Source organism: Balaenoptera acutorostrata, chromosome 2 (assembly GCF_949987535.1).
Source record: "Balaenoptera acutorostrata chromosome 2, mBalAcu1.1, whole genome shotgun sequence".
NCBI classification, from domain to species: Eukaryota; Metazoa; Chordata; class Mammalia; order Artiodactyla; family Balaenopteridae; genus Balaenoptera; species Balaenoptera acutorostrata.
This window is the reverse complement of record NC_080065.1, coordinates 134,549,595-134,991,282: the sequence shown is the minus strand read 5'-3', so window position 1 is coordinate 134,991,282 and position 441,688 is coordinate 134,549,595. Positions and strand designations below refer to the sequence as shown.

At 47.1% G+C, this 441,688-nt stretch overlaps 8 protein-coding genes and 2 pseudogenes across 20 annotated transcripts; 5 read left to right on the top strand and 5 right to left on the bottom strand.

The window, feature by feature from the left end:
* The first annotated feature begins 9,132 nt into the window (after positions 1-9,132).
* On the top strand, positions 9,133-49,181 carry PDGFRB (platelet derived growth factor receptor beta). 4 transcript variants are annotated; one of them, XM_057540692.1, is made up of 24 exons: positions 9,133-9,743; positions 22,996-23,084; positions 26,821-26,866; positions 27,986-28,309; positions 28,838-29,104; positions 29,825-29,952; positions 30,068-30,239; positions 30,783-30,975; positions 31,683-31,798; positions 33,141-33,264; positions 33,698-33,909; positions 36,333-36,427; positions 37,474-37,606; positions 38,158-38,262; positions 38,636-38,746; positions 39,795-39,954; positions 41,020-41,180; positions 42,080-42,198; positions 42,441-42,563; positions 43,368-43,479; positions 43,917-44,016; positions 44,567-44,672; positions 45,571-45,803; positions 47,144-49,181. In XM_057540692.1, exons 3-24 carry the CDS (start codon positions 26,827-26,829, stop codon positions 47,319-47,321), a joined length of 3,312 nt encoding a protein of 1,103 aa, XP_057396675.1. In that variant the 5' UTR covers positions 9,133-9,743; positions 22,996-23,084; positions 26,821-26,826; the 3' UTR covers positions 47,322-49,181. The 4 variants fall into 4 exon arrangements, with proteins under 4 accessions (XP_057396675.1, XP_028023938.1, XP_007188717.1 ...); XM_028168137.2 differs by lacking the exon at positions 22,996-23,084 and having other exon boundaries at positions 9,134-9,743; positions 28,089-28,309; XM_007188655.2 differs by lacking the exon at positions 22,996-23,084 and having other exon boundaries at positions 9,134-9,743.
* A 17,773-nt stretch (positions 49,182-66,954) lies between these two features.
* On the bottom strand, positions 66,955-68,084 carry LOC103020553 (chromobox protein homolog 1-like). The gene has a single exon (XM_057541094.1). It carries the CDS (start codon positions 67,920-67,922, stop codon positions 67,374-67,376), a length of 549 nt encoding a protein of 182 aa, XP_057397077.1. The 5' UTR covers positions 67,923-68,084; the 3' UTR covers positions 66,955-67,373.
* A 6,951-nt stretch (positions 68,085-75,035) lies between these two features.
* LOC130707295 (chromobox protein homolog 1-like) lies at positions 75,036-76,163 on the bottom strand (annotated as a pseudogene).
* Positions 76,164-78,126: 1,963 nt separating this feature from the next.
* LOC103020643 (60S ribosomal protein L12-like) lies at positions 78,127-92,266 on the top strand (annotated as a pseudogene).
* An 8,436-nt stretch (positions 92,267-100,702) lies between these two features.
* Positions 100,703-131,507, top strand: CSF1R (colony stimulating factor 1 receptor). The gene is made up of 21 exons (XM_007188668.2): positions 100,703-100,885; positions 104,853-105,110; positions 105,545-105,829; positions 107,527-107,663; positions 108,339-108,498; positions 113,268-113,454; positions 115,643-115,758; positions 115,911-116,031; positions 116,127-116,314; positions 118,007-118,122; positions 123,696-123,822; positions 123,938-124,042; positions 124,527-124,637; positions 125,347-125,509; positions 127,571-127,662; positions 127,755-127,852; positions 128,511-128,633; positions 128,713-128,824; positions 129,449-129,548; positions 130,413-130,521; positions 130,611-131,507. The coding sequence occupies exons 1-21, from the start codon at positions 100,837-100,839 to the stop codon at positions 130,737-130,739; spliced, it is 2,886 nt and encodes a 961-aa protein (XP_007188730.2). The 5' UTR covers positions 100,703-100,836; the 3' UTR covers positions 130,740-131,507.
* A 150-nt stretch (positions 131,508-131,657) lies between these two features.
* Positions 131,658-193,626, bottom strand: HMGXB3 (HMG-box containing 3). 4 transcript variants are annotated; one of them, XM_057540275.1, is made up of 21 exons: positions 193,121-193,625; positions 190,380-190,518; positions 189,321-189,495; positions 185,582-186,079; positions 184,331-184,429; positions 178,165-178,296; positions 173,588-173,734; positions 173,316-173,491; positions 170,655-170,830; positions 170,420-170,517; positions 168,111-168,209; positions 166,413-166,562; positions 161,861-162,162; positions 161,229-161,356; positions 142,640-142,771; positions 141,533-141,717; positions 137,960-138,179; positions 136,582-136,715; positions 135,664-135,780; positions 133,971-134,180; positions 131,658-132,986 (listed from the first exon to the last, which is right to left on the bottom strand). In XM_057540275.1, exons 2-21 carry the CDS (start codon positions 190,514-190,516, stop codon positions 132,525-132,527), a joined length of 3,777 nt encoding a protein of 1,258 aa, XP_057396258.1. In that variant the 5' UTR covers positions 190,517-190,518; positions 193,121-193,625; the 3' UTR covers positions 131,658-132,524. The 4 variants fall into 4 exon arrangements, with proteins under 4 accessions (XP_057396258.1, XP_007188727.2, XP_057396257.1 ...); XM_007188665.3 differs by having other exon boundaries at positions 173,316-173,734; XM_057540274.1 differs by having other exon boundaries at positions 166,419-166,562; positions 173,316-173,734.
* Positions 193,627-193,701: 75 nt separating this feature from the next.
* Positions 193,702-200,073, top strand: TIGD6 (tigger transposable element derived 6). 2 transcript variants are annotated; one of them, XM_057540278.1, is made up of 3 exons: positions 193,702-193,815; positions 196,401-196,595; positions 197,142-200,073. In XM_057540278.1, the coding sequence occupies exons 2-3, from the start codon at positions 196,484-196,486 to the stop codon at positions 198,056-198,058; spliced, it is 1,029 nt and encodes a 342-aa protein (XP_057396261.1). In that variant the 5' UTR covers positions 193,702-193,815; positions 196,401-196,483; the 3' UTR covers positions 198,059-200,073. The 2 variants fall into 2 exon arrangements, with proteins under 2 accessions (XP_057396261.1, XP_057396260.1); XM_057540277.1 differs by having other exon boundaries at positions 196,401-200,073.
* A 6,616-nt stretch (positions 200,074-206,689) lies between these two features.
* On the bottom strand, positions 206,690-224,291 carry SLC26A2 (solute carrier family 26 member 2). 3 transcript variants are annotated; one of them, XM_057541175.1, is made up of 5 exons: positions 224,055-224,173; positions 222,388-222,418; positions 215,025-215,204; positions 212,620-213,316; positions 206,690-210,774 (listed from the first exon to the last, which is right to left on the bottom strand). In XM_057541175.1, the coding sequence occupies exons 4-5, from the start codon at positions 213,289-213,291 to the stop codon at positions 209,254-209,256; spliced, it is 2,193 nt and encodes a 730-aa protein (XP_057397158.1). In that variant the 5' UTR covers positions 213,292-213,316; positions 215,025-215,204; positions 222,388-222,418; positions 224,055-224,173; the 3' UTR covers positions 206,690-209,253. The 3 variants fall into 3 exon arrangements, with proteins under 3 accessions (XP_057397158.1, XP_007188723.1, XP_007188724.2); XM_007188661.2 differs by lacking the exon at positions 222,388-222,418 and having other exon boundaries at positions 224,055-224,184; XM_007188662.2 differs by lacking the exons at positions 215,025-215,204; positions 222,388-222,418 and having other exon boundaries at positions 224,055-224,291.
* A 14,665-nt stretch (positions 224,292-238,956) lies between these two features.
* On the top strand, positions 238,957-305,488 carry PDE6A (phosphodiesterase 6A). Of its 2 annotated transcripts, XM_007188658.2 has the most exons (22): positions 238,957-239,430; positions 247,092-247,244; positions 247,877-247,966; positions 248,515-248,655; positions 258,699-258,773; positions 263,682-263,746; positions 270,770-270,836; positions 275,327-275,374; positions 277,917-278,066; positions 278,642-278,785; positions 280,683-280,748; positions 280,964-281,110; positions 281,978-282,085; positions 283,788-283,897; positions 285,457-285,544; positions 285,729-285,829; positions 286,350-286,457; positions 301,957-302,020; positions 302,306-302,380; positions 303,030-303,113; positions 304,857-305,004; positions 305,409-305,488. In XM_007188658.2, the coding sequence occupies exons 1-22, from the start codon at positions 238,957-238,959 to the stop codon at positions 305,486-305,488; spliced, it is 2,586 nt and encodes an 861-aa protein (XP_007188720.1). The 2 variants fall into 2 exon arrangements, with proteins under 2 accessions (XP_007188720.1, XP_007188721.1); XM_007188659.2 differs by lacking the exons at positions 247,092-247,244; positions 247,877-247,966.
* Positions 305,489-306,011: 523 nt separating this feature from the next.
* On the bottom strand, positions 306,012-421,443 carry PPARGC1B (PPARG coactivator 1 beta). 3 transcript variants are annotated; one of them, XM_057540649.1, is made up of 12 exons: positions 420,059-421,443; positions 339,956-340,129; positions 333,063-333,278; positions 329,842-329,958; positions 326,935-328,069; positions 325,969-326,005; positions 325,376-325,449; positions 323,450-324,230; positions 320,200-320,275; positions 318,042-318,163; positions 315,270-315,424; positions 306,012-306,449 (listed from the first exon to the last, which is right to left on the bottom strand). In XM_057540649.1, exons 1-12 carry the CDS (start codon positions 420,134-420,136, stop codon positions 306,364-306,366), a joined length of 3,051 nt encoding a protein of 1,016 aa, XP_057396632.1. In that variant the 5' UTR covers positions 420,137-421,443; the 3' UTR covers positions 306,012-306,363. The 3 variants fall into 3 exon arrangements, with proteins under 3 accessions (XP_057396632.1, XP_007188731.2, XP_057396633.1); XM_007188669.2 differs by lacking the exon at positions 306,012-306,449 and adding an exon at positions 306,840-314,332 and having other exon boundaries at positions 420,059-421,442; XM_057540650.1 differs by lacking the exon at positions 306,012-306,449 and adding an exon at positions 306,840-313,381 and having other exon boundaries at positions 420,059-421,442.
* Between the last annotated feature and the right edge of the window lie 20,245 nt (positions 421,444-441,688).

Sequence of the window (441,688 nt, the reverse complement as noted above, 5' to 3'; positions counted from 1 at the left end):
GTTTGCAGGGCAGAAATAGAGACACAGATGTAGAGAACAGATGTATGGACACCAAGGGGGGAAAGTGGTGGTGGTGTTGGTGTGATGAATTGGGAGATTGGGATTGACATGTATACACTAATATGTATAAAACAGATAACTAATAAGGAACTGCTCTATAAAAAAATAAATAAAATTAAATTAAAAAAAAATTAACACAAAGTCCTGGGTATTATCTAATACCCAGTTCATATTCAAAGTGTTTCATTTGATTCAAAGATGTCTTTTTAATAGTTGGCTTATCCTAAAGCCCTGATCCATTTATTATAGCTGGGGCTCTCTTGGGTTTTAAATGTATCATGCATCTCCCCGCACCTTGCCCAATTAAAGACTGCCAAACATTTCACAGCTACGGGGGTGGAGGGGTGTTAAATAGTTGAGAGGCCATCAGTGAACCGGGAGTGGGGAGCAAAGTAGAGGGATTTGGGGAAGGATTCATGAAGGACAGGGCTTTGGATCAGAAGGCCTGTGGGAGATGCGTTCCCTCCCCACAGGAGGTTCCGGGCCAAGGAGCTGCACAGAAGCCCCCTATGGGATTTGATCCTCCAGCGTTTCCTGGGAGCCCTCTAAATGTTCAGGGACATGTGGCCCCCAGAAGGTGGGCAGAATCAGGGTCTTATCTATTTAAGCTGTCCGTCCCTTGGGTCACCACATTAGCTAGGGCAGGTCAGCAGCATCTCAGGGCTCGACAGATGTGTCAGGATCAGGACACAATTTACAGGGCCCAATGCAAAATTATAACGTGAGATCCCTTGTTCAAAAATTATAAATTTCAAGATGGCAACGGTAGAGCATTCAACCAAGCATGGGGCCCTTCTAAACACTGGGCCCTGTGTGACTGCACAGCTGACTCACCCATGAAGCTGGTCTTGGTCAGAATCTTGTTCTTCTGCAGCTCTGATGGCTACTATAGCAGAGTGAGGGACATTATGCCCAGGGTGCCCCTTCCTGCTTGGAGGAACTCTTTTCATTGCACAGATGGAAGTAGTGAGACCCCGAAAGGAAAGGGGTTATGCCCAAGTTTATGCAGCAAAATGAATGTTGTTCGTGGGAGGGGGGAAGAGGGCTGCCTGGGTTGTGGCTGACATGGATGAGCTCATCATTGCCTTAGCAGGGAAGGTCAGGAAGTGGATGTGTTGGTGAAAGTTTGCTCAGCAAGTCCTCTGGAGTGCTGGGCTCTGCCCAGGACCCAGTTTTTCAAGGGGTCAGTGAGAAACTGGGAAGTATACAGAGAAGGGAGAAGAAACCCAAGAGGAATGGGCTCTACTCTCTGAGTTGATGTAACCAGGACTGCTCAGAATGGAGGAAGAAAAGACCTGGAGAGTAAATTGAAAGTCTGAGTTTGGGGCGGGGGACAGGGCAGACCTAAGACCTGAGAGAGAAAGCTGCAGGCACAGAAATGGATTCCAACCCACCCATAGTAAAGTGCCCTCTAGAGGGCGGTCGTGAAAGAGAGGTGAGCTCACCATCACAGAAGGTATGCAGGTGACTGTTGGAGGTCCCCCGTCAGGGATGTTGCTGAAAGGATGCCTATCCCAGGGAGTGAGAAAGATGGTGCCCTCTAGGTGCCCTCTAATTCCAAGAATATGCTACATCAGACCTAGATGGAAGGCTTAAAGTTTGGGACTAGGTATAGGAATTCATTTGTTCATGTGTTCATATGTTTGACAAATGTATATTAACATTCCTCCTTTGTGCTGACCCTGTGTCAGGTACTGAGCGAGGCTCTGCCCTTGGAGTGCTTACAGAAGGGGAAGGGGGAGAAGCAGGTATGAATCAAATGATCACAAATAGGGGCAAAATTACATCTCGGTGAGGGCCAGGAATCCGGACAGTTTTCCCAAAGGGAGGAGACATGGAAGTCTTGCAAGAGGAAGTGACATATGAGTCAAGGCCCTGGGGAGCAGGGAGGGACACTGTGGGCAGAGGGACAGTGTGAACAGAGGGGTTGAGGCTGGAGGGGACACGTGGTCCTCCAGAACTGAAAGACCAATTTGGAGTTCAGTGATGCGGGGTGGGGGGGCACAAGACGGGGGCAGGAGAGGAGTGTGGAGAGAGACAGAGCAAGGCCCGGCAGGACAGACCTGATGAGGGGTATGGGAGGTTGTTATCAAGGGTTTTGTGTCGTGGGAAAGGGCCTGTGGCTGGTGTGTGGAGAATGAGCCAGAGGAGAGGTGGGGAGCCTGAAAGCTGCAAGGAAGCTGGGCAGGGGTCCAGGAGTGATGAAGACAGTGTCCAGGACTAGGGTGGTGGCTGAGGGATGGGGGACTTTCCAGGCAAAGCAGGGACTATTTCCCTAGCCAGGGAGAGAGCAGAGTTAGGGAGGCCTAAGGCCTGGGGGCCCATCCCAGCTGCTCCGTGGTCCCTTCCGTGCTGTCCTCTCCCAGGGTGGAGGCAGGAGGTGACTGCCGCTCGCCACACACCTCCTGGGGCCGGCCTCCACCCACCCCCACCCCACACTGGGCCTGCTCTTTCCTGAGCCCTGGGTACTGGGAAAGGTGGGACAAACTGGCCCCACTTGCTGGACGAGGAAAGGAAGCAGGAAGCACAGAGAGGTCTAGGTGCCTGGCCAAGGTCACAGAGGCACAGAGCTGGGCACAGAAGCTAGGTCTTCTGACCCCACTGGCCTTTCTTGCTGCCCAGCCAGAGCACCCAAGGGGTCCTCAGCCAGCCCTGCTGATCCTCCAGATGGCACCCCTGGTCCGTGTAGTGTAGGAGAGCAAGGCTATCATACATTTCGTAGCATCCTGATCATGTAAGACCCTTAGAGAGTCAACCCACTCATTTTACAGGTAGGGAAACTGAGGGCCAGAAGCCTAAAGAAAGAAAGGATTTTTTTCCAAGTTCCCACAGCAGGTCAGTTCTATACTGGAATCAGACCCAGGTCTTCTGATGCCCAGCTCGGCGCCCTTTCACTGCATCTCTCTGAGATAGCAGGGTTTGCCCTTTTACCTGTGCTGAAATAATAACAAGAGCACCATTATTTATTGAGCATTTACTAAGTGCCAGGCATCATGCCAAGTTGTTTGCATGTGTTAATCTCATTTCATCCTCAGGGCAGCCCAGTGAGGTTGGGTCATTGTTATCCCTGTTTTGCAGATGAAGCTGCTAGAGCTCAGAGAAGTGAAGTTACCTGCCTGAGGCCACACAGCAGGTGAGTGGCCTGTCTGGAAGTTTTTCTTTCCTCTCCAGCTGAGCCAGGTGGAAGGATAGTGAGCCTGTATGTGCCTCTCCCCTCACCCCAGGGTTTTGCTTAAACAAATACCTGATTCCTCTTCCTCCTCTAGCTTCCTCAGGCAAAAGAGCCTCAGCTCCCCCCTCGCCCTCACCCTTAGATGGACCCCTCAGTCAGAGACCTGAACTACCCCTCATGTGACACCTCTGAGGACACTGTAACCTTGTTTAGAAATTTCAAGCTAGGCGTCTGAAATCGCAGGTCTTCCCCCACCTTGGCCTCTGACTCACCAGGTGACCTTGGGTCCTTGCCTCCCTGGGCCTCAGTGTCCCCAGGTGCCCACTGGGGACTTGTTGCTTTGGACAGCCGTCCAGCTGTGGCGCTGTGACCATGTGTGGGTGGAGAAGCCGCTTCCTCGACCATGTGGCAGCCTCTTCCTCTCTGACAGCCCCTTATCTCTGGGAGCGGCTGTTTATTGGAGCCCTCCTTCCCTCTGGCTCCCCGGGTGGGCCCCTCTTCCCTCTGGAAGTCCTCCCTCTGGGCTGCTCTCACACACCCGACCAGGGCCTTCTGGGGTGGGGCTCAGAGACGATGGCCTCATAAAGATCTTGGTGATAACTTGGTTTTTAAATCAGGTTTATGGCCCTGAAAGAAAGAGGTTCTGGGCTCAGCTTCCTGTTGGAAGTGATTTGCTTAAGAGAAGCTGGTGGGCACCACAGCCAGCGTTAGGCTTACCTAGACTGCCCCGCCATTCCCAGCCAAGCTTTGACCTCACTCTGCGACCTTGGACAAGGAACTCTCCCTCTCTGAGCTGTTCCTGAGGTGGAAGTGAGGATGGTGATCTCTGCCCACTTTCAGGGGGCAGGTGTGAGGCTCATGGGTGAGTGCTGGAGTTGCTGGGAGCCCCCTCCGGAGCCCCCTCCCCCCTCCTCTCTCCCCTCCCATCACGGTCCTCGCCTCCTCCTGCCCCCTTCAGAGGCTGGGGCGCCACCTGCTGGCCCTTTGAGGTACTACTGGAAGGCTCACTGGCTGCCTAGTCTCAATCTTGACACAAGATGTGCTGATTCCCCTCCCCCTCCCAGTGGAGAAACAGAGGCGTGGCCTGGGAGGGGCAGTCCCTCAGTACACAGCCACTTAGGGAGCGGAAAGGACACTAGAGCCAGAGACCCAGGGGCAGAATGTGCACATCTGAAGGAGCACTGTGTCTGACCCATTGTCCAGAGGAGATACAGAGGCCAGGAAAGGAAGGTCACACTGTGAGTCAGTGGTCAAGCATGGACTGGGGCCCAGAAGTCCCAACTCCCAGTTGAATGCATTCCTGCAGCCTCTGGGATGGATAGAGTCAGGGTGGGGGCAGTCAGCCCACAGTCGACTACCATAGCCTCCCTACTAGCCCCCTGCCTTGCCTCGCCTCTTGCCCCTGTTAGCCAATCCTCCACAGCGTACCACCATGATCTCATCGGTGCCCTGTTTAAAATCCTACACTGGCCCCTCCTGACCCTCAGGACAAAAGCCAGACTCCTGTCAGGCCCACAAGGCCCCTTACTACCTCTCCAGCCTATTCCCCACCATGTCTCCTCTCTGTGCCTCAACCATTCTTTTCTTCCTGTTCAGACACACCAGGCTCTTTCTGGCCTCCAAGCTTTTGCACATGCTGTTCCTTCTGTCCAGAACACTGTTCCTACCCCTGCATTGTAGGTGGCCTCTTAACCTCAGATCTCAGTTGAACTATGTCTTCCCCAGAGAAGTCTTAATCTACCTAAACAAGAACCCCACCTACCCAGCCTGTTATTCTGACTCTTTCATCACATTTGTCACAATTTTTATATTATTAATTTGTGGTTTCCTTGGTGTTTGCCTATGAGCTCTATGAGGGCAGGGCACATAGCAGGTGTTCAGTTAACTTGAATTGCATGGATAAACGGTGGGAGAAACAGAAGGGCCTGGGAGTCCGAGGCCCCATTCCAGACCCGCTGTGTGCCCTCAAGAGGGTTCTGGCCTTCTCTGGGACCCAGTTTATCCAGTGAGGGGGAGATATGTGGCCTCTGAGGGCCCTGCTGTTCTGATGGTCCTTGAGCCATCTGTGTACCAGAAGGACACACTCTTGTTCCCTGGGGCACTGAGACCAAGGCCAGCTGGAGGCTGGGGAGAGGCTGAGGCGGGCAGGGTCTTGAAGCCCTTGTTAGGCCTTGGTGGTGACAGCCTGGGCCAGCATAAGCAGTTCTAGGAATCTAGGTTGGGAGTGTGGCCTGAAGCCGCCATTGGTCCCTCTGCCCCACCAGCCAGCCGCTATGCTGAGTGTCCAGGAGGGGAAGGGGCAGTTTCCACTGTGTGCCTCTTTTCACTCCCCCACCTGTAGGTACAGGGACCTACCTGCTCAGGGTGTGCAGGGAGGAAAGACACGGTGCTGGGGGTCAGGAGTCCTGCATTCCAGGCCCCTTCTGTCTCTGCTAACCTCAGGCGAGTCCCCTCTGCTCTCTGGGCCTCAGTTTCCATGCCTGTCGCTCTTAGGACTCTTCAGGCCCTGACATCCAAGATGACTGTGCCAATGCCTGGGACATGTGTGCTGCATCCTCGGCCCAGGCCGGGGGAGCTTGGGAGGGGGGGCAGCGCCGGGAGCGTGGGAGAGCCAGATGTGGTGGCCGCTGGTGCTGCCTGAGTGAGCACTGAGCTGGCCTACTGGGAATTCTCCCACTCAGGCGCCCTTTCCGGGCCCCCTCCCCCGCCCCACGGAGAGCTCTGGCTTCCGGCTCTAAGCAGCGTGGGTTGGGGGGCTGAGGAGGGGGTTCAGTTCAGCCCAGTTCCCTCCTTCAGAGAAGAACATGGGCCTGAGAGTCTAGACCAGAACCTGGGTGTCCGTCCTGGTCTCATATCACAGTCACTTTCCATCACTGGGCCTCAGGCATCCTGGCTATACAAGCAGCGGTTGGACCAGCTTCCCTCCAGCCTTGATGGTGGACTTCTGTGACAGCAGCTCCCAGCGACACCTGAGAATCAGGTACCTTCTGTGGAGCTTTCTCACTCTGCCCTAGTCCTTGAACAAAACACCTTCGGTGCAGGTGTTATTCAGGCCTCTCAACAACCCCATTTTACAGCTCAAAACACTGAGGCTCTTTGAGCTCAGATCATGTAATTCGTCTAGGGTCACACAGCTAGGAAGTGGCAGCGTTGGGAACTACCCATATCAGAGCCCAGGTTCTTAATCCCCGAGCATGACACTGTGCAGTGGGAAGGGGACGTGCTGAACCCCAAGGCCTGCGGCTCCTCTCTCCCTCTGTACCCCATCGCACTTCACCTCAGGCAGGGCTCCCCACGCTCCACACTCCGCCCACCCACTCTCAGCCTAGCCTCTCCCAAGACAGGATTGTCGGAGGCTGGACCAGGCTCCCAGCATCTGGGCAGGTGGGAGACTGCTCGTGGCTTATCCTGTCCCCAGTGGGGCTGGGGGCCACGCTGACCACCCCAGCGTGACGGCACTGCACTGCCCACTGCACACTCCTTCAGAGTACACAGGGGAAACTGAGGCCCAGAAAGCGGAGAGCTCAGCCTAGGGGTACACAGTGGTGGGCTGCAGCTGGAATGAGGGAAACGCACTATTTCAAGAACACTTCAGACACTGTACTTAGGCCTTGAGGTGCGCATTACAAATCACAACAGTCTTTCAAGTCATTCCTGGAATTATCTTCATTTTTCAGAGGAGGAAACTGAGGCTGAGAAGTTTAAGTGACTTGCCCAATATCATGTAGCTTGGAACTGCAGAAGCTGGGATTTGAACCCAGCTCTGTCTCTGGCTCCAGAGCCTGCCCTGTCAATCATGACCCTTCTTCCTCAACTGTCCAGCCCTCAGTGAGTGCCCTGTGGTGTTCCATGTGGTTCTGCATCCATCTGTTCCATGTTCTGTTCCATGTGGGGCTGCACCCAGCCCCATCTCAGCTATGAGGAGGCATAACAGTCCTGGTGCCTGCCAAGGGTTAATGGTGGTAGGGGCTAAGTGATTCCCGACGGGCCAGCCGGATGCCTGGGCTGGCGGGAGACCGGCAGCCGCCAGCTTCCCGGGGGAGCCACCAGCGGCCGCCCCTCCCCTCTGTGCTGCATCCCTGGCCCCCAGCTGTCCCCTTGCCCTGGGGTCCACCAGCCTCCTCTCCCTAGCTAGAGTCCAACTCTAAGACACTTGTAGACAAAGCATCCCAAGGGCCCTCCAGCACAGTGAGTCCACCCCTGTTATGAACAGATGGGGAAACTGAGGCTCAGAGAGGACATGGTACCTATCCAAGGCCACACAAGAAGTGCACAGCTGGGTCTCCTGACTCCCAGACTATCTATTTTGGGTACTGGGAGTTGAAATGCCTCCTTGTTCTCCCCCACTGACCTGGTCCGAGAAGTTGGGCCAAGGCTTTAGAGGTGAATGGCCAAGGCAAATGCCTGGAGGAAAGTTGTAAAGACTGATGGAATCTTTGGGCAGGAAGGCCTGACCCTGTGGTCTCTGGAGTCCCCCGTATTCCCCTGTGACTCCATTGCCACCAAGCTGGACCAGGCCCCCTCTCTTGGGAGGCTCTCACGGCCCCCGCCACATTGCCTGGAGCTCGTCTGAGAACCCTTCTCCCTCTGTGTGGTCCAGCCAGATGCTCTGCTGGGCAGTCCCCACTGGGACAAGACCAAGAAATGAGTGCAAGATAGGTTACCATGGTTGGCATGAAATCCCAACCTCCTTCCCCCCATGAACAGGAACCTGGGGTGAGGCCCAGGAGGAAAAGGGTGTAGACAGAGGACAGGATGGAAGGAGCTCTGGGCAGAGTCAGGCTCTACCTGTGTGACCTGGGATACCTTTCTTCCCCTCTCTGAGACTCCGTTTCCCCATGTGTACAGTAATGGTGGCAGGGTGACACAACCTAACTCTATGCCCTTTTAAAATGATGCCCTTGGTCAGAAGTCTGTGATTAGAGACATGTTCTGATCCGAGGAAATGACGGTTGAAGAAGTGAGGGGGTGAGAAGCCGAGGGGCTCCTAGAGGAGCCTTGGCAGACCTTAGTGCACAGGATGGAAACGGAACGCAACAGGCACTTGAAAATGAATGAGAGATGGGGAAGGGATAACCCAAGAAGAAGGTGGGACAGGAGGGCCAGTTGACACTGCAGTGTGGGTCTTCTGCTGGGGTCAGATCACCTGTATCTGTTCCACCATGTGACTCATGAGGCCTGATTCTGCTCTAGCTCTGCCATAGCTGTGTGAGCTTGCGAAGCTCATCTCACTCCTCTGGGCTTCAGTTCCTTGTCTATACAGTGAGGAAATAATTCTTTCTTGGTACTCCAGGGGTTTTGAGATGATGGAGGAAGATGTCTGGAAATCTGAAGTCTACTGGATGACCTTGGGCATGTCTCTTTCTCTCTCTGTGCTAATTCACCCCTGGACCTTGATTTCTTCTTATGAGAAGCGACTGATAACCTCAGAAGGGCTTTCTCTCTCTTCCAAGTCACCTTTTCTCAGAAGCCCTTTCTGATTCCCTTAAGCCTCTGCGAGTGCCCCTCTAAATGCACTCTCAGCCCCCCTGCCCTCCCTGGGCACTGTCTCTCCCACTAGCCCAGGTACCCTGAGGTCAGGGACTGTAACTTACTACTGCATCCCAACACCCAGCACAGTGTAGGTGCTCAACAAGCTTGTTTAAGGAATGAATGTCGATGGAATCAACCGGATAGGTTATCAGAGCTCCTTTTACAGATGGGAAAGCTAAGGCACAGAGAAGGGGCCCAGCCCCAGGTGCCACGGCAAGGGGAGTCTGCCACCCGAGACAGGCATCAGGTGAGTGGGGCCAGGCCACTCTTTAATAAAAGTGACTCAGCGGCTGGCTGGCGTGGGCTGCGGAATTTCTAAACATCTCCTCACATCCTGAGTGAGCAGGCTACGGGAGGGAGCAAGCAGAGGGAAAAGAGGAAGAAAAACAAGAAACTTGGGGGAAAAGAAAGAGGGAGGGGGAACTAAAATTGAAAACAGACGCACGAGTCCACCCTCCCCGCCCCCAGCCCCCCTTCCCCCAGCTGAGCCAATCAGAGGCCGCCCTGCAGCCTTTCCCCCAAAGTGGGGGGGGGGCAGGGAAGCCCACGGTGGTGTGAGCTCCTGGGGCTGCCAGCAGCCCACAGTCCCTGCCCGCCCAGTCTGGAGCTGGAGAGAAGGAGGGACTAGGAGGAGAGCGCCGGGCCCCTCTGACCAGCGGCACCAGGCAGCAGCCTGGGCCGAGCCATACAGACAGACAGATCCAGGGCTGCTCCTCCTGGCAGCCCTGCTCCTCCAGAGGGATGCTTTGGGAGTGAGGCCACTCCTCACCCCCGTAGCCCCTCACTCCCTCCATTCTCCTGAGGCTCTGGGAGCCTGCAAAGGTCCTCACTGCCCTCCTACCCTGCCGCTGCCCAATTTCGGATCCAGCAAAGTCTTTCTGATAACAGGAGAGGGTAGGCAGTGAGGAGGTCTTCCTGGAGGGGGTGACAGCCCAGCGCCCAGGACCTTGCCCACACTTCAGAAGGCATCAGCAGCAAGGTAAGTGCTGGGAAGAGGAGGGAACCCCAGCCCCTTGTCCTGTCCCCTTGTCCCAGACTGCGCCTTCTTGGGTAGGTCAAAAAATGGAAAATATTTTTAACCAAACCAGATGGGAGGAGGCCGGGAGGCTGTCGGCGACATCAGGGCTGGAGGAGCCAGCTCTCTCCTGCTCAGGCTGCTTCTGGGGTGGGTGCCCCCTGCCCTCATCAAACAAATCCCACAGGTTTCTGGGTGCCGAGCAGGGTAGGGGGGGCCCTCCAAAGCAAAGCACCGCCTGGTGGGGGGTGGCGGGGAGAGCTGGGAGGAGTGTGAGAGGGGAATTGAGAGATGGCCAGCAGGGTACATGGCAAGAGGACCTAGCAGGGAACGGGGACCTCAGATCCACTGCCTCTTGTCCCTGGGCCCAAGCCTTGTCCCTAAGAATCTGTCTGGCTCTAGGCCAGTCGGCCGCCAGGCAACCTCTCAGGATTTAAATGGATTTGCAAATTTTCCAGATTCCTAAGATGTCCTTCCAAACCCCCAGCGGCTGGGAAAGTGCGAAGGCGAGGGGGCCATGGCAGGCCCGTCCTAACAGTCACAGTCATGCAGCCTGGGCTGGGGGTTTGGGATCTGGGGGCCCCTCTGTGAAGAAGGGGTGTTGGCTGCTGGGCCCTTTCCTCTGGTCCCAGGCAGCTGCTCAGGCCTCCTCACTGTCTCCCCGCTTCTCCGCTCCATCTTAAAATATGAATCTGATTCCTTCTGTGAGTCTCCCTAGTAGAAGGTGCCTATAGAAAGCCCAAACTCCTAATAGCAGCTGCCACTGATTGACACTTACTGCATGCCAGGACCATGTGGAGTGTTTTATAAGCATGATCTCATGTAACGCTCACCAGCAAATCCAGAGGCAGGGACTGATTTTATACCCAATTTACGAGTGAGGAAACTGAGGCTCACAGCAGCCACAAAACTGTACCACACAGCTAGTAGGTGGCAGAGCTCAGGGAGATAGTAACCTCCCTGCCCCATCACGCCAGACTTGGGCTTTGTGTTCCTGCCGGTCAGATCCCAGGATTCCCGGAAGGAATGTTCATGATCCTGCCAGTGTGCATGCCCTTCCTTACCACTTTCCCTTTTCCTTCAAGGACCCTCCCTATTCTACCTCCTCCAGGCAGCCTTCCAGGGTTCTTCTAGTCTTCCAAGAGCTTACCATGCCCGTCATCCTGGAGCCTTGTTGCTTGACCCTCTCTTTCTGTTCGTGTTCTGTTTACACATCAGAGGTTATTTGGGCCCCAGCCTTCCCCATCTTGTGTGCTGGCCCCAGTGTTCCCAGGAGGCCAGTGGGGCTGAGAAAATGTGGTTGTGAAGGGGAGGAGGGACTGACTGAAGACCTTGTGTTCCCAAGGGTGAGCCCAGAACCCAGGACTCTTGTCTTCCTTCAGGTGCCTTTCCAGAACCTTATGTGTGTTCCCCAGACATTTTCCTATATGTCAAGGGGGGGAGTGCCCCTGCCTCTGCGATCCCAAAGTGCACAGAGGCCTCTAACGAGATCTTCTGAAATCAGGCAGTCCTCCCCTGCCTCCAAGCATCAGGGCCCTGAATCCACAGCACTTGGGGACATGCAGACCATGTTGGTCACCATCATGGAGTGCTTACCCTGTGCTGGGCACAGAGCCTGGAACCTCGTAGGCCTTATAATCCCCACAACAGGTTTTTGGAATCAGTATTATTCTTACCCCTGTTTTGTTTTGGTTTATTTAACATCTTTATTGGAGTATAATTGCTTTACAATGGTGTGTTAGTTTCTGCTGTATAACAAAGTGAATCAGCTATACATATACATATATCCCCATATCCCCTCCGTCTTGCGTCTCCCTCCCACCCTCCCTATCCCACCCCTCTAGGCGGACACAAAGCACCGAGCTGATCTCCCTGTGCCATGCAGTTGCTTCCCACTAACCATCTATTTTACATTTGGTAGTGTATATATGTCCATGCCACTCTCTCACTTCGTCCCAGCTTACCCTTCCCCTTCCCCGTGTCCTCAAGTCCATTCTCTACATCTGCGTCTTTATTCCTGTTCTGCCCTTAGGTTCTTCAGAACTTTTTTTTTTTTTTTGGATTCCATATACATGTGTTAGCATACAGTATTTGTTTTTTTCTTTCTGACTTACTTCACTCTGTATGACAGACTCTAGGTCCATCCGCCTCGCTACAAATAACTCAATTTCGTTTCTTTTTATGGCTGAGTAATATTCCATTGTATATCTGTGCCACATCTTCTTTATCCATTCATCCGATGATGGACACTTAGGTTGCTTCCATGTCCTAGCTATTGTCTTACCCCTGTTTTGAAGACAAGGAAAACAAGGCTCAGAGAAGCTAAGTGACTTTCCCAGGGTCACACAGTTAGTTGGTAGAGTTGGTATTTAGGCCGAGGTCTGCCTGAAACCAAAGACTTAACCCCCTTGCTCCCAGGGAGCCCCTGGTCAGAGCGGAGAGTCTCCATCCTCCCACAGAGCCTGCTCCTGGCTCCAGCACTTTCTCCAGCAGAAAGATTAGCTTCAGGCCTGACCTGCTCCCGGGTCCGCCCAGGCCCTGGCTTGGTCCTGAGTGAGGAAGGAGACCATCTGGTGAGTCCCCTCCCTTCAGTGGTGAACGGGCAGCCCTCCCTCCTCTGTGGGAAGAAGAGCTGAGACTTCTAATTGCCCACAGATGTGGGGCAGCGGAAAGCACCATGGATTCAGAGTCAGGAGACCCAGCGCTGGTCCTGGCTCGACTCAAATCCACTGTGTGGCCAACCTCAGGCCCCCACGTCCTCTTTCTTGCTGCCTCCGCATCTGAAAGGCAGTGGGCACGGTGGGTAAACAACACCAGGTTTGGGCATCTGATGAGCCCCCCTTGGCTCTGGCTGACTGTGTGACCCTGGGCTAGAGCTCTGCCTCTCTGGGCATCAGGCCCCTCCTCTGTGAGCAGTAGGGTGGGATGTGGGGTCCACATAGTAATAATACAGATAAGGTGCTTAGCACAGTTCCTGCATCTCCTGGGGTTGGACTTAATGCCAAAGGCTAAGAGAGAGCAGCTGCTGTCCCCGCCTCCTGCACAGGACGACCTGGCTGTGAAATTAGTCTGCACCTCGTGAAGTGCTATGCCCACAAAAGGGAAGGGACCTGGGCACCATGGGTGTGCTAAAGGCTCAACTCTATCCTCCAGGCACAGTCTGGCTCTGAGACCAGCTGCCTTCTAGGTTGAAGGAGGGGACTCTGGAGGGGACTCTGGGTGCTTTGCTCAGGACAGGCTACTGAGTGGTGAGGAGGGAGGAAGGAATGAGAGGGGCCCCAGACATTCCTGAAATGTACCCCCTCACCCCATTTCTTGCACGTGGTTCAGAACCCTGCAGGCAGTGGACCCTTGGAAGGGGGAGATCTTCCTGCCCTGTTTTCCACAGCTCCCGCAACCCTCCACCATGTCTCCCCAGCTTCAGAGCTTGTAACGCCTCAGCTGGGAAGCCATATGTGCAGGATGACAGAACTGGGACCAGCCCTCTCTGAGCACTTTCATTGTGCTTTACATCCATTACCATCAAGTCCACTGCTGTATTCCTTAGCGCTTGGAACAGGCCTGGCATTCAGTGAGTGCTTAATAAATATTTGCTGATCTAATTTAATCATCGCAAACCACCTCGAGGAGTGGATATAAGCTCTCCATTTTACAGATGAAGAAATGCCCAGAGAGGTTAAGAGGTTAAGTCAGTTGCCCAAAGTCCCACAGCCAGGATGTGATGGAGCCAGGATTTAAACCGGGTGTTTTTGACTCCAGAGTCCACGATCGAGAGGCTGAGTGGGGTCTGGGTCTCGGCTGTGGTGCCCCTCAGAGCTCCAGAGGTGGTCATCAGACCCAGGAACCCATCCTGTGTGACTGTGGGTGAGTCAGTCCCTCTCTGGGTCTCAGTTTTCCCATCAGTAAAACAAGGAGGTTGAACAAGATGATCTCTGAGCTCCTTCCAGACCTAAAACAATTCCAGGATTCCAAGCCACGCCAGCCCAGATTGGCAGCTGCACAAGCTCTGTTGTGTACTCAGGGATCATGCATATTTAACTTCACAGTGAAAGGGTTTTTTCTTACCCTTTTTCTACACATTACAGAAAGTGGTCAGGATCGATGACCGCTAATGGAAAACGGTGCCCTATAACAAGGAGGAGGAACATTCTGACAATCAGAGCGGCCTGTTAATGCACTCAGTTTCTTGGGGAGCTCTGAGGTCGTGTTTTCCCAGCGCCCACAGCCCTATTTTCCGAGATACTGAGGAAGGAGGGTCAGGAGGAGTGCCTGTGAGGGGGTGTGTGTGGATGCTGTGACCCTTTGCTGATTTTCGAACTTCATAGGCTCTGATTTCAAAAGGAAGCAAGGCTTTGGCCCATGGTAGATGAATGAATGATGGGCTCCAGAGGCAAGGGAATGAATGGATGCAGAGACCCACCTCTAATGGGAGGAGTGTGGAATTCACACACCATTGTTTCCAGTGTAGAAGCCCCTCCCAAGACTTCAGGCCCAGAACCCTCAAGCAAAAGAGCTTCCTGAACCCCCCAGGCCGTGGCCCCAGGATCCGCCTTTCCCAGATGCTTTCTGGGACGCCCCAGCCCAGCCTAGCGCAGGAGGTTGAAAATCAAAGTGTATTGCTTTAAGTGCATTAGTACCCTCTCTTCTCCTCACTTCAGATCAGAGCTATTTAATGTCTCAGGTGTCCAAAACCTTTCATCTGCCAGAGGTACCAGCTTCTCTGCCCTGTGATGGAAAGGGTTGTCGCTTGGGAGGTAGGGGCAGCAAGGCCAGGGGGGTCAGATAGTTCCTGAAGGTCAGAAGTAAAAAGGACCATGGGGATCACTGTGTTCAACTTCCTTACTGTACGCACGGGAAACTGAGGTCCAGAGAAGAGGACGGATGTGCCTCAGGTCCTACAGGTTGTCAGTGATAGCACTGAGCCCAGGACCCGGCCTGCGGGTCTGGACTTTCCTCTGTGCCAGCGCATGTGCTGAATCTTCACCATCCACCTCTGTGGTCCAGGGCTTGGGCTCCAGCTCTCCCCGGGGTGAGGCCACAGGGCAGAGTTTTGGCTGAAAAGGAGCAACACCATCCTGACGAGGGATGGGAACCCCTCTTGTGGACCATGGAGCCTTTGGTTACATCACTTCTCCATTCTGGCCATAATTTCCTTTTACATAAAGTGATGGGGTGGGGGGCAAGGGGACAGCTCAGTGACCCCAGAGGTTCCATCCAGCTCTGTTCTTAGCCCCTGAGAGCTCCTGCCAGCCTTTGTGTGGCTATTTCACATGTTGTTGCTGCCCTGGTTACCTTCTGTCCTGGGAAGTGGAATCATAAGGGCTGTGACATGCCCTCTTCTAGCTTCTCCACTCCTGAGGCTGAGCCTAAGTGGTCATGGATGGTGGGGGGGAAGTTCCAGAGTCAGCCCCAGAGGGCAGGGCTCAGATTTACAAACCTGTCACTGAAGCCCTAAAGGTAAAGGCTCAGGTGTGACTCAGTGGACCGTGGGCTACTCCTGTCTTAACTGTATTTGTGTCCTTATCAGCCCCCAGGCTGGGGCCTTTCTGCTGAATGGATAATGAAAGAGTGATAAATAAGTGTACGGAGAGATGGATAAACAGGTTGGCGGATGCCTGCATGGATGGATGGATGGATGGATGGACAGACAGATGGCCTCCCCTTTAGTCCAGGGAGCAGGGGTGACTTCATGAGCATTCAGCATGTGCAGTCACAGCGGGCTCCACGCTTAGAAGGGCCTAGCATCGCCTTGAAATGCTGAATAGTTTTTTTTTTTAAACATCTTTATTGAAGTATAATTGCCTTACAATAGTGTGTTAGCTTCTGCTTTATAACAAAGTGAATCAGTTATACATATACAATATGTTCCCATTTCTCTTCCCTCTTGCATCTCCCTCCCTCCCACCCTCCCCATCCCACCCCTCTAGGTGGTCACAAAGCACCAAGCTGATCTCCCTGTGCTATGCGGCTGCTTCCCACTAGTTATCTATTTTACATTTGGTAGTGTATATATGTCCATGACACTCTCTTACCCTGTCACATCTCACCCCACCCCCTCCCCATATCCTCAAGTCCATTCTCTAGTAGGTCTGTGTCTTTATTCCCGTCTTGCCACTAGGTTCTTCATGGCCTTTTTTTTTTTTTTTTTCCCTTAGATTCCGTATATATGTGTTAGCATACTGTATTTGTTTTTCTCTTTCTGACTTACTTCACTCTGTATGACAGACTCTAACTCCATCCACCTCATTACAAATACCTCCATTTCATTTCTTTTTATGGCTGAGTAATATTCCATTGTATATATGTGCCACATCTTCTTCATCCATTCATCTGTCGATGGACATTTAGGTTGCTTCCATGTCCTGGCTATTGTAAATAGAGCTGCAATGAACATTGTGGTACATGACTCTTTTTGACCTATGGTTTTCTCAGGGTATATGCCTAGTAGTGGGATTGCTGGGTTGTATGGTAGTTCTATTTGTAGTTTTTTAAGGAACCTCCATACTGTTCTCCATAGTGGCTGTATCAATTTACATTCCCACCAACAGTGCAAGAGTGTTCCCTTTCCTCCACACCCTCTCCAGCATTTATTGTTTCTAGATTTTTTGATGATGGCCATTCTGACCGGTGTGAGATGATATCTCATTGTAGTTTTGATTTGCATTTCTCTAATGATTAATGATGTTGAGCATTCTTTCATGTGTCTGTATGCCATCTGTATATCTTCTTTGGAGAAATGTCTATTTAGATCTTCTGCCCATTTTTGGATTGGGTTGTTCGTTTTTTTATTATTGAGCTGCATGGGTCCCTGCATTTATATTTTGCACTTGGCCCCGCAAATTATATAGCTGGTCCTGCCAGGGAGTTCAGGCTGGATTTGAGATGGCTTCATCCCTGAGACTGGTCTCGCTGCCTCCACTGTCCCCATTCTAATCCACGCCCTCCCACAAAATGCCAACCTACTCCTGTCACTCTCCTTTGTGGAGGCCCCCCATCCCCATAAGGGCTTGGAGTTGCACCATTGTCACTGCCCAGCCAGCAGCTAGCCCCCTACTCTCACCGTCAATACCCTGACAAGTTGGCTTCCCAGTGCCTCCAGGGCAGAGCCCAAGTCCTTACTGAGCACCCCAAACTTTTCCCAGAGCGGCCTCTGCCCTTCTTCTCTGCCCATCCCCTGCCTCTTTGCTGAAGAGCCCCAGTTTCTAGCCTAACAGATCTCTCTCTGCCACCACCACCCGGATGCCTCGCGATCTCCCCCTTCCCTAACTGCTCATGCAGAGCTTCTGTGGAACACCCTTCCCTGGCATCGTCCACCAGAGAACCCAACTCAAGGCCACTCTCTCCCCCCCTTGAAATCGTCCTATAATCATAATAATTACCATTTACTGAGCGCCTGTTATACGTCAGGAGCCTTTCATCATCATCTCTAACCCTCACAGCAATGGAAAAGGATATCTCTTTTGCTGTTTTCCACAAAATTGGGACTCAGGGAAGTTAAACTCAGAGAGGTCACATGTTTATGAGGTAGTAGAAGTGGGACTTTGACCTGGATTAAGTGGCTTCTAGCTGGGACTGCGGCCCCTGGCCTGGCTGAGCCCCTCCACATGCTTTCACTGCCCCGGGAGGCGTCAGGCACAGCCTGCTGGCATCAGGGTCCCATATGTCTGTGCTGCCCCCTCGCCAGCCCGTCCCATCACCTCCCTGGAGGGGAAGGGTCACCATCGCCTGCCTATCCCAGTTTCCCAGCCCAGGGAATGCTGAGTTTTTAGGGGGCAGCTGAGGACCAGAAGAGCTGACTCTACACAGCCATTTGATCTCTCATGCTGGGTAAGCATCTACTGAGCACCTACTGGAAGCCTAATCCCATATGAGGAACTTGAAGACATCCCCCAAATTGTTAGATGGGTTTCCTCATTTGTGAAAAATCAAACTAAGAGGTCAAGACAAAGATAGAAGAAAGAGCTGGTTGGCAGACAGTGGACTGGGAGTCTTTAGACTTGGGTTCTGGTCCTGGGTTGGCCTTTAAATCCTTGAGTGCGCCAGGAGGAGACCCCACCCCACCCAAGCTGAGCCTGCTGACAATACCAATAACAAGTGCAGCTACCCTTCCTGGCTTTCCCATCACCCCATTTCCCACACGCATCCTTTGCTGACAAGCTTAGCCGAGCGGGGTCTCAAGGCCAGCGAGTGAGTGAATGAGTGAGTGACTTATTCTCCCGTGAGTGAATGAAGAACAGTCACGTGGCCACTGACTTGGCCGAGGGCTGTGCGCCAGGCCCAGCTCTGAGTATTTTCCTTGTATTAACTCATTCAAAGGCCTTGACAACTCGATGACGAGCCCTGACTTACAGATGGGAAACCCGAGGCACAGGGAGGCTGAGTAACAGTTAAGTGGGAGACTCGGGGTGAGCGACTGGAGGAAGGGGTGAAAGAAAAGATGCTGGGAAAGCCAGAGGGGAGTGAAACGTGGGCATTTTCTCCCCTGGCTCTGCTGCCCAGGAGGGCTCTGAGGGGAATCTCAATGCTCCGTAATTGGCAGCAATTAGCGGCAGGTTCTCCTTAGCTAGCTGCCCTGCCTGATGTGCGGGCTCTGGGCTGCTGGGGGAAGGCCGCGTGCTGGTGGGTCAGTCTGAACGGCCGAGGCCTGCCCCCTGCCCACTTGGCTCTGAGAACCATTCTATGTGTGGCCCCCACCCCGGCCCAGGGCTGATCTCGGGCTGGCAGCAGCCAGGGGAACAGAAGGTTTGCTTGTCTGTGCCTGCTGCGCCCCCCTCCCCAGCCTCAGCCTGGGACCCCTCTCAGGGGCTCCTCTGGCTGCCAGGGCCTGACGCTCCCTGTTGCCATGGCACCGGCTGGAGATGAGACTCTGGGGGTTGGCTGCGGGGGGCGGGCTTCAGGGAGGGCAGCCGAGGGATGGTGGAAGCCTGGAACTCTGCAGCTACAGAGGCCCCCAGGCCCTCTGTGAACAGTGGAAGGGGTGCTGGAGCTTCAGCAGGGGCAGGCCTGGACCCTGAGCGCAGCAGGCCTGTGGCAGAGCTGACCACGCACCTAGCCTGACTACCGGGATGCCCTTTCTCAGAGGCATCTGGGACGGGCCTCATGGTAGACCAGAGACCTGCTTGGGCACTGCCTCTGCCAGACCCAGGCTGTCCTCAGCAGGGACTCCTCTCCTCAGCCTAGACGCTGACCCTCAGACTCTGCAGTGACGTCGCAGAAAGGTTCTGAGTTCTACCCTTACTTGACTTCCAAATTCCTGGGTGAGCTGGGGTAGATGCCTTGCTCACTCTGCCCCTCAGTGAGGGAGGGACAGGACTGTAACCTCTGAGGATCCCTCATCCCTGAGAGCCTGGGTTCAGTGTGGACCCCATCAGGGTGAACCCATGTGGGGGTGTTTCTCTGTGATCAGACCTGTTTCTGGGCAGAAGCTAGGCAGTCTAGCAGAGCAGTTAAGAATACAGGTATGGAGTCAGACGGGCCTGAGTTTGCATCCCAGTTTATCATTGGCTTATTACTTATTGGCTGTGTGACCTTGGGCAAGTTGCCATACTTCTCTGAGACTTAGTTTCCCCCTCTGTGAAATGGGAATAATGATTGTATCCTCCTCACAGGATTGTTGTGAGGATAAAACAAAATCCCCAGGTCATCTCATTTAGCAGAGTGCCTAGCTCTGAATTAGTAAGGGCTTTTGTTTGTTTTCAGATTGTGGAGCATCAGAAAAATGAATGGGAAGAAAAACGTCCTTGTTGCAGGGTGGGGGGCATTGGCATTGGTGAATGGAAGCAGGACCAATGGGTAGAGGATACGATGAGACAGATTGTGCTCAATGGAATAAAAATTTTCAAATAGTCTGACCTCTGAGGATCCTGGGCTGTCCAAGAATGGAATGGGCTGCGGGTGAGGTAGTGAGATCCCTATCATGGGAGGTGTGCAGTTGGAGGCTGGACAACCCCTTTGTTTGCAGAGAGGGTGGGGGAGATGTGAATTGGGAGTACTTACAGCCCCTCCCAGCCCTAAGATTATAGGGCTCTGTGAAAGATGGTGCAACTTTCTCCCCCCTTATCCTGCCAGGTTCACCTGGCTGAAGGAGACTGAAGGAGAGGTTGGAAAACAGAGGGTGAAAGAATAAACCTGGTGAATTGTATATTGAGCTCGTACTGTGTGCCAGGCACAAGCTTGACATCTTTGCCTCCTGCCTGAGAGAGGCTGTCACATGAGTGTTGAGCCTGTGTGCTGTCAGTCTGCCCAGGATCGAGCACCAGCTCCAGTACTGGTGAAATCGTTGGGCAAACGGTTTGACCTCTCTGTGCCTTGCTTTCCTCGTGTGTAAAATGCGGAAGCCACACTGATGTCATGGATTGTTCTGAGATCATTCACATTCAGGCCTTAGCCCAGGCTTTGGGTGATAAGAACTAAATCATAGGTAGTTATTCTTCTTCTTCTTGTGATTTTCAAGGCCTTCTAAGTCCTTGTTCCTTTTTAAAGGGGCCACTGGGGCCTAGCTGGGATCCAGAGGACTCTAGTCCAGGGATCACTGGGTCTGGGCAGAGCCAGGCCATATGGGCCAGGGAGTGGCCATGGGGATGAACAGGGAGGCCAGCGAGGCGCCGGGGGAGGCAAGCCGTGTTTGCTCGGCAGGCGGGTGGACAGGCGTGTGCAGTGGGCCTCCCTCCCTCCCTCCCTGACCTCCTTCTCAGGGCCGCTTCCCAGCCCATGTGGGGACCCAGGCCCCCTCCCCTGGGCCCCCAGCAGCCACGAGGCACACACTGAGCGCTTTCCCATGAACTGTTCCAAGTAGCTCGGCCTGCTCCCCCTACCCCCAAGTGCGGGTGAGGGGGTGTGCCGCAGGAGCGGGGGCTCGGACGGGGGGGGGGATCAGCCCGTTCTTTATCAGCCTGACTCCGATCCAGACAGATGTTTCGTCTTATTTTGAACTTCCAGAAAATAGGTCATTTCTTTCCATTGTGTCCCCAGGGAGGCCTCCTGGGGAGAGGAGCACAGAGTGAGTGATGAGAGCATGGGGGCCTTACTTGGGCCCCTGGGGAGCTGGGAGGACAGCATCCTCCCCCCTCTGTCATGATGAGCCATCTGTCAGCAGGGCCAGGGCTTGAAGGGTCTTAAAGGCTGGGCTAAGAAGCTGGCCTTTACTTAGGGCGGATGGAGAGCCATGGAGGTGCCAGGGAAGGACATGGTCAGATGGGGATTTCAGAAATGTTCCTCTGGTTAGCGTGTGAGAACAGGCAGGAGGGGACAGACTGGAGGTGATAAGGGAGGGGTTGGTACAATGGGGCAGGCAGAGGCCACCAAGTTTCTGCTGGAGGGGGCAGGGGTAGGGGCATCAGATTGACGGTCCATGGAACTAGCACTGTTCTTCCACTCACTTGGACTTCCAGAACAGCTGGATCCCATGCCAGGCCCCAGCTTAGCTGATTTCTGCTGCTTTGTTTGGGAGACCTCATAGGTACCTGGAAAGCAGGAAGGTCCTCTGGGTCTAGAAGCAGCATGGCAGAGAGTTGGGCCTGGGTGATCAAGCTGCATCGCTGTGTGATTTGGGGCAGGTTGCTCACCCTCTCTGACCTCCATGTGATCCTGAGGTCTGTGGGGAGATTCAGTGTGTAGGGTGGAGTGCTGAACCTTTAGCGGCAGAAGGGGCATAGGATGGAGAGGGGTAGGTGGGAGCCGCATAGCCTCAGCCCCTTCCCAGCTTTCTATCCGCTGCCCGTAACTATCTCCCAACCCAACGGAAACTGCTCTCCTTCCTGGCTCCCAGGATGGGGTTCCCCTACCTGTGTTGCAAGATTGTACCTATAACTCAGCCCACTTGGGGTAAGCCCACATGGGCCACACTCTCTGCCATCACTCTTGTACTTTCCCAACCGCTGACGGGAAGACTCAGTCTCCGGCTCCAGATGCCTCTTGCCCCTACACACGCCCAGGACTGGAGCTGGCTGCCTTCTTGGAGCTGAGTCATGACATCCTGGCTGGGGCCCCTCCCCCGCACCCCACCCCCACCCCAGCGTTCTAACTCAGCACAGCTTCTTCCAGAGCAGGGTCCTGAGAGTCACACCATGTCAGCCCCAGAAGTGTTCCTAGGACAGCCCTGCCCACCCTGTGTACAGATGGGGAAACTGAGGCTCAGAGAGGGGCAGGACCTTATAAGCAGGTGACAGAGCTGAGCTAGAACCCACATCCCTTACTCTCAGCCAGGGATCTGTCCCCGAAGTTTGTGTCAGGGGCTGTGAAGTGTCTGTGGCGTGGAGGAGAGAGGACTAGAGACCGGAGTCTGTGTCCCCCTTCTGCCAGCAACTTAGCAAGTCACCTCCTCTGAGTCTGTTTCCAATCCCCTAGGCTGGGACGATGCAGGGAAGGTGATATAAAGGTCTGTGTGTGGCAAGGGGGGGTTGGTATGCTGTGGGGAGGGAGGGAGCAGCAGCTGTGGTTTGAACCCTAGGCCCTGAGCCACCAGCCTCACGTCTGAGCCAGGGCTGGAGGCAGGGGCTGCCCAGTCAGGTGTGCTTCAGCGCCCCACTGGCCAACTGAGCCCAGGATTGCCTAGGTCAAAACACTGAGACCTATCCCTGTCCTTTTCCAAGCCTCAGTTCCCCCATCTGTACAGTGGGGCACGGTAAGGGGGTTGGATCAGATAGCTGGTCCCTGAGGGCCTCGGAGCGCTGACATTCCAAGACTCTGACCCCACGGCCGGCCGGGCCTCCTCCTCCCTCTGGCATCTTGTTTATTCAGAGCATCCCTGGCCCAAGACTGCTGGCCTGAAGCACCCGCTTCTCCCTGAAGCAGGGCTTCCTCCCATCCCCATTTCACTGCTATTTCTGCCCAGCTTGTTCCGCACCTCCAGACTGAGTGTCCCTCTGTCCACTCAGATATGCACAGCCCCTCCAAATTCTAAACCAGCTCAGTGCCAGCACCCAACCCTTCTACTCCACCACATTCTCATCTCAGAAAATGGTATTGTGCCTCCAGCACACACACTCTCCTGCCCCCTAGTACTCTAAGCCAGAAATAGGGGTGGGGCTCATTTAGGATACCTCTGTCTCCAGCCCCCCTACATCAGATCACCAAGTCCTGTCATTCTGGGCTGGATAAACCTCAGTCCGGTCTGTTTCCATCAGTCCCTGCTGGCCTCAGCCCAGCCAAACCCAGTAAACAGAGTAATGGTGGCAGAGCAGTCCGCCTTGGCTCAATCTCTGCTCTGTGTTCCTAGGCAACTTCCATAAGCTCTCTCTGCCTCAGTTTCCCCATCTAAAATGGGACGATCCTTGTATCTACCTCATAGTGTTGTCTGAGGAACAAGTGAGTAGATCTGTGTCAAGTGCTCAGAACGGCACCTGGTACAGTAAGTACACAACACGTGTTGGATCTGTGGCTTGTCTGTGCCCGCATGTGCATGTGTGTTCAGGTGAGTTTGGGGTACCGTGTACACATGCTCTGTGCGTGTTGTATGTGCACAGCTTTGCTTTTGCCGGGTATACGTGTGACTTGCCGCGCATGTGCGCACCTCACATGGGCACGTGGGAGAGCACAGAGGCTGCAGTCTGGGCGCCGTGGAGCTGCGTGTGTGCATGTGTGGGCGTGCACGTGTCTGGTGCCGACGTGAGGGCTGGGCACACACAGGGCCCGCTGCACACGGGTGTGTTTCAGAGCAGTGTGTGAACGAGCGCGTAGGCAGGAGCCTGTGCTGTGTGTGCACGTGCTCTCCGTGTGCAAGCCTCCCCCACTGGCAGCCATGCAGCACACCCCCGCCCCCAGCCTGCCTGTGTCGTGGGAGCCTCGGGACCCCGAGGGAGGGAAGCTGCTGCTAGCGGATGTGGCCAAGATGGACTGGATTTATTTAGATTAAGGCGGTGGGAAAGGAGTGGAAGCTTGTATGAGCAGGAAGGAGAGAAGGCTGGGGCTCTGACAGTGACTCCTCAAGCACGCTTGCTCTCCTGGGCTTGGGGTCCTCTGCTCACTTGGGGTTCTCCCCTGGACCAAGTGGGGGGTCCCTCTGACTCACTGTGAGGAGCTGGGCAATTACCTCATCTTTGGACCTCTGTACCCCCAACCTGGCCAAAATAGGAGGAATCACGAGAACTCGCCTCATGTGCAAAGGGGGGGATCTCTGAGGGTCCCCTCCCTCTCTCTGCTCCAAGGGCCTCCCCAGGCAGGAGAGTGTGGCAGGAAGGGGGATGCCTCCTCCTTGACTATGACACCCACCTTGTCCCAGGTGGTTCCTCCTTGGAGCGCAGCCCTGCCCCTGAAGAAGGGCAGTGGTCACAGGCAAGTCCTCCACCCCCATATCAGCCACCTGGGCCCCTCTGGGGTCGGCTGGAAATACAGCAGCCCCTGGGAAGCACAGAAGTCTATAAGGCATTGGATGGACAACTGGGGGTGTCAGGGAAACATCCAAGATGGCCCAGGAGGTCATGTCCCAAGCCCCGCTCTGGTTCTTCCCAGTCCACCGGCCTGTGGCCCACACCACGCTTCCCCTTGCCACCTCCTGAGTGTCCACATCACCCGTTTATTTGTCTGGAAGTCATCTGAAAGACTGAAGTCCAGAGACGGAAGCAACTTGTCAAAGTACACGCAGCAAATCTGGGACCAAATGGTCAGGGGGTTGAATCCATGGAATGAGATGGGTTATGGATTCTCAGTCTACATCAGCCTCAGGAATGTTGCCCTTCCTCTCATCAGTCCCCATGTCCCCAAACCACCCCGGCAGGAATAATAGTGACTAGAATCTTCTCTCTGGCAGTTTTAGAGCAGGATGGCTCTTTGAGATGACCCATCCAAACCTCTCCCTGTGTGGATGGGGAAACTGAGTCCCAGGGAGGGCTGGAGACACACTCAGTCTCAGAGTAGGTCTGAAGCCCCATGTGAAATGCTCATTTCATAAAGAGAGAAGCCAGTCCAAGATCCCTGGTTGTCCATACTCTCCCGAAGGTGGCTACACTCTCCCTGAGCTCCTTTGCCCAGCCCATCCTCTCCCTGCAGCCTGATTCTGTCTTTTTGCTGTGTGACTGGGCCATGACTCTGTCTGTCTCTGGGCCTCTGCTGCCTGTTCAAGAAGGCCCCTCCCAGCTCAGAGTCTCAGGGACTCTAAGCCCCCTTAGCGCCAAGCCTAGCAGGAGAGGAGCCAGGGTCGGGGGTGGTGGGGGAGGCCGCTTGCCCGCCCAGGGGCCCAGCCCGCAGCCTTCCAGAGCCAGGCCAGTCCTAGTTGCCGTGACCTCCCATCTCCAGGCCAGCCGACCAAATTCCTCCTTTAGAATAATAAACAGTGTGGCCAGCCAGGGAGGCCAGGAGGGGAGGGGCAGGGAGGCTGAAATGACCCCCTCCCCCAGCCTCCGCTGCTAACGATTTTCTTTGGCTGAGATCTCTGGTAGGAAGGGGGGATCCAGAGGGGCACCCACCAAGGGACAGATAGGCCTCTGTGGTGGATGCTGGCTCCGCCACGGCGCTGCTCCCTCTTGCTGGAAGAGGCCTGGCATCCAGCTGGAGGGCTGGGGCAGGAGGGATGGGAGAGGAGGGCACTGTGGAGGGGGCCTCACATTGGCTGGGCTTTGAGTCTAAAGCAACTCGGAGAGGGGACCCTCAGGCAGGCTGGTCTGAAGGGATGGGGAGAACGAGGAGGAGGAGAGCAGATTCATTCAGGGAGCTTCTTAAGGCTCTGGGCAGAGCTGAGACCGGCGATCCCCAAGCCAGGGCCCTTGCCTGTGTCCCATGACTAACGTGTAAATGCAGCCCTGTAAGTGGGATACTTGCCATCGTCCCATTTTGAGAGCTGGAGACTGAGGCCACTGAGATAGTGACGGTGCAGGAGGTAGCCCTTCTGGGGCTCAAACCCAGATCCCAGCCCTGGAATGGGGACTGAAAGGGGTGAGATGAGAGTGGAGTGGGAGCAATCGGTGTGTGGCCCTAGGAGCCGGGCCAGGCAGGGCAGCCGCTCAGGGAAGGTGGGAGCCCCACTCTCCCGGTCGCCTTGTCACCTGGTCTCTCCCACATTTCTTGCTCTATGACCCCCACCCACTTCTGGCCTTCTTCCTGTTGATCCTGCAGTCAGACCTTTGCAAGCCTGGCTATTGATGGTTATTTTGGACCCTCGGATGGGGCTGCCAAGGGCAGGGGTAGGGCAAAAACACACGCGGTGCGATCCATCTCTCTCCATGTCCCTGCTTCTGTCTCCCTCTGCCTCCGTCACCGGGTGCTTCCTTTCTCTCTGTCTCTCAGCGTCTTTGTCTTTCTACCTCGATCATTGCAGTCCCTTTGTCTCCCTCCAGGACAAGCGCCGCTGTGTAGCCTCGGGCAAACTTCTTCCCCTCTCAGAGCCTCACTCTCCCCATCTGGACCCTGGAGGTGTGGGTGGGGGCTTTGGATTCAACAGTTTCCAAGGACCGCCGAAGCCGTGCTGTGCGGGGTGGCCTCCCCTGGGCCCAGCCCCCCGCCCCTCCCTCCTGGGCCTCCCTGGGCAGCTTGGGGCTGAGTAAAGGGGGCCAGTGCGGGGGGGTGCCCCCCACATTCCACAGCCCCCGCTTCCCTCCCCAACGCCGCCTCCATTTCCTGTTGTGCTTGTGGAGCTGTGGGAGTTCTCTGGGTTCTGGCTTACCCCCTCCTTCTCCCCTAGGCCTTTCATCACACTTTCCCAAATATTTGTCCTGGCAGATAAGAGCCTGGTATTGGAACTGTCACCCGGAGGACAGGCTGTTAGGCTGGCGGGCCCCTGGACACCATCCAGCCGGAGACCCACCCCCCACATGCATACAGAGAAACCAAGGCCCAGGGAGAAGCAGGGGGCTCAGCCAAGGCCATCAGGGAGGTAGAGGCAGAGCCACGGCAGGGTCCAGGCACCCTGTGAAGGGGCCCGGCACAAGGAGGGAGCTCCTTGGGCATGAGTGCCCTCTTGGTGGGGGCTATGAGTAGCCTTTGACTTTAGCCCGAGGGATCCAGAGGCTGGGTGGCTCAGGCTGGGGCTTGCTCTGCAGGACCCAGGCAAAGATGGGCCCTGGCGCTGCCTCTGGCTACTCTGGGCCCTGACCCCTGTTTAACTCTGCAGGATACCATGCGGCCTCCGAGTGCCATGCAAGCTCCTGTCCTCAAAGGTAGGTAGACTCGGGGCAGGGGTAGAAGGCCCTGGGGAGCCACCAAGTAGGACCTGGAGCTGGCGGGGTGGTGCATGCCAGCACCAGGGCCCAGGCGCTGCTCTGCTCTTGACCTTCAGTTCCTTGCCTTTCCACTTGCTCTCAGTGGAGGCCTCTTTCCACTGCCCACCCCTCAGCTCAGAGGCCTCAGTCAACCTCTGCCTGTCCAGAGACATCAGCTCAAATCCTCGGCTTGGCCCTCCACACCGCATGTCCCCTCACCAGCAGTCCCCACCCCATTCCCCAACAGTCACCGTGGTCTCCCATCTCTTGTCGGCACTCGTTGGTGCTAGTCCGGCCAGTCTGGTTCCAGTGGGGGACTCCCCTTCCCTGCCTGGACCCATCATTGGCTGTAAGCTCCCAAGTCTGGGTGGGCTTCTCCAGGCAATAAATACTGACCAGGCAATCAGTGACCAGCCAAAGGCCCACCCAAAGATGACTGACCCACTGGCTGAGCACCCACCCATCTAAGTGGGTGCTTATTTTCACCTCATGTTCCCTGCCGAAGTGGGCCAGGGTAGGGAGGGTGAGGCTTACAGAATCCTTCCCCGGGGGGTGTCAGCAAGGGGAGGGGAAACCAATCACTTGACATCCCCTGATCCCCAGTCCCCTTCAGCCTCCAGGGGCCTCAGTATCTTTCGTGCCCCAGTCTGCCTCACTCTGGACTACCTTGGCCACCACTTCCCCAAGCAGGGCCGTCTCTGGGCTTTGGGGCAGAACCTGGACATCTGGGGCAGCTGCAGGGAAGAGGCTCAGAAAGTGACCTGGGAAGTAATGCAGGAACTGGAGGCCTGGGAATTGCTTCCCGAGGATTTCCTGATGCCTTTGAGAGAACATGCCTGCAGCCTGAAAGCTGCACTGCAGAAGGACTCCAAGGCTGGGGGTCTCTAGGCACTGAGATCAAGAGGCCAGGAGGCCAGAAGGAGTCCCTGGAGACCAGGCCCTGGGCAAGCAGGTCTCAGAGCCATGGGTTCCTGTCTGTGTTCTCTATGGATTAGGGAGGTGTGTTCTTCAGGGTCAGCTGTGGGGAGAGGTGCTGATGCTCTTGTGCCCTGATGTCTGATGCCTCCTCTCCCAAAGGCCAGGTGTTGTTGCTGCCCTTGCTGTTGTTGCTGGGACCACAGGCCTCCTGCGGCCTGGTCATCACACCCCCAGGGCCAGAGCTTGTCCTCAATCTCTCCAGCACCTTTGTTCTGACCTGCTCGGGTCCAGCTCCAGTGGTGTGGGAACGGATGTCCCAGAAGCCCCCGCAGGAAATGACCACGACCCAGGACGACACCTTCTCCAGCGTGCTGACACTGACCAATGTCACTGGGCTAGACACAGGAGAATACTTTTGTACCTACAAAGGCTCCCACGGGCTGGAGGCCAGTGAGCGAAAACGGCTCTACATCTTTGTGCCAGGTGAGGGCCCCCGGCCTGTGTACTCACTCCCTTATTCCTCTTCTCAACTGCAGGCATCTGGGGGAAGCTCAGAAAGTGCCTTACTGATATGGTGAAACACAGCTGTCTCAGAAATGCAGATGAATCAGGGAATCCAGCCTGGTTCAGTCCAGGAGTATGTTCACTCCCACCCCTTGCTCTGAATATTTGTCTGCTCCCTGCCAGCCCACCCCATTCCTGGTTCCTAAGAACTCTGCATTCTCAGCTGGTTCCAGTACGCACCCTCTTGGCCTCCACATCTCATTTTCCCCATTCTCCAAGCTCCAGGTACCAGCTGCCCTTCAACTTGCAAGTTATCTTCTTTCTCAGGCCAGTGCTGTCCATATCAAATGCTAAAGCTAGAAGGGACCTCTGCGAGCATGCTTATTCTGTAGTGGGTAGACTGAGGCCCAGAGAGAGAAAGAGACCTGTTCAAGGTAACAGAGCAAATCAGGGCATAGCCAGAAACCCAGCTGCTCTGACTCATATTCTTGGCTTCACCTATGGCAGATCCCACTGTGGGCTTCCTCCCGGTTGACCCCGAGGAACTATTCATCTTTCTCACGGAAATAACTGAGACCACAATTCCATGCCGAGTGACGGATCCGAGACTGGTGGTGACGTTGCATGAGAAGAAGGTGGATGTCCCGCTGCCCATCGCCTATGACCACCAACGTGGCTTCTCTGGTACCTTTGAGGACAAGACCTATGTCTGCAAAACCACCATCGGGGACAGGGAGGTGGATTCGGACGCCTACTATGTCTACAGCCTCCAGGGTGAGCCCCCTTTCTGGCCTGGTGCTCAGCAGAGGCAAGTATGACCCTCCACAGAGGTACAGACCTTTTTGGATAATACAGTGTGCAATTCCATTTTTCACTGAATTCTCACTACAGCCTTGGAAGGCAGGTGTGTTGCCCCATTTTACAGATGAGAAAACTGAGGCTCAGAAAGAGGATGGAGTATGTCCAAGGTCACAGGAAGCATTAGTGGTGGAGCTGAGCTGTATACTGCGGTGGTCAAAGGCACAGGCTTTGAACCAGTGGGGTTTGAATCCCAGCTCTACCACTTCCCATCTGAGTGACTTTGCACAAGACACATAATCTCTCTGAGTCTGCTTCTTCCTCTGTAAAATGGGGATAATACTGACTACTTACCTAGTGGGATTATTGTGAAGATTAAATAAAACAGAAGATGGAGAGTACGTGGTTGTGCTCAATAAATTTCTTCTGTACTCAGATGCCCAGAGAGTACTTTGATTTCAAAATTGTTACCCCTTCTAGAATGTCAGCTTCGTGAGGACAGGAATTTTGTCTGTTGTGTTTCCTGCTAAAGCCCCAGTGCCTAGAATAGTAGGTATTTAATAAATATTTGTTGAAAGAGTGAATCTTCCACACCAGTTATCCCTTCCCTCTCTGGACCCCCACGCCCTCCCTAAACGGATGCGCTGGTGGCTGGGGGGTGACTTCCTCAGCCCTAAGCCAGTCTCTTTCCACCAGTGTCATCCATCAACGTCTCAGTGAATGCGGTGCAGACTGTGGTCCGCCAGGGGGAGAACATCACCATCATGTGCATTGTGACTGGGAATGAGGTGGTCAACTTTGAGTGGACATACCCACGCATGGAGGTAATGCCGGGCCACGGGTTGGAGGAAGGGACAGGCAGGGATGGATATTTCAGCTTGTAGCCTGACTTCTTGGACCTTTCCTGATGTGGGGGGCTTGCCCCAACTTTCCCTACAGAGTGGGCGGCTGGTGGAGCCAGTGACCGACTTCCTCTTTGAAATGCCCCACATACGTTCTATCCTGCACATCCCCAGCGCCGAGCTGGGAGACTCAGGGACCTACATCTGCAATGTATCAGAAAGTGTGAGCGACCATCGAGATGAAAAGGCCATCAATGTCACCGTGGTCGGTGTGTGCCTTAGGCTTACCCCCAGCCCTCAGTCTGAACTGGACCCAGACCTTGTCACAGCCCTGGGGTACTGTCAGCCGTGTTCTAATCCATCTCAGCCTTAGTGCCAACCAAAGCCCCATTTTCAGGATAAACCAAAACCAAAGCACAGTACCAGCCCCCAATCCAATCCTAATCCCAAACTAGACTTCCCGCCTAGCCAGAACCCGAGCCCCAACCCGATTTCTAAATCCCAGCTGCCATCCCTGGCCCAGGCAGCCCCATCCGCAAATTCAGCCAGGCTGTAACTCATCTCCACCACAATCCTGAGACAGAACACACCAAAGGGCACTACGACCCCAGTCCCAATCTTGAACCCAGCCCCCAAACCAATATCAGCCCCCAATTCGGCTCCTGCTCCAGTCCATCACAGTCCCAACCTGAACCCCAACTCTGGTAACTCCATCGCTGGTTCAGTTCCTAAAGCCTGAGGCCCCGCCCCCAGGAGGTGCGGCCCCATTGGAGGCCGGGCATAGCCCCGCCCCTGACGGCCGCCCCTTGCAGAGAGCGGTTACGTGCGGCTGCTGGGAGAGCTGGACCCTGTACAATTCGCGGAGCTTCACCGCAGCCGGACACTGCAGGTGGTGTTCGAGGCCTACCCGCCGCCCACTGTCATGTGGTTCAAGGACAACCGGACCCTGGGTGACTCCGGCGCCGGCGAGGTTGCGCTGTCTACGCGCAATGTGTCTGAGACCCGGTGAGCAGCTGCCTGTCGTCTTCATTCTTGAAGTTATTATTCTCTGCAGCCGGCAGGCAGCCCACAGCCTTAAGCTACTTGGCAAACCTATCGAGGCCCATCTTTCCTGAGAGCCTACTACATGCCAGGCGCCCTACCAGGGGCCTGTGCCAGGCACTGGGGATGCTGCATAGACCAGAACAGACAGTTCCAGCCTTCCTAGAGTTTCCTGTCTAGAGGGGAAAACGGACGCTGGTCATACGATCACCCAGATGTTTAGTTGTCCTTGTGATGGGTGGAGTCAGCAGGAAGCAGCCACGGAGAAAAAGGCAGGATGACTGGAGAAGAGGGTGCCAGGCAGGCCACTGCCACCTATGCAAGAATGGTGGCCCTGAGGCTGGAGATTAGCAGGCTGAACTGAGGTGCTGCATGTTAGGATAAAGCAGTGTCAGGCCTTTCTGAAAGGGATGAGACGTGGACGGATGGAGATGGTGCTTCCCCTCCACCACGCCCCCCACCCCATCCGTCCTAACCCTCCCTCTCGGCTCACTGGAGCTGCCTATGGGTGGGGATTCAAAAGTCCTGGCACTGCTGCTGATACCCATGTGACCTTGGCACTCCCCTTCCACTCCCTGGACCTTGTTTTTCTGTCTTTACAAGGAAGGTGGGGGCTGTAGGAGTTCTTCCAGCTCTGACAGCTGGGTCTCCTGGCCTGTCCTCCTCATCAGGTATGTGTCAGAACTGACACTGGTGCGGGTGAAGGTGGCTGAGGCTGGCCGCTACACCATGCGGGCCTTCCATGAGGATGCTGAAGCCCAGCTCTCCTTCCAGCTGCAGGTCAACGGTGAGGAGCCTTCCACCCTGCTTTCCTTCCCCTGACCCTCCCACCCCCATTCTCTCGCCATTCCTCCACTGTCCATCCACCCACAGGAGGAGGAGAAGAGAGAGTCCAGGACTCAGGAGGCTGGGTTCTAGGCCAGGCTCTGACACTGAGCACTGCTGTGTGCACATCCCCTCTCTGGGCCTCAGTTTCCCCAGCTTTATGAGAAGGTCATTGGGCTAGATTGGTGTTTCCAAAACCTCAGGCATTCACATCCCAGTGGCATGATTTTTCCTTCTCACACACCATTTACACTATACTACTAATTAGATATTTATTGAGCAACTACAATATGCCAGTCCATTCAAGGTTCTTGAGGCCCTGCCATTGTGGAGCTTGCATCCCAGCGCGGGGAAGATAAACATTCAAAAGTAGGGGGAAAAAACAGCAAACCATGTACAAGGTTAGAAGGTAACAAGTGCTGTGAAAGAAAACAAACAAACAGAAAAGCTGGGTAAGGAGGGTAGAGAGTCCTGGGGGCAGGGGAGTGGGGAGAGTTACAATTTCAAATAGCATGATCAAGATTGGCTGCATGGAGATGCCATTTGTGTGAAGACTTGAAGAAGGTGAGGGCGAGGGCATTAGCCAAGTGGCTATTTGGGGAAAGGGCACACCAGGCAGTGCAAAGGCAGGAGCAATGCAGAAAGCCTTGTGTAGCCAGAACAGAGTGAAGGGGAGAGCGGTGGGAGATGAGGTCAGAGCTGAGACGGGGCAGTTGAGGGGACAGGAGAGGGTAGATCGTGTAGGCCTTCCTGGGTGCTTGTATGGACTTTGGCTTTTACTGTGACTGAAATGAAGAGCCACTGCAGGATTTTGAGTAGAGAAATGACACGATTATGACTTAATGTTTTGTGAATTGACTTTCTAAAAATAAATTTATTTTGAATGAAAAGTGAACTTCTCCACTGTAAATGGAAAATCAGCATCACATGTCATAAATATAAAGCAACCACTAAAATAAACTCTTGAGAAAACAAAACAGTGCTATTAAATTCTAACTCCATGATCTTGCAGGTCCAGGGCTCTGATCCTGAGGCCTGCCCTCTCTTTGTTAAAAGAGAAGATTAGCAAATCTCAGAGAGGTGTTAAAGACAGACTAGCACCCTACTGAGATTTTCCCTTTGAAGTACCCAGAAGGGGAATCTGTCAGTTTCCACATGGTGATTCCTGGTATTTAATGTTCACCTGCAGTCTGAAGCTCCCCTCCCCCCAAGGGAGACTCGGACCAGGTCCTCCCTGAGGGCCTTTCTTACTGACTGTCTATCCTGACCTCTCCACCTCCTGGCCCGTGCCCCTCTCCCTGCAGTGCCTGTCCGTGTGCTGGAGCTGAGCGAGAGCCACCCTGCCAGCGGGGAGCAGACAGTCCGCTGTCGTGGCCGGGGCATGCCCCAGCCACACCTCAGCTGGTCTACCTGCAGCGACCTCAAAAGGTGAGCAGACCCTGGGCCAGGGTCTCCCAGGGTACCCATAGCTGACTGGAAGAACCCAATGAAGGTCATCTAGTCCAACACCTTCCTCTGGGAACACTGTTCCAGGCTAGAGCCATATCCTAGAAGATGTGGCTTCTTGGAGATGCTCTGCATGACCTAAATTGTCGCCTTTCCTTACCTTGACCCTGAGGGTCAAAGGAAGGGAGTGGATTTTGCAATCCAGGTTCTCAATTCTGGGGTAGGAGCGCCCCTGCTGGTCAGTTGAGGGATCACGGGAGGAACCAGCTCAGGACCAGGCAGTGGGAAAAAGGAACTGGATGCGCCCAGCTTCCTTCCACCACCACCCCGTGGCTCTACCTGCTTTTGGCCTCAGTTTTCCCACCCGCATAGGGAAGTAAGGGACTGGAAGCCGACCTGGCTGGTTCTCTGGCAGGTGTCCGCTGGAGCTGCCTCCCACGCCGCTGGGGAACAGTTCCGAGGAGGAGAGCCTGCTGGAGACGAACGTGACATACTGGGCAGAGGAGCAGGAGTTCGAGGTGGTGAGCACACTGCGCCTGCGCCGTGTGGATCAGCCGCTGTCAGTGCGCTGCACGCTGCACAACCTCCTGGGCCAAGACGTTCAGGAGGTCACCGTGGTGCCACATTGTGAGTCCTCCATCCTCCGTAGCCCCTGACGACCCCTCACCCCCACCTCAACCCTGCTGTACTTGGAACTGTGCCTGTGTGCCCACAGCAGGCTAAAGTCAGCATTCAGGGCCACGGCATTCGGGAGCAGTGTGGGTGTATCTTCCCAGGCATTTGCACAGCAGCACAATATTGGTACACATGTGTACATCCACGAGTGTGTGTGTATATACCATGACAATGAACAGTGCTATCTTCTTTTGTATGTACACTGTATGTATGTCCTAAGCTGTGTACACGAGCATGCCTGATCCTTGGACATGGGTGCAAGCCCTGCAAGTGTAGATTTGTAAAGCATGTAATGAAGAATGCGCAATCCCCACATACACGCATAAAGCTAGAGCGTGTGTCTGTAAGCATGTACACAAGCATGTTTATGGGTGTAAACCCACTGAGGGTATGTTTGTAAACCATGTACATGAGCACCGCAATCCCCGGGCAGGTATATAAACCCACGTGTGTACGTCTGTAGGCGTGTACATGCAGGTGCACAATCCCCATACAAGTGTGCAAACAATGTACAACTCCCGTGCACGTGTGCACACTGGCATAGTGCACGTCTGTGAGCGTGGAGAGGCAGCACACCTTTTTGTAAAACTGTGCAACCCAGTCCCCGTACACGTATGCTTGCTGTGCCATGCATGTCTGTTAGCAGGTGCACATCCATGCATAACTCTTATCCGTATGAGCAGCCCCTACGGTGCCCAGATGCTTTTGCTACCTGCCAGTCCCTGTGCGTGCATGGACCTGTGTGCATGTGCTTCATTTATTCACCTATTTCCTCATGCAGTAAATAGTCACAGGGTCGCAGCTTCTCACTGGAGAAGGCCCAGCCCTGCCTGTCCTCCTAGTGCCCACGGTCCAGAGAGGAGGCAGACAAGGAACTAGGCAACCTCACTGTGGGGGTCAGCATTTGGGGGGAAAGCCTAAAGGGAGAAGGGGCTCCATACCCAGCTGTGGGATTCAGGAAAGTGTCCTGGTAAAAGGAAGCTTTAGGTCAATACCTGAAAGATAACTAGAGTTAGCCTGGTGAGGAATGGTGCTCTGGTCAGACGGAACAGCCTCTGTAAAAGCCCAGAGGCAAAGTGGGTTCAGAGAAATTAAAGGAATTCAACCTGGCTGGAGAACAGAGTGTATATATTTAGGGGCTGGGGGAGGAGATAAGGGGGAGGGGACTAGTAAGGGAGGGGACTACAGGAGAAGGCAGAAGCCAGTGCAAGCAGAGCTATGAAGGCTGTACAAGGTGTTTTGGACACACTTATGCCTACACTTAGGTAGGTCCATGGGCTTGTACAGGCAGATACTGCTCTACGCAGACCTGCCTCCCCCTGCCCTGTGGCGGGATGGGTGATGGGTTTGAATGCATTATCTCACCCACACTCCCACACATGCACACACATCCCTGATGAGCAAGTGGGCACCTGCAGACTAGCTCTGAGCAAAGCAGAAGTAAAACTTCTGTGTGCCACTGAGGGGGAAGCCATGTACCAGCCCACGGGGAATTTCCATGGCTGGATGGAGGCCCCTCTTTCTACTTGGAGATGGCTCCCTAGAAGATTCAGGCTTCCTTCCCAGGATGGGGAAAAGGAGGAGAGGAGTGATGTTGGTCTGAGTCCCTGAGGAGGAGGGACAGAGCTCTCTAGCGAGCAGAGAAGGGCAGGAGGGTGACACAGGAGGAGGGAGTGAGTTCCCAGGGGACTTCATGGGTGGCCAGAGGGGCAGAACAGGGGAGGTGAGGGTCTGGCTAGGGTGGATGTGGAGGGAGTGGGAAGGAGTGGGTATGTGCAGCAAAGAGGCTGAGGCTTTGGGGGGAGAGGAGACTCAGGGCTTGGGGGGGCGCCCAGAGTTGGCCCTACTTGGTTACCCCAGTTCCCTGGCCCACACCTCGATGTACTTTACAACTACCATCACTATGGGAGAGGAAACCGGCTCCTTTCTGCAGTCTGGATGCCTCAGGCTGTGGGAGCTCAGTTATTGGGTCCATTGGCCTCTCAGTCAGGCTCTGTCCTAGCAGTGACAGCCCCAGTGAGGGTGTGGATTCAGAGGAGAGGTAAACCACAGCCCAGCTGTCAGGAGCTTGCATCCAATCTGGAGCTATGGCAGACAGGCCAGACTGACCCTGGCAAGGGCTGAAGGGATTTGGAGGCCAGTAGTGATCCAGGGGTAGTTAACTGAAGGCCATGGGGTATTTATGCAAGGGGCTGGAGGTGTGGCCCAGAGGGGAGAGGCTAAGGGTCTGACATCATAGGCCAAAGGGGGATGGGGCTGGTTCCATTCTGGTCAGGATGGGCAGAGAGAGATTTGTGGTGCCAGAGGTTGATTGAAGGGAGGGGAGCTGCCACATGCCCTGTTTGCTCATAAGCAGCTCTCATCTCTGCTTCCAGCCCTACCCTTCAAGGTGGTGGTGATCTCGGCAATCCTGGCCTTGGTGGTCCTCACGATCATCTCCCTCATCATCCTCATCATGCTCTGGCAGAAGGTAAGCCCCACCCTTGCCTGATGGGTGCAGACTGGCACACCATTTTTTGCATGGACCCCCCTGCCATCCCCTATTGCTGGAGGATTGGACCATGGTCGGAGCCCAGCATGGAGCTCAGCTGTGAAGTGATGCTGAGTGTTTGAGCTGCTTTCAACCCCAGCAGCCTGGGCAACATGGGCCTGGTCCAGGCCATCCAGGGTGCCCTCTCTCTGCTGTGCACCCCGCTTTCCATCCAGAGTCCTGCTCAGGCATCATCCCTGCCCATCGCAGCCACGGGGCATGGGACCTTCAGGGTGGACTGCACGGGCTCCAGCATTCTTCCAACTCTGACCCACAGAGACTCCCAGGATTCTACTGAAAGACATTCTAATCTTATTAATCTGTCATTTCAATGGACTGTTCTGAGATTTCACCATTCCGTGATTCCACTGTAGGATTGCAGCACCCCATGATTCTATCATTCTAAGATTCCAATCCTGTGACTCCAACATCCTATGATTTCAACACTCTTAAGGTTATATCTTTCTGAGATTCCCGCTGTGACTGATCCAGCGTGGGGAGGGGCCATCCACATCCAGTAGAATGTCCCTGCCTTGTGTTACTTTCCAGGGCTGCCTGTTCCTCTCTTCCCATCCGAGGAGCAGCCGAGGTTCTGGGAGACGCTGGTGAGGAGGTTCTGATGAGCCTGCCCCTCAGCTGTGAGCTGCTCCTCAGCTGTGAGCTGCTCCTCAGCTGTCAGCTACCCCTCAGCCGTCAGCTGCCCCTCAGCCGTCAGCTGCTCCTCAGCTGTGAGCTGCTCCTCAGCTGTCAGCTGCCCCTCAGCCGTCAGCTTCTCCTCAGCCGTCAGCTGCTCCTCAGCCACCTCCCCCTGACATCTGTTCCCGTGGAGCCCATGAAGGCCTTGGCTCTATTGACAACTTGCTGGATGGCTTCAGATATGCCCCTAATCCTTTCTGGGCTTCAGGTTTTCCTGCCCCATCTGTTTCATAAGGAGCTGGACCTAGTGGTCCCCCTCTGATGATCCATCCCTCGTCTTGGTCCTGCAGAAGCCACGCTATGAGATCCGATGGAAAGTGATTGAATCTGTGAGCTCTGATGGCCATGAATACATCTACGTGGACCCTATGCAGCTGCCTTACGACTCCACCTGGGAGCTGCCGCGGGACCAGCTTGTGCTTGGTCAGCCCAGGGAGGCCTCAAGTGGCAGTCTGGGGACTTGAGGCGGGTGGGAACACTGATGTCTGAGCACGGCCTTGCCATGATTAGCTTTGAGATCTAGGGCTGACGTCTTGCCTTCTCTGGCCCTAGGGCCCCGCCCTCTGTACAGTGGCGGCAAGATGATCCCCCAGGGACCATCCAGCGTTGAGGTCCTATGATCCAATGATGGTGTGAGATGGGACCCCTTCGTGGCGAGAGAGGAAGTATTGATCGAGGGCAGGCTGAGTGCCAGGCCTGTGCTTAGTCTAGCGGGAGAGGCTGAGAGGGCGTGGAGGAGCTGTGCTCCCCTCTGTGGGGAGAAGAAGGCTTCCAGGGACTAAAGAGGGGCCAGAAAGCAGGCAGGACTTAGGCGAGACCAGGAAGGTCTGCGAAGCACTGTGATTTTAGGAGTGTCCGTCGGAGAAACACCTTAAGTCCAGGGTGGCTTGAGGGATGTCTAGCTTGACCTCAGAGAGTAGAGGGGGGTGCAGCTTCCTAGTGCTCCAGGAGCTGAGAGATCATCTCTTCCCCAGGACGCACCCTGGGCTCTGGGGCCTTTGGGCAGGTGGTGGAGGCCACGGCTCACGGCCTGAGCCATTCTCAGGCTACCATGAAAGTGGCCGTCAAGATGCTGAAATGTGAGTCCTGAGAGCCCGCCCCTCCCTTACCTCTCCCCTGCCCCCTCCCCGCACGTTCAGGCACTCCCAGAGAAGGCCTCACGCTGATTCTCCGGGCACAGGAAGTGCAGTCACACCAGAGCCAGCAGCACTCCTGATTCTGCTTTGGGAAAGAGGCTCCCTCACCCTGCCCCCTCCTCCGGCAGCCTCCTCCCCTCCTCCGGGATCTTCCTCCCATCCTCTTTCCTCTTCTCCTGTGCACGGGTCCTCATCACCCTTGGCCACCTGGGTCTTACAGCACAGCCTGGGACAGAAGAGCCAGAATAGGCTCCAGTGGGGTGTCTGCGGGGCCTCAGTGACTGGACCAAGCCTGAGGGCCCCCTCTCTCCCTCAGCCACAGCCCGCAGCAGCGAGAAGCAAGCCCTCATGTCGGAGCTGAAGATCATGAGTCACCTCGGGCCCCACCTGAACGTGGTCAACCTGCTGGGGGCCTGCACTAAAGGAGGTACAACCCACCCCTAGAGGATTCTGGGGAAGTGCCAGCGGCCAAGGCCTGGCCCCTCCCCGCCCCCTCCTCAGTTTACGGACAGGACACTCCAGCTGGAGGGTTCGTGCCCACCCTGTCTAGTGCCCTCACTTCACAGAGCCAGATGGGTGTGGGATTTAGCAAGTCACCAAATCACATCACCTTCAAGACCAAAAGACTCTTTAGTTCACCAGTCCTAGCGGCTTCCAAATCAAGGGGTTCTCTGACATTTAAAAAATTTTCACGATACATTTTATTTTATTTTTACTTATTTATTTGTTTACAATACCTTTTAAAAACTATAAAATGTGACAGCTCATGTGACACTGAAATGAGTTATAGCCCCACTTCTGGAGCCCACCAACCAGCTTGCTCACTGTGAGCTGCTTTCACTCGGATCATAGAATAAGGTCTCTCCAGCCAAATGTGTTTATTTGAAGCTCTGATTACAAGTTAGGCCACAAAAAAAAATGTATTCACTATTTGCAGCTGCTTATTGTGAGATTTGGGATTTTCCTCGGTATTGTGCAACAAAAACAGAATACAGAAGTACGCTGTGTACGTAGGCCAATTTATGTCTGCAATGATCACACATTTCAAAATTTTTGATTCCACCAGTATGTTTAAGCTGCCACTGATGGACTTTAAGTCAATGTATCGTGTTTGAATTTAAACAGTAACCTGGTAAACAGTTGCCTTTGTTTATTTTGTATCCTGGGCTCCAGAATCAGCTTTATCAATAACAGCTAACCCTGTGCTTGCTACTTGCCAGGCACTGAGCTGAGCTGACAAAGGCATTGTCTCATGAATACTCAATGCAGCCCTTTGGGGTGGGTATTACTAGCCCCATTTAACAGATGGGGAAAGTAAAGCTCAGGGAAACTAAGTGCCTTGCTCACGGTCAGAAAAGTCCAGGTTTGCCTGGCACCTAAGCCTCTCTGCTGACCCACGTGCGACCCCTCCTTAGCCTCATGGCCCTGATGGGAAGTCCCCCCCGGGGACTGTCCCTGAGCCTGTCCCTCCGCAGGGCCCATCTTCATCATCACCGAGTACTGCCGCTACGGCGACCTGGTGGACTACCTGCACCGCAACAAGCACACCTTTCTGCAGCGCTGCTCCAACAAGCGCCGCCCGCCCAGCGCTGAGCTCTACAGCAACGCCCTGCCCGTCGGGCTCCCGCTGCCCAGGTACTGGAGGGAGGGCGGGACATGAATCTGTGGGGAGCCCTGAGGAGCACCTGCTCACTCCTTCCTTGTCCAGGACAGAAAGCTGAGGTGAGGGTGGGCAGAGCCACTCCTGGAACCAGGTTTCACTTGTTTCACCAGCCAGCCCAAGACCTGGCCCCTGGCCACCCCAGAGGTGGGCAAAACAATAACGGTGGTGATGATGGTGGCATCGGCTACCACCTACTGACTGTCCGTGGTGTGCCAGGCCCTGCGCTGAGCACTCTGGAGGCTCAGAGGGGGTGACCCCCTTGACCCCTCACCCCAGCCCATCTCATCTTCTCCCGTCGTCGACAGGGGGCACCTGGGGCCCTCCCATCCCAGGCTGACCCCCTCTGTAGTGCTCCACACTCTACTCCTCCCTCGCCACACCTCCCCCCTCCTCCCCACACCAGTCTCTCCAGTGCCTCCAGGGCAGCTCATCCCCTTTCTCTTCTTCTTTTCCAGAAATAACATTTCTTTGTTCTTTTGCTAATTACAAAAGCTATAATGTTTATTGCAGAGGCAAGAGTAAGTTCAGAATAGCATTAAAAGACATTAAAACTCATCCGTGTCCTCCCCAACATTTTGATTGATTTCCTTCCAGTCTTTTCTCTAACCCTAGAGACACATGTGTACATAGTCCCGCAGCTCTCGGGGGAGCTGCTGCTGCAGGCAGAGGCATTAAGGCGATTCACTGCCCACTTGCAGGGCATCGTGGCTGGACGGTGCTGTAGCGGCCACAGGAAGGCACTTGGGTACAGGCCCTTCCTGTGACCCTGGTCCTGGGGTGCTGGAATCACCCCTGGACGTAAGTTCTCTGAGGACACACCTTGGGTCCTAGGTCATCTTGGCAGACCCAGCGTCCAGCTCAGGGTGGGTCTGAGGTTGGCTGGAAGGGCTCACTACGTGGTCGTTCATATTGTGACAGACTGTGTGGGCATGCGAGAGTGAGGGAGAGAAGAAATGCATGAGTGACGGGGCCTTGCAGGAAGGGGAAGAGAGGGAAGAGGCTGTGCTTCCCCTTTTGTAACGCTCCTCTGCCCTCAGCCATGTGTCCCTGCCTGGGGAGAGCGATGGTGGCTACATGGACATGAGCAAAGACGAGTCGGTGGACTACGTGCCCATGCTGGACATGAAAGGGGACGTCAAATACGCAGACATCGAGTCCTCCAACTACATGGCTCCTTACGATAACTACGTCCCCTCCGGTGGGTGCGCACAGGGTCCTCACACCTATGTAGTCATGCATTCTCTTTTTTTTTATTTTTAAATTTTTTAAAATTTTTGGCTGCATTGGGTCTCCGTTGCTGTGTGCGGGCTTTCTCTAGTTGCGTCGAGCGGGAGCTACTCTTCGTTGCGGTGCGCGGGCTGCTTCTCATTGTGGTGGCTTGTCTTGTTGCGGAGCACGGGCTCTAGGCGCACAGGCTTCAGTAGCTGTGGCTCGCGGGCTCTAGAGTGCAGGCTCACTAGTTGTGGCGCACCAGCTTAGTTGCTCTGCGGCATGTGGGATCTTCCTGGACCAGGGATCGAACCCGTGTCCCCTGCATTGGCAGGCAGATTCTTAACCAGTGCGCCACCAGGGAAGTCCCATATAGTCATACCTTTCCTCTGCCCAGCCTGGCAACAACCCTGCTAGGAAGGTGACCTTGTGCCCATTTCATAGATGCAGAAACTGAGGCTAGCCACCTGCCCAAAGCTGCTGTGTGGTGGAACCCCAATATGAACCCCCTGTTTCTGGGTCCAGAGATGTGTACACAGCCCACAGGGAGGGGAGGAGCTAGGGTGGGCGCAGGGGTGCCTGACCTGCTGGGGCCTCGGGGAAGAGTGGTCTGCAGGTGCCAGGCTGATCTAGAGTCCCTAAAGAGCAGGCAGGCCAGGCTGAGCAAAGGTGGCCCAGGGCTAAAGCCAAAAGTTTTTCTGGCCAATGAGGGCTCTGATAAAGAAGGAGAATTTAAGTTAGATATTTGGAAATTGTTTTCCTTTTGCGGGAGGCTTAGAGGATCAGGAATCTTCTCTCTGGGACATTCAGCCTCCACGAGCCAAAGGCCAGGGGTTCTCTAGCCCCAGGGAGACACAAGACAGTGGGTGTCCTTCTGCTCTTCCCTAGCTCCTGAGAGGACCTGCCGGGTGACTTTAATCAACGAGTCCCCAGTGCTTAGCTACACGGATCTTGTGGGCTTCAGCTACCAGGTGGCCAATGGCATGGAGTTCCTGGCCTCCAAGAATGTATGTGTGGTCACAGTGAGCACAGTGGGGTCCTGGGGAGGTGGGTCACCCAGCCAGCCAGGGTGCTCCCAGTACATGGCCCCGTACCGCATCCCTCTGGTGGGTGAGGACGGCAAATGCCCTCACACCTGGTGACCCCTCACACCTGAGCAGCGATGCATATTTCCCAAAGCCCCTGACACAGAGAGTCTTTCCCCACAATTGCCCCCCACGGTCTCAGCTCCCGTCTCCTCCCTCCCCAGTGCGTCCACCGAGATCTGGCAGCCAGGAATGTGCTCATCTGTGAGGGCAAACTGGTCAAGATCTGCGACTTTGGCCTGGCTCGTGACATCATGCGGGATTCGAACTACATCTCCAAAGGCAGTGTGAGTGCCTTCCCCCATCCTCATGGTTCGCGTGGCTGTGGCTCATGGGAGATCAGGACAGGGTTCTCGTGGCCTGACCTGCGCAGCGGCGATGGGCTCTGCCTGCCTAGCCCTGTGTGCAGGGACGGGAAGGGGAGCCACTAGCTGTGCATGGGGTGTGGGTGAGACGCCGAGGCCCGTTGGGTAGGCCGGGGGCTCAGATTTGCTGGTCATGGCAGGGGCCAAGGGACCAGCTGTAAAGGGTCCTGGGGAGGTTGAAGGGGCAACAGGCCAAATGTGCTGTCCCAGCAGCGATGGTGAACAGAGGAAGAAGCCCAGGTGACAGGCTAAGACAGATGAGTAGATGGCAGGCGGTATTTGGTTCAAAGGTGACCATCCTGCCTCCCACTCATGTCCCCACTTCCTGCGTAGGGACAGAACTGGAGGGACACTGGGCCCCAGAGATCTAAGGCAGCTAGGATGAGAGCTGGGTGACACCTTGGCACGTCTCTTCCTCCCCCCAGCAGGGGCCTCTCCTGGGGTCAAGAAGGGGAGCCCGTTCCATGAGGAGCCTCAGACCCTGGGGCTCTCCCTCCTGGACAGGGGTTACCGTGTCCCCATCTTGTGAGGAAAGAAACTCAGCCTCCTGACCCTCTGACCAGCACTGGGATGGGCGTGGGAGCCGTGCACCAGCAGAGATGGGCCCTCAGGGACCGGGAAGTGAGAACGAGCTGGGGGTGGGAAGTGCCAGGCTTCCTCCCGGCTCCCAGGTGCAGAGTGGGGCCCGGCCCCTCCTTGCGCTCAGCAGCCTCCGCCCTCCCGCAGACCTTCCTGCCTCTGAAGTGGATGGCCCCCGAGAGCATCTTCAACAGCCTCTACACCACCCTGAGCGACGTGTGGTCCTTCGGGATCCTGCTCTGGGAGATCTTCACGCTGGGTACACTTCCTTCTTCCTCCAGCCCGCAGCCTCACGGCACAGCGTCCGCCCTGACCGCTCACACCTCCATCCCGGTGGGGCTGTGGGACGGGCTCTGGGACAGGGCTCAGAAGCTCTGCTTCTTTCTTGTTTCTGTGTGACCTTGGCAAGTCTCTTGCCCTCTCTGGATCTCTTTACCTCCCCATCTCAGTAGAGATGAATTTGGACAGTGACATCAAAAATCCTGCTTGGCTCCGGCGTTCTCTGGTTCTCTGATTCTGGGGAGGGATGCAGTCTCTGTCCAGAGCCTATGAGGGAGCCCACATGTCCCAGTGCCAAGGCCACTGCACCCTCACCAACACTGGGGTTGGTGTGCCTCTCCCTGTCCCATGGAAGAAGATTCTTGCCACTGTTCCGACACCCCTGAGCCTGTGTTTCTTGTCTCTGCTCCCTAACAGGTGGCACCCCGTACCCAGAGCTGCCCATGAACGAGCAGTTCTACAATGCCATCAAGAGGGGCTACCGCATGGCTCAGCCTGCCCACGCCTCTGACGAGATGTGAGTGGAGCACTTGGGAAGATACTTTGGGTGCAAACAGTAGATATCCAACTTTACCAGCTTAAGGCAAAAACAGATTTATTAGTTCAGAGATGTAGAAAAATGTAGGTATAGCTGGATCCTGTTGTTCATAAGACATCATCCACACTCTCTCGTTCTACCCCGGGGCTCTGCTCTCCTCCGCGTCAGCCTCACTTTCAGGTTGGCACCGTCCAAACGGCTACGTCCTAGCTGCTTTCACCATAGTTCCAGTGAAAGGTCCAGAGGTGACTGTCAAGGGCTCGGCTGGGGTCACCTGCCCATCCAGAAAACCAGCCACTGAGCTAAGGGGATAAAAATGCCTACTGGTTATGCCTGTGTCATGTGCTCACCAAGGTGTGATCAATCCCATGGAACCACTGAACTGAGGGTGGTGGGAGGGCTTCCCAAGGGAACATGCAGGTGCAGTAATGGAAAAACCCCTCCCCTCCTAACTCTTCATTACTCCCCTTGTTCTGGGAGGTGGCAGACCCTGAGCCAGAGACCCTGACCCCTGTGCCCCTCTCCCCAGCTATGAGATCATGCAGAAGTGCTGGGAAGAGAAGTTTGAGATTCGGCCCCCCTTCTCCCAGCTGGTGCTGCTTCTCGAGAGACTGCTGGGCGAGGGTTACAAAAAGGTATGTTGAGGCAGGGTTGGGGTGGGGAACGGAGAGTTCTGGTCCAGAAGTAGACACAAGGTACAAGGCTTTGTGTGACATGCTGGTATTTGGGGGACCATCCTTTCCCCTCTCTGGGCCTCAGTTTCCCTGTTGGTACTAATAAGGGATGGGCTGGAGCTGTGAGTGTAGTTTATTTTAGCAGCATAGAGTTTTTAAAAGTGAAATCCTATGTGGAAGCTGATTGATTTAAAGTGGGGGCAGGAAGCCTCCAGCCCCCTTCATCCTGCATCCTTCCTCATGCCTTTGCACCCAGACCAAGTCCTGGGCCTCCATCACAAGTTTGAACAAGCCCAGGCGAGATGACTGCTGAGGGCCTGACCACCTGGACCCTGTGGCGGGCTCATGCAAGGCTTACGGAGCCAGCAGGGCCTTAAAACCCTCCCTGCCCAACTACCAAGCTACAGCGAGGGGGATGCACGTGTCCTTTGGCCCAGACTCAGTCCATTCCTAAGCCCACTCCCAACCACATCTGTTTACAGCTCCAGGACCAGTGAGCTGGAATGGAGTGGTCTCCCTTCAGTAGCGAGGGAAACTGTGGCCCCAGCGAGGGAGGCCACGGCAGGCAGAGAACCCGTGCCTGTCTGCCCTGAAGTGGGGGAAGAGTTAGGGTTGCGGGTGCTAGTCCGATCCCTGTCCCCTCCCTGGGTGACCCTGAGCTCATCTTGTCTGGTGAGAGGCCAGGTAGGAGAGCAGCTCAGCTGTGTGGCTTTGGGCACTTCTTCCTCTCTGAGCACCAGGTGCCTTATTTACATGAGGCGGGAGGGGCTGGGTCAGAATCTACCCTTTGGATGATCCCTAAAGGCATTTCTGGTCTGACCCTCCCTGTGTCTCGGGTTCTTCCTGCCCTGCTGAGCAGAAGTACCAGCAGGTCGATGAGGAGTTTCTGAGGAGCGACCACCCAGCCGTCCTTCGGTCCCAAGCCCGCTTGCCCGGCTTCAATGGCCTCCGATCCCCCCTGGACACCAGCTCCGTCCTCTACACTGCTGTGCAGCCCAACGAGGGTGACAACGACTATATCATCCCCCTGCCTGACCCCAAACCCGAGGTTGCTGATGAGGGACCACTGGAGGGTTCCCCCAGCCTTGCCAGGTAGCCATTCTGACCTGCAGCCCAAAGCAGTAGTGTGCATAGTGTGTGTGTGTGTGTGTGTGTGTGTGTGTGTGTGTGTGTGTGTGTGTGTGTGTGTGTGTGTCTGTGTGTGTGTCTGTGTCTTTGTGTGTGTGTCTGTCTGTGCCTTCATGCCATCAGGCTTGCCTTAGAAGTAAGTTACCTAGGATGAGTACTTATTCCTGCCAGTGAATAGAAGAGAGAATTGAACTCATTTGACCTGTGATGACCTAGAGTGGAAATGGCAGGCTGGTAAGAGAAAGTGGCCTGAGACATATTTGTAAGGTAGCTGTTTTCTTTAAAGGAGCCTCCACAGGCCATCTACTCTGTCCCCTCTCTTAGGCCCTGTCCTAGCCCTAAGGAGGAAAAGAGGAAAATCTAATTCGCATCCCCAGCACCCCATGTATTACTCTGTGGTCATCGCCAGCCCTGTGGTCTGTCCTTTAGCACCATGCCCTGAGGACCCCAGGGAGCCTGGCACAGGGAGGCAGAGGTACCTACAGAAGTTCAGGCCAGAATTCAGACTGGGGAGGAGATACGTGCTTTTCTTTTGCCTCGGGATGTGACGTTACAGTATGGGGAGGGCTTTGGAGGAAGACCACCTGTCGCCTGGACTAGATGTTCCCCGTGTGGCCAGACCCACACCCAAAACAAGATCCACGCTATGGTGAAATGGCAGGGGCCCCAAACTGGGTGCCAGCTCCATCTCTGCCGCTAGCTGCCGTGAGACCCTGCCGCACATCTTCTCTGCGAGCCTGTCTCTCCACGTGCACTTCCTAGTGCACACATAGGACTTGGCAGGGCCTCCCCACCCTGTTTGAGAAGCTAATATTCCAAGGCTCCAAGTAGCCAATGTACAGAGGAGTTGAGCTCAGGGTTCAAACAGCTTGGGGTGTGAATGTTGGTGCTGCTCTGTGCCCTCAGACAAGCTGCTTCCCCTCTCTGAACCTCAGTTCCCTTAACTGTAAAATGAAAACAGTAAGAGTACTTCTATTTGGAGGTTGTTGTGGGGATTAAATGAGATCATTATACATTCAGGCATGCAGGAGAGAGACACTGACAGGTGAGCAATCAACTCGATCTGCTCTGAAGCCCCAACTCCTATACTTACCCGCTGTGTGATGCAGGGCCATGATGTAACTTCTCTGAGCTGCACTTTCCTCACAGTGCCTGCCTTGCATAGTCTTTACAAGGATTCAGTGAGTTAAAATGTGTAAGGTGCATGTTGCAAGGGTGGATAGATAGAAAGCTCTACGTTAATGCTGTTAATATTTCACTGTGGTTCCCTCCCAGCCTCTCACTCACTTGCCTTCCACCTCTAGCTCCGCCCTGAATGAAGTCAACACCTCCTCTACCATCTCCTGTGACAGCCCCCTGGAACCCCAAGAGGAACCAGAGCCAGAGCCCCAGCCTGAGTCCCAGGTGGAGCCAGAGCCCAAGCGGCCGCCGGATTCCAGCTGCCCTGGGCCTCGGGCCGAGGCGGAGGACAGCTTCCTGTAGGGGCTGGCCCCCACCCTGCCCTACCCGAAGCTCCCCCTCTACCTCCCAGCACCCTGCGCCTCCTGGCCTGGCCCAGCCTCCCAACAGCCAGGCTGTTCCCATCAGCTGTCCCCTCTGGAAAGCTTTTGCCCCTGGCACACCACACCCAACCCCTGGGGCTGGCTTAGGAGGTAAGAGAACTGTAGGGACCATGACCGGTCCTCTGCCTCTGGAGGGCGCATGTGACTGTGAGCCAGGCTTCTCCCAGGAGACTCAGTTTCCCCATCTGTAAGATGGGGAAGGTGGGCTTGGCAACCCACAATCTGGGATTCTCACCCTGGCTGACAGATGTGGAGGCTGGAATCCCTGAGGAGATGCTCAAGGTTCATGAGGTGGTAGGTTAACTTTTTTTCTGTTCAGCCAGCTGCCCCTCAAGGAGCTGCAGCTCTCTCCTTGCACTTTTTCCTGCCCAAGAGCTGGGGAAGGGACCCTAGCATCTCTGGCTCCTGGCTGAGCTAGGGCCTGGCCTTGGACAGTGTTGCCTCATCCAGAAGCCACCTCCCCTCAATGCCAGTCTTTGCTTTCCCAGGCCCAAGCTGGTCTGGGGCCTTCCAAGCTTAATTAATGCTGGGGGCTGAGCCAAGGACAGGACACCCTGGCCTGTAGCCCCTGCCCCAGGCACTCGGGGTACACCTCCCCATAACATGCCTGTGTCCGTGTCTTCCTGGCCCCATGGATCCAGGGGTCTTTTTCCTCATCAATGCCAGTCTTACTCCACTCACCAGAGTCTCCAGGGCCAGATGGGCCCCACGTCTGTGACGAGTGTGTTGACGTGCCTGCAGGAGGTGTCCACACGTGTGGACCAATGTGGCATTGGACCCGCTAGAGACCTTGGAGGAATCCCTCGCCCTCTGTTTTCCCTGTTGAAAAATGAGCAGGTTGGACTCATTGACTTCTGGTGCCCTGCCAGCACTAACCTTCTAGAATATTCCAGGGGTTGCACACTTGCCCAGATGAAGCAAAGATAAACCCTCCAAACCTCTATCCCGGGTTAGTTGGGGTCTGGGGAGGTTCCAGACTACACATCACACTCCGGGCATTCAGGAACTGTGCCCCTTCCCCAGGCCCCTGGCAAGTCCCCAAAGGCCAGCTGCCCAGGCCTTGACTCTGAGTGACAGCCAGTGTCCTGGAAAGCCCCCAGAAGCTGCCCCAGGGACATGGGGAGCCCGTGGGACCCCTTTCAGCACCCACATGACCTCTGGAGCTATTCTGGGCAAAGGAGGCCGAGACGGCAAGTAAGACCACCTGACACAGCCCACCACTCCAGAGCCTGCTGTCCAGGTCTGTGCCGCAGGCCTAGAGGACAGCGAAAGAACAAGAAACCTTGGATGGGGGACCTGAGGAAGGGGCGCAAGAGGTGGGTACTTTGGGGGGTGTCTTCGCACCTGCCAGCTGCCCCACCCTGAGGCAGGAACCGTAGAACACGGCTTTGTCTGCCCGGGGACGCTCACCTCACTGTGTCTGCCAGCCCAGTGGGCACTGGAGGGGTCTGGGCCGTGAGGGCTGTGGCCAAGACTGCTGACAGGGGAAGGGCTGGACGGAGGGTGAGGGAAGGTCAGCGCCTCTGGGCACCAGCCCCCTGTGTTGGTTGGCACCTCCCCGCCCCAGGACCCACAAAGCCTGGTCAAGGAGAGGGCGTGGGTTCTCACTACGGTACCAAAGATGTAATCACCTAGGTTTACAAGTATTTTTAGGACTCACATTAACTCACATTTATACAACAGAAGTGCTATTTTGTATGCCATCAACTTTTCTTCTCTGTGTACTTTTTTTTTTTTAAGAGAAAGATTTTAATATTAAACCTGGTGCTTCTCACCCACAGACCTTGTGGTTTCTCGCAGGTTTGGATCCCCGGGCCCGGGAGGTGGCCAGAGTGGGGTAGGGCAGCCGGGCTCGCCCAGATGTAGGATCCCTGCACAGGGCCCTTCAGCTCAAGTCTTGCTTCCATCTGTGAGACGGGGGTCTTCACACTCCCCCCAGCTCCTCGCTGGTAGCCGGGTGACCTGGACCTCAGGCTTTGGTTTTCCAAGTTGTGAAAGGAGAATGCTCTTCCGGCTCTGCAGTGCCTGGTTCTGGGTTGGGAGCCTGCGCTCCCCTGCCAGCCCCACTCCGCCCCACCTTGTGCTTTGGCTTTGGCCGTTAAGCCAGGCCACCCCCCTCCCTCCCTCCACTCTGCCCATGGGCCCAGATTGAGGCTGGTGTGGCTCGTGAGAGGCATCCGCTAAAGCCCAGATCCCAGGCCCCGGTGAGTAGTGGTCGTGTCTCAGGTAGGAGCAGGGCAGATGGACAGAGTGCCCAAGGGGTCCAGAGAGCCGGAAGAATGGGGAGAGAGGGTGAAGGAGAGGGAGGAAGAGGAAGGGAGGAAGACGCGGGGTGAGAGCCACCAGGACAAGGCCAGGGGAGGGAAAGGCGGCCCGGCTGGGTCTCTGAGAGCAAAGTCTAGCCAGGCTGGGAGAGGGGTGCGGACCGGCCCCCCACGGCTGCAGCAGCTCGGTGGCGTGGGGCTGGCACGAACCAGGCATCTTGGTGTCTGCTGGCCGGCTCGGTACTGGACGTCGGCTCCACTGCCCAGCCCAGGCCTGGGAGACCTGGCAGCAGTAGGGGGCCAGGGCAATAGAGCTGCCAGGGGCAGAGGGCAGAGTGCACAGGTCCTGGACCCAGCCTGGGGCTTCCTGGCCCTCCCGCCTGAGCCCTTTGGGAGGGGTCACCTGAGATGGAACCAGGTTTCGGCTTGAGATCTGTCACACCTCACTACGTGACCTTGGCCATTCCCTGCTCACTCTGAACTGGGGAAGGGGCCTCTCAGTCTGTTTCTGGGGACAGGCACCTGGTTTTGGAACCACAGGGCTCCCTGGACCGCCTCCAGAAGTCTGGGGCCGTGGCTGCCAGTGGGGAGAGGAACAGAGACGTGGGGCAGCTCTGACTCACGGGCCCAGCCGCCAACTCAGGGGCGGTTGAGCCACCCCCAGGGAAACCCCGCCTGCTGCAGGGCCCACCCTCCTGGGGGTCCTGGCCCTAGAGCCCGTGACCCTGTCTCTCCTGGCTGTGGTAGGAGATGAATAAGCCATACCCAGATCTGCCCTGTAAAGAGAGTAAACAACCACATTCCAGATGCGGATTATCCTCGCCCGTGGGAAAAGCCTCCATCTGGAGGTCAGGGGACCTCGGCTCCCTCCATCTCAGGCCTGCTCCTTATGGGTCCTTGGGTGGATTATTCGGCCTCAGGCCTCCATTTCCCCAGAGGTAAATGGAGCTAATGATGCCACAAAGGGATGAAGGAGGATAGAGCGCTGGTGCTCACTTGCTGAACAGTTACTCTGTGCCAGGCCTGTCCTGTTGCTGCACACATTTTCTCATTCGCCCTTACATCCACCCTGTGAACCAAGGGCTACTATTGTCCCCATATTACAAAGGGGACACCAGTTCAGGGGGTGTTGAAGTGGCTTGCCCAAGGTCATCTGGTCGGTGTGGCACGGAGGGGATAGGAGCCTGGGCCTGGCCGACCCCCAGGTCAGCCCTAGGGGAGGCGAAGCCCAGGCTGGGTTGCAGGGCAGGTGAGTGGGGAAGCCTGGGTCCCAGCCCCGGTCTCCTGACTCCAGACCTCTGGGTCTGTGGGTCCCCAGGAGAAAACACTGGGGGAGAGGAGAGAGCTAAGTGAGTCTGAGGGCTAAGTGAACATAATAAACAAGAGTCTGGTGAGGGGCTTGGAACCCACAGGCCCCTGTGCAGAGGGGTGCGGGAGCTGGAGGACGGGGGAACCGTAGGTCAACCTCTGCGGGCTCCCGCCACTCAGGCGGACCCACGGGAACGGGTGAGCTGGAATTTTCCTCCCAGACGATGAGCCACTTGACTACACAATTCTTCCGCCACCCTATTCACAGCCAGCATCCTTGTTCCTGGAAAAAGAGGGAAAGACTGAAAGCTTTTGCTGAGGGGCCCTGACCCTCAGCTGGTGAGGGGCCCCACGACCGCCATTAATGCCCCTTCTTTGAATTAGAGCCCTGTCTCCACAAGGCCTCTTCTATTTCAGTTTCTCATTCAGCTTCATAGTCATTTAGAATTACTTTTATAAAAGCATTTATATAATATATGCCTACACTAAAAAGTATCTATTACCAAATATGTAATATAGAAAGAGACCCTTGAGACCCTGGCTCTGTCCCGGTCCCTCACCATTTAGAGTGGGTTCCCATCGGTGGACCCATGTGATGTTGACAGTACATCCAGGAGACATGCCAAGGGAAGATCCGGATGAGGAAGCTGAGGCTCAGAGCCATGAAGTGCTGGCCCGAGGTCACACACAGGGAGGCTCATGCCTGCCGGTCTGGTGTCCTTGCCACTGCCTTTCTCAGGGAGTCTCTGAGTCCAGTTCCTGGATGCAGAGTGGGCAGCCGGCTGAGCCTTGGGGTCAGGGTGCTGACCGTCCACTTGGGGTGAGGCTCCTGGAATTCCCTGGGTAGGCTCCTCCTTGGAGGGGGCTTCTGGGGCTTCTCTGGGCTGTGATGGGTTCCCACAGCTCAGAATACCATCTGCCATGACCTGCCATGACTTTTGGGGCCTGATGAAGGGGGCCCAGCCTGGGGCAGGGGGTGGCCCTTCTCAGGATCCAGCAGGGACTCAGGGACGTCACAGAAGCCAGACTATCTCTCTGTGGTCCCCCTCCCACTGGCTCAGCCCCTGCCCTTCTCTCTGGTCCCCCTTTGGCATGCTTGTCTGCCCTCTCCAACAGCTCCCTATGCCTCCACCCCCCCTGCTTAGGGCTCCTTTCCTCCTAACAAGGTTGGGGCAGTTCCAGTCTCTTTCTGGTTTGGGGTTTTGTGGGTAATCACTGCAAGGAACTAGAAAGTCACAAACACAGGGAAGTAACAACGCTTCTGGAAAATCACAGAATTCTCAGAGTGGTTGTTCCCCTTCTGAAGGGACAAGACGGCAGCTTCCACGCCTGAAGGTTTTTCTTCTTCGTTACTGATCTTCTTGAAGCATACTATGATCTTGGCTCTCCTTTGCTCAAACACCTTAGATGGCTCCCCACAGCTCAACAAACAAAGTCCAGACATCCTTGAAGACCCTTCCTGACCTGGCTCCAACTTCTCCTGCTCCTTCTCCCACATCTGCCCTCAAGGCCCGTCTACCCCTGTGTGGCCACAAGCTGTCCAACCTTCCAACAGTACACAAGGCTTCCCTTTTCTCCACATCCTTACCAACACCTATCGCTTGTCTTTTTGATAATAGCCATTCGAACAGGTGTGAGGTGATAATCTCATTGTGGTTTTGATTTGATTTCTTGATGATTAGTGATGTGCATCTTTTCATGTGCCTGTTGGCCATGTGTAGATCTTTGCAAAAATGTCTATTCAGTTCCTCTGTCCATGTTGTAATTGGATTTTTTTTTTTGCTATTGAGTTGTATGTGTTACTTATATTTTAGATATTAACCCCTTATCAGATATATAATTTGCCAATATTTTCTCCCACTTCATAGGTTACCTTTTCATTTTGTTAGCTTTTGCTGTGTAGAAGCCCCACATCTGCATCTCTGTTGGCGCTGTGCTTACCACCTAGGACTCCCAGCCCTCTATGACTGAAAGGCAAAGTCTTGCTCTAACTTCCAGCCCAGCCCAAAGCCACCTCCTCCAAGAAGCCTTCCTAATACTCAGCTGGAAGTGGATTCTTTTCCCAGTCCTTTGCTTGTGCCTCTGATGGGCCCTCATGTTTTTTTGACACCCTCAGTCCCCTGATGTCCTATGTGCTCTCTCACCTCCAAGCCTTTACCATGCTGTCTCTCCTTCCTAGAATATTCCCTACTCCTCCCTGCACCTCTCCCCAACTCCTTCTCAGTTTAGGCAGACTCTTCCTTGTCTTCAGTGCTCCCAGGATGTCCTGCAACTCCGCTGATGTCCTAGTTCATCTTCACCACCAGGCTGTGAGCTCCAAAGGGGAGGGACCATGCCTGCCATGTTCAGCACTGTCCCTAAGGCCAAGCAGAGAGTCAACACTTGATAAATATTTGTTGAATGCACTTCACCTGCATTACTGTCTCACTGGATCTGAGTTAGTAACCCTTCCCCTGTTTTACAGATTAAAAAAACAGAGAGGCCAGGGACCTGGCTGTGGTCACACAGCTATGAGTGGGGAATGTGATTCTCAGTCTGTTTGGCTCCAAAAACCAAGCCAGTCCCCTCTACCCTTGACCTTCCTGAGCGCCCCAGCCATTGCTGAAGGCAGGTGGTTAAAAACATGGTCTCTGGGGCTGAGTTCCTGAGTTCAAATCCAGCTCTGCCACTTATCAGCTGTGTGACCCTGGGCAGAACACATCTCTGAGCCTGTCTTTCCTCATCTATAACATGGAATAATTATAGCTATCCCCTTAGGCGATTGTGAGGATCATATGAGATGACCTGTACAAAGAGTTTAGTCTAGAGATTGGCACAAAGAAAGTGCCCAATGGACGGGGGGGGGACTCAAGACAGCCCCTCCTTATGTAACCACTTCACTGCAATTACTAATGACACCCCTTTCGGTCTCAAAGTTCCCCATTTGGATGATAAATCATAGCAATATAGACTGATGTCAGTATTATCACCTGCATTATAGTACCACCACTTAGGACAGGGAGGGCCCTGGAGGCAGGAAACTGCCCTGAGCCTTCTCCTTCCTGGGCCCAGAACAGGGCCTGGCACGTGAAGTAGTCACCAAATGGATTGGTTTCTGGAATGGAGGACTCCTTTTGCTCTCTGTTCGTTTGTTTATACATTTACTCATTTATTCATGTATCCGGCACTGACTGAGCTCCCACCATCTGCCAGGCGTGGGCCAAGGGCAGAGGGTGTAAAGGAGACCAGGAGAGATGCAGGGCCTGCCAGGGAGCTGTGATGGGGGTGGAGGGTGTCAGGACCACGTTATATCAATAGCCTCCCTCACTGAGAACATCCTGACGCTGAGAAGTGCTGTGACCTCAGGGGGCCAGTGGGAGTATAAGACAGACAAAGGGAAGAGGGGTGAGCACAGTCCAGACAGAAGCAGGAGCACATCGAGCAGTAAGAAGGAGCATGGCGAGTTCTGGAGCTGAAAGCTCGGGGTTCAGTACAGTGGGGAGAACGAGTAGAGAGGGCGGAGGATCTGAGGTCAGATGTGGGCAGGTTGCAAAGGTTCCTGTAAGCTCAGCTAGAGTGTGGACTTGATCTGCCCTGCTGGGCTGGAGTAGTAGATGGGAACAAATACCCCATAGTAGCCTAAACCAGATACTAGAACTCATTTCATCCTCAATCCTAGAGGGAGGTGCAGTAGAAAATCTCTGGCCTGGGGTCGAAGCAGAACTGGTAGCCAAGTGTCCCGATGGTGGGTCCCTGGCTCCTGGCTTGGGCCCCTCCTCTCCCTGGTGGGGAAACTGCCTGCATCCCAGGGCATGGGCTGGGGCTGGGGTTGAGTGGTCAGGAGAGTGGGGGCTGAGCTCTCCCTGCCATGGGGTCCGGAGGTGCCAGGAGCCCAGAGCCAGGCAGGGAGATGAGTACAGGCCCTCAGTGTGTGCAGGAGTGTGATGGGCCCACACAGTGGCTTCAGGATATCCTAATGTTTAGGCTGACATGCAAACCCTTTGCAAAGCTCCTCTGCCACAGGAAGGAGTCATGGCAGTCTGGGGTCCCTGTTCATCACCCTCGCGGCAGCATCACTGCAGCTTCCCCAGTCAGGGTCACCCCATGAGCCCAGGGCACTCCCACCCACATTCATGGGTGGTCAGCACCCTCACATCTGAGAAAGACCCAGGGTCACCCTGTGCATTGTGATGGTCATTAGCAAAGTCTTTGCAGCCAGCTCTGTCACCTGCTGGCTCTGGGACCTGGGGCAAGTGCCTAACCTCTATGAGCCTTGGTTTCCTCATCTGCAAAATGGGGATAATTAATAGAACAGGTCTCCCGGTTGAGAGGATTAAACTAGATAAATATGCAAAGAACCTGGCATGGTGCCTGGCACATAAACAACACGTGGAAGATGTTAGGCCTCCAAATGCCATATTTCCAGGAGGGTAGAGTGCCTTCCTGCTCACAGAGCTTTGGAACACAGCATTTGTTTGTTGATTCATTCATCCTTCAAACATCTAAAATCAGTGGATCAGAATGGTCAGGTATACCACAGGCTCAGGAGGCAGGAAAACCCTCACCAGCTGTGTGACCTCGAGAAAGTGACTTAACTCCTCTGAGCCTTGGGATAATAACCACACCTACCTCTAGGGTTGAGGATTCAGTGAGAAAATTCCAAAGAGAGCTTGGCATGCTGCCTGACATGTGGTGAGCACCTGATAAACCTCGGAGGGCTGCAAGTGAAAAGAGAACTGGGATGGGTGTGAACCCAGAAGGCTTGGGATGCATAGACAGAACCCCTGCCAGCCTGGCAGGGACAGGTAGGGAGTCCAAACTGTTGGAGTTATAGCTGGGTGAACAGAAGTGACAACTTCCTCTGATCTCTGGGATGGAGACAGGTTCTGCTGAGGTGGCCTAGGTCACCCCTCGGGGTCACTGTGACCTCCAGCCCCCTGACCAGCCACATCCCTTCTCCACCTCAACGCCCTCCACCAGGGAGGGGTCCCCGCCAGCCCAGGTCAGGGACTTTGTGTGAACTGCATGGAACGCCCAGTCCTGAGGCCAGACACAAACTTCACCTACATCTTAGAGATTCTCAGCTTTCCTCAAGGCCATCCGTGGGCTTTGGAGGACAATGGCCTCAGACACAAGTAAGCATCAGAATCCCCTAGAGAGCTTGTTTCCCGTGCAGGTTCCCACATCCCACCTCTAATTCCAAAGGCTTGGGATGGCCCTGGAATCTGCATTTTAACAGGTACCCCTGTGATTCTGAAGCTGGGGTCCCTGGACTGTACTTGGACCCGGACTGTACTTGGAGGTACCCCCCTCTTCCAGTTCCCATGAAGAACCCTAGCCTGTAGGATAAAGCCTAAAACTCCAGCCACATGGTCAGGGACACTTTGCACTTGGACCTCGCCCCTTCCTACTTCTGCGTCTGCTCCCTTCCTCTGGCCGGCCACAGGGAGCTCTGACTTTTCGCCCTCTCTGCCCTCATGCCAGTCACACTCCTGGGTTTCCTTTCTGCCTGGAGGACTCCTCCAAGGACCAGCTCCAAAGCCACTGCTCTGGAAACCCTCGAAGCCTCTCCATCCTATCCCCCCATGCCATCTGATGGTGCCCCTGTCACCACATGAAGGGGCTCCTTCCAAACATATTGGACTTGAAAAAGTTAATGTCACACTGCTGACCCTGCATATTGTTGAAGATCTGATGAGGGTGAGGATGACCAGATGTGTTGGGAGACCAGGTCCCAGGAGGACCACTAAGGGATGGAGTGCTTGACCTAGAGACGTGGTGCCTCCGGGGGCCACAGGGGCTGCCCCCACACAGCTGGAGGCCTGTTGGGGGACAGGGAACAGAGTTGCCGGGGGATCCTGAAAGCAGCACCAGGAGTGACAGGTGAGTACCCCAGGGAGACAGATCTGTTCCCTGGTAGGGAAGCATGGGCTACAGCTTTCTAACTACAAGGGGTATGCAGGTGACCTGCCAGGAATGCTGTGAGTGTGTGGGGAATGGTATTGGCCGATTGACCTGGCAGCCAGGAAGGGTATCCTGGACCTGAGACCCTGAGAATCCCAGTACTGCCTCTAAGTCTACCCCAAAGTGACTGTGTGACCTGAGTTAAGTCACTTACCCTCTCTGACCTTTCTTTTTCTTATCTCTAGTGGAGATACTATGCACTTCACTGAGTCCCTGTGGCCCAGGCCTCTATGAGAAAATGGAAATGAAAGTGCCTTGTAAACAATTAATGGCTCAGCCTTCCTAAGCAAGACACAAAACCCAGAAACCAGAAATGAAAAGACCAGCAAATTTGACAACAACAAAGTAAAACTTCTGTGTAAATAGAGATACCAGAAAAGAAAGTTGAAAGAGAAGTGGTGGACTGGTGGAGAATATTTTCAACGTATCTGTTAATAGAGTTAACAGACATAATACAGAATATAAATAGTGCCAACAAATCAATAAAAGACAAGAAACAAACGGGAAAATGAGGCAAGGATATCTGTAAAAGAAATCCAAATCGCCAACATACATGTTAAAAAAAACGATCACTTCACCATCAACCTCAGAAATGCATATTAAAATCTCAATGAAATAACATTTCTTTTCTATCAGATTGGGAACATTTTTGAAGGTCAGTAAAAGCCAATGTCAGCAAGAGTGTAGTGAAGCTGGTTTCCCACACACTGTTGATGGGAATGCACATTTACACAGCCTTTTTTTTTTTTTTTTTTTTTTATTTATTTTTGGCTGCGTAGGGTCTTCATTACTGAGCGCGGGCTGTCTCTAGTTGTGGTGAGCGGGGTCTACTCTTCATTGCGGTGCATGGGCTACTCATTGCGGTGGCTTGTCTTGTTGCGGAGCACAGGCTCTAGGTGTGCGGGCTCAGTAGTTGTGGCTTGTGGGCTTAGTTGCTCCACGGCATTTGGGATCTTCCCGGACCAGGGCTCGAACCTATGTGCCCTGCATTGGAAGGCGGAATCTTAACCACGGCGCCCCCAGGGAAGCCCTACACAGCCTGTTTTGGAGGGCAGTTTAACAGTGCCTCCACATTTTACTGGACCCACCCGTGGACCCAGCAATCCGGAACGGATCCCCTCAGAAGGTGGCACACATGCACAGTCATTTAGGTGCTCGGATGTGCACCGCAGTGTTGTTTACAGTGGAGAAAAATCTAGTAACTAAAGTGTTCATACAGTAGAGGAATGGTGAAAAAAATTATGGTACAGTCATTTCATGAATACAGTGTAGCAATTTAAAAACTGAGGTAGCTCTCTATGTATTGACATGGAAAGACTTCTAAGATGTGTGATTAAGTGATAAACCCAAAGCCCCACAGTGCAATAAATAGCATTTACTGCTGCTTTTTAAAACCGCACAATATGGCTGAGTGGATGGATGAATGGATCCATGGATGAGCATATAGCTGTGTGGACAAAGGTCAGGAAGGGTAGAGCATATACAGGATTCGTACCAGTGGCTGTTGCTGGGAAAGGGGCTGTGGTTGGGAGCAGGGTTTGTGGGGGGCACTTCCATCCGGGGGGAGAATACATCCCTCTTTATGTATGACTATCTTGCAGTCAGCACTGGGGGCAAACAGGACTACAGCGTGCTGCTGGGAAGGGATTCCTGGCACTACTGCTCTCTGCCTGGGTTCTGTACCTGCCAGTGGCCGACTAGCTGCTCTGCTAATGGCCTTTGCTGTTCATTTCTTTCTAAATGCCCTTCTTTTTTTCTTCCCTGCTTCTGCCTGGCAAAACCCAACCCACCCCAGGCTTGGCATTTATCCCAGATCAATACATTACCAGTTAGCTTCCCTTCTATAGCATTCACACCAATAAAACCCCACAAATCTACAATAATAATAAAAAACATTTATTTCTCTCATCTACACCTTGGGCGGCTGATCTTGTTGGACTCACTAGGGTTCACTCATGCATCTACAGGGCGCCTGGGGATCCTGCTCCAGGCTGGGCTTAGCAGAGGTACCTTAGCTGGTGCAGCTCTGCCTCACATGTTTCTCATCCTCGCCTTAGGACCAACAGGCCAGTTCAGTGATGCTAGAAGCATCTTCTTCTGTCTCTCCAGAGATTTCTCCATTTATTCTAACTTGTTGAAGTGATGTACCTAGAGCATTTTATAGTTTTGTTTTTCGTGAATATTTTATTGATTTTTTTTCAATGAAACGGCTTTTGGCTTTACTGATTATTCTGTGACATTTTCTGGATTTCATTCATTTCTGCTGTTATCCTCTTTCCTTCCTTATAGTTGCTATGGGTTTAATTTGTTCTTTTTCTGGTTTCTTAAGGTGGAACTCAGATCATTGACTATTTTTTCATTCAGTTAAAAACATTTTCTAATTTCCCTTGGGATTTCTTCTTTGGCTCGTGGGTTGTTTATAAGGATGCTGTTCAATTTCCACATGTTTGGATTTCCCAGTTATTGTCCTGTTAATGATTTCAAGTTTAATTCTGTTATGGTACAAGAAATACTTTGTATGATTTAGACGTTTAAACTTTATATGCTTTTAAAATTTTTAATGGTTTTTCATATAGATAAGTATATGGTACATCTTGGTGAATGTTCCCTGTGTCCTTGGGAAGAATGTGTATTCTCTTATTGTTAAATAGAGTATTCTCTAAATATCAATTAGGTCAAGTTGGTTTGTACTTTTGTTCAGGTCTTTTATATTCTTACTTTCTCTGTACTTGTACCATCTGTTACTGAGAGAGATGTGTCACCAGAGATTTGTCTATCTCTTCTTTCAGTTCTCAGTTTTGTTTCATTTATTTAGAAGCTCTCTTCTAAGGTGCATATACATTTAGGATAGTTGTATTCTTGGATAATTGACTTCTTTGTCGTTATGCAATATTCTTCACTAGCCCTAGAAATATTCCTTGTTCGGATGTCTGTTATGTCTGATATTAATACAGCACTCTAGCTGTTTTTTTGTTTTTTTTGATTACTATTTACATGGAATATCTTTTTCCATCCTTTTACTTTTATCTTACCTACGTCTTTATATTTAAAGTGGGTTTCTTTTTTTTTCATTATTATTGAAGTATAGTTGATTTACCATGTTGTGTTAGTTTCAGGTATAAAGCAAAGTGATTCAGATATATATATATATATTATATATATATATATATATTTATATATATAATTTAGATTCCTTTCCAGTATAAGTTATTATAGGATATTGAATGTAGTTCCCGGTGCTATAAAGTAGGTCTTTGTTGTTTATATATTTCATATATAGTAGTGTGTAGCTGTTAATCCCAAACTCCTAATTTATCCCCCCCTTCCTCTTTGGTAACCATAAGTTTGTGTGTTATGTCTGTGAATCTGTTCCTCTTTTGTAAATAAGTTCATTTGTATAATTTTATTTTAGATTTCACATATAAGTGATATATGATATTGTCTTTCTCTGTGTGACTTAATTCACTTAGTAAGATAATCTGGGGCTTCCCTGGTGGCGCAGTGCTTGAGAATCTGCCTGCCAATGCAGGGGACACGGGTTCGAGCCCTGGACCGGGAAGATCCCACATGACGCGGAGCAACTGGGCCCGTGAACCTACACCTACTGAGCCTGCGCGTCTGGAGCCTGTGCTCCGCAACAAGAGAGGCCACGATAGTGAGAGGCCCGCGCACCGCGATAAAGAGTGGCCCCCGCTCGCCACAACTAGAGAAAAAAGCCCTCACACAGAAACGAAGACCCAACACAGCCAAAAATAAATAAATAAATAAATAAATAAAATTAAAAAAAAAAAAAAGATAATCTGTAGGTCATGTTGCTGCAAATGGCATTAGATCATTCTTTTTTATGGCTGAGTGATATTCCATTATATATTCCATATATGTGTGTGTATATATATATGTGCCACATCTTCTTTATCCATTCCTCTGTCGATGGACACTTAGATAGCTTCCATGACTTGGCTGTTGTGAATAGTGCTGCTATGAACATGGGGGACATGTATCTTTTTGAATTAGAGTTTTCGTCTTTTCCAGTTGTATGCCCTGGAGTGGGATTGCTGGATCATGTGGTAGCTCTATTTTCAGTTTTCTAGGGAACCTCCATACTGTTCTCCATAGTGGCTGCACCAATTTACATTCTAAAGTGGGATTCTTGTAGAAGCAAATATTCGGTTTTGCTTTTTTATCCCGTATGACAATCGCGTTTAACTGGTGTAGAGCTGACCCCTGAACAATGTGGGTGTTCATCCACCTATTGCTTATCGTCGTCCCTCTGTATCCAAGGTTCCTCCTCATCTGTAGGGTCAACCAAGGCAAGTCCCTCATATCTGTCTCCTTGGAAGTCAACCTCACAATAACGCTCTTCCTTCTCTCAAAATCCAGTCCCATAGTATTGGCTTTTATACACGTTGGGTAGCGAGCCCTTGCTCAGTAACAATTTTGGACTCCATGAAGGGACTCAGCCTTGTGACAGCCTGCCCGAGGCACTGTAGCCCCTGGCGGAGTCTGGGCCCTCACCACAGACCCTGAGTGGCCACCTAGACCGAATTCATGTAGAGGGTCAGCTGTCAAGTTCCTGCTTCCCCGATGTAACCCTGCAGGCGCCTAAGTGCTCCTTTCACTTTTGAGAGAAGAATCAGCTCCTAAATAAGATGTCTTTGGGGGAGAGTAACCTTGTTAAAATGCACCTGTGCCTATATTGTCTAATAATCTCCTCAGGATTGTGGGTTAGAGTCGCACCTAAGAGAGACAATATCAAAGGTTGCAGCCACTGAGGTACCAAAGGATCAATCAGGTTAGAACCCCAATCCCTAGGTTAGAGCCCCATGTCTTTTTGTTTGCCTATGGTGACTGTTTCCTTTGTTAGGATTGGCTAATAGGGGTTGGTTCTTGGATGACTATAGCAAAACTTTCTTGAACCTGGATTAATGGGGGAGGGGGGCGGTCCTCTGACCCAGGAGGGAAAAGCCATTGCTCCCTGACTAGAGAGCTTGCCTTACAGAGCTGTTGGGAGTTTTCACCTGTGCCTAATAAAATTACCTGGCGGTATTGATAAAGAACTGTATTCTTAATGAAACCAGCCCAGATTACCTTGTTGGGGCGAGAGGGTAAAGGGGAAATGAGGGAGCAGGAAGCAGGACAATCTCGACCCCAGAAGAACGTAACCTGTGTCCGGGTTAAAGAAATTTCATACAACTGGATATTTTGGGTTTTCCTCACTGAGAGTTTTAACCCTCTTTTGCATGAGCCAAACTAGCAGGGAGTTAGCATTGAAATGTTTTTCAGTATGTGTGTGTCTGTGTGTGTATGAAACTTTGCCGGAGGAGTGAACGTTGGTGGTGATGCTAAAGGCCACATGCTATATGGAGGTCTTCAGCTGAATGTATTCTACCTAGAAATTTCCCAGGCGCTGAGCTGAGCTTGTCTTTGATCTCTGTTGGGGAGGTAAAATGTTTCGATCATCTACCTGGAAGATTAAACCCCAGCATGCCCACAAAGGAAGCCAGGGCTTGGCTATTTCAACCTGTATACTCCTGAATTCCTCTCTCACATTCAGCTCTGAGTCTCAGACAGCGTCCTCACTTTCGTTTCTTCAAGGTGATCCTGTCAATTCCTGCACCTGCCTCCCCATGAGGTAAGTTTATCCAGGTGGTGTGTGAGGCAGAGCCTGGGCTCTCCTAGGCCCCTCTGCAATAGGCACGGCTGCCCACAGCACACGGGGGGAAACTCTTAGGAGCCTCTGACCACCGTGACTATAGTCTTGGAACTGCCAGGACAGATTTCTTGGCAGACAGGCAGCACGCGTGACATTTAGGCTACAGTGCTTGGCAACCATCTTTAATGCAAACCTTTTCAGTGTTCCCGAAGGGAACCTTCAAGTCCAAGCTGGCCATCTTTGAGACTCTCCATTCTCCTTTGTGGCTTCTCCAGGGCATTCCTTTTTTTAAGTGAATGGTTTTTTTTTTTTGGCTACGTTGGGTCTTGGTTGCTGCGCACGGGCTTTTCTCTAGTTGCGGCGAGCGGGGGTTACTCTTCCTTGTGGTGCGCGGGCTTTTATGGTCGAGGGAGGAAAGGCCATTTTCTAGAGATTTGCAGTCCATAGACTGTTCTCACCTCTTGGGTTTGAAACCTGGGATATTGACTAAGAGTTTGACTTAGGGGTTGCTTGTTTTCGTGCTCTCTCTCCCCAAACATCCATTCTCGGGGGGACCAGCTAACCCCTCAGAAGAGGCACTAAGGTGGAGAGTACTTGACGGGGCAAGCGGCCCGTGTGCCCAGGTGCTGCCTACAAAGGAACAAATGGGAGCCACAAATTGGCAAGTCCTGGTGCTTTCCTTCATCTCCCGTGAGCGCCCAGGTGTTCCAGGTGCAGCCAGCATTGCAGCATCATGCAGACCTCGAGTCTCTGATAAGAGTGCGGGTTGGGGTTGGGCCCCAACCATAAAGGCTGGGAAGAAGCGGCAGGCGTTTGGTGAAGGTAGCTGTTCCAGGCTCTTCTGGGGTTTTGCTGGCCAAGAAGTCAACTATCTTGAGCCCTACAGGGGAGGAAACCCAGTCAGCCAACTGCAGAGCCCAGCTTCGCTAAGTGCTTGTATTTCTTCGAGGAAGGACTCCTGGCTGTGCTACCGTCAGCTCTCTGCCTTGCACTGTGGTTATCAACTTTCCTCAGATCAAGAGTAGGCAGGTACGTTCGACCTCCACTGGTTTTTCTAAGTTATTTTGCAAAATAAGAATTTGTGGAAGAGGTGTAAAATTACGGTTCAAGGGAGGACCCTCAGTAAAACCTGTTTTGCCTGGTGGATTTTAAGGCGGATTCTTAACCACGGCGCCCCCAGGGAAGCCCTAGACAGCCTGTTTTGGAGGGCAGTTTAACAGTGCCTCCACATTTTACTGGACCCACCCGTGGACCCAGCAATCCGGAACGGATCCCCTCAGAAGGTGGCACACATGCACAGTCATTTAGGAGCTCGGATGTGCACCGCAGCGTTGTTTACAGTGGAGAAAAATCAAGTAACTAAAGTGTTCATACAGTAGAGCAATGGTGAAAAAAATTATGGTACATTCATTTCATGAATACAGTGTAGCAATTTAAAAACTGAGGTAGCTCTCTATGTATTGACATGGAAAGACTTCTAAGATGTGTGATTAAGTGATAAACCCAAAGCCCCACAGTGCAATAAATAGCATTTACTACTGCTTTTTAAAACCGCACAATATGGCTGAGTGGATGGATGAATGGACCCATGGATGAGCATATAGCTGTGTGGACAAAGGTCAGGAAGGGTAGAGCATATACAGGATTCGTACCAGTGGCTGTTGCTGGGAAAGGGGCTGTGGTTGGGAGCAGGGTTTGTGGGGGGCACTTCCATCCGGGGGGAGAATAGATCCCTCTTTATGTATGACTATCTTGCAGTCAGCACTGGGGGCAAACAGGACTACAGCGTGCTGCTGGGAAGGGATTCCTGGCACTACTGCTCTCTGCCTGGGTTCTGTACCTGCTAGTGGCCAGCTAGCTGCTCTGCTAAGGGCCTTTGCTGTTCATTTCTTTCTAAATGCCCTTCTTTTTTTCTTCCCTGCCTCTGCCTGGTAAAACCCAGCCCTCCCCAGGCTTGGCATTTATCCCAGGTCAATACATTACCAGTTAGCATTCCTTGTATAGCATTCAAACCAATAAAACCCCACAAATCTACAATAATAGTAAAAAACATTCTTTTCTCTCTCATCTGCACCTCGGGCGGCTGACCTTGTTGGACTCAGTAGGGTTCACTCATGCATCTACAGGGTGCCTGGGGATCCTGCTCCAGGCTGGGCTTAGCACAGGTACCTTAGCTGGTGCAGCTCTGCCTCACATGCTTCTCATCCTCACCTTAGGACCAACAGGCCAGTTCAGTGATGCTAGAAGCATCTTCTTGTGTCTCTCCAGAGACTTGTGCATTTTATCTAACTTGTTGAAGTGATGTACCTAGAGCATTTTATAGTATTCCCTTATTATCCTTTTAGTGTCTGTACACTAAAAGGGTGATGTTCGTGATGATGTCCCCTCTTTGATTCCTGACATTTGTAATTTGTGTCTTTCTTGTTTTGTTTTGTTTTTCTTGAATATTTTATTGATTTTTTTTTTAATGAAACGGCTTTTGGCTTTACTGATTATTCTCTGACATTTTCTGGATTTCATTCATTTCTGCTGTTATCCTCTTTGCTTCGCTATAGTTGCTATGGGTTTAATTTGTTCTTTTTCTGGTTTCTTAAGGTAGAACTCAGATCATTGATTATTTTTTCTTTCAGTTAAAAACATTTTCTAATTTCCCTTGGGATTTCTTCTTTGACTCGTGGGTTGTTTATAAGGATGTTGTTCAATTTCCACATGTTTGGATTTCCCAGTCATTGTCCTGCTAATGATTTCAAGTTTAATTCTGTTATGGTTCAAGAAATACTCTGTATGATTTAGATGTTTAAACTTTTTATGCTTTTTAAATTTTTAATGGTTTTTCATATAGATAAGAATATGGTACATCTTGGTGAATGTTCCCTGTGTCCTTGGGAAGAATGTGTACTCTCTTATTGTTAAGTAGAGTATTCGCCAAATATCAATTAGGTCAAGTTGGTTTGTACTTTTGTTCAGGTCTTTTATATTCTTACTTTCTCTGTACTTGTACCATCTGTTACTGAGAGAGATGTGTCACCAGAGATTTGTCTATCTCTTCTTTCAGCTCTCAGTTTTGTTTCATGTATTTGTTTTTCAGGATTATAAATCTTTAGTTTTATTAAGAGAAATGCTGACAGTGTTGGTATGAAGTTTAACATTTAAACAAAATTTTCACAGAAACCCAACACATGCCTAAAACGATTTTACAGCGGAGTTCTAGATGCAGGTCTAAATGATGTCAAGGACTGATGGATCTCATGATTCAAGACAGCATTTTGGGTTTTAGTTAATTCTTAGGATTAAAAAAATTTGTTCTGTTTTAAAGTGAACCACTGCCCAGGTATGAAAATTTAATCTTCTCCTGAGACCAGGGCTTCAGAAATCATTCAACTCTTGAAGTGACTCAGGGAACTTGTGCTGTCAGTGACTGAACCCTGTCACCAATGGTTTGAAAGTTCAAAAAACAGAGGCTCCAAGAGTTTTCCACCCTCAGAGCACCAGCCCTTGTCTTTGCCTACTCTCCCACCTCCTATACCACCCTCTGCCCTTCCCCAAATACTTCAGCCAGTGGCTTGGATGGAGAAGCTGATATTTATAACTTCATAATTGGAAAAGAAAGGGTCTTCTTGTCAATTTCAAGAATTAGCACCTCTAAGACAGAATGATTTGCCTATGTATACACTCCAATAAGACTTTTCCTCCTCAAGCAGTTTCCAACCCCCAAATGGCAGCTTCGGTAACTTCTTAACCGGGAAGTTAAGAAGTTACCAAAGCTTAATGCTTTTTGGGAACAGCGTTAAGCTCAGGCAGGGAACACCTTGGCTTCTAAGTTTCAGGCATTCACGGCTTTTAAACAGTCTCTCACAGTCCTCATGTAGGTTGCCAATGACTTTTTTTTTTTTTAATTAACTGACAATTACATTTTTTTAAAAAATTTATTTATTTATTTATGGCTGCGTTGGGTCTTCGTTTCTGTGTGAGGGCTTTCTCTATTTGCGGCAAGCGGGGGCCACTCTTCATCGCAGTGTGCGGGCCTCTCACTATCGCGGCCTCTCTTGTTGCGGAGCACAGGCTCCAGACGCGCAGGCTCAGTAGTTGTGGCTCATGTGCCTAGTTGCTCCGCGGCATGTGGGATCATCCCAGACCAGGGCTCGAACCCGTGTCCCCTGCATTGGCAGGCAGACTCTCAACCACTGCACCACCAGGGAAGCCCCGCCAATGGCATTTTTCGAAAGGATGAGATATTCTGGACACAGAACCAAATCATCATTAGTTCTTTCCTTTGTTTCACCATTTGCCCCCAAGAGACCCCAAATTTTAACAAAAATGATCCTAACCTATCTCCTTTCTTTCCCACACCATCCCTCCCACCCCCAAATAATACACCAGAAATAGCCAAAAACTACGTATATGCTACGCTGTAAAAATGCAGAGTTAACACTATTGGGAAGAAGGCTGTGGGTTGTGGAGATGCTCTTTGAAGATCTACAGTATCTTTTGCTCTCCCACATCCCATTCTGCCAGTTTTGTCCTTCATAGAAGGCCCTTTGCTTTTCTCAGCAAAGTTCAGAATGGGTTGCCTTGAAACACTGACCCTCCTTCCCCTCCACTGGGATGGGTGTGCAAAGTATACAGCATGGAGCGGCTTTAAAGCACTTGGGCTGCTGTGGGGCACAGAAACTATACTGGCTTTTCAAAGGCCATCTTCTCAAGCCCCCTCTATGGTGTCAAGACAAGTAGAACTCCTTCTTTCCCCACTTGAAACCCACAGTCAGATGTGACAGGGGCTGGTACTCAGGAGAGTTAATTCTTGTCATCTTTTTTTGTCATCATCCTCCGAGGGGTAGGAATGCCACATCAGCCTTTCCTCATAGAAGGATGTGACAACCTGTGGGCACTTGACATTGGCTTCCTTGGCAGGGACCAGGTCAGCCTCATCAGAGTTTTTGCATTTCATCAGGAACATGAGTTCTCCACTGGAGTCTGTAGCTCCAATAATCCGCTCCGTTTCCAAACCCCAGGCAAAGCCTCGTGGCTTTTCTGACTCTTCTTTCTGCTTCTTTGGTTTGCTCTCCTCCCCCTTACCTTCCGAATCATCATCAGCTTTGCGCTTGCCTCCCTCTGATTTATCTGTCTCGTGTGCTGTTTTCTGTGACTGTAGGAACTCAGCAATGAGGTCGGGGCAATCCAGGTTTTCTTTCGGCTCCCATGTGTTGTCCTCATCTGAGACCCCCTTCCACGTTAGGAGGTACTCCACTTTGCCCTTTACCACTCGACGGTCGAGAACTTTTTCCACCACATATTCTTCTTCCTCTTCTTCTAGCACCTCCTCCACTTTCTTGTTGTTTTGCTTTTTCCCCATAGTACCCGCCAGCTTTCTTGTATAAAGGGTGACGGGGCTCAGAGCAGCGCCCACGAGCCCGAGAGGAATCGGTGCCGCGCTACTGGCGCGTCTTGTTGGGCCGGCGAGGGGAGTGGCGACCAGAAAAGCAACAAGCCGGTTGACCGCGGTTGAGCCCCTCGCTGAAGCCTGTTCTAAGGTGCATATACATTGAGGATAGTTGTATTCTTGGATAATTGACTTCTTTGTCATTATGTAATATTCTTCACTATCCCTAGAAATATTCCTTGTTCTGATGTCTGCTTTGTCTGATATGAATACAGCACTCTAGCTGTTTTTTTGTTTTTTTCTGATTACTGTTTACGTGGAATACCTTTTTCCATCCTTTTACTTTTATCCTACCTATGTCTTTATATTAAAAGTGGGTTTCTTTTTTTTCATTATTATTGAAGTATAGTTGATTTACCATGTTGTGTTAGTTTCAAGTATAAAGCAAAGTGATTCAGATATATATATATATATTTATATATATATATATTTATATATATAATTTAGATTCCTTTCCAGTATAAGTTATTACAAGATATTGAATGTAGTTCCCTGTGCTATAAAGTAGGTCCTGTTGTTTATATATTTTATATATAGTAGTGTGTAGCTGTTAATCCCAAACTCCTACTTTATCCCCCCTTCCTCTTTGGTAGCCATAAGTTTGTTATGTCTGTGAATCGTTCCTCTTTTGTAAATAAGTTCATTTGTATAATTTTATTTTAGATTTCACATATAAGTGATATATGATATTGTCTTTCTCTGTGTGACTTAATTCACTTAGTATGATGATCTGTAGGTCATGTTACTGAAAATGACATTATTTCATTCTCTTTAATGGCTGAGTGATATTCCATTATATATTCCATATATGTGTGTGTATATATATATGTGCCACATCTTCTTTATCCATTCCTCTGTCGATGGACACTTAGATAGCTTCCATGACTTGGCTGTTGTGAATAGTGCTGCTGTGAACATTGGGGTACATGTATCTTTTTGAATTACAGTTTTCGTCTTTTCCAGTTGTATGCCCTGGAGTGGGATTGCTGGATCATGTGGTAGCTCTATTCTTACTTTTTTCGGGAACCTCCATACTGTTCTCCATAGTGGCTGCACCAATTTACATTCTAAAGTGGGTTTCGTGTAGAAAGCAAATATTCGGTTTTGCTTTTTTATCCCGTATGACAATCGCGTTTAATTGGTGTAGGTTAAACTACACTGTGGGTGTTCATCCAACTATTGCTTATCGTTCTCCCTCTGTATCCAAGGTTCCTCCTCATCCGTGGTGTCAACCAAGGCAAGGCCCTCCAATCTGTCTCCTTGGCAGTCAACCTCACAATAAAGCTCTTCCTTTTCTCAAAAGCCAGTGCCATAGTATTGGCTTTTATGCACGTTGGGTAGCGAGCCCTCGCTCAGTAACAATTTTGGACTCCATGAAGGGACTAAGTCTTGTGACAGCCTGCCCGAGGCACTGTAGGCCCTGGCGGAGTGTGGGCCCTCACCACAGACCCTGAGTGGCCACCTAGACCGAATTCATCCAGAGGGTCAGCTGTCGAGTTCCTGCTTCACCACTGTGGCCCTCCAGGACCCTAAGTGCTCCTTTCACTTTTGAGAGAAGAAACAGCTCCTAAATCAGGCGTCTTTCGGGGAGAGTAACCTTGTTAAAATGCACCTGTGCCTGTATTATCTAATAATCTCCTCAGGATTGTGGGTTAGAGTTCCACCGAAGAGAGACAATATCAAAGGTTGCAGCCGCTGAGGTACCAAAGGATCAATCAGGTTAGAATCCCAATCCCTGGGTTAGAGCCCATGCATTTTTGTTTGCCTATGTCTGACTGTTTCCTTTGTTAGGATTGGCTAATAGGGGTTGGTTCTTGGATGACTATAGCAAAACTTTCTTGAACCTGGATTAATGGGGTGGGGGGGGAGCGGTCCTCTGACCCAGGAGGTAAAAGCCATTGCTCCCTGACTAGAGAGCTTGCCTGACGGAGCTGTCGGAAGTTTTCACCTGTGCCTAATATAATTACCTGGTGGTATTGATAAAGGTGTGTATTCTTAATGAAACCAGCCCAGATTACCTTGTTGGGGCGAGAGGGTAAAGGGGAAATGAGGGAGCGTGAAGCAGGTAAGTCTCCACCCCAGAAGAACGTAACCCGTGTCTGGGTTAAAGGAATTTCATACAAGTGGACATTTTGGGTTTTCCTCACTGAGAGTTTGAACCCTCTTTTGCATGAGCCAAACTCGCAGGGAGTTAGCATTGAAATGCTTTTCAGTATGTGTGTGTGTTTGTGTCTGTGTGTGTGTGTGTGTGTGTGTGTGTGTGTGTGTGTGTGTGTGTATGAAAATTTGCTGGAGGAACAAGCATTGGTGGTGATGCTAAAGGCCACATGCTATATGGAGGTCTTCGGCTGAATGTATTCTACCTGGAAATTTCCCAGGCGCTGAGCTGAGCTTGTCTTTGATCTCTGCTGGGGAGGTAAAATGTCTCCATCATCTACCTGGAAGATTAAACCCCAACATGCCCACACAAGAAGCCAAGGCTTGGTTGTTTCATCCTTTATACTCCTGAATTCCTCTCTCACATTCACCTCTGAGTCTCAGACAGCGTCCTCACTTTGGTTTCTTCAAGGTGATCCTGTCATTTCCTGCACCTGCTTCCCCATGAGGTAAGTTTATCCAGGTGGTGCGTGAGGCAGAGCCGGGGCTCTCCTAGGCCCCTCTACAATAGGCACGCCTGCCCTCAGCACACGGGGGGAAACTCTTAGGAGCCTCTGACCACCGTGACTACAGTCTCGGAACTGCCAGGACAGATTTCTTGGCAGACAGGCAGCACGCGTGACATTTAGGCTACAGTGCTTGGCAACCATCTTTAATGGAAACCTTTTCAGTGTTCCCTAAGGGAACCTTCAAATCCAAGCTGGTCATCTTTGAGACTCTCCATTCTCCTTGTGGCTTCTCCAGGGAATTCTTTTTTTTTCTTTTTAAGTGAATGCTTTTTTTTTTTTTTTTTTTGGCTACGTTGGGTCTTGGTTGCTGCGCGTGGGCTTTTCTCTAGTTGCGGCAAGCGGGGGCTACTCTTCCTTGTGGTGCACAGGCTTTTATGGGCGAGGGAGGGAAGCCCATTTTCTAGAGATTTGCAGTCCGTAGACTGTTCTCAGCTCTTGGGTTTGAAACCTGGGATATTGACTAAGACTTTGACTTAGTGGTTGCTTGTTTTCGTGCTCTCTCTCCCCAAACATACATTCTTGGGGGACCACCTAACCCCTCAGAAGAGGCACTAAGGTGCAGAATAGTTGACGGGGCAAGCGGCCCGTGTGCCCAGGTGCTGCCTACAAAGGAACAAATGGGAGCCACAGATTGGCAAGTCCTGGTGCTTTCCTTCATCTCCCGTGAGCGCCCAGGTTTTCCAGGTGCAGCCAGCATTGCAGCATCACGCAGAGCTCGAGTCTCTGATAAGAGTGCAGGTTGGGGTTGGGCCCCAACCATAAAGGCTGGGAAGAAGCGGCAGGCGTTTGGTGAAGGTAGCTGTTCCAGGCTCTTCTGGGGTTTTGCTGGCCAAGAAGTCAACTATCTTGAGCCCTACAGGGGAGGAAACCCAGTCAGCCAACTGCAGAGCCCAGCTTCGCTAAGTGCTTGTATTTCTTCGAGGAAGGACTCCTGGCTGTGCTACCGTCAGCTCTCTGCCTTGCACTGTGGTTATCAACTTTCCTCAGATCAAGAGTAGGCAGGTACGTTCGACCTCCACTGGTTTTTCTAAGTTATTTTGCAAAATAAGAATTTGTGGAAGAGGTGTAAAATTACGGTTCAAGGGAGGACCCTCAGTAAAACCTGTTTTGCCTGGTGGATTTTAAGGCGGATTCTTAACCACTGCGCCCCCAGGGAAGCCCCACACAGCCTGTTTTGGAGGGCAGTTTAACCGTGCCTCCCCATTTTACTGGACCCACCCGTGGACCCAGCAATCCGGAACGGATCCCCTCAGAAGGTGGCACACATGCACAGTCATTTAGGTGCTCGGATGTGCACCGCAGCGTTGTTCACAGTGGAGAAAAATCAAGTAACTAAAGTGTTCATACAGTAGAGCAATGGTGAAAAAAATTATGGTACATTCATTTCATGAATACAGTGTAGCAATTTAAAAACTGAGGTAGCTCTCTATGTATTGACATGGAAAGACTTCTAAGATGTGTGATTAAGTGATAAACCCAAAGCCCCACAGTGCAATAAATAGCATTTACTACTGCTTTTTAAAACCGCACAATATGGCTGAGTGGATGGATGAATGGACCCATGGATGAGCATATAGCTGTGTGGACAAAGGTCAGGAAGGGTAGAGCATATACAGGATTCGTACCAGTGGCTGTTGCTGGGAAAGGGGCTGTGGTTGGGAGCAGGGTTTGTGGGGGGCACTTCCATCCGGGGGGAGAATAGATCCCTCTTTATGTATGACTATCTTGCAGTCAGCACTGGGGGCAAACAGGACTACAGCGTGCTGCTGGGAAGGGATTCCTGGCACTACTGCTCTCTGCCTGGGTTCTGTACCTGCTAGTGGCCAGCTAGCTGCTCTGCTAAGGGCCTTTGCTGTTCATTTCTTTCTAAATGCCCTTCTTTTTTTCTTCCCTGCCTCTGCCTGGTAAAACCCAGCCCTCCCCAGGCTTGGCATTTATCCCAGGTCAATACATTACCAGTTAGCATTCCTTGTATAGCATTCAAACCAATAAAACCCCACAAATCTACAATAATAGTAAAAAACATTCTTTTCTCTCTCATCTGCACCTCGGGCGGCTGACCTTGTTGGACTCAGTAGGGTTCACTCATGCATCTACAGGGTGCCTGGGGATCCTGCTCCAGGCTGGGCTTAGCACAGGTACCTTAGCTGGTGCAGCTCTGCCTCACATGCTTCTCATCCTCACCTTAGGACCAACAGGCCAGTTCAGTGATGCTAGAAGCATCTTCTTGTGTCTCTCCAGAGACTTGTGCATTTTATCTAACTTGTTGAAGTGATGTACCTAGAGCATTTTATAGTATTCCCTTATTATCCTTTTAGTGTCTGTACACTAAAAGGGTGATGTTCGTGATGATGTCCCCTCTTTGATTCCTGACATTTGTAATTTGTGTCTTTCTTGTTTTGTTTTGTTTTTCTTGAATATTTTATTGATTTTTTTTTTAATGAAACGGCTTTTGGCTTTACTGATTATTCTCTGACATTTTCTGGATTTCATTCATTTCTGCTGTTATCCTCTTTGCTTCGCTATAGTTGCTATGGGTTTAATTTGTTCTTTTTCTGGTTTCTTAAGGTAGAACTCAGATCATTGATTATTTTTTCTTTCAGTTAAAAACATTTTCTAATTTCCCTTGGGATTTCTTCTTTGACTCGTGGGTTGTTTATAAGGATGTTGTTCAATTTCCACATGTTTGGATTTCCCAGTCATTGTCCTGCTAATGATTTCAAGTTTAATTCTGTTATGGTTCAAGAAATACTCTGTATGATTTAGATGTTTAAACTTTTTATGCTTTTTAAATTTTTAATGGTTTTTCATATAGATAAGAATATGGTACATCTTGGTGAATGTTCCCTGTGTCCTTGGGAAGAATGTGTACTCTCTTATTGTTAAGTAGAGTATTCGCCAAATATCAATTAGGTCAAGTTGGTTTGTACTTTTGTTCAGGTCTTTTATATTCTTACTTTCTCTGTACTTGTACCATCTGTTACTGAGAGAGATGTGTCACCAGAGATTTGTCTATCTCTTCTTTCAGCTCTCAGTTTTGTTTCATGTATTTGTTTTTCAGGATTATAAATCTTTAGTTTTATTAAGAGAAATGCTGACAGTGTTGGTATGAAGTTTAACATTTAAACAAAATTTTCACAGAAACCCAACACATGCCTAAAACGATTTTACAGCGGAGTTCTAGATGCAGGTCTAAATGATGTCAAGGACTGATGGATCTCATGATTCAAGACAGCATTTTGGGTTTTAGTTAATTCTTAGGATTAAAAAAATTTGTTCTGTTTTAAAGTGAACCACTGCCCAGGTATGAAAATTTAATCTTCTCCTGAGACCAGGGCTTCAGAAATCATTCAACTCTTGAAGTGACTCAGGGAACTTGTGCTGTCAGTGACTGAACCCTGTCACCAATGGTTTGAAAGTTCAAAAAACAGAGGCTCCAAGAGTTTTCCACCCTCAGAGCACCAGCCCTTGTCTTTGCCTACTCTCCCACCTCCTATACCACCCTCTGCCCTTCCCCAAATACTTCAGCCAGTGGCTTGGATGGAGAAGCTGATATTTATAACTTCATAATTGGAAAAGAAAGGGTCTTCTTGTCAATTTCAAGAATTAGCACCTCTAAGACAGAATGATTTGCCTATGTATACACTCCAATAAGACTTTTCCTCCTCAAGCAGTTTCCAACCCCCAAATGGCAGCTTCGGTAACTTCTTAACCGGGAAGTTAAGAAGTTACCAAAGCTTAATGCTTTTTGGGAACAGCGTTAAGCTCAGGCAGGGAACACCTTGGCTTCTAAGTTTCAGGCATTCACGGCTTTTAAACAGTCTCTCACAGTCCTCATGTAGGTTGCCAATGACTTTTTTTTTTTTTAATTAACTGACAATTACATTTTTTTAAAAAATTTATTTATTTATTTATGGCTGCGTTGGGTCTTCGTTTCTGTGTGAGGGCTTTCTCTATTTGCGGCAAGCGGGGGCCACTCTTCATCGCAGTGTGCGGGCCTCTCACTATCGCGGCCTCTCTTGTTGCGGAGCACAGGCTCCAGACGCGCAGGCTCAGTAGTTGTGGCTCATGTGCCTAGTTGCTCCGCGGCATGTGGGATCATCCCAGACCAGGGCTCGAACCCGTGTCCCCTGCATTGGCAGGCAGACTCTCAACCACTGCACCACCAGGGAAGCCCCGCCAATGGCATTTTTCGAAAGGATGAGATATTCTGGACACAGAACCAAATCATCATTAGTTCTTTCCTTTGTTTCACCATTTGCCCCCAAGAGACCCCAAATTTTAACAAAAATGATCCTAACCTATCTCCTTTCTTTCCCACACCATCCCTCCCACCCCCAAATAATACACCAGAAATAGCCAAAAACTACGTATATGCTACGCTGTAAAAATGCAGAGTTAACACTATTGGGAAGAAGGCTGTGGGTTGTGGAGATGCTCTTTGAAGATCTACAGTATCTTTTGCTCTCCCACATCCCATTCTGCCAGTTTTGTCCTTCATAGAAGGCCCTTTGCTTTTCTCAGCAAAGTTCAGAATGGGTTGCCTTGAAACACTGACCCTCCTTCCCCTCCACTGGGATGGGTGTGCAAAGTATACAGCATGGAGCGGCTTTAAAGCACTTGGGCTGCTGTGGGGCACAGAAACTATACTGGCTTTTCAAAGGCCATCTTCTCAAGCCCCCTCTATGGTGTCAAGACAAGTAGAACTCCTTCTTTCCCCACTTGAAACCCACAGTCAGATGTGACAGGGGCTGGTACTCAGGAGAGTTAATTCTTGTCATCTTTTTTTGTCATCATCCTCCGAGGGGTAGGAATGCCACATCAGCCTTTCCTCATAGAAGGATGTGACAACCTGTGGGCACTTGACATTGGCTTCCTTGGCAGGGACCAGGTCAGCCTCATCAGAGTTTTTGCATTTCATCAGGAACATGAGTTCTCCACTGGAGTCTGTAGCTCCAATAATCCGCTCCGTTTCCAAACCCCAGGCAAAGCCTCATGGCTTTTCTGACTCTTCTTTCTGCTTCTTTGGTTTGCTCTCCTCCCCCTTACCTTCCGAATCATCATCAGCTTTGCGCTTGCCTCCCTCTGATTTATCTGTCTCGTGTGCTGTTTTCTGTGACTGTAGGAACTCAGCAATGAGGTCGGGGCAATCCAGGTTTTCTTTCGGCTCCCATGTGTTGTCCTCATCTGAGACCCCCTTCCACGTTAGGAGGTACTCCACTTTGCCCTTTACCACTCGACGGTCGAGAACTTTTTCCACCACATATTCTTCTTCCTCTTCTTCTAGCACCTCCTCCACTTTCTTGTTGTTTTGCTTTTTCCCCATAGTACCCGCCAGCTTTCTTGTATAAAGGGTGACGGGGCTCAGAGCAGCGCCCACGAGCCCGAGAGGAATCGGTGCCGCGCTACTGGCGCGTCTTGTTGGGCCGGCGAGGGGAGTGGCGACCAGAAAAGCAACAAGCCGGTTGACCGCGGTTGAGCCCCTCGCTGAAGCCTGTTCTAAGGTGCATATACATTGAGGATAGTTGTATTCTTGGATAATTGACTTCTTTGTCATTATGTAATATTCTTCACTATCCCTAGAAATATTCCTTGTTCTGATGTCTGCTTTGTCTGATATGAATACAGCACTCTAGCTGTTTTTTTGTTTTTTTCTGATTACTGTTTACGTGGAATACCTTTTTCCATCCTTTTACTTTTATCCTACCTATGTCTTTATATTAAAAGTGGGTTTCTTTTTTTTCATTATTATTGAAGTATAGTTGATTTACCATGTTGTGTTAGTTTCAAGTATAAAGCAAAGTGATTCAGATATATATATATATATTTATATATATATATATTTATATATATAATTTAGATTCCTTTCCAGTATAAGTTATTACAAGATATTGAATGTAGTTCCCTGTGCTATAAAGTAGGTCCTGTTGTTTATATATTTTATATATAGTAGTGTGTAGCTGTTAATCCCAAACTCCTACTTTATCCCCCCTTCCTCTTTGGTAGCCATAAGTTTGTTATGTCTGTGAATCGTTCCTCTTTTGTAAATAAGTTCATTTGTATAATTTTATTTTAGATTTCACATATAAGTGATATATGATATTGTCTTTCTCTGTGTGACTTAATTCACTTAGTATGATGATCTGTAGGTCATGTTACTGAAAATGACATTATTTCATTCTTTTTTATGGCTGAGTGATATTCCATTATATATATGTGTGTGTATATATATATGTGCCACATCTTCTTTATCCATTCCTCTGTCGATGGACACGTAGATAGCTTCCATGACTTGGCTGTTGTGAATAGTGCTGCTGTGAACATTGGGGTACATGTATCTTTTTGAATTACAGTTTTCGTCTTTTCCAGTTATATGCCCTGGAGTGGGATTGCTGGATCATGTGGTAGCTCTATTCTTACTTTTTTCGGGAACCTCCATACTGTTCTCCATAGTGGCTGCACCAATTTACATTCTAAAGTGGGTTTCGTGTAGAAAGCAAATATTCGGTTTTGCTTTTTTATCCCGTATGACAATCGCGTTTAATTGGTGTAGGTTAAACTACACTGTGGGTGTTCATCCAACTATTGCTTATCGTTCTCCCTCTGTATCCAAGGTTCCTCCTCATCCGTGGTGTCAACCAAGGCAAGGCCCTCCAATCTGTCTCCTTGGCAGTCAACCTCACAATAAAGCTCTTCCTTTTCTCAAAAGCCAGTGCCATAGTATTGGCTTTTATGCACGTTGGGTAGCGAGCCCTTGCTCAGTAACAATTTTGGACTCCATGAAGGGACTAAGTCTTGTGACAGCCTGCCCGAGGCACTGTAGGCCCTGGCGGAGTGTGGGCCCTCACCACAGACCCTGAGTGGCCACCTAGACCGAATTCATCCAGAGGGTCAGCTGTCGAGTTCCTGCTTCACCACTGTGGCCCTCCAGGACCCTAAGTGCTCCTTTCACTTTTGAGAGAAGAAACAGCTCCTAAATCAGGCGTCTTTGGGGGACAGTAACCTTGTTAAAATGCACCTGTGCCTGTATTATCTAATAATCTCCTCAGGATTGTGGGTTAGAGTTCCACCGAAGAGAGACAATATCAAAGGTTGCAGCCACTGAGGTACCAAAGGATCAATCAGGTTAGAATCCCAATCCCTGGGTTAGAGCCCATGCATTTTTGTTTGCCTATGTCTGACTGTTTCCTTTGTTAGGATTGGCTAATAGGGGTTGGTTCTTCGATGACTATAGCAAAACTTTCTTGAACCTGGATTAATGGGGTGGGGGGGAGCGGTCCTCTGACCCAGGAGGTAAAAGCCATTGCTCCCTGACTAGAGAGCTTGCCTGACTGAGCTGTCGGAAGTTTTCACCTGTGCCTAATATAATTACCTGGTGGTATTGATAAAGGTGTGTATTCTTAATGAAACCAGCCCAGATTACCTTGTTGGGGCGAGAGGGTAAAGGGGAAATGAGGGAGCGTGAAGCAGGTAAGTCTCCACCCCAGAAGAACGTAACCCATGTCTGGGTTAAAGGAATTTCATACAAGTGGACATTTTGGGTTTTCCTCACTGAGAGTTTGAACCCTCTTTTGCATGAGCCAAACTCGCAGGGAGTTAGCATTGAAATGCTTTTCAGTATGTGTGTGTGTTTGTGTCTGTGTGTGTGTGTGTGTGTGTGTGTGTGTGTGTATGAACGTTTGCCGGAGGAACAAGCATTGGTGGTGATGCTAAAGGCCACATGCTATATGGAGGTCTTCGGCTGAATGTATTCTACCTGGAAATTTCCCAGGCGCTGAGCTGAGCTTGTCTTTGATCTCTGCTGGGGAGGTAAAATGTCTCCATCATCTACCTGGAAGATTAAACCCCAACATGCCCACACAAGAAGCCAAGGCTTGGTTGTTTCATCCTTTATACTCCTGAATTCCTCTCTCACATTCACCTCTGAGTCTCAGACAGCGTCCTCACTTTGGTTTCTTCAAGGTGATCCTGTCATTTCCTGCACCTGCCTCCCCATGAGGTAAGTTTATCCAGGTGGTGCGTGAGGCAGAGCCTGGGCTCTCCTAGGCCCCTCTGCAATAGGCACGCCTGCCCTCAGCACACGGGGGGAAACTCTTAGGAGCCTCTGACCACCGTGACTACAGTCTCGGAACTGCCAGGACAAATTTCTTGGCAGACAGGCAGCACGCGTGACATTTAGGCTACAGTGCTTGGCAACCATCTTTAATGGAAACCTTTTCAGTGTTCCCTAAGGGAACCTTCAAATCCAAGCTGGCCATCTTTGAGACTCTCCATTCTCCTTGTGGCTTCTCCAGAGAATTCTTTTTTTTTCTTTTTAAGTGAATGCTTTTTTTTTTTTTTTTTTTGGCTACGTTGGGTCTTGGTTGCTGCGCGTGGGCTTTTCTCTAGTTGCGGCGGGCGGGGGCTACTCTTCCTTGTGGTGCCCGGGCTTTTATGGGCGAGGGAGGGAAGGCCATTTTGTAGAGATTTTCAGTCCATAGACTGTTCTCAGCTCTTGGGTTTGAAACCTGGGATATTGACTAAGACTTTGACTTAGGGATTGCTTGTTTTGTGCTCTCTCTCCCCAAACATCCATTCTCGGGGGGGCCAGCTGACCCCTCAGAACAGGCACTAAGGTGGAGAGTAGTTGATGGGGCAAGCGGCCCGTGTGCCCAGGTGCTGCCTACAAAGGATCAAATCGGAGCCACAGATTGGCAAGTCCTGGTGCTTTCCTTCATCTCCCGTGAGCGCCCAGGTTTTCCAGGGGCAGCCAGCATTGCAGCATCACGCAGACCTCGAGTCTCTGATAAGAGTGTGGGTTGGGGTTGGGCCCCAACCATAAAGGCTGGGAAGAAGCGGCAGGCGTTTGGTGAAGGTAGTGTTTCCAGCCTCTTCTGGGGTTTTGCTGGATAAGAAGTCAACTATCTTGAGCACTACAGCGGAGGAAACCCAGTCAGCCAACTGCAGAGCCCAGCTTCACTAAGTGCTTGTTTTTCTTCGAGGAAGGAGTCCCGGCTGTGCTACCGTCAGCTCTCTGCCTTGCACTGTGGTTATCAACTTTCCTCAGATCAAGAGTAGGCAGGTACGTTCGACCTCCACTGGTTTTTCTAAGGTATTTTGCAAAATCAGAATTTGTGGAAAAGGTGTAAAATTATGGTTCAAGGGACGACCCTCAGTAAAACCTGTTTTGCCTGGTGGATTTTAAGGCGGATTCTTAACCACTGCGCCCCCAGGGAAGCCCCACACAGCCTGTTTTGGAGGGCAGTTTAACCGTGCCTCCCCATTTTACTGGACCCACCCGTGGACCCAGCAATCCGGAACGGATCCCCTCAGAAGGTGGCACACATGCACAGTCATTTAGGTGCTCGGATGTGCACCGCAGCGTTGTTCACAGTGGAGAAAAATCTAGTAACTAAAGTGTCCATTCAGTAGAGGAATGGTGGAAAAAATTATGGTACATTCATTTCATGAATACAGTGTAGCAATTTAAAAACTGAGGTAGCTCTCTATGTATTGACATGGAAAGACTTCTAAGATGTGTGATTAAGTGATAAACCCAAAGCCCCACAGTGCAATAAATAGCATTTACTACTGCTTTTTAAAACCGCACAATATGGCTGAGTGGATGGATGGATGGATCCATGGATGAGCATATAGCTGTGTGGACAAAGGTCAGGAAGGGTAGAGCATATACAGGATTCGTACCAGTGGCTGTTGCTGGGAAAGGGGCTGTGGTTGGGAGCAGGGTTTGTGGGGGGCACTTCCATCCGGGGGGAGAATAGATCCCTCTTTATGTATGACTATCTTGCAGTCAGCACTGGGGGCAAACAGGACGGTAGCGTGCTGCTGGGAAGGGATTCCTGGGATTACTGCTCTCTGCCTGGGTTCTGTATCTGCTGGTGTCCAGCTAGCTACTCTGCTAATGGCCTTTGCTGTTCATTTCTTTCTAAATGCCCTTCTTTTTTTCTTCCCTGCCTCTGCCTGGCAAAACACAACCCTCCCCAGGCTTGGCATTTATTCCAGACCATTTGAATGCTATAGAAGGAAATCTAATGGTAATATATTCCATACATTACCAGTTAGCTTTCCTTCTATAGCATTCAAACCAATAAAACCCCACAAATCTACAATAATAATAAAAAACACTTATTTCTCTCTCATCTACACCTCGTTCGGCTGACCTTGTTGGACTCAGTAGGGTTCACTCATGCATCTACAGGGCACCTGGGGATCCTGCTCCAGGCTGGGCTTAGCACAGGTACCTTAGCTGGTGCAGCTCTGCCTCACATGCTTCTCATCCTCGCCTTAGGACCAACAGGCCAGCTCAGTGATGCTAGAAGCATCCTCTTGTGTGTCTCCAGAGATTTGTCCATTTTATCTAAATTGTTGAAATGATGTACCTAGAGGATTTTATAGTATTCCCTTATTATCCTTTTACCTAGAGCATTTTATAGTATTCTCTTATTATCCTTTTAGTGTCTGTACACTAAAAGGGTGATGTTCGTGATGATGTCCCCTCTTTGATTCCTGACATTTGTAACTTGTGTCTTTCTTGTTTTGTTTTGCTTTTCTTGAATATTTTATTGGTTTTTTTTCAGTGAGATGGCTTTTGGCTTTACTAATTATTCTGTGACATTTTCTGAATTTCGTTCACTTCTGCAGTTATCCTGTTTCCTGCTTTATAGTTGATATGGGTTTAATTTGTTCTTTTCTGGATTCTTAAGGAAGAACTCAGATCATTGATTATTTTTTCATTCAATTAAAACATTTTCTAATTTCTCTTCGGATTTCTTCTTTGACTCGTGGGTTGTTTATAAGGATGCTGTTCAATTTCCACATGTTTAGATTTCCCAGTTATTGTCCTATTAATGATTTCAAGGTTAATTCTGTTATGGTACAAGGAATACTTTGTATGATTTAGATGTTTAAACTTTTTATGCTTTTTAAATGTTTAATGGTTTTTCATATAGATAAGAATATGATACATCTTGGTGAATGTTCCCTGTGTCCTTGGGAAGAATGTGTATTCTCTTATTGTTAAGTAGAGTATTCGCCAAATATCAATTAGGTCAAGTTGGTTTGTACTTTTGTTCAGGTCTTTTATATTCTTACTTTCTCTGTACTTGTACCATCTGTTACTGAGAGAGATGTGTCACCAGAAATTTGTCTATCTCTTCTTTCAGTTCTCAGTTTTGTTTCATGTATTTAGAAGCTCTCTTCTAAGGTGCATATACATTTAGGATAGTTGTATTCTTGGTAATTGACTTCTTTGTCATTATGTAATATTCTTCACTACCCCTAGAAATATTCCTTGTTCTGATGTCTGCTTTGGCTAATATTAATACAGCACTCTAGCTGTTTTTTTTTTTTTTTTTTTGATTACTGTTTACATGGAATATCTTTTTCCATCCTTTTACTTTTATCCTACCTATGTCTTTATATTTAAAGTGGGTTTCTTTTTTTTAAATTGTTATTGAAGTATAGTTGATTTACAATTTTGTGTTAGTTTCAGGTATAAAGCAAAGTGATTCATATATATATATATATATATTTATATATATAATTTAGATTCCTTTCCATTATAAGTTATTACAAGATATTGAATGTAGTTCCCTGTGCTATAAAGTAGGTCCTTGTTGTTTATATATTTTATATATAGTATTGTGTAGCTGTTAATCCCAAACTCCTAATTTATCCCCCCCTTCCTCTTTGGTAACCATAAGTTTGTTATGTCTGTGAATCTGTTCCTCTTTTGTAAATATGTTCATTTGTATAATTTTATTTTAGATTTCTCATATAAGTGATATACGATATTGTTTTTCTCTGTGTGACTTATTTCACGTAGTAAGATAATCTGTAGGTCATGTTGCTGCAAATGGCATTAGTTCATTCTTTTTAATGGCTGAGTGATATTCCATTATATATATATGTTTGTGTATATATATATGTGCCACATCTTCTTTATCCATTCCTCTGTCGATGGACACTTAGGTAGCTTCCATGCCTTGGCTGTTGTGAATAGTGCTGCTGTGAACATTGGGGGACATTTATCTTTCTGATCATTAGAAATTAAAGATGAAATTAGAGTTTTCATCTTTTCCAGGTATATGCCCTGGAGTGGGATTGCTGGATCATGTGGTAGCTCTATTCTTACTTTTTTAGGGAACCTCCATACTGTTCTCCATAGTGGCTACACCAATTTACATTCTAAAGTGGGTTTCTCGTAGAAGCAAATATTCGGTTTTGCTTTTTTATCCGGTATGACAATCGCGTTTAACTGGTGTAGAGCTGACCCCTGAACAATGTGGGTGTTCATCCATCTATTGCTTATCGTCGTCCCTCTGTATCCAAGGTTCCTCCTCATCCGTGGGGTCAACCAAGGCAAGGCCCTCATATCTGTCTCCTTGGCAGTCAACCTCACAATAACGCTCTTCCTTCTCTGAAAAGCCAGTCCCATAGTATTGGCTTTTATGCACGTTGGGTAGCGAGCCCTTGCTCAGTAACAGTTTTGGACTCCATGAAGGGACTCAGTCTTGTGACAGCCTGCCCGAGGCACTGTAGCCCCTGGCGGAGTGTGGGCCCTCACCACAGACCCTGAGTGGCCACCTAGACCGAATTCATCCAGAGGGTCAGCTGTCGAGTTCCTGCTTCCAAGATGTAGCCCTGCAGGCCCCTAAGTGCTCCTTTCACTTTTGAGAGAAGAATCAGCTCCTAAATAAGATGTCTTTGGGGGAGAGTAACCTTGTTAAAATGCACCTGTGCCTATATTGTCTAATAATCTCCTCAGGATTGTGGGTTAGAGTCCCACCTTAAGAGAGACAGTATCAAAGGCTGCAGCCACTGAGGTACCAAAGGATCAATCAGGTTAGAATCCCAATCCCTGGGTTAGAGCCCATGCCTTTTTGTTTCCCTATGTCTGTCTGTTTCCTTTGTTAGGACTGGCTAATAGGGGTTGGTTCTTTGAGGACTATAGCAAAACTTTCTTGAACCTGGATTAATGGGGGTGGGGGCGGTCCTCTGACCCAGGAGGTAAAAGCCATCGCTCCCTGACTAGAGAGCTTGCCTTACAGAGCTGTCGGGAGTTTTCACCTGTGCCTAATATAATTACCTGGTGGTATTGATAAAGGTGTGTATTCTTAATGAAACCAGCCCAGATTACCTTGTTGGGGCGAGAGGGTAAAGGAGAAATGAGGGAGCGTGAAGCAGGAAAATCTCGACCCCAGAAGAACGTAACCCGTGTCTGGATTAAAGGAATTTCATACAATTGGACATTTTGGGTTTTCCTCACTGAGAGTTTTAACCCTCTTTTGCATGAGCCAAACTAGCAGGGAGTTAGCATTGAAATGCTTTGCACTATGTGTGTGTGTGTGTCTGTGTATGAAAGTTTGCCGGAGGAACAAGCATTGGTGGTGATGCTAAAGGCCACATGCTATATGGAGGTCTTCGGCTGAATGTATTCTACCTGGAAATTTCCCATGAGCTGAGCTGAGGTTGTCTTTGATTTCTGCTGGGGAGGTAAAATGTTTTGATCATCTACCTGGAAGATTAAACCCCAGCATGCCCGCAAAGGAAGCCAGGGCTTGACTATTTCAACCTGTATACTCCTGAATTCCTCTCTCACATTCAGCTCTCAGTCTCAGACAACATCCTCACTTTGGTTTCTTCAAAGTGATCCTGTCATTTCCTGCACCTGCCTCCCCATGAGGTAAGTTTATCCAGGTGGTGCGTGAGGCAGAGCCTGGGCTCTCCTAGGCCCCTCTGCAATAGGCACGCCTGCCCTCACCACACGGGGGGAACCACTTAGGAGCCTCTGACCACCATGGCTACAGTCTTGGAACTGCCAGGACAGATTTCTTGGCAGACAGGCAGCACACGTTTAGGCTACAGTGCTTTGCAACCGTCTTTAATGGAAACCTTTTCAGTGTTCCCTAAGGGAACCTTCAAATCCAAGCTGGCCATCTTTGAGACTCTCCATTCTCCTTTGTGGCTTCTCCAGGGAATTCATTTTTTTTTTTTTTTTCCTTTGGCTGCATTGGGTCTTGGTTGCTGTGCTCAGGCTTTTCTCTAGTTGCGGCGAGCAGGGGTTACTCTTTCTTGTGGTGTGTGGGCTTTTATGGGCGAAGGAGGGAATGCCATTTTCTAGAAATTTGCAGTACATAGACTGTTCTCAGCTCTTGGGTTTGAAACCTGGGATATTGACTAAGACTTTGACGTAGGGGTTGCTTGTTTTCGTGCTCTCTCTCCTCAAACATCCATTCTCGGGGGGGCCAGCTAACCCCTCAGAACAGGCACTAAGGTGGAGAGTAGTTGATGGGACAAGTGGCCCGTGTACCCAGGTGCTGCCTACAAAGGAACAAAGGGTGCTCGGAGCCACAGATTGGGAAGTCCTGGTGCTTTCCTTCATCTCCCGTGAGCGCCCAGGTTTTCCAGGTGCAGCCAGCATTGCAGCATCATGCAGACCTCAAGTCTCTGATAAGAGTGCGGGTTGGCGTTGGGTCCCAACCATAAAGGCTGGGAAGAAGCAGCAGGCGTTTGGTGAAGGTAGTTGTTCCAGGCTCTTCTGGGGTTTTGCTGGACAAGAAGTCAACTATCTTGAGCCCTACAGGGGAGGAAACCCAGTCAGCCAACTGCAGAGCCCAACTTCACTAAGTGCTTGTTTTTCTTTGAGGAAGGACTCCTGGCTGTGCTACCATCAGCTCTCTGCCTTGCATTGTGGTTATCAACTTTCCTCAGATCAAGAGTAGGCAGGTACGTTTGACCTCGACTGGTTTTTCTAAGTTATTTTGCAAAATCAGAATTTGTGGAAGAGGTGTAAAATTATGGTTCAAGGGAGGACCCTCAGTAAAACCTGTTTTGCCTGTGTCAGAGCCAAATGACTTTTATTTATTACATCTGTCTCCTCCTTGGGTACCTCCACTCTTCCCTGTACTCAATTCAGCCCAGGGGCTACTCTGCCTCAGTCAGGGCAATATCCATTGAGATATGTTCCCACAGGTCTATAGGACCCGGATCAACCAAGGGGATTTGTATGTGTGCCCTCCTCCTTTTCTACACCTTATTTATATAATTGGGGGGAAAATACATATTTAATGCACAGCTCGCACCAGCAGGCAGACAGCAGAAGCACGGAAAATGACAATTCTTCAGCCTGTGGAATGAAAAGCCCATTCACAGAGAGACAGACAAAATGAAAAGGCAGAGGACTATGTACCAGATGAAGGAACAAGATAAAACCCCAGAAAAACAACTATATGAAGTGGAGATAGGCAGCCTTCCAGAAAAAGAATTCAGAATAATGATAGTGAAGATGATCCAGGACCTCAGAAAAAGAATGGAGGCAAAGATACGGAAGATGCAAGCAATGTTTAACAAAGACCTAGAAGAATTAACCAACAAACACCTAGAAGAATTAAAGAACAGACAGAGATGAACAATACAATAACTGAAATGAAAAGTACACTAGAAGGAATCAATAGCAGAATAACTGAGGCAGAAGAATGGATAAGTGACCTGGAAGACAGAATGGTGGAATTTACAGCTATGGAACAGAATAAAGAGAAAAGAATGAAAAGAATTGAAGACAGTCTGAGAGACCTCTGGGAAAACATTAAATGCAACAACATTCACATTATAGGGGTCCCAGAAAGAGAAGAGAGAAAGGACCCGAGAAAATATTTGAAGAGATTATAGTCAAAAGCTTCCCTATCATGGGAAAGAAAATGGCCACCCAAGTCCAGGAAGCACAGAGAGTCCCAGGCAGGATAAACCCAAGGAGAAACATGCTGAGACACACAGTAATCAAATTGACAAAAATTAAAGACAAAGAAAAATTATTGACAGTAACAAGGGAAAAACAACAAATAACATACAAGGGAACTCCCATAAGGTTAACAGCTGATTTCTCTGCAGAAACTCTACAAGCCAGAAGGGAGTGGCATGATATATTTCAAGTGATGAAAGGGAAGAACCTACAACCAAGATTGCTCTACCCGTCAAGGATCTCATTCAGATTTGATGGAGAAATCAAAAGCTTTACAGACAAGCAAAAGCTAAGAGAATTCAGCACCACCAAACCAGCTCTACAACAAATGCTAAAGGAACTTCTCTAAGTGGGAAACACAAGAGAAGAAAAGGACCTACAAAAAAAACCCCATAACAACTAAGAAAATGGTAATAGGAACATATTAATAATTACCTTAAACGTGAATGAATTAAATGCTCCAACCAAAAGACACAGGCTCACTAAATGGATACAAAAACAAGACCCATATATATGCTGTCTACAAGAGACCCACTTCAGACCTAGGGACATATTCAGACTGAAAGTGAGGGGATGGAAAAAGATATTCCATGCAAATGGAAATCAAAAGAAAGCTGGAGTAGCAATACTCGTATCAGATAAAATAGACTTTCAAATAAAGAATATTACAAGAGACAGGAAGGACACTACATAATGATCAAGGGATCAATCCAAGAAGAAGATATAACAATTATATATGCACCCAACATAGGAGCACCTCAGTACATAAGGCAACTGCTAATAGCTGTAAAAGAGGAAATCGACAGTAAAACAATAATAGTGGGGGACTTTAACACCTCACACCAATGGACAGATCATCCAGATAGAAAATTAATAAGGAAACACAAGTTTTAAATGACACAATAGACCAGATAGATTTAATTGATATTTATAGGTCATTCCATCCAAAAACAGCAGATTACATGTTCTTCTCAAGTGCACATGGAACATTCTCCAGGATAGATCACATCTTGGGTCACAAATCAAGCCTCGGTAAATTTAAGAAAATTGAAATCATATCAAGCATCTTTTCTGACCACAATGCTATGAGATTAGAAATCAATTACAGGGGAAAACACGTAAAAAACACAAACACACGGAAGCTAAACAATACGTTACTAAATAACCAAGAGATGACTGGAGAAATCAAAGAGGAAATCAAAAAATACCTAGAGACAAATTACAATGAAAACACGATGATCCAAAACCTATGGGATGCAGCAAAAGCTGTTCTAAGAGGAAAGTTTATAGCAATACAATCCTACCTTAAGAAACAAGAAAAATCTCAAATCAACAATCTAACCTTATACCTAAAGGAACTACAGAAAGAAGAACGAACAAAACTCAAAGTTAGTAGAAGGAAAGAAATCATAAAGATCAGAGCAGAAATAAATGAAATAGAAGCAAAGAAAACAACAGCAAAGACCAATAAAACTAAAAGCTGGTTCTTTGACAAGATAAACAACATTGATAAGCCTTTAGCCAGACTCATGAAGAAAAACAGGGAGAGGACTCAAATCAATAAAATTAGAAATGAAAAAGGAGAAGTTACAATGGACACTGCAGAAATACCAAGCATCCTAATAGACTACTACAAGCAACTCTATGCCAATAAAATGGACAACCTGGAAGAAATGGACAAATTCTTAGAAAGGTATAACCTTCCAAGACTGAACCTGGAAGAAATAGAAAATATGAGCAGACCAATCACAAGAAATGAAATTGAAACTGTGATTTAAAATCTTCCAACAAACAAAAGTCCAGGACCAGATGGCTTCACAGGTGAATTCTATCAAACATTTAGAGAAGAGCTAACACCCATCCTTCTCAAACTCTTCCAAAAAATTGCAGAGGGAGGAACACTCCCAAACTCATTCTATGAGGCCACCATCACCCAATACCAAAACCAGACAAAGATACTACAAAAAAAGAAAATTACAGACCAATATTACTGATGAATATAGATGCAAAAATCCTCAACAAAATACTAGCAAACAGAATCCAACAACACATTAAAAAGATCATACACCACGATCAAGTGGGGTTTACCCCAGAGATGCAAGGATTCTTCAATATATGCAAATCAATCAATGTGATACACCATATTAACAAATTGAAGAATAAAAACCATATGATCATCTCAATAGATGCAGAAAAACCTTTTGACAAAATTCAACACCCATTTATGATAAAAACTCTCCAGAATGTGGGCATAGAGGGAACCTACCTCAACATAATAAAGGCCATATATGACAAACCCACAGCAAACATCATTCTCAATGGTGAAAAACTGAAAGCACTTCCTCTAAGATCAGGAACAAGACAAGGATGTCCACTCTCGCCACTATTATTCAACATAGTTTTGGAAATCCTAGCCACGGCAATCAGAGGAGAAAAAGAAATAAAAGGAATCTAAATTGGAAAAGAAGTAGAACTGTCACTGTTTGCAGATGACATGATAACTATACATAGAGAATCCTAAAGATGCCACCAGAAAACTAGAGCTAATCAATGAATTTGGTAAAGTTACAGGATACAAATTAATGCACAGAAATCTCTTGCATTCCTATACACTAACAACAAAAGATCAGAAAGAGAAATTAAGGAAACAATCCCATTCACCATTGCAACAAAAAGAATAAAATACCTAGGAGTAAACCTACTTAAGGAGGTAAAAGACCTGTACTCAGAAAACTATAAGACACTGATGAAAGAAATCAAAGATGACACAAACAGATGGAGAGATATACCATGTTCTTGGATTGGAAGAATCAATATTGTGAAAATGACTATACTACCCAAAGCAATCTACAGATTCAATGAAATCCCTATGAAATTACCAGTGGCATTTTTTACAGGACTAGAACAAAAAATCTTAAAATTTGTATGGAGACACAAAAGACCCCAAATAGCCAAAGCAGTCTTGAGGGAAAAAAGGGGAGCTGGAGGAATCAGACTCCCTGACTTCAGACTATACTGCAAAGCTACAGTAATCAAGACAATATTGTACTGGCACAAAAACAGAAATATAGATCAATGGAACAGGATAGAAAGCCCAGAGATAAACCCACGCACCTATGGTCAACTAATCTATGACAATGAAGGGAAGGATATACAATGGAGAAAAGACAGTCTCTTCAATAAGTGGTGCTGGGAAAACTGGACAGCTACATGTAAAAGAATGAAATTAGAACACTCCCTAACACCATACACAAAAATAAACTCAAAATGGATTAAAGACCTAAGTGTAAGACTGGACACTATAAAACTCTTAGAGGAAAACATAGAAAAAACACTCTTTGACATAAATCACAGCAAGATCTTTTTTGATCCACCTCCTAGAGTAATGGAAATAAAAACAAAAATAAACAAATGGGACCTAATGAAACTTAAAAGCTTTTGCAAAGCAAAGGAAACTGCAAAGAAGACAAAAAGACAGCCATCAGAATGGGAGAAAATATTTGCAAATGAATCAACGGACAAAGGATTAATCTCCAAAATATATAAACAGCTCATGCAGCTCAATATTAAAAAAAAACAACCCAATCAAAATATGGGCAGAAGACCTGAAGAGACATTTCTCCAAAGAAGACATACAGATGGCCAAGAAGCACATGAAAAGCTGCTCAACATCACTAATTATTAGAGAAATGCAAATCAAAACTACAATGAGGTATCACCTCACACCAGGTAGAATGGGCATCATCAGAAAATCTACAAACAACAAATGCTGGAGGTGTGGAGAAAAGGGAACCCTCTTGCACTGTTGGTGGGAATGTAAATTGATACAGCCACTATGGAGAACAGTATGGAGGTTCCTTAAAAAACTAAAAATAGAATTACCATATGACCCAGCAATCCCACTACTGGGCATATACCCAGAGAAAACCATAATTCAAAAAGACACTTGCACCCCAGTGTTCATTGCAGCACTATTTACAATAGCCAGGTCATGGAAGCAACCTACATGCCCATCAACAGACGCATGGATAAAGAAGATGTGGTACATATATACAATGGAATATTACTCAGCCATAAAAAGGAACGAAATTGGGTCATTTGCAGAGATGTGGATGGATCTAGAGACTGTCATGCAGAGTGAAGTAAGTCAGAAAGAGAAAAACAAATATCACATATTAACACATATATGTGGAACCTAGAAAAATGGTACAGATGAACCGGTTTGCAGGGCAGAAATAGAGACACAGATGTAGAGAACAAACATATGAACACCAAGGGGGGAAAGTGGGGGGGTGGTGGTGGTGTGATGAATTGGGAGATTGGGATTGACATGTATACACTAATATGTATAAAATAGATAACTAATAAGAACCTGCTGTATAAAAATTAAAATTAAAAAATTGAAAAAAACAAAATACAGCTCTCTGTATATGCCTGAATGCCCTATTCCCTTGTTGGGAGGAGATCTACAAACAGAATTAAATGACTTTCTCACCAGAAGAAGTAGGCCTTAGAGAACTCCCAGATCAAGCGTACGCCCTGCCAACTGTGCAGGAGACAAGCCTCAACCAGAAGGTCCTGAACAAATTCTACAAAAGGTAAGAGTGGATGTTTGGGCTGATGGGAGGCAGGAAGTGCCAAGAGGGCTGACCCAATAGTGGTAAAATTCTGTCTAGATGCCAAGGCTCCAAATGTAAAGCAATACCCTTTAAAGAGGCACGTGAAGGAAGATACAAAGTCTTTGATAACCACCTTTCTTAAGTGCCAATTAATCTGACCTTGTCATATACAAAAAAAACTGGTACTGGAAATTGATTTGTACAGGATTTGAGAGTCACTAACCAAGTTGTAGATAGGTACATCTGGTAGTACCAAATCCTTACACTTTGTTTACAACTTTATTTGGAGACTTTTGCTGGTTTACAGTTCTGGACTTAAAAGATGCCTTTTACTGCATACCCCTGAGTCCCAGGAACTGTTTGCCTTTGAATGGGACAATCCAGAGATCATATATAACAACTGTATTGTTGGATGGTACTCCCACAGGATTTAAGAATGCCTCCACCATCTTCAGGGAAGTCTTATCCAAGGACTTAAGTGATCTCCCATTAAATGAGGGAGTCTCGCTGTAATATACTAATTATTAATAAAAATAAGGGAGCCTCAGACCAAAATACAATCCTCACTTTAAAGTTGCTGGCAGACTGGGGATATAAAGCCTCCAAGGGAAAAGTGCAAATCTCTCAACCAACTGTAAAATACCTAGGATTTGAGTTATCAGAAAGACGAAGACTTTCGGCTTGGAGGAGACCAAGGTGCAACTTATTCAGTCCTCCCGAATCCAGGTTCATCTGACCCCAGCTGCCCCCACCCTGCCGCCTAAGTTGGACCCCAACGATAGCAAAGTTGTATACCCGAGGTGTATCAGTGGGGAAGTTTATGCCACATCTGCCCTGGCCCCCAAGATCTGCCCCTGGGTCTATCTGCAAAATAAGGTTGGTGAGGACTTCGCCAAGGCAACTGGTGATTGGAAGGGTCTGAGGAGTACCATTCAGAACAGACAGACCCAGATTGAGGTGGACCTTCTGCCTCTGCCCTGATCATCAAAGCCCTAAAGGAACCACCAAGAGACGGAAAAAAGCAGAAAAACATTAAGCACAGTGGAAACATCACTTTTGATTGTCAACACTGCCTGATAGATGCATCATCAATCTTTAGCTAGAGAACTCTCTGGAACCATTAAAGAGATCCTGGGGACTGCCCAGTCTGTGGGCTGCAATGTTGATGGCTGCCACCTTCACGACGTCACAGATGACATCAACAGTGATGTGGTGGAATGCCCAGCTAGTTAAGAACTGCAAATAAAAATAATTTAATAAAGGGATATTTGATAACCATTTAAAAAAACAAAATTTACTACTGGACCATTAGCTAGGGTGACCGTACCCACCCTCAGAAGGCAATGGCGAGGATTCTCAGGAATGGCTAGGTTTTGTCCTATTTGGATTCCTAACTTTGGTCTCATGGCCAATTCCTATGTTAGGTTCTCAAAGGAAATGACAGCCATTAAGCTGGACTGTGGGATGCCATATGGAGTTCCACCCCATACAAATAATCAACAAAGTCTATTCTGGAAGATTTGACTGATCAGCCTTTAGAAAATTGGGATATGGAAATGTTCATGGACAGGAGCAGCTTCATAGACCAGGGACTCTGAAAGGCTGAGCATGCAATAGTAACTCATCAGGAAGTCGTAGAAGCAGAAGCCCTCCTCCAGGAATGCCTGCCCACAAGGCAGAGCTCAAAGCCCCCACGAGAGCCCTGCACCTTGGAGCAAAGAAAAAGGTAACCATTTATACCAATTCTATGCTTTCTCTGTTATACATGCACATGGGGCCGTATGGAAAGAGAGAGGTGTACTCTTTCAGGAAGGAAAGAAATTAAACATGCAGAGGAGATACTGGCCTTATGGGATTCTGTTATAATGCCAGAAGAAGTAGCCAAAGTATATTGCCCAGGCCACTGAAAGACTGATAGTTACATAGCTAAAGAAAGTAATTTGGGGCTTTCCTGGTGGCACAGTGGTTAAGAATCCGCCTGCCAAGGCAGGGGACACAGGTTTGAGCCCTGGTCTGGGAAGATCCCACATGCCGCGCAGCAACTAAGCCCGTGTGCCACGGCTTGTATCTACGCTCTACAGCCCGCCAGCCACAACTACTGCAGCCCACGCACCTAGAGCCCGTGCTCCACAATAAGAGAAGCCACCGCAATGAGAAGCCCACGCACCACAACAAAGAGTAACCCCCGCTCGCCGCAGCTAGAGAAAGCCTGCGCGCACCAATGAAGACCCAACCCAGCCAAAAATAAATAAATAAATTTATAAAAAAAAAAAAAAGTAATTTGGCTGATCAGGCCACAAAACAGGTGGCCCTAACCAAAAGCCCCGATCCCAAGGCCCTAGTACTCATTCTGAGTGTGGACCTATCCCTTTTAAGCCTCGGTATTTGGGAATGGATCTAGAGAGTGCAGACTAATGGGGATTTCATGCCGACCCTTGAGACTTAGATGCTGATCAGTACCAAACAACCAAAGAAGGCTGGATTGATAGTGAACAGAGACTAGTGCTTATACCTGAGCATTTAATGGAAAGGAACCCATTATGGGAGGGACTCAGCCTATCACTGGTTACAAAAGCCTATTGATCCACAAATGCAAAGGACTATCTAAAAGGTAATATAAAATTGCCTGATCTGTGCCAGAAACAATCCATAAGCTGGGCCACACCCAACAGTAAATGGGGTGCAAACCCAAGGGACAAAACCAGGAGATGACTGGTAACTACTGTTATGCCAAGAGCCATGGGACATAATATATACTTGCTGGTGTTTGCGGACACCTTCACAGGATGGGTCAAAGCTTTCCAGGCTGGACAGAGAAGGCTTCCAAGAAAACAGTGGCCTTACTAAAAGCATTTTTCCCTCATTTTGGTTGTCTCTTTCAATTCAAAGTGACAACAGAGGAGCTTTCATAGCCAGGGTAACTCAAGAGTGTCTGGGCCCCTCAGAACACAATGGAAGTTACATGCTTCATGGAGACCTCAGTCTGTGGGAAAGACTGAAAAGATGAATCGTACCTAGAAAAAGACAATTGCCAAAATGTCAAGAAACCAACTTAACTTGGGAAAAGGTCTCACTAGTTGCCCTGCTTAGGCTAAGAGTAGCCCTAGAAGCCCAGTCCAGCTGAGCCCTATGAAATGTTATATGGGAGACCCTTCCTTAAGACTAAGTGTTATAAGTCTTGTAAATGATCATATTGTAAAATAATTAGATACTATAAAATGTGTACAGTCTCTACGTGTTACTGTATCTGCTATACATAAAACGCTTCTAGGTGATGAATGTTCCCCACAGACATTGCCCTGCTCTGCATAAGCCGGGGGATTGGGTCCTCCTCAAGACTTGGAAAAATCAACACCCTGAGGACAACTGCAACCTAAGTGCAGTGGAGCCTGCGAAGTCCTTCTGGTTACACATTCTTATCTTGTATTTTTAAAAAGGCCTCCCACACTCGCATGATGATTGCCCAAGACTTAAGAGTTCAAGGTGGGACTTGCAAATATTTCAATTTCGTTCCTCTTATAAAAATCTACGCTCCTAATCAGCAGAAAACAGCTAGAGCAGCCCTCCCCCTATTTCCCTCAAGGCTGAGGAATGTACCAGAAAAAAGGGGGGGAATTGAAACAGCACCAAGTTAAACTGGTTTGGGTCCTTAAATAGGTTGTTGATCAAACCTATTTAAGGAGCTATTTTACAGGTACAGATGGGAACCCATGCCTACAGGGTAACCCTGAAACCAATAATAATTAGTCTGTGGAACTCAAAGAATAGAAAGGTTGCCACCAGAGTCCTTTACAAAGTGCTAAGTCCTTCAGTAAGGAAAATCTGGCTTCCAGCAGCACATGTAGCTTGTATGGACTGACTCAAGACTAGCCAATCACCTTCCAAGCTTGAAATTTCCCCAAAGCCTTAAATTTTCCCCAATCCTGGATAGGAGAGACTGCGCTCTAATTTTGAGAGCCTTGCTTCCTGTCTCCTTACCAGCTGACCATGCAATAAAACTCTTTGTTTAGGGGGGAAAACTGCGGTGGGGTGGGGATGGTGGTGTGCTGAATTGGGCGATTGGGATTGACATGTATACAGTGATGTGTATAAAATTGATGACTGATTAAAAAAAACAAAACAAAAAAAAAGAACTCTTTGTTTCTCAGAAGCCAGTGGCATAGTATTGGCTTCTATTCATGTCTGGCACTGAGCCCTTGCTCGGTTACACCTAGGAGTGGAATTGCTGGGTCATATGGTAATTCTGTGTAACTTTTTGAAGAACTATCAAATTGATTACCACATCAGCTGCTCCACTTTAAACTCTCACGAGTTGTACAAGGGTTCCAGTTTTTCGGCATCCTTTCCAACACTTGTTATTTTCTGACCTTGTTTTTTAAAATTATGGCCAACCTTGTAAGTATGAGGTAGTTCACACTGTAGTTTTGATTTGCATTTGCCTAATGACTAATGATATTGAGCATCTTTTCATGTTCTTGTTGGTCATTTGTGTATCTTCTTTAGAGAAATATCTATTCAACTTTTTTGCTCACTTTTAAATTGAGTTGTTGCTTTTGTTGAATTATAGGAGATAACTCTAGAATATATGGGTATATTCTAGATACTTAACACTTGTCTATATGGTTTACAAATATTTTTTGCCATGTTGTCTTTTTATTCTCTTGTTAGTATTCTTTGCACCAAAATGTTTAATTTTGATGAAGTACAATTTATTTTTTTCTTTGGTTGCTTGTGCTTTTGGTGACATAACTATGAAACCATTTTCAAGTCCAGGTCATGAATATCTACCCCCATGCTTTCTTGTAAGAGTTTTATACTTTTAGCCTTTGTATTTAGGTCTTTGATCTATTTTGATTTAATTTTTGTATATGGTATGAAGTAAGGGTCCGACTTCATTCTTTTGTATGTGGATATCCAGTTCTCTTAACACCATTTGCTGAAAAGACTGTTTTCTTCCTGTTGAAAGGTCTTGGCACCCTTGTTGAAAATCAATTGACTGTTGATGTGAAGGTTTATTTCTGAACTCTCAAGTTTATTCTAAGCATAAATCTCTATCTATTCTTAGTCCAATAACACACTGTTTTCATTTCTTTAGCTTTGTAGTAAGTTGTGAAATTCAGAAGTGGGACTCCAACTTTGTTTTTTTCCAAGATTGATTTGGCTATTTGGCATCTTTTGAAATTCCATGTGAATTTGAGAATCAACTTTTCCATTTCTGCAATTAAGTCCATTGGGATTTTGAAAGGGACAGTATTGAATCTATTGATCACTTTGGGGAGTATTGTCATCTTAGCAACATTAAATCTTCCAATCTATGAATAAAAATCTTTCCATTTATTTAGTCTTCTTAATTTCTTTCAGCAGTGTGTTGTGGTTTTCAGTATTTATGTCTTGCATCTCTTTGGTTACACTGGTTCCCAAGTATTTTACTCATTTTGATGCTATTTATTTCAAATAAGATTAGTTTTTAAATTTCTTTTTTGGGTTGTTCACTGCTGGCATATAGAAATACACGTGAGTTCTGTGTGTTGATCTTGTATCCTGTAACTTTGCTGAATACCTTTTTTAGCTCTAATAGATTTTTGAGGGGTTTTTAGATTCCTTAGGATTTTTCTGAATATAGGATTCTGTCATCTGTGAATACTTTTACTTCTTGCTTTTAATTTGGATGCCTTTTATTTCTTTTTCTTCATGATTGCTCTGATTAGAACCTCCAGTACAATGTTGAATAGAAGTGGTGAGAGCAGCTGTCCTTGCCTTATTCCTGATCTAAGGTCGGGGGCAGGGTGGCGGGGTCGGCAGGGATCTTTCAGTCCTTTATCATTGAGTTAGCTGTGAATTTTTTATATATGCCCTTAATCATGTTGAGGATGTTTGTTTTAATTCCTACTCTTTTGGGTGTTTTATCATGAAAGCATGTTAGATTTTGTCAAAGACTTTTTCTGCATCAATTGAGTTAATCACGTGAGATTCTGTTCTTGTTCTGTTGATGTGGTGTATTAGATTGATTTTCATGTGTTGAACATCTTTGCATTTCTGGGATAAATACCACTTGGTCATGGTGTATGATCATGTTAATATGCTGTAAGATTTGGTTTGCTAGTATTTTGTTGAATATGTTTACATCTATGTTCTTAAGGGATATTGGTCTGTATTTTTCCTGTGATGTCCTTGTTTGTTGTTGGTATCAAGGTAATGCTGGCCTCATAGAATGAAGTGAGAGGTGTTCCCTCATCTTCTATTTTTTGAATGAGTTTGAGCAGGATTGGGATTAATTCCTTAAATGTTTGGTAGAACTCACCAGTGAAACTATCTGGTCCTGGGCTTTTCTTTCTTGGGAGGTTTCTGATGATTGATTCCATCTCTTTGCAAGTTAGAGGTCCAGTCAGAGTTTCAATTTCTTCCTGACTCAGTTTTTGGTATTCATGATTACTAAAAGTTCAAAACACTTTGCTAAAACACAAATGTATTTATAAAATGTATATATCTAAGTAGATGGAAATAATGTCCTGAAATAACAGGGTAAACAGCTTCCTCTGATCTTAGGGACAGAGACAGGTTTTGCTGCGGTGGCCTAGGCGACCCCTCGGGGTCACTGTGACCTCCACCCCCCTGGATAGCCACATCCCTTCTCCACCTCAACGCCCTCCACCAGGGAGGGGTCCTGCCAGCCCGGATCAGGGAGTTTGTGAGAATTGCATGGAAGCTGAGCACCCTATCCTGAGACCAGACACAGACTTCACCTGCATCTTAGAGATTCTCAGCTTTCCTCAAGGCCATGCATGTGCTTTCGAGGGCAGTGGTCTCAGCCAAAAGTAAGCAACAGAATCCCCTAGAGAGCCTGTTTCCTGTGCAGGTTCCCACCCCAGGCCTGGGATGGCCCTGGAATCTACATTTCAACAGGTACCCCTGTGATTCTGAGGTTGGGGTTCCTGGACTCTACTTGGAGGTACCCACCTCTGCAGGCTCCCATGAAGAACCCTGGACCTATAGGATAAAGCCTAAGCTCCCAGCCACCAAAATGTTTAATTTTGATGAAGTTCAGTTTATCTTTTTTTTTCTTTGGTTGCTTGTGGTTTTGGTGACAAAGCTATGAAACCATTTTCAAGCCCAGGTTGTGAATATTTACCCCCATGCTTTCTTCTAAGAGTTTTATACTTTTAGCCTTTGTATTTAGGTCTTTGATCCATTTTGAGTTAATTTTTGTATATGGTATGAAGTAAGGGTCCAACTTCATTATTTTATATGTGTATACACAGTTCTCTTAACACCGTTTGTTGAAAAGGATGTTTTTCCCCATTGAATGGTCTTGGCATTCTTGTTGAAAAACAATTGACTATAGATGTGAAGGTTTATTTCTGAACACTCAAGTTTATTCTATTGATCTCTGTATCTATTCTTAGTCCAATACCACACTGCTTTCATTTCTTTAGCTTTGTAGTAAGTTGTGAATTGGGAAGTAGGGACTCTTCCCTACTTTTTTTTTTTTTTCCCAAGATTGATTTGGCTGTTTGGCATCTCTTAAAATTCCATATGAATTTGAGAATCAGCTTTTCCATTTCTGTAATAAAGGCCATTGGGATTTTGATAGGGACTGAATCTGTAGCTCACTTTGGGGAGTATTGTCATCTTAACAACATTAAATCTTCCAATCTATGAATACAAATGTCTTTCCATTTATTTAGTCTTCTTAATTTCTTTCAGCAGTGTGTTGTGGTTTTCAGTGTTTATGTCTTGCATCTCTTTGATTAAATTGGTTCTCAAGTATTTTAGTCTTTGATGCTATTGCAAATAAAATTATTTTTTAGATTTCCTTTTTGGGTTGTTCATTGCTGGCATATAGAAGTACACATTAGTTTTGTGTGTTGATCTTGTATCCTGTAACTTTACTGAATACATTTCTTAGCTCTAATAGATTTGGGGGTGTTTGTAGATCTTTAGGATTTTTCTGTATATAGGATTATGTCATCTGTGAATACAGATGGTTTTACTTCTTCCTTTTAATTTGGATGCCTTTTATTTCGTGATTGCTCTGACTAGAACCTCCAGTACAGTGTTGAATAGAAGTGGTGAGAGCCTCTGTCCTTGCCTTGTTCCTGATCTAAGGTCGGGGAGGGGGGCGGGACGGGCAGGGAGCTTTCAGTCTTTTATCATTGAGTTAGCTGTGAATTTTTTATATATGCCCTTAATCATGTTGAGGATGTTTGTTTTAATTCCCACTCTTTTGGGTGTTTTATCATGAAAGCATGTTAGGTTTTGTCAAAGGTTTTTTTTCTGCTTCAGTTGATGTGGTATATTAGATTGATTTTCATGTGTTGAACCATCTTTGCATTTCTGGGATAAATCCCACTTGGTTATGGTGTCTAATCATGTTAATATGATTTGGTTAATAATCTATGCATGATCTAACATAATATGATCATGTTAATAATCTATGCTGTAAGATTTGGTTTGCCAGTATTTTGCTGAGTATGTTTGCATCTATGTTCTGAAGGGATACTGGTCTCTAGTTTTCTTGTGATGTCCTTGTCTGTTGTTGGTATCAAGGTAATGCTGGCCTCATAGAATGAAGTGAGAGGTGTTCCCTCATCTTCTATTCTTTGAATGAGTTTGAGAAGGATTGGGATTAATTCCTTAAATGTTTGGTAGAACTCACCAGCGAAACTATCTGGTCCTGGGCTTTTCTTTCTTGGGAGGTTTCTGATGATTGATTCCATCTCTTTGCAAGTTAGAGGTCCAGTCAGAGTTTCAATTTCTTCCTGACTCAGTTTTGGTTGGTATTCATGACTACTAAAGGTTCAAAACACTTTGCTAAAACACAAATGTATTTACAATATTTATATATCTAAAGAATGATCATCTTCCTGGATCAGTGTTATATGGGGCTTGTTTGTTTGTTTGTTTTGTTTTTTTAGTTTCAAGAAGTAACTTTATAACCATGTGAATCGAAATAAGAAGGAAAATACTAAGAGAATCAACTAAAAGGGATAAACACAATTGCCTCCAGGAAAGGAGGGGGCAGAGAGTCTAACCTTCTTAAGAAATACAGCAGCACAGTTAGGCACTTTGTAAAAATAAACTTAATTAATCCACAAAAAGAAAGTTCTTCAGCCAGGCTGCCTGGATTCAAATTCCACCTCTACCATTTGGTAGCTATGTGACCTTGGGCAAGTTTACAGTGTTTGATCTCCGTGAACCTCAGTCTCCCATCTGCGAAATGGGAATGATAACAGTACCAGTACCTACCCTATAAAATTTTTGTGGGAACCAAAGGAGACAGTGGAATGTAAAGGGCTTGGCTAGTGAGTGTCCTGTAAATGGAAGCTTCTTGATGCTATTTATTATCAGGCTTGTCCAGACGAACCTAACTTCTCTTTCAGCTTAGCAAGAGCCACCTGGTCACCCTGGAGACCCCCATTTGTGCAGTTGACTGCCTGTCTGACACTGGGCATGTTTCTTCTCCCAGGGCCCCTCGGAGGTGGCTTCAGAAGGGCCTCAAACTTAGCCAGTCCTGCCCCAGATTTTAACCCCTCCCCCTGGGGGTCATGGCTTTGTTTTTTGGTTGTTGTTTTTTTTCTTTTAAACGAAGATTTCCAAACTCTGTGGTTGCCTTGCCTAGCTAAAAGGGGAAGAGGGGGATCAGCCCAAGAAGAAGGAGGAAGAGGAAAACAAGACACACAGCCAGTGCAGTGGAGAGGAACGCATGTCCAGTCGTCCTGGTCCCTGCGGAGCTAGTGTCCAGGAATCTAGCTCCCTGCCCACCCCCAAGCCCTGCATCGGCCTGCCGCCTTCCCCCTGAGGCCATGGGCCCGGGGACTCTGCTGATCCTGTTGGTGGCCACAGCTTGGCACGGTAAGAGCACACCTGGAGCCTTGGGGGGATGGTGGGGGGTGAAGGGGATGTGACAGAGAGGGCTCCTGCGGAAGGACTCTGTAAACCCCTGCCCCTCACTGGGTGTCCTCACTTCGTGCTTTCACCTCCCCAGCCCTGGGCTTGCAGGTATGTGGGTGTCTGCTTTGGAGAGGCAGTCGGGGGAAAAGAGGGTATGAACGGGGTGGAACCAGCCTGGCCAAGGCTGTGGATCCGTCCCAGCTCAGATGTTGACTGTCCATGTGTCCTGAACACGTCCCTGATGCTCTCAGGGCTCTTCAGTGTCCACTAAATAGTCAATAGCAGGTTGTTGGGGGCGGTGATGGACTAGACTAAATGCTTTTCAAACCTCACCGTGCATCCAAATTCCCCGGGGATCCTGTTACGGTGCAGATTCTGACTCAGTAGGTCTCAGATGTGACTTGAGATTCTGCATCACTAACAAGTTCCTAGGAGATGCCAATGCCCCTGGTCCAGACCTACACTGAGTAGGGAGGCCCCAGAGAACCCCTGATGGCTCTGCTGGTTCTGCCAGCCTGTGAATCACTAGGCAGATTAGGCAGGATCTGACTGGGAGAGGCCTGAGAGGCAATGGTCCTTCCTTGCGCAGCTTGGGCCAGGGGTCAGAAGGAGACATAAGAGGCTAGCCTCTCTGGCCCAGGGCTCAGAAGAGGTAAATTTGGGAGGAGAGAGTACAGGGCAAGAGGCTTTTCCGGGGGGAGGACAGCGAGGGTCTCCTGGGCTTAGAGCTCTCCCAAACACAGGCTGCTGGGGCTCAGGATGGAGAGCTGTGGGGCAGACCCCAACCTAACTCCATCCCTCTGGCAGCAGCAGTGATGCAGGATCTCCATCTAGGAGGGTGCCTCACTGGAGGTGAGGGGCTGGGTGCTTGGCTTGTATCTACAGCTGGCCCAACAAACACGTTAAATTTTATTGCTCATTTGGAGGGAGCTCAGGGAAGGATGGGGACTGTGGGTGGGGTGGGAAGGCAGCCTCAGCTCTGGCCTCCCCACCGTCCTGGGGCTGCAGGACCCTGGGGAGTAGGTGCGTCTGGTCCTTGATGAGGAGATGGCCCACTGAAGGTCTTTTTCTGGCCCAGTCAGTCCCACTGGGCTTGCATGTCTGTTCTCTTTTGTTGAGATGTAATTTACACACAGTAGAAAGCACAGATTCTTAAGTGTACATTCGATGAGATGTGACAAGTGTACACACTTGTGTCCCCACTAACTCAGTTAAGATAGAGACTATTCCCCTCACCCTAAAAAGCTCCGTGGGTTTTATTTCACTGCTTTGTCCTGTCCTCCTGCCCAGAACCTGCCTGTGGGGGACTGTTGGGAGGTGGAGGGGCTGTCCAGCATCTAGCCTCAAAGGAAAGAAGAGATGGGGACAGCAGGGTGGAAACCTAAGCTTTCAGCCCAGTAGACCAGTGGTGAGTGGCGGGGGGAGGGGGCTGCTGTGGGAAAGTTGGGGGACAGGATCAGAGCACGCTAGCGACCGGGAGAGGCTCGCCAAGACCCTGGGCTGAGGAGGGAGCTCTGCCCCAGACCTTGGTGTGTGCTGTGTGTGTGTGTTTTGGGGGAGAGGAGCGGAAGCTGGGGCACACCCTGGGAGCCGATGATGGAGAGGGGTCTCCCAGGCAAGTGGGAGGGGGTGGGGAGGTTTGGGGAGATGAGACGGTGGGGTGAAGGGGCAGAAGGGGTCCAGCCCCAGCCCAGGGAGGACGGCCCTCAGCAGGCTTTTTCTTCCTGTCAGTCAAGCCAGCAGTGGGGAGCTGGGGCGGAAGTTGAGGGTGTCAGCCCTGTCCTGCGTGAATATTTGAGACGACAGGATGAAACAATAGAGATACCTCTCTGACTACATTTCCAGGAGGCCGAGGCCAGAGCTAGAGGCCAGAGCAGGGGAGGGGAAGGGAGAAGGCACCTGTGAGACCGGGCGGGGGCAGAAGCAGAACACAGAATCACAGAATCTGAGACCAGGGGATGTTACAGGCATAGGCTGTGACCTTTCAAAGTTAAAAACTTCAGCTATCAGAGTGTCAGGACCAGAGGGAAGGTTAGAAGTGTAGCAATTGAAGCCAGTAACCCAGGGCAGTAGAGTTGACTGAGCCAGAGGCTGCATATCACCTCACTGAATCCCCCTAAGACCTCTCAGAGGTGGGAATTGGGATTCTTCTCATTGGATGGAAGAGTAGCCTGAGGGTCAGAGGTTAAGCAACCTACCCAGTTAGCAGGGGGAAAACCAAGTTTTAGACCCAGGTTGGTGTGACCCCACGATCCAAGCTCTTTCCTACGATACAACCCTGCCTGGGGCCCTGCATGGTTGCAGCAGTAATAGGCCAGCACCCGCTCTGTTGGGACTTGCCAACAGCCTGCCAGAAACGATGCTTGTCCCCATCCCTGGTGGTCAGCAGCACAGGAGTGCTGGCTACAACCCCCAGGTGTTGGCTTTGGCAGTATTCACTCAATCCTTTATGCTGATCAGAAGCTCGGGCAGAGAGGCTGCGCACCTCTGATGGGTACAAAATGAAAACATAAGCCATCCTGATATCATTTGACAGAGAGGATCTTTCCAATTCTGGGGTCTATGGTCAGGGCAGGGGTGCGGGACAGTGGGATGGAAAGACCTATTTAAGAAGCTTTTGTGCACGACGACGGAGAGTCCCTGAATTTACCTGGTGCCCTCAGGGCTAGCGTGTCCGTGGCCCCATCACTGGGACAGAAGGTTTAGACTCACTAGGGGTACCTAGTGGGTCAGTGGCAGAGCCAGGTCCCGCAGCCTGAGACATGCCAGTGCCCAGCAGGTGGTACCCCCTGTCCTGGGGGCGAGGGGGTCTCTCCCCTAGAGGGGACAGTGGCCAGGAAGCAGAAGTGAGAGCATCTCTGGGAGAAGGGCTGCAGGCTTAGCGGAAACCGGGGCTGGGCCGGGTGCCAGCAATGTGTTTCCGCCTGCACAGGCTGGAGGGCGCCTGGCAGCCCCTCCAAGGCCTTGAATCAGCTCTCACTTCCCTCTGCTGCCCCTATTTTAGGCCCTGGAAAAATGCTGACACTGCAGAGGCGATGGGCCTTCTTCCCGGAGGGCCTGAGATGAGTTTCAAGTTCTCTTTTCTCCTTCAAGAAAATTTTCCTTAAAAGAGATTGTCTCCCTAGTAAACGCAGCAGTGCTGGGATGTCAGGGTGGGCTGCTGCGGGTGGACTAGATAATAAACATAAGGGCTAACCTTTACTGAGTATTTATATTTGGTGATAGGTGATGTTCTAAAGGCTTTCCATGCATTTAAATCTCCTGATATCTATCCCAATAAATGAGTACAATTGTGGTCCCCATTTTATAAGTGAGGAAACTGAGACACAGAGCCTCTGAACCATCTCACTGTGCTATAGACCAGACGTCCAATGATGGGAGTGGGCACAACAGAAGACTTCTGAACCTTTCTAACTCTGCTGGGCTAAGATCCTATACTCCTTTTCTTCTTCCCCATGTAAATTAACTCAGAGGACTTTGCCATGAACATTCCATTCATTTGTTTCCTCCTTTGCTTGTTTGAAGCCCCTTCTTTGAGCTAGGTGCCGGGTTTAGCAGCAGGGATGCAGCCCACTTTGTACATGGGGCTGAAGGAGTCCACTCCCGGGGAGAATGATGCAGTCATTGCCAGTAAGACTGAGGCCAGAAGCTGGGGGAGCCCCCATGGGACAGCGGCTGGGTTGGAGGCCGAGAAATCTCCCACTACCCTTCTCTCAGAGACATCAGTCCATCACAGCAGGTTTGGGCTGGGGGCCTGAGCAAGTGACCAGAGAGGGGCAGGAACTTGTTCAAGGTGATCCTGCAAGTCACAGCTGAACCCCAGAACCAGCATCACCCCTGCCAGGGCAGCACCCATCTCAGAGGCAGGGTATGGCCAAGGGGGTGTCACCTCAGGCCTCAATTCTGTTTGCCACCCCCCTGTCACCAGGTCAGGGGGTCCCGGTGATAGAGCCCAGCGGCCCTGAGCTGGTGGTGGAGCCAGGCACAACCGTGACCTTGAGATGCTTGAGCAACGGCAGCGTGGAGTGGGACGGCCCCATTTCCACCTACTGGACTCTGGACGCTGACGCCCCCAGCGGCATCCTCACCACGAACAATGCCACCTTCCTAAACACGGGAACCTACCGCTGCACTGAGCGTGGAGACCCCCTGGGGGGCAGCGCCACCATCCACCTCTATGTCAAAGGTGAGGACTGTGAGCCCACTCCCGAGAGGACTAGCCAAGCAGGTCCCACCATGGATGGGCAGGAGGGCTGGGCCCTAATATTAACAATCACAATAAGCCAGCTCCACATTTACTGAGTACCTGCCACGAACAAGGACCTGTGGCAGTGCTTCTAATTTAATGTTGTCCTCACAACAACCCTGTGAGGTGGTTCTGTGATTCTGCCCATTTTCCAAAGGCTCAGAGGGGTTGAGTCATTTGCCTAAGGTCACACAGCATTAAATAGTGGCGCTGGACCTGGCTTCAGAGCCCCAAGCATCAGCTGAGCTTCCCTGGTATAGTGTGACATCAGGCAAATGATCAGCATCTCTGAGCTTCCCTGTCACCAATGTCCGGGGACCTCTTGGCCTGGTGGAGGGAAGGCAGTTGTAACCCCGTATCCCCATGTTCCCCAGACCCTGTTCGGCCCTGGAGGGTCCTGGTCGACGAAGTGACGGTGATGGAGGGTCAGGACGCGCTGCTGCCCTGCCTGCTCACGGACCCAGAGCTGGGGGCAGGCGTCTCGCTGGTGCGGGTGCGGGGCCGACCTGTCTTGCGCCAAACCAACTACTCCTTCTTGCCCTCGCACGGCTTCATCATCCACAAGGCCAAGTTCATTGAGAGCCAGGACTACGAGTGCAGTGCTCGGGTGGACGGCAGGATGGTGAAGTCCCTCAGCATCCGGCTTAAAGTTCAGAAAGGTGTGTGGGCCGGGAGGGACAGAGAGCTGGCACCTGGCCTGAGGGGAGGTAACAGGGGAGGAGGGGCAGGGGGGACTTTGTTTCACCTCTTCCTTCCAATCGTGACAGAGTGATCTATGGGGCATCTACTGCGGCAAGACAGTAAGGTGTCGGGCACAGAAAGGCAGAGCACACGTAAGCCAGCAACTCAACGGGCAAGGTGTTCTCAGATCGTGAGACAGGCTATGAAAGTCATTGAACAGGGAGACGGAATAGAGTGTGTGGGAGTGGGGGGGTGGCTCATGGAGAGAGTGACATTTTATTTGAGCTGAAATGTGAATTATGAGAAGGTGGAAACAGCAGAGGAAACAGCAGGTACCTAGTCATGAGCTGGGAACAGGCTCCAAATGTTCCAGGAACGGAAGGAGGGCCCGAAGCTCTCCCACACCCTCAGACGTGGATTTCCCACTCAGTGCCGGTCTGGTGCTGGGTGCTGGGCACAGGAAGGGGGGTAGTGAGCCAGGCGATGGGGCATCGTGGTGGCGGGTGCATAGGACACCTCTCTCTGGGGGGGGGGGCAAAAATGCTGGTGAAGTCTCACTCCTGTTCCCCCTCGTCTCTGCTGGGCTGGTGGACAGGATTCTGGTTTCTGCAAGGACTGGTATGCGTCAGCAGGACCCCAGGCTCAGAACCTGGGCTTGAGGCAGGAATCAGGTGCCTGTAATGAGGCCAGGGTCAGAGCGGCATGGCTGACCCAAGGCGCTGTGCTCTGAGGCCACGAAACTGTCCAGAAAGTCAAAGGACCCCACCTTGTAGGCAGGGGGAGCCATGAAGGCCCTTTCCCTGCACTTCACCTTGCAGAGAGAGCCCTGGGCTCTAGTTCGGCCATGACCCTCTCCGTGACCACGGGTGAGTCCCTTAGTGTCTGGACCTTGAGGAACTGAATTAGATTATCTTTCAACAACAGTAACAGCTAAATATTCATTCAATTCCTACTATGTTTTAGGCACTGGGCTAGCTGTGAGGGATAGCGCCTTCATGGATCTGACATTTACTGGGGAGACAGACGAGAGAGAAAGTCAGTAAATACCAATTGTGATGATCAAGAAATCAAGCTGAAGAAATATGGGGGGCGGGGGGCGGAATGAGGCTAATTGAGCGAAACTGTGACAGGAGGCCTCTCCGAGGAAAGTCTCAGCTAAAGATCTGAAGGATGAGAAGAGGCAACCAGTCAAAGCGTGGGAGAAGGCATTCCTGGAAGGAAGGGCAAGTGCAGGGTCTCTGGGTGGGAAAGGCTGTGTGGTGGCAGCTGGGGGAGTGGAGGGTGGCAGGCATCCACAGGTCGGGAGCAGGACCTGGGGAGGCGGGAGGGACTACGGCTTTTATTCTGAGTGATGAGAAGCCACTGAATGTTGTCACGAAAGAGAGGCATGATCCAATTTTCATTGCCAAGAGCTCACTTTGGCTGCTGCGAGGAAGGAGGGAGGCCTCCCAGGTGCCTGAAGGGGTCCAGAGCAGAGAATGAGGGTGTGGGGAGAGGCACTGGTGATGGAGCAAAGGGGACTTTTCAAGGTCTGTTTAGGAGACAGGACTTGTTGTGGGGAAAACTGAGGCGTCAGGGCTGCCTCCCAGGATTTGGGATGGGAGCCTGGCCCATGGCAGGAAGCAGAGTGACAGCTCTGGCCTGGATGTTCATGGGTCCCTTGCCCTGACCTCAGTCATCCCAGGACCCCCGACCTTGACACTGAAGCCTACAGAGCTGGTGCGGATTCAAGGAGAGGCTGCCCAGATCGTATGCTCAGCCAGCGACGTTGATGTCAACTTTGATGTCTTCCTCCAACACGGAGACACCAAGGTCAGTCCCTGGGGTGTCTGTCCATCCTTCTGACATGGCAGGCCCTGCAGGATGCAGCCCCCAGCCCCACCTCAAGCTGGCTCTCTGGGCTGAGGGCATGGCCCAGGCCCAGAGAAGGGAGTGGACTCACCCAAGATCTCACTGCTTGTCAGTAGCTGATCCAGAAGCAGGACTCGGGCTCATGCCGCTAAATCTTGTGGGGGTTGGTGGGAGGAGGCAGTACTCCACCCCCTTGACCCATGACCTTTGCCCCAGCCTGTAGACAAGAGCCACATGTCAGCTCGCTTCTGACTTAGCAAGGGGTTCCTAGGCCACCTCTGAAGCCCAGGAATGTAAGGGTCCTTTCAGAAAAACTCTGGAGAGGGGAAGGAAGAGAGGGGCTTTTCTCAGGAGGAAATGGCATCCGGCTGCTTATAAGAACATCCTTCCTCCTTGTGCCTACCGTGTGCCAGGCTAGCCCTGTGCCATTTGCCTGCTCAGTCTCACTTACTCTACAACCCTAAGAGCATGGGGCCAGTGTCAGTCCCATTTTGCAGATGAAGAAACTGAGACTCAGAGTTCAGTCCCTGCCCAAGGAGAGGCAGATAGTAACCTTTAAAGGCTGAGAATTAGAAACCAGATCTTTCTAATTCCTAAACAACCTCAGTATACCATTTCCATTCCTTCTGGCTGCAGCTCACAATCTCTCAACAATCCGACTTCCATGACAACCGTTATCAAAAAGTCCTGACCCTCAACCTCGATCACGTAGGCTTCCAAGATGCTGGCAACTACACTTGCATGGCCACCAATGCCCGGGGCAGCCATTCCACCTCCATGGTCTTCTGGGTGGTAGGTAAGCATCAGGGCGGTGGGGAAGGGTCAGCAGGGATCCTGGGGTGAGGGGGTGCATAAGGGGATTGAGAGAGAGGGAGTTGATGGCAGGGAAGGAGGAGACATTGTTAGAACAGCTCGCTAGAATCCCCTTTTTCTGGGCCTGGCTAAGGAGCTACGTCACTGACAGCCCTCCCAGGTCCCCCCACCCAACCCCGGAATCCCTCCCTCCCGCCTTGGAGGTCCCACAGTGCATGGCTGCATCTCATTCCAGCATCATTAGTTCTGTTTGGGGATTAGTGTCCAGTAGCTCCCTCCTGGGCTTCACTGTTCACTCATTCATTCCTTCCTTCATGCCTGGGAAACTCACATCACAGGGACACGTGAACAGACAATGATCACCCAGTGCGGTCATGGGGGAAGCATGGGGTGTCCTGGGAACACCAAGGGAGACCCCCAACCAAGGCTTGGACAAAGTTTCCTCTAAGCTGGGACCAGAAGAAGGGAGGTGGGTTAGCCAGGCAGAGGGGTGGGAAAGGAAGGGGAACAGCACTGCTGGCAGAGGGAACAGCGTATGCAAGGCTCAAAGGCAAAGAGGGCAAGAGCATCTGAGACATCCAAAGAAGCTGACAACAGCAGGGACATGAAGGGGAGGCAGGGGTGGTCACAGGAAAGCAGGGCCGAAGGTAGTATCTGATGGCAAATTGGGTGGGGAGTTTGCATCGTATCCGGTGGAGGTCGTTAAACGTTCTAAGAGGAGAGTGATGAGATCAGATTGCACAGAGGGTCCACTGTGTGGTGGTCAGGAACCCGCACTCCTGGGGCACATTCCAACCTGGCTCCACCAATGACTTAGGCAGGTTGCTTAATCTCTGTTTCCCCATCTGCAAAATGGGGATACTAACAGTAACTGTCTCATAAGATTGCTGTGAGAATTAAATGAATATATGAATATATATATATTTGAAGTACCTAGAATAGGACCTGGCATACAGTAAATGCTAAGTGTGCATGAGGAGATGTTATCTGAGAAGGCTCAGCCCTATGCCGTGTGGATTGGATGGGAGACTAGAGGCTGGAGACCCATGAGGGCAGTTAATGCAGTGGTCCAGGCTAGAGATTGCGAAGGGTGCTGGACCACGGCGGCGGCCCAGGAGAGTCTGTCATCCAAAACGATTTCGGAGGGATAATGGACCAGACCTTGTGGCTGCTGGGATGAAGGGGTGAAGGATAAAGGAGCCAAGATGACTCCCGGGTCTTCGGCTAGAGTGATTGGGTGAGAGGCAGCAACAGCCACCGGGCTGAGAATCCAGAGCCGAGGGGAGTTTCTTCAAGGTGGGGACAGGCTCTGAGTCATTTCAGTCTGGCCACACCTTGTGTGTTAAAAGTTATGGGAGCCCGAGGGGCGGCGGCGAGGGGGAGCATGAGAATCGCTACCTTCACAGCACAAGCAACACACTAGGCTTACAGAAGCACCTAAGCTCTGCTGTGGGCCCACCCTGCGCCGGGAGCTTTGAGGGCTGAGGCAGGAAAGGAGAACATTGAACTGTCTCCCAGTGTTGGATTCTAATCCTATCTATTTTCTAGTGCAGACATACAGTAGTCACTCAATAGATGTTTGTCTTCCTTCACACATCTGGCCGGATACTTCTCAATGCTGAGGATACAGCTACAAATGAAAGAGATAGAAAAACCCCTGCCCACTTGGAGTTCGTACTCTTGTTGGGAGACGACAGTAATAAACAAAATAAATTATAAAAAAGCAAATCAGTTTGATAGGGTTTTCAGTTTAAAAATAGGGTGATCGGGCTTCCCTGGTGGCGCAGTGGTTGAGAATCTGCCTGCTAATGCAGGGGACACGGGTTCGAGCCCTGGTCTGGGAAGATCCCACATGCCACGGAGCAGCTGGGCCCGTGAGCCACAATTGCTGAGCCTGCGCGTCTGGAGCCTGTGCCCCGCAGCGGGAGGGGCCGCGATGGAGAAAGGCCCGCGCACCGCGATGAAGAGCGGTCCCCGCACCGCGATGAAGAGTGGCCCCCGCTTGCCGCAACTGGAGAAAGCCCTCGCACGAACCGAAGACCCAATACAGACAAAAATAAATAAATTAATTAATTAAAAAAAAAAAAAAAGAATAGGAAAGAAAAGAGACAATCCAAATGTGGAAGAACAATAGAATGGATAAATAAATAGATAACAGACAATAGAACACCATATACAGCAGTGAAAATGAACTCAACAGCATACACCAACATGTACCAACATGGAAGACTATCCACAAACATAATGCTGAGTCAGAAAAGCAAGGCACAGAAGAATAAATATAGTATAATTTCACTAGTATAAAAAAAAAAAAAAAAAAAAAAAATAGGGTGATCATCAAGGAAGATCTTACTGGGAAGCTGACATTTGAGCAAAGACTTGAAGTGGGTGAAGGACCAAGCCATGTAGAAATCTTGGAGAAGAGAGCTTCAGGCAGAGGGCAAGCAATGTTCTTAAGGCAGGTCCATGCTCACCACATGCAAGGAGCAAGTCAGCCAGTGTGGCTGGGCTGGAGCTCGAGAGGAAGAGCAGTACAAGATGAGGTCAGAGGTGAAAGGGAAGGTCCCCGTAGGCCAAGGTGAGGACTTGGGCTTTTCCTCTTGAGAGAGATGGGGTGCCACTGGAGGGTCTGAACAAAGGAGTGACATCATCTGACTTGGAGGTAACAAGATGTAACGTGGCTTTCTGGTGCTCTGTTGAGGACGGTCTATAGGGAGGCGAGGGTAGAAGCAGGGAGACAGGAGGCTACTGCTAGTCTGAGCTAGAGGTGATGGTGGCTTGATTAGGGTGGTAATCGTGGAGGTGGTGGGAAGTGGTTGGAGTTTGGATGGATGGATGGATGGATGGATGGATGGATGGATGGCTAGCTAAGGGGAGAAGAGAGAAGAAAACAGCCTTGCCCTAAAAGCTCACAAACTCAGAGAAGACAGCTACCTAAAGGAGGAACCAGATACATGAAGTAGTGTAGATGTGGTGCCTAATGTATGTGTCATCTCAAAGGGCAGCAGAGGGTCATGCTAAGTGAAATAAGTCAGAGAAAGACAAATATTGTATGATATCGCTTATATGTGGAATCTAAAAAAATACCACAAACTAATGAATGTAACAAAAAAGAAGCAGACTCACAGATAAAGAGAACAAACTAGTGGTTACCAGTGGGGAGAGAGAAGATGGGAGAGGCAATATAGGGGTAGAGGATTAAGAGGGACAAACTACTATGTATAAAATAAGCTACAAGGATATGTTGTACAACACAAGGAATATGGCTAATAATTTATAATAACTATAAATGGAGTAAAACTTTTAAAAATTGTGAAGCACTCTGTTGTAGACCTGAAACTTATCAAATATTGTACATCAACTATACCTCAATTTAAAAAAAAAAGCAACAGGAATCCAGAGGAAGGAGAGCTCCCTTTAGCCTGGAGTGATGGGTGGAGTCTCCCTAATGGGTACAAGTCTTGGAGAACGAGAAGGATCTAAATAGAAGAGAGGAAGAATATGGGGTTCCTGGTGCAGGAAATGACTTGAGCACAACATCCAAGGTTGGAATGACTGTGGTGTGTCCAGGGAACATGAGAACATCGAGATGGGCGGAGAATTGTGTGTGTGTGTGTGAAGTGGGGACGTGGCTAGATGGGCATAGGGAGACCTGAGTAAGAAGAGCCTTGAATGCCAAGCTGAATAGTGGAGGTGATGGGGAATCACAGGGAGCTTTTTGAGCAGGAACAACACAGGGTAGAAGAGTGAATTTTAGATTTCATAGAATTGAGTAAGAAGAGGAGCCCTGAGAGATCATCTAGTCTTTTTGCAAAGCCTTGGGATCTTAAGAGGGCATTAGAGTAGCTTCCATGAGAGGCAAAGAGAGGCTGAATGGATGGGGGTTTTTGCACCTCTCCTTTGCCTACAATTCAATCAGAGCAGCTTGATTTTAATTCATGCAACATTTACTTAGAAGAAACCAGCCAAGACTCTTTCAGTTATAGGTACTAGAAATCAACTCAAACTAGCCTAATCAAAAGAGGACTTATAGCTAAAAACCCCATGGATATGAGCTTCTGGTTTAGTTAGATTTAGGTGTTCAGGTGTGGACAAGAATCTGTTGCTTCCCAACTCTTGGCTCTTTATTTTTCTTGCGGGGCAGCACCAAGTTTGGAAACCCCAGTGGAATGAGAGCTTCTCTTTCCCTCGAGTTCCAACAAAAATCATGGAAATTAGAGTCATGGACTCACACGCCTAGCCCAAAAACCAATCACTGGTCCCAAGGGGACAGATCACCCTGATTGGCTGGCCTGGGTCACGTGCCCACTTTAGAGCTGGATATGGAAGCTGCATTGACTCTACTACTACTGGAAAAAGGGGAAATGGGTGAGAGCGTGTGGAAAAAAAAAAAATGCAGACTTTTTTTTTTTAACTGCTAGAAAAATTTCCATAAAGTTATAACAACATAGATATATTCAATCTCTTCATTATATAAATAAAGATGTAGAGGTGCCAAGGAGGTTAGGAATTTGCCCAAGTTGTCCCAGGAACTCAGTGAAGAAGAGAAGAGTTTGGAGCCCTGGGGGTGGTGGGAAAAGAGATGAGAGAGGGCAAGTCTGGGTTATGGGTGGGGTCTGTGTGCCTGGCACATGGGAGGTGCTCAGGGAGGGTCCAGCTGAAAGACTGGCTCAATGGGTGGATTACTAAATGAACACACAGACTGGGGTATCTTCCCACTAATGCCAGATCTCTGTGCATTCTGCTTTCCAGACAGTGCCTACTTGAACTTGACCTCTGAGCAGAACCTCCTCCAGGAGGTGACCGTGGGTGAGAAGATCGAACTCAAAGTCAAGGTGGAGGCCTACCCAAGCCTGCAAAGTTTTAACTGGACCTATCGGGGACCCTTCCTTGGCCAGCAGCCCAAGCTCAATTTTGTAACCAACAAGGGCACATACAGGTATCACCTATTAGCTCACATCTGCATAGCCCACAGCCAGCTGGAGCACTTCGGCCGGGAGTCAGGACACTTGGGTCCTATCTCAACCTTGCTGCGTGACCTGGAGCGAGTCCTTTCCCGTTTCTAGGTCTCATTTTTCTTGACTATGTAGAACCTTGATATCAGTCATCAGTGTCTGAGATGTAGATCAAATTAGTGTATCCCTCTGTCCTGTATCCTGGGAAAATCCAATGTCCTCTTCAAGAATTCTACCATTTCTTGGGGGCGTGCATTCTGATGGTCACCCAAGGTCTCTCGATCGTATGCCTCCTCTTCTGTGACTAATCCAAATGCAGAAGACAACCCCCCATGATTTCCACTCATAGTCACACTTCTAATAGCGATCGCACGAGGTATCTGCCACATACACAGGTTTGGGGAATAGAGGGAATTAACATCTCTCAGTCACAGATACATCAGAAGTTCTTTAAAAGCCTGTGGTCATCCACCCCTGAGAATTTCTCACCGGCTGTGCTCTTCTCCACAGGCTCAGAGCTCTTCTTATAGAGTGCCGTGTGACTCTGCATCCTCCCATCTCTCCACTCCCAGAATCCTGCTTATCCCACATGCACAACATTTTAGAAATCTCTTTTTCTTGTCTCCTATGGACTCTGTCCTCAGGGTCTTACTTCCTCATCCAAAGTGACCTAACCAGGTAGTTTTCTAAACAGGAGTGTTTCTTCCCCAAGGAGGAACACTGATACCAAGTGTGAAAATAATCATTTCTTTACCCTGTTCTATTTGAATGAGAGAGTACAGCTCCATCAAGGACAGCAAATATGTGGTGTGCGTGTGATAACTTCCCCTCCCACACTCGTGACAGAGACCCCTAATTCATTTTTGAACCCTTTCCTAATTCATTTTTGAATCCATCCTGCCAGATGCAGCCTCAGAGTCCTTCTCAACACAGTCTCCAGGCTATATTTCCATCGTAACTGGCTCATGAGAGGAGACCTGTTTGCCATCCCTGGGCTAGATAATCCCTAGACATCTTCCAACTCCCAAATTCTCTGGAGTTCTCTTCCTAGCTCCAGAAGCCCAAACCTCTTTGATTCCTGGATTCTTGTGTTGTCGATCATCAGAATCAACAAGGATGTTCCCTTGTCCTTATCTTCCTCTTCCCAGTTCCCTTCTTGTCCTTTCCGGCCAGGATTTCTAGCTTCCCCTCGTCTAAAGCAGAAGTTCTCAGTCTGGAGTCTGCAGACCCCTGGAAGGAAGCTGGTCCATGGATAGGTTTCAGGGGTCTGCAAGCAACAGGGACACTGTGGAAAGGAACCAGGGAGATGCCCTCAAACATAGTAATCTGGGGCCATTCAGCACAGGGCAGATAAGCATGGGCACCAAACAGCCCACATGATAGGTGTGTTCATAATGGTGATTTTGACTTATGCAAAAAGTTAAATTCTTTCAGTTTAAGGAGGAGATGTTAGTTATCTCAAGAACTGACACACATAGAGGGGTTCTGTACGCCCAAGTCCTGGCTGAGTGAGATTGCTCTTTGTATACCATGGGATTTAGTCTAGTAATGGCTGCAGATATTTTCCAATAAAGAGGCAAGTACCTACAATGAGTCAGGCACTCCTCTGAATACATATCCCTTTAGTCCTTAGGTTGAGTCTGTGGATTAATTACTGTGTCACCCTTACAGAAAAGGAAGCAAAGGATCAGAGAGGTTAAGTACTTGTCTAAGGTCACACAGCTAGGAAATGGCAACATTAGGACTTGAATCCTGGTCTCTGAAGCCCATGGCTACATCCTGCCTCTCTCCCCTCTCAAAGCCCCTCTTGGCAGGGTTGGCGCTTTAGGGATGGAAGCTGCCCTGGGTGCTGGCGTCTTCAGCAAGGATTGTTTAGCCCAGTGATGGTGGTGAAAGTAGGTACATTCATTGGGGCCTGTGATGCGCCTCCCGGTGTTGGCACTTTACAGACATCACCTCTACTAAACCTCAGAACAAAAGCGCTTTACGGATGAAAGAAGCAATTCAGGGAATCGGGTTGGGGGTTTTTGCACGTCTCAGCGGCACCCAGCCTGGGTACTTGGTTCAGCCAAGGCCTTTGTGCCCCAGACACTTTACCAAAAATAAATCCCTTATAAGGTGGTTGTCTGAGCCCACTGTCCTCACCCCAGATGGCCTGCTCCTCTCATGCAGATACACCTCCACCCTCACCCTGCTTCGCCTGAAGCCCTTCGAGGCCGGCCGCTACTCCTTCCAGGCCAGAAATGCCAGAGGCGAGGAGGCCCTGACCTTTGAACTCACCCTTCTATGTGAGTGATGGAGTGGGGCTGGGGACATGGGGTTCCTGAGGCTGCCGGGATGGATGGGCTGGGGGAGAGAAGGCTCAGTGTGGGGTGGTCAAGCCAGGAGACGGGGCCTCTGGGGCTGACCCCTCCCTCCTCTTCTCCTCCCTCTACCTCAGACCCCCCAGAGGTAGAGGTCACGTGGACCCTCATCAACGGCTCTAAAGCCCTGCTCTGTGAGGCCTCAGGGTACCCCCAGGCCAATGTGACATGGGTGCAGTGCGGGGGTCACACGAACAGGTAAGCGGGCTCTGGTTGCCTTCCTCACCCAGGCACAGGGCCTGGGGCAGGGGCTGGGCACCCTGAAACTCTGAGCCACATTCTGTTCTTCCCAGATGTGATAAGACCGAAGTGCTGGTCCTGGACGACCCGAACCCTGAGGTCCTGAGCCAAAAGCCCTTCCACAAGGTGACCGTCCAGAGCCTGCTGGCCACTGGGACCTTGGAACACAACAGGACGTACGAGTGCAGGGCCTACAACAGTGTGGGGAACAGCTCCCAGGCCTTCGGGCCTGTCTCTCTAGGTGAGCCTTTGACCCGCCTGCTCCAGGCCAAGATGGGAAGGGGGCCCAGGAAACTGCCCCCCAGCCCCACCCCTGGGAACCAAGGGCCAGCGTTCCAGTGCCAAGCAGATCCCAGCCATGCCGAGTTCTAGCTCTCTGCGTGTGACTCCAGGCCCCTCCTGACCAAAGCTCTCCTGAAGTGGCGAGATGGGGGAGTCTAGAGCCCGTGGGGCTGGAAGTAGTGGGGAGAAGGGCAGAGCGGACGCAGACGTGAGATCCAGAGAGAAAGCAGCCTGAAGCAGCCACAGCCTTAGCCGGCCCCTCTCCTCATATTCCTGCACTTGAACTGACTCATTAGTTCATAAGTGTGTATTTGGGACCCACTTCGTGCAGGGAGCAGTGCCTCCCCGGAGCTTAGCCTGGTGATGTGAGCAGGCGACAAATGAACGGTCCCCTCCCCCGCTCCCCCAATCCCAGGGCCAGCCTCGACGGCCTTCTCCATCCCTCCCAGATTCCCTTCCTGCCAGAGACACAGTCCTATCTATTCAGGGCCACCGTCCAGGGCGGGGTCACTAACGCAGCTGCATCATCCGGCTAGAGGAAGAGGCATCTTTCTCTGCGTTGCACAAAGGCTGCATGTGGGTTAGTTCTCTGATTCTGAGAGGCCCAAGGCTGCACAGGCCCACAGAACCCTCAGGCCTCTAAAAAGCAGGTTCAGCGCCTACCGTGTGCCAGGCCCTGGTGAGGCTCTCTGGGCCCAGAGAGGACAGAGTGGGAGCCTCTGCCTGGCTCCCAGGGGGCCCGCAGGTGCCCCAGCTGCTGGCCTTGCAGCAAGTGGGGCTGAGGCCCAATTCCACGTGCCGCTGCCTTGGCTGCTCTGTCTTGCAGCTGGTGGTCGTATATTACAAATAATAAAGCCAACACTTCATTGAAAGCTTACACTGTGCCAGGCACTGTGCTAAGCCCTTTACAGGCATTATTTCAATGAACTCGCCCACCCCTAGGAGGTTAGCACAGTCTTCCTTCCCCCCTGGGGCATGATGAACCTGAGGCTTAGAGAGAAGTCACGGGTTCACTGTCACACCTCCTAAGTGGCAGAGGTGAGGCTGGGCCTCAGACTCATGCTGCTGCTCTGGGCCAGGGGGTGGAAATTATGTCCTTCCAAACACATCAAGGGAAGTAGGGCTGTTGATCTGGGAAGAGGAGACCCCGTGTCCATGAACCTGGCTTTCAGACTCCCAGAAGGGCTGTGTGGTCCCAAAGGGCACTCGGGGAAGCTGCAGGGAAATGCTGGGGAGGCAGATTTCAGCCTAACCTCTAGAAGGTCTTTCCATCCGAGCTGGCCAGAGGTGTAGGTGGTGAGCCTCCGCACTGGGGGAGTGTGCAAGTCGTGGCTGAGCCCCAGGCCGGGCTGCTGCAGAGGCTCCTTGCACGGGCAGTGGGTGGGCTGCGTGACCTGAGGGGCTCCCCTGGCCACAGAGGCTGCGAGTCTGGGCAGGGTTTGGAGCTGCTCGTGAGCAGTGCTAGAGAGGTGGTCCTCCCTGCCCCCGGCTGGGGGAGGGTCTACAGGCTTCCCGCTGAGAGGACTCCTTGTTCAGTCAGTAAGAACGTATTGGGCACCACTGTGTTCCAGGCAACTGGCCTGTTCCAGTGGGGAGCAGGGGGTCTCAGAGGCCCCTTCCGCTGCTCACTCCTCTGCCCCACCCTTTCCAGGAGCCTACATGCAGCCCCTTGACGAGCCCCTCTTCACGCCGGTGCTGGTGGCCTGCATGTCCATCATGGCCTTGCTTCTGCTGCTGCTGCTGCTGCTTTTGTACAAGTACAAGCAGGTGAGCCTGGGCAGGGCGGGGGGGGCGGCCATGCACCCAAGTGAGCCAGACCCTGGGCAGTGCCACCAGGCTGTGTGGATCCGCCCTTCAGCCCCTGTGAATATGAATTCATCTGTCAGCCAGTCATTGAACCAACAGCTCTTTAGTGGGCGCCTGCTGTATGCCAGTGTCAGTGGCTGGAGTCTCTGAGGTTTTGCCCTCGTAGAAGTCTCTGTCTAGCGAGGGAGACGGTTGCTAATCAAATAGCTGTGGAAGTGAGGGCATGGATCACAGAGGGAGAGATGCTACGGGGAGAGCCGTGGCGGTTGGGGAGGGCATGAACATGGGAAACTGTCCCAGCTGGGGGCTTCCAGGGACACAGAGAGGGTATCATGGGGCCAGGCCTGTGTCTCTGTCAGGTGGCAGGTAAGTTAGTGGAGGGGAAGGCGTGACCATCATGGTCCTCGTCAATATTTAATATTATTATTAATCAAGTCTGCTGTTAATTGCACGTTGATATTTAGTGCACTGTCTGTCACTCTGAGTGCTCAGTCAGTGATGGTGATTTTAGGGGCATTGTTATGAAGCATGATGCCTACATCCCCTCATTTACTGAGCTCAACAACCATGGCATGTGGGTAGTACCACTAACCCCGTTTTACAGAGTTGGAAGCTGAGGTTCTGAGAGGGTGAGACAGTTGCCCTAGTCTACAGCCGGTCAATGGCAGAAGCTGGTTTTTTAAAAGCCATTTTGTAAACCATGGAATCATCTTATTTTACCCTCAAAACAATCTAGAGGCACGGACTAGAGCAGTCAGCATTTTACAGTAAGGAAGCAGGCTCAGCGAGGTTGAAGGACCCGCCCAAGAGTCCCAGTTGCCGTGCACCCCAGAGCCTGTGGCCTCCACCACTTAGCCTCATTGCCTCCCTACATAAAAGACTATTTCTGGTGCAGTCAGGCACTGAGAGGGCCAGGCCAGAAGGCTGTGGGAGGCCAGAAGTGGAGGGATCTTTTCTGGCTGGCAGGGAAGGGAGTCTGCCTGGAGGAGGTGGCTTGGCGTGGGTGGGAGAGGCCTTGGAGAACGGGGCAGGCAGCCAGGGGGAGATGAGATTCAGGGAAATGGTGTCTCTGGGGGAGAGGGCGCTGTGTACAAAGAGGCAGGTGGGGGGAAGACCAAGGTGAGTTCCGGAAATACTGATGCCTGGAAGAGGATGCAGGTGGGTACAGGTTGGGGGTCTGAGGGGTTGGACCCCATCCTGTAGGTTCGGCAGGTGTGAACAAGGGAGTGAGGTGAGTTAGGGGTGAATAACCCACCTTGTGGGCTCCTCTGCTGCCTTCTCTTCCCCACACCTGCCTTGTGGGTTTTAGTGTGAGTAGAGGACTTGGAGTAGACAGGTAGGTGGTATGTGGGGGGTGCCCCAGGGGCCCACGGGGTGCCCGGTGCTTATGTCCGCACACAGCATGAGGAGGCAGCTCTGAGCGCAGAATCCAGGGCCCCAGGTCAAGTCTTCAGGGATCTGGGTCCAGCTCGGACACTTGTTTGCTATGAGACCTTGGCTGGGTGACTGCCCTCTTTGGGCTTCATGCAACCTTGGCGGGTGGACTGCCCTCTCTGGGCCTCATTTTCCCCACCTGTTCACGGTGGGGTGGGTGACCTTTACAGCCTCCTCCTGTGACATGCCAAGAGGCTGATGGTCTAGTTTAAGAGCCAAGGGTTGGGAGTTGGATGGATCTGGGTCTGAATCCCGCCTTGCCAGGCTCTAGGACTCTAGGAAAATTGGTGTCTGTAAGCCTCTGTCTCTCCATCTGTGAAATGGTGTTGATAATGGCAGGCCCCGCACCAGGCTGTGCTGAAGATTCACGGAGGTGACGGCGTGTAGAGGAGTTAGCAGGGTGGTGGGCACGGACAGTGCTCCGAATGGATGCTGCACACCCTGGACCCAGGAGGAAGTTGGCTGGGGAACCCAAGTTAGCTCATGCATCTTGGATGGGCCCAACTTCAGACAGCCCTCCAATCCCAAGATGCATGAGCTAACTTGGGGTCCCCAGCCAACTTCCTCCTGGGTCCAGGGTGTGCAGCATCCATTCGGAGCACTGTCCGTGCCCACCACCCTGCTAACTCCTCTACACGCCGTCACCTCCGTGAATCTTCAGCACAGCCTGGTGCGGGGCCTGCCATTATCAACACCATTTCACAGATGGAGAGACAGAGGCTTACAGACACCAATTTTCCTAGAGTCCTAGAGCCTGGCAAGGCGGGATTCAGACCCAGATCCATCCAACTCCACCCACCTCCGGGGACAGGACTTCACTCACTGTTGTGGCCTCCCGTTCCTTCTCTGAGCAGCTCTGTTGCAAAGTTCTTCCTTATATGGAGCTGAAAACTGCCTCTCCGTCCCCACAGAGCTGCCTCCTCAGCCCTGCAGAGATTCTAGAGAAGGGCCCAGTTCCCCCTCCAGCTCTTTCTGCCTTGGGCCGCCCAGCCCCCTTGGCCAGCCGTGGTTTGGGGACACCTTACCCTCTCTTCACGGGACCATTTTTGGAACATGTAGTCCAGTCACCTCTTATCCCATTTAAGAAATTGAACTGGCCCCTGAGCCGACCCAAGGCCAAGAGAAGGAGGGCATCCCCAGGGTCAAGATGGCCACGCCCTGCCTCAGGGCTTGGTGTCCAAGTGTCCTCTGCTTTGCTCCACGGGGTTCTGAGTCTTGCCCCTTCACTGTGGACTCAGCCTGGCTTGTCCTCACTACTCAGGCCTGAGGGGAGGGGTGGCCCCGCTTGGGGGAAGGGTTGCTTCTGTCTCAGGGCTGAGTCATCGCCTTTCTGGCCCCCAGAGAGACCACAAGGGGCCAAGGGGGAAGAGAAAAGGGCAGGAGTCAGCAGGCTGGAAGGAGGAGGGACAAGGGGAAGAAAGGATGATGGGGATGGGGAGGAGCGAAGGAGACGGGGAAGCCACTGGAGAGGCTGGAATTCTGGGGGTCGGAACTGAGCTCTGGGGATGGGGAGGTATATGGGGGATGCACAGGAGGGTCCCCAAGATTTCCAGTGGAAACTGTTCAGATCTCCCCCTTCCTGAGACAGAAAACATCTGCCCACCCAAAACAGCAGGCCTGGATGGGGAGTTGCGGGGACTTTGATGATTCCATGCCTACCTCGGTCACCAAGGGGAAGTGGCCTGGGCCCGTTGTGAGGATTAAGTGAGATGACGCACGTTGAGTGTGGAGCCCAGCGCCCACTCACAGGAAGTGCTCAGGAGGCGCTCACTGATAGCATTACATTCCGAGGCTGCCCATCCTGGCCTCCCCATTAGGGTTCTCCTTCAGAGGAGAGGCCCCTCTGGGTAGAAGCCCCCGGGAGTTACACAGGAGCCCCGTCTAGGGATAGCAGAGGCTGAGCAGAGCTAGTGTCTGCTTTCCAGGAAGAGGGGTGGGGATGCCTAAGGCAGGCGTGGGAGAGCTGCGTGGTCCTCCAGTTATCAGGTCTGGGATTCAGAGAGAGAGCTGAAGTTCCAGCCAGATAGCCTCGCCCTCCCTTTCCCCAATATCCCCTGCCCAGCTCGCGGTGGGCTGGGGAGGGACTGACTCAGGCCCAGCTGCGGGGCCAGAGGAAGGAGAAGTGGCAGGGGGGAGAAAAACAGCCTTCACCACAGTGGCTCCTGGAGATGGAAGCGGCCAGATGAGGTCAAGGAATCCCTCCTGGTTCTGTGTCCATCCTTTGGGTTGGGAAGGCCACCCACACTCAGGGTTTGAATCCTCTGACACTCAGGAATTCCTCTTCCTGTCCTGTTTCAGACTATCTGCTGAAACTGTAACGTGGATGTCCTTAAGTTCACCAGTAGTCTCTCGTCCTGAATCAGAACCTGGAAATTCTTCCTTATGTCTAACTGCAGTCTTTCCCCACGAACTACCACCTGGAAGTTCTTCCCTATGGCTATCTGGAGTCTTTTCTCTTAACCTGGTGAGACTTCAGTCACCCTCCTCCCCGAGCACCCACTTTAGCTCCCCCTGCCCGAGTTGGGTGCCCCGTTGTAGGAGCCCAGCTGCTAAGCACAGCCCAGCTGATCCCTGTCCCCCACGACGGACCGGAAAGAGAGCTGGACTGCTGACCCGAGGCCTCAGTGTCCTCCACCGCCCCAGCCCAGCTTCCACTTTCCACCTAAACTCTGTGTGCCATCAGCACTTCTCGTGGGCACCCCTGGCATGATGCCCCCATGCAGCTGCCGCCCGGGGCAGGAGAGGGGCAGCCACTCCTCCTCAGCTTCGGCTCTGCCGCCAGCTGGCTGGTTGGAACAGCATGGAGAGCCTGAGAGGAATGCGGGTCCTCCAGATGCTCACTGTCCTGTACGTGGGGTCTCTTCTGTTGGTCCTTTAGCAATGTAGTTGGATGCATCACTCACCTGCATCGAGCCTCAAAGGGTTCACCTTGCGCTTAGAGAACTCACTTGCTGATTGCAGCCCTCAAGACTTTCCTGCCTCCAGAACCGCCCCCGGTTCCCCTCCAGCCACACGGGTACCTTCCAGTCCCTTAGATTCGCCAAGACCTTTCCCGCCCCCAGACCTCCACACCTCTGTTCCCTGCACCTGCGAAGTGCTTCCCCTGATGCTCACGTGGCCAGCTCCCTCTCACCTCCTCAGGGGCCCTCCCTGACTTGTCTTCAGTTGTCCCCGGCGCTCTCTGTCCTATTACTTTGCTTTCTTTTCTCCATAGCGCTATTCGAAAATTTCCTACGTATGTATCTGAGTTGATTGTCTGTCTTAGCAACTAGAATGCAAACTCCAGGGGACAGGGACTCTTGTTTTGTCAAACTCTGAATCAACGATGCCTGAAACAAATAGGTACTCGGTGAAATATTTGGGTGGGAATAATATTCAACCTTAAAAAGGAAGGAAATGCTGACTTAGGCAACAACATGGATGAACCTTGAAGACATCATGCTAAGTGAGATAAGCCAGTCACAAAGGGACAGATCCTGCATGATTCCAGTTAAATAAGGTACCCAGAACAGTCAGATGCATGAGATAAGTGGCTGGGGACTCGGGGGAGGCGGGAACAGGGAGTTGTTGTTTAGTGAGTACAGACTTCCAGCTTTTCAAGATGAAAAGAGTTCTGGAGGTTGGTTGCACAACAGTGTGACTGTATATAACACTACTGAACGGTATACTCAAAAACGGTTGGGATGGTAAATTTTGTTCTTACCACAAGTGAAAATAAAACAAGTAATAATTGGATGGGAGGATGGATGGATGGATGGATGGATGGATGGTTCCACCCTCCCTCCTGGCTCAGGAATTACCAAATTATCAGAGCTGTCAAAACCCTCAGAGGTGGTCCTGTCCAAATCTTTCAATACACAGGTAGGGAAACTGAGGCTTGGAGAATGGACGGTCCCATGGTAAGGCCAAGCCAGGCAGGGACGGGGCTCTCGGTGCCATGGGCATGAGATGACACAGCCCCTCTCACCACGTCGCAGGCCACACCGACCTCCTCCCGCTGTGCGGTGGGCCTGCCCAGCCCGTCCTCCCGCGTCAGGAAGATGTCCAAGAGCCACCTGCCAGGCCCAGCTGACCCATGCCTCCTCCTTCTCCCTCTGCAGAAGCCCAAGTACCAGGTGCGCTGGAAGATCATCGAGAGCTACGGGGGTAACAGCTACACCTTCATCGACCCAACCCAGCTGCCCTACAATGAGAAGTGGGAGTTCCCCCGGAACAACCTGCAGTTTGGTGAGCCAGGGTCTCAGCACCCAACACGCCCTCCTGTCACAGGGCCAGCGTGGGTGGCAGGGAGCCTGTGGGCCCTTAGGTGCCCCGGGACCTAAGCAGGCTTTGTGTGTGGCAGGTAAAACCCTTGGAGCAGGCGCCTTTGGGAAGGTGGTAGAGGCCACGGCCTTTGGTCTGGGCAAGGAAGATGCTGTTCTGAAGGTGGCTGTGAAGATGCTGAAGTGTGAGTGCAGGAAGCAGGTTTGGGGGAGCGGGCAGGAGGTGGTAAATGCCAGGGGAGGGTCTGTTCTGTTGTCACAAGGGCATCACCCACATTTTCAGCCTGTCAGGGCCTGTGGAACAGAGCCTGGGATCGGGGGCGAGGACTCTCGGCTTCCTTTGTGAGCTCCCGGCTCCCTCTAACTCCTGGGTGTGGAAGGGCTTCTGCCTGAGCCTCGAAGGGGCTGAGGTGCACAGAGGCCATCCTGGCCTATGGCCTGGCCACAGCTTGGCCTCCTGCCACCCAAAACCAGCTCAGTAACAGGCCATCTCTCCTCTCTCTCTCCCCGTAACTCCCATCGTGTGTCCTCATTTCTCCTGCCTCTTTCGGCTTCTGATTGCTTTGGTGCTCTGGGTCCCCTCTGCTTTGCTCCCCTGGGCGTCTGTGCGCGTGGCTCTCCATGTCCTGCCCTTTCTCTGTCTGTGGGACCTGTGGCCCCATCTCCCAGCCACGGCTCACGCTGACGAGAAGGAGGCCCTCATGTCAGAACTGAAGATCATGAGCCACCTGGGCCAGCACGAGAACATAGTCAACCTTCTGGGAGCCTGTACCCATGGAGGTAAGGGGCCCTGGCAGGCATGGGGGCCCATGGTGGTAGGGCCTCTTGGGTGTCTGAGGGCCCCAGGGCTACCTCACTCCACCTTCCCCTTCCCGTCTCCACAAAGTGAAGGTGGGATCCCTGTCTCAGCATCCCTTGAATTTCTAGGCCAGATGCCTGGACTGGTCAGAAGCTGCTTATGGATGACAGGCAGTTGTGTGAGATCTGATCAGTGGCTCTCAGACATGGGAGGGCATCAGAGTCACCTGGAAAAGGAGAAAAGAGTGCAGATGCCTGGGCCCTGCTCCAGGGAGTATGATGCTATGGGTCTGGGTCTGGAGTGAAGCCCTTCAAATCTACCTCTTACGAAGCCCCCACTCAAAGAGGCTTGGACACTCACCGCAGGGCCCACAGAAGTGCCCCAGGGCCTGTCGGGACTCTCAGTCCGCTCCAATCTCTTCTCCTATAGCAGCTTTGACTTGTGTGGAACTGTCATAGATTTCCTTCTAAGGAAGAATTCTTCAGCTACAGTTTTTTGGAGGTTCCTCTGCTTTAGACAGTTGGGTCACTGAGGTCACCCGGAAAGCAGAGAGGGCTGCTTACAGACAGGCAGGATTAGAACCCAGGGCTCCTGAGTCCCATTCCGGGTTCTTATTGCCCCTGCCCCATGTTCCTGTCCACACGGGGTGGTGCGTTAGGGGTGCACTGACCCCACTCTTGACTGCTCTAGGCCCTGTCCTGGTCATCACTGAGTACTGTTGCTATGGCGACCTGCTCAACTTTCTGCGAAGGAAGGCTGAGGCCATGCTGGGACCCAGCCTGAGTCCAGGCCAGGACCCCAAGGCAGGCACCGGCTACAAGAACATCCACTTGGAAAAGAAATACATCCGCAGGTAGTATCCTGGTGAAAGACAGGAAGGAGGCCAGGACTGGGAGGTGGGGCCCCCATGTCTGTCTCCAAAGTCAGCTCAGGGTTGGGTGGCTTGCGTGGTCCTCACCTTCCCGTTTGTGCAGTGGGGAGTAGCCGCCCATATTATATGGGCAACTCAGTTTTCCTCCTACTTATTCCCATCATCCAACAAATATTTGAGCCCCTACTATGTTCTGGGAGTATTGAGGGCAAAGATGGGCCTCTCACAGTCTGGTGGAGATAGGCATTCATGAAATCATTTTATCATACGTGAAAGATCAACCAAGATCCATTCGGGGCCCTAGCTAGCGATGGGCACACCTTGGGGATAATGGCCCTGTTTCTCCCATAGCATGTGCTGTCGGGGGCTGGAGGGCACCCATTCCACTTCCGGGTAGCCCTGGAGAAGTGGGATAGAGTCTTTTGGGCGTTGAATGAGAAGGGGCAAAGCAGCATAGCTGTGGCCAGGTCCCTGGTCCACTTGGGCCTCAGTTTCCCCAGCAAGCTATCAGGGGTTGAACCCCTCAGCGTCTGTCTGCTCTCTCGTCCTGCAATGCTGTGATTCCTGGAAGCCACCCAGAGGCAGATGGACAGAGCCACACTGGGGAACCAGAGAGAGGAAGTGGCCTTTGCGTCACACACGAGTCAGGGGCAGAGGCGGAGCCTGGCTGGATTCCACTCTGTTGACTCCTCGTCCAGTGCTCACCGGAGCTACACTGATCTCCTGGGAGTCTTGGACTCGGGGCTTGTGAGGCTTCAGGGCCAGGCTGCTGGGTCAGAACAAGAAGGGTATACACTGGGCTCCTATCCTACCAATGTCAGCTACCAAGCCAGGGGAGGCAAAAGGGGAAGGAGGCCTTTTCACTCCATCCAGTGACCTCGAGTATGGGGGCTGGCGGGATTCTCTCTGATTTTCTGACACCCTTTTGAGAGGGTGGCTCACGCTGGGGCTCAGCAGGCTGGAAACTCAGGCCAGAGCAACTCAAAATGAGAACTAAAGTCAAGTATTAGCTTCCATCTTCAAATCTACAGATGGGGAAAGGATTCAGAGTCAGGTGATTTCAAGGGCAAATGGCATGTGAACCAGTCCTACTAATGGGATCCCAGGCTACGTTAATAGAAGTATATTTTCTAGACCAAGGGAGTGGGTAGTTTAATGGTCAAACCATAAATAAAGCACTAGGTTGTTTTTCTGGTAACATGAGGGTAAGGACATCGTCAAGGCGCACAGCTGCATCACAGAGGGAGCAGGAGGTGAGAGGTCCGGACTCCTATCTGGTTGGAGTATTAGAAGCAGTGGTGGCTATTCAATATGAAGCCGTGCTTCTCAACCTGAACAGCCACGGGAAGCACAGGCTCATCGGCTTCTGAGAGCTGTTAGGAATGTACAATCTCAGGCCTACCCAAACCTGCTGAGTCAGAATCTGCATTTAAATAAGATTCCCCAAGTGATTCATATGCACATGGATAAGTTTAAGCAGCACTGCTCTAGACCAGTCCTCAACTCTGGCTGCATACGGGAACTGCCTGGAGTAAGTGGGAATGACTGGGTTTTACCCCTAGTTTCTGAAGTCTCTGGTTTGGTGGTCTGAGTATCTGGAACTCCCTGAGTGATTTTAATGTGCAGCCAGAAGGGAGAGCCGTAACGTAGACAAGAGGGCTCAAAGAAGGGGCCCTGGAATATGCTCAGGGCCCTAGAATATGCTCAAAGCCCTGCTGGGCTGTTCCAGAGAAGAGAGAGATGCTTCTGGAGGGCATAGCGAGGAACCCAGGAGGAGGAATAGCCGGGGGGGGGGCAGATTAGCATTAGGAACAGTGGAGAACTTCCTAACAGGCAGAGCTGCCCAAAGAGAGAACAGGTTGTAAACTCCCTCACTGGATGGCCAAGCAGAGGTCACTGATCACTCAGAAAGGAGGTGTCAGAAAGGGAAGTTCAAGTTGACCCTGAGGTCCCTTCCTTTCTCTGCTGAGTGGCTGGGAGAGGCCTGAGCTGGGCAGTGCAGTGATGGGCACTGACCAGCCCGTGGCCCCCTCTCCTATGCAGGGACAGCGGCTTCTCCAGCCAGGGTGTGGACACCTATGTGGAGATGAGGCCCGTCTCCACTTCTTCATCAAATGACTCATTCTCTGAGCAAGGTGCGGAGGAGGTACCAGGGCTGAGGGAGACAAGAAGTGCTGCTTGGGTTGAGGTGGGGGGGGGCCGCCCTGACGCCTCTCCCCCACACCAGACCTAGACAAGGAGGACGGGCGGCCGCTGGAGCTGCGTGACCTGCTCCACTTCTCCAGCCAGGTGGCCCAGGGCATGGCATTCCTCGCTTCCAAGAACGTGAGTCAGAAAACAGGTCCCTATGATGTGTGGTCAGCTGGGGGGCGGGCAGGGGCAGCCAACCCCCCGTGAAGCTGGATGGGTGAGGACAAGGGGGAGAAAAGGGAGTGTGTGAAGGGGGTCGTCCTCCTTACAACACAGGCCTGGGAGTCTAGAGCCTGAATGCTGGCTCTGCCGCTTGCTGTGTGGCTTTCAGCAACTGCTGAACCTCTCTGAGCCTAGGTTTCGACACCCGTAAAAACGGGCACAATCGTAGAATGGCATGAAGGTGGAATTGGCTTACAGTGTGTGCAGATGTTTAGGGAAGGGCCTGGAACGGTAGGGCCCTGAGGGTGGCAGCTCCTGCTCCTGTTAGGAGCTCCAGGGCTCACTGCTCCTGGGCCCATGCAGACCACCTAGCTCTGAGGCAGCTCCTGCCACTCAGGGCCAGAGGGCCAGAGTCACGGTGGTTTCTCAACACTGATCGTATGACCATATTAAATTTTCCCAGACCTGGGTCTTGGTAGAAGGTAGGGACAGGACCCAGGGTACAGGACCAAAACCAATGCCCACTTCCTCGAGGAGGACCCGAAGCCTTCTGGGGCCCTGGCTGTTCCTCCTGCACCTTGGGCTCAGGTAGGGGAACGGTCAAGACTAACCCTACAGTGCTTTCCCTCAGTGCATCCACCGGGACGTGGCAGCCAGAAACGTGCTGCTGACCAGTGGCCATGTGGCCAAGATTGGGGACTTTGGTCTGGCTAGGGACATCATGAATGACTCCAACTACATCGTCAAGGGCAATGTGAGTGCTGGGAGGGTAGGGCCAGGCTGGGGAGGGGTGGTGACCCAGGGTGCAAGGTGACGGGGGTCTGCTGTGCCAGGCCCGCCTGCCCGTGAAGTGGATGGCCCCAGAGAGCATCTTCGACTGCGTCTACACAGTTCAGAGCGACGTCTGGTCCTACGGCATCCTCCTCTGGGAGATCTTCTCACTCGGTACGCCGCTGGCCCAGCGCAGGCTCATTGTGGGGCTGACTGGTGCTTGGTTACCCACAGTGTCCTACACCTCGTGGAGGATGCTAGTCAAGGACACTTGGTGGTCAGGGCAGAGCAAGGGCTGCTAAGAGTGCAGGGATGGGCAAAGTATCTTAAAACCAAGCGTTGCAGCACCACAGTGGGCGGGGCAGGCCCTCTACCTCGACAGGCACTCCCTCGAGGCTATTTCCTCACCTGTCTGCTTGTGCAGCTGCTGCTTCCTAGAATGCTGTTTGCCCTCACTGTCTGAAACATGCATGTCCATGAAGACACAGCTCCCATTTCTGGAGCACTAGGCACAGGAACTTGGGCTAAGCCCTTCAATGTACTCCTCTACCAACCTCTTATTCCAAAGCCTGTGCTGGAATTTTGTGGGTGGGATGAGGCCTGGGTGAAGACTTTCAACGTCCTAGAAGCCTAAGCCTTTTGCAGTGCCCGGCATATAGTAAACATTTGCTAAGGGGAGCTGCTGTTCTATCATCGCAGTCCAGCTGGGACCCTTCACACCCAGCCCTGCCAAGATGTGTGGGGGAAGGTGCCGGTGAGCACGGAATATGGTCTTTTCCATCATCTTGTCCTTTGCAGGGCTGAACCCCTACCCTGGCATCCTGGTGAACAGCAAGTTCTATAAACTGGTGAAGGACGGATACCAAATGGCCCAGCCCGCGTTTGCCCCAAAGAACATGTAAGTGAAGGACCCCAGGGAGGAAGAACACCCCAGGATTTGTTGGAAGTGGATGGGAAGGTGTGTGGCCTGTCTTTCCTGTCCACAACGTTCCAGGGTCAGGCTTCCTCTTGCCCACAGTGGACTAAGACAGACCCCTTTTCTCAAGTTCAGGGTTTCCACTGGTTTCCCAGGTAGCGTGGGGGACATTCTCAAAAAGGGCTCTTAACTGGGGCTGGCCCTAAGGCGGATGATGAATGTTTAACTCAGACTCTGTTATGACCTCAAGAAGGCTCTCCTCTTCCCTGTCGAGCTCTGGGGGCAGCCAGCCTCTCGCTCAGCATAGCCAGCCAGCCGCTGCAGCCTCTTCGCCGCCTCACGCCAGCCAGCCCCCCAGAGCCTCCCCACTGGCTCCCTGCCCTCACCACAGCCTTCCCCCACGCTCGCTGGCCCATCTCACCCACTGCATCTTTCTCCAGCCACTGTCTCTCCACGGCTGTGCCCTATGCCACCCAGGCGCTTACTGCCACAGTGGATGCACCCAGCCAGCTAGCTCCTCAGCCACTTTAGTCCTACCATCAACTGGCCTCTTAAACCTACCTGCAGGCAGCAAGAGTGCCCCTTCATCCTAGGAGCTTGGGCAAAATAGCATCTCTGAGCTTTTCTTCTCCTCAGTTACCATGCCCATTTTGACAAAAAGCCCTTTTTCCCAGGGTTACTGGAAAGATTAGATAATGCACACCAAGGACTTCGCACTGGCCTTGTGCGAAGCTCCCTTCTGACTTGGTTTTGGGACCTCTGCGGGGCAGGACCCTGTAGTGTGTGTGCGTGCGTGCACAGACGTGATGAGTCCCAGGCCCACAAGTAGCTTCTGTCCTGCCTCAGATACAGCATCATGCAGGCCTGCTGGGCCCTGGAGCCGACCCGCAGACCCACCTTCCAGCAAATCTGCTCCCTCCTTCAGGAGCAGGTTCAAGTGGATAGAAGAGAGCAGGTGAGCGGTGCCAGGCTCAGGGTGGGTGGCTGGTTAAAGCTGGGCCTGACTGATCAGTTCTGACCATCCCCTGACATCCCCCCACCCAGGACTACAGCAACCTGCCAAGCAGCAGCAGCGAGCCAGAGGAGGAGAGTTCCAGCGAGCACCTGGCCTGCTGTGAACAGGGGGACATTGCCCAGCCCCTGCTGCAACCCAACAACTACCAGTTCTGCTGAGGAGGTGATCACAGGGACGTATTGTCTCTCCCCTCCTCCAAGCTCTCAACTCCTCCATGGATGGGGCACCAGGGGGAGAACACAGACTGTGCCCTTGGTCACTTCACTCAACAGCCTGGCCCAGCTCTGAAACTCAGGAATGTGGGATCTACAGGAGGTGGAGAGAACCCCACTCCCAGGGCCTGGGCCATCACTGCCAGTCAGGGGCTGGGGCTCAGCCCCGCCCCCGCCAGTTCTCAATGCTGTGGCCTCATGTGTGCTATGCCAACTGGGAGAATACCCAGCTCACTCTTAGCCTGTTCCCACTTCCTCCCCTCCTGTTTCAATAGAAATAGACTGGTTTTGTGACTCTGAAGTCCGCAGGAGCTGCCCCAATCTTGAGAAAAAACAAGGCTCCTTGGGCCTTGGCCGAATGGAGGGACACCTGCTGAGTGGATCAAGGAGAGCAGACAGGTGCTCAGGGCTGCACTTGGTTCAGGTCCTTGGAGGAGGGTGGCTCCTCTGGAATAATCTAATTGTCCCTCTCTGCCCTCTAAGCCTTCTCTCCACGGCCCCACCCACCCTGGGTCTGATACTGCTGCACTGAGCCAGGTGGCAGCTAAAGGTTGGGGTGCTCTGTCCGGCCCCCCCTGCCATTCTGAGCTGGAAGGCAGGGGCCCCGTGTGGCTGGCCACACCAAGCAAGCAGCACGCACTCGAGGTTGACTCATCATAACTAACAGTCACACTGTGGGATGTCTCTGTCAGCATTAAACTAACAGCATTAACACAGCTGGCCTCTGGTCTTTGTGCCATGCGGATTCCCGGGGACCTCCTTCCATCCTTCTGCGGTGAGTGACCAACCCCAGCACCTCTGGAGCCCAACCCCACTGAGCTGCATACAATGAGGCTGGAATTGACTCCTGTTACGCCCAAACCATATAATTTAATAAACTTTATTCTGGTCAGGGAAGAGGGAGGGGAAAAAAGCCACCTATTCCACTCCTCTCAATAAATTAAATAACACGGCCAATTCCCGTGCCCTAAGCAAACTTTGGGCACTTGAGCCAGTCCTGCTGTTTTCTTAGGGCCCAGTCTGCTTACCCTTCACAGAAGGGAGTTTTTCCTACTGCCCCCAGGTTATGTCATGCTCACGGGCCACATCCCCTCTGTGATGAGGGTCCAGAGAGGATGCAGGCCGCAGCAGCAGTGACCAGGAAAGGAGGAAGGGGATCCTCTTCCTCAAAGCTTGGGGCAGGGAGGCTAGGCTAGGCCTGGAAGAGAGCTGTGGCTCACCCTTTCTCAGCTGCCCCCAGATGTGGGTGCAGGAAGAACAGGAGGGGAATGCATTCGTCCTCTGGGAGAATCGAGAGCCCAAAGGGACCCCTGGAGCTAATGAAGCCCCCAAAGCCCCAAGACAAAGTCAACAGGCTGCAGGGGCTGAAAACGGTGTCCCTGGGTGGGAAGGGACACCTCAGCAGCCTTGGCCCACCCAGGACCTCCACCCCGACCCACAGGCGCCCCTGGGAAGCCAGCAGCTACCTGCCTTCTCTCAGCCTCCCTGCCCCTTTATTGAACATATGGTGCCACCCAAGTGCTCTTTTGGGGCTAGTAAAGAGTGTCCTGGTGCCTCTCCCGACCCCCAGAAGGTTGAGAACCAAGGACCCTGGGCTCCACCGTGCTCAGGAAATGGAAGCTCTTTGGTCAGTCCCAGCATCAGAGGCTGGTCCCCTGGATGGATCTGCCTCGGGCAAGGGCCTTACTATGGCTTGAGAGAGACGGTGCGGTCCCTGCGCAAGAGCCCGGCTTACTCTGCAGCTGTGGCCACCTCCTCTTCCTCAGCGTCCTCCTCCGTCTTGATCTGAGCAACCCCGAGGCGGTAGAGGGTGTCTCGGATGACCACCTCGCCAGGCTGGCAGCTCTGCACAATGTCATGGATCTGCCGGTTGACAATCTCGCGACTGGTAAGGAAGTCCATGAGGCGGTTGTAGAGGTAATAGTGGGTGGCATTGTCAAAGGCAATGGGCCGCTGGCGGACGCTGTTTGGTTTGCTGTCTGCGAAGGAGGACAGGATGGCTGCGTAGGGCACCAACTCAGGACACAGGGCCAAGGAGTGGTGCCCAGCGCTGGGGTCGCCAGGACTGGGCTGCGTGCCTGCATGGACGATGCGCCGGGTGGCAGTCTTGGTGACCGGGTGCTGGACAGAGTGCTCAGCCTCCGTCATGTCCACCGTATAATGCTGGTCCAAGAGTTCTGGGCAGGACACGCTCTGCAAGGGAGATAAGCCACTGTGACGTGAGGGAAGATTAAGGTCCAAGCTGTGTGATGGGTGAGAGTGAAAGCTGTGGGTGAGCCAGCACTGTTTAAATCCTACCGTCACCACATAACACGTTTCCTGGGGCAAGTCCCCCTTTCCTCCCCTCCTGTGCCTCCGTTTCCTCATGTGAGAATGGGGACAGTAACAGTGGCCACCTCCCAGAGCAGATGCTGGATTACCTGAGCTATTATTTATATCTGCCTAATCAATTCAGACTGGGGCTGCAGAGGAACTGGAAGGAAGTAGTTCCCGTGGAGGCTCAGATGCCCTTCTGCAATGCCTCACACCCACCTTACAAAGCCAGGGAGCCCCATGGACTAAGGAAAAGGCAAGTGATGACAATGACATCCCCTTCCTATTACCAGTCCTAATGTCTCTTCTAGCAAAGGGCATGTGCCCGTGCTAAGAACCACAGCCTGATACAGTGCACCAAGACACAGAGACCAGGGCCCTGCCATTAATCTGCTGTGTGACACTCGACAGGTCCATTTTCACCCCAGGGCCTTACTTTCCCCTTTTAATTAGAGGAAAGGGGTTGATACGGTCAGCGTTTTCTAAGCCACTGTGCCTCTAGATCACAACACAAGGAATGCCATGCAGCATATTCACAGCCAAAACAGGGTTGGTGTGGGCCTTTAGTATGTCAGCACGCACAGTGTCCTCAAAGGTGGCAATTTTCTAGGCTTAACTGCAAGGTGACCCCTTTGACCCCAAGATACCTGGGGTCACCCTGGGCGCCCTAAGTGACATGCTGTGGCCTCACACACACACACACACACACACACAGGGGTTGGTCAGTAAAATTTTGTGGAGTAAATGCTGGTTCCAGAGCATTGAGACAAAACACTGGTGGAGAAAAAAGGTGGTGGATGGTTTGCAGAGGGTCTTCCCAACGAACCAGGGGGATGCATCGCAGTTCCTCAGAAGGGAACTCACCACAGGCGGCTCCGTGGGGCTAGAGAAACAGCCCTGATTCCTCCCCCACATCTGGTTGGTCAGCTCTGGGTAGCAGAGGTCAGCACACAGGGCCACTGGTGTGGCCATGTCGACCACATACACAGGAGGCCAATGGCGGGAGGAGACGAGCAGATCCACATGGTCGAGGGCACTCTCGCCCCGCACAAGATACTTGGAGCCGCACACCACCTGGTGGGGAGGAGGAGAGTACAGCACAGGGTGAAGAAGCCAATCTGCAGACAGACCGAGTCAGGTCCACTCGCTTCTTCCCAGGAAGATGGACAATCAGGTTTTATGACTGAGGTCACGCCATCCTGCCAGAGCCCATGACATTCTGCTTCCCTCCTACTTCTGTCCCTGAATGAAGTCGGCAGCTCACTGCAGGCTGGGAGAAGAGCTGGGAGCATCCGAGCCTCAAATGAGGCTGAGAGCTCCCCCCATTCCCACCCACCAAGGCATCACCTCCAAACCCCACCCTCCACATCACCCCACCGAACACCATCTAGTCCAGTGGTTCCCAAGCTGCATGGCACCAGCAGCTAGAGGAAGTCCCTGGGTCCCACTCCAAATCTACAGAATTAGCCACTGAAGGTGGAGTCTAAGCATCTGTATTTTGAGCAGACCCTGACGGTGCTGTCCAGATGAGAACCCCTGATGAAGGTACAGCCTTCGTCAAATCCCCCAAATACCACTCCACTGCTGGGCAGCTGTGTGTCCACTGGAGAATTCTGCCTCTACCTCCCTACCTTCACACCTACCAGTCCTGGCTATCGCCTCCAAGTAATACCGCTGGCCCACCACAGCCCCGAGAGCTATAGCTCTCACATCCCTGTGTTGTCAAGTGCTTCTCCTGAGATGAACCCCAGTCACATGAACACGAGGCTCTGAGCAGGCTCTGACCTGCCAGGGGTTGTGAAAGGAGTTGATGACCTGACTCTCTCTCGACAGCTAGTCGCCCTGCCCACTCAGTGAAATGGAGGCTCTGCGAAGCCGTCTTCCCCATTTAGCACTGTTCAGGGGGTTTTCTACACTGGCATCTTCTTGGATTGGGATGACTGTGTCACACAGGGCACAACCTTCCCAGTGCTATCCTGGCGCCTACCCAGTGCATGCTCTCTACGGGCCTAAGGAGTGATCTTCCTAGAACCCAAATCAGACCATTTCCCATTCAAACCATCCAATGGGCCCCTCATCACTCTCAGAAGAAAACCCAAACTGTTACTCTTGCCTCCAAAGCTCTACATGAACTGGCCTCCGGGGACCCCTCCCCACTCAGGACATAGTGGTCACATCCCTTCCCAAGCTTACATGGGGCTCTTTGCGTGGGGCCCCACAGACAGCAGGTCCCTCTCCGCTACTTTCTATCTCTGGTCCTTGTCTAGTTCCTGCAGAGCTGTTGCCACAAGCCATGGTGACTTTATTTCTCAATATGAGGTCACCCAGGGAGGAATGACATCTTGGTTGCTCACGTTTGTACCCTCAACAGCTGATGCAGGGGCCAGCACACAGTAGGGTGCCTAATACTCACTGGTGATGACCCATAAGGAGCTATTCCACAGCTGCCCAGTGACCTAAGTGCCAGCCCCAGGATGAGCTGAATCAATCAGATCCTCTGCGTGGGCAAACTGACATGAACCAATTCACCCTGAGTTCCTCCTCGTTATCCTCCTACCTGATGGGGGCACATCTTGTAGATTTTCCCCCCTGTGAGATGAGGTGGGGGCTGTCGAGCTCTGGCTCCATTCTGAACAGATTCGTAGAGGGCCAACAAGGAGAAGCAGAGCTGGTCCTAGAGCACAAGGACAAGATTAAACACAGCAGTGAATGCTAAGCAACCAGGCTTGGTACACAGCACCAAATGCTCACTTCAAATACTCACTCAAAGCAAATGAATAAACTGTTAAGGCCAGATTGGGCCTTGGAGCCTCACCAGCCCAATGTCCTTCAGGTACATATGGGGACGTTGAGGCCCTGTAAGGGCCAGGTCACAGACAGAGCCAGCCAGACTGATCAAGCTGCCAGACTCTGAGGCCTGGGTTCTCTCTACTTTTTACAGCGCAGGGAAAGTGTCAAAGAGGAGCCAACATTTGAGTCTGAACTTGAAGCATCAGATTTTCAAGAGCACATTAGTATGAAGGGAAGTACAAAATGTATGGATAAAATACACACACCCCTCCACATCCTTCTCTACGGATGCCATGGTGCTTGTTTTCTAAGAGCCTGGATAGGTGATAACTAGACACTGCAAACTTCATGAGGTTGGTATTTTGGTTATTTCCACTTTGCAAATGAGGAAAATGAGGCTCAGATGTGTAAGGCAGCTTATCCAAGGCCACACACAGTTAACAGGACAGCCTGGATTCCTGAACCTGAGTCTGGACCCACTACCTCAACAGAGGAACTGCCTGGATGGGAAGGCCTTGCGTGCATGTCACAATCTGGCTGCTGGCTATCTCCCAGGCCTCCCTGCCCGCCAGCACCCTGTGTCCAACACAAGGGCCCAGTCACGGGTATTCATATCCCTGCCCAGAAAAATGGCCCACCAGTCTGCTCCCAAAGTCCCTACCCCCAGCGCTGCCCCGAGACTCACCTTGGAGTCTTCTGCCCCGAAGGGGATGCCACACTGCCTCAGCAGGCAGTGCAGCTCCTTCTCGCTGTAGGAGCCGATCTCCTCGAGCTTGCAGGCACCCTCCTGGAGCAGCCGTACCAAGGCACTGCCATTGCCTGCAAGAGACATCGTGCTAATGGGAGGGCGCTACTGCCAGCCACCTGAGGTCCTGCGGAGTCCCTCATGCACGAGGATGGGAACAAGGGGGCCTGGTCCACAGTCGAGCAGGCTTTGCCCCGAGCACTGCCCTGGGGGCTGGGAGAGGTGGACTCAAGGCAGGTCTTAAGCTTCTATAGATACCCAAAGTCTCTGAGAACCAGCTTTCTGCCTTTGAACATCTAGGGGAGATACCCTGCAGAGCACCCATGCAAAGAACCCTGAAATGGGTCAGCTTTTAACCTTTTAAGTTTTTCCAGAACCATGATCTCAGATTCTTAACACAACTGCAGCAACATGAGGAACAGCAGCTCTCATTTAAAAAATGCTCTTTATATACTATATTCCTGAACCTGATCAACAAAACTATGCAGGGGCCTTACTTATAAAATCAATTTAGCAGGTCATATCCAGGATTTTAAAAATGAAATAGAATAGAAAATCAAGTATGTTGCATTTGGTAAGGGAAAGTACTGTTTTATGAAAGTTGTTTTAGTTACAGATATACACAGACGTGTTACTTACATGACCATCACGCTGAGTCATGATGTAGAACCTATTGCCTACTCTGAGTTGCAGTTAAAAAAAAAAAAAGTAGGCCATCACTCTAACTGTATTAGCTCACTTAATCTTCACAACAACCTAGGTGGTGGGTAGCAATGTCATGCCCCCTTTGTAAATGAAGCAACAGAGGCTCGGGGCAATGCAGGGATTTGGTGGAGGTCACATGGTCACTGAGTGGCATAGCTGGGAATCAAACCCAAGTTGTCAGAAACTGATGCCCTCAAAAGAGCTAGCCCAGGGCTTCTCAACGTATAAGCACAGAGCATCTAAAAAACCATCTGAAAGACCTGTTTAGAAGGCAGACTCCTTGCCTCCCCCTACATCTCTCAGTGAGAATCTTTGGGGTTGAAGCCCTATCATCAGCATTTTTCAGAGGGTTCCCACTGTTCAGTGTAGTGCATCCCAGAAGGCTGACAGTGGGCTATGTGGGTCAGTCCTATACAATGTGGCTGGCAGCTCTTCAAAACTCTGCACATGACTTTAATCTCCAGGGGATTTTGTCACAGGTTGTCATTATCTTTCCAGAAAGAGCCCTCCAGGTGGGCCTGGCCCCTTCTCAACCATACATGCTGTCTTGCCATGGACAATGTTCCAGACGCGACGGGACCCTTCCCTGACCCCAGCTACCAGGTGGCCTTACCAGGTACTGGCTGCACATCCAGGTTTTTGTCTTTCTCAGTGTTGACGACCACAGCTCCTCTCATGAGTGGTGGGAAGAAGGGGGCAATAACAGAGGCATCAAACTTGGTGATAGGGATGCTGGCGGGGAAGGCCACCTGCTCAATCACTTCTGTCTCCATCGTGGCCCAAAAGTCCTCCACATTTACCTCACTAGAGGCCAAGAAGTCAGGCCAGGTGAACTAAAAGGTCAGGACAAAAAAGGTCAAACTGTAGGAGCCACAGAACGTCAGCAACACAACAACCTACCTTCTCCATACAGGCTGAGCAGGGGGAAGGAGTCAGACAGCCACACACTGCCGGGACACCCCTGAATCTAACATCTTAGTGCCAAACTGCTCCTTGGCCTCATTCCTTTCTCCCACACCACAGCACTCCCCAAGACCTAAGTCCCTTCTGCGTCTATGCCTTTATTCATGTCCTCTTCCCTGCCTCGCCAGGAGAGGGCAGCTACCACTGCCTGTCATGTGCCAGACACTGACTAATTAACTACTACTATACAAGCCTGAGGGTGCCTGAGGTGAGAGGACTGGAGCGAGGGGCAGTCTGAACTAGAATGTGAACAAAGATCTAGTTCCAAAGCCCAAGCCCCTAATCCCTATGCCTGGCTGGCAGGAATCATCAGAATAAAACTTAGTGGCACTCCACCCACTTGCAAGGCCCTGTTGATCCCTCACCTCCTCCCGAAGGTCCTCCCAGACCATGCCAGCACACGGCTATCTCCTCTACGTGCAGCATGTACTTACCGACTGTAGACATCTAGCACTGTGCTACTCAATTTTTCTTCTTGTAAGCCCTCTTATGCAGCCCTCAAAGTGAGACCCTGATCCTATTACCTCATCAGAATCATTTGCATTACTCAGCAATGCTGATATCCAGGCTGCACCTCAATCTGTATGAACTAAATCCCTAAGGCTGCATTTTTAAAAGATTCCCTAGGTGAGTGGTTCTCAAAGCGTGGACCAGTGGCATGAGCACCACCTGGGAACTTGCTAGAAATGCAAATGCTCAGCCCACTCCAGAACCACTGAATCAGAAACCCTGGGGGTGGGGCCCAGCAAGCCTCTCACACTAAAAAGTTTGAAAATCATTGCCCAATGTAATTCTTATGCCCACAAAGTCTGAGAACCACTGCTCCACATAGAGACGTCTCTTATCAGTCCAGAGGGTCCTCCTCTACCAGTCCCCGAGGGGAGGGGCCAACCCTACAGTCTCCTCGTGGACAATTGCACGTTTGTTTTGTTCAATACCTTTCTATTTCACTGACTTTAGAACACCCCCAGCCTGCTCTCCTCGTACGCACTACCCAACTCTGCACTCCACACACAAAAGGGAGAAAACAAATTCCTGTCTCTAGAAAGAAACATCCAGAAACAAAGAAGAGAAGAGACACGCATACGGAAAGTGAAGGGAATGCTACTCCATTCTGTGAGGAGCGAGCCTTGATCGGAACAAGGCGGGTGCCAGGCAGGACTAGGATATGTGAGTTTTTGCAGGGAGGCGGGCTTCTGTCTATTCTAGAGAGCAAAAAGCCAAAAAGCCTGTGACCAGATGTGTTTAAAAAACCAGAGCTCAGGGTCCCAGGAGGTACTGGTGAGCATGGTGGTGCTTATGAGTTCAGATTCTGGAGTCAGGGAGCCAGACCAAGGTCAAATCCCAGCTCCACCCCTTCCTGACCGGATGAGCTTGGACAAGCCCCCTTCATCTACAAAAATATCACAGGGTTGAGAAGTCACCCAGAAAGTAATGCACTGAGTACAGAGTAAGAACTTGGTATATGTAATAAAATGCTCAATAAATCATAGCTGCACTACTATTAATATTTCCATTAGACAAGCAGATTTGAATGAGTCTAGAAACAGCCTCTTTGTGAGGTAACACACAAAAGCAAATTTTTTTTACAGTTCATTTTACCTACAGGGAACACTTAGAAGGCTCCAGTAGCATTATGCTTGTTTTCATATATCTCATTATACACCACCACGCTCAAAATAGAACTATTTGATCAGCGTATGTACTTATTTTTTTAATTGGGAAGAGAAAGAGGCATATGCATTAAATCCCTAATATGCTCAGCTGGCCGTGTCAAAATACACCAGAGCTTTTCTCCAGAGGTCCTGTACCACTCCCGGTGGCAAACAAGTGAGCTGCAGGTCCAGTGCTTAAAGAGTCACTGTGGTAGAGTTCAGAGATGGAAAGCTTGCACCCACCGTGACTACTAGCATGCTCACGGGGCACTCCACACCTATGCAGGCAGACCAGACCTCTCAGCATGATGATGGGAAAGAGTTCACCCATGGAATTTTTGAAAAATTCCCTGTACCAGGTTAAATAATTTTCCCTATTAGTCTTAGTTTGTGAAGAGTTTTATCATAATGGGCGCTGAATTAAAAAGAAAGCCTTTTTTAGACACCCAGTGAAATAATCATATGGGTTTTCTCCTTTAAACTGTTAAGTACTGAATTACATTAGTATATTTTCTAACGTTGAAACAATCTTGCCTTCCTGGGATAAGCTTAGTCATGATTTTATTTTACTCACTGTTAGATTTGTTCTGCAATTATCTTATTCAGAACTCTGGCATCTATATTCATGAGTACTATCAGCCCAAATTTTCATCTTATATTAAATGTTTGGTTTTGTTTTCAGTTATATGGCCTTACACAATGACTTATATCCACTTTTGCTATTCTTCTATGACTGGAATCTTATTTCTTGGATATTTGTTAGAATTAATGTATAAAGCCATCTAAGTTTGGTGTTATCTTTGTGTGAACATTTTTTAGTTAAGAACCTAAGTCAGATCAGTCCACTATTCCTCAAAACCCTTCACTGGCTCTCCATTTCACTCAGTGGAAGTCTTTACAATGGCCCGGGCCACCCGTAGCCCCTTGAACCTCATACATCCGACCACTCTATCCCCCGCTCACAGAGGGCCAGCCACATCGGCCACCTTTCTGTTCCTCAACCATGCCCAGCAAACCCTCTTCAGATCCCATTCTTGCTGCTCCCTCTGCCTGGAATGTTCCCCCCACTGAAAACTACAAATGCCCTGGTGTCAGACAGGACTTCCCCGACTACCCTCTATAAAGCAGGAGCCCCTTCTTCCCACGATACTGCTCTCTTCCTTACCCTGCCTTACTGTTATTATGTTACTTTAATGTATTACATATAATATATATTAATAGTATTTTAATATAATATACACAATTATTAATGTTTGTCTCCTGTCTCCCCAAATCAGAAAGTGAGCTCCATGAGCTCAAAAACTCCATGGGTTTAACTGCCATTTCCCAAATGCCTAAAAAGTGCACCTATAGTTCATGTTTAATAAATTTGTTGAATAAGTAACAAGTGCCTCCATTTCCATCTGGGCTGCCTTAGATGAAAACCTGGGAAGTGGCAAGAAAAAGCTACTCACCTCACCCAGGAAGGAACTAGAGCCATCTGCTCCTGGAAACACCATGCAGGAAGGTGGCTGCCAAAGTGTGCAGACATGTCTAAAGGTCACCCGTGGTGACCAAGAGGCACTTACCTCCACACTCTTTAGTGCCAGCACGTTTTCTTCACTCCTCTGGGCAACTTCCACTTTGGGGGCCACACCACAGATGCCACAGATCATGTCATTGTAGTCTCGGACAGTGAGGCACTCAAAAGCCCAATAGCCATTGCACAGCAGCTCCTGCAGCTGGCTCAGCTCCTCTGAGGTAAGAGTCTTCTCTGGAAGGAGAGCAAGAGCTCTGAGAAGTTCACAGAAGAAGACCTGGAGGCCACAGGGGATGAGCAATGGCCAGCAAGAATAGCAATTCTACAAGACTGCTTCTCTCCTAAGAACACCCAAGAGTACTAACCACCAAAGGGTCAAGCACCCTAGCCATTAGGTGTTCGGGTGGCAACTCAAAGGGCAATTCCAATGAGAGTTACAGCTGCCCTGTACTCAGCACCCACTAGGACCTAGATGTTGTGCTGAGAGCTTTGAATACATTCTCTCATTTAACTCTCACATCTTTATGAGCCAAGAGTATTATTATCCTCACTGAATAACTGGAAAAACTGAGGCACAGAGAATAACTTACTCAAAACCACACTGCCACTAAGTGGTATAGCGCAGACTCAAACACAAACCTGTCTGACCCTAGAACCTTTCCTCTACTCCATCTGACCTCATAGTAGGGAAGGGGCAGGGGGCCTGGATTCTGTAGGAAGGGATGGGAAAAGCATAAACAGAAAGAAATGAGGAAAGCAAAGGGAAAAATAATTTCTAATAATAAGGAGGGTGGTGCCCACCTTCATGTCTCAGCATGAGCCTTGGAAATGGGAGCAGACCTCCAGAAGCTGCGTATTCAGAATGAGTCTGCTTAGCATGTAGTAACGCCAAGTCTACCTATGACCAAAGGATGAGCTTCTATGAAGTCTGTTTAATCTTGTGCTGAAGGTCTCTGGATACATGGAAAGACTCATGCTTTCCAAAGTTTGGCATTTGTAAAATTCAGGAGGAGGAGTGTGTTAGGAAGTCAAGAATGTCTCCTTTTCAAAATATCAGACTCTCCTCCAAGGTAGTTATGTTAACGGAAGCCCATCACTGGAAATTCCCAGGGGGCTTAGAACTAACCTTGGGGAAACGGAGGAAGCCAACCTTTACCTGTCTGATCCTGCACTGACTTCAGAAGAGTGCTGATGGATACTCTGGGGTCCTCTCCCAGCTTGATGTGGTTTCGGATTGCAAAAAGCAAGTCCAGGCTCACTAGCAGCTTGTTTCCCACATTAAAGAGACCTGCAGGTTAAAAAATGGCAACAGAGAAATTCACTGTTAACAACATCCACAATGGGAAAAAACAGGAGACTAACTAAATGCCCATCAATGGGGGAACATTAAAAAATAAATTGTGGTACATTCAATATAATACAAAACTAGAGGTCACCTGCTAGTTGGTAACCTACAAGCAGCTGTGAAGGAAACTGTTTAACTGGATCCCATTGTACCCAGAGCACAGAGCAGCCTTTTCAGCATGCAGGGGCTGCTCAGAAACCTTGCCTAGAAGATGGCAGAAGAGAAGGACATGAGCTCATCTCTTCTTACGAAAACACCAAAATCACAACTAACTGCTGGAACAACCCATCAACAAAAAAAACCACTGGAACCTATCCAAAAAAGATATCCTACATCCAAAGAAAAAGTAGAACCCACAACAAGATGGTAGGAGGGGAGCAATCACAATAAAATCAAATCCCACACCTGCCAAATGGGCGACCCACAAACTGGAAAATAATTATATCGTAGAGGTTTCTCCCACAGGAGTGAAAGTTCTGAGCCTCACGTTAGGCTCCCCAGCCTGGGGGTCTGGCAATGAGAGGAGGAGCTCCCAGAGCATCTGGCTTTGAAGGCCAGAGGGGACTGATTGCAGGAATTCAACAGGACAGAGGGAAACAAACTCTAATCTCAGAGGGTGCACACAAGGTCTTGTGCGCACCAGGACCCAGGAGAAAAAGCGGTGACCTCATAAGACCCTGCGCCAGGCCTACCTGCTGGTATTGGAGGGTCTCCTGTGGAGGCAAGGGGCGGCTGTGGCTCACTGTGGGGACAGACACTGGTGGCAGTAATTCTGGGGAGTACTAATTGGCATGAACCCTCCTGGAGGCTGCCATTTTCTCACCAAAACCTGGCCCCACCCAACAGCCTACAGGAACCAGTGCTGGGATGCCTCAGGACAAACCACCAACAGATCAGGGACACAGTCCCACCCATCAGCAGACAGACTGCCTAAAATCTTCCTGAGCACACAGCTGCCTGCTAAACACATCCCTTGACATGGCCCTGCCCACCAGAGGGACAAGACCCAGCTAAACCAACCAATGGGCAGGGACCAGTCCCTCCCACCAGGAAGCCTGCACAAGCCTTGCAAACTGGCCTCATCCACCAGGAGGCAACAGCAAAAGCAAGAAGAACTACAATCCTGCAGCCTGTGGAATGGAAACCACACTCACAGTAAGTTAGACAAAAACGAGACAGCAGAGGAATATGTCCCAGATGAAGGAACAAGATATAACCCCAGAACAACTAAGTTAAGTGGAAATAGGAAATCTACCCAAAAAAGAATTCAGAGTAATGATAGTAAAGTTGATCCAAGATCTCGGAAAAAGAATGGAGGCACAGGTGGAGAAGATAAAAGAAATGTTTAACAAAGACCTAGAAGAACTAAAGAACAAACAAACAGAGATGAACAATATAATAATTGAAATAAAAAACACACTAGAAGGAATCTATAGGAGAATAAGCGAGGCAGAAGAATGGATAAGTGAGCTGGAAGACAGAATGGTGGAAATCACTGCTGCGGAACAGAATAAAGAATAAAAAGAAATTAGGACAGTATAAGAAACCTCTGGGACAACATTAAATGCACCAACATTTGCATTATAGTGGTCCCAGAAGGAAAAGAGAGAGAGAGAGAACCTGAGAAAATATCTGAAGAGATATCGCTGAAAACTTCCCTAACATGAGAAAGGAAACAGTCACCTAAGTCCAGGAAGCGGAGAGTCCCATACAGGATAAACCCAAGGAGGAACATGCCGAGACACATAGTAACCAAACTGACAAAAATTAAAGGCAAAGAGAAAATATTAAAAGCAACAAGGGAAAAGCAACAAATAAAATACAAGGGAATTGCTGTAAGATTATTACCTGATTTTTCAGCAGAAACTCTGCAGGCCATGAGGGAATGGCACAATATATTTAAAGCGATGGAAGGGAAGAAACTACAACCAAGAATACTCTACCCAGCAAGGCTCTCAATTCAGATTTGACGGAGAAATCAAAAGCTTTACAGACAAGCAAAAGCTAAGCAAATTCAGCACTAACAGACCAGCTTTGCAACAAATGTTAAAGAACCTTCTCTAGGCGGAAAAGAAAAGACCACAACTAGAAACAAGAAAATTACAAATGGGAAAGCTCACTGGTAAGGGTAAACATACAGTAAGGGTGGGAAATAATCCACAAACAAATATGATATCAAAACCAGCAATCATGAGGAGTGTACAAATGCAGGATATTGGAAATGCATTTGAAATTAAAAGACCAGGAAGTTAAAACAATCTTGTTTATATACAGACTGCTATATCAAAACCACATGGTTAACAGCAAACCGAAAGTATACAGCAGATATACACAAAAAAAAGAAAAAAGAATCCAAACACAACACTAAAGTTAGTCATCCAATCACGAGAAGAGAACAAAAGAGGAAGGGAAGAAAAAAGACCTACAAAAACAAATCCAAGACAATTAACAAAATGGCAATAAGAACACAGATATTGACAATTACCTTAAAAGTAAATGGATTAAGTGTTCCAACCAAAAGACACAGACTGGCTGAATGGATACAAAAACAAGACCCATATATATGCTGTCTACAATAGACACACTTCAGTTCTAGGGACACATAACAGACTGAAAGTGAGGGGACGGAAAAAGGTATTCTATGCACATGGAAATCAAAAGAAAGCTGGAGTACCAATATTCATATCAGACAAAATAGACTTTAAAATAAAGACCATTACAAGAGACAAAGATGGACACTACATAATGATCAAGGGATCAATCCAAAAAGAAGATATAAGAATTGTAAATATATATGCACCCAACATAGGAGCACCTCAATATATAAGGCGAATGCTAACAGCCGTAAAAGGAGAAATCGATGTAACACAATTTAGTAGTGGGGACTTTAACACCCCACTTACATCAATGGACAGATCATCCAGACAGAAAATCAATAAGGAAACACAGGCCTTAAATGACACATTAGACCAGATGGACTTAATTGATATTCAGAGAGCATTCCATCCAAAAGTAGCAAAATACACATTCTTTTCAAGTACGCATAGAACATTCTCCAGGATTGATCACATGCTGGGTGACAAAGCAAGCCTCAGTAAATTTAAGAAAACTGAAATCATATCAAGTATCTTTTCCAACCACAATGCTATGAGATTAGAAACCGATTGTAAGAAAAAAACTAAAAAAACACAAACATATGGAGGCTAAACAATATGCTACTAAACAACCAATGGATCACTGACGTAATCAAAGAGGAAATCAAAAAATACCTAGAGACAAATGCAAATGAAAGCACGATGATCCAAAACCTATGGGACGCAGGAAAAGCAGTTCTAAGAGGGAAGTTTATAGCAATACAATCTTACCTCAGGAAACAAGAAAAATCTCAAAAAAACAAGCTAACCGTACATACCTAAAGCAACTAGAGAAAGAATAACAATCAAAACCCAAAGTTAGTAGAAGGAAGGAAATCATAAAGATTAGAGCAGAAATAAATGAAATAGAGACAAAGAAAACAATAGAAAAGAACAATGAAACTAAAAGCTTGTTCTTTGAGAAGATAAAACTGATAAACCTTTAGCCAGATGCATCAAGAAAAAAAAGGGAGAGGGCTCAAGACAATAAAATTAGAAATGAAAAAGGAGGAGTTACAACTCACACCACAGAAACACAAAGGATCATAAGAGACTACTACAAGCAACTATATGCCAATAAAATGGATAACTTAGAAGAAATGGACAAATACTTAGAAAGGTACAATCTCCCAAGACTGAACCAGGAAGAAATAGAAAATATGAACAGACCACTCACAAGTACTGACATTGAAACTATGATTTTAAAACTCCCAACAAACAAAAGTCCAGGACCAAATGGCTTCACAGGCAAATTCTATCAAACATTTAGAGACGAGTTAACACCCATCCTTCTGAAACTATTCCAAAACATTGCAGAGGAAGGAACACTCCCAAACTCATTCTGAGGCCATGATCACCCTGATACCAAAACCAAAGATACCACAAAACAAAAAAACAAAAAGCAAACCAAAAAACCACAGGCCGATATCACTGATGAACACAGATGCAAAAGTCCTCAACAAAATACTGGGTTGGCCTAAAAGTTCCTTCAGTTTTCAAGAAAAAATAAAAGACACATTTTTCATTTTCACCAAGAACTTTCTTGAACAATATATTCAGCCTTTCGTTCCACTACCTTCTGCCATTTTTCAGGCAACTTCAAAATTCCATCTTTCCAAAACTTTTTACCTTTTTGCGCAAAGAATTGTTCCAGGTACCTTTTACAGTCTTCCAGGAAATTGAAATTTTTTCCATTAAGAGAATTTTGTAAAGACCTAAATCAATGGAAATCCGAAGGTGCAATGTCTGGTGAATACAGTGGGTGAATCAGAACTTCCCAGCCAAGCTCTAACACTTTTTGCCTGGTCATCAAAGAAACATGTGGTCTTGCATTATCCTGATGGAAGATTATGCGTTTTCTGTTGACTAATTCTGGATGCTTTTTGTCGACTGCTGCTTTCAGTTGGTCTAATTGGAGCAGTACTTGTTTGAATTAATCGTTTGGCTTTCAGGAAGGAGCTCATAATAGAGGACTCCCTTTCAATCCCACCATACACACGTCACCTTCTTTGGATGAAGACCGGGTTTTGGTGGTGTTGGTGGTGGTTGCCCCATGATCTCTTTCGTTCCATATTATCGTACAGTATCCACTTTTCATTGCCCGTCACAGTTTGTTTTAAAAACTGGAACGTTTTTACTGTTTAAATAGAGAACTGCATGTGGAAATACGGTCAAGAAGGTTTTTTTTACTTAACTTATGTGGAACCCAAACATCAAAGTGATTAACATAACCAAGCTGGTACAAATGATTTTCAATGCTTGATATGGATATTTTGAGTATGTCGGCTATCTCCCGCATGGTATAACGTTGACCGTTCGCAATTCATGTCTCGATTTGATCTCTGTCAACTTCAACTGGTCTACCCAACCATGGAGCATCATCCAGCGAGAAATCTCTAGCACAAAACTTCGCAAACCACTTCTGACACGTCCGATCAGTCACAGCACCTTCTTCATATACTGCACAAATTTTTTGCGTTTCAGTTGCGTTTTTACCTTTCTTGAAATAATAAAGCATAATACACCAAAAATCTTGCTTTTTCTTCCATCTTCAATATTAAAATGGCTACACAAAACTTCAACAATCTTGATAAGTTTTAGTTTAAATGAACGCTGATATGACAGCTGTCATGATACAATCTAACGAAACTGTTTTGAGTGAAGTTAAAGACAACTAAGGGCTACTAGAGCCATCTTATGGAAAAACACAAATGAGCATTTTGGCCAACCAAATACTAGCAAACTGACTTCAACAATACATTAAAAGGATCATACACCATGATCAAGGGGGATTTATTTATCCCTGGGATGCAAGGATTTTTCAATATCCGCAAATCAATCAGTGTGATACACAACATTAACAAACTGAAGAATAAAAACCATATGATCTCAATAGATGCAAAAAAAAAAAAAGGCTTTTGACAAAATTCAACATCTATTTATGATAAAAACTCTCCAGAAAGTGGGCCTAGAGGGAACATACCTCAACATAATAAAGGCCATATATGACAAACCTACAGCTAACATACTCAACAGTGAAAAGCTGAAACATTTCCTCTAAGATCAGGAACAAAACAAGGAGGTCCACTCTCGTCACTTTTAGTCAACATAGTTTTGGAAGTTCTAGCCATGGCAATCAGAGAAGAGAAAGAAATAAAAGCAATCCAAATTGGAAATGAAGTAAAATTGTCACTGTTTGGAGATGACATGATATTATATATAGAAAATCCTAAAGGTGCTACCAGGAAACTACTAGAGCTCATCAATGAATTCAGTCAAGTTTCAGGATACAAAATTAATACACGGAAATCTCTTGCATTCCTATACACTAACAACAAAAGATCAGAAAGAGAAATTAAAGAAACAATCCCATTTACCATCACATCAAAAAGAACAAAATATCTAGGAATAAACCTACTTAAGGAGGCAAAGGACCTTTACTCTGAAAATTATAAGACACTGTCAAAAGAAATCGAAGGTGACACAAAAGATAGAAAGATATACCATGTTCTTGGATGGGAAGAATCAATATTGTCAAAATAACTATATTACCCAAGGCAATCTACAGATTCAATATGCAATCCCTATCAAATTACCAGCAGCAATTTTTACAGAACCAGAACAAAAGATTTTTAAATTTGTATGGAGACACAAAATACTCCGAATAGACAAATCAATCTTGAGAAAGAAAAAGCAGAGCTGGAGTAATCAGGCTCCCTGACTTCAGACTATACTACAAAGCTACAGTCATCAAAACAGTACGGTACTGGCACGAAAACAGAAATATAGATCAATGGAACAGGATAGAAAGCCCAGAAATAAACCCACATACCTATGGCCAATTAATCTACAACAAAGGAAGCGAGAATACACAATGGAGAAAAGACAGTCTTCAATAAGTGGTGCTGGTAAAACTGGACAGCTACATGTAGAAGAATGAAATTAGGACATTCTCTAACACCATACACAGAAATAAACTCAAAATGGATTAAAGACCTAAATGTAAGACTGGATACTATAAAACTCTTAGAGGAAAACATAGAAAAAACACTCTTTGACATAAATCACAGCAAGATCTTTTTCAATCCATAATGGAAAAAAGAACAAAAATAAACAAATGGGACCTAATCCAACTTATAAGCTTTTGCACAGCGAAGAAAACCATAAACAAAATGAAAAGACAACCTACAGAATGAGAGAAAATACTTGCAAATGATGAGACCGACAAGGGATTAATCTCCAAAATTTACAAAAAGCTCATGCAGCTCTATGTCAAAAAAACAAACAACCAAATCAAAAAATGGGCAGAAGACCTAAATAGACATTTCTCCAAAGAAGACATACAAATGGCCAAGAGGCACATGAAAAGATGCTCAACATCACTAATTATCAGAGAAATGCAAATCAAAACTACAATGAGACATCACCTCACACCAGCAGCCACCATCAAAAAGTCTACAAACAATAAATGCTACACTGTTGATGGGAATGTAAATTGGTACAGCCACTATGGAGAACAGTATGGAGGTTCCTTAGAAAACTAAAAATAGAGCTACCATATGATCCAGCAATCCCATTTCTGGGCATATATCCAGAGAAAATCATGGTTCAAAAGGACACATGCACCCCAATAATCACTGCAGTGCTGTTTACAACAGCCAAGACATGGAAACAACTTAAATGTCCACGGACAGATGAATGGATAAAGAAGATGTGGTACATATATACAGCAGAATACTACTCAGCCATTAAACAGAATGAAGTACTGCCATTTGCAGCAACATGGATGGACCTGGAGATTATCATACTAAGTGAAGTAAGCCAGACAGAAAAAGACAAACATCATATGATATCACTTGTATGAGGAATCAAAAAAATGATAAAAATGAACTTATTTACAAAACAGAAACAGACTCAGAGACTTAGAATACAAACTAACTTATGGTTACCAAAGGGGAAAGCGGGGGGTGGAGGGATAAATAGGCAGTTTGCGATTGACACATACACACTACTATATTTAAAATAGATAACCAACAAGGACCTACTGTATAGTACAGGGAACTCTGCTCAATATTCTGTAATAACCTAAATGGGAAAAGAATTGATACCTGTATATATATAACTGAATCACTTTGTTGTACACCCAAAACTAACACAACATTGTTAATCAACTATATACTCAAAAAAAAAAAAAAAAAAAAACACTAGAAATAATTAAGAAAAATAAGGCAAGCCTAAATGCTCTGACATGAAGTTGTACATAATACATTGTTAAATGAAAAAAGCAAGTAATAAAATATGTATCATACTTTTTTTTTTTAAATAGAAAAAAGAAACATCTCCCTACCACCTAACTCAGTCCTTATGACCAAAGGGGTCACTATTCCTCCACCTCTCACAACTACACCATGAGGAAAGGCCAGGAGCATCCTTTAGCCCAGGGATGTACAGGGGACGTAAAAAAGGCTAATAAAATCACCCCTATGCCAAATCCTGGGATAAAAGACCCAGAAGAATTTAAATGCAGTTAATTTAAAACAAATAAAAGAGGATGATTTTACATTTGCACAAAATGAACAAAAGCAAATTTTGGCATAAGTGTTCCCAGTAAAGAAGGGTATAGAGGAGTGGGGGAAGACCTTTTTAAGCATGATACCAAAGGCTGAAACCACAAAAGAGAAGATCAAAACTCTGATCACATAAAAACTTAAAACAAACAAGGCAAAAAAACAAAAACCAAAAAAACCCCTCATGTCCAAAAAAAAAATCACAAATTTAAAAGACAACTAATAAACTGGGGAAAAACTCTGCCAACAAAACACCCTCAAAGAATGGAAATGTTTACAAAAGAAATTCACAAAAGAGATAAAAAACACAGAAGGTATATAATCTTCCCAGTAATCAAATACAATAAATTAAGAAATGATATACCAGGAGGAGAGCAATCAAGATGGCGGAACAGTAGGACATGAAGCTCACCTCCTCCCATAAATACATCAAAAATAAATCTACAAGTGGAACGACTTGCACAGAACATCTACTGAATGCTGGCAGACCTCAGACTTCCAAAAGGGCAAGAAAATCTCCACATAACCAGGTAGGACAAAAGAAAAATAAAAAATAAAAAAAAAAAAAAGAGAGAGAGAGAAAGGAATCAGGACGGGACCTGAGCCCCAGGGAGGGAGCTGTGAAAGAAAGGTTCCCACACCCTGGGAAGTCCCGTCACTGGTGGGGAAATTAGCCTGGATGGACAGGAAGCTTCAAAGCCTAGAAGGAGAGTGCAACAACTGGTCTGCGGAAGGCAAAAGGTTGAGTAACTTGCACAGATGGTCAGTACTGCCACCCTGCACTCCCCTGCCTGAGATGCTCGTCCACCAGTGCGAGCAGGGGCTGGGTGCTGAAGCTCGGGCTTCCGAGATCAGACCTGGGGACAGGATTGCAGTTAGTAGCGAGGAGACAGCCCGAAGGGGCTGGAGTATGGCACCTGAGGGCGTACGTGGAAGATGCCTGGGCCCACCAGAGAGGCAAGGCGCCACTGATGGGGGGTGCATGAGGAGAGAGGCAAGACCACCATAGGAGCTTCTTTCCCTGCACACACTCTCAGGCAACAGAGCACTGTCTACATAAACTCCAGGGGTGGGCATGAGCCACTGCTGCCATAGCGGGCTCCAGAGGCACGCGGGGGCCACCCCCACCTCTGAGAGATGCACGAGCAGGCGCCAATCACTGCGTCCACCGGCACAGAGCCCCAGGAGCACTCGTGGGCTGCTGTACCTACACATCCCCTATCAAGGGGATAATGGCCAGCACAGGCTGAGGAAAGTGGCAACAAGCATCCAAACTAAAAGCAGCCCTCGCGCCAAAAATATTAAACCCACACAAGCTACGCAGGGACACTCCCATGTATAAACAGCCTTCCAAGACTACAGTAGATAATTGTTTCTCTTAAACTCACAGAGTAAGAGAAATGTAAGTAAAATGAAGAAGTAGAGGAACCACTCCCAGTTAAAAGACCAAGAGAATTCCCCTGAAGGAACAAACAGTGAAACAGACCTCTTCAGTCTGACAGACACTGAGTTCAAAAAAAAGGTAATGGGGACTTCCCTGGTGGTCCAGTGGGACCCACACTCCCAATGCAGGAGGCACAGGTTTGACCTGTGGTCAGGGAAGTAAGATCCCACATGCTGTGCAGCACAGCCAAAAAAAAAAGGTAATGAAAATACTGAAAGGATTAAGAAAGGCTATTGAAAGAAACTCAGATTACTGTGAAAAGGAAATAGAAACCATAAGGAGGCGCCACAAAAAATCAGGAAATTCATTTGCTGAAAATAAAGGGAATGAATAGCAAAATGAACAGTGCAGAAGAACAAAGAAGTGATCTGGAAGATAGAATAATGGAAATCACCCAATCAGAACAGTACACAGAAAGCCAAATTAAAAAAAAAAAAATGAAAGCAATAAAAGAGGCCTATGGGATAATATAAAGCATGCCAATCTATACATAATAGGGATTCCAGAAGGAGAAGAAAAAGAAAAGAAGACTGAAAATGTATTTAAAGAAATTATGGCTGAAAACTTCCCCAACCTGAAGAAGAAAACAGATATTCAGATATAGGAAGGACAGAGGATCCCAAACAAGATGAACCCAGACAGACCTACACCAAGACATATGATAATAAAAATGGCAAAAGTTAAAGAAAGGATTCTAAGGCAGCAAGAGAAAAACAGAGTTAATCACAAGGGAACCCCCATAAGGCTATCAGCTGATTTCTCTACAGAAACATTGCAGGCCAGAAGGGAGTGGCAAAATATATTCAGTCTTGAAAGGGAAAAATTTGCAACCTAGAATACTCTACCCAGCAAGATTATCATTTAGAATAGGAGGAGAAATAAAGAATTTCTCAGACAAGCAAAAACTAAAAGAATACAGTGATATTAAACCTACCCTAAAAGAAATATTGAAAGGTCTTCTCTAAATAAAAAAAGCAAGAAGGGGGCTTCCCTGGTGGCGCAGTGGTTGAGAATCTGCCTGCTAATGCAGGGGACACGGGTTCGAGCCCTGGTCTGGGAAGATCCCACATGCCGCTGAGCGACTGGGCCCGTGAGCCACAACTACTGAGCTTGCACGTCTGGAGCCTGTGCTCCGCAACAAGAGAGGCCACGATAGTGAGAGGCCCGTGCACCATGATGAAGAGTGGCCCCCACTTGCCGCAACTAGAGAAAGCCCTAGCACAGAAACGAAGACCCAACATAGCAATCAATCAATCAATCAATCAATCAAATAAATCTTTAAAAAAAAAAAAAAGCAAGAAGGTATAGGAAAAAGGAAATCACAGTTGGAAAGTAAATCACTTAAATAAGTCAGTATACAGATCAAAAAGAAATAATATCTATTTGTGAAAGTGATGATAAACACAAGGAACAGAGAAAGGATAAGCGTGAAGATGTAAAAGGGACATCAAATTCATGAAATCTGGGGGACAAGAGTAAAAAACTTTAGATTCTTTTTTTAAGAATGTGTTTGACCCTATATGTCTAAAGCAAGCGGATATAGGAAGGGGTTAACATACTTGAAAAAGAGGGTAACCACAAATCAAAAACATACAATAGATTCACAAAAAACAAAAAGAACACAAGCATAAAATAAAAGGAAATCATCAAATGACAAAAAGTAAAACAAAAAGGAACAAAAAAGAAAAATAGATCCAGCAGGAAAACACGGTTTAAAATGGCAATAAACACATATTTATCAATAATCACCTTAAACGTCAATGAATTAACTGTTCCAATCAAAAGACAGAGTGGCAGACTGGACTAAAAAACAAGAGCCTACAATATGCTGCCTATGAGACCCACTTTAGGGCAAAGGACACACATAGACTGAAAGTGAGGAGATGGAAAAAGATATTTCATGCAAATGGAAATGACAAGAAAGCAGGGGTCGCAATACTCATATCAGACAATATAGACTTTAAAACAAAGGCCATAAAGAAGATAAAGAAGGACATTATATAACGATAAAGGGATCAATACAAGAGGATATTACACTCATTAACATATATGCACCCTATATAGGAGCACCTAAATACACAGAATATTAATAGACATAAAGGGAAAAATTGATAGGACTACGATAATAGTAGAAGACTTTAACACCCCACTCATATTAATGGACAGATCTTCTAGACAGAAAATCAATAAGGCAACAGATTCAAAATGATACAACAGAACAGTTAGACTTGGTTATTTCAGGACATTACATCCAAAAAACCCAGAATACACATTCAAGTGCACATGGAACATTCTCTAGGACTGACCACATACTAGGGCACAAAACTAACCAACAAATTTAAGAGTATAGAAATTAGTGCAAGCATCTTCTCCAACCACAATGGCATGATAGCAGAAATTAGCCACAGGAAAAGAAATGAGAAAAAAAACGATTACATGAAGACTAAACTACGTGTTACTAAAAAACCAATGGGTCAACGAGGAAATCAAAAAGGAAATTTAAAAATGCCTTGAGGCAAATGACAATGAAAACACAACCATACAAAATCTATGGGATGCAGCAAAAGCAGTTCTTAGAGGGAAGCTCACAGCTATACAAGCCTTCCTCAAAAAAAAAGAAAAATCTCAAACAACCTAACCTACCACCTAAAAGACTTAGAAAAAGAAGAACAAACAAAACCTAGTCAGTAGAAGGAAGGAAATAATAGAGATTAGAGAAGAAATAAAATAGAGATTTTTAAAAAACAGAAAAAAAAAAACGAATAAAACCAAGAGCTGGTTCTTTGAAAGAGTAAACAAAATTGACAAACCGCTGGCCATTCTCACCAAGATGAAAAGAGAACCCAAATAAACAAAATAAGAAACAGAAAAGGAGAAATCTCAACTGATACCGCAGAAATACAAAAAACCACAAAAGAATACTATGAACAATCATATGCCAACAAATTCAACAACCAAGAAGAAATGGACAACTTTCTAGAAACATACAGCCCACCAAAATTGAATCAAGAATAAACAGATAATTTGAACAGATCAATCACTAGAATTGAAATAGAATATGTAATTAAAAAAACTATCTACAAACAAAACTCCAGGACCAGATGGCTTCACAGGCAAATTCTACCATACATACAAAGAAAAACTTCTACTGATCCTTCTCAAACTCTTCCAAAAGACTGAAGAGGAGGGAACACTCCCAAAGATATTCTATGAAGCCACCATCACCCTGATACCAAAACCAGACAAAGATTTCACTAAAAAAGAAAACTACAGGCCAATATCTTTGATGAACATAGATGCAAAAATTCTCAACAAAACACTAGCAAACTGAATACAATGCATAAAAAAGACCATACACCACAACCAAGTGGGATTCATCCCAAGTTCACAAGGATGGACCAACATACACAAAATCAATGTGCTATATACCACGTTAACAAAAGAACAGACAAAAACCACATGATCATCTCAATAGACACAGAAAAAGCATTTGACTAAATTCAACATCCATTCATGATAAAAACTCTTACCAAAATGGGTATAGAGGGAACATATCTCAACATAATAAAAGCTATTTATGACAAGCCTTCCTGCTAAAATCTGGAATAAGACAAGGATGCCCACTCTCACCACTTCTATTCAACATCGTATTGGAAGTCCTAGCTACAGCAATCAGACAAGAAAAAGAAATTGGAAGGGAAGAGGTAAAATTGTCACTATATGCACATGACATGATGCTATACATAGAAAATGCTGAAGACTCCACACAGAAACTAAAAGAACTGATAAATGAATTTAGCAAGGTAGCAGGATACAAGATTAACATACAGAAAGTCTTTACAACAACGAAATAGCAGAAAGGGAATGTGAAAAAAACAATACCTTTTAAAATCACACCCCAAAAAAACCCAAAAAACAAAAAACAAAACTTAGGACTGGAAGAATTAATATTGTTAAAATGGCAACTACCCAAAGCAATCTACAGATTTAATGCGATCCCTATCAAATTACCCAGGACATTTTTCACAGAACTATAACAAATAATCCTAAAATTTATATGGAATCACAAAAGACCCAGAATTGCTAAAGCAATCCTGAGGAAAAGGAACAAATCAGGAGGCATAACCCTTCCAGACTTCAGACAATACTTCAAAGCTACAGTAATCAAAACAGTGTGGTACTGGCACAAAAACAAACAGATCAACGGAACAGAATAGAGAGCCCAGAAATAAACCCACACCCCTATGGCCAATTAATCTTCAACAAAGGAGGCAAGAATATACAATGGGAAAAAGAAAGTCTCTTCATCAAGTGGTGCTGGGAAAGTTGGACAGCTGCCTGTAAATCAATGAAGTTAGAACACACCCTCACACCATGCACAAAAATAAACTCAAAATGGCTTAAAGACTTAAATATAAGACAAGACCCCATAAAATTCCTAGAAGAGACTGTAGGCAAAACATTCTCTGACAGAAACTGTACCAATGTTTTCTTAGGTCTCCCAAGGCAAGAGAAAATAAACAAAATAAAAACAAAAATAAACAAATGGGACCTAATCAAACTTACAAGCTTTTGCACAGCAAAGGAAACCATAAACAAAACGAAAAGACAACTTATGGAATGGGAGAAAATATCTACGAACAATGTGACCAACAAGGGCTTAATTTCCAAAATATACAAACAGTTCATACAACTCAACAACAACAACAAAAAAACCAAACAGCCAAATCAAAAAATGGCCAGAAGACCTAAACAGACATTTATACAAAGAAGACATATAGATGGTCAATAGGCACATGAAACGATGTTCAACATCACTAATTATTAGAGAAATGCAAATCAAAACTACAATGAGGTACCACCAACTCACACCAGTCAGAATGGCCATCATTAAAAAGTCTATACACAATAAGTGCTGGAGAGGGTGTGGAGAAAAGGGAACCCTCCTTCACTGTTGGTGGGAATGCAAGTTAGTGCAGCCACTATGGAAAACTAAAAAGATATTACCATGTGATCCCACTCCTGGGCATATATCCGGAAAAAGATGTAGTTCAAAAGGATACATGTACCCCCACGTTCACTGCAGCACTACTCACAATAGCCAAGACATGGGAACAACCTAAATATCCATCGACAGATGAATGGATAAAGAAGATGTGGTACATATATACAATGGAATACTCAGCCATAAAAAAATAATGGCACATGCAGCAACATGAATGCAACTAGAGATTACCATACCAACTGAAGTAAGTCCAAAAGAGAAAGACAAATACCGTACGGTATCACTTATATGTGGAATCTAAAGTAGGGCACAAATGAACCTATCTATGAAACAGAAACAGACTCAGACATAGAGAACAGATTTGTGGTTGCCAAGGGGGAAGAGAGGTGGGGGAGGGATGGACTGGGAGTTTGGGGTTAGTACATATTACATATAGACTGGATAAGCAACAAGTCCTACTGTATAGCACAGGGAACTATATTCAATATCCTGGGATAAACCATAATGGAAAAGAATATTTAAAAAGGATGTATATACGTATATAACTGAGTCACTCTGCTGTACAGCAGAAATTAACACAACATTGTAAATCAACTATACTTCAATAAAAAAATTTTTTTAAAAATGATATTTCAGTTTTTACCTATCAAATTGACAAAATTTAAAAAATTATAATACTAATCTACAAAAAGTTCCTAAAGTTAATAAGTGAGTTTTGCAAGGTCACTGAATAAAATCAATAGACAAAACCCAATTGTATTTCTATACTAGCAATGAACAGTTAGAAATTAAACCATGTCATTTAGTATAATCTAACAAAATATGTACAGGAACTATATGCTGAAAACAACAAAACATTGACGAGAAAAACAAAAGAAAATGTAATAAAATGGAGAGATAGACCATGTTCGTGGCTTGGAAGACTCAGTATCTTTAAGCATGTCAAACTTCCCCAAACTGATCTACAGATTTAACACAATCCCAATTAAAATTCTAGCAGGATTCTGTAGACACTAACAAGCTGATTCTAAAATTTATATGGGAATGCAAGAAACTAAAACAGTTAAAAAAAAAAACAAGGTTGGAGGATTCACACTACCTGACTATAAGACTTACTACAAAGCTGCAGTAATCAAGACAACATGCGGTATTTGCTAAAGGATAGACAGCATAAACCAATAGAACAGGGTGCAGAAATAGACCCACACATACATGACCAATCGATTTCCAATAAAGGAGCAAAGGCAATTCAAAGGAGAAAGGACTACTTTTCAACAAATGGTGGAAGAAATGGATGTCCAAATGGAAAAAAAAAAACCCTCAATCTGGGCCTCATACTTTATATAAAAATCAATTAAAAATGGATTATAGACTTAAATATAAACCATAAATTATAAAAGTTTTAGCAGAAAACATAGGACAAATACTTATGATCTCCACCTAGGTAAAGACATCTTAGCAATAACATCAAAAACAATCTCTAAAAGAAAAAATTGATGAATTGATCTTTATCTTAATTAAGTACTTTTGCTCTGTGGAAGATTGTGTTAATAGAATGAGAATACAAGCCACAGACCATAATAAAGTATAAAGTATCTGCAAATCACTTATCTGACACAGGATGTGTATGCAGACTATATAAAGAACATTTAAAACTCAACAGCAAGAAAACAACCCAGTTCAATGGGCCAAAGATGGAACGGGTACTTCACCAAAGAAATACAGATGGCAAATAAACCCATGAGAAGATGCTCAACATCTTAAGTCATTGAGGAAATAGAAACTGAAACCACAATGAGTTACTACTACACACACCTATTAGAATGGCTAAAACACACACAAAAAACTATACACTACCAAGTGCTGACAAATGAAGCAAACTGGAACTCTTACCCATTGTTAGAGGGAATGCAAAATGGCACCAACATTTAGGTAAACGGTTTGGCGATTTCTTATAAAATTAAATATACACTTACCACATGGTGCAGCAATCTGACTCCTAGGGTAGTCACCCAAAAGAAATGAAAATTTTTGTTTACACAAAAGCCTATACATGAACAGATGTAGAGAACAAACACGGATACCAAGGGGGAAAGGGGGGGTGGGGTGTGGAATGAATTGGGAGATTGGGATTGCCATATATACACTATTGATACTATGTATAAAAGAGATAACTAATGAGAACCTACTGTATTGCACAGGGAACTATACTCAGTGCTCTCTGGTGACCTAAATGGGAAGGAAATCCAAAAAAGAGGGGATATATGTATACGTATAACTGATTCACTTTGCTGTATAGTAGAAACTAACACAACATTGTAAAGCAACTGTACTCCAATAAAAAAAAAAAAAAAGCCTATACATGAATGTTTACAGCAACTCTATTCATAACTGCCAAAAACTGGTAAAATCCCAAACGTCCTTCAAGGAGTGAGCAGATAAATCAAGTGTGATGCTCCACACAATGGAAAGCTACTCAACAATAAAAAGGAACAATCTACCGATACAAGAACAATATGGATGAATTTCAAAGGCATTACACTTAGTGAAAGAAGCCAAACTCAAAATGGTACTATGGATTTATATGATGTTCTGGAAAGATAGAACTATATGGAATGAAGAAAATATCAAATGGTTGCTAGAGGTTAGGGGTGAGGGGTGGTTTTGATTACAAAGGGACAGAAAAAGAATGTTTTGAGGTGATGAAACTGTTCTATATACTGATTGTGGTGGCAGTTACACAACTCAGTGCATTTGGCAGAACTCACAGAACTGCACAACAGCAAAGCAAATTTTACTGCATGTAAATTTAAAGTTAAAATTAAAAAAATATATATAAACCCTAGGTGTTAGAGGCTGAGACAGACTGCAGGGAAATGGCATTCTCATTAACTGTTGACAAGAGCATAAAGTAGTACAAACTCAATCTGGCAAAACAAGACAATAAAAGCATGAATTCAAAATAAGGCACCATAAGGTTCTGAAGACAAGGAGAATAATAAATACTCTTTAATCTTCAGCACTCCATTCTACATATAAAACCCAAGACTCAAATTTTCAGAGTGGTTGGTACATGGTCAGTGTTCAATGAATGATGCTGAGGAATGAATGGAAGGAAAGGGTGAACATGCAGCAATTTCACTTTTGAGCATTTGCCTAAAGGAAATAATTAAGGCTGTACAAAAGACTTAATTATTAAGAGGACTCTAAAATGCAACATCACACACTCCTTAAAAATGGTCATGTATTTATTTCTCCACTTGCTGGCATAGGAAGATGTCCATGATACATCGCTGTTATTTAAAAAGAACACTCCAAAACAACATCCAGCACAGCCCCACTTTTGTTCAAAGAAAAACTATAGATCTATAAATCCTATATCTTCTTTTATTCTGCAGGGATGAATAACACATCTGAAAGACTACAGAGCACAATGTTAAGTGTTCATCTCATGGCAGTAGGATTGCTAGTGATTTTTAGTTTCTTCTTTTTACTTGTCAGCATTTTCTGTTTTTTTCCACAACGAAGATCTGTTATTTTAAAATTAACTTTGTTTAAAGAGCACTGATAAGAGAGTCCCAACACTTCTGAGATAAACGGAATCTTCTGGGGCTGAGATACCCAGGAGGAAAAACGACCTCTTCCTCAGAAGCCCTATCTGAGAGAAGATCCAGTCTGAAAGGACTAGAGGTCGGACCCACAGAGGCTGTTCTCAAACATGCCCTCTGAGGGAAAAAAGGCTGGCACCCACCTGTATAGATGTCCATGAAGCTGTGCAGGGCCAAACAATGGGGATTCAGACACATCTTCACCTGGGCAGTCACCACCTGCAGCCAGCTGGCTGTCAGCAACCAGCACTCCTGGGGCCCGGCCAGGGAGCTAGTACCAAGAACATCAACAAAAAACAGAAGGGAAATCAACTGAATGCAGTTCCTGGGCTCAATGATCAATGGCAAAAATCCTCAAGACTTTAAATATAGTAGGCAAATGAAGGTGTTGGACTTGCGTTCCAAGGATTTTCTAGGTGGGTGTTCCCACTTCGCTGGAATCTGGCCTATAGAATCACCCCTAAAGTTAATATAATTCTGAACTTATTACCCAATTTAACCAATCCCAATGAATTCCTAAATCCAAGCATTATGCCAGGCAGTCCAGAAGTAAACTAAATCCTAAGTTGGTGATAGTAACATTTCAATAGAAATGATGGATAATCACTATTATCATTATTATTTTATTTCTGACAATTGGAAAAGTAAAGGAAACCTAAGAAAAGCTAAGAACATCTTCAAAGGTTATAGCCTTAAAGGTATTTGAAGAAAGGGGCAATACGGGCCAAGTAAGATGGGGCAGCTAGGGAAGGGTAAATCTGAAAGAGGTGCTTACTTTTGTCCCCCTTTGAACAATGGGCTGCTACAGAGAAGGCACTGCGTGGATGGAGACTCATAATAATTCGACCAAGAAGTTTGCTCGATGGTGACCGTCTCCTCACTCACGTTGGACAGGACGAGTCGAGAGCTATTGAGTTCATGAATCAAGGCGAAGACCTCAGCCAGCTCTGATTCATTCTCAGGAATCTGCAGGACTTTGCGCAGCAGCTGCAGCGTTGACTGGCGCTGGATCTCCCTCTGGGCTGCGCTCAGGGGCTCTGTGGCGCTCAGCACATCCGAGAGTGGTGAGCTCGCCTCCTGAAGAGAGTGGATCGATCACTAAGCGCCCAGGGCACAAAGAGCCAGTGTGAGGCGAAAACCATGAGTGGCAGAGGGATGGGCCCATGACTGAGAGGTGGGAAACCTAGGTTCCTAACCAGCTCAGCTAATAACTCACTGTGTGACTCACAGCAGGTGTTTTCTCTCTCTAGCGCTGTTTCTCTACCAGTAGAATGAGAGGATTATACACACCTCTTGGTAATGGTTTCAAGAGTCAGCTCCCATTCACCGGGTATTGGGTTTGGAGGATTAACAGTCCAGGGGTTCAATTCTGGTTAGGCCACTGAACAGCTATATACATGGGTGACCCACAGCAATTTACTTAATCTTCCTGAGCCTCAATTTCCTCACCTACAAAATGAAGGATCAAAATACTAATAATCTCCTAGAGTTGTTGTACAGTAAATGAGATAGTATTGCAACAAAAATTCTATGAATGGTAATTCTGATTTATAAACAAGTGCCTGTGCAGCTTAAAGCATTTATCTTTAATAGTGTGTGGCTTCTTGGTACAAGGGAACTTTATACACCAGTCAGAGGCTTCCAGGAAACAAGGTTCTGAAACACTCACTGAAACAGGTCCTTCTGAGGCAGGTCCCTTTTCAATGGAGGTCCCTCCCTGATCCCTTGTGCAAATGCAGCGTGAATCAAGCCCTCCTTCTTGCGCCCAGAGTCTACTCCTTTACTGCAGATTTCATTTTCTCACAGTTGGTAAACCAGTCCCCTGCCCTGCTTATTTACTGATTCCCAATACCACCATGAGGGCACACAAAAGATGCTAATTCATATTTGCTGGACACATTATTTTGTTTTATAGAAGTTAACTGCTTAGTAACAACTTATTACTCAGTATACCTACGACAACTCGTCTCACTATCTGTAACAGTTTGGTTACCTATCTTTCCCCCCAACTAGACTGTAAGCTCCTAGAGGGAAGTGGCCATGTCTTATTCATCTTTGTAGCCCCAAAAGCCTGACCAATAATAGGCATTCAATACACATGCTTGCTGAAAGAAAGAATGAATGAATGGCTGTAGAAGAGCTGAGTGACACTAGAATGAGTTGCCCCAGGAGGCTGTGTGTTCCCAGTCATGACTATGTTGAATCGTGGGCTGGAAGATCGGTTGGAAAGCGTACTATCCTTTGGCTCTGAGCCACAGATGAAAGATGGAAAGGAATGAAGATCATTCCAGCCCAGAGATGTTGTGGTCTTAATTACAGCCACTGGCAACAAACTGCACAGGAAATGTATGGTCACCAGGGGACTCCAAAGAGAAGGCACACAAAGGACCTTGGGTTTCTGACCAGTGTTTTATTTTGTGGAAAACAATAATTATATTTTGCTTCTCCAAAATTTAGAGAATTAGAAGGTGAGGGAATGTCTGAAGATGAGGGTCATGGTGGTAAGCGGCTACCAGTTAGCCGAAGATAGAAGAATATAATAAGAGTGGGATTTGAAACCAATTGGCAAAAGGTGCCTAGATAACTCCTGTCTAACCTGGAAAGTTAAGTCACCTCATCATTCCAGATCTAGAGACCAACATCCATTTTCACACTGCAAGTCACATCAACAGCTACAATGAAACAGGAAAAAGGAATGTTCAGAGCCATCTACCTACACAGAACTCAATTCCATTCCATAATCATGGACTGACACATTATATATGCAAGCTCCAGCATCAGAAGTATAGGGACTGGGAATTCCCTGGGCGGTCCAGTGGTTAGGACTTCTCGCTCTCACAGCTGAGGGCCCGAGTTCAATCCCTGGTTTGGGAACTAAGATCCCACAAACCACGTGGCCAGTTGGGGGGGAAAAAAAAGGAAGTAGTATGGGGGCAACAGACACACCTGTCCTACAAGTAATCATGGTCTCACAGGGAGCTAACAGGGAGTCAAGACAGGGTGTGGTCAATATTTTCTATTTCTCTACGCTTCCTTAGAATCTTTATATCCACATTTCTACAGAGTTCTAATTAGAGTACCCATACCATCTAAATTTTTTCACTTATTCGATCATAAACCGTTTCCATTTTGCAGACTAATCTTTATATTTATCTTTTTATGCAGCATCTTAATATTCAGTTATAAAGATATGTTATAATTTATTTTATTTCAATGGTGGACACAGGTTATTTCTAATTTTCTCTGTTGTAATTACAGAATGTATGATGTTCTGGATGGGCTTTAGTTCAGATATTTTGTTGAATTCTGTCTAAAAATATGTATTCTCATGTTTGTCAAAAACATATGTTCTGAATTTGACTCTCAACACCTATCAAGAACCATGAAAATGTGTGTTGTGTGTGTACCAACAGTTTTACTCTGGGAAATTGACTTAAGGAAACAGTTCAAACAAACAAAAAATGTCTGAGTAATACAATGTTATAATGTTTCTTCATACTTTATTTAAATTCTGGGAATGGTAGCATAACTTTATTTTTTGTAACTAATGCTTTACTTTTTTTTTTTCTTTTTGCATTTCTATAACCAAATAATTGACATGGAGTTCATTTGGGGTATAAGCTGTAGATCTAAATCAGTTTTCTTTATATTGCACTACAATCATCCCTATTTATTAAATAACATTCACTTTCTTGAAGGAAAAAAAAAAAGACAGGGTGTGGTTGATGCTTTTAACGTGAAGCGGAGCACATTAAACACATGGAGAAACCAAAAGGAAAGCTCACTGCCAGCAGAGGGCACCGTGTGGAAAAACAGAATATGATGGAAGGTATGGAACCATTTTACATGCAATTTCAAGGGTTTACAGATGCCTTTAAGCTCAATTCTGAGTCTTCTCTAGGGCTCATGGCCCTGAGAATAAAATGCCCAGATCTAATCTACCTTGCCTGCCTTGTTTTCCTGATGGGGAAACAAAAATTCAGGAGAGGGAAAGCGAGCAGCTTAGGGTCACTCCCAGGCAGGTCTCTCAATTCCTAGTCTCAGTGTTTTTTTCCTTTTAGTTCCACTTCCCTTTCTCACAAAGATGATAACCTCAGAACACCACCTTAAGCACAGATCTGAAGATCAGGGGGGTGAGATTCATCTGCCAGAAAGCCCCTCCCCTCCATATGCATAGAAAACTTAGCCTGAGGCAGTACCTGCCCCCCCCCCCCGCCCCCACCCAGTCCTGTCCACTCCCAAACCCCGTGACCTCCTGACATAACCTTCTGGGTATCTCCCTGGCTCAAGGACATTCAGTGTGACCCCACTGCCTAAAAAACAAACTGCCAGGTCTTAGCATTAAAGATCTTCCATGATATGGCCCCAATATGCCTTTCAAGACTTCTTTTCCATAATCCTCCCCGCACACTCTCTCCTCTAACCCAATGCAACGAACACCAGACTCCCTACCTCTTCACTTCTGCTCATACTAGTCCTTGAGTATATGGCATGCCTTCCCCTTCCACCCACATCCTGCACATCTTGTGAGGTGCAGCTCAGATCTGGAGTAACCAGGCTCCATCTTGGATCCTGACCTCTTGTTCCGCGTGCCATCCTCTTTCCCTGCAAAGCGGATGAATGAGATCTCTCTTCTTACCCTCATCCTAGTCATTCTGTTCCCTGCCTTAGGTGCTACTTCTGTTCACTTAAAAAAATTCACATGTGGAAATTAAGAGGCCCTCTGAAACTGCCTATTTTCCCTGGTTCTAATAAACCAACAAACAACAGAAAAAAACAAGCCCTAAGGAGCCAAGTGGAATGTGTTTTACTATCCAAATAGTTTGGTCCAACTTCAGGGAGGAGGCCTGCCAACACTGCTAGAAGTAAAGCTTTGTGGTTGGCCAAATGCTCTGCAAGAAACCTGAGAAGCAGTTATCTCATCTACAAAGTCCTGGGGTTGGCACTCTGTATTTACCAAAATTCTATTTACAGGCCCTTCACCAGCCTCAGAGCTAAAAGGATGTAACCCTTCCACCCCTCTCTTCTTCAGAATCCTCTTTAAGGCCTGTGTTGGCTTCCCCCCGGCACTCCCGTGAATGAAATCTTGGTCCACTGAGCTAGAAGGTCCTCAGAGATCAAGGTATCTGGTCAGCTCCCTCACCTTGGCAAAGAGGACAAGGAAGCCCAGAAAGAAGGCACTTGCCCAGGTTCAGAACCTGTAACTTGGTTCCAGTTCAGGTGCTAACTACTATTGTGTACTAAGAAATCCTTTTATTTCTCCTGAAGCAGGTCTGCTAACAGAACCCAATCCAAGGCTGTGGGGTGTGTTTGGGGAAGGAACTCACGAGAACCTTGGTGGTTTTCTCAGTCCGGTCTTTGGCAAGGTTAAAACCACAGCTGGGACAAATCCTCGGTTTATGCCGATTGGTGTAGACATAGCTACAAGAGGGATTCTTGCACTTTCCCCGACCTCTTGATGTAGCCAGGCCCAAATCCTAAAAAAGTAAGACTGTAGTTCAATTCTACAAGTCAACTTACACCTGGGCAGAGTCAAGAATCAGGATGACCTGCTATTGGTAAAACAGAGAGGGCAATCACAAAACCAGATTTAGACTAACTCTCCAAGAGCCTTGAAGCAAGATACTTTTTCTGCAGCTATCCCCTTTCAGTCTTAATACAGCCTAAATAATTTTGACAAGTCCTTCCCTATCTGTGAAACAAGTGAGTTGAATCTCAAAGGTCAGAAATTCAAATGCCTTCAGGGTCCAGGCAATCAGCAGAGTGAAACAGGCCTGTTCTAACAGAGTGCCAGAGACTGTGGTGAACCGAAGATTTCAAGCTCCAATAAAGATAAACTTTGACTTCTCGACTGTTTAAGCTCAAACCTCTGGCATCTAGACTCCTACGACAAGCTGCAGTCTAATCAGCCGAAGAGAAGGTCCTGGGCAGTTCCCACCAGATGGTATCCCTAGTGGCCTCTCATAGCCAAACGGAAGAGGTAGTGAAGGGATGGATGGCATGGAGAAGGTAGTAATTAGGTCTTTAGAAAAAGAAGCCTGAGCAGCTCTCTAGAATAAGAGAGACACTCTCCCCAAGATCAGGCCAGATGAGGCACTGACCCACCATACTATGCACTGTCTTGTTCCTACTGAATCCTAGCACAGGGCATGGCACAGAGCAGGTGCTCAATAAAGTTTCTGAATTTTTAAAAATCTAGCTGTTTTCTCAAGATCTGTGTACCTTACTCGTCCAGGGAAACTGCCAAATGATACCTGGCTGATTGGTACCTTAAGGATCAACAAAATTAGAGAATGTTGAGCAAGAGAAGCCCTAACACGCTTTCTAAACCAACAGAGTATTTTACAGACAGTGAAAACTGAGGACCAGAGAAGGAAAGAGCCTTGCTCAAGGTTAGATGGCATGCTAGCAGCAGAGCCAGAACCACTTTTGGACTAGGTCTTTCGACACCCAGTGCTTATTCCACTGCTTAGGCTGCTTACCCTGCAAAAGGACGACCCCAGAGTCACACATTCATTTATTGGGATGTTAACATGTGTTATGTTAAAAATTAAAGTGGGGGAGGGAAAACCTTGGTGACAAACACGAGGCTAAACAAAATAAGTTTTTACTAAAGCACTTCTCAAACCCTTTCAGATACTAGTACTGAATGTGACTCTGTTTTAGGGAGGAAAAAAGTACATTTCTCAAACTTATATGTAGACCACACTTTTGAGGCTAAAAGGTCCAAAGACTGCTGAATGTTGAAGCTAGACTGGATTCTCATCTCCAGCTACTCTCAAAAGAAATATCCTGGTCTCAGCTGGCCTACACTTCATGGATCTCACCTGGGAAAAACAACAAACCTAGATGATTCACCCAGTAGCTATCATTTGTACCAATGACAGGATCTTCAGAATCTATGATCTATCCCTCACCCTACTCTCACCCCCAAGTACCACTTCCCACCCACCTCAGACTCCTACTCACCCTCAACCACACAATCAAACCACCTCTATGTCAACCCATCACCTGTCTGCACTTACCAGTGTGACGGTGCAGCTATACTTATATGGAGGAAACATATCAGGCTTGACCTCTACAACTTTCACCTGAGATGTCCTGTTGGCTGGGCCATTTGGTAGCTGTAGATCAAAACAAATTATTTTAGTGCTTCTGAACCTCAGTCAAACTCCTGAGGTCCTGTGTCCTGAAACAGCCTGAGGAAACAGTTGCCCAGGCATTTGTAGACCTATGCTCCAAATGAGCCCTCTGAAATGCTAGTCAGCGGTCACCAGCCCACCAAAGGTTGAGTGTCACTTTCAACTCCAGGGGTTCCCACACTCTTTTGCACAACTTCTAACACTGCATATCAGAAACACTATGAGTCAGATTTACAACTACTATCAAGAAAAGCATGTAATAGCTCTATACACAAATATGTGGTTGAATTATGCTGACATAAAGAAGTCTGGGGAATTCCCTGGTGGTCCAGTGGTTAGGACGCCATGCTTCCACTGCTGGGGGTCTGGGTTCAATCCCTGGCCAAGCAACTAAGATCCCACAACCTGCATGGCACAGCCAAAAAAAAAAAAAAAAAACACAAGAAGTTTGAAAGATTATTCACTAAAATGTCACAGGTTGAGGGGAAAATGAAAATCATGGTTGTTTTCCATTTTACCACTATCTATAAAAATTTTCAAATGTTCTATATGGAATGTAAAAAAGAAAAGATGAAGAAAGCATTCTAAATTAAAAATAATTATTCTGTAATAATGAATTTAAGTTAATTTTCAGAACATAAGATTTCATGTAACTTTTTCATGTAACTTAACTGGTTTAAGACTAGTAAAAGGGTTTATGGCTTTTTAACAAATACCCAATTTGCCAATTAAAAGGAAACTACACAGAAGACTGGGAATTTACACACATGAAGGGAATCAAAGGGCTGGAAATCTAGGAAGCAGCTAAAGCAGACGCGATTACTATCCTTCTATTCCCCAAGATCACACATGCACCCAGTGGTGACACCACATTTGGGTGAAAACAGATCAACCTTCAAAGTAGAAGCTGGCTGATAGCCTTGTTGGGGCAAATTTAGAACTATCAAACAAAAGCAGTTACCTGACAGAGAGCACATGGCAAGGGAGATGGCAGACTGATATTCCTATTCCAATTTGGTCCATGTCAGGGTTTTCAATTTCAAACTGAGGGGTTGTGAAATTAACTTAATGGGCTGAAACCAGCATTTTGGAAAAAGAAATGGAAAAATGACTGCATAAAATAAGGGCATAGTTTCATTATACTGTTAATGTGTATATATATGTATATATTTACCAGGCTGTGATGTAGAAATGTGTTTGTTACTGACGGTCATGCTCACAAAAGTGCTGATTTAGGGATCTTTGATCATATTCAAGTCACATATGGCGAAAGAAATAAAAAAAAATCTAATAATACATATACTTGAACATATACAATTTTGACACCTGGGAAGTCTTTAATAGCTCTATCATTAAATGGAATGAATTGTACTGGTTACAAACCAGTACATGGAGAAAGAGCCATGCTTTTAGGTTTAAAAAATTACATTTAAAAGATAAACACAGACAAATGCAGGAAAGGACTTGGCTGAATGAGCGCACACCAGACCATCAATAACAGTTATTTCTGGGTGGCAGGATCAGAAGAGACTTATTTTCTTTCTGCCTTACCTGAATTTTCTTTATTTTCTACAACAACCATGCATTCATTTTTTCTAAAAAGACATGACAACTAAATGCAGCATCTAATCCTAGATCGGATCCTGTACTAACGTAGAAAATGCTATAAAGGACAAAACTGGGTAAAACGGATGAAACTGGAATACAAATGATAAAGTATCAATGTTTCAGTAACAGAATATCTCTAGTCTTAGGAAATACACACTGAAGCATTAAAGAGTAAAAGGCCATGTTACTTACCTTTAAATTATGTGTATTTTAAACATACACACACACACACAATTGGGAAGACAAATGAGCACAAATGATAATGCAAAATGGGCTAATATGTTAACAATAGGTGACTAGGTAAAGAGTGCATGGGTGCTCTTTGTACTACTTTTAGTCTTGCAACTTTTCTTGTTTTAAATTATTTCTAAATAAAAATTTTAAAACATGCATTCATTTTTATAACCAGAAAAAGAAACTAATTAAAAAACAGGTAACTCATTCATGCTAACCCTCCTCCCACAGTTCTACCAGTGTAAGAATAGGCTTTTTGCCTATGGCTTTGAGACACTCAATGGAAGCCCTGTTCTCGGAGAAGCCAGCCCCCCCCACAGATGGCTCCCCCTCTGGGGAAGGGGTCTTACCTTCACCTCACCAGTGCTAGATGGCTGTTGGATGGGCTGGCCCAGCTGCTTCAGCGTGCTTGGCTTCAGGCCACAAGTCCTCACAGAGGGAGTCTTATCTGAGACAACCAGGAGCCAGACTGGTGACTTAAGTGCATTCAGAGTCTCCCTAAGTCTCTCATCTCCATGCTCAACCCCGACTCCTGTCCCCTTCCCTTTAGACAGTCCCTCCTCCCGAGTCTGTCCCAGACCTTACCACTCAGGGGAAAGGCCTGCCTGGCCCTGGGCAGTCCCATGCTGCTGCCTCGACCCACGTTAGCTGGGGCTGGAAGAATTGCTCTCATGGGTCTTGCTGCAGCCAGTAATGAGGGCTTGCCCCGTGCTCTGCCTTTAAGCTCTGAGGCTCTGGGCACAGGAATAAGCAGGTCAACTCTGAAAAAAAAAACAAGAAGCGAACTCTCCCAGACATTCCAGACCAAGGGGAAGAAAACCAAAGTGCAATCTTCAGATAGCACTTTATTAGAATAGTGTCCTGGTTAAACTGTCAGGCTTTAGACATTAATTAAACCATTAAATAGCTGTGTAACCCTGGGCAAGAAATCTTACTCTTCTGTTTACCTCGTTTGTAATACGCAATTACATGTACTCATGGGGTCATTATGAAGATAAAAAAGTGCAAACAGTGCCTACAGTGAGGGATATCAATAGCTACTGTAGTTATAACATCTAATCTGCCTCTTATCAGCCCAAGTATTTAAAGTGTATCAGTCTCCCACATGAGGGCAGCAGAGAGACCCTGGAGAACGAGGTTCATGTTTTCTTCAACTTTGTAGCTCCAGGGTCGAGCATAAAGCCTGCCCATAGAAGGCCTCAATACACGTTTGCTAAAGTGCTTCACCTGCCCAAAAGTGCACGGCTTCATTCTCTAAGGACACGGAACCATCTCAAAGTATACTGTTAAATTTTAAAAGACAAGACGTCAAACTATGTATGTTATGCTACCATTTGTGTAAAGAAAGGTGGGGGAAAAATATATATATATATACACACACAGCTGACCTTGAACAGCACGTATTAGGGGCACTGACCCCCATGGAGTCAAAAGTCCACTGATAAACTTCACAGCCCTCCATATCCAGGGTTCCACATCTGGCAGATTCAACCAACTGCACACCATGTAGTACTGTATTACATACGTAATGAAAAAAATCCACGTGTAAGTGGACCCACGCAGTTCAAGTCCATGTCTATTCAAGAGTCAACTATGTATGTATATATATATATCTGTGTACACACATGTATTTTTTCCCTACCTTTCTTTACACAAATGGTAGCATAACATACATACTTCAACATCTTGACTTTTAAAATTTAACAATATTAATTATAAACACATACACTCCTATTTGTTTGCATATACTTAAAATTATCTCTAAAAACACAGAAAGTTGGGAATATTGTCTCTGGGAAATGGGAATGGAGCACTCAAGGATGGGACAGAAAGGACATTTTTTTCAGTATATATTCCTTACACCTTTGCAGTCTGAACTATGTGAATATATTTTCTATTCAACAATAAAAGTTTTTTAATCGTAATAATATAAACCAGAATTTCTAAACCTTGGCACTACTAACATTTTGGGCCAAATAATTCTCTGTTGCAAGAGGCTGTTTAGCAGCATCCTTGGCCTCTACCCACTTGATGCCAGTAGCACTCCCTCCCCAGTTGTATCAACCAAAAATGTCTCCAAACATTGCCACAATGTCCCCTGGGGCACTGTTCCCCTTTGAGAACCAATGATATAAACAAAAAAGAGCCTTCCATTTTACGACCATAGCTGCCTCTGTAAAGGAGCTACATACATGGAGAATTCAGTCAAGCCTCTAAGGTGAGAAAGCCTTTAAGGAAGGAAGGAAACACAGCCCACACTTATGGACCTCTCCTATCTGCAAGGCACTGGGCTGCAAGCTTTACACACAATCTTTTTCAGGCTGTATGGTCAGCCATTGAGGATACGATTTTTTTTTATAACACCCAACTGAAGATTTTTCAGAGGGGAAAATGGGTATGAAATGACTATGCCCACGGTCAAACAGAAGCCCTGGACAAAGTCACAACCAGAATTTAGTTCTATGACCACCAGGACAGGAATCTTTATTATATAAAGATGCCTTAATAAGGCTTCTCTTTCCAAATGTAGTATCCAGAATTGGATGCTAGGTTTGTAACATTGCCCACAGCCTGTACCATCAAGACTCTGTAATAACTGCTTTAGGGAGACTGACAAGAAGAGATGTATAAGGAACGGGACAGCAGTGAATAGCCAGCAGAGTGTAGGAGGAAAAGCAAATCAACGTCTCTAGGCCTCAGCTTCTGTATCTCTAAAATAGAAACCATGAATTGGGCTCTGCTATCTCTCTCAAGAATGCTGTAAGGACATGGGACAAAATAAACATAGGGCACTTCGCAAGCTGCTATTCTAAACACAATGCTGTAATTATATATTACACACTGGGGGACTTCCCTGGTGGTCCAGTGGTTAAGAATCCATCTTGCAACGCAGGGGACACCGGTTCGACCCCTGGTCAGAGAACTAAGATTCCCACATGCCGCGGGGCAACTAAGCTCACGCACCACAACTACAGAGCCCGCGTGCCACAACTGCAGAGCCCACGTGCTCTGGAGCCTGCGCGCCACAACTAGAGAGCTCGCATGCTGCAACTACTGAGCCTGCAAGCCCTGAAGCTCGCACGCCACAACTAGAAAGAAGCCAGCGCACAGCAACGAAGAGCCCACACGCCACAACAAAAGATCCCAACGTGCCGCAACTAAGGTCCGACGCAACCAAAAAATAATAAACAAATAAATATATAAATATTTTTTAAAATGGGGGAAAAAATAAACACATTGGGTTACCCTGTAGGCTTTTTAGGAGCAGGGAGTGAATTGGAGGTGCTGGTCCCCTCAGCTGGTGGTGGCATGTCTAGTCCAGGAGTGTCATTCTCAGCTGTCCCCAGAGAGACCTCACGCTGCACACCACTCTTGACCACTGGCTTCTTAATGACTGCTGTACCACGATTCCCAGGAGTTTCCTTGACCAAAACATGGGCATCTGAGATGATCACTTCCTCCCACTCATTCTCCTCACCCACGTCTCTTTGAGGAGCTATACTTAGGAGCTGGCTTACAGCTTCTGAGTTCTCCAGAGTCAGTTTGGAAGAGTTTTCCTTAGCAGAATTTTGCTCAGAGGTGAGAGGCTGCTGATTTCTTTTAACCACAGAGCCTTTGGAGGAGACTCCAGAAGTCAATTCCACTTTGACTTTGGCTGGCTTTTCCTAGGAAAAAAAAAGAAAACCTTTCATGCGTATAGCATTTTACAGTTGACAACACACTTACAAATATTCTCTCATTTGATCCTTGTAACAATAATGTACGAGTAACATATAAGAAGCTGAGGCTGAGAAAGGAAGAGGCTGACTTCAGGTCCCAAGTATAAAACTGGCCTGAATCTAAGTCTTCTGATTCCAGTTCCCTTTCACCACAGTATTCAATGTCCGAGTTAGGATAAGCCTATTCTAATAAATTTCTTAACGACATGTTTCTTCAGGTTTCAGCGAACAAATGCTGGCATTTTTTTTACCTCGACCTTTGATTGTTCAAGGCCTTCTCCTTTATGTCTACAAAGAGGCTGACATACTGCCATATTGGGTCTAGAAATATTAAGTTGTTTATCTTGGTGGTCCCTTTATGAGACTCACTTAATCACAATGTGGTCACAATCTCGCATAGACTGAATGCTTCCAACTCCACTGGGGAAAACTCTTATCTTTTGTCCCAGATTCTTTCAGGTTGAGTCCTAAAAGTAAGCGTAAGGCTGATTTACACATACACCACAAACTTCTCACTGGGTCAAATCAGATCACACACATTAATTACATGCTAGAAAAGGTTCAGACTCACTAAAAATACCAGCTGCTGCTATCTCAGACAGACCCGAGTTTTACATACATATATGTACACACGAACACTTAAAAAAATTTAACAGTGAACTTTCCTGGTGGTGCAGTGGTTAGGAATCCGCCTGCCAATGCAGGGGACACGGGTTCAATCCCTGGTCTGGGAAGATCCCACGTGCCACAGAGCAACTAAGCCCGAGGGCCACAACTACTAAGCTTGCACGCTAGAGCCCGCGGGCTCTAGGGCCCCCGTGCCAGAACTACTGAGCCCACATGCTGCAACTACTGAAGCCCGTGTGCCTAGAACCCGTACTCCACAACAAAAGAAGCCACCGCAATGAGAAGCCCGTGCGCCGCAACGAAGAGCAGCCCCCGCTCACCGCAACTAGAGGAAGACCACACGCAGCAACGAAGACCCAATGTGGCCAAAAAAAAAAAATTTAACAGTGGTCATCTCTGTGGTAGGTCTCAAAGGTTTTTTCCTTCCACGTGAATAGTGAAAGGCACTATAAACTAGGAGACAAAACACAAAAGCACTCTGTCTAGGCTCTGCTTCAACCTAATTGCTTATGTCACCTAAGGCAAGCTTCATCTGATTCCTCATTTCCCATTATGGAATAAGAGAGCTCTGTGTTTGTCAACAGCAGCAAGATAGCCTTTTGGGTGGCCCAGCTCTTCATGGTGGAGGGGCAGGACCCCCCTGCACTTCACAGGAAATTTAGCATCTGTGGCCAATGCCATTAAATTTCAGTATTATCTCCCAGTCACTGACTACCAAAAACCCCTTACATTTCAAAAGTCCCTCTGGGCAACACAGTGCCTCTGGTTAAGAATCAATATAGACGACCTTAAGAAATCTCCAATAAAGCATTCTCAGACTCTAACACACAATTACAAACCATGAGGACAAGAAAAATTCCAAGTAAACCGTACTGAGCTTACTGACTGCTAAAGAAGGAAGAGTCAGCAGAAAAACAGGAGACAAGATAAACTAAAATCCTGAGATGAGATCTTTGAGCAAAACACTGCCCACTAAGTAGGCTATAGACAAAAATTCTTTGCAGGAAGACTGGATAATTTAAGCAATCAGAGCAAAAAACTCTAGCTGGTGATCTCACATTTCCTTAACTCAGCCTACCCTTTTTAGATGTCACTTTCTTTCAAGATAGAAGGCAAATACTACCAGTTCCTCGATCAGAGACCTCAATTACTGCTATCAGAGAGCCCATAGTAATGAGGCCTCGAGCTAAAGAGCCATATATACCATCTTTTGTTCCATCCAACTCACTGGGAACTGTGCCACATGTTTCTTGGGCTAATTTTAGCCAGTATGAACTCCAGAACAATATAAGAAAAGGTGAGTCATTTCCTGACTGGCATGGACACATTTGGAGCTTTTAGAAACTATTTATAATTGCTCTTTCAAAAATCAGAACTCAGGAAATCTTAAGATTCTGCAGGTAAACAGCACAGCAATGCCTGAAAAGTGTGGTTTAGTGGAAAAGGCGACAGCATAATTAGCAATGTGAATGTAACAAGTCACTTCTCCTGAATCTATTTTTCCTTAGCTGGAAATTTGGGAGTTGAGCTAGCTGATAACCAAGTCACCTTTATCTCTAAAATTTTAAGTGCATTGATGCTACATTGTTACCCTTTTTCTTCTCACACTCACTTATTCTGTTCCTATGAGATTTTGAAATCACAGTATCTGGTCTTTACATGGTAATTCTTGCAAAAACCTTTGGGAAAAATATTCTGACTTAGCAAGTGAAGACGGGACAAGTAGCTAAGAAAAAAATTGTTTTCATGTCATGAGTTTGATCTCAAAAAGAGAATGGCTCAAAAGTTATTCAATCAAAGGGGGAAAAAAAGACAAAATGAAAAAGGAAAGAAAACCAAAGTAAAAACAGAATCTGAAGCAGACTAGGCACAGGATCGGTTACACTCTTTCATGCAAAAGCACTCCTAGGAAATAAGGTCATTTGACAGACCTGCTGTGCATCAGTGAAGAAGGACCAAGGAGGAGTCCAACAACTATCCAATTCAATCTTCCTACTGCAGCTGGGGAAGTACATTTTGGGAGAATAATTAGGGTGGGAATAAATGAAATGGCTTCACAGTGCACACAAAAAACTCCACAAGGCCCTAGGTACTTCCTGCCCCTTGAAATGTTAATTGTTTCTACTGTTGCTGTTAATATTAATTATACTGTTGCCAACAATGGGAGCAGTGAAGCCCTACTGAGGACTGAATATTCAATACACTAGGAATGTGCCATCCACTTCGCACGGATCGTTTCATCTGACCCCTCCAATAACCCTAATGAGGTAGGCACCATTGTTAACTTCCATTTACAAATGAAAGGAAGCCTAAATCAAGAACAGAGACATAAAATGAGCTGCCCAGGGTTACAAAACTAAATACTTGGGAAGTAGGGGTTTGAACTGAGGAAGCTGACTCCAGAATTGTATTCTTAATTCTGCCTCCGAAATTGGTGCTATCCTGAACTCCAACACTCAGCCAGAGGGCAAAAGTCACCATCCCAGTAATTCTCTGAGAGATGTTCTGTGGAAACTGTCCAAAGGAACTTAAGTATGCTGCTATTTAAGTTTTCTATACAGAAATGAGTTTGGACCATGAGTCAAACACGTGATGAACACAATCCTAACCTAAGCTATTTTCACAAAAACAACGCTTTCTTTCCTCTTCCATCTACCCAAATTCTACTGATCTTTCCAAACCATCTCCTCTATTAAACCACCTCTGGCTATTCTAGTCCTTTTGTCCCTAAATAATTTATATCAAAAATGTGGCAAGGGCTTCCCTGGTGGCGCAGTGGTTGAGAATCTGCCTGCCAATGCAGGGGACACGGGTTCGAGCCCTGGTCTGGGAAGATCCCACATGCCGCGGAGCAGCTGGGCCCGTGAGCCACAACTGCTGAGCCTGCGCGTCTGGAGCCTGTGCTCCGCAACAAGAGAGGCCATGATAATGAGAGGCCCACGCACCGCAATGAAGAGTGGCCCCCACTTGCGGCAACTAGAGAAAGCCCTCGCGCAGAAACGAAGACCCAACACAGCCATAAATAAAATAAATAAATAAATAAATAAACCCAAAAAAAGTTAAAAAAAAAAAAAATGTGGCAAGTGTGTATGATTCACGTAGTCAGTGCCAAGCAGACAACAGGTAACAAACATGTGCTGAACTGAACGTCACAGGGGCTCAGCTCTAATGCTCATTTACTTACTGAGCATCATTTATTTGGAGACAGAGGTATACATCTGGAACATTAAGCTATGGCAGACCTTGAATATCGGGTTAAAGACCTCCACTTTTAATAGGAGCTATATGAAACTAAAAGGACTCTGAGCTAGGGAATGAGATGTGTGCTGTGCGTGTGAATAGCTAAGCAGTCAGTGTGGAGGGCGGATTGTTAAAAATGTAACCCAAACAAGAAATGAATGATTTAACATGGTGTAGTCATTCATGGAAAACTATGAAGCAATTAAAGATAATGCTTTTGAAGAATATTTAATGGCGTGATATGTTAAAGGAAAAAAGGCAAGATACAGAACTTGTATATCCACAGAAAAAGACTGGAAGAAAATATACTGAAATCTTAACAATAGCTTTTCTTTGGATGGTATGAGATTACGGATAACATTTTATACTTTCTTTTTAAAAAGAAAGAAACTGACTTATTTGTATCATCAGAAAATTAAATGAATATTAATTTAAGTCATCTGTTCTTAAAGGGAATAATAAGCCTACTTTGTGGGGTTTCCAAAACAGTGATGGCCAATGAACTTTACCTTTGGGATCCACTTCCCTCCTAGGAAGTTACCACAGGTAGGGCACTTAGGTGGTTTGTGCCTGGTGACATATGTGAAGGAGCAGCCTGGGCTGGTGCATGTCCCATGGCCCCGTCGGGTGTACGTAGTAGTCTGCGTTTAAAAAAAAATAAAAAAGAGCAAGTCAGAATCAACACCACAGTCTAATCTCTGTCAGATCCTGATGACCATTATAACCACAACAATGCCAGGAGGATACCAGCTTGCAGAAGGTTAGCCAATTCATGGTATCTTAAAAGGTCAGAGTTGGAAAGGTCCTAAGATACAACTAACTAGTTCAGTTTTTAGAAATGGAGAATGTGAATTCAAATGAAGAAAGACAGCTGCCCAAGGTTACAGAATTAGGTACCAGAAGTATAAAGGTAAGAAGAGTTGCAATTAATTAAGCAAAGTACCACACAGTGCTAAACACTCTACCAATATCTCATTTAATGTTCTCAGCAATGCTATGAAGTATTATTACTACTGAGGTTCAGAGTAGTTAAATGCTTTGCCTCAAATCATGTAGTGACTCAGGGACAGAACTAGACCTAGAAGACAGATCTTATTGATTCCTGGTCAAGATTCCTTCCATGCATCCTGCTGCACCCTCTGGCTCTCAATACTTCAAAGAATTTGCTTCTTCATTCTTGTTAGTTAAAAATCAGAGAACCTAGGACCTAGAGTTCAAAGATATAAAAACAGTCCAGTCACTAAAAAAATGAGAGGGAACTCCAGTTGAAACCAGGTCCTCTGACACTCAACAGAATTTGATCATCTGCATACAAATATATTCAGCCACTGGCTTGCACCATCTCCGATGATTTCCCTTTGAACAGAATGTATTACATTTCAGCTACAAATAGAAATTAGCCACACTCCATTTCTTGATTAATGCTGGAAAGAAAACACTTCCCTGTCAGATTTGTTCTGTCACTTATGGTTTACTCAGCTACTAATCCCAGCCTCCCTAGCCTGGCCAGAAAGCAAAAACTTCCCTTGGGAAACACCAAGCTTCCTCTAGGCTACCTCTGGCCAGAACACCTAAGGAAAAGGTGATTATGACAGTGATAGCAGGTCAAAGATGAGTGTGAAGTTGTGTGGCACCAAGGAAAGAGACCAGGGTTTGGGTTCCAATTTTGTCACTGACATACTGAATGACCTGGGGGTAAGTCATCTTAGCTCTTGGGCCCTTGGTTTCCTCTTCTGTAAAATCACCTGCCCTTTCTGCTTAATGGATATATCTTGAGGAGCAAAAAGTCTGTGAGACTATTATTAATGGGTACAACATTATATCTTATCTTTTCTCAGACTGTGGCCCCACATGGAATATTCATTCTGAATACACCCTCAGAGCAAAGTTAGTGCTATAAATAAATCACCATGAATTTGGAAATACTCCTGAACAGCAACTTATAGAAATGACTTTAGGAAATAATGCTAGTGTTCAAGGCTGATGCTGCCTTCTTAAGTATTTCTAGAAAAGCTTGGCTGAAACTTATTAAACCATGAAAGAATATAAATTTCCTGAACAGGAAAGGCTCAGGAAAAATAATTAGTTTACTACAACTTTCTTATCGAAGAAAGTATTGTTTATCCACAGCAGGGGTTTTAGAGGATAAGACAGACTGTGACAAGTTAAAGGTATGTACTATTAATCCTAAAAGAAACCAATACAATAACCAAGACAAAGTTAATAGCTCATAGGCCAACAAAGGAGATAGAATGGATTCATAAAATATACTTAATTATTTCAAAAGAAAGTACAACAAAACAGAGGACCAAAACAACAACAATAACAACAAATAGTAAGAGGACTGATTTAAACCAAACCATATTAATGATCACATTAAATACATAGGGCCTAAATACTATAATTAAAAGGCAGAGATCATCAGATAGGTCTTGCTCTTAGAGCCAAACTATATGCTGCCTACCAAAAAAGGTACTTGAAATACAAAGGTACAAACAGGTAAAAGGACGGAAAAAGATATACCTTGTTAATAACAATAATCAAAAGAAAGGGTGATATCAGAACTAAGTAAATTTCATAGGCAAGAATACTGCCAGAGATAAAGGTCATTTCTTTTTTTTTTTTTTTTTTTTTTTTTTATTTTTTATTTATTTATTTATTTATTTATTTATTTATTTATTTTTGGCTGTGCTGGGTCTTTGGTTCGTGCGAGGGCTTTCTCCAGTTGCGGCAAGTGGGGGCCACTCTTCATCGCGGTGCGGGGACCGCTCTTCATCGCGGTGCGCGGGCCTTTCACTATCGCGGCCCCTCCCGTCGCGGGGCACAGGCTCCAGAAGCGCAGGCTCAGCAGCCGTGGCTCACGGGCCCAGCCGCTCCGCGGCATGTGGGATCCTCCCAGACCAGGGCTCGAACCCGTGTCTCCTGCATTAGCAGGCAGATTCTCAACCACTGCGCCACCAGGGAAGCCCTAAAGGTCATTTCATAATGAAGAAGCGTTCAGTTTATCCAGAAGACGTAACAATCCTAAACGTCTGTGTACTTAATAATAGTCAAAATACATGACACAAAAACTAATAGAACTGCAAAAAGAAACAGATAAATCTACAATGACAGATGGATGCTTTCTCTCAATAATTGACAGAAACAGTAGACAGAAAATCAGTAAGGATACAAAATCAATAAGGAACACTATCAATCAACTCAACCTAATCTGAAATGTATAGAACACTCCACCCAAAAGCAGGAATACATATTCTTTTCAAGTGCACATAGAACATTTATCAAGACAATCCATATTCTGAGCCATAAAATAAACTGCAATCAATTTAAAAGGATTCAGATCTTATAAACTACAAAGTTCTAACCACAATGGAATCAAATCAGAAACTGATAAAGACAGACACATGGAAAATCCCAAATATCTGTTAAATAATTAAGTAACTCATGGGTCAAAGAAGTAAGTTAGAAAGTACTTTGAACTGAATGAAAATGAAAATGCACCGTTATCAAAATTTGTGGGATGGGCTTCCCTAGTGGCACAGTGGTTAAGAATCCGCCTGCCAATGCAGGGGACACGGGTTGAAGCCCTGGTCCGGGAAGACCCCACATGCCGCGGAGCAACTAAGCCCGTGTGCCACAACTGCTCAGCCTGCGCTCTAGAGTCACAAGCCACAACTACTGAGCCTGTGTGCCACAACTACTGAAACCCACACACCTAGAGCCTGTGCTCTGCAGCAAGGGAAGACACTGCAATGAGAAGTCTGAGCACCACAGTGAAGAGTAGCCCCTGCTCCCTGCAACTAGAGAAAGCCCCACGCGGCAACGAAGACCCAACGCAACCAAAAATAAATAAATAAAACAAACAAATTTATAAAAAAAAGGTCAGAGATGGAAAGGTCCTAAGATACAACTAACTAGTTCAGTTTTGTGGGATGCCACTAAAGCAGTGCTTAGAGGGAAATTAAGCACTAAGCATCTATATTACAAAAGAAGCTCTCAAATCAATGACCTCAGCTTCTACCTTAAGAAACTAGAAAAGACCAAATTAAACCCAAAGTAAGGAGAAGAATGACAGAAATGAATGAAACAGAAAGCAGAAAAACAATAGAGAAAATCAATGAAACCAAAACCTTGTTCTCTGAGAGCAATAAAATCAGTAACCTCTAGCCAAGCTTATCAGGAAAAAAGAAAGAAGACCCAAATTACCAGTATCAGTAATGGAGAAGTAAAATCACTACAAATTCTATAGATATTGAAAGGATAAAAATTCCACAAAACTTTAAACATAGAATTACCACATGATCCAGCAATTCTACTCTTAAGGTATATACCCAAAAGAATTGAAAGCAGGGACTCAGACATTTGTACACCAAAGCTCATAGTAGCACTGTTCACAATAGTCAAAAGGTACAAACAAACCAAATGTCCATCAATGTTTATGAATAGATTAAAAAAAATAGTACACATGCAATGGAATATTATTCAGCCACAAAAAGGAATGAAATTCTGATACATGCTACAAGATAGATGAACTTGAAAACATTATCCTAAGTGAAAAAGTCAGAACAAAAAGGAAATATTTGCATGTTTCCACTTATTTGAGGTACCTAGAACACACAAATACTAAGACAGAAAGTAAAATAGCGATTACCAAGGCTTGGGGTGGGGAATGGGGAGTAACTGTTTAATAGATACAGAGTTTCTGTTTGGGAAGATGAAAAAGTTCTGAAAATGGATAATGGTAATGATTGCACAACACTGTAAATATATTTAACAGCACTTGAATTGTACACTTAAAATTGATTAAAATGGTAAACTTCATGTTATGTATATTTTACCACAGCTTTTTAAAAAAAGAATAAGGGAATGTTTTGAACAATTTTATGTCAATAAATTTGACAATTCAGATGAAATGGACAAATTCCCTGAAAGACAAACTATCAAAGCTCACTCAAAAATGGATAATCTGAATAGTCCTATATATATTTTAAAAATCAGACTTGCCATTATAAACTTTCCCACAAAGAAATCTCCAGGCCCGGATGAGTTCACTGGTAATTCTAACCAAACATTTAAGGAAGAAATAATGCCAGTACTACACAAAACTCTTCCCAAAAAAATGGAAAAGCAGAAAATATTTCACAACTCATTCCATGAGGTAAGCATTACCTTGATACTAAAACAAGACAAACACTGTACAAGAAAATTAGAGACCAATAATAACCCTCGTGAATATAGATACAGAAATTCTGAACAAAATGTTATCAAATCAAATCCGATAATATATTAAAAGGATAATACATCATTGCCAAGTGGAGTTTATCCCAGGAACACAGAGTTAACACTTGAAAAATCATATTAATCACATTAACAAACTAAAAAAGAAAAAAAAAAACACACGAAAAATTTTGACAAAATCCAGCATCTCAAAAGACACACAAAAAATTCTGAAAAATCCAACATCCATTCCTGATAAAAATTCCCAGCAAAATTAACTTCCTAAACATGATAAGGGTATCTCTGAAAAACCTACAGCCAATATTATACCTAATGATGAAAGACTGAATACTTTCCCCCTAAGACGACACACAAGACACAGATATTGGCTCTCACCACTTCTATTCAACACTGTACTGGAGAGGTCCTCAACAAAACCGTAAGACAAGAAAAAGAAATAAGGAATCCATATCAGAAAAGAAGAAATGAAACTCTCTTTATTAGCAGACAACACTGCCATCTATGTAAAAAATGCAACAGAATCTACAAAAAGGCTAGCAGAATATATGAGTTTAGCAAAGTTGCAGCACACAAGTTTAATAAGCAAAAAATCAATTGTATTACTATATACTAGCAGTGAACTACCAGAAATTGAAAACAGTTTTAAAATACCATTTACAGGGACTTCCCTGGTGGTCCAGTGGTTAAGAATCCCCATTACAATGCAGGGAACATGGGTTCGATCCCTGGTCAGGGAACTAAGATCCCACATGCTGTGGGGCAACTAAGCCCGGGCGCTCTAGAGCCCACTGGCCACAACTAGAGAGCTCGTGTGCTAGAGAGAAGCCTGCGTGCTGCAATGAAAGATCCTACATGCCACAACTAAGACCCAATGCAGCCAAATAGATAAATATTTTTTAAAAAATAAAATACCATTTACAATATCATAAAGAAACGAGATATTTAGGAATAAATCTCAGCCCACATGCTGCTGTGTGTGATGGAAAAAACATCTGAGAATCAAAAGATCCAGGGTCCTTGTTCTGCCTTGTTTTGCAGCCCAGTGGCCTTGAATCATAGAGAGAACAAGTCCTTTCTCTTCTCTGGACCTTTTTCCTAACCTGCACAATAACAGGATTGAATTAGATCAGTGATCCCTCAATTTTTCTAAAACACGTATGCTTCAGAAATTTTGATAAAAGCCATGGAACCTATCCCAGGAAAATACTCTCTCAAGGAGAAAAGTTTGTATGTAACTTGAGGAGTTCATGGATCCTGCGGAGGTCCATTCACAGACCCTCCCCCACTCCCTCACCCCCAGTTAAGAATACCTGAACCAGAAAAATCTCTGAGATCTTTGCCAGTCCCAATGTCCTAAGTTTGTTAAGACTTTTAGAAAACTACCTGGAAGAGAATTCTTATGGAGCCTTAATCTCCTTCAACTCCCCACACACTGACCAGTTTGATGGAGGTGGGGTTCTCCACAACCGAGTAGGCAGGAAGAGGCAACATGATGAATTGTGCAGCTGGCGCAGAGGAGCTAATCTCACTGGAATCCTGTAGGTACATGGAGAGAAGAAAGTTTTATTGAGAGGGAGTGAAGAACACCCAGGACCATCCACAACACTGAAGACCGATCAAGTCCAATAACCATAGATAATGTGCTTATCCAGTGGGCACATCAAAAAAATGTATGAATCTACAATTATCTCAAAATAAAAGTTTAATTAAGAACAATCAGCAACAGAGAAAACCAGTACCACAGGGAATGTGCTATCCTCATTTTACAGATGAGAAAACTGAGGTTCTTAAGAGACTCAGAACTCCTAAGATCACATAAGCAGTTAGTGAAAGAACCCAATTCTTCTGACCCTGTCAAACGTTCTTAGCGACCTATTAATCTGACTTAACCAGTGGCATGCTTCATCATCGTAAACAGCACTGCGGCAACAAGTAATAAAACGGATTTACGCCTGGCACAGAATCCTCTGCAGGGGTATCTGCTCTCATCCGTCTAGGCCATAGGGGCCCCCGCATGCTGGTCCTCTTAGCCTAAGCAGAACAACTACCTCTTTGAGGATGCCATCGTACCCGGGGTAACAGCATGGTGGCAGCTCCCCCCACTCTCCACTTCCAGGGGACCAGGCTGTGGAATCACTGAAATCACTGTTCTTTCTCCTCAACTGGGCATGATAGAAAAGCCACTGGGGAGATACCTCCCTCTTCTTTCTCAGCTATTAGTCCCATCAACCTGGCCCTGAAGAGAACTTCCTTCTTCCTACTTACTCTGTGCCCAACAAGACTATTTTAAAAAATTCTCCTGAACAGTTCAAGGTGCCATTGTGTTTGCTGAAACAATCTTAAGGGAACATAAAATTCTAACTAATACTAATAGCCAAACAGATCCTGGCTCTGACTCATGGACAGCCCAAATATCATCCCCAACCCTCCTATTAATGTACCTTATCTCATGTGAAGAAAATGTTGCCTATACTGGGCAAGAGGAGTTGTTGAGAGTGCCTAAGAAACTGAAGCCTGGGGACTTGGACCAAGCCTGGGGACAAAAACGTTCAAAAGGACTGCAGTCCAACTAGAAGTGTGCCACACCAGTATTCTTACTTACACTACTTCAGAATTACACTGCATGGTGCTAGCTGCCTTTTTAACAATCCCAGGTAAAGCAAAATCATCAGAACCAAAGTCACTTACCCTCATGACTGTTACCACTGACATGCTCTCCCCCACCTGGGGGTGGGGCACAGCCAGGCTTCCAGTGGGGAGGTCTGGTGAGCCGTTCACTAAGGTCTCTTCAATTACCAGGCTTGTCTGGTAAGGTTGGTGGCTCTCCCCTACCTCCAGGGAAGCCTCATTTAGGAGCACATCCGGGCCGAGGATCTCTGAGGTGGTGATCTCCTGTACAGCACCTGGCTGGGCAAACGCTCCCACATCCTCAGCTAAGGCCTCCACAGCCAGACATTGTTCTGCCATGCCTGCATGGCTGGGCACTGTCTCCAGGGCAGTGTTGGACAGAAAGGATGGTCCTTTAGGGGACATTTGGTTCTGGGCCACACACAGCTCTAGGTGAGAGCAGCTCCGCTCCTCCTGCAGGCTGCTCTTGGGGATGATGATATAATCTGAGCGAGGGAGGATCTTGCGGAAACCTGGGATGTCCGGAACCACAGCGGTCAGTGCAGAGAGTTTAGAGTTCTGAGGATGAAGAAGCCAGGTCGGGGAGACAAGCAGAGATAAATGGAATAAGACCACATAGATATATACTTATAAGCCTTTTTTTTCTTCTTTTTTTTCTGCAAAGGAACCAGAAAGACTCCATTCTCTTGACCTAAGACTTAGACAGGGTCAGCCTCTGCCAATAGCAATGTCATCTTCATCTGAATCACACTTTAGCCAATGTAACTTACTCACTCAATCACACAGAAGACAGATAACGTGGATTAGATTCCAGAAAGGGCACTGATCTTGGCATCTGAAACTGTGAGCTGAAATCCCAGGTCTGGCGTAGTCTTAAACAAATCCTTTCCCTTTTTTTGGCCTTGCTGCCCCATCTGTAAAATGAGGGAGCTGAATCTGGCTATTTATGAGTTCCTTTCCAGCTTTGATACTTTAGGATTCCAAAGTGGCTGAAGATTTAGATACCAGAATGTAAAATGCTCAGTGAAACCTTTAAAAGCATGAAATACAAACCAACAGGCCATGTTGGGTCTCAGGGCAGCAAGCAAGGATCCTGACATCACTGGCTTCTCCCAGACTTGCAAAGAAGAGAATGAACAGATCACAAAGCTATCAATAAGAAGGCTTCATGAGAGAATGTGTATAGGGAGGTGATTATCTGATAAGGACCTGAATATATTGGGAGGTAGTGGGGAGGGAGAAGAATATAAATATTAACAATGACCTAGGATCTTAAGGTTCAGAAAATACTTTCCTGACCTTTAAAGCAATACTACTAAGTTAGGTACTATTATTATTCCCATTTCACAAATGAGGGAACTGAAGCTCAAGGAGGGTAAACTTTCCCAAAACACTTAATTAGTAAGTAGTAAAGCTGGGACTCCAGGCCAGGTCTTCTAAGGAGCAAGGAGACCAGGTACTAGAAGCACAGCCCTGCATGGCTAACTGGCACCAAGAAAAAGGTGCTTTTATTTTTTTCAATTTAAACTGAAAGTTACCCAATGAGGAAGATAGAAAAGTTCAAAATGAACAGATAAGTGAGAACTGAAATTAAACAGACCAAAAAATAATTTCAGAAGCATCATTTAAAAGGAACTAAGTCAATTACAAAAGGATCCTTAAATAAATCAAAAGCAAGAAGTCAATAAGACTACTTAGGATACAAAGGAAGCACTCAGAGATGAAAGTTAAAAGAAGCACTGAGATGAAACATGAAAGCAAACTGTCCAAATCCTTTATGGAGCCTTTACTGGAGAGATAATGAAGAAATGATATTCTCAAGTCACGCTTTGAAGCAGACAGGTCAAGAGAACAAGACTAAATGGTGGCAAATACATAGGTTGGTCTGGACTTAATCAACAAATCCAAGCACAAGAAACCAGGGCAGCATGAATGACAGTCATCTTACAGACTATAAGGAATGACACTGGAACCATGGGCCCAGCCACTTGGCAGGAGACCTGAAGGGCTGCCAAGGAGACAGCTTGCCCCAAGGTCTCTGACGGGCTCCCAAAGTATGCAGGCAGGAGGGTCCCACCTGTATACCAGGTAATCAGGGAGAGGTCAAACAGCATATAAAGCCTCACCCTGTCTTAGTACATTCCAGACGCTCATTAAATGCCACCTTTTCTTATTATACGGTCACTGGACATTTAATCTACTAAAGATTGTTATTTACTCACCAAGTCAGTATGTTCCAAGAACTCAGCTAGGTGTTTTACACTGTCCATTTTAAACACTGTGAATAGATACTATTATCCCCATTTTACAAATGAGGAGAGCAGAACTCAAAGGTTAAGTGATTCTTCCAAGGTTACAGCTAGTTAATATTAGAGCTAATCTATTAATGATCTTGGGGGTAGTGGTAGAGATGATGGTAGATATAAATTTACATATGGATAAGGAAAAATCATTGTAGATGATCTACTTAATTTTTTTTTAAAAAGCCTTAATAAGGACCTATATTAGTGTCTGGTTTTAAAAACCATATCACTCCTTGATTAGGTAAAATTTTCTTATATCATGGGCAAAAAGTTTGTGACCTTATAATGGAGAAACCAAAGAGCATATGTGTACCTTTCCTAGACTCCGCCTCCCCCTCTCCACAGGGATTGTTTCCCAGACTCACAGTTTACAAACAATCATCTAGAGGAGAAGTACAGAGTGGCATCTCCAAGACCGTAGGTAACACAAAGCTCTTCCAAGAAGGGAAATGCCAAGCCAACAAGGACAAAATAATCTAAATGGCAATCAGTGGCAGATGGACTCCACTAAGGGAAATACAACCCATTCTGCTATAACATAGTTGTTGCATTCCTGAAGAACCTTTGCTCTACATTATCAAAAAAGAAGTTAGATACAATTGTTTCAATTGAAAAAAAAAAAAAAGAGTTAAGGTTAAAAGGTTTCAGCTTGCAATAACAAGGTTATTTTTCCTGCAGGAATTTCAGTTTAAAAAAAAACAAGTGTTAACAGTTGTCAGTCCATTTTATTCCTGTGAACTAGAAATAACAAAATGGCTGACAGACACAAACCTAAGGGCTTCCTTGCTTATTCTTTAATCCAAGCACTCAAAGGCTCAATGTCCTCCATCAATTTCATCTTTAGCCTTGCACTTTTCCTTCTAGCACAGTTCAATACCACCAGTGGTAACAAAAGAATGTGGCCTTAAATAAAGCAGCTGTGTCTACCTCTAAACTTGCAAGCCTAATTGCTGATTACATTATAACTGACAGTGGTCAGCACAACACAAATTAATTATACTTACACTCAATTGATAACATGAAAATTCATGGTATAGGAAAAATGCCTGTAGAAGCTACTCTATAAAAGAAAAATAACACTAACTACCCACAAGGACAAGTGGCTCCAAGTTTTGCTAAAATTCAGAAAAGGAACCTAAGGCTCACTGGGGATCATGTACTGCTGCAAGCAAAGAATAAAGAGAGTACAGGGCATGACCGAAATGGAAACAGACAGGGAATTCCCTGGCGGTCCAGTGTTCATGACTCGGCACACTGCCATGGCCCAGGTTCAATACCTGGTCAGGGAACTGATGTCCCCCAACCCACGCAGTGCAGCCAAAAAAAAAAAAAAAGGAAGCAGACAATATCAGACTCAAGAAAGGTAAAAATGACTCAACTCAAAGTTTTCCTAAGAAGAGAGAAAGAAACAGGAAAACAGGGGGTTGGACTCCCCAAAGCCTCACCACTAAGGCAATGGAGGTATTAGCTGGAGAAAAAAAAAAAAAATTACTTACGGGATCCAAACCTTCTTTCTCTAGTTTGGCTTTCTCCAAGTAGTAACTCCTCTCGGCCACACTGAGAAGCCTCCAGCTCTCACTAATCTTCTTATTGATCTCAGATTGAGGGAGGTGGGGGAGCTCCTGCTGCACTTTCAGGTAGATGTCGTAATAGTACAGAAGGTAAGCAGACCTGAGGAAGCAAGGACTTCTTAAGGTTTTCCCTCAACCAGTAAATACTACAATGTTTGAGTAGTGAAGAGCTAAATACAAAACCCAGCTTTTCATTTCAAAAGCATTTCTCTAAATAGAGACTGAAGCAAAGAAACATTTAAATAACACCTCCAGAGGGTGAGCAGGGGTAGGTTTCTCCCTCCAGAAATGTGGAAGCAAAGGCTTGTCTGGTCTACTTTTCCATGACCACTTTTTCTGCAGGGATGACTGGCCTTAAATCCCAACATGGGCAAAGATAGATAAAGGTGTCCCGTCATTCCGCTTTCAGGAAAAGGTTAATTAGAGGACTAATTACCACTCACACCCTACTCTTCTACACAGCCTTTGGTCATCTCCCTGGTCAACGGCACCTCGCCAAGGCTGAGAGAGGGAAGCAAGTAGAACTATCAAAGTGACCCAGTGCTGGGAGCCTCAGCAAGAAGTGGAGTGTTCACAGTTAAGAGGGAGATTAGAGCTACAATTTGGATATTCTTTATAGATATCATTGGCGCTATATATAATTCCAAATTTTTATTGATGTCCTAATTAAATATTTAAATAACAATGGCATTAGTAATAAATAAAGTGGTTCTCTTGTAGAGTGCTTCCACCATTTGTATGTATATTTCCTGCTAAAGCCTAGAAACATGACCAAGATTTGGATAGGAATGGCAACTGCTGGCATCAATCGGCCACTTCCCACTCTCAATCACCCTCTCCCCCCAACCCCACTGCCCATCAGGAGACTTCAACAAATGACATGGCACTCTCAGTGAATCTGGACACAGGCTAAAGTCTTCTTCAACACAGTTCTCCAAGCAGCTTCTGTTTATAAATGCCAGCTACCAAAATGTGTTGGCTAACCTGGGTTTCTTGGCCTTTTCTCCATGTATTTTATACTTTTTCTTCTTCTTGGGTGGCCCAGGGGAGGTGTAACAGTAGGCTTCCTCAATTTCCTCCATCACGACAGTTACCTCAGTACCATCATATGATGCATCCATGGCTAGAGGAAAGTCAAACATAAACAAGGTTCAAGAATCTACCCTAGAGGGGACAGCAGCCTCCCGATCCAATGATCCTTATCTCTGCCACGGCCTTAAGACTCAGTCATTTGCCAAACTCAGCAGATGGATCCTAAGAAGCACCTGGGGAACCTACTAAACATTCAGATTCCAGGGTTCCACCTCAGCCCTTCTGAATCAGAATCACTAAAGGGTGTGGCAATCCGTGTGCTTAACACCTGCGCCAGGTGAGTCCTCTGACTAGGCAAACCTGAGATCACTAGCTTAGAGAGCCCTTTCACTTATATTCATTCATGGGATACTCAGTAATCCTTCAACTCAAAGATTAGCCCCACATTACAAGAATTCCATATGGTAACAGGTAAATACTTGGCCAGGAGTCAGTTCTGGACACTCCCTCATGGCATCACCTTAAGCAAAATGCTTCACTGATTCACTCATTCATTCAAACATGTGTTAAGTGCCAATATGTAGCAAAGTTTCTTTACATTCCGCCAGTTTGTATGACTTTGGGCAGGTCCTTTAGCTGCTTTAGGTTCAATTCTCTCACACATTAAAAACAGATGTCTCACCCACCTTACCACAGACTTATAGTGATAAGGCTCAAGGACATAACTCCATTTGAGAATAGTGCTATACAAAAAGCGTTCATTATTAAAGATGAATCATGTCTGCCTGAGATGCTTAGCGACCTGCCCAAGGCCACCACACCCAGGGACTTGAAAGGCAGATTTTTTAGTTCCAAAATCCAACTGTGAGCCTTCTTCCATACTACACTGCTCCCATCTCCACCCACAACCCTCTAAACCAGCACTGTTCAAAAAACTTTTTGCGATGACAGAAATGGTCTTCATCTGTGCTCCTCCAATACAGTAGCTAATTATGGCTATTGAGCACCTGAAATGTGGCTTGTGTGATTGAAGAACTCAATTGATTTCATTTTATTTAATTGTAATCAGTTTAAGTAACCACACATGGTTAGCGACTGCGGTATTGAACAGCTCAGGTCTAAACAGTAATCTGACAGACCGACATTAACTCTCTAGCACTGGCCTAAGAAACAGAAAACCTACTAATAGCTTTTCCTAGGGAAAGGAAGGCATTAAAAAAATTCAATGACTAGTTCAAGAAGAGTTAGTTTATTTGTGGCCACACGCTAAGTTGGAGTTTTACCCACAGACTCAATCCTTGGATGGAGAAAGGCTCCCAAAAACCACTTGACTTTTATGAGACAGAAATAATACAGCTGCTCTGGAAAATCTGTCAGAAGATAATTTAGGATTCTGGGAAGAAGGAGCTGTGTAAGTAAATACAGAACTGATATGTGTATTACAAGACCCACTCACATCTCATTTAGAACTCACTCCACAAATGATGAGGTATCTGATAAGGTATAATGAGAAAAAGAGCACTGTGTGTTGAGTCAGGAGACCAGGATCCAAGTCTAAATTCTAACCATGTGATCTCAGATAAGTCTACTCCCCTCCCTAAATTTCAGCTGTTCCTCAAGTGAGACTGAAGAGGCTGAAATCAGTGGTTCCTAACTTGTTGAGAGGCAAGAATCCCTTTGAGAATGTTGTAAAGCGGGAAAAACCCTCTCCCAGAAAATGCAGACAAGTATTTCACCTATAATTTCAAAGATATACCTGAGGCTAAGAACACATTATTCCTAAGGTTCTTTCTAGTTCTGTACCATCTCTAAATGATTTCCCTTCCCATTGGAAAACAAAACAAAAACAACAACAAAAAAAACCCACTGCATTCGGTTATAGTGCAACTCTGGAGGAGAACATAACCCACAACTTGGCTCGGTAAGAAATAGGCCAGTGCCTTCATTGGGTAAGGGATGCTAGGGTTCAAATCAAGGCTATGTGGGGATGTGCTTTTTTTGCCTTTCATAATTGACTTCTCAGCCCTTGAGTCTTGCTGAGAAAAGCAGTAACTGCAGGAGAGCTTCTGTAAAGAATGACATACAAGGTTTTAGCACCCAGAGCAAAACAAATTAGAAAACAAAGTCATTACAATCATATTGGGGTAGGGGCAGGAACAGACTACCCTAGGTTTTGGCTTCTTTGAGTAGCCCGGTTTAAGCCTGGGTCCAAGAGTATTTTCAGATCCTAGGCCTCAGTACAGCAATGCAAAAAAAAAAAACAAAAAAAAACGGCACGATAATATAAAGGTTAAAACCAAGGGCTCTGAAGGACAGAAGATCAGGGTACTAAATTTAAGTTACGCATTTTAACAGCACGCGCACAGAGCTCTATGACCTTGAGCAATCTACTTACTCTAAGCCTCAGTTTTCTCATCTGTAAAAGAGAAGGCAGTACTTGAAATTTGTGACACGCTTTCACTCCTATCAGATCCTCCTCGGAACCTCATTAAATGGCTTCTGACGGCTAAGCAGTGGGCCATGGTCGGCCTATGGGCCTTAGATGTCCCAAAGGTACCGAATGCGGGAGGTGGAAACTAAGGCTCACTACTCCTACTTCGTAGAAGAGGCAACAGGGCTCAGAGAGCCGCAGCTCCCAACTCGCGGGCGCCCAGCCGGTGCGGTGCGGCGCGGCGCTCGAAGGCGGGACTTACCCGGAGAAGCTTGCAAGCCGCGCGGCTCACATTCCCGGAGGCGCCCGGCCAGGGGGCTCGACGGGGGGGCTGGCCGGCGCACTCGCGCTCCCCGCTGTCGGAGAGAGGCGGCTCCAATCGTGGCAGTGGCAACAAGGAAGTGGAGACGAGGGCTCGCGCGCGCATCCCGGGGGCTAGAGGAGCCCCGGCCCCGCGGCCCCGCCCGGCGACACACGGCACGGAGTCGCGACAGCCCCTCTCTCTCCCCTTCCTCGGAGTCGTGATATGGGGTTGTAGAGGGCGGGTGTGGGAGCACAGGTTCTCTCCGCAGGCTCTTCACCGACGCCTGCCGAGAGCCCCGGGGGTCAAGCCCCGGGGAGCCCGAGGAAGACAGCAGGGACACGGGCGTCGCCGCGGCACCGGTTCAGCGGCAGCAACAGCAGCAGCACACCTCGGACCGCTAGGAAAGCTCGTCCCGGCGACCCTCGCGGCGCGCCGGAAGCGGCCGGCGGCGCGTGACTGCGTGCGACCCCTTGCGCAGGCGCAACAGCCCAGCCCGGGCTGAGGGGCGGGCCCCTAGAAAGTGCTTAGAGGCTTAGAAGGGGGCCGCTAAGGCGGACGGACTACTTCCTGCTAGAGGTTCCGGGAGGAGGAGGAAGCTGCGGCCGCCCACGGTGGACGCCCTCAGCCCCAGGGCATTGCCGTAGGGCGTTCAGGTAAATGGGGCGGGGCTGTGGCGAGCGTGAGGGGTCGAGGCCCCGCCTCGCCTGTCGAAGCCACGTCTGGCCAGGGGAGCCCGAGCACCACCCTCCCAGCGCGGCGTTCAAGGCCTGACCCCAGTCCTCATCACTGTCCTGGCTTGTTCAGGACAGGGTTCTTACTTCCTAGTGTCGCATGAAACCGTCCTCCTCACCCCAGTGATCTGCCCTCAATCCGTCTCTCCCACCGTCCCACACACAGTAATGGTAGTGAGGGATTCAAACGGAGCTGAATGACCATGTGGAGAGGCTCTGGAATCAGATAAGGATTGCAGTGTCCCTTCCCACCGATGCCACAGATGGTGCCACATTCGTACAAGTCCCCTCACCCTCACTACCTTGCAAGTGCATTTCCAATCTGCCTACTTTTCTCCATCTACCACCGTCACCAGTCTTCTCCTAGTCACCGTCATCTCCTCCCTGGACTGAGGCAATTTCTTCCCATCTCCTCTCTCTTCCCTCTACAATCTATTCTCCACAACACGCAAATTGATCTTTTTGCACTGTAAGCCTGATTAGGTCACTCTCTGCTTAAGACCCTCCAGTGTCCTCTTGTTTACTTAGAATAAAATTCAAACTTATCTCGACCTACAAGACTTTGGTTTGGCTCTTGATTCATTCTCTCTCCACATCTCTTCTCAGTACTGGTTGTTCCCAGAACAAGCTATATAGCACTGTGTAGTGTTCAGAATGCCAGCTTTGTGCTGAGCCTCCTTGGGATTGAATCCCAGCCCTACCACATGTAAGCGATATTAAGCATGGAAAGTAACAAATTATGTTTACAAAGGACCAATAATTGGTTCTCATTTCAGTAAGTGGCATCACCATCCACTCAATTGCTCAGTGCTCAAGCCAGAAATCTGGGAGTTATCCTTGACTCCTCTTGCACCTCACATCCAGTCCATCAGCAAGATCCGCAAAAACATAGTCCCAAACTGACTACTTCTTACCATCTTCACTATTACTCTATCCAAGCCAACATTATCTCACATCTGGACTCCGGCAACAGCCTCCTAACTAGTCTCTTTCTTTTTCTCTGACACCCTTCCATTCCATTCTTCACACGGCAGTCATCTTTCTCCTTGCTTAAAATCCTTCAGGAGCTTCTTGTTGCACTCAAATTAACACATCCCAACTATATATGGCCTACTAGGCTAGCCTGCATTTACCTTCAGATTTAGGGCCACCTCTTAGGAAAATGGACTTTACCTATTAGGTTTTCCACCTTGCAACCAAAAGACTCTTTCTAAAGTGCAAATCTGATCATGTCATTCCAAAAACAGAAAACAAAACTCCAAAGGCATCTTATTGTCCCAAGATCCTTGTTCTCTTCTCCAAAGACTCTCTTTTTCCTGATCATGTCTTTTTATTTTCTATAGTACTTCATTGCCTTTACACATATTTCCTTCTATCTCATGAATTCCTATTTGTTTATACTTTAAGTCCCAACATCAATATTTTTTCCTCTTTGAAGTACACTGCCCATCTGTGTCCCACCCAGTTGATCATCCCACTTCTGTCTTCTCGTCCACAGTACTCTGTAACCTCTGTTATAGCACTCCATACTCTAGTTTTGTCTTCCCTGGTAAGCTCCTCAATGGTAGGCACTATGCTGCATTCACCTCTGTATGGCTGGCATCAAGCACAGTGCTTAGCACACAGAGGATGCCATGATTGGATAGACAGATGTGTGGGGGTAGTGACAGAAGCCAGTCCTTAAAAAGGGGCAGTCACAGCCTGAAGCACAGCAGCTTCTTTTGTTCTTTGAGGACTCTCATGATAAAAGGTTTAAGCAGGCAATTACCAAAACTGCTACTGTTGGATCATGTTTATGTCCTTCACAGCACATATCACACTCTGTAATTAACTAATTTATCTGTTCACTTATTGTTTGTCTCCCTACATCACATTGTATTATTTCATAAGGGCAGGGACCTTGACTATGTTGTTCTTCACTGTGTCCTTACCACTTGGCACCTGTAAATATTTATTAAATGAATGTGTGGCTATGAGAAACATCTTCCGGCAGTGAAAAATCCTTCCAAGCCAAGCAGCGATAGAGCTATGAAGATCACACTGTGGTGGAACTTCAAGCAGGACTATGAAGTTGCAGAAATAGCACTGATCTGAGTCAAGAAATCTGAGCTCTATGAACCTGGGTAGGCCCCTTCCCTGGGCCTCAGTTTCTGTATCTTTAAAATGAGCCAGATAATAATTCCTTGAATTTATACAATGCATTGCTATTTGCAAAGTTCTTTTACCATCTGTTACTTCAATATAGTCTCACAGTAGACAGACCAGACATTATTATTTTTACAAAGGCTCAGAAAGTTTAAGTAAACTAGACTATATCTCTTTTATTTCAAACATTCTATGAGTCTGTATAAATAACCTCTACAAAAAGTCAGTAGCATGATCCTATCTTCTCTTGACTTCGGCCTTATATTATCATTTTTCTAATAGTTTTTTAAAATCTGAACCCATCTTTTAGGGGGAATTCATTATCTTTGGTTCCTGATAGGCACTCCATTTTGTCTTCTCAGTTTTCCTCACTTGTGGCAAAACAAGCCAAGAGGAGGAACAGACACAGCCCTGGTAGTTGTGGTCCAGCCCTCATTCTACAGATATGGCAAACAAGGGGAACAAGAAACGTCGGCAGTTCTCCCTAGAGGAGAAAATGAAAGTTGTGGAAGCTGTGGACTCAGGCAAGAGGAAAGGCGATGTGGCAAAAGAATTCGGTATCACTCCTTCTACTTTGTCTACATTCTTAAAGGATCGTGCTAAATTTGAAGAAAAGGTGCGGGAGGCATCTGTGGGACCCCAGAGGAAAAGGATGAGGAATGCTCTTTATGACGACATTGATAAGGCTGTTTTTGCTTGGTTTCAAGAAATCCATGCCAAAAACATTCTCGTGACTGGTTCTGTCATTCGGAAAAAAGCACTAAACTTGGCCAACATGCTTGGCTATGACAATTTTCAAGCAAGTGTGGGCTGGCTGAACAGATTTCGGGATCGCCATGGAATTGCTTTGAAAGCAGTCTGTAGAGAGGATAGTGACAGATTAATGAATGGTCTAGGAATAGATAAGGTTAATGAGTGGCATGCAGGGGAAATTATAAAACTAATTGCTGACTACAGCCCAGATGATATCTTTAATGCTGATGAGACAGGAGTGTTTTTCCAGTTGCTTCCCCAGCACACACTTGCTGCTAAAGGGGACCATTGTAGAGGGGGCAAGAAAGCAAGGCAGCGGTTGACAGCACTCTTTTGTTGCAATGCTTCAGGGACTGAAAAAATGAGACCATTGATTGTTGGTAGGTCAGCCAACCCACGCTGCCTCAAGAATGTCCATTCCCTCCCTTGTGACTACCGAGCCAACCAGCAGGCGTGGATGACACAGGATCTGTTTAATGAGTGGCTGATGCAAGTGGATGCCAGAATGAAGCAGGCAGAACGCCGGATCCTCCTGCTGATTGACAACTGCTCCGCTCACAACATGCTTCCACGCTTGGAAAGGATTCAGGTGGGGTATCTGCCCTCAAAGTGTACTGCCGTCTTGCAGCCACTGAATCTTGGCATAATTCATACCACAAAAGTGCTGTACAGGAGCCACCTGCTAAAACAGATCCTCCTCAAGCTCAACAGCAGTGAAGATCAAGAAAAAGTGGACATCAAGCAGGCCATTGACATGATTGCCGTGGCATGGTGGTCAGTCAAGCAGTCCACAGTGGTGAAATGCTGGCAGAAGGCAGGCATCATCCCTGTGGAATTGATAGATTCTGATGCAGAAGCAGCAGCCAGTGAACCAGATGTTGCCATTGAAAAGTTGTGGCACTCAGTGGCTATTGCCACCTGTGTCCCAAATGAAATAAATTTCCAGGACTTTGTCACTGCAGATGATGATCTCATCATCTCTCAGGAGCTGCTGGACACAGAGGTCATCCAGGACATGGTGGCTGGTGAAAGTACTGATGAAGCTGGAAGTGAAGATGAGGGGGAGGCATCTTTACCACAGCAGTCAAAAGTCACCATCACAGAGGCCATCTCAAGTGCACAGAAACTTAGATGGTTCCTTTCCACTTGTGTAGGTGTTCCTGATGCCATTTTTGGACAGCTAAATGGCATAGATGAATATTTAATGAGAAGAGTGACACAAACTCTTGTTGATTCCAAAATTACAGAGTTCCTCCAAACAAAATAATGTAGAAATTAACTGCCTCTTTTAATTTAGAAGATGTAGTTTACAAGAATAAATATTTCTTTAGCTAGGATATTGAACTTAAATTTTAAGCAATATTATTGTGACAACATTCCAGTTTTCTGAAATAATCAGAAAACTTTCTTGAATGGAATTTGGGGCCCAAGACTTTTCATTTCTAACAAGTTCCCAGGTGCTACCAATGCTGATGTGGTCCAAGGTCCATGCTTAAGAACCACTGGTCCATCTGGATTCTAGCACTTCTCTCTTTAACTGGCCATCTGAATACTCCCAATCACTAACTGTCAAAAAAAAAAAAAAAGTATCAGCTGTTCTTACTCCAGAACTTGTTAACTCCTTCCTGCTGATTTGGTAACTCCAGAACCTTCTTAGCTATTCTCTTGAATGCCCCACCAAGTATTCAGTAGAGGTGCATCTGTTTGTGCCAAAAGACTTAACAAGAGCCATCTAGCCTATCAAAGCATCTTTTAATACTTCAGGATTATTATTAGTACGATGCTGGGGTACAGGGAAATAAAGTGCCAGAAAGAGGAGACATGATACAATCTGCAAGATGTGGTAAATATCAGAGAATGCTGTTAATCACACTCATGGGAGAGAACATACCTTCCAGTGTACCTCTCAAATCCAGACAAGGTGAGAGGAACACTTGTGAGAGAGATGACATGTGTGAGAATGTTTGGATTATTTGGATAATCCACAGCGGTCCTCTCCACACCTGTGGATAATCCAGCCTCATGTCATTAATGTGAGGGCACACTGTGTTTCCCTTCACTAAAATCACTTCATAAATCACCCTTATTCCTTTGTGTTTGTTATTCAGAGAAGTCTGCTAGAGCAGAGTTGATTTAAGTTATTTAAAGCTGTATAAATTTATCATCAAATTTATCTTAAAGTTTTTCTCCTATAAAAAAGGCATTCTTGGACTTCCCTAGTGGCGCAGTGGTTAAGAATCCGCCTGCCAGTGCACAGGACACAGGTTCGAGCCCTGGTCCAGGAAGATCCCACATGCCGTGGAGCAACTAAGTCCGTGAGCCACAACTACTGAGCCCATGTGCCACAACTACTGAAGCCGTGCACCTAGAGCCTGTGCTCCGCAACAAGAGAAGCCACTGTAATGAGAAGCCCGCGCACCACAACAAAGAGTAGCCCCGGCTCGCCATAACTAGAGAATGCCCCCATGGGCAGCAACAAAGACCCAACGCAGCCAAAAATAAAAATAAATATAATTAATAAATTAATTTTTTTAAAAAGGCATTCTTAATATCCTTTAAAACCCTAGTATCTATTTTCTAATGAGTCAGATAAGTGTCAGTTTCATTTTTAGAAGGTACACACAAGACCTGTTAGCGTTGTAGTGTAGTTCCCTGCCCCAGGTTAATTTTGTGGCTATTTCAGAAACCCATAGCAATTCAGTTATTCTTCTTTCTGTAGGTACTTAATTGAAACATGTATAAAGCAGATTAATCATAGAAAGTACTCCTTCCACTTTGTTGAACAAAACAAAAAGCACAAAAAAACAGCAGACGTTTAAATAGATGTGTATTTAAAGCTTATTTGGGATATTTTTCCTTTTAACGAACTAGTATAACTTGAATTAAAAGTACTATACGTATTTTAAATTATTAACACATAGGAAAGGAAAACAGTGTCTTCTGGCTAAGTCCCGTGGTTCCGTCTCATTGTCAGCACCTTAACTGCTCTCATCATCTGTGTCAGGATTACTGACGAAATTTCTAATTTCTTCCCTCATCTTTCTCCTGAAGTCCATTTTGCACATAATGTTAGATCTCTTTCCCTTGCCCAAGTGTCTGTGGCGGCTCCCAAATGCCTACAGAAATAAAAGACTATGCATCTGAGTCTTAGCACCCTCTGGAGTTGACTGCTTGGTTGCTCAGTACAATTTAGTGTGTGTGGCCCCACCATGGGCCATTGTCTTCACTCCATACCCATGTCTGCTAGTGTGCCTTTGCCTGAATGCCTCACCCTGTTCTCTACCAAGCTGGGCCTTACACATTCTTCAAGAACTAACTGGAGTCCTTTTTCTTCCAGCCTTGAAGACTCCAGCACCTGCTCCACCCTTCTCTCCCTCAACTCCTCAGCACTTTTGTCTCTAAACCATTCAGTTAAGCACTTAAATGTTTTGCCAATGTTCTGTGGCTCTTTAGACTGTAAGCTCCACGAGAGCAGGGACCACTCAGCCTTTGTAACCTTAAAGGTGCCTAGCACTGTGCTGGGAACATCATAGGCACGTCAGTAAACATTTGTTTATAAATTGACACACAAGTAATGTCAAAGCCACCTTATTTTTAAAGTTGCATGAAGCATTAATTCTACTAGAAAATGACTTGGAGATAAGGTAGGGCTGTCCTCTATTTAAAAGGATTTGCAGGGCTTCCCTGGTGGCGCAGTGGTCGAGAATCTGCCGACATGCCGCGGAGCAACTAGGCCCGTGAGCCACAATTCCTGAGCCTGCGCTTCTGGAGCCTGTGCTCCACAACAAGAGAGGCCGCGATAATGAGAGGCTCGTGCACCGCGATGAAGAGTGGCCCCCACTTGCCGCAACTAGAGAAAGCCCTCGCACAGAAACGAAGACCCAACACAGCCATATATAAATAAATAAATAAACAAACAAACAAACCCAAAGTTTAAATAAATAAAAGGATTTGCAGAATTTTTCCATGAATATCATTGCTCAAATATTATTCCAGTCCAGGTTATAATCTATTCTGTGATAATGAAGAATTCTGATATATGGAGCTAAACCTATATCCTTCCACAGAAAGTCACTGCAGGATTCTCCATTTCTACAAGACAAGACTTTAGTGTGAAAGGCTTTGTCTAAGTGCTTTGCATATAGTAATATTCAGTAAGTATGTACTTAAACTTGGTATTTTTTTTAAAAAAAGAAATCTCACATTCTTGACTCATTTAACATATCATATGAATTATATCCAAGTAGATGGAAATCACATCCAAAAGAGAGCTTTTGCAGACTGATTTATGTCAGGTGAAAGTTTGCTTCTCTTGGACATTAGGGGTTTTTTGACACTTTGTTTTTTAAACTAAAAAAGGTTGATATTATCCTTTCTTGGTCTGCTGTCTTCATCAGGCCCTCTGTGGCTTCTCCCTGACTCTCTGTTCCCTCCAACCCCACTTGAGGATATAGTTTTGTCCCATTTGACCAATCCACTCTGTAAGCCAACCTTCTGGGACTAAGGACCTACCTCAATTGTGCTGTCATGAGGATAAAAAGGTATACCTGGCACAGACTAAGTGTTCTACAAATGCTGTCTGTTGTCATTACTATCCATCCTATTTGGAACCTTACCATCTAGAGGCAGGGACCTGCCTTACCACTAAAATATCTTGGGGTTCATTTTTCCAGAACCACACAGCCTGTTCCTAAGGGCTCTTTCATTAAAAAGGAAGGAAGATAAGACTTATTGATTGCCTATTTATGTCAAGCACTATTTCACTTATTTAATCTTTCCAGCAAATCATAATACCAAAGGATAGATAGGTCTCCAAATTTGCAGACCTATTAACTGTTCCGCTACTGGGGCCATAGTTGTCTTTGAAGTGGGATGTGGTAGAGCATATTCCTGCCACCAGAGGGCAGAGGTGAGCTACATAAGGGAGACAATAAAGCCAACTGAAGAAACTAGGAGCAGCCACTTGTAATTTCTTAGTAGAGGCTGAGAACGTAGTCAAGGAAAGAGAGAAGAGACATAGGATGTGGGACTTGCTCAAACAACTGACTTAGAAATAACTGTACCTCAAACTACCCAATTCACCCCATTATATACACCTATCCCTTCACCTACTGATAACCACAGGCCATGTAATTGACCCTGGGCACATAATTGACGTGCCCTACAAATGAGCCAGTGTTAGAGAAATAGCCACCCATCAAACATATCCATGCCTTCAGTAATCACTGAAATATTGGACCTTATAAAATACCCACTGCTGGCCAGAGAGGCTCTAAGGATGAATTAAGTTCATGACCTTACCCTCAAGCAGTCCAGTAAGCAGAGGAGATAGATGAGAGGGAGAAAATAACACAGAGTGGTAAATGCCATTTTAGAGAATAATCAGAGAATTTACAGGAGATAGAGCCCAAAGGAGCCCCTGCATGAGAGAAGAGGAATTCAATAGGAAATGTTGCCAAGAGCAAGGGACACTTAATATGAAGTATCTGGAAGGAGGAGTAGGGAGTTAGGTATATGGGGTGGGGAAGCAATTCCTGGCAAAAGGAACAGCATATATAAAGGTCTGGGGTATTAGAAAATGGCCCATCTGGGAACAGTTAAGGTCAGAGGTAGGTATGTCAAGCAAAGGATGTGTGGTAGGACAAGTGACTAGAGATGTAAGCAACATCATAGTTTTTAAGGTCTTGTTGGCTAAAGCATTCATTTTGAACTTACCCTGAAAACATTGGAGAACCACTTACAAGTAGCAAACGTCAAATTATTTTTTAGAAATTGATTGATAACTAGTGTGGAGGCTGAGCTGTAGAGATACAGGTAAACTAGTTAGGCTATGGCATCATCCTGAACAGAAATGATACACATGGAGGGCACGAAAGAGATGTTGAATTTGAAAGACTCTTGCCAGGTAGATAGATTTGGTGTGAGTTGAAGAGGAATATTCTAGAATTTCCCAGGATTCTGGCTTGAGTAGCTAGCTCATGCCATAATCAAGATAGATAAAACAGGAGGAATTTGGGGGTATGTTGCTTATGAAATGCCCCTGGGCATCCAGGTTGAACTGTCCAGTAACAGCTGTGGAGATTTATATATAGACAGATAATGCTGGTTGGTGTTCTAGAAAGGTCAGGCTGGAAATCATGTTTGGCTGCCGTTAGCATGCATATAATAAGGTAGTTGAAGCCATAAATGTGGATGTCATCTGGGGAGAGCTTACAATGCAAGGTGTTTATGATATGGGGGTCCATGAACCAGACTTTTTTATAATCACGTGTATGTATATACATGCACATGTGAATATTTCTCCAAGAAAAGCCATACTTTCATCAGTCGCAACTGGATCCGAAAATTAAAACCTTAAGCAGTAGTGCTATATGAGAGACAAGGCCAAGGACACAAGCATTGAAAGGACAGATGGGATAGCACAATCCTCCAAGTTGGTTGGAGGAGATGCTAGAGAATGAGTGTGTGAGGCACTTCAGGGGCTCTGGATCCCAGATGCTGCATGCAGACAGAATGGGTGCACCCTCCTTCACTCTGTGGGTAAGGATGAGCTTAGAGGCAGAATGCTCAGGGTTACAGAAGTACTGCAAAAGGAAGACTGAAAACTGTCCTTAAGCCTATACTCACACTCCCACTTCTACAGAGTTGAGAAGCAGAAGAGGGAGGACATTCAAGAGGCTCTCAGCAGGTATGGGGTCATGGCGGGGGGGAGGTGCAGGGGTGGTGCTGATTAGTCCTTACAAAGCCGTGTGCTCCAGTTAGGAACTCCACGCCCACTTCTCTCACTTAGCTGGTATAAGGTGTTAGCCTCAATGTACTGATGGGGAAAATGTGGCTCAAAGTTCAGTGTTAGGACAGTAGTAAAACATAAACCAGATTTGGGTTTTCTGATTTCAACACAGTATGGAATAGGAGTCATGCAACATAAGAACTCGAAGGGTCTTCGAGCAATCTAGTTCTCTTCCCGCTTTCACCGATGGAAAAATTAAGTCCCCAAAGGGTTAACTGACTCACTCAGGACCCCAAAGCAAAAAGGAAAGAAATGGGTTTCTTTATGCTTTAAGACTTTCTGTAAGGACAGATACTTTTGTGTGATGGGGAAAATGAATGACTGAATCACCCTCCAAATGTAAAGAGATGGTATTGTAAAGCTCACTGGTGACCTGAATGTGTTTCTTAGTTAGAAACCCTCCCCCCTTGCATTTGAATAATTTATACACAGTAATATTTTATTAGCATAACAATTTATTAGCAGACAAATGAAATGACACCTCTAGATCACAACCCATATAGGATCTTATATAATAAACATCACAAATAGATCCCAGATGAAAAGGATCTGCTATTAACCAATTCCCCCTCTCCTGCAATAGGCTGTAATCCATCAATAACTCATCCTCATCCCATAGAGGGTTAAGCAAGATTTATGTGGAATAGCATCAAGGCACTTGCTTTAATTTAAAAAGATATACATGGTATGAAACATATTCCCAAAAGTCATTAGCCTTGAATAAATTAGAAAAAAAAAGGCAGTATACTTTTTTAGTGAATAAACAAGACTGAGATTTTAAGTTCATTCACCTCTCACCCTGATATTGTCTTGATTTGTATACAAAATTGCAGAGGAGACCAAAAATGGTAGCATTTTATACAGACTGGTTTGTTCACACTAATTTTTGAGAAATCATGGCAGCATCAGAACTCAAACAGTAACTTCCCAACTGATTTGAATTGAAAAGGCAAGAGCAGTTTCGTTCCAAGTAACTTATTATTTTAGGGATGGGGAATGGGGTATGGGAAAAGAACCTCCCTAAAATAAGTTTCTTAAAACTGCAGTTAAAAATCCTTTCTGGCTAAGGCTGCTTGTCTGTTTGCCAAGTAAAAACCTTCAGTTAGAAATTCTGTCATTGGTATTTTTAATAAGATTATAATTATTTGGCCAATTTCGGAGCCACAATTCAAATCCAAGAAAGGTTATACAACGTTCCAGCGTAGATTTACAAACATGGTAGCTCCAATAAAAGCATTTAGTGTCCTTCATTATTCCAGTTTTCATAATTCAATATCTCCTTCCTATTTTATATCACTAGGAGAAAAATAAAACACACGCCAAAAAATCCACTATTTGGTATAACTGTATTTAATATGTTTACTTTAAAATTTCAGGTGCAAAACACTTTTTTAAAAAATAGTCCTTCTCAGGATAAAAATAACCTTATAAAAATAAATTTCCCCCACTCCTACATCTAAATTCTCCATTTCTAAAGTTACTAACATTCAAAAAAAAAAACCTAAAATTGTATACTTATAGTATTTCAATAGTATTTTACTTTAATAATAGGCTATGATAACAAACTAGCTGGTATATTATTTTGGCCTATTGCATTATAATTTTCATTCTTGTTATTAGCACTCAAATGAATGATCCCACTCATGATTATCTAAAATCCTTACACCAAAAAAAGAAAAAAAAAGCCAAATTAGTTCAGAGCCTAAAAGCCTTCTAGATCCAATTTCTTCCTTTTTGCAGTTCTTAAAGCCCAGTTTCAAATAAGGCATCACTAGAACAGATAAAACAGTAGAAGAAAAAGAGAAACATTAAAGAACAGAAAAATTAAGCAAAGTCTAAATCCTATCGATAGGATTCTTACCTTGTCACTGTGCAATCATTCCTTGAATAGACCAGGGGCATCCTTGTTTGCCTCAGCTGCCTGCCTCCTGCTCAGACCTCAGTCCAGGCTCAGCTTAGCCCCTCCATAAAGCACCTCCAAGTGTCGCCATGTGTTACTAAAAGAGTTAGCATATAGCCCACCTACTGGATTTAGTACTGTAGTCCCAGCACCTGGCCCAGGGCCCTAGACTCCTGCATAGGTCCTCAGGAAGTATTTGAGGTATTGTCTACATTGATGTTATGGCTCATCTACAGCAATACATGGAGGAAAACAATTCATTAAGAACATTAATAAGGATCACAAAGCTTGAATTTATTATCATTATAACTTCTAGGCTCAATTTAAGTTCCCAAGAAATTCACTGTAACACTTTTCTTACTATTATATTAAGATCCGGGCTAACACCCAGACTGTGTGATCTTAAATGACAAATTACTAAGAGAATACTCATGCAGAGAATTACTGTTCTTGTTAAAATGTGGTCATTAGCATTAGAATAGCCTAATGAACTCATCTGACACCCTGACACAGTTCAAAGATCACCATTTACCATGCTGTAAATTTACCAACAAATTTTGGCTTCAGTCTACTGACGTTTAAAAGCTAAGTCAGGCTATCCAAATTGTGTTTTCCTTTGATCCTTCTTTAAAAAAAAAAAAAAAAAAGTCAACTAGGCATCTGTCAATTTTACTACCATCAGAGGCTACAGTCACTCAGTCTAGTGCTCTGGAATAGGTCAACCCGGGCTTTGGCCCCAACCTTGGCTACCAGCTCTTTCAGCTTTGGTGAATCTGTGCCCTCCCCTTCTGGAAGCAGAACCCAGTTCTGAGCTTGCTCTCAAACTAAGGTGTGGCTCTTAATCCTGGTCTTCCTACTGTTGTGCGTGCCTAACCAGGGATTGGATCCTATTCAACTGAGTCCCTCTCTTTTATCCCTTGTTTGGTCAGAGATAGTCTTTTCAATGGTCTATGCCCTTCATCTCTCTCTTGAATGTTACCCTTAGTCTCTCGGTGCATTGGCCCACTCCACCCCTCTGGTTCTTTTAACCATCAAGAGTGTACACATATTTCAATTAAATGACCATTTTAAGATATTCAGAATTCTGTACGTTTATCAATAAGCAATGCAAATATGCTTCATTTAGACTCTGAAGTTTAGAGTAAGCATGATATCTTTGTATCAGTAAAGTGTGGAAAATATCGCCTAATGAATTAAAGTCCAAACCCTTGAGTAAGAAAGCAAACGAAAAATATTAGTTTTATTGGTGAATTAGATTTTGGTTTCAGGTTTGATTCCTTTAAATACCAGCAATCAAAATATCTTAACATGTAAGTATAGGCAGACTTCAAACCAAGCAGAGAAGGTAAGATTTAAATTCTAGTGATACCTTAAATATCTTTACAAATGGCTTTCAAAAGCAGAATCTCTTGTTTGTTTGGGTAGGTGGGAGAAGAACAAACCAGAACACAATTCAAGAATCTGCTAACTGCATAAAGTTCCAGAATTGCTTATATCCACGTTATGGACAGAAATGGCAGGTAAAAGACAAACCCTGTTACTCTGTTCTTTTAAGAGATTTTACAAATTCTATGGGCTTTTTTTTTTTTTTTTTGCTGTGGTAGGGTTTGCTAAATTATAGAGTCGTCTTGAACATGTACTCATTACTCTGTCACATGGCATTAGATATCTACAATGATCTGGATTCAAACCTGGCTTGGGGAGGTACAAGAGGGGTTGAAAACAAATGACAACCAAGACACTCTGATTTTACTATTACTATTCATAAGACTGGAGAGAAACAGCAAATACTGGCTACAAACAATAAGCAAAGGACACGAATACAAACAGCAGTTAACATTTCTGAAATTCTAGACTTAAGTTCTAAAAGGATGTTAAAACTCAGGACACTATTACATTTAATCATGATGTCAATCATCTCAAAGACAGAAATCTAGCTCCTAAGAAACTGCTTTGTTTTAATAACAGAAAGGCGTTTTTCATGTAAACTGATGGGCAGAGCTCTACCAAAAGAAAAGCAACACTTGCAGTTTACGGAGCCAACAAAAAAGATGGTTCAAAGTCTTCCACTCCAATAGATGCCCTACACATAGGCTTTGCTTCTTATAAATATTTAAACTGTTTAGAATGTAGGAGTGGGTTAAAAATGATTTTGCACTTTTGCAATTTTTATCTTGTTTGTTTAAAATGGTGTGCTAAATGTTTCAATTTTACATCAACTAGTCTCCTAGTCCTAACTTTGGAAAACCTGTCTTTTTTTTCCTTGCCCTTAAAAGTACAGATACAGAACTATAAGCTTTCAACGTCAGACATACGTGCTTTTCAAAAGGAAGTATTTCTGGGCCACAACCTGTGACCAGCTATCATAAATAATACACCTACAGAACTTAGGTTGTATAAATGTGATGCTTCTAAATACTCTTACATAATAGTTCGAGGTGGCCTAAAGAGTTAAATGCTGTCACTGTCATCAATATTTATTGTACATCAATAGGGTGCATGGCAGTAAGCATTAGCTTTGTTTCACTAAAACATCTACAATTATTGATGTTCTTTTGGAAGCACTCTTATCACTTCTATGCATTCTTTTCCATTGGTTATAATAAATTTTTCTTGCAGAGTAAAGATGAACAGCAGCTTCTCAAATATGAGAAAGACTGTCAATTCCCAGCTGACCCTTGCTAAAATACAACGGGAAAGAAAAAAAAATTCACTGCTAAATAAAGTCTTAAGGGAAGCTGTCAATCATTCCTTTTTGTAATTTGTCCTGAACAGTTTGCCTCAAGCTCATTTAAAAGGCTACATAAAATTGCTGAGTTAGCATTTTGCCTTTTATCTGGCAAACTTGTCACTCACTGGTAATCAGACATAGCAGTTTAGGACAGATTCCATGGGTAACACACTAAATGACTGAAAGTTAAAACAGAGCTTAATGGTAGAGAAATACTCAGAAACAGGGACAGATAGGGATCACAGAAGAGACAGAGAGGATTCTCATTATGTTGGCTGATTATGAAGAGCTCTTTTTTTCTTACCTACTTACCCTAAACAAAAAGGCTGACTAAAAACATCAAATGTATCACCAAGAGCATTCTGTATAATATGGGGCTAGCTGGTAGGATTTCACAAACCTGCTCAGCCATCAGACTCCTGATAAGACTGTGCCTGAGAGGAATGGTGCTCTTATTAAAAGCCAGAGATCCGACTGCCATCTGGGGGGCAAAGACAGGGAATAGAGAATTACAAGTGAGAACAAGCTTGTCTAGTTACTACCCCGCACCCCAGAAGCCTCTTGACCTGCTGTTAGGAGAGCAGACACAACATTCTCTCCCTACTTCCTTTCTACTCCCTCTCCAAAGAGCCATGCCAAACACGCTCCAGCACTTCTCATGTAAATGCCAGCTTTACCCCTTTACCTCCTGGAAAAGGAACAGTCCAGATGCAAATCTCCTAAAACAGGATGGTAATTAAGTTTTGGGGCTACTTTACAGTTCAATTCAATAGATATTTATTTAATTCCAAGAATATCTCATATTTGCAAGAAAGTTGAAAACCACAATATTTTCTTCTTTTTGATTCTGCCTGACTAAAAGCTCTGCTGCATCTGTGTATCTACAAAGGCCATCAGCTTCAAAGGAAGAATTCTGTCGAGCCAAAAGGTTAAAATTTCTAGTGTGCAACAATTTCCAGTTCCACAGTATAAAATGTTAAAAAACTTGAAATTTTAACCTCTGGGGCTAGACAGTATTCTTCCTTCTATTTACTTTCTCAATCAGTCACTGGAAAAACTCAGACCATTGGGAACATATATATCCTTCTGATTTTGAGAGTCTTCTGCAAAAGTCATTGCTTCATATACACTATAAAAGAGAAGGTTTTCTTCTTCCTTTTTGCAATACTCTCCCCGGGCCAGGGAATCCCTCACAGAGGGATTGCACTGAGCCAGCAGAACCTGGATGCCAATGGCTTCATAATCTCTGCGAACTTCTTTCAGTGTATGGATCCCTGCTGTATCTAAAAATTGTATTGCACTGCAGTCAACCACTATGGTATGGAACTCTAAGGGATCATGGGAAAGTTGCACTGAAACTTCATCCTGGATTCCACTGAGAGTTGCTGTTTCCTTTTTGATCTTTTTCTTTGCTGCCTTCTTCTGAGCTGCCTTTACTAAGACTGGGTTGAGAGTTTTTTTGTATAAGGAAGATTTAAAATATTCTTTGTTTATGTAGTAGAGAGGAGCTACAAAGCGGAAAATCTTAATGCCTGACTTAGCCTGAAGGTTCTTGTAGGCAGACATGGATTCAAAGATTTCAGACTCTTCCACCACACCAAGCAATGAAGTCGTTGGCTTCTGAGTGCGGAGGATGACACAAAACATAGAAAAACAAACCCCAACAAGCAGGCCTATTTCAGTACTTATCAGTGCAGAGGACAGCATAGTAACAAACCAGATAACTGTATCCATTTTGCTAATCCTCCACATCTCGGGCAGATCCTTAAATTTACGTAGGGCTCCCCGGAGATTTACAATAGTGATCACACCAAGGACACTTTTCTGAAGGGAATAGAATAAAGGAGCTATTACCAAGAGGACCAACAAAAGAACCAGAGCTGTCACCACACCAGAAAGCTGACTTTGACAGCCTGTGGATTCTTTAACCAATGTCTTTGCAAGAGCTGCACTAGTAGCAAAGCAGTGGAAGAAGGAAGGAATGATATTGCAAAAGCCGATGGCATACATTTCCTGATTAGCTTTGACTGTGTAGCCATGTTTCTTGGCAAACATCTCAGAAAGTGATACAGTAATAGCGAACCCAATGATAGAAATAGCTATTGCATCTACAGCCACATTAGGAATTAAGTTCCAGTCCGGTGCTTTGGGTGGCATAAACCCAGTGGGAATATGTCCAGCAATACTGGTATTGTATTTCTCATTTAGTTTTCCAAAATGAGAGGCTAATGTGGCTGCCACAACAACAAAGAGTTCAGTAGGAATAGGTGCCTTAAGTTTGGACTTGAAGCGCTCATTGAGTTCTTTGGTTGGCAAAAGAACCAAAAGGCACAAAAGGCTGGTGATGAGATCACAGATATTGGTCTTATGGATGTTTCTGAAGATATGCATCCAAGTAGTGATGAGTGATCCCACGCCACTACTCCGAGGAAGGCTGAGTCCAAGGAGATACTTGGCCTGAGATGTAAGAACTGTGAAGGAGGCACCAGTGACAAATCCACTCAGCAAGGCATCTGAGAGGTAGACTGAAACAAAGCCCACTTGAAAGAAGCCCATCGCTACCTGGAAGGAAGGATATACAAGTGTTAAATATAAATGGAAAAGAGCTTCTAAATCCTGTATTCCCCTGGTATTTCTTTGTGTGGAGACATACCATCAGAGCACCACAGAATGCCAGAGCTAGAAAAAAAACCACAATCATTTATCAATCCTCTCATTTTACAAAGAGAGGGCTCATTTTACTGACACTCAGAGGGCTAAGCAACTTGCCCAAGGTCACAGTGTTACTGACTAGCCCAGACAAGAGCTTAGGATTCCTACCTTCTTGCACAATGTTTCTTAAACTTGAATAAGGTTCAGATCGCTTTGAAAAAGAAAAAATTTCTCAAGGATCCATGAGAGGGCTTCCCTGGTGGCGCAGTGGTTGAGAATCTGCCTGCCGATGCAGGGGACACGGGTTCAAGCCCTGGTTTGGGAAGATCCGACATGCCGTGGAGCAACTAGGCCCGTGAGCCACAACTACTGAGCCTGCATCTCTGGAGCCTGTGCTCCGCAACAAGAGAGGCCGTGATAGTGAGAGGCCCGCGCACCGCGATGAAGAGTGGCCCCCACTTGCCGCAACTGGAGAAAGCCCTCGCACAGAAACGAAGACCCAACACAGCCAAAAAAATAAAATAAATAAATAAATAATAATTAAAAATGAACATCTGCTTAAAAAAAAAAGATGTTAAAAAAAAAAAGGATCCATGAGAAATCATAAAAACACAAGTTGGAAAAATTCTAATTTAAAAAACATGTATTTTTCTTTAAATTACGTATCATTACCGTAAAAGTAAAGTTTTAACTGATAAAACAAAAAACTAGATTCACATCAAAATAGAATCACAGTTTAAAAATTATTATAGAATTCTTTAATCTAACTTCAAACTGAGAAACTATTTTCAGCCAATGCATATGTGCTTATGCTATACTGCCTCCCATGTTAATTCTATATCCTCAAAGATATAACATTTTATTTCTTTCTTTTTCCTCTTCCCAATAATTTCTCAGAATTCTATTCACCCTTCCTCGTTCTCGGTGAGGCATACTAACAAAAAAGCAAAAATGAACTCTGAGAAGCACAACTCTTCTGCACACCAGCCCCTTCTCCCTCTCCTTCTGTCCAAGCACCTAATAAAGTGAGCTACTCTTCCCCCTCCTATATTGGTTCCACATGTCTGTAACAGAGAAGAGGTTTAATGTTGGCACTGAATCCTGAATGCCAAAAGGCAGAGGCATGATGAAAATGGCAGATTAGTGGATTCTATGGGAGACCCAAAAGAATTTCATTTCTAATCCTTCTCCTGGCTGATAGCATGAAATAGTGGTCCCCAACTTCTTCCCTTCCCAGCAGTCCAAGAAAACTACTATCTTTAGTGAGAGTCACTCATTAGAGCAGCAATTCTAAAACAAGGGGGGAAGTCATCTGTAGTTTGAAAAACTCTTGCACTCTTCCTCTCCCAACCCCCATTCTATTGCCCTCTTCCCTGCTAGTGCTGACTCCGCCAATAACCAACCACAAATAACGTCAAGCAAATCTGATAGTTCTCGACATACAAAATTAAGAAGTTGTACTAGGTGGTCTGAGGTCCCCTTCTGGTCTGAATTTTTACAATCAAATAATTAAATTCTGGCTGACTGAAATTCATTGGTTAAGAGGCTGCCTAGGGTTGAGAAAATAGAAGCAGCCTTATCTTACCTGTGGAGTCAAACCAGGGTTTAAATTTTGGCTCTACCTCTTCCATATCCTGAGCGTTCAATAAATGATAGCTTTAATTATTATGATTGCTAAGTTCCCTTACAGATCTGAGATTTCATGCATAGTGATTTCTTTTGCCAGAAACAACCACTTATTCCACTGTTTCTTACCTGATAAACTCCAGCCATAAAGGTTACAGTGCTGCCAACTATAATTGCATAGCAGCTTTTGTCACATATCTTTCCTGATGTCTCGCTTAATAATGTGCTCTCATTTGAAACCACTCCTAAAGAAGGAGCAACATGGGCAGTGTCATAGCCAGCTTTGTATAGTTCTCGGTCAACTACTTCACCAATCATAAGGCACAGTACTCCAAAAATGCCCACAGAAATGTGACGGGAGGTACCCAATAGGAAATAAATGAAGCTGGCAAAAAAAGATGTGTACAGACCATAGACAGGTTCTTGGCCAGCCAGGAGAGAATAAGCAATAGATTGAGGCACCAATAAGATGCCCACAATCAAGCCAGACATCACATCTCCTAAAATGTTTTTCTTCAGATTATATTTTGGGAGCCACTGCAAAACAGGAAGGAAGCCAAAAATGATATTTCTGGCTTTGGTTGAACTGCACTGGCAACTCTTCTCTAGTTTTTTGATGACAAATTGCTTGAAGTTAGTATCCGGTTTCTCTTGAGGCTCCAAATGTATCCTAGGATAAGGTCTGCATTGATCATTGGTCTCAAATTGCTGGAAGTCATTACATGATTCCTCTTCATGCTCCAGATGGATCCTAGATGGAGGACTGTATTGGTCATCTTGCTCTTTATTTTTCAAAGACATTTCTGGAGATAGATGTTTCAGCCTCCTACCCCAGAGAAAATACGAGGGTTAACTGATTAAGTAATTCTCAGTACTCACACATTTTAACAGTCCTACTTGCCATTCATGAGAGTTAAGAGAAGTTCACTTGGGGGTAGTATCTTATATTCACTTTCCTTAGTTGAGCCTCATTTGTCTTGATCCAGGAAAAAAGAATCAGACCAAGTTAAAGCAAATAACTCACTGAGTACAGGACTTCCCAAAAGTATAAACTATCAAGGATTCTTCTCCATCTCTGCCTGGCTCCCCCTGAAATTTTTTTCTCCAGAAACGGTATTGGGGTAGCCTGTCTCCTCCTTTCTATATGCTACTAACAGTCTTATTTTCAGATTTTTCACTCCCACGAATACTGCAAAAGAGGATCTGGTCTCAAACCTTGACACCTACCTTACCTGCAAAAGTCCCTGAAACAAGGAAGATGGTTTTTTTGTTTTTGTTTTTTCAGTGGGTGGGTCCCTTTTAAGATAACCTACTAGTTGTTGAAAATAAACAGAAAGAAAATGTGAGTGACAGAGTAAAGATATGTTTTGAGAAAAAAAAAAAAACTAGCACAGAATGCATTTGTGTCTTTGAACAACGTGCTCTGGTTTGGTAGGAAAGAAAAGAGAGAAGCTGATAAGAGACTGTTGAAGGAAACAAACATCAACAGCATGGAGTAGGCTGATGGGGCAAGTGTCTGATCTCTGAAAGGTTTTGTTCTATTCTACTTTGTTCTAGTATAGAGTCATGTCTGCTCTATGGGCAGGATCTATATTCGTGCAAAGAAAGCTTCGCTTTACTATCCTAAGTATACACTCTAAAACATAAGCTGAATGGAGGAATAATGTTGCCCAACACTTCAACTAGGAGGAGATCCAGGTGATCCTGCATCTCTGGGTCCTAAACTATAAAACTACTGCCATAAGACCTACCACTAAGAACTACAGGAAAACAAAGAAGGTAAAAATAAGCAAAAAGAGAGGAGGGACAACAAAAAATAAGTCTTGTAATAAGAGTAAAAGAGAAGGAAAAAGAAACAGACCTTCAGAGGAACAGAGTGTAAACTGCCAAATACTTCACAAATCAGTGGCTTTGCGTTGGCTGTTTGCTTACCTTAGAATGGCCATCCAACTCTCTATCAAGACCCCAATCATTTTTAAAACCCAGTTAAAATGCTATCTCTTCTTCAAAGCACTGACCCCAGCCCAAATGAATCTGTGTCTCATAGCACTTCATGCCTCCGTTACAGTACTAACCATACTTTTGTATTAGTTAAGGAAAAGTCTCTCCAGGTCCAGGAGGAAAGGACATCTTGTTCATCATTGTAATCATCAACAATGTATGGTAACTCTGAGATAGCAGGCTTACAAAATGTTTGAATGAAGGAAATAATAAATGAATAAACAAATTTATGACTGTGGCCAATAAGAGATAAAATATATTAGACAAAGGACTCAGGTAGTTTCCTGTCTCAGAACTGACAGAAAGATAAGCCCTCGTGAGGTTCTATAAGCCTAATATCGCCAAGATGCCATAATCCAGGACCCATGACCCATTCAAGAACACAATATTTGTAAAAGTAACCCACATTAATTTTGTTTAGGATAAAAGGGCTATAGCTGGTCATCCCACTGAACAAGAGTAAAACAGTAGTTACATTGATGGTCTTGTTAAATAGATAAGGAAGAAAAGAACAGATTTAGATGACCACTTACCCTGGGCAAGTCAATTAGATTGGTGAATACACACAGCAGCTCTTCATTCCTCAATGCAACTGGTCTATAACTCTCTTCTCACTTCCTACTTTCAGGCCAAGCTAGTTTGAGTGCATTCCTTATGTCCTTCTATTTTGGAATAGTTCTTAGTGAGTTCTGGGCCAAAAGGCTTTTCCAAACCTAAAAGAGGCATAAGAAGAAACTAACAAAATTCAAATCTTGCCCTATATGGCAGCTAGCTGGAAAGGAAAAAGATAAAAATTAATACTAGAAAGTGCAACAGGGTGATGGAAACTGTAAGAAAGAACTGAAATGTAATACTAAAAGTGAAAAACGTGGTAACAGAGATAAAGAATGCCTCTGACAGGACCATCAAACCTGACAGAGCCAAAGAGAGAATCGATGAAATTGAAGATAGGTTGATAGAAATTACCCAAACTAAAACAGAAAGAGAAAAACAGAATTTTTTAAAAAATGAAAAATAATAATTTAAGAGAACATCCAAGAGCTGTGGGATGTATTAAACAATCTAACTTATGCATAATTAGAATCCCAAAAAGAGAAGACAGAGAATGGGTGGAAGGAATATTTGAAGACATAATAGCCAAGAATTTTCCAAAATTAATGACAGATACCAAACTATAGATCCAAGAATCTCTGAGAATACCAAGAAGGACAAATACAAAACCAAACCAAAACAACACAGCACCACACACCTACACATGTCATATTTGAACTGCTGAAAACAAAAGACAAAGATAAAATTCTAAAGACAGCCAAAGGGGGGGGGGGGGGAAAACCACACTACATACACAGGAACAAAGATATGAATTACAGCAGACTTCTTATTGGAAACCATACAAGCCAGAAGATGGAGTGATACCTTTATCACAGAAATATAACTGTCAACCCAGAATTCTATCCCCAGAGAAAATATTTTTTGAAGGATGAAGAAGAAATAAAAACTTTCTCAGACCAACACTAAGAGAATTTATTGCCAGCAGACCAGCACTACTACACACACATACACACACACACACACTACACACACCAGACAAAAACTCAGGTCTACACAGTACACAACAAATAAAGTCTAAGAAATGGAACAAATGGAAACAAGATTTATTTTTAACTAAAAAAATCTTTAATTGCTCTAAAAAAAATAACTGTCTAAAGCAAAAATAGAAATGCATTTTTACAGCACATGCAAAATAAAATGCACAAAACAAGAGCACAAAGAATGGTAGGGGGAATTAAGAATTGTAAAGTCTTATACTATATATGAAGTAATATAATACTATTTGAAAGTAGGCTCTGATTAAAGATGTACATTGTAAACTCAAGGGTAACCAATAAATTTTTTTAAGATATAAATAATAAGCTAATTCTGGAGACAAAATAGAATCATAAAAAATTCTCAATTAACCCAAAAGAAGAATGAGACCTAAAACAGGTAGAACACATTGAAAACGGCTAGCAAGATGGTAGAATTTAATCCAAACATTTAAAAAAAAAATCACATTAAATGTGAATAGTCGGGGCTTCCCTGGTGGCACAGTGGTTGGGAATCGCCTGCCAATGCAGGGGACACAGGTTCAATCCCTGGTCCGGGAAGATCCCACATGCCACGGAGCAACTAAGCCCGTGCACCGCAACTACCGAGCCTGTGCTCTAGAGCTCACGAGCCACAACTACTGAAGCCCGCGTGCTGCAACTACTAAAGCCTGTGCGCCTAGAGCCCGTGCTCCGCAACAAGAGAAGCCACCGCAATGAAAAGCCCGTGCACTGCAACAAAGAGTAGCCCCTGCTTGCCGCAACTAGAGAAAGCCCGCGCGCAGCAACGAAAACCCAACACAGCCAAAAATAAAATAAATAAAATAAATAAATATTTTTAAAATGTGAATTGTCTAAATATGCCAATTAAACAGATTGCCAGATAAGATTTAAAAAATAAGACCCAACTATATGCTGTCTATAAGAAACCCACTTTAAATATAAAGATACAGATAGATCATAATAAAGTGAAATGTCTTGACCAATTTAGTAATTCATTTAGCTTGTGTAAGTGACTGAGCCAGATAATAAAATCCAGATTTTAAGACTCCAAGAATAGCTTTTTTTTTTTTTTTTAGAATTTGGTGGGGGGGAGTATTTATTTATTTATTTATTTATGGCTGTGTTAGGTCTTCGTTTCTGTGCGAGGGCTTTCTCCACTTGCGGCAAGTGGGGGCCACTCTTCATCACGGTGTGCGGGCCTCTCACTATCGTGGCCTCTCTTGTTGCGGAGCACAGGCTCCAGACGCGCAGGCTCAGTAGTTGTGGCTCACGGGCCTAGTTGCTCCGCGGCATGTGGGATCTTCCCAGACCAGGGCTTGAACCCGCGTCCCCTGCATTGACAGGCAGATTCTCAACCACTGCGCCACCAGGGAAGCCCAAGAATAGCTTTTTTTGAGCATGTTACTATTCCTATCACCTACCTAATTAGCTTTCTCTAACTTCAGGTACTTCTAAACACTTTGAAATTCAGTTATCCTACACATCCCAGTTTCACCTACCTGCTACCCAAAATGACCTAGCACTGACATCTACAAACTCGTGCCCAACTCTCCTTTCTCTATACTCATGGCCATAGTCCTTTTCCATCTCCAGCTCTCAAAAACTTAGGTATTCACTCACAAACAGTCCTAGAAGTGGAAATGATTTAGCCATCAGTCTGAATCCAAAAACCATCTATAGTCTTTTACTGATCCTAGTCACCCCCTAAAATTCTCCTCAAAACTACTTTTTTCCCCTTTTTTCAAGCCTATTTTAAAACCCCAAACAATATAAAACTACATTAAAAATTATCTTAAACTAAATTGTAGGTATGACCTCCATACAAATTAAGCTCCTTGAGAGCAAGCTCCATTCTGTTTCATCTTTGTATCCCCTGAAGTGTCCAAGTATATGCTTTCGAAAATAGGAATGAAAATACTTGCTAAACAAATAACTGAAATACAGAAAAAGTAGGATGCAAAGCAATATTTATTTTCAGGTGGGACTATCTACTCTGGAACAAATTTTTCAAGTATCCCTTTTTGCACAAAAATCCTCTCATTCCCCCAGGCCTGTTACTGCTTTCAATTACAGTATTCACCAATTGCTTCATGAAAAATGAAGTTACAGAGTTTATCCTTGAAATACAGTCTATAGCCAGACTCCCATTTTCAGAAAGTTGGAATACATACTATATATTCCATGAAGTTCAGTAAAATAGGATTCTCCTTTATCATCTAGGGTAGTTTCTCCCTTTATCAACATTGATAATTGAGAGTGAAGAAAAGAAAGGTTCAAGAAGAAAACACTTGAACTTTCCACATTACTTTGCAGGAACTGGAGGAAAAAACCAACAAAACATTTGAAAAATACATTTACATATTCATATATTAAAGTATAATGGCAGTTCAGGCAACACAAAAAGGAAAAACATTCCTGTACTTTCTTCTTTAATTAGGCACATGCAGTGTGACTACTTAGAAAGCTGTCTTATCCTGGTGACTAAACAGCAGCACTGGCACTGTTTCCCGTATGAATTACTGAGAGTCTAAGAGAACTGAACTAAAAGAGAGGGATATCCCTTCTATGTAAGCCTGACAGCAGGTCAGCCAACTTCTTTTTGAAATTTTGCAGATATAAGAGAAACAATGTCTACTTTTGGTAAGTAATTACAGCATATAATTTTAACCAACAGTGCATATGAAACAGTTTTGCAATTTGTGAAACTGAAATGCCTTTTTGGAAGGCAACAGTGTTCAGAGACTGGTGAAGTCAGCCTCTGAAACATAACGGTTCCATATTCATGCTCTGCTCTGTGTATGTATGCCACAACTCACTGTTAAATAAAACTGAAGCTGCCAACTACTAGAATCAGAGCATCTAAGCAGGGAAGAAATCTGCAAGAGATAGAACAGTTTAGAAAGGCTTCCAGGGAACAACATATCTCACCTGGGATCTGAAGTCCGGGTCAGAGATGAAAGAATGAGGGAAGGACTTGGAAAACGGATGAGGAAGAAGAAAACACAAATAGCAATAGTTCTGGGGTTGGAGGGAAAGAATGAGAAATAGTATGATACGTTTAGAGCACCAGATGCATATGGGAGATCAATGGGAGAGAAAGTGGCAAAGGTACCTAGGGGAGATTCTGGAAGGCTTTTATGCCAGGTTAAGAAAGGTAGACTTGGGCTTCCCTGGTGGCGCAGCGGTTGAGAATCTGCCTGCCAATGCAGGGGACACGGGTTCGAGCCCTGGTCTGGGAAGATCCCACATGCCGCGGAGCAACTAGACCCGTGAGCCACAATTACTGAGCCTGCGCGTCTGGAGCCTGTGCTCCGCAACAAGAGAGGCCGCGATAGTGAGAGGCCCGCGCACCGCGATGAAGAGTGACCCCCACTCGCTGCAACTAGAGAAAGCCCTCGCACAGAAACGAAGACCCAACACAGCCAAAAATAATAAATAAATAAATAAAATTTAAAAAAAAAAAAAAAAAGAAAGGTAGACTTTCATCTGCAGACAGTGCGTAGGCGCTGAAGGTTTTTGAGAAAATCACTTACTGTATCACTCATTTGACAATCATTATCTTATTACATCTTCTGGTCTGTTATGTTATTCAATTCTTTTTCAAGCAAGCAAGTAATATTTTCCTTTTTTGCCCTTTATGAATAAAAATTAGTTAAGGTTGTTTTTATTTTTATAAATTTATCTATTTATTTTTATTTATGTATTTTTGGCTGCACTGGGTCTTCGTTGCTGCGCGTGGGCTTTCTCTAGTTGCAGCGAGTGGGGGCTACTCTTCGCTGTGGTGTGCGGGATTCTCTCATTGCAGTGACTTCTCTTGCTGTGGAGCACAGGCTCTAGGTGCGCAGGCTTCAGTAATTGTGGCTCGTGGGCTCTAAAGCGCAGGCTCAGAAGTTGTGGCGCACGGGCTTAGTTGCTCTGCAGCATGTGGGATCTTCCCGGACCAGGGCTCGAACCTATGTCCCCTGCATTGGCAGGCGGATTCTTAACCACTGTGTCACCAGAGAAGTCCCAAGAAGTCTTAGCATGAACCTAATATTAATGTGAACAAGTCATCTACCAAAAAAAATCTCTTCTCCTAAGTGGAAAATTCCAGTTAAACTAGGCTGGAATAGGTGTGGACTATACAGTTCGGAAATAATTTTCCAGTACTCACACAGCTTATAAGCAGTAGAACCATGACGAGAATCAAGACCTGTCTGATTCAAACCTACTCTCTGTCTCTGGACTGCTTATTTTGAAACTTTTCAAATATTCAGAAAAGTTGAAAGAATGATACATGGAACACCTTATTCACAATTCACCCATTTAACAATATACCAATTGTTAATGTTTTGCTACATCTGCACTACTTCTGCACTCTTCATACACTCAGGTTGGTTTGTTTGGGTTTTTTTTTTTTCCCTCAACTATTTGAAAGTTGCAGACATACTTCAGCCTTAAACACTGAATTGGACCAATGTTTTTAACCACCATCCCATGTTGCCTCTTCTTCAAAAGAAGCATTCGTTAACAACATGGCGTCAAACCATTTGGATACACTCTTCAAAAATCTGCAATGGCTCTCCACCTCCTACTAAATATAGTCAAATAACTTTAGTATAGTCTTCTCTCTGTGAATGAGCCTGCAACTGCCTTTCTCTTGCTTCTTTTCATGCACCAGTGTTCCAATCACCAGTCCATGAAAATACTAATAAGCATCTTTTGCCCTTTGGGGCCCTTGCTCATGTCGTTCCTTCAGTCGGGGATGTCTTTCCCTTCTATCTCCATCTATCTTGGTCCTTTTTATAATCTTTTAAGTCCCACCTCAAATGACATAGGAGAAGGGGGCTGAAACTTCTTAGGCTATGCTTCCCCAACATATGACACATAGCTATTTAGCACTCAAGTTTACATGTGTCTCAAACGAGAGTATCACTTTAGGGCAGACACCAAGTCATCCTCGTGTCTACATAACCCAGAACCTAACACAATGCCCTCCCACTTGCTATGTATGGTTACAGATCTATGTTTATTGAAATGAACAAACAGGTGAAGTTTCAAGTTAATATAATGAAGCCAAAAAAAAGTATTCCTTGTTTTCCAGTTATCACAAATGATTAACAATGCCCATTTATTTCTGTGATGCAAAAAGAAGAACCACCACAAGGCTTATATCAGTAGTATAAGCACTATGATATATTTTTCCTTGTATAAAGCCCAATATAAGACAAAATAATAAAATACCCAAGAGGAAAATAGCTTAATGTAAAACCATGGTAAAATAATTAAATAGTTCCTTGCATAGTAATTCACTGCTTTCAAAAAGATTTCATCTAAATAAAAAAACCCAAAAAAGAAAGAAAAAAAAATTTTTTTAATAAAATTTTTAAAAAGATTTCATCTACATCTCCCACTTGCCTCCTCAGTAAATCTGAGAATCAGAGTATGAATTCCTGTTCTCCAGTATGAAAAACATCAAAGTTTAGTCACTTGCTTAACTGGTAGGACCAGATTCTCAATCCTCATCTTCTAATTTCCAAGCTTAGATCTCTTCTAAAATACCACATGACCCCCAAATTTATTTCCTTGCTAAGAGGTCTTAGGAGCTAGTTCAAAGCAATAATTTTATGGCCAAGTGCTCACCTCATTTCTGAGCCTATTATGAATTTTAATAATTAATACAGTTCACAGTTGTATTCCCAGTACCCTGAAACATGTAGAGCACCTAATAAGTGCTTAACAAATATTTGTTGAGTGAATGGACGAATAATAGTTTAAGAGCTATGTGGTAAAGGGCTTCCCTGGCGGCACAGTGGTTAAGAATCCGCCTGCCAATGCAGGGGACACAGGTTCGATCCCTGGTCCGGGAAGATCCCACATGCTGTGGAGGAACTAAGACCATGTGCCACAACTACTGAGCCTGCGCTCTAGAGCCTGTGAGCCACAGCTACTGAGCCCACATGCCACAACTACTGAAGCCCGTGCGCCTAGAGCCTGTGCTCCACAACAAGAGAAGCCACTGCAATGAAAAGTCCAGCACCACAGCAAAGAGTAGCCCCCACTCATTGCAACTAGAGAAAAGCCCGCACACAGCAACGAAGACCCGAGGGAGGGAGGGAAAGAAAGAAAGAATCCGCCTGCCAATGCAGGGGACATGGGTTTGAGCCCTGGTCAGGGAAGATCCCACATGCCACAGAGCAGCTAAGCCCGTGCGCCACAACTACTGAACCTGCGCTCTAGAGCCCGCGAGCCACAACTACTGAAGCCTGTGCGCCTAGAGCCCGTGCTCCACAATGAGAGAAGCCACCACAGTGAAAAGCCGACTCACCGCAATGAAGAGTAGCCCCTGCTCACCGCAACTAGAGAACGCCCGCATGCAGCAATGAAGACCCAACGCAGCCAAAAAAAAAAAAAAAAAAGAATAAAATAAATAAATTTTTAAAATATATATTAAAAAAAATCTTTAAAAAAAAAAGAGCTCTGTGGTGAAGAAAAAGCAGTTACTCCTCCCCCTCCACCCCCACACACCATAACCAAGTTTGTGTCAAGAAACTAGTCTGGCAATCATCTACCTGGGGGTTTATACTCATTAAAAGTAATATCAATGCTCAAAATGACCCCTAGTGAATCTAATCTAGTCGCCAAATCCCTGAATAGGTCATCTCCAGATCTTCCTCCAGGAGGCAGCAAATTATAGTACAATACAATGATATCAAACATGAAGATCTGTTAAAATGCAGATTCTCAGACAAATCCAGGGATGAGATCCAAGACTGCTCCCTGGGTGATTCTGAGTCAGTGGGCTGAGGGCCTATTTGGAGAATCACTAGGTATGTTCTGGAGTCAGACAGATCTCTATTCAGATCCCAGCTACACTGTTCAACATCTGTATGGCACTGACTGAAAAATTTCATTTTACTCAGCATTAATTTCTCACCTGTAAAATGGGGATAACATTACTCAACTTGCAGTGTTGTTTTAAAACTAACCCAAGTAAAGTACCTAGCACAGCGCCTGGCACATAGCATTTGCTCAGTAAATGACAGCTACTAGTCTCCGTCCCTTGAGATTACTGAAGAAAAAAAAAAGGGGGCTTATTTCTTGCCAACAGCTTTGCCTCTCCATTTCTTCTTGACTCAACATTCAAAGATAAGAACTTCTGCTTAACCCAATACTGGATATCACATTAGTTCCAGATTTCACATAAAATGCCTTAGGGACAAGGAGGAAAAAGGTACTAGAATGAGTGCCAGAAAGGAGTTTAAGTCCTGAATGCGTCTAATCCACCGTGGTCCCCAATCTGTGCAAGGAGGGGCCCAGCCTAATAGTCTATGAGTTTGGTAAAGCTGGGTACAAGTCCTAGTTCTGCAAATGACTTGCTGTGTAATTTTCGGCAAGGCTCTGTCCCTCTGTGTCCTTTCAGTGTCTCCATCTATCCAGTGAAAGAATTTCAACTTAAGTCTATGAGTCTCGAAAAACTACAGGTCCTGATTTCTACTTAACCAGGTGTGTGGTTTTAAAAACCAAGGTAATCAAGTCCTCTCTCCTACCCAAGCCTCAGTTCCCCCATCTAAGGTGGTGGTGGCGGCTCTTATGTCCTTGGTCCTGCTCCCATATATCTGGGTTCGAGAAGGCGCTACGAGGACTCGGGCGGAAGAGCCGCACCGTTACCAGCGGGGTTTAGGGCACCCGGCGCGAAGTGTGCGGTGGAGGGTGGGCAGCCCTCAGCCGTCGGAGTTGGGTCGGGATCACCCGGGTGGAGGGAGTGGGGCTTTGACGCTGGCCCTGCCTCCGCCCCTGCCGACAGAGGAAATAACTCCTACGCACACCCACCTCTCACGGCCCAGCCACGACGGCCCGCGGCGACCGCTGGTGCGCGCTTCCTCCCACCACACCTGGGTCACAGGCGAGGACGACCCCAAGAGGGGCCCGCTGACCACGGGAAGGCCGGCACCGCTGTCTCCCCCGCGTCTCAAGTCCCTCCCCTCTCCTCACCTCTCGAGTCTGGGCCGCCCCGTGCGACCAGGATCCAAGGCGCGTCCTCCCTCTGCCGTGGCGGGACTGAGGGGTAGGGTGGCGCGGGCAGGGGCAGCCCACTCCCGGGTCGGCCTCCCTTTAACCCGCCAGCCCCCTTGCCCGCCCATCGCCCGCCCCTGGAGGAGGCGGGGCCCAGGGGAGCAGCGGGAAGGCACCGGCAGCGGGGAGGTGCCGAAGGCGACTCTAACAACGAAAGTTCAGCATGCACAGTCACGTGGCACCGCGGAAGAACGACGCGGCTGTCAGCCAATGACGTGACCAGGACAGGCAAGGGTGCTGCCCCTTGGCCGCTTTCCTCCTTGCGATTGGCTGCCCTGTACAGAAGGAGCCACGCGTCCCTGATTCTTAGGGAGATTCCTCCTGCGCTGTGCCCAGGCGATGAATCATCTTCGAAGCGGGCAGATTGTTGGCTCTCCGCCTTAACCCCGAGGGTATTTCGAGGAATCAGTATCAAGGGAAACGTGGAAATGCTCTAACGAGAGCTGTAAACTACTCTTTGTTTGCGAGGGGTATCGTCTTCATCTTCGACTCCGTGGGACCCCCGTTCCCACCCACCCTCCTTTATTGTTAGAGAAATGGAGGCCCTGAATGGGAAAAGGTCTGCTAGAAAGTTAGAGGGATTCTTGCCCCAGTGTAACTTACTTTCCACCAAAGTTCCCAATAGCCAGAGGCTCTTTTTAAGATGTAAAAGAAAATATAAAAATAAATGAAATGTAATTCCAATCCTCGTTTAAAATCCTCAGTGTCTTTCCTTGACATTTACAGATAATATCAAATTTCTCCCTATGCCCCCGAAGCCCTGAATGCTCTGGGCCCCGGCCCCTTACTCCTCACGCTCCTCACGTGGCATCTCTCCCTCCCTCAGCCCTCTCCCACCCATCCTGGCCTCCTTTGCTTGCCAAGCTTGTTCTCTTCCGGACCTGAACACTTGTTCCAGTACCTAGTTTCTACTTGTCTCTCGGGTCTCAGGCTAAACCCCCAACCGCCCTTTCCTCAGCGACTTCCCTGCTAGTCACTTCCTAGCAGGTAGTCTTGATTTAATTATCTGCCACGAACTGGGCACTATCTGATATAGAGTATATGTTAATTTGTTCATTTTTCCTCTTGTACTGCCTGCGGAGGCCCACAGATGACGATAGGATAGATGGGATGGAAGAGGACCGATGAAGGAAGCAACATGGTTAACTTCCTTTTCTTCCCTTTCCCATGAACTTCACAGTCGTTTAAGGAACTCCCTTTCTTATCCTGAGATGAGCCTCAGATTCTGTCACCCACCAGATTCAGAACTTCCAAAGTCACAAGCCATATCAGAATCAGAACACCTGGGTTCTAATCCTGGTGCTGTCCCTTACCACTGGGGACAAATCACTTAATCTCAATTGATGTCCTCACCTTTCCAAGGGTAATTAATGGCCCCACACTCAGAGTCCTGGAGGGGATCAAGTAAAACAATGGGTGTTAAAGTACTTTGTCAACTCCCTATAAGCTGCAAAACAAGCAGAATGACAACGGTTGACAGTTTCTGGATATTTATTTCTGGATGCACAAAACTTCACATTTATTATCTTACTTAAGCCTCACAGAAGATTTTGAGGAGGTGCTATATTGTGAATCTCCCTTTATAGGTGAGGAAATGAGACTCAGAGATGTTAGGTGACTTGTCCAAGCTAATAAATGGCAATAGCATGATTTTAACCCAGTTACATCTGCCTGCAAAGCCCACTGTTAACCTCTACACTCCCTGTGTTAGTCAAATGTAAGAATCTATCCCCATCCTTGCATGTAACAGATACCACTAAAGACTGGCTTAATTTAATAATGGCTATCATTTTCTCTCTCTTATTCCATACTTTCTAACCTACTTTACAGATGAGGAAACTGCATCTTGGAATATTGTTACTTAACAAGGCCACTCAACTGACAAGTAGTGGACTTTGCGGTGGAACAGAGATGGGTTTTCTTACTCGTAGGTGTCAGTCATTGGTGCCTCTCTCCCTCCCAATTCAGCATCCCAGGCTGCTATTTAATGTTGTGGTCCCCCCACCTTCCCACATACATATCCCCAGGGACCTCATAGAGCTAGACTTTGGTCTGCCACTCTACCTTACCTTCATCATGCTCCAGTTCTCTGCAGCAGGAGCCTAAGGTGTGAAACAGATAGCCAAATCCCTGCTAATGGAGAGCTGGCTAAATAATAATCTGCGTTTCCTCAATAACAGTATGTCAGCAGCCAGCCAGCCAGAACCCAGATCTCTTCACCCCTCCCAACTAAGCCTGGGCATTTTCCCTCCTGTTGGTCTCAGGGTTCACAGAGGTGACTGGCAGCTGGAGGGTTACATATTGTAGCCATTACTTTGTCCCAAACTGCTTTCCAAAGAGTAACTAATGATGTGTTAACTAGGGATGTTATGGGCCAGCAAAGAAGTCATCTCAGGCGAGAGACCACTTCAGGATTCACTTCCTCAGCCCTTCCTGACTACCCACTCTTCCCAGGAAGGACAGGTCACCTCCTCTGAGACCCCATTATTGAGTGGACTGTTCCTATTTGCTATATGGGATTCATTTCCGCTGCTATAGCTATTTTTTAATTTTTAATTTAACTTGATTTTTGGGACTTCCCTGGCGGTCCAGTGGTTAAGACTCCATGCTACCAAAGAAGGGGGTGCGGGTTCGATCCCTGATCAGGGAGCTAAGATCCCATACCCATATGCCATGTAGTGTGGCCGAAAAAAAACAAACAAACATGATTTTTCTTAGAAATAGGTAACATGCAAGTAAACAAGTTCAAAATATCAAAGAGTTTACAATTAAAAGTAAATCTCCCTCCCACACTATCCATTCTTACCCGAGCATCCCTTTCTGGAGGCAAACACAGCATCAGTTTCCTGTGTTGCCTTCCAGGTTAGTCTGTACCAGCAGTTCTCAACTCTGGCTGCACATCAGAATCTCTTGGGGAACTTTTAAAAGATAAAGATATTTTGGTCTCATCCCCAGATATTATGATTGAATTGGTATAGAGTGGGCTCAGGCATTGACATTTTTTAAAAGCCCTCCAGAAGATTCTAATGTACACCTAGGGCTGACAAACCAGTGATCTATGCATGTACAAGACTCCCCCAATCAATCAATCAATCTTTCTCTCTCTCTCTCATATATATGCTTTTTTAAAAAAATAAAATGGACACTCAATATATCCTATTCTATACTCTTAAAAATTAATAATATTAAACCTTGAAAATTGTTCCATCTCAGTGCATAAAGAGCTTCTTTATGGCTATCTACTGCTAAGTAACAAATCACTCCAAAACTTAGTGGCTTAAAACAACAATAATCATTTTGTTATTTCTCATGTTATGATAATCTCATGTTATTATAATATAATAATAATAATAATAAAATATATTTTGTTATTAGAAATTTGGTAAGAGCTTTAATGGGTGATTTTGGCTTGGGTCTCTCATAGAGCTATAGTCAGATAGTGGCTAGAGTGGGGACAGGGGATGGGGCTGAAGCAGTTGCAGGCCGTCTGGACATCTCTCTTCATGTAGTCTCAGGGCCTCTCCCTGTGTCTCTCTCTGTGGGCTAGTTTGGCCTTCCTCACCCATGGCAGTTTCAGGGCAGTCTGTACTTAAAAGACCTCCGAAGGTTTCAAGAGTTCCAGCAAGCTATAGCCTTTTAGGATCTAGCCTCAAAAGTCACATACTTGAAAGTCTCAATGGGAGACGTGTCAAAGTCACATTGTAAGAGGGACTTGTGGGGTGGGAAATATCGCTGTGGCTATCTTTGGCCATAGCAGCTGCATGGTATCCCACTCTTTGGGGGAACCATCATTTATTTAAGCATTGACGGACATTTATATTGTTTCCATTCTTTTTAATATTAGAAATAGTGCTTTGGGACTTCCCTGGTGGCGCAGTGGTTAAGATCTGCCTGCCAATGCAGGGGACACGGGTTCGAGCCCTGGTCGGGGAAGATCCCACATGCCACGGAGCAACTAAGCCTGTGCACCACAACTACTGAGCCTGCGCTCTAGAGCCCGTGAGCCACAACTACTGAGCTCATGTGCCACAGCTACGGAAGCCCACACACCTAGAGCCCGTGCTCCACAACAAGAGAAGCCACCGCAATGAGAAGCCCGTGCACCTCAACAAAGAGTAGCCCCCGCTCGCCGCAACTATAGAAAGCCCATGCGCAGCAACAAAGACCCAACACAGCCAAAAATTAAAATTAATTAATTATTTTTAAAAAAACAAATAGTGCTTTGAACAATTGCAGGTATTTTTTCTCTGCCCCCTCTCCCCCAATTCCTAAAGGGGGCTTGGCCCTTCTTCTTTTTTTTTTTTTTAATTTAATCTATTTATTTATTTATTTTTGGCTGCATTGGGTCTTCGTTGCTGCGCAAGGGCTTTCTCTAGTTGCGGCGAGCGGTGGCTACTCTTTGTTACGGTGCGCAGGCTTCTCATTCCGGTGGCTTCTCTTGCTGCGGAGTACGGGCTCTAGGAGCATGGGCTTCAGTAGTTGTGGCTTGCGGGCTCTAGAGCACAGGCTCAGTAGTTGTGGCACATGGGCTTAGTTGCTCCACGACATGTGGGATCTTCCCGGACCAGGACTCGAACCCGTGTCCCCTACATTGGCAGATGGATTCTTAACCACTGCACCAGCAGGGAAGTCCTTGACTTGGCCCTTCTTGATCACTTGCCTCTCAGGGCTGCTCTGTGGCAGGGCAGGAAGTAACTATTCTCAGACTCAAGAAGAGATCCCCTCTTCCTTTTGGCCTTTGAGGGAAATTAGACTTAATTGTCTCAGAGAGGGAAAGAATGGAGGACCAGGAGTCAGGGGGAAAGGAGATTTTTGAACGCTTCCCCCATGAGGGCTAGGCTTTGCAGGATCTTTGAGTGGCAAGGACCTGGGCCTCTTCCTGCCCTGGAGATGTGGGAGGGTTTGCCACATGGGTGACTGTTGGTGGCTCTGGGAGCCAGGAGCCACAGGAAGAACCTTGGAACCCTGGCAACGAGCAGGACTGTTTCAGGGGCCTCATCAGCTTGGACGAGGGGCACATTTGTGGTAGTAGGATGGACCAAATAAAGGTTACAGGGCTTTACTCCGGCTGGACTGAGTTAGACCAACAGGCCTTCACGTGACCCTGGGGCGGGGCAGTGGTCACAGTAATTATTGGGATCGGATATCCTGCCAGCACCGTGGGATGGGGGCTTGGAACATATAAAATTTGATTTGGAGAAAGAAAAGAAATGTGACTCTTACACCTGGGGTAAAGCAGTACAAGTCACCCTTGCTATAATATTTAGGTACAGAAAGTGATCTGTTAGTTGACGTTTCATGGCGATCACAAGCCCTGGCATCCCAGATTTGTTCTTTCAGGATTATGAGTTAGGTGCTGTGGGAAATAGCCATTCAAAATGGAACATGACCTTTGTGCTAAAATATTGACTTCTCAATATTTCTTTACTTAAACTCTTATATCTTTTGGATAGCCAGGACATCATCTTAAAAGATTAGTAGTTGAAGTTGTTCTTTCTGGCCATGTTTTTTATTAAGAAGATAAGAAAATAAGCAAGTGTACAAAGATTTAGCAAATGTTCATTAAGAATATCAAAAAAAAAAAAATAGAAGCAGCCTAAATAACCAACAGTTAGAAATATATTAAATAAATTATGGTTACAGTCTCCCAATGGAAGTCTATGAGGCCATTAAAAATCATGTGGTGGGCTTCCCTGGTGGCGCAGTGGTTGAGAATCTGCCTGCCGGTGCAGGGGACATGGGTTCGAGCCCTGGTCTGGGAAGATCCCACATGCCGCGGAGCAACTAGGCCCGTGAGCCACAACTACTGAGCCTGCGTGTCTGGAGCCTGTGCTCCCAACAAGAGAGGCCGCGATAGTGAGAAGCCCGCGCACCGCGATGAAGAGTGGCCCCCGCTTGCCACAACTAGAGAAAGCCCTTGCACAGAAACGAAGACCCAACACAGCCAAAAATAAATAAATAAATTTAAAAAAAAATCATGTGGTAATGGAATAGTTAATGGCACAGAAAGATATTTACATATATTGTTAAACAAACAAAATATATATTGCACAACCACAGTTTTGCTTTAAAAATTATATTTATATGATTGGGAAAGAAGGATATATATCAAAATGTTCCTCTGGATGGTAACTGTTATGTGCTTTTTGTTTACCTGTATTTTCTCACTTTTCTACAACACAATGATATATTACTTTATAAAAAGAAAAATAATAAAAATAGGAAAATAATTATATTTGCATTACTTCTGCTTTCTACCGAGTATCACTGCTTCATACTCAGCTTACATTATCATTATTAATGACTACATTTATTGAGAACTGGCCACGAACCAAGTTCTGTACATATACTGCCTCTAAGCCTCACAACAGTTCTATAAAATAAGTATCATTATTATCCACAATTTGAGACCAGAGATTAAGAAATCAATCCAATGTAAAAGTTTGAATTACAGGAAGAGGATTCAAACTCAGTTCACTCTGGTGCTAAAGCCCAAGGATACCCTCCTGCCTGTTGCGTTTCTCCTTACTACTGTGGTTACAAAGTATGTATTTAGGACTTAACTTTACCTGACTTTTCAGGATTCCCCAAGCTCCTAACTGTTTTTGAATCACAGATTGCTTTCAGAATCCAGCCTTTAGAAAAATGACGTAAAGGTTAAAATGCACCTAAGGAGAAACTTTTACATGGCTCATCCATCACCCAGGTTAGATCGTCAAAGTAAAACAAGAGAACTTCACAGACTAGCCATGCTCCAGAGACAGACTCAACAGGAAACCCAAGTAGCTGAATAAAATCACAAAGTCAACAGGTGGCCGTACACTTAGGAACTGACATCAACTCTAGGTCAGGGTAAGAACAAATGAAATATGGGAGAGAGCCAAGGTTAAGCATAAAATGAGAGCGGAGTCCAACAAAATGAGGGTGGAGGCTGTCCCACCAGTTCTAAGGGCTAGCTGGTGGGGCCAGAGAAACTCTTCCCTTCTGTGGCTTCACAGAGGACGTGGGGTTTGGCAAGCCAGAGGTGAAAGTCCTCTGATCAGGAAATGGAAGCTAAATCAACATGTAACGCCAGTGAAATGTACTGAAGGGGGACACTCAATGCCCAGTGACATGCAAATTACCCAGGCTTGCAGCACTGTTTCTCAGGCCTCCTTTCCCAGTCAATGTGTCTTCCACACCTTCTTTTTTTTTTCTTTAACATCTTTATTGGAGTATAATTGCTTTACAATGTTGTGTTAGTTTCTGCTTTATAACAAAGTGAATCAGCTATACATATACATATATCCCCATAACCTCTCCCTCTTGCGTCTCCCTCCCACCCTCCCTATTCCACCCCTCTAGGTGGTCACAAAGCACCGAGCTGATCTCCCTGTGCTATGCAGCTTCTTCCCACTAGCTATCTATTTTACATTTGGTAGTGTATATATGTCTATGCCACTCTCTCACTTTGTCCCAGCTTACCCTTCCCTCTCCCCATGTCCTCAAGTCCATTCTCTACATCTGTGTCTTTATTCCTGTCCTGCCCCTAGGTTCTTCAGAACCTTTTTTTTTTTTTTTACATTCCATATATATGTGTTAGCATATGGTATTTGTTTCTCTCTTTCTGACTTACTTCACTCTGTATGACAGACTCTAGGGTCCATCCACCTCACTACAAATAACTCAATTTTGTTTCTTTTTATGGCTGAGTAATATTCCATTGTATATATGTGTCACATCTTCTTTATCCATTCATCTGTCAATGGACACTTAGGTTGCTTCCATGTCCTGGCTACTGTAAATAGTGCTGCAATGAACATTGTGGTACATGTCTCTTTTTGAATTATGGTTTTCTCAGGGTATATGCCCAGTAGTAGGATTGCTGGATCATATGGTAATTCTATTTTTAGTTTTTTAAGGAACCTCCATACTGTTCTCCATAGTGACTGTATTAATTTACATTCCCACCAACAGTGCAAGAGGGTTCTCTTTTCTCCACACCCTCTCCAGCATTTATTGTTTGTAGATTTTTTGATGATGGCCATTCTGACCGGTGTGAGGTGATACCTCGTTGTGGTTTTGATTTGCATTTCTCTAACGATTAGTATACAATGGAGAAAAGACAACCTCTTCAATAATCGGTGCTGGGAAAACCGGACAGCTACATGTAAAAGAATGAAACTAGAACACTTCTTAACACCATACACAAAAATAAACTCAAAATGTATTAAAGACCTAAATTTAAGGCCAGACACTATAAAACTCTTAGAGGAAAACATAGGCAGAACACTCTGTGACATAAATCACAGCAAGATCCTTTTTGACCCACCTCCTAGAGAAATGGAAATAAAAACAAAAATAAACAAATGGGACCTAATGAAACTTAGAAGCTTTTGCACAGCAAAGGAAACCGTAAACAAGACGAAAAGACAACCCCAGAATGGGAGAAAATATTTGCAAATGAAGCAAATGACAAAGGATTAATCTCCAAAATATACAAGCAGCTCATGCAGCTCAATATCAAAAATGAAACAACCCAATCCAAAAATGGGCAGAAGACCTAAATAGACATTTCTCCAAAGAAGACATACAGATTGCCAACAAACACATGAAAGGATGTTCAACATTACACCTTCTTCTTGCTTCTATGCCCACACCCTTCCCTCCAGTCTCTCAGTCCCCATCCTAGGCCAGTTCCTCATTCCTCTGGGAAAATTACAAATCAACTATACTCCAGTAAAGATTATTAAAAATAATTGTAACAGCTTCCTTACTGATTGACTAGATTCATCTTCCTATTTAAATGCTGATGTTTGAATCCTCTTTGCCTTGTCCTGGGCTTACCTACCTTCTATGACAGGGACTTTGCTATCTTTAAGGTAATCCAGTTAATCTTAGATAGTTATGATAACTAATAATTATTGAATGACTACTATTAAATTGAACAGTATGAAACTGCTGTCCCTGTAGGAGAAAAATAGTCAAAGAGGGGCAATTTCATATGGTTCAACTTAACATGCACTGGGTGCATAGCTGTGCCCTGTACAATATATTATCTCATTTAATCTCCACAACCGCCATGTAAAAGAATTCTAATTTTACAGCTAAGCAAAGTGAGGTCCAGGGAAACTGAATAATTTACACACCACCTCTTAAGCACTATGGGTATTGCTTTTTTTTGGCCTCGCTCTGAGGCGATCTTAGTTCCCCAACGAGGGATCAAATGCAAGGCCCTGGCAGTGATAGCGCCAAGTCCTAACCACTGGACCACCAGGGAATTCCCGGGTGTTGCCTTCTTATAATAACTTCTGTCTCAACCTGCTGGCTTGTCTGGCTCTCTGGATCCTCCCTGAACAAGCTGGCATACTCCACCCACGACAGCCTTTCAAAGCTTCCTCCTAATTGAACATACTCGGTTCTCTCACCATTGATATTAACAGGAGTGATGAACAGTTGGGGGCCTGTGGAGACCTCTTCACCCAACACTGGGATTTGTGGTGGCCACTGATATGCTAACCAGCCCATTCCCATTCAAGCAGGTCCTGAATTTCCAAAAAGGTGCCTCACAAAACACCTTTCCACAAATACCTCTCCTTCACCCAGCTGATTCCTTGCTGTGTCCTACTTCTTTCCTTTATTCCCCCTCTTTACCTCCAAACTCAGTCTTAAAATCACCTGTGGACCTATCAGTTCCACTCGTGGGTATATACTCAAAAGAACTGAAAACACATGTCCACACAAAGACTTGTACACAAATGCTCATAACAGCCCCAAAGTGAAAACAACCTAAATGCCCATCAACTAATAAATGGGTAAACAAAATGTGGTATATCTATAAAATGGAACATTATTCAGCCATAAAAAAGAATGAAGTTCTGATACATGCTGCAATATGGATGAACCTTGAAAACATTATGCTAAGTGAAAGTAGTCAGACACAAAAGGTCACATAGTGTATAATTCTATTCATATGAAATGTCCAGAATAGGTAAATCCATAGAGAGAGAAAGTAGAGTAGTGGCCACCAGAGGATGAGAAAACAGATTAGTGGTGGCACAACATAACGAATACACCAAAACCCACTGAATTATATACTTTAAAAAGATGAATTTCCCAGGCAGTCCAATGGTTAGGACTCCATGCTCCCACTGCAGAGGGCACGGGTTCGCTCCCTGGTTGGGGAACTAAGAGCCTGCATGCGGTGTGGCACAGCCAAAAAAAAAAAAAAAAAAAAAGATGAATTTTTATGTAATGTGAATTATATCTCAATTAAAAAAATATTTTAAAATCACCTATGATTTGAGTCACCTAACTTTTCAAAGCTTTTCAGTTTTCTCATCTGTGAATGTAGATCTTAGAGTAGAGATTATGCTAAATAAATAGTTCCAGCTATTCTTCCGGGAGGATCCTTTGGCAAGGCTTGTGGTCAGGAACAGAGAAGTCAGCCATTCCCGGTCAGCCCTGCCTCACTCTCAGCCCATCTGGAGTCATGCAATCAGGAGTGTTAGAGATATGTTATTCAACCCTCTTGTTTTGTTCTTAGGAAAATCAGCAAAGCCTTGAGAGAGGACAGGACTTTTTTCAAGGTCATAGAATGAGTCAGTGGCATTGTTAGGTCTACAATCCTGTTTTCTTTTTTCTAGTAGAACATGTTCTGTAGGTCTGGACTACAGAAAGCAGTCTCTCCTACCCATACCGGTAGCCCCTACTTCCAATGAAAGAAGCTTCAAATTTCTTCCACTGACATCTGAAATCAGGCCCATTGAACAGGCATGTTAGGAGGTGACCTGCTACAAATACCAGCTTATCTGTACCTACCCAATAATTAGGACTGAAGTTTTTTAGCAGGTTTGACTGTCTCAGTCTGGCATATTGAAAAATGAGGTAAAAGTAGATTTCCTGCAAAACAGTTGCTTATATTCCCAGCCAGAACTAAGCCTGGTAGGCATATTACGGGAAAGGACCTGGGCTGGGCTCTTTTGGAGGTTTTTTTAAAAGGGGTAAAGCTTTACCGCTATTCTCGAAGAGGTTGAGTTTGGTGAGAGTACAAATATGTAGAAATAACACAGCCTAGAATGTAGAAACTCCCATTGAAATGGAAGCAAACCAATAGTTTGGGGTTCTAAGTAAGAAAAGTCTAACTGGAGCACCAAAGAATCCATGGAGGGAATGGCATTTGGACTGGGTAGTAAGGGACAGGCTGAGGGCACAGAAAGAATGAAGGGGCAAAAGCCAGAGAGAATGAGAAACACTAGGGTGGAGCTTAGAGTATGTGTAGAGAAACTGTGCAAAACAAAGTAAGAAGGAATATTGGGGCCAAATTTTGGAGTGCTCTTAATGCCAGGATTAAGAAAGACTGCTCAATTTTTTAGGGGTGGGGTAGGGGTAAGAACAGCTTCATGCACTCTGATACAGCCTTGGAGAGCAAAATTTGCATTATTTGTCCAAACACTTAGACAGCTGCAAGCTCTTTGGGCCTGGGATTTCACTTCTAGATGTTTTCACTAAGAATATGAGTGTTCATTACAGCATTATTTACAATACTAGAAAATTAGAAACAACATAAATATCTAACTGTGGAGCAGTGGTTCTCAACAGGAGTGATTTGACCCCCAGGGGACATTTGGAAACATCTGGAGACATTTTTGATTGCCACGACTTGAGGGGAGGCGCTACTGGCATCTAGTGGGTAGAGGCTGGGGTGCTATACTACAATGTACAGGACAGCTTCCCACAACAAAGAATTACTGAGCCCAAAATGTCACTATGGGGACTTCCCTGGTGGCACAGTGGTTAAGAATCCACCTGCCAATGCAGGGGACACAGGGTCGAGCACTGGTCCAGGAAGATCCCACGTGCCGTGGAGCAACTAAGCCTGTGAGCCACAACTGCTGACCCCGTGTGCCACAACTACTGAAGCCCACGTGCCTAGAGCCGGTGCTCCGCAACAAGAGAAGTCACCACAATGAGAAGCCCGTGCACCGCAACGAAGAGTAGCCCCCGCTCGCCACAACTAGAGAAAGCCTGCACGCAGCAACGAAGACCCAACGCAGCCAAAAATAAATAAACAAAATCAATAAATTTATTTAAAAAAATTGTCACTATGCCAAGGTTGAGAATATATATATATATATATATATATATATATATATATATATTCTCCAGGAAAATATTTTAAAATATACAAAAAATATTGGTAATGGTAATATCTGGGATTATGTTCGATTTCAATTTTTTCCTTTGTGACTTCCTGTATTTTCTAAATTTTAATCAAGAATATACAGCACTTTGTACTAGCCAGGGCTCTCCAGACAATTGGCTCATGTGGTTATAGAGGTCGAGAAGTCCCACAATCTTCTGTCTGCAAGCTGGAGAGCCAGGAAAGCCGGTAGTATAATTCAGTCTGAGTCCAAGCGCTGAAGGTTTAAGTCCTGGTCTGAGTCCAAGAACCAGGAGTGCCATGTCCAAGGGCAGGAGAAGATGGCTGTCCCAGCTCAAGCACAGGGCCAATTCACCCTTCCCCGACATTTTTGTTGTATTCAGTCTCTTGGTGGGTTGGGGGATGCCCACCTATGGTGGTGAGTGTAAAATTCATTACCTTGTCTACTGACTGAAATGCTAATCTCTTCTGGAAACACCCTCAATGACAAATCCAGAAGTAATGTTTTACCAGCTATCTGGGCATCCCTTAGCCCAGTTGACACATAAAATGAACCATCACAAACATAATTTAAAAAACATTACTAAGCATCAAGAATTATGCCAGGCAGCCTTGCAAAGCCTCAGGAATCATCCCTGAGAGGTGCCTGCCCTCACTGGAGCTCACAGTATAGACGAGAAGACACATAATAAACAAGGAAACAAAAAGCAAGCAAAATATATTTTAATAGTAATAAAGAAATAAATGGATGACATGACAGGCAGGAATTGGGGAGGGGTTGGTTGAGATAAGACAGCTTCGGGTGACTAGCACGAGCTGAGACCTTGACGCTGAAGGGCTGGCGAGCTGGGGAAGTGCATTCCAGACAGAGGGCTCACGTTAGTTATGGCGGGTGTGTTTGGAAAATTTGCTGCCGTGGTCCGCCAGACCAAGTGGTCACGTGTGTACACAGTGCTGAATGGGCACAGTATATTTATTACACTCTACAATAAAGGAAGTAATCTACTTTCCACTGAAGTTCATTTACACAGTTCAAAGTGCCAGCCACAGTCTATGATCCTGCACTCCACAGTGTTTACAACACAGACATGCCAGGCTCTCGCATATATATCCATAGTAACTAAAGTGTATTTCATCCAGGAAGAAAGTGCTCTTCTCTTCCTGCCCTAGTGGGTTCGGAGAGACACTCCAATGAGGATTCTGGTATTTTGAGATTCACTGGAGCTGATAACATCCATACTATTGTGTGCATTTCTGACTGACAACCCAAGAAGGTACAGATTGTAGCCAGAAAAAAGCACTTTAAAATGTCAAAAGAAAGATCAGGGGGTTGAAGGAAAATAGATTGGAAAGTTAAGCCTCTACGGAAAGGAGAGAAATGAAAATGTTAACTAAAGGTTACCTCTGAGTGGCAGGATTATGGGTGACTTTAACGGTCTTCTTTGTGTATTTTCTACAGTAAACATGTATTTTGTAGAAGAAGAAAAAACTATGAAAGGTGTTGTTTTTATTTTATTTTTAAATTTTTTTTATTTTTTATTTTTTAAAGGGAACTTTATTTTTATTTATTTATTTATTTATTTATGGCTGTGTTGGGTCTTCATTGCTGCGCAGGCTTTCTCTAGTTGTGGCGAGCGGGGGCTACTGTTCATTGTGGTGCGCAGGCTTCTCATTGTGGTGGTTTCTCTTGTTGTGGAGCACGGGCTCTAGGCACACGGGTTTCAGTAGCTGTGGCATGAGGGCTCAGTAGTTGTGGCTCACGGGCTCTAGAGGGCAGGCTCAGTAGTTGTGGCACACAGGCTTAGCTGCTCCGTGGCTTGTGGGATCTTCCCAGACCAGAGCTCGAACCCGTGTCCCCTGCATTGGCAGGCAGAATCTTAACCACTGCCCGAAAGGTGTTGTTTTTATAAAGGTGTTGTTTTTATAAAGGTGTTGTTTTTATGAAGGTCTTTCAAATTCTGAAATCAGAGAATTGTTGAAATCTAAAACTGGGAGAGGCTATGATGTGGAGATTGTGAAATCAGGGCCCATAACGTACACAAGGGAAGCAGGCTGAGTGGTGAGCGTTCAGAGTGAAGCCCTGTACTGGGGAGGCCCTGGGGAAGGGGGTGCAGAAGAGTGGGGCCAGAGGATGGGAGGTGGGTGGGCAGTCCCTCTCAGCTCTAGCCATTCCTGCCACGGAGGAATTGGACACAGAGTTGACTCTCCAAGAGAAGCCAAACGGATCTCTTAAACAGTAAATATAGGCTTCCACGTCGAATGTTGAAGAAAAATACCATACGGGGCAGAGAAAGCATGTCTATAACAGTCTGATGTCTTGTGCCGCCAGTTTGCAGCCTCTGTTTCAGTGCTTTCTTTTAGTTGAGCCCACCTCCTGCCCTGTGCAGAAACCTCTTCTCCTGTTAGAAGACCAAGGTGAAAAGAAAGCTCTCACCTTCTCCCATCTGGGGCCCAGAAGCATCTGGAACACCCTGATCCTCATAATCCTTGTTCTGAGGAAATATTAATGATTTAATCTCCCAAGCTCACTCTCTCTCCTCTGCAGCCACACCAGTGAGATTCACAGACAAGACCCAGAGAAGTCTGGGTTGGAGCAGAACGCATTCTGACTCAGTTTTGTCACAAAAAAAGAGGTCAGCCTCAGCCCCCTCCACAGAAATAGGCAGTAGAATTCCAGCCATGGGCGAGGTGACGGCGGAGGAGGTGGAGAAGTTCCTGGACTCCAATGTCGGCTTTGCCAAAAAGTACTACAACCTTCGCTATCGGGCCAAGGTCATCTCGGACCTCCTGGGGCCCAGGGAGGCAGCCGTGGACTTCAGCAACTACCACTCGCTGAGCAGCGTGGAGGAGAGTGAAATCATCTTCGACCTCCTGCGGGACTTTCAGGAGAATTTGCAGGCCGAGAAATGCATCTTCAACGTCATGAAGAAGCTGTGTTTCCTCCTGCAGGCAGACCGCATGAGCCTGTTCATGTACAGGGCCCGAAATGGCATTGCGGAGCTGGCCACCCGGCTCTTCAACGTCCACAAGGATGCTGTCCTCGAGGAGTGCCTGGTGGTGCCCGACTCGGAGATCGTGTTCCCCCTGGACATGGGAGTGGTGGGCCACGTCGCACTCTCTAAAAAGGTCGTGAACGTCCCCAACACAGAGGAGGTAACCTCTTCGCCATGAGAGGGAGGGCAGGGACGCATTATTCCATGCGGGTTCTGGGGTGCAAGTGGGATGGGGAGCTGCTAGCCACGAAGACTGGGCTGGTGACAACTTGGCACTTTTCTTTCTTTTTTTACTTATTTACTGACAACTTTCTATTTTGAAAAAAATAATCAAATTTAGAAGAGTTCAAAAATAGTACCAAGAACTGTATATCTTTCATCCAAATTCACCAACTGTTCACAACTTACCACATTTGCTTTATGTCTCCATTTTTTCTGACCCATTTGGAAGTCAACATATCCTTTTAACCACAGGTACTTTGCTGTGTATTTCCAGAACAAGGACATTTCTTACATATCCAAAGTACAATGATCAAATTCAGGAAATGTGACACTGATACAATACTATTATCTAATAAACAGTCCATATTCAGTTTTTGCCAATCATCTCAATGATGCCCACATAGCACTGTCTCTTAAGTCTCCTCCAATCTGAAACAGTTTCTTGATCTGTCTTTGTTTTCCATGATGCTTATGTTTTTGAAGGGTGCGGGCCAACTATTCTGTAGAAATGTCCCTCCATTTGGGCTTGTCTGAAGTGTCTTCATGTTTAGATTCAGGCTATGCATTTCTGGCAGGTATATCATAGAGGAAATGTGTTTTTCTTCATGCTTTGCACCGAGGGACATAGGATGGCAGTCTGTCCCATCATGGAAATGTCAAATTGACCACTTGGTTAAGCACTTGGCTCTGTCTTCTAAGAGTCCAGGGTTCCGTGGGATTCTCCTGGCAGCTCTGACAAAGACTTCTTTGATCACCTAGAGCAAATCACTTAATGCAGTTCTCCCCATAGCCCTCTGCCAGGGTCAATTCCTACTCATCCTTCAGATCTCAGCTTAAAGTTCACTTCCTCAGGGAGAACCTCCCAGGTCCCTGTTAGTTTCCTTCCTAAAACCGTCTATCACAATAAGCCCTGGAGGCCAGGAACCATGCCTGCCTTATTCTTCACTTTACTCCAGGACCCAGCAAATGTCTGGGACAAAGCAGATGCTCAGTAAACACTTGGCAAAAAGACTCACAATCAAGTAATTATGCAATAATCCCTTTAACACCTGGGCCTTTGTGGGAAATGGTTTTCTTTGAAGCACACTGGGCTAGATCTCCCGTGGGGTTCATCTCTCCTTGGCCCTCCAGGGGTAAGGGTAATGGTTCTGCACCCAGGGGGCTTCCCTGAGGACTAATCCAACTGGATTAGAGTCTGTTTTCCCTTCAATTCTCTCTAGACTTTAACTGTAGACAACATGGGTTGTTACAGTCTTATAACTGATTATCCCTGTTTTACAGATGATGAAACTCAAATCCAGAAAAGTTAAGTAACTTTCTCCGAGTCACAGAGATAGAAAGTGGCAGAGCAGGGATTTGAATTCAGGCACTCTGGCTGGTGCCCACACCCTTCACTGCTCTGCTGTTCTATACCTCCTCCTTATCTAAAATACAAGGGCATTAAACGAAGTGCAGTTTACAACAGGTCATTTCAAATCGCATGGCAGAAAGTTAAGATGTTAAGCTTTGAGGTCAGATCTGGGTGTGAATCAAGACTCAGTCACTTTCTAAGAACATGGCCTTGGCAAATTGTTTAGCCTGTTTGGGCTCACTTCCTAATTTATAAAATGGAGGGAGATACCTAGTTTCTCTAAGGGCTGTTGTAGGATCAAATGAGGGAATTATTTCTCATCTAGCAAAGTTCTTGGCACATAGTAATGGCTCTTACTGGCAGCTCCTCCTCCTTGTTAATATTATTACTATTTTGTTGTTGCTGTTAAGGATCTATTTACTCTAAGGGATGAAGGCTGTACCAGGTCTGCGTGGGATTTGGAGAAGAATCCAGTCCTGCCCTTCTGGAGCTTTCAGTTTAGATTCTATTTGTGGGGAAAACAGAGAACAGAGGTGCCGAAAGCTTCTATGGACCCTGGTGTTGAGGGATTGAGGATTTAGGAAGGTTCTCTAATTCTAAAATATCCCTAAGAGTTTGCTGAGCCCTGCACTAAGGAACAGCTTGCTGTTTCCTGCTCAGCCCTGAAGTTCACTCTGGAAGTGATGGCTGTGCTTCCCCAGAAGATTTCTGGACATGCAGCCTCCTTGGTGGGTGCCCCAGGCTTGGAATGAAGTCAGTCCAGGTCAGCAAGCCTGTGTCCTCCACACGTGCATGTGTTCTTCCTTGAGATATCGTACTTTATTTGGGCCTTTGGATAGAAACTGGGAGTTGGATGGAGAAGGAGCAGGAACATGGTGTAGACTGGGGTCTGGGTCATCCCTGAACCACCAACAAGTGATACTCTTAGCCTTTAGCTCCACCCCCGCCCCCCAAAACCTGGGACATGCTTATAATCACTGAATTCTAAAAATGTGAAACCATGAACGGAGTTTCCCAGGGTTGTAATGTGGCCCCCATGCCCTAGCACATTCCTACTTATCCTTGGGATCTCCTCAGGGAGACTTGTCGTTAGGGCTGCCAGATAAAATATAATATGCCCAGTTAAATTTGAATTTTAGATAAACAAAGAGTACTATTTTAGTATGCGTTTTGTGCCGTCTCAAACTGCCAATAATCAATGTTGTGGTTGGACCAGGCCTCGTGGTTCTTATGATGAATGCAAGATACCCTTCAGCACTAACCATCAGGAAACTTTGAAAAAATAAAGGTTTATTACTTACAAGACCTGGAATTACATAGCACACCTGGGGCCACACAGGGAGGTCTCAGGTAGAGAGGGAGAGTGGGGTCCAGCCTAGGGTTTTTATGGGGGTCGAGGGTAGGGGCATAGGCTTTCACAGGCTCACTCTTTATTAGTTAATTTAAAACATAAGAGCAGAAATTTAAATCATGGTAAGAGAAATTAGAAAAAAAAGTGGCCCCAAATGATCAGTTATCAAGATCAACCAAGATCTTCAAAACAAAGGAGCCTCAGTGGGAGGAGGTAGCCTGACTCTTTATCTCCTGTGAGGCTGACAGCGTGCTTATTTGAGATAGCCAAATAGCCGTCTTTGAGGTGGATGTCTCAGCAATCAGCAATCAAAGCCTAAGTCATGCACTTACATTACAAAAGTGGAAACAAACAAACAAAAAACTACAAAAAGTGTCAAGCTCACACTACCATACACCCTCTGCAATATTTACGATATACTAAAAAATTACTTACTTGAAATTCAAATTTAATTAGTCATCCTGTGTTTATCTGCTAAATCTGGCAACCCTACTTGCCATTCAGTATTTGTTTATGTATTTATTCTTTACCCTTTCTCCTTAGGAAAGCCCACAAAGCCTGTTTGTTCCTGTGCGTCTTATTTACCACTGGTCCCCAGACCTAGTCCAGTGCCTGGGACAAAGTGGGTACTCATTACAGTTTATTGAGTGAATGAATAAATGATGGCCCTTTCCCAGTGGGCTGTGATATTGTGATTTATAAAAAGAAATATTTATTTGGTCTTTGTCCTGGTTCCTGGCACAGAACCGATCCTTGTAATTTCCTGAGCGATAGAACCACCTGACACTGAGCTCCTAAATCCCTTGGAATTTCCTAGGTGGTCAGTGGTCTTTTGTTCTAATGTGGGGACTCTTGGTGGGCTCCAGGATGGGGGCCGGTCATGAGAAAGATCAAGGCATGATTAGACACTTTGAACTTTCAGCCCATCCCCCATTCTCTTAAGAGGGGAGAGGGGCTGGAAATGGAGTTAATAATCTATCATGCCTTTGTGATGAAACTGCCATAAAAATCCGTAAAAGTACAGGGTTCACAGAGCTTCTGGATTGGTGAACACATGCATGTGCTGGGAGGGTGGCGCGTACCCCAACTCCAGGGGGACAGAAGCTCCTGCACGCAGGACCCTTCTGGATCTCACCTTATGTATCTCTTCATCGGACTGTTCACCTGTACCCTTATTATACAATAAACCTGTAAATGTAAATACTTCCCTGAGATCTATGAGCTGTTCTAGCAAGTTATCAAACCCAAGGAGGAGCCTCGATTTATAGTCAGTCAGGCAGAGGTATAGATGGCAACCTGTGACTTGTGATTGGTATCTGAAGTGGGGGCAGTCTTCTGGGACTGAACCCTTTCACTGGTAGGTTCTGATTCTCCAGGTAAACAGTGTCAGAACTGAACTGAATTGTTGGATACCCAGCTAGTGTCAGAGAATTGGCCAGTGTGGAAAAAAACACCTATGCATCTAGTGTGAGAAGTGTTGTGAGTGTGGCAGTAGTGTGAGAGTAAAGAACAATGAGCTGCTTCTAGACACTGACAAATCCCACTTCTGAAGACTGAACCTGAAAACACTGCCATTTCCAGAGACTCTTACATCTGTTGTCTTGCTCTCCTTCCCTCACTATGACACCTGGAACCCAGCATGCCAGGGCGGAAAGAAACCTCGTGGAGGACCTGGTCCAACACTCCAGTTTTACCAAAAGGAAAACTGAGGCTCAGAGAGGTTTCGGCTACTGACAGTTTACTGACTGGCTCATGAAGCCACTCAGAGAACAAGTCCCTCCCTCCTGGGGCCCCAGGACATCACCCATCTGGTGGGGGCCTCCTTCACATTACGGTTTGAATTGTGAGTGCATGTTTTACATGATGTCCCCACTGTACAGTGATAACCCATTGATAACTCACTTTTCTTACTGGTCTTGGCATATCCAATGCCTCTCACAGAGCCAGTGCTCAGTAAATATAAGTGAATGAATGAATCAATCCAGCAATGAATCAATCAGTGTATCAATGAATAAATTAATGAATGAATGCAGTGGCTGTGCCGTTTACCAGCAGGGGAATAACTGTCTATAAAACAGGGAAGGAGAGAATTCTGTGTGACAGGGCAGATGTGAGAGTTAATGAATTGTCTGGCTCTGGGCCAAGTACATCATTATTATCCAATAAATAGATGTCATCATGGGATGCAACAGAGCTTGGCACTGCGAATGTTTGAAAAGAGGAGCTGGGGTCTCCAGGAATGAGAAGCAGTCTTGCATTACATTGGAATAAAATCTAAGCTCTTTACGGTGGCCTCCGAGTCCCTGTCAGATAAGGCCTCTGCCCATCTCTCTGACTTCCTTACCCTCCAATCTCCCTCACTACACTGGTCTTCTTCCTGTTTTTCAGATCAGCCAACTCACTGCCCTCTCCTGGGCTTTGCATTCTCTGTGCTCTCTGCTTGGAATGCATTTCACCTTCCTGGCTCCTCTGAGCCTTCAGCTCTCCGCTTACCTCTTGGAGAAGCGTCCCTACCCACCATGACTGACCAAAGCAGCTTCAATCTGCCACCACTTGAATCACTGTCTATAGCATCATCCAGTTTCTCTCCTTCAAAGCAGCTGTTTACTTGCTTTTTGTCTGCCCACCCCATTTGAATGGAAGCTTCACTAGGGAAAGACATTCACCCCTCTTGTTCACTGCCTAACCTGAGGGTCTAGAACAGTGCCTAGCATGCATTAGAAGGCACTCTGTTAATGCTAACTAAATGAATGAATGACTTTGGGCTTTCCTTAGCTCGATTTCTGGTTCCTGGGCTTTAAAATAAACAGTTGGAGCTAAATTGTTTCTAAGGCCCCTCCGTCTCTGATAAGCTGAGGTTCTATGACACGGTTGTTTAGAACACTGTATATGCTGAAAATATAAGGCTGACAATGACTATGCAAACACCAGTCAGTTGGCAGCTGTACTATTTGTGAGAAAGTTCCAGGGCCGAGAACTCAGTGGGAGAGAAGGTACTGGTGGATTTAGTAATATCTGCCTCAGATGAGGGTAAGGCCCAAGTGCTGTTTTCCTTGACGGAAGTGAACATTGCAAGACTGAACTGACTTCATGAAATGAATCTGAGCATGCCCCACTCAGGCCTGTGTTTAGGGATTCATCAGTGTCCTTAGAGAGTGACGTGGAAAACCCCTGTGGCTAATGCCTCTTTAGAGGTTTTGCTTAATCCCTGAACACTAATTCAAGTAGAGCACTACAGGCTTCTCTTAATTCCTTTACCCTTCACCTGGTTTGAGACAGCTTCCTGGACAATAGTGCCTGTTTATTTAATCCCACTCCAACTGGAGGAAATTAACAGATGCACAGCACCACACTCTGAACTTCTACATTGTGGAAAAAATACCACACACCCGGTTCTAGCAAAGCTCTGTGAATTGGCTCTATGAGATACATTTTCCTTCTCAGAACAGCATGAACTGTACATGTCTGGGCTGGCTTGTGTCCAAGCAATGCTGACCGTTGGGAAACATCACAGTGCTACCAGGAAACAGAAAGGTGGATTCTTTGGGATTTAAGACAATTCGGGTTCTGTCTCCCCTTTCTGACCACCCGGACTGCAACGCCCTGTACTGGCCTCCATGTTTGCCTTCAGGGTGAGGTGTGGGGGGTGTGTGCTCCTCTGTACTTCCACTGCTTTGAGCCAACACTTATGTCCTGCGTTACTATTACTGATTTATCTGTGTGCTGGCCTGAATCTTAGTCTTCTCCATATCCCTAGCGCTTAGCCTAAGGCCTGACACAAAGTGGGACTTCCATTAAGATTTGTGAAATGGGGGGCTTCCCGGGTGGTGCAGTGGTTAAGAATCTGCCAGCCAACGCAGGGGACACGAGTTCGAGCCCTGGTCCGGGAAGATCCCACATACCGCGGAGCAACTAAGCCCGTGCGCCACAACTACTGAGCCTGCGCTCTAGAGCCCGCGAGCCACAACTACTGAGCCCACGTGTTACAACTACTGAGCCCGTGAGCCACAACTATTGAAGCCCGCACACCTAGAGCCCGTGCTCCGCAACAAGACAAGCCACGGCAATGAGAAGCCCGCACACTGCAACAAAGAGTAGCCCCCGCTCCACGCAACTAGAGAAAGCCTGCGTGCAGCAACAAAGACCCAACTTAACCAAAAAAAAAAAAGATTTGTGAAATGGGGATATCCATTGGACTGGCTGTGTGGTGCTAGAACTGGATTGCGAAAAAAGCTGAAAGTAACAAATCATTTGGTTCAATGACCTAGACCCAGGTCTGCCCTTATCCAGCCTTCCCTGAAAGGCAGCAGAGCTGAGGGCAGGTTCTGGAATCACACACACAAACAAGTAGTAAGTAACGTTAACTTTCTTGAGTTTCAGTTTCCCCCGCTGTAAGATGGACTACTAATGGTCCCATCTCACAGGTTATTGGGAGGAATAAAGTGAGCTGATGCAGGCAAAGCGCCACACACAATACCTGCTAGCGACTGTGATTATTATACTCACTAAGGTCTTTTCTGCACTCAAGTTTCTATTTTGGGCGAAACTGCCATCACCTCAAGAGAGCCTTCTCGAAACCTTCCTCCATAGATAAAGTCAACCCTCCGCCCCCATCCTTGGGTCCCTACAGCGCTGTGCTCACATTGTCTCCACAGCCTTTAGTGGGTCGTATTTCAGACTTTCTTCTACTGGATTTTGGAGGTTTCCAGGGCAGAAATCATCTCTAATTGCCTTCCCCCGCTGAAGCGGAGTAGATGGAAATGTCTTCATTCTTTTGTCAACAAGAGAATGGGGAGCTCCCTTACCCTACCCCTACCATGGGCACCTGGGGCTCTGTGTTGTTTTACTGTCTTTGCTCTTCATCTGCCCACTCAGGCTTATCTCTGTCTTCCTTCAGGATGAGCATTTCTGTGACTTCGTGGACACCCTCACAGAGTATCAGACTAAGAACATCTTGGCGTCTCCCATAATGAATGGGAAGGACGTGGTGGCCATAATCATGGCTGTGAATAAAGTGGACGGGCCCCACTTCACCAAGAGAGATGAAGAGGTAAGAATGCTTTAGAAATTGCCAGGGTGGCCATGCTAGCACATTCTCCCAGCTCACAAATCCTCTGACCCTTGCTATTTGGCCTGGCCTCGGTTTCCCCATCTGTAACATGAAGAAGTTAGTAGTCTGATGCTCTGTGAGGAAGGCAGGGCAGGATAATCACTAAGATACTGGACTTTGGAGCCGAGAACATAGGGATAATTGTTCTGGTTCTGCTAATATCTGTTTGACTTGGGCATGTTACATAATTTCTCTGAACCTCAGTTTTCTTATTTGTAAAATGGAGATGATTTTTTAGTATCTCTTATATAGAGTATCTATAGTATCTCTTGAGGTAGTTGTGATGACCAAGTAAGATAACATACATAAATGACTTATCACAGGGCCTGCGAACTCAATAAACAGTAGCAATTTTTCATGAATACACCCCTATTAACGTAGACACTCTACATTCTGTGAGTTTTTCCCTCTTATAATGCATCATTTTATGAGTCAGCCTTCCATGACCCATCTGCTCAAACTGTCTCAGATGAAGCTTTGAAAATGTTCAGACTTATTTGCTGATGGTAGAAGTGGCCAGAGGAGGAATTTCTCCTTCTCATCTGTTTCCCCTCATGCTGTTTGATTTTCAGATTCTTCTCAAGTACCTCAATTTTGCAAATATAATCATGAAGGTGTTCCACCTGAGTTACTTGCACAGCTGTGAGACTCGGCGCGGCCAGGTAAAGGGCTTGGCTCAAGGGAATGGACTGGACGTGTCCTTTTACTGAAGCATTGATGTGCTCAACTGGAAAGGCAGTGATAATAAAAGTGCCTGGGAACCCTCATACTGTCTCTGCTCAGCATCTCTGGGGTGCATGAGGTAGTAGATGTTTGTAAACCTGTATCCCAGAGTGATTGCATGAACAAGCTTTCAAGTCAGGCAGCTTGGATTTGAATCCCCGCTAAGCCATTTACTAGCTCTAAGACCCTGAGCAAATCACTTAACCTCTCCGAGCTTCAGTCTCCCCATTTGAAAAATGGGGAAAATTATGGGATAATGTATGTAGGGCACTTGTGCTCAATCAATGTTTGTTATTATCATTCTTATTAACAACCTAGGAGATAAAAGAAATGGGAAGAGTTGGACCCAGTAGAAGCTGCCCAGTTATTCACCTCTGAACCTCAGTTTCTCCATCTATAAAACGGGGACAATTATTGTATCTCTTAGTTATTGTGAGCTGCTGCTCTGTGCCTCAGAAACATTGACTATGTTTTTGTATTTTTTCAGATACTACTGTGGTCTGGGAGCAAAGTCTTTGAAGAACTTACGGACATTGAGAGGCAGTTCCACAAAGCCCTGTACACAGTCCGAGCCTTCCTCAACTGTGACAGATACTCCGTGGGGCTCTTGGACATGACCAAGCAGAAGGTGAGAAGGCTTCAGGAGCAGACATTTCCAAGAACAGGTTAAATATATACCAGGTGGAGCCCAGACTTCTGTCACAAATTCAGTGCTCAGGGAAGAGGCTGGGAGGATGTGGATGGTTGTGAAAAGATTTTCATAGGTCTTTTACACTGAGGAGAGGACTACCAACCTTTAAAGAGGAAAAGTCATTCTAGGGCACAGGGGAGTAATAATAACCTGTATCTTCCCTTGTCTGTTGGAAAAAAATGAGTATGTGAGAAGAAGACGTGATGAGGTGGTAAAGGTAGGTGATAAAAGAAGTTTCCATGCAGGATGAAAGTCCAGAAAGAAGAAAGTTCCCAACTTCAGGAATTCTCAGAAAATGCACTCAAAGGTGGGCAGAAACCTTTCCTATGGTGTATGGAGCCCAGGGCTCATTCAGGCAATTGAAGTGGACACATATGCTTAGATCTGGTCCCTCAGAATGCTCTGGGGCCACGTTGGCTAAGGCGGCAGAGACTCAACTGGCCCCCAGTCATGTTCTTCAGCTAGCTTTTCCCAAACCAACTCTCCCATTGCTCTTTCTCTACCTGTCTCTGCCTCCTGGAACTAATCATTTTCTGCCTTGGAACAGAGCTCCAGAGTTATCTAGATATGTGATTTCCTCTCCCAAAGTCCCAAGATCCCCGTCGGTTTCATTCTGCGTGCTTTGTCATGCTGCATGTGGTACACAGCCCAGTGGAGACCCTCCAAATATTTGGTCGAATGAATAAATGAATTGCAGAATCTGGGGTTGGAAAAGACCTTAGGTCTAGTCCAGAGGCTCCCAAATGTGACAGTAAGTTAGAATCTTCTGAAGAACTGTTTAAAAATTGCTGGGCTAATCATCAAAAAGTCTACAAACAATAAATACTGGAGAGGGTGTGAAGAAAAGGGAACCCTCCTACACCATTGGTGGGAATGTAAATTGGTACAGCCACTATGGAGAAGAGTACAGAGGTTCCTCAGAAAACTAAAAATAAAATTACCATATGATCCAGCAATCCCACTCCTGGGCATATATCCGGACAAAACTATAATTCAAAAAGATACATGCACCCCTATGTTCATAGCAGCATTATTCACAATAACCAAGACATGGAAGCAACCTAAATGTTCATTGACAGAGGAATGGATAAAGAAGATGTGGTACATATATACAATGGAATATTACTCAGCCATAAAAAAGAATGAAATAATGCCATTTGCAGCAACATGGATGGACCTAGAGATTATTATACTAAGTGAAGTAAGTCAGAGAAAGACAAATATCATATGATATCACTTATATGTGGAATCTAAAAAAAAAAATGACACAAATGAACTTATTTACGAAACAGAAACAGACTCACAGACTTCAAAAACAAAACTTATGGTTACCAAAGGGGAAATGTGGAGAGGAGGGATAAATTAGGAGTTTGGGATTAACATATACACACTACTATATATAAAATAGATAATCAACAAGGACCTGCTGTATAGCACAGGGAAATCTACTCAATATTCCATAATAACCTCTATGGGAAAAGAATCTGAAAAAGAATGGATATATGTATATATATAATGGAATCACCTAGCTGTACACTTGAAATTAATACAACATTGTAAATCAACTATACTCCAATAGAAAATAAAAATTAAATTAAAAAAAGAATAAATAGAAAATCTAACTAGACCTATAACAAATAAAGAGATCGACTTAGCAATTAAAAAAAACTTCTTACAAAGAAAAGCGCACAGCCAGATATTTTCACCGATGAATTCCACCAAATATTCAAAGAAAAATTAATGCCAATCCTTCACAAACTCTTACAAAAATAAAGGAGGATGGAACATTTCCCTACTCATTCTGTGAGGCCAGTATTACCCTGATACCAAAGATATCACAAGAAAAAACCCTACAGACCAAAAACCCTACAGAATACAGATGCAACAAATCTTCAACAAAATACTAGCAAAATAAAAACCGTGGTCACATATAAAAACCATGGTCAATTGATTTTCAACAAGGGTGCCAAGACCATTCAAAGGGGAAAGAACAGTCCTTTTAACAAATGGTGCTGGAACAACTGGATATCCACATGCTAAAGAATGAATTTGGGGTCCTACTTCACATCATATACAAAAATTAATTTGAAATGGAGCACAAACCTTAAACTATAAAATCTCTTAGAAGAAAACATAGATGTAAATCTTTGTGGCCTTGGATTAGGCAACAGTTTCTTGGATATGACATCAAAAGCACTAGCAACCAAAGGAAAACCAGATAAATTGGGCTCCATCAAAATTTAAAACATTTGTGCTTGAAAGGATACTAATGAAGAAAGTGAAAAGACAATCCATAGAATAGGAGAAAATATTTGCAAATCATATGTCTGATAAAGGTCTGGTATGTAGAATATAAAAAGAACTCTTAAAATTAGGAGTACGGACAGACTTAGAGAACGAACTTATGGTTACCAAGGCGGAAGGGTGGGGAGAAGTGATAGTTAGGGAGTTTGAGATAGACGTGTACACACTGCTGTCTTTAAAATGGATAACCAGGTGGGTCTCTACCCGGGACATGGGGAAAGTGAGGGGCCTGCAGGCCTGGGTGCACCAGGCTGCCGTGAGGCCCACAGAGGAGGCCACGCCTGGCCCCGGGCCCCCCACACAGGAGGCATTCCCTCTGCAGGCCTCGGCTGGTGGAGTCGGGGGGACGGAGTGGGTTTTCATGAATGCCAATGTCTTTGCTGGGACCACGAAAGACCCCAGTGCCTTGGTGCAGAAGCTGGGCATGGACGCAAGGGGCACCACCTCCATCAGGAGAGGTGCCAAGGCCACGGCTGTTTTGCCCAAGAAGGAGAAGCTGAAGCTGAGGCGTGAGAGGTGGCTGTGGAGGGATGCAGTTTCGATCCCTGGTCTGGGAACTAATCCCATATGCAGCGGGGCAACTAAGCCTACGCACTGCAAATACTGAGCCTGCGCGCTCAGCGCCACAACCAGAGAGAAGCCTGCACACCACAACGAAGAGCCCACGTGCCGCAAGGAAGAGACAGCACAGCCAAAATAAAATTTTAAAAAATAAATAAAATAAAATAAAGTGGATAACCAACAAGGACCTACTGTGTAGCACAGGGAACTCTGCTCAACGTTATGTGGCAGCCTGGCTGAGTCACTCTGCTGTGCACCTGAAACTATCACAACATTGTTAATTGGCTATATTCCAATATAAAAGAAAAAGTTAAAAAAAATTAGGAGTATGGAATTAACAGATACGAATTACTATACGTAAAATAGATAAGCAACAAGGATTTACTGTATAGCACAGGGAACTATACTCAATATCTTGTGATAACCTATAATGGAAAAATATATATATATATCAATCACTTTGCTGCACACCTGAAACTAACACAAAATTGTAAATCCACTATACTTCAATTTTTTTTTTTAATTTGATGTTTTGCTCATGAAGGAAAAAAAAAACCTCCTACAACTCAACAATAAAAAGATAACCCAATTTTAAAAAATAAAGTAAAATGAAATAAATAAACATTGCTGGGTTACACGATAGTCTGCCTTTTTTACATAATGTCCTGTGAACATAATTTTTATCAGTACATGTGGATTTTTTTAAGACAACATATATACACATAACATACACACAGAAAAGAGCACTAATTACAGGAGAATAGTTCGATGAATTACCACAGAATGAACATCCCACTTAACTACCACCAAGATCAAGAAATAGAACATAACTGGCCCCTCAGAAGCCCCTTTCTTACCCCTTTCCAGTAACTCCCACCCCTTCCTCCCTAAAGGTAACCACAATCTGACCTTTAAAGCCATGTTAGTTTTGCCTGTTTTTGAAGTTCATATAAATGGAATCATATAAATACATACTCTTTTGTGTCTGGCTTCATTTGATCAACATTTGGGTTGTAAGATTCATTCTTATTGCTCCTCATAGCATTAGTTCATTAATTTTCATTCTTGTGGAATATTCCATTAAATGAATAATCTGCAAAGTATTTATTTATTCTACTGTTGATGGACATTTGCATTTTCAGGTTTGGGCTTTTATGAATATTGCTATTATGAACACTCTAGTACATATTTTTTGGCACAAAGTTGTACCCATTTCCCATTTCAGTTAGGTATTTACCTGGGAGTAGAAATTCTGGGTAATAGCTTTTTTTTTTTTTTTAATATTTATTTATTCATGGCCACGTCGGGTCTTAGTTGCGGCCTGCAGGATCTTTCCTTGTGGTGCACGAGCTTCTCTCTAGTTGTGGTGCATGGGCTCCAGAGCACGTGGGCTCGGTAGTTTGCGACGCACAGACTCTCTAGTTGAGGCACGCGGTCTCAGTAGTTGTGGCACACAGGCTTAGTTGCCCCGTGGCGTGTGGGATCTCAGTTCCCTGACCAGGGATCGAACCTGCGTCCCCTGCATTGGAAGGCACATTGTCAACCACTGGACCACCAGGGAAGCCCCTAGCTTTTTTTTAAATTGAAGTACAGTTGATGTACAATACTATATAAGTTACTGGTGTACAATATAGTGATTCACAATTGTTAAAGGTAAGAATTACCTTTAATATTACTTCTCTGGGTAATAGTTTTAATAGATATTGCCAATCTGATTTTCAAAATTATTGTACCATTTTACCCTCCCACTAGCAATGTAGGGGGTGTCCTCACTAATACTTGGTATTGCCATCTTACTAATTTAGCCATTTTGGTGGGTGTGTAGTGTTATCTCTTTGGGTGTTAACATGTGTCACCTAATGACCAGGAAGCTTTATGTTTATTGACCATTTGGATATCTTTTGTGAAGTGCCTGTTCAAGTCTTTTCCCCATTTTTTAAATTCTATTGTATGTTTTTATCTTACTTATTTGTCAGAGTTCTTAACAAATGCTGGATATGGGTCCTCTGTTGAATGCAACATTGCAAATATCTTCTCCCATACTGTGTTCTCATTATCTTATGTTTTGATAAATGTAAGTTTTAAATTATATTGTAGCCCAATTTATCAATCTTTTCCTTTATGGTTATTGGTTTTTATGCCCTATTTAAGAAATCTTTCCTGGCCCCAAGGTGATAAAGATATTCACCTATGTTAACTTCTAAAAGCCTTATTGTTTGAACTTTCACATACAGCTCTACAATCTACCTAACATTTCTAAAATGTATAGCATGAAGTAATGTCAATATTAATTTTTCCCATATAGATATCCAATTGACCAGTACTTGAAAAGACCATCCTTCTCCCCCACTGTTCTACTGAAAAGACCATATTTCTCTATCATACCTCTATCATCAATCAAGTGTCCATATATTGGGTCTGTTTCTGGACTCTCTATTTTGTTCCCTTGGTATATTTATCTATTCTTCTGCAATACCATACTGTCTTAATTATAGTACCTCTATAAAATATCTTGATATGCAGTGGTAAAAGACCTCTAAGTTTGTTGTCATTATATACTAGAGTTTTTCATCATGTTTTACGTCTCTTACACTCCTTTCTGTATTTCCCGCTCTTTTATATTTTTGTTTTTTTGTTTTAATATTTCTTCTGATCTATCCATGAACCTTCAGTTGTGTCTAATTGGCTGTTAAAACTATCTATTGAGTTCTTAATTTCAGGTATTTTTCAATTTTAGAATTTCCATTTCATCTTTCTTGAGGTTTCCAGTGCTCTTCTAAAATTCTCTATTCTGTATTTGATTTCTTGGACGTAATCAGTTATTTTAGAGTCTGGGTCTGAGAGCTATAATATCTGTGGATATATTCTATGGCTGTCTTTCTATAGTCTGTTTTATCTCTTGATTTTCAGTTAATCCTTATCTTGTACATGACTATTTATTTTTGTTTGAACATTAGAGACATGTATAAAACATTTTAGAGATGATTTGAAACTCTGGGCAATGTTATATTCCTCCAAAGGGGATTTATGTTACTTCTGGCTAGCGGTTGAGATAGAGGCAGAGCATCTGAATCCAATCAGGGATTGAGCTGATTTGAAGCTGGTCTTCAGTTTTTGCAAGGGATGTTCTGTTTCTGATTCACTTTTACTCCTAGGGTATAAACCTTTAAGAAGGGCCGGCTGAAACCTGGGTTGATTTCAAGGGTCCCTTCTCCTTGGCAGGCCCTGAATTCCAGTTTTATCCTACTAGCCCAGTAAGTCTGCACAGCTTCCCAGCGGCTCCCACAGCATCTTTGGTATCAGCAAGGGGATCAAGAGGAAAAGCTGAATCAGACATTAGGCTCACATCTCTGGGCTTCCCTTCTCTGTGGGATCTTGGCCCATCAAGTCCTTGCTGCCTCGCTAGCTCTATGATTCCTTCAAACAAATGTTTATATACACATATGCACACATACACATATACAGTCCAGATTTCATAATAATTCTCAGTTGGAGGACTGGTCTGAAACAAACTGGCCACCATTAATAGGAGTAGAAATCTTCTTTCTTTGTTCTTTAATCCACATAGATTTACCTCATTCTTCTAAATAGTATGGATATACCATAATTAATTTATCCTTTCCCCTATTTCTGGGCATTTAAATCATTTCTAAATAGTCTTGCAATTAAAGACAATGCTATAATGAACAACCTTGGAGCTAAATTCCTGCACACTTGACAGAGACTATCTATAGGACAAAGCTGTGGAAGTAGATTACTAAGAAAAAATTTTTATTTTGCTTTCCCAAAATTTTCCCTCTAACGCCTAAATCATTTTATACTCACTCGCACTGCATGACAATTCCATTTCTCCAAACTCCTGCCAATTCTGTGTATCATAAATCTTTTTATTTTTTCCTACTTAAATGGGCAAAAAATGTTATTGTTTTTTTCTAATTGTTTTTTCACTGATTACCAAGTGAGGGTAAATACATTTATATGTTTATTTGTGAGTTAACTTTCTTTCTTCCATATATTGCCCAGATTTTTCTGGGCAATATATGCCCATTTTTCCACCTTTAAAATTGAATTCTTTGTCTATTTCTTATTAAAATATAGGACTGCTTTATCTATGATATAGACTATATCTCTGTCACATAGGCTGCAACCATATTTTCCCTTTCTGTGGATTATATTTTAACTTTGTTTATGGCATCTTTCATCATACAGAAGATTTAAATTTTCTTTTATGGCTTCTGCGTTTTGAATTTTGTTTAAGAAAGACTTCCTCAACCTTAATATTATAGTCTGAGATAATCTGATGTGTTTTGATTAATATATTTTCATCTTTCACTCATCTTTTGAAATTATTAATATGTTACGGTATAAGGTAGGGATAAATTTTGTGCCCACCTCATAATTCCCCATTTAAAGAACAGTCTACCCTTTCTCCACTGTTTTGAAATGCCACCATTTTGATATGCCATTTTACCATATAACAGATTTCCATATACTCATGGGTTTATTATTCTGATTTTTGCCTTTAAAATAGCTCCCTAAGTGATTCTGGTGCAGTTGGGCCATATACTGATTTTAGGGAACCTCTGGCTCTAGTGCAACTGTCCATTTGATTTTTGTAAATTCTTGAATCAAGTATTTTGCCAAATATGGCTAAATCCAGCAATAAGCACTTTGATACTCCTTCAGGAAGTAGCAAATGAATTCATACAAATGAATGGTTCTATTTTTTAATCAAAAGAATTTCTGAGTAGTTGAATTCAAAAGAAATTTGGAGGTGCAAACTGAGCACCATTTTAAGGCGTTCAGTTTGCATCTTAAAGGATCTGAACACAGCTCTGAGCTGCAGTGTTCTGCCCTCTGTTTCTTTTGAACTCCCCCTCAAAAGGGAAAGTCACATTTAAGCAAGAATATCCTGACTTAGTCATCCCCAATAGATGGAACAATCTAGCAGTGAGAAGTGGGCTGGGCTGCCTATAATCACTCTAAGAACCTACCTCCACCTCCCCTCACACCGCCCCACCAAAGGTAGCTAAGCTCTTACCTGAAGTATTGACATTATGAAAAAAGTCAATAAAGGTCACTGAATTGTACACTTAAACTGGGTGAATCATATGGTATATGAATTATATCTCAAAAAAGCTGTTTAGAAATAAAAGAGAGAGAGAGACTGAGAGGAAGGCAAGCATAAACATGCCCCACATTCCACCCAACCCTTTGTTTACAACATCTGCTTCTCCTTGGGACAATCTTCAGAATCACTCAGAGTTTGACCTTGACAGTGTCAGCCCCATGTCCTTCTTCTGGACTCCTCTAACATTTGTGTTCTCCTTTTATTACTGTTTTGGTTCTTACCCCATCTACCTTACTAAAGTTACTTGAGGGCTTAATTCTCTCCTCCATGACATAGCAGATTCCTCCAGGGCATAAACTTTGCCTTGTCCATCTCTCTCTATCTAGCAGCAAGCATGTTGTGGAGCTTAGGTAAGTCCCCAGTTCACATTTTCACCCAGAATTGAATTGCTTCCTGTTGTTGGTAGTCAAGAGAAGAGCCCAACTGGGCAGAAGGGTGAGGATGTGAAATCTGAATTTCATGTGGAGTCCCTTCTGCTTGCCCTCTGGATGATATTAGAACAAACCACCATGACAAACATGTTCAAACAAGAGAGAGAGGTCAAGAAGCATCCTGCCCACAATAACCCAGAGCTAGTGAATCACGGCCCCTAAATACCAGCAGATAAATGAACAGAGAGGCACTGGAGGACAGAGGCCTCCTCCGCCAGGCCCAGATTTGGCCCAACACAAGCTGTGCAGCTGCGTGTGCGGTAGGAAAACCAGCGGAGAAGTAGCAAGGGAGCGCCTGCATGGCTTCCCAGTTTCTTCTCCTGGGGCTGCATGACCATGCAGAGCCTTTGCCAACCCTTTTCTCTCCTCTCTCTGCCCCTGTCTTTGCCAGTTGTCTTACAGGTGTCATCCTTTCCTGTTGGAGCCCAGATATGGGTCTATCCGTCCATATTTGGCACCATTGTCTGTTCTTTCTTATCTAGAAAAAAAATTTTTTTCCCTATTACAAAAGCCATAAATTTTGTTAGGGAATAATTGCTAAATAAAGTATAATCTCATTCCAATCCCCCAGAGAAAACCAGTTGTTAATGTTTTGTTGTGAATTCTTTGACAGCATTTTCTATATAAACACTGGGGTCACATGATTTATCTATTTTTGTCACCTCACATTTTTTACTCATCAGTGTATCATGGACATCTTTTTAATCAATACCTACACAACTGTAACATCATTGTTACTAGACGTACCATAATTGATTTAATAAGTCCCCTCCTATTGGACACTTAGGTTTTTTCTGATTTTTCACTGCTATAAATGATACTGCAAGAAACATTGTTCCAGCTAAACGTTTGCTCACATGCTTAGCATGTATTAATACTTAAAGTAAATTTCTTAGCCATAGTGTCCCCATTTTCCCTCTCATGTCCCATAGCACAGGGAGTATGAGGGTGCTCCAACCTAACTCCCATTTCTTGGTTATTGATTAGATAGATCCAGTTCTTTTTTTTTTTTAATTTTTATTTATTTTTTGGCTGCATTAGGTCTTTGTTGCTGCGCGCAGGCTTTCTTTAGTTGCAGCGAGTGGGGGCTAATCTTCGCTGCGGTGCGTGGGCTTCTCATCGCAGTGGCTTCTCTTGTTGTGGAGCACGGGCTCTAGGTGCATGGGCTTCAGTAGTTGTGGCTCGCGGGCTCTAGAGCGCAGGCTCAGTAGTTGTGGTGCAGGGGCTTAGTTGCTCCGCAGCATGTGGGATCTTCCCAGACCAGGGATCGAACCCGTGTCCCCTGCATTGGCAGGCGGATTCTTAACCACTGCACCACCAGGGAAGTCCCTAGACAGATCCAGTTCTGATGATATTGATATATCCCAAAGCACAGACATGACTGACATTCTCCAACTCTAGTGAATCTTGCAGCCCTTCCAACCTTTGGTTTCACTGAGCTCTGCCCATCTTCCAGATTTCAGTGATAGATGACTCATACAGGTAGTCTTCTTTTCTTAATCTTTGTCTGATCTACTTTCAAGACACATAATTATTGTTTTTCTCATTCCTAGGAATTTTTTGACGTGTGGCCAGTCCTGATGGGTGAGGCTCCACCCTACTCTGGTCCCAGGACTCCAGATGGAAGGGTAGGTCTCTCTCTAGCCTGTCCAATATGATCAAATGTTTAATGAAACGCAAACGAATAAGGCACTGTAGGCCCTGCTGAAGTTTCTTTACCACTTAGGTATTTATCTTCTCTGGGTTGGGTTGTCTCCCTTGAAATTATAATTCCTCACAATTGCTCAAGCCCTGTAATTTGCAAGGTATTTTAATATCTCACTGGAGTTTCACAATAACCTGGTGGGACTGACAAAGGAGGAATAAATATTCTCATTCCATAGATGAGGAAAGAACTCCAGAAAGATCAAGCAATCTGCTCAAGGATCCACCCAGCAGGAAAACTGTAGACAATTAAAGCTTTGAATAATCTTAAAATCTAATCTAAAATGTACAAATTGATAGCCAGGTCAATTCCAGCCAATAGATAAATATGTTTGGCTACATAAGTTTTTTTAGTTTTTCTTTGTTTTTACTTTAAAACAGATTTGAATTGGCAGCTTAGCACTTAAAAATCAAGGTATTTCTGATAAACATCTAGATACTCAGTTTCTTTTCAAAAGGTGGCGGATCAGTCAAAACTGGACCCACAGTCCTGCAGGGTAAATTTGATTGGAGCTGAGTAGCAGCTGCCTCCTTGCAATGTGTGGCCTGAACTCTCTAGTTTGCACGGTCCCCCCGACTCCTCCTTGTATACCCCTGGCCTCCTCCTCTCATTTATGTTTCTATCAGGTGTCTCTTGGCACTTCAGTTTGTGACCTCTGGTTTCCACTATTGCTACATTTTAAAGATGAGGCATAAACACTTTAGAGAAGCTGAAATGAAATGTGTGGGGATGTAAAGATGCAGCAGGGTAAACAGACCTGGCACTCGAATGGCCTATAGAACCTGTAGAATGACAGAATGACTTTAGCTGAGGCCACATAGAATAGGTAAGCAGCAGAGTCGTGTCCTGAATTGAGTTTTAGTGCAGCATTCTTCCCACAAAACCTTCCAGCCTGTCTGAAATGGTATATCAATTTCTGCTAGGAGGCCTGATTCCCCCCAGCCAACACTAACCCTACCCAAAATAAAGATAAAGGACATTGTGTGTATGTGTCTGTGTCCCTGTGTGTGTGTGTGTGTGTGTGTGTGTGTGTGTGTGACAGACTTTAATCTTAATTCAAACTCTAGGGATTTAGAATTAACACCCTGGCCTGTGAGTTTCATATACACACCAGAAAAGATTTCAACCTTGGAATCTAAACTGTTCTGCTTTATCCAAAATGACCTTTATAACCTGCCGCTGTCCAGTTTCAAACTACTCTTTTGCCCACACAATTTCATGATTTCATTTGGGAAGACTGAGTCTTCAAGGCTTACATCATGTGCTGCTGTCAGAAAACTATTTGGGGACATTTTTCCTTTTTAAGTACAGCTTTTTGTGTTGGCATAGTTGAGATGTTACTACTGAGCTTTTCATCTAATTCACATATGAGCTGGACTTGTTCCTAAAATTTAGAATTCTAGGAACTATATAGAATAGAGATCACCATAGCTTTCAGACACCACCAACTTCAATTAATTTCAGTTTCCCGGGCTGCTTTAATATTCAGCTCTCTGAGCTGAGCCCTGAGGTCAGAGGTCATCTCCAATTCCATGACAGCCAGAGAAATATCAGGCTCTATCTAACTTATCCTTTTGCCTTCTAACATCACTCTCACACTTTATCTGCCACATTCACATTAGAAATACAATTTTCATCTGGATTTTGACCAATACAATCTTCATCTGGATTTTGATCAATTAACCTCCCCAAATCTTGGTTCTGAAGTTCCCCAGAAGCAACTACACCTCACTTCATCTCCTCTTAAAAATAAAGTGTTGTGTGTGTTTTGAAATTACGAAAAAGGCTAAGTAGGCTTCATGGAAAAAAAAAATAGCACTTCTTTTAAAACTGGTATATTTCCATGCATGATGATTTGGCTCTGGCTGTATGTGGCTCTTTCAAAGACCCTGTGTTACAGCATCAGCTGCTTAGGTGCAAGGTGACAAAGGCACTCATTGATGGCTTGGTTTTGACTTTCCAAAGGCTGGTGAATTTCTACATGAATATGGCCTTGAAAGCAACTTGGCTGAGCTACAGTGTGTGGAGAAAGTTCTATTTACCTAAAGCACACTGATCTTTTTGTTGCTTTCTGTGAAAGCACAATTGATTCTCCTGTGGGTTTAAAAGAAAAAAAGTCCATTTCTCACCTTTCTAAAGGAATCTCATGGAGACCCCTGGGTGGGGCAGTTTACCAGGCCCAGGGATCCAGCAGCTTCCCTGGGAGAGCAGTGAAGAGCCCAGGCCCAAGGACAGATGGCCCTGAAGCAAGAAGGCCCTCTCCCCCTCCCAGAAGGAAACAGCTCTACCAAAGTCCCAGCAGATAATGTGGCCATCCTTTGATTTCTAGAATTGCCCATAGGATATGACCTCACTGTTTTAAAATGTTCTTACCACAATGTATTTATATTTATTGAAAAAGTAATACATGAGCACAGAGAACAGCTCACACCATACAAAAGAGCACAGCACAGAAATCCAGCCTGCCCTGAGGCAGCCACTGTGCCACTGTGAGCGGTCTACCTTTCCCAAATGTCCATGGACATTCCTGGGTGTGTGTGTGTGTGTGTGTGTGTGTGTGTGTGTGTGTGTATACACACACACACACACACACACATTCCACCACCACCACCCTTGACAAGTGTGATGATTCTATTTTGTGCCTTACTTTTCCCGCTTGAGTATGTTTTGGCATCTTTCCCTACCAGCACAGATACAGCTAGTCGCTCTGGAGACATGCGAAGTATCCACTATGTGCAGGCACTCAGTTTGCTTAACCATCTCCAAGTGATAGATATCAGCTATCTCCAGACTTTTTAAAGCAGTCTGGTTGAGAGCCCTAGATGGGGAAAACAATGCTGTTACCTACATTTTGGAATATATCTATAGGATTTATTAGGATATGTAGAATTACTGGGTCAAAGAATATGAGCATTTTAATCTATGAGAGACTACCTATCTATGCTAACTCTCCAACCATAGTCTTAGAATCATAGCTGGAAGGGGCTTTAGGGATTCCCTAATTCAGTTTTTTAAATTCCCGGATTATCTTTAGAACCCAAGACTCCCACAGTGGCTGCCTGGGCCAGGGGTGAATGAGGGCAGAGGAGGACAGGACAGGGAGGGAGGGAAAACCAGGAGAGATGCAGGATCTCCATGTACCCAACTCTGCTTCCATTAGGGTGGCGTTACTTTCCTCTGCTTTATAGGATTAGGGCCCATGCTTTGTTAGGGGAAAGGGTTCTGCTACTTGACACCAACAACAAACAAACACCACCGATTTTACAGCTGGGGAAACTGAGGCCCAGAAAGGACACATAGTGGAACCAAGACCAGAGCCTGAGTCTTCGCACTCTAGATCTATTCCTAACTCCATTTCATCGTGCTGTGGGGTTCACCTGGTCTTCCCTTGGATGTTTCCTACTGCAGGGAGCTCATACCTACCGTGGAGCAGCTGATGTCATGGGAGCCGCTAGAGAAGGGTTCAATCACTGTAGCTGCTTCCAGTGCTGGGCATTGAGGAGCAGAGCCTCTCTCTCCCTCGTGAGCCTGAAGAAGGTCACGATTGCCCGTCAGCTAGACACCCTTGACTAGACGAGGAATTTCCCTTTGTGGAGGTTCTGAGTCAGGAGGCCTGGATGGGGCCCAGGTATCAACATTTAAATCTCTAGGGCAATATTTCTCAAAATAACCTGTAGTAGAGGAACAATTTTTTTTAATTTCCAATTTATTTTGGACTGATACTTTTCAAGATATGATAAAAGTCTATTATGCAAAAAATAAAAATTTAAAAAGACATGCAAAACTTGTCTTTTTTAAATTATCAGTTTCAACGGACCTAACCTAACTCAGTCAAATTGCTGTAAAAGTTTCTAAACACTGACTGTCAATTTCTGTTTTTATCTCATCATGGAATAGTAACAAATAGTTTGCAGACTGGTACCAGTCCAGGGACCACACTTTGAGTAGCCCCCATTCTAGGTGAGAGTGCTACAGAGAGGAAAACACTATTTTAAGCTATTAACCTTACATGACAGCAGAAAGAGCTCTGAGCACAGGAGTCAGGGGCCAAGGTTCTGGTCCTGGCTTACTGTCTTACTAGAAATGAGTCCTTTCCTCTCTCTGGGTCTCAGTTTTCCTCTTTGTAAAATGATTATTACTAACCTGCCCATCACATTCCAATAAGGTGATGGATTTTTTCCCTGGAGAGCTAGGGAAAAGGAACCACCTGCCAGTATCCAACCCCATGTTAGGAAGTCATGTAATTGAACAGATCTAATTTAAGAGAATAGGGGTTTTAATGGTGTAAGGAGGTGGGAGGGATGGAAGAGGTGGAATATGAGTTGGGAAGCATGAGGGATGATTGGGAAGGCAAGTCTGGAAGAGCTGATGCAGCAAAGAGCAGCTGAGTGGAGGAGTGAAGGAGAAAGGGGGCCGTGACCATGGAGCTGACCCCACATGGAAGATGGCTGGGTTGACGATGACACTAAATGGGACAGAAGCCTCCTTCCACCTCCCTCTCTCACTAGACTCCACCAGCAATCTTTCTCTCTTTCTCCTTGTACTGAACCCCCAGATTCCCTTGGAACACTTCCTATATCTCTTTCCAGCCCCAGATCCCAGCCCCTGCCTGGCCACTGTGAGCTGGTTCCAAGGAGGAGCACACTGAACCCTGAGAGTCAGCTGAGGACAGTGAGCTCCAGGGGCACTGGGACACGCCCTTAGAAGGTCAGGCTGGTGCTTCTGGAAAACCACAGGGCACAGGGTAAAGAACAAAGCCTTTCTCAAGGACACACTCCTGCTGAAGTACTGTCTCAGACTCTGAAGAACTTTCTCTATCTCTTTTGCCTAGGAAATCAACTTTTACAAGGTCATTGACTACATCCTGCATGGCAAAGAAGACATCAAAGTCATCCCGTAAGTCTCTTCTCAAAACATGTAGAATTGCAGGCACATTATCAGTGTCCATAAGATACTCATTCCAAGATCGACACTAACCAAACCCAAGAAGGCCACACACTCTGTTCGAGGCAGGGAGAGCCGTAAGGAGGCAGTGTGGAAGGGTGGAAAGACCATGCAGTTTGGCAAATGAGGCTGGATTCTGAGTCAGCTGCTGTGAGTTTAAGTCCCAAGTCCAGTGTCAATAAGTGGCCTGGGGACTTCCCTGGTGGTGCAGTGGTTAGGAATCCGCCTGCCAATGCAGGGGACACGGATTCGATCCCTGGTCCGGGAAGAACCCACATGCCGCGGAGCAACTAAGCCCGTGCGCCACAACTACTGAGCCTGCGCCCTAGAGCCCACGAGTCACAACTATTGAGCCCACGTGCCACAACTACTGAAGCCCGCATGCCTAGAGCCCGTGCTCCGCAACAAGAGAAGCCACCACAATGAGAAGCCCGCACACCACAGTGAAGAGTAGCCCCTGCTCATAGCAACTACAGAAAGCCCGAGCACAGCAACAAAGACCCAACGCAGCCAAAAATAAATAAATAAATAAATTTATTAAAAAATAAATAAATAAGTGGCCTGTCTGGGCCTCTCTATAGAATGAGGCCACGGCGTCTGATCACGGCTTTTCAATGATTTTCTATGGAGGCACTTCTGGGGCCTAATGCAGAGGGTGAGGCAAAGGCAGGAAGTTGGCAAAGAAAGTGACTCAGCCCCCAAGGAAAGCTTATTCTCTCTCTCTCTCTTTTTTTTAAAAATATTTTATTTATTTATTTAGGCTGCCACAGGTCTTAGTTGTGGCACACACGATCTTTAGTTGCTGCATTCGAACTCTTAGTTGCAACATGCATGCGGAATCTAGTTCCCTGACCAGGGATCGAACCCAGGGCCCCTGCATTGGGAGTGCATAGTCTTACCCACTGGACCACCAAGGAAGTCCCGGAAAGCTTATTCTCTAATGTCTTCTTATATGACCTAGGAGGATAATGAAAAGGCAAGAACTCCCAGAGGGTGAGGCCTCCAACCTACCTGCAGATGGTGGAAGCTCAAAGGCCATTTTAAGATTTCAACAGTCAAGAACGTTTTTAGTATCAGCTTGTACTTTTTGATCAGTAGAGCACTCTCCAAAACTTAGCTGCCTTGTTACCTATGTGAATCCTCTGTGGGTACCAAGAGCCACCCCACAGTTCTGTCTGAGGCTTGGCTGTCTTTCCCAACTGAACTGCAGACTCCGTGAGGCTGTGATCAGCCTCTGTGGGAGAGCCTCACCTTTGGTCTCTTTTCTGGTCCAAATGAAGGGATTTATAGCAGGTCACCTTAATCCTTAAATAGTGGTTGTGAGAGGCCACAACTGTTGTCAAACAATTTTGATAATCCTGTCACTCAGATCACTCAGTTCTCTGGTTTATCTTTTACTGGTTGGGGATGAGAGACTGCTTCAGGTTCCTGAGTTTCTGGGTTCTCTCTGTTCAGTCCTGTTTGCATGAAGACTGAGTCTTTCCTAAACTCATCTCTTTCTTTTTCTTTTTTTTCCTTGTTAACTGCATATTCTGCCACCATTCTGTTTTCTAACCACTTCTCTAGAGGTGCCAGTTTATCAAACTCATTGCCTGTATTCTGAGTTATCACAGATCACAGTTCTCCCCAATGTCTCACCACTCCTCACCAAGTATCACACCCTTCTAGCCTCTGATAACATCCACCTTGCTGCCTTCTACAGTGTGGCTGTATCCACACTGAATTTAATATAAATTCTTAGAAGTAACTTAAAGAGATTATACTATCATGCAGCACGGAAACAAAAAGTGCCTTTGAACGGCACAAAAAGCCAGGAAAAAGGTGTGAAATATGATAAAAATCTATACCTAAATGCTAAAAGAGCTCTGTTGATATTCATAAAGTAATAATTATAAGTTCAAAAAGCACTGTATTACAGATTAATTGGCAGAATATTATCTTTCTCAGTTGCATATAAGAAATGGTTCTTGGGAATCCCCTGGCCATCCAGTGGTTACAACTCCACGCTTCCAATGTAGGGGGCATGGGTTCCATCCCTGGTAGGGGAGCTAAGATCCCACAGGCCACATAGCATGGCCAAAAAAAAAAGAAAGAAAAAAAGACAAAAAATCCCCAGTTCTTGTAAGAACTGATGAGTTCTGAGATATACATGAAGAAATACCATATATCCTATTTACAAGAGAGCTATCTAAAAGATAAGAATACAGAGAGAATGAAAGTAAATGAACAAAAAATATGCCTTGCAGGTGATAATCAAAAGAAAACTGATGTAACTATGTGACTATCAGATAAAAATAGGTCTCAAGGTGCATTAGTAGAGGGACTTCCCTGGTGGCACAGTGGTTAGGAATCCGCCTGCTAGTACAGGGGACACAGGTTCAAGCCCTGGTCCAGGAAGATTCCCACATGCCGCAGAGCAACTAAGCCCGTGCACCACAACTGCTGAGCCTGTGCTCTAGAGCCTGCGAGCCACAACTACTGAGCCCACATGCCTAGAACCCGTTCTCCGCAACAGGAGAAGCCACCGCAATGAGAAGCCCGCGCACTGCAAGGAAGAGTAGCCCCTGCTCACCGCAACTAGAGAAAGCCCACGCGCAGCAGTGAAGACCCAGTGCGGCCAAAAATAAATAAATAAATTTTAAAAATAAATAAATAAATAAAGATTGTTCTAATTAGCTTTTTGTTATTAGCGAAAATAACATATTTATAAACAACTAGCATACTTTCATTGTGACCAGAGGATACCTCTGTATGATTTCAATCGTTTGAAATGTATTGAGGTTTGTTCTATGGCCCATTATATCACCAGTTATTGTAAATGCACAGGTATTCTTGAAAAGACTGAGTGTTCCGTAGTTTGGGGGTGAGGTGCCATGTTCTATATATATTCATTAGATTAAGTTTGTTATTATCTTATTCCAATATTCTCTATTCTGTTTGTTTTAGTCTACTCTATCAATGAGCAAACATGAATTTATCTATATATTCTTATATTTCCGTCAGTTTTTGCTTTTTTTTTTTTTTTTTGAGGCCTCGTTATTAAGCATATACACATTTGTAAATTCTTCCCGGAATTGAATTGACCTCTTTATCATTAAGTAGTATAAGAAGTGACTATATCTCTACTAATGCACTTTTTTAAAAAATTAATTTTCCACTCGCCGCAACTGGAGAGAGCCCTCGCACAGAAACGAAGACTCAACACAGTCATAAATAAATAAATAAAAGAACGTGAATTTCTTTAAAAAAAAAAAATTTAATTTTATTTATTTATTTATTTTTGGCTGCACTGGATCTTCGTTGCCGCGCGTGGGCTTTCTCTAGTTGTGGCGAGCAGGGGCTACTCTTCCTTGCAGTGTGTGGGCTTCTCATTGTGGTGGCTTCTCTTGTTGCGGAGCACGGGCTCTAGGCACGTGGGCTTCAGTAGTTGCGGCACGTGGGCTCAGTAGTTGTGGCCCGTGGGCTCTAGAGCACAAGTTCAGTAGTTGTGGCACACAGGCTTAGTTGCTCCGCGGCATGTGGGATCTTCCCCGACCAGGGCTTGAACCCGTGTCTCCTGCATTGGCAGGTGGGTTCTTAACCACTGTACCACCAGGAAAGGACCCAGAAAAATCTTCTTGTGCTTGGAAACTAGAAACTACGTTTCTGAAAAAAATAAAAAGGAAAACACTTCCATATAATCCATGGGTAAAAGAAGAAATCAATGGAAATTATGACATATTCTGAAAGAATGAAAATATTACATATCAAAACCAATGTGATGCAGTGAAATCATGCTTAAGGTGAAATTTACAGTCTTAAATATTCATATGAGAAAAGAATACAATATAAAGTAATAAACTCTGTACCCACTTGTATCAGTCGGGGTCCCAGCAGATAATAGGCGTCACATTCAAATTAGGGTAATTCAAGGAGGCTTTACTTATAAAGGGATGAATTATAGAGGTGTGGGTGGAATGAAGGAAACTGAAAGAGAATATGCTAGTAGTGAGGTTGTTGTAAGCATTCCTGGGCCCAAAGGAAATTTCTAGAACCTGGAAGGAGAAAGAGTCACGTAGAACAGGGCATCTTGAGAGAAGTGTTGCCTTTCAGTCAAGAGATGCAGCAAAACCAGAGCAACCCTGCCAGGGGGAACCCAGGGAAATAAATAGCCTGACCTAACTGGTCTACCTTTCTCTAGTTTTGGCCAGGTCTCCTCATTGGGCTAAATTCAATCAGAAGCTGGAAGGCCAGGCACCCTGTTGATGGAATCCACACAGATTGGCCTCCTGGGATAGGGAGGAGCAGGTTGGAGAGTGGATCTGGAGGGGCAGACAGAAGCTATCCATCACATCATCTCAAGAAACTAACAGCAAACGAGCAGATAAACAAACCCTCCCCAAAAGAATAAAGATAAGCCCAGAAATTAATGAAATAGTAACAGAGTAACGAACAAATGCCAAAAGCTGGCTTCTTGGACAGATTAATAAAATTGATGAATTTCTGGCAAGACTGAGCAAGAAAAATAGAAAATCAAATGAGCTGTATCAGGAAGGAAAAGGGGGATAACCACAATGACACCGAAATTAACAAGATAGTAAGAGGATATTATGCCAAAAATATTGTAAATCTAGATGAAAGCAGCAAATTCCTGCAAAAATAAAACCTACTAAATATAAATCGCAAAGAAATAGAACACCACAATAGTCTTATAACAGTAAAATACATTAAAACCTTCCCACAAAGACATTCCAGGCCCAGATGCCTTCAGGGGCGAGTTCTACTAAATATTTAAGGAAGAAATAATGCAATTCTCATACAAATTATCCAAGAGACTAGAAAAAGAAGTGGCTAGCATAAACTTGACACCAAAACTCAACAAAGACTGTATGGAAAAAGAAAATTCAGACCAAGCTCACCTGTGAACATAGATGCAAATATGCTAAATAACATTTTAGCAAATAATAACTAAAAAGGATTATACATCATGACCCAACTGGGTATATTCCAGGAATGCAGGGCTAACATTAGAAAAATGAATAAATACAATCTGCCACGTTAAGAGAAACATGACATAATTATCTCCATAGAGGAGAACTTTCTTAACCTTCTAAAAGTAATTTTTCTTTTAATGTCTGAAAATACTAAGTATTGACAGAGACATGGAGTAAAGGAAGCTCTAATATACTGCTGATGGGAGTATAAATTGGCATGACCACTTTAGAAAACAGTTTGGTCTTACCTAGTAAAGTTGAAGACATGCACATCTTATGACCCAGTATTTCTACTCCTAGAACTAGCACATGGAATTGAATGCACATATACACCAGAGTGTTGGAAGCAGCAATGCTCATATTAGCCTCGCACTGAGGGAAATGTCCATCAACAGTTGAATGCATAAATTATATGCAACCTTACCAGGGAAAACGGCTGAAGTCAATCAAACAAATGAATTACAGCAACATGAAAAAGAAGTCCAATGAAATAATGTATGCACATTGATTCTACCTAAAACAGGTGAAACAGGCTACAGGAAAACAGGCCACAGAAAAGCAAGAATCATAACATTGGGACAATGGCTACCTTTGGGGTTTGGGAGAAGGTTGCGAGTGGCAGGGGGGCAGGTCAGGGATTTCCAAGGTACTGACAAGGTTGTTCTTTCTTGTTTTTTTAAAATAAATTTATTTATTTATTTATTTATCTTTGGCTGCACTGGGTCTTTGTTGCTGCACACGGGCTTTTCTCTAGTTGCGGCGAGCAGGGGCTACTCTTCCTTGCTGTGCATGGGCTTCTCATTCTGGTGGCTTCTCTTGTTGCGGAGCACAGGCTCTAGGTGCATGGGCTTCAGTAGTTGCAGCACACGGACTCAGTAGTTGTGGCACATGGGCTCAGTTGTGGCTCACAGGCCCTAGAGCACTGGCTCAGTAGTTGTGGCGCATGGGCTTAGTTGCTCCTCGGCATGTGGGATCTTCCTGGACTAGGGCTCGAACCTGTGTCCCCCGCATTGGCAGGCGGATTCTTAACCACTGTGCCACCAGGGAAGTGCCAGGTATAGTTTCATAGGTGTTCACTTTCAAACAACTGATGAAGTTTTTAATGCATTTGTCCATGAATGTATACATTTTTCGCAATAAACAAGTAAAAATAATACCCAAAATTGTGATATTGCTGTGTGGGATAAATAAGTATGTAAAGCACCTAGCTTAGTGCTTGATATGTGGTAGGAGCTCATCCTAGATGGGTTTCCCTCATTCTACATGATGTTAAGCTAACTCTCTGTATGTAAATACTAATGGAGGGAAATGATGGCATCTGTTTTTGCTCAGCAGCCAATAACAATCTGTTGGATGAATTTTGTCTCTTTTCTTAGGGAGTCAAACTCAGTGTGAAATTAATAAAACTGACTTATCACTTTTTTCTCAGTGTCTACATTTGGACATTAAGATGCTTAGCCAAGATTTGGGGCTTGGTCTGGTATAGTAAGTGGGTGCTTGGAGCCACCAGAGAAAAGAGGGAGGGTAAGATCCAGTTTCAAGTTTTTAGTCCAACTTTCCCTACATAAGAAGTTACCACTGGGGGCTTCCCTGGTGGCACAGTGGTTGAGAATCCGCCTGCCAATGCAGGGGACACGGGTTCGAGCCCTGGTCTGAGAAGATCCCACATGCCGCGGAGCACCTGGGCCTGTGCGCCACAACTACCGAGCCTGCACTCTGGAGCCCGTGAGCCGCAACTACTGAAGCCCACATGCCACAACTACTGAAGCCTGCGTGCCTAGAGCCTGTGCTCCGCAGCAGGAGAAGCCATTGCACTGAGAGGACCTCGCACTGCAGCAGGGAGTGGCCCCCGCTCGCCGCAGCTGGAGAAGGCCCATGCACAGCGACAAAGACCCAACGCAGCCAATAAATAAATAAATAAATATTAAAAATCTATTTAAAAAAAAGAAAAATATTTAAAAAAAAAAAAAAAAGAACTTACCACTGTCTTTGGCCTTTATAGGAATCCACCTCCGGACCATTGGGCTTTAGTGAGCGGTCTTCCCACTTATGTTGCCCAAAATGGCCTGGTAAGTAATACAACTTTGAAGGGGGAGAGTTTTGAATCAGGTGGAAAGGTGAAGGGATTTCAGATCAAGAGAGTGGGAAAAACGATGGGAAGTGTGTATCTCTAAAAGCCTGGTTCTCCCGTTTCTCAATTCACTCGACGGCTGGTCCAAGGGGATGCGCAGAGAATTGACATTTGAAGAAATATGAAATACACAGAGAAAGAATCCTCAGATGGAAAGGTGCACAGTCTCAGTGACAACTAAAGATACTTACGCAAATGTCAGTGATAAAGTCACAAGTGGCTGGTCCACCAGGCTCACCACAGAACAAGTCCCAGCCTCTCATCCCAGAGACTTAGTTGCCACTCCCAACCCCCCCACCCCATCCCTGCCACATTTCCAGCCACGCAGCAGAGCTCAAATGCTCTATCTCCCCCCATGCCCTACCCTCTCGGGGTGCAGGGTAGAGTGACAGTACCCCTACCCTAGAGAGAGGATCATAGCTGCACATCACCCCAATATTTGAGCCTGCTTATCTCTGTATCCTTCCCCAGGCACACACACTACACAGTGCTGTTCATGTATCAGGGTGTTTGTTTACTGGGCATTTTCTATGTGCCAGGTGCTGTGGTTGGCTCTGAGGATACAATGACAGATGAATCAAATAGTTTCTGTTCTGAAGCTCATCATCAAATGGGAGGTATCTTTATGAACAGATACTTAGACTATAATGTGATAAGGCCAGATAGAGATGTACATGGTATGTTCTAGGAACACAAAGTAGGAAGCATCTAAACCAGCTTTGCTTGCCAGAGTGTTTTGGCCTGAGTTTTAAAATAAATAGGGGTTAGGCAGGTGGGGCAGGAAAGGGGATTGCAGGTGGAGGAAACAACATGGGCAAACAACACAGGCTTGGAGGTTTGAAGCGACATAGTGTGTGCAGTTCCATGTTGCTGGAGTATTAGGTTTGAGACAGGAAGATGGCAAGAGATGAGGCTTGAGAGGGAGGGACGGGCCAGATCACAGTAGCCTTGGATGCCAGGTCAAAAGGGTGGGACTTTAATCTACAGGCGATGGGTTTTTAAGCAAGAGGTTGGCACAATGAATTTTCATTTTAGAAAGAAAACTCTGAACGCTCCCTAGAAAATAGATCTGAAGGGACGAAGACTGGAAGCAGAGTGAAAAGTGTGTCCTTACAACAAGAGATGAAGAACATCTCAACAAAGGCAAAGGCAGTAAAGAACACTAACTGTCTTCATTGCTAACAGCCATGGAGTGCTTACGATGAGCCAGGCAGGGAATACATTTGCTCATTTAATACTCATGACTCAGACAGAGATGAGGTGGAGAGAGGGAGATCAGGACTCAGATCTAACACCGAAAGGGCTTTGTGATTGGTTGTGAGCAGAGAGGGAGGGAGAGAAGGACCAAAGCCAATTTTAGGCTTCTAGACTGGACAGATAATGCTGCCACCAGGTTTGGATGTAAGATGCTGAGATCAGTTTCAGACAAGTTGCGACAGAGACTTTTTTTCAGAAGCAAGTGTCCAGCAAGTAGCTAAAGAGATGACTCAGATGCTGCGGAGCGAGAGGAGGGGTGGAGATGGAGATTTGTGTCAACAAAAGGTAGAGATCTGTACTGACTACACTACAGACAATATGATAGGATATCTGGTCCTTGACCACTTTGCTCCTAGGAGCAGATGGTACTTGAAACCATGAATGTGGATGAAGTCACCAGGGAGAGTGAGGGAGACTCGGGGTAGAATACTGGAGGATGCCAGCATTTAAAGATTGGGTGGAGGAAGAAGAGTGTGTGAAGGAGAATCAGAAGACGGGTTCAGAGGTGTCTGGAGGCCCAGGAGAGGGTAGTGTCATGGAAACCAAAGAAGTAGAAAGTTTCAACAAAGAGAGAGAATAACAAATGCAGCAAAAGTGATCCAGTGAGATAAGAACCAAAAACTCCCATTGGGCTTGGCAGTTAGGAGGTCATTGGTGGCCCTGATGAGAGCAGGCTTGGTGGCAAGGTGGAGGCAGAAACCAGCGGGTGGTCTGCTGAGGTGTGGATGGGTAATGAGAAGGTAGAAAATGCAAGACAAGGAGGAGAAAGCCTGATGGTCACTACAAAGACCACATTGGGTCAAGGGAGGATTTTATTTTCAAGGTTGGGAGAGAATCAAGCATGCCCATGGACTGAGGATAAAGAGCCCTCAGAGAGATCAGAAATCAGGAGAGAACAATAGCAACTGATGGAATTGGCCCAAGGAGAGGCCAGAGGTGTGGTACAGTGGGTGGGCAGTCTTGAACAGGAGCAGGGACAGCTCATCCTCTCAGACAACAGAATGGTCTGATCTACTGGGATAGGCAGGGTCCAAGCAAGCTCACATGGTACCTTTTTGAGAACTAGAAAAAGGTGCCCCTTCTTGATGGATGAAAAGAGAAAGGCTAGGGCCGTTGTTCTGCAAGTCAAGAACAGGCTGGGGACTTCCCTGGTGGCGCAGTGGTTAAGAATCCGCCTGCCAATGCAGGGGACTCAGGTTCAAGCCCTGGTCTGGGAAGATCCCACATACCGCAGAGCAACTAAGCCCATGCGCCACAACTACTGAGCCTGCACTCTAGAGCCCGTGAGCCACAACTACTGAGCCTGTGTGCCACAACTACTGAAGCCCGTGCACCTAGAGCCCACGCTCCACAACAAGAGAAGCCACTGCAATGAGAAGCCCATGCACCTCAACGAAAACCCAACACCTCCAATAAATAAATAAGTAAATTTATTTAAAAAAAAAAAAAAAAAGAACAGGCTGGATTTCAACTCCCAGTCACCCCCTCAGCCAGATGCCTTTGTGCAGTGCACATGCTACACAACTGTATACAGTGGCCCCATGGGCAGTACTCTGGAGGGATCAGATAAGTGTTATCTGCATGATAGGGTAAACTGGTCCAGTTTTCAGGAGAGGAATCTTGCAATATAAATACAACCAGAGCTACAGCACCTTTTACTTCTTCATCTGCTGTGAAGTTTACAGCACAAGGAAAAACTCCTTCCTGACAAAACAAATATAATTGATTCAAAGATGTTTAGAGTAGCATTATTTACATTAATTAAAAAAAACTGGACATAACCAAATACTCAACAAAAGGGGGCAAGAAAATGGGACACCTTACTATAAAGCTACAGTCATCAAAACAGTATGGTACTGGCACAAAGAACAGGAGAGAAAGCCCAGAAATACGCCCACACATACATCATCATACATCATTGTTGTATGATCAATTAATCTACAACAAAGGAGGCAAGAATATACAATGGAGAAAAGAAAGTCTCTTCAATAAGTGGTGCTGGGAAAACTGGACAGCTACATCTAAAAGAATGAAATTAGAACATTCTCTAATACCATATACAAAAATAAACTCAAAATGGATTAAAGACCTAAATGTAAGATCAGACACTATAAAACTCCTAGAGGAAAACATAGGCAGAACACTCTCTGACATAAATCACAGCAATATCTTTTTGGATCCACTCCCTAGAGAAATGAAAATAAAAACAAAAATAAACAAATGGGACCTCATTAAACTTAAAAGCTTTTGCACAGCTAAGATAACCATAAACAAAATGAGAAGACAACACACAGAATGGGAGAAAATATTTGCAAACGAAGCGACCAACAAGGGATTAATCTCCAAAATTTACAAACAGCTCATGCAGCTCTATATCAAAAAAAAAAAAGACAACCCAATCAAATAAATAGGCAGAAGATCTAAATAGACTTTTCTCCAAAGAAGACATACAGATGGCCAAAAAGCACATGAAAAGATGCTCAACATCACTAATTATTAGAGAAATGTAAATCAAAACTACAATGAGGTATCACCTCACACTGGTCAGAATGGCCATCATCAAAAAAAAAAAATTATACAAATGAACTTATATACAAAACAGAAACAGACTCACAGACTTAGAAAACAAACTTATGGTTACCAAAGGGGAAAGGTGTGGGGGGTAGGGATAAATTAGGAGGTTGGGATTAATATAGACACACTACTATATATAAAATAGATAATCAACAAGGACCTACTGTATAGCACAGGGAACTCTACTCAATACTTTGTAATAACCTATATGGGAAAAGAATCTGAAAAAGAATAGGTATATGTATAACAAAAAAAAATAAAAGATGAATGAGATATGAAAAAAGCTAACATTAAAAAGAAGAAAATGGGACACTATACAGCTATTAATAACAACAAATTGTAGACTTAACTTTCTCAAAGCTTGGAAATGACTCAGAAGTGAAGCAAATGGTAAGAAGCCATGTTTATAAGGCAGCTTTCCTGTTCGGTAGCCTCAGTTAATAATTCAAAACCATCTTAAGCATGTCTACCTGATGAAAAGAATGTGAATGCCTTGGATAAAGACGTGATATTTCTGAAAATAGCATGCCCATTGCCCTCAATGGGTACTCTATCAAGTCTAATCATAACTCCATTATTCCTCTTCATGGCTTTCAGATTTGCAACATCATGAATGCACCTGCAGAGGACTTTTTTGCATTCCAGGTAAGTTTTTTTTTTATTTACTCTCTCAGTCATATGATATTTTTCCCGCCAAAGAGGATTCAAATACATTAGAATCCACCTACTTTATTGGGAAGCAGTCTCAATAAAGCGAAAACGTGAGTGCAAAAAATCATATGCCCATGGAAGTGGGGAGAGAGTTAATTTGGTAAATCCAAGGTCCCATTTGGTTTTAAGGTTTATACCCTTTGCTTTCTGGCCTCAGGACCTTTGCTTATGCTGTTCTCTCCTTTACTACCATCTCTTGTCCAAATCCCCTCTGCCCTTCAATGATAACCTCAAATGCTATGAAACTTCTATGAAGTTTTATTCTGCTTCCCCTGGCTGAATATCATTTCTGTCTCCTTAGGATTATCATGGAATGTTGTTTAGTATTCCATTTGATTTTGTTTGTTTGTCTTTTTAAAAAATGTTTGCGGAGGGCACGCTCTGGGCCAGGCATGGGCACGATGCTACACCAGCTACAGAGGTGGACCAGACAGGCATAGTCTTTGCCTTCAGGGAACTCATGATCATATGGGGAAAGAGGCATGTGGAGTTCTGGTCAGGACAAGAGCAGAGGGACAGAGGATAGACTCTCCAGAGGGGCTTCACTTCATCTGGGAAGAGTCAAGGAATGTGTCCCTGAGAAATTATGTTTGGGCAGTAAAGAAAGGAGAGAGGATTGCAGGAAAGAGAGGGCTTGTTGGAAGGAACTAGAGTAGACCAATGAGACTGAGGGGAGAGTGGCAGGACGAAATTCTAGAGAGGTAGACACAGGCCAGGTCACACAGGGCCTGGAAGGCCATGCCAAGGAGTTTGGCTTTCTTACTCTATTTCCCTTACATCATCTTTCATGATCCTTCCTTGTCTTTTAGATTAATTCCTCTTGGCAAAATATGGGCTTCCTTTGATCAAAGGTCGGGGCTTATCTTTCTTAACATGTTCAGCTCTGGGTGGCCTGTCAATATTTCTTGAGGTTAGCATGCTAGGTGTATGAAAACCAAATCATGAGCAGTCAGGAGATAATTAAGAAGGAAATAAAAATGACTCATAGCAAAATTAGTGTTTTTTTGTTTTTTTTTTTTACTCCTTAAATAACATTATGAAATACCTTAGAGAGAATATCCTTCCAAGGTTAAAACCATATGTCTTGTGTTGTGATGTTGACCACATCAGTGTGACAAGGCAAATTGTTGCTGAGAGTTGCTAACCTGATTATAACCACAACAGAACTTGATCTTTACCCAAGTCATCTGATTAACTGTAGTTTACCCACTTTAATAAATAAAATCTAATCTTGTTTTTAGATTCCAGTCTTCTGTCTCCAACTCATCCTCCACAAAGTAGCCTGAGTGATTTTTAAAAGAAAAACATAAGTTGCATCAAGTAACTTCGCTCCTTAAAAATGTTTAATACTTTCCCATTTCACTTTTATTCACTTCCAATAAAATCTGCCTCTTTATCATGGCCTTCAGAGAGGCCATGATAGAAAAGGTTAGGGAGAGAGCTGAGAACTTGAACTCAAGTTTCCTGACTGACAGCCCTGTGCTCTTTGGACTGTATTCTACATCCCTCTGAAGTCACTCTCCTACCACGTGCTGAGTCCAAGTGCTACTTAAATAATAATTATCATCTCGCCACCTTCAAAATCTTGGAACTTTCGAGCTGGAAGACTCTCCAACTCCAGGAAGCCTTCCTTGACTTCCTTCCCTCCTCTGGCTCCCACAGTACCTTGCAGAACTTCCCACATGCAGTGTGATTGCCTGTTTACCTTCCAGATGTGAGCAACCTGAGGACAACACCTCTGCCTTGCTTTTCTTGGTTCTCCCATCTTCTAGCTCAGGTTCTTGTACATTGTAAAATATTTGATAAATCTTCAATGAATCAGTGGAAAAAAGGCTAGAAATTGTCGAGTTATCCCCATTTTATAAATGATGAAAGTGAGGCTCAGAGAGATGGGAAATGACTCACAAACTGTACCTTATGATTGACCAAGATATTTCACCTCTATTTTCTCATTTGTTCCATGAGGTACATACTCTTACTACCAGCCCCATCTATAAATGAGAAAATTGAGGCTCATGGAGATAAAACGACATGCCAAAAGGAACACAAAAAGGCAGGTCGGGAGGCAAAAGGTACAGGTTATATCCAGTTGATTAGTTCAAAATTACAAGCATCACCAACATGGTCCCTTTTAAGCCAGTCCCCTGTGGTTAGCTCCTGTATCTGAAAGGGAAACACTACCTCCCTGGACTGTTTGTTTGCATCATTAGATCCCCAATACACAACTCGCTGCCTGGCACATGATGGCCCTGACATTTTGGGGATGAAAACAGTATAGCTATCTGGCTTATGGAGCTCCCACCAGATGGGCAACCTGCTCATGGCATTTGGTGACTAAAATCATGCAAAACCCAACAAGGTCTAACCTCTTGCCACCCCCTCAGCCAATCAGGGTCATAATGCAGCATGAAGTCCATTACAGATGCCTCTGCAGCCTGGTACCTGAAGCAAACTTACTCTGGCTCTTCTCTTGCAGAAAGAGCCTCTGGATGAGTCAGGATGGATGATTAAAAATGTCCTTTCTATGCCAATTGTGAACAAGAAGGAAGAAATTGTCGGGGTGGCCACGTTTTACAATCGCAAAGATGGGAAACCCTTTGATGAAATGGATGAGACCCTCATGGAGGTACGGTTTTTGAGGAGGCCTCTAGACGTGGTATTCAGAGTCGGCTCACCAACGAACTTGGCTTCCAGAGCCGCGTGGTGGGGCCCTTGTGTGCTGCTGCCCCAGCTCAGGAGGGATGGGAGCTCACCTTGTAGACGCTTTCCTGACTCAACATTTATTCTCTTTGCTCTCCCTTCTGCACTGCAGCGGTTGTCAGAGAAATCTATATTCCCTTTTTCAAAAAATTAATAAACTTTACCTTTTAGAGAAGCTTTAGGTTCACAGCGAAATTGAGCAGAAAGTGCAGAGAGTTCACTTATATCCCACGTCCCCCCATATGCACAACAGATTTCCTTTTTGTGAAATTATTAGACATCAGGATGGTGCTTTATGTGTGTTAGAGCTTTATTCAAAGTGCATTCCCATCCATTATTTCATCTTATCCTAACAACATCTCTTTGAGGAAGGCAGCACACAGCTAATCAAACCCATTTTGTAGCTGAGAAAATGAAGGTTTAGAGAGTCTTGCCCTAAGTTACAGAGGCAGGATCAAACCTGGATGTTCTGCCTCTGATTCTTCCTTTCTTTCCTTTCAGTCTTTGACTCAATTCCTGGGCTGGTCTGTCTTAAATCCTGACACTTATGAGTCAATGAACAAACTTGAAAACAGGAAGGATATTTTCCAAGACATGGTGAAATATCACGTGAAGTGTGACAATGAAGAAATCCAGAAAATCTTGGTGAGTAGTGTTTTTTTCCTGTTTCTACTCTAGAAATGGCTGCTCTGGGGACAGCTGTCCCTCGCAGGGTTACCTCAGTCTTAGGACCTGACCTTGGCTTAACAGCTCTAGAAACTCCATTTTTCTCTGTGCTCAGGGCTAACATGGTACTAGAGATGGGACCACCAACCACAGTCGCTACTCTGAGAGGAAGCTCTATCTGACAGACCAATGGACAATGGCCAGTTGCTCAGAGCCTCCCTCCGTGAGGTCAGCTCACTTAGAAGACTCAATCTTTCTGAGCAAAGAAATAGTTCAGAGTGGGGTTAGATGTTTGTAGGAAGCCCTCACATAGTCTCATCACTGTACAGTATATAAGGTAATTTCACACTTACGATGCTTACAATTGCCCAGTAAGGTGGGCAGGGAAAGGATTTGTGTTTTTTTTGGCCGTACCACATGGCATGTGGGATTGTAGTTCCCTGACCAGGGATCGAACCCACGCCCCCTGCATTGGAAGCTCAGAGTCTTAACCACTGGACCGCCAGGGAAGTCCCAGGGTAAGAATTTTTTACCCCCCATTGTAGAGATGAAGAAATTGAGCCCCAGGAGGGGGAAGTAATTTGTCCCCAAATCACCCAGCTCGTTAAATAGGTCTCATTTAACATTCAGGATAATGAGCAAATTATCACTGTGCTGAAAGGGCTGCCTTGGGAGGTAGTGAGCACCCCATCATGAGAGGTATCTAAGCATAGGCTGGGTGATCATATATCAGGGAAGCTATAGAGGAGAGTCCCACCTGGGTGGGAAACTGGATGACAGGCTTTCAAAGATATGTGAGAATCAGTGATCCACCATTCCTGGGATTTTGGTCTCAAAGAGTTCAAGATTTTAGAAGTAAACAGAATTAGCCAAAGGGCATTAGATATGATGCCCAGCTGAGTTCCCAAGACTTTGGTTTATACACTGCACAAGTTGAAACAACATAAGCCAATGTTTTCAGAGGGCATTTCTTAAGCTGGGAAGATACAACAAATTAGATCATTTAGATCCGAATAACTGATAAATCCAAAGGAGAAAACATCCAGTATGGATGAACTGACCCATGGTTTGCTTGTCTTGGTCCATAATTTTAAGCCAAATGATGGATATGTAGACCCTATGGAGGCATAGCTTCAGTGAACCAGTTAAAAGTTAATAGACTATACTCTAGATCAAGAAATCCAAAACCAGTTATTGGGTCCAGGTTTCCCCCTCCTGTAGCACATGGGGAAATAGGCCCAGAGAGGGAAGGAACTTGTCTCAAGTCACACAGTAAGTGAGGGGAAGAGCCAGGACCATGAGCAAGGACTCCAGACCCCCAGTCAGCGATAGTAACAATATCAACAACAGCATTACTTAATTTTAGCACTTACTATGTGCCAAGCACTGCTCTCAGTGATTTACATGCATTATTTAATTTAGCTGCATATATGTTTTTGGAAATGACTTTGCATAAGGGAATTCCCTGGCGGTCCACTGGTTAGGACTCTGCGCTTCCACTGCAAGGGGCATCGGTTCGATCCCTGGTCTGGAAGCTAAGATCCCACATTTAAAAAAAAAAAAAAAAGGCTTTGCATAATCTAATTTTAACTTGCCAGTTAAGTACTTTTCTTATCCCCATTTTACAGATGAGGAAATGGGAGATCCAAGCCAGTAACTGGCAGAGCTCAAATATGCACGAAGGGCTCCATGGCTCCAAAGCACATGACCTTGAGTTTACTTGTCAATAAATGTGGAATGACAGCCTCTCTGAGTTGGTAGCTCTGTTGCAAGAACTTTGGTGGAAGAAGAAAAAAGGAAATGGAAAAGTAGAGATATATTTAGACCTTAGATGTAGCAAACTAATTCTTTTCTCTGCTATTTCGGGCCCCGGCAGAAAACCAGAGAGGTGTATGGGAAGGAGCCGTGGGAATGCGAGGAGGAAGAACTGGCTGAGATCCTGGTGAGCTGGGCAGCAGCACTGGCCCTGACCTGTTACAAGCACAGGGTGTGCCCCAAGCATGGGCGGGGAGTGTCTCTGCCAAGGATGACCCTTTCCACTCTGCTCTGATCCTTCCAGCGGACTCGGGATAGGGACAGGGCTTGGGTGGGGGGGATAGGAGAGGGACCCAGGAACCCTTCATGTGTCCCAGTCACTTGACTCCATGTTTCACACAGCAAGAACAGCTGCCAGATGCAGAGAAATATGAAATTAATAAATTCCACTTCAGTGACCTGCCCCTGACGGAACTGGAGCTGGTGAAATGTGGAATACAGATGTACTATGAGCTCAGAGTGGTGGATAAATTTCACATTCCTCAGGAGGTGAGGTCGAAACAAACGTTTGATTTCCCTTTTTCTTTTCCTTGTTTCTTTTTTGCTTGCTTTAAAAAAAAAAAAAAAACTCAATCTGTAAACTGCCTTAAAAAGAGTGTACCCTCAGCTTTTAGGATTTAAAGCATTAGTCACATCGCAGATGCGTCATTTATCAGAAAAGAGACACATGGTTCCTCTGAACTGTGGTGTTTCTCAAGGTGGGTATTGAGGCACTGAGTTCTGAAGACTATGGATAAATGGGATGCCAAAAACGGTCCTACAGTCAAACAGAGTGGGAAAAGTGGGTTAAATCCACTTAAACAGGACTTCTTCCCCTGCAGGATTCCTTAGGTGTGCTGTGCATCTAGGGGACGGGGATGGACAAAAAGGTGGAGGTGGGGTGTATATCGCATGCAGAATTTCCCAGACTTCTTTGATTAAAGCAGCGGTTCTAAATGTGTTGCCCCAAAGCACACCAGCACCACCTGAAAACGGATCAACATGGGGGCGCGCGCACACACACACTCCTAGCTGTAAGGAATCAGAAACTGTTTTCACAAGGCCTCCCCACAGCCCGGAGCGATTCAGACGTGCACTCAAGTCTGAGAACCACTGATTTAAAGACCCGTTTGATTTTTCTCCTGTACAGTTCCTGTAAGCTTCTCCCAGGGCCTTGTTTCATACCCACGTTCACTGTCATAGTACCTAGCAGTCTGCAAAGTGCTCTCACAGCCTTATTGCGTCTATTGCTAGTTCCCACACGTGGTCCAGGGCGGGGGCTGGAGCATCTGGGGTTCAGCAGGCAGCATCCCCACCACCACACCCCCCCAGCCTTGGCGCAACGCTGCTGCCTCACTGATGTGCATGTGTTCGCAGGCCCTGGTGCGGTTCATGTATTCCCTGAGTAAGGGCTACCGCAGGATCACCTACCACAACTGGCGGCACGGCTTCAACGTGGGGCAGACCATGTTCTCCTTGCTGGTGGTACGGCGTTGGCGGCATCTGGGCGGCGTGGTGGGCGGGACTGCGGGTGGCTGCGAGCTCCCGCTACACTGGGACGACCTCGTGCAGCTCCCCTGGCAGCAGCGGCATCATTCTTCTACTTACTGCTTTTTAAAAAAAAATGCAAAAAGAGTACATGCTTAGCATAAATGAATTCCAAGAAGAGAGAAGTATATAAAATAAAAAGTAAAAGAAAGCTACATTCTTCTCCCACCCCCAAGCCAGTATTTGGAGAAAACCATGACACAACTCCTTCAAGATTTTCTTCTAAGAAGCATCGAGACATATTTGTTCACACGCACATACACAAAGTTTATTTTGTTCATAACCAATTAAATATTATTATTCTGTAACATACTTTTTTCATTTGAAAATATATAAATATATTGATCACATTCTTTAAATATATTTTTATTGTGGTAAAATATACATAACCTAAAATTTACCATTTTAACCATTTTTAGGTGCACAATTCAGTGGCATTAAGTATGTTCACAATATTGTGCAACCATCACTACTCTCCATCTCTCAAAATTTTCCAGCTGCCCAAATAGACGCCCTGTCCCCATTAAACAACAATATTAATGCAGCTCCCCATTTCCCCTGTCCCCAGCCCCTGGCGACCACCATTCTACTTTTTCAGTCTCTTTGAATTTGATTATAGGTATCTCACATAAGTAGAATCATACAGTATTTGTCCTTTTGTGTCTGACTTATTCCACTGAATGTTTTTAAGGCTTATCCATGATCTAATTTCATGGCTTCAGAGTATTCTGCATTGTTTAAGTAGACCATAATTTCTTTACCCAGCTCCCCTATTGTTGGATATGGGGGTTGTTTTCGATCTTTCACTATTACAAACAGTGCTACTGTGTCCTTGGATGGACATACCTATGTGTATATGTGTCAGTCTTTTTGTCTCAGAGGGTTTGCAGTTTCTATATTTCATTTAAAAGTGTTTTCCCATCCAGGTTATGATACACATCTCTGCCCTTGCCTAGCCTCCTCATCTTCATTCCTTTCCCTTGTGGCTGGAATGGTCAGGGCAGAGTAAGCACTAGACCAGGAGGCAGGAATTCTGGCTAGGCTGTAATTGAGGGTGAAAAACACACCCCTTAGAATTGATTTATTTCTTAGAGTCACAGAGTCATCATCACCTCCCCAGGGCTCTTTCCACCCTTGACTCCAACACCCTGCACAAACAAGGAGTTAAGTACTTGCAAGATGCTCAGGGAACAATTCTTCTGGGCTGTGCTTGAATCAGTAGACCAGGTTTGGAAGGTTCGCTTTACCAGTCTAGTCATGTTCAAAAACACTCTAAATCCTAAAACTCGAGGGCTGTCAGTTTCTCAACAATCATCCAGTCTGATGCCCTCCACCTGGAGTGTGCACAATGAGATATTGAGGCCCAGAGGGAGATGCGACCAGCTAAGGTCACTCAGGAGTAAGGTGACGCACCAGCCCCATTTGCCTGGGACTGTCCCAGTTCTAGCACAGAAAGTCCCACATCCCAGAAAACCCCTGAGTCCCGGCAAACATCTGGTCACCCTGTGGCGCCAGGGGTCGAGCCAAGATCAGACCTATGTTTCCAAGCTCCAGGCCCTCCCCCTCACGCCTGCGCTCTCAGCCCTTCTTCCGACCCCCACAAGAAAGGAGTGAGTGCTATCTCTGACTGCTCTTCCAGACTGGAAAGCTGAAGCAATACTTCACAGACCTGGAGGCCCTGGCCATGGTCACCGCTGCCTTCTGCCATGACATTGACCACAGAGGCACCAACAATCTCTACCAAATGAAGTGAGTCAGCGCTTACTGGCCCTCCCCTCTACCTCCTGCCTCCAGGATTGATTACCTAGATCTGAATGGGTCTCAGATAGACTCGCTTGCCAAGGAGAAGTCCCGCAGTCCACAACTTCCCACTTCCTCCTGCCCTTTGGATCTGGGTAAACTCCTGTGATAGACAGACTAATGACCCTCAAATATGTCCACACCCCAATGCCTGGAGCCTGGGAATATGTTGCCTTACATTCAAAAATACTTCATGCCTGTGATTGAGTTAAGGATGTTGAAATATAGGGATTATCTTGGGTTATCCAAGTGGGCCCCACATAGTCAGAAGGGTCCTTATAAGAGGGAGGTGGTGGGGATGTCAGAGAGGACAGAAGATGCTACACTGTTGCCTTGGAAGATGGAGGATGGGCCACAAGCCAAGGAATGTAGGGGGCCTCTAGAAGCTAGAAAAGGCAAGGAAACAGATTTTCCTCTAGAGCCTCCAGAAGGGAAGCAGCTCTGCAGACCCATTGTAGACTTCTGAACTCCAGAGCTGTAAGATAATAACATTTTATTGTTTTAAGCCATTCAGTTTGTGGTAATGTGTCAGAGCAACAACAGGAATCTAATATATTAAACTTCTTCACTCTCCTCCTTCCCTTCCTACCTGTTGAATTAATTCAAGCCAAGATGTTAGTAACTGAGAACGGTTCATTTATTCACCTTGGGTTTATAATGCTCCTAACACCAGTGTGGTAGGCCCCAGGCTAGGCAAAGGAGGTACCACGGTGAGCAAACCAGACGCAGTCCCCGTCCTCACAGAGCTTATATTCTAGATAGTCTCTGAAGCAGAGTCCTTGAATCATGTTCTGGGGGACCCTCGTGATCACCTTGTGGGCTGGGCAGAGCAGGGACGAGTGTGACACCCATATTATAAATGAGGAAACTGAGGCTTTTCCCAGGGCCCACAGCCTGTAAGTCATTAACAAGCCCTAGAACATGCTTCTCTGAGTCTTCTCAGTTCTTGCCTGCTGCTCCAAGCTTAGAGATTGTGTTTACATTTTACCTCGTGGGAAGCTAAGTACTGATCTCAGTGCTTGGTGCGTAAAAAGGGCTCAACAAATATTTATTGAATAAAGACATGAATAAATATATTGCTTGTGGGAATTCAGTGGCTTCCCCTAAGGATCAGGTATGAAGGATCTGGGGCTTTGTCATTTTCAAAGTACGGCCCAGTGCCAATGTCCATGGAAGGGCACTGGGCCAATAAGTTTCTAAAATTGCATGTGGCATTGTGTCTGTGTCTTTTTCTGGGGATAAGGGTCCACACTTCTAGGGAGTGCACGACCTCAAAGAGGCCCAGAGTCAATTGTGGAGAAAACTAAAGCCCGAGGGTCAGGACACCTGCTATCTAGTCCTATTTCCCACTGTCCTACTGTGTGGCAAATTCCTTCTTATTCCTGAACTTGAACCTGTCTGCCTGCAGAATTAGGAGGTGACAGGAATGGATGATGTCTTTAACCTTCACCTCAGCCATTTCATACTGATCCTCTCTCTCTGTGTCTCTCTCTTTCTCTCGCATTCAGATCCCAGAACCCACTGGCCAAGCTCCATGGGTCCTCCATCTTGGAAAGACACCACTTGGAGTTTGGCAAAACATTGCTGAGAGATGAGGTAGGATGAGGGCCCTCTGCACTGGCTTTGGGGCCTGAGAAGGAGCCCCCATCTCACAAGAAGCCTGAGTGTGGCCAGGCATTGGCCTGGGCTGCCTCTCCCATCACCTGGGGCGGCCATCAGCAGTTGAGCAACTTTACTGCCAACGTCACTTTTTATATCTCTCCTATGGTTTTCTCTTTAGAGCTTGAATATCTTTCAAAACCTCAATCGCAGGCAGCATGAGCATGCAATCCACATGATGGACATCGCGATCATTGCTACAGACCTCGCCTTGTATTTCAAGTTGGTGTTTCTTCTTCATTTTAAGAATAACAATGATTAGGGAATTCCCTGGCAATCCAGTTGTTAAGACTGCCATGGGCCCGGGTTCCATCCCTGGTCGGGGAACTAAGATCCCGCAAGCCACCCAGCGTGGCCAAAAAAAAGAATAGCAATGCTTATAATAATAATGAACACCACAGTTCTAATTGATTTAGTATATGCTCTGTGCCAGGCACCATACTTGTGCTATGGACACATCGACTCTCACTACAGCTCTATGAGTTAGATATTTTTACCCCCATTATACAGGTGGGGAAACTGAGATCCAGGGGAATATTAGCTAAGATCAGATAACAAATCCATGGTAGAGTCTGAGTTAGAACTGAGGTCTTCACTCCCAGGCGTTGGTTCTTTTCACCTTTTTTTTTTTTTTTTAATTACGTTGTTTTAATTAGCCTCTGTCTGAAACAGCCAACATTAGAAGGCCAGGGGTTGCCTTATTCTAAGATATGCTCCTTTAACAAACTGGTGTGTTCTGTAGGAAGAGGACGATGTTCCAAAAGATCGTGGATCAGTCTAAGACGTATGAGACTCAACAGGAGTGGACACAGTACATGATGCTGGATCAGACACGGAAGGAAATTGTTATGTGAGTTGAGACAGGGCTTAAACCCTGATCCCCTTAAGCCCTGGGTCGTAAGGCAAAATTCCGCACTGACAGGCCTTGCTGCCTTCAAGAGAGTCCCGGGACACTTTCCATTATGGAGACCTCTGACATATGAAACAAAGAAGTTATGCCAAAACAGCATTGCAGAAATTATATGTTTAATCTTTATTCTAACACAAAAATACAAGACAGTATACTATTGTTTTACTTCTTTGTATACAAAAAGTACACTATTTGAAGTATTTCTATCCTAAATGCAGAATTTTTGTGGTAAAGTGATGTAACTTTAAAGTTTTTGATAAAACATAGAGCATTATACCAATTATGGTTTGAGTGATAGCTAAATGTCACTCAAAATCTGTAGACTTAATTTCTTAAGTGTTCTTTTATACATGGCAATGGCCTGCAAAACAGCTGTGCAATTCACAAATTAGTTCCATGATTTGTGTGATATTTAGTGCTTTGCTGGCATGAGGTCTGGTAATGGGATGCAACTTTAAGTTTTCTGGTGAATGTCTTCTTTTAGTTTCTCTCAGTGTGCTTCCATGTTTCACTTCAATTGATGATGGGGTGAGAAGTGTAAATCTGAGGCTTTTCTTGAATATGTGGCCCAAGCCAATGGGTCCCCTGGCTCCCCTGTGACAGGTCCTGGGTGTTGATGTCAAAGGAAACAAGTCCTGACCCAGTACCCAAAGAGGTGTTGTTAGTTTATCCCCAGATGCTTCTGTGGAGATGAGGTTTAATTAAGTCACAAATGTTACAAGTCCCTGCAACAGAGAAGGGGCAGCTGCTGGGACAGGCTCAGGGTAGACTAGGCAAGTGGCCAGTTGTCCTTCCCTCAGCTTTGAAGTTGTCCAAGCAGGCCTCCCCAAAGGTCCTCCCATCCTGGGGAGCAGTGTGACCTGCACCACTGCACAAGGAGGCACACACTGGCTACAGCTGCTCCCGGGCAGACCAGGAGCTGCCCTGTTGGACATTTCAAAATGGTGCTGCAGAAGAACTGAATGACTGGAAAGAACACCAAGTTCTTGGACAGGGGGTCTTATTATTAGAAAAGCCATCTATTCTCCCTATTTACTTATTCATTTAAAGTGATTCCAAGGAAAATATCGACTTTATTTTGGGGAGAATTAGGAAGCCAATTCCAAAATCCTTACGAGAAATAAGTATGCAAAAAGAGCCAGAAAATTCTGAAAGAGAAAGGAAATAATAGGAACCAGCAGAACTGAAGGCAGTTCAATCCTAGGCATGAGAAGGACAGGTCAATGAACAGACTCAAAAGACAATGCCTATGCTAAAAGTGGATTTTCTGCCAGTGGAGAAAAGGATAATTTTATAAATGGTGTTGGGACCATGAGGTGGTCTGATTGTTTTTTTCCAAGACCAGCAAGCAATTCTCCAGTTCTCAGTGAGCACTGACTTGTTGTCCTACAAATTTCACTCAATTCTCACACTATCTACCCAGAGATAGTGTCAGACCCCACTTACTAAGGGCTCAGCCCCACGAGACTGGCTTCCTTTCAGACATCAATGGCAAGTCCATGTTGCCTGTGCTTCTGATTGACTAGCTATAAATTGGATGTTCCCATGACCCCCTCCTTGGGTTCGATTAATTTGTTAGAGTGGGTCACAGAACTCAGAGAAATGTTTACTTACATTACCAGTTTATTATAAAGGTTATTATAAAGAATACAGAAGAACAGCCAAACAGGTACATAGGGTAAGGCCAGAAGGGTCCTGAATGCAGGGGCTTCCATCCCCATGGAACTGGGGTGTATTCACCAACCCTGAAGCTTATTGGATCTCATTGTTCAAGAGTTTTTATAAAACTTAATCTGCAGCGCCTCCCAACCCTTTCCAAGAGGCCAGCAGGTGGGGGTGAAAGTTCCATCCCTCTATTCACTTGGTCTTTCTGGTGACCAGCCCTACCCGAACCCACCTAGGGACCCTACCCTAAGTTGCCCTATATCACCTCATTAGCATAAATCCAAAGGGGGCTTCTTGGGAAGGATAAGACACTCCTATCACTCAGGAAATTTCAAGAGTTTTAGGAGCTCTGTGTGAGGAACTAGGGACAAAAACCAAATATATTTCATATTCTACCATATATTTCATATTCTACCACAGAGGTAAATCCCTACTTCACTCCTATAGCAAATAAATTCCAGATGAATCAAGGATTTTAAAATAATGAGAAAACAAACTAAAAAAATGGAGAGAGGAAAAAAGCATGGGAGAATTAAAAAGAGTAAGCTTTTCAAAGTGTGACATAAAACTCAAGTCATGAATAGATCGATAAATTTGACTACATAAAAATTAGAGATTTCTGCACACCACACACAAGAACACATAGCTAAAGTCCAAATGAAAATGATACACTGGGGGAAAATACATGCAACACTTCTGACAGAAAAAGAGCTAATTTCCTTAGTAGTGTTAATACAATTCAAGAAAAAGCCTAATCCCACAGAAAAAAAGAGCAAATGGCATGAATAGATATTTCCCAGAAAAGGAATTACAATGGGATGTAAACATATGAATAGATGATGACCTTACCCATAGTGAGAGAAATGCAAAATAAAAGTACCTCGAGATACAATTGTTCATCCCTCTTACTGGCAAAGATTAAATGTTTGCTAACACATGGTGTTGGGCAGGTTGAGGGGCAACAGGCAATCCTACTCACTGTGGTGGGAATGTAAATAGGTGCAGTTTTTTTGTTTTGTGTGTGTGTGCGTGTGTGTGTGTTTTAAAGTTTGCTTATCTTTGTTTTGGTTGCGCCAAACGGCTTGCGGGATCTTAGTTCCCCGACCAGGGATTGAACCCAGGCCATGGCAGTGAGAACGCTGAGTCCTAACCACTGGACCACCAGGGAACTCCCCAATAGGTACAGTTTTACGGAGGGCAATGCCTATCAAAATTGTAACCGGCCATACTCTTTGACCCAGCAATCCCACATCTAGGATTTACCCTCCAGATTTTCTCCCACATGTGCTTCAAGGAGTATGCACAAAGTTATTCATTGCAGCATTATTTGTAATCACAAAAAATATTGAAAAAACCTTAAATAACTATCATGGGGGACCAGGTTAAATACATTATGGTATTTTCACACAACGCAATGTCATGCAGACTTTACAAAGAAATGATATTAAGGGTTTCAAAAAATTTTGAAAAGCCAGAGGCAGGACTTCTTCAGTCATTGTAAAAGCCAAGGTAGTCTTAAGCGGAAGTCTTCACTGAGCACACATACCCCTCCCAAAGCCTTCCAAGACAAATATAGGCTTGGATGGCCTCAAGGGAATCAGTGTTCTCTCTCTTCACATTATCTTCTGGAGAAAGCACAGTAGGTGAAGCATGGTCAGTTCCTCACTCTTCTCCCACGTTACAAAATAAAGGCAAACTCGCCCTTTTTTGAAGTCTATGGTGCGAAGACCTCTGGGGCATCAAACAGAGGGACAATAAATACTGGTGTCCTCAAAGCTTCTTTTAATCATGGCATTATAAACCCAAGGGAGGGCTTCTGATAGATAAATTTGGAAGAATTTAAAGAATGGAATGACATTGTGACAAAACTCCTTCCATTCCCAGGGTTTCTAATTATTGCATCTAATTAGTCTTGCAATAAGAAGTATTCATTCATTAACTGATTTTTTTTTCTTTTTGGCTGCACCATATGACTTGCGGGATCTTATCCACAACCGGGGATTGAACCCGTGCCCACAGCAGTGAAAGCGCAGAGTCCTAACCACTGAACCGCCAGGGAATTCCCAATTTGTTAACTGATTTTTTTTTTTTTTTTTTTTTTTTTGGCTGCACTGGATCTTCTTTGCGGTGCACAGGCTTCTCATTGCGATGGCTTCTCTTGTTGCAGAGCACGGGCTGTAGGCACACGGGCTTCAGTAGTTGTGGCTCGTGGGCTCCAGAACACAGCCTCGGTAGTTGTGGTGCACGGGCCTAGGTGCTCCGCAGCATGTGGGATCTTCCCGGACCAGGAATCGAACCCGTGTCCCCTGCATTGGCAGGAGGATTCTTAACCACTGCGCCACCAGGGAAGCCCTGTTAACTGATTTTTAAAAAATAGTCCCATCCTATCTCATCAACAGATGAATTTCCAAAAATATTTGAGTGTTTAATACTTTCTAAAAATAGGTAATATATTTTATTGCACTGGTTAAGTGTGTAATAATAATAATAACTCAATCCAAAAGAAAAGTTTTCAACACTTGGAGACCTATGGTCAAAGACAGCATTTTTTAGTTATATAATTTCAACTAATGGACGTATTTGGTTGCAAATAAGTATGAAAGGGTAATCAATACATTTCATATATATATATTTTTGAATGTCTATCTGTGATATGTATACAGTTATACACATGTATACATACATACATACATACACACACACACACAAAACATTAGGATAAAAATCTGTGGGGGAAGTCAACTGGAAATACAAGTTTATGAAGTAAAGGAAGAATGCAAAATTCCAGACTTTTTTTTTAATTGAAGTATAGTTGATGTACAATATTAATATGTTACAGGTGTACAATATGGTGGTTCACAATTTTTAAAGGTTATACTCCATTTATAGTTATTATAAAATATTGGCTATATTCCCTGTGTTGTACAATATATACTGTAGCTTATTTTTTACATAGTAGTTTGTACCTCTTAATTCCCTACCTTTATATTGCCTCTCCCCACTTGCCTCTCCCTACTGGTAACCACTATATCTCCAGCTTGTTCTTCATATCTGTGAGTCTGCTTCTTTTTTTATCACATTCACTAGTTTGTTGTTTTTTTTAGATTCCACATTTAAGTGACATCATACAGTATTTGCCTTTCTCTGACTGATTTCACTTAGCATAATACTGTCCATCTATGTTGCTGCACATGGCAAAATTTCTTCATTTTATGGCTAATATTCTCTTGTATATCATACCACATCTTCTTTATCCATTCATCTGTCGACAGACACCTAGGTTGCTTCAATACCTTGGCAATTGTAAATAATGCTGCTATGAATATTGGGGTGCATGTATCTTTTCAAATTAGTGTTTTTGTTTTTTTTGGATATATACCCAGGAGTGGAATTGCTGGGTCATATGGTAGTTCTATTTTTAGTTTTTTGAGAAACTTTCATACTGTTTTCCACAGTGGCTGCACCAATTTACATTCCCACCAACAGTGTACGAGAGTTCCCTTTTCTCCACACCCTCTCCAGCATTTATTATTTGTGTTTTATTTTGTTTTGGTTTTTGATGATAGCCATTCTGACAGGTGTGAGGTGATATCTCATTGTGGTTTTGATTTGCAGTTCCCTGATGATTAGTAATGTTGAGCATCTTTCCATGTGCCTATTGGCCATGGGCATTTCCTCTTTGGAAAAATGTCTATTCAGTTCTTCTGCCCATTTTTTAATCAGGATGTCTTGTTTAGTTTTGTTTTGTTTAGGTTATTTTTTTGATGTTGAATTGTATGAGCTGTTTTACATTTTTGGATATTAACCCCTTATTGGTCATATCGATTGCAAATATTTTCTCCCATTCTATAGGTTGCCTTTTTGGTTTGTCAACAGTTTCCTTTGCTGTGAAAAAGGTGTTAAGTTTAATTAGGTCCCATTTGTTGATTTATTTATTTTTAATATATATATTTTAAATTTTATTTATTTTTGGCTGCATTGGGTCTTTGCTGCTGTGCGTGGGCCCCCTCCAGCTGCGGAGAGTGGGGGCCACTCCTCGCCACAATGCCTGGGCCTCTCACTGTGGTGGCCTCTCCCGTTGCAGAGCACGGGCTCCAGAGCGCAGGCTCAGTAGCTGTGGCATATGGGCTCAACAGCTGTGGCTCACAGGCTCCAGAGCGCAGGCTCAGCAGCTGCAGCGCTCAGGCCCAGCTGCTCCTGGCATGTGGGATCCTCCCGGACCAGGGCTCAAACCCGTGTCCCCTGCATTGGCAGGTGGATTCCCAACCACTGCGCCACAAGGGAAGCCCCATTTGTTTATTTTTTGCTTTTATTTCCTTTGCTTTAGAAGACCAATCCAAAAAAAAAAAAAATACTGCTACAATTTATATCAAAGAGTGTTCTGCCTATATTTTCCTCTAGGAGTTTTATGGTTTCTGATCCTACATTTCAGTCTTTAAAATTCCAGACTCTTAAAGAAAAGCTTGTCTCTTTGTTTTTAAATGGGTGATGTGCTGATGGTTGATATGAAAATGCTATGCTATTTAGATTCCTTTATACTTAAAGAATGATGTAATCATTTTTTTTTAATTTATTTATTCCACTTATTTATTTTTGGCTGCGTTGGGTCTTCGTTGCTGTGCGTGGGCTTTCTCTAGTTGCTGCGAGCGGGGGCTACTCTCCATTGCGGTGCGCGGGCTTCTCATTGCGGTGACTTCTCTTGTTGAGGAGCACAGGCCCTAGGCACGTGGGCTTCAGTAGTTGTGGCATGCGGGCTCAGTGGTTGTGGCCCGCGGGCTCTAGAGCGCAGACTCAGTAGCTGTGGCACTTGGGCTTTGTTGCTCCATGGCATATGGGATCTTCCCGGACCAGGGCTCGAACCCGTGTCCCCTGCATTGGCAGGCGGATTCTTAACCACCGCGCCACAAGGGAAGCCCTGATGTAATCATTTTAATAGCAAGATGTCAACTTAAAATTGTTCAAGAAGGTAAACATTTTTCAGAATTCTTCAGCTAGGCACCCAGTGAAAAAGATCTATAAAGATCTATAAAGAGGATCTATATAGATCTATTCTTTGAATCTTTATAGATTGAAGATCTATAAAGCAGGGTTCTCAATCTTAACACTATTGACATTTGGGGACAACAACTCTTTGTTATAGGGGCTATTCTGTGCATTTTAAGATTTCACTTACTAGATGAAACCCCTGGTTTCTGCTCACTAGAGCCAGTAGCAGCTCCTGGTTTCTGCTCACTAGATGCCAGTAGCAGCCCCTCCTCTCCAGTTGTGACAAGCAAAAATATCTCCAGAGGGCTTCCCTGGTGGCGCAGTGGTTGAGAATCTGCCTGCTAATGCAGGAGACACGGGTTCGAGCCCTGGTCTGGGAAGATCCCACATGCCACGGAGCAGCTGGGCCCGTGAGCCACAGCTGCTGAGCCTGCGCGTCTGGAGCCTGTGCCCCGCAACGGGAGGGGCCGCGATAGTGAAAGGCCCGCGCACCGCGATGAAGAGCGGTCCCCGCACCGCGATGAAGAGTGGCCCCCACTTGCCGCAACTAGAGAAAGCCCTCGCATGAACCGAAGACCCAGCACAGCCAAAAATAAATAAATAAATAAATAAATAAAATTAAAAAAAAAAAAAAAAAAAGGATTTAAAAAAAAAAAAAAAAAAAAAAATCTCCAGACATTGCCAAATATCCCCGGGGGCAAAAACTGCACCCGGTTGAAAACCACTGCTGTAAAGCAGTCTTGGAGTTGGTCCATCGATTAGGAGATTAGACACATAATTAGAGCTGCTTCATACCTGGGTACATTGTACCTGTTACACACTTGTGGCTTCGGCACCAGAGAGTCTGGTTTCAAGTCTCAGCTCTCTCACTTTTTGTTGTTTGACCTTGAGTAGTTTACTTCACCTCTCCGTGCCTCAGTTTTCTCATCTGCTCAAAGAGGATACTGGTAGTACCTACCTTATGGATTATCACAGGGGCTGAGCTGAGACACGTTCAGTGCTGTGCAGCGTTGCTCACGGCAGGTACGGTGTTAGGCTTTTCCTGTGCTATAAAGAGATACATGTATTTGGTCTTTGTCCCCATTTCCCGACACAGAGCTCTAAAACCCTTGATAGCAGTAAGAGTCATAGGCTTGGCAGGAGTGTCTTTTGTTCTAATGAAGCAACTCTTGGTGGGACCCCAGAGGGCTTCAGGGTAGGGGCTGATCACCAGAAAGATGAAGCCTTGATTAGAAGCTTGGAACTTTCAGCCCCAGCCCAACCTCTGGGGAGGGGAAAGGACTGGAGACTAAATTAGTTACCAATGGCCAGTGATTTAATAAATCATGCTTATGTGGTAAAAGTGCCATTAAAAACCTCTAAGCAACAGAGTTCAAAGAGCTACTAGGTCAGTGAACACATCTACGTGCTGGGAGGGTGACATGTCTGAAAAGGGCGTGGAAGCTCTGTAGGCACCCCCGACCCCATACCTTCTCCTATGCATCTCTTCCACTTGGCTATTCCTGAGTTATATCCTGTATAATAAGAGTTTTCCGAAGTTTTATGAGCTGTCCTAGCAAATTTTTGAATCTGGGGGCTGTGGGAACCCCCTGACTCTGTAGTCAAGTCAGAAGTGTGGGTAACCTGGGAACCTGATACTTGCAGCTGACTTCTGAAGCAAGGGTAGCCTTGAGGGACTAAGCCCTCAAACCTGTGAAGTCCGACGCTAGTGTCAGAAGTGAATTGTATTGGGACTTCCCTGGTGGTCCAGTGGCTAAGACTCCATGCTCCCAATGCAGGGGGCCCAGGTTTGATCCCTGGTCAGAGAACTAGATCCCACATGCCGCAACTAAGAGTTCGCATGACGCAGCTAAAAGATCCCACACGCTGCAACTAAGACCCGGAGCTACCAAATAAATAAATTAAAAAAAAAAAAAAAAGAAGAAGTGAATTGTATTGAATTGAATTGAATCGAATCAGAGGACACCTAGCTGGTGACAGAATTGGTTGTTGTGAGGAAAAAACCCAACACCCCCTCCTGTGCTCTGATTATCTTGGAGTACTCACCTCAGCCCTTGAGGCATCTTAAGCCCATTGACTTTTGTGAGTCTCCTGCGTCGCTATCTCTTGGGTCGCCCCACTTTAGTGTGTTTACTGTAGGACCAAGATGTTACAGTACCTCCAGAATCGGGGTGTGACTTCCACTCGTCATTAAACCCTTTACGTCTCCACCTAATTGCAAGTCTCACACTGGATAGTCTGACCAAACCATACACTGGAAGGTTTCTGTGCATGGATTAGAGATCCTCTAGTGGTAGAATGTGAGGCCTGCCACCTGCCACGATCTCAGAATGGTGATTACATTTTGAAATGGTTGGGGAAAAAAAAAATCAAAAGAATAATATTTCCTAACAAATAGAAATGATAAGAAGTCAAATTTTAGTACCCATAAATAAAATGGTATTCTTGTAGGGAGGGCCACACTATGACTTTTGTGGGTCATAGGCATTTTTGCCTTCATGGCTTCTTTCTCCATTTAAATAAGTAAATAAAAATCATATTTTATGACTGTGTTGGTATAAAGACAAATATAATCCAGCTGAAGTCATTCATTATTCATAAATTTACTATTACTATATTCTTTTTTTTTTAAAGAAATTAAGATTTAAATATTTTCATGGGCCCCTAAAAGTATCCTGAACCCTAGGCACTGCCTAAGAGATAAGTGACCCTGTCTTTTTTTTTTTTACTGAGCAGCCCATCCTCCCCTCCCCCATCCATCCTTCCATCCATTCATCCATCTAGGAATGAATATTAAGAATTTAGAAACATCCCCTTGCCCTCTGACATGGCCCACACTCTGTCTGTGGACTGTTTCTCCCAGGGCCACTCTCACCTTTTGAGATGGACTGCATTCCATCTATGGAATGTGTACCTCTCTAAATAAATCCACTTCTTATCTATCACTTTGTCTCCCACTGAATTCTTTCTGCCACGAGACATAAAGAACCTGAGCTTCAGTAAGTCCTGACACCAGGAACTAAGGCCCCCACCCAGGCGAAGGATGGAATGATGATGTGGACCCTCCTAAGTTAACTAAAGCTTGGTCTCTGTCTACTTTCGCCCCGATTCTATGCTGAATTCTCCTCTGCTTAAGCCTTCTCGTGTACCCTTAGTTTACGCATGCACCCTTAGTTTAAAACTTCCCCAATTTTGCAGTTGGGGGAGACACTACTTTGGGAAAAGATCCCTGGTGTTCTCCTTGCTGCAAGTAATAAATCCTTCCTTCTCCCCCACATCCCCCTTCCAAAAAAAGAATTTAGAAACATTGTTTGCGCTTGAATCCAAAAGGCAACCACTGTGCTAAATACACACTTCTAATATACACCTGCAAATAATGAAATGTGGCCAAGATTCTCAAAATCCTAAATCACTCTCTTCAAGCAGCTGTAGTCAAGCAGCAATTAAGGGCCACTTTAAACCCAATGAGCTCATCACGGCTCCAACCTCAGCTGCTATCTGACGTTAGGCACTAACTGTGTTCAAGAGAGTGGAGCTTTGGGAAGGATTGGACGGAAAGTATGAAAACCACGAAGACACCGAAAACACTGCAAACCAAAACTCATAAATCCCCAACAATGTGGGGCTAATGGATTAAGAGCTGTTTCAATGGTAAATGCCTCCAGGGCGGCACCCCTAAATCCTAAATCCTCAGACTCTATCTGGGGCCTGGCATGCAGTAAGCACTCAGCAAAGTGTGCTTGGTGAGTTAACAACCTCCAACCTCTCTCAAGCCCTGGGCCACTGCAGCTCAGGCCTCACCGGTCACCTACCCAGTCACCTTTCCGGTGACTGGATGCCAGGCGCCAACTGACCTTGTCTTGACTTATCTATGGCTGCTTTCACATCGCGATGATGAAACTGAGTAGCTGCTATTGAGCCTACATGCTCTGCAAAACCTAAAATATTTACTATCTGGCCCTTTACAGAAAAAGTTCGCCAGCTCCTGGTTTAGCGTTTTACAAATGAAAAAAGTGAGACCCAGAGGGACAAAGTGACTTACCTAGTGTCACACGGGCATTCGTGGAACATCAAGGACTGGAATCCAAGTCAACCCACCCCTCTCCCGGACACCCACAGATTTCTCAGGCTCCCTTCAAACTTTCCCCGCAGGCTACAGCCTCCAGGCCAGGTGTAATTCCAGGAAGAATCTGAATGCCTCGCAAGGGTGGCTGGGATGCTTTCAGGGGTCAGCCAAGGGTCAGGGAGAAGCGCCGCTGAGCATCCCAGCTGAGCGGAAGGAACGTTTGCTTTGGGCCAGGTGAGCGGGAGCCCATCCTGGTGATTGTGATGAAGGTGATAATGATGAAGATGAGGACCATGGGGGCTTCCCTGGTGGCGCAGTGGTTGAGAATCTGCCTGCTAATGCAGGAGACACGGGTTCGAGCCCTGGTCTGGGAAGATCCCACATGCCACGGAGCAGCTGGGCCCGTGAGCCACAGCTGCTGAGCCTGCGCGTCTGGAGCCTGTGCCCCGCAACGGGAGGGGCCGCGATAGTGAAAGGCCCGCGCACCGCGATGAAGAGCAGTCCCCGCACCGCGATGAAGAGTGGCCCCCACTTGCCGCAACTAGAGAAAGCCCTCGCACGAACCGAAGACCCAGCACAGCCAAAAATAAATAAATAAAAAAAAAAAAAAAAAAAAAAAGATGAGGACCATGGGGCACTTATAAAATCATCTTATGTGATGGTCACAGTAACCCCTAGGACAGATAAATTGCATTGAACCCTGTGAAACTGCTGACTTAACGACAGTTTTTGACCCACAAAATCAGAATTTTCATATGATCCAACCTAATATGCTTATCTCATTTCACCAAAGAACAGAGAAAGACTCAAAGACGTTAAGTCACTTGCCCTAGATATGACAAGTAAGGACAAGAGCGAGGATCTAATTGCTCTAATTCCAAAGCCTTGTACAGAGTTTTATACTGTTCTCCCATTCAACTCCACCCCCTCCTCTTGATGACTCTCACCTACCTTGGGGCTAAGGTTCAAATTCCTCAGCAAGTCTTCATGACTTACTCTTGCTCTCTTCTGCATAATAACCCTGTTGTCCTTTACTCTCTTTCATCCTAAAATCTTCCTCTTCCTCACTTTGCACGTCTAATCTATCCCCAAACCCTGTTGAGTTTACTTCTTAAATGCCTTGTCTATCTGGACACTTCCTTTTATTGCCACGTCCATCTCTTGTCTGGATCCTGAAATGGCTTCCAAACGGGGCTCCCGGCTGGCATTCCTGTGCCCTCCGTACCGAAGCCACTGTGTTCTCTGTAAAATGCAAATGTGACCCCTTCCACTCTTCAGTGGCTTTTCCTGTTGCTCTTAGCATAAAGATGTCCCCTCACCACGGCCTGGGTTCTGTGGGTCTGCCCTGCTCATCTCTTGGGTCCCCTCTCACCCCCTCTGCCACCTGCTCCCTGAGCTCTTCCTCCCTTCCAGCTCTTTGAGTGTGCCAGGCTTCCTTCCACCAGGGCCTTTGCGCTAGATGTTCTCTCTGCCTGGAATGCGTTTCCCCACTGCCTTTGTCACCAAGTTCACTGCTATACTTCCAGCAGATATCAGCTCCAGGGCCACTTCCTCAGGGAAGCCCTCCCTGACCTCCCAGACTTAGGTCAGTTTCTCCTGTTACATTATCTCCTAGAATAGAACTCCTTTCCTTCAGAGTATTCGGTTGTTTACACATTTACACATATTTGTGAGATACATGTGTGACTCCCCAACACCAGCTCTCTGAGAGCAGGGATGCTGTGAACCAGCCCCTGCCTGACGTCTGACACGCGTACAGGTACAAGGATGGATAGATGAATGCTTCCTATGGTCACCTGCTGGATGGCCCTCTGCCCTGTGGCAATGCCGTGTACCCTCCACCACACCTCTGCCCACTATACCCTTTCTTCTCCCTCCCCCTGGAGAGCTCCTATGCACCCCTCAGGGCCCTGTCTCACTGTCACCTCTCCGAAGGCCCCCGCACTGAGCTAGTTGCTCTCACCTTTGGATTTTTATTTCTTTGCACCTTGTACTTCTTTCTGCCATCCCTCCCACTTAGCATACTGTGATAACAGTTTTTGTGTTTTTTTTCCCCTCTATGTTCCTTAAGTGACTATGAGCTCCCTGCAGGCCTCTCTGGATCCCTAATGAGTAGCATAGCATCTTGGCCTCGGAACACCTAAGGCAGTGGTGCTGAAGTGAATGTAATGCCTTGACTTTAGGACACGAGGCTTTGGATTGGCTTTTCTGGTGTCCAGGTGTGTCCCCCATGCCCCCTTCCCCGCCACATCCCACAAACGTACCAAATCTCTATCTCTAAAACACTTAGTTGTTTCCCTAATTGCTGGGAGTGATTTTCACATGATTTCTCCAGCCAAGGAAAGTAAACCTCCAGTGCTCTCCTGAAGCCACACCTGTGGGCTTAAAATGTAGACACTGACAGGTAGCAGGGAACCAGTGACTCCTGGATTCACAGCCAAGCATTCATTTGCTTAATGTGTTTGATGGTAAACATAGCGCGTCTACAACACAACATGAAGCATCAGGCATGTGTTCTGAAGTTATTACAAAGTATAAAGGTGTTTCTAAGAGATGTATGCATTCCTGAAAACTTACTTACTTAAAGATTTCTATGAGTTTTTGAGGGTTTACTTAATCAAAGATAGTTAAACCTGTTAATATTTCATAACTCTTCAGGCCTCCCAGACCAGCTTACGTTACCTATGCCAGATACAGCTGGTAAACTGTAAAATCATCCAAGCCACTAGTTAGGTTCAGAGCCCCAACCTTCTCCAACTATTCCCTCCCCAGCCCATGCCCATCATCTCACCAAGTCGGGTTGACTCTACCACGTGAGCTTGACCCCATGCTCTTCCAGCCCGCGGGTATTGCTGCAGGTCAGGCCCTCCTGCCATCCTGCCTGCATTGCTGCAGCGTCCGTCTTCCTTCCTTCCTCTCTCCCTTCCTCCCTCTCCTGTCTGCTCCATCCTACAGGTGCTGCCAAGCAGCTCTGATGAGGTCATGACCTGGCCCTGAACCTTCAAAAGCTCTTTCTGCTTATTGGATACACCTACACTCCCCAGCATGGAATTAAGGCCCATAGTACATGGCCCAGGATTCCCATCCCAGACGCTCATGCCACTACACCCCGATTCTGAAACACATTCTCAAATTCCCCCTCTTTCTCCAATTCTTTTCCCATGTCCCCTCCCTTCTGTCTTATATCGTACCTACCTATGTAATAGTACCTGTCTTATATTCCTATTATTGTGAAACTCCTTTAAGAATTTATCTCTTAGAGACTTCCCTGGCAGCTCAGTGGTTAAGAATCCACCTTCCAGTGGTTAAGAATCTGCCTGCTGGGCTTCCCTGGTGGCACAGTGGTTGAGAATCTGCCTGCCAATGCAGGGGACACAGGTTCGAGCCCTGGTCTGGGAAGATCCCACATGCCGCGGAGAAACTAGGCCTGTGAGCCACAACTACTGAGCCTGCGCGTCTGGAGCTTCAACTCCGCAGCAAGAGTGGCCACGATAGTGAGAGGCCCACGCACCGCGATGAAGAGTGGCCCCCGCTTGCCGCAACTAGAGAAAGCTCTCGCACAGAAACGAAGACCCAACACAGCCAAAAATAAATAAATAAATAAATAAAGCCAGAAAACCTCTTAAAAAAAAAAACAAGAATCCGCCTGCCAATGCAGGGGACACGGGTTCGAGCCCTGGTCCGGGAAGATCCCACATGCCGCAGAGCAACTAAGCCCGTGTACCAAAAATACTGAGCCTGTGCTCTAGAGCCCGTGAGCCACAACAACTGAGGCCGTGTGCCACAACTACTGAAGCCCGTGTGCCTAGTGCCTGTCCTCTGCAACAAGAGAAGCCACCGCAATGAGAAGCAGCGAAGATCCAATGCAGCCAAAAAAAAAAAAAAAAAAAGAAATCCAAATCAAAATATTAAAAATAAAAAAAAGTTTATCTTTTAACCCTTTCTTTCTTTCCTCAATCCCTTCCACTACTTCTTAACGTAATGCTTCCTCACAATGACCAGGGTCGCCCTTCTCCCTGCATCATGCATTACTCAATGGGGCAAAAAGCGGTTCTTGGGAGAGGAGCAAAAAAATCTTAGATATTACAATGGTCTGTGGCCCTCCAAACAGATATACAGTATGTCTATGTTATTAAAATTTCATGGTGCAGCGATTACAGAAAAAATGTCTAATAAAAAAGCTCTTTGACAGTGGAGCAGGGAGGATGATGAGAAAAAGGTTGAGAAACGTTGTTCTATATTAGACAGGAGAGAAGGAACTCCGAGGATGTGATGAGATTTAAATGAAATTGATGTCTATAAAATGCCTAGAACAGTGTGTGGCACATAATAGAAACCCAATATATGTTCCTGATCATCGCCAGTGTTTATTGTGCACATACTATATCCAGGCACCATGCTAAGATTTTTACACACATTATCTCATTTAATCTTGCACCCACTCCATGAGGGAAGTACCATTATTATTACAGACAGGAAACTGAGGCATAGAGAAGTTGGTTTAATTGCTCAATGTCAAACTCCTGGTAACTGACAGAGGCAGGATTTAAACCTCTATTTGATTTCAAAGCCTGACCTTCAGATGCAATGGGGAAGTGACCCTCTTCTCACCATGGGATGAGGTCACCTACTAGTAGGGGCAGAAAAGGAGAGATAGATGGAATTAACCAGATATACAGCCATGACTGGCTCCGGACTGATGGATGGTGTACTTGTGTACAGGGCCATGATGATGACCGCCTGTGATCTCTCAGCCATCACCAAGCCTTGGGAGGTGCAGAGCAAGGTATGCACTCCTCCTGACCCGAGAGAAGGAGTATCCCAGTACTGGTGACAGCAGCTAATGTGGCTTGGATTTTCCAGGTCCTGAGGCAGCCCACCTTTGCTCCATCCTCCTCTGCCAAGACATGGCAATCACCTGAGGACCTCTCCCATAATGACATAAAGTGGGGTGGGAGGGCAGGAGTGGGGTTTATGTCTTTGCTGAGCTGGAAACCCATGTGGGATGGGAGCAGGGGTAGGAGGATTGGGGCTGGGGCTTGACTCCATGGCGGGTGTCTACCTGTTGCAGGTGGCTCTACTGGTTGCTGCCGAATTCTGGGAACAAGGTGACCTGGAGCGCACGGTGCTGCAACAGAATCCCATTGTGAGTAGAGAAGGGACTTCAGCCTGATATTGGGCATGTGATCTCATCCTGGTGGAGGGCAGTGACCTTGCCGTGATGGAGAGATGTGCCTCCTCACCCTTGACACAGGGATGTGCGACCTTACCACAGAGATGACCTTTCCTTAATGCAGTGGTTCTCAAAGTATGGTCCCTGGAGACCACCATCAACCTCGTTACTTGGGAACATATTACAGATGCAAATCCACAGACCCACCCTGGACCTACCTGAACAGAACCTCTGGGGGTGGGCCAGCAATGTGCTCTCTCCTAAAGTTTGAGGACCCTGCTTTAGGCTATGTGCTTTAAGCTTAGCACATTCAGCTAAGTAGTGATTGACAAGTGGACGCCAAAACTTAGATTTCCCTTTCAGTTCCAACAGTCTAGGAGTCCACCTCCTCTGGCTCTGTTCTAACAGCACAGACCACGCAAGGGGATGACCTGGTCAAGCTGAGAACCTATCGACGTTGAAAGTAAACTTGGCTGGAAGTGTCAGCCGGCTCCCCACCAGACACAGGGAGACCAGTTAGAGGGTTTTTGTTCTGGAAGAATGTTTCATTGGTAGGGTGGGTCCCCTTGCTGCATCAGGCCAGGAGGAGCCCAGTGCAGTTAACTCTTTCTCCCCCCGACAGCCCATGATGGACAGAAACAAGGCGGACGAACTCCCCAAGCTTCAGGTCGGCTTCATTGACTTCGTTTGCACCTTTGTCTACAAGGTAAGTCCTCTGCTTTCAAAGGCCCAACAAGATGTCTCTGATGAGCCCGGGATTCCCAAATGACATCAGGAATAAAAAACCCTGGCAAGTGACGAGTGATACTTTACAAAGCGCTTCTCACCTCCGACGGCATTTGGTCCTCAGGACAGCCCCATAGGAGCTTGTGTGACTGCATACCCAGGCCAGAGCCTGGAGCTTCGTATATCCTAGCTGCTCAATAAATAGGTGCGGGACAAATGACATTTCGTGTTTTCAGGCAGAGAAATGGGGGGTGTAGCAGATACATGCCTTCCTAACTTCCCCAGCTGGTGGGAATATGACAGGTCACAGTTACTCAACTGTCAAAAGATAATCTGGAACTTCTCTTTGAGTTTTGGCTCAAAGTTAGTCTCTCTCTTGAGAAACCCACCACGCCCCAATCCATGTTATCTGTGCCACCACCGCCTCTCGTTTGTTATTTTTATTTTGGCCATGTTACATGAGGAGACAGAGGTCAGAGAGGAGAAATGACAGGGCCAGGTCACTGGAGTCAGCTACAGACAGCATCAGAGCCGGGACGCCTGACCCCTAGTCTAGGGCTCTTTCTGCTGCATAAGCTGCAGCCCTTCTGCTCCCAGAGGGCGCACAAGTGCATCTCTGATATAACGCAGACTAACTGGGGTCCTCTGAGCAACAGGGCAGTGTAGTTGACGCTCTCCATGATCATCAGTAATATATGAAACAACAAAGACTGAGCTAAGTGCTTTACGTGCATTATCACAGCAACCCTATGAGGTACTGTCCTGATTTCATGGTGTCCTGCCCAAGGTCACACAGCTGGTGGCAGAATCTAGATCTGAACCCAGGCAGCTCTGAGCACAGCTGGCTCTGGCTGAACTCCACAGTAGACCCTGGATTTGCCATTCTTACCTTGTGCAAATCTCCACCAATCTGCATCTCCATTTCTTCATCTAAAAATCTAGGAGTAATGAGTCTCATTTTCCCACCTCGCAGGAGTTTCTGAGGATCAAAGGAGATAAAGCACTTCATAAACTGTCATGTGCTGTGCTCAAAGGCATTATTTTTATTCTTAGAGCTAAGAGACCTTAAGAATCCTCTTCCTATCCCGATTTCACTCAGCAAATATTGACTGTCTTTGTGCCCCAGACCCTGTACTAGGCCAAGGCCACCCCAGTGAATGAGCAGAGATGTCCCTGCCCTCTCCAGCTCACAGCTCCAGGGGAAGACTGGCAAAGGGAGTCATTACAGCGAAGTGAGATGTAGGAAGAGAAGATTTGGGGAGCTGCTAATAGAGAACCTGACTTACCTTGGGGATCAGAAGAGGCTTCCCTGAGGAAGTGATGTCTAAGTGGAGGCCTCAAGGGAAAAGAAGGGATAAGTTAGAGTGTTCCAGCAAAGGCAAGAGCTGGTATGAAGCCCACAGAAACTGACAGATTTGGAATGTCCGGAGGGTTCAAGTTGGTGAAGGGGAAGAGCACTGGGTCTGGAGAGCTTGAAAGCCTTGTGAAGGAGCTTGCGCTTCATCCTGAAAATCGGGGAGTGCCACAGGAGTGTTTCAAGCGAGAGAGGCACGGGACCTTGTGGCCAGAAGCCCTGCAGTGTCGTCACACACGCCGCTGGGGATGGAAGCTGCAACGCGCCCGGGCAGCTCATTCCAGTGCAGACACGACCCACTGTGCTCTACCTGGAACCCGGACCCCAGGGCTCGAGTCCTGCGCCAGAGGCTCTGTCTCTCTCTTCCAGGAATTCTCCCGGTTCCACGAGGAGATCACTCCCATGCTGGATGGGATCACCAACAACCGCAAGGAGTGGAAAGTGCTCGCTGACGAGTATGAAGCCAAGACGAAGATGCAGGAGGAGGAGAAGCAGAAAGGGCAGGCAGCCAACCAAGGTTTGTGGAACGGGGAGGACGGGGAGCCCCTACCTCACACACACTGAGCTCTCATGGCGTGCCTGGCGGGGCCGCAAAGCCTCACACACGTGGACCTCTTCAGGCCTCCCCACGACCTAGCTGTCCCCATTCTACGTATGAGAGCACTGAGGCCCACAGAGGTGAAGTGTCACGGCCAGGTCACACTGTGAGCAGTAGCAGAGCCTGGTTCCCAAGATTGAGGTTCCCAGCAAGGGTTCCCTGACTGTCCCCAACCAGTGTAGGACAGATTCCAGTAATCAAGTGGTAGGCATAGGGCCTCTGAAAGCCCTTGAGTTTGCAACTCTTGGTCCAAACCAGGTCAAAGGGAAAGCCCGCCGCAGCCTCTTCTCATCTGGTGTGTTCTCTTTCTTGTCTGATTGCAGCAGCTGCAGGAAATCAGCCCGGGGGAAAACCAGGCTCAGGTGGAGGCACGCCTGCATCCAAGTCCTGCTGTGTCCAGTAGCGCAAGCGGGGATCCACGCCCAGACCGGTCCCACCCTTCACTGGAGGAGGGTACCCCAGCCAGTGGGAAACCATGCACCTGCTTGAGAAGTCAGAGTTATAGGGTGTGAAGACTGAAGAAGAATTTAGTTTACATCTTCCCTAGTGGCTTTCAAGGCTCTTTTCGGCTGTGAGCACTTTTTATTGAGCTACAACCAATATTTTGCCTTTCATAGACTCAGTTAAACATTAGCGCCAGACTCACCTGCTTACCTAGAATCATTTTTGTTCTTATACTTTCATTTTATAGTACACAAATTTGCAATCATCCTCAGAAGTAGAGAACTGCACAATGAATCCCCACCTACCCATCACCCAGATTCTAATATCGAGAGTTTTGCCACATTTGCTTCGTCTGTCCTTCTATATTTCTTTCTCATTTTTCTCTTGGCTGAAATGTTTAGAAGCAAATTCCAGACATTTCGTTTACTCCTCCATTATACATCTTTAAAGACATATGGGCGTTTTCTAACATAACCACATCCTTATCACATGCAACACACGAACCCCTAATATCCAGCTGTGGCAGATGCTGTGATGAGCTTCACAGACACTTTCCTGAAGACTTGTGTTCCCAGCAGCGATGAGCGCTGTCAGCACACAGCCCTCGGTGTCAGCCCCTTCGGGGATGACCTCATGCGCAGGGAGACAGTTGCCCAAGGGTGGTGGCCTGCACCCAGTGACCGATCCATGCCAGGTGTTAAGGCCTGGCCATCTCGGCCCAACACAGGACAACTCCGCAGCAACAGCACACACACCCAAGACGGAAAGTCTTGGAAGATGCCACTCTTCACTGCTCTCACTGGGAGTAAGTGAGCAGAGGAAAACGTTTCAAGTTCACCCAAATATGGCACGCAATTCAAGTTTTCCATGTCCTCCGACCAGAAACCGTTTCATCGTCGTCAATTGGTGAGTGTCTTTGTCTGAAACCAAAACGTCAAAATATCTCTTTTAGCACATCTATTTAGTGTGCTTGTGTGAAAAAGCGGATATACCAAAACAAGGGAGTCCTCGTTCAGAAGGTGGAATATATAGCTTTATAAAAGTCACACCGGCAAGAAGCCAGAATGCAACAATGTTATGTGAGGCAAGTCTGAATGGTTCATCATGATCCACAAAAAGTGCTATGAAGAAAGGACTAGTGAGCTCGGAGAGTTTTGGCGTGAGGGGCACACCTGGACTGGGGTCTTCTCTGAGAGATGACACTGCAACTAGAATCCTTTCCCCAGTTAGTAGCCGGTGCGACCCTCAACGAGCACGTAGGACCAATAAAGAAAGACACACCTGGGCAGGGCTGTGGGTGGTATTTTCTTTTTAATCTCCATAGTGTATTTGTTAAGTTTATTTATAAGCAGATCACTTCACTATTTACAGTACATGAGCATAGAGATTCTACAGTTTTTGTGATGTAAACAATAACTCCACAGTGGGAGTTTGAGAAAAGAAGCCAGTTCTGAAGTATTTACAGACGTTAAAATAGAACTTTATACTCACGGAATAATAATACATAGAGCAATTTGGTTAAATTATCTATGAAACTATAGAATCTGACAATGTACAAAGACAGGAAAACATTTTCTCATTTGGAAGGTAAGACAGATAAACCACACCAGAAATAAAATGGGGACGATGACAACCACAATAATTAAAAGCAAAGAAGTTTCTTCCTTGCCCTCACGGATAATGTATTTATATAAATAAGGACACAACCCAACAAAATGGAAAAAATATATAAAAAATCCTCTACCAATTAAAAAAAATAGCAAAACTAAAAACTTGATTCTCAATCATCAGCAGTGTCCTTTAAAAAATTAAATTTTAGCTTTCTATTATAAATAACAAAGCAGATGTGTCCCTCTGTGTAGGTGAAATTCTTGCACCTTTCTCAAGAAATGCATCAATGTAATTCCACACATACACACAAACACAGGCGTGCACACATGCATACACACACACACAACCTTGCGCTCACGCACCCCAGGCTGTAGTTACCTTGTTGAGCTCCCTAATAAATAATGCCCCCTACAGTAGTACCCCTGGGGATGCCCAAACCTCACAAGGTTAGCCATTCCCTGGTTTGACCCTGTCACACAGCCAGGGAAAGCCCTGGCTTCCTATTGCTCAGAATTCTCTAGGCTGCATGGTCACACTAAGAGAAAAGGATTTGAGTCCAATATTTGGAAATGCTGGAAGGGACCATAGGGACCACCTTGCCCAGTCGATTAAGGCTAGCTACAGACACTGTTTCTTTAGAAACCTGGGGTTGGGGAGAGGAATCTTGTGTTGGTTTCAACATTAGCAGCTGGCTCTGGAAGAAGCAGATGCTCCAAACCAATGCTAATACCATGGCACAAGTAGGTGAAGGGGGTGGGTGTGAATTTCCGGAGCAGACTGCACTGAGCCAGACTTCTGGATGGTCACCTTCCCCAGAAACCATTTGGAAATCCAAGTGGTCCACTTCCCTGGTCCACTGACCACTCTGACCGCACACCCCTTGAGATTTCCAACCTCTTTCCATTGGAATCAGAACATTCCTCCAGAAACAGAGTTGGGAGTAGTTTATGACTTTTTATTCCTAACACAAAAACATTTGACAAGATTTTTAAATACAAAAACAAACAAACAAAAAAATCTATTTGGCTATTCGGTGGACCACACCAAAGGCCATGGCCAGGCCCCCCACAGAATCCTCACACTCAACCTCTTTGCTTGTCCCGAGGGTCCAGTGGGGGGCACAGAGCAGAGGTTCACTTAACAAGGTCAGCAGCTGCGCTGCCAGTATTGCAGTTACAGTAAACCCCTCCTGGGCACCTGGGCACAGGGTCCACTCCTGTCTCTGCTGCCAACAGGATAGCTAGTGTATTACTTCTCAGTCTGCGTGGCTGCTTCTGGGGCTTCTGACTGGTGTTACACTGTGCTCTAAACACACAGACAGTTTGCTCATGACCTTGCATTTCATTCCCAAAGTTGGTGTTGGACAGCAAGGTGGCCAAAAGGATTTATTTGCCTTCCATCTGGGTAGCTGGTAGATACAGTCTTTGGCCACTAGATGGCGGCTAGACGTTGATAAGGCAAAGTGCTGAGGTGGAAGATGACCAGTCCCTTCAAAAGTCACCCATGAGCAAGGCTGGCAAAGTGAAAAAGGAGGCTTGGAGGATCCTTTGACAAAACGTACAGCAGAGAGGGGGTTCTGGCTATAAAACATGTCTTTGAGGCATTGTTGCACAGCCCAGGGACTGACCACCTACAAAACCCTATTTTCCGAGCCCCCAGTTCGGGCAGTTGGATTTCTGTGCTGCTTCTGAATGTGCAAGGCATTCTGATGAAATGCAGTACCTAAAAATCTGTCCCCCAATCTTGAAGCCTCAGTCACCGCTGCTATAATGAAACAAAAAACAAAAGTTGCCCTAAACATATGCAGTGTGATCCATGCCTCCTGTTGCCCCATATGTTTTACGATCATTTGAAAGAAATGTGTGAAAAGTTCCTAAGTTAAGCTGTTTTGAAAAAACAAGTGTATTGCTAGTATTGTCTGCGAGCAAGAGAGAAACAGCCAAGTGGTCACAACATTCGGACTGAAAGCTGTTCGGCGGGGACAATGTCGAGGCTCATGTGAGACTCGACATCGCCACCTAGCCAAGCTGGGGTTTACTTCTCACCACCCCACCAGAAACTATGGCTTAGATCTGTCCTGGGGAGCTGGCCTCCTCGTATAAGGTAACTCGGCCAGGACCGTGTGGGTCTGAATCCACCGCAGGTTGGTTACCTTGCAGAGAACTCTCACCTTGAATGTGAGCTGGGCAGTCAGAGAATGGAATTGGTTTCATGGGTTAGTGAGGGATTCCCGATGCTCCAGGATGGGAATCTGAGTCTATCAGAGGTGAAAGGGACTTACTTTAGTGCTCATTCCATCCAATATTCCCATTTGTAAATGAGGAAACAGTGGCCCAAGACCACATGGCAAGTAAGAAACTCTGGGTTTCTCACTTTGAGATGGCTTATAGATAAATGACTTGCTCTGCAAACCCATTTCAATCGGCTGTGCTGTTTTCTTTTCTTTTCTTTTTTTTTTTAACAGAAATAGGTACCAAGATAGAAAAGCACCACTCCATTTTTAGGGCCTCCAACAAAGAGGCCAGCAAAGGGCTGGTCCTAGAATGGGCTCTCCTGTGGCTGATGTCTAGGAAGGCATGTCTGCTCGCTCTTCCCTCACCAGCCCCTCTCCTGATCCCCTGTTCCAATCCCTAGGAGAATGCCTCACACAGCCCAAGGAGATCCATATTCGCCAGTGTAGAAACACGGAGCCAGGCTGAGTGCTGTGGTTTTCTCAAAGTGCTTTTATTGGTTCAATGCAAAGTTAGCTTCTGCCTACTTTCCTGGACATTCTACAGCCGGCTCCCAGGGGCCCTCCACCTCACGTCTGTTTTGGGCCAAGGGCATCGCTATGCATGAGGGTTTCCCAGCTCCCGAGCTCTCCCTCCATTTACCCCGTACCCCTGGACTCGGCAGACAGCCCTGGAGCCCATCTATGTGTGCAAATGTCTGAGGGACTTGGGGACCAGCTTAAACATATTGCACGTAAGCACAAACCGGTTTCCTTCTGCCCCAATGGGAAGGATCCCTCTTCTTTGGCCATTGAAACCATTAGGTTCACTTTATTTGCTACTGTACATTCAATTTCTTTCCTTGGTCATATCTGAGGATAAATGCTAAATCTCAAATGGTAAGAAAATACTGCAGTTTTGACTCAGTGAGTCAGATCAACAAATCCTTTGGGGTTGATTCTGCTTCACAGCTGGGATGTCCCATCTCTCAAGCTGCAGGCTCAGCTGTCATTTCAACTGAACCTAAGGCCTGGGATAGGGTTCCAAGCCATCCCTGCAGAAGGGCTGCACTGTCATGCCTTCCCTGCCCCCTCAGTATGTATATTGCATACACCTAGAAGAAATCGCTCTCCAAACATCAACAAGCACAGGCTTTAGGCGAGAAAGATTTCTTATTGCATCTCTTCCCACATCAGGACCTGGGTACCGAGTCTTTGCAGCTTAGAGCATTCCTCCCTTCCTCTTCCCGCGCTGGAACCCCTGAAGCCCTGCCTCTCTCCTGGGCACATTTGACACGCAAGGCTGTGAGAATTCACAGCAGATGCAGACACCTGACTGGTGCTTTGTGTCTCAAAGCAGTGTTCTGGTTGGGGGGCAAGGTATGATGGGGGGAAGGGGGTCACCGCCGTAGCTGCACTCCATCCACTCATATTCTTTACCTCTTTGATGCATTTTCCTTCGGTAACCAGAGCCCCCAGGAGTGAGGATTCTGATTCAGCCTGTACCGACTGAGGAAGGAGATGGAAGAATTCCACTTAGTGTTTAGATCGGACATATTTGGAAAACACCAGCACGGCACAGAGATGGACAGTACAACCTGCCTTGCATGGGTGGCTACCAACACAGTCTACTGTAAGCTTTTATGGCAATCACATGTAAACATGATCAAGAGCAAATACTAGGACAGAGCTACAATGAGATGGTTGCCAATGGCAGCTGCTCCCTCTGGGTTACTCCTTAATTTGGTGGGAAAGAGACCAAGGTTGACTAGTTGTCCTGGAGAGACCTTGGAGTCTCCTTGGTAAATAATACAGAGCACCGAATGAGTCTTCCGGATGGAGGTTGTCTGCAGGGTTGGTCAGTTTTAGAACTTGCAGCCTTTTATGGACGGGATGGAGAGAAGAAGCTTCTTGATGCCTTTGGCAGGCACCCTCTCCCATCAGCGGGCCCCAGCCCCGACCTCAGGCATATCACGTCCCAGTACTACACTCAAGAGCCAATGTCTAACTACCTTCAAGTGCCTTGTATTAATCTGAAGTGAAAGGGCAGTTTCAGCTGACCCAGAAGAGGGGACAGACTTGTCCTTCACTAAAAATCTGCATTTCCTTACCCTAAGGTACTATATTCTCACGGTAGAATCTCTAGGCTAGTGCAATCAAGGAAGAAGCAATTAGGAGGGGCTTAGAGATCATCTAGTCTGACTCCTTCTGGCACACCAAGGCTCAGGGAGAGGAAGGGACTCTGTGACTTATCAAAGTCACAAAGATAGTTTTTGGCAGAGCCAGGACTCAACCCAGTTCTCCAGACTCTGAATGTAGAGTTCCTTCCTATTTTTTCCACAGGATGAAATCTCAGTTTACTCCTTGGTGCAAATCAGGACTTAGGGGAGGCGTCAGGTGGATTTAAATTCTATTCCATTCCATTCTATTCCATAACCATTTATTGTATGCCTACTGTATGCTAGGCAGTGAACAGCTATAAAAGGAATCTAGAATGTGCAGGTCTGTGCTGTGGAAAGTCCCCTTTTGGTCCATCCTCATAAACCCTGCCTTCCCCAAACATGTTCCTGCCCACTATTCCACTTGGCCCCCATCCCCAAGTGGGATTGTGTCGGAATAGTATTGGGAGTCCTGTGCCAAGGAACGGCTTTAGGGGAATTTTCTCTCACAGATCAGGGATGGGCCAGCATGAAACCCAGCCACCATATAGTTCTGTATAACAGAAACCATTCAAAGATTAGACCAGAAGATTAAACAGGTTAAACTCTGATCAGTTAGTAATGGCTGCTCGGAACACTGTGTTGAGGATTCTAATAGCATGACCAAGCTCAAAGAACATGAGTACTGTGGTTGATTAGTTATGTCTGCTACTGGCCGAGGACATGGGAGTAGTGGCCCATATGCCATGTATTTGCTAGATACCACCTTAGGAGAAGCTAAGACTATCAGACCGGGCAAGGACCTTAGAGATCAGCTTGCCTAATTCTCCCCCTCAGCCCATTACACAGAAAAGACAATTGGGGCCCAGAGAGGTTAAGTGACTTGATACACAGGAACTCAAATTCCCTGTTCCTCTAACACCTGTCTCCTCCAACCTTCTCTGTGGGCTTGGAGTATGCTCACCTCTCAGGAGAGGTTCATCAGCCCAGTTAACCTAATGAGGTATTTTATAATCTTAAAAACAAACAAACAAACCAAAACCCCATAACTACCAATTTCCAAAGAACTAGGCCTGGCATTAATAATAGATTAAATCACCTCGTTTAGTTAAATGAGTCAAGTTCAAACTTTTTTTAAGCAGCAGTACCTTTTTTCTTTGTTTTTCTTTTAAACACAAAAATTTCCCAAGGAACCCTGATGTGTGAAAGAGACCAAGTTGGAGCCGCTCTGTCTGAAGCAGAAGCAATGCACTCTTACCTTGCCTGGCCACGCTCTCCCTCACAAACGGCCCCCAAGGCACCTGCAGAACATCCAAGCTGGACATGGCTTTGACATCACTCAAGAACACAAATTTTAAAGTAGAGCCCAATGAACGTTTTCTAAGTCGGAGAGGAGCTTGGAGATTGTCTTGTCCATCCCCATCCCTCATGTCTCCCTCCTGCTCCCCCTGCCCCATGCCACCAAAACAACTTTACAGGTGAAGAAAAGGAAAGTCAAGCTGAAGGAGGACGGGCTGGTGACTGGCCCAAAAAGGATGAATGACCGCTCCCAGGTTGCCTCTCTGTGTCCCCCCAGGTGTGTCACTGAAGCTCTGATGGCATGTCCACAGGTGTAAGCAAACCACAGGACCCCTTGGATCAAGACTGGTGCCAGAGCCTAAACTTGCCCCGTGCTGAGGAGGCAGCCATTGACTTACCCCCACAAAATGAGCCTGGAAGCGTCTAGCCTGCTGTCCTTTTTAGCTGAACCCACCTCTACCAGTCTTTGCAACTTTGCCTCTTTACCCTAGGATAGGCCCGGGCTGGGCCGTTCCTCTGTAGTTTCACTGGTCGTGGGACCCTGGGCAAGTCATTTCGCCTCTTGGGGCACTGCCTGGAAAACAGGAATAACGCAGCTCACCCCACCTTCCTTCCAAAGTCCGCAAGGATCTGAGCATTCACGGCCAGGCACAAATTCTAAGCGTGAGCTGGACACCAGATGAGGGCTCTGATTGTAAATGGACCCAAACTTGCTCAATGAGAGACAAGGCAGCGCTCAGCGGAAGAGGCCCAGAAACCTCTCTCCATTCCTCCTAGCTGTGGTTGCATGCCACACCTCCCCGGTGGCCAGGCTTCCGGCCACCCAGCACCTCTGGGGCATTCTGGCAAAGGGAGCAGTGCAGCTCAGTGGCAAACACCTCACGACAGTGCATAGTTAAAAAATCAAGGAAGCAATACAATAATCCCAGGCACAGTACATCTGAGCCATAAATACATTAAGGATATACTTTTTTTTTCTTCAATTAAAAATGAGTTTATAATCCTGATTCTATTCACAAGTAACGATTTCATCATCACACACTACAGACAAGAAATGGTATGGTGAACACAGCTGCACGTCTACGAGGGGACGTCGGTCGGGGAGGAAGGGGAGGTGGGTGACGGACTCAGCGTCTGGAGCGCACCCAGGACAACCCGTCAGAAGCGAGGACACTAATGTGGCAGTGGAACGTCAATACCATGGAAACTCACAGACAGAAGCAGCTTTGTTCAATGTAAACATTGATTTTTTTGTTTGTTTTAAAAGGACAGCAGTTCCAAGTCTCTCCCTCTCTCTCTCTCTCTCTCTCTCTCACGCACTCGCTCTCTCTCCTTCTCATATACTTAATTTCTTTGAAAACGTAAACATATTGGAAGGGCCTTGTCTGAGGTATTGAGGTATTCCTCGAAGGTTAAGGCTGTTATCAGTGCAGGCTCTGCTGGGCCTCCTTCAGTAAGCTGTCAAAATCCATGGCTTCGTACTTGGTTTTCACTGACGCAGGCAGGGCCTCTTCTGAATTAGAATCTGGGTGGGGGTGGAGGAGTCAGTGAGAGGGGAAGGCAGCGAGCAGCTCAGACAGGCCAGCGGACCAGAAAATCTGCCGCCAGGGTCAGCACCACAGAGCGGATGCGGCCCGAGGCCTCGGAGAGCACCGGGCAGCGGGCAGCAGCTCTGCCCTCCTGCTGCGACACCTCTGCCGTGTGAGCAGCGTCTCAGGGCCTCAGCCACCCTGGTTGTAGGATGGGGAGGCCTGAAGCAGAGTCCCCCAGAGCTCCTTTCCAGCTCCAAAAGCCTCTAATTCTACTTCCCTTAACAGTTTCTTGCCCATTAGGAAACCAGTGCGGAAGTCACATAAGGCAGCCAACGAAACTATGAATCCCTCAGCGCATGGCCAGGGAACTGGGTCCCCCCGGGGGACATGCAGTCAGGAGCACTGCCTGGCCGGGAACCTCCGGGGTCTCCTGACACTCAGCCCTGCACTCTGGAGGCTGCATCAGACTCTCCCCTACAAAGAACTCGCCCCTAAATGGTACTTTGTCCTTCTTCATTGACTTGTCCCCAGATGGCTAGGCATGGTGACCACAGTTTCACTGCGGCCCATTATTGGACAAGGCTGCTGCCTGTCGGGGCCGCCATGGTTGCCCCTCAAGGGGGCAGGTCAGCTACTGGCCCTGTGAGGTCAGAGAGACGGTAGCCAGGGTTCTGCCAGGTGGCTGTGAACACGAGATTGGACCTTCCAAGAGGCCACGAGAGGCTTCACCTCTTTGGTAGCAGTCCTGGCACAGGACAAGATGCACCAGAGGCCCGCCTCGGGGCCAAGTGGCTGGCAAGTTATACTCACCAGCACAGGGGAGTCTGGGTGTGGGAGCCGTGTCCAGAGGGGGCTTTAGGTTTCAATAAAGGAGGTCACTGCCCCTGACGTTTTGGGTCTGACTGGGACGTGCGGGGCCTACGTACTCACCGTAGTCAGTGTAGCGGGGCCAGCAGAAGTGCCGGAGCCCCCCGTAGCTCAGCTGGAAGGAGGGCTCGCTGCGCTTCCGCAGGGCAGCGCCGTTCCTCAGAGAGAGGGCGGCGTGCTCAGAACACCGGTAGGTGATGAAGCCGTACTTCTCGCCTCTGGGGGGAGAGGACAAGGGGAGCACGTCACTGGGCCAGCTGGGTCGACACCGTCAGACCACCCGCCACTAGGTGAGGAGCGGAAACCCGGGATGACTCTCGCGTGGCCCCTCGATAGACACAGTGACAGTCACGGGGCTGACCTCCACGATGGAGTAATAGTAAGAGCAGGCAATTTACTGCATGTTTGCCCGGGGCTGGCCACCACCCATCACCCCACACGCTCTTAGACCCCCCTGTGATGGGGGGGCTGTTGTCATCTCCCCGCTCTGGGGTGAGGAAACAGGCTCTGAGTTCAGAATTTTCCCAAAGACAGGTGGCAGAGCAGGGAAGTAAACTCAGGCCTCCCGCCATGAAAGCTGATCCTCTTCACACTCCCCTCTATTTCCCTCAGGATTCCCATTTTCTAGGATTTGCCACACCTATGCCCCCACCCTACCCGTCCCGCACCCTTCAAAGCCAGCCTCAGCCAGCCCTTCCTTGGCTGCTAACTTGGCCTTCACCTTCCCTAAGATCGAAGGTACTCCGTACGCATCTCATCCTTCATGGGAGACGCGTCGTGCCTGCCCGCTCAGCCTCCACTCCCCATCCTCTGACAACAGCGCCCTGTGCCCAGCTGGGCTCAGGGCGCCAGGGTAAGTCACACAACGGTGGCCCTCCTTGGCCACAGTGATTTGTTCAAGGATGAACCTGTCAGCCAAAGCAGAACCCCAAAGACTCCATCCCATGTCTTTGCTGGAACCGTGAGGGAGACTCCTGCTTCCTCGAGTAGGGGACAAACTTAGAGCTGGAGGCAGCCACTTTGCTACCAGGAGGGAAGCCTGCCTGAGAAGGATGCCGGGGTGAGGGGGACCCAAAGTCAGTTCTACCCCTGACTCATCAGTTCCACACATAACAAGAGGACGAATCCCGACCTACCCATCTGCCAGACAGATTCCTCACAGACAGCAACCCTGTGGACCCTCCTGCTACTCAGCACAGGCCTAGTGACAGCAGATGCCTTGTAAACACTCAGCTGTATCACATTTCCTGACACCTCTCGGAACCACGCCGAAGTTGGGACCCTTCTGATTCTTTAAATGTCTGAGACTCATGCATGCTTTTTAAATCTTAACAAATTGACCCGTCTCCTTAGAGATTAATTTGATTGCTTTGTTTTTACAGGTTATCTTCATTTGACATCCTGAAGATTGCACAGAACTTAGTTCTATTTGTGTAATGACTTTTTTAAAAAATTGTGATAAAAACACATAAAATTTACCATCTTGAAGTGTACGGTTCAGTTGTGTTAAGCTTGTGTGACGGATCTCCAGAACTTTTTCATCTTGCAAAACAAACTCTGTACCCATTAAACAACAACTCCCTATACCCCCTCTTCCCAGCCCCTGGCCACCACCATTGTACTTTCTGTTTCTATGAATTTGACTACTTTAGATCCCTCATGTAAGTGGAATCACAGAGTATGTGTCTTTTTGTGACTGGCTTATTTCACAGCATAATATCCTCAAGGTTCATCTATGCTGTAGCATATGACAGGATTGATACCCATCCTTTTTTAAGACTGACTAATATTCCATTGCATGCATATACATTTTGTTTATCCATTCATCTGTCAACAGACATTTGGGTTGTTTTCACCTCTTGGTTATTGTGAATAATGGTGCTATGAACATGGATGTGCAAATATCTCTTCAAGATCTTCCTTTCAATTCTTTTGATTATATACCCAGAAGAGGAATTGCTGGATAAAATGGTAATTCTATGTTTAATTTTTTAAGGAATCTCCATACTGTTTTCCACAGTGGCTGCACCTTTTATATTCCCACCCATAGTGCCCAAGTTTCTAATTTCTCCACATCCTCACCAACACTTGTTATTTTCTGTAGCCACCCTAAGGGATGTGAGATGTGTAATGATTCTTATGCAGAAACTATTTTCTCCCTGAAGTTTTAAAAAATTATTATTAAATTAGAATTTTTAAAACTTAATAACTTAGTTTGCAAGTATAATGGGAGATACTTTAGAATTATTTCAAAACCGACAAAGCTTTGACATCTAAGTTGTGCATTTATATGCAACCTATTCTTGCAGATCCCCTGACAGATGAAACACTGCTTCCCCAGGTGAGTGAGACACCTGGGCCGCAGCTGCAGAGGAACAGAGGGATGGAGCAGCATGGGGCTTGCAGCGAAGTAAGACTGCAATGCAAGCGTGCCTTCAGCCACCAGGAGCTTTTTGCAGCCCTGTACCAGCGTCTAGGATGGAAAACCAGAAGCTGACACATGGGCTGCAGATCTGGCTCTGCCACTAGGTAGCTGTTCAGTTAACTTGTCTGAGCTCCCCAGAAAGGAGAGCAATAGAAAGAGTAAGAGTGCATATGTCACAGGCAAGTTGGAAAGTTAAGTAAAAGAATGCATGGAAATTGGCTCGCACTTTAGCAAATTATCAGTACATGTTCCCTGCTATTACTGGGTTGCATGATGGTTACCGGTCCTTCCTTCCCCTGCGCTGGCGGTAGATTTGTTCTGCAAATCTTCTCAGGCATCTTTTATGCTTCCAGACCTGAATTGGAACCTCTGTGCCCTCCACTCCCCTCCTCTGCGAGAGCCTGACTCACCTCTTGCTTCTCGTGAGCACCTGGCACTCCACAATCTCGCCAAACACCTCGAAGCGCCTCTTCAGTTCACGGGAGCTCATGTCACTGGAGAGATTTCGAACGTACACCACGCGGCCTTCACCCTGCCCGAGGGGGACACAGAGGGACCCGTCATCATTGCCTGGCTTCCTGGAGCCCCCTTGGTGGCGGGCTCCCGTGGAGTCCTCGTCCCCAGTCCACATCACCTGGCTAAGCAAGCGACACCAGCTGGGGCTGGAGTCAGAGAGAGGACAACGACGGTCGCTATCCCAGAGGACCTGCCTTGTGAGAGGAGGGGGCTGTTTAGCATCGGATGGGGAAGTGGCCCCAAAGGAAGCAGCTGTTTACTTGAAGGGAATGAGCAGAGACTGGGCGGAGACGGGAGAGGGAACCATCACTACTGATGTAACTGCACGCTGAGTAGCTTCTGTATTTGTTTTGAGTCTGACTTTTTCTGGTAGTGGGGGAGGTCCGAGGATGGTAATGGACGAGCACTGGGGGCCAGGTGGCTATGGGTTAGAGTGGGCTGGGAGAAAAGCAACGGGACAGGGGCATAGGGCTTGGAGCCACCATCATCTGTGGTTTTGCCAGGGTACTGTGTAGACATGTGACCAAGAGGTGACCTTCAGGTGAGCTTGGTGCCAGGCCCCTAGAACTGCCCAACAGGGGGACGGGGGCGGGGAAGCCCAGCTGGAACCTCCCCTCTTCATCTACCGTCTGTGATTGGAAGTTAAAGCCACAGCTATCGGAAGAGTGGCTTTGATTTGCTGGAGAAACTCCAGCTGTGCTCCTGTGGGCAAAATCACCAGGTTCTGGTTTAGATGGGCTTTCTCCGGAACAGGTTAAGGCCTGTGATTCTCCAGCCATCCCCTTCTGCGCCACTGAGGGCAGGGAGGAAAGCACGGGCCCGCAGTCCACAGCAGGGCGCTGCTGTACGGTCACAGGAACTGTGCAGGTTCCCTAGGATGGCCTAGGTTCAGCTGCGTGTAGCAATGTCCTCCCCCAGCCTCCTCCGGCACCTTGAATTCACAAGGCTCTTTCCTGCCTCTGCCCCACTGTCCTCCAGAATCTTTGCTTCATTGGCTCCTTTCATCCCTTGGGGCCCAGCTCCTTGAAGATGCCCCTCCCAGACGACCATATAAATACATCTGCCCCACCAGTCAAAACACGACTGTTTCAGACATTTTAGTCATGACGTGATTAACTTCATAGTGCACCTCCCAATCTGTAATTACAGTGTTTATTGCTTTGTTTATGAGTCTGTTGTCTCTCTCTCCCTTCTGGCCCAACCATGGGAAGTGGGGACCTTGTTTGTCTCGTTCACTCTTGCCATCCAGCGCCTAGAACAGGGCACGTCACAACTGCTGAATGGTCACACATGGATTCCGAGAAGACGCTCCACATGGTTTTAAGTACCTGCTTCGAGACAGCTGCATGCGTACCTCTGGGGTGTGCATACCTCACGTGTTCCCTTCCCTGAAGCATCCTGCTGGGGGGGAGTTGGGGGGGAGGTGGACAATCCAGTGAGAGTCTGTCTGTCTGTTCGTGCTTCTGTCTTACTTTCCCTTCCCTCCTTTCTAAGTGATATGCAGGAGGTGAGTCCAGCTCCTCACTGCAGCTTCCTGATGAATTTTCCCTACGGGGTGCTTCGCAGTGGGTCCACTAGGCACAGCCTGGCCTCTGGACTAACTCTGGGAGAAGATTAGGGAGACGGATCAGGAGGAAGGGACAGTCTCTCTTGGTCCCTTAGCCCCGATCGCACCGGGGGACCCCATGTACAGATGAGTAAACTGAGGCTCAGGGAAGCTGGGGAGCAACTGACGGTCACACCGAAGTGGAAGCAGGGCCGGCTCTGCTCCCCCTTCACCGCCTGCCCCCCGGGCCCTGTCAAGCTTCTGATGCTGAGCCCTACATGCTCACCTACTGCACGCCTCCCAGCCAGTCCCTTGGCTGCATTTTGCACAGTGCCACCTTTGATGCCCTTTGGTGACCCCTGTGCTTTTTTAAATGAGAGAAATATCACCATCTCCTGCAGGCCACAGATGATCTCAAAGGGCTTCAGGGCTACAAAGCCCTAGCACTTCCTGACGCCCCTGCACATCCCCATTCACTCTGGGCTCTGGGGCCCCATTTCACTTACAATGGCCTTTTCCCGCCGCTTCCTGGTGTGCCGGACACTTGGCGTTCTGTCTGAACACGACCCTCTGCTCTCACATCTGTCAGTGAACAAGCAAAGCAGAGGCACTCACTCTCGGCAAGAACCACAGGGGGACGGGGGAAGGACTTGCTCAGGAGGCAAGGGATGCTTCCTCCGCTTCTTTCGGACTCGTTCATGAGGGCAGAACTATGAGAAGGCCCTCCTGAGGGAGCCCGGCTTTCCCCCTCAGCGGTGACCGCCCGGGGTCGCCTGTGGGTCTGAACACGTGACCGACACATACCTCCTGCCAGCTTCTGGGATGAGATCACTGAGAACCACCACCTTGCTAATCATAACCCTTGTGAACCTTTCTGTGCCAACGGGGGTGGAAAGGCCCTCTCGCTTCATTATGGTATTTGACCTGATGAAAAAAAAAACCATCCTCTGAGGTCTCATGTTTCCCCACTTTCCAGATGAAAACCCTGAGGCTCAGGTTCAGCATGAAATTCGCGCAAAGCTAAAAAGTAAGGAAGCCAGAGCTAGTGGGAGGTCTGCTGATTCCAGATGCACTGCTCTCCCTCCAGTGGTTGGAGCCTGGCCAAGTAGCAACCCCAGCAGCCATCACAGCCCCCAGGTCCTGGGGGCCAGCGGGCCAGTCAGCCCAGATGCACAGCCTGAGAGGCTCCTGGGTGCCGCACGCCTGCGCCCTCCTGACTGTCTGCACACCGCCCTCTCCTCCTGAGGGCCAGGCTGCTGGAGTGGAAGGAGCAAGGCATGTGGGGCGTGGGTGAGTCCCAACTCTGCCACACGCTGTCTGCATCCTTGGGAATAAAGCAGAGGATGAGAGCAGGGGCTCCGGAGTCAGAGAGCGTTCCAATGCTGACTCTACCACCTCCCTGCTGGTGACCTTGGGCTGGCTACTTAAGCCACCTCAGCTCCAGTTCTTCACCTGTGAACTAGGGAGAATCAATTGTATTTGCCTCCTAGGCCATTTGGGAGGATCAGATCAGAACATGCCCATAAATGCTTAGCCCAGGAACGGCTCGATACTTGCTGGCTATATTTTTCTATTGAACATCTTTGAGCCTCAGCTTCCTCATCTATAAAATGGGGATAAGAGGCAGACGCACCCTCCAAGTGCATCTGTGAAGCTCACATAGGGTAAAAGAAAGGGATGTGACTTGCAAATTTTAAAGTACTATACAATAATAGTACCATGATCCATTTGCAATGGAATTGGCAGCCTCCCCCCATGAAGAGCTGAGAGTGACTGGAAGCCTTGTTAAACCAGCTCAAAGTGCTTCCTGTTGACTGTTGTTTGGTAGCAGAAGCACAGGTAAAGAAATGCTGGTCTGGAGAAGACTGATGACTAGTTTATCAGGTTTACCAGCCACCAAGCTCTGCCAGGCAGCTGAGCAGGAACCAAGTTAACCAATTAACTTTCTCCAGTGGCAGAGAAAGCCAGCCCTGAACTTGGCCCAAACGGGAGAAGAGGAAAAGGAGAATCCATGGGGGTTTCAAGAGAGGCCCCCAACTCTTTGCAGACAAGCCCATGGGTACAGGCCCTGAACAGCTCAGGAGGGGAAGGAGGCCGAGAAACTCCAGCTCCTGCCTTGGGGGATGCGCTTCAACAGGACAAGAACCGTAGTAGCTTCTGAGCAGATGCTACAGAGGAAACCACCTAATGAGAACACAGGTGGGCTGGCTCACAGCGACCCCTGGAGAAAGGAGAATGGAGCTGGAAGGAGGGCTCAGAGAGGTCTGACAGAAGATGGCTCTGACTGATCGTCCTGGCTTATTACGTAGAAGGGCTTTTAGAGAAATTGCTCAAAATAAGTTCATTTCGAGTGACAGATAGTTCAGGGCTTCAGCACGTTAGTGTCTGGGGAGTCCACAAATCCCCTAAAATTGAATGCTCAGTTAGACGTCTATGCTCATTCTAATGGGGAAAGGAGGCTTTGCTTTTAATCAGATTTTCAGTTAAGAGCTACTGGTATAGATAAGGAAATATAAAGTGGAATTTTCCTAAGAAAAGGTATCTTTCTAGTACCTGAATTCTGCTTCTCAGAGCATGGCACTCTGGCAACGTCATCATTCCCTGGGAACTTGTTGAAATGCAAATTCTCCACCTCCACCCCCAGACCTACAAAACCAGACACTCAGGAGGTGGGGCCCTGCCATCTGCGTGGTAACAAGGCCTCCTGGTGACTCTGCACTGCTCTGGACCCAAGAGCACCACCTGGTGGTCACTAGGGTGCATCTCGGGCAGAGGGTTTGGGACCTGCACCCACCCTCCTCAGGCCTCCCCCAGGAAGAGCCAGGTCCTGCTGTGAGCAGGGAGAGAAGCAATCTATCTCCACCAAAATATGCCAAACTTCCATTCTTTCTGCCCAGCCCCCCCCACGTAATTCTGGACCAGCTCCTTCTACAGCCCGGTTCAGTGAGCAAAGATGGCACGAGCAAACAGGGCCATGACACATCATCCCTGTGCGAAGGTAAAAGAGCTCCCACGGGGCAGCTGACTGCCGGAAGACACTGTGCAACTCAGCAGCACTGAGAGATGGGAATGAACCTTATCACTGCTTTAAATCCTGGTATTTTTTTTTTTGGGGGAACACAGATTAGAATTATGCTAATCTTTCTTTCACATGGAAACATCACACAGGTATTACACTGTGTGGGTATATTGACCCTTGAACAACATGGATGTGAACTCCGTGGATCCACTTACACTGGGATTTTTTTCAACAGTAAATACTACAGCGCTACACTGTTGGCAGTTGTTGAATCTGCGGATACGAAGGAACCTCGGATAAGGAGGGCCGACTATAAATTATACGGGATTTTTGACTGTAGGGAGGATTGGTGCCCCTGACCCTCGCCTTGTTCAAGGGTTAACTGTGTATGTTTACACAAAAACCTACCCATTTTACAAATATAAAAACAGAAACAGATGAATAAGGGGCAAGTTCATTTAGATATCAGGCCACAACAGGCCAGAAAGTGGGTTTTCTTCCTCCCCCGAGGCCAGGAGATTTGGGCCACTCCTGACTGCCACACAGCAGGCTTAGCTTGGATACAGGACTTGCCCACAGCTCCCCAAGGAGTGCACCTCCAGGGCCTCCGACCAGGACGCTGACCACACAGGGAGACGCAGCCCCAGTTTCAGGGCTCCTCTCTCCCCTGACACCCCTGAAACTGGGGGGTCCTCAGTGGTCCACCATCCGTCCTGAGGCCACCCGTCTATCCATACCTGAAGGTCCTTCGTGTGGCTGGTGACCGGGAGCGGCAGGACGAGGAGCCAGAGCTGGAGCGGCTGCGGGAACAGAGCTGCCGACTGGCCTTGCTTGGTGGGCTCTGGTAGGGGCAGTGGTCAGAGCGAGGGGGACTGACCCCTGAGTCCTCTTCCTCGTCGTCCTCCTCGTCGTCCTCCTCTAGGAGGAAGTTGCTCTCGCCACTGCTGCTGCTGTCCTCAAAGACGGTGTCGTACTCGGGGCTCTTGCAGGAGGCCAGGTCTTCATCCTCCAAGGCTGTCTCCAGGAGGCCAAAGTGCTTGGTGAGGCTGGCGCGGATCTCGTGGTCTCTCAGCAGCGTACTGTCCTTGGTGGGGGCACCGACATCACAGCTCCTGCCTTCCTCCCTGCCAGAGGCCTGTGCCTCAGCCCGCGGGGCACCTTGCTGGGGCCAGTCCTCGAGGTGGACCCCAGATGGCTCCCAGGACCTCAGCACCTTCCTCTGCAGGGCGCCGTCGGGCTTGAGCACCTGGCAGTAGTCGTGGTCTCCAAAGGAACAGGAGAAGGGGCGCTTCTGACCAGCCTGGGAGGCTGGCTGGGCTGTGGCATGCCGCAGGTGGGACAGGAGCTCGCTCCGTTCTGGGTGCTTCTTTGGCAGCTTGTGGGCAGCCTCTGCGGCGGCCCCGAGCTGGGGAACCTCCGGGGTGGGAGCTATGTCTTTGCCTGGGCTGTGCTTGATGTCTGGCTTGAAGGGGTCTTCCTCTGTGGGCTTGTACGGAGGCGTGGTGGGAGGAGTGAGTCCTACCCAAGCAAGAGGAAACACATGTGAGGCAGAGACAGATCACTTCTCCAAGGAACACTGAAACCCTAGTTTGGGATGGCAGACAAGTAGCATATGTGTCACCACTCCCCAGAGCCAATGGCTGGCAGGCATCACTAATCGATCACTGCACTGCTGACTGAGCCTGGACGTAGCCTGGGACTCCTTCTCACACAGTCCATCAATAAGTTTTCAGAGCTGGCATGTGATGAAAGCCATTTGCCATCCCTTCTGTAGTCTGGCAATGGTAGCCAAAGCCTCCAGATCATCCAAGATCTCTCTTCCTGCTCCACATCCAATCATTCCACGAGCCCTCCCAACTGGTCATTCCAAATGCCTCTGAAGTCTCCCAGGGTGCAGAGGGGGCAGGCACCATAGGTAGAATCTCCCACCTGGATTTGACCACCACAGTGACCTTAGTGGTCCTGCAACTGACCTTGGACTCCACCGTCCCCCAGGCATCAGCCAGAGAGCTCTTCCTTTCTAGTGCTCCTGAAGCCCACAGGATCTAGACGAACCCCTTCGGCCTGGCATTCCTCTCAGCCTTTGGTGGTTGTGTTTGCCTGACCCCCCAGTTCTGCCACAGAGCAACACCGGGTGGCCAGTCTCCTCTGATGCACCTATACTGCCGCTCCTCTGTGCCTCTGCTCATGCCAGTTCTGCGGCCGGGGATACCCTTCCCTTTTTTTTTTGTCTCTCCAACTTCTATGCATCCTGCAAGCCCAGCTCAAATGCCTGCTGCTCTGGGTACTTTGTGAATCTTCTCAGGCCACATCCTGCCCCTCCCCACTCTTCCCCTTCCTCTGTGCTCCCAGAGCTCTTGCACGGTCTTTGGAACAAGCGCATATCAAACAGTACTTGTCATGGTGTGAGTCTGTCGCCCACATAAGACTGTGGGCTCCTTCAGGGGAAGACACGTGTCTCTTTTTATGTCAGGTCATGTGCCAACTGTTGGCAGCTAAACAGCTGAGCCTGGGCCCTGACTCTCCTTATAACGCCCTCAATGTGTAGCTCAAGACCCGGCGTAGCCTGTGCAGCAGTGGCAAGGAAGACTTGATTGGGTACTCCCTAACTGCCTAGGGGCTGCGTCCCCAAGGGCACCCCACCAGCTGAGCCCCTGGCTCACCTGCCGTGCCACAGAGCTCCACCGTCAAGGTCTGCTCGAAGCTCTTCTTGCCAAAAGGAGGGTCGCCAGTGGGGCTGAGGAGCACAGGAAGGAAAGAAGTCAGTCAGCAGCAGCTCCACCTCCCCGAGCATGGCAGGAGGGCAAGGGGACATTGTGCCAGACCCTGGCTCTGCTGCCCACGAAAGTGAGGCCTGGGGAGAATTTTCTGGGGAACTCTCTCCTGGTTGTCGGAGGAATTCAAAGCTGTACAGCTCTTTTAGGAGACACGGGAGAGACTTGAGGGAGGTGGAGACAGGACAAGCATTGTCAGCCTCCTTATTTTATGATGGAACACCTGAGGCCCAGAGAGGAGAAGACACTTGCCCAAAGCCACACAGCACTGTCAACTTTTCCCCATGAAATTCTCCATCTTTCCCCTGGGCATGCTTCTAAAAACAAACTCCCTTCCAAGGGAGCCCAGATCCTGAGAGTCCCATATGGCAATGAGGGCAGGGGTGTGGGGACAGGACCAGGCTCAGGGGCCGATGAACCACCCTACACCCAACCAGATAAGGTCTCCTGGAGTCATAAATCAACAATTTCTAAAAATCTACCTTTGCGACAAGGCCAGCATGAGGCACCTGGGAGAGTCTGAAAAGAAGACAAAAAAAGAAAAAAATAAGATTTTCCCCAACATGGCATGGCTAGCAGAAGTTTCCCTCTGAACTTCATCGGTACCAAGCACAGCTTCTTTCAGACATGTGACCCAAAAGCCTCTGCCACTTTTAGGGACTGCCAGGAACAACTCAAATCCACCTTCATTCCCCCAGACTCAGCAACATTAACAGCTGGTGGATCTACTGATTCTGCAGAGTTGATGGGCACCAGGGCGACCCCTTCTGGCCAATCAGTGTAGCACAATGGTGAAGCATTCCAGCTTCCAAGGCCAGTGGCTGTGGGCTTTGCCCCAGACAGATGCAGGACTAACTAGCTGAACCGACCATTAGCTATCTCTGTGACTTTGTTTCTGTGTCTTAAAATGGGAATTATAACAGCACCCACCACACGGGCTTCCTGTGAGGATCAATGGGGATAATCCGTGTTAAGTCTTAGACCAAGCCTGGCATAGCGAGTGCATAACAGATAACTGCTGTATTATTATCCCCACTATTGTTACCATTTAAAATGTCACTTCACTGTGGAGCTGAATTTATAGACTCACACCCTCCATCACATTGCTACCCAGGAAGTCTTCTTTAGAGCACTTATCACAATTTGTAATCACTTTTCCTTTCTTGCTCACTTTTTGACTGCCTGTCTCCCCCACTGAAACACAAGCCCCAAAAAGGCAGGCATCTTGCTGCTCGTTCATTAAGGACGCCTGGCCCATGCATGATGAGAAACTCAGAGATGTGAAGGAGGTTCCTGAAGATCTGCCCAACTAGCCTACTGTATAGGAAGGGAAGCTGAGAGCCAGAGAGGGAGAGGGATTTGCCCAACCCAGGGCTCCTGGCTCCCGGGCAGTGGGGTCTGCCACACCCCAGCCCTGCCCCCTCTCTCGGACCACCGACTCCGACTACCTCCAGAAGAGAGCTGCAGACAACTGGGGTCCTCGTCGGTGTCCCCACACCCGCTCTCACAGGGGCTCTCCAGAGTTGGGATCTGGGGTCCCCGTCGGAGCTGCTGGTCTTGGCCACTGTCGTCGTCCGCGGGGCTGCCCAGCTCCCCCTCCACGTCGTAGGCCTCAGGGGCCAGGCGCAGCGAGGGCAGAGCCCCTTGGGGCTCCGCGGGGACCATCGGCTCATCGGTGAACGTCAGCCAGGGGCCCAGCTCCGGGTTCAGTCTCCTGGAACGCCGCACGGGGCACACGGAGCTCTCCTGCTTCCTCCCCAGCTTGGTCCCCGGCAGGCCCCGGCCCGGCCTTTTCCGGCCCCACTCCTCCTCCTCCTCTTCCTCCTTTTCTTCTTCTTCCTCCTCCTCTTCCTCATCTTCCTCCTCCGGCTGCAGCCTGGCCAACCGGCCGATGTGCCCTTTCACCTCCAGCCGCAGCGGGCGCAGGCTGGGTCTGGGCCCCGAGCTCTGGGGTGAAGCCGTGACCCGCACCTCCTCCACGGGGGAGGGGTGGCCCGCAGAGGCCTGGCTGTCTTTGGGCCTGGGCCGGGCCCGGGGTGTGAGGGAGGCGTAGACAGGCGTGGCCAGGCGGTAGGGTTTGCTGACATCACAGAGGATATCTTGAGCCAGAAGTTCCCTCAGGATGGAGAACTCAGCCCAGGTGGCTTTGGAAGGGTGCTGGCACCGAGGCCGGGGTCTGACCTGCTTGGCGGGGCTGCTGCAGGGCTGGGGGGCTGGCTCTGGGGCCTGTGCGGGCAGCTTCCTCTGGGGAAGGCAGTAGGTGTGCATGTAGCGAATGAGCTGCACCATGGCCTGCGTGTCCTCCTGGGAAACCTGGGCGCCGGGGTCTGCCCTGCCCGGTGCTGGAGAGTCCCAGGGAGAGGCTGGAGCCGGCTGGGGACTCGGGCAGTGCTCACCCGCCTCCTCATCCTCCTTGGCAGGGACCCAGGGACTCAGGGGTGGTGGTGGCTGGAGGACCCTATCAGGGGAGCGGGCTTTAGCCCGGGGGCAGGACGGCACCGAGGTGAGGTGCTTATGCAGCTCCGTGCAACTCCGGGTCTGAGACTGCATCATGTGGGCCTTTCTGTCTTGGATGCTGTCCATCTGGAGAGGAAAAGAGGCCAGAGTGAGGGAGGAGACCCACACTGCTTCTCCCGGCTGCCCACCCCTGCAGCCACTGGCCAGGCCCAGCGTGTCTCACGTGGATCGTCAGAATTGCCAGGTTTCACCACTTCATCCCCAGCTTCCAGCACAGAGCCTGGCACTTAACAGTGCTCAGGGGATGAGGAACGAAGGAATGGCCAGCCTCCTAACAGGTCTCCTAGCTATGGATTTCGCCTTTTTCTAGATTTACTGCCAAAGCCCTGCTCTGAATACCCTACTCCCCTGCGCGGAGCCTTCAGAGAGAGCGCCAGGAAGTACATTAGTGGTTGCCTGGGGCTGGGCGTGGGAACAGGGATTAACTGTAAACAGGGACACTGGGGATCTTCCTGGGATGATGGAAATGTTCTAAAACTGGATTGTGGTCATGGCTGCACGACTCTGTAAATTTACTAAAAATCACTGAATCATACTTTTAAAACAGGTGCCTTTTATGGTATATAAGTGGCACCTCCATAAAGCTGTTAAAAAAAGAAAAAGAAAAAGAACAATTCAGTATCTTCCCAGTACCCGTGGGGTAAAGGGGAGGCCCCCTGGCCAGGGGTGCTCTGCAATGTAGCCCCACCCGACTGCTGTCTCCAGCCTTATCTGCCCCCACTGGTCCACACAGGGGCTTTGCTCCCAGTGCAAATGTCTCTTTGCTGGGGCTAGACTGGCTATCAAGGGTGTCTCACGCCCCTGGTGTGCCCCCTAGCACTCCAGAGGGCAGGCCGGCTCAGGAAGGAGCTTAGCTGCTGCCCTGTTGACTAAATGGAACATGAGGGATGGACCTCTGTTCTGGGAGGTCAGCAAGGACAAGTAGGGAGGGGGCACAGGGACAGGGTCCACCCCCCGGGGAGCCCAGGCAGGGGACAGACTCCTACACAGAGCCACTGTCTGAGAAAGATGCCATCTTGATTCTGCCCCGAGGGGTGGGATTGTCCACAGCAGGCCCCTGCAGCGGTGTCTGGGGACAAGAGGGGAGGGCTGGGTGTAGGCTTTGAGTAACAGGAACGCTGGCAAATTACCTCTGAAACCTCTCCTTGGAAGTCTCAGAAGATGGAGCCCAAGGAGAAAAAGGGACTTGCTTCCCTCCTGGGTGTTCAAGATAGAGCTTTCAGCTCTCCGATGGCTCCCCCCAAGAGAAATCCAGACTCCTTATGGTCTCCATGGTACCAGTGAGGACCTTATGTTTCATTCTGTCACCTCATTAGCATAAGCTTCCTGAGGGCAGGCCACATCCTCCTCGTCCCTGCTCTAACCCAACATCCAACACAGTGCCTGGAACACTGAGGTACAGTTGACTCTTGAACAATGTGGGGGTTGCGGGGGGTAGACCAGCCGCGCAGTGGGAAATTCACATATGACTTCCAGTCAGCCCTCAGCAGCCACGGTTCCTCTGCCTCTGTGGATTCCACCAACTGCGGATCCTGCAGTACTGTAGTATTTACTACTGAAAAAAACATCCACGTGTAAGTGGTCCCATAAAGTTCAAACCCATGTTGTTCAAGGGTCAACTGCACATGAACAAGCCCAAGCCTCTTTCTAGAACCCCAGACTGGCCTGGGTCTCAAGCAGTGCCCAGCATATCAGCGACAAGGGTTGTGTGATGAGCAAAGAGGGAAGCTGGAAGTGGATTGAACTTGATGGCCTCTAACAAGAGCGGAAAGGTGCACACCGCCCTCCCCAGAGACCCCCAGAGGCCTGGGTGGGTCTGGGGGCATGTGCAGAAATACCTTGACCCAAGGCCGCTGACTTCTGGACCTGAGGCCTGCCTGGCGCCTGGCGGTCCCTTCCTTCTGGCTGTCAGAGGTCGAGGTTGGGTAGGACGTGGTGAGAAGGAGTTTCTGCAGCTGTGGGAGGAACGGAGAGGAGAGGAGCCGGGGCTGAGCTGCAGCCAGAGACACGGGGAAGCGCACCTCGGGGAGAAGCCTGGCCCAGAGCCAGCCCCTCAGGACCAACCACACCCTGACCCCATCATCACAGGGCCGTGGCGGAACACGGGGAGGGCACTTAATGACCTAGAATATGTTCCCAATAGATTAAGTACAGAAAGCAGGTTGTCTAACAATCCCAAACCCATACAGGTATCCCAATAAAATGTAAGTCCTTTTGAGAGTTAATAACCTAAGAGGAATATCTGTGATCTGGAGAAACCCAAACAGATGTTGGGTGATGTCTACCCATCCTACTGTTGAAATGTGATGCACACACTTGATTGGGACATTCTGCATATACTCGTAGTACACATACACCACTTTCTGTGACCTTTCATGAGGTGGGATTCAATCATACAAGAATATATATATACACATCACTTCCAACCCAGCCAGCTGTTTTCACACAAGTGGAAAGCTTCTTAAGCTTGTCTGGCTTTTCTAAATTTTCTATAAAAGTTGCTGAGCTTCTGTACCCGGAGGAAAAGTGCTCAGTGTACCCCAGCCAAGAAAGCAGGGAGCTGAGTACGCCTGGGGGTTTCGCCGGGGATCCTACCACAGCCAAGGTTGAGAACAAGTCAAGAAGCATGATGGGCTTTTGCTACAGCATCAAGTGTTTCCTCAAGGGACATGACCCCTAGGAGGATTGCCAAAGGCCTGGGAACCAAAGTAAAGGTCACTCGCCACTCCCCTAGGAGCTGGATGAGCCACACCACCCTACCTAGACCCCAGACCAACACACACATCTGTGATTCTCTGACGTGGACAGGAAAAGATTCTTAGACCAGAGGCAAGGGACCTGGTTCTGATTCAGTTCAATCCCAGCTCACTGTGAGACCTTGGGCGAGTCCTTTCCCTCTCCCAGCCTTGAGGAAGAGGAAAGGATTGGGAGAAACCAGCCTTGGTTTCTCCAAGGTAGGGGGTATGTGTGTGTGGGTGGGTGTGGGTGGGTGTGTCTGTGTGTGTGTGTCTGTGTCTGTGTGTGTATAAAACAGAGGCAGGTAGACTAAATGGTTGGGTCTTTTTTGACTCAGGGGTCCCTCTAAGAATATGAGAGAAGCTACTGACCTCAGAAAAACACACATATATGGAAAGGTCCACAGGTCCCCATTAGTCCAGAGGTAGACTCTCTGGGACCCATGTCTCCAGGTTAAGAACCGGGTGTCTGTATAAATTCTCAGGGCCTTTCTAGAACTCTGTTGGTATGCGGGGAGTCTAGATGGTGAATCTGTTTCCTGTGTGCCTAGCCCAGTGCCTGAAACAAAAGTGTCATCTAAGGCATGAGAGGGAACAACCGGTGACCAGCAAGGGTCACTCTCTACCTCTTCCAGGGTGGTCCCTCTCCACAGTCCCATAAAGAATTCCTCTGGTTCCATGACCACCAACACTAGTTGTGCTGGGACTATCACTGAGATAGCACTTATTGAGCCACTTCTTTGTACCAGGCAACTGTTCTAAGTTCTTTATATGTATTAATCTGCTGCACTCCTCCCAACCACCTTTGAGATAAGCACTATTATTAACCCCACCTTACAGACCAGGAAGCTGAGTCAGAGAGAGGCTAGGTGCCTAAGGGACACATAAGCATTCATTGGTGGGGCTGGGAATCAAACCCAGGAGGTCTGATTCTAGTCTGAAAGGAAGCACAACGCTTATCAACAGGAGCCACAATGTGGGACTGAACGTATGCTTGTATCCGGCACACATAGGTGCTTACTAAATATTTCACACCGCTTTGGGGAACTTGCAGGCAGTGGGAAAGAGGGAAAGGGGTCCTGGACCAGGAGTCAGAGTACCTGAGTTCTAATCCTTGCTGGCACTCCAACTTGCTGTGTGACCCTGGGAGAGGCCCTCCCCTCGCTGGGCCTCTATTTCCCCAGAGTCGCACTTTATGGTCACCAAGGGCCTGCCTGGCTCTCACTCTTCACGACCAAAGACCCCCTTCCACCTCCAACAGGCTCTGATTTTCCAGCAAAGTCTCGCCAGCCCCTAGGAGCTACAGTGTCGAGGTGGGGAGCCCAAGACAGATAAGCTGTTCCTCACAAGCCAGGACATCTGGTTTTCTGGAGCCCTAAGCCTGAGTCAAGGGCAACTGCTTTCAGCAACTTCTGAGGTCCGGAACCCATTGGAATCTGAAAAAGCTGAGACCTTCTCCCTAGAAACCTGCAATGCCATGTGTACGTTTCTACATTCCACGGACACGCAGGTAGCATTTAACTTTTGCTGGTGGAAGTACGAACTGGTCCAACCTCTTTGGAGAGCAAACTGGAAGTATTTGTCTAAACTGAAAAACCACATATCCTACGACCAAGGAATTCCTTTTCTAGGAATGTATCCACTTACAAGTGGCAAAGGCCAGTAACAGGACACAGACTGAAGCAATGGAACAATAAAGGAGTTGAAACAATGTACATATCTGCCAACCAGGGAATTGGTTAAAGAAGTATGGTACATCCTTATGAAGGAACACTATGTAGCCAACAAAAAGGATAGAACAGAGATACCTCTGCTCATTTGAAAGAGTTCCCAAGACACACAATTCATTTGAGAAAAGCAAGGTGCAGGGCAGTATATAATGGAGGCTTCCTTTTGTAGTTAAAAAGAAAAGTGTAAGAGGAAAGTCACACAACAGATCAGTAACCATGGTTACTTCTAAGAAGGAAAAAACAATTATGAGATGGGTAAGGAGGTTTTGCTTTTAACTATCCATACTTCCTGCTTGAATTTTTACTGTGTGTGTATGCATAATCTTTAGGAAAATGTTTGCATTTAATTTCAAGGGTTTAACACACACTTAGGGTCAATCCATGAAATCCCAATCCCAAAGGGCCTACAGTGTTGCAGACGAAGCCCAGGGAGGCCTCCCATGGCCAGTCCAGGCTGTCTGCCCTGAACCCTTGCCAGTGATGCACGGAGACCCCTGCAGGGGCTGGAGCTGGTTTCCCAGCACCCACCACCTCTACCACCAGACACCACATCTCAAGCCACCACCATCACTTCAGTTGGAAACAGATTCTCACCAGCGAGAGCTCATCCACTTCAGGGACCGAGGCTGGGGCCCTCTCCAGGGAGGGGCTGGGGGGCGCAGATGAGGGGACAGGAGAAGCAGAAGCGCAGGAAGGTGCGTCTCCATCATCCAGGGCTGGGAAGGCGGCCAGATGCACAACATCTTCGGGGATGTCATCCAGGGTTTTGGTGAGTGCTGCCAGGAGGGCCTCATTCTCACTGTCGATTATCTGCAGTGAGCAGAGAGGCAGAGAGGGGACACAGTTAGTCAACGCCTTGGGCTCAGCGACTTTGTGTAGAAATCTGCTCTGTACACACAGCTGCACTGCCATCACCCTCCCGCCAAATCCACTCAGATCCTCTTAGTTTGCTGGGACAGCAGATGCCCAAGAAATGTGCTATGGACTCCAGGAATCAAAGAAGTTTACGAGCAGGCAGCAGGTGGAAATGGAAAGGGGCTTGGCCTAGGAGCCCCAGTCTGGACTCTGCTGCTCATCAGCATGTGACCCCAGGCCCAGGGCTGTCCACGTGAGGGACGCCCGTCCCCTCCTCTAAGGACAGCCGCTTTAACCACGGCCTCCCGCGTCCAAACCCCTGGACAGAGCCCTGAGGCTGGTCTATGCCAATGGTAGCCCCAGGTCAGTCTCTCTGACCCTGGGGCCCAGGCAGGTGGTAGAAAGGCTTGAAGCTTCAAGGTTCACCCGTGACAGTGAAAGCAGAGCAATAGGAAAACAGCTACCATTCCCCTGTGGGTTTCCGGGGCTTGCTGCCTCATTCACTCATGGAGGGGCAGTTAATGCAGTGGCTAGGAGCCTGGGCTCTGGAACTGGGGCTGAATCCCAGATCTCACATTTATCAACTGTAACAACAATACCTACTTCATAAGGTTATTGTCAAGGACTGAGTTAACATATGTAAGATGCTTAGAAAACAGTGCCTGGCACCTAACAAGCACTCATTACTACTATTACTACTACTACTACTACTACTACTACTACTACTACTACTACTACTGCTACTATGATTCCTGCTATGATGGTGACGATGATGATGATGATGGTGATGTTGGTGGTGGTGGTGATGGTGGTGGTGGTGATGATGGTGGTGGTGGTGGTGATGATGATGGTGATGATGGTGGTGGTGATGATGGTGATGATGGTGGTGGTGGTGATGTTGATGGTGATGGTGGTGATGATGGTGGTAGTGGTGGTGGTGATGATGGTGATGACGATGGTGGTGGTGGCTGTGGTGATGATGGTGGTGGGGGGGGATGATGGTGATGATGATAATGATGGCGGCAGTGGGCAATTCCTCCCCCGCCTCCCTTCTCCTACCACATATGTACTGAATGGCTACTCTGTGCCTGGTGTTGTCTGGGCACTGGTAACACAGCATCCCAAGACTGGTACAGCCCCTGTCCTCATGGAGTTTACCCTCCAGTGGAGAAAACAATTAAACAAGGAAACAAAATCAGATCATTTCAGAGAGTGAGAAAGCCTGGGAAAAAAACAAAAGGAAGCTGTGATGGAGAATAAGAAGGTGGTGAAGATTCATAGGCTATTTACAGTGGTCAAAGAAGGCCGCTCTGAGCAGCTAATACTGAAACTTAGGCTTGAAAGATGAGAAGGAACCAGCCAAGCAAAGAGCTGAGGAAAGAAGATTCCAGGTAGAGAGAAAACCTAGTGCCAAGGCCAGGGACAAAGAATTTGGCTGATGAGAGGAATAGAGAGGCTTTGTAAATACTGCCTCAGGTAAACCCCACAATAACCTCTGCGGGGAAGGATACTATTCCCATCACCATTTTGCATTTGAGGAAACTGAGGCTCATAGAGGTTGACCAACGTGTCCTGGGTACGTTGCATTCATTCACACAGCAAATCCAGGGCAGAGGCAGGGCTTACACGGAGCACAGCGCACACACATGAACCAAGAAGCTTCCTTCCCTAATGTCTCAGACGTAACACGAGGGTCAGCGTGCACACTCCCAGCCCACCGATAGATACCAGCCCACCAGCCCTGGGGCACAGAGATCACACTGCTATTAGGTGACGCACCAAGCGCCTCATTCAGTAAACCCTGGCTGCTGGGCCTGTTCTGGCAGGAGGCAATTCTGTCACATGATGCCTTCCCCAGCACTCTTTCCCATCCCAGGTCAGGATGTTTATCCTTTCTTCAGGAAGTTCATTCGAAATACACATGTCGTGACGGCCTTTTGGCTGCACGAAATCTGTTCCAGGCCTTGCAGCCGGAGCAGCAGCTGAGTAATTTGAAGGGGGTACATGGGGAGAAGAGAAAAAATGTGTTTGTAATTTTGGAACAGAGCTAAGAATAATAGAAAAGGTCAAAAGGTTTTGGTTGAGCCTGACCCGGGCCCTGGGGATGGGAGTCCAAGGGCAGATCCAGGCCCAAGAACTCTGGTTCGGGAATACAATCGGGCTCAAGTGGCAGCCCGTCATCCCCATCCTCAGGCCAGAACCCCAACCCTGTGTTCCCAGAGCAATCTGTCCAGCCTGATGGGGAGTTAAGATCTTGGGACCTGGGACTCAGGGACCACTCTTGGGGCTGACCGTGGCAGCAGCTCTGCCACTGACAGGGTGATCCTGGGCAAGTCATTTCCCTCTTCAAAGCCTTGCTGATTTCCGGTAAACGGGAAGACAGGATCCCTGGTTGGCTTCCCTCCAAAGGCTACTAGGAAGGCCAGTTTGGAGGCAGTGACACAAGGGCTCTGTGCAATGTTCCTGGGTCTAGCTCAGTGCCTGGGGCATGGGAGGCTCCAGGCAGATTTGCTGAATGGAAGAATGAGTGAACCGAACAATGAACTCTGACCACTGGGGAGAGACTGAGATTAGCGTCTCAAAACACAGATTCTAGAGGGAAGTTATTCAGAAACATGTCATCAGCACTGGATGGAATGAGGGTTCCCTCTTTCACAGGGAGAGGAGCATGGCCCAGAGATATTCTGAATTATCACAACTATCAGAGCTGGAAGGGCCTTCAGGGATCACGTAGTGACCAGGGATGTCAAACATGCAGCCTGCGTGCTACTGTCTCCATCCCTCCCCCCAACCCCGCCATGTCGCTAACCAATGTGGCTCTTGTTCCTGCCACCTTTCTGAACACAACCCTCCAGGCAACACCGCAGATACATCTCAGTTGGAACTCATGAGGAAGCCTATTTGCCATTCTTTTGGGGGTGGGGGGAATGAAGGTCCAGGAAAGAGACTTGTCAAAGTCACACAGCAAGTCAGGAAGGGCTGGGGAGGATGGTCAAGGACTTACTAGGTGCCAGGCATGGTGCTGAAAGGAATGCCAGATGGCAGAGACCCCAAGGAGCTCCAATAGGTTGAGTAAAAACAAAGTGACTGACAGAAGGTCTCCTCGCTCTCTCCTCAGCCCTCCCTGGGTTGCTCCCGCTCTGGAATAGCCAGGCAGGGTTGTGGGTCCTGACCCTGTCTGGGAAGAAAGTCCATTCCTGCCCTCGGCATCGTGCCATCAGCGCCCTAGGATAATACATCACAGGGAGCTATGCCGCCCCTCTCCTCTTCCCGGGCCCATTAGCTCAGCTCTCCCGGCTCCGCTTAGAAACAAAGCGCAAATTAATGGAGAGTTAATCAGCTGAGGAAGGGATATTAATAGACTTGGCTCCACCCCCAACCTTCCTGAGCTCTCTTAGGCTGAAGGAAAAGGAACCTGCAAGAAACCTGAGGGAGAACGCTTCATTCTGAGTGCCTACAGGAGCTTGAAGGAATGACACAGAACAGAATTTAGGCTATCAGGGCCAGAAGAACACTCAGAAATCGTCTGCTGTTCCAGGGCTCAACTGGGGTGCAGGAAACCCAGGAAATCAGTTTCCCTTCCTTTTTTCTGGGGGTGGGTCCACAGATGTCATCACGGTCTAAAAGGACCCGGTGACTCTCTCCCTACAACAGATTAAGAACCACTGATCTGATCCATGCTCGTTCTTCATTTCTCACCTGGGGAAACTGAGGCCCAACAGTGAGGAGCTACTAGCCCAAGGCCACATGGCACACGGTGATAGAACCAGACACCTGCTTCCTCCAAAAATACTTACTAAGTTTAGCCTATTGTGACCCTGGCCCTAGGGACTCTGGGCACACAGAAACGGAAGGCGCTGTCCCTGCCCCCAAGCAGTTGTCAACTCTTGTAAGGGTAGCTGTTCTCCACTCTCCCTGTTTCCATAGTGATGGTACCACCTGACTTGTGAGAACACGGCTCTGACACAAGGCAGCATGGCTCTATGACTGCCACTGGTCAGCTAAGGACTCTGTCCCAGTTAGTGGCAGAGGGGGTATTAGAACCTCTGGCCCCTGTATCCCAGCTCAAGGACGCTGGAATGGGTCGTGTCTGGTCCTTGGCAGGAAGGAAACTATTACAATCAGTTTCTTCATTCAACACATATGATTGAGTCTTTTCGATGCGCAAGGGCCCCACAGAAAAACAAAACGCTGTTTGTCCTCAAGGAGCTCGAAGTCTGAAGGTCACAGGCATGCACGTACACAGGATGGGAGCCCAGAGAGGAAGTGACTGACCACCTGCCTTAGGAGGGGCTAACATGACAGCTGGGTGTCGAAGGATTTATTCATATGATAAATATTTTTTAAACCCCAAGAAAGTGCCGGGCTCCACGCAGAGCCCTGGGGATATAACAATGCACAAGGCTGTATCAGCCCCCAAGCTCAGGGGCTTTATGATGGGGGAGGGGGGAGGGAGGAATCAGGCACTCACCACATAATCACCGCACAGAGGCGCACCGGTGTGTAATGGGTGGAGCAGAGGTGGAGTGCGGGCCATGAAGGGGAGAGGGGCTGTGTGGGCAGAGTTCTGCCTCAGTCCTAACCATCTGTGAAGATTCTCCTGCCTTCCTTGCTGTGCTAAGAGCCCAAGGGCCATACCAAGGCTGACTTGCGTCTGAGACCATTTCATGCACATAGTAGGACCTTGGCAGGAGCTTACTAGTGGGTCTGGCCAGTCTCTGAGTAGGTGAGGCCTGTACAGTTTAGGTGGGGATGGTCTCCCCGCAGCATCTAAACCCCTCTCACTCATCAGCTCTCCATAACCTGAAAGCATTTCCTGGAAGTTGGCCCCCTCTGAGGGAGGGGATAGCATAGCGTAGTTAACCCCACTGTTGTGAGAAAGAGTGGAGGTCCCGGAAAAGAGCCAGAATTAGAGCCCAGCCCTCCTGATCCTCATAGGGTTGGCAAAGAGGTTATACAACAGCGAGGGGTTTGGGGTCCTGTGTTAAGAGTCTACACCCTGACCCTTCCTAACTGTATGGCCTTGGGCAAGTTACTTAACCTCTCTGAGCATCACTTTCCTCACCTGTAAAATGGGTTACTGATAGTTTTTCTACAGACAGGTTAGAATAATCTTGGGACAAATCCAACTCCTTAACATGGCCCGGAAGAGCCTGCATGATCTGGCCCCTCCTAGCCCACCTCCACCCCGCCCCCGCAACTATTTCCTGGCACTTTCCCCTTAGCTACTGCTCCAGCCCTTCGGGTCCCAACACAGCAAGCTTTCCTGCTTCCTGGCTCTGTGATCATCACTCATCATGTGGCTCCTCCTCCTCCTTCAGCTGAAGCATCTCCTCCTTGGAAAGGCCTTTCCTGACCACCCAGCCTTTAGACGCTCTTCTCATCCCAGGTTTATTCTTACTGTGCCCATGTCACAAGTGACCACTGTTTGTTTATGTATTACCTGATCTAGGGTCAGTCTTCCCTCTAGACCATAAGAGTCCACTGTTGAACACAGTGTCTGACACACACAGGGAGCTCCATAAACATTTCTAGAAGGAATGATACAATCTGTCAGGAGTACTATTGGAGATGATGTTCATGGCACACTGACTTGGCACATGGTATGTTATTATTATTGTTGTTGCTGTTGTCGTTATTATTATTATATTGCCAGACATCATCATCATCATCATCATCATCATCCTGCCAGACAGACACAGGGAGCTATGGCTTCTTCCTCCAATCTTTATAGGGGAGCATATTTCAAGGAAAGAATAATGAGTCCAAATGTACCCATCACCCAGCTTCAACGTGGGCAATCATATTTCACTTATTACCCTCCATGCCACGCACCCACACCCACAAACGCAAATGCATGTAGGGATTGCTTTATTCTGATGCAAATCCCAGACATCACATTACCCCATGTTCGAGGGCTTCTTAAAGGAAATGTGCCTCCAAAGCTGAGAACAGAGGCAGATGAATAGATATGCACAGATATGCACTGCGGTTCTTGACACTGCCTCTTTTTAAAGAACCTCTAGGCTCCAATTGAAAAATGTAGATAACTATACTCCTGTATGTGAGTTGTTAAGAAAATTAAGTGAGTTAATATACACAAACAGGGACAGTCCTGCCACAGAGAATGTGAGTCATTCCCATTATGGCGTCAGCATGGTTATAAAGCTCTGGCTCAGGAGCCAGGCAAACTGGGTTTAAATCCAGTTCAGCTACTGACCAGGTAAATCACCCTAGGCCCGTGACTAAACTTCTTCAAGCCTCAGTTTCCTCATCTGTAAAATGGGGGAATAATCTCACCTGCTTCACAGGGTGGGAATGAGAGTTCAGTGTGACCATACAGGGAAGGGAGGCCTTGGAACCCGCCTTGGCTCACAGAGGGACTCGGTTCTGACTGGGGGCATAGAGAGAACAGCTCTTCCGAGCCCTCACTTCCCAGGGGCGATAACACAGCCTGGCAAGGGGGCAAGAGCTGCCCAAGATCAAGTGCAGACCCGGGACATGAGACAGGGTCCCAAGAGCTTTGGTGGATGAGGAGACTTCTTTGCATAAGCAAGTGTAGAAGAAGATGGCTCAGGGCAGAGCCAGGCTTTTAGGGGCAGAGAGAGGCAGCGAGGTTCCGGAGGGCATACCTGGAAGAGCTCCGGATCGTCAGGGCTGTACTGGCTGGGTTCAGTCTCGGAGTTCTCCGGGCGCCACTGCAGCTCCTCAAAGCAGGTGGATGAGTCAAAGTCGCTGGCGTCCAGCTGGGAGAGGTCTAGCTCCGGAAAGTCAGCGCAGAGTTGCTCCTCCCCAGATCCCCCGCCCTGAGGAGACAGGAAGGAAGGAGGCGGGTCAGAGCTGGGCTTGGTTAGACCCCAGCAGGGACCCTCTTACTCAGGATGCTGCCAGTCTGAACCTGTGGCTGCCTTTGTCCGAGGCCCGATTTTGCCAAGCGACCAAGAAATGTAAAGCCGCATCCTCTTGCAACTGTTGCACCTACCATGAGCTAAGTCAGGCCCTGGCAGTACAAATCCCCCTTCCTGCTGCTCCGTCCCCTCCTCCTCTGCACTCCTATACACCCCTCAAAGCCCTGCCCGCGTAGCACCTCTATTCTCTTACCAGAAATATTTTGTTGAAAACTTTATTACAACCTATAAATGGAGATCTATTCCTTTATACAACTGCTTCCACCTGAAAGGGGATTTCCGGAAGGCAACTAGCCCTCTATATGAATAATGAAACAACAAAAAGCAGTAATAACAAGAGATGACATCATTGAATGATTGCTGTGTTTTGGAAGAACACTCACCCATGTTCCCAGGAATATTTGTAATGTCTAAAGTGTGGAAGGGGCTTCCCTGGTGGCGCAGTGGTTGAGAATCTGCCTGCTAATGCAGGGGACACGGGTTCGAGCCCTGGTCTGGGAAGATCCCACATGCCGCAGAGCAACTGGGCCCGTGAGCCACAACTACTGAGCCTGCGCGTCTGGAGCCTGTGCTCCGTAACAAAAGAGGCCGCGACAGTGAGAGTCCCGCGCACCGCGATGAAGAGTGGCCCCCGCTTGCCGCAACTGGAGAAAGCCCTCGCACAGAAACGAAGACCCAACACAGCCAAAAAATAAATTAAAAAAATAAATAAAAAAAAAATAAAAAAAAAATTTTAAAGTGTGGAAGACCACCCATCAGTAGACAATAGGTAAGTAAAGCTATAATCACCTATATCATAGAACAGTGCTGTTGAAAAGAATGAGGCCGTTATGTATGTTCTCCATGGCATGTTAAATAAAATACTAAACTGCAGAATATCAGCAGGTAAAATATTACCCCACATGTGTAAAGAGAATGGGACAGACTCAAACTACACACTTCTCACGATAATACGTATGAGAATACTGTGCCAGTACACAGGAAAAGGTCTAGAAGGCCATAAACCCACCTGCCAGCGGTGGGTTGGGTAGAAGGGAGTCATGGAGGACCTGGTAACAGTACCGACCGAACTGGTGCTTCTCAGAGGGTGGTCCCAGGACCGGCAGGGCCAGAACCACCTGGGAACCTATTAGAAATAATGCAGATTCTCAGGCCTAACCCCAGACCTGTGGACTCAGAAGGTAATCACCTTCTCACCCTGGTCTCCCAAGTTTAACAGTTACCAACAGAAGGGCTGCCTTGCAGATTCAGAAACAGCCTGAGTGGGGAGGCTAACACAGAAACAGGATACCACAGGCGCTGGGGTCTGGCAGACCTGAATCATAATCCCCATTCACCAGCTGTGATGCCTTAGGCAAGTCCCTTCACCTCTCTGAAGCTCAACTGTCTCATCTGTAAAATGGAACAACTGCCTCATACAGTTAATATTAAAGGAGGCAGTGCTGTAGCCTGGCTTGGTAAGTTGCTCAATAAATGGTAGTGAGCAGTAATGACAACAAATTTTTAAAAATAATAAGAACAACACAGTTTCATGGCAGGCAGAGGAGGGTGGAACCTCTTTAGTGAACAGAGACAGGCTTGTGTGACACTTAAGAGAAATAGGTTTTATCCAGACCTTTTCCTTAATTGTTCCCACTTACTAGGCCTCATAAATTATGAATAAATGTATATTATTAGCTCAACTTGACACAGGAAAAAGGCTTTTATCCGAATTTGGGTCAAATGTCTTAATTGGCATTTTGCAAGAATCCTGCACACACGGGCAGCACCGGGGCTGGGTTCTCCCAAGCGGCCAGTCCCTGCTCTCAGGCCAGGCAGAACAGTGCCCAGAGAGTATGTCTCCAGGGACATCCCTGACCACGCCTGCCCTCCATCTGCCCGGTCTTTCTCCAATCCACTTGTGTTCAACATCCATGAATACTAAGTCCTGCGTCACTCCAGTGAGGATTCTCAGCCCCCTCCTGGGGCTGCAAATCTTCCCCTGCCCAGTTGGACTCTGGGGGTACAGTGGTCTTGCCTGTTCTAGACGGATGATTGGTTTGTTTCTAGTTTTTGGCTGTGATGAACAAGCCTACAATACTTGTGTACAAGTCTTTGTGTGGACCTATGTTTTTATTTCTCTTGGGTGAATCTCTAGGAGTGGAATTGCTGGGTCATATGGTAAGCGTATGTGTGACTTGATTAAAAACTACAAAATTGGGCTTCCCTGGTGGCGCAGTGGTTGAGAATCTGCCTGCCGGTGCGGGGGGCGCGGGTTCGAGCCCTGGTCTGGGAGGATCCCACATGCCACGGAGCAACTAGGCCCGTGAGCCACAATTACTGAGCCTGCGCATCTGGAGCCTGTGCTCCGCAACGGGAGGGGCCGCGGTGGTGGGAGGCCTGCGCACCGTGATGAAGAGTGGCCCCCACTTGCCACAACTAGAGAAAGCCCTCACACAGAAACGAAGACCCAACACAGCCATAAATAAATAAATAAATAAAAATTAAACTTAAAAAAAAAAAAGAAAACTACAAAATTGCTCTCCAAAGTGGTGGTGTCATTGCACACTCCCAGCAGCCGTATGAGTTTCTATAGTTCCACACCCTCAACAGAACTTGGTGTTGTTAGTATTTAAATTTGAGGCGTGCATGATAGCGGGGGCCTACAAGCATTTATTGAATGCTACTGTGAGCCAGGCACTGTGATGTATAAGACTCAGTTCTTTCCTTCATTTGTTGACATCTCAGTGGGGGAAGAAAACACATAAATATTTCATTACAGATTGTGCTAGTGCCACGAAAGAAACAAACCAGGTGCACTGATGGAGGACAAGAGAAGGAGGGGAATCTACTTAGACGGGGTGACAGAAGGCTTCCTGGAGGAGCTGACGTCTGGTTTGAGACCTGAAGGAGAAGCCAGGCAGTGGAAAATGTGGAGAAGAAGGTTCCAGGCAGAGAGGACCCAGCAAAGTCAAAGATCCAGGTGGGGACCAAGCCTAGAGAATGGGGTACTGACCAAAGGCCAGTGAGGCTGCAGCTCAGCCCTAGAGTGGGGGGGGGGGGGGTGGGGGGGAGGATGCCTTCAGAGAGGCAGGTGGAGGCCGGGTCAGGTAGGGATTGAAGGGATTTGGGTTTTACACCAAGTGTGATGGGGGTGGGAAGCAGGCAGATGGGTTAGGCCGGTGTAGCATCCAGGAGAGGAGCAGGTGGTGGGGCTGGGAGGACAGCACCGAGGGCCTGTGGAGCAGGAGGGAAGGCCAAAAGTAGACAGACAAGGATGCTAGGCAGCTAGGGCCTCCCTGGCCAGCAAAGCCCCAGCTATAAGCTCTCTGGGGAGCTCTTTCTATATGTTCTAGAACCAGCCCGTGCTAGTAACTCAGAGCAGCCACCTCTACAGGACTTGCTTTTTGAGTCTTAGAAACAGCTTTTAAATCAGAGTTCCAGAATCCCAGACCAGCCAGGAACCAGCAGCCCTGAGAGGTTGTCCATGCAAGTCTTTGTGGACAGTTCGGGAGACCGAGGCGCCTTCAAGAACTAGTTATGGATATGTGTGCACAGTGCATGTGCGTGCAAGGAATTTAGACTTAACTTCTAGCCCTTCACAGACACAGCTAAGAACTCCTGACCTGGTTGGTCTACCTCCTTCACTTTGCACCTATGGAAACTGAGGCCCAAGGAGGATAATGGATTTGCTCAGGGTTATCCAATGAGTGTCCTTCCCATGAAAGCCATGCCCCCTCCTTTACAAAATGCCCATCAAGTAGCCATGACTACTGCACTTATTGATTACCCAGAGCAGCTTGACATACTCAAAGTGTACCCAGGGCATAAAAATAAAGAAACCTCAGCTTCAAGGCCTCGTCAATTAGGGATGAGGCCACTCTCCAGCTAAAAACCATTAAGCATTGCATTAATAGTGATTTCTCTGGCCCTCTCCATATTCAGAGAAGCTTTTGAAGGGGTGCCTCGGGTGACCCAGCTCTCTTTGAAAGGTCTGACTTGAGGCCTTCTTGTTCTGTACTGGGCAGCCCCAGCAGGACCCACCCATGGAATGGGAGGTGGGGGGTCACAGCACAGGCTAAGCCACTGCTATTACTGAGCACTTTCTATATGCCAAGGGCCACACTAAGTGTCTTATATACATCCTCTCAGCAGATTCTTATAACGACGCTACAGGGCAGGGGTCACTGTCCCCATGTTACTAATCAGGAAACTCAGAGATCCAGTCACTTGTATTAGTTTGCCAGGGCTGTCGTAAAAAAGCACCACAGACTGTGTGGCTTAAACAACAGAAATATTTTTCCTCCCAGTTCTGGAGGCTAGAAGTCTGAGATCAAGATGCTGGCAGGGTTGGCTCCTTCTGAGGCCTCTCTGGTTGGCTAGTGGATGGCAGCTTGTCCCTGTGTCTCTTCCCATTGCCTTCCCTCTACGTGAGCCTGTCTCTGTCCAAATTTCCCCTTAGATTAGGCCCACCCTAACGACCTCATTTTAACTTGATTGCCTCTGTAAAGACCCTATCTCCAAATAAGGTTGCATTCTGAGGTACTGGGGCTTAGGACGCCAAGATACCTTTGTATGGAGGACACAGTTCAACCCATAGCACCCAGGGTCCCAGAAAGGTAAAGCTGAGATTCAAACCCCAGGTCTCCTGGCTCCCTAACAAAGCCTGTGCCATTGCCCGACATCCTGCTTCTGAACGTGAGAAGGAACGTTTAAGACCATTTATTCCCATTTATGGATGGGGAGACGGAGCTCTGGGAAAAGTCTGAGAAAGACCCAAGTCACAGGGCTAGTTTGTAGCTGAGCAGGGACAGGCCTGGGGCCACATGTGCTGCATTGTGCACCAGCCCCGCATGCACAGCCCCCTGTGGTCCCCACCACCAGTCTGCTCACACCCCTGACATGCTCGGGACACCCCCCTCTGGTTGCTGAACCTTCTGTATCCATTCCTCCAGGGACACCACACTGCTGATCTGAACGGGCTGTAGCTGCCCCAAGCCAGGGAGATAAATGCCCCGGCAGTGGATTAATGGTGCTTCATCCAGATTCTAAGTTGCTTCACTGGAAGCTTGGGTATCTTGTGGCAAATCGATTCCCTGTTTAAGAAAGAATGCATCTTCAGGAAAAATTGGTGGCTCCACTTTACTGACTACAATCAGCAAATCACCTAGCTTAGTGCCTGGCCCAGAGTACATTCTCAGAATTACTGAGTGGAAGGAAGCAGGAGAGGGGGAGGGGTGGCTGCACTAACAGAACTTGGGTTCTGGGCCTGCCCGCACTCACTACGCATCCTTCAGTGGGTTACCTCCTCTCTCGGGTTCTCACTGCCCCCTATGGAAAACAGACCATCAATCACAAAGACCCTATGGACCCCTCTTGCTCAAGCATTTGCAAGTACAATTCCGCACTGCACTTATCCAGTTTCTGTGATCCACATAGGCTTGGGGTAAGTATTTAGGTCGAATAAATAAATGAATTTACAGAGGCAGAGACAAAGACGCAGAGAGAAGGTCTGTATTGAAATGGAAGGAGGCCTAGAGAAGAAGGACAAAGGGCTAGGGCTGGCTTGGCTACTAACACTAATCCTTTGTGGTCAGGAACCTAACTTTTGCCGCCTGAGTTTCTATTGACAAAATGGGGATAATAAAAAAGAATCCTATCTCACGGTGTTCTTAGAAAGATAAAACATCACAGGTCAGGAGCCTGGCACGTGTCAGACACCCCGTGAATGGTGGTCACAGATACAGCATTTATAGTTGACATTCAAGTGATGTTCACAGCTATGGTCTCATTGGTACCTTCCCAAGATGCAGGAAGTAGGCAGTGGTCAACGTCTCCACTTGAGTGATGGGAAAGCAGGACATCTCAGAGGGTCAGTGCTTCATGAACTTGTCCTCTGACAACCTCTGCTCAGTCCTAAACCCTCTGATGCCCTCAATCCTATGTTCCTTCAACCTCCACCAGCCCCCATTCCAGTGTTACCATCGCTTGTGGTTTCTCTTGGCGGATGATCTTGCCCTAACAGCCAGACCACGCTGGCTCTCTCCGGGCCTGCCCTGGAGGGTGGGAGCAGGGCTCCCACCCAGGCCTCACACACTTCTTTCCTGCCATCTTGGATACCCTAAGTATTGCCCTACAAAGCGTCCTTCACTGACAAGAAGTTGTATTTGATGGTCTGGGGCAAGTTTTCCCTTTAAATTACTGTTAAGAATGCCCAGACTGGCCTGGGCATGAGATCTGATAGAGTGGTAGGTACCTGGCACTCGGCTCACCTTTCCTACCTCCCTAACTTAGCAGATACCAGTAACCAAACACGGCTCTACCTCCCACTGAGCCCCGAGCCTTCGCAACCGGAGCCTTACCAGCCACTGCTGGTTCATTAGACCCAGCCTGCTCTAGACCTATGACCCTGTACCTCTACTCGCCTTCTAGGAAGGAAGTGAAGTAAGTATTCATGATGTCCCCACAAAGCCATTTCATACACAGATGTTTTCCTTTTTCTCCTCCTACGTCTGTTATTTGGCTGGCCTCCCACCCATTCCCCTTCCTAATGGTGGCAGCCCACTGATCTCCTTGGGGAAGTCATCCCTCCCCCAAACCCAGGCAGTCCAGGTAAGCACAGTCTGGCCAATTAAAGGGTTTCATCCAGTGACCACAGCAACTGGTTCACAGGGGTGGGTCAGAGTAAACACCAGGAATGTGCTGGAGCGTGTGGACAAGGGTGCTCAGCTGGTTGAATTTAATTCTGGAGACTCTGAGAGCCATCTTTGCTTCCACCTGGGAAGAGCCTGCCCGAGAATGAAGCCAGCACAGGGAATGCAGAGTCAAGAAGCAAAGAGAGATGTATTCCCGATAAAAATAATTTAAACACTTGGATACAGCTGTGCCTGAAGCCAGTCTATTCCCTGTACTCCACAATTATGTGAGTGAATAAGGTCCCTTTCCAGATTATGTGCCAGCTGGAGTTTGTCACCTATCAATGAAAAAGTTATGACTGATTCATCTCTCTTACATCCAAAAAAACAAAAAACAAAAAACCTAAGCTTCCCACTGTCTTCCAAATTAGTACAAAACTCCTGAAGATGCTTCCAGGAGAACAGTAGGAAGAGTAATTGATTTTTAGACCTCAAAGAAATACTACAGCATCCTCATAAGACTCAGGAGTCACAGACACAAAATTAAGCTCCAGGAAGAATAAGTAGAAAACACAGGGGCTCTGAGCTCAGCCTAAAAGAACAAAACGCCCTAAGCTTAAAGATAAATCAGACCACTGAAAGGATCTCCCGCCAAAACACTCAAGGCTAAGTGTCTCAAAACATCATGGAGGCCCTTTCCACGCAGGAGCATCTGGCCCCAGGCCTGCCGAGCACAAACTCAGTGATGCTCAGCGCTTTTCAGAGGGGCCCCAAGCCCCAGCTACGCAGCTACCTGATCAGGGCTTAGCGTAAGGTGATCTGACAGAAAGTCACCAGGCCTGGCAAGAGTGGGTCCTCCAGCCCAGAGAGCAAAATGGGTCCAGTGCTCAGAACTGGGCTACAAGGCCAGGCCGGGAGGACGACCAGCTACCAGTGACCTTGGGAAGGCAGCTCTGCTTGGTAGGCGAGGCAAGAGGATGGAGGAAGTGGGGTCCCTGATATTTCTAAGTGCCAATCGGCCCGAGATATCCACCTCAGGATGTGAGGGAGGACTCAAGGTGGAGCTTGTCAAAGTCTTCATCATTTTGAGCAATTTTCTGTTACTTGCCACCAAACCTAATCCTAACCAGGCCCTCTCAGGCCTTTGGTACAAGAGACACTCCCCTAAGCAACCGCCCAGGTTAACCAACACCCTTCATCCCCTCCTGTAGCAACACACATTACTAAGGCCCAAGGCGCCCCAGAGTCTCAGAGACAACCCTCCAGGTCGTGTACGCATCTGTCTCCAGCAGCTGGGTTTTTTGTTCAATGTCAGTTGTGTTTCTTCCCAAACCCATTTGTTACTACAATTACAAAGTTTTTTGTTTTTTGGGTTTTTTTGGGGGGGGGGGGTGGCACTCACGCCACCTGCAGCATCCTAGTTCCCCAACCAGAGATCGAACCCGTGCCCCCTGCACTGGAAACGCGGAGTCCTAACCACTGGACCACCAGGGAATTCCAATAATTACAAACTTTAATGAAATCGTTCATCAACAGAAAATATGAGTATAAAAGAAGAGAATGCGATGGAAACTAAGTTGAAGGCTGTGGAAGGACTCAATAAAGTTGAGCTGTTTTTAAAAAAAAAACATACAAAAACCCTGCTGTCAAATTATGTGTGGGTGAGCTAACAGTGAAAGATTAGGGAGGCACTGGCAAGAATCTGAAGGATTCTGCGCTTAGATTGCTTGACGAGAGTCTAAATTCTTAATCCAATTGAGTGAATCCCCAGTCTGGAAATAGGAGCCCTGGCAGCGTGGGTGTGGACCAGGCAGGAGAGAGAGCTTGGGATTTCAGCGTCGGCAGCACAAGCAGTCCTAGAGCAAAAGACTGGCAGTAATGAATGTGCATGCCATATGGCTTCATTAAACAACAACGTTAGGTATTATGTTTTATGATTTCATACTCTCACTGACTTTTTCCGAGGAATTCCACTCTCCAACCCTCCACCCACCCCACCAACCCCCAGCTGTAGTTCCTGCTCTTCATCGGATAAGGTGGCTATTGGACATGGAGTGCAGCCTGCATTATATAGGAAATAAATCCTTACAATGGACTCCCAGAACACAGAACTGGGGCTTTTGGCACTGGAAGAGCCTGTGGAAATACTTCTAGAGATGACTCTCTTATTTTGCAGATAAGGACACTGAGGCGGACAGTCTCCTGGGACAGGTGTTATCTTGGGCATCTCCTTTCCTCCTCTCTGTTGCCTGCAAGCAGCCCCTTATCCAACAGAGATCCCTAAGGTCTCTCAGAGCTGTGCCTGGGCCAGGGTACCTGGGGTGGAGCAGCTCCTGGCTGTCTTGGCAGGTGGTGGGCACCGAGGTCTCAGAGGGCACCACTGGCGCCCCACGCCCCTGCACCCCACTGTGGCTACACAGACCCTGGCACCTGTCAGCCAACACAGGCTACCCCTGGCCCGGGAAGGGGCTTTTGTTTACTTTAAAACAGTAAAATGGTGAAGTATATTCTGTGACACGAGTGAGCGAGAGTGAGTGAAGGTGTTTCAGGGGCAGCGTCGTCCGCATACTGTGTTCGCCTACAATTGCTGTCAATTTTATGCACTTGAATTCAAGGGCCTCTTCAATTCACCGGAGAGTGGCAGGAAAAGCGCTTTGTGAACTGCGAAGCGTGTGCAGGTATCCACCTGCTGTTAAGACTGGTTAACAGTCCCTTTCCATCTCCAGGGACCAGCCTCCCTCATGGAACTGCTGTGTGGCTTGAGTTTCCACCCTGGGGCCCCTATGCTGGCAGCTCCCTCGGCCTGGGATGCCTCCTCTCTCTTTCTTCTGAGCATGGCTGGTCCTTTCTTATCAGCCCCATCCCAGATTAAATGTCCCTCTGAGATGAGCCTTACTGACCACTGTATCCTAAAGTGGCTGCCCATCTCGCTCCCATCACCTGCTCTAAGTCCCTCAATTAGCACGTTTCACTCTCTGATATCCCCTCCCCCCTTTGCCGGTATTTTTTTTTAAGTTGTGGTGAAATACACATCATATAAAATTTTCCATTTTAACCATTTTTAACTAGGCAATTCAGTGGCAGTAAGTATATTCACACTGTTGTGCAACCATCACCAGCGTCCCTTCCTCTTCAGAACTCTTCCCACTTTTTCATTTATCTACTTGTGTACTGTCACCTCCCCCGGCTATGAGTTCCATGCGGGCAGAGGCAGTGTCTGTCTTGTTCCCTGCTGTTTCCCCAGCGCCTAGCACAATGCCCAGCATATAGTAGCTGCTCAATAAACAAAATGAGATCCATGTGGAAGTGCCCTGTATACTGTAAAGGGTGGTACACAAGAGCAAGAGACTGCAACATGGACATTTTTTCCGTACAGTCCCAAGACGAGGCCAAATTGCCTGGCAACCTCAGTTATTCGACAACGATTCTGAGTTTTGTCCAACTCTGTGGGGGCAAAAGCATCGAGAGCTCCTTTTCTTTCCTGGTTCCAGGCCCCTCTGAGAGGTCAAGAATGAAGATATATGATCACACAAACCACCTGACATTGACACTCACCATTTCAACACATCAGCCCTACCCAGAGCAACATTTTATTAGTCGCTGAAGGGCAGGCACAAAAATAGACTGCAGGGATCAAATGCCACCCTCTGCAGTGGTTGAAAGGCCTTGGCATATGACGACTTGAGGCCTGGGGACCCGGGGAGGGGGTCCTCTGTCACAGGAGTGCACAGACATTGGAAGCTAGAATCAGGGCTGGGATTAGGCTGAGGTGAGGGCACCAGCCTTGGGCACCAAAAAATTCAGCAATCAAGACAGATCATATTTAATGCAATATTGTGAAAACAATCAAAATTAATGCCCCCTAAAAATCCATGATGAGCAACATATCAAAATTCTAAATAAAGACAAGGTCAGTGGTACTGATTTTTCCTTTTGCTTCAGGTGACTATTTGGCTCTGCAGGGCATTCTTCCCTCCTTTATTTAAAGATGTGGTGTGTTCAAAATGGATATTTTGGCATTGACTATTAACATATTAACTAACATTAACTATTGCAACATACGTAAATGTTGCATTAAAATATGATTTATCTTGATGACTGAGCTTTTTGGCATCTCCTTAAATTTTTGTGTCTGAACCGAATGTCTCTTTTGCCTCACCCTAATCCCCACCTGGGTGGAATGAGGGTGAAAGAGTTACTGTATGCTCAGGTGACTGAAATGAGATCAGATCCCATCCTACACCGCTTCTCCCTGGGGCCTCAGTTTCCACATCTCTACAATGGAGCCCATGACCCTAGGGTAGCTGTGGAACTGTCCCAGTCTTGTCCAATGAGGCATTTGGGATGGGAAAGTAGGCAAACTCTAAAGTGCTGGCTGCGTGTGAGGAAGTGTTATTACATTTTTATCAAAGGTAGTAAATGGTCCATCACAATGGTGAGCAGCATTCAGCTTTGAGATGAATTGCAACACACTTGCCTGATTTATAATGAAAGGAGTGAAGTTTGCTAAATGAATAGGTTTTACTTAAGAAAAGAGATTAGAGCTTGCTTCTCTCAGCAAGCAGGATCTCCCCTCCCATTCCAATGCCTTTACTGTACAGGAAGGAAGGCAGAGGGGCTACAGCTAGCCCTGGGAAAGCACCCATCTCACGCAGCTGAATGGGGCGACCCCCAACTCCCTAATCACGCTGTGGGATCATAACCTAACAGGCGCTCTCCTTTCCCCGTCACATTTTGCGGGGTTCCCTCAAAATCAGAATATGCCCAAGGGCAGGGCAAGAGGGACTGGCATGTGTCAGCCATCCTCAGGTGTGAGATGCATGAAGAAATGCCTGGGAATGGATAGTGGTGACGTTTGTACAAAATCATGAATGTACTTAATGCCACTAAATTGTACACTTTAAAATGGCCAATTTTATGTTATGCATATTTTACCACAAAAAAATAAAAATAAATTTTGAAAGTCCCGGAGTCCTAAAATAAAGTGCCCGGCACACTCCTTCTGGAGGTGTTCTCTGGGGTCCTACAGTGTCCATGTTCTTTGGTTCTATTTATGTGTCTCTTGCCGTGGCTGGCAGGAGACACGGAGGGAGCTGGGCCAAGGCTCAGCTGAGAAGCCCTTTTGCCTGTTAACACTGTTATAAATAAAGCAGAAAGAGGCAGAAAGAGGGTCCTGGCATGAGAGTGAAGGTCAGGCAGCCCCTTCATGGCATTTGAGGAAATGTCACGCCCATCGGGCCAGCAAGGTGCCGGCTCACATCTCCAGCCCCACGCTGCCCGCGGCGGACGGCAGCCGTGCCGGGGAGCCCGCGGAGAATCACTCCCGCTCAGGAAGGGCAGCCCCAAGGTGGCCGGCTCCCGGGGGTTCGAGCAGAGAGGGGACCACGGGGTGGATGGAGGAGCAGAGGAGTAGCTGAGAATCCCCCAGCCCAGTGGGCAGGGGCTAAAGTCAGCTTCCCAAGAACCCAGACCAGGGCTCAGCCACCAGCACACCAGCCTCGGCTTGTCAGCCGGTACACACAACCCGCCGAGGGAGAGATGACTCAGCAACGCTCAACCCACAACTGCCCCAGCTGGGGCCGCTGCACAGCGTGGGAGCCAGGAGGGGCCTCACGGCCCATCTGGTCCTGTGGTTCCCACGCTGGGCTCCCTGGGGAACCCCCTGCACGCTCTCCACCCCCGCAGCCCGCCAGCACCCTGGGCTTTGAAGTGGGAGGGGTTATGAGGGAGTTCATTAATTAGGTTTTCCATTTTTATTAACTAAAAACCATACAGTGGCAACCCATCCTACTCCTATTTAACCTGAGTGAATTCAACATTATGAGCCTGGCAAAAACCAAATTTTCTGTTTCTTTCTTACATGTTAGAAATACGATGACATTCTATTTTGCACAGAATTTTATTTTTTCCCATACCCACACACTCTTACCTATTGTTCATACACGCTATTTCATCAGCAATTTAAGGGCTTTACGGAGTTCATTTGAATCCTCAGACTAAGAAGCCACTTCCCAAGTAAGTGGTATCCACCACTCAGAGCCCAGCAATGTGGGTATTTCCCCATTTTACAGATGAAGAAGCTGAGACTCAGTGAGGTAACGTGACGTTGCTAAGCAGAATACGAATGTTTGAGAGTCTTTATGGGCTCAGGAAGCCCAGGTAACAAGTTGCTGTGTAGACCACAGAAGAGAGAGCCGAAGCTGGGTCTCGCCCACCATCCCCAGGATGCTGGAGGCATAGCTGAGACTAGGGGCCGTCACTCACTCGCCTGCTTACAAGCCTTGACTTGTCACTGCCCTTGACAAAACCCCAAAGTCCTCACCGGGCCTGTGAGGCCTGGCGCGGCCTGGGCCTGCCGCCTCTCCCACCATTTCCTGGGCCCTCCCGTCCTCCCGATGCTGCACACACAGCAGCCTTCTTCTTCTCCTGGAACAAAACTCTCTTGGCTTGGGGTCTCCACCTGGGACACCTCCTGCCTGGTCCTAGGCCACTTCTCCAGCACTGGGTCTCAGTGAGAGAGGCCTTCCCCAACACTCAACCCCCTGAACACTATGGATTATGTCCCCATGTGTTATCCACAGCATGAACCCAGGGACTGTCTGTCTCCCCTCCAGAATACCAGCTGCACGACGGCAGTGGTCCAGACTTGTCCTCTGTTGAATCCCAGTGCCTGGAACAGTGTCTGGCACGGAGTAGGTGCTCACCAAATCTTTGTGGGATGAGTGGAGGTAGCCCGGGGGAGTAGAGCTCCGGTTTCCCACGTCAGTTTAGGCATCTCTGCCTCACACTGTTGTGAGGCTTGCAAGGTCTCCCTCTCACGCACCCGCCTTTCCTGGGGGGGCGGGGGGGGCTGTCCTTCTGCATCCATTTATTCCCTTAAGGAAATAAATTTCACAGTGGTCAGATGATGAGAAACCCAGACCCATGGGCTCCCAGATGAAGCTGGTGGGAAACAGATTCTCTCTGGCCCCAGCAGGCCCTCCCTGGTCATGTGGTCAGTGAGGGCCCACTCACTCACGCCCCCCATGCCTGAGGCACTGGCTCCCTCCAGCCACAGTGAACCTGCCTCATGTAGAAGTATGTTCACCGGGCATGTAAAGCAAATTTGTGTCAAACAAATCATACCTTTCCATTCCCTTCTTCTTAAGTAACAGGGAGGTGGCCCACAGGGTGATATTGCCACTGGCTCCCCAACCAAAGCCAGGGCCCTAACAGTGGAATAACAGGCACCTGAGCTAGGAAAGGGACGCCATCTGACGATGCTTGGTTATCACCCCAGCTTGCAGAGGAACAGGCAGGAAGTGGGGAGCTCTCCAAGAGAGAACAGTGAGATCTTTCAGGGAGTAAAGTTCCCATCACACCTGCATGTAAGTGCCACCTGAACCCACATCTCTGACCTACTAGGTTCCTTCCACCCTGCCAGGATTAGGAATCCTGGGGCTCATAAAAATCTTTTATGCCTGTAAACTAGACATTCTCCCATTTGATCCTCACAACAGGGCAGAGGTTAAGCCATTTTCCATTTTTCTGATGGGGAAGCTGAGGTTCATAGAGGGGAAGTAACTTGCCTAAAGTCACCAAGCAAGTTAAAGAGAGGAACAGGACTAAAACTCCCAGACCTCTGACTTAGTTGAAGCAAAAATATCACTGATTAGGAGGCACAACCTTGAACTCTCTGCACTACTGGCAGTGGGGACCTTGGACGAGTCCCTCTACTTCTCTGAGCCTCAGTTTCCCTATATTCCAAAACCGGGCAGGCTTGGAGACCATGGTCAGTCAGCTGGGGCTTCAGTACATGCAGGGTCAGCCTGTGACATCCTGGGCATGGTAGCAAACCCTCAGGTGCCCCATCAGCAATCCCTAACAAGGGGGAAAGATGGTGGAGATGGAGGTGATGATCACTGAGGGACACGTCACATGGTGTGTGTCTGCAATGGTGTCATGGGAGGACATGTGGGAGATCTGCTAGCTCCTCACTCTGCCACTCAAAGAGCGGTCCACAGACCAGCAGCATCAGCCGGGCCTGGAGCTTGTTCAATTCTGCAGAATCTCAGGCTGAATCCTCCTGAATCCGAATCTGCACTTTAATAAGATCCCTAGGTGATTCGTAGGCACATTAAAGTTTGGGGAACAAAAAATTTTAAATCAGACCAATTGTAACATGTGACCTTTGGTTCAGCACCTAAATCCTTCAAGCCCCAGCGTCTGCATCTGTAAAGATAATAATGTGTGCACTTCACGGGACTGCTGTGAGCGTTACGTAAGATCACACATGCCAACAGTCTAGCCCAGTGCCCGGCAGGTAACAGCTGCCCAGATTGCTAGTTTCTTTCCTTCGTGAAAGGCCAGAAGGAAGAAGGCCTCTGCTTCCATTCCAAGTCCTGCTTGTACATCTGGGAGGCAAGGAAAAGACCCCCATGGGGCAGCAACAGATGGGGACAGGGTGGGAGCAAAGGGAAAGGAGGAGAGCAGAGGAAATAAAGAAGCAAAATAAAGACAAGCAGCCGAGACCATCTGAATCCCCAAGAGGCAGATGAACATGTGAAACCCAGAGACACAGCCGTTTCAGCTCATGTCAGAAGCCAAAGGGCTGAGGATGGAGGAGCAAGGGCCACTGGGTTGTGTCCCCTCAGGTCACACACTGCCTTTCCAGCCCAGCTCTGAATCAGTTCTTGTGGCCAGGGTGGACACAGCGCCAAGGGTCACTGGAGCAACCAGACAGAAGCTGGGGGCTCAGGCTGAGCCCTGAGAAGGGTCAAACTTGGCTGGAGGACAGCAATCCAAGGGACTGTCAACCCAGAGGAGCTGGACAATGTGGGGCTGAGCTGTGTGATTTTGGCTGAGTGATTTAACCTCTCTGGGCCTCAGTAAAATGGGAGATAGTAATAATAGCCTTAGGGTTCTTATGAGGATTTAATGAGAAGAGCTTGCATTGTGTCTGGTGCAAAGTAAGTGCTCAAAAGATAACCGCCATTCCTGAGATTATTACACAGGAGACCTGAAGCAACTGCTGGAATAGAAGCAGCCCTCTGGGCTTCTCGAAATTCCTCTACACCCAATCACTGCGTTAACCCCTTCAAGCTCAGACTGACCCAGTCCACACCACCATCAACGCACAACGTACCGGCAGCCACGGCTTCCTGCTTCCACCCCAGCCCCCTCCAGGCTGCTGGACACAGCACAGCAAAGTTCTCAAGATGCAGATCTGACACTACTGGACCCTGTTTAAAATCCTGCTTGCCCCCAATTCCTCCCAGATAAAGAGCAAAACCCTCCATGAGGCCTGTAATGTTCTGCGTGATCTGGCTTCTGTCTACCTATCCGGAATCATTTCTTAGCATTTACCCACCGTCTCCCCAACTTTAAGCCACTGGCCTTCTCTCCACCCCTGGCACTTGCCAGGATCTCTTCCCCCATAGGACCTTTGCATGCTCTGTTCCCTCTACCTGGAACATCATCCCACACATAGATGCTTTGTCCAGTTATCTCGTACCGTACCCTTCACTCTTTACCTCCTCGAGCTTTCCTTGAGCCATGCAGACCACACAAGGAGCCCCGTCGTACCCTCTCCCAGCCTTCTGGAGGTCCTGAGCCTTCCTTCAGAGCTTATCACAGTTGGTAATTTATTTGCATGGACATTTATTAGTGCTCGCCAATGTATCCCTGGCACCTGGCACATAGTAAGTACTTAATAAACAAGGAGAGTAAGTGAATAACCTCATTCTCTGGCAACCATCTCACCCCTCTATCCAAGTCCCACCTTCCCTCTCACCTCATCCCCTAGGCCTTAACTCTCCATATACACACAGGACAAACCCCAGGGCTTCCGGATCCTCAACCTCCATCACTGACTTGCAGGACTGGTGCCAGAGATCCAAACGTTTCTAGATCTGATTTTCTTGAAAGCAGCTTTGGGCTTTGGCCAGGGGAGGCGTGCGCTGCTGGCCTCGGCAGTAAACGCTGATGAAGCTGTCTGGACCAGCTGAGCTGAGATCAGGAAATGCCAAGATTTAAAAGCATCCGGAACCCATTTATTTATTGTTGTTCTTGCACTTCCCGGCTATTTTAAGCTTCAGATCAATCAGATCCTCTCTCCAAATATCGCTCCAGAATCAGCCAACATGCACCTGGCCCTACCTGTCACGGCCCCATCTGACACACGACCTCAACGACAGCAAAAACAGGCAGCTGTTCTTGTTTATTGGGTACCTCTGTGAGTGGTAAGTCAAAGTCGCAAACAGTCTCAAAGAGAGGTAGTATTAGCTCCATTGGGAAGATGGGGAAATTGAAACTCAGAGAGGTGAAGAAAGTGGCCCAGGGTCACACAGCTAGTAAGTGCCGGAACTGGGATTCGACCCCAGATCTTCCAAATCCAAAGGTCAGCCTGGGCTCCTAACTGCTCAGCAATACTGCTTCCCTCATTCCCCTGCCAAAGCTCTTCATACATACTGTGGGGTTTCTCATCTTGCCCCTGCCCTTTCAGCCACTTGCAAGGACCATCAGTGTTCTTACGCCATGAGTCAGAGGCACCCGCCCCCATGTGCATTGCTATGGGAAGGTCGCCAAGCTGGGCTGTTAAAAGGGGAAGATAACGTTACATCATCATGTTTGTATTTTTTTTGAAATGATGGATGGATGGAAAGATGGACAGATGGTTCATATATTCATAGATTATTGCTAGAAGAACACAAATGAAAGTATCAAGAGTTTGGGGGTTTGGGGGAGTAAAGAATAAGGAGGTGATTGGGGATAAGGGATGTCAGAGAATATTTACTTTCTATTTTATGTCCTTCTTAAGGTTTTTATTTTTCTTTAGTCATGCTTCAACCCATCCTTCAAAGGCCAATTCACAGGCCGCCTCCCCCATGGAGCCTACCCTGATTGCCTCCACCTGTCCCTCCTCTGCATCCCTACCACATTCTGCCTGCATCTCTCAGGGCACTTAGGCCACTGAGCCTGCATCCTCAGTGTGCACATACCCACAGGAGTCCCCAGCCAGGCAGGAGCTCCAGGGCCTGGATCAGTGTCATGAGCTTCTGGGGTCTCCCCCAACACTGAGCCTCTGCTGAGGCGGGGGAGTGGAGAGGCCTGGTGAATGAATAACTATTTTGCTTTCTATCTTGGTCCACGGCCTCCTGAAGCCAAGAAAGTTGGAAACTCTAAAATGGAGCTTGGGGGTGGGGAAGAGAAGAGGAAAGCAGAGAATCAGAGGGTAAATTCAGCTCCCGGAAACCTGCCCAGCGCGCATCCCTGGGAAATGACTCAAGCACAGCTTATGCCAGCAGACAGTCCATCTGGGCCCTGAGGTCACCAAACCTCATCAAGGTCCTGCTTATTAAATATAGAGGCACATGAAATAAAGCCACCAATCTGGAGCTGGGGCTCTGAGGAAGACAGAGACAGTGATGAGAGGTAGGGAATCTGTCCCCCATTCCCCACCCCTGACTGACCACCCAGGAAGCTCTGGGCTGTGGCTGAGGCTGGACCCCTAGGTCAGACTTGGCTCTTCACCTTGACAGGAGCTTTGGTGATGGTCCCACCTCACCTCCCACGCAGCAAGGGGGTTCCCTGCCCTCCTCAGCACCCACCCCTGCCTGAGGACCAAGGAGAACTTGGTAACCTTTGGCCCATGCTAATCACAAGCTTTGTTGAGCCTCTATTTTGTGCTATACATTTTACAACCATCTCATTGGTCCTGTCCAACCAAATAGACAGGCAGATACTGTCCAGTCCGTTTTACAGATGAGGAAACTGAGTCCCAGGGATGTAAGTAATGTGCTTGAGATCACACTGCCAAGTTAAGTGATACTGGAACTAAACCAAGGCTGCAGCAGGGGAAGAGCCAGAACCAGAACTCCATTGGCTGGAGCCATGAGACCACAGACACCCAGTGACGAGAGGCCTCAGTTTTCTCATTTTCTCAGGGGCTGTCAGGCTACATGGCAGCGTAAGAATCACTGAGCTAAGGCCATGCTTCCCTGTCTCTGATCACATACCCACTGGGGGCGCAGCAGTGGGCTGAGAAATACTCAAAGGCACAGGCCAGGCATGGTGCCTCTTCTCAGAACTCTATTTCCCTCTTAAGATCTGGCGAAAGTTAAATCATTTCACTGGTAAGGGAAACTTTGTTCCAGTATAAAAAACAAGGGTACGCTAGGGACTAGAATGTAAAAGTTGCATTAATTTTTTCGTATAAAATAAGAACGATTTTTGTGTCGTGGATTCTGTTTAAATTGGTTGTAGGTTTAGCTGACAGGGCTACTTTGGAGGCAGCGACAGGACTGTTAAGAACTGACTGTGGGGAATAAAGATGCAGACGTAGAGAATGGACTTGAGGACACAGGGAGGGGGAAGGGGAAGGGTAAGCTGGGACGAAGTGAGAGAGTGGCATGGACATATATACACTACCAAACATAAAATAGATAGCTAGTGGGAAGCAGCCGCATAGCACACGGAGAGCTCGGTGCTTTGTGACCACCTAGAGGGGTGGAATAGGGAGGGTGGGAGGGAGATGCAAGAGGGAGGGAATATGGGGATATATGTATATGTATAGCTGATTCACTTTGTTATAAAGCAGAAACTAACACACCATTGTAAAGCAATTATACTCCAATAAAGATGTTAAAAAAAAAAAAAAGGACTGACTGTGGGATCAAAAAGATCTGCATTAATTTGGGCTCAGCCACTCAAACAGCTGTGTGACCCTGGCCAAGATACTCGACCTCTCTGAGCCTTAGCTTGTAAAATGGGAATGATAAGATCATGCTTGTAAAGCAGGAGTCCTTAACCTTTTTTGAGTCATGGATCCCACTGGCAATCTAGTGAAGCCTATAAACTTCTTCTCAGAATGTTTATGAATGCATAAAATAAAACATAGGATTATTAAGGAAACCAACAATATCAAAATACATTTATACAATATTAAAAAGAGTAAATTTATGTTACAGTAATATAACATGCTTCCTTACTACTATACTAAATAATAAGATCTAGTAGCAAGTGTAACAATCACCAGTAATTTCAGAGTAGTGAGGAGTATAAATATTTTTAGATATCTGAAACGACTGTAATGTGATATGAAAATATCTGTGATTTCCATGGGTGACAAAGTCACAGGTACCACTAATACTTTTACAGTTTGTCACCTACATTCACAACGGGAGGAAATGCTAAGTTTCACTTGGAGGTTAGCAAAAAAAAAGATGTAATTTTTTTTTCCATCCAAGTTCACAGACCTCTGAATTCTATCCCCTGGGGTTTAAGCAGCTCAGTTGTAAGGCAATCTACACAGTGTCTGGCATACTCTGTAAATGTTCTTTAGGGTAGCTGGTTTGAGCTATGCCAGACTCTGCCCCCCAGACACAACAGGGCCCAAGGTTTCGCCTGCGTGCCATTAGGAGTCCTCTAGGGGAGGGGTTTGAGCAGCCCTGTGCCCATCAGGGGCTCAGGGAGGGATGTGGGTTATGCAAAGCTGTTAGGTGAGTGAGGGAAGCTCTTAAAGTTAATCCAGAAGCTTAGGGCTGGAAGAGGGTTAAGCCCCAGCTAGATGTGCACTCAGGCTGTCTCAGTTCAAAACAAGCTGTGTCCTTCCGCGCATTAGCTGCGTCCTCGACCACTCTGCAAAGGAGCCCTTTCAAATCCTGCCTCCTTGACATCTCCACTGTGTGGTTTATTGGCATCTCAACCTTATGTCCAAATGGAATTCTATTTGCACGCAAGCCAGTTTCTCTTCAGTTTTCCCCATGTCAATAAATGGCAAACCCTTCACCCAGCTGCTCAGAAGAAAACTTGGGTTTCCCCTTGCCCTCACCCCCACATTCAATCCATCAGCCAGTCCTGTCCACTCCCTCTCCAAAACACAGTACTCTTCTCTCCATCTCTGCTGTCACAACACTAGCCCATACTATCACCACCTTCTACCTAGGCTTTTACAGTGTGGCCTAACAGGACTCCACTTCCATACTTGCCCATCCCACCCCAAGTTCATCCTCCACATAGTAGCCCAAATAATCTTCAAAAACTGTAAATCAGATCATGTCACTCACTCCCTACTCAAAACACTCCAAAGATTCTCCTACTGCACTTAGAATGAAATCCAAACATCCATGGCTTAGAAGGCCCTTACCTATGTTGCCAGCATCCTCTCTGGCTACTTCCTGCCTTGCTCACCATGCCCCCGGCATCCTGGCATTCTTTACATCAGAGCTCAAACTAGTCACTGCCCCAGGGCCTTTGCACAAGCCATTTTTTGCATGGCTGACTCCTTCCTGACACTTAAACCAAATGTCACCTCTTCAGAGAGGCCTTCCCTGACCACTCACTATAAAGTGGGCACCCTTCCCCACTCTGGCACACTCTCCATCACATGGCTGCATCTAACTTCTTCATGACCCACATCACTGTCTGAAGTAAACGTGACCATTCTGTTGATGTGTTTGTTATCTGTCCACCCCCATTTGAATGGAAGCTCCTGATTGCTGGGGACTAGTCTGTGTTGCTTCCTACTCTATGTTGGCACATAGTAGGCACTCTTCAGATTTTACTGAGCAAGCTTATTTTGTATGCAAAAATGGGCTGGGCTCCAGACAGGCACTTCACATGCAATCCTTACAGCTGCTATTCTTTCCCTTTTACAGAAGAGGCAACTGAGGAGGCCCAATGAGGTTCCCCAGCTGGTTGAGTACTGTCTAACCCCAAAGCCAGATTCTTTATCACTGCATCATACTCTTTAAAAAAAATTACCCCTTCACCCACCCCCATCCTCTCCAAAAGTCATCCCCAAAGAGAAGACAAGGAAAGATGCAGAGGTATAGGGCTGAAGTGATGGCATCCCAGGCCTCATGATGCTGTGACCTCATCCTGCTCAGAGGCTGTTCCCCTGCTGGACCGCTCTGCCCGCGGAAGCTAGCTGGCAGGGATGTGGCATCCACACCTGGACTCACATTTGCCTGCAGCACCCTGGAAACTCCCCATGGCTCCTTTCTCCGCAACTGCCTTTTCTGGGCCTCTAATCTCCAGATCAGGTTTCCAGAGCTGGGGAGTGTCCTCTGCTTAGGAAATTCTCCAGTCAACACTGGGGGGAGGGGGGAGACCTACCTGAGAGGCTGGAGATCTGGAAGGCAGAACCACAGAACCCCAGATAGGAAAAGACCTTGACAGCCATTCAGTCCAACCCTCCTCCTTATGCTTTAACCAAACAATAGCTGCAAGTACCTCGTGGGATAGTTTCCCTTTTAGCTCCATTTCACAGATGAGGAAACTTGAGGCCCAGAGAGGTTTGCTAACTTCCCTTGGAGACACCCAGCTAAATAAGTCATTGAGCTGGGATGGGAACCCAGAAAATCTGACTCCCTAAGCCAGGACATTTAACCTCCGTGCTAGAATAAGAACAAAACCCTTTTTGTTTCAGAGCCTCACCAAGGGAGGCACAGGTGCCAGAATTACAAAACAACAGAGTGAAAGGGGCCCTTAGATAGACCTGGCTCTAACCCTCCTATTTTCCAGGGGAGGAAACTGAGGCTCAGAGTGGGAAAGTCTCTGACTGCCCCTCTGACTGCATCAAGCTGCCCCTGGTGAACTCCGTGTGGCCCCGACACCAGGCAGGGTGCACAGGCGGCACGCATGGTGCGGGGGGTGGGGCCAGTGACCCCTACGAAGGACCCCCTCCAGGAGCGAAGGACCCACTCCAGGAGCGCGCTCCCCTGGAGCCCGCATTCCAATCTGGTTACAGCAGGAAGGGCAGGTGCTCGGCAGACAATGCGCCATCCTCCATCCGCGGCGGGCAGGAGGCAGCTGCTGTGCGGGAGCTTGCCTTAAACAGAACTCCCTGTTTCCATTTTAGCCCTGTTGCCATGGGATGGGTCTGGCTTGGGACAACAGCCTCCTTATATAGGGCAAAGCAGAAATCCTTGCCCCCCTTCTCCTAACACAAAGGCAATGGACACAAAAAAAGACAAAATAAGCAACTGCTCTTTAGAGGCAAACACATCTCTTTGCCATTTTACTGCTTAGAGAATTTTGCTTGTGTGTGTGTGTGTGTGCGTGTGTGTGTGTGTGTGCGCGCGCGCAGATGCACGCGTGAGCACGCATGCAAGCCACAAAACAGCAAATCAGAACAAAGTGCTCTGGCCTGGGTTTGACACTGAGAGCTGCCACCATATGCTTCCAAGGAAGTCCCCTCGCCTCCCCGGGCCTTAGTTTCCCCATATGGATATGCAAGAGTCAGACTAGACAGTGTCTAACATCCTTCTTGCCCTTAACATTTTATAATTCTATGAAATCCAGACGATCTGAAAACTTTTCCATTCATTAAAGCACCAACACGTGAGGGACAACACCATCAGCCAGTCTGTCTGGAAATCCTTCCCCAAGAGACTTCACTCCTCCTGGTGTTGCTCTAACACAGGCTGATTTTTCTTTTTTCTTTTCTGTTTTTTTTGGGGGGTGGGGGGCTGCGCTGTGCGGCATGCGGGATCCTAGTTCCCCGGCCAGGGATCAAACCCGTGCCCCCTGCAGTGGAAGTGAGGAGTCTTAACCACTGGACCACCAGGGAATTGCCCAGGCTGAATCTTAACCCTTCCTTGATAGCTCAAATCATCAGGGGTCGGCCACCTTTTTCTGTAAAGGGCCAGATAGTAAATATTTTAGATTTTTGATCTATACAGTGAACTACTCAGCCCTGGAGTCATAGTATAAAGCCACGGACGTGTGAACAAGTAGGCATGGCTGCCTTCCAATAAAACTTTATTTTCAAAAACAGGCAGTGATTGGATGTGGCGCTCAGGGCCTTAGTGTGCTGACCCCTGGGACCATCATCTTAACCATCACCCCCTCCACGTGGTCCTTTGCGCTGACACAGTGCTGCCCCTCCCCTCAGGGCTCTAGTGTTTTCAGAGCTGCTGGTCTCTGCCCTGCGCAGTCATTGCCTCTTGGCAGTTGGGTCAAGCTTGGCTGACACATCTTCCTGCTGTGAGTCTGCTGTCTTCAAGAAGTTCCACCCCTCTCTGCTTAGGTACTACTTATAATCTGCAGTGGACTGGTCAACCAGATCTCAAAGCTGAAGGCTCTGTCTGAGACAAGAATCAGTGGGCTCTGAAGGAGACTTGTTTGGGGAACAGCAGTGCCTGGTCCCTGTGATCATGATTTTGGCTACCAAAGGCTCTGCAATAGACTCCAGACTGTGTAGGCTGCTGGACGATGTGTCTGAAGGTATGAGGAAACCAGGGTGTGATGTGTCCTCCCCACAAACATCTGTTGCATGGGTGCCAAGTGAGGCAGTTCAAGGGCATTCTTTTAAACAATGGGCTACTTACACTTTTATTAACAGCACAGTGGGATTTTTGGAAGACAAAGGATGCTCGAATGAACCAACTTCCTTCTGTCTTTCCCCTGGACTTGTTGATAGAACCATTTGTCCCTTCTGACAGGAAAGCATCTCCTATGAGTCAGGGGCTCCTACTGGCAGGCAGAAACCACTCCCCTGCCCAAGAAGAGCTTCCCCACCTTCTCCACCCAGTTCTTAGGGAGGCAAAGAGGAAAGAGCAGACAACAGCAGCTGCGCCCGCAGGCTTTTTGGGGGGGTGGGGGAGTCACCCAACCAGCACCCCAACTGCAAGGGCAGGGAGGCCCAGAGGGATGGAGGACACACCCACCACCAAACCCAGTGACCTGGGCTCTGATTGGAAGTCTGTGGTCACTGCTGGTTTATCTGCATGTCTCTGAAGGTCAAGGAGAAGACACATGAGCATCTTTATTGGGGTCCCAAGGGCAGATCCAAGATACCAATGGGTGAAAGTCACAGTTTTTCCCATACAAGTAAGAATGAAGGCAGCGATTTCCTCTTTGCTGGGATTTATACAGAGGCCAGCGGTGCAAACTGCGAAGGGGACTCAAGCACCCAAGAATGCAGATGCTTTAATTAATCAATATGACTAGGTACCAAGTCTGTGTTCCATTCTGGTTCTTATCCCTCATCAGCAGATTCTTTAAGCCTCACATCAATCCTTGAGGTAGAAATTAATGGTCCACTTTGCTGATGGAAAAACTCAGTCACAAAGGCTGTTACAGAGAAGCAAAAGTAGTGCAGCCAGCCAGGATTCGACCCCAGCTCTCTAGTGGCAGTGTCTCCATAAAATCACATTCCTTAAATGACACTCAGAGTCTGAGTCCCATCCCTACTCCATCCCCAAAGTGGGATGAATTCATTCTGGGAGGTGGTCTTGGCCTTTCTTTGACCCTTCCCTCTGGGGAGCTGCTGTGAAGAGTGAAGGGGTGGGGACCCCACGTCTTAGAGGTCCCAAGAAGGTAGAATTCTGCCTCCCCCTGTACCCATCCCATCCCTGAAGGATCAGAAATCTCCCTCAGGAGAACTGGAAGGACTCTCTATGCCAGACCTAGTTGCTAATTCCCATTTTACAGCCTCCTGCCCTGCCCCTCCCCACCCTTTACTCCAAACACCCTGAATGGTCCCACCTCAGCACCTTTGTACATGGTGCTCTATCTTCCACCACTCCGCCGCTCCCCCTTCCCTAGTACGGTCACTCTGTTCTCTTCAAAACCCTGCCCTCCCAAGTCCTGCTGGAGGACACCATCTGCCCAGCTCACGTCCCTCTGTGGCTTCAGCATCACTTCCCCGTGGGGAGACTTTGAATACAAGGCCAGGGGATTATGATGTGTGTCCTGGGGTCCCCTGGGGCCAGCAGGTGCTCATTCATCCCATGTTTGTTGAATGAGTGAAACTTTTATAGATGTATCCTTTTATATTTAAACAGAAAAACCACAAGGCACTGGGATATGGTCCCTCATTATCTTAATCTGTAAAAGGCTGTAAAACGGGGGAAGGGGGCTGCCAGACACCAGGCCAATGAGAGCAGCTCTCCTTGTCTCCTCTACTCATTGGGCCTTCGGTTAAGAGCATCTGCAGAGGGAAAAAAGTCCTACAGTGGAAAACTAAACTCCCTTCTAGCTCTAATATTCGCTAATTACCATTCATTCTGCAGAAATTGACTTTTGCTATAAAAGACTAGCCTCTCCAGGCAATGAAATCACAGAATCTCAGCACCAGGAGATCTGCACTGGGTCGGCTCACCAGCGCCAATCCAAGCAGGCAGTCTCTGGAGCCCCTTGCACACCGACAGGGATGGGGAGATCACGAAGAAGCAGAGGGTCATCTCTAGAAACTTTTAAGCGAGAGTTTTGCGGGGGGATCTTGCAGGGTCTTTCACCTCCCCTAAGAGTTGCCGGTGGGGTGGCTGAGAAAGGGGAGTTAAGGAGAAAGCGAATAGAATCAAAGGATATTCTAAAGAAGGACTCAGTATTTCTCAAGGTGGTTCTCTGACCACCTGCTGCAGAATCTCCTGGGGAAGGCTGTAAAAATGCAAGTTTCCTGGGCCTTACCCCAGAGGCCCTGAATCCATCTCTGGGGGAGACCCAGGAATCTACATTTTAAACAAGCTTCCAAATGATGAAGCAATCATTACTGTCTACTGTCCAGATTCCTGCCCCAGCCCAGGAATCTGTATATGTCACACATTGCCCATGGATTGCCAGGTCCCACTGCACAGGTGGGGTCACTGAGACCAACTCCCAACAGAAGGGAATGCACCCAAAGTGACTGACAGGAAAGCAAATCCTCTATAAGCTTTGCCACTCATTTCTTTATTTCATCAGGTCCAAAAACAAGGGCACTTGTATACTTCCAGATGCCTCATCCTAGAATCAGAATCTCTTCCGGTTGTGCTCCTTTTATTATAACTTCTAAGCCTCAAAGGCCCCCAGGAAATGCAGGCTGCAGATCAGCTCACTCTGGATTTGGCTGGATGGGCGCTGCGGCAGGATGGAAGGGGAGTACAGCTGCCGGCTGAGCGAATGTAGCGGGAAGAGCTGGCGGAGACATGCAGGGGTGAGGAAAGAGGCACCCCCCAGAGGGGTTATTGAGTCCAAAGTCTGGGGGCTGAGGGTGTGGGTGGTAGCTTTTACCTGAGAGGGGAGAATTTGCTCAGAGCTGACCAGGGCATCATAATAAATGATGCTGCAGAAAAAAAGTCCTGGTGCTCTGCCCCATCCTGAGAGGGGCAACCCATGCCCACCATTTCAGGTCCCTTTAACCTCTGCACCGCTCCCTCCACCATCACCCATACTGAGTATTTAGTATGTTACCAAGCACAGCCCTTACGTTATCTCATTTACTCCCTACAATAATCCTACACAGTAGGTATGATTACCACCCCTATTTACAGGTGAGGAAACTGAAGCTCAGAGAGGTTAGGTAACTTGCTCAAGGTCACCCAGCTAGGAAGTTGTAGAGCCAGGAGATGAACCCAGGCAGTATAACTGGAGATCAGGGGCAGACTCTTAGATTTACACTGCTTCCCCTTCTTAACCCCCAAAAGGTCTTAGAAAGGTGTCACTGAGCCGTGAAGGGTTCACACGTAGACCACAGCAACCTCCATGGGTCTTAATGAGAGAGTAGACATGTGAGGCATTTCCTAGCAAGAAAAGAATTAGAGGTACTGCTTTAGGTAATCCCTTTCAGGTGCACTGCACTTTACAGTTTACAGTGAGAAGCATCATAATGCATAATAAAGGGATTCAAAGCAGTGATATCATAACCAGGCTGCCTGGGTCTGAACCCTACTCCCAGGGTTATGTGATCTTGAGCATGTGACAATGTCTGCACCTAAATATCATTTCATATAAAATGAGGATAACAACAGTAGCTACTTCACAGAGTTATTTTGAGGATTTAATGAGGATATAAGTAAAGCACTTAGAATAGTACCTGGCCATAAAAAGTGTCATTTAACTGCTTGCTGTTATAATAAGTATGATAAAATGATCTCACATTTATTACTTCATTTGATCCTCATAACAGCCCTGCTTTGTCCACAGGACTGGATCATTTGTCCCAATCTGCAGATGAGAAAAGCGAGTTTCAACAGGGAAAATGAATTCCACAAGGACACACAGCCAGCATCATAAGTCTCAATGCACCTCCTAGGCAAGTCCCCATTTTGCCTTTGCTTCTCTTTTGAGCCCTGAAGTTGCCTCCATTTGTTCTGTTGACTCATATCTAAAGTGAGAAAGCTAAAAAAAAAAAGGACAGGAATGTCTACCACACAACAAACATGCCACCACTTTCAGTGCCTCTGCCCATGGCAGACACTGCTAATCAATCATAGGCCTCTTTCCTACTGAGCCTGAGCATAGATTTGGACTCTGCAACACAGTACTCTTGACAGTCATTACCAACTGATCACACATGGTAGCTGATCAAACCTTTCATTGTGTAGACAGAACCTTCTATTCAAACTCGGATTATTTCCAAATTTAGTTATGATTGGGAGACAGGGGTACCCATAGCCTAGCCACATTACTACATATGTCAACCTCCCTGCAGATCCTTCTCATAGATTATAGTGTCCCTGTGAGTAGAATGTGGTCACAACAGCATCCATCTTTCCCTACATCCAAGAAACTGCTTAACAAGGATGCCTTGCTTACAGCTGACCCTAAAGCCTCACCATCATGACTGGCAATCATGTCAGCTATTGGGGGAGGCATTCGACATCAGCAGGTCTCCTCTGTGTGGTTATGGACACTGGTGAAAGGTATGGTAGGTAATTAGTTACTAATCCTATTTTAAAATCCCAACCTGGAGAATGATTTGGTTTTTAATGTAAAGTGGAGCAATTCAATGGGCACAAGGGTTTTTATCCCTCCACCATCTCTCTGGAGAACAATACATTCCAACGTTGTATCTCATGGGTCAGTGACGCTGAACCTACATACACACTCTTGCTCCAGAGGTGGGCCCATGACCCAGTCCTGGGCAGTCAGAGAGCCACACTCCCAGACATCATTACTGGCTCAGGGCTGAAAATATAACCCCCAATCTAGACAATGAGAGTCAGCCCCAGGATGTTAGCTGGTGCTATTGGAAAAGAAATGCTCTCCTCCGATTGCAGTTGCTAAGCTGATCCATGAGAGCCCTTGTGGACATTTTTTCAATTGACTGGGAAGAACCTGTATGAGAATGGAGCCCCAGTAAAGGAAAGCTGAGTTGAGAGATGGTGCTTCTGGATCAAACTGAACCTGAACCCCACATTTCCAGTTATGTGACCCAATAAATTCCTTTTTGGGGGGTGACTTTGAGTCAGCTCTCTTTCATTTATAACCACAACAATCCTAACAGTTGAATACTCACGTTCTGATGTGGGTAGAAAAGACCTCCAGCGGGCACACTGCCCCTACAGCTTCTCTCACCCATGCCACAGCTGATAAACTGGGCACGCATAGAGGAGCGAGCCTTTGTTCTCTAACATGCATGTTGGGGTAAAATTTTAAAAGTTTGAGAATCACTGAGCTTAATTCTGTGGTTTTCTACTGATGTCTCTTTTCTACTCTAGGTACCTAATAAAATTGATAAGGCTTGAGGCAAGGGAGTTAATGGTCTGCTTCTGAGGCCTGGAAGGCAATTTTGCTCCTATTGGCAGAGAACCTTTCTTCATTCGTTTGTTCATTCATTCCTTTATTTATTTCACTGACATTTACTACTGTTTGATGGTATCCACTCCAACCCTCTGAATTCTCCTCCAACCCTCCTGCTACCTAAGACATTCCTCCCCTGACCGTCTCAAATTCCAGCTTCTGCAGTCTGCAGCATGCATGCCGCTGGGGTTAGACATAAGGCCACCCTGTGACAGGGTGTCCAGGAAGACTTGGCTGCTGCCCCTGGGGCATCTTCCCATCAACAGTGGTTGTCAGGGGACTTCCCTGGTGATCCAGTGGCTAAGACTCCACGCTCCCAATGCAGGAGGCCCGGGTTCGATCCCTGGTCAGGGATGCCGCAACTAAGAGTCTGCATGCCGCAACTAAAGATCCCGCACATGGCAACGAAGATCCTGCATGCAGCAACTAAGACCTGGCGCAACCAAATAAATAAATAAATATTAAAAAAAAAAAAAAAAGAATGGGTGTCGGGCTTGGTCCTTGGCTTGCCTTTGCTCTAAGCCCAGCCCAGCCCAGCCCAGCCCCTTGGGCAGCTAACCTCGTAGATGTGAGGGGAGGGTCAGCAAATGATTCTATACTCTGGCCTCATTTAATGCCAACCTGGGTTGGGGCACCACGAGCCCCCGACAGTCCCAACGCTAACCACAGCAGGCTCCACAGACACATCTGAACCACTTGTGTGACACCACCAGGAGACCAAAAGGTCTTTACGCTGTGTGTGAAGAGGGAGACTGGGATCTCAGGAGAGGCAGAGTAAAGGGCAAGACCAAATGCACAGCGGTCTTTCTATAAATACTTGGCACTAAAAGTTAAGGGGAGAAAAAAAGAACTTTTCTTAATGATCAAGATTTGTGAGTCATTTGAACTGCCACGTTCCATTGTCAGGTTGTAAACTAAAAAGGAGAGGCCCCTGTTTATTGTGTGCTTACTAAGTGTCAGGCACTGCACTGTCTCATTTGAGACGGCAGAAAGGAGTATCTCCACCTCCTTCACAACGAAGATACCAAGGTTCAGAAAGATCACCTGCCCAGCAAGTGATGAAAGCCAAGATTCAAATCTGGGTCAGTATGGCTGCAAAGTCCATGCTATTAGCCTCTTTGTCTTTTTTCTGTTCTACCTTTAGAACTGGAATGGCCCTCAGATGAGGGAGTCTGGTCCAATCCCTGTTGTACAGATGGGAGACTGAGGCCCCAAAGGAAGAGGCCTGCCTGGGACCTAGGGTTCTTGCTACCCTGGGTGGGGCTTCTCTCTAGGCTCCTGAACCATGAACACCAGTATGGAGAAAACCTGTTGTCCTGAGAGTACATACACTTTCTTCTTTCCCGAGCTGTCATTTCAAAGCTAACCTGAGCCATGCTTCTAGGGATATAGCAGTGATAGAAAGACGGGGTCCCCACCATCCAGTCAGATGATGCCCCAGATCAGTGCCCAGGCAATTAGAACACAAAGAAAAGGAACTGAGAAAAGTTCAGTTGGCTGGAGTGAGGGTCAGGGGCCCCAGGAGGGATGATGGGGAAGCATCCTGAAGGACTTCTAGGCCATGATGGGGAGGTTGGCCTTTGCCCCAAGATCATGGGGCCCCACTGCAGAGAGGGTTTCTGCAGGACAGTGACAAGATAGCTCTGTGTTCTGGCTGCCACGTGGAGATGGGGACAAAAATGGCAGCAGGAGGCCCAACTGGGTGGTTGTCCCATAGGCCAGCGTGACAAAGTGGCTGCTAAGTGGAAGGAAGTAAAATGAAGAGAAGCGAATGGATTGGACTGATTGTTTGCCAACAGGGCAAAATGGGGCAGATGGGCTGATCGGTCATGACAAATTCCCATTATAATCCTGCTGGTGGCTGTGCATCTCAGTGGAAATTAACTAATGGACTTCTGGGGTGTTGAGTGTGGCAGGAGGGAAAGAGATGTGTCCCAAGGTTGAGGAAGGCCTGAGTGGGCCATCAGTGTCTCTCTCTCTCTCTCTCTCTCTCTCTCTCTCTCTCTCTCTCTCTCTAATTCCCACGTGACACTTATACTGTGACCCAGTAGTTGCGATGCCCATCCCAGAATCTCTGCCCTAAGCACCTTGACCTTCTGTCCACCCTGCGAGCTCGGAACCACTGGCCAGGACAGCCCCACCAGCTGCCTCCACACAAGGCCTTTCTTCCCTTCCTCTTTTCTGCCCCCCTCCGCACCTCTGTCCCAGCCAGCACTTGGCAGCACCCCAGAGGCCTGCTGGGAATCAGGAGGGAATGTTGAGCATCTGGCCAGAGCCCAGGCCAGCTCTGTGGGTTCACATTAGGGCACCTGCTAATGTGCAGGACTCTGGGGCACGCCGTCCCGTGATTGGTTGGTGAGGCCAGGCATCAGGGCCATCCCAGCACCCAGGGCCGCGTGACCCCAAATCCCAGCTATAAATAGATGAGAACCTGTCAGCCCTCCTGCCCATACCCAGCCTCCCCTCCCTCTTGGCGAAGAATGAAAGGGCGCCTTGAAAAGGTGCAGAGGCCCAAATACCCAGCTCAGCTGCTCTGGACCCAGACCTTCTGCTGATCTCAGGGAAAATACTCCAACCTCTAGAAATCCAGGGATCTGTCAAGCTCAGTCCCCACTCAGCCCACATCTTGCTTCCATCCTCAATAACAATTCTGGTGTAGTTACTGCTTCCAGCCCCCAGATTTCTGAGTCATTTGGGTCACACTTTAATATGCTGCTACCAACAAGGCATTCATTAGGAAGTCACTGCCTGGGGAGAAGGGTGCATGCGTGCACCGGTCTTCGCAGCAATGTTTATTTTTTAAAGCTTCTTTACGGCTTTGAGGATATGAGACCAACACTCGCCCCTTACCTTACACAAAAGGAATGGGCCTTACCCAAGGTCACATAGTAAATGGACAGCAGAGCAGGGACCAGACTCCCAGGCCAGAGCTCACCACAGCCCCGAGGTGATCATGAGCCTTGCTCGCAGCCCAACACCACTCGGGTTTTTGCTTATGCCGTGCCAATGGCCTGGAGTGCCCTTCTTGCTTCTCTCTTCTCTCCCCTCCGTCTTGGACTCGGCCCACTACCACCTCCACCAAGAGGCTTTCCCAGACATTTAATTTAGTCTACAGCTGTCCTGGCCCCCACTCCCCACCAATGCAAACACTTCCCTTAATGCATATACTGAGTCACTTGCTTGGCACTGACCAAGAATGGCATTAGTAATTATTTTCCTTTATTTAGGGGTAGCTAAGAGTCTATCTCACAAGCCAGATATAAGTTAGTAGTAGCTATCATCGTGTGGGTAAGGATCTGCAGGAAAGAGTACGGTGACTGATTAGTGATGTCTGCCCTGGCCAGAGAAATTGTCAGCACTCGTGCCAGCTTTTGCCATACCTGCTTTAGTATCTACTCTTCACTCTGCTGCCCCCAAAGACTCAATTCCTTAAGGCAGAAGCTCACTATATAGATCAGTCAGCTTGAGGTATGAGAACAGGGATTCTCCACTCCCTGCCCACCACCAAACGTCAGCACGGTGGTAAACAGACAACGCGGTGGGGTGGGGGGGGGAGACTGATAATTATCCCTTGCTCACGTCTGTGGCTGTACCACACAAAGGACTCCACAGCCATCACCTCAGCTAACCTGGACAACAAGGCTGAGAGGCAGACAGGTATTCTCTCTCCTTTTCACATAGGGAAACTGAGGCACACGGAGGTTAAGTGACTGTCTCTGGATCACACTACAGGTGTCGGACCTGAACCCAGGTCATAGAATGGCAGCCATCCAGAACCAGCAAGCCATAAAAAGGAAAGAAATTGGGTCATTTGTAGGACATGGATGGACCTAGAGACTGTCATACAGAGTGAAGTAAGTCAGAAAGAGAAAAACAAATATCATATATTAATGCATATATATGGAATCTAGAAAAATGGTAGAGATGAACCAGTTTGCAGGGTAGAAATAGAGACACAGATGTAGAGAACAAACGTATGGACACCAAGGGGGGAAAGTGGCTGGGAGGGGTGGTGGTGGTGTGATGAACTGGGAGATTGGGATTGACATGTATACACTAATATGTATGAAATAGATAACTAATAAGAACCTGTTGTATAAAAAAATAAATAAAATAAAATTCAAAAAAGAAAAAGAAAAAAAAAAACAAAACTCAACTGCTAAATAAAAGAAAAAAAAAGAAAAGAATCATCACAGCCAACGTGCCAGGTGTCCATCCCACTTGCCCTCTCATACCTCCCATGATGGGAAATGCCCTACCATCCAAGGAAGGCCAGCTCATTCCATCTGGGACAGTTCTGGGCATTTGGAAATTTCCTTCTTTGCCTGAGCTGGAACCTCTTCTTATGACCCCCATTCTCCATTGCCACCCGTCTCCATGTCAAATATTTGCGGGCAGCTCACGCCCTCCCCGCACCTTGTTTCCTCTGGTTGCACACTTTACAGCTCCTGCCATTTGGAATAACACCTAGTTTCGAGTTATCTGGCCTTTTGTTCCTCTTTCTCTGAGAGCACATCTGTTTGCCTACTTTTTTTTTTTTAATAAATTTATTTATTTATTTATTATTTTTGGCTGTGTTGGGTCTTCGTTGCTGTGCGAGGGCTTTCTCCAGTTGCGGCAAGCGGGGGCCACTCTTCATCACGGTGCGCGGGCCTCTCACTATCACGGCCTCTCTTGTGGCGGAGCACAGGCTCCAGACGCGCAGGCTCAGTAATTGTGGTTCACGGGCCCAGCTGCTCCGCGGCATGTGGGATCTTCCCAGACCAGGGCTCGAACCCGTGTCCCCTGCATTGGCAGGCGGATTCTCAACCACTGCGCCACCAGGGAAGCCCCTGTTTGCCTATTTTGTTGAAAGAACCATCTCGTCCCTAGTTCTAGAAGCCAGACTTCTACTAATATAGCCAAGCATTCAGAAGTATCCATAATTTTTTGAGATTCATCATGCTTCACACTATACACTGCCCTCTTCCCCCCAAATATCCCTCCTCTGCCACCATTCTGCAAAACTAGAAAAAACTAGAATAATAGGGAATTCCCTGGTGGCGCAGTGGTTAAGAATCCGCCTGCCAATGCAGGGGTCACAGGTTCGATCCCTGATCTGGGAAGATCCCACGTGCCGTGGAGCAACTAAGCCCGTGTGCCACAACTACTGAGCCTGCGCTCTAGAGCCCGCGAGCCACAACTATTGAGCCCGCGTGCCACAACTACTAAGCGCGCACGCCTAGAGCCTGTGCTCCACAACAAGAGAAGCCTCCACAATGAGAGGCCTGCGCACCACAATGAAGAGTAGCCCCCGCTCGCCGCAACTAGAGAAAGCCCGCGCGCAGCAACGAAGACCCAATGCAGCCAAAACTAAATAAATAAAATAATAAATTTATTAAAAAAAAACAAAGAAACAAACAAACTAGGGCTTCCCTGGTGGCACAGTGGTTAAGAATCCGCCTGCCAATGCAGGGGACACGGGTTCGAGCCCTGTTCCGGGAAGATCCCACATGCCATGGAGCAACTAAGCCCGTGCGCCACAACTACTGAGCCTGCGCTCTAGAGCCCGCGAGCCACAACTACTGAGCCCATGTGCCACAACTACTGAAGCCTGTGCCTAGAGCCCGTGCTCCGCAACAAGAGAAGCCACCGCAATGAGAAGCCCATGCACTGCAATGAAGAGTAGCCCCCTCTCACCACAACTAGGGAAAGCCCACGCGCAGCAGCAAAGACCCAATGCAGCCAAAATAAATAAATAAACAAAATAAATTTTAAAACAAACAAACTAGAATAATAGACTGTCAGAGCAAGAAGGACCTCAGAGACTCCGATGCCAGACCTCTCACCGCACAGATGAGGGAGAAGGGCCCTGTCTCAGGTTCAATGGCGAGATGGTGGAGAGCCTGACCAGAACCCGGATATCCTCCTCCCACTCTTGGACTCTGCCTACCAAACACTGGGTAATGTTTGACTTGAAATCCTACACCCAATTCAAGGTCAGGCGAGCCAACCTGGGTCTTACGGAGGACTGTTGAGAGGTCAGGATGGGAGTCTGCACCCGACAGGCCTAGGACCACACTCAGCTCCCACTGTTCTCCATACGGGCTCATCCCTGTGTTAGAACCCGTGCTGGGGTCTTCGCCTCCCTGGCTGTGTGGGCTGACCACGTTCTAACCCCACACGGCTCTGCGCCCCACTCCTGCCCACCCCCAAACTCTGCAGCAGCAACAGGCCTGGGAGTTCATCACAGGCTCCACTCCCTCCACCCCGCCCAGGACGAAGGCCCTTTCACCCAGTTCTCCTTTCAGCTTTGGGTGCAGGGAAATAGTCACCCACCTGCTGCCAGCCAGAGGGTGTTAGCAAATGCCAAGTGAAACGGGAGAGCTCCCACGTGGAAGGGCTGGGAGCGGGCTCCATGTACTCCTTTATCAAACATCACTGAGCACTGAGCGGCCCTGGAGCCAAGATACTGGGACACAGCACCACGAGGCTCAGTGCATGCCCTGACCTTGCCACCTCTGGGACCTGCCTCACGTCTCCCTCCCCTGTTCCCACCACACCACCCTCCTCTCAGTATCCCTCCAGGCTTTCAAATGCTCTTTCGTGCCTGGAGGTCTCAAAAGTCAATCCTGGAACGAGCCTTTCCTGATGCCCATCCTCCCCACCATTATTTCCTCTTTCTGCACCCATCACTGTTCCACAGTTTGTCACCAATGTCTCCTGATTTGTTTCCTTGTTTCTGTGTTTCTAGAGAGCTCCATGGATGCAGCGGCCTGTCAGTCTTACACTGTTGTATCCTCAGTGTCCAGTATACAGTAGATGCTCAATAAAAACCTAAAGGCATGGGCTTCCCTGGTGGCGCAGTGGTTGAGAATCTGCCTGCCAATGCAGGGGACACGGGTTTGAGCCCTGGTCTGGGAAGATCCCACATGCCGCGGAGCAACTAGGCCCGTGAGCCACAACTACTGAGCCTGCGCGTCTGGAGCCTGTGCTCCGCAACAAGAGAGGCCACGATAGTGAGAGGCCCGCGCACCGTGATGAAGAGTGGCCCCCACTTGCCACAACTAGAGAAAGCCCTCGCACAGAAACGAAGACCCAACACAGCCATAAATAAAAAAATTAATTAAAAAAAAAAAAAAAAAACAAAAACCTAAAGGCATGAATGTTGTGCAGTGCCTGAGGTGGTCCAGCAACACTCTGGGGGCAGAAGAGGCAGTCCCTCCCCAGGCATGGGAATGATTGCTGTTTTCCGGTTACTGAGCACTTACAATGTACCAGGAACTTACATGCATCCTACGGAATTCTTACAAACCTCAGCCGCCATCTAAAAGATGGGGAGACTCAAGTTCAGAAAGGCTTAGTGATCTGTGACGTGCACCCAAGATGCAGCAGAGACAGGATTCAAAATTCAGGACTCTTCCATGGACTGCCCTCAGATTTGGGGCCTGGCTGGGGTCAGATGGTGACGGGGCCTCTCCTGGACTTCATCTAGTAGTTAAGAGAAATCCGGGGAAGACCCTTCTGAGGGAGGGCCAGCGTGGGCCCCTTCGATCTGTGACATTCAAACACTGGGTCTTGTTGCGAGTGATTTCTTGGGCACCTGCTCCCTAAAAGACACTGGTCTGCGAGTAAAATCCTTGTCAAACGCAGACAATGGGCACCAGTCATCTCCCGTGTGAGATGTTTCTAGAACCTTCTGGATAATCTCTTTCCATGGAATTCTGGAAACTTGGGCATGGTTCTGAGGTCACACTTCCCTTTTTACTAACAAGGAAACTGAGTGCCAGCTCTTGCCTGAAATCCCCCAGCCATAGCCAGGCAGTTACAGATCCTGGATGTCTGGCCTGGGGTGTTGCAGGGGAAGCTGTGGGCATGAAGGGCTGTGACTTGCAGGAGGAGTGAGCGAGAAGGTCCCAAGGTCCCTCAGCTTCTGTGAGGTCCCAAGAAGCTGAGCCAGGGCCAAGGGTGGGAGCTGAGACTGCAGCTCATTTATCCTACGGAAGTGCTTGTGACAATCAGAGCTGCCCAGAGATGGTCACAGGCAGCCTTGTGAGATCGCGAGGGCTCTGTGACCTGGTGTGTACAAACACGGGCTGCCTGGTGGGACAGCGGGGGATGCGAGCACGAGATGGTGGGCGGTCTCAACGAGATAGTCTTGCAGCCTTCTTGACCCAGAAAGCCTGGGAGCTCTGCTCTGGGTCTCTTCTCGCCACGTCCAGGGTCTCTCTGGCCACTGGAGGTCTAGGAGGAATCAGGGAGCCTCACAGACCTCTTCCCCTCCTGCCGAGTTGCAGGCTGGGGCTAAGAGATAGACTAAAGTCTTCCTGCCGGGAATATGGGCCTCCTCCCTGCTCTTAGTTTGGGGGCTGCCCCCCTTATGCCACGCTCTATGATGTGCACAGGCACCCGCGGAGACCCAGGTGATGCTGGTCCATGCGTGTGAGCAGCTAGACACTCTGTGTGTGTGTGTATTTTAAGAAGAGAGTTTTAAATCCCTACTTCTAAGTGCTCCTCTCTTGGGGAGCTACAGCTCTGGGAGGAGGATGGGGCGGCGCGGCCCTCATGGGGAGAGAGGACCAAAGAAGGCAAGAAGTTAGGATGCAGGGGGAGGGGGCAGCCCACGGGCAGTTTCCGAGGAGACCCAGGCTGTAAAAGGAGTGAAGATGCCTCCGTGATCCATGAGAGACAAGGCAGACACTTAACTCTTCCCTCCAAGCAGGGGAGGGCAGCGTGGGAGGGTAGTGGAATTTCCCAACACATTCCTGGGCGTGGATCCCAGCAAGCCCCCTCCCACTCCTGGCTGTCTGCATAGCTCCGGCCAGGCCTTACTACTGAGCGGGGCTAGCAACGGTCCAGGAGGTGGTGGGCTTTTGGAAGGAGATAGTAGAGTTCGGGGGCGAGGGAAACAGGGTCTGGAGACAAAGAACGGCCTTAGATCCTGGCTGTGCCAACCTGGGCGGTCTTGGCATGTGCTTCGGGACTTTGTTCAGAAGTTTCCGCATCTGTAAAGTGGGCAGACTGTGTGTGTGAGAGAAAGATGGCTGAGAAAATTACTCTAAAGCCCTGGCACATACTTGCTTGACTAATAGTAGATGCAGCAAACCACAAAACTGCCTCGGCAATAAAGACAACAGCAAGAATGCATTCAGACTGAGTTCTAGCCCTGGCCTTGCTGCTTCACTGAGATGAGTTTTGTCACCTTTTCTGAGCCTTAGGACCTACATCTGCAAAATGGAAATAATAACTTCCCTCTAGCAAACTAAAAAGTGAAATACACCGGGACATGGTTGTCCCTACCGTGGAAGAGCTGGGCGGAGGGGAGGATTAGGACTCAGGGGCAGGAACGAGGCGGGAGCGTGACGAGGCGGGAGCGTGAGAGCGTGAGCATGTGCATGTGTGTGTGTACAGAGTACAAGCAGCCTGGAGAGCCTCGCCCTGTCCGCTGCCAAAGGGAAAAGGTTACCAGGCTATTTCCATCCTCCCCTGAGAACCACACACAGTCCTATTCAAACCTGTCTGAAGCCACAGAGCCAGCAAGTGGCCAAAGAGGGATATGAACTCAGGTCTAATTGCTGAGGCCACAGTCCCTCTGTTACTCTACAGTGCTGGCCTCTGGGTGGGTCATTCCCAGGGCCCTGGATGAATTCACTGCAGCTCAGTTGCAGCTGGTACCAACGGCCTGCCCGAGTCTCCGCAGGCCAGCATACACCTCATTCATCATCTCAAGACCCCTTGGTCTATGGATACCAACCATGGGGGAACCACTGCCAGGGGCATTTGGGAGTTCCAGGTTGGCACAATGATTCAACTCAGGGGCCTGGGAAGCTATATCTTCTGCATAATGAAAGCTGTCCAGCCTAAAAAGTTTTTGGTACCCCTTTAGGGAAACACACAGGCAAAATTTCCATAGCACAGATGGGGAAACTAAGGCCCGCAGAGGAAAAGGAATTTGCCCACGGTCACACAATAAGCTAGCAATGGAAATGAGTCTGTAGTTCAGCGCTTCCTACTCCCAGTGCAGTGGTCTTTCATCACCTTCATCACCTACACTCTGCTGTCTTTTCTAGGATATCTGTTAGAATTAGAACAGAGTGAAGAAAGGGTGCAAAGGAAATATCCTTGAATGAGGATGCTAATAACAATGATGGAGGAAAAGGGGTGGGGTCCTGGCTTGGCAGGGAAGAAAGGAGGTGGTGGGAAGAGGCCTGGGTAGCCAGTGCTCTCGCGATGCCAACCACTAGGGGGCAATGTTGGCCTCAGACAGCTTGGTTGTGCTGGAAGATGTTAAGAGGAGGCCAGAGAGCGGAAATTAGGACAATGCTATTAACTGATTTCTATCTCACTTGATTTACTTCCCGTATAGACCAGCCAGTGCACCTAATGCCACAATTCCCTTCAGTGCTACCTGTGGAGGGAGATACAGGGGGAAAAGAGAAATGGAAGAAGGAGGTCCAAAGGCAGATGCAGATCAGATAAGCCACAGAGCTCCAGAACCCGGAGGACTTCCTAGCTTCCATCCAGGGACAGAGGAAGAGGAGTGGGTATCACTAGCTAAAGCCTTCAACGCAAGACATGCCCAGCTGCAGACTCAGCACCCCTTTCTAGACCTCTTAGAGAATGTTTATCTCAGGTGCCAGCTCCAGCTGATTGGGAGGACTGCCTGAAGCACTGTTCCACAAAGGATTCTGAGGCCTGTCCAGGTTCATGGGGAAAAGGGTGGTGATTGATTAGTTCTGTCCACTATGGGCGCTGAAAGGAGAGTTTCAGCTCCTGTGCCATCTCAGTCATGACTTTTCTTCCTTCCAGGAAGTCTCACTCTACTGCATCTTCCAAGCATCCTGGGCAGTGGACAGGGTAAAAACGATTGAGCCCCTTTGAAGGGAAGGAAACTGAAAAGTCAAAGAGCCAGCGAAACTGTCCCAGTGATGCAATAAGTCAGTGATGATAATGGGGAGGAGAACCTGGGTAGGGGGCTCCATCTCCCCTCTTATTACTGCTATGCTTTCTGGGGACCCACAGAAGTGCATTCTCTGATGCCTCTGCCCCCATGGGACTGTAGTTAGGGCTTCTGCAGTGAAATTGAAAACGGGTGAAAGTTCAGCCACATGAGGCTGTCCAGAGGGTGTTGGGGCATTCACAGCAGGGAGCTGCCCTACCTCACCCCTACACACCCCTCACACACCCCTCAGCTGCCCGTGAACACACCCCACCAAGGAGGAAAGGGGAGGCCAGTCCAGGTGAGGTTGTGTAACCAGTTCCATCCATCTGTGTCTGCCTGACAGCTACCAGCACCAGCTTTGGTTTTCCCTGCTCTGACTGGAGGAACGTGTCACTCAGCTGGGTCATGGCCTGAGCCTCAGACGAGCCCACCTAGACCCCGGAAAATGCTGAGGTGGAGCAACCACCCCCAAAGGCCATGCTGGACAATGGGAAGAGCACTGGACTTGGAGTCCAGAGTCTCAGATTGAGGCTTCAGCTCTGCCACTCACCCACGCTGGGGCCTTGGCCAAGTCCCCACCCCTACCCCCGGGCCTCAGTTTCCTCTCTGTTCGATGGGGATTCATGGCCTCCAAATGCCAGCCTGTGGACCAGAGGCATCAGAGCCACCCAAGCACAGGGCCAAATCCCAACCCCAGACCCGAGCACATACCTGGGCATGGGGCCTGGAACCTACACTGTGAAGCAGTTTCCCACAGGACTCTGAGATCTCGAGACAGAACTCAACCCCTGGGCAAAAGGCCATCAGCTGCCAAACCAGCAGCCTCCTCTCAATGACTCCCTTGAGCGGGTCCTAAACAATCTCAGCCATTTTCTGAGCAGGCCGACAGGGCCTAGCTACAAAGGGGAGTGCCCAGGATCAGCGCAGGGCAGAGGCAGGAGGTGGGGGGCGGCTCAGACCCTGCCCAGCAGTAGGATCACACGTGGGGTAGGACCCAGCCATGCTCATCCCTGAACACCTGGCACCCAGAGAAGAGCCTGGCTCACAAAGGGTGCGGGCTGCACGCTGAATGAAAGAACAAATGTCTAAGCTGGGAGTCTGAGAAATCATCCAACCCCTTCTCAATGCTCAGATGTGATAACTGTGGTCAGGCAGGTCATCACGGGACCAACCCCAGAAAGATGACAGTAGCAGCAAATCTTTATGGAGTCCTTATTCGGTGCCAGGCCCATGGCTAAGTGTGCTACCCGTAAACTTTACAACCCCCAGGAGTATGTGATATATTAGCTCCATTTTGCAGGTGAGGAAAACGGGGGCCAGTGTACACGATTAGTAAGCAGAGCACTATGCGGCTCTCTCACCAGAGGGGGGCAGGGGGCTCCCCCAGGCTCTCTGCTTCACGGATGCTGCAAGGTGCCAACCCCAGACATCCCGCTGGGGCTCAGATGCCCGTACCATCCTGGCCTCTGCCCAAAGGGCGTTCAAGTCAGTGCTGAAAGAAGGACCCAGGACAAGCGCCTCATTCGCTCTCCTGACTGGTGCTAAAATGGCCCTGAGGCACACTCTGCAAACACCTCCTTTCTGATTGACGGGATGTGCAAGCTGCCAGTAGGGCCCACGCAGGGCTGGATGGGATCCTGGGGACAGAACAAGCTGGGACCCGTCCGCAGTCACCCGGGCCTGGAGTCACCATCAAGCCAGAGAGTTGGGTCTCTTCCTTCAGAAGTTCACGATCGGCTTCCTCCGCAAAAGGCCTGTCCGCTCTCCCCTACCTGCTTCCACCTCACTCCAGTCTCCAGCTTCCGGCCACCCTGCCCGCCCCACCTCAGTCCACTTCCCTGGCTGCTGGGCCTCCAGCCACCATATCTCTTAGCTTCATAACACCCTCCCAGTGTGTAATTACACACTGATGTGGATACTTGATTGGTATCTGTCTCCCTCCCACGAAGGCAGGGACACTGTCTTATTCGCCTGCTTGCCCAGGGCTGGCAAATTGTGGGCCCTCAATAAATGCTTATCAAGAAAAAAGGAAATCCAGGGGGGAGGCAAAATGCAAAGTTGAGAGTGAGTGGTCCCGGTGGCGAGGGGTGACAGAACCCCAAATGGGCAGAAATCAATCAGGATTGGGGCAGATGGAAGAGAGGGAGTCAATCAGGGAAGGTTTCCTGGAAGAGGAGTTAGGCTTCAAAGCATGAGTAGGAGGTCGGCAATCATTTCAAGAGAGTGGACCCTCACAGGGCAAAGGTGGGGCTGCCCTCAGTTGGAGGGTTCCGGGAGGGGGTCAGGCTGAGAGACAACCTCTGAGAGTAGATGCTGCCTCACCCCACCCTGCCCACCAGCCAGAGAAGGAGCGGAGGTGCCTTCCCCGCTGTGGGCAGCAATGGTTGAGAAAGGTCAACTGCCAGGTTCATACACACGCCAGGCCCCACAAAACACTCAGCATCCCCGCCCACAGGATACGAGGGTGTGCAGGGCTGCCTCAGTTATTTAAGCTTTGGCGAGGGGCACTATTGTGTTTCCTCTGGAGGCTGTGTTTTTGTTTTGTTTTGTTTTTTAATTTTATTTATTTATGGCTGTGTTGGGTCTTCGTTTCTGTGTGAGGGCTTTCTCTAGTTGCGGCAAGTGGGGGCCACTCTTCATTGCGGTGCGCGGGCCTCTCATTATCGCGGCCTCTCTTGTTGCGGAGCACAGGCTCCAGACGCGCAGGCTCAGTAATTGTGGCTCACGGGCCTAGTTGCTCCGCGGCATGTGGGATCTTCCCAGACCAGGGCTCGAACCCGTGTCCCCTGCATTGGCAGGCAGATTCTCAACCACTGCGCCGCCAGGGAAGCCCCTGGAGGCTGTTTTAATGAATAAAAGGCGTGGAGGTCTGCACAAGCCATCACCACAGCAATCCCTGTACCCCAACTACTATCACAGCCTGTGTGGGTCCCTCCAAACACCAAGAAGGTACAGAGGGAGAGCATCAGCCTAGCCAGCACCGAAGCCAAAAACACCAAGCACCGCACCCAGGAGAAAGCACCATCCTGCAACCACTAGAGCCAGGGCCAAACCCTTAAACACCAGATACAGTCGTGTTATGTTGACTCATCGTACCAAACCTTAACTGCACCTTCACCCAGTCCCAAGCACTGGTGCACCCAACGCCACCACAACACCACCACCTCTGTCACTCAGCAGTTACAGAAAACACCAGGAACGCCACAGCGATACCACGCAACCCCACAGCTGAATCCATTACACCAAGCACCGTAATGATGCATCATTAGCGCAAACCCCGTATCCCATGACTGCCGGCAGGACACAAACCCCATCACGCCCTAACCCACCAGCGACGCGTCACAACCATGTCCCTGCAGAACACACTCGCAGCCACACGTCACAACTGCCAGCCCAACGAGCTCACGGCAAAGGCCTTCACCGCCAGAGCCGCTAAAACACACTCAGACCCAACATCCAGCATTGCCCTTGCGCCTGCTCATCCAAGGGTCCCGGGGCAACCCCGATCCAGAGCAGATGGGGCGGCCCCTTGGAGGGCCCTCACGGCCCGCCTGATCTGGCTCTAGACTCCACCGGTGCCTGCCCCACGCTGTACAGGGTCCACCCTGAACATACACCCTGGCCACGGCTGAGCAGCAGCTGCACAGCAGTGGTTTCCCATCCCAGTGCTCCTCTCGGCCCCTATGGGACCTGCCTTGTCCACCCCACTCCACCCACCCCGATGTGCTCAGTCACGTTCTCCAGACACACGCTCCCATCAGTCGCCCTGCCTGAATTCTCAGAGGAGGTCCTAGGAGACCAGAAGGGTTGTAGTTTTTAAAAGCTCCCAGAGGCTCTGACACTGAATCCAACCCCCTAAGAATCCCTGCGGTAGAGCCTGACACCAGGACCTGGGGGAGAGAAACGTTCAACCCTCCTTGCCTTTGAGGCGATATCCAGCCCTCGAGAGCCTTGGTATGGCTGGGGAAAAGGAGGCCTGAGGTCCGCAGTGGCAGCCCCACTCACTGGGATGGAGACCTTGGGGGAGACCTCAGTCTCCCTGTCTGCAGAATGGGGACAGCCTTCCTGTCTTTGCCCCTGGTCCCTGCTGAGCACATGCTCCTCAGTACCCCTTGCAGGGCCAAGCCTCCTGCAAAAAAGCTGGCAGAACACTGGCTATAGCCCTGGGGCCTTAGAGCCATAGTATTAGAATGTATTATTCAGCTAGGGCTGCCATAATAAAATACCACTGGGTGGCTTAAACAACAGAATTAATTTTCTCACAGTTCTGGGGGCTAGAAGTCCGAGATCAAGGCACCAGTCAGGTTGGTTTCTGGTGAAACCTCTCCCTTGGGCTTACAGATGGCCGCCTTCTCATTGTGTCTTCACGTGGCCTTTTCTCTGAGTGTGGAGAGAGATCTCTGGTGTATCTTCCTCTTCTTATAAGGACACCAGTCCTACAGGATGAGGGCCACCTTTATGACCTCATTTAACCTCAATTACCTCCTTATAGGCCCTATCTCCAGTACAGTCCCATTGGGGTCTAGGGCTTCAACATATGAATTTTCAGAGGGATGCAATTTAGTGCATAACAGGAGGAAAGGCTCAGTATAGCGCCCATGAGCTTGGCAGTCTGGCAGACCTGGGTTAGAAAACTTCACCTTCTGGGCCTGTTTCCTATCTATAAATGTGGGATGACGACACCTTAATCACAGTGCTGAGGATTAAAATGAGAACGTAAAGCAGACGAAAGCTGGAGCCAGCTTGGGGAGACATCCCACTGGTAACGTGAAATTGGCCTTGGGTGGGAAATTACGTCACTGGCAAACCCTAAAAATTAAGGCCCCCATCCCCACCCCAGAGCCCACTGTTACACATTCACCAGGACACCACTGAATGTAAGATAGAGTAAGTACAGAACTTTCTACTCAGTGCTGCCAGATAGGCAAACCGAAAGAACAAGGAGAAAGGAATATCACTTGCTATATCTTGCTATGCAAAACTAGCAGTGGGAAGGAAAACACTTCTCTTGCTATAATTTATGTGCAGCATAATAGGTGTTTCCCGTTACTCTATGCTTTTGTTTTGATTCTTCTCCACTCCCCAAATCTGACCTCATAGATCCAAGACAACACCCTGCTAGTTCCCACCTCCATGCCTTTGCCCACAGGCCTGCCTGCAGCGCCCCCATAGTGTCCCCAGTAGCCCAGCCGACCTGGGCAATCAGGGCCCCTGCGCTGGGCTTTGCATCTTAGAGGGCTTGATTCTGGCCCTCCTCCAGCAGTGCCCTCCCCACCTGGAAACAGCAGCCTCCCTCTGGACTCCCAAATGCCCTGCCTAAATGGCCCTGAGCCTGCTTACAGGGCCCGTGCAGGCCTCTCCCCGGATCCATCATCCACGGGATGACTGCACAGCGTGTGTACACTCTGAGGCCCAGGGGTTACTGAGCAGTGGCTCTCTGCAGTCCCCTGGTGGATGGAGCTTAGACATGCTGCTGGGGGCATCCACATGTGTGTGCACGCAGGCTGGGGGCCTCCATTTGTACTCTTGCCCTAGCCTCAACAAACCAGCCATCCAATTTCTTCAAGCTTCTAGAACAAGAAATTTGTCAACGTTGATGATGATGATCCTTCAAAGCCCAGAGTCCTCATCTCTTCCATAAACCATAAACCATATCCAGCCCTGCCCATAGAATAATTTTGTATCACATTTAATCTTGTAAGTCCTTATGATTGCTTTGGTGTCACTCAAGGTATCTCATGCTGTTCCAATAAACCTTGCTATTTCCATAATATTCTCTGTTTTCATTCTTAACACAACCCTTGGGGGAAAAGGAACATGCTACCATTTCCACCTAACAGATGAGGAAGACTTAGAGCTATTTAGTTACTTGCTCAAGGTCACATAGCCAATAACTGCCCTGAGGTAAAAAGTCTTGACTTTGCATGGGTGCCCATGTCCTCCCCTAATTGGATGATCAACTGTTTTAAGGGCAGGGATAGTGTCTTATATTTCTTTGGACCTTGAGGAGCTAACGGGCAATAGAAATATGGTTCCTAGAACGGTAACAATTGGGTCTCCCTTTTTTTTGTAACTTTACTCATAAGAAACTGAACAGAATTTGACAGCTGGAGAAGGCAACTTCAGGACTTCCGAGTTCCTCCCCAATAGGAAGCCAGACCCAGCAAGAAGGCAGGGGGTTCCTGCAACCCTGAGGAGGCTAAGGGGCAGCTGAGGGGGACAGCTGAGCTGTCACAGAGCTGAGGGGCTCTGGAGATGGAGTTCTGTCCCCCAAAGATGTCCATGTCCTAATCCCCCAAACCTGTGACTAGGTTATCTTACATGGGATTTTGCAGATGTAATTAAGTTAAGGATCTTGAGATGGGGAGATTATCCTGGATTATCTGGGTGGGTTCCATGGAATTACAGGGTTTTTATGAGGGAGGCAGGAGAGTCAAAGAAGAAGACGTGAAGATAGAAGTAGAGTAGAGGTCAGAGCAATGTGACCAAAAGCCAAGGAATATGGACAGCCTCTATAAGTTGAAAAAGGCAAGAAAATAGATTCTGTCCTAGACTCTCCAGGAAGGAATGCAGCCCTGCCATTGATGTAAGTCCAGTGAGACCCATTTTGGACCTCTGACCTCCAGAACTGTGAGATAATAAATTTGTGTTGTTTTAAGCCACTGAATTTGTAGTAATTTGTTACAGCAGCAATAGGAAGCTAATACAACTCCTGTTCAACGTATAAGTGAAGAAGTTGAAGCCCAGAGAGAATAGAATGGCCAGCAGTCCCTCGACTATGGGGACAGACCCAAGGAGAGGCAGCGCTCATGGTGCCCTTGATGGGCTTCTGGTCCCAGTGAGAACCATCTCTCCTGCAGTTTATCATTTAGCCATCTTGATTATCATTTGTAAGGAAGAAACATAATATGTTATATAGAAGAATATAGACAAATGCTAGAAAGTTCCAGGGGAGCAGAGTTCATCTCAATGAAAGGAATACCTGATCTGTCAGATGTAAAAAGGGAATGGGATACCCACAGTGGGAACGAATGTCCTGTCCCTGGAGCTGACAGCTGAGTGGGTACAGCATTTTCAGGGATGCTAACAGAAGCCTTCTTACTTTGGAAAGTTAGACCAAAGGATATCCACGAATTCATTATTTGAGAAGATCCTAGATTTCTAAAATTCCTCTACATTGAGTCTCTAGATTCCCCAGCAGTTCCAAGATCTCACTCTACCCTTTAATAAAACCTGAGACCCCATGCTTGTAAGACGTCTTAACGTCATCTCTCCACACATCCTCAAGGCTTCCTGGTGTCTCCGTGGAATCAGAGGGAAAAGCAGGGAGAAAACTTCCCCTGGGAGCCCTGAATTTCTAAACAATTATTTAATTACCAAGGAATCTTTCTAGCCAGCCTCACTCAGACCACATCTCCTGGATCAGGGGGAAAGGCTGAAGGCACAGGAATGCATTTGTGGGCTCTTGTACGACCACCCCTTCAGGTCCCAGAGCCCACCTCTGTGAACTTTACACCCTAACCCACAGCCTTCCCCCCCAGCCAAGCCAGCGTGGGAAATGGGCTGAGATGACTAACTTTACAGAAAGAGGACTGTTGTTTCCTAGCGCAGGCAGACTTCCTCCCCTGGCGCGGGTGGACATCCTTGCCGGGGAACAGGGTGTTGCCAGGACAGCTTTCCACCAGCTCAGTGCACGGACCCTGTCCTCATCTCCACGCCAGCGCCACCAGCCAAACTGACTTGGAAAGGAACATGCTGGTTTTGCTTCCTCCTCACACCCCTGCCACTCCCCACCCCAGGCTGGTTCCACACTCAGGTTCTCAAGTGCAAGCAGGCAACCTGCTTCTCTCTCAGAGCCATTCAGAGAACATCCACCTTCCCCAAAGAGGCCAGCCACCTGACTCTGCGGGGGAAGGGGGGTCAGGAAACAGGAGAACAGATAATTCCATTGTCTCACATGTGCCTTCAGCTGGATCCAATGTAACCCTGATGGGTGCTACCATGCTCCGTAAAGGACACAGGCAGGACTTAGGGCATAAACCCAGGCCCCAGGGTGACGCACTGCTTCTTCAGGCCAGCTGCAGGCAGAAGCCAAGAGTTCAGCCTATTAAGCACTCTGGGATCCAGAGACAGGATAGCTATTTGGCCTGGCCTTGGTTGAGAGGCAATAAGAAGGCAATAACACTTCTGGGTATTTATCTGAAGGAAACAAAGGCACTAACTCGAAAAGATAACCTGCACTGCCATGTTCACTGCAGCACTATTCATAATAGCCAAGACATGGAAACAACCTAAGTGTCCATTGACAGATGAATGGATAAAGAAGATGTGATATATATTTTATATATATATATATATATATATATATATTTATAAATGTATATAAATATAGATTATATATTTTTATAATTTATATATATATAATTTTTTATATATATGTATTTTTATATATATATATAAAATTCAGTCATAAAAGCAGGAACTCCTGCCATTTGCAGCAATATGAATGGACCTTGAGGGCAATATGCTAAACGAAATAAGTCAGACAGAGAAAGATAAATACCATATGATCTCATTTATACATGGAATCTAAAAAAACCAAACTCATAGATACAGAGAACAGATTGGTGGTTACCAGAGGCTGGGGGCTGTGGAATCAGTGAAGATGGTCAAAGGTAAAAACTTCAGTTATAAAATAAGTCCTAGGGATATAATGCATGGTGTGGTAACTATAGTTAATAATACTGTATTGCACATTTGAAATTTTTTAAATAATTTTTTGAAAAAAAAGGTTAAGATCGCACACAAGCTTTGGAATCAGACTGCCTGTTAAACTCCAGCTCTGCTGTGTGAGGTGAGGTGTGTGTTGTCAAGCAAGTTAGTCACTTTGGAGCCTCAGTTTCCCCTTTTGAAATATGGCACTAATAAAATTGATCTGAGGAACGGACTACAAAGGAGGTATGCAAAGTGCTAATCAACTTGCCTGGCCTATTAAGAAAGAGCTTAACAAGAGATACCTTTAAATACATAGATTTGTGAATCATTAAGGCTCTACCAGGTCTGGTATTCTGTAGTTAACCTGGTAAAGATACCTTAGCTTGTCTTTCCTGGTTACCCTGTAACCACATGACTTTAGATTTTCTGGTCGATCTCCTTTCAGACCACCCCATTCAAGACAAAAATAAAATATGATGATAAATAAAAAACAAAACAAAACCAAAAAAAGCCCTGAACCTGCAATTTGGGTGATCTGCCACAAAGTGGAAGACTTCTCCATGGCAACGTCTCTTATAAGACCCAAGTTTGCCTGAGGATTCAGAGGTAATACCTCTGCTCACGTGACAGATTAGCAATCAATAAATTTCTACATGTATTCATTTTTTTTAAAAGCTCTTTGTTAAAATAGCAGCCTTAAATAAATTGAGCAATATCTGCTAGGTACTGTCAAGTGCTTAACCTCATGTAACCCTGAAAACAATTCCACAGAAGCTAGCATTATTATCCCCATTTTTTGGCAATAAGGAACTGAAGGCTCAAAGAGGTGCTGTGGCATGCCCAAGGCCACACAGCCTGTATCTCTTAAAGGCAAGAGGACTTCAGGTAAGAAAGACCACCTCTCTCCTCTTTCCACCCTGAAGTTCTGCCCTCAGCTCCAAATGGCTCCAGTCCCAAGTGCCGGAGGCAGACAGTAAAGACTTACCAACAAGACCAGCTGACTGCCCCAGGGCCTCCCAGAAGGGAAGCAGCAATAGCCAGGCTGGCCTCTAATGCCTGTCCCTCCCTAATCTAAAGGAGGTATTTCCTTCATTTAATAAACAAAAATGAAGGAGAGAGCTCTTCCTTCCTTTCCTTCCATAGGATTAGTCTGCCTTAAAAAGAAAGTTCTGAATTATCTCAGGGCACCCCCTTAATACTTCCCTACCTCTTAAACAGAGACTTCAGTTGGTTTCCTTCTGGCAAATCCTAGGGGGGAATTCCCTTTCTTGCATTTTGACCATCAATAACTCTAGTTCCATTCATTAATAAGCACCTTCCACTTGCATTTTCACATTTCTCCCTTCCCCAGCACCCCGATGAAAGTTGACATTCCGGTGACAGAAGGGCCAGTAAGCAGTACATGCATACTGATGAATCAAACATCATCCTGATGGTCACCAGACTTGGCTCTGACCAGCAGACCCTCCTGGGAGAGGCACCTCCATCTTTTCCCGCCACTTGTATACTGGCAGCCCCGGTCCACCACCCTGACTGAGCCTGTCTCACCCTCCACACCCTGAGACAGCCGAAGCCTAACTGAGCCCATCACTGGACGGGCCCTAGGCAGCTCTTCCAGCCTCCATATGTCACAGATAGCAAGGCATGAAGCACTGTCCCTCTTGTTTTCTGAGTCACAGAGCTAGGAGCAACCTTAACGAGAGCCCAGCCCCATGTCTTTGGGCTTCAGCTCCAAGCCCGTTCTGCTCCATCAGCCTGGAAGAGGTCAAAGCTCAGGTCCCGGAGAAAAGCCCTAAGTAGCTCCAGCCCCGCTGGGTCCCTCCTTCACTGCACCATTCTTGTGAGAAAGCCTGCCCCAGGAGGGAAGTAGTGGGGCACGAGTGTTTGGGGCCTATGCTCTGCCCTAAGGGGAGCCCATCGTCAGGGCTCAGGGATCAGCCTGGGTCAGGCATTGGTCATTAGAGCGCTATGCTTCCCATGCCAGCTGCCTGATCTTACCATATCTTTGTAACCCCTCCTACTAGTTTTTAACTAATATCTTTCTTTAAATCCACTCATTTTTCTCCTCAGCTTTATCCTTATCAATAAGTTATATGTAATAGCTACATTTTCTCAAATGTGCATTTAAGTAAATACTTAGCTACTTAAATGAAGTAACCTGATTTACTTGCTGCCCCAAATCACCAAGCAGACCACCCACGAGCCCCTCTGACCTCTGAGTTCACTCATTCACACACTGACCTTATCCCAGCCGCCTGTCCTTAGCTGGCCTCAGTTCCTTCCCTGGAAAATTCTGAAACAGTGGCATCTGAGCTCTTTTCAACCCAGCACCTGGTCTCCCTTGGTCTGGCAATTTCACTGGCCAAGGATCACGTCATCCTTGTATTGGAGCCTTTTTTTTTTTTTTAATGTACATTATTTTATGTATCACTAAGAAAAAACCCTGCCAATTAAACTGTAACACCAGGACTTCCCTGGTGGTCCAGTAGTTGAGAATCTGCCTGCCAATGCAGGGGACACAGGTTCGAGCCTTGGTCTGGGAAGATCCCCCATGCCGCGGAGCAGCTAAGCCCATGTGCCACAGCTACTGAAGCCCATGCGCCTAGAGCCTGTGCTCCACAACAAGAGAAGCCACCGCAATAAGAAGCCCGCGCACCACAACGAAGAGTAGCCCCGCTCACCGCAACTAGAGAAAGCCCGCGCGCAGCAACGAAGACCCAACGCAGCCAAAAATAAAACAATAATAATAAAAATAAATTATTTTTAAAAAATACAGTAACACCATGCTTTCTTCTTTTTTTACAAGATCAATATACAAAAATCAATTTATTTCTATAGACTAGCAATGAACAATATGGAAATGAAATTAAGAAAAAAACTGCATTTAAAATAGCATCACAGGGCTACCCTGGTGGCTCAGTGGTTGAGAATCCACCTGCCAATGCAGGGAACATGGGTTCAATCCCTGGTCCGGGAAGATCCCACATGCCGCGGAGCAACTAAGCCCGTGCGCCACAACTAGTGAGCTTGCGCTCTAGAGCCCGCGAGCCACAACTACTGAGCCTGCGTGCCACAACTACTGCAGCTCGTGCGCCTAGAGCCTATGCTCCACAACAAGAGAAGCCTCCACAATGAGAAGCCCGCGTACCGCAACGAAGAATAGCCCCCGCTCGCCACAACTAGAGAAAGCCCGCACGCAGCAACGAAGACCCAATGCAGCCAAAAATAAATTTTTAAAAAAATAAAATAAAATAAAATAGCATCACAAAGAACAAAATACCCATGAACAAATTTAACCAAAGAAGTGTAAGACTTTTCCACTGAAAACATCATTGAAAGAAATTAAAGAAAATGTAAATAAATGCAAAAATATTCTGTATTCATGCCTTGTAAAACAATATTGTTGACATGGCAATATTCCTTGTTTTAGTTTTCATGTTGCTGCTATAAAAATTTACTTCAGCTTCAGCAGCTTAAAACAACACAAATACATTCTCCTATAGTCTGGAGGTCGTAAATCCCCCAGAGAACACCAAGAACACGGGTCTTACGGGCTAAAATCAGTATGTTGGCAGAGATGGCTCCTCTGGATGGAGCCCGTCTTGACAGCACCATGAATTCACAGGTTCCATATCTTTGACCAATTCCCACCACCCCTCTCCAGTCCCCATGTTTGATCCAGCCTCCTCGGTGGGGCTGGAGGACATCACACCCTGAGCCTCCATCCCTCTGGGTCCTCCTCGCTCATCTCCCCAACCTCACACACCCCACCAGCCCTGCCTCCGGCTGAGCGCCCACCACTTCCACTCCTGGCTCCGAGCGCTTCTTCCCACCCCAGGCTCCCTGCCTACCTACCATGAATTGTGAAGCGAGGGGGTGCTTCTCTGGATCTCAGTTTCTCTGTCTGCACAATGAAAGAGGAAAGGCTCAAATAGAAGTTTTTATCTGGGGCCTGCGCCTGGCTTTCAGAGTCTATGAAATCATGTGCACACATTTTTGTTTTGACGTTCTTAAGTAATACAAGTCCACACTATCTTCAAAGTCCCAGACGAGGGCTCTGACCCTGTTTTGGTCAGAGCCCCAGGAGCACAGGGTCTCTGAAGGCCTTCGGGCTCTCACTCTCACACTCTGAATCCTCAGGACGTACACACTTCCCCTTGTCACACCCATGGCCCACTGTGTAACGGACCTCAATAAAGACCTAAAACACCCTCTCTTTTCCATGCTTCGTGATCAACAGCCCCTGACAACAAGAAAAAAAAAAAAAAGAGAGAAACACACCAAGTGTTTGATGCCTTTTATTCAACTTCAGAACCAAAGAAAGTTACAACTTTTATAGGAAAAAAAGAGAAAAGTTCAAGAGTCACCCCAGGACCTGGGGCCAAGGCAAAGCCCTCACTCCACCTTGGCTCCCCCAGGAATCCAGACTGAGAACTGCAGGACCAGGGCCAAAGGCTAGAGGGAGAGAGGCTGCAAGGCCAGGGAAGCGGAGAGGGAGGGAGCAGGGGCCAGTTCACCTCTCTAAAGGGACTGGAGGGGGCGTGAGGGAGAGCCCACAGGGAGAGCCCAGAGGATGGAAGTCACAGATTCAGCTCAACACCCACATGTCCCCAACACTGTCCCCCCAACAAAACTGGGGGCCTCCGGTGACAGCGAGGGCCCCGTCCTGCATGCACAAGCAGCAGCTGGGAAATCCAAGCCCTGTCCGGGAGGGGATGGCCTCTAAAATCTCTTCTATTCTTGAGACTCTTGGAATTCTTCCTCAGACAAAAGAGAAGGCTGGGGCCTGAGAAAGCCAGAGAGCCATCTAGAGAGAGGCCTGAGTGGGTGAGTCAGGCCGGGATCAGCAGAAAGGCATGTGAAGGCCACTGTGGGGACCTCCTGACCTAAGTCACCCCATCTGCTCCTCTGCTTGTCACTGCCCTTGCGCTTTATACCCATCACCTCACAAGTCCTCGAAGGAACCCAGGGGGGGCGAGGGTCTGGCCAGAGAACAGGATGGGGAGTAGACAGAGCTAAGGAGGGAACAGCAAGGCAGAGGCAGAAATCCTGGCTGGGAGAGCAAACAGGAGCGCTCAGGGCGACAGGCACTGAGCTGAGCTCTTTAAACACGCGTTATCTTGTTTTACCCTCACAGTCCCGTGATGGGGTGGTACTGCTGGCATCCACAGGTCCACGGGAGAACACGTGCTCCCTCCCTCTGGACGAGGAGACCGAGGACAGTGGGGACCCGCCGGCTGTCAAGTTAATAAGCCACAGAAGCAGGATTAGACCGCAAGCAGCCCCTCCAGGGCCCGCAAAACCAAAACAGCGCAGTGGAGTGTGAGAAGGGGCCAGACGCCGAGCCAGCATCAGTCACTGAACAAAACCCCCAGACGCCTCATGCTGTTTTAATAACTAGAGCAGCAGGAAATACCTGCCCCCCAGTTCAGGGCAAGAGCCTTTTCTTTTATCTTTACTTCAGGGGTGGGCAGGCTCTCCCAGAATGCTCAAGGGGACAGGGTGTGCACTGGGGGATCAGGTCACATGGGATTCTGCTACACCTCAGGGCAAATTCCAGAAATGACTGTGCTCCTTCGCCTCTACCAGGGGCAGCCAGACATAGCGGGCCTCAGTGGCTTTCTTATTTGTGTGGCAGGCGCATGAGATTGTTAGTAGGGCAGTGTCTGTCATATTTGCATAGCGTTTGGGCTCCACTTACATTTCTCTCCACAATGTACAAGTAATGCCAATCCCAAGTGTGTCCCAGACTTCTACACACCTGCTACCACAGCCGTGAGGGACGATGGCAGTGGAGAAGTTGGTGATGGTAACCACATGACTGCTAGAGACACATTATGTCTGTTTATTCTCATTTTATTCTTGCGCCCTTTTTAAACGGGGTAGGAGGCTCAGAAAAGCCAAGCAACTTGCCCAAAGTTACACAGCTTGTTACATGGCAGAATCCTCAGACCCAGCACTCCGGTACATATGAGTCAAAAGCCCTGCCTTTAGCTATCATTCAATGCCAAGGTCCTGCCCCTGGCTTCAGGGGCACTGCAGCGGGGGGAGCCCAACCTCAAGTCCCACCCCCAGCAATTCTTCCCAGGAACTGCCGCCCAGGGCCCTCTGGCATCAGCACAGTGCTCTTTCCCTCACTGGGCTGGCTCATCAGCCTCGACCTTCCGACAGTTTGCTGGTTGATGTGGTCTGCTTGCTGAGGGCTGTGTGCACAGCGCTGAGCGTGGGTGTGTGCTGAACGAATGAATCAGTGGACGTCCCTGCTGCGTCCTTGGCCCTTGCTGCATCTCTTGCATTATATGTGCAAGGCCCGCACCCCTTCTTTGTCTGTCCCCCACAGCTCCTTGCACATAACAGCTGTTCCATTGCACTGGGTGAAAGAATCTAACACGGAAAATGTGGTAGGAAATCTCTGGGTCCAAATCTCAGCTCTGCCACTAACACACTGCCTAACGTGGGCCACCAGCTCAGTCTCTCTGAGCTTCAATATCCAGGGCAGGTGTAAGACCCCCAGCTTGGGGAGTTCTTAGAGGCCAAACCCTTCACCAACGCCCAAGGAGCAGTCCTGCAGCTGGCCCTCGCTGCTGCTGGAAGCATGCCTGGTGACGGATGTGGGTCATTCTTAACCAAATGCACTTCCTCTGGCTTGTGAGGACAAAGGGAGGGGTGAGAGCCCCCTCTCTGAACCGGCCCACGTGTGCCCAGGGAGCAGCCCCGCAGTCCAACTTTTTCCTTCACATGCTGCTGAAGTTCAACTCCGGTCAGCAGCCACTTAAGGCAGGTGACTTAAGTCTCAGAGTCTCCAGCTCCTGGCCACTGAATCAGGAATGGTGGTATCCCCTCCCTCACCTCCTGCTCCGTGGTGGCAGCTATGGGTATGGCATTCTTCAAGCACTAAGCCCATCTGCTCGTTCACCCTGCACGTCCACTCCAAGAGGCAGGTACAAGAGGCGAACAGGAGTCAATTACCTGCCTGAGGTCATGAGTAAAGCATAACCGGCTCTCCTCAACAAACCGCAAAATAGAATCTCTAGCTCCATCCATGAGGAGCATTACCCTGCTGGCATCAAAACAGTGAGTTAAAAAAGTTAAGGCCAAAAGACCTTCTATAACCCTTAATAAAGATTAATGAGACCTTAATAAAGATATATCATCCAATATAATGTTAAGTGAAAAAGTCACAAAGACAATATGATCTGATCTTTTTTTCATGGAAAAATGTTTATGGGAAGAAAAAAAAAGAAGCATTCATGGTGGTCACTCTTAGACAGTGAAATTATGGGTGGTTTTTATTTCCTTTTGGAAGATGTACCTATTTCTTGAATTTTCTTCAATAAAGATTTAATTCTTTTGTAATTAAAATTTTAATAAATTTTTGTTTTATACTTCAAAACAAAGCAGAAGTTACTCTTATGTGAACCAGAGGAATTGTGGATGTACAAAATTAATGTTCAAGGGGCTTCCCTGGTGGTGCAGTGGTTAAGAATCTGCCTGCCAATGCAGGGGACACAGGTTCGAGCCCTGGTCTGGGAAGATCCCACATGCTGCGGAGCAACTAAGTCTGTGCGCCACAACTACTGAGCCTGTGCTCTAGAGCCCACGAGCCACAATTACTGAGCCCGCGTGCTGCAACTACTGAAATCCGCATGCCTAGAGCCGGTGCTCCGCAAAAAGAGAAGCCACCGCGATGAGAAGCCTGCGCACCGCAACGAAGAGTAGCCCCCGCTCGCCGCAACTAGACAAAACCCGCACGCAGCAACGAAGACCCAACACAGCCAAAAATAAATAAATTTAAAAAATAAATAAAATTTAAAAAATTAATGTTCAAATCTTTAATTAATTATAGCTGCTTTAAACTGGAAGTAAAATGTGAAAAATAATTCTAAATATTTATAATTATTTAAATATTTGTTGAATTAAAATAAAAAGCAAGATATGATCCCACGGAAGAGACACAGCATACCTTGGAGCCTTGAAGGAAGGCTCAAGCACATGGACAGAACTGGCCTGTAGACGTCTTTGAATCCCAGAGACAATGAGCTCCCAGACAGGACCCCTGCTCCCACAAGGTGGCACCTGGCCCAGCACATGACCACACGGGAGATCCCACCTGGATTCAGATCTCCCAGCCAGCTCCAGGTACTTGTCTTTTGAGGTCCATCTCACAACAGTAACTGACAGCTTCAATGACAAATACAATCCTAATCATGATGCATGCAATGCATGGGTCTACTTCGTCCTGTTGCCAGAGGACTCTATGCTTGAAGACAGTGCGGACAGTCTGTCCTGCTGCGCCTGTGCCCCTAGCACCCAACACAGAGCCTGGCATAGACTATGGCTCAGTAAGCGTTTGTTGAATAAATGGATAAGTGAAAGGATGGATGATGGATAAGGTGAATGAGTGAATGGATGAATAAGTGAATTCTGACCTAGAACAAGGTAGAGGCTGGATTTGTCCCAAGGGCAGGGTTAGCCAGCCAGAATCCACTCCACAGCGGGACGTGACTTGGCTGAGTGTATAACCTTACCAACGTGAGCTGTAGCCTCACATGGCCATCACACGGTAGACCTGTCCCCAAGACCAGCTGGCGCTGACCACAGACATTACTATGTGTGGGATGGGGGGCGGGGGGGCAAGGGTCATGGTATAAAGGGGGTGGAAGGAGAAAAGTTTTCCACTCCCCAGGCTGTTGCTAGGAAAGATTAATCAAGACCAAAAAATGCCCCAAGCTGCCCATCTGGTCTTTTTCTAGAACACAAACTCCTGGGGCAACAAGACTCCCTCCTAGGGCAGTGGGGTCCATGGGAGTCCAAGGCCTCCACATTAATCTGTGTCACTCCAGCTCTGTGACCTGCAGATCCCTCTGGCTGGGCCTCCCTTCCTCCTCCTGCCCTAGCCCCCTAGACTAGCCCTGCCAGTTTCTCTGCACTGTGACCCTGCCCTGGGCCCAGCTATTCCAATTCTAAGAAGCCCCCTCTTATTAAGCAACCCAATTAGCCCCACTGACCTCGACTCTGCAGCTCTCCGAGCAGCCAGGCGTTAAATCGCAGATCCAAGAGTGGAAATTGACTTTGCGTCGAGGGTGCCTGAGGACGCTGACACCATTTGATGGAGAGCCAGTGAGGAAGCCCTCATCTGCTAGGGACAGCCTGCCAGAGCTACTCTGAATTAGAGAAGGCCTCAATTCTGTAACTTAGAAAGGCTCTGTGCATTTTACTCATTTCAAAGACATACTGTAGCTTAAGTGATGGTCTAAAATATATCTATATGCTCAGCTCTCCCCGGCAGATCCCCTCAGGCAGGGCCTGCTCTGATTTATAACTATCACATCACCTGCTCTGAAAAGTTGCTCAAACACCAGGTCTCTCTATGCAGCCTCCCCTGGGATCCTGGCTGCACAAGTGGTGGGTGTATCTTGTGAAGAGTGACAAACCCAGCTGCTGGAGGCCTTTGCCCTTGCTGTTCCCCACTACCTAAAACAACTTCTCCCCAAAAGGTTGCTTCCTTTTTGATTTCTCAGGCCTCTGTATGAATATCATCTCAGAGGGGGTAACTTCCGGACCACCTCTCTGATGCAGCTCACGACCCCCATCACAAGACCCCATCACAAGTGGGTGTCTCATTTATTCTCTTCTGAGGGTTTATCCCGGGCTGAAATCATGTCTATATTTTCTGCTTCCCTATGTCAGTTCCCCACGGTCAGAACTGGGTCTAAGCTCACTGCTACAGCCCCTCGTCCAAGCACAGGAAATGGACATTAAATATAGGTGGAGTGAGACGGAAACTCCCTGAGGCCCACAGAACAATGAATGATCCAGGGAGACCCAGCCCCAGGGGTCAGGAAGCCAGATCCCACCTCAGTGGGACGTCAGACAAGGCACTGGACCTTAGGGCTGCGGCTTCAGTCAACGAAGCTCTGATCCCCTCCACTCACAGGTCACCAGATAAGCCAACCCCCTCGTGAGGGGAGTGGGAAGGGAGGCTGAGTCAAATTCTCTGAGGTTATGGAAAAAGAACATCTCACAGGAAGTGACCTACAGAGTCTATAGGAGTGGGGAAAATCCCCGAATCCCCTCAGAATGCGGGTCTTAGGGGTTCTAGGCCAAGCAGAATCCGCATCAGGACCTGACTATGGCCAGACTACGCCGCCCTTTCTATGACCAAGACAACAATAAACTAGGATGTAAGCTTCCCAAGGCCAGGGACCCTGCTTCTTTCTGCTAAATCCCAAAGCTTGCACCAGTGCCGGCACATAATAAGCACGTCAGTAAGTAGTTTTTAAATAACTTATTATTCGGTGCCTCCTACACAGTAAGCATTTTATATACAAAGTCCATTGATTCTTCAAATCAGCCCTATATAGCCAGGACTCCAATTACTTCCTCAGAGAGGTGAAGTAAGATGGCCAACCAGCAAGGGAGGGCAGAGCAAAGCGTTGAACCCAAGGTGTCAGACGCCAGACCCCAGCTCCCTGACTACCGGACCACACCTGCAATGCCAAACAGTAATAATGACACTATCTACCAAGCCAGACGGGCAGGGCTCTACCACTGTGGTCTCAGTAATCCTTTCAACAGCCCTCTACGCTACACAGAGAAGGCAATCACGGCCCCAAAGGGTGAAGTCACCTAGTGTGGCGTCTGCAGCTAACGCCTGGCAGAACTGGGATTCCAACCTAGATACCTCTCAGCTCTGAACCACAGGCTCTTGGGGTTCAGCCACAGAGCATTCCCCTGAAAGGGAGAGGCTGTCATGGAAATTAGAATAATTTACTATAAAAATCAGGATGCTCTCGAAGAAACGGCTCATAACCTGTGGCTCCTACTGTAGCAAGACAACTCAGGACCCCATTCCCCGTCAGACCAGCCTCTGATGCAGGACTCTGGCAGGCCTACTCTCTCTGGGCCTCACTTTCCCCACCTATTTAACCCCTATTTAACCAGATGACACGGCTCTCAAGTTTTAAGAATCTAAAATCTTTTCACTCATCTGAAACTAAGTAAATATTAATGTGGTATTATGTTTGTACAGCTTTCTACAGTTTATAAAACACTTTTTACATTGATTATCTCATCTATCCAACAAACCCTGCTGTTGAACTAACATCCTCACCTTACAGAGTGGGAAAGAGTGACTTAAGCGATTTAGTCAAGTCACACAGCAGGTGGGTATCAGGACCAGGATGTGAATCCTCATTCTGGTCCACTGGGCTTTCTCCTTCAGCTGGGGTGCCAGCGAGGAGGGTGGAGCCCAGGAAGGTCCCAGGGTACTGCAAGGGAAAGTGGAGGGAAAACAAGCACACCCATATAGAAAAAGAATCAGCAACACAACAGGCAGTTCATTGGAAAGGAAACACAAGTGACTCTTAACCATGAGAGAAAGACTGCAAATTAAAACTTCAAAGAGACACCAGATTAACAAAGATCAAAAAAGTGTAATACCATGCTGTGTTGGTGAACAAGCATTTCCTATTCATTTCTGTGGGAATGCAAAACTGATGTAATTTCATGAAGGAGAATGTGGTAACATTCATCAAAATTTTAAATGCATACACCCTTTAACTGGGCAATTCCACTTGGAAGTATTTATCCTACATATCCATTCACACATGTGCAAAATGACGCTCATACAAAAATAGTCACTACAGACTAATAGCAGCACTAAATTAGGAATAACCTAAATGTCCACTAGAAAACTGGTTAAGAAAACTACAGTCAAGCCAAAAAATGAAGCAGATCTTTCCTTATATACTGATATGAAATCATCTTTAAGATATAATATTAAGTGGAAAAAAAGCAAGTTGCAGGGCAATGATCTTAGCTGGCTACCATTTGAGCAAAAAATTGAGGCAAAAGTTAGACCATATATATGGTGGTTGCACAATTTTTCTCCGGAAGAACATTTCAGAAATTGGTAGCAGGGCTGCTGTGGGGATAGGAGCACAAGACTTCCATTTGTAACTTTTACAATTTTTCAAGGAGGATCATGTATTACATTTTCAAAATAAATACAAAAGCAAGTCTATTGTCTCTTTCCCATTGAACAATGCTGTATGTTGAAACCAGCATGAAAATTAACTTGCTAGGTAGCTGGATCTTCCCAGGGCCTGTTCCACATGACCCCCACCAAACCTCTTCCCTGTGGGCCGGCTCCGATAGCAGCCTCAATCACAAGGTGGATCAGTTAACACTTTAAATGGCCTGGCTGAGTAAAAGATTCTAAATCAGGAAGTCTGGGTTTAAATACCTTCTCTACCAGCACGGGTGTTTATCTTGCTCTGCACATATTAACAAACGTATATCTAAAAAGATGTGATGCACAGTGTGTGGAATAAAAGCCAAACCTCTGGGGTGATTAAATTCCGGGGCAAGAGGGTGATCAGTCATGTGAAATACTTGGAGATGATCAGATATCGTCCAAACTTGATATGACCTGAGTTAAAACAGTAGTGGTCACTGTAGTGGGCCCAGGCTGGTCAAGTAATAACACTGCCTTACATCTGTTTGTGACTCTAAAACTTGCAATTAGCTTTGGAATCCATGATATATGCATTCTCATGGCAACGCAGGGATTGATCCCATTTTATGAAGAAGGAGAGAGGTCACGTGGTGGGCAACATTTAAACCAGGACTTCAGTTGAAGTTCTCTGTTTCGCAAGGTCACGGGCAGAAATCAGTCCATAAAGGACCAGAAGACAGAAGTGTGCCCAAGGAGGGGAAGTTTGGCTGGAGGTGGAACAGGCCAAAAAAAAAAAAAAAAAAAAAAAAAAAGCACTGCTCTTGACTGGCTGTTTCTGGGTGTGGGATTTTTATTTCCTTTTGCCTATTTATAGTCCCTTAAATTTCAATAAATTAACACCTACTACTTTTATATTAATAACAAGAAAATACAATGTACATAAAAGTAAAACAGAGAATGATATATTCAGTTGAAAGGCATTTAAATACACCAAGTTGCTAAGAGTGGTTGTTTCTTGAGGGTAAGAGATTACAGGATGGAGGTAGCCTCACTTTCTCTGACAAGTTAGCTCCTAACACTGGAAATGTTTTAATATTTTAAAATTTTTATGAAAAATGTTTGAAATATTAATTTAAAAACAGATACATTTGTTGAAAAACCAATGAAAATATAAAATGAGAAAAAAAATTTTAAGGCAATAAGTATTTCTCCAAAACACCTCGGGATTAATGGTGAATTATGGAGCAATTAGACAAATGTCTGAGTTATAGAGATATAAAATTTCTGTTTTAAATTCCATCATTTTTAGCTTCCTCTATTACCCAACAAAACTGCTTTTCAATTAACTTGTTCTGTAAGGCTCAGAGCAGAGCCTCCCTGGATGCAGGCAGATGTCATCTTCCAGGCTGAAGCAGGGCCAGGCTGCCTGCGTGCACCCACCAAGCGCACATGGACCTGCCTGTCAGTCCCTCCGTCACCTAATCCACCCGGCTGCAAAATGCAAAAGAATCTGGCAGCTGGTGAGGGCTGGAGGGAGTTGGGTAGCTCTGGTGTTGAATTGCCTGTTGGCCACATGGTACGGTAAGTGTGGTCGCTCTTTTTCCACTTGCTGTGAGCTTTCTTTAAATAATTGCAGACCTTGTGGTTGAGCCAGCAGGATCTAAGCGTGAAAGGCACCAGAGACCAGGGCCCAAGAATGGCCATCCTGAGCCTCACAGAGCACCCACAGCCAAGTGTGCAGACCCCCGGGGTATCTCAGAATTCACTGACACCTTCCCTCCCTTCTTAAAATATTTTTTAGGGCTTCCCTGGTGGCGCAGTGGTTGAGAATCTGCCTGCCAATGCAGGGGACACGGGTTCGAGCCCTGGTCTGGGAAGATCCCGCATGCCGCGGAGCACCTAGGCCCGTGAGCCACAATTACTGAGCCTGCGCGTCTGGAGCCTGTGCTCCGCAACGAGAGAGGCTGCGATGGCGAGAGGCCCGCGCACCGCGATGAAGAGTGGCCCCCACTTGCCGCAACTAGAGAAAGCCCTCGCACAGAAACGAAGACCCAACACAGCCAAAAATAAATAAATAAATAAATAAAAATTATAAATTAAAAAAAAATATTTTTTAACGAAAACAGAGAGGAAAGCTAAAAGGCAGTTTTACAGATAAAAGAATGATTCAAGATAGATAAAACAGTACTGTGGAAAAAAAGGAAGAAATCAATTTTAGATGTAATCTATCAGTGGAGGATTTTGAATAATTTGCTCCTTTAAAAAAATCTGGCCCAAAGTTCCTGATTTTCACCCAATCTTTCCACCCCCATGAGTGACTTATCCAAATGTTCCGTGATTCACTGGGGAGGTTGGAAATTGGGGATTCTCTTGCCTGGAGTTCCTCCTCCACCTTCTCCTCTTTCCAAACCCACGCGTTTAAGGCACATGATCCCATGACAAATTTCTTCCAACTTGCAGTTCAAAGAAAAGTCAACACCTGTCACCAGCAAAGGGGACACAACCAGGGGAGTTAAGGACCTGCCACTGGCTTTGCCCGCTGGATGGAGGGAAATCATGTTGCCCATCTGAGATGTGACCATCTCCCAGCTCCAGGTGTCTCCAGTAACCAACCTTCTCCCTCTCTATCCAGTACCTGGCAGTTCTGCCTCAAACAGAATTTACAAAACAAGACAGCCCCTGCGACAGAAAAAGGATAAGTCACAGCATGGCAGAGATGGCGAAACTCAAGCCCAGAGAGGGGGCCAGACTTGTCCAGGTTTACACAGCAAAGAGGGATAGGCAGGACCTGAGCCGAGGCCTTCTTCCAGACCGCCAGGTACAACACTCTCACCGTGGCACTCTAATCTCCAGGGCAGCTACAAAATTCTCTAAACAAGATTTTCTCTTCCCTACCTCAGACTTAGAGGAATAGATGGAAATTACACTTTACGGGGGGAGCTGCAGCTATTGCAAAATCACACAGTGGAAGGCTGCTGCAACTCCATAAAGACTGGGGATCATTGCTCCAAGGAGAATTCGAGATAATCTTCGGAACTCAGTCTAGACAAGGCACAGACATCAAAGGGCCCTAGACAAGAGCCCTTTCAAACACCATCCCTTCTCGACCTTGCAGACCTGGGGGCCACAAATCCCACATTCCTCTCAAGTACCTGCAACAAGGACCTTATTGGGTAAGACATTTCCATATCTCTGGGCCTCAGGTTCTTTGTCTGTAAAACGGAAATGAAAATCGTCACGAGGTTGTGAAATCTGGATGTGAAATGCTATGAGAATTGCACAGTGATAAGCTAAAAGGGATAATAGTAGAGGTGAGACGAGTAATAATAATTATTATTATGGCAATAATTATCACTATCATCATTAAATTTACTGAAGGCTTCCTCTGTAAAGCTACTAGCCTTCTCCTTGTCCATCAAGTACCCAGTGGTTGTGCGGGGTCCCGCCTCACCGTGATGGAGATTGCGGCTTCATTGGGCGAAAGGACCTCAGTCAGGGCTGCAGGTGAGAAGCTGTACCCCAGCCTTGTGCCTCCACTCCACACCTGGGGCTGCACAGACCACAGGGTGACACCACTCATTCCATCCTGCCTATGAGGCTTGGGGAAAACCTAGTCACCTCCCCACCCAAGACCTCCCCACTCCTTCAGAGCAGCCTCCTGCTGGTTCCTAGGGCTGGAAATCTTGGTGCTCCTACTTGTGATTCTTCTAGACACTTAGTTCATCCTGTATGTTCTTCCCCCTCACAGGAGTCATCCAGCCAGCTCAAACCCTCCACTGATGGGGAAGGAGCTCATGTTCACCACCCCCTGCACCTCTGTCACTCACTGCTCATTCACCAGCCACAGGACGTGCTGGGCCTTATGACAGGCTGGCCTCTCCCTAAGATGCCCTTCCCCACCGAGTCAGCCAGTTCATCCCTCAATACTACTCTTTCTGCTACACGAGCTGCCTAGATACTCCCTCTGCCCCGGTCACCCTCACGGCCACCTGCGGATCTGTTTTTCCCAAGATGGGAAGCAGGGCTTGTTCAAATCTGCAATCCTAGCTTCCTGCGCAGAGGGAGTGATTGCGGCATGGATAGGGAAAGGAAGAGGTATCAGCTGATAATCCATGATTCTGTACCTCATGAGGTCCACCAGTTTTTGCCACCCATCTGTCATCAAACCAACCAGTCACTGATTGTCACTGTGAAGGAGAATAACCACCCCCAGGCACTGCACTAAGTTCTTCAGACATTATATCATTTCAACCACTCATTGATATACTTACTATTATCCCATTTCACAGATGAGGAAACTGAGGCCCAGGCAGATTAAGTAACATGCCCTAAGCCACTCAGTTGCTAAATGACAGATTCTGGACTCAGACCCCAATTCAGAGCTCTAGTCATAATCACTATTCTAGCTGCCTTCCACTGACCCTCAAAATCCAGACCCCAGGCTGAGTCCCTCACTGGAACCAGCTGATACCGTTCCACCTCTGCTTGTCCCACAACTGGATCCTTGAAAAATAACTGTGCAGTCACCTGAACAAAGTATTTCTTCTCATTCTGGAGTGGATTCTACATCTCCCTCCTCCCTCTCATGCGTTTGACCTCATCCTCTAAGCCCACTCTGCTCTCCCCATGACTTGATCCACTAATCTGGGCCTACTTTGTCTCTAGGGAGAGAAGCTTCCGGTAAGATACCATCATTGTCCTCTAGGCTCGCCTGCTGCAGTTTCTAGCCTGAGACCACCCCCAGAGGTGGGAGATTGCCACATTCCTGCTGGGGGCTGGTCCACAAAGTGCAAGCCAGGCAGCCACTCCCTTGGCCACCAGGACAAAGAGCAAGTGCTGGAGGCCTAGGTGCTGCTGGGCAGGTGCCCGTGGTGACACCCACAAGATAGGGAGGAGCTGCTGCCCAACCCTAGGGAGCAAGTAGTGTGAGGTCACTGGGGCACTGAGGCATGACTCCTTGCGGGCAGGGCGCTGCCGGGCCCCTGGGGGCCTGTGCCTGGCTCGGTCAGCAGAGGAGCTATTCCCCCAGCCCCCACTCACCCTCTGAGCCTCACGTCCCTCATCTGAAGATTGAGGCTCTATCTCCTGGGGTTGTTGAGAGAGTTAAGTGAACTCAGCACGGTGGCCAGTACAGATTAAGGGCTCAACAAAAATTGAATTCATTCATTCAAGAAATATTCAGTGAATGCCAACCATGCATCAGGCTCTAGGCTAGCTTCTGGGGGTACAGTGGGAACCAGATAGGCAATGTCCAGTCCTGATGGAGCTTCCTTTCCCACAGGGGCAACAGGCAATCAATGAGGTACAAATTAATAAATAAGAAAGTATCTGGGATACTTAAATGCCTTAAAGAAACGAGAACATGGTACCGTGATAGAAAGTGGACAGAGCAGGAGGATCAGGGAAGGCTTCTCTGAGGAGGGATGTCTCAGCAGATCTGGAGGAGGTGAGGGGGCAGCAAGCCATGGTTATGCCTGGGAAGAGCATTCCCGGCAGAGGGAACAGCATGTGCAAAGGCCTCACTACACTAGCTGGAAGATTACTCCTATTATCACTGGAGCCAAACACTGTCCTCTCCATAGAAGCAGCAAATATAGCTGGGAGGACAACTCACTGGGCATCAGAAGAAGTGGGTTCTAGCTCTAAACCACCATATGGCCTGGCATGACAACCTGCACCTGCTGATCTTTAAGGGTCTGTAGATAACCTGCATTCCCTTGGGCTCCCTCCTTTCTTCCTCTTCCAACCCACCCCCCTCTTGAAGTCATCACAATCCCCACCTCCTGAGTTGCCCTAGAAGTGTGTGTGTGTGTGTGTGTGTGCGTGTGTGCGTGTTTGTGTGTGTGTGTGTGTGTGTGTGTGTGTGTGTGTGTGTGTGTGTGTGTGTGGCTGAGGCTCGAGGACAGACAGAGGGATGAAGACAAATATCTGAAAACTGATTCACTGCAGGATCCTGTCAAATCACCCTCTGGGGCTCCACTTCCCGCTCTGTAAAATGGGAAATCTGCTCTCCTCTTGCCTATGACACGAGATTGATGTGAAGATCAAACAGAAATGCCAGATAAGGAAGCCGCCCTGCTTTACACAGGCATCATATAGGGGCCTTCTATCTGCTTCTCCGTCATTTGTATCCTGTGCTCTGGACTAAGGCAGGAAGGACAGAGAAGGGAGGGGACAACAGAGTTAATTCCAGACACTCTACAAATAGTATCTGATTGTTTAGGCCCAAAGCAGGGGTGCTATGACAGGGAGCTTTCTAAAAACATAGACGCTTAAGGGCTTGCTCTCAAAGATCCTCATTCAGTAAGTCTGGGATGGCTTCAGACGTATAATTATTATTTGTTTAAAACTACACTGATGATTCTGATATGCACTCATGGCTGAGAACTACTGATTAGTTCTACCAACTCTGGCAGGTAGAAGCTATTATTATTCCCATTTGGGAGCTGGCTAACTAGAGCACAGAGCGACTAACTCCTTGGGTCACACAGCTAATAGTCATAAAGCTAAGATCTAAACCAGACAGTCTGCTCTCATTCATCACGAGGTTACACGGTTTCTTGAAGCCACTCAGCGTTTGTCACAGGCTCTTTCTACTACTCCATGCAGCCTTGGAAACCCAAAAGACAACATCTCACCAGAGGAGACTGCACCAACTTTCAAAGAAACTTTTATGGCTAGACTAACTCCTTCTTCATCTCGCATTATCGAGAAATAATGTGTGCTCACAATAAGCAGAGTTTACATCAATAGATAACTTTGAAACTTTTCCTGCTTTTGACAGACTTCCTATTTTAGACGGTAACACCAAAATACATTTCACTTTCTTACTCCCTTGAACAGAGAACACTGATCAGAATATACCTTTCCTCAGAGATGACACGCTGTCTCTACCATGCATTAGCTTTGTACTTTTGTACAGTAATATATTCAGAACAAGGGGCCTGGGCTTCCCTGGTGGCGCAGTGGTTAAGAATCCACCTGACAATGCAGGGGACATGGGTTCAAGCCCTGGTGCGGGAAGATCCCACATGCTGCGGAGCAACTAAGCCCGTGCACCACAACTACTGAGCCTGCGAGCCACAACTAGAGCCCGTGTGCCACAACTACTGAAGCTCGCACACCTAGAGCCCGTGCTCCGCAACAAGAGAAGCCACCACAATGAGAAGCCCACGCACCGCGACGAAGAGTAGCCCCAGCTCGCCGTAAATAGAGAGAGCCCGCGCGCAATGAAGACCCAACGCAGCCAAAAATAAAAATAAATTTATATTTAAAAAATCATTAAATTACCCCTAAATAGGGGTAATTTAAAAAACAAAAAGAACAAGGTGCCTCCTCGCCCCTTCACTAAAAGGCCCCAAGTGGTTTTCAGTGCTGAGTCCACATGTTTCTATCTCTTGCACGGACACATGCTAACAAAACTGGTTTGCTGCTTGTAATGTCCTGAGGCATGGACAAGACTGCCAAGCTTGTAAGAATTGTGTGTAAAGGAAGAGTAAATTGGCCCTAGGCAGGAAGGGTAAGGAGTAATCTTCTGTGGAACAGACTGAGTCTTGAGGGCATTCTGAGCAAGGAATGATGCATATGGCTTAGAGTTAATCCTTTTGGGCTGGAGAGTACAGTCCTTGGTCCCTGAGTGATCCCTCCCCCCCTTTACCTCCCTGGATTCCCTCCCCACTTGCTTCCTCCATAGTGGAGGCCAGCTTGCCCAGCCCCTCTGGAATAAGCAGCTGGGCAATGGACATGAGGCCCAGTGTAAGGTGTTGGTTTCAATCTCCCTGGAAGGCGTAGGGACATTTGACCAAATCCCTCCCTGTAGATACCCGAGACTCCTAAAGCTTTGAGCCCCTCCCGAGTTGGGCCAGAGCAACGCCCTGTAACAGACTGGATTCCTAACCTGTGGTTTAACATTCCACAAAGACCTGCCCACTGGAGGTGCGTTCTGATAGGGGTTTCTGGAGGCTCCAAAAAAATGTTTGCCTTTGATTCCTTTGTGTGCAAGGCTTATCTTGGAGACGAGGGCAGTGGGGCCCTTGTGGGGACCAGTACAATCCCCACACATACCCCTCACCCACACATTCTAGCTCCAAGCACAGAGAAGGGGCTTCTGGGGCCAGGCAAATGACTGGTGACTTTCCTGAAAGATCAAACAGCACTTGTTCATTCATTTAGTCATTCAACAAATATTTATTGGGGACCTACAGTGTGCCAGCCACTGTCCAGGCACTGGGGGATTTGATGCTGAACCAGCCTGACGAGACCCCTCTCCTTAGGGAGCTCTGGTCCTGACTGGTTACAGAAGAGAGAACAGTAGAGAATAAACACATACACAAAGGTTATCACAGGCTGGACCAGAGTTTTGCATTTAACAAGCTCCAGGGAAGGCCAGGGATGGGGGCGAACCTGGCACACAGTGGGCCCAGAATAAATAGGTATCTACTCCCCATACAAATCTTCCCCCAAAGCAAATTCTCTTCTGCCCACCCCCCCACCCCGCCATCTCAGTTATAGGGATGCCACTCTGAGCCCCCTGTACTCTGTCACTTCTCTCCCACATCCACTCACTTCCATTGAGCCCCCCCCAGCTGAGGGCAAGTTTAGATGCCTCCTTCCTGCTGTGCATCACCCCCATTCCAGTCCTTTCTATATGCTCAGCCAGATTAGTCACACTGCAGTGGTTAAGACCATGTGCTCTGAAGCCAGGCAGACCTAGGCTCAAATCCCAGCCTTTCCACTACTTGTCTGGGTGATTGGGGGTGAGTCACTGAACTTCTTATACCCTTAGTTTTCTGGTTTGTCATAGGACCAACCTCACCAGGTAGCTGAGACTCCTTTACCTGACAATGTACCTGCAGGTCCTAGCTTAGTACTTGGCACATAGTAAGTGGTCATTAAATGTTACCTATTTTCTATGGTTACTGTTATAAATAATAATACTAACAAAAACCTTTGCTGACTTCTCACCAGGACATTCAAAGCTCTCCCTTATAGCCAGTTTCCCTGTGTGTTTTGTTTTGGAGTGGCTGAGAGGCAGATATAAACGAATCAGGGTGACAGAATAGAGTGAAGGCAGGACATGCAAATGTCTGCCATAGACTGTGGGATCACAGAGCAAAAAGGGGGCACTTCTCAGAGAAGGATTAGGGGAGGCAGCACTCAAGCTGGCCTTGAAGGATGCTGTTGGAGATTGGGAGAGGCAACAGATACCTCATGGTAGGGGCCCTAGTGGTTACCAGGTATAGGGAAGGAACTGCAGAACAGTGCCAGCACCTCAAACTGGGTAGTCAGCCTCAGTCTACCCAACTGTAAAATGGGGGTAACAGCGGGGACCACTTCATGGGGTTCCTCTGAGATTAAATGCTGTTGCTTGAAAGGGTTAGCAGTTGTTAACTGTTCTCATCACCGTCACGGTTGAAGGATATGGTTGAAGAGGAGGGAGGCCTAGGAACACCTAACATCAGGATCCACATTAAAAAAATATATTGTTCTACTCTTGTGGCAATGGGTACAGTGTTGCATGATCAATAGTACCGGATGAGTGGACGGACGGACGGACGGACGGACGGATGGATGGATGGAATGATGGATAAATGGATAGGCATTTGAGGCCCCGAATGCCATACCAAGGAGCTTGATTCTGCAGGTCATTGAGGGTGGGCCTGCAGATGTTTTGAGCAGGGGCTGCTGGGGCCTGGGGTCACTAGCAGCATGGAGGCTGGGCCATCCTCAGTGCCAAAGAACCAGGTCAGGGCCTTCCCCAGTGTCCTGGGTACCACACTTCTCTGAGAGGAGCCTGAGACCAGAAATAAAGGCTCAAGCAGCCACGTTGCCAAGGCTGTTTGCCATGGCAACATCAGGGAGCCACTCGTGGGCCGGCTGCTGCAACTGCTCAGGGCCTGGTTTCTAACGTCTCCTCGCTCTCCCTCTGCTAAATGACTCTGTTCTGCCAGGCAAGCACAAGGAACAAACACGGCGGCAGAGCCGCCGGGGAGCATCCATCTCAGCCAAGCAGGGCTCTCCCGGCTGAGTTCCCAGACAGCGGGTCCCAGACAGCTGAGTCCCTGCTATGCAGAGCCAGCCCTGGCCAAGCAGATAGCAGCCAGGGGTCCTGTCCTGCCTCTGCTGGGTGATCGGAAGGCTTTCCCTGGTCTGCTCCCTGTCTGTTTCTTTACTTCAAGGTAAGGGCATTGAGCAAGATGGTCTCTAAGGCACTCCCAACTCCCTGAAAGCTCAAGTTTACCTTGGTGTATTTACATAATTACCATTGTCATCTTCACAGAGGCTACCATTTATTGGGTGCTTGCTATATGTCAGGCAATGTGGCAGGCATATTTATCTTCTGCAGTTATCCTAAGAACATACTATAATTCTCCCCAATTTTGCATGAGGCAACTGGGGTCAGAGAGGTTAAGACACTTGCTCAAGGTCACACAGCTAGTAAATGGTAGAATGCTGATTTAAACCCTTGGTAGTTAAACTCCAAAGCCCAGAGCTCTTAATCACTATCTGATATTTCTTCTCCTCTCTTCAAGCAGCATCTAACTGGATTTGCTTTCCTAAAAGTTGCGTTGGAACACCTGGCTAAGGCTGGATGGGATTCCTCTTCAGTCCCCCCAGAAGTATAGGGGAAAGGAAATCATAATACTAGGAACCTCAGGGCTAAGACAGGATCAAGGACCAAGAGTTCAGTGGGAAGATAAGTAGCAAGATCTGAATTATATTTGCCTGTTTTTATTATTAACAATGGCTCCCATTTATTGGGCATTTCGAAACACTTTACAGGCATCATCTCAAATAGCCTTTCCTAAAACCCCTTAAGGTATCTGCTACTATCAGTCCTATTTCCTAGATAAAAATGCTGAGGCACAAAGAAATTTTGTGCCAAAGGCCACAGGGCTTGCCCCAAGCATAGTACAATCCTAGGATTCTAAGCCCTCGTAGCCACTGAAACAAATAATTAGAGAAAACATATGTTTTCTTTCCTAAAAGACTGAGCAGTAATTACAGGCCTTTGGCGATAATTAATCAATGACTTCGCCAATGACTCCTAAAAGTCTCTCTGGTCTCCTGCTCTAACCTGAGCTGCAACTCAGGCTCTTCCCTAAGGAAAGAGCAGGTCGGGGAGCCCAGGAGTCTTGCTGCCACCATGGCCTAGCTATGTAACTTCAGGCCAGGCCCCTCCTCTCAGCTCTGTCAACTCCTAACCCTGCAGCCCTGTCTCCCTCAAGGGATGGTCCTCAGCATCTAATGAGAAAACCAAGGTCAACTGCAAGGGAAGTGGGTGAGGCCTCTGGGGTTTAGGAACAGTGAGAGCAGGGAGAACGTGCAGCCTGCCCAGGGTGGTGGTGGACTGCACCCCAGGGTCCTACAGCCACCACAAAGCCCAGCCACCCTGGGCAGCAGTGTCTCTCCAAGGACTGTCACCCTGTCCCTCTCTGAGAGCCAAGACCCACCCTCCCCTCAAGTCCTGATACTGGAAAAGAACTAGTCAGAGAGTCAGAGACCTGAGCTTCCTCCAGCAAGATGGCTTCTTCTCCTGTGCCCCAGTGTCCCTTCTTCTGGGAAAGGCAAGGGTAGATCTGATGCACTCCAAGATCCCTCCCAAGCTGAGGAGAGGGAGCTGTTCAAGGACCAACGTTCAAATCCCAGGTTAGACACTCACTAGTTCCAAGACCCTGAATGACTTAACCTCTCTGTGTCTCAAGTTCATCACTTACAAAACGGGAGAAACAGAAGCAACCTCAGCATTACTGGAAGAAACCATGCAACAGTACTCAAAAGTCTCTTCACAGATACACACTGAAACAGCCATAGAGGACACGTGTTCTGTGGATGGATGAACAAGAGTGGCCCCTGGTCCAAAATGGCTGAATCTGGGTGTCGAGGGCATGGAGATTCCCTATTCCCTTCCCACCACTGGCTTCTGCTGTGTATGTTCGACATTTTCCACCGTAAAATGTTTAAAATACAAAGTTCTTTGCAGAGAACCTGACACCTAATCATACAGAACATTCTTCTGCTCGAAAACTCGTCTGCTTAATGGGTAACCACAATGCTAGACCAGGATAAAAATTATTTTTTCTTGCCCTCCCTGAGCTGTCATCCTAGTTGTAGGGTTAAACGCATACATGCAGGCAGGGACTTCTCGGGCGGTTCAGTGGTTAAAACTCTCCGAGCTCCCACTGCAGGGGGCACGAGTTCGATCCTGGTCAGGGAACTAAGATCACGCATGCCGAGCAGCCAAAAAAAAAAAAAAAAAGCACGCAGGCACCAGTAGATAGTAAGTGGCACCCTCCACGTCAGTGGAAGAGGCAGAACAGTGTGCTTCACAGGCCTTCCAGAGCAGTCAGGTGTGACCTGGGGCTTGAAATGCGGGTAAGCTATGAATACATTAAAATGGTGGGGATGGAGGCCTGGAGAGGACCTTTCAGGTCATTCCACAAGCGTTTTATTAGTCTGTCTCTTCTCAGGAACACATGCTCTGAAGAGGCTCATACTGTAGCTCATTTGTTCACTCAGTGAGGATTCTGAACTGTGTTCCAGGCACTTGTCTATTCATTGTGGGAAAAAATGGTCAATGAAGTGAACAAAAGTCCTTGCCCTCATAGAGCTTAACAATCTGGAGTGATTTCCTAAACACTTAACAAGACCTGTGTTAGAAGAGATGCATCTATTATTGGGTGCTTCTATGCCACGCATTGTGTGAGGTGCTTTCAATCCATTTTGTCCTTTGATTCTCATTGACTCCTCAGAACAGCTTTATCAGGGAAGTACTATTTATCGTTATCTTTACACATGAGGAAATGTAAGTTCGGAGAAGTCACGTGACCCACCAAAGGTCTCACGGCTAGTAAATCACAGAACCAGGACTCAAACCCAGCTAGGCTGACTTCAGAGTGCTCCCTGCCACACATGGGATGGAGTAGTGGTACCTGGAGGTGAGAAGGCGTCACCAAAATGATGGCATGGGAGCTGAATCTTGCAGGATAAATAATGGAAATAGTGGAAATGGAGACAGAAAACAGCTGCATGAGCCAACGTTTCCTGGAAGAAGATTCATGACATAGCCTGGGGCGGACCAGGATCCCAAAGGGAAAGCAGACAACTCAGGATAAAGTCAGGGGACTAACTCTCCAACTTCAAGTACCTGAAGGCCCTTGCACATGAAGCTAAACTTTGGCCTTTAATTTAAAAGTACTGGGGAGCCGTGGGTGATGTGTAAGCAAGGGAGTGACATCAGACATGTACTCTAGGAGGACAGATCTGCCATCAAGGCTGAGGACAAGTAGGAGAGCACAAAGTCTGGTGTGGCAAAGATCTGTTTGGTAGTAAATGCAGGAATCCAGTTGTCAATGGACAAGGACCTAGACCAGAGTCGGAGGAACAGAAACGTCGGTCCAATCCAACTGATTCCTCATCAGCTGAGTGTCCACAGGATGTATGTGAGGCATTCAACTATGTTGGAAGAGGAGAGACAGTAAACAACACTGCTCATTCTCTTCTAAATGACTTTATTTGGGTTCCCTCCACCCTTATATCACAAGAACTATGCTTCCCTTTCCTACAGAGAAAGGATTGCCTGGGCAGGAGTTAGTTCCATCCTTGCTCTTGCCCTTCTAAAGTGTTTCAGAGAGAGAAAGATTCCAAGTTTTGTGAACGGCAGTTGGATGCTCATTTTATATACATTCGATTATTTAATTCCCAAACCTGAGAGTTAGGGCCTAATATCCCCATTTCATAGACTGAGGAACAGAGGCCTAGAGAAGCAGAGGGACTTATGAGTTCTGCCTTCTCTCTCTACAATTGGCCTTCATTTGCTCAAGGTGCTGGAAAACAACTATGAACAGAAAGAGAGTAGTCCCTGTCTTCATGGAACTTGGAGTCAAGAGGTCTAGGGACCTTGCCCACTGATCCTGGCTCTTCCACTTACTCCAAGGTAATGTAGGTAGATCGTCTTCAGCAAGTCAATGAGTTTTCTGAAACTGTAAATGCCTCATCTGTAAAATGGGAATAACAGCACCTACACTTTGTAGAATCTTTATGAGAATGAAATGTAATAATGCAAATAGAAGGCTCAGCAGAGCACACAGCACATAGAGGATGCTCAATAAATTGCATGGACGATGACGATGATGCATCATCGTCATAGAAGATAGCCATTAATACTGCAGTGCTCGTATTAGGGACTCACTTCTAAGCCCAAATCCAAGCTCCCATTTGCAAGGCTGCTTCTGACTCAAACCAGTATTCCTTCTATTGTTCCAGAGACAGAAAAAAAAGGGTGACTCACCTTTTTTTGGCAATGATGAAGCTTCTGGCTGGCCTGCACCAGCTGGGGAGAGGAGGGCCCTAGGGTGAAGGGGAAATATAAGCCCCCAGGGCCCAGTTGCTGGGCCATTGCCTTTCCTGGGTTTCACAGGCATCCTGATCATTAGCACCAGCCAGGAAGCCCCAGTGAAAGTGAACCCTGGGCCTCTGGTAAACAAATCCAGCAAACGTGTCCCCTTCTGGGCTCAGGTGAAAAAGTTACTCCCCTGGGTCTCACACAGGTGAAGAGTAGGTAAAGGCACCCAGCAAAGGATTCACTTCAACCTGCCCCTATAGATGGCCAGAACCCTGACTTGGAAAAGAAGTTAACCCTGGCTTCAGGGGCTGTGGAGGCAGCAATACTCCAGACTTAGCAGTCAACATTAGTCAACACATCTTCCCCAATTCTCCATGTGGCATGAGCCCCTTCTGGGTGCTCGGATCCAGTCTTAGAACAATGAGGAGATAGAATACCATTTGAAAAATGGGCCAAGTTCACCAACACAACATTTCACAGAACAGAACCACAAATGGCCCATAATCATATGGGGGAAAGGTTCAGCATCACAAGTCATCAAAGAAATGCACATTAAAACAATAAGGTGACAAAATTTATTGATGAACAGACTGGTAAAAATGAAAAACAATTAAAATACCAAGAGTTATCAGGGTATGAGGAACCAGGCATTCCCACACAATGCTGGTGTGAAATTAGCACAATCTCTCTAGAAGGCAATCCAGAAATGTGTTTACCAAACGCCTGCATAGTTTCTTTGACAGAGTAATTTCATTTCTAGGAATTCAAATGAAGAAAAGACATATGCAAAGATATTCATTTCAGCATGGCTTACAAGAGCAAAAAAAAAAAAATTATAAACTACTTAAATGACTAACAATAAAGGATTGATTAAATGCATTATGGTTCAACCCTTAATATTATATAACCATTAAGATATTAAGCAGAATACCTGTTGATGTGGAAAGACAGTGACAGCATATAGTTTGGAGGACAAAACAAAAGCAAGCTACAACAGTGAGATTCCAAGTTACAATTAATATGTAAAGAATGACTCCATTTGTGTACAAAAGATATAATCCACAGGAATCAATAGGAAAAAGTCGGAAAATATATAAAAATTAAGAGTGGTTATGTTTGGGTAAGATTACATATTTTCAATTTTTTTCTTTATGCATGCCAGTATTTCCCAACAATTCTATAATTAAATATTTTTAAATGATAACAGGTTGGACTTAATGATTTAAAGTTCCTGCCAACTCTGGGGTGATGGTGGTGGTGGGATGAATTGGGAGATTGGGATTGATATATATACACTAATATGCATAAAATAGATAAGTAATAAGAACCTGCTGTATAAAAAATAAATAAATAAAATTCAAATAATTTTTTAAAATAAATAAATAAAAATAAAGTTCCTGCCAACTCTGACATTTTGGGCATCTATGATTGATGCCCCAAGTGACTTCGAACAACCCATATTTAGTGTGGGCTTACTGTGTGGCCTTTGGAGCCTAAGTCATTGCCCACAGCTGCAGCCCTCTGCATTCCTCTCTCCCATACTCTGCCCAGCTGTCTCCCCAGCCAGCCTGAGAGCTTCCCTTGTCTGTAATTCCTGTGCCTAGCCAAGAGCTGAGCAAAGGAGCTCAGCATGGTGACAGGTGCCACAGGGGCACAAAGAGATGAAAGGCACAACTCTAGTTCCAGAATCTTACTGGGACACAGAACGCACACACAAAGTGCTCGGTTGTATAACACAGACTAAGAAAACCAGAGGCTAGAGAAAGCAGGGCAAGCCGGGTTGGGGAGGCCTGCTAGAGCAGAGGGCCATGCAGGAATGGTGGGTGAGGGCACTGCAGGCAAGGGGCACAGCCTGAACAAAGGGAAGCCAACCCAAAGTCCTTTGGGAACATGCCCCAAACCTTTCCAAAAAACTTTCACAATCCTTGGTCTGCCGAATTTCTGAACTTTGCCCTGAATGGGTAAAAGTTAAGTGTCCTAAACAGGAGCCCTCCCTCTATCTAACCCTGGGTTAGCCACCAAAGACAAGCCTTTGGGATAAAGCCGATAAATTACCTTTTTACTCACTCTCCCCACCTCTTCCAAAGGGGGAGATGGAGGAGGGGAGGGCCAGGGAGGGTCTGGGGGGGAGGAGAGGAAGTTGCAGGAACAACAGACATCTCACATGCAAACAGTGCTCACCGCAAGCAACCGCAGGCCTTCTCTTGGGGCGCCACCAACCCCATTTGACAGATGGAGGAAAGGAGGCTCAGAGAGTTAAAATGGCTTGCTCCGGGGTCACCCAGCCAGAGAGTGGGGAAGGCGACTCCACTCAGGCCTTCTGACTCCAAGTCCAGTGCTATTTCGAGGTAACACACAGGACCTGGAGTCAGGAGCCCTGGATGGCTCTGTCACCCACTGGCTGCGTGGTCCTGTACCAGCCGCTCAGCCCTCACAGCCTCTATCCCCAACTGTAAAATGAGGAGGCACGCGATGACCCGCCCAGGTCCTCTTCCGGCTGGCTCTATGAGCCTTCTAGGGGCGGCTGCAAAGCTCCCCCTATCAATTACATTTCCCAAGTTGGGCCGGCAAAGATCACCAGAAGAGCCTATCACGTGGTTAAATAAAAAAAGCAAAACGTCCCGGATTAACTTTCACTGCACTGCTTCTGCTGATACCTGATTACCCAATTTTCAAGTTTCCTCAGGTGAAATATCCCTGCTGGGTAGGCACTCCGGACGGCTAAAAGGGCAAATAATTATTGGTGAGCCAAAGAACACAGAAGATGGAGTTAAACCCAAAACGGACAAGTTCTTGCTATGGGTCTCTGAACAAGTCTCTGGCTATTTCAGGCCTCCTTCATCCGCGTCTTAGTGAGAGGTTTGGAGTCACCCCCCAGACAAGTAAGAGGGCCGAGGGCAGAACTTTCCTAGCGGCAACTCGGTCCACCCCGCATCCAGTCCCCCTGGCCCCAGGCTGTCGGCTGGGGGGCTGGGGGCGCCGTGGTGGTGCCGGGGCTGGGATCCGCCTTCGGAGCAGACATGGGAGCGGGGCGAGTGACTGCGCCCAGTGACCGCCGCGGGAGCTCCACTGCAGTTTCGTCAGAGGTAAAGGTACGCGCCCGGCGCGCGCGGCGTGTGCACACAAACACAGACACCCGCGCGCGCAGACCGTTCATCACACTCTTCCCCCGGCCTGGGGAAGCGCGATCACACGCCACCAGCCGCTTCGGCCCCTGCCCGGAACCCACCCAAGCGGGCCCGCCACCGACCACGAGGCCCCACGGCTCCCTGACGCATGAACGTCCGCAGCGGGCGAGGACCGGCCTTCTCCTGCGCGTGGCGGGCTTCCTCTCGGCGACACCCCGCCACGCCGCGCGGTTCCAGCAGCCAGCCAGGACTCGCCACCCAGAGTCCGCCAGAGCTGAACGTCTCGGCTGCTGCGTCCCCTCCAAGTCGCATCTCAAGGCAAGGAGTCAGCTAGCAAGCCTCTCCCCGCCCACCCGGTCCCATGACAGCTGCTGCCGCCCAAAGACAGGCAGATATAACAAGAAGCAAAGTTTCCCTCTCTCCCCTCCCACATCCCGCCCCCCCCCGACTTCCCCCTCCCTTCCAGTGTTATGCAAAACAAGCCGGCAACGGCGCTCCGACTCCAGGTACCAAACCAGCCCTAGCGAGCCGCGCCCGGGAGCGCCCAGCAGCCCCTCTCGGAGCTCAGGCATGCGCCCGCATCCGGGGTCTCATTCTCGGCTCCGCCGCATCCCCAGCCGCCCCGCTACCCGCAGCGGGGCGGCCGTAGAAAAAGCCCTAACTATGGGGCCAAACTTTATGCTTGCAACAGGCATGCGGTGGGGAAAACTGGGGAAGGGGTTGGGGGCGCGCACGCCTTGTGTTGCCATTTTCGGTGCAGCTTATCCCAGCAGCAACCCCCCCCCCCCGCCCCTGTCTCCAAGTCACCAGCTTCCTTGTCGCCCCCCCCCCACTCCCGGCACACCAGGGCACCCTCTCCTGTCACGCGCGTGTCTCCGGTGGGGCTCCCAGGCGCCGCCAGAGCCCGGGACGCCGCCTCGCCTTCCCTTCCCCCAGCATCGCCGAGCGCGCACCGGGGCCGCGCGCCGCAGGGGGACCCAGGCATCCCCAGACAGTCCTCCGCCCCCATCCTGCCGTGCTTTTCCCCCCGGGGGCTCTGCCGGGTAGCGAAACCAGGAAGGTTCTATCCCCGCCCGCATGTCCACGTGCCCCGCAGACCCCTATGCCTTCAGCGGGCAACTGGCAGGAAACTCCGCGCTGCTGGCGCTTTGGGGGAGCCTTGCGGGTGGGGGGCAGCAGCAGAACGCGGGGTATCCGAGACTGGAGGATCAGGGGACTCCGGGGACCGGGGCAAGCGCCTGTGCCCGGGCCACAAGTCCACGTGAAAGTACAGCGGCAAGTGCCGGGAGCCGGAGGGCGCGCCTCCCGCACCCAGAGCCAGCGTAAGGGTCCCCCACACCTCGGCGCGGCTCAACCTCCCCAAGGAAGCGTGGAACCCCCCAGCTCTGCGGGCGTGGGGGCCGGACTCCAAGCAACGAAGGCTAGACCCTCCCCAGCGGCCGTAGCGCCCCCAACGCTCCGGCACGCGCGGGGGGACCTCCAGCTCCCAGTCCCCGTAACGAAGCGCATCGCAGGGTGCACGGAAGCGGGGCTCTGCAGCCTGGAACCCCCGATCCCCCCAACACGCCCACCGCTGCCTCCCGGCCTCCGCGGCTGCGGCGGCAGCCCCCGCAGCTCAGCAGCCCTGGCTCCGGGCCCGTGGCCCCTGCTGGCCGTACCTGCGTGTCGGCGAGATAGTTGAGGAAGAAGGAAGAGAGCTCTTCGTCCAGCAGCGCGCCGCAGTCGTTCCCCGCCATCTTCCAGCCGCGGCTGCAGCGTGCGGCGGAGTCAGCGCCGAGCCGGCCGGGGGGGGAGGGAGCGAGCGAGCGAGGGAGGGAGGCGGGAGGAGGGAGAGAGGCCGGCGGGAGGAGGAGGGCGGAGCTCGGGCCCCGGCTGCCGCAGGGCAGCTGGCTGCGGGGGCGGGGCCGCGCGGTGCCCGCTCGAGCAGGGGGTCGCGCCCCCACTTTCCTGCGCAACGTCTGGCGCCGCGATCCTCTCCCACTGCCCCCTGCCTGGGAGGAAAGCGCCCGTAGCCTGGTGACGGTGCCCCAGCCGGCAGTCCGATGCCTGCGCAGCAATGCGGGCAGCCCACCGCTCCTGCCAGAGCGAATCACGTTGCGTTAGCACTGGGCGGGTCCTTCGAGACAACCTGCTTCGGCACAGCTGGGGAAACTGAGGCCTGGGAAGGCAGAGGACCTCGTTTGAAGCCACAGTGCAATTCAGTGCAGGAAGACAAAGCCCAGGTCTGGCTGCCCTGGAGGCTTGAGTTTGTCATGCCGGGCTGCAGGCCAGAGAGGGAGGGATACCATAAGTCAAAGGTGGAGAAATCCGGGAAGGCTCCTCAGAGGGAGTGGCTTTTAAAAAAATCTTTTCCTTAGAAGATGCGTTGACCCATATTCCAAATGTAACCCTCTCTCTCTCTCTCTTAAGTATCCCCTCACTCCCTAATTCCCCCCACCCCCCCAAAAAAAACCCCAAAACTTCAATGACTTCTCTTACCGTGACCCACAATGCCTTGAAATGGCCCGCCTCCTGCATGCTTCCCCAGGCCCACTGGCCTCCTCCCAGTTTCTTGGTTGAACCATCTCACAACAGGGTGCTGTCCCCTGCCAGCAGACATTCATCTAGTAAACCACATCTTCACCGCATCCTTCCTTGCTGCCCCTCAGACTGTCAACCCATTCCCTCTCCCCCCACTCCCACCATCCTGGGCTCCCTTAGTTCTGCAGGCCTTTAAAACACTGGTTAACAGTTGTCATTTTACATTAGTTTCAGTGAAGATTTGATCTTGGAATCTCTTCCTACTAGACTCTTAAGACCCATGAAAGCAGGGCCTGAATCTGCTTTTGCACATGCTATGTCTCCAGTGCCTGGCATATAGTAGGTTCTTAATAAATAATGTGTTAACTAAAAATCCCAGAGGATTTTGCTCCCCCATTACCACCACCACACATTGTGTAGATAAGGAAACTGCCCAGAGTCAAGGGTGCACATGGAGTGAGTGCCAGAGCCAGAACCAGAACTCGGGTCTCCCGACGCCAACCTTGAACTCTCATCATCATGCCCTGCTGTTTGCCAGGCAGGAGATGAGGGCACCGCCTGGGTAAAGGCAGGAAGGCAGGAAGATTTAGGCCTGTTTTATTGGGCGCTCCTGCCTCCTGCTCTCCTCCCACCCTGCACTCACAAGGGCTGACCCACCCTGCCTGCCCTACCTGGGCTCCCTCCCAGCCAGAGGAGGAAACAGGGAGGGTCCACAGTACACCTGCTCAGACTTGAACACCAGGGCAAGAGCTTCCTTCTTCTGCAGCCTGAGGTTCCCAGAACCGCAGGGCATGATTTCACTCTTTGGGCTTTAGACCAGTGCGCTTTTAAGGGACGATGAATCCCAAGAGAAAGCCTAGGACTTCCCCGGCGGTCCAGTGGTTATGACTCCACGCTTCCAATGCAACAGACACGGGTTCGATCCCTGGTCAGGGAACGAAGATCCCACATGCCACGCGGCCAAAAAAAAAAAAAAAGAGAGCGAGAGAGAGAGAAATCCTACATGTAACCTTGGAGCACTAGCCTGGGAGTCAGGAGTCCCAGGTTCTGGTCCAGCCCACCACATCTCATTCCAATATTGGGCAACTCAGGGAGCTAAGAGCATGGGCCCTCTAGTCAGATTGCCTGGTTTTGAACACCTGCAAGTCATTTAGTCTCAGGCCTTGGTTTCCTCATCTACACATATGGGGATCATAGAATTACTTACTTCAGGACTTCCCTGGTGGCGCAGTGGTTAAGAATCCGCCTGCCAAAAAAAAAAAAAGAATCCACCTGCCAATGCAGGGGACACGGGTTCAAGCCCTGGTCGGGGAAGATCCCACATGTCGCAGAGAAACTAAGCCCGTGTGCCACAACTACTGAACCTGCGCTCTAGAGCCTGTGAGCCACAACTACTGAGCCCCCATGCCACAACTACTGAAGCCCGTGCGCCTAGAGCCCATGCTCCACAATAAGAGAAGCCACTGCAATGAGAAGCCCGCGCACCGCAACGAAGATAGCCCCTGCTCACCACAACTAGAGGAAGCCCGCACACAGCAACGAAGACCCAATGCAGCAATAAATAAATAAATAAATAAATAAATACTTAAAAAAAAAAATTACTTCATAGGGATGTTATGATGATCAAGGAGATGACATATGGAAAGTGTTTGGCACAGTACCTGACTTCATGGGGAAAATGCTAACCTCTCTGTTTCTTTGTTTCCTCATCTGTAAAAATGGGGATAAAATATTTGTCTCTCGGAGGCCCTGGCCAATGTTACTTTCCTTTCCTCCAGTGCTTACAGGTTGCTGGCTACCTTGAACTCCAATAGGTCTGGATTTGAATCCTGGTGCTCACTAACTTTGTGCCCTTGGTTGTTTACTTAACCTCTCTGAGCCTCAGTTTCCTCCAGGTAGGGATCTTGTGAGGATTGAATGAAGCAATGCCTGTAAAATAAATTGCCTAGCCCTGCACCTGGCAAAGAGGAAGTGCTAATTCTCACGCTCATCATCGTCACCACCATCACCAGTGTCATCTGCATTAGTACTAAGGACGTGAACACTCCTAAGGCCCTGCTTTTCTGCTGTTGCCCATAGACACCAGAGTCAGAGCCCCACAGGACTCTGTTTCCAAGAAGTGTCCCTACCAGATCCAGCCTGGCCTCTGATTGGTGTTGTGCCCCTTATAACCCAGGGGCCATTCTTGGAGGGTCCCCAAGGCCAGCCATCTCTAGCCTTGGCCTGGCAGAGCTGCAGTGCCAGACAGGGCCTCCCAGGGAAGCCCTCAACAGCGCTCGCCCAATGGCTTTTGTCTTTAAAACCCTGATGTTGATAGAAAAGCTACAAATTGCCCAGCTTCAGGGCATTTCTTACTAACCCCTGTGTCCTCAGAATGGGCTTCTGGCTGGCAAGAAACTCAGGTGAAAAGGCACCTCACCTGAGATATCCAGCTTCTTTTACAAAAACACCTTATCCCAGGAATTCCCTTATCAAGGGCCAACCACAGAGTCAACCTCATCACCTTCTCTGATCCATAAAAGCCCTCAAGAAACCTAACAGGCTAGGTGATCTTGTGCAGTTAGCTTCCCTCCTCTGAGGCTGTTTCCCTACCTGTAAAAACAAAAGGGTCGGGCTAAACCAACCTCTACTGAACACTCCAGCCCAGATATTCTGGCAGTTTATAGGTATCAACCTAAACTTAACAGCTTTTCTGTACTGTGCATGTGCCAGACACCTGAGTTTATATCATGTCAGATTGTCTTCAACAACCCTGAGTAGTGGGCAGTGTGATATCCATTTTATGACTGAGGAAACAAAAGCTTAAAAGGGGTTAAAGTGATTAGCCCAAGACCAAGCAGTTAGAGACACAGCTGAGATCTGAAGCCAGATCTGTGCATGGTCTAAGCCACAGACCCTTGAAAGGGATTGAGGAAAACCTCACACCAGCAGCCCCTCCCGGGAAGCTGGACTGGTGGCACATTTCCTATTTTATGACTTTCAAGTGAAGGGCAATAATCATGCCAAACTTGGACTTCATGTGCCTCGACTCCTATCTCCTCTGCCTTTTTATTGGCCTTGCCTCTCCCGAGATTAGTGAAAGTTTGCCCTGCCCATACCCTGGGCGAAGCCCAGACCGCTCCAGGCTCCATGGAAATGGCTACAGCAAAGTGAACCTATTTGACTTGAATATTTTAGTCACTACCAACAAATCCTCAAAAGTAAAAAACATCAGTGTTTTCTCCCTTCTGATAATAGGAGAGTGCTTTACTCAGATATTACAGCCATGATTCTCAAACTCTGGAGTCATGTCAGTCACCTGGGCCCCATCAGCAGAGATTACAATTCAATAGGTCTACGGTGGGCCCAGGCATCTGCATTTCATATGCTCCCCTAAATGACTCTGCTGCAGGAAACTACCCATCATTCAATAGATGTTTAATGAACACCTACTATGTGCCAGCCAGTGTGATCAGTGAACACAACAGCTGCCACCCCTGCCCACATTCTATTCAACACAACTGCTTAGTGAATTTTTGTCGAGTGAATGGGGGAGATAGGACATGGGTCTTGATAATCACTGAGGTTTCCTGCCAGCTGCCCATAACTCTGTGATTCTCTGACCCAGACCAGGGAGTCAGACACACACCTATTTCCCACCTATTTCTCCAGTCCCAGGAGGCAGGGACTCAAGCCAAGAGGAACTAAAAAGCTACCTGGTTTATATTGTTCATTTAGAAAGCCAGCTCCATCTTCTATTGAATTGTAGAACTTGAGAACTGTGGAGGGGCAGTGGAGGGTATGTTATCCACCAGCTTCGCTGTACAGGAAGAAGAATGTGGCGGAGGTCATACAACCCTTCAGGGGCAGAGCCAGGACTAGTAGCCAGAGTTCCAGATTGGGTAGTGCTCAGGTGTCTTCACAGGACAAACTTCTCAGGGCTGAGGCTGTGGAAGACATCATCCAGTTGTGTCAGTCGAGGGTCTCGGAATTGGGGACAGGGGCTTTTGGCCCTTGAAAGTCCATCATAAGCAAGGCATTTCTTTGTGTTGCCCTCTTCTTCCTGTAGGGCTAACTTATAAACTCACCAATACATTTGGGAGATACTTACCAGATCACTTTCTCTTTGACACACTACAAATGATGAAAGGGTTTCCAAATCAGCAAGTGAGGGCAGTAAACAGCTGTGAAGTCAGCTATGACTGTTTTGCAGTTTTGCAAGGGCGGATTTTCATTCACCCTCCTCTGCCTTGTTAATGACTGTGCACAAGTATGGGAATCATGAAGTGGGGTAGGAAGGGAAACACCTGCTTTTTCCCCATCTGCCCACAGAGCAAAATGATCCCAGACATGTGTGACAGATAAATGGGCCCTCCTTATGCCCATTTGACAGATGGAGAAACAAAGGCCAAGAGATGTGAATTATTCTTTGTTTTTACAGAGATGTAAATTCTACCAGGTTATCATATATATATATATATATATATATATATATATATATATATATATATATATAAAATATATATAAATATCTATATCTATCTATAGATAGATCAACCTATCTGTCCCACCTGACCTGGAATTTTGTGTGGATCAAGTTCACTTACAAAGGACTTTGAATTTTACATTCATCATCCTAAATCATTACTCCTAAAGGAGTAATGCTCCTTTGGAAATTTATCCTAAGGGTCTGATTCAAAAGCTGGGACCACTACAGCATGATGTTTATGTGGATAGATAAATAGATAGATAGATTCAACAAATATTTTTAGAACCTGCTGGGTGCTACAGGCCTGTGCTACAGGCCTGTGCTACAGGCCCACAAATGGTAACCATAATACAATCTTTGCTCTTGCGTAACTCACAGCTCTGATCCCCACAACATGCAGGGGAGAGACTAGTCAACCTGCAGCTTGCTAGGGAGGGTGTAATAAGTTCCTTAATGGAGGAAGTTGGGGGGCTGAAAACTGGGTGGAGCTGGGAGAAGAGTCCAGGGGAGAGGTGGGATCCTGAGCCAAGACAATGAAAGTAGTAGGAGGGATCTGGAAGAGTGGTTGGACTGAAACCATATTTTAGAGGGGGGATCAATAGTCTTTGGTCATAGGTAAGAAATGGTGGGGGAATTACAGGGACTGGTCAGGACACCCAGGTTCTGGCTTCAATGGATGATTGGTCTTAGAAGAGAGGCAACTCAGAAGGAAGTCTCCTAAGGAGTATTTTCAGATGACTGTGGGATGTTCGAGGGGAGACATACAAGGGGGGCACATTGATGCCAAGCAAAAAATTGGAAAGAACCTCAACATCTAGTAAGACAGTTCAATTCCACACCTAGTTACAGACAGTAGACAAAAGCTCACACATGTGCACAGAGAAGTGTGTCCAAGGATGTTCATTGCAGTATTGTTAATTATGGTAAAAATAGAGGTTACAGGAAAAATGAACTGTGGTGAGATCACACAGTGGATTATTAGATACTTGTGAAAGTCAATAACAGCTGCATGAAACCACAAAGATAAATCACAAAAGCAATAAGTGAGATCAACAAGCAGCCTAAGGATACACACAGTATTATGCCACTTACGTAATATTTTAAAATATGCAAAATAACACTCCATAACGTTGGTCAATACATGTATATGAAGTAAAAGCATAAACACGGGACAGCAAAGACACAGATCATTTTAGGAAAGGAGAGGAGAGGGGGATCCAGGGCTGGCTTCGTGGGTGTGCCACCTCATGCGTGCTGTCACACCGGCCCTGGGCATGGTTAACTGCTCTGCTGTTGCCATCTTGAAATTCATAATGATTTTTGAATAAGGGTTCCCACATTTCATTTTGCACCAGACCCTGCAAGTTATGTAGCTTGTCCTGGCGGGATTAGAGTACATTGTATGTGAGAGAGCTCCAATTGTACCTGTGATTTTTTTTTTTTTAATTCACTTATGTATTAATTTTTGGCTGTGTTGGGTCTTCTTTGCTGCGTGCAGGCTTTCTCTAGTTGTGGAGAGCGGGGGGCTATTCTTTGCTGCAGTGCGCGGGCTTCTCATTGTGGTGGCTTCTCTTGCTGCTGAGCATGGGCTCTAGGCGCATGGGCTTCAGTAGTTGCAGCACACGGGCTCAGTAGTTGTGGCTCATGGGCTCTAGAGCACAAGCTCAGTAGTTGTGATGCACGGGCTTAGTTGCTCCGCCGCATGTGGGATCTTCCCGGACCAGTGCTCGAACCCATGTCCCCTGCATTGGCAGGTGGATTCTCAACCACTGCGCTACCAGGGAAGCCCTCAAAAATGTTTTTAAAGTATCAGTATTTGTTAAATCTATGTAGTGTATTGTTCCCTGTGCTTTTTTGTATGTTTGAAATATTTTATAATACAAAAACAATGAAGATGTAGTTATATAAATAGTGGTTTATTTACTTGAAATACGCTGCAGAAGGTAGAAATCTATATGGAAAATGTACAGGAAAACATGTATAACATTAAGTGAAACAGGATTATAAAAATGTTTGTAAAGTGATTATAGTTATATGCATAAATGTACATGTAAAGTGTGTATGTTAGAGTGACATAAGGCATGTGAACAAATGAAACGTGATTAGGATGGCAGAAATAATTTCTTTTAATATTTTCATTTGTGTTGTTACAATTTTGTTTTTACAATAAATGAAATAAAATGTAACTTGCTGTCTGCTTTCTATACTAAAAACGAGCTCCTCTGATAAACTATGTTGTTGAGTGCTGTGCTGTTTAAGTAACAAATACGCATTGTAGCAGGGACATTTCAGGGACTCAAGATCTCAACATAAAGGAGTAGCTATGATGGAACTTCTGGGAAGCCTCCCTAAAATGAGGTCTGAACTGGAAGTCAGGTTGGAGTCCCACTCTGGCACTGAACTCACATTTGGACAAATCTCTTCTCCAAGCTAAGACTCAGATTCCCAGTCTGCATACCAGTGGGCTTGGACTGGATCAGCCACCCCAAACATGCCTTGGATGGGTGTCTCCCCGAGACCTCTGCCTTGATGGTGAGATGCTCTGATTCCCTCTCCCCTTTGCAGGGGAGATCATCCGGGCCATGTGTAGTTTGGCAGCAGAGGCGGTTGGAGTAAGGATACTGAGAAGAGAATCCAGGTCAGTAGGCCACCCCAGGAGTATTTTACATGGGGTGGAATCTCCTTGGCTCCTGGAGCAGCCAGAACGGCAGAGTCCCAGGGAAAGGGCATGGCCTTACAGGCAGGGCAAGGCATAGAGGGCACAGCATGGCATCATGGGCACAGCATCACGGGGGCCGCAGAGCATCCTGGGTACAGCATGATGGGTGCAGCCCTGCTCTCTTCAGCTTCCCTGAGAAAACTGACAGACAGCTCAAAAGAAGAAAAATTGGTTGAAAGGGAATATTCCACCTTCTGTCAGAGTTCTTTTATTATTTTTTCATTATAAATTATTTTAAATTACACATGACATAATTATTTTATCCTTGTATATAAAAAAACCCATAAACAATACAAATAAAGGACAAGTTTCTTTCACCAACACACCCAACACCACTCCCTCCCCACAGGTGGCCACTGTTAGTGTTTCATGAATGGCCTTCCAGAAAAGAAAAAAAAAAAAAAAAAAGGATTTTTCTTTGTTTTATATACTCATTATAAGACCTAGAAACCCTCAAAGTTTCATTGAGACTTTTAAACAAAAACGGAATCCAACTATAACAATTACTATTTTGTAATTTCCTTCTTAATGTGTCTTGGAGGTCTTTCCATATCAGTTCATATAGATCTACCTATTCCTTCAAATTGATGCATGGCTTTGCCCAGGGTGAGTGTGCCATGGACTTGATTTCTAACTGTTGGTCCATCATGTTTCTAGACTTATGTTCTCCAGGTTATATGGTCCTGGTTATATCACTAAAGAATATGCAAATCTGGGGATAGAAAATAATGACAATGGATGCATTCCTTTATTCATTCAATCAACAAAAGCCTGTGGAATGCTCACTTTGAGTACACCCTTCATCTTTTAATACACAATCAAGCCAGATATGCGTATATGAGTTTAGAAAATAATATCAGTCAAGTTGCTACATTGTTTGAAATTCATTCATCATTCCTTCACGAAAAAACTACTTTGTGCCAGGTATTCTGCTAAACTTTGTGGGACTATACAGTATTAGTTGTGGCTGCTTTGGTTGCAAATAACAAAAAACCCTGCTTAAACTGGCTTTAACAGGTAATGTATTGGCTTCCATAATTAACACATTTAAAGGAGGAATGTTGCCAGGAAGATGTGGAAGTTCATTTCTCAGCTCTCTTTTCCTCTGTGTCAGCTTCATTCTAAGACAGGTTCTCTCCTGGTGATGGCAAGGTGGTATGCTCCAGGCCCAAACCCAATCATCCTCTTAGCAAGTCCAGCAAAGGAACTGTCCCAGTTGTCCAGCAAAACACTAGGATTCACTCTGATTATATCAGTTTGGCTCAAATGCCCATCACTAAGCCAATCCCTGCTCTGATTGGTCAGTACTGGGTTACATGCCCACCTCTGAATCCAGGAGTCAAGCTGTTTCATGCAACCCCCCCACCCCCAAACCAAGGTTTCTTAACAAGAGACCATTAATTTGAATGGGAAATAATTATATCCTTTTTACTAACTTCAAACTGAAATTTAGCATTTCCTTCTATTATGAATGTAGCAAACAAAGCACAGTGGTATTAAAAGTTCCTATAACTTTGGCACCAATAGAAATCACAGATATTTCATATCATATCGCAGAATATCATTTATGTTCATCACTATTTTGAAATTATAGTAGCTATTAGACCAACTAGATCTTGTTATTCTATGTGTTAATAAAAAATATATATTATTACTATATCAAAATTTCTTTTTCTTATTTGATAACTATGAAATATAATTGACTTCTTTTAAATCATTTGTAGTTGATATTAAACATTTAAAAACATCAATCTGAGGAGGGGTCCATAGGCTTCTACAGACTGTCAAGGGGTCCATAGCACACAAAAAAGGTCTAGATATAGTATGGGGGAGGGGTGTCTCCCTAAAAGGAAATCAGGTGCCTTTGCCAGAGGAAGAGGAAAAGGTGCTGAGTAGGCAGAAACAACTGATGTCCACACCAAAGGGACACAGAGATGAATCAGATGTGAGCCTGCCTCTAAGCCAGTTAGACAAGGAGGCCCCTGTAGATGCTCTGGTCCAGCTCCTTCATTTTATACATAACAAACAATTAAGACCCAAAAGCGTAGGGACTTAGCTAAGGCCACCTAGCAAGTGGCAGTATAAGGACCCAGCAAAGGCTCCCTGACTCTAGACCTGCTTATTTTACTCCAGTCTCTTCAGGGTAGGTGGGGAGGGTGCAATGGAACCCCAAACTCTTGAAGTTAAACAACAGCACATACAAGAGGGGGACATTTATAGTGCGAAATGCCTATATTAAAAAAGGAGATCTGAAATCATAACCTAACTCTCCACCTTATAGTACTGGAAAAAGAATGAACCAAGCCTAAAGCAAGCAGAAGAAAAGAAATAAAAAGATTAGAGTCAAAATTAATGAAATAGAAGAACAATAGAGATAAATCAGCAAAACCAATAGCTGGCTCTTTGAAAAGATCAACATAATTGACAAACCTTTAGCTAGGTTGACCAACAGAAAAAGAGAGAAGATTCAAATTACTAAAATACAAAATGAAAGAGGGGACCTTACTGCCAACCCTACAGAGATAAAATGGATTATAAGGGAATACTATGAACAACTGTATGCCAATAAATTAGATAACTCGGGTGAAATGGTCAAATTCCTGGAAAGATACAAACCATTAAAACTAATTCAAGGGACTTCCCTGGTGGTCCAGCGGTTAAGACTCTGCGCTCCCAATGCAGGGGGCCCGGATTCGATCCCTGGTCAGGGAACTAGATCCCCCGTGCCACAACTAAAAGATCCTAAGTGCCACAACTAAGACCTGGTGCAGCCAAATAAATAAATTAAATAAATAAATATTTTTTTAAAAAACTAATTCAATGAGAAATAGAACATCTGAATAGACCTGAAACAAGTAAAGAGATTGAATTAGTAATAAAAAAAACTACCCACAAAGAAAAGCCCAGGTCCAGATGGTTTCACTGGTAAATTCTACCAAACATTTAAAGAAGAATCCATACTAATTCTTCACGAAGTCTTCCTAAAAAAAAAAAAAAAAGTAAAGAACACTTCTCAACGCATTCTAACAGGGCAGTATTACTCTGATACCAAAACCAAACAAGGACATCACAAGAAAAAAAACTACAGACTATCATCTCGTATGAATGTAGATGCAAAAGCAGTACACAGGGGGACTTCCCTGGCGGTCCAGTGGTTAAGACTCGGCACTTCCACCCCAGGGGGCACAGGTTCCATCCCTGGTTGGGGAACTAACATCCTGCATACCACAAGGCCAAAAAAAAAGAAAAAAAAAAAAGCAGTACACCTAAGGACTTAACCACAGAATTAAATATCATAATGAAAAGAGGTGTATAAAGATGTCGCTCATTCTCAAAGGATTCCCATCATCAAAAACAATGAAAGACAATGGTGATACATGAAATTAAATGTAAGCATAGAAGTAAGTGGGACCATTTTTTTAAAATATACAATGATAATTCTTAAGAATATTTTGTTCCATAAACCAGGATTAATAATACTTCTCTGTGACACTCTCCAACCCTTTTAGAATTATCTTGAGGACCATTTAAGACAAAGATGTGAGAGTATTTTAAAACCCTCTAGTAGAATAATTACTGTTGGGACTCTTTACAGTTTATAGAGCATGGCCCTACTCATGAGCTCCATTCCACTCCTTGTGATGAGTAATCTCCTGCCTCAGGGCCTTTGCACTTGCTGTTCCCTTAGCCAGGAGTGCTCTTCCCTCAGCTCCCCTTGTGTTTTGTTCTCATTCTTCATCCCTTAGCCCAAATCTCACCTTCTCAGGGAGGCCCTCCCTGACTATCTGATCTAAATTAAATCTCTGAAATTATCTTGCTTGTTTACTTATAAGACAAGCAAGGCAGGAGAGCAGGAATAGTGTCTTGTTACCCACAGTGTCCCCCAGAATCTAGGACAGTGCCTCCCACATGGAAGGATGCTATTAAATGAGGAGTGATCGACATCTTTGTGAAATTGGTAGCCAGGCCTGTGGTACAGAGGAGGAAGCTGAGGCTCAGGGAGGAGGAATGACTTATTCAAGTTTCTGTGGCAGGTACGGTAAGCACATAACTTATTGTCCAGCCTGGGAGGTTTTTACCCTGGACACATGCTAAGCTGAACAGGACACGGGATAACAGGTGTAAACTGAAATAGCAAACAAAGACACCTGGTCACACTTCAGAAGGGGGACTAAACCCTGGCAAGTGTAAGCCATGTTCTTTCTGCTAAATCTGAAGTTCTGTGAAAAGTTAAGGTCAGCAAATTACTTTCCCCACATGCCTCTGCCCCACAGGGAACACTAACCTACACTGCTCAGGAGCAGCTGATCATCACGAATCTGCTGACTTTACTGTCCCCCAGAAGTCCTGAGGAGGTTCTCCATAGCGGAAGCCAAGATTTCTTCTGTGGAAGTAGGTGCAACGGTAGAATGAACAAAATTAAACCTGGATCCCCTTTGTGAAGAGAAGGAGGAGAAGCTCATGAGATCACTTTGCTCTGCAGATGCCGACTGGTCTCAGCATAGAACCCAGCAATATGCCTGCCCTTTGACCAGGTCTCCCTGTTCCCGGGAGTTCACCTTAAAAATGAGTGAAAGGAAGAGAAAAAGCTAGCGAGGCAAAAATATTCACTGAGGTGGACTGGGGGTGGGGAGGCTGGGTTTGGAGCCTAGAGTCAGGCAGGCCTGGGTTTGAAGCCCTGCTCTGCCACTATCAAAAGGGTGGCCAACAGTGCCGCCCACCCCCCGTGCGTGCTGCTCCTCCAGCATCCAGGATGGGGTCTGGCTCTTCCCCTTGATTTCGGACTAGCCTTGTGACTTGATTTGACCAAGAGAATGCAGCAGAGAGGATGCTATGCCAGTACCAGGCCTAGGTGTCAGGACAGTGGGACCTTTTGCTTTCGCTCTCCGGGAAGCCAGCCACTGTGTAAAGAAGTCCTGCTAACATGCTAGACAGATCACATAGATAGAAAGAGGCCCTGAAAGATGAGAGACCACAAAGACAGAAACCAGCTGACTCACAGCCATTTCAGCCTCCTCTGCTGTGGCACCAGACATCTGAATAAACCCACCTTGGATCCTCTAGCCCCAGTGAAGTTGCCTCAGTCAGTGCTGTGTGCAGCAGAGATGACTCACCTCCACCAAGCCCTGACCACATTGCAGAATCATGAATAAACAAATGGTCCTTGTCACCTTAAGCTACCACATTTGGGGGCAATTTGTTACACAGCAATAGCTGCCTGAATTTTGGCAAATTATTGAAATAATGTGAGCCTCTGTTTCCTCATCTGTAAAATGGGATAACTTGAATACTTACCTTATAGGATGGTGGTGATGCTCAAATGTTACATAGCAAACATTTAGTGATTTTGTGGAATATAATATTATATGATAATATGGTATAATTTCCTGCAGGGGTTAAGTTTCTGTAAGTTATTGGAAGGACTCTACTGGGTAGAATAGTATGGAGCCATTAGAAATCATAAGCATAAAGTTCGTTAACAACTTTATTAAATAATTTGAAGCAAAGAGAGCCATTCTGATTCCAGTGAAGAAAAAATTTCTGAATAAAAGTTGCAAGGCAATGTGGAGAAATGAAAACTGGTAGTGTATTTGGGTGGTGGGTTTTATTTACAAATGTACCTTTAGGATTTCTTTAGTGTCGTTGTCAGCTTCTTAATAATAAATCATTTTAATGCAATTTCCAAATGGGATTAAGTTTTGAAGAAAACATGGAGAAATGAAAACTGTGTATTTGAGTTTTGATTTTAGTGAAAATGTTCTCTACTCAAATTTCCTTTAATTCGATCTTCATAAAAAATAATTTTAGTGCAATTATTAACTAGAAAACTGGTCATTGTGTAATTTATCCAGCGGTAGTATGAGCCCTGCGGAGAACTAAGTGTTTGCGTTCCTTTGTTTATTCAACAAATAGCAAGAGCTCAAGGGGAGGGATTTCCATGCTTTGTTCTTTGATGCCTCCCAGCAACTCTATGATGTCAGTGGTGTTAACCGCATTTCACAGATGAGGAAACTGAGACTCAAGAGAGGTTAAGTTACTTGCCAAAGTCATTCAGCTTGGAAGTGGCAGAACTGAGATTTGAATTTAGGTCTCTTGAGACTGTCTTCCCATTATCAAAGCTCACTCCTTTGCCCACAGCAGTGCAGACTGCTCCGAACAGAGACTGACCAAGCAAGTTTGTGAGCACCGAGAGGCAACACTCTCACAAAACGACAGCATGGAGTCAGGAGACCTGGACTTGAATTCTGGGTCACTATGTGGCCCTTCCCTCTGGACCTTAGTGGTCTCACAGGCTAAATGAGGAATTTGGATAAATACTTGAAAAATTCTGGAGAATAACCCAAACTGTAATCCCTTGGACCTTAACTTTAACTGATTATAGTTAGTATGTTAGTCCTAAAATTGTGCTACAAATATGCCAATGGTATTCAGTTACTATTCTAAGCAGTATTTGGACTTTAAGTCCCAAGATTTGGGTTCAAAGACTGGCTCTACTTTTGAGTGACTTTGGGCCAGTTTTCTAGCTCTCTGACTTTCAGTTTCAAGGACAATAACAATCGCAACCTCTCTCGTTGATCATGTGGACCCAGTGAGGTAACCCCTGTGGAAGAACTGAATGTTCTCTCTCTCTCTCTCTCTCTCTCTCTCTCTCTATATATATATATCTTAAATGAGAGACACCTTAATGAAACATCAAAGTAAAATTCCTAGTATATACAATTAGCATAAATCTGTTTTGATGTTTTCTAATCACTTAGCAATTCTTTGATAGGTAGATATATATATATATTTTGAATATGTATATACTATATATGTGATATAGATGATATATAATATTCAAAAAATATATTTTTTGAATATGATGTATGAATGGCAACATGACTTCATCTCTGTGATGACAGAGTTAGAGCTAGGGTGGAGGTTGCCCCCAGCTCCCTGCCCTACCTGCCTCAAGTCTTCCACCTGCCATAACACCTGGCTGGAGAGTGGTCTTCCCTGTATCCTGGGGTTACCTCTCTTAATGCATTAACACCTTGAGTGAGAACATTTTCTCTATTAAGTATCTGTTTCCCCCCAAGAGACCGTGAGCAAATCAAGGCCAGGGACTGAGTCTTAATTTTAGATACATCAGCCCTCACAGTAAATGACATAGAGTAAGTAAATACTACTTGTTAAACTGACTTGAACCCATAGAGCTTGGAGATTTCTTTTCTTTTTTTTTTTTAATTTAATTTTATTTATTTTTTTGGCTGCCTTGGGTCTTTGTTGCTGCGCGCGGGCTTTCTCTAGTTGCGGCCAGCAGGGGCTACTCTTCGTTGCGTTGCTCGGACTTCTCATTGTGGTGGCTTCTCTTGTTGCAGAGCACGGGCTCTAGGCACATGGGCTTCAGTAGTTGTGGCATGTGGGCTCAGTAGTTGCGGCACGCGGGCCTTAGGGCACACAGGCTTCAGTAGTTGCTGCACGTGGGCTCAGTAGTTGTCCCACGTGGGCTCAGTAGTTGCAGCGTGCAGGCTTTAGGGCACGCAGGCTTCAGTAGTTGTGGTGCACGGGCTTAGTTGCTCCATGGCATGTGGGATATTCCAGGACCAGGGATCGAACCTGTGTCCCTTTCATTGGGAGGTGGATTCTTTTTTTTTTTTTTTTTAAATAAATTTATTTATTCATTTATTTTTGGCCGTGTTGGGTCTTCGTTTCTGTGCGAGGGCCTTCTCTAGTTGTGGCGAGCGGGGGCCACTCTTCATCGCGGTGCGCAGGCCTCTCACTATCACGGCCTCTCTTGTTGCGGAGCACAGGCTCCAGACGCGCAGGCTCAGTAGTTGTGGCTCACGGGCCTAGTTGCTCCGCGGCATGTGGGATCTTCCCAGACCAGGGCTCGAACCTGTGTCCCCTGCATTGGCAGGCAGATTCTCAACCACTGCGCCACCAAGGAAGCCCGGGAGGTGGATTCTTTTTTTTTTTTTTTTTTTTTTTTTTAAGAAATTATTGCAGATTCTTTCAATCTTTTTTTTTTTTTTTTTTTTTTTTTTAAATGAGGATCTTGAATCAGATGCGTATGTTTTTTGATTGATTGATTGATTGATTGATTTTGGCTGTGTTGGGTCTTCGTTTCTGTGCGAGGGCTTTCTCCAGTTGTGGCAAGCGGGGGCCACTCTTCATCGCGATGCGCGGGCCTCTCACCGCCGCGGCCTCTCTCGCCGCGGAGCACAGGCTCCAGACGCGCAGGCTCAGCAGTTGTGGCTCACGGGCCCAGCCGCTCCGCGGCATGTGGGATCCTCCCAGGCCAGGGCTCGAACCCGTGTCCCCTGCATTAGCAGGCAGACTCTCAACCACTGCGCCACCAGGGAAGCCCCGGGAGGTGGATTCTTAACCACTGCACCACCAGGGAAGACCCGAGCTTGGAGATTTCTAAAAGCAAAAAGTATTGCTTTAAAATTAGATCTATTTTATATGAATAACAAATAAGCACATGGAAATATGCTCCATATCATTACTGATCATTAAGGAAACATAAATGACAATCACAATGCAATACAGCTACTCTTTTTCTATGATGACTAAAATTTTAAAAACTTGCCATACCAAGCGTTTGCGACAATGTGGAGCAACTGGAACTCTCATACAATATTGACACAAATGCAAAATAATACAAAGGCAAAATGATACCACTTTGGAAAATAGTCTGCCAATTATTAAAAAAGTTAAACATATACCTTCCACATGACCAAGAAATCTCATTCTAGGTATTTATACAAAAGAAATTAAAAAAAAATATGTCCACACAGGATGCATAGGTGAATTATCATAGTAGATTTGTTAACAATAGCCAAAACCTAGAAAAAATCCAAATGGCAGGCTGACTAAACTAATTGAATGAATAGACAAATTGTGGTAATAGCTATTCAATGAATACTGTTCTGCAATAAAAAAGAACAAACTCCTGACATACGCAACAACATAGATGAATCTCAAATGCATTATGCTAAGTGAAATATGCCAGACTCAAAAGACTGAATAGTATATAATTCCATTTAAATGAAATTCTAGAAAAGGCAAAATTATAGTAACAGGAAGTAGCGTGCAGAGGTGGGGAGAGCTGATTGACTAAAAAGAGGACAAGCAAACTTGGGCCTGATGGAAATGTCTAAACTGTAGTGTGGCAGTGGTTACATAACTATTTATGTTTCTCAAACTAATTGAATGTTATACTTAAATTGGTGCATTTTATTGTATGTAAATTATACTTCAGGAAAGCTGATTTTTAAAACATGTATAGATTTGTATGTTTTTTGTTTTTAAATATGGTTGGCTTTTTGAAGTAGGCAGTGTCCTGTCCCCAGAGAATGCCAAAGAACAACCAAATGGATATCTGTCAGGCATGCTGTAGAAGGGATTCCTGAGATGGGTGTAAGCCCAGAAGAGATGGCCTTTAGACCAGTTACGGTTATGGAATTTAGGCTTAAGTCAGTATTGCCTAATGTGTAGTAGAAAGAACAGTGGTCTAGGAGTCAAGAGCTGTTCATTCATTCATTCATCATTTACTGAACACCTCACACAAGCCTGGCAAGGCTCAACAGTGTTGAGCTTGAGCTAGTTTGAGTCCAGTTTCTATGCAGTCACACCTAAAAGAATCCTAACAAATATAAGCCCATCGCTAGGTATTAAATTGGGTGATACCGACTATAAGTGCCAAAGGAGAAGATCAGTGAGGGCTTGAAGGAGTCAGGCAGACCACCCACTTCTCTCCATCTCCATCGCCACAGCCTTGGTTCAGGCTGCCATTGCCTCTCACCCTGGACAGTTACAGCAGCCTCCGCATGGGTCTCCATGAGCCTACTTGAACTTCCTCGGGTCCATTCTATACATAGCGTTCAGAGGGTTTCAACCGCCACCTGAAATCCAGATCCGACTCTAAAAATTCTTCCATGGTGTCTCCTTGCCCCAGATTAAAGTCCAAATTCCTCAACATGGTTCCCAGGGCCCTTTGTGACATAGCCCTGAGTTGAAGGAAGATCAGCTAGGGAGGTGTGCAGTATCCCGTGGGCTGGAGTGGGGAGGAGGAGCAGGAAAGGATGGAACGGAGAGATGTTTTCGATGCCAAAACCACCTGGGTTCCAGCACTGGCTGTGCTGTTGCTCTGTGTAACCTGAGCCTCAGTTTCCAGATCATCCAGAGATGAGGCAGGTGATCTCGAAGGACCCTTTCAGTTCCAGGGTTGTAGGTTTATGCTTCTAGGTATGTTTCCAGACTGCTCCTCTAGCTTTGTCTCTCTGTGTGCCCCTCTCACTCAGCAGACACCTTTATAGAAAATTGTTATCTGAGGATATGAGTCACAGATTATAACTGGCTCAATCTGCAGGAGGCTTCGCAGCCCATCCTGCTGACATGATTCTCTGCCCAGAAGAGCTGGAGAGTCATGTTACTGACCTGAAGTGCAAAAGAAAACCTGGTGAGTGTCCTTTGAAATGGGAAAAGAAGGAATGCACTTATAGCCACTGACACTCCCCTGGACGATGATTGTTCCCTGGAAGCCAGCAAAAGGGAACGAGTAGGAGAGGGAATGGTCCAGCCTTTCAGATGGTTCAGATGCTGTGTGTCCAAAGCACTCAAAACACTACCAGGGAGGTGCTTCCTTCCAGTCAAACAGAAAGGTCACTGAACTGGCTGTGAATCAATGCGCTACTCACTCACTCAGTCTTGGCTTGACCTTGACAATGTCACTTCACTTCTAGCTCAATTTCTTTACCAACCAGTCAGACACAGTAAGGACAGCTTAACCTCATCAAACAGTTCACAGTTTCAATTTCACAAGCAGTACATGTTCATTAAAGAAAACGTAAAGCACGAATAATCAAAAAGGACAAATAAATTCCTTAATCTCACCATTCCGACATGAACAGATGTTTTTCTATTTTAATCAAAGTGGGACTGCACTCGCACATTCCCTCCTGCACCCAATTATTTTCTTTAACAATATATTGCAAACATCTTTCCATGTCATTACATTTTCTTCTACGTTAGGATACTCAGATGTGACTGGATACCCATGGGTATTCTCCAACTGAGGCCAGTCTCTGTATTTTATTTCACCCCTCAAAAACACATCCAATCCCAAAAGAACCAGCAGGCACTGTATCACTGAAGACTTTGTGGGCCGTGGAAGAGAGAGTTGTATTGCTCACCATCCAGCAAACACTCTCAGACACCCCACTTGATAGCTCCATTCTCTCTGTAGTCCGACTTTCCTGCTCCCCCAACACAGCCTCTCAAAAACCACCACGAGTGTTGGTTGTATACGCTACTTGGCATATACAAGTAGACCTTCTGGTCTACTTGTATACGCCATGTAGCAAAACAGTAGTCAGATGGCATTCCTCAAGGTTGCCCCTTGGAAATTAATTTGACAGTATTATTTATTCATTCATTCCTGCAATAAATACCAATCACCTTTATATGATGGACATTGTTTTGAGTGCTGAGGGATTCTTAATTCAACAAGAGGAAAAAAATCTTGGTTCTCATGGGACCTATTATTTTTCACCGTTTACACTCCTGATGAAGGAAGTCTCATAATTTATTTCAAAAGTCAACTCTTTTTGGACCTCTGTGTTATTTCCAATTCTCCACCTCCTGGTGGTAAACAATGCCAATGTGAACATCTTCATGGCTTAGGCTCCCATTTTAAAGATCTTTCCCTTGACAGATCTTGTTTTAGTCATAACAATCTAAAGAGGCTCTACTGAAAAGGAAGGTAAGGACCAAGAAATATCAAGTAATTTCCCCAGGGTTACATGTTTGGTTATTTGGTGGCAGATCAAACAAACAAACGTATTTTCAAGAGGAAAACATGAATTCACAACAGCATGAGCCAGATGACTTTGAGTCCTTTCCCCTTGAACAGCAGTAGCTGATGTTTACAAAGCACTTACTATGAGCACAACCCCAATACACACATTTCATTTAATCTTCTTATGTTATCATCCCCATTCCACAGAGGGCGATGGACAACAAGTGACAGCCAAGTCTTGGACCCAAGTAGGTCTGATACCAAAGCCCACACTCTGAACCTCTCCTCTACCTGGCCTCACTACTCTATGCGTGTCCAATTCCAGTCCCAGCAAACTTGTCTTTGAATCTTAAAAATTGCGTAGGAATCTGCTAGTGTTTCTGGCAAATTCCTTTTCTGGGCAGGCCAGTTGTCATTCGTCTAAATGTTGTTTAGCATCATAATATCTTTTTTTTTTTTTAATTTATTTTCGGCTGCATTGGGTCTTCGTTGCTGAGCGCAGGCTTTCTCTAGTTGTGGCGAGCGGGGGCTACTCTTCATTGTGGTGCGCAGGCTTCTCTTGCTGTGGAGCACGGGCTGTAGGAGCACAGGCTTCAGTAGTTGTGGCACGCAGGCTCAGTAGTTGTGGCGCATGGGCTTAGTTGCTCTGCAGCATGTGGTATCTTCCCAGACCAGGGATCGAACCCGTGTCCCCTGCATTGGCAGGTGGATTCTTTTTTTTTTTTTTTTTTTTATTTATTTATTTATTTATGTATTTATGGCTGTGTTGGGTCTTCGTTTCTGTGCGAGGGCTTTCTCTCTAGTTGTGGCAAGTGGGGGCCACTCTTCATCGCGGTGCGCAGGCCTCTCACTATCGCGGCCTCTTTTGTTGCAGAGCACAGGCTCCAGACGCGCAGGCTCAGTAGGTGTGGCTCACGGGCCTAGTTGCTCCGTGGCATGTGGGATCTTCCCAGACCAGGGCTCGAACCCGTGTCCCCTGCATTGGCAGGCAGATTCTCAACCACTGCACCACCAGGGAAGCCCCTGGCAGGTGGATTCTTAACCACTGCGCCACCAGGGAAGTCCCTAGCATCATAATATCTTAATAATAAAGATCATTCTCTCTATGTGACAATTTTACGTTTTACAAACAATCTCACATGCTACCATCTCATTTGATCCTCACAACAAATACTTATCCTTCAAGTCCCAACCAGGCATCTACTTCTCCAGGAAACACTCTCCAACTGTCTCCAACTGAGAAGTCTCCCTTCTTCAGCCTTACAGTTCACCAGACTGCGGTTCTTTTAGGCTGTGTTGTTATTCTCTGTCCCTGAGAATAGGTACCAAGTTTTTTTCACCCCCAATGTCAGGCACTATGCCTGGCTTACTCTGTAAAAGTTTGTGACCACCACTGCTCACACTAGGTTCCTGGGAGGGAAATGAGGATTAGAAATCAGGGTTCTTCACTCCAATGCCTCACTGTAAGATTTTTCCTACCACACCTGCTTTGAGCTCAGCCACTTCAGGTCATTGGAGCCCTGGTGTTAAAGATGCTAAAAATGGAGACTTCCCTGGCGGTCCAATAGGTAAGACTCCTAGCTTCCACTGCAGGGGGCACGGGTTCGGTCCCTGGTCAGGGAACTAAGATCCCGCATACTGTGTGGTGCGGTGAAAAACAAAAACAAAAACATTAAAGATGCTAAAAATGAGCAGATGAGTGGAGAGATGGGAGAAAGGAAGGGAGAGTGGGAAGAAATGAAGGGAGGCAGTAACAGAAGGGAGAAGGTATAAGGAAAGGTGAGTAGATAGATGGA

Bases quoted from the DNA above. Each gene is read 5' to 3' on its own strand.
- SLC26A2 (XM_007188662.2), bottom strand. From the start codon at position 224,203: ATGGGCGGGCAAGGGGGCTGGCGGGTTAAAGGGAGGCCGACCCGGGAG. The intron at 213,317-224,054 runs GTGAGGAGAGGG...TCTCTGGGGTAG, and splicing joins GGGCGGCCCAGACTCGAGAG to GAGGCTGAAACATCTATCTC. The intron at 210,775-212,619 runs GTAAGAAACAGT...CCTTCCTTCCAG, and splicing joins TTATGGCTGGAGTTTATCAG to GTAGCGATGGGCTTCTTTCA.
- CSF1R (XM_007188668.2), top strand. From the start codon at position 100,837: ATGGGCCCGGGGACTCTGCTGATCCTGTTGGTGGCCACAGCTTGGCAC. The intron at 128,634-128,712 runs GTGAGTGCTGGG...CTGCTGTGCCAG, and splicing joins ACTACATCGTCAAGGGCAAT to GCCCGCCTGCCCGTGAAGTG. The intron at 130,522-130,610 runs GTGAGCGGTGCC...CCCCCCACCCAG, and splicing joins AAGTGGATAGAAGAGAGCAG to GACTACAGCAACCTGCCAAG.
- TIGD6 (XM_057540277.1), top strand. From the start codon at position 196,484: ATGGCAAACAAGGGGAACAAGAAACGTCGGCAGTTCTCCCTAGAGGAG.
- PDE6A (XM_007188658.2), top strand. From the start codon at position 238,957: ATGGGCGAGGTGACGGCGGAGGAGGTGGAGAAGTTCCTGGACTCCAAT. The intron at 263,747-270,769 runs GTAAGTCTCTTC...TGGCCTTTATAG, and splicing joins GAAGACATCAAAGTCATCCC to GAATCCACCTCCGGACCATT. The intron at 283,898-285,456 runs GTGAGTCAGCGC...TCTCGCATTCAG, and splicing joins AACAATCTCTACCAAATGAA to ATCCCAGAACCCACTGGCCA.
- PDGFRB (XM_057540692.1), top strand. From the start codon at position 26,827: ATGCGGCCTCCGAGTGCCATGCAAGCTCCTGTCCTCAAAG. The intron at 26,867-27,985 runs GTAGGTAGACTC...CCTCTCCCAAAG, and splicing joins GCAAGCTCCTGTCCTCAAAG to GCCAGGTGTTGTTGCTGCCC. The intron at 42,199-42,440 runs GTATGTGTGGTC...CTCCCTCCCCAG, and splicing joins AGTTCCTGGCCTCCAAGAAT to TGCGTCCACCGAGATCTGGC.
- LOC103020553 (XM_057541094.1), bottom strand. From the start codon at position 67,922: ATGGGGAAAAAGCAAAACAACAAGAAAGTGGAGGAGGTGCTAGAAGAA.
- PPARGC1B (XM_007188669.2), bottom strand. From the start codon at position 420,136: ATGGCGGGGAACGACTGCGGCGCGCTGCTGGACGAAGAGCTCTCTTCC. The intron at 333,279-339,955 runs GTATGCCCTCCG...TGCTCACTGCAG, and splicing joins ACGATCCGGAGCTCTTCCAG to ATAATCGACAGTGAGAATGA. The intron at 320,276-323,449 runs GTATGGATAGAC...GTTCACTGACAG, and splicing joins GCCACACGAAGGACCTTCAG to ATGTGAGAGCAGAGGGTCGT.
- HMGXB3 (XM_007188665.3), bottom strand. From the start codon at position 190,516: ATGGATGCATCATATGATGGTACTGAGGTAACTGTCGTGATGGAGGAA. The intron at 162,163-166,412 runs GTGAGTTCCTTC...CACTCTCTTCAG, and splicing joins AGAAAACCACCAAGGTTCTC to GAGGCGAGCTCACCACTCTC. The intron at 142,772-161,228 runs GTGGGTGCCAGC...TTTAACCTGCAG, and splicing joins CTTCATGGACATCTATACAG to GTCTCTTTAATGTGGGAAAC.